The 576,716-nt window shown below is 40.8% G+C and overlaps 1 protein-coding gene and 1 long non-coding RNA gene across 4 annotated transcripts; one reads left to right on the forward strand and one right to left on the reverse strand.

The window, feature by feature from the left end:
• Window positions 1-138,747: 138,747 nt before the first annotated feature.
• LOC125458112 (complexin-2) lies at window positions 138,748-440,545 on the reverse strand. 3 transcript variants are annotated; one of them, XM_048543010.2, is made up of 4 exons: window positions 440,415-440,545; window positions 318,409-318,525; window positions 154,971-155,146; window positions 138,748-142,191 (listed from the first exon to the last, which is right to left on the reverse strand). In XM_048543010.2, the coding sequence occupies exons 2-4, from the start codon at window positions 318,437-318,439 to the stop codon at window positions 141,994-141,996; spliced, it is 405 nt and encodes a 134-aa protein (XP_048398967.1). In that variant the 5' UTR covers window positions 318,440-318,525; window positions 440,415-440,545; the 3' UTR covers window positions 138,748-141,993. The 3 variants fall into 3 exon arrangements, with proteins under 3 accessions (XP_048398967.1, XP_048398969.1, XP_048398968.1); XM_048543012.2 differs by lacking the exon at window positions 440,415-440,545 and adding an exon at window positions 320,413-320,520; XM_048543011.2 differs by lacking the exon at window positions 440,415-440,545 and adding an exon at window positions 318,689-318,799.
• Window positions 328,886-338,035, forward strand: LOC132210455 (uncharacterized). The gene is made up of 4 exons (XR_009446591.1): window positions 328,886-329,353; window positions 331,201-331,408; window positions 334,653-334,846; window positions 337,122-338,035. It is a non-coding gene; the product is annotated as an uncharacterized LOC132210455 (long non-coding RNA).
• Window positions 440,546-576,716: the final 136,171 nt, after the last annotated feature.

A 576,716-nucleotide genomic window follows, 5' to 3' on the forward strand; every position in this document is an offset into this window, starting at 1 on the left:
AAGTTGAATCAACATAGCAGCCTAGGTAAACGCAGTAAACGAGGAAACTGTCTGGCCAAGAAAATAATGTGATTTAATGGGTGGCATAAGTTACTGCGTTTCTCTTCAAGAGCAGGGTATAATTCATTTTATCTGAGGCCCTGCTAAAGGCAAATGAATTAAATCTGCATCCACTGATTCAGTAAAGCCATCCAGCTAGCATCAAATTGCAATTTATTAGCAACTCATCTTTTTTGCAAGAATGCACGTTAAAAGTTATAGCATTAAGCAACCATGACCATTATATAGTTTGCAATAATTGTTTCCTTGTCATGTAAGCAAATCCAGATGGATGTTAATTTGAAAATCTTCCTTGGATGAACCATTTCTGAATCACATGCCATTATTGGCCATTTACTTTCTCATATTGAGGCCAGTCTATGACTTGTGAAACAGAATCACCACACTCCCACAGCTCCCCATCAATTTCTATGCTCTGTTGTCTTGCACATTTATCTTAAATTGCCCCTTTTCACTATTCCCCCATTGATCCAAGTAAAAGAACCTCAATCTCAGGTTTAAGCTTCCCACTTTCGCCAGGAATCTAGGGACTGGCCCCTGGAAATGCCTCCTGACTATTAACATCCAAACACCCAAATGTCTCATGGCCCGATCCCTATGCTGACTGAGGAGACAGCTCTGATGAAAACAAGCAAGCCCCCATGATGATGTCTCCACATCACTCACTGTGGTTCCAATACCCCAAATTCTTGGAGGACTGGATTGGAAGTGGATGAGTCCCAGTGTGATGGCAGTCCCTGACTTAGCATTATTTCTCTTGATACCACTAGGCATTAATCCCCTTTGACATCCAGAAATTGTCATTTATTTAAGGTACTTGCAGTTTGTGTGTTGTATAAATTGCTGACACATGCTGAGGGTGTGATTTTACACAGAATAATACAGTACAGCAACATTTCTAACCCCTTGACTGTTCAGTGCTTCTCATCATGGCTTGTTACCTGCTTCACACTTTCTGCTAACAGTTAGTACTGGCAACCTCTAAGTTATCAGCAAAAAGCCCACACACTAAAAAAGATGCAAGACTTGAGCATTCAAGAAAGCGTAAAGTGAGTCAGCACTATGAAAATATGCCAAAAGCCATAAGGTGTATCCTGTATTTGTGTGCTTGAAGCAAAATTGACCTGGCAGAGGCATGCGAGCCATAAGCATTCCTGACAAGTCCTGAAAGACTGAAGTGATGTGTGAGATAGTCCAAAAGCAACCTGATGATCTGGGGAGGCTGGTATTTTGACAATGCTGACTTGCATAGACAACAGGTGGAACTGTGTCCATGGTGTGTGCTGGGATCTGTGGTGAAGATGAAATTCGCAAAAAACTTGGAAAAACAAACAGTGAGCTGCTAGAGTCAGGTAACCACTCTGACTTCCATGTCAGGAGCTAGTGCCATCTATTTTCTCTGGGAAGGAGAATTGGCAGCTGTACAGAAGTGAGACAAATTTAGTTAATAATCAGATGCAAATGCAGAGATAAGGTACTCACAAGTAAGGTTGTGAACTCACCATTAGAAACTAAAGGGAAAAATTAGAAATCTTTTTCTTGAGGCTGCAAATCCAATTTTTACACTCTCCCAACATTCTTGTTACTGCCGCACAAGGGAGCAGAAAATTATGTCCATACAGTCCACTCAAAAAACAGGTAGAACAACCTCTATGCTCACATGTATGTAGTGAAATGTATGTGCGATGTATGTTGCAGTGCGATTGGTTTTGAATGCTTTAAACAATTCCAGTGCAGCCCCAAATTCCAAGCGTGCAACTTTGTGACTGTTTTGTAATGGCCAACTAGCAAAAAGCAGGCCTAAGTATCACAGTTACCGATTCAGCACTTCTTACAAGCTACAACAATCATTTGTTGCTGATTCCCTTCCCCTTTCTCCATTTGCATAGCAGGTAGGCAGGAAGTAACATGATTCTTATTTCTCTTAAATTCTGCTATTAAATAAACAAGCAGTATTGGAACTCGTGCAGGTTTTGCCTAATTGACAAACCGACACTACTGGATAGAGATAACAAAGTGTGAAGCTGGATGAACACAGCAGGCCAAGCAGCATCTCAGGAGCACAAAAGCTGACATTTCAGGCCTAGACCCTTCATCAGAGAGGGGAATGGGGTGGGGGTTCTGGAATAAATAGGGAGAGAGGGGGAGGCGGACCGAAGATGGTGAGAAAAGAAGATAGGTGGAGAGGAGAGTATAGGTGGGGAAGTAGGGAGGGGATAGGTCAGTCCAGGGAAGACGGACAGGTCAAGGAGGTGGGATGAGGTTTGTAGGTAGGAAATGGAGGTGCGGCTTGGGGTGCGAGGAAGGGATGGGTGAGAGGAAGAATAGGTTAGGGAGGCAGAGACAGGCTGGGCTGGTTTTGGGATGCAGTGGGTGGAGGGGAAGAGCTGGGCTGGTTTTGGCATGTGGTGGGGGAAGGGGAGATAGAGATCATTATACATTAGAAAATTTCCACTGAGAATATGGTCATGTCAGCTCATATTGCAAGTCTTTCTTTTTATTTTTTCTTTAATCAAATTAAGAACTGGAAAAATGGTGATTTCCCTACTGTGATCACTGTACACGTTATTTTGTTTTTCTTGCTCCTGCTGCAATTGCCAGGCTTTCAGTTGTACTTTACACATAGCAGTAGTCTTTCTTGAAAACTTTCACACAGCAGGAATTAGATTGAGATTTGCACTGTTAGAATCCCCATAGAGACTGATAAATTGCTCCGGGGTTGACTTTTTTTAATGTTGTTTACTATTTGCCGATCACCTTCCCACCTGCCATTCTTCTCAGGGGAGCATTTCTTTTTTTTCCACAGAACTGGTGACTTTGGAGAAAACGTAGAGGTCACCCTGGCAGAGTCAGCATAGATGTGCAGGAGAAAGATCAGAAAGAAGGATAGCATACCAGTTGAAATGGAAGGGATGAAGGAAGCTGCTGGGTGAGAGAAATAACACACGCAGTAATATTTGTTTATTTTTGTTTACACCATAATCTGTAGGAAGTCAAATTTGGTTCCCCAATGACTGCAGACGTAAATTTGGCACCTTGTGATCACTTGAATGTTTGACTACCCAACCATGATAATTTGTGATAAAATTATACCGTTTGATGTCCGTCAGAGCTTGCTGCAGTTTTGCGCATTTTAGAACGTGATTAAAGGCTCAATTTTTTCCAAGTAGGGAAGAGAACAGTAAAATCAAAGCAAGAACCCAATATTTGATAATAAGAACAGGAAATACTGGAAATAGTCAGCAAGTCAGCCAGATTTTGTGGAAAGAGAAACCGAGTTAAGGTTTCAAATGAATGGCTTTTGCAGGAATGACTAAGAGAGACTTTGTGCTGAATTGTTGGAGAACTGCATGTAAGCTGAGCAGTGACCTGGTGTACAACATTTGAATAGTTAGTAAGAAATAGTAATGCGACCCATGCCTAAGCCTGGTGACTATAAATATCCTGACCAAGACAGTACAGCCTCTGTCCTTCTGCCTGTTCAAACTTGAGATAATTGGTTCACCAGCACCATAGAATTTAACCCTGGAGGTCTGTGTAATCCAAATGATGACTCGTCCTGGTTTCAAGGGAACATGTTAAAAAAAACTTGTTATATTTCTAAATCTAAAATTTTTTTGGCATGTTTTGCAAATGAAATGGCTGCTGAAGAATATTGAACAAGCCAGGGTACTCTTTTAAGAAAAGGAAATTATGACAATTAGTTTTAAGACACATCTTATAAAATATATTATCTTGAAAATTGTTGTTAATAATGCTCATGTTGTCAATTAATAAACGTCAAATGACTGTCATAAAACGTAAGGCTGTTCCAAGCACAGGTGCCACATAAATTGCTTGCTATGGGTTTAAGGCACATGATTATAAATGCCTAAAGATGGATATGTATTGTTGCAACAGATCTGTGCTCCACTGACAGTTATAGTAGCGTGTGGAACTTCGTAACATAAGATTTCATTGAATTTATATTTGTATTTCCTCTTGTTTTCTCTCAAATTATTTTATAGTTCTCTGTAGCTTTTGCTTCTTTCCAGAACTGGATGGTAATGTAAGTTGTGAGGAGAGTGCAAGGATACTTTAAGAAGACTTGTTCAGGCTAAGTGAATAGGCTAAAACATGGCAGATTGAAAATAACATAATTAAATATGAAGTTATTCACTTTAGTAGAAACCAGCAGAAAGGCTAATCATTTCTTAAATTGTAAGAGGTTGGGAAGTGTAGCTGTCCAAAAAGATTGAGGTATCCTTGTTCATGAAACATTAAAAGCTGGAATACGGTGCAAAAAGCAATTAGAACGACACATAATATGTTGACATTCATTTCAAGGAGATATTACAACAGAATTGAAGACGTTTTGCTGCACTTGTATAGAGCCTTGGAGAAACCCCACTCAAGAATATTCGGTACGGTTTAGCCTTTCTGTCAGAGGAAGGATATACTTGCCATAGAGGGAATACAATGAAGAATCAACAGATTAATCCTTTAGATGGTGGGATTGCTTTATAAGGAGAGATTGAAGACACTGGGTGGCTTGCAAATTCTACAGTACAAAGAAGGAGCGATGAGCTCATCAACACTAACAAAATTCATACAAAGCATGGCAGGATGCTTCTTCTGGCTGGTGATTCTAGAACCACAATAAAGAACAGGCCCAATTAAGGCTGAGATGAGGAGGAATTTATTTACTCAGAGAGTAGTGACACTTTAGAATTGTCTACCTCAAGCACCGTGTAAGATCAATCATTGAGCAAGATCAAGAAATCAACAGGTGTTTTGAGACCATTGACTAAGGGTTATGGAGATAATGTAGGAAAATGTCATTGAGGAGATGATCAGGATGATTTAGAATGTCGTAGTTTTTGTTCCTATCTTTCAGTTACATCACCCATCATTGAAGAAGCCATGATTCAATGTATGCAATACAAATTCATCAGTTTTGAGAAAGAGTCACTCGACCCATAGATGCTACCAAATCTGCTGAGCTGTTCCAGCAATTTCTGTTTTTGTTTCTGAATTACAGCATCCATAGTTCTTTTGTGATTGACCTTTTTAAATCATCTTTTTTGGGCTTATGATAATTTTTATAAAAATGGAAAAGTTTGTGAACTAAGTTTTCTATGTTTAATTAATCAATTTCTGTGAATTTTTTGAAATGTCACTGTATTGAAGGATATGTAATGTAACAAGTATAGTAATTGCTTTAGGGGAGAATAAAGAGGTAAACCAATTGTTGGAAAAGCATTAAAAAAAAACAAGGAATGACTGACAGTGTTGAAGGAGTTGCAGAGAAAATGTGAGAATATAAAAGCATTAGAAACAAGAGTAGGAGTAGACTGTTGGGCCCCTCAGACCAGCTTCACTATTCAACATGATCATGTCTGATCTTATACCTCAACTACACTCACCCACATGTCCCTTGTTGTACCATCATGTCCCTTGATTCTCTGAAAGATCAAAAATCTATTGATGTCAAGGTTGAACATCTACGATTAAATAGACACAAGTTTATGGGATAGAGAGTTCCAAGTGTTCATATGCTTCAACAGAAGATAATTGCCTTAATCTCAGTCCTGAATGATTGGCCTACTTTTTCTGTCAGACTATGTTGTTATCTTCTGGATTTCCCAGCCAGAGGAAGCAACATCTCAGTGTGTACCTTGTCAAGTGACTTCAGAATCTTGTTTGTCTCAATGAGATCTTTTCTCAAGCTTCTAAATCCAGAGACTATACACAAAATTGACTCAAATTTTATCAAGTGGATAGCCCTCACATTCTAGCGACCAGTATAATGAATATTTGTTGTGCTGCTAACCACCACACACAGTACACTCGTTACCATCTGTCTCATCAAAGTTTGCACTGTCGCTTAGTAGGGCCTCGACTTCCTGTCCACAGGGAACAACACCACTTAGCATTCCTGTATTCCCACTAACCCAGAGGAGAACACTGGCCTTTGTCTGACTTGTGAAATTCCACTGGTTAACATTTTCTGCCCTGCTCTGTTGATTGTGAACTACAGGCGAGAGAGATGAGGGCTGTTTGTCTGGCTGATTGATCTGGTCTTGGTGTTGGTCAGAAAGTTTTATTTTCTGAGTTTGGGTGAGATAGACACATTGATGTTATAATAAAACAAAGAACTGAAGATGCTGGAAATCTGATATAAAAACAGAAATTGCTGGAGAAACTCAGCAGGTTTGACAGCATCTGTGGAGAGAAAGCGAGTTAAAGTTTCAAGACCATGGCCCTTCTTCAGAACAATAAAATCAAACTTAACTTTACCACAGGAGCAAATTACTTCAGATGCTGGAATCTGTACTAAAAACAACAAATGCTGGAGATCACACTGGGCCAGACAGCATCCATAGGTAGACAACAAGCCTAGATGACTCATCAGAACTTTATGAAGTTAGAAAAGTAAAATAATTGATATATATGCACACACAACTCATATTCTAATATTCAGTTCATATTTAACTCATATTTATCATCTAAATATGAAACACTCGGCAGATTTGCAGGCTGATGCAGTTAAGAAAGTTCTCCCCCAGATTTAGTGACACTGTGTGTCAGCAAATCTCAGCAAACTCTGATTCCTTTTCAACTGTTCCAATTCTTCACTTTCAAAGATTTTGTCTCAGAACTCTGTCAAGGTCATCTCCGACTCAGACTAACTCAAAGCCTGTTCAGTATAGCCAGTTCTGCTGTAACACGTGTTTCTTAAGCACGATTGAAGAATTTCGATCACTATTTCCTTAGCTGTATTGGTCCGCACGCATACTGGCCCCATTAGTTTAAATGGCATGGCTTTTGCATGATTTTCTCATAACATGAGACTGCGCAAGAATGGAACTATCACATTATAACAGAACAAACTGTGGTTCAATGTCTTAGAACATAGAACATAGAACAGTACAGCACAGAACAGGCCCTTCAGCCCACAATGTTGTGCCGACCATTGATCCTCATGTATGCACCCTCAAATTTCTGTGACCATATACATGTCCAGCAGTCTCTTAAATGACCCCAATGACCTTGCTTCCACAACTGCTGCTGGCAACGCATTCCATGCTCTCACAACTCTCTGCGTAAAGAACCTGCCTCTGACATCCCTTCTATACTTTCCACCAACCAGCTTAAAACTATGACCCCTCGTGCTAGCCATTTCTGCCCTGGGAAATAGTCTCTGGCTATCAACTCTATCTATGCCTCTCATTATCTTGTATACCTCAATTAGGTCCCCTCTCCTCCTCCTTTTCTCCAATGAAAAGAGACCGAGCTCAGTCAACCTCTCTTCATAAGATAAGCCCTCCAGTCCAGGCAGCATCCTGGTAAACCTCCTCTGAACCGTCTCCAAAGCATCCACATCTTTCCTATAATAGGGCGCCTAGAACTGGACGCAGTATTCCAAGTGCGGTCTTCTCCTGAGACCAGTTCCTTAGAACTCCAGAGATTGCTACCAAGTGTGAAGCACCAACACAATTTCAACTTCTATCCGAGAGCTGCTGAATTTCTCTAAGTTCTAACCTTTCTCAGCCACATCAAGTCTTTCTTGACCCCACTCTTAACTGGATTGAACTATTTAAGGCTCCCTAGTCTTTGGCGTGCCATGGAGACAAATCCCTGGGATTTCTCACGAGTCCTAACTGCCTGGAGTCATCTAATACTTGTGCTAACTGGCAACTGATTCTGCTTCAGCACTCTCCTAGCCCTAAATTACAACTTGCTTTTCTTTGCAGCACATGGATAAATTGAAACTAGAGGTACTTCTAAAACTCCACCCACCTCCAAGGCGGAGATCCTTAATCTGAAATTAAGGATTACTGAATGCATTTAAAATAATTTCAGTCTGACACTGCCGATTTGTCAAGACTGCAAGATTTACAGACACCATATCTTCAACTGCATAGCTTACCTCTTATTTTATAGCTCATTGCTTCTACCAGGATTCAATTAAACGAGAGTAAGCAACTTTCTGTACGGCCATCTGCTGTAGTCATTCTGGCAATTGCTAAAGCCCAGTATTTTGACCACCCTTCCTTGTTAACTAGTGACCTGTTAAAGTAAAATTATACCAATCTTTTGAGCGCATTAGCTTTCAAGTGCTTTATTTGCACTTACATAATTTTTATTTGCTAAACTTCAATTGGTAAATATATAAATTGTATGCTAAAACACATTAATGATTCACTAGATATTTGTAAAAGGAAATGATGGCTGTTGGTCTGGGACATCATGGCTATTGGTCTGAGTGATAACAGCCAATAGCCATGGCTGCTGTGGATGAGCGGCATGGTGGCTCAAAGATTAGCCGTGTTGCTTCACAGTGCCAGGGACCCATGTTCAGTTCCAGCCTTGGGTGATTCTCTGTGTGTAGTTTGTACATTCTCCTATGCCTGTGTGGGTTTCCTCTGGGTGCTCTGCTTTCCTCCCAGAGTGCAAAGATGCGCGAGTTAGGTGGAATCGCCATGCTAAATTGTCCATAACATGCAGGCTAGGTGAATTAGCCATGGCAAACGTGGTATTACAGGGATAAGGAAGGGGGCCAGCTCTGGGTGGGATGCACTTTGGAGGGTCATGCTGACTTGATGGGCCAAATGGCCAGTTTGTGCATTGTAGAGATTCTACAACTAGGATTGGTGCATCTATACCTTGCCCAAATACCAACTCCTGAGTTGATTCACTTTCCCCTGCATATCCACCTTGTTAATTTGCCGGGTAAGATCAAATTGTTTCCAAACACAATGCTGTCCATGCCTAGGACAACCGCTTCTGATATTCAAGTTGTGCCCAGAACTTTTACTCGTCAGAGGATTGCTGTAGGTCCCCTCTTTCAGTAATGCTGCATCTTCTTTTTCCCAAGTGCCCTCTTTCATTTTTACCATGCACTGCACTGAAAATATTTTTATATTTTGCAATGTTATCCACTTCTCCTAAATTGGTGTTCCTAAAAATATTATTTAGCATGAAACCCCTTTCATTACAAAATTTTGGATTCATTGATGTTATGATATATCGTATGTCACATGACATTACACTCCTGCCCACCTTTCAATCAACCAAGACGAATGCTATCATACACAAAAATTTAAAACTGAGGATTATTTGTATCTTTGTAAAGTAGCGCTCTTTTCGCAGGAAGAATTTAAATAAGTACATTCTCTAAATGGCAAGAGATTGAAGAACTCTGAGATGCAAAGGGATCTGGGTGTCCTCGTATCTGAATTGCAAAGGTTTAGTATGAAGGCAAACCAAGTAGATTAGAAACCAATAAGATCTTACTTTCATCATGAGGGAAATTAAAGATGTCTGGAGTTCATGCTTCAGTGTTATAGGATACTGGTAAAACCATATCTGAAGATGTAGTTGGAGGCACTTCAGGGAAGGAGTGCTAGGCTAATACAAGGAGCAATAAATTGTCTTATGAAGGAAGGTTGCAGAGGCTAGGCCTTTATCCATTTGCTTAGAAGTGTAAGAGGTGTCTTGATGGAAACATATAAAGCCATGAAGGGTCTTGACAGCGCAGATGTAGAGACAATGCTTCCTCTTATGGGAGAGTGTAGAACTCAGGTTGTTGTATAAAATCAGAGGTCACCCATTTAAAACAGAGATTGTGTTACAACTTGCCAGGGTAATGCACTGGAAATTAAGTCCAGCTATTCTTGGAATCATCACAAATGTTAACAGGTTTCATCAAACCAGTTAAATTCCCAATTCACCTGACCAATAAACTCAGGTTAAAAAAAAACACGTTACCAGGTTTCAGTGCTCAATAAGAACATAATTGTTTATTCTAAATCAGTGACGATTGGGAAATATGAAGTGCTACCTGATGACTCTTCAGTTTAGGCTCCATTCCTTCTTAATCCTTTTCCCTCCCACCATCACAAATAGACAGACAAAGGTATACAAGCAAAAGCTATAACAGTCACACAGAGAAAAGAAAAATAAAAATCACAAATTGATAACAAAAGTCTGAATCACAATGAGTTACTTTCATTTGCTTCCTTATAAATCTTTTTTAGTTCTTTAGTTTTGACACAAGGTTGTTTTCATATCAGTGATCTCTTTCATCCACTGAATGATGTCTTGATTGATTCCTGAACCACAAATGCATCAACGCTGTTACCAATGCAGTTTATGCAGAATCATAACACTTTATCTCTTTTCTCCATGACAATGTCAGTGACACAGCCTGGGCTGTAGTCTTTGTCCACATAGCTGGTTTCCCCCTGGTGCGGTGTACTATAGACTACACGGACAAAATGGTGAGAGTGCCATACCATAATGCAGTGAACTTCATCAATAGAAAAGCATACCATTCCTCAATTTTTTGATTATTTTCAGACCTTTCATTTTATGATAATTGGTACCACATCTGAGAAGTCTGTGTCAGGTACTTTTGGAATTGCAAGATGCCTATGCCCTTGAGAACTTTATATACCCGTGTCGTGTCCAGGGCCAATGCCTTACAAGGATGGTTACTAGGAGACAAGGGCTACCTTCGGCAAATATTGCTGATGACTCTGTTACACAATCCCCCAACTGAAGCCAAGCATACATACAATGAAACCTACTCTTCATTGCGGAGCATACAATGTGGCTGCTAAAGTTGAGGATCTGATATTTAAGACCATAAGATCATAAGACAGAGGAGTGGACGTAAGGCCATTTGGCCCATCAAATCCACTCTACCATTTAAATCATGGTTGATGGGCATTTCAACTCCACTTCCCTGCACTTTCCCTGCAGCCCTTGATTCCTTCTGAGATCAAGAATTTGTCGATCTCTGCCTTGAAGGCATCCAACATCCCGGCCTCCACTGCACTCCGTGGCAATGAATTCCACAAGCCCACCACTCTCTGGCTGAAGAAATGTCGTCTCATTTCCGTTTTAAATTTACCCCCTCTAATTTTAAGGCTATGCCCACGGTTCCTAGTCTCCCTGCCTAACGGAAACAACTCCCTAGCGTCCATCCCTTCTAAGCCATACATTATCTTGTAAGTTTCTATTAGATCTCCCCTCAACCTTCTAACCTCTAATGAGTACAATCCCAGGATCCTTAGCCGTTCATCATACGTTAAACCTACCATTCCAGGGATCATCCATGTGAATCTCTGCTGGACATGCTCCAGGGCTAGTATGTCCTTCCTGAGGTGTGGGGCCAAAAATTGGACACAGTATTCTAAATGGGGCCTAACTAGAGCTTTATAAAGCCTCAGAGGCACATCGCTGCTTTTATATTTCAACCGTCTTGAGATAAACGACAACATTACATTTGCTTTCTTAATTACGGACTCTACCTGCAAGTTAACCTTTAGAGAATCCTGGACCAACACTCCCAGATCCCTTTATACTTCTGCTTTGTGAATTTTCTCACCATTTAGAAAATAGCCCATGCCTGTACTCTTTTTTCCAAAGTGCAAAACCTCACATTTACTCACATTGAATTTCATCAGCCATTTCCTGGACCACTCTCCTAAACTGTCTAAATCTTTCTGTAGCTTCCCGACCTCCTCAGTACTACCTGCCTGCCCACCTATCTTCGTATCATCGGCAAACTTCGCCAGAATGCCCCCGGTCCCTTCATCCAGATCATTAATATACAAGGTGAACAGCTGTGGCCCCAACACTGAACCCTGCAGGACACCACTCATCATCGGTTGCCATTCTGAAAAAGAGCCCTTTATCCCAACTCTCTGCCTTCTGTCAGACAACCAATCCTCAATCCAAGCCAGTAGCCCACCTCGAACACCATGGGCCCTCACTTTGCTCAGCAGCCTCCCGTGAGGCACAGTATCAAAGGCCTTTTGGAAGTCTAGATAGATAACATAAATTTGATAAATAATTGATTGTTTATTTATAATTGATCAAAAAAAATTGATTAAATAACATTTGATCTGGGATTGATCTGGAGGCCTTGAAGAACAGTCCAGATAAAATCTGCTGTATAATTCCAGCAAGCCAGGCCCAGCGCTACTGGATCAGGCAAAGAAGAGTCGTGATAGCTATTCAAGAACTCAGAGAAATACAGCAGTCTTCTGAAGAGGAAGATGAGATCACTCTCAACATGATAGTGCCCGACACCGCACTGCTCTACAATCCAGACAGTTCTTAATTGATCTCCCGGTACCAATGGAAGATGGTTGTGTATGGTAATGATTCATTGACTGTAAATTTGTTGATGGTCAAAATACAAGCAGTCTCCATTTGTTCCCAGAAGGAAAGGCAGCTTCCGTTCGATATTTCATTCTTCACTTTTGACGTAATTGAATAAAAAGTAAACATTTCAAGAAAGCAAATGATTTCCAGTATGTGTTGCTGCCACTTTGAACAATGAGAAGATATTCTATTACCCCAGATCGGGAAAACAGTAGCGCCCCATTAGACAGGATTCCAAGATGGGATAATAGTGTGTAAGCTGTGTAGCTTGGTTCTTATAGTTGCAGTTACAGTGAAGTTGATAGGATAGGTTTTGATGTAAAATAGCAGCAGACTTGCAAATGTGAGTTTATATTTGCAATATTTGCTGTCAGAAGTGATTCTTTTTAGTTTTCCTTCCCATGACAAGCAAAGTGAAGGGGAGCTCCTGGTTGGCAGTACATCCCTGATGCTCAGTTGACCTTTAAAATGTTCCAGCCGTGGCTAGTACATCACTGAGCTCCTGATAACATAAGTGGAGCACCCTTTTATATAAGTAATGAAGTGAGAGATGCCTTCCAAGAAACTCCCTGAAATTGATTCTCAGCTAATTTTTGGTAAAATACAGCCTGATTTTACAAAACACCCAGATCTGTTCATAGGTTTAAGCTTCAGCTACATTCTATAATTGAGCATTCACTGAGTCACCCTACTATGAATAAAGGTGTAATGGTGCTTTTTCTAGACTATGATGGCTGCTGTTTAAATTGGACAGCCTTATCTCAGGGTTATCCATTGAAAACTAATTTAAAGTTTCCAAATGAAAATGCCTGTGGAACTTCACAAGTAGAAAATTCAATTAAAGTCATGACAATTGCCAAGGAAACATTTCAGGAGGAGATATTTATCAGTATTGCTATTTTTTTAAATAAAAGCTGCTTATAACACAAACACTATGGAATTTTCTGTTCTTCCCTGCTGCATGATATGAACATTTTAATATTCTCCTCTTACAAAGACCTCTCCCCATAAACTCTAGATAATAAATCATAACTCATAAATAATGACATCTTTGATCACCAAGTGATGAACTTAATGGATTTTTTTTACTCATTTGTGGGATGTGGGTCTCACTGGCTGGTCAGCATTTATTGTCTGTCTCAAGTTGCCCTTGACAAGTTGCTGGTGAGCTACCTTCTTGAAATGCTGCAGTCCTCCTGATGTGGGTTGACCCACAATGCCATTAGGGGAGGGAATTCCAGGATAAGCATAACATTAAGTTTCATAATATTCAAACAATATCAAATAATGCATAATATCAGATTTTCAGGAGTAAGCATGATATCAGTTAGGAGGAAGAAATATTTTTTTCTTTGTGCTTCAAAATAACATGATTTTAGCATTTGTGTATGTATATCTAATTCTTATGTTCTGCTTTATTTGCAGACCAAATTAATCACATATTTTGGGCAAGAAATCAAACTTGGGGTAAACAATCTTTGACGGTTGTCATGGTGCTGCTAACCTCCTGCTTTGCTTTTTAGTTTTTCTCTTTTACTGATGATGCAATGTATGAGCAAATTGATTTTCTTTAATTGCATATGTTTATCATTTGTACTATTGAGTAAATATAATGGACCAGATTTTGATACGAGATGACACATGCTTGGCCACAAAAATTTCATGTGATTTTGCATGATACATTGTTGACAGCATGCATCCAAATTGTTTTCCCTCAAAGCAACTGGGAAATGAGTGAACCAAGTGAGAAACTGTGTATGTCCTTGGTCAATCAAGAGCCATTAATGGGGAGCACAGAGACTGAACCATGAAAGTTACAGATGAAATAGTTAACTGCATTTGAAATAAATTTTGGAGGGGATAAAGAAGTTCTCAGCACAGCACAGATTCTGTTTATTCATGACACAAAATAGAAATTGCTGGAAAAGCTCAGCAGATCTGGCCGCATCTGTCAAGGAAAGAAATCAGAGTTAACGTTTCGGGTCCAGTGACGCTTCCTTCTGTTTATTCATCTCTATTCACCTTGATCCACAAGAGCTGAAAATCAGTCTGTCGGGAGCATGTCTACTTAAGTTCCATTTTTAAAAATTCATTCCATTTTTCTTCCTAAAATTATAATATTCAGGAATACAGCACTTTTACCACAGAATGAATGGGTGATTAAATGAAATTGTTTTGGTGCTGTAATTAGATTGGCATTCTCTAAATAGGCTGTACGAAATTTTCACCCACTTAAGTGAGCAGATGGTTCCTTGGTCTCACTGTTACATTCAAATTATAATATCTCTGGTATGCAACAATAGCCCTGTTTGTGCTCTTTGAGCTTATCACCATCCAACTCAAAGGCTTCCAACTCAAACTCTCAGCTGGTAAAAACAATTACATTTTTGGCATTACCACCAACACTGAAAGGCAAATCATAAATGATAGCTGTCCAGGTTTAGCTTTTTCTGTGTATTTGTAAGATAATGCGTAAGTCTTATGTTATTGGCGATTCTAATATTTATGTGTGCAAGAGGTTGACTTACTACCTAACTGAACGGCTGGATTTTGTCAAAAAAACAAGTGGCGGCACCTGTGTGACTAAAAACAGGACTCAACAGTGTGCAGGAAGGTAGAGGTTCCCAATACAAGTGTCTGCTCTTGACATTGCAGGAAAAAGAGGAGAATGGAGCATGGCTCCATGCAGAGACGGTCTTAAGGAGAAGATAATTTTTGTTTTTTTTGAGGTGGGGCCACCCAAGGCAATCTTGGGTGATTGGGGTGGTATATTCTCAAGCAACAGCACAGTGGCTACAGGGGTGGCCACTTAGCTGCTGGAGAGATCCCTTCACTCCATGACCAGGGAGTGGTTGAAAGATGGTCTTCCACCTACTACCAACCCCACCCCTACTACTCCTATTATTCCATTGTATCTGCTGGGAGACCTCCAGAGCCTTTTGACAGCCACAGTCTCTTCTATCACCTGTAAAATGTCATTATGGTGGGAAGTAGCTCCATTGTGATGATGGGTAGAAAATGCAGTTTGTCCTCTTGCCTCTAAGCTTATATTCAGAGAGCCAGTAAAATCTAGTCCAATGGCTGTATATGATCATCCAAGAATCTAAATCCCTCTACTCTTGAACTGAAGAGTTGAAAGGTTGGTCAAATTGAATAGTAATACAGCTGATGCATTTGTGATTTAAAAATACATTTGTTAGGGAACTAAAAGATAAAACAAAGCAGTCCTTAGGTATAATTGGCTATGTAGCTATTCAAACTTCGAGCAAATGACATTTTTGTTTTGACAAAGGGATTCTTACTACATATTTAACATTTCAATGTTTAATCCTATACACTTTCTAAGCATTGAAGTTCCCCAGATTTTGGAGATATGTACTCATTTTGTTCCAAAAGTGAAATATAGCAATGACACATGCATTTTTCCAGAAAGTAGAGTTAGTTTTAGTTGAAGCCATTTCATCAAGATTGGTCTTGACTTTTGCAAATCACCATGTTAGGTAACAGGATTTGAACACTTTTGGCCAATACTGGGACATTATATTTAACATGTTCCCAATTCTTTTCTCAGATGGAAATCATTTTTTTTCCTGGATGCGTATCTGGTTATAATCCTCCTTGTTCATTTATCACAATTTTTCTCTCCATGTTGATTTTTGCCAATTCTTTTTTTTTTAGTATTCTTTGATCTTTTGCATATCACTGGGATTATATTTTCCTCTTTTTCGCTATCATATTTGGAGCCTAATCTGTGCCTGAAAAATTAGTAAAATCCTTAATTCAGTTATATATTAATATTGAAAAAAAGAGTCAATTCACACTGATTTAACTACATTTAATTACATTCAATTTGTCTATAATTTTTCAATTTCATAGCAGTTGCCAGTAAAAAAGAAGATTTTCATTAAATATCAGTTAGGTTGGTTTAAATTGTTTTATAAACAGGTTATGGTACCTAATTCTGCTTATGTTTGGAGTAAGAATGAAATATAACAAAAGCGTAATCTATGTATAAATTTCCTGATAATTTGTCACAATATATTACACAAAGTTATTGAATGATGAGAATAATATAGCCTCCTGTGGGTAGAATTTCATCATTCTAAAGATTAAGGCACTGGTCTGTCCTTTGATAGGCATTAGTAATAACACAGACACATGATGAGGAGGCAAATGGATTCTGATGATAAAGTGACCTGTCCTGCTTGCCAGCAAGTAAATCAGAACTTCTTTTATAGTCCAAGAGAAAGAATTGGAATTAGGTGCATTGAATGTCAGCAGAATGTCACACATACATTCTTCCTTCCATTATGCTGATGTAAGCTTGACATGAAATTTAAGTTGTGATTAGTGAAAAATGTTCGTTTTCACAATAAGATGGAATAATTGATTCTGTTAAAATAGATCACTTCTAATAAACTGCTTAAATCTTTTATATTACATGCAGAATTTCAATAAAAGATAGGACTTAAATATTTCTCTAAAACTGTTCCAATCACATACGACGCAGATTATTATCTTCCAGATAGAGACATCCAGCTCTATAGAGCTCCTTACAGTTGCAAATGGGAGTGCCATTTCTGTAGAATTCATACAGGTTTGAATGACATAATACTCAACAGAAACAAAAATCAATGCAATATCTATTTTCAATTAATATTTATTTTACATATGAAGAAAAATCTATTACATATTAAACCCATTAATTGTTGCTATTTTATAATCTGACTAACATACCAAATTTAGTTCTAAATTAACAAGATTTATCAAGCCGAGGTTTATCAGAAGTACTGATTTGAGTTTTCCTTTGGCTAAAATACATACATTTCTTACTAATTCTTTTAGATCTTGTGCTACCATATCTACAAATTACTTCTTATTGTCACAAAATACTTCAAATTAAATGTGATGTTTGAACATAAGTATTGCAGAAAGACCTTTCCACTCAGCTCATAGGTCACTTTTATAAAGAAAGCATTATAATTTCAAATAAAAAGCAAAAACAACCTGTTCACATCAGAGAGCAGTACCAGGAATTGTTTCTGATGTTCTATGAAGCATTTAATGCCTCGATTGTGCTGAAAAAAAATGTTTTAATTATATCACTGTGAGATGAGTATTAATCTTGTTGGAATTTTGCAGTCACTTCAGTATTGAAATTTCTTCAGTATGTTTTGAAGTCATAATTGAAGAGTAAGCTACTATTTGATTATGGACCAGTAGTTTCATATTTCTAGAGGATTGCTGAAATGAAAATTTTGGTGAAAAAATTAAATGAGAAAGTCTTTTTAAAAATACAATTTGTTTGGACACTCGTTACACTAGCAACCTGACCATTTTACTGCAAACTTGTTTGTTAGCTGTTATTCAGATCTTTTATTTAGAATGCAAGTTTTTATGTTGCAGCATATGTTAAGAAGTTGAGAAGGTGAGTCATTGAAATTGAGAGCAGAATTAGGAAATGATTTCTTTTCAAATTAATGATCCATCTTGGGTAATAATTAAGAGGCTTGCAACATATTGTGCAAACACGACCCCTCTTGTTGAAATATTTGCCCATATGAAGGAAAAAATAACCTGTTATAATTTCAACCTAGGTTGTAATTTTTTTCCATTTTCAGATAGATGTTTTGTCAAGTAAGAGCCGTCTGAAATGCCTCACAACCTTCTACTTTTTGCTTAATTAATCATTAGCCTTTTCACCAACTTTTTTTGGCAATTTCATGGCAGGAGTATTCACTACTGCAAGACTTTATAGTGTACATGCCACTGGCTTCATGTCTGAAGCCCTCCTGTGTACCACCTCAGATTCTGCAAGGCAGGAATTGGACCTCACACAATGCTTAAAGTTTATGATTGAGGACATGACCCAAAAAGCAAAGCTCGCTCTCTGCTTTGCATATAGGGAGCTGGAGGGTTGGTGGATCACACAATGGAGAGGAAGGTTGTCCTTTATTCTGCTGATCAACAGGCAGACTATATCACCCATCTACCCAGGCAGGGGCCAGATACTGGCTTAGGTCAGTGCTGTGTCCCAGCTTTATAGAAATAATGGTCTTTTGGGACCTGGAAGGGTAAGCACCCATCATCTTCTCTCTGCTATCACACACTCATACAGGCCCACCATTTACTCTAACTCTATCATCTCAAAAGGGCTTAGCCTTCTAAACTGCTGACCCTTCCTGCTCTTTGTGCTTCCCACTCATTTACTGCAGCACTTCACCATTGTTTCTGTTCCTGTATCACAAATAATTACTTTTCCATCGGCTTCCAGCATACACAACATCTCACCTTATCCAACTGCAGGAAAAAAATGGGCTGAAAAGGCCAAGGCTGGTGGGACCACTGGTGATGAACAATTGATTCTTCACTTAGTCTGAGGAGAATATTCTTGATCTAGGCAGAGGAGAGCATGTCATATGGGGATGGTGAGACCTCAATTAGCAACCCACCAAATGAGCTTCATTGTGATATGCTGTGCAGCTAGTTCGTTCTCAATATGCATAAGGTTCCTCCTTTCCTCACACGTTTTGTTTCTCCCTTCCTTGCACTTCTCCCAAATATGTTTTATTAGCTAGTAATCATGATAGTTTTAAGTTTCTCCCTTTCTTTTGTCCCCTGCTTTTCTATGAATCTTTGGATACTTGTGGTGGTTTTTTTTTTCACCGTGTAAGACAAGTATAGATTATGATCAAATCTCTGCCATTTCTTTGTTTCCTGATATAGCCCCTAATTTCACCCTGTAAGGAACCAACACACAGACTAGTTACTCTCTTCCTTTTTAAATGCTTATATAAACTCACCGTCTGATATTTCTATCATGCTATTTTTCAGCTATGCTGTAATTTTTTCTTATCTGGTACTTCTATCCGGTTTCTTAAATGCTCCCAATATTCTGGCGCAACGTATTCTTTGCAGCATTGGACTTTTTTCATAAATTTGATATCATCCTTAACATCTGTAATTAGTCACATATGACATATCTTTCTCATACAGTCCTTCATTCTCACCAGAAGATACCTTCTTGAGATTTTTGAACTAATGCCCTAAATGTCTGCAAGCACTTTTGTTTCATCTTATCCGTTAACTTCTCTGCTATGTCACTTTAACCATCTTCATCTTCATGTTCTTAAGTGCTTTCTTACAATTTAAGACACTAGTTACAGGCCTACACAAGTCACCCAGAAACTAAATGTGAAATTCTAACATTTTTACCACTCTAAACTAGAGGATACCTTACTGTGAAATCATCAACTAATTCTGTCTCATTACACATTATCAGATCTAAAATAACATTCAACTTGGTTGGTTCCAGAATTTATGTTCTAAGAAACATTCTGGGAATACTTCAAAAATTCATTAATGAGACTACTTTTATTAATTTAATTCAACCATTCATCATATAGATTAAAATATCCCACAATTATTGCATTATATTTGTTAAACTGCCCCATTGTTTCTTGATTTATATTCTTCCTACGGGACCTTTAAACTACTCCTACCAAAACATCTTTCCTTTGCTATTTCTGATATACACACCAACTGATTCTTCATTTTTGATCCTTTGATCCTAATAAGATCACTTCTCCTGACAATACATAGTGGTTCAGCGGTTAGCACTACTGCCTCACAATGTCAGAGACTTGGGTGTGATTCCACCCTTGGGCAACTGTGTGGAGTTTGCACATTTCTCCCCACATCTGTGAGGGTTTCCTCAGGGTGTTCTGGTTTCTTCTTACAATCCAAAGACATGCAGGTTAGTTGGATTGGCCATGCTAAATTGCCGATAATGTCCAGAGATGTGTGGGCTGGGGGATTAGCCTTGGAAAATACATGGTTACAGAAATAGGGTGGGAGGCTCTTTGGAGGGTTGGTGTGGATTCGATGGGCAGAGTGGCCTGCTTCCATATTGTATGGGTTTTAGGATTCTACTGATTTTATGCTTTATTGATAAAGCAACCTATTTTTATTTCTTTCTATCCTTCCAAAATACCTATTAGTATTCGGATTACAGTATTCATCACTTTGCAATTGTAATGGCTAACAGAAAATCCTCATTTATTTCTACAATGCTATCAAATCATCCATTCCGTTATAAATACTGTGTGCACTCAAACAAAGAACCTTTTATTCTGTTTTGTTTTTGTCATTTTCCTTTGATAATGTGTGACAAATTTATGCTTGGTTGGCTTAAATAACACATTTAAAACAGAATAGATTATGACTGTTCTATATTAAAAATGTTTTTAAGAAATGAAAATCAGACTTAGCATATTTATTGTATGTTAATATTGTGTATAATATTTCTTTTGTGCCTTGATAATCCAACCACTCCCTGAGAGACAAACTGTGGGGTTTTGTACAAGGTAATTGCCCTGAAAGAGCTCATATAGATGTTGAATTAGCCCAACCAGTCTGCTAATGTTATATATTCTTTAGATGAAAGCAGTTGAGTCTGACCTGAGTGTTGGAGAGGGCAGATGTATTCCAGACAGCACCTGAGAGTGTTTAGTAACGCCTGACCAGTAATGCTAAGTTGCACTCATTGTTGATATGCAATAAGCTGCATTGTTAACTGAAACAAGTTGCCTCTTTTGTTTAGATTCGCCGGTGGTCTATTTTCCACGATGGATAATCAGACAAGACTTAGACAAAGGAAGACTGGCAGCAGCAAAATACCCAACGCCTTCTACTCAGTATCACATACTGCCAGTTGTGCCAAAGACCACATGGCAGCAATAATGCAGAATTTAGTTCCATGTAGAAGCCACCATCATGAGGAAAAATAATCAAGAAAAAAAAAACAAAGGAAAGATTAAGTGAAAAAAAGTGAACTTACCATTTTATGAGCATCACCATTTTAAGATAGTCAGTCAACAGCTGAAACAAGATTATTGAAAGAGATGCCACAACAGCTATGGAAGCAACAGTAGGGCAACATTAAGAAAATGCCAGAGATATTAGTGAAGGAAATTCTGTAACTTTGAAGAAAGCTTAAAGAATAAAGCTCGATATCCTGAAGGGCAAAGGACACTTTTATATGAACAACACAAAATCCAGAAAAGGAAGGCAAGGAGTGTACGAGGGAGTTATTTTAAAGAAATCATTCACAGAATGGGGGTGCACTGGCTAGGCCAGCACTTATTATCTATCTCTAATTGCCCTGAAGAAGACAGTGGAGAGCTGAGCTCTTGAACTGTTACAGGCTTGGAGCATGGCAATACCCAAAATATTGTTAAGAAGTTTGAGAATTTTGAGCCAATAACAGGAAAGGGACAATGATAGATTTCCAAGTCAGGCTGGTATGTGGCTCAGAGGGCAATTTACTGTTGATGGAGTTCCATTGTATCTCTTGACCTTGACCCTCAAAGTGCTAAAGATTGGAAGTTTGAGAAGTGTTGTTGAAGGAGTCTGGCTGAATGAATGCAGTTCATATTATAGATGGTATTAATTGCTGCCACTGTGCATTGATGGCGAAGATTATGGAGGGGATGCCAAACAAGTCGGCTCTTTGTCCAGGATAGTGTGAAATATCTTATGTGTTAGTGAAGCAGCACTCATCCAGATAAGTAGGGCATACGCTCACCTCTCACAGAAAGCTTCACCTATCATCAAGAATAGGCTTCATGAGATAGAGCTGCAAAGGCCATTGAAAGGGCCAGAGAAGTATGGGGCTGTAGAATTGGGAAGCTCTTCAAATTTATTGAAGGCAGAAAGGACTAAATTTACAGAAATGAAGTGAAAGGCTCTATCAGAAGAGGAAATGTCAGGAGAAATACAAGTTTTTAGAACACCACAACTCAGCAATTACACTGTGGTATCACTCGGAAGACTTATTAGGGCTAAAGATGGAGAACTTTATTGAAACGTTTGTGCAGCAGAGTGCATTGTATTTTGAATCACAAAAGGCAATAAAACATCCATTTTGCATTTGAAGAACTACCAGAATTGCATCTTGGCTGCAGAAAATGGAAAACTAACCTCTTGATAATTTTGAAAAAGAGGAAATCCAGTAAGCATTACAACATCCATTATTTCAAAACAATAGAATTTTGAAATTTCTAAGACAGTAAATCATTACAGTACAGTCAATAATAGAATTCAAAGCTTCACTGCACTATTTAATGCAGGATTTTAACGACACATTGTTGAAAGGATTGGCAAACAAAGATGATACTGTAGAGTTTAGCAAGATTTACAGTAATTGAATTTAAAACAGCAATGTAAATGCAATTTTGAAGAATAGCAAGTAATATGCAGCAGTGAAATGATTGAATTATTGTGGCTTTATAGTTATAAGAATTAGTAAGCCTGTTAAGGGGAAATGGAAAGAAACACAAGACTTCTACAGGGAATCAAGGTCAGAGAAGGACAATACAGAACACAAGGCAAGACATTTTGGAGGAAACCATTCTTAAGATACAGAATTGCATCAAAATCAAACACTTGGTATGGAGGTATTACACAGTAAGAGAGTGACAAAAAGAAAAGAGTTTTTTTTATTTTCTCGAGGAATGTGGGAATCACTGGCTGGCCAACATATACTGCTAACCCTGAGTTGCCCTTGAGAAGGTGGTAGTGAGCTGCCTTCTTTAACTGCTGCAGTCCATCTGCTAAAGGTACACCCACAATAGCATTAAGGAGGGAATTCCAGAATTTTGACCCAGCGACAGTGAAGGAACTTAAAAAGCAAAGTGCCTAGTATGGTTGATGGTCGAGCAATCTTCTTTAGTAAAGTTAGCCAAGACATTCCTCAAACAAAATTATGATCCCAATGATTTGAGGTTCACAGAACATATTTATGCAAATGTACTTCTTCTTAACCTTAACCATGATATAGATGTGAATATCTCTGTCCTCTTAAACAAGAGGAATGCTGAAATGTAGAAGTTAAACCCTACAGAAATGAAAATAAGTGACAAAGATAGAGCAATAGCTAAGAGCCCAAACATGCTGCAAGTTACACTGCAAAACAGGCAATGTTTATGTGGCTTGCCATCAAAACTTCTCAATTTTGAAACAGTCCATATATTTGGGCTTTAATATCCTCAAAAAGGCTGAGGGCATCCCACCAGATCCAAAAGATCAACCCATTTTTGACCAACTGGTTCAGGAACACCCAGTAGGAGAAATCTTTGGACCACGGCAGAACCCAAAAAGCAAGAAAGAAGCAGCTAAAATTGTCGGTTGAAATGTTTCATATGGCCACGAAGAATTTTTGGTCAGCAAGCCAAAAGAAGCTCAACCAAATTCAACAAAAGCAAAAGGCTATGTGACTATTCATGAATATAGTGATGAATGATGGTCAGATCAAATACTCACGTGACTCAGCTTCTGTTTAGCAATATGGACAATGGAGCTTTTTTTAAAATTTAATGAGGGTATCATTGCTAGGCCAGCATTTATTTTCCATCTCTATTTGCCTAGAGGGAAGTTAAGAGCAACCACATTTCTGTGAGTCTGGAGTCACATTGGAGGACAGACCTGGTGAGGATGGCAGATTTTCTTCCCTGTTGGACACTAGTGAGTCAGATGGGTTTTTCCCAAAAATTGAGAATGGCTTCATAGTCATCAGTAGAGTCCAGATTTTGTTTGTAAATTGAATTCAATTTCTTTCATTTGCAATGGTGTGATTTAACGTCAGGTCCCCTGAGCATTAGCAGAATTTCTGGATTAATAGCCACACAACAATACCTCTAGACCATCACCTCCCATGAAACTACCTCAACAACACCTAGCCCAGTACCACATTTTGGCAGTGGTGCCAAATACCAGGGGGAGTTCACAAATAATTGCTAATCTGATAGATCTTAGACAAAGCAAGTCCCCTCAGGAAAAAAACTATGTAGTGTTCTTAGGGGATAATTCAGCCCTATCATTAAACAGTATTACAGTTTCCCAGGCCATTCCAAAGGAGATTAGCTCTTTATTAATCAGAGTAGTTCAATCTCTTGATGCAAAGCATGAAATAGTTTGCACAGCAGCCAAACTTTTTTAATATTTGCCATCGCATGAAAATACTTTGATATCAAATGGGGAATTCCTAGAAAGTGGGAATGTATATAAGTTCTCTGTAACGCCAAGAAGTATAGAATAGAAGTTCCAGGGTAATACTGAACATATCCTGACTTTGCTGATAGAGATGGAGTAACAATACTGCCTTTGTGATCTGATATGACTGGTGTACAGTTGTGGCCCATCCATTTCTGCCAGTTTTCTGATCTGCCTACAATGAAAGCCCTGTCCTTCAATTTATACTTGTAGTAATTCAAAATGACCAATCAAAACATATTCTCAACAGCTCTTTCCAGCAAATGAAGGACTAAAATTTAGGTACCGCAAAGTGAATTTTCCACCTATGCTCCTGGTAAATAGTGAATAGACTCTAAGGAATTGCACAGCTCAGTGAGTAATTTTCTGTCCATTTACATTGTGAAGAGGAATATGATGTGCTGGAAGTTACGCGTTCACCATTTTGCACTTCAGAGCGTGCCAGAAAAAAAACTACCCTCGATCTCCGGTTATCAATTCAAGTTAATGATGTGTGCCAGTTAATTCTCAAAATGAATCTATGAGCAAAAACGTGTGAGAATCTGGGTTTTACAAAGTGAGAAAAAATAATTTGTGTCTTTGAATGGTTAGTTTTGTATTTTAGGAGCTAGAAAAGAATCTGAAAGTACTCTGAAGCTTGGAATTTGTAGTACAGCCTAGGAAAAAGTAACAAATGCAAACAATAACAAATAATTTCTCAACATGAAAGAACCTGGGCAAGATAGAAAGAAACGCTTCAGTGCTACAAAAAAGATTACTTTTAACTATTACGTTTCTTAAAACACAAAGGGTGGAGGTAAATAAAACATTTATTTTAGTCATGAAGCATTTGAGAGAGGGATTGCCAACAGAATAGGTGACTGCCCCACTGAGCCAAGTGTCAGTATGTATTGTGATGCTCTGTATTCATAAACTCTCAGCACTTAATCAGTGACCTCCTGTGGGCAACTTGACAGGATTGACTGACAATACTCCTGTATAATAGCCCCCTGAAATCTGTGTACAGCTAGTTCCAAACATGTTCATGGCTGCAGTGACTTTCACAGCTACAGGTAGAGCAATTGCAATTCTGGGGCGTGATGTAAATTGTGGTCCCATTGATGGCATTGTCAGTGACAGTTTCCTGCTGAATTTATATCAGTACATATAATATTGTTCAAATTAAAATGAAGGTTAGTTTTGTATAGAATATAAAATTCTACCAGCACTTATTTTTTCTTTCTGCTCCTGGAAGGTATCTGCTGCAGATACGAAAGTATTGCAATAACCTTTTAAACAGGGAGGCAACAGTTCTTGTTTTGCTTTCTCAACCTGACGATTATTTACTGCCCTGAGCTAATTGGCCCCTGCAGAAGTAGAGTTCAATATGTGAAAAGTGCCTTGGGTACATGGGCCAAATGGTTGTTATTTATGAGTGATCGTTTGTAGTGAGATTTGACAAGCTATTTTACTTTAAAGAGCTGTGGTTGGTTTGCTCACCGAGCTGGTCCATTAGTTTGCAGGCATTTCATTACCCTGCCTCACAAACCAGGTACTACTGCACAGTGTGCGATACAATCCTCCCAACAATAAACCACAGGCTCATAGGCAGCAGAGCACAATGTCCACAGAATGGTGATGGTAATGATTAACGACTCCCACGACTGACTCCACAACATATATGGCAAGGAAGTTAATTGCCAAAAATCCATCTCCTTAAATGCAACGAACCAGCAGCAGACAACAGACTTAGCACAGCCATTAATATCAGTCAACAAAAAACCAAAGAAAGACAAATCCAATATCAAAACATAGCCAAACTAACCAACCAGAATGACAGCCAAAGACCAGAAACCTGGATAAGAAATCTGTCCGACAGAAAACTAACAGACACAGAGAAAGCTGTACACATACGTGGACTCAATTACAACCACAAAGACACTAGCAGGACAGAATTCCTAGCTACTACCAGAATCCACACGGAAGGCCAATGGCATCAATGTGGAAACACAAGAAGCCATAAGACAGATAGTGGTCCCTACACTGACAAGAAGGAACAAGCTTAGCCCTCTCAACACATCAGAAAGGAAGGCCCTAGAAGGATTGAAATAAAAACAAAAACATCATAATCCTACTAGCAGACAAAGAGAGCATGGCAGTAATTCTTAACAAACGAGACTACCTCACTGAAGCACAGGCGCTACTCATGGATACAAATACATATCGACATGTGGAAACAGACCCGATGCTGCAACTGAGAAACAAAACCGTCTACATGGTAAAGAGATTCAAGCAGACATTCACATCAACAAAACAGACTACCTACAAATGAAACCTGAAGGGAAAAACGCTGCCCGGTTCTACAGCCTCCCAAAGGTACACAAGACCTCAGACCCACAGTCTCTCTCTCTCAGGCATGCCAACACACAGGTGAGTCAACAAGTTACAACAAAGACTAAAGCACCTCATCAACAACACAACCTACTCAATCCACTCAGCCCAGGAATTCCTCAAGGCCCTAAGAATAGACGAGGACGATGCCATGGTGTCCTTTGACATTACTGCTCTCTTCATGTTGATCAGTATACTACCAGCACGAGAAACACTAGCAACACTACTGAAAGAACTGGACCGGAGTAACACCATCTCCACAGACAATATGCTGGAATTACTGGACCTATGCCTCAAGGCCCACTTTACCTTTAATAGCCAGATGTATGAACAATTCAATGGGACATCTATGCGGTCACCCATCTCCGGACTAATAGCAGAAGCAGTGATGCAGAGACTTGAAAGCATGGCCCTTCTGCAGATCCAGCCCAAATTATGGATCCAATATATGGACACCACTTTCATCATCATCATTAAACAGGCTAAACTAGAAGAAACACGCCAACTTATAAACAACACTTTCACCTGCATCAAATTCACCAGTGAAGAAGAACAGAACAAACAGCTCCCATTCCTGGTTGTGATAGTAGGACGTAGGACCAACGGGGAATTTCTGACCAAATATACAGAAAGGCCACGCACATGGATCAAGTCCTAAATTTCACTAGTAATGACCTGAAAACCCACGAACAGAGCTGCATGAAAACACTATTCAAGCGAGCCACAACACCCTGTAGCAACCCAGAACTATGCCAAAATGAAGAAGAGTATCTTCACCAAGTAATTAGAGACAACAGATACCCAAACAGCTGGGTCCGATGATGCCTGTCACACAAACAATAATAGGAAGGTGCAGTATGCCCCAGTACACTTGTCACATTACCATACATCAAGAACATATCTGAACTGACGATAAGACTCCTACAGCCACTGGGCATCAGACTGGCACACAAACCTATATCAACCCTACACCAACTGCTCACAAGAGCCAAAGATTCCTTATCCACTTTGGACAGAACTAATGTAATACACAAGATCCCATGCAAGGACTGTGACAAACATTATATTGGACAGACAGGAAGGAAACTGGCTACAAGAATACATGAACACCAACGAGCAACAAAAAGTCACCGTGACTTTATTTCTTCAATGATTAGTTTCTGCACTGAAACGGTTGCATATTTTGAATAAAATATTGCACATTTTAAATTGTGTTTTTGAATTGGTATCATATAAGTATAAATTATTCAAGGGACCTGTTACCTGATAATCAAATACCAGTTTCAATTTAGATTTTTTAGATTAGATTAGATTAGATTCCCTACAGTGTGGGAACAGGCCATTTGGCCCATCGAGTCCACACTGCCCCTTGGAGCATCCCACTCAGACCCATTCCCCCTATAACCCACACACCCCTGAACACTACGGGCAATTTAGCATGGTCAATCCACCTAGCCTGCACATCTTTGGACTGTGGGAGGTAACCTGAGCACCCAGAGGAAACCCGGTTTAGCCTGTTTAATGATGATGATGAATGCAGACACGGGGAGAATGTGCAAACTCCACACAGGCAGTTGCCCAAGGCTGGAATCGAACCTGGGTCCCTGGTGCTGTGAGGCTGCAGTGCTAATCACTGAGCTACCGTGCTGCCCGATTTAGGAAAAGCTTGTTTGTTTTTTCAAGTATTAAGACACTACCAATTGAAGACCCTTCAAGACACTACCACAAGAGCCTAGATTAATCCCAGAAATAAAGTCAATCGATCAGATCAGATTCACCAGCGCCAATTGATTGGATAATTAAATAATCCATCTGAGTTTTGCATCTCTGAACTATGTAGTCGGCATTATTTACACCCACATACCATCAATGGGGTTAATGTTTTAGGTTGATGATCAATCATCAGCTTGAGATATTAGCTCTATTTCTTTCCACACACATTGCCTGACCTGCTGAGCTTTTCCAGCAGTTTTGTTCTTCGTTCAGATTTGCAGTATCTCTGATAATTCGTTTTATATTGGAGATATGTATCGTGACAATCAACATTCTCACTTTCTTCATTAATCATTGAAGAAATAAAGCCACCGTCTGTGTCAGAGATATTTTTAAATTTTGTCAGCAGCCATCTGCAAGTTCCCAATCTGTCAATTTCTGATTGAGGGCAGCGCAGATCTATCTTTCTTGGTTACTCAGTTTGTGACAGGTCACCTCTAGCCCATTCCCTTTTACCTGTGATATATGCTGTTTTCTTGTGCAGAGTGAAAAATAGACTTGAATGAATAAAGGTCTCACATCTCCTTCATGGATATGATGCCTTTGTTAAGGGACTTTCAGATAGATATATGATGTTTACAAAAACTGGCGTGTGTGCCAGCGACAGATGTATAATTGAAGAGGTGCGTAAATGATTAGAAATTGAAGTGTAAGTGCTGCCGAAACCTAAGTCCTCTCGAGGACTAGTGGAATGGAGTATGCTTGGCAAGACTGAGTGAAGTTGGGGGTGGAGGAAGGGAAGCACAGAATGTAGGTGATTCAGTACTTTTACACTTCTTTGGGCAGGTATGTCCTTAAAACATTTCCTGCACCACATCCACCATCAGGAAGGAGGCCTAGATGCTGCCAGATAGTAATATATTAATTACAGAGATATTGCAAGGTTATTTGCCATGGACAAAGTAACCACATCTATTGAACTTTAATCTATTATGACCATGCCTTAGCTGACCCTGGATGCTAACATCTATGTTGCCATAAATATGACTGCATACTTTATCTGTGGCTTTACAATGAGTCACCAAGCTAGTTTGCAGCCAATTAGCAGGAGTGATGTTATACTGGGTCAAGAGAGGGATACTGGCATAAAGGGAGATGGAAGTGGAAACTTTATTCAGTTAAAAATAACAAAGTGTGGAGCTGGATGAACACAGCAGGACAAGCAGCATCTCAGGAGCACAAAAGCTGATGTTTCAGGCCTAGACCCTTCATCAGAGACCTCTGAAGAAACAAAGACCTCTCTGATGAAGGGTCGAGGCCCAAAACGTCAGCTTTTGTGCTCCTGAGATGCTGCTTGGCCTGCTGTGTTCATCCAGCTCCACACTTTGTTATCTTGGATTCTCCAGCATCTGCAGTTCCCATTATCACTTCATTCAATTAGCCCACTTCAGGCCTATTTCCCAGTTACCCTCTCAGCCAGTATCTGACATACAATATTGACTTTCCTACAAGTACAGCAATCCTTGACATACTCCTCAGAGGACTCAAACCCCGAACGCCTGGAATAATTTCAACAATCGGGATAGAAATATAAGCAGTCTACCTTTATATTTGATGAAATCACATGGAAATCACAGTTAACAAGTTCAAGCAATTGTTATTCGCTAAGGTTTTCAAAAATGTATGCTGTTAATAATCCTTTTTGTAGAATTCTATTTAAAATGCATTGATTAGTGCAGTTTCCAAGTATTAACCATTAGCACCACATGCCAACTTGCACTTTCATTCAATCATGATGAATGTCGATATATAGTAAAACAAATGGACCAGATGTGCCATGAATTTATGTCAATCTGCTTAAGGCATATGGAATGACACTGTTGGGTTTCATTCATTATTCGTTCCAGTGGAATAGCTAGCTGAACACTAACTTTTAAGGACAAACAGCAGTATGAATGACTGGTCTGTAATAGGTTCCCTTGTTTCTTCTTCAACATTTTCCCGAATCATTGGCTCCGATTGTTTCCTTGATTGTCCTCCACCTCTAACTGGCTCTGCTGTGCAATATTAAATGTTAGTATTGTTATGCAAACTGCAGCACACCACTGGAATACTGGATAGCCTTGCTGGCAAACACTGAAACTCAGCTTCATCTTATTTGAGTCACATCTTCAATGTGATAAAGAATCAAGTGACAATGCATTGAGTGATTAATTAGCTTTTAGTGGGAGTACTTCAGTGTCTCATTGTGGACTTCCTCACATGAACCTAATCCATAGTCTCTACTTCTCATCGCCAAGAGACTGCTTTAAATCTGCTTCATGGTTTGAAAACATTAGGAATGACATGCTGACAGTTTTTATGGAATCCTGCATTGCCAAGATACTTTGAGTCTATGCCCTCTGAAATTTCGAGTACTTGAGGTCCCACTAGAAATACTACAGCTAAATCGGTGAATAGGCAAACATAGTCATCAAAGGATGAGGCAGTGTGTTGGGATTAGCTTGAGTGGCAGACCATGATAGTACAACAGGTCAGAAATAGGACCACTTTATGTGAAGTTCTCTCTTCTATACCTGTTCATTTCTCCCCTCGGAAGTATTATCCCTTGTGGTTAACCTTGGGTGCTACGTTGGTCTTCAGATTGCTACATCTACACAGATAGGAAAACAAAGGCAAAGGTCTGCTAATCCAACTTTGTTGCTGCAGTGAAAGTTGACATGTTACCTTGGTAACAAACCCATCATGACATGTCTTCTCCATTTATGGACGGCTGATGCAGAGGCCTTCAAACCTCTCTGGTGATTCATTTGAGGGAGTTTGGTCGAATGGCTACTTGGAAAGCAGTGAGCAATCCTACCAGGATTATATTGGGAGCATCGCTTCTTAAAGAATGCACCTTAGCCACCTGCTATGTCAACCTAAACCAGAAAATTTTTCAAGTTGTTTCTTTTTTGAAACCTTCAAGAATTCCAGACTTCAACATCCTGATTGCTCTAATGTAGTAAAAGGAAGATGAAAAGCAGCAGGTCTCAAAACCTCAAGGGCTGCAATTGGAAGCCTGCAAATGTGACATATATGGAAGATGGCTTGGAGGCATCCATACCCCACCAATACACTTGAATCAGTTAGACTTGTTTTCAAAACTGCAGTGCATCAAGAAACTGTGATTCCTGAGAGATGCTGCTGTGATCTCTGCAGTTTCTTGTACCAGTATGTAGGGCCCGCACTCATAGCTGGTCATGTTTAGTCAAAGTGTCTGAAACCTTAGTCATTTTTGGCCTTGACCTTGTTCTTTTAATCAATTGACAAGATAAAAATTGCAATCAGAGCTGTTTCTGTTCACAAATTCTACATCAGAGGAGGATTATCATTAGTTAATAATTTTAAATAAATACCAGAATTACTTTAAATAAAGTTTTGAGAAACCAATATAAGAATTATTTTGATGTCTTTTGCAAAGGCTCGCAAGTCTTCACAGGATATATATCAAATCCTCAACATATGTTGTTGCACAGATTGTATACTGCAAAACTTTACAAACAACACATGCTGAGGGCTGCGGTTTAAAAACAAAGTAGTTAATTTTCTAAGCTGGGAACAAGATTACATGAGACATAAGAGCTGAATTTGAATTATTTGGAACTTGATTTTATGAGCTTGACATACCCCAAAACAATGTTGAACGTTTGAAATTACATAGCCACAGGTCTGGCTGCAGCAACACGTTTTTTAACTACATGCACTAGTTCTATAAAAACTAAATCTGAAAATGATGACGTTCACAGACCCCAAAGTAATTGATTACTTATTTTAATTTACTGATGAAAAAAGCAATTAGCCATACCTGGATTCCCAATTATGTGCACCTGGCCAATGTGTTATGACAATGTTTCCTGAAGCATTTTGTATCTAAGTAATGGCCTGTACAAAATGCAGCAACTAATTCACGACCACTTAACAACCCCAGTAACATATTGGAGGACAGATTGTTCAATGTAAGACCTTGCAAGCTCCTTTAGAGCACTCATGTTCACAGTCTTGATTGGGAAAAATCTAAGTCTGCATGACGAGCTTAGTTTATATGACTTTTTCTGAGCTTCCACAACAGCACTCAGATATTGGTTTGCATTTGCATGTACAATATTGAAAGTTGAGACTTTGGCCACTAGACACTACATTATGTTTCCGTGTGCAATTGTGATAACATTGTTGACCAACAAACTGATGCTAAAAATGATGAGCTGCAACCTCTATGCAAAGTAACATGCAGGATTGCTGCTGGAAATCTCCATGTTCTTTGACAGTGATAGCTGGCTTTCTGATAAACCTGGCAACGCACAAAACATTTCTGTGCATACATTCAGTCTTCTTTTGCAGGCTGCCCATTGAAGTCTTCATTTGGATCCCTTCAGCAGAATTCATGTTTGACTTTTCGGTCCGATGAGCTGGTACCTGGACTAACCATTCCCCATCACGCCTGGTAAATCATTACATGCCAGTAAGTTATTCTTTAAATCATACACGATAACTGAGCAGCTGGCTGCAAAAGTATCATAGTTTACTCAGTAGTAGTAGTACCTTCTTCATCTTCCAATTTTTAAAGCTGCATAATTGTATGGCTCAATTGGATTTTACAGATACCTGAAATAAGAGAGTTACATGTGTAGGTTTGTGTTGACAGAGGATGTAGAAGTGAAGCAAGAGGTGCATATATCAACCAAAGGCAGTTTGTGAACCAGAAGAGGTGATAGCCAAGTGGTATTATCATAAGACCATAAGACATAGGAGTGGAAGTAAGGCCATTAGGCCCATCAAGTCCACTCTGCCATTATCGCTGGACTGTTAATCCAGAGACCCAGATAACACACTGAAAACCTGGGATCAAATCCTGCTGCAGCAGATGGTGGAATTGGAATTCAATAAATATCTAGAATTAGGAATCTAATGATGATTGTGAATCCATTGTCAGGACAAACCCATTTGGTTCACTAATGTCCTTTAGGGAAGGAAACTACCATCCTTACCTGATCTGGCCTACACATGACTCCAGTGTGGAATGCATATGTGGTTGACTCTTAACTGCCCTCTGGGTAATTAGGGATGGGCAATAAATGCTGCCTGGCCAGTGATGACCTCATTCCATGAATGAACAAAGGGGGAGAAAAAGAAGAGGTGGGGGATTGAACAAAATGGGATGAGTGAAGTGAGAGACAGGATTAGTTATCACTATACTACCTCTTCCTGGACAATAGAGATCGCTGCCCAGTGAGTGCACTGGTTGATAGCTATGAATTGAGTTGGAGTGTGCGCAGCCAGTGATTCAAGTGTAAGGATTGGGGTTTAGAAAATGTGTTCTCAGACATTGACTACTTTTGTGAGGTCATTGAATATTTTGCAGGAAAGCATCCATGTCTTCAGTACTACATGGCTGATATGAGTTTGATATGTGCATCTCTACCCCCATTACCTTTGCAGTGTTTCTCTGGAAAACCTCATACAGTTCTTTCTGGGCAGAAGATTGCTCCCTCTTCCTGGTTATCTCCTTTACCAACATGTCCGGGGGAAATTTGAGCACACACTCTGTCTTGTACCAATTTTCATATTTTCCCTGTTCAAAACTCATCAAAGATGGTGAAATGTAGAACTGGAGGGTTTTTATTGTAATCATTTCTTTACAGAGACATTCATTGTAAAGATGGATCTCCAAAAGCCAACAGGGGACCTCCCACTCACAGCTCCCAACCTCATTGTTCTACAACCCCGCACAGCCCGTTTCTATCTCCTTCCCAAAATCCACAAACCTGCCTTCCCTGGTCGACCCATTGTCTCAGCCTGTCCCTGCCCCACCCAACTCATCTCCACCTATCTGGACTCCATTTTCTCCCCTTTGGTCCAGGAACTCCCTACCTACATCCGTGACACCGCCCACGCCCTGCACCTCCTCCAGGACTTCCAATTCCCTGGCCCCCAACACCTCATTTTCACCATGGACGTCCAGCCCCTATACACCTGTATTCCGCATGCAGATGGCCTCAAGGCCCTCCGCTTCTTCCTGTCCCGCAGGTCCGACCAATCCCCCTCCACCAACACCCTCATCTGCCTAGCCGAACTCGTCCTCACCCTCAACAACTTCTCTTTCGATTCCTCCCACTTCCTACAGAAAAAGGGGGTGGCCATGGGCACCCGTATGGGCCCAAGCTATGCCTGCCTCTTTGTAGGTTACATGGAACAGTCCCTCTTCCGCACCTACACAGGCCCCAAGCCCCACCTCTTTCTCCGTTACATTGATGACTGTATCGGCGCCAACTCTTGCTCCCCAGAGGAGCTCGAACAGTTCATCCACTTCACCAACACCTTCCACCCCAACCTCAAGCTCACCTTGGCCATCTCCAACACATCCCTCACCTTCCTGGACCTCTCAGTCTCCATCTCAGGTAACCAGCTAGAAACTGATGTCCATTTCAAGCCCACTGACTCCCACAGCTACCTGGAATGCACCTCCTCCCACCCACCCTCCTTCAAAAATTCCATCCCCTATTCCCAATTCCTCTGCCTCCGCCGCATCTGCTCCCAGAATGAGGCATTCCACTCCCGCACATCCCAGATGCCCACGTTCTTCAAGGACCGCAACTTCCCCCAGCAGTGGTCGAGAACGCCCTTGACCGCATCTCCCGCATTTCCCACAACACATCCCTCACACCCCGGCCCCTCCACAACCGCCCCCAGAGGATCCCCCTCGTTCTCACATACCACCCCACCAACCTCCGGATACAACACATCATCCTCCGACACTTCCACCATCTACAATCCGACCCCACCACCCAAGCTATTTTTCCATCCCCACCCTTGTCTGCCTTCCGGAGAGACCACTCCCTCCGTGACTCCCTTGTCCACTCCACACTCCCCTCCAACCTCACCACACCCGGCACCTTCCCCTGCAACCGCAGAAAGTGCTATATTTGCCCCCACACATCCTCCCTCACCCCTATCCCAGGCCTCAAGATGACTTTCCATATTAAGCAAATGTTCACCTGCACATCTGCCAATGTGGTATATTGTATCCATTGTACCCATTGTGGCTTCCTCTACATTGGGGAAACCAAGCGGAGGCTTGGAGACCGCTTTGCAGAACACCTCCGCTTGGTTCGCAACAAACAACTGCACCTCCCAGTCGCAAACCATTTCAACTCTCCCCCTCCCATTCCTCAGATGACATGTCCATCATGGGCCTCCTGCAGTGCTACAATGATGCCACCCGAAGGTTGCAGGAACAGCAACTCATATTCCGCTTGGGAACCCTGCAGCCCAATGGTATCAATGTGGACTTCACCAGCTTCAAACACTCCCCTCCCCCCACTGCATCCCAAAACCAGCCCAGTTCTTCCCCTCCCCCCACTGCATCCCAAAACCAGCCCAGCCTATCTCTGCCTCCCTAACCTGTTCTTCCTCTCACCCATCCCTTCCTCCCACCTCAAGCTGAACCTCCCTTTCCTACCTACCACCTCATCCCGCCTCCTTGACCTGTCCGCCTTCCCTGCACTGACCTATCCCCTCCCTACCTCCTCACCTATACTCTCCTTTCTATCTATCTTCTTTTTTCTCCATCTTCAGTCCACCTCCCCCTCTCTCCCAATTTATTCCAGAACCCTCACCCCATCCCCCTCTCTGATGAAGGGTCTGGGCCCGAAACATCAGCTTTTGTGCTCCTGAGATGCTACTTGGCCTGCTGTGTTCATCCAGCTCCACACTTTGTTATCTTGGATTCTCCAACATCTGCAGTTCCCATTATCACTGATACAATGTCATTCTGCTCTGATTTATAAGAGAACAAGTGAATTCCCTGTTAATGACTACGATCTGAATACAATGAAACATCCAGTTAATATACATTTGAGAAATGTTGCTTGCACACACTTCCCCAACCACTTTCAGAGTCTACTTTTCCTTTAAGAGTTGCAGGCTGGCTTTGTGCAGCACATTTATTTACCAATGATATTTACCATGCATGAACTTGGGCAGTTTGCTGAGATATATAGCCATTCAGCAACACATTTAGTATTTGATGGACACTACAATGATGTCATTGAACAGGTGGCATGCAGTTTGCAATGCCATTAATATCAGAAGAAATGTGTAGAGGGAAATTACGCATCTCATTCCTAATGAATTATCATCAGGGATGATGATTGATTACAACTAAGTAAGATTATCTGTATGGTTTCCGGGTTTCAAGCGTTCACAGTTCTTTGTGTTCTTTTGTTAAGGTTAACTATACACTAATTATCAGACTATTCTGAGAACTTTTTACCAGAGCTTGACTGAAAATCTCCATGCCTGTTAAAAGATTCACAAGTACCAGCCTTAATTGTTATTTATTCATTTACTTATGTACTGAGCTTTTATATTTTACATTCAACATTAGAACATACTTTGAATGTTGGTAAAATATACCAGTTTATATTTAAATAAGCATTTGGGAAAAGAGAGGCTCACTGTAAGATGTTAGAACACATAGAATTAAGGAAAAAGAATAAAGGATGAGGATGCAGTTTCCAAACATAAGGAAAAGGGAGAGTTTGATGGAGGGGGTGGTGACAGCTTGAGTTACATGTAAATCTTGAGCGTGAGAGTTTTGAATAAATAAAGTTCTGTCCAGATACTACAATTTCCCAATTTTAAAGATGCAAACAAAAATATCTTTTGCTGTCAGCTATCTGTCGCGATTTCAATTTTTTTTCACCCTTTACCCAAGTCCATTTCAACCATCCTTTGAAGAACAAAAACATATACCTGAAAATAATTTTCTTTTCAAACCTTGCCACAAATAAAGTTCTCAAGTTCATATTCCTACTGATGTGAAAAGAAAATGAAGTTACTGATTATAGTTTGAGAAGGGATGCACTTGGAATGGTCGCCCATTGATACCCATCTTGATGAATGTTTGATCTTTGCAGATTGCTTGCTGCAGCAGTGGTATCTGTGGGATTTCAATCACACCTCAGTGCTCTTCAGCAGAGTTATAGATCCAGGAAAAATATCAACTGCCACCTGTAGCTTATTCACAGAGCTCAAGGCATGAGGGTACTTGAAAATATAAAGGCTTTTGTACAGCTAAGAACAATTGCCTTAATGCAATGTAACCATGGTACAAGTTCTATTTACAAAATTATGAATTTCACTTAAATTCATCGAGCCCCTACAATGTGGAAGCAGGCCATTCAGCCCATATTGATCCTCTGAGAGTATCCCACTCAGATCCTTTCCCTTACCCTATCCCTGTAACCCTACATTTCCCATGGCTAATCCACACAGTCTGCACATCTCTGGACATTATGGGCAATTTAGCATGGCCAATCCAATTAACCTGCACATCTCTGTGGGAGGAAACCAGAACACCCAGAGGAAACTCATGTAGATTCAGGGAGAATGCTCAAACTCCACACTGTCACTGGAGGATAGAGTTGAATCTTGGTCTCTGGCACTGTAAGGCAGCAGAGCTGACCACTGAGCCACCATACCACCCAAAGGAAAACTTTGTGTCATATGGACTTTGGGCCAACTTTTCTGATTTGATTGGTTCAATTTTCAATTTACATGATGTGTTCTCTCAATCAAAAGAAGTCTGACATGCCAGACAAAAAATCTAAAATATGTATTTAAAAAAAGGAATGTCAAAATAAACAATGTATTTTCCTTAATTTATAGTGTGCGGAAGAATTCTTTTAAGACTGAAACGTGGATTGATATGACGGCTGAAGATGTCTGGAAGTATAAATGCTACAATATTATTGGAGGGAGCTATTCTTACTAGAAGTGCACCAAGGCTTTTTTCAAAGACATGTAAAAATGTTAAGGGAGTCACAATTTGCATAAAGTAAACTATCTTCATGCTCTGCTTTCCCTGCTTACAGCATTTAGCACTGTTGATGATATCATTCTCCTGCTGTCCAGCTGAGTGACACTTTTATTTAATTATAACCAGAGTAGCATTTGATGATATAATTCTCCTGCTCCCACATTCTTATCTCTGGTGTCATTCAAGAATCTATTCTCGATCCTCACCTATTTGCATCTACATGCTGCTCAGTAACATCATCGCAGTGTTAGTTTTCTCCATTGGCTGGATGGCCGATTTGCATTACAGAGTGACACAGAGTGTCACAGAGTGGGTTCAATTCCCACATCAGCTGAGTTTACCATAAATGACTCTCCTCCTCAACTTCTTCCCTCACCTGAAGCAAGATGACCCTCAGATTAAACAACTACCAGTCGTCTCTCTCTCTCTCTCTCTCTTTTAATGGCCCAGTGGGGATGTGGAGACTTTACCTTTACCTTTAGTTTTCACACACACACTGAAGGTACCTAGCTCTACTTTAACTCGTTTAACTTCTCTACTGCGTTCTAACACATCAGACTGCTTATCCAGAATTTGCTGAGCAGAAATTTCCTTCAATTAAATGTTAAGAAGACTAAAAACATTAATCAGTTCCTGCTCCAAACAATTTACCAAGCCATCAACTCTATTATTTTCTCTAGATATCAACAGTCTAAATCTAAACTAGATTGTTCACAAACTTACTGCCATGTTAGAACACATTTTTTTTCAAATAAATGTTAGCACTAATATTAAGTTAATCAACTTCCATCTCTGTCAAGTTGCACTACTTCACCCATGCTGTGGCTGATCCACTACTGAAAACTTGATTCACATCTTTGATAGCTCCAGAACATATCAATGTGTTATTCTTTCAAACTATATCCTCTATAACCTGCTTGCATCTTAACTTCCACCCAGTCATTTTCTCCTCTCTTCTTTGTTGTCACCAACCTAAAATGACTATTGGTCAACTGATGTTTTGAATTTTGATTTCTTGTCTCTACTTGCAAATCTTTCTGTGACTTCACATCTCCTAGGGATAAATTATACCAGCCCTGTGAAGATAGAGTGGGTGATGACATAGGTGGTAAAATGGGAGTGCAAGTTGTCAGGAGGGCATCCTGCTCCCACTAACATAGACTGTTAGGAAATACAGACTAGCTTGAAACTAGTTGTTTGACTTACTGGTGTTTTTTTCTAAACAAGCAGCCAGCATCTGATTTTCCACAGAGGCATGGGGAACCATAGGAGCACATAGGGAGACTATGAGCTACATCACAATAGCACCCAGCAACCTCCATGAGGTAGAAAGATATGTTTTCCTTGATAAGGGCTCAGTAACCCATGGCAAGGCCCACTGGAGACAATGGCCAGCCCACCCTGCAGCACCACTGAAGGGTTCATCCATCCAACAGTCAGGCATGCCTACATGATCCCAATGCATTTGCCAGCCCTTCAAAGAAGGCTTCTTTTCCTTGTAGACCTAATAGCAGTGAGCTGTAGCAGTTTTACTGCTGAGGCTATAGAAATGCTAAACCGCAGCCTGGGCTGGGAAATGAGAGAGGCAGGGCATCATCGTGAAATGTAGCTGGCTTATTGGAAAAATGAAGTTATCAGACGCTTGTGGAAATACCCATATGGAATTGATATATATATATATATATATCACAAAACATTTTCATTGTCAATATTTGTTTGAAAACAACTGTATCCATAGAAAATGTAAGATTTGTGTAAATGGGTAAACAAGAATTGAAAAAGTGACATTATTATACAGATTTCTCTTCTTGACAACTTAGAGTATTGGATTTTAAGATATGGACACAAAATGCATCTTTGATTCCTTTGAATTCTTGTCAGGTGTTCTGTTTACATAAAACTTACTCTTGAAGCAAATGCAAGAGGGCTCTTCTGGGGCAGTGGTAGCATCCCTACCTCTGGTCAGGGGTTTTCATCCCACCTGTTCCAAAAAAGTTGTTACAGGAACACTGGACAGATTGATTGCAAATTACAAAAAAAAAATGAAATTATTGCTTTGGAATGTATCATATTCCTTCCTCTATTTCATTACGTGTGAAGGAGAAATACACAATTAGAATATGAATATTATCAGACGAGTGGTGGATGTTTATCTTAGCATGTTGGGCATGGGAGTAGTTGCCCGAAGTTTTTTTTTGTAGGGGCATGCCATAGCATGGGGTTGACCATGAGAACAAGCTTTACAGCTTGCCTTTCCAAAGTTTCCTCTGATAAGCTACAGCTCTTTACAAAGCTAACCATGAAACAACTCCATGATGATTGTAGAGGAGTAGACCATATCTGTCTTCACAGACGGAGGCAGGCAAGGCAACAGGCTTGATTGGGGATTATAAACCAAACCAGCTAGCACCTTTAAAAGGCCCTGGTAAAGAAAAATAGTATGTCTGGGAATGTGATTAGTAGTCGTGCAAGCAGGAACCCCCCAACATTTCTAAGGTGTTTATAACTTATTCTGATTTGGTGGAAATCTGGGCATCACAGTTTAGTAAAGAACTGCCTTCAGAAAGTGAATGTCATGCTTGACCGATGTTAGAGTTCTTTGAAGAGTGAGCAAAGAGTCAACATCTTAGGAGACAATGCAATATATTTGAACCTTAATCTGGGTACAGCAAATAATTAGAATAGCTAATAGAATGTTATCATTCATCACAAGAAGAATTAAGACGAAAATAAAGAGGTTATGCTTCAGTTTTACAGGTCACTGGTGAGACAATATCTGTGGTATTTGTGCACAGTACTGTTCACCTAATCTAAGGAAAGATGTAAATATATTGGAAGCAGTTCAGAAAAGGCTTAACATAGAACATAGAATAGTACAGCACAGTACAGGCCCTTCGGCCCACGACGTTGTGCCAACTTATTACCCTGCTAAGATCAGCTACCTTGCATACCCTACATTTTACTAACCTCCATGTGCCTATCCAAGAGCCGCTTAAAAGGCTCTAAAATATCTGATTCCACTACCACTGCAGGCAGCGCATTCCACATGCCCATGACTAAACTGAACTAAACTTAACAGTGAAATGGACAGGTTGTCTTATGAAGAGAAGTTGGACAAACGAGGTTTGAATCTGCTGGATTGCAGAGGAATAAGAGGCAACTTGATTGAAACATAAAATCCTGAGCAGTCTTGATATGATAGATGCAGAGAGGATGTTTCTTATAATACAAGAAGCTAGAAACATAGATCACTGTGTAAAACTCCAAAGTTGCCTATTTTAGACCGAGATTAGGTGAGTTTTTTTTTCTTTCAGAGGAGCTTGAACCTTTGGAACTGTGTCACTGAAAAGATGGTGGAAGAAGAGCCTTGAATATTTTTAAGGAAGAGGTAGATAGATTTGTGTCAAACAAGGGGTTGAAAGATTGTCAGATTTAGGCAGGGATGTGAATTTGAGGTTACAATCAGATCAGCAATGATTTTATTGAATGGTGGAGCAGGCTTCAGATGCTGAATATCTTATTCCTGAACCGAATTTGAATGTTTGTATGATAACACATTACAGCCGAGATAACAAGCTGTAGAGCTGGATGACCACAGCAGGCCAAGCAGCATCTTAGGAGCAGAAAAGCTGATGTTTCAGGCTTAGGCCTTTCATCAGAAATGGGGGATGGGAAGAGGGTTCTAAAATAAATAGGGAGGGGGGGAGGTGGATTGAAGATGGGTAGAGGAGAAGATAGGTTGAGAGGAGACAGACAGGTTAAAGAGATGGGGAAGAGCTGGGCTGGTTTTGGGATGCAGTAATGGGAGGGGAGATTTTGAAGCTTGTGAAATCCACATTGATACCATTGGGCTGCAGCGTTCTCTAGTGGAATATGAGTTGCTGTTCCTGCAACCTTCGGGTAGCATCATTGTGGCACTGCAGGAGGCCCAGGATGGACGTGTCATCTGAGGAATGGGAGGGGGAGTTGAAATGGTTCGCGATCGGGAGGTGCAGTTGTTTAGTTCAAACCAAGGGTAGGTGTTCTGTTAAGTGGTTCCCAAGCCTCTGCTTGGTTTCCCCGATGTAGAGGAGGCCACACTGGGTTGAGCGGATGTAGTTTACCACATTAGCAGATGTGCAGGTGAACATCTGCTTGATGCGGAAAGTCTTCTCGGGGCCTGTTATGGAGGTGACAGAGGAGGTATAGGGACAGGTGTAGCACTTCCTGCAGTTGCAGTGAAAAGTGCCGTGTGTGGTGGGGCTAGAGGGAAGTGTGGAGCGGACAAGGGAGTCGCAGAGAGAGTGGTCTCTCCTGAAAGCAGACAAGGGTGGGGAGGGAAAAATGTCTTTGGTGGTGGGTCGGATTGCAGATGGCTGAAGTGTCAGAGGATGATGCCTTGGATCTGTAGGTTGTTGGAGTGGTACGTGAGGACAAGGAGAATTCTTTTTTGGTTGTTATTGTGGGGATGGGGTGTGAGGGATTTGGTTGGAGTACATGGAGTTGGGAAACTGGTAGCAGAATTGATAGTAATCTGACTCAAAAACAGGGAGAATGGGTTCGACAGTAACTACTCAGACTGATCAAAGGTATAAAGTGGCTTTTCCCTGAGATTCGGGCTGGGACAACTATTGTTCATTTAGTGTCAGGAATTGGAAGTTCAGTTTCAAATTTATGGATGTCATGACTGAGGTGTCTCATCAATACAACAGAAGAGTGTAACAAAACGCAGGAAGGTATTACAAAGGTTACAGAATGATTGTATATTTAAAAAATGAATTTGAATATAGACAAGACACAAGAGTGAGGTGGTACATTTTAATAGGAAGAATAAGGAAGCCACATTCAGCTGGAATAGTGAGTGGAAAGAAGGTAGATGGACAAGTTAACTATGAGTGGAGATAAACAAATCACTAAAAATAATAATTCATGTTAGTACTAACATTCAAAAAGACATTTATTCCTCAAGGATAGAGTTGCAGATAGTTCTGTTTTGCATAATATGGAAAGGACAGGTGTGTAGTGATTGTAACAATGTCACCAGTTGGATCTCATAAAAAATGAATTCCCTGATTGGAGCTGTTAACCTGATCCAATCAGGGAGCCCTGGCTGACAGATATAAACGGGAGTGCAGAGTTTCTGTTTCATTTTGGAGCTGCTTCTGTGCTAGCTGGGCTAATGTTAAGTATTGTGCATGGGTAAATGAAGGGTAATTTGGTGATGTGTTATTGGTCTTCATGGAGTTATTTCAAGAGGCTTTTAAAGCAGATGCAAAAAAAAAATCCAAGGATGATATTGGGAATGAGGAAAATGAGAAAGACTGATCAAGCTGTGGCCTTTTTTTTTCTCAAAAAAGGAAAATTGAATGATGACCAGATACAGGCTTTTCTGATAATATAAGGACCTGAAAGGTTAAATGTTTATAAAATCTTTCACTTGTGGAAGAATCAAGTTTGAGGTGGCAAATATAAAATAGGCACTAATAAATCCAATAGGGAATTCAGGAAAAATGACTTTACTTGGGCAGTGATTTTGAGTCTATGACTTGGTGCAAAAACAGATATTTGAGGCACCTAGCATAGATGCAGTAAAGGGAATGTTGGTTAATTACAAGAGGGCAAAAGGATAGAATGAGATGAAGTTGATTGCAGAAGGCCTGGATGCTGTATATGCACTGTCATTGACCAGTTGTGCCTGTGTCTATGCTATGCTTTTTGTAAATCTACAAATGTGTATATAAATCAAACAATGTCACATACTCTTTCATGGATGTTTTCATGTTACTTCTGGCTACATATGTGGTCAAAGTTAGGTATGTGGAAATTTGTTGAACAATTGTTTTACAGCTGATTTAGAACAACCATGCAGAGAAAGTGACCAATGTTGCACTGGACCATGTTTGTTCTGAAATTCTTTAGCAATTTCATGTTTTTTTTAAGCATGATTGCTCTACTAGCTCCTCAACAAGTTGGGAGATAGGTATGACATATCAGTCTAACAGGATTATACTTTGTCTTGCTAAGCATTAACTGTAAGTCCACATGGATAAGTAAGCATTAAATATGCATACAGTATTCTAGCATAAAAACCATTGAGGTGTCTCTTACCCAATCTTATTGGGTAATCTTAAACCTATCAAGCCAGGCAGCAGCAAAACTGTATGCCGAACTTTCAAGTCATAATATAACCAATGTGCCAGAGAGCTTTAGCAGGAGTTGAGGTGGACATTGAGCAGCAGGTAAGAATATTTAGGAAGAGAGAGGATTAGTTAAAGAGGATTTTGAAGTCTTTTTAAAGTCACGGGAAGACAATTAGTCCAGGATATTCACACTTTCAACATCCTGTGTTCAGGCATATGATGTTTTCTTTAAGTGTTTATATTCTGATTTATTTCCTGCCGATCAGTGGACAGCAATGTGTAGCAAGCAGTGCCAAATTGTTCTATTGATTGACTTTGAGGCTAAGCAGCCCTTTGTTCGATCTGAAAAGATTCTTTGTTCAGTTGGATATTTTTCCTTTTTAGATCTCAATATATAACAATAAAATAAATTTTGTTAACATTTTTTCTCAATTCGATTAAATTAACTAAGCACCACCATGTGACAAGACTGCATCCAGCTATGAATCTTGTTTCAAAGGTAATAGATATTCAAAACTGAAGACCAAGATTCTAGTTTAAAAGTTTGATTATTTGATATGATGGTAGGAATGAGTTTGCAATGTAATATCTTCTCGACATGTGCACAGGATGTTCAAGGGGAATACAGTGCGTAATAGTAATCATTGGACCTGAAGTTTGAAAAGTACCTGCATTGTTTCAAGATAAACTTCTTGGCATACAAATAAGATGTTAGCCATTTGTGATTGCAATTTCAAGCATGTTTGGCTTTCAAAGCAAACACAGTACCAAATTAGAGTAACTGACTAAATTCAATGACAAAGTGAATATTTTGATCTTTAATCTAATCTGAAGTATAATTTATTTCTAAAACTGAATTGACTAAAGTTCAGAGACAGCAGTATTAAGTTTCCTACTGTCTAATTCCAACAGACAGAAAGCAAAAAAAATCAAAACATCAGAAGCAATTTTGTAGATTCACACAGTAAGGAGAGACGCTTTTGCCCTACCAGCCCATACCGGCCATGTTCCTAAATTAAACTAGGCTCGCCTGCCTGTATTTGGCTCTTATCCCTACAAACCTTTCCTATTCGTACAACATTTAAAAGATATTTTGATAAGTGCAACTGAAGCTGCATCCACCACTTTCTCTGGCAGATCATGCCACGCACTAGCCACACCATGTTTTTAAAAAAAAAAGTTGCCCCTTATGTCCTTTTTAAGTCTCTCCTCTCCTTAAAAATATGTCCTAGTTTTGAAATTTCCACCCTCGGAAAAAGACCCTTGTCGTCTACCTTATCTATGCCCCTCACGATTTTGTAAACCTCCGAAAGGTCACCCCTCAACCCCCTATGCTCCAGGTGAAAAAGGTCTTTCCAGTTTATTTTCATATCTCAAACCTTCCATTTGTAAATCTTTTCTGAACCATCTCCAATTTAATGGTATCATTCTTGCAATAGGGTGATCAGAACTGCACACAGTACTACAAAAAGGGCCTTACCAACATCCTGCACAACGCCAACATGACATCCCAATTCTTATACTCAAAGGTCTGAGCAATGAGGGCAAGTGTGCTAAACACCTTCTTAACCACCCTGCTTACCTGTGCAAATTTCAAAGAATTATGTACCTGAACCCCTAGGCATCTCTTCTATAACACTACCCAGACCCTTACCATTAATTGTATAAGACCTTTCTTTGTTTATATTGCCAAAATGCAACACCTCACATTTATCCAAATTAAACTCTATCTGCCAGTCTTCAGCCCACTGACTCAAATAATCAAGGTGTCTCTGCAATAACCACGTTAATTGCTCAGACAATGAAACATTGCTAAATATATGTAGTGCTTGGTGTTTATTTGCAAGAAAACTAAATGTTTAGTCTTAGTTTGAGAGCTAGTGATTCAAAATAGTTGAATATTTAATCTTTTGAACATCATAATCAATTTACATATTTCAATCTTTCTCCAGAATGTTCCTTTTGTAATGTTTGGCCTGTCCAGTACAGATCAACTCTTAAGGCAGTGTCACGTATCTGTTGTTTGCAAGCATAAATGCACAGTGTGTATGCACTTGTGCTTTTTATTATTTTGCATGAGTAATTAATATACATCTTACACTAAGCTATAGGGGCTGGTGAAGAGGGTGATTTAAAAAGAAACATGCTGGCTTGGCAAATGACAAATCGTAGTAGCATTTCCAAATTAAGCACATATCTCTGAACTACTTGGTTTCTAAACTATTTAGTTTTAAGATTTTTATTTTATTACAGTTTAATTAAACTATTAGACATGAGTATAGAAATATACAGCTGCTAACATGGTCTGCTAGCTCTTGGATTCTGTATTTTTTTCATTTTGCAGGATGAGTGCTAGACAACAATCATCTCTGACAGCAGAGAATCCAATCAACTCCCTTTGAAAGTTAACAGCATTACCATCGCTAAATCTTCTACAATGAACATCCTAGGTATTAGCATTGACCAGAGACTGAGCAAGCCATATCAATACTCTTGAACAAAGTTCATGTAACAATTTGGTGAGCACATCAAAGACATAAAATATGAGGACTGGACGACTATTAGAGGCTAGGAACATGCTGAGCGCAAACTGATAAGTGTCTGGTCATAGTCACATGGACAGGAGAGCATTGGCAGACGCATAGTGCTTTATATGAATGAACAAAGGAAGAATCCTTTCAGGTCATTAAATTTGCTGTTTCTCAGGTGGGCAAATACTTGAATCCCTCCAAGGAGAAGTTGGTAACTGTCCTGGCTCAGCAGAGCTGTCAGTGGCTACCGGATATGTACTTGAATCTGCTTGTTGGTTTTGTTGTGGGTTGCATACGGCGATGGTCAGGCAAGAAGTGTAAAAAGTGCTTTGATGTCCCTCTAAATGCCCCTCCTCTAATGGTTGTCAGGAACGATCGTATTCTGTGACGGGGCTCCTTGTGCTATTCAACATCACCTCTGCCATCTTGTCCCTCATTGCCTCAGCCAACATTAAATTTCACTCAGCACTGTTTGTTTCTTTGAAATCTTTGATACACAAAATACAGTATGATTTTAGTTGGACAAAACTTGTCAGCTTCACAATGGCCACTACTGTGCCTTACAATAGACTTGAAGTTGAAATGTTTGCAGAATCAACTGCCGAATTATTCAGTAGAACTTGAGCAGGCAGCTTCCTTTACTGGCTTAATACATAAATATATTGCTTATATTTTTATTCTATTCAACAGTTCTTTCAATTTCAGTAGGTTAAAAACGCTTCTCTCGCCCTAAGTTTACTCCTCACAGCATTAAACAAATATGACATATACACACTTCAGAATTGTTACCAATCTGGTTATGTTCATCTATTTTTATTTGAAGCCAGCAAGGGACATTGCTAAATTTAGTTGCTGGACTCTGCTCTTGAAGTAACAGGAGGTCAGTCAATTTAATTAAAATTAACATGGGTGTTCTCTTATTTGAAAGCTTTTTCTCCATTGTGGCTCCTTCTGAACTGCTGTTTTCAGGTGCTATCTAAAGTAGGTACTTTTGTTTCTGCTGTAGAAAATCTGTACACCGTTCAATCTTGGGTTTGGGACAGTTTAGGCAAGATAAAAAGTATTTATTCTACATAAATGAAACCATACCAGATCAGGCCACCTAAATTAGAATCCTGGTAGGAATCACACCACCTTGCATTTCTATCATTTCTTTAAAATAGGAATATGTCCCAAGGTGTTTCACAGTAGCAAACAAAAAAATTCAGTAAGCTAAAGAAGAAGGTATAAACCCCTAATCAAACAAATACTCTTTCTAGAAGAGAAAGAGGTGGAGTTGATAGCCAGAGACTATTTCCCAGGGCAGAAATGGCTAGCACGAGGGGTCATAGTTTTAAGCTGGTTGGTGGAAAGTATAGAGGGGATGTCAGAGGCAGGTTCTTTACGCAGAGAGTTGTGAGAGCATGGAATGCGTTGCCAACAGCAGTTGTGGAAGCAAGGTCATTGGGGTCATTTAAGAGACTGCTGGACATGTATATGGTCACAGAAATTTGAGGGTGCTTACATGAGGATCAATGGTCGGCACAACATTGTGGGCTGAAGGGCCTGTTCTGTGCTGTACTGTTCTATGTTCTATGTACATGCCTTAGGTAGGGAATTCCAGAGTTGAGAGCCTAATCATCAAAAGATGCAGCTCTCCACAGTATGCCAAAGAGACTGTAGGATTTCAGACCTGAGATGGGAGAATAGAGTAATTGAAGGGTTGGAGTCCTGGAGAATAATAAGATGGGAAAGGCTGTGAACATTTGAAAACAATGAGATGTTTGAACAAGGAAATGCCACAAGGTAAATTAAATTTCATATATAGCTCATATGATATGCTATAAAATAATAGGACTGAGTGGAAAAGATAAATATTAATATTTTCTTTGAGTTTCAATAAAATTATCTTGTGATCAAGGTGATTTTTTTCCTGCTTTTTGGGTTCTCTTTTTCAGTATGTGTAATCTTTCTCCAGTAGGTGGCTGACATTTCAATGCTTCAAAGAATGTTTTTAACTGGTATTTGAGATGAAATTTGATTGTGCCAGCGTTGGATTTCCTTTGTCTCCTGATGTGACAACAAGTCAGAGTAAAACAATCAGATAAGAGCCTTGTGCTGACCTTCATATAATGTTCAATAGCCCAAAGGATTTTTATTTATTCAGAATAGCCACCAATTGGCATGCTGAAGTCATTGAACTATTTCACTGGTTATATTCATCTATTTTCATTTGAAGTCAGCCATGTAGTTGCTACTCAATTTTTGGAAAAGGCCATCAAACAGATTAAAGCATCTTTTGGAACAATTGCTTAGTTGTCTTAAGCCACCACACTAAAGTAGGTGTTGCAAATGACAGTTTGAAATAAAGCTTTTGAGAAAAATTGAAGCTCGGATGAGGCTTTAGACTTGCTCACTGAGCCAGTGTGTTTGGTTGCAGGTGTTTCATCACCCAGCTAGGTAACATCGTCAATGTGCCTCCAGTGAAGCATTGGTGTTCTGTCCCACTTGTTTGTATGACTAGGTTTGTTGGGGTGGTTGGCATTACTTCTGGTTCTGTATAAATAACAATTGTGACAGAACACCCACACTTCACCGGAGGTGTCCTGACAATGTTATCTAGCAGGGTGATGAAATGTCTGCAACCAAATGCACCTGCTTGGCGAGCAAGTCTATGGCCTTACAGTTTGAAATAGTTTAGAAAATTGAGAAGAATTGATTAACATGTAAAATACTGAGGAGGTTGGGTCAGTAAAGGTAAAAACACATTAAAATTCATCTAATGTCTTAGATCAAACGCATGAGTTAATAATACTTAGAAGAAACTGACAATACCTCATTAGCACCTGAGTAAGGGCACTGGGCCTCCTACTTAAAGATAATAGAAACAAATGACGATCAAACAAAATAAATAAGGTATACAGATTTAGTAATGATTTTTAAAGCATGTATCAAATGTGACTGAAGAAAAAATTAACTAATTCTTCTGTTAGTTACTGATTTAGCACAATATTGAACATTGCTATTAATAGTGTTACTTGTCTACTGCTTGCAACTACAACCATTGCAGCTTAAAATTCAAAAGATTTTTTCGCAATTGTATAACTTTCCTTGATTTGTCTTCTTCCCAGACCACACTTTGTTCAGCATTCTCTATTCTATAACAAAGTGATAAGTCCCATAGTTAGAGTCCAATGGGTTTATTTGAAAACACAAGCATTCAGAGCACAGTCCATTCATTGGGTGCCCATACACAGACAGCTTCAGAGAAGACATCTCCATTTGGGAGATCAAGCCCCAACCAGTGTAAGACTGGCTAATCAATATGCTCGGGCCGCGTTCCTCTTGCTCCCACAACAATCTGAAAAATTTGGGCTCGAGACCTCCATCAATTCATTTATTTCAAACAAAGATGTTGATGCTTTGGCGCTTTTCCACCTGCACCTTCTTTAGCACCTTGTTGTCATATACTTAGTGGATGGTGACATCTTCCACTGCCACTTTACTGTTTTTCCTGAATATGATGTCACGTTTTGAAAGAGAACCATCTGAGGCCCCCAATATCAGCTTGTAATATGATGCCCACCTGACGAAGGGGCTACGTTCTGAAGGCTTATGATTTTAAATAAACTTGGATTATAATCTGGTGTTCTGTGATTCTGACTTTGCCTGTCCAACACCAGCACCTCCACATCATGACTATTACGTGGCAGAAAATGTGTCATTTGATAGTTTTGTTCCAGTTGTGAATGGACATATACCACAAGGTTCATCATCACCTTCTCGGGGCAGTTAGGAATGGGGCAGAAATATTGGTTTTGTCAGTGGCATTGCAATCTCTTGGGAAGAACACAATAAATTTTGTTTTGTCTTCTTGTAGCTTTTATAGTTACGTATGGTAAAACAGCGATGGTAGCAAGATCTTAAGGAAACCTCCTTCCTCCTGTTGTATGTTAACTTGTATAACCAACATAACTCTTTCAGTAGAAAGAATGGGGTTTTTTTGGCATCTTTTGGCATAACCTCAGTGTTTTATTTAAAGCACATGATGACTAAAGAAAGTACTTTTCAAATAGAATAGCTATTAACTATTGCAGCAGGCCGTTAAGAATAACATGTCCCGCATACAGCAATTTTAGAAAAGACCTCACTAATTTATTTATCACATTAATCATAAGAAGAATATTGGACATGTTACATTGTTCACATCCAATTTTCAAACAGTTGTAAGCAACTGAATAAATGTGTATTAAAAGTGCCATTTGAAAGACATTGGAGCCAGACCTTACCATCCACAGTGTGTTCCAGTGTAGAAGCAGGCCATTCAGCCTATATTGACCCTCTGAATAGCATTCCACCCAGAACCAACTCCCTATCCTATCGCCCTGCATATCCTATGACTCATCCACCCATCCTGCATATCCCTGGACTCGAAGGGCAATTTAGCATAGCCAATCCACCCAACCTGCACATCGTTGGACTGTGGGAGGAAACTAGAGCACCCAAATAAAAAACAAGCAGACTCAGAGAGAACGTGCAAACTCCACAAGACAGTCACCTGAGGGGGAAATCCATCCCAGGTCCCTCGTGTTGTAGGGCAGCAGTGCTAACCACCGAGCCACCGAGCCACCACGCCACCCTTAATGGTGAGATAGATAGGAAATAGAGGAAGAATGAAAGTCAGATTCTTGGCTTGAATTTTTTTTCCCAGAATTTCCACTTAAACTTTAAATGGCAATTTCAAAAGGAAGGTTAGCTTATTTCTACATATTTCCATCTCTTAGAGCCCCTACTCACCCTTTTATATGCTACATCCTCTACCTCTGCTCCTCTACTTCAGAACTAGATGGTGAAAATTGCTGACTTATAAACCAGAGTGAGTACCGGGCAGCTACAACTCATCAAATGCTTGTCTAAGCGTTCATGCAGCTGTTTCTTTAGAATTTTGGACAAAATGTTATAAGGGTCCAAGTGTGCCATGGTGAAATGTGTGGCAGAATCTGGCAAGAAGTTTACTTGGGCTTTTCTCAATGTTGAGATCATCTTACTTCATCTTCTACACTTCCGACAAGTGAGATTCTCCCTGGCAGGTGGCACGTTGCCAATTGACAGTGTTTAACGCTTCTTAAGCTCTTTGATGATAGCCAGTTCACCTAATTAATATTCCATTTCTGATCTTACAAATCTCACACAACCAGCTAGCTGTTGAGAAAATCTAGAGATATCAGAGTAACCTTTCAGGTTGAGTGACCCTTCCTCAGAGGGTCATTTGACCCAAAAAGTTAACTCTGATTCCTCCCTACAGATGCTGTCAGACTTGCTGAGCTTTTCCAGCAATTTCTATTTTTGTTTCTGCTTTTCAGCATTCACTGTTCTTTCACTTTTAGGAAGAACCTGTCCAAGTTTTAGGTACTTAGGTTCATCCTCATTTTTGCTAAGGATTGGATTTGATACCTACTAGCAAGTGGCCTCTGTAGGCCTGGATTTACTGCAAAAATATATCCAAACCACTTCAGTTCATGTCCTCCTCCTGCCCCTGCTCTGAAACAAATATAGATACTGCCAAGATAACAAAGTGTGGAGCTGGATGCACACAGCAGGCCAAGCAGCATCTCAGGAGCACAAAAGCTGACGTTTCGGGCCTAGACCCTTCACTGCCAAACTGTTGCAATGCCTTTCCCTCTGGTTCAGATCCTGGCACTGACTTTGGGGTCAGTGGAGGGATTGGTGATTGCTGCTGGAGAGTAGGAGTTCATAAAATGCAAAGTGTTTATAATGTAAACACCTCTCAGGTAGAATGAAAGACCAGGGGGTGGTGTGAGCAGTAGTATAAGGGGTTAGCTGTTATGCTAATCCTTAGAATGCATCATGGTGATATCAGATGATACCAGATCACATTAACTGGAAGGTGAGGGAAAAGATTCTAATGGAGTCCTGCTTAAACACAGCTCTACACATAGTGTAATAATTAATGAATGTTCATTAGGTGTTATCAGCAAAGTTTTTAATACTTATCCATTGAAATTATCTAGTAACTAGTCATGATTTTTACATAATATCCAGGAAAGTATGGGCTTAATTGTCAGGAATGGAATTGAAACTAGTTCTCTTTGCTCTCAGAGAAAAAAAAGATGAGTCAGGCCATTCAAAGAAGTCTTAAAATTATGAAAGGCTTTGATCAAATGGATAATAGAAAAAGTTTCCTCTTGTGGGAAAAATTCATAACAAGAGACCATCGACATAAAATAGCCACCAAGAAATCCAATGGTGCTTTCAGATAAATACTTTGTATCAAAGAGTGAATGCTTGAACTGAATAGTATTGATAGGTTTGAAGTTGACCCTCCATTAACATTTGATGAAGAAGAGAATACATATTGTGATGGTAGATAATAAAACTTGAGGGGAAGCTCAATTTGGGTATAAAAATCATCATGGTTAGGTTGGGCAGAATGGTCTGATTCGGTGATTTAATAGTATATATTGTAGTCTTGTTTTCAGGATCCCTTCCTATGAGATTACTCAATTAATCCCATCTTGTTAATAAAAGTTAGATCTAAAATTACCTGTTCCCTGTTAGGTTTTTTGATATATTGTATTAGAAAGCTCCCTGAAATGCATTCCGTGACCTCATCTTTTACTTTTACAAATTGGTTTTATCCAGTCCAAAGATTTTGAAGCCCCTGTGAATACTGTATATCTTTTGCTGCAGACTCCTTTTGTTTGTTTGACTCATCCTCTGCCCAATGTGATAGCTGCTGTTAAGGGGCCTACAAACTACTACCACCAGTTTTTTGCACCCCTTCTTATTTTGTGTTTTCATCCATAATGATTCCACTTCTCAATCTTACAAACCCTGCTCCTTCCTCACAACTGTCCTTATAACAGCACTTTTTCTTGGGCTACCCCATCACATTTACTAACTCTTACATCTTTTCAAAATGAGAAGCATTTAGAGATATTTAGTTCCCAACACTAGCAAACATGCAAACACAAATCTCTGATAGCTTTAGATGAAGTATATTTGCCCATAATTGTGCAGATAAATCTTACTATGACTGTATTATGCATTAACAGCCTTTGCCTTTTTTCATTTTACCTACTTTTTTTTTCTAATTTGACCTGCTCTACTATTACTTTAAAGTCTTTACTGCTTGCTGTCACTCTTTATCCAAATGTTTTAAGCTGTTCCAAGGCCTTAATACCTGTACATGGCAGGCAACAGAGCTTGCAAAAGTTCCAGCCACCAATATGGAACATATTGTCTATCTCCATAACTAAACTATATAATCTCCAAATACCACTTCAGTGACTCCACACAAATGGTCTTAAACCACCCATGCATCACTCAGCGTCTTTAGTGATGAGATAAGTGGCAGCACTGTCTCAATGCACTGCTGCTGATATCTAATTTCTCTCGAAAGATAGTTGTTTTCATTTGAAGCTATTCACTTGGATCCTTATTTAATAAAGAACCTGAAATACTGTTTCAATATCTACCATGCACAATCTCTTGGCACAATGTTTAATATAATCATCTGTGTCGCAAAGTTATATATTACTGTTTCCTTATAAAATGCAAAATGTCACGTCAGAGCTCGTATGTGAATATGACAAAGCAATGTAATTTATTTTGTCAAGAAATTGAAATTGGATGGGTAGAAATTTGATTCCGAACTGAATGAAGAATTTGGTTAGCATTGATTTAGGTGGCTACATAGAGGATGCATACAAACAACCAAATTAGGAGCAAGGGACTCAGCTACTCAAGCCTGCTCTGCCATTCAATAAGATCATGTCAGATCTGATTATTCCACATTCCCACCTACCCACAATAAGCAAGAGAGTGAAAGGTTGTAAAAAAAAACTATTCCATTCTGCTGTAAAAATATTCAAAGGCTCTGTTTCTGCCATCTTTTGACCAAGAGAATTCCAAAGAATCACAACCTTCAGAGGGGAAATGAAACATTCTCCTTGTCCATAAATGGGTGATTCTTAATTTTTAAACATTGGTTCCTAGTCTTGAATCGTCCATAAAGGGAAGAATCCTTTTCACATACAAGCTGTTGAGGTCTTTTATACTTTGCAATCAAATAAATTTCTAAACTCCAGCAACCCATAGCCCAAGGGCCTGAACATGGAATTCACCAATTTCAAAATCTCCCCACCCACGGCCTCATCCCATGACCAACTGTCCATCTCATCTCGCCTCCTTAACCCAAAGCAACCTATCCATCTTCTCTCCTACCCATCCGCCCCTTCCACCCCACCGACCAATCCCCACCACTGCCTACCTGCACTCACCTATCACCATCGTACCTACTGTCCTTAGCCCCTCTCCTCCTCTCTGTATTTCTGAGCTCCCAACCTCCTCCCCATTGCTGAGGAAGGGTCACAATACAAAACACCAACTTTCCTGCTGCTGCCTGGCCTGCTGTGTTCCTCCAGCCCCACCCTGTATGTCACTGACTCCAACATCTGCAGTTCTTGCTATCTCTGCCATTCTAGGTCATAACAAGGACTGCGGATGCTGGAAGTCAGAGTCAGTAAAATGTGGAGCTGGAAGAGCACAGCAAGCCAGACAGTATCCGAGAAGTAGGGTCCCAATCCAAAACATCAACTTTCCTGCTCTTTGGATGCTGTCTGATCTGCTGTGCTCCTCCAACTCAACATTTTATCAACTCTGCCATTCTAGGTGGTTCATCCAGTAATTTTTGAACTTCTTTCAATACGTTTACATCTTTCATTAAATAAGGAAACAAAAACTATACACAATACTCCAGATATAGTCTTACTATGGCCCTGTATAGCTGAAGCATAACCTTCTTGACTTTGTATTCAATTCCCCTGCAACAGATAATAACATTCTATTTGCTTTCGGAGTTGCTTGTTGTATCTGCATATTAACCTTTTGTGAATCATGCACCAGAACACACAGCTCCTTCTATATCTCAGAGATCTGCATTTCATACCATTAAAATAATATACTTCTTTCTTTTTCTTCCTTTCAAAATGGACATTTTCACTTTCATACATTATGTCCCATTTGCCAGATACTTTCTCACTCACAACATATCATCAATCTTTGTAACCTCCTTATGTTTTCTTCAAAACTTACTTTTCTGCCTATCTCCCTGTCATCAGCACATTTGGCATCCTCACTATATTCCTTTCATTCAAGTACCATATAGAAATTGTAACATTGTAAAAGGCCCCAGCACTGACTTCTCTGGTATACTTCTTGTTAGGTCTTATCTACCACAAAATGCTCACTCTATGTTTCTGGTTATCTAGTCAATCTATGCCAATATCTTCCCATGTACACCATGAGCCCTTATGTCCATTATAACTTTGGATGTGACACCTTATCAAATGCCATCTAGAAATTTAAGCCCAATACATCTAATCCCAGATAATGCTTTATCTGGAGCAAACACTATTTCAACAAAGAATTCCAAAGTTAGTCAAATATGATTTTCCTTTTACTGAACAATGTTGTTTCTGGCTGATTTCCTTGAACTTTTCTAAATACCCTTCTAAAGCATCTTTATTAATTGCTTCTAAAATCCTCTTTATGATAGATGGCCTGTGGTTTTCCATCTTTCTTCCTTTTTGAATTAAGGAGCTGCCTTTGCTACTATCCAATCTAAAGGACCTTCCCTGAATCAAGGGACTCTTGGAAACTTAAAATCAATACATCAAGAATCTCACTGCCCAGTTATTTTGAGACTTCAAGATTAGGTCCAGCAGGATCCTTCGTTCCTTCTTTCCTTCCACTTCCTAATTTGGATCAATTTCTGGAATGTTACTATAACCGCCATTGAAAGATCATTGACAAATATTTGTCAATTTAATCTCCTTATCTTCCATTATTGACTCTCTAGACTCATTTTTTTTCTATTGGACCAATGTTCACATTGTTATATTCCAGTTAGCTTTGTGCCATTTTCCCATCCTTCATCATTCTTTGTTTCTCTTTGTTTTGTTTTCTATTCTATCCAATTTCCACTCAACTTTGAAGTTTTTTTTTAAAGTTTATAACTACATTGTTCAGCCATGTATGGTGGCTCTTCCCCTTGGAATTTTATTTTTCATTGGAATCCATCTATTCTGTTTTTTTTAAACTCCATTGCATCTCTATTGACATATCCCTTCAAATTATTTGCAATTTGGCTAGCTCTGGTTTAGTAGCTTCATAATTGTCTTTATTCAAGTTCAAATCCGCAGCCAAGCAGATGTAAGACTTTAAATAAAACATTGCTGAAATTTCAGAGGCTCCTTTTTAACTTCTGCTGGGAAATATTTAAAAGTACAATTATCAATTCTCTTGAATCGTGGTACAAGGGTATCGATCAGATTTTGAATAATGTTGATGATGTTTCATACTGTTGTGACAGTGTAGCATCTGGCAGTAGTTAAAACACTAACTGTTCTCACACATTTTGCAATACAAGAGTGACTTCAACAATACGTCAGTTTAAGATGTTGTTCTGTGAGGGCAGCAAGATAAATGATTTGCAAGATTGCCATTGATTAGATGAGTAACCGAAAGCAGAGTAATAATTAAAAAGACATGAGTTAAAGTGGATAATTCATGGAAACGGGAATGCATATCATCAAATTTAACCCGTTCCTGTGCACTGTGTTACACAGAACACATTCAGTTGGTACTGTCTGCTCTTTTGAATAATCGCGATGTGCAGATAGTGTTTCTGGCACTGTTCATTGACTGCATTAACAAGGGCCTGATATCCCAAGCAGCTAATGCTTTTTAAAGGCCGCCTATGCCTTTTAAAAGTGAACTGTTTCATGGTTGCAAGAATTGATTGGAGTCATTTTCATGAGTCATTCTGGTTTTTGATATTTTGAGTTATGGATGAAAATGTGAGAGAGAGGTGACGTGGATTATTGTGTGGAGTTCTGGTCTCTTTACCTAGGAAGAAATATACTTGCCAGAGAGTGAGTGCAGCAAAGAATCACCAGAGTGATTTCTGAGATGCCAGACTTGTCTTATGGGAAGAAATTGGTCCAAGTGTTCACTGGAGGTTAGTGGTATGGCAGGGGATTGCATTAAAATGCATATAATTTTGACAGGCTGGATGCAAGGATGATGTTTCTCCTGGTCGCTGGGTCACTGAACAAATCTCAAGGTATGATATAAGCCATTCTAGGCTGTGATGAGGAGAACTTTCTTCATTCAGTGGATGGTAAACCTATGAAATTCTTCACTGTACAGGGTGTTAAGGCCAGGACACTGAATATATTTGCGAAAAAAATAGATGGATTGCTAGAAGTAAAAGGATTTGAGGACCCTGATGTGGAAAGCGGGAATTGAGATGAAGGATCAGCTGTAATCCTGTTGAATGGGTTTTATGGGCTGAATGGTCTGTCTGTCCCTATTCCTATTTTCTATGCTTCTATAGATGGAGTCTGACAGGAGCCTGAATGATGTGGGCTTAGTCAAGAAATGTTGCAGAATCTCACAAGAAGTTTAGTGAGGCCTATTTCAAAGTTTTGGGTGTGAAGACAAGATTCTGGCAAGGCAACAGTGAGTTGCTTATGAAGGATAATTGCTTATTAACAATCTCATTAACTGCAGATCTTGTTTCATTAATATGTAATTTCCTATTGCACCATGTACCTTGAGCAAACTGGATGCCGAAAATTCTCAACATGGAAGTCAAAGGGGGAACCTGGCAACTTCAGTTCACTGCATACTTTAAAGGAAATCCTTGTCAAATACCAAGTACCAACATCTCAGGTCATGTTGTATGGGTACAAGCCTCATGCACCATGCCATGGACACTGGCATCTGACATGAGCCACCCTCTGAGATGTGCCCTTATGGCACATTTCCAATCCACTTGCAGTGCCCTTGAGCACTTCACTGCTGCACCTCAGAGTACAAATGAAATTATCATTGTGAAGCTACCTTAACAACACTTTGCGTTCAGGGACATGCACCCAATTCATGGACTGTACCAGGCAGCAACTCCATCCTGTTTGCTTTCTCTCTTAATGTTTACCCACTTTGAACCCACTGGGTTCCTCCTGGCCATGTCTTGCCTTGCCATTTTGTGCAATGCCCTCAGCCAGGGATACCAGGCTCACAATGCTGTTGTATTGCCATGCTATTTAGGACAGACAGGATGATTGTCAGCAGGGCTCAGTCAAGTCAAGGGAGATAGGCTTTAGTCACAGACTTCTGCCATAGTCAGTCTAGGGCAGCTCCTGATACCAGTCCAGGAGCTTGGGCACAGTCAGCCACTCCACATTATGGGCATAGAGCACAGAACAATACAGCGCAGAACAGGCCCTTTGGCCCTCGATGTTGCGCCGACCTGTGAACTACTCTAAGCCCCTCCCCCTACACTATCCCATCATTATCCATATGCTTATCCATAAGTCTGAATATTGAGCAGTTTAACGTCCCGTCTTAACTCTTTCTGCCTTATGTGGGCTGTTTAGCTCTTTGCGTGAGACAGGTAGGTTAAGGAAGACGGCAGTAGATAACACAGCTGTTATTATTGTTGCAGGTAAGGAGGTGACCTAAGTGATTGATTAGGTAGAGCAGAGGACATGCAGGTTAGTGGTGTCAGCAGTGGAGTGGGTGACTGCAAATAGGAAATCTATTGTAAGCATCAGTGAGAGTGGTAGAGCATAAGCCTTGCTGCTGTTGAGTACAGAAACAGATTCAGAGTATCTGCTCAAAGATGGTGGCATTCAGGATGATGGAGTGGAGAAGGTCATAGCATTCCTTCAGACAACTGAATCTCTAACCCGGGTGACAACTTCAGACTAGGTTGGCATAGTCTGGCAACATGGCCTCCACTGTCAGTTCCAGGGAAAGATATATCCTGCCCCTGCATCACTCCCATCCAGCATGACCTATAGATTCCTGTCAACAATATAGAGTGCCAATGTCTCTCTGTTTGAGATAAGGCCAGGACTGGAATGTGAAGTTCAGATCACAGTACTGACATGTCAAATGTGTTGCATGCCGATTGATATTGTACTCTGCTTGCTATGCATGCCAATAGCAGCTGCTGGGTGCATGGACACAAGCCTCTTTACCAAGGTTACAGCTCGTGCATATTGAATTGGAAATGTATGTAGGCCTCTCAGATCGCCTTCTTTTAGCCTTAAGTCACCCAGTAAGATCCAAGAAAAAAGGCACTACATTGACTAATTTTGCCCCTAATGCAAGACAGTTACTGCATAATAATAGGGGTATTGTCATTGATAGACTTATGTAGTTCAGGGCTGATTTACAAAATGTAGAAATTGACACCATTTGCAACATGAAATGAATATGTGCCTGGTTTTCTGTTCTATTAAACTTTTTAATGTAATCAGCTACATTGCCCGAGTGGCTCTTCACACTATTCTTCTCATCTAGCTTTGTGTGTCAGTAATTTGCCAAAGTAACTCATATGGATTAGAAATAGCTGAGGCTCCACTCAGGATCCTTGCAGTATTCCATTTCCTACAGCCTACCAGTCAATAGCTGAAACTGCAGTAATACTTTGCAGATATTAGTTTGGACTGCACAATGTGAGGAATGTGCAGTGTGTGGTAGAGCACATGGTAGAAAATTGTTTCAAGATTTCAGTTTTGTCAGTTATGTATTCAAGCTACAGGATCCATGGAATGTTAAATGAGAAACTCGCTGAGATCGAAGGCAAAGTTGTCTATGTTCACACATTGTATTTAATGTTTTCTTCAGTGATGTGTTGGCTTACATCCTAAAGGACTGCCTCAGAACATCTGTTTTGGGCATTCTTTGTTCACAAGTGTAAAAAGGGAAATAACTTAGATGGATCTGTTAGTATGCACCCTAGATAGGAGCCAGCCTCATGGAAGGCATTCTTCTTTGTCAAAGCCCTTGACAGAAGGTTTTCTATTAAGCAGTTGGTGATGAATAAATTGATATGTAGTGCTGGGCAAGGATATATAGAACATAATGACATATCTGGAGGCTTTATAAACTGCTTTTTATAGGTCCTTGCACAACACTAAAATTATATGTTAACCATGTAGCCGGTGAGGAAATCCTGAAATGTGGACCAACAGATGTAAGAGCGTCACTGAGGGACCACATAGGACCAGTCAACTTTCTCATATTTCTTAGGTTTGATGTGTTCAACAAATTCGGGTACGAGGAGAGTCTGCGATGTTTTTCTTTTCAACTTTTTTTTCTAATCTATGGTTATACTGTGTATAGCTATAATGTAACATTTTTCCTCCATTTCTTTATTCTGTAACTCAAGATTGTACCTAGGCACTCTGTGCCTAAGATGGCACCATGTGTTGGACCCATAGCTACAATGTAACCAATCTGTAACTGAAGAAGCTGTACCAAGTTACCTCAATACCTTAGATGGGGCTACAAGTTGCAATTTATCAACTTTTCATTGGACTCTTTTGAATACATGTGACAATAAAGCCAAATTCAATTCAATTCAATAAGTGACAAGCAGCTAGCTACTGAAGCTCTTTAATTCCAGATTTTGCAGGCATGACTGGATCAGGTATGATATATTCAGAAGAACACATGTAATGAACTTACACATTTTATGTTAATTTTTTCTGCCCACCATACAGGGAATGAGAGCTCTTGGCATCTGTTGTAATTAGTTACTATCCTCCCTGAGATAGGTGGAAATGGGGGCTTTCTTTGGCATTTACAAGGTTAGAAGCTAAAATACCTACAAAAGAATCCTCAAGCCAAACCACTCGTCTGTGGAAGGCTCACTCATCAACTTAATAATACCAATGCTGGGAGTATTAGAACATAGAACATAGAAAAGTATAGCACAGCACAGGACCTTTGGCCCACGATGTTGTGACGTGGAATAATCCTAATCCAAAAATAAAATAACCTAACCTACATTCCCCTCAATTCACTGCTGTCCATGTGCATGTCCAGCAGTCGCTTAAATGTCACTAATGACTCCGCTTCCACGACTACCACTGGTAAACTATTCCATGCGCTCACAACTCACTGGGTGAAGAACCTCGCTCTGACGTCTCCTCTATACCTTCCTCCTAACACTTTAAAACTATGACCCCTTGTGGCAGTCAATCCTGCCCTGGGGAAAAGTCTCTGGCTATCGACCCTATCCATGCCTCTCATTACCTTGTACACCTCGATCAGGTCACCTCGCTTCCTCCCTCTCTCCAGAGAGTAAAGTCCGAGCTCAGTGAACCTCTCCTCGTAAGACAAGCCCTCCAGTCCAGGCAGCATCCTGGTAAACCTCCTTTGCACCCTCTCCAAAGCCTCCACATCTTTCCTATAATAGGGCGACCAGAACTGGACACAATATTCCAAGTGTAGCCTCATCAGGGTTTTGTAGAGCTGCAGCATGACCTCGCGGCTCTTAAACTCGATCCCCCTGTTAATGAAAGCCAAAACACCATATGCTTTCTTAACAACCTTATCCACCTGGGTGGCAACTTTGAGAGAGCTATGCGCTTGAACACCAAGATCCCGCTGTTCCTCCACACTGCCGAGAATCCTGCCTTTAATCCTATATTTAGCATTTAAGTTCACCTTCCAAAATGCATCACTTCGCATTTATCCAGGTTGAACTCCATCTGCCATTTCTCAGGCCAGCTCTGCATTCTGTCAATGTCTCGCTGAAGCCTGCAATAGCCCTTGATACTATCAACGGCACCTCCAACCTTTGCGTCATCAGCAAACATACTAACCCACCCCTCAACCTCCTCATCCAAGTCATTTATAAAACCTGCAAAGAGCAGAGGCCCAAGAACAGAGCCCTGCGGGACACCATTGAATCTGATCTTTTCTGTCCTTACATGGTTTTTATCATATCCAAAATGCATGATGCTATATTTGAAACACAATCCTATATATATTATAACAACACAAGGACTTCTAAGACAATTTCGAGTTTTAGCATTATAACAACAATTGAAGCCATTTTTGGTGAATACTTCCCAGAATTTCTCGACTACTGTAAACATTTTTTTATTCGGCACCTATGAGACCAGGAGCGTGTTGATTGATCGAATATTCTGGAGAATCAAGAGATCCAGTGTCAAAGGAAGTGCAGCCTAGGTGGATTAGCCATGGAAAATGCAGGGTTATAGGGATAGGGTAGGGCAATGGGTCTGGGTGGGTGCTCCTTGGAGGGTTGGTGTGGATTTGACAAGTCGAATGGCCTGCTTCCACACTTTAGGGATTCTATGATTCTATCATACACATAATCAATGTCAAAACACACACAAAGTAATAGAAACATAATGCAAGGAGTATACACATCACTCTTATATTTTACTTACAGCATAAATCTCTTCAACAATGCAACTTTGACTTAAATAAAACTTACTGGCAGGGAGCCTTCTCCCTCACACCCACAACTGACTATACAAACATTGAGGTAGATACTGTATTTGGGGAGAAATTGATTCAAAATTGAATCAACTGTTGATATTCCATGTGTCATTTGATTGAATAACAGGAAGACTTACATTGAGTTAAATAAATTAAAAACTGTGAATATTGCACTGAACAATACAGTATGCTTTGTGGGTATTTGAAGCATATACTTTTTGCTGGTTTATCAAGACAGCCAGCTCATAATATGCAGGGTTAAAACAAAGTTTGTCATATTTATGTTAAAAACTGCACCTTATTTCATTGTTCAAGTGCCTAGCTTTAATTTTAATATTTACATTCTCCTCGTTGGTCTGTATGCCCACCCCAAGATTATTTACCAGTTTCTTGAATGTGAGAATATAGAAATTAATTGAATGTTACTCTGCAGTCTGAACTTAGTTCCTTGAGAATTGCTGTTATTAGTCTTTGTGACGTCAACCAAAGATTTTTTTTTCTCTATAAATGGCCTCAGACTCATGTATGTGAACAATAAATTAGTACTACAATGTAATGGAGGAATGTTGTAATGGTTAATGTAGTTCAGAAGACAATTGAAAGTCCATATTTTGGTTTTATGTGCATAGTATACATAGATATAATTAAATAGAATGCAAACTAAAAATATTTGCACAGTTGTATTCACTAAGAAAAGGAAATAAAAATACAATTAATCAGGACTGCTGTGTAAGATTTCATTCTGCTGGGTAATTTAAATACAGATTATTAGATTTTTATTGTAGATCACAAAAATGTCAAATTTTAATAATATTTTACCGTAGATTTCATGCTATTATTAAGAGCTGGTAGCAATTTTCTGAATACAACATTAACAACAACAATTGGCATTTTAATTTGCCTTTTAGACAGATGTGAGTTGAAATGAATGTAATTTATTTGTGAAACTGCATATTCCATCATCTGCACATATCATGTCAGAATTCAGAAATCTCAGGAGAAACTTGCAATGAATACTCTTATTAGGAAGGCACAGCACTACATTCTTACTTATTTCTGTAAGCCTTCCTGCAAACTACCACATTAAATCAACAGTCCTTATAGATTAAGATTCAGACTAACAGCTATATTTTTATAAATAAATATGTTCGACAAGATTTCTTGGTGAATTTTTAGCTTTCTTCTTAAACAGATTAAGAATTACTGAAGTTTTTACAGGATTTTGAAATAATGGTGTATCCTGTCAATGCACTTAGACAGCCTCTCCCACACCATCCCAATTGGCTACCCCTCTCACTGCCCCTGGTTGTCCAGTTGGTCCCCTGTGTCTCATTGTTCCCCTTGCAATCCCACTGTCAATCCCCCATTGCTGTTGACCTTGCCTTTCTCTCTCCAACACATCCACGTCCTCCACCATGGGCTGGTGCATGGTGATATTCCCGAGAAAGGTTAACAAATGATTAAAATTGTAGGTCAAGCTGTATCAGATTTCATGCATCAACAGCTTAATCCCCTGGTTACATTATTGCGTTGATGTGCAGGTATGCTAAATATAGTCTGTTAATGAGAAACATTGGTGGACAGTCCGATATATTTTGGATGCTTTTGGGGATTGTGGTTCGTTCATTACATGTCTTCAATGAAACAAAACACCCTATTTATCTGGAAAATGGAACTATCTGGTCATTGGTTTAGGCATGAAAAGCTTAAAGCCAGGTAATTGAAGTAATATATGAATTTTGTACTGGATTGCAATTTTGCTCTACAGGACTCTGTAATCTAGCATTTTCAACTGATTTGGAGATGCTTAGCTGAGGAAGGAAAAGCCTATTATTAATCTTTTCCATATTGTTTTTTAAAAACGTTCTAATCTCAAATTATTTGTTTTGGCAAAGTTCCCTACCTTTCTAATATAAATGTCAGGGCCAGCTTAATTTAACAGCCTGCCCCAGAAACATATAACAGATATCAGAATGTTAACAGGCTTAGAGTAGGACCTCCACCCAGCTGGGCCTGCAGTCAGTCTCACAGGGCAGCAGGCTGCAATGGAGCCTGGAGTAAAAGCTTCAAGGCTCCAACAAGTGAAGTGGAGACCTGGAATGTGCAGGAAAGGTAGAAGGGGAGATATTGTTGTCGGGAACTTTGAATGGAATGAGAAATCCAAAGATATATCACTTGTTCTGTCCCCAGTCAATCCTAGGCAGATTTTAACCTACCAGGCTGGAGTGAAGCCCTATCCCCCTCATCACAGTTAGTACATATGGGCTGAATCTTTCCCTTTTGGCTAAGCGCATTGTGCTGAGTTATTTTGAGGAATTATTGCCGCAAAATCCTGCAAGATTTCTCTCTGAATCTAACCAAACAATCCTAGCATGCCCCAAGGAATCTTTCATGTCCAATCCTATCACCATCTTACCACGTGCCATTCATAAAACAGCGCACTGCTCAGTGAAAATCATCCGAAAGACTGGCATCCTTTGCATCTCTGCCACATTTGACAGTCTCAGACAAGTGTTAGCATTCTGGCATTGTCTGTTACTGACTGCATAATAGCACAGCAAACCACAAAGTCATGCCGCCCATGGCATATATTGGGCAAGGCTGACTCTCTGTCACACATACAATCACATTCTTTTTTCCTGGTTACCCCTTAACCACACATTCAAGCTGCCCATTGCTGCTTTCCACCTGAGAAACCTCTCTCAGTCACTGCTACTGTTTTCCCAATGCCCACTGGAGACCTGCATCTGGTCTTTGTCCAGTGAGGAATTAACACAGACAAGCGGGCGGACAAGTCCAAACATGAGTTTTTATTGACTGCCAGCAAAAGGAAACAAAAAAGACAAAAACAGAAGCTATAATTCACCCCCACAGAGAAAACCAAATGCTGGAATAATGGCTTTGACAGTCCATTCAGATACCTAGCTCGCATCTACTGGAACCATATGTCAATCAGATCCCGTCCGGCTTGTCACACTTGACGAAGCTGAACTTTCTCAACAACAAGCAGAGCTTCTTCTGGTTCAGTGTCCTCATCATTCCCTTTAGACAATTGCTGCCATTCTCTGTCTCCCTGCTTTTCTCTCTCTCTCTCTTTCTGTCCCTCTTTCAGTCTCTGTCTCTCTCATTGAATAAAGGATAACTCATAAAACAAAACTAACTGAAGATACTTTCAGTAAAACTTTTTTTTTCTGGGACTCAGAAGATTCCAGAACCCATTACCTCTGATCTCCTCACAACATCTGAAAGCTGAACTGTTGACTCAATCCAACAACCTCCACCTAACTGACCTTCCACTTCCCTGGAATTGGAAAAACTGTGAGAAGTCAACCCATTTTATTTTCTGCCTTTGACCCTTTCATCTACAGGGGTAATGTTTCTTCTCTATCTGTTTTTCAAACCTTTCGTACTCTACAGAATTCTGTTGTCTTGACCTACCTATGTACGGACGTGTGTGTGTTTCGGATACAAGACGATCAATTTTAATCTTCCACAGTAGCTTAGTTGATAATGGCTTTTGTCACTTACTGTAAGGGTACATTTTCTTTTACTAAATGTGTTACTTTTTAGTTTATCAAAGAAACCTAATGGAAATCCCTTTTGTTCTAAACAGCAATAATGAAGCACAACAAATTGTCCATATTAGTAATTAAATAAGACATTGACACTTTTAGTGGCACATGATTTTTAGCATACTACCCCTCTCCCCATCAAAATCACAACCTCTCTTAAAAACGAGGTGCAGTCTGAGCAGACTGCAGCCTTCCTGGCGGTGCATAGTACATTGAATGCGAACAATTCAGTTTGCAATCTGATGTATGCCAAATCTCTAATGTATAATAATGGAATGAACTTCCACTCCTTCACTGTCTAGCTTGTATGCAACCCATGTACAGTATGCCATGTCAATCATTGCAATGTTCCCTGGCATCAGTCATGATGTTTTTATTCAAGGGCATTGGTACTAATGGGCCATCATGACAAAACTGAGGGTGGCTACTAGGCAACAAAAATATATTCATCGTTAGCATGGATCCTTCACGGAGAGATGGCAGTCTACTGATAATGTCACTGGCTGGTAATCCAGAGTCCCACGCAAATGTTCTGGAATTCATGCTAATCTAATGATGACTACCATAAAATCCCGTCTGGTTTACTGATGCCCCTTACCTGGTTTGGCCTACATGTGACTACAGACCTACAGCAATTTGGCTTGTTTGGACCTGTGCTCTGAAAAGGCCCAGTCCAGTTGTATGATTGTATGACAATTTCCCAATTGTCTTGGGAAATCTCAACATTGACTCTGGGTTCCGTGAGGTCTTATGGCAAAAGATCAAACAGAAATAAGAAAACCATACTTGCATACCAACCAATCGAAGCAGTATGAAGTAAACAAGGCCAAGTTATCCTACAACCAATGGATTAGATATAAGCTCTGCAGTCCTGCAAAATCCAAACACAAAGGGTGATGGACAATTGTGCAACTAATGGGAAGTGGAGGCTCCACAAATATTCCTATCATCAATGATGTTGCAGCCCTCAGTGCATAAGACAAGGTTGTCACATCTGCATCTATCTCTAACCAGAGGGCCAAGTGCTTGATCCATCTCATTCTCCTCCAGATGTCCTCAGCATCTCAAATACCAGCCTTCTACCACTTGATTCACTCCACATGATGTCAAGAACAGTTGAAGGAACTAGATATTATAAAAGCTATGGGCCCTGACAACATATTGGTAATAGAGCTGAAGATGTGCTCTAGAACTAGCCTGACCATATTGTTCCAGTAGAGTTACAATACCAGCATGTCCCCAACAAATGGAAAAATTCCCAAGTGTGCCCTTTCCACAAGTAGGACAAATCTAACCTAGACAGTTACTGCTTGATCTGTCTACCCTTGACCATTGGCAAAATTATTTTTAAAAAGTCATAGACAGTACTATCAAACAGTACTTGCAAATCAATAAACTGCACACTGCTATAACAAGGTGTAGAGCTGGATGAACACAGCAGGCCAAGCAGCATCAGAGGATCAGGAAGGCTGATGTTTCGGGTCTAGACCCTTCTTCAGAATTGCACACTGATGCTCAGTTTGAATTCATCCAGGGCCACTTGTCTCCTGATCTAGATAAAATCTTGACTTGAATTGTGAATAAAAAAGAGCTGAACGCCTGAGGTGAGGTGAGAATGATTGTCAACATTAAATCACCATATGACCAAGTGCAGTGCCAAGGAGCCTGAGGAAAGCTACTTCAGTGGGGCTCAAGGGAAAACTCTCCGCTTGTTGGAGTTTTATGACTATATGAAACAGCAGTAGGATTACACTATTTGGCCCCTCAAGCCTGTTCTGCCATTCAATATGAATATAGCTGATCTATTTAGTTTTGAAATCTACATTTCAATGTACGTTGATTACTAACATGAAAGGAAATGGCTGTGGTTATTGGAGGTGAATACTCTTAGTCCAAGCAGTAGGTCCTCAGGGGAAATATTTTTTAATCAATCTGTTCAGGCACGTTTTGACAGACCTCTGGAACAGACCGGACCCAAACTCAAGCCTTCTGGTCCAGAGGTAGGATAGCTACCACTGTGCCCCATAACAGCGCTTAGGTCATCAGAATATGGTCTAGACCATTATTAACCTACCTTCCATCATAGGGTCAGAAATGGGGATGTTCACTGATATGTTGCACCATTTGCAACTCCTCAGATCTTGAACCAGTCCATATCCAAATGCAGCAAGACCTGTGCAATGTCTGATCTGTGGTACTTGCTCCACACCAGTATCAGACTATAAGCAACACCAAGGAGAGAGAATCTAACCATTTCCTTGGTATTTATAGTTATTGTCACAGAATCCCCCAATATCAGCCTCCTGGGAGTCACCATTGACCAGAAACAGAATTGCAACAAATACAGATTTTGACTATGAAAGTTAGAAATTCTGTAATTTGCCTTCTGTCACCTCAATGCCTGCCCAAAATCTACAAGGCATAAGTCAAGAGTACAATAGAATACCCTCTAATTGTCTGGTTAAGTGAAGATCAATATTTAAGAAACTTGCCACTATCAGGGCAAAGCAACCTGCTTGATTGGCACTCATCAGCAACTTACAACGTGCACTTCCTTCACCACTGATGTATAAAGGCAACAAAATGCACTGCAGTAGCTCATCAACAGTCCTTTAACAGCATCTTACAAATTCAAACATCTAGAAGAACAAGGACAGCAGAGCCAAGGGAACACTACCATCTGCATGCTCCCTCCAAGCAACATAACACTCTGACTCGATACATCAGCATTCCTTCAACTTCCTGGAATCAGTATCTTGGAACTCACAACCAAACAACACTTTGGGGGTACTTAGAGATTGCTGTTAAATACTAGTTTAAGTAGTGATGCCCACACGTCTATGAACAAGTGAAAAAAAATACCCTGAACCACTTTAGTAACCATGACGAATTCAGCAGAACGTTTATCTTTTCCCATATTGATTACCATGCATCGTAATAGACAACACCCTTTTTTTTACCTTGTTTGGCGATGGTCTGAAAATAGGAGGAAAAAAGTAGGAGAAAGGGGAGAAGACAAGAATTTGTTTGGAAGAACAAGCGGAGCTAACTAATACATGCTAAAAGGGACACTGTGCCCAGACAAAGTTTCACCTCTTACGTCTGTTCAGGGCACTATACCCAAAGACCATTTTTTTGATTGGGTTTTCAGTTGGCATCTGATGTTGTGGTTTTTAGCTGAGCCCAGCATAGTTACAATCTTCTAATTGGACCAGCTGCAGTTTAATAGCCTGCGAGGGAATGAAAATTGAAAATGACAGAAGCCCCAGCATGATGCAGTCTCAACACATTCTGCATTTCTCTCTCTCTTATGCACTTTCTCTCTCTCTCTCCCATGTTATCACCGTGTTCCCTTTTTCTGTGAGGTTGTTCTCTTTAACTCACCAGAGGAACAGTGGAAAACCATACTGTGTTTCTGAAAGCAATATTCTAAAACCCAAAGATAAAAGGGGGACCCAAAGTCCAATCAAGGAACTAGTTTCCCAATGACTAATCATCATCATGCAGATATCAGCATGGCATCATCAACAAACAGAAAAGTTTGTGGAACCAGCTCATCTAGTTTTGTGATTTTGGATTGGTAAAACAACACAGTGTTCTTCCGACCATATTTTTCAAGTCCACTCATTAACATTGATGTTTTGCCTGTTTTTCTTTGTGCACCTGTGTGCTGTGTGTAGGAATTTTAAAATGGGCAGGGAGTCAGTTAAATAAATTACAAATTCTGTTATTTTCCATCTTATGAATTTTAAAGTTAAGTGTTACAATTATTGGATTTTTAAAAGTTGTTACTGAAGAATCTTGGTGTGGTTTGCTTTTATTCTGGTTCATAATCAGTCAGAGGCAAATTGGAATTTTTGATAGTTTCATTCAATCTTTACACTTGCCACAACTCCAGCAATAGCGCAGCTTGATTTCCAGCACTCAACCCGAATGAGTCAGGACAATATCACACAACCAAACTATCATGAGCTCATATCCACTGTTCCCATTGTGGCCTCCTCTACATTGGGGAAACAAAATGGAGGCTTGGGAACCGCTCTGTGGAACACCTACGCTCTGTTCGCAACAAGCAACTACACCTCCCAGTCGCAAACCATTTCAATTCTCCACCCCAACACCCCCCTCCCCCCCCGCCGACTCCTCGGACGACATGTCCATCCTGGACCTCCTGCATTGCCACAATGACGCCACCCAAAAGATGCAGGAACAGCATATCATATTTCGCTTGGGAACTCTGCAGCCCAAGGGTATCAATGTGGACTTCACAAGCTTCAAAATCTCCCCTCCCCTGACCACATGCCAATAACCAGTCCAGCTAGTCCCTGCCTCCCTAACTATTCCTCCCACCTCAAAACCCACCCCCATCCCCTACCCACTAACCTCATCCCGCCCCCGGACCTGTCCGTCCCCCTCGGACTGACCTAACCCCTCCAACTCCCCACTTACATTCACCTTCTCTAATCCCGTCTCTTTGACCTGTTTGTCTCCTCTCACCCTATCTTCTCCTTTATCAATCTTCTATCTGCCTGCCCCGTCTCCCTATTTATTTCAGAATCACCTTCCCCTCCCCCATTTCTGACGAAGGGTCCCGACCCGAAACGTCAAGCTTTCTTGCTCCCCTGATGCTTCTTGGCCCAATGTGTTCATCCAGCTTCACACTGTTTTATCTCAGATTCTCCAGCATCAGCAGTTCCTACTACCTCTATCATGAACTCACATTACTTTCCAAAATATAGATGGCAATCAATGGAGGAGGAGGAAAGGAAGAAGTAACTCTATTTCAGCTGGGTTTTCAATGCCCCAATTATCAGAATGATACAAATAAACCCAGCACCAAATCTTCAATAAAAACCAAAATAACTGTGGGTGCTGGAAATATCCACATTTAGCCTTTCCTTTGTTACTAACCATTGTTGTGGCTTTTGTTTATTTACACAAACTTTACTAATCCCATACCAGGACTAGTAAATTGAATTTGTTTCTGTGCATTTAAAGACCTGTTATGGGATTGATCAGGAGGCATATTTGTAAAAGAAGTGCAGTTACATTCCTTCACACTATGTACTACAATCTAGAATGGCTGTGCTACAGGTCATATGTTCTACACCTTGGTAACTTGTTAATTAGCATAATCTCTGTTAAAGTCGTATTACTATCACCATTACTGTTCTCTTGGTCACAGTGTAAATATAAAAGGCAACACAAAACCAAGTTTGCAAATCAAGTTTCACCATATTGCATATAAATACTGATTAACCGTACCTGTTATTCTTTTACTGTCTGTCTTCCATATGCCTCTCCCTATGCCAATGTATCTTACAATGACTGCAGCATGAAAAGGTTACTGACTTTCAGTATGGGAGTCTTTCGATGGTCGTACAGGATGAACTGGAGTAGGCCTGGGCCTGGAAGCTCCTACTCTGAACTGCTCAAAACTCTGCTGCCTGTGTCTTAACTTGCAGTGAGTCCCATTCCCCTATCATCTTTTTGGTCCCTGTCTCCATTGGCACCCAGCCAAGTAATCCCACCATGGTCTTAGCCCTCCCTATCTCTGTCACCTCTTCCAGCTCACAAACCTCTCAGATCTCTGTGCTCCTCTAAACCTGGCTTTTTGTACATTCACAAGCATTATCAGTTCAAGGTTTTTGATCATGTCAGTGCATATGGACAAAGAGGGACACCAATTTGACTGGGACAATGTAGCCATTCTAGTTCAAGCCAACCAAAAAACACGCATGAGAATTCCTGGAGACCTGGCACTCAAACCAGAATTCCATTAACCAAATGTCGAGCTGAACTGCATGTAAGAAACAAATCTGGAAGTGATACCACTCACCCTAGCAAACTGAGACACACAAATAGCAAATGGGACAGAATATCAATGTTTCATTTGAGGCTTACTGATGCTGTTATCTAGCATGGTGATGAAACATCTGCAAACAAACTTACCAGATTGGTGAGCAAGTCAACAACAGCGTTATTAGTATTGCATTGGTAGCCATGCCTAGGTTCAAAACTCTGGAAAAGGCAGAATCTCCCCATTATAATTTTCTGCCTCTTTGCTTGCCTTTCCTCCTTTAAAACCCTCATGATGTACATTTCTGACCATGCTTTCTTAATTAATACCTCCTTATATGGCTTGACATTATATTTTGTTTTATAATCCTCCTGTGGAGGGCCTTGTCATGTTTCACCACATTAAAGACACTATATAATTGTAAGTTTTAGTTGTAGTAACATCTAACACATCTGGCAGCAGTCTGTGTCTCAGCCTGTTCCTGCCCCACCAAACTCATCTCCACCTATCTGGACTCCATTTTCTCCCCTTTGGTCCAGGAACTCCCTACCTACGTCCGTGACACCAAACACACCCTCCACCTCCTCCAGAACTTCCAATTCCCTGGTCCCCAACACCTCATTTTCACCATGGACGTCCAGTCCCTATACACCTGTATTCCGCATGCAGATGGCCTCAAGGCCCTCCGCTTCTTCCTGAACCGCAGGCCCGACCAGTCCCCCTCCACCAACACCTTCATCATTACTTATTTATTTATTCCAAATTCAAATTGACAACAACAACATCAACAGCTTCTTTTTTGTGCAGCCTCAGGAGTGTTGTTGGGCTGATAGCTTTCATTAGTGGTCAATTAATTTCTTCGCAAACATACTTTCCATTTTATTTTCACAAATTAAAATCACCTGACTGTTTCCATTAGCTCTTACTTTAAATTGAAATTAAAATATTTGAATGTATGCTCCCTTTAAATGTCTGTCGAATTTTCCATTGTGTGCTTGAACTAGCAGCTTGTGTCAAGTGCTGTGGTTGGTTCACTCACTGAGCTGGCTGGTTAGTTCACAAACATTTCATTGCCCTGCTGGGTGACATCATCAGTGCAGCGTCCAATAAGGCGCTATATTTTCCCATCTGGCATTTAAATTCTGGGGTCCGTTGGAGTTGATTATCTAACTTCTGGTTTTTCTTCACAGCGGTGTATATATAGAGTCTAATTTTATGTGTTTATTGATGGCCTCCTTGGTGGAAAACCAAGCACAGCATCCACAATCTGAGCTACGGACCTGCTCAAGAATCTTGTGTCAAGTAATTTTATTGATCACAATTTCAGAAACAATTACATCCAGACTTGGTGCTTTAAGTGGTGCCCTTATATTGAAGATGCAAGTAATTGTAGTCAGTTCACGGTTCTCCAGTTTTCAAAGACTTTGTCTTCATAAGAATATCAACACCCTTGAAATCTGTTTAAAAACGAACAAAAATAAAACCCACCATAGCACTATAAGTACCTGTATTTATAGAAATATGTAATTTAGTCCTGTCCAAAATCAAACATCCCATCAGGCAGAAGGTGAGTAAGAAGATTTAAAACTGTCAACAGAAGAATTAACTCTGAAACGGGCACAGCCCAAGTCACCAAGCAGTATCATGTCATACTTTCACATAAGCAGTTCAAAGATTGTCAAAAAGCCTTTTGATAACCTCAAACTGGCATTTCAAATCTCTATTTTCTCAAAAATAAAATTTCTGGGTTTTTTCTTTTAAGACTGTCTTCAAAAAGAAACACTACAAGTATTCAGACAAAATATTTCTCATTTCAAATTCTGAGTTTAAATTGGATGTGTTCCACAAAAGATTTAGCTATGTTTTGAGAACAGGCTAAACCATTTTTTTTCACACCATCTTTTCTATGATAGCTTCATAAAAAACTTTTTTTTAGTCTTCAAGGTGTAACAAGATTTCGAAGTTTTGAACGTGTGACGCTTTAGAAACACTCGATAGCATGGCTCTTCTTTTATGCAACCATTGATGTTTACTTAAAGGGACATCAACATTAGGGCTCCCCAGACATCATGAACCAGGGAGAAAAACAGTCAAATAACATAAGGCAGCATTTTGGTAGCCAACAAATAAGTATACATAATAATCAGATCACAAGGGATTAGTTCAGAGATTGTGGACACTTCATGAATTCATATCCAGGTAGACAAGATTAATTAACTCAATGAAACACAAAAGCTGATGTCTTTCGTTCTCTATCTTTCTCTCTCCCTTACAACTTGTGGACATTTTCTTCCTTTACCCACAGCGAGGGTGAGATGTCTGAATAGTTTCCCAATGATTTACATTCCAGAACCAGCAGACATAGGGCAATGTCATGTAATTACTTTAGCTACCTGCTGGTTGTTTGGTATTAATGTGATTATGTTTTATTTAACTACTCACATTATCTCAGCTTTTTCCAGTGAAGTCCCACCCATGAAAGCTATGTTCAGAGGTCAGTCTTCCAGGACTTGTAGCTGTTGGAATGAGTTAACTTTCAACCGTCCAAAAGATTACTACTATGACTTGTAGCTTCACGCAACTAATTCACTATCTACCATCTTTTGATATAGTATGGACCAGTGGAATGACTAAATAAATTTACTCAACACTCAGAGTCCACTTGTAGTATCAGTGAGTTCATTGTAGATATCCCCCTCTCTCTGTCTCTCTTTGTCAATCAGCTGCAGCCAATAAACAGCATAATTTTAACAGATTCATCTTCCAAATCTCGCCCACTTGTTATACTTGAAGGTGGCCAACTTCATCCATCTCTGCCAGCACAAACTTCTGCTGCAGCCAGTGAAGAAGTTAAAGTACCATTCACCTCCATTGTTTCTCACATCCACCACAGACAACATGAAGAAGTTGGTCATCAGAATCCACCTTTGGAAAACAGCTTTGGTTTGCTTTGAGAAAGCCACTTCCTTCAGGCAGTCCTTGTTTGTATGCAGTTGGCTCTTGGAACTTTGCTCCAAATCCTCCCAAAACTGCAGGGGCTTCAACACAGCCCAACCGGTTCATTAACATACAGAACCCATCATGAAAGGACCATTCTGGGACACACAATGTCCTCCAGCCATAGTATCCTCCTTCTTCTTGGACATTTTGCTCAAACTCTGCTTACAGCACCAAGTGTTGTGTTAGGTTAAAAGTACTTCATGGGTTCTTTAAGGTCTGATCAAAACGTTTACAAGAATATACATATACTTCAATATGTATATAATTCATTGAGTTAAAATACTTAACATGTATATGAATTAATAATTGTCAGTTTCTAATACTGATACAACATATATTATAAAGGCATTTTATTAGGTTAAACGAATGAGATAAACAAGAAATCTAATCTTTCTATCCATTGGGAACTTCGGAAATGTCAGCACCACACAGCTCTATCTTAGATTTTACAGTACCAGTCATGTGAGCCCCAGCCAAGTCGTGAAAGCCCCATGAGTGGAGCAAAGTCCCTGATATTAATATCATTTTGAATACAAAGTTACGCGCTGAAACCCTATTTCAGTACGGTTCCAGCCCTCAAAAATGGGTGGAAAACAAATCCAGCTGGCCCCATGTGAACCACACAAGTTGACGGTTCCCACTGATCCTCAAGGTTAGGCAGTTTCTATCTCTCCCTCCACTTCCCTCCCCACCTACTGTCCCCCACCTTCCACTTCCCCAGGCATTAGACTTGTTTCTCATGCAGCTGTCCACTTCAATTGCACAATTTTATGTCCAATTAATCCTTAACGGTTAACCCTCATTGGTCTAGTGTTAAGATATCAATTTTAAGCCCAACATTATACTTAACATGTGCCAGAATTTTATTCTTTCACTTTTCTTTCTTCAACTCAACAATATACAGGAGGATTTGAATGAAACATGTGGTTCTGAACAATTACAAGATTCTTATCTTCTGAATAAAAATCTTTGAAAATAATATTGTTCTAAATGGATTCTAATGCTTCTAAATCTTGATTCATGTAAAAAGCTGACTTATTCAATTAATGCCTGCCAGCTGTTGCTTCGTGATATCATGAAGAAATGTCTTGAGTTTTTAAAAGTTTTTTTTACCAGTACAACATCCACTGTCAAATGTTCAGTTAATGAGTTCTGAACTGAGGAAGGGTCACCGGACCCAAAATGTTAACTCTGATACTTTTCTTCACAGATGCTGCCAGACCTGCCAAGCTTTTCCAGCAACTCCTGTTTTTGTTCATAATTTAGTTACAATGGCTTGTCTTGAATTAATATTTTAAACAGGATGTCATTTTTGGCATAAATTACTTATTCTCAATTTGAAGCTACTCCCGCACCTAACAGTTTCTGTAATTTTGTTTCTGTATTTCTCAAGAATTTTCTCAAGAACAAAATTTCCATTTACCAAAAATACTATTGTCCTGTGTCCTTGAGTTTCAAGAATCAATTTCTCACTTTTCTCAAGTACTTGGGACAGAACTTCCAGGCATCATGCTACAGCCTGATATTCTTTACATAAAACTTTGTGCATTTGAGTACCTCATTCCTCATGATGATCCCACTAAGGTTTTGATCATTGATCAAATTTGCCCTTTCCTGAGAGTCTGTGAAATGCCTTGAGTATTCTTTTCATTTTGCATGTACTATGTAAATGAATGTTTGGTTAAAATAGTTTCAATGTACAGTTGTCTTCACCGTAAGTCTTCTCTGTTATGTGGGAATCTTCTATCTGCTTTTTAGTTCTCCTAAAACAGCAAGAGAATTCCTTCTGATCTGGTTAATTAAAAAATGAGATTTAGTTGGCTCACCACTGATCTGCATTAGAGGAATGACTACCCTCTCCATAACAAATATGGGGTGTAAGACAATTCAGTCAAGAGAGGCCAGTGGTACATTGATAGAGTTCCCACCTATGCCAGAAGGTCTTGGTTCACCAATCCTGAAGGTGTGCCAAAGTAGGTTGTTTAAAAATAATTTTATACTCATGCTAATTATGCATTGGGCCAATTATTTTGGTATCATTCAGTGACAATTTCTTTAATTACTCTCATGATAATGATTTCTGACAATTATATCTGTCAACAGTTGATTCTGCAGCAAGATTTATTTTTTATCCACTATTCTGATTGTACATTGTGTAAAAGTTGTCCATGCAATTATAATCAATGTTATTCTTTTCAAGGTCTGCAAGGTGTGTTCATTACCATAAATGATAAATTATAATGCCATTGCAAAACAGTTTGTCTCTCTTTATAATGCTGTACCATAAATTAAACTTCTTATAGAACATAGAGCATTACAGCACAGTACAGGCCCTTCTTGTATTTAAATAATTTAAATGATTTATAAAAACCAATGTATTATATTAACAAGATCTTAAACTACTGAGGGCATGAATGTCCTTCACTTGTAGAACAAAAATTTGGTGTGTGCCTACTTGGTAGTATTCAGAAACAAACTACATGGTAATTATTTTATGTTCTTAAACATCAAAATTACCACTGTTCCTTCCCCCTCTGAACTTTGTATTTTATGGCTGAACAAAATGAAGTGTAATAACCTTTGAAATAATGTACTAATAGAACAGAGAGATACATTTAGTCTACCATTCTTGTCTAGCCTTTCTCAAGAGTAGTTTAAACCCTTATTCCATCCCTGAGATTATGCTTCATTCACAAAGCCGTATATTTAAATATATTTAAAATGAATGCTGGTCGAAATCTATCTCTGAGGTACAACATTTTGAACTACTCTGTATTTCAATTTCAATTATTGTTTGTGGTTGGCAGCCAACTTTCCAATCACGCTGCTGCATTTACCTTAGATAACAAGGTATAGAGTTGGACGAACACAGCAGGCCAAGCAGCATCAAAGGAGCGGGAAAGCTGATGTTTCGGATCTGGACCCTTCTTCAGAATTGGGAAAGGGGACGGGGATTTTGAAATAAATAGAGAGAGAGGGACATGCGGATGGAAGATGGATAAAAGGGCAGATAGGTGGAGTCGAGACGGACAGGTCAAGGAGGAGAGGATGGAGACAGCAAAGGTGAGTGTAGGTGGGGAGGTAGGATAGGGGTTGCTTAGTCAAGGGAAGATGGACAAGTCAAGGAGGCAGGGATGAGGCTGGTAGGCAGGAGGTGGGGATGTGGGTTGGTCAGTGAGGTGGGAGATGTGGATAGGTGGGGAAAAAAGACTAGGTGGGAAAAAAAACGTCAAGGAGGCATGGACAAGCTGGGCTTGTTTTGGGATGAGGTCTTGGGATGAGGACTTCACAAGCTTCAAAATCTCCCCACCCCCGACCTCATCCCAAAACCAGCCCAGCTCATTCCCGCCTCCTTGAACTGTCTGTCTTTTCTCCCACCTATCTGCTCCTCCCACCTCACTGACCAACCCCCACCCCCACCTCCCACCTACCAGTCTCACACCCACCACCCTGAACTGTCTTCACTGCCATCTACCTGCCCCTCCCTCCTCATTGACCAACTCCCATCCCAACTCCCTACCAACACACCTTTACCGGCTCTATCCCTGCCTCCTTGGCCTGTCTGTCTTCTCTCCACCTATCTGTTCCTGTTTCCCCCTTCCATCATCTCCTCCCCCTCTCTCTAATTATTTCAGAATCTCCTTCCCCTCCCCCATTTTTGAAGAAGGGGAAACATCAGCTTTCCTGCTCCTCTGATGCTATTTGGCCTGTTGTGTTCATCCAGCTCTACACCTTGTTATCTCAGATTCTCCAGCTTCGGCAGTTCCTGCTATCGCAGCATTTATCTTGACCATTTATGCCAGAGTCTTTTCAATAATTCTGTCGTGTGATGCCTTATCAAATACTGTCTGAAAGTCTGTATTATATTTTAAATATCTAGTCAACCAGTCACATGTTTAAAAACATTTGTAGAAATAACTTAGTTTTAAGAAATGTTGCCACACTGGAAAAAGCTCGTATGGTCTTAACAGCTCAGATCCGATCCAGGCATTTTCAGTTTTTACAGGTTTTTCCATCCAGGATAACATTAGTTAAATTATATTTAATCAATGGTCATGGATGTTATGTTAATTTTCAGAATCAGTGAGTTTCCACAACTGACATTTCAGAAACATTTCTGCAATTAACTAGATAGACTTTTTCTCCTTTCTTGAACAAAGATGTATATCAGCGACCCTCTGGATGTATGCAGATATTTGTATAACTATTGAGCATTGAAATACTGTATTATAGCCTCTGATGACTTGTATCTAACTATTTTAAGAAGTTGAGGACCAGGTCTTGAGGGCTGGGTTCCTTATCTGGTTGAGTGTTCCAAATTTCTTTAAAACCAACTACTTTTCACCTTCTTCTGTCATTTTTTTTCATTTTTAAGATGTACAGAAGACTGACAAACATTATGAGTGGCTTTTAAAAAAAAGTGGTCATAGCTTTTCTATTGGCATGGTTTGTATTGTGAAGGTACCTCTTTCCACTTATTCAGCTACACAAAAACCATCATTCTCTAGCCATGTTATGTTCCAAAGTGTCATATCAGGCTTGAAACATTATTTATGTTTCTCACTCTACAGATGCTGCTAGACCTGCTGAGTTTTTCCAGCACGTTCTGTTTTTATTACTGAAGATTTTTTTCTCCTGATCATTAACATCAGTTTTATTTGATTTCCTTGATACCATGATCACTGCATTGTTATCAAGAACAGAGAATCATAGACATGTACAGAATGAAAACAGATCCTCCTGTCCAACTTGTCCAGGCCTATCAGATATCCTAAATTTATCCAGTCCCATTTTCCAGCACTTAGACCATAACCCTCTCAACCTTCCCTATTTACGCACCCGTCCAGATGCCTTTTAAATGTTGTAATTGTACCATCCTCCAGCATGACCTCTGGCAGCTCATTCCATACATGCACCACCCTCTGTGTGAAAAGAAGTTGCCTTTTTAGATTTAAATTTATTTATTTGTCACATAAGTACAGCAAAAGTGCACAAAGTTGTCATTTACTGATGCCCACTTAGTTACAAAAATCAGAATTTAAAGATTTTAACAGAGCCAAAAGGTAAGCAAGAAAAGAGGAAAAGTCCACATCTCAGATTCCCAAGTCCCATCTCCACAAGGGTGCAGGCATCGCCCTAATCACTAGGACATGGACACTGCCTTCACCACTGTGTGAAAGGCCCACTCTCCCCACCGTCACTGCCTTACCAGCCCCTCTCCCAACCATCACCGCCTTACCGGCCCACTCTCCCCGCTACCACATTCTTACTGGCCCACTCTCTCCACCATCACTGCCTTACTGGCCCGCTCTGCCCACCGTCACCACCTTATCGGTCCTCTCTGCCCACTGTCACCACCTTACTGGTCCTCTCTGCCCACCGTCACAACCTTACCGGTCCTCTCTGCCCACCGTCACTGCCTTACCGGTCCTCTCTGCCCACCGTCACTGCCTTACCGGCCCGATCTGCCCACCGTCACTGCCTTACCAGTACTCTCTGCCCACCGTCACCACCTTAGCGGTCCTCTCTCCCCATTGTCACTGCCTTCCCTGTCCTCTCTGCCCACTGTCACTGCCTTACTGGCCCACTCTGCCCACTGTCACCAACTTACTGGTCCTCTCTGCCCACCATCACCACCTTACTGGTCCTCTCTGCCCATCATCACCACCTTACCGGCCCAGCCTTGCCACCGACTGCTGCTGCCTTTTGAATCTTTCCCTTCCCATCATTATGCATACCCTCTAGTTTTGGGCTCCTCTACATTACGGAAAAGATTTTGACAATTCACCCTATCCATGCCCCCCATGATTTTATAAACTTCTATAATGTCACCCCTCAACCTACAGTGCTCCAGGGAAAATTCAGCTTCCTCCTAGAGCTCAAAACTATGTTTGGATTAAGTTTACCATGAGATTTGGAAAGAAGTGGTCCTGATGAAATATAATCTGAGCATGGATTAGGTTATTGGTGAATGAATGTATTTGATACCACAGTAAAAGACTTTTTCTATTACTTTATGATGCATGGGAGTAGACTGACAGAATGATATTTTGCCAGTTAGGATTTGATATTATCCTCCTCCAGTACACCCACATGCTTATTTTCATTATTATTTTGTGAAAAAGGGATGCAAGTTGGTTATTTAATATTTCTGTCATACATCTTGTCTCCAACAATAGACTAACTTTATAATTGAGCAGGCTTACCCTCTATCTGAATTCATCATTTGTATCAAATATCATTCGTCAGACTTTCTTATATTCTCTCCTTTGTTCAATTCTCTACACTTTTTCAATTCCTCTTGAGTTTCTATGCTATTGATAGCCCTAATTTTAACAAATGCCCACATTTTAAGTAGTTTATTTTTAATCTTTCTAGTGCCTAATTGAACTCCATTATTCAATGTACCCTATTTAACCGCATAACAAGATATTTATTAGGCACTTACCCATCCCATATTTGAATGTTCTCCACTGATGGGAGAATTGCTAATTGCTAATTTGCTGATCTGTTTTCTAACTTTTCTGAATTCTTGCTTAATTTTGCTATTTATGCTGTCCAATGATTTTAACTCAGTTTTCTAACAATAATTTTATTCTTACATTGAACATAACCATAATGTGAGCATCATATCCCAGTTGTTTTTCATTATCAGCTATTTACTTTCTTCCCTAAAGGTGATGCTATTATTGTTATCAAATTACATGTTAGACGTTTGCATGACATTCTGCTGTTATTTTAGAAAAAGTGCTAGTTAGCTTGTCATTTTAAATGGATTTGTTCCATCATTAAAGTAGTAGAAAGTGGGATATCACAGAAACACGTGAACTCCTTTACTACTAATATTATCAGCCACAACTTTAAGAGTTCCATGACTAAACTCCAACATAAGTATGATAATGCACATTACGTCAATGAATTTTTAATTCTTACTGTAATGTCTATTAGGTCGCTTCTGATTAATATTGAGAGTTTAATAATTTCTATTGCATTTATGCACAGCTCATGCTGTTGATTTTGACATATTTGGTGCTGTTTAAAGTGTCTACACTTATTTCATTTAGATTCTGACAGGCAAGAAGATGATCACGCTGGATCCAATCCTGATCAGCGTCATGTTTTTGAAACTTTATAAGAACTAAGGGAATGAATTCAAATCCATTTAAATGGCTAGGACAATTTCTGTAACAATTACACAAACAATTTCAGTCTTTATTTTTCCGTTTGATTTTTTTTGTAAAATAGATGAAAGTGTAGTCTGGAATATTGTTTGGCTTTCTAGAAATGTCACAAAAATATGTCAAGGTGATCATGAATCATTCATGTTCATTTATGAGACATTGTGTTATGTTTTAAGGATGTTCCTGCATCTGGGTTTGAACAATTCCTCGTAATTATAGAACAAATCAGATAATCATTGAGCATTGAATCATTTGATAGAAAAAATATGGCATTCTCTTTTAGTGTAGTCTGATGAAGAGAATATTTAGAGAAGGTGAGAAACAACTGAATGAGTGGCTAACAAAGCTGAGGTAAAAGATTTTGAATGTTATTTTATCAGGTTAATTTCATTTTGTCTCGGCAGCACAGGCTGTTCAGGAATAATTAATTTTAAAACAGGATGCATTCCTTACCATTGGGTTTGGGAATTTAGTTTGTTTGTGTTTCTGATTTATTTACCTAGAGGAAAGGCATAGAGGTTTCATAATAAAGAATATTTCATTGTTCTTGTAATCAGTCAGTTCTTTAGTTTTTACCCCGGATTTTGCAATTGAATTTAAAATGTGTTTGGTATTCATGTAACATGCTCACTGTGGCATTTGTTGTCTATAAGGTGCTCTTCTGTCCCAATTCTATCGTATTCTATCTGTCTCATCTGCTCTTTTTCCATAGTCCTACTTCCAGCTGATGGCTTTAAATTTATCTCAATTTGTTTTTCAAACATGATTTAAATCTCTTGCAAGGTGCCCAGCCTGCTAAAGAGCAAGAATATAAGTCAAAATTTAAGGCACAGAACTTGTTGATGTCTTTCCAGTATTTTATTTGTGAGAATTAATTAGTCCAGTCCATCTGAAGACAGATATCTCAGATATTCAATGAGAGATGTTGTAGCTCACAATAAATCAAATACAACAGTTTTACCTCAAAGCCCAGAATAAACATATTCCTTGCATAGTTCTGACTGAATATGGGCAAAATAATCTTGAAAAAGATGATTGTTGACGTGTGATCCACAGCTATCTTGGACTTATAAAGAGAGAAACAATATTGTCAATGGCGCTCAACATTATTCTAGAGAGAGCATGAATCGGAAAACAATTAATTTATGCAATAGTGTTTGCCTAATAGTTAGAAGTCATATGTATTATTTGTACACTTATTCCATGTTGCAACTGGTTTTAAAAATGAATGGGGGAATGGAGCAATTTTTTGGAAAACTATTTATTCAGCATCTGGTTGCTGCTTCTCAAAGTGATGAAATTAGCAGGCTACAGAGATAGGTTGAAGAGTGAAACTAGTTAGGTAGCACTTTCAGGGCCTGGTACAGACAATGGCGGCTCAAACGGCCTCCTTCGGTACTGTAAAATTCTATTATTCTATAATCCTACATCAATGATCACTGGTGACTCTTTAACATCTCTAGTTCCAAGCATGTTTCTCATACCTACTACTTCTCCAGCTGGTTATGTGTCAGCTTTAGGGATAATGGTCTACCTGAGCTGTCTAAAATTTCTGCTTCTTTGACTAACTATTATTTTAATTGGTCAACGTAAGTGTGGCTAAACAAAAGAAAGAGGGCATTTTCAGGGCTTTATGTTAATTTAAAGCACATATCATCTCATGGGAAAAAAAAATGCCTCGCAAAACTTTGTTTCAGGATAAGAATGAGCTTTTTGCATATATTTAATTATGACTAGATATACAGATGCATAACTACCTGGTCTGAAGTCATGGCCTCTGTTGTTTTAATTGAAGCAACACTAGCGCACACCCTATCAGCTCGGGGAAAGGCCAGACATTCTAGCATTCTGGATGAGAAAAATGATCTCTTTTACTTTTATTCTATGTTTACCATTTTAATTTTGCCATTATTACTTAAGCAATTGACTCCTAATTTTGACCGTAAACGTATTTCCTTTCTTCAATTCGTACACGAAAGACTGCTTCCAAAATCTGAATGTTGTCCTTTCTCAGTATTTAGTTCTCTCTGTATGGGTTTTCAAATTATTGTCTTTTCATTCAACAAGAATAAGAACAGTCAAGTTTACAATCGGCACATTTACACCATAAATTGACATGAAGTTAAATGCATCTGATCATAATCTGCTGACAAGTTAGGACTTGAAAGTCAGGACAGTCAGCTCCCAAACTGGGATGGCACCTTGGGCTTAAGTATATCTGTTTCTTATTGTGCAGTGTTAGAGCTCAGAGCTTTGTTTTCTCAGACAGGTTAAATGACAGCAAGAGAGGCAAGTAAAATTTAAAGATTTAAATTCAGAATTTGAAATCACTTGATAGATTGATTTTGGATATTGTTTTCAATCTACTTTTACTTCTTAACTGTTTGTATCTAATTTGGTTAATTGAATATTGCTGTCTTTAGCTGTTCCCTTTTTAAAAATTTGGTCAGGGATGGTGGGCGCCGCTGGCTCGGCCAGTGTTCCTAATTGCCCAAATAGCAGCTCAGAGTCAACCTTACTGTTATGGAGTTGCATGTAAGCCAGACAAGAATGGCAGATTTCCTTCCCTGAAGGACATTCGTGAACCTGGCAGGTTTTTACAGAAATGAACAGTGGTTACTTTTAGCTGAGCGTTATGCTCCAATTTTTTATTTTAAACTCAAACTTCACTATTTGCCATTTTGGGATTTGAACTTATTGTTTCAAAAACTTAGCCTAGAATTCTGAATTATTAATTTAGTGATATTACCATGACATCACCACCTCCCTGCCTGCCAGGATATCTGCTGTCATGCTATGCCACACTTGTCTGTCTAGCTCCATCCTGACTTGTCCATTGTGGCTCATATGTGAGCACTTGTGAACATCTGTCATCCAAGATTAATCCCTCTTTCTACTGCCCTCCATTTTGCCCTCTATGTTGCTTCTCAACTTTGATAAAATGACCGTAGTATCGACATTTTCTTTTCTGGATATCAATTCTGGAGTTCATTTGCTTTTGCAATTTTATTTTGGCTATGGTCTCAGGAACTTTTAGCAAATATCGTAGCATTTAAAAAGCCTCTTTTCTTTCTTTAGAGCTAAAAGACAGGGATAATTGAAGTATTAGCATGGCACTGGATTAGAAGAAATGCACGCCAGACCAGGCACTTCGAATAGATTGTTCTTCACCCTTGAGTGTTGGGAGTATTGGGAGGGAGGAGTAAGGTATGTATGTGCATCCCCGCACAAAATAGCCTCTGTCTCTGTATGTGTCCAGCTCACTCAGTCTCAGTGATTTCTCTCTCTCTCTCTTATACCTACTCTCTCTGCTGCATATGTACTCACTTATTCTGTCACACACTCACTCACTCTCATGCGTACTACTCACTGTCAAGCACACTCATTCAGTCTCCCACACATTCATTTTTCCACACACTTAATCCCTTTTTCACAGTTTCTCACTCTCATGTACATTCACTCACTCAGACCCATGACTGCGCTCCCTCTCTCTTTCACCCATTGCCCCAATCAATCTCTGCATATTTTGTGAAAAAGCTCAAACTTTCCTAATGTCTCTTCCTAACTCTGCCTCACTGTCCTCCTTTGCACCTTTGTTAACCCACAATGCAATTTTTCTCTTAATTTCATATCCCTTGTAGTTGCGGATTCTCAAAGCCAGACAGTTATCCCAAGTACAGTCTAAATTTGGATTTGTAAAATTCTAATGTTGCCTCCTTTCTTTTGCATTCTGTACTTAGTGGCATAGTGATTCAATGGTTAGCACTGCTGTCTTGTGGCACCAGGGACCTAGGTTCAATTCCACCCTCAGGCGACTGTCCGTTTGGAGTTTGCACATTCACCCTGTGTCTGTGTGGGTTTCCTCTGGGTGTTCCAATTTCCTCCTACAGTCCACAGATGTGCAAGTTAGTTGGAATGGCCATGCTAAATTGCCCATGGTGTTCAAGAATGTGTAGGCTCAGTGATTAGTCATATGTAATGCAAGGTTGCAAGGATAGGGTGGCTCTGGCTGGGATGCTCTTTGGACTATCAGTGTGGACTCAATCGGCTGAATGGCCCAATTCCAACTGTAAGGATTCTGCGAATCTGTACTGTTGGACACAGCAAGGATTTGTTTATTAACATTTATGGCCCAGTTTAATTGTGTGCCATCTTTTTAAGAACCTGTATTTCTGCACAATGATACCTCTGCTCCACGTACTGTTTGTTAGGGTGAGGTCTGTACTTTCTTTTCCAATTCCTATTTCAAACATTCATCACTTTACACTGTGCAAGACTGAACTGCATCTGTCCAATCTCTTCCATTATCTGACTAGCCTATGTCCTCCTAAAATCTTTCACAATTGTTTCTCCCTCACTCAACCCTGGATCGGGGAGATTTTGGAAATTAATATTGCTGAAGAGGAGTTTGTGAAGGTGGAAAAATTGCTTCCTCTCCAACATTTATCTGCCCCACACTTCTCTAATGCTGCAACCACTGCCTGACAACTGGCCTCCCTGCAATCATTTCTGCCATCTGATGTGATGACGACTCCTTAGTCCTTGACTGGTTTGTTGCCAATGTATGAATATGTGGCATTGGCCAAGGATAGACTATAGAGCCAGTATGCTATACTGACTGTCAAAAACAAATGACTGCATATAAAGGGGCTGTCAGTGGAACTTTGACCTGAAGCAAAACACCCATCACACAGCCTGTCACTTGAAAAAGGCAGTATTACCTGAGGTCAAAGCTTCAAAGGCGTGTCTGCATGGTCTGTACTCCAGCTTCTTTTTTAACTCTGACATGAAGCATAGGTAGAATGCAGCGTACCTAGCCTTGGTTCAATAACTCGTCCGTAGCTCTCCCATTGACTTACATTACACTATGTTTGAAATTGTAGTGACTCTACCTGAGCAGTTTTAAACAATATGTCATCCATTCTGTATAAAGTATTTTACTTGTTAAATTTCAAGACGAACAGAGCAATTATTTTACCATAATGCCGAAAACAGTTTGTTTATAGTGTAAGGCAAATGTTAGTATAAACTCGAAATGCGGCCTGTCATACAAAGGGAAAATGATGCTGTTAATTTGATGTTGATTATGTTGACATGATTTGGTTTTGCGCATGGACTGATTGTGACTGCACTTCAAAAGACAGTTATATAAGTGCTGCAAACCTGGAAGGCATTTCTTTAGTGACCAGAGCCCTTTCTCTTCATTTTACATCCTTGCTTATTTTATCCTCTTCAAGGCAAAAGTCAGAGCTTACTTACATCTTAATGTCCATTGCTATTCATTCAATTGTATTCTGCCCAAAGGCAGGTCCTTAGTTCATCAGCTGCTGAAATCTCACTCTGACCTGCTTTTTTATTTAGTATTTACTTGCCTATGCCTTCAACTCTTGGGAGGCAGCAGGCAGCTAGAACAAGAATGAAACTTGTAATGTTAGTATTATTTTGGCAACACTCTAGCTCGCTAACCAAAGAGCTAACTAGCCACCACCCACACTTATACACAGGTGCAATTTAAAACATTCTGGGCTCAGTTCAGATTAATTTGTTTTCTTTTTCTGGCTGACAAATTAGGATGTGATTTCATTTTTGCCCAGTGATGGCTGTTGTTAGGTTAAATTGAGAAAAATAGCAGAATAAAACATGACACATTTACAATGGTTGTAAGCACAGTAAAGTAAATCATCTTACACCCGACCTCAGAACTTGCAAGTGGATTAGCTTTTATTATAATTTTGTGTACTGGAATGAATACAACCAGACCCGAGTAGAGGTTCCTACTTAGTGCATTATAAAATGCTATACACATTAAAACTAGCTTGGTCCGATTGTTAGTTGCCAACTTTCCCTCATTACTGCATGAAGTATGTAGCCCAGAACGGGAAATATTTGTGAAATATTCAAATTTAATATGTGCTGACAAGTAAGGAAAACAAGATACCCATGCTGCAAAATGGTGATTCCTTACCCAGTGCCAATCCTTACTCAGTGCCAAAGAATTTGTTTTAACCTTGTGAGGTTGGAGCCTGTAGTGATTGTAATGAGGTCAGCCAGGTGGACCTCATAGGGTATAAATTCCTGCTTGGAGCTGTTAACCTGGTCCAATCAGGGAGCACTGGCTGACAGATATAAACAGCAAAGGTTCAGTCAAAGGTTCTGCTCACTCTGAGGGCTGGCTCTCAGGAAGCTGGATTAGTGTTAAGTACTACACATGTATATATAAAAGGTAATTTGGTGACGGTATACCAGCCTCTGTGGAGTTATTTCAGACCCTCTAGTCAAAGTTTACCAGGACTGTGTCACTCTACATTTTGGGGTGTTTTGAGGCATTAATCCAAATATCTAGAATCTAAACTCTTAACTTATTACATTGTAGTTCTCAATTGTGCTGACTTAATAAAGTATGGCTAACCAGTATTTATGAATCCAGTAAATTTTAATAGGTAAGTTTTTATGAGTATTTAACAAGAACAGTGAAGGTAGTGAAGAAATTTCTGATTCCTCAAGATCCTAGGATTCCTGGAATGTGCCAGGGTAGTAGCTGTCATTTTCCTTCTTTTCTGTGGTGATATAACATTGAGCGATGTCACAGAAAAACTACACCACACAAGCAGCAATGAAACTTTACCAAAGACAACACCTCTCATTGGCTGAGATGACAAAGTGTGGAGCTGGATGAACACAGCAGGCCAAGCAGCATCTCAGGAGCACAAAAGCTGACATTTCGGGCCGAGACCCTTCATCAGAAAAGCAGGGGCACAAAAGCTGATGCTTCTGGCCTAGACCCTTAATCATTGGCTGTAGGAGAAGTCACTTGATGTCATCCCACCTCTGTAACTAGAATCTAATAACCTGAAGCAACTTTCCATCACCTATTGTATGTAGACCCCAGAGGTTAGATTCCAGAGCAAACAAATACCATATCCTTTTACATACAGAGCAGTTGCATAAACAATGTTGTATTTTATTATTCGATAAAACAAACTATTGAAAACAATTTCACAAGAAACATGTTAACAAATTTTAGCTGTGTTATCCCCTGAAATTTAAGTAATTTGTTCTAGAGATATGGTTCACAAATAAAGGTTGTTAGCATGTTAAAGCCCATTAAAATACATTGTTCTCTTTTAAAGAAACGGCCTCACACAAAGTTCAAGCTGCTGATTTCAAACCTTTTGTTCATTATTTTAAAGCTGACAGAGACTTGAAGTTTCAAAGAGTGTACAGTAATTTAAATAAATTCCTGAGCCAGCCACTTTAAATATGCTTAGTTCACCAAGAAGAGTTCCTTGCAAACTACTGCCTTCCTGTTCTCAGTCTGGTTTAAGGTTAGTTGTTTAACTAGCAGAGATTGAAACTAATAATTTAAAAGGCTAGATCTTAAAATATTATTTCAAACTGACATGGAACCCGAAATGTTAGGTAATATTATCAAAGACTTTTACTCTGAATGTCTGAGATCCCGGGACACGCATGATTTCCATTGGTGCATCTGGGGACATCAAGGGCAGGTTACAGAAGCACCTGCAGCTTTGATGATGGCTTGCACCTTTTGAAGATTTAATTTGCCTTCTTTTTTAACAATCTCATAAAAAGACCCCTCATGGCATTTAATTTACCATGAACTTTGTGGCATTGTTGCAATGGTAGATATTCGAGGTGCACTCCTAGTTATGTATGTAATGTCAGTGGTAAGAAAGTATAGAATTTCTAAATTACAAGAAGTTTGATGAGAGCTTTTGCAGTTGTACAGTGGAGGCACTCTATAGCATTTATGCCTCAAATAATTTCATAGTGAAACCCTAGTGGTTGTCTCCAGCTACTCTTCATTATGAATACTGCACTGGACTGGGGAATATTCCTCTTTCATGGTTAGATAGGTTGGCATTTGTCAAAATGCCATCACTTGGTAATTTGAGTCTGCCTCTCTCTTTGTGGGAAAGGTTAAATATTATGCATTCTGCAGGTAATCTGAATCGCAGCATTCTTCAGTGATGGAATATTTTCATTTGATCTTGTATTTGCATTCTGACTTAAATAATATCCACATCATGAAATCTATTTTATATTGTGCTTATAGCTGACAATGCAGAGGATTAAACTGTTAATTTCTGAATCAGGACATTTTGCAGATACATGTATGATACACCACATTTACACCACAAAACTCTAGAGCAAATTTTGTGCCATCAAGTACATCATTATTTTGCAAATGTAGAGTGCTTTAAATTGGTTTTGATCTTTCTGTGGATTTGAACTTTCGTGTCTATTCAAGACATGTATAAATTGATTTTTGAATTATGAAGTATGAACTAAATGAAAGGTGAATTATGTCAAAGAATCTTTTATGTATTTTCACTCTGATAGTAATGGGAAGTTTGCATAGTTGCCAATCAGAGTGTCAGTTGGACACACAGGAGGCTGGAAGAACACAGTAGGCCAGGCAGCATCTGGAGGAAAGGAGCAGTCAATGTTTCGGGTATAACCCTGAAGAAGGATAATACCTGAAACGTTGACTGCTGCTTTCCTCCAGATGCTGCTTCGATTGTTGTGTTCTTCCAGCCTCCTGTCTGTCAGCATTTGCAAGTCATGAATTGGCAAGTTGTTGACAGAATATAGCCGCATGCATTCACTTCTCTTTTTTTGCCTCTAATCATTTGGACACATTCTGTTGATTTTACACATTTTCTAAATAAGATGTCTTAAAGAGGGGAATGTTCTAGTTTTAGATAATAGCTATTTCCATGTACAGGATCCCCCTGTCATTCAGTGGTATTATTATCAGTAATCCCCACTCTCTCAACATCCTAGGGTTTACCATTAAGGTGAAACTTAACTGGATAATAGAAATGCTGTGGCTCCATGCGTAGGCCAGAGACTGAAAGCTCTGCAGTGAGTGGCTCACCTCCTGAATTCCAAACCAAGCACTATCCAAACAAGACCTCCAGACACAGGCCTGTTCCGAGTCAAGAGAACCAATGACAAGAAGCTCAACAACTGGAGGCACTTTCAAATTTTCTTTTCATCAGTGGTGAGCTGAAGCTGTCCAGATGTCAAAGTAACAAACCCAGCTAGCAGGGAGGTGAAGGCATATGGTGACAATGTGGAGAAAGTCAAGGGTTGGAAGCCTGATTAAAGCTTCTGTGATTAAAACTGCTGCTTTGCTTCTAATAGCGTTTAACCTGTGTTTAATTTGTTAGTGTATTTAGCTACTGTCCTCAGTATAATTGATAATATTAACTTCACTGCGTATTACATTTGCCTTTAAATCTTGTATTATACTTACATTTTGTATTGAATAAACAAGGATTCTTTTAACCTGAAATACATGTCTACTGCTGCCTTCATTTCACATTCCTAAATATGTCCAGTCCTAGAAGCATGGATCTGGGAGTGATTCGAACCACCTATAAATCAACAAATTACTGAACACAAACCAGAGCCCGACAGACACTACTTGTATCTGTCTTACTAATGCACGATGGAAGAACTGGGTCTGCACTCTTGCCTACCAAGCTTCAGAAAGTGGGAGGCATCCTTCTGATGCCTCGTGCAATGAGGTTTGGATCTTCCGCAAATTAATTACTGCATGAGAGAGGGACTTGAGGACACAACAGCCATCCAGAAAGTCAGTCCACTTGCGTGTGGTCCAGACTTCTTAGAGCCCCCTTCCGATGTGGAGGAATGAAAGACAGAGCAGGAGTACACCAAGGAATCCCAGACAGAGTCCCCTTCCATACAAGCGCCCTGCCACCAGAAGAAGGGAACTCGCACAAATGAACCCCAAGCCTGATCTGTGCTATAACTTTGGCCGAACTGGCCAGTTCATTTGGGACTGTCAGCCACCTAAAATTCCTACCTAGCACTAGGACATTTGAAGAAAGGGGATAGCATCCAAAGTACCATTCCAGCAAAAGCTGGAACGAAAACAGGCCATGGCTTAAAAATTGAAGGTGATAGGGATAAGCCCGTAATGGCAATAGATTTAAGGTCCCCAGCCACGAGTACTGAAGCCGCCATTCACATATGGGGTACATTTATTCTATTGTCCTTTCTGTTTCCTTAAAAAAAGGATGTGGAGCCAGGAATAGGTGACAACTGGACAATTTGACAATTTAAAATATGTTACACAGAACATGATGTCAGTTATTAGACAAAGATTTTTACAGAAATTACTCCTCCCTTTTTTTAGAAAGTGCCCGTAAGTAGTTACTCCAAGACAGCAGTGCAGCCTTTACAGAGCATTTATTGTGTATTATGCATTATTATAATGACTGCATTGAAAACTGTGCCACAGGCATGAGGGTAAACAATGTAGCCAGGGTACCTGTGTTATGGCCTGTCAGATGTCACAGTATATACACATGGGGCCCCTTAGCAGTTAACAGATGAAAGATAAAAGAACTCCTAAATAATCTAGCCACAGCATACATGGCATGAGTGTCAACGGTCATTACTCTTGATTTGGCTAATTTGGAAAATAAACTCAGGATCGTGAGCAAACAGTCAATTGAGACCTAGAAGGACTGAATACAGACAACCAACAAGATGCCACAGGAACAGGCCAGCCACCACTTAGTGACTATACGCACTCCAAGATGATTGACCAGATCAACCAAAGCAAACAAGGAATGACAATAAGCTGCAAAACCGCTCCCTGTGCAGCATCTATGGAAATTGAATGATAGAACAACTGAGGGAGGACCTCAGGCAGGCTAGCCAAGGGAAAGATCCATCCTGGCTCAGTGATGCATGCTATACAACTCTATGAACAGCTCAAATATTTGCTCCAGGGCAGAACGTACACCAACATCTCTAGCTGTCAGTTGTGGCAGCTCACCAAGGTGTGATATAATGACAACTGCAAGGACACTCTTGGCGAGGCGCTGGGCTTGGTGCTAGGAATTTTAATTGTCTCTAGAGACAAATTTGGGTTCAAGACCTCTGAAGTCAAAAATATTGGAACTATTTTAAAAAATGGTATTTGCATGGGTTACCATGGCGCAATCGCGTATGCTGTGAAAAGACAGGGGACACTGACAGACCCACTTTAAAGTAAATACAAACAAACAGGGCATGCCATTGTGCGTCTAGCCTGTCATCCAGCTCCTCTCGTAATTAGTTGAGGTCCTAATTGCACTCACTTTAATATATCTCAAGATACTGGTAGTTAATATTGCAGGCTGGGTAAGACAGATATCCCAAGAGATCAGCTGCTCACAGTGAATAGTACTGTACATGCACACAGGGGCTTTAAGGTATATGGACTCCTGTGGTTAGCACGCTTGTCATTTCTAATTGTTCTGATTCTTGAATGTTGTCCATGCGCTACAATCCTGTATGGATTATCATGACAGGAGTTTCCCTTTTATTTGTACATATAATATGCTAACCTTGACCAATGTTCACAGTGGCTACTATATAAACATCTAGACTCACCCGGCAACAAAGATAACCAACTTTTACACTTAGACTTGTACTTCATTTGCATAAGCTTTTGTTTTCTATTCAAAAGTGGGAGATGTAGCAGCTTCCTGGCTGCTAAAACACAGATAGATTGCTAACTTGGCCAAATAGCAAGGGATGCTGGGTACATTGGCCAAGAGAGACATAGTGAAATCACAAAACCCACACACCAGACACAGTGCAAACACAGCAGCCAGGTGCTAATGACATAAGCATAATGTAAAATGCAGCAGTTATTCTGGATGCAAACCACCAACAACTTATCCACTAAACAAAGGAGGGCTTGGACAGGATGGCACGGGTTCCTGCTACACGAAGAAACTAACAGTAGCGTGCCATCCAACTCTGTCTCTTATTTCAAACAATTAAGTGTACCTCCCTGATTGGTCAGAACTATAGAAAGTTCCAGAAAACCATCTGAAATGTAAAGAAAAAGGGTCCACCTACAGAGATAACATAGTGTGGAGCTGGAGGCACACAGCAGGCCAGGCAGCATCAGAGGAGCAGGGAAGTCGATATTTCAGGTCAGGACCCTTCTTCAGAAGCCTATAGAAACCAGCTACGAATCTTGCTCTTGGAATTGCTCTTGGAAGCTGTGGAGTTGTCTGAGGCCTTCCGGGAAGACCAGCATAGCGAGAGGCAGAGAGCAGCTGACCATCCAGAAAGAGAGAGGAAGAAAGCAGCTTTGCAGATACGGAGACAGAGCCCCTCAGATAGAACATTTGCATAAGTTCATAATACAATACAATTCAATATCCTTTGAATGCCAAGTGTACTCCATTGTAAGAGTACAGTGAAAACCTTTCACAATGTCTGCCTTATTATGGTGGCGCCTTAGGTACAAGTACCTAGGTACAGTTCCTGGATACAGCAAAGGAGTAAATGTAGGTGCTTAACTACAGAGTTGAAAATAAGTTAAAAATTGGAAAATATTCAGGGGTTAACATTATAGCCTTTTAAGGTAGGTTCTAAGATAAGAATCGACCTTCACAGCGGTCACCGTCCAGGATTCGTAGCCCACATGCTGCTCCAGGGCTTGTGGTGTTGTGGCGCTCACAGGGCATGCCTGTAGGCCCCTGACCGCAAGGCCACACTGCCTGTGCTCATTCTGCCATGGGACCCAGACCACTTGCTCCTCAACTCCATTCCCCAGGGGTTTTGTTGGGGTGTTGTGGAAGGGAAAACCACAACGACGAGAGAGAAAAAAAGAGGGAACAAAGGTAAAGGGACTGGTGAGCAGTGGAGCTCCGAACAGAGCATCCTATTCTGCCTCATAGACTCGGGAAATATTGTAAACTTAAGGGGCCAAATAGGATTATGAATAGTTTGTTTAATATTGAAGATTATTCTAATTTTGTTCCTAGTAAAGTGGGATTGATTTGCTTTGCTACCGGCTTGTTCTCTAATCGATTTGACCACCAAGGTATTGTGGGACACCTGGGCAAATTCATTCATAACATTCTGTTCACAGTTGTCTGCAACTTATTTAAAGAGGAACCAGACAACAGAGTTATATCAGGAAAAGTGTGTGCCATTTTACACACAATGGACAAAGCCAAAAGGGAACATGCCACCATCAAACAATCTTGAACTGGATGCCGCAAGACTCTTGTGCGCTATTGACTTTATAGATGTATGGTAGGACATTATTGAAAACTATTTCACACTAATAAGTATTCACAGCATGCAAATATGTCACAGGATCTGCCCACTACAAACTGGAGTAATTTTTCCACAAACAATGACTCTGACTTTCACTCTGCATCTAAACCCATGATCTGGGAATCGGAAGTTCACATCCCACTAAATTAAGGCATCCCACACACTTTAGGCCTTAAGACTTTCCTGCTGTTGAGGGTTCCAATTTCCACTCCCGTGAGCTGACTATTAAAATATCACATAATATGAGTTGACATTTCAGCTGAGACTAATTTGATAGGAAAACAGAAATAATGCAGTACTTGCGTGGCTAAATTAAAGGATTACTGATAAATATGGAATTCTGGCTTTTCCAAATGTTGTTGAACATCAACCACCCCTGTCGCCACCCGACAGCTCAATGGATCACAAATTTACAACATAGCCCATTGTTTCTTGGTCTGTCTTTCAATAAATTGTATGAATGTACATTAAATTGTTTGTAAAATATACAGTATCATGTTCAGATCGCAATCTCCAATGTCTATATATCAGAAAATATTAGATAGTATAGGCACACTCTGGAATTTACAGGAATGGGCAACATCATTGTATCCAAGAACAAATCTAAGATACACCTAAAACTTATAGCATTGAATGACATTAGAAAGGAATGTGATGGAAAGGCATAAGATGTGGGAGGGATATTAGCAGTAACGGAGAGACAGAAAGCTACTAACAATATAAATGTAAACAAAAACCGAGAACTTCAGAACTAAAGAGAGCTGGCTTGGGTGGTGGACATTACACACATATTTTATAAAGCTTGACACATGTACTGCAGAGTAAATTCATTTCTGCAGAATCTATTCCATGTAAATTATTAAAGACTAAAATACCTATTCCTTCTAATATTCAGTTGGAAAGACTTACAAGATAATTCCCAGGGCCTTTCCTGAAATAACAGCTTTTTTTTCTGTTACGTTTAATTTGAGTCGAAGAAAATGTCTTTGTTATCAAAGCATTCAAGTGAATCTCATTCAATTTCAGGAACCAGGACACTAATTAATTTATGAACTGCATCCGCATAAACAGTCTAACAAAAGAACTGAAATTGTTGCTTCTTGTGTTCAGAATATCAACGTTTCTTTGCAGAAGATTTAATTTTCAGAATTCTGAAAGGCAATTCTTTCTCCTGTGCTTTTGTTGGGAAGGTGGGTCAGTCTTGCTGGGTTTCTGTGTTCCAACTGTGAAAATGACACAGCCTCTAGGGCTTTGAAACTATCAGGAAAATGTCACTACAATGATCTGTGGTTTCACTGGGTTCTCAAAGGTGACATTTGCAGAACGATAGTCCACAGTGAGCTAGAGATACCTTTTTTTTACAGAATGAATGAGAGGAACAAAGATTGGTCTTTTCATTTTGTGACTGCAGGAAAGGGCTGTATGAACTTGTGTAATGAGCTGGTGTGCTCAAGCTATCCTGTGGCATTTACAAAGAACTAGTATTGTTTACATTGAGCCTTCAGCTATATTCTAACTGAAGGAATGAATGGACAAATAACTTCTGCTCATTTTTGTTTTATTTTTATGTCCCTGAAGATTAAAGCTTTTAAAACATTGTGACCTTCCTAGCAAAATTAAGCACAGAATTTCAACATGATGCAAATTTGAGAGTGTTTACACAAGGAAAATGTGGCAGATTCTGGAAATACTGAGGAACTCTGGCAGAATCTGTGAAGCAAGGTTAATGGGCAAAACATTCCACTCTCTTTTGCAGGAGGACATTTGATTAGGCAGTGTGATAGTATACCTAAACCCCACTGCCATCTTACCTCTGCCAGAATTAATTTACAGCAGGCCTGTGATTGACCCATCTGCCCCTCTGCCATTTGAGATCCTTAAGTGACAAATTAGTTACCATTTAAGGGTCTTATCTTACTGTCACTGGTGTTAACCCAGCTGCAGACAGGTCCGACACCATGTGATGTGGACAATAGCTACAAATGTGTTGTCAGCTTCCAGGAATTGTCTGTTGATTAACGGTACGCAGAACCTGATTGACATCCAGAATAAGGGGCACCCATTGAGAGCTACGACCCCACCATTGCCGGTAAGGCCACAATGTCTCTCTTCTCACAGTCCTCACCTCACAACATGCCTGCTGACATTGCTACCTGTCACCTGGGTCACTATGTTATCCTGACACTTTGGAACTTGTCACTGCTTCCTCAGTGGTCTCTGATTGACCAACAGCTTTCAGTGCATAGGACCTCAGCCCCCAGGGCCCTGCTCCTAGGAGAAACCCTGTCAGTTACCTCACTACTATAATAAAATGTGAGGCTGGATGAACACAGCAGGCCAAGCAGCATCTCAGGAGCACAAAAGCTGACGTTTCGGGCCTAGACCCTTCATCAGAGATGGTGATGGGTCTAGGCCCGAAACGTCAGCTTTTGTGCTCCTGAGATGCTGCTTGGCCTGCTGTGTTCATCCAGCCTCACATTTTATTATCTTGGATTCTCCAGCATCTGCAGTTCCCATTATCACAGTTACCTCACTACTGCCTGATTCACTGCCCAATTCAATGGGCCTTGCAGAAAAGAGACAATGTGGCTCACTGTCCAACTCTCCAGTTGCAGGCAAGAACCCCAATATTTCAACAAGATTTCGCCCCACGTTTTTTTTCTCCAAAAATGTTGCCAGTTTTGCTGTGTAATTCCAACATTTTCTGTACTTTTTGGCAAAACCTTTTGTTTTCAGTTGAGTTAATGGAATAAATTGACATAATTTATAAAGTGGCTTTGGTCAGCATATGTTATCTAGTTGACGCTTTTCAGAGCAAAATTGTGGAGAATCTCCAAATAAACTGTGAATTAAATATTTATTCTTAATTCTTGGTGAGTGACATGTAAGTTTTCCCTGTCTCTGAATTTAGTAATTAACTTCTAAATGTTTCTGTAACCATGGTGATTTCTTTTAAAGCAGTTTGTGAAAGCTACATTGGGAGCACTAATGGTATTTTTGTTTACCCTAGGATGTTTTGTAACTTGGATAAGGTAGACTATTATGGTTTAAAGTGTATAAGACTTTTTTTTTAACTTAGGGCTTTTTAAAACTTAGGTGAAACCCTGACAGCTTAAAGAGAGAGACTTTGTCTATCGGCATTTGCATCCAACATGTTCCAAGCCATCACAAACATCAAGGCACCTTTCCAATACACTTGCAGGTCACTTAGGATGCACAGAGTCACATCGCAGGGCATACCAACTAACTTTAAAAGTCTGCAGCAAGGGCACTGTACACAGGACAGGAACCAAGCTCAAGAATTGAAGCTGGCTGCATCTCAGGGCTGCTCACTTGCCTTTTTACTGCTCTCCCACTTAACACCTATCTGCATGCTTGCGTCATCCTGCTTTGCCAAGTTGTGTCTGTTAGTGCATTGCACTTTAGCCAGAGCCTAAGGCTGTGAGTGATGTTCAATGTTAATTCTGTAGAGCCGGCACAAAAAGGCAGGCGAATCACATGTTGTCTGTCAGGGAGATGCACACGCAGTTGTCTGGGGTCTAGTCAATCATCTGTTGGAGCAGCTTGGTGAAGTCGATAAGAGGTCTAGGCTGAATACAGTCCTGGGGCTATCCATCAATATTTCAGGAGGGCTCAAGATGGACAGAGGCCTGTATGGGCATCAGGAGGATCACTGTCAGAAAGAGTGAGGGAGTCACAGCAGGAGGGTGTGATGCAAAGATATTTGAAGAGATGGGGACAAGAATAATTAAAGGAGGCAAGTTCAAGCTGAGGGGGTGGGAAAGTGCTATCTCGAGCAGCACCAGACAGCACGAAAGACAGTAAGGTGGGAATGGGGTGGAGATGGCGGGGCAGGGTTTGTAGCAGAGGCCACTTCCATGGCCTCCACAGGAGAATCATTGGAGAGAAATGTGGGTAAAGTCAAAGTGTAATGCTGAGTTCAAAGGTTAGGTGGAAAACTGTAGATGAAGTTGACTACAGTGTGTCTCCAAATGGGGGTCTTGGGGTAGTGAGAAGTAAAAGAGGGCATGGAAGCTTTGAGTGGATTCCTGGCAAAACTGCTAGGGCCCTGTGAAGATGGTTTCCATCAGGACCTGTGTTTTCTGCTATCACATGCCATTCTCAAAAACACAACAGTATTGGAGTCAATGCCTAAGGTGGATGGGCTAAGGGCCAGTTTGAAAATCATTTGGAAATGCACAACATGTGACTCTTTCACTGTATGGGTAACAGGAAATCTTCAAACACACATGCAAAAGCACAAGACCCATGCTTGCTGGATACGAGGACATTGTGGCAAAAAAATACATGAAGTAGTCATTTGTAAAGCCCAGCTAACTTACTCCGCAATTGTTTCATCATCTATTTGCTGCACATGCAGAATGAGAACGTTTAGGGGTCAGGTGTAGTTAAAGCAGTTTGTTACATGCAATTGGTGCTTGCAAATTGAACTTCAGCATCTCAACATTGCTGAGCCTACATGTGGATGGTTAGTGATGACATGTTGGTCATTATCAGGGGGCAGCTTGTCTCATTCATTGGTGAAGTGTGCTCAGCCTCAATGCAGAGTAAGCCACCAAGGAGTGTTTGTGAGATCTAAGGAACCCCTTCACTTCTTCGTTACCCATTATAAGTAATTTCCATTGGGAGAGCTAAAGCCAGCCAATGGTGGCATAATTGCCACTGAGGCTGCCTTCCTAAAGTGAACACAGAGGCAGAAGAACCAGGGCTGAGGGGAAGCAGCTGGATCTTGTGGAGAATGAAGAACATACTCCTCAGGGAGAGAGAGCGCTGTTGCAAGGCCCCTCAAGATGCAGGCATGCACAGGAGGTCTGCAGATTCTTGCTGCTGACTCCATTTCCTGGGACCCGTGAGGTGCAGTACTGATGCTGCTTTAGTACTTCCCAGAATACTGTCACGGAACTATGCCAGATGCTGGGCCAGGACCTCATGGTTGCAGGTCTGGGAGAGGTCATCCTCTTCCAGTGACAGGGCAGGCCTTTGCTTCTCCAAGGTTCTATGACATTGGATCCTTTCAGACAATGGACCCATGGTATAAATCCCTCCAATAAACTCGATACAACTCAGACTAACTACAGAGATATAAGATTTAGCCCAATAAGCATAAATCTGCATTGTTGCCTCTGAATAGCATGTGCTGCATTTATATCCTGAACACTACTTATAATCTATATAATGTTCTATAACCTTTAAAGTTAATGAGACACAAATAAATTTTAATCATTAGGTAATCTCTAGCTGTTGTTCTTAAGTTTTTTCAAAGCAGCCTGAATTAGCGGAAGGAACTACAGATGGATTAATTGTCTGACCATGAGGAGAAACTTGCTTTCATGGCTGTAATCGTCTTCATACCAATCGATAGTCAGTTCTGGAAAGCCAATGTATTTGAAGATTTGTAAAATTTGGAAAATGTATTTTCCAGCAACCCCATACAGTGAGAGAGTCATAGGCTGTGCATTTCCAAATGATATTCAATCATAAGTCAGCTTTCAGGTGTACCCTATTGACACATAACAGCACCTCCCTAGTCTTAAAAATCAACTTCAGCCCTGCTATTACCCTCCTAGATTGATTTTGTCAACGCCTACAGGATTCTGTTAGACAGCTCCTTTGTATCTGTTTGAAGGAACGATTTTCTACCCGTCAAGAAATCTTTCTGTAATGTGCATTAATGTTTTCAGGAGACAGGTATTTTATGGTGAGGAGGGGGCGAGGGATGGTTTCAAGGTCTAAAATGTTAGTTCAAGTGTGCAATTGCTTCTGAGTTGTCTAATTTAGTGAAATGAAAGGAGTTACACAAATGTGAAAAAAAAACCATGAATGGAAAATAATTATGTTGTTAATTTAAGGAATGGCTTAGTTGTCCTAATGTACAAGCATTGTTTAATCAGTATGTAAATACTTTTCACAGAATATGGCATTAGGAATTTCAAAAGTTAGGAAGAACGGCAGGACCAGTTACATCCTTTAATTGAAATTACATTTTGCTAACAACCCTCCTTGTTGCATTTTCTCTCCATGCCGCATGTGTTCTTTACTGAGCCAAATTAGTTGTAAGTAGAATTAAAATAATAAAACGCAATGAGGAAGTAAGAGACAAATCCAGGCAACTGACTGCAGCTACAAAAAAAGTTGCCTTCAAAATGTCATTTTGTGATTCTGTCCCTGATGACCTGCTGCCACATTTTACTTCAGCTTCATGCCTTGAAAAGTAATTCTCATCATCATTTGGTCATTGCTGGCAGAGAAATCTTCTTCTTGCAGACTTTGCCATTAAGGCAGCGATTATGGGGACTTGTGTGGTTGATTGTCCTGCAATCAGGTGTTATTTAAGGACATTATTTCATTTCTTCTGCTAAATAATATACTTTCCATATGTGTTTCTACTTTGTAAAGTAAGATGTATGGAGCTAGTGGTTTGTTCTACTGGCAAGTCTTGAATATTAACTGTACCTATCTAAGAAATGTGTTATTCAATCCTTTCTCCTGATGTTTAGTAAGAAAAATCAAATTGTAACTGCAAATGGGAAATATGCAACAAGTAACAGTGAAATCTGCAATCTATTTCATCAATGAGAAAAATCTATTTATCTACGACAAAAGGTTATTATTTGTGCACAATTCAAGAGTGACATGCATGTCACTGCAAATTATAACCTTCTGGTAACCTTCAACCAATCTTGTGATCGTTATTATTCACATCAATTTAAACACACTAATGATAGAATAAAAGATAAAGATGATGTGTGGCACTTCCCCCCACACCCGCCTTCTCCAAATGTAATAGGATTATGTAGAAAAAAAGCAAAGTTAAAGCTAACTTAACTGAATTGAAGCCAAATTGATTTTGTGCTCAACCTAATGATGCTTTCAAGTGCACTATGCACTCAATGACATTTTTCCATAAGAGTGGGAGGCAATCCTGTTGCTGGCAAGCGAAAAAGGAATTTACAACCTCCCCAATTAACACTCAATACTGCATATGTCACAAACAAGTAACAGGCAGGAATGCATTAAAGTCAATAACAGAGTCTTGGAATAATTCTGACATGTTCAAGTATTGTTCTAATAGTTTCAGATATCCTTTATTATGTGCATAACTCTGGTAATCAAACATGTGAAAGTATTTTCAATAAACAGGATGGCTGTAATATGTGTTATTTACATTGCAACTCAGAAACTGTCTTCACCATAACAAGTATTCAGAAAGTAAGCTAGCGTCTTATCCCGTTTCTTGTCAATACATTGTTGCTATGCAAAAGTCTTCTTTCAGGCCTCTGCCCTCCAAGAAAGAAACATGAAAAATGTTCGGACTACTAATTCAATCTTTTGTTCAGACTGTAAATGAATTCAGTCTCAAAATGATGTTATCATTTTCAAAACTCCCAGTTTCCATAGCCAAAATTGAGATTCTGCTTCTTTTTGAGGTGAATGGATGGTTTTCTGCCTCATACTACCTAGTAAACAATGCCAGTCCTTCACAAGGGCTTTCTCAAATAAAGCCTACGCCCTGAAGCCTTTGTAAATTACTCCCACCTCAGCTATAGTTCCATTCTTATCATTGTCTCTATGGTCTTCTTACTATCTTCTCTTAGACTTTGTAAGCTTTGGCTTGTAATTGTTCCTTTGTTGTCTTAACTTTGGCCGGCAACATTAGCAACCTCATTGCTTCTATGACCCTTTATAGCTCTAATAGAGTTCTTTGAAGAAGTAATACACTGTGAATAAAGAGGAACAAGTAGATGTATTGTGCTTAAATTTTCAGACTGCTTTTGAAAAGCTGCCATATCAAAGATTATTGCAGAGTATAAAATCTCATGGTTAAGAGTTAACATATTGGCATAGACAAAAGTTTAACTAACCAACAGGGAAATATAAAATAGGAATAAGTGGTCACTTTCTGGTTGGCAAGATATAATGAATGGCAGAAAGCAATGCTGAAATCTCAATCTTTTACAATTTACAGAACAAATTTGGGCTGAAGGCACAATTTCCAAATTCACTGATGACACAAATATAAGTAGAAATGTAAGTTTTGAACAGGACTTAATCGGGCTACAAAGGGATATTGATAGGTTAATTGTGTGGAAAAAGATTTAACAAATGGAAAATACTGTGGGAAAATTTGAAAATGCCCATTTTGGCAGGAAGTATAAAAAAGGAAGTATTACCTAAATGGTGAGAGATATAAAACTCTGAGATGTAGACGGATCTGGATGTCCAAGTATACGAATCACAAAGGGTCAGCAAACAGGTATGGCAATTTAATAGGCCTGCCAATTATCCTAGAAGTTCTGTACTAAAGGGAATGACAAACATGTAACCTCTGAAGTTTTATTACATGAATATATTCTTTCCATTTTGGTTCTCTCTGTGTCATACTTCATCATAACACCCCTGCTGGTAAAGCATCCAGCATCTGCAGTTTTTGCTCTTTCCATTATGTACGGACTCATGTTTTTCACTGCCACCTTGTCATTCATTACTTTAACAAATGGTTCTGAATTGGATGGTCCTGCCAAGGATGAGAATTGAGGTGGATTAACCCTGAAAGTGCTGCTGCCAGACAGAATACAAGATTTGTGACACTGTTCAACTATTTTTACCAGGGCAGCGCTGAACCGGAATCCTACCTGAGGTTAACTTATCTCCAAGTAAGAATACCTGCAGAGCTTATTAAGTAACTAAATAACAGGAAATAGAAAGTCAGGATAAGTTGGTCATTTTCTGATTGGCAAGATATAATGAATGGCCTGTTGCAGAAATCAATGCTGAAACTTCAACTTTTTACAATTTACAGAACAAATTTGGACTGAAGGCATGGTTTCCAATTTCACCGATGACACAGAGATAAGTAGAAAAGCAAGTTTTAACGAGGACATTTTGAATTTCATGAAGGCACATGGGATCCACGCACTGTCTGGGGGGAAGCAGGTGAGAACAGGTTGAAAGAGCAGATAAGCAGTTATGACTATTCATGGAACAAGAGCCAGAAAAGTTTCAATAGAGCTGCTGGAGATTGAAAGATTGAAGCTGTTATAATGCTGCGCAGGTAGCAGGGCTAAGAGTGTCTTTAAATCATATCCTCCCTCGGAAGACGGACCATTTGAGACAACAGAAACTGGCAGCAGGAGATAGTTTTCATCAGTCTAGACATTGTGGCCAGTTCATTAAAGTTGACCTTGCAGTAATTGTGCCTGGATTCTTGTGGATCTGCCTTCAGGAGGGAAACAGGTTTTTTTGGTTGACTGTCCTTGTACTCATTGTGGAATTGGTCTGGTAATTTTATATCTTGCTGATGCACCGTTCAATTACTTGAACAGTGCAAGAGAACAATGACAACTGCTTCGTAAATTTTGATCGTTGTTGACTTGTGAATTTCTTTCTTGTCAAGTCCTCATCCTGGTGGTTTGTAGGAGGTTGAACAGGCTTGGCTGATCACTTCATCAATGGTGGCCTTCTGAGAGCAGTTGCTGCTGAAAATGAAAAGTGTTCAACTTGTGTAAATAGATCATTCTTATTGCTATTTACATTGATCTTAATTGGCATAGTCAAGCTGGCCCTCAGCTTACATAAAAAACTCTACTGTGTATTCAAAGAACAGAAGATATCCTTTATATCTTAATCAATATTCCTGTTTCAGTCATCACCAAAAACACTTAAATCATCATTCAACTCAAAGCTGTCTGTAAGGTCTTATGCATTTATCTATGTAACTGCAGTTACTCTTCAAAGCCATTTTTTTGTACCTGGAAAGCTTTCGGATGTGACAGAAAGTTATATGAATGCAAGACTTACTTCCTTTCTAGAGATCATGGGAACTGCAGATGCTGGAGAATGCAAGATAAAAAAGCATGAAATTGGATGAACACAGCAGGCCAAGCAACATCTTAGGAGCACAAAAGCTGACGTTTTGGGCCTAGACCCTTCTTCAGAAAGGGGGATGGGGAGAGGGTTCTGAAATAAATAGGGGGAGAGGGGGAGGTGGACTGAAGATGGATAGAGGAGAAGATAGCTGGAGAGGAGAGTATAGGTGGGAAGGTGGGGAGGGGTTATGTCAGTCCAGGGAGGATCGACAGGTCAAGGAGGCGAGACGAGGTTAGTAGGTAGGAGGTGCGGCTTGAGGTGGGAAGAAGGGATAGGTGAGAGGAAGAACAGATTAGGGAGGCAGGGACGTGCTGGGCTGCTTTTGGGATGCAGTGGGGGGAGGGGAGATTTTGAAGCTTGTGAAGTTCACATTGATACCATTGGGCTGCAGGGTTCCCAAGCGGAATATGAGTTGCTGTTACTGCAACCTTCGGGTGGCATCATTATGGCACTGCAGGAGATCCAGGATGGACATGTCGTCTAAGGAGCGGGAGGGGGAGATAGAATGGTTCGCGACTGGGAGGTGCAGTTGTTTGTTGTGAACCGAGTGGAGGTGTTCTGCAAAGCGGTCCCCAAGCCTCCACTTGGTTTCCCCAATGTAGACGAAGCACAACGGGTACAGTGGATGCAGTATACCACATTGGCAGATGTGCAGGTGAACCTCTGCTTAATGTGGAATGTCATCTTGGGGCCTGGGATAGGGGTGAGGGAGGAGGTGTGGGGACAAGTGTAGCATTTCCTGCGGTTGCAGGGGAAGGTGCCGGGTGTGGTGGGGTTGGAGGGCAGTGTGGAGCGAACAAGGGAGTCACGGAGAGAGTGGTCTCTCCGGAAAGCAGACAGGGGTGGGGATGGAAAAATGTCTTGGGTGGTGGGGTCAGATTGTAGATGGCGGAAGTGTTGGAGGATGATGCGTTGTATCCTGAGGTTGGTAGGGTGGTGTGTGAGAACGAGGGGGATCCTCTTTGGGTGGTCATTGCGGGGGCGGGGTGTGAGGGATGTGTTGCGGGAAATGTGGGAGACATGGTCGAGGGCATTCTTGATCACTGCGGGGGGGATGTTGCCGTCCTTGAAGAACGTGGACATCTGGGATGTGCGGGAGTGGAATGCCTCATCCTGGGAATAGATGCGGCGGAGGCAAGGGAATTGGGAATAGGGGATGGAATTTTTGCAGGAGGGTGGGTGGGAGGAGGTGTATTCTAGGTAGCTGTCGGAGTCGGTGGGCTTGAAATGGACACCGGTTTCCGACACTTCTGCCATCTACAATCCGACCCCACCACCCAAGGCATTTTTCCATCCCCACCCTTGCCTGCCTTCTGGAGACACCACTTTCTCCGGGACTCCCTTGTCCACTCCACACTCCCCTCCAACCCCACCATGCTCAGCACCTTCCCCTGCAACTGCAAGAAGTGCTACACTTGCCCCCACACCTCCTCCCTCACCCCCATCCCAGGCCCCAAGATGACTTTCCATATCAAGCAGAAGTTCACCTGCACATCTGCCAATGTGGTATACTGCATCCACTATACCCATTGTGGCTTCCTCTACATTGTGGAAACCAAGTGGAGGCTTGGGGACCGCTTTGCAGAACACCTCCGCTCGGTTCGCAACAAGCAACTGCACCTCCCAGTCGCAAACTATTTTAACTCTCCCTCCCATTCCTTAGACGACATATCCATCTTGGGCCTCCTGCAGTGCCATAATGATGCCACCCGAAGGTTGCAAGAACAGCAACTCATATTCCACTTGGGAACCCTGCAGCCCAATGGTATCAATGTGGACTTCACAAGATTCAAAATCTCCCCTTCCCCCACTGCATCCCAAAACCAGCCCAGCTCGTCGCCTCCCCCCACTGCATCCCAAAATCAGCCCAGCTCATCCACACCTCCCTGACCTGTCCATCTTTTCCCCCACCTATCTGCTCCTCCCACCTCAACCCCCACCTGCACCTCCTACTTACCAGCCTCATCCCCGTCTCCTTGACCTGTCAGTCTTCCCTTGACTGACCAGCCCTCATCCTAATTCCCCACCAACACTCACCTTTACTGACTCCATCCCCGCCTCCTTGACCTGTCCGTCTCCTCTCCACCCATCTGCCTCTTTATCCATCTTCCATCCGCATCTTCCTCTGTCTCTATTTATTTCAGAATCCCCTTCCCCTCTGGCATTTCTGAAAAAGGTTCCAAACCCAAAACATCAGCTTTCCTGCCCCTCTGATGCTGCTTGGCCTGCTGTGTTCATCCAGCTCTACACCTCTCAGATTCTCCAGCTTCAGCAGTTCCTACTATCTCAGATACAGTGAAGTGTATTTTTTGCGTTCTATCCAGGCAAATCGTACTTTAGGTAAGTACATCAACATAATAGGATAGAATGCAGAACATTGTGTTGCAGCTACAGAGAAGGTGCAGAGAGAGAACAACTCTAATAAATGAATTAGTCCTACCACCTTCTTTTCTCACCTTGGCCCTATAATTTTTTTTCCCTTCAAGTATTTGTCCAATTTTCTTTATTGTTGAAACTGCTTCCTCTACCATTTCAAACAATGTATTGAGATTACAATACCCCACTGCATTAAAAAAATTCCTGATGCCAGTTCTAGGTTTTGCCAATCACTTAAATTTGTGCCCTTTAATTAATGACCATTCTGCTACTGGAAATAGCTCCTATTTTTTCACCTTATCAAAACCATTCATGATTTTGAACATTCCTATTGAAACTACTTTTCACCTACTGTCTTCTTTTGAGAACAGCTGAAGAATGACCAAAGTTCCTGATATCATTCTAGTAAATCACTTCTGAATACACTGTGAGGTCTTGACATCTCTCGTAAAGTATGGTGCCAAGAACACTTCATTTGTGATCTAAGCAGTGTTCTATGGAGTACAAATTCCTTGCCTTTATATTCTATTTCTTCCAGTAATAAAGCCAAGGATTTCATGCCTTTATAATAGCATGGTCCACTTGTCCTGCCACATTCAAATGTTTGTGCACGTGCTCTCCCAAATCTCTGTTCCCACAATCCCCTTTTAAGATGGTACATTTAATTAATTCAGTCTCTTCTCAGCCATCCGTAGGATAAAAATAATTTCCACCTCTCTAAGATGTTACAGATTAATAGGTTATAAGAAAGACCAGAACCTGGGAAATGTCTTTGTTATTGTTACTTCTGATACTTAATCAACTCCTGTTCTCCACCAAACTTTACACATCATTCATTTTCTTTCCTTCAACTTTTATAACTTGGATAAACATATGGATGATAAGGAATAGTGTAGTTTAGATGGGCTTCAGATTGGTTTCACAGGTCGGCGCAACATCGAAGGCCAGAGGGACTGTACTGCGCTGTAATGTTCTATGTTCTATCTTTTCTATGTTCAATATGTGATCATTTTCCCACACTTCTCCCTTGCATTTGATGCTTTCAGATTTGACATTGAAGTCAAGCCCCATGCTGCTCCTACACAGGATTCATAACCAGTGTCATCAGTTAATTTGTGGATTACTCCAGTGCTCGACTTTCTTGAGAGAATGATGCTATTGGAAATGTTGTGACCCTACATCACTATAAGCCTACCTTCTGCTTCAGAAATTGTAAAAAAAAACTTTAGCTTCGTAGCCTAGAATCTCTCTGACTGTACTGAAATGTTTGCAAAAGTAATTGAACTCATTCAATTGGCCTGCTGTTCTGCACAAATATTTTTAAAATATTTGTTGAATTAGCTGTTTCTCTTCTCAATCCTTAAAGCCTCACCAGCAACCATGTGGTGAATATAATCTGGATGTGGAACTCTGTTTTCTTTCACAGGACACTTGCAGGGAAAATAAAAGCGTTTGGCCATTGTACATAGTGCTGAAAGAAGAGTGGATACCAAACCCATTGTTGTGATATAAAACAGGAAAAGTGACATCAGGATCATGTGGATGTGTGCTGAGGCAATTGGAATGAGGGAGCATTAACATATTTATACTAAAGATGAAACCTAGTATGTCTGAAAGTACTCAACATGCTGGGCAGAAAGAGCCGTGAAATGAAATGCATTGAAGCAGCCTGATTAAACCAGCAACACAAATGAATAAGGTAGTTAAGAAGGATACAGCATGCTTGTCTTCATCGGCAGGGACATTAAATATAAAAGTTGGCAAGTTATGATACAGTTTATATAAAACTTTAGTTAGACCACATTTAGATTATTGCATGCTGTTCTGGTCACCACACTACCAGAAGGATGTGGATACTTTGGAGAAGATTTGGAGAAGATTTACCAAGATGTTGTCTGGTCAGGAGGGTTTTAGGTATGAGGAAAGGTTAGATAAATTCAAATTGCTTTAACTGGAAAGACAGAGGCTGAGGGATGACCTGATAGAGATTTACAAAATTATATGAGACATAGATAGGGCGGATAATCAGGCTTTTTTTCCAGTGTGGAAAGGTCAACTTCAAAAGGGCAAGGTCTTTTTCATATCACGACAATGGGTTTGGTATCCATTCTTCTTTCAGCAGTTATGTACAATGGGCTAAACACTTTTATTTTGCCTGGACATGTTCTGTGAAGGAAAACAGAGCTCCATGTCCAAAAAGGGAAAGGGAGGACGAAGAAGGGTCCCGACCCAAAACGTCAACTTCCCTGCTCCTTTGATGCTGCCTGGCCAGCTATATTCCTCCAGCTACAGACTATGAGAGGGGGTAAGCTTAGGGAAGTACGGGGAAAACTTTTCACATGGAGGATGGTTGGTGCCTGGAACACTCTGCCAGTGGAGGTGGTGGAAGAAGGCACATTAGCAACATTCAAGGCGTATCTCAATAGAAACATAAATGGACTAGGTGAGGGAAAGAAACCACTTATGAATAATAAGTAGCAGGTCTAAATAAGGATTATGAATTAGCACAGGCTGGGTGGGCCAAAGGGCCTGTTCCTATGCTGTATTGTATTGTTTATTATTTTAGGAACACAAGTGCTCTGAACAAATGATACCACACTATTCAAAAACAGCATTTTTTTCCCATAGCCCTTATCTTATATCAGATCCGGAAGATCTTCCCATCTTATGAAATATGCATACACCTGATTGAACAGAATGAGATTCTAGAGCACTGGAAAACTTATCATCTGCTCCCTAAAACAGAAAACTGCACTTCATAACAAAGAAAAATCAGCCTCATATTGGATGCTATGAAGCTACATGACAGAACAAATTACAGAGCTGCTGGCCACTGCTTTCATGCTCATCATGTTCTTTCAAATCTAGTGGAATCCCACATATAACCGCAGTTGAAACAGCGTACAGTTTTACGGCCAATCAATGTGCCCTGCCTTTGTAATCAGATGCCTCTGAAAAGAATGTGATATTATAGCTAGATTGCTATCAAGGAGCCTTTCTATCCTAGCCATTTTTGTTTTAAAGATATAGGACTGCAACTTGGAAGCACACATAAAATATCCATGAAATAAGTATACATCTGATAGTCAGTTGTAACAGCATCTTTGGGTTTTGACAGCCCATCCTCTATGTAGGAGAAGTTTTTAACATGCTCATCACCTATATAATTGATTAGCTACCCCTATACTTGAAATTGTCTGCATCAAATATCAAGCGTAAGTGGTGTTCTTTCTTTGTGATATTAGGCTTGGGACCTAATATTCTAATCCTGATATTCAGAATGTTTTGTATGATGCAGTTCACATTTCACAAGTAATTGCTCCATCCCAAATTACAGGGAGATTACAATATGCAGGCTGGGAGCAACACACCAGTAAATTCTTCAGTGCCTCCACTCCTCTCAATTCTCAGGCAAATCAAAGCAGTCTGGGTAGTATCTACACAAGTTATGGGTAAAGGGATCTTCTGCTCTAAAAGGTGTCACTTTTGGAATTGATAATCCATTTCTGCTAAACTTTTGGAACATTTTGGCAATCACACAGAGGCTCACAGAGTAGACTTTTCTGTTCCTTGGTGAGGTAGAACCAATAGCAAGAAAGGTGGGAAAATAGGGTTGGAATGAAAACAGAATCAGATTCTCAATTACAATAAAAATGTTCCAAATTTCCCTTCAGGCTTTGAATGACAAATTTAAAATGTTATTATTGAACATCAACTACCATATTCCTTTGCATTTACAACTTATTAAAGAGCTAATTTGCCCTATGTATGCACAACCCACAATTATCATCTCCTCATGAGAAACGAGATGGTGAAATTCCCAATGTGTGAATCAGATTTGAAACCTTGGGACCACAGCTCACTAACTGTTTCTGCTGGCCATCATGCAACTGCTTATTCACAACTATGTCGCTACATACCCTGTGGCTACCAACCTTTTTGACCCTCATCCAAGCAACTCAGCACTGAAAACCATGAGGTTCACTATCTGTGTTGTGTCTTATAACCAGTACACATTGAAGAGACATGTCCATAATATTGTTGCTGTATCATTATATATCACTTGGGGTACAATGGTATACGCCATCTTACTTGGCATTACTTCAAAAATAACATGCTACATGAAACAGGCTGATCTTTATAACTTAGCTTGATGTTAGCCATGATACTGATGTGCCTAAGAATCTAATGTCTATACAGTAGTTAGCACGGATGAATTCGTTAATGGATTCTTCACCATCATCATATCCACATAGAGATTTTTATGTTTCAAGGAATAACATATGCATAACTACATCAAGTAAAATACCCTACTAGAATCTATCATTCACTACATCATCATTCCAGTTCTCAGACCAACTGACATACCATTTCAACTCTTCAACACTCCACTTAGAGCACAGGGACAATTGCATGCTTCTGCCAGATCATTTTGTGTGCAGCAAGAGTCATATGTTTACACAGGATGAATCTACCACTTTTATTTGCTTTCTCAGTGTTTGTTCACTTTAAGGCTGCCAACTTCTATGTACTGCAGATTGCTTTCTTAGCTCACACTCACTGACTTCAGCATTGACCAATGAGCTGACAGCCCCTGCATGGGATGCTTTGCTTTTTAACCGCACAGGTTCTTTAGTACTCATTTACAGGCCGCTGGCTCTGTGACTTGCATTGTTTATTTTTAACACAAAGAGAGAAGCAGGCAGCTTCTGACAGTGCAGAGCACTGAGCAGTCTATCTACCAGTCACATCGAGATGGACATGTTGCTGTGTGTCACCAAGCGATGCTAAAGTGACACCTGTAGCATCTGCGAGGAGAGTACGTGGCAAACACACTGCTTGTGCTTCTAGCAAATAGCCTTGTGTGAAATTCAAAGGGGACAAGTTCTTAGTGGGGTCAAGGGGGACTATAGTGAGTCCGTTAACAGACATGTATTTAAATTGAAAAGGTCAGTGTTAGTCAGTGTCAATGTCATTGCACTCTGTGGATTAGGCCTTGTCAATCCAGCAGATCAAGCACAATCCTGCTAGAGATTACAGTTCAATCAATGTGGGGTATTTTTGAGCTATCAGTTCAGGGGACAGGCCAATGATTCCCGCAAAGACACAAAGGAATTGAGCATGATGGAACTGGATGGCAGAGTAGTTAATGGTGATGCATGAGTAAGAGAGATGATAAAGCATCAACAGTGATTAGGAAACACAGAGGACAAGGATGGCTAGTGGTTTTGGAGGATGAGGTTGGTGACAGCAGTTGAGTAGACAGTGATGCATGCAATACTAAGCATGGTAATCTCTGAGCCTTGGAGAGATGTGCATCCAGAGATAGACTGAGTGGTTGGCCTTGAATACGAGCTAGCAGAAAGAAGATGCTGTTAGTTATCTTTGTGGAGTTCAGGGCATAATTGAACTTCAATGGTATTGCTGGATATCCCTTTCAACATGGGGCACAACATGACCTGGACTGTAATTTGCTGTAATAGAGCCTGACTGGGTCTGGTGGTGCCGCCTCCTGTGGAAGCTGGAAAATCAATTGCCCTCCTCTCCATCACCCCGTGCGTCAACAAGTCCACGACCCTGTCTGTGAAGCAGTAAGTAAGCTTTCTTTTCTTCTGGGCCCTGTCCTAACTTTGGAGGTGTGGCCACCACTGTGAAAGAAGGCACTCCTGACTTGCAGCATCAGAAGTGAGTGAGGTGGATGTGCCCTGCCTGTATTTTGCCAGTAGTCAAACGGCCAGTTAAGAAACTCTTTCAGCAACCAACCAGGACCTGATGGCCATGTCACTAGCTGAGGAGACTGCCCAGTAAAATCTGACTTGGGAAGGGAGCCCCTCCTGATCGGTCACCTTGTGCCCCACAGAATGTACCTCATCGCTAGTGGCAAAAGTCATTGCCACATGTTGGCCTGCCCTCCCCCATCTAGTTCTCCCACTTCTTTGCTGGAGCATCCTGGAATGGCTGCAGTGACCCTAAACTCATTCACCTTTAATACAAGTCTCTATATTGGTAGACTTACCCAATATAAGTCCAGAGCTGGCTGCAGCCTGAGCAGTCGCCATTGTTCCCAGAGCCACAGCACAGAGTAAGGCGTTTCGACCCTGTAATGGTCAGGAATGTTAAATCTTAGCGGTCAAACATCCTTTCGCAAATGAGGAGGAAGCCATGATTGCAGCCAATTAATTGCCTGAGCAACTATAATAACCAGAAGGCATGAAGAGAAATCATTTTTTATGCAAGATTATATTCTCTTCACAATTGTCCTGTTTAAATCACTTTTAAAACAAATGTTCACCACAAGAGGCGTCTAAAGAAGGCTGCTAGAATTGCATGACTGGAATTATTAGCGTCTCAAGCACTTCCTGTTAGTCAATATTAATTAGTCCATTATCACCCCCTGGAGACTTGACCTGCTACATATTGTGACCATAAGCTACCCAGAAACATCCTGATTCCCATGAAGACAAAAGAATAGTAAATTACTATTAACATAAAAACAGAGAGTGCTGAAGAAACGCAGTTGGTCTGGAAGCACCCATAGAGGAGAAACAGGGTTTCCTGTTTTGATTCCAGTGAACCTTTATTCTGATTTTGTTTTGGATTTTCAGTATTGTCCATAATGTTTGTTATTATTAAAATTGTGAGCTTTCATTAATAGAGGGATTGAGTTCAAGAGCCACAAAGTTATGCTCCAGCTATACAAAAGCCTGGTTCGGCCACATCTGGAGTATTGTGTTCAGTTCTGGACACCTCATTACAGAAAAGATGTGGAAGTGTTGGAAAAGGTGCAGAGGATATTTACCAGCATGTTGCCTAGAATGGAGGGAAGGTCTTCTGAGGAAAGGTTGAGAGATCTAGGGCTTTTCTCTTTAAAAGGACGAATGATGAGAGGTGACTTGATACAGGCGTACAGAATGATCAGAGGTATAGATAGACAGCCAGAGACTTTTTCCTAGGGTGGAGGTAGCTTTTACAAGGGGACATAGTTTTAAAGTGAAAGGAGGTAGATATCAGCGAGACGTCAGAGGTAGGTTCTTTACTCAGAGAGTGGTTGGGGCGTGGAATGCATCGCTGGAGAGGGTAGTGGAGTCTGCCTCATTAGGGGCATTTAAGCGGCTATTAGATAGGTAAGTGGATGATAGTATAGGGTAGTGGTGGAGGTTAGATAAACCTTAGGTTTTGGGTAAAAGTTCAGCACAACATGGTGGGCCGAAGGGCATGTCCTGTGCTGTACTGTTCTATGTTCCGTGCTGATTTCACCTTCAGGGTTTTGTTGTTGTTTTGTTTCTAGGGTTGAACCCAAATAAAGGAATGGTATTTGGGGAACACCCTGTGGCCTACTTTAGTAAGGAGCGAGGGTAAACAGTGAAGGGAGTAAAGCAAACATCAGCTGGTTTAAGAGGGGAAAACATCATAACTAAATTTACCACAGAATCAAAAAAGTTCAATCACAGCTTACAGGGCCAGTGGAGACAGACTTGACCTGTTTTCTGAACAGTGGTCTATCACATGTCATCCTGGTTAATGCAGATATCGCATTAGTATTTCCACTCAATTAAGAGCAATTCAAATGGAAAATAAATGTTGACCTTCACAGCAATACCACTTTCCATGATGGATTTCCCTATTGTTTTGATGAATACATGATAAGTTTGCAAATGACACCAAAATTGCTGGTGTAGTGGACAGTGAAGAAGCCTATCTAAAATTACAAGGAGATCTTAATCAAGCGGGCCAATGGGCTGAGGAATGGCAGTTGGCGTTTAATTTGATTAAATGCCAGGTATTGCGTTTTGGTAAAATAAACAGGGGCAGGACTTATACAGTTAAAAGTAGGGTCTTCAGTGTTGTTGTCCTGCAGAACAAACAGACCTCAGGGTTCATGTACATAATTCTTTGAAGTTGCATCAGAGAGTAACAGGGTGGTTAAGAAGGTATTTAGCACACTTACATTAATTGCTCAGACCTTTGAGTATAGGAGTTGAGATGTCATATTGAAATTGATGTTAGTGAGGTCTATTCTGGAGTACTGTATCCAGTTCTGGTTGCTTTGTTACAGGAATGATATTATTAAGCTGGAGAGGGTTCAGAAAAGATTTACCAGATGGTGCTGAGAATGGGGTGTTTGAGTTATAAGAAGATGCTCTTAAGCCTGGGGCTTTTTACACTGGAGCATAGGAATTGAGAGATGGCCTTATAGAGATTTACAAAATCACAATGGGAATAGATAACGTGGATGGCTATGGTGGGGAATTTCAAGACTAGAGATATATTTTTAAGGTGAGAGGAGAATGATTTAAAAAAGACACGAAAGGCAAGTTTTTAAACAAAGGTCCATATGTGGGATGAACGTCCACAGGAAGTGGTGGATGTAGGGAGTTACAATACTTGAAAGGTGCTTGGGTAAATACATGAAATGAAGAAATGTTCAGAGGGATATGGGCCAAGATCAGGCAGGTGGGTCTAGTTTAGTTTGGGATTATGTTTAGCATGGATTGATTGGACTGAAGGGTCTGTTTCCGTGCCATATGACTCTCTGACTCTATCAGCAAGAAGACCAATTATTCAGCGGCTACATTAGCATTGTGTCAGGTATGTTATTAATCCAAATCTTGATTTGCAGATCCACTTGCAAATATTACACATGAAGTCGCTTGGATGGTGTGGGTAAAGGCAATGGCTTTCAGACATATTCACTTGTTCAGGAAAGCATGACGCTGCTCTCTACAAATGCTCAGATTGCTTGATGACAGAGGCTTCACCATTTTAATCTGCCCAGAGTTGTGTTTTCCAATAAAGCAGCATTCAAACTATAGGCTCTAAGACTGGCTTTCAGGACGTCTTTGTCTCTGAATTTGCAACATACTGTGGTCTGGATAAACATGCTCAAATTACTATAGAATACTAATATTGTGAATTTTCCATGCAAAATGCATGACTGACTTAGCAAAGCTGAGCACTGATGAGCATCCTCACAATACAAGGGACACAAAACATTGAAAGCACTTCCTTGTTATGAATTGGAATCCCTGAATAATTTTAAAAAAAAACAAATTTTAATCACTCATAGGATATCTTTCCTTACTTCTGACCAGGTTTTAATCATGATTTTGGACCTATCAATGTATGATATTGACGCTATGAATTGAAGGTCTGAAGTTCAGTTAATATGTGAGATGAATTATAAGTTTCTATTTCACAGCCATGAGATCGTATATCCAGATAATTAATCCTGGCTTTTAGATTAAGGTAGTGCCAGTAAAGTCACCATAGCCCCAAATGACCTGAGCTCTCATTACAGAAAGGCAACCAGAGTTTGTTTAACCTAAAGATAAGGAATCTCAGGCAAGAGACAAGATTGAAAAGGAGAGTCCCTCATGGTAACCTCAGGTACAGGAATGGAACCCATGTTTTTGGGCATCATTTTGCCAGCCATTTAGTTAACTCAGCTAATTGACTGTTCTGGTAACATAACTACAATGTTACTAGTGCCTTTCAAAGGAGTCCCTACCACTGGGAATCCACCTGGTGTTATCCATTTAGCGACTTAGCTTCTATCTGTGACATCTGTGAACCTCTTAATCAACTTTGTTAGTGGAACAAATATCACCTGTCAACCTTCACTTCCTAATCCACCATAGAAACTATTCAATACACGTCTTTCTTAAAATACTGCTGTGTGGTTCCAGTCTGCCATAGCATCAGACAATTTTAATTTAATTTTTATTTAAGTGTTTGAATTTCACAGGGAGATAATTCCATATTGGCTGTTCTGTTTGCAACCGTCTCATGCGCCTGCGATAGAATTAGGGCTAGGGTCAGGGTGAAGGTTGGGGCCGCACCTGTTTCTTAACTGTGTCATAACTGTCTCAGGGTATTGGCCTGGGAGGATCCTAACTGTCTTCAAATTCATCAGTCAGTATTAAGGAAAACCAAAAATCTTTTTAATTGCATGGACCTAGGAGGCCCTTGTGAGGCTTCTTACAGACTCTCTTCTGGAGGAGAATAAAATGGGTATGAAGAAAAGAAGAATAAGACAAGACATCCAGAACACTTGATTATCTCCTACTTCATTATTCTATGTACAGTGAGGCTGTGACCTGAGAGAACTGGTCTCAGGCCAGGCCAGGGCAATAGAGATTCTATCCTTCTGATTTTTTTTTTTCTATTTCCAAACTGCTCATTATTGTACTTTTCCAATATTCCAGTTATGCAAAATCTCTCTCCATAATCTTACTTCACTAAAAGGTACGAGATGTTTGTAAAGATTGCCTATAATGCCGAAAATAGGGGCTTGTCACAGAAAATAAAGCTCTTCATTCACTGCTGTTCAACAAACAGCACAACACCACCTTACTCATCTTCTGAAGATCATGGACTCCAGTAAACCAGCAGCAACTTATCAGTACTATTGTAATAAACTTGTCCAGTGGTGTCTTCCGGACCATAATTGCTGGACTCTTGTATGACAGTATAGAGATGTCAGGGACATGGTTTGGAAATTGACAAACAGCTTCAAGGAGTAAGTCAGATTAAGCAGATATGAATTACTACTATATTAAGTCAATACGGAAAGATACAGATTAAGGTTATGCATCACATCAACTCCTTCCCCCAAATGTACATGGTAGTACATGCTGGTGTTTGTACCTTTACTTCCACAGCAGAAAATTTCAAAATGCCAGCATATAGCTGTTCTTTCCCTTAAAGTTGCAGGGATCTTTCAGGTAAAAGTTTATTTGTTTGACTTTATAAATTAATCTTCCAAAGTCTGCTGACCACTTAAATCTTGATAAATTAGCAATGCAAAGCTTGCAGAAACACTGACTAGGAAGTAAGACATAGCATGAACTATCCAAAGAGGAACAAGTAGAAGAGAAAAAATCATGAGAAGTGACTATTACTGAAGGAGTAAAGAATTAACTGAAAAAAAGGCCAGTAAAGAAGGAATGAGGAAAGATGGAACAAGCAAAGCCATGAAACGAAGAAGGCAGAGCAAGAAAAATCCTTTTGTTGGGAAGTTAGGAAATGAATCAAGATGGAATGGGATATTTGTTATAAGGTTTTGACAACTCTTTATTGCAAAAGAATGCAACAATGCAATACATCCACAAATAAGCAAATAATGTTCACACAGATTTTCCTTGTTAATACTAATAATGGAAGCATGTACAACCTTAGATACTTAAAGAAAACTAAATAAAACATATATAATGTTTATTAAAATGATAGCAATGTACAAAATGGCAAGGTAAAATATATTAACTTTATCTGATTAACAGCTAGTCACAACTTCTACAACTAGCCAGGAAATAGATGTGATGGGATTCATTCCTTAAACCACATACACTGATGAATGATTGAGTAAATGATTAATGTGGAAATTAATAATGTGAGTGCACAAATAACATTGTGGACAAATAAGATCTTAGGACGTAAGAAAAGAATAATATCTCTAAACAATATGTTTATACTGTTTTCAGAATAAAGCTAATTACAAAATATTAAATGTCCTTTTCTGTTGCAACATTTAAGCTGTTAACAAGGTAATATGTAATTACATCAAATTCTCTTGACACACTTTAGCTGCATTTATCTGTTCAACCTCACCATGACAACAATCACTGTAGTTTCAAAATTAGTTAAATGCATGCAGATGAATAACACATGGAATCTGAGAGATGATTTAATTCTACCAGGAGCTATTTAGAAGTTGATTTTTGCGTATTTAAGCAAGAAGGGATCACTTTCAGTGTTTGAGTCTTTGTAGTATTTAAATCAAGCATTGCAAATTTATGAGTTAGTTACCTTTCAGCAGCAGTTAGTATTGAGTGTGCAAATATCTTGTTGTTTGTTTCATAAAGCAGAGCTACAGAAAATCGTAAAAGTTTACTTGTATTTTGGAAACCAAGCAGCTTGTGAAAGACACTACTAGGATATCAGCAGAAATAAGAGGTCTAATTTTAATTCATTCAGACATATAGTTACACAAGCTAAAATCATGGTTGCGTCAGGTCATCACAAACTCTCAGAACCTTTAATTTAGCTTGTAGACTATGGCAATCAATGCAATATTTATAAGGCAAAAGCAATCTGACAGAGTGAAACCAGTAATGGACTTCATTATATTATGTGATTTTGACACCATGTAACCCCGTCTAGCTCTCAAAATTTGGTGAATTAAAGCATTGCTTTTACAAGGGTGATGTGAGTGTCACAAACAGACAGCCTCATAGAATAATGGCAAGATGCTGAGATTAAAGATGTACTGAAGAGTACAGCCCATGGACCTTATGCCACTTGCTGTATGTTACTTATAGTTGGGTGCCTTCCAGCGACTCTGCAAACCTCTCAGGACCGTATTGTGGAGAATTCTACCCAAATGTTATTGTTGCATGAATATTACATATCATGAATGAACCCTGACTGTCTGTATGAAAGTTGTTGAATTATGTCAAAACATTAAAAAATATGTATGACATCTGAAATAATTGATTCAATCACATCTCATTATTTTTGTAGAGGGTCAAAAAATCCCGGGATCAGAACTGCTAATAATGTCCTGTTGTCCAAGTAAAATGATCACTTCTGGCTTTCTTCTTCTGTTATGTTCAGCTTCTGTCAAAACTAATTCCTATGTGTGTGTTTGATATAAAGCACCACTTCTATTTGATTTTGCTGAAATTGGAACTAGTGGGCAATTGCACTGACTTTTTAAGCTTTGTATTATGATTTGACACAGGTAAAATTACCATGTGAGAATAGAACCAAATGGAAAGTTTTGAAATATGCAATCTGTAACTTATGTGCTACAAATTGCTAGATGGGTACAGAGCTGAATACATATGTGATGCAATATCTCTCCACTGCATGTAAAAAAAAGACAAATGTCAGCATATGAGCTGATTCTTACTGAGTGCTTACTGCTGTGAGTGCATACGCAACGTGTAGGTGCTTTCAGGTTTATGTAATCCATGCACTTCTGACAGCCTCATTGGAAAAGTTTGAGATCTTGTCCAGCCTTTTACTTGCATGTGACATCCATGATGCATGAAAAAGTTCTCTCCCAATGTCTCGGCCACTATTTATCCTTCAACTAACATCACCAAAGTGCTAATGTATCTGGTCATTATCACATTGCTTTTGCCCTTGGGTGTAATTTGGATTCTACATTGACTGTACTGCAATAGTGATTGGAAAATGATTTGAAATGTTGGGAATGGCATGATATACATCTAACAGAGGAATGTTCTGCCCTCTGCTGTGGCCTGAGCAATGGTGAGGAAGTTGGGAAAATTTATTGAGCGTGAATAAATCAGAATCTTGATTTTGAGGAAAAGTTTTAAAAGTTTCCCTTAAACTTTAAATGGCAGCTTCAAAACATTGCTAATGAGCAGAAAAATTTCATGAATTTGCATTTCATTAATAGCTCAACTTGCCTTCTTCTAAAAACCAATTCTCCACTGCTTCCCCAAGTAACTAGACAGCACAAATTCCTGATGTGTAGTTTAGAGCCGGTGATGGTTGCAACCTGTCGCTTACTTGTCTTGGCCATTATACCGTTATGGTTTCAATGCATTTTTCCTTTGACATCATCTTTGTTGTTTCTTCATCCACACAACTTTGCTCACAAAATCACTAGCCTAGCCAAATCATCATGCCTGCTGTTGAACCAACTTACATACTATTTCAGGCACTTCGAGATACTTATGACTTACATGCTTTGCCCAGATCCACTTTGCATTCACAGACATACATTCATATTGTGCTCCTACATAGGATGCATGTTATGGATCTGAGCTTGTTCTATTAGTGCTCCCTCACTTTGCACCAGCAGCACAGGATGAGGGACAGTTCCTGGCTTGTATACCGTCTGTTGTAGTGTATTGCTTATCTCCAAATACATCAGAAGGTCCCAGCAGTGAAGGGTATTTCCATTTCTTCAGCCATGGATTCCTCAAGAATGGTGCCAAAAAATCTGATTGCATAATTAATGAAGTGAAGAGCGAATGTTTCATGTGAAAAGTTATCCTGAGCCAAGCTATGGGCTCATTTAACAAAACATTTTAACTGAAAATGTGAAAATTCCACTCCTTGCCTTTCTTTTCTACAAGTAAGGCATTAAATCATATGACCTTAAGGTGTAGGAGCAGAATTATACCATACAGCCCATTGAGTATGCTCCATCATTTAATCATGGCTGATATGTTTCTCAACTCCATTCTTCTACCATCTCTCCATAACCTTTGACCCCCATATGAAACAAAAATCTATCTATTTCTGTTTTGAGTACTCTCAATGACTTTCCTCCACAGCATTCGGTGGCAATGAGCTCCACAGATTCACCAACCTCTGACTGAAGAATTTCCTCACCTCAGTTCTAAAGGCTCATCTTTCATGACAAAGCTGTGCCTTTGATTCATAGTTTCGACTTGTATAAACATCTTCTCTATGTCCACTCTACCAAGGCCTATTGGTATTCTGTAAGTTTCAAGACTCTATCTGCTGTCTAAAAGTTCACACAGATTATTTGAAGGAGATTTGATGGCATCTCTTGCTTATCTGTCCAGCATTTCTTTTTCATTACAGCAGAAATAGCTATTGGAAAGTCTCCTCCATCCAATTTGATTGGGAAGTCTATAGGAGGTACTTTTGTCTGAGAAAAATCACATGCTGCTTGAAATTGGATTCACAACAACTCTGATTAATTTGGTCCGTACTCCTGGTTGCCTGTCAAGGGAAAACTTTTCCTACTGAAATGCAAATGCTAAACCCAACTAGAATACAGAAACACTCTAATTGAAAGAAACTGACAAAGTCACAGGAATAGTTAAACCTTTTTAATAATATAATTCCCACTCTCAAGTGAAGACTGATTGATAGGATTATGATCTAATCATGACAAATCATATTCTACTTGTCAGATTTTGTCATCGACAACAAAAGCAAATATGTGAGGTTCTAGTAAATTCAGGAACTATGCAAAACAAAGCCTGTTTTGTTAAAAAAAATTGATTTACCTATATACAAATTGTCTTTCAAAATTGACTCTTTTTTTCATTTTGTTTTACAAAGAACAGTACAGGACAGGAACAGGCCCTTTGTATTGACACATGATGCCTCTCTAAACTAAATACCTTTTGCCTCTATGTGCTCCATATTCCTCTATTCCCTGTCGATGGATATATCTGTCAAGGTGCACCTTAGACATAGATCAGAGATAGCAAGAACTGTAGATGCTGGAGTCAGAGACAACACAGTGTAGAGCTGGAGGAACACAGCAGGCCAGGCAGCATCAGAGGAGCATCCCATCTTGGGAGCAGACATAGTGGAGGTGGAGGAATTGGGAGTAAGGGATTGCATTGTTAGGAAGGTGGGTGAGAGGAGGTGTAGTTCAGGTAGCTATGGGAGTCAGTGGGCTTGAACTAGATATTAGTTTCAAGGCAATCGCAGAGATGGAGAAAGAAATGTCCAGGCTGGAGACGGAGGTGTTGGAGATCGTCCAGGTGAATTTGAGGTTGGACTGAAAGGTATTAGTAAAGTTGATGAACTGTTGGGGTATTCCATTCCTGCACATCTCAGATGACCTCCTATTTCAAAGACCGTAACATCCCCCCTCTGGTGATCAAAAATGCCCTCATCTGCATCTCTTGTATTTCCCATGCTTCTGTCCTCAAATCCCTCCCCCAAGAAAAATAAAGACAGAATCCCCTTATCCTCACATATCACCCCACCAACCTTCGGATTCAATGCATCAATCTCCGCCACTTCTGCCATCCACAATCTGACCTCACAACCAAAGATATATTTCCTTATCCACCCGTATCTGCCTTTCATAGGGACCATGGTCTCCATGACTCCCTCGTCTGCTCCACACTCCCCACTAGCCCCACCACCCCTGGCACCTTTCCCTGCAACCTCCCCTGTACCTCCCCCACTCACCTCCATTTGAGGCACAAACTAAATCTTTCACATTAGACAGAAGTTCACCTGCACATCCGTCAACTTGGTCTACTCTAAGCGCTGCTCCCGTTGTGCCCTCCTTTACAAGCGGAGGCTCAGAGACCATTTTGTAGAGCATCTGCTCTCTGTGCTCGGCAAATTACAACACCTTCCAGTCACCAACCATTTTAACTCCCCCTCCCACTCCCTGGGGAACATGTCCATCCTGGGCCTCCTCCAGTGCCACAATGACACTACTGGAAAACTGAAGGAGCAACACCTCATATTCTGCCTTGGGACCCTACAGCCCAATGGCCTGAATTTGGAATTCACCAGTTCTAAACCCTGCCCACCCCCCCGGCCAAGTCCAACCCTCCCACTCATCCCCACCTCCTTGACCTGACACAAACTGTCCATCTTCTCTTCGATCTATCCGCTCCTCCCATCCCTCTGACCAATCCCCACCTCTGCCTACCTGTGCTCACCTATCTCCATCTGATCTACCTTCCCCAGCTCCACCCCTCCTTGGTCTGTTTATTTCCCAACTCCCTTTCTCCTCCCCATTTCTGAAGAAGGGTCCCAACCCAAAAAGTCAACTTTCCTGCTCCTCTGATGCTGCCTGGCCTGCTGTGTTCCTCCAGTTTTATCCAGCGTTACCTTAAATGTTGCTATGGTTTTCATCTCCATTACGTCCTCTGGCAGTGCATTCCAGGCACTTACCACCCTTTGTGTATAAAAACTTGCCCAAATTTTCTCCTTTAAGCTTCTCCTTTTTTACCTTAAACCTTTATCCCCTAGTCATTGACATTTCTACCCTGGGAAAAAGACTGACTATCCATTCTGTCCATGCCTCTCATAATTTTGTAAATTTCTCTCAGGTCACTCTCCATCCTTCAACATTCAAGTGAAAATGATCCAGATTTGTCCAAACTCTCCTCAGATTATGTTTTACTTGGCCATGTTTCTGCTCCATACTTTGATTACTGAATGAAACATGTTCTCCCCTTTGACCGTTATGTCATCTTCTTAATAAAATTTGTCAATAACATTCGAGCCAGCTCCAGCTTTTGTGATGGTCAAGCCAATTTCCATCACCACCCCATTTCCATTATTTTCTCAGTTTCTCCTTTAAGCACCTTTTGAATCACAATCATCCTCGTTCTTAGTCATGTACAACAACGTAATTTATACGATACATGCAAACCGTGTCCTAATAAAACTATATTCTCCAATGTAATCTAGTGCAAATTACTCCAGCACAGTTAAGTAAAGATCAATTAGAGTTCTCATTGTAACAATGTCTTCAAGAAGTCTAATTTTATGTTCGAGCCAAGGAATCTCTAAGGATTCACGTCCACAAAGTGTTTCTTCTTTGTCTCCTTGAAAAAGAGAGCACAGACAAGCAATAATGGACTGGAGGTGGTGTCCAGTCAATACCTCATTGATATCTGCTGAAGAGGACCTGCGTGAGATAAACTGTGTCTTACCATAATGGGTCATTGGCAATAGAGGGATGGGAGTCTCTTAGCTCCCTGATGATAAAATTGTATATAACATTGCTGCATGGTTTACAATACTCATTCTTGTTCCATCATTTCAGCACCCATTAGAATGTTATGGTCTGTTCATTGACAAATTATCAATCTCTCACACTCTCAGCACTAATCCATGCCTTTCATTTTCCAGAAACCATACAAGGGTTACTCAGAAACTGGCGCTGGGAGTGTAGGAATCTCAAAAGTGGGTGTGCACTCAGAGAAAGCTCCATCACATGAACTCAATGTCAGCTTTTGCTGGCTTAAATTTACCTGGTGAAGTGTAAGGTACAAGTAAACAGAAGCAGGGTGGTTAACATAGGGGCAGCAATGAAAAGACTCCATCAAAAAGTGTAAGACCCTTAAAGTTCTGCTCAGCTAGACGCAGGTGCTGGACTTCAAGCATATATAAAAAAAACTATCTTTGTTTGAAATAAAAGATATATTGAGTGTTACATTGAACTGTAGTGGGCAGACTTGCAGAGTCAAATGACCTGATCTTCCTCTTATATCTTGCATTTTAGTTTTTGGGAGGTTGATCACTCTTTCCAGGGGTCCTGCTCATGTTTAAAGAGACAATGAGAGAGAGTGAGGATGGAGGATCAGCTACTGGCTGATATGGCCATCGGCAAGTCAGTAGGGAAACTATGGAAAGCTAGAAAGAAAACGAGGTGCTGAACATCAGGAAACAGACTTGGATTCTGTGACCACGTTTGAATGACAAGATGTGAATCTCACTAGTGAGTGGCAAAAGTCTTATTGCATGCTTTTACCTGTCATTAGTACCTATTCCTGACACCAACTGCCAGATAGAAACCAGACAGGAATAGTTCCCCCACATGAAACCTAGTAGCTCCAGCTCACACATGCTCCTCCAGGCCCATCTTGAACAGCAATCTTCAACATTTCATGTTACACTCCCTGGACCCCCTTCATCTTTGAAGGTTGGCATTGGACATGGATTAGCCTCCCCACATCATCATGACCCGGTTAGAATATAATTTTCCACTTCAAATCTGCACTTTGGACTGCACTGATACTTTGCGTTGTAACAAAAGGCAGAAATTGCTGGAGAAACTCAGCAGATCTGGCATCATCTGTGGGAAGAAAACAGTGTCATTGTTGTGAGTCCCATGATTCTTTATCAGAACTGTTAACAGTTGAGAAAAAGTGATATTTATGCTGAAGCTGAAGAATGTGATCCCATTCTCCCAATTCCTCTGCCACATCTTCTCCCAAGACGGGGCGTTCCACTCCCGCACATCCCAGATGCCTTTCTATTTCAAGGACTGTACCTTCCCTCTTCCGGTGATCAAAAACGCCCTCAACCACATCTCTTGCATTTCCCGCACTTCTGCCCTCACATCCCCTCCCCCCAAGCAAAAGCAAAAGTAAAGTCAGAATCACCCTGCTCCTCACATATCACCCCACCAACCTCCACATCAAAACTCCGTCACTTCCGCCACTTACATTCTGACTCCACAACCAAAGAGATATTTCCCTCCCCATGGCTCCCTGCTGTGGAAAAGTGTCCAAAATCATTTAAGACCCATTGCACCTTGAAAATGACCTCTCACAACCTCTTCTGTCAGGCAGAAGATACAGAAGCCTGAACACACACACAAGCAGGTTCGGGAATGGCTCTTTCCAACCATTATCAGACTGTTGAATGGACTCTAGTTTCAAGTAATGCAACCTGCAATGTAACCAGTATGCCTCTAAGTCTTTTTGATCTGTATATCCTTTGCTTGCTGTGATCTGCTTAAACCCCTTGTAAACAAAGCTTTTCACTTTATTTCAGTACTTGTGACAATAAAATCAATCAATCAATGTCTCAAAGTCCAAGGTGAGTAGACCTTAACAAAAATTGAAAGAACTGTGAATGCTGTGAATGAGGAACAAAAACAAAGTTGCTGGAAAAGCTCAGCACACCTGACAACATCTGTGAAGAAAAACAGAGTTAACGTTTTGGGTCCGGTGACCCTTCCTCAGAACTGATGTTGGCTGGGAAAATGTCAGTTTATATGCAGATAAAAGGGAGAAGAAAAGGGGTAAGGAGTAAACAATAGGATAGATCCTTAAGGGAGAGAAGAGCAGTGGATAGGCAAAGAGTTGATAATGATCAGAATGGAATGGTGAATAGTTGTTAATGGGGACTATTAGTGATAAACAACAGGGGGTGTGTAATGGTAGGCTATGTGATGACAAGGCCTAGAGTGCGGGGTAGGGGCTGGGACATGGGAGAGTTTAGGCTCTAAAATGATTGAACTCAATATTGAGAGATAATGGGAAGAATGGACCCTCTCTGATGAAGGGTCTAGGCCCGAAACGTCAGCTTTTGTGCTCCTGAGATGCTGCTTGGCCTGCTGTGTTCATCCAGCCTCACATTTTATTATCTTTGAACTCAATATTGAATCCAGAGGGCAGCAAGAAAATGGAAAATGAGGTGTTGCTCTTCCAGCTTTTGTTGAGGTTCACTGGAACACTGCAGCAAGCCAGAGACAGAGATGAGTAGGCCTTAGTCAAGTTAAGGAGAGGTCTCATCAGTCTTGGGGTTTTGCCGCAATCAATCATGGGCAGTGTCCAATTTCAGTCTAAGGACTTGGGTATAGTCAGTTGGTTGCCTGGGGTGGTCAATAACAGAATCATATCTCTGTATTCCCAGCAGTAGGCCACAGACAGTCCCAAACGCCCAGTGCAACCAATCCAGAGATTTGTGCTAAGTCAGTCATGGAGCTGCACACAGAGCAGTCAGGGGTTTGTTCATCTAACTAGGTCAGGGGACTGGGCTATGGTCATGCTTGAACAGCTGTTCTATAAAAGTCAATGGGGTTTATCAGAGGCCAATCCTGCCATTGGGAAGCCTGGGAAGTCATTTGCGGTAATTTGAGGCAGCATGTTTTGATACCAAGGGGGCAAGGATAGTCAAAAGGGGTACCTCAACATATGAGGATGAGAGACAATAGTGCATTGGAAGACACAGATAGGACACTAGAGGTAATGGGAACTGCAGATGCTGGAGGGTCTCTGATGATGCTCTCTGATGAAGGGTCTAGGCCCGAAAAGTCAGCTTTTGTGCTCCTGAGATGCTGCTTGGCCTGCTGTGTTCATCCAGCTTCACACTTTATTATCTAGGACACTAGAGGGTAGGGTTTGTGAATGGGCACTTCCATTCTGGCTTTGATGGGGCAACAGCGCAACCCGATATTTGGAATGGCTTAGCCATAGGGTTGGTCTTATTTTTAATAGTCCGTACATGAATTCAATGGAGACATGACCAACGGACCCAACCACTGAGGGGTTTTACCATCAATGTGGTCACAGCATGACAAAGTTACAGAGGTGTGGAGGAAAAGATGCACCAGTAAGACGAGGACCAACAGCAAACTTCACCAGCTGCCAAACAGCTTCCACAGGAAATAATTGCAGCTGAAAGCCCTCTTCAAGACATGGAGGAGAGACAGGAGGCCCAGCATCTATTAGTCTTGATGCCTTTGCTTCCAGGTGAGTGAGGCACGTTGCTGCCACAAACTGCAAATGTGTTGACAACCTGTCACAAAACTATGACCACTGCTGGGATGGAACTGCAACATGAAGGACTGGGTAGTTATGCTATCTGAGTGGCCATCAAGGTGATAGCTGTGTCAAATGTTTATGTAACTGCCTGTTTCCAAGGATCCACTGGGGATTTTTGTGGGATCTCACAACCCTTCACTCACAAGTGTATCAAGAATGTTGCTGATGTGATTTGTGTCAAATCACAACACATCATTCTCATTTGCCTGTGGTGAGGTCAATGCTGCAGTTCAGACAGTAGGGTTTGTGAATGTGGCTAGCTCCCCAGTCCCCAACTGCAGGGCATTATAGGCTGTACACACACCATGGTATGAGAGTCCTGGTGAGATAATGTAGCGGTTTTCATCAATAGAAAAGTCTTTCATTCCAGCAATATGCAACTCATCTGTGATTATTGGCACCACATCTTAGAAGTCTGTGAGAGGTAACCTGGAAGCTCCTATGATGCCTCTATTTTTGAGAACTCTCATGTTCTTGCTTTGTTTCTAGGACTGATGCCCAACCAAGATGTTTATTGAGAAATGAGGGTTGTCATCTGGACACTGGCGGATAACTCTGTTATGCAAACGTTCTAAGGTGGAGTATTGATATGATGCAGCCCTTTCATTGTGTTGCAGAGAATAGTCCAACTGAAAATAAAGTTCAATGCTTGGATCAGTTCAGGGGTGCCTTTATAGTAAAGCTCAGACAGAATGGGCTATATAATCCTTGCATGTTGTGCACTGCACAACTGAAAGAGATTGAGTGAGGGTGTGAATGGATGGTGAAGAACAGCAAGAGTGGCAGGAGCTTGCTGAAGCTGAAGATAAGGATGTCGAACGGAAAGAAAATCATCTTCCACTCCTCATCCCTTGCTCCCAAAACTCCATTGGTTTTACATTTTTGACATGGTCTTCATAGTTTCCAAAGCCCCGAGGAACCCAGTCAAGGAATATTTGTGCTGTCATAGGAAAAGAACAAGCAATCAGCCTTGGGCCTCTATTAAATCCATAGGGGCTGCACGATGTTGTAAAGGAGTTTTAGTTGCACAAAGATATAAGTTATTACAGCACAATTTGGCGTTGTATTTTTTGTTTGCTACACATTAACCACTAAAGCTATTTCAAGCTCTATTACCCCACTCTTCTTGTTGCCTACTCCTTCCAAGTGGCTTTTTTGGGTGTGACAAATGTAACGGGAAGAGTATGATTGAACATGAAAAAAAACAAGCAAAGGATATCATGGAGAGTGATATAGACTGTTGTTCATAAGACTCTGGGGACTGGGGAACTCAATTTAGAATTATACGCCAGATGGCTACACTGCTTCAGATTAACTTAAGTGTGCAGAATCATTTTGTCCCAGGTTTCCCTGGCAGCTAAGTGAGCAGCTACAAATACTTTGACCATGTCAGACTTCTCCTCCATTAGGGAAGTAGAATCATCATTGTTTTCACTCTCTAGCTCCGGTCCTCTATGCGGCAGTATGTTTTGCAAGTTAGAAATGCTTTGATACTGAAGGGTGCCCCCAAATCTATCCAAGCATCTCCAATGAGGTTTTCACCGGTGATCACTCATTTGCTTATGTTACTGCTGTTGCCGCTTTCCTGAGCACCAATGGTAGCTCTCAAGATGTTATGTCCCACATGCAATGGGGTGGCACGGTGGCTCTGTGGTTAGCACAGCTGCCTCACAGTGCCAGGGGACTGGGTTCGTTTCCACCCAAGGGCAGCTGTCTGTGTAGAGTTTGTACATTCTCCCCTGAGTTCACCGGTTGACTTCCCACAGTCCAGAGAAGTGCATAATAAGTGGATAGGCATCCTAAATTGCCTATAGTGTGCAGGCTAGGTGATTAGCCAGTGTCAATGTGGGGTTGCGGGGATTGGGTAGAAGCGTGCGATGCTGTTTGGAGGGCTGGTGTAGACTCAAGGGGCTGAATGGCCTGCTTCAACAATATAGGGACTTTATGATTCCCTATCCTTAGAGAGTAGTGGTTATCTGCAAGGATCAATTTTTTAATTCTGTTTGCAGACATAAACATCTGTGGGAGATGTGACTGACACAGGTTGAAGCCATAATGGGAACTTTTTATGTATTTTGCACAGGAATGTGAGGTGATCATTTGATGACTGCATTCTGGCTAAATATTTATTGAGCTGAATCCTTTTGATTGATGAATACTGCTGACTGATTAAAGCATATGTTGCTTGTCAGAAGTGTGCAACATTTGACATCTCATGATGGGTTAAAATTCAGCCAGTGTAGTAAATCTAAAGACTCTGTCCTTCCTGCTGGCCCCATCAGTGGTGAAGTGTGGATAACTGGCTGCTCTAGCAAACATGCCTTCTGTCACTTGAGGCGAGGTGCACTTGCAAGCAACAGATTGTGAGATTCTACAAGCAGCTTCCTGAAAGGAGGTAAAAAGAAAAAAAGTTCACAGGTATATTAACTGTAATGGCTACACACAATGGGAGAAAATGCTGTTTTGAGTTTCGACAGCAGGAAAGTGTAGATCAAAGGTGAGAACTTCTAAGGCAGCAAAATGATCTCCAAAATATCTGTACCCTCAGCTATATCTCCCCCATTTCCAGTCCATCTGCTCTCAAGCCCTTTCTTCTCCCCCAACAAAAATAAGGATAGAGTCCCCTTAGTCCTCACATAAAAGACAACCAATCTCTGAAAGCAACGCATCATCCTCTGATATTTCTACCACCTGCACAGAACCCACCACTAAAAAGATATTTCCCTCCCCACCCCTGTCTGCATTTCCCAGGGACCTTAAAATCCCCAACTCCGTCGTCAGCTCCACACTCCCCATCAACTCCTCCACCGCACCCAGTACCTTTCCCTACAACTAGAGGGGACCGTCTCCCCTCTCACCTCCATCCAAGGCCCCAAACAATCCTTCCAAATCTGACAGATATGCACCTGCACTTCATCTAACCTTATGTACTGTATCTGTTGCTCTCGATATGGTCCCTTCTATATAGGGGAGACCAAATGCAGACTCAGGGATTAGTTTGCACAACATCTGCACTTTGCACTCTCCAGCTAACCCAACCTCCAGTTGCCATCCACTTCAGCTCCCCTTCCAACTCCCCTGGTGACTTGTCCGTCCTTGGCTTCCTCCGTAGTCAGAGGGAGGCCAAATATATACTGGAGGAGCAACACTTCATATTTTGTTGTGGGAGCTTACAGCTCAATGGCCTGAATGTTGACTTCATCAGCTCCAAAATCTCTCCTCCCCATATCTGTCGATCTTCTGGCTCAACTATCCGCTACATTCTTCCCAACCACAATAACCCCCTTACCTGCATCACCAGCTTCAAAATCTCTCCATCCCAAATCTGCCCATCTTACTACTTACCTATTTGCTCAACCCTTTCCAGTGACCAACTACAATAATCCCCATCTGAATCCACCTATCTCCATCTCACCTTCCATCCCCCCCCACCTCCACCCTCCTGCCTTTACTTATTTCTGTGCTCGTCTCCCCCATCCCCAGTTCTGGAAAAGGATTTTGGCCTGAAATGTTGGCTTTTTTGCTCTTCAGATGCTGACCAACCTCCTGTGCTTTTCAAGATCCACATTTATTGACTCCAAAATATTGGAAGTTACCTTAAACCAGTTAAACTATGCTGTCAGAACAAAGCTTAACATTGGGCCTTTCATCAATGAAGAAACCTTCTCATCTGTCTGTTCAGCAGTACTGCCTTTCCCATGTCCTCTCACTTTGCTTTACTTGGTAACTTCTAGAAACACATATGCTGAGAGTTAAAGGCAAATCTCAGGCTGAAACTGTGCTTAACTGCTTCTTAAAATGTTAACATCTCAGGTACTCTATGGTTCACTGTGCGCTAACAAATGCTGTTGTGTTATACGTGGAAGTTGTCAGCTTGCTATCATGCCAGCAGTATCTGCTTCTTTAATCTACCACCTACACTAAAACCCATCCACATTGTTGGGTTAACATTCTGCCCAACATCTTTCCGAAATGGACAAATATGTGGCTCGCTTTAGAGTTTTATAGCTATGTTATGAGGATAAGCATAGATTACCAGAATCAAATCCAAGACAATAATTCCCTCTCAGCCCAGTGTGATGGACTCTTGGCCTGGCATGGTGGTCTTTTGGGGGTATATGGCTGTCTCTTGGCCTGCCATGGCCTAAGCATGTACTTCTGGTCTTGAGATGATTCTTCAACATACAGTACCAACAAGGAAATGCACTTAAAAAAGATGGTAATGTTTGAAATTTCAGATTTATTTCTTTATTTTCTACTTGAAAGTAAGAAGGTATTACTGTACTATAATCACTGCAACGTTTAACTTTTAACTTTGTTCTTTCTTTCTACCCTGTTCTTAAGATTCTGTACCTAGATACTTGTATCTAAGATGATATCTTGTGCAGTGACATGATACACTTTCCACTGTACTCCTGTACTTTTGCACTTGTGATGTGGAGGTGCTGGTGTTGGACTGGGGTGCACATGGTCTGAAATCACAGAACACCAGGTTATAGTCCAACAGGTTTATTTGAAATCACAAGCTTTTGGAGCTTAGCCCTTTCATCAGATGAAGTGAGAAAGAAGCACGCAGAACACAGAATGTATCTGTAAAAGATCAAACGGCCGTACAACTGATGCGACTGTATTAAATAAACCTAAGATGCTGTTAAATCTTTAATCAGTTAGTAGGTTTTAATTGGTTAATATGCAAATGTCAATCCCCAAATTTCTTTCAAGTCTCTGCCCTGAGAGAACTCAAAGTTTTATTAGTGTAAAGAAGAGGTGACATTTTAGGTCAGACAATGCATGTTCGGTGTCAGGCCTTGTTTAGAATCTGTTTATGATTTCGTTTGGAGTCAGGCTGGTTTTGTTCCTAAAGTAGGAATTTATTAAATGCCACATTGACTGACTGTCTAAAAATTGTGTGTTTTTTGAACAAAATAGAATCTTTCTGAAAATACAAGTTCACCCATAGATTTATATGTGTGTGTGTACATGTATGTGAGAGAGAGGGGAAGAGTGAGAGTGTGTGTGTGTGTGTGTGTGTGTGTGTGTGTGTGTGTGTGTGTGGTGAGGGGAAGAGAGTGAATGTATGTGGGGGCGAAAGGGAAAGAGTGTGTGTGTGTAGGTATGCGCATGTATGAGTTTGAGAGCGTTTAGTGTTTATATAAAAATCATTTATAGACTGTCTATAAATTATGCACTTTTTGAACAAAATATTATCTTTCTGCAAGTACAAATTCACCCTATTCATTCACGTGTGCATGTGTGTGTGTGTGTGTGTGCGTGTGTGTGTATGTATATGAGAGAGAGAGAGAGAGGGTGAGTGTGTGTGTATGTGTGTGTGTGTGTGTGTGTGTGTGTGGAAGAGAGAGTGAACGTGTGTGTGAGGGAAGAGAGAGAGTGTGCCTGTGTTTGTATGTGAGTGTGCATGTGTGTGTGGGAGAGACAGAGAGAGAAAGAGTGAGTATGTGTCAGGGAGAGCAAGCAAGTGTGTGTGTGTGTTTGGGGGGAGTAGAGATTGTGTGTGCAGGAGAGAGAGACAGAGAGAAAGACTGTGTGTGTGAGGAAGGGAAAGTATGTGTGTGAGAGAGGCAGTGTGTTTGTGAGGGAGACTCTGTGTGTGTGTGTGTGTGTGTGTGTGTGTGTGTGTGTGTGTGTGTGTGTGTGTGTGTATATACGTTTGATGTCAGTCATGGCAGCCTCTGCAAGCCATGTCAGATCATCAATATGGACATGATGATCACGCGTGGGAACACCACATGGTAGATGCTCGTGTGACTCAGCCAACATTCTCTCTCTCATACGTTGCAGGCAAGGACGCCCCAAGTCATGATATATTGGTGAAACCATGCAGATGCTAAAACAACGAATGAATGTAACAATCGCAATACAGTGAGGTTCACTCCTGGGGTGGGGGACGGGTGGTGGTGGAATCACTTCAGCGGTTTAAGGACACTTGGCCTCAGATCTTTGGGTAAATGTCCATCAAGGCAGACTTCAGGATACACAACAACGCAGTTGCCAAATTTGGTCCCCGTGAGGCTGGCCTCACCTGGGACCATGGGGTCACATCACACTACAGGTGACCCCAACACACTATACGCTCTCAAACTCATACATGCGCATACCTACACGCACACACTCTTTCCCTTTCCCCCTACACACATTTACTCTCTACACACACACACACACACACTCTCACTTATCTCTATCTCCTCTCACACACACACACACACACACACTCTCTCACTTATCTCTACATCCCCTCACCATACACACACACACTCTCACTCTTCCCCTCTCTCTCTCACATACGTGTGCACACGCACATATAAATCAATGGGTGAACTTGTATTTTCAGAAAGATTCTATTTTGTTCAAAAAACACACAATTTGTAGACAGTCAGTCAATGTGGTGTTTTATAAATTGCTAGTTTAGAAACAAAACCAGTCTGACTCCAAATCAAAACACAAACAGATTCTAAACAAGGCCTCACACCGAACATGCATTGTCTGATCTAAAATGTCACCTCTTCTTTACACTAATAAAACCTTGAGTTCTCTCAGGGCAGTGACTTGAAATAAATTTGGGGATTTACGTATATATGTTAACCAATCAAAATATTCTAACTGATTGAAGATTTCACAGCATCTTAGGTTTGTTTAAAACAGCATCATCAGTTGTGTGACCCTTTGATCTTTTATTTATAATTCTGCATTCTGTGTGTTTCTTTCTCACTTCACCTGATGAAAGGGCTACGTTTCGAAAGCTAATGTTTTCAAATACATCTATAACCTGGTGTCATGTGACTGCTGACCTTGTCCATCACAGTCTAACGCCAGCACCTCCACATCATGACTTTTTATAGTAGACTGGGCCTTCAGACGTCTCAATCCTACACTCTTGGCATGCTTCATAAGATAAGCTTCTTACAAAATTTGTGAATCCTTCTTTTAGTCACCACTCCCAACCTATCTACCAAAATTGCTTGGCATTGTGTTCAGTGTTAGAAACCATAAAAGAGCAATCTGTTATTGAAAGAGCAGATTGTATGTGGGCCATGGATAGAATGATTTTGTTAAACTAAATGGCATTTTCTTGTTCCAAGCATTCTCACTTTTATTTTAAACTACTTCATCCTTCTCATTTCTTATTTTACTTGTGGTATTTCTTCCTACATGCTGATTTTGTTTTTTAATGCTGATCTCGTCCTTAAAAGAAAATTAAAATTAATTTAAATGAATTGTTTTAAATAAAGTATCTCATTTCATTTTGCAGAATTCATGGCTTTTATTTAATCCTATGAAATAACTTTTTTAAAGAAAGCTTTCCAGTATATTCTATTTTTATCAAAAACATAAAAACAAATATGAGTAAGATATTTGCAATTTTCCTATTAATCAGACAAATGTTTCCCAATGTTAATTTGAATCATAATTAAAAATTGAGTCATTTCAATTTTTGCAAATATTTTTGTAAAGAAGGTCTTTGTGACATAGTGATTGCATTTCTACCTCTGAATTAGAAACTTTAGGTTTGAGTCATAATCAAGAATTTAATGACCACAGGAAGTGCATTCATATTTTGGTCAAACATGTTGATTATAAAGCAAAACAGAGTAGATGCTGGGAATCTAAAATAAACAGAGAATGCTCCGGAAACTCAGCAGGTCCGGCAGCATCTGCAAAGAGAGAAAGAGTGTGAAGAAGAGTCATACAAACTTAAAATGTTAACTTTGTTTTTATGCCCAGGAATACTGCTAGACCTGCTGAGTTTCTGCAGCCATCTCTAAGGTTGATTATCAATCTGTAAATCCTTCTGAAATGCTGTGGCAGGTTCAAGAATGCTTTTGGCTTCAGGCTTGCAACCCATGAGGATAAAAGAAGCTACAATAACAGAGGTACATATATGGTCTGCCTGACTCATACACCTCTTGCTGTGGGAACAGGATCAAGAAATAACGTTTTTGTAATTAACGCTGTTGCATTGCAAATAACATGTCTAGAGCTATCCGTCAAATTATGTGTACTGTGCGTTTTATTTGCACTGATCTCTTTGTCGCTCTATATATAAAATGAGCAACATTTTCAAATTAATACGGAAGTATACATTTACAACAGTGTTGCAGATGACAGGCTAGAAGAAGTGCAACGGACACATCAACAATGTGGAGTTATCAGTGCGGACAAAGGATGTGCTACTTAATCAGTTAATAAGACAGCAGATCTGTCAGAGCTCACCTATCATGTGCTGGATCAGACATAGAGTCATTGAGTCATGCAGCACGGAAACAGGCCTTTCAGTTCAACTTGTCTGTGTTGACCAGACATCCTTATCTGACCTAGTGCCATTTGCCAACATTTGGCCTGTATCCCTGTAAAACCCTTCCTATGCATACTCATCCAGATGTCTTCCAAATGTTGTAATTGTATCTGCCTCTACCACCTCCTCTGGCAGCTTGTTCCACACTCACAACACACTCTGCGTGAAAAAGTTGCCCCTCAGGTCCTTTTAAAATCTTTCCCCTTTCATCTTAAACCTAAGCCCTCTAATTTTAGACTGCCCTAACTTTGGAAAAAAACCTTGGCTATTTACCTTATCCATGCCGTTCATGATTTTAGGTCACCCTCAGCTTCAGTGCTCCAGGGAAAATAGCCCCAGCTTATTCAGCCTCTTCCTATAGCTCAAACCCTCCAACCTCAACAACACTCTTGTAAATCTTTTCTGTGCCATTTCAAGTTTAATAACATCTTTTCTGTAGGAGGGAGACCAGAATTATATACAGTATTCTAAAAGTGGCCTCACCACTGTCCTCTGTAGCCGCAGCATGATACACCAACTCCAGTGCTCAATGTCCTGACCAGTGGAGGCAAGCATGCCAAATGCCTTCTCTACCACCCTGTCTTAACTGTGGCTTCACTTTTGAGGAACAATGCACCTGCAGCCTTACGTCTCTTTATTCGGCAATGCTCCCCAAGGCCCTGCACAGGTTCTGTACATGCTGACTGTACAAATTCTGCCCTAGTTTGCCTTACCAAAATTAAACTCAACTTCCTGGTCCATTGGCGCATCTGATCAACATCTCATTGTACTCTGAGGCAGTCTTCTTCACTGTCCACTGCACCACCTATTTTTGTGTCATCTGTAAACTTACTGAACATACCTCCTATATTCGCATTCAAGTCTTTTCTATAAAAAACAAAAAGCAGTGGATCCACCAATGATCTGATCAGACGTTGGATTGTTCACTGGCTTTTCATTACTCATTATAATGCTCATTTAAGCATTGTGCAATAGGCCTGAAGTGCTATCATTAACAGAGAGTTGACATCTTTACTGAAGAATAGGACATGGAAAATGTAAGGGCATAAAGTAAAATATGTCAAAATATTTTTAAGATCATCAAATTGAAAGACAAAAATATTCAACTTTATAACTATGTTGCAGTTTGTTTTGTTTGAATTTTAACTTATTTGGAAGGATCTTGGAACAGTTTGTCAATTGTTTAGCTTCTTCTATACCCCATAGTGTTGAAAATATCTGTCTCTTCCACAAATAAAGCAAAATGATTGTTTTTATAAATCATTTTATTTTAAAGAATAATGAGTTCAATTTGTGATAGTACTACAGTGATTTTCACATTTATGACATGCAGTGAAATTACAGTCTTCTATCAGATGGACAAAGTTTACATTCTTATAAATCAGAGCGCAGAATTTTAAGTTTTGCTGGGCTGCAAAGGTTAATTCTTCTAGCTTGCTATGGAAAATAATCATTACTGAACATATTCAACCTTACTATATTCAATTAAATTCCTTGCAAGAAATAAAGTGGCACAACAGAAATGAAACATGAAAAGTTACTTTAAATGTTACAATTTTACATTTCAACATAGATTCTAGAATATAGCAACTACCATAATAAGACTTCTTAACAGTTCCTTATGCAGAACGCTGAAATATGTGTAATGACTTTGTTAAAGCCAATTTTAAATAAATCTTCGAATTCAGCACTTTTAAATTATAATGCTAATGAAGAGGCACACCAGCTGAGAATAAGGTTGAACGCGTTCAGTTTCCATTATCCTTAACCTTGTGGCACCTTTACTTGAAATTCACAATCAGTAAAGATAACACCTTGAAACGTGCATTTCCTCTACAACTTAGTGAATATTAGCTTTAGTGTTACAAACATCTGAAGAACAAGCATGGCTTTCATAAATATTTTTCATAAATACATATACCATGTGTACCATTGTGTTGTACAATGGAAATTCAACATTTAAAAGCAGATCACATTTTCAAATGGTTAAGATGATGTAATTACTATGGAGTATGGCTGATGAGAATGACAGGTGAGCCCAAGCGAATTACCCTGTTACAGAGACTGGTCCAAACCTAGACAGATGTTTTGACAGCATGATTAAGTTCACACATAGACAAACAGACATCACTGTTGCTTTAAGTATAAATTATTCAATACACTCTTCTTATTAGGAAAAGATGTTTCCTTTCAATTTACCTTTAGTATTGCAGTCTAACTGATATGGCTTTAACTATTGAAAACAGTTTAACTGAAGAAGCTTAACAACCCTAAATTAACTTTAAACATTAACTTAGGATTCTCCTGAATGGAGACCTGGTTTTGTTTTAGTAGGACTGCGGTGGGAAACAGCAAGCATAACACAAACACAAGCAACTCTCCTGCATAGTGGTTTGAAATCCAAGAACCAATACCTGAGATTTTTAAACTAATTTTCTCTAAGTTTTAACCTAGTTTTATGCCATGGGAAGCAATTAAATCAGTGATATCCATAGAGAACAACTCTCTTTGGTTTGGTGCAAAATGAAATGCAGGTGAAACACATTTATTAGTGTACTGAAATTCATTAGAGCTGAAACGGTGTTATATGCAAGCAGCAAAGCTTACCATCAAATAAAAATCCACATGTACAGCACGTCAGTCTGCGCTACATCCAAAGACAAATTGCTAATATTTTCACTCTGTGGTAGCATTTAGAAAGAATCAGTCATATATACATGGGCATACATTACTGCTGAATAGTTGTAATGGATTGATATCAAAACACTTCAACTATTCACTTAAGTTGGCCTAAACTACTGAAAATGTCATTGGTATGTGACTAAGGAGAGAAGAATATCTGATGTGATTTCTTTGTTACAAAGAAAGTGACTTAAATAGAAGCATTTATTTTTGAAATTCCCATTTCATTTGACCTGTTTTGATTTATTGTTAAGCATTTTTTAAAAATTAAACAATTTAATGTAGTCTTATCTCATGACAGGTGACAAGGAAAACTAAATGTTAAGCCATATTTTCATTCTCAGAAATTTTAATTCCAATAAGAAAGTTGTCCAGGAATGTTTAGGTTTCAAATTATCAATATTCTGCTAAGTCTGTCATTAAATACTGAGAATGTTTTGTTCCTATGCGTGTTAATTTGCTGAAAACCTGTGCATGACAATTAGTGTCTACAATAGAAAGTCTCTGTTACAAAAAGTAACCAAAGTAATAAGAACTTTCAAAAAGTTACAAATGTATAAAATATTAGGTCAATGGCTACAAAAAGTGAAGCGGTCCAAGAAAAAGTTTCTTTAATATGATGGCAGTTCATTAATCCATACAATCAGTACTTGACTGATTATCTTGCAATGTACCACAAATTGCTAAATTTCTTTATAAACTTTATTCCCCCAAATTCCTGACAGTTGAAGACACAAAAATATTCGCAGTTTGAACTAAAAGTAGTATAACAGTGGAAAGAAATAGTGACAGTTAAAAAGACCCCACACCCGTTACCACTTCTGCAACTTCAAGAAAGGCTTTGGGCACATCAATATTTAGGAATGTTTGAGAAATAATTTATTTCATTATTCATCTTAGCATTGTATAATATAAAGGTGGAGGAGTTGGATTAACATTTTTCTGGGCACTGTGTTCCATGGACTGATGATTTTCAATCATTTTATTTTCAATGCTGAAGATATAGTTGGAGTGAATTTAGTGCATTGGTGGCCTCATCATTTTTAAACAAACATATTTTCTCTGTGATGTACAGAAAATGACACTGCTACCTTAGTACATTAAACCAGAAAGATCCTCATGCCTTCTCCAAAAAGCAATGATGCCAGATACTTTTACAACATAAAGATTATCAACTTATATTGCAAATTGCCATTTTCTAACAAAAGGGCATTTCCATTTATGATATTGTACAGTTTCACCATCTTAGCAAATCATGCAAGATATTTGCTACAAAACAAGTGACTGCATAAAACTTTTAAAAATCTCAGTAGAAATCACTGTGAAAATTGTCAGATCTTACACACGTACAACGCAGGGTGTGTAGCTGCATGCCACCCCAAGTTCTTCTGTAATAACCCACAACCAAGTCACACATCACAGCACATTTAGCAATTTGGCAAATTAAAAAAGCAACTTCAAAAATGTCTGCAATACAGTAGAAAAGCTCAGCGATGAACACAAATTAATACTGCCAGTTGTGAGGTTGAAAATTTCAGTATTACATGAGCATTTCTGGAGTCTACAATAGAGACATTTAGGAGTTTACATGAGGCCTACTGGTCTCCCAGACTCTTCATGCTCATGTTAACCCCCTCACCATGGCTTACATCATAGAGAGGCACAAAAAATCGTTTGTAATTATATTGCAGTAGAAGTATAAGCATTTATTCTAGTCAGAGAAAAGGAAATGTACTTTAATATGTGGTCAAAACATATGTTAATCCTATTAATGTAACTTAAAATAATTTACAATATAAAGTATTCTTAAACTACTTCTTGAACATGTCTTGAAGTGGTCCAGGAAGATATTTAAGGACAGTATCAAGGATGCTTTCTTCTTCCTCTTCCTCGTCATCACCACAACCAGCAGGAATTGCTTTCTTTGGGCGAGTCAAACTCCCTTCTATTGGTGCTTCCATTGCAGCCTTTTCCTCAGCTTCCTTTTCTTCCTTCTTCTTTAGGCCATACTAGTGTTTAAAGAAAGCAGATACCTTTAATATAGTCCCATACAGAACAAACAAAAGCATGATCAGGATGTCAGAATATACATTCCACATTGTTTTCTATCCATGCAAAGTTTATTATTCAAAATTATTTTGTAAGCCCCAATGCAACATTTACATAATAACATTGAGTAAACTATGATTTGATTTTGGGTATTGATTAACATATAACTATATCTAATGCAGACAGACTGCCATCGTTATGAACAGCAGTATGGAATTTCTTTCATGGGAACTTCACAAAAGTTAGGTTCAGAAAATGTGCCTATTCCTATAATGATTACGCAGGTGTCAGGTCATGGTCAAATTCTCTGACAATTTAATTAAAATATACCTCAGCATAAACATTTATACAGATGATGGAAATCAGTGTGGTCAATCAGGGCCAAAGGAAAACATCAAATCCCCAGCATATATTCCTCCTGCACTTCTGAAATTAAAGTTTCATGCATTCAATCATTCATGTATGTCAGGCACATACATTAGAGAACCTACACCAGGAGAACTTGCAATTTCTTTTCATTCACAGGATGTAGAATGGCATTTCTTGTTCATCCCTAATTGTGCTTGCGAAGGTGATAGTGGCCTGCCCTCTTGAACCATTGCAATTCAAGCAGTGCAGTGCTGTCAGAAAAGGAGTTCCAGGATTTTGACTTAGCACAACAAAGGAACGTCAATATATTTCCAAGTCATGGTATTGTGTGGCTTGGGGAGGGGGGTGTTGCGGAAATTCCTGGGGGTAGTGTCCCCCTGTATCCTCTGCCTTTTTCTTTCTTGGTGGTAGAAATTGCAGATTTTGAAGGTGCTGTTAAATCAGTCTTGGTGAGTTGTTGCAGTTCTTCTTGTAAATTGTACACATGATGCCACTACGCGCTGTTGGTGTAGGGAGTTAAAATGAAGAGATGACATTCAACTTGGTGGCTTTGTTCTCCCGGTGTTAAGCTCTTCGAGTATTACCAGACCTGCACCCATCCAGACAGATGGGGAGTATTCCATTACACCCCTAATATGAGTTTGTGCTGATTGTTGCCAAGTACAGAGAAACAGGAAGAAGGTTGCTGAGCACAGATCTGCAGTGTCTCAAGGTTGTTCCAGCCACAGTATTTATAAACCTGATCCACTTCAGTATCAGTTTCTGATCAATGTGTACTTTACTGACTCTATGAAAGTGCACCGAAGAAGGGTAAAATGTGCTTGTCCCAATAAGGATAAATATTAATGTTCAAGTAATTATAATGCAATGCCGAAAAAAAACTGCCTTTTCACCTAAAAATGTGCTTCCGATTTAAAGATAACCTCTCAGCAATCACAATTACAGGATAATTGTATGAGAGTGCCATAGCCTGGAAGGCTGGTCAGTTTTTAAAATGCATTCAGATGAAGGGACCAATAGAAGAAAAGAAAAGTTAGAAGAGTTTCGGGTATGTTGCTGTTACATGCGTAAATCATGTACAATTGGCTTGAACTTAGGCTCTGGGCGAAAACACAAAGGAAACTCAAGGCGTGTGTGTTAAGATGCAACAGACTGGATGACTCACAATCATAATGTGTCACCGCAATTTGCTCATTTGTGAGCTGAAGGGACACTTCTGTCTACCTGCATCAGTTGCCTGGGATTATTCCAAACTAAAATAGGTACAGAAACCATTAAAAGAATCTGTGCTGTGATTAAAAAAACATCAGGGCACACCATCATAATATAACTGCATACAAATTATTCATGGATTGTATTATAAGTATTGTGTCCTGCATGCTGGCTACCTTATCCTACGTTCTACATTTTGCACAGAGCTAAGTGAAACTGCATCCATTTGCTAGAGCAGAAAACTGTAAGTTAATGAGTAAATGACTAATTGAAGGTTAGTCTGGGCAAGTATCATTTATGTTAGAAATAAATTCTTCAGATCATACCGAAAAGGAAAAGAGCTAATCTTAAATCCAGTTGAGTGCTAAAGTGCTAAATGCACCCAATTAGATATGCCTATTTCAATTTTATTCATAGATTTAGGGATACAGTGACATATGTAAGAAGCAAGAGGTGGTCAAGAGTAGAAATATATCAATGTATTTTAAAGGTTTGTGAATAACTCAAAAGAACTGCCACAATGATTGGGAGGAAAGATCTATTCAGAAATCCCTTACATATATTCAAAAGACGTCTGAACACTGACAATCTTTTCCAAGGCTTGAAATGCAAGGGATTAAGAAGTGATGGATAAAACTTACAGTGAAGAAAAACTGAAATACAGTCTTGAAACCACAGTTACTTAGTCACTTGTTGTGCCAGCTCAAATACTAGTTGCATATGCCCATATTACAAAGATTTGTATCTGGTATTGCTATCCCATTCTGGTAACACTGTTCACAGGTAGTACCAGACAAATACATCAATGTTTGCAAAAATGATTGCTCCTTCTTGGTGAATAGAATAAAGTTCGCTGAACTGGTCAATGATTACTCAGACATAATTTCTGTCAGCCAACATGTTATAAAGCTGGCCATTTCACAAATTAATGACTTTAGTGTCATTTTGCTTTCTGTTGGGGGTTCAAGTTCTGCTTGGGCACAGAAGTCTAGGTTGATTCTCCATTGCAGGACTAAGGGAGTTTTGCACTATTAGAGGGCTGGCTTTTAAATGTGATGTTAAATCCTGATTCTTTCTGCTCTTTCAATTGAAAGTAAGAATGTGCAAGCAAGATTTTTGATCCCTTGATCAACATTAATTATTTAACATTAACTGGTCACTGTGAGTGATTGGTAGCTTAGTTGTGTAATGGCCCAAGAATTAGAATTTTTCTGGATAACATTTCCTGGGTAGTTATCCGGCTATGTCAATTGGAACCGTCCAAAGTCTCCAGCAATAACTCAGGATCAAAGACTTTCTGGAAGGTCTTGGGGAGCAGGGGGACTTCCATACAAAAGTTGAAGCTTCCTCAGCAATTCCCATACACATCAACCTATCATGTCCTGGTGTCCAAAAATTTGGAAATCATATAGGCCTAGTCCCAACAATTTGGAGATCACACAATCTGGGTGCTGCTGCGGTGCAAACCAGCAATAGACAAGAAAAATTATTTGTGCAATATTGAGAGAACATTTAAGTCAGTCACATACATCTGTGCACTTCTCTGAATGTATTAAACATATTAGAAAAGTTCTAAAACCTTCAGAATATCTTTCTTTGCCATTCATAGAATCATGGAGTCACACAGCACTGAAACAGATCCTATGGTCCAACTCATCCGTGCTGACCAGACATCCCAACCTGACCTAGTCCCATTTGCCAACATTTAGCCCAGGTCCCTCTAAACCCTTCTTATCCATGTGCCCATCCAGATGCCTTGTAAATACTGTAATTGTACCCAACTCCACCACTTCCTCTGCCAGCTCATTCCATACACGTACCATCTCTGTAGGTTATTGAAGATTTATGATAACACTGACTTAGAATCAAATCCATGGTGACAGAGTTTGATGGGTTTTTTTTTAAAATAAATACCTAGATTATGAAAAGAAATGCATTTATTTTCTTCTTGGAAAGTATTACAGAAAATCAAATAACTATTCCAAATTTTACAAGTTAATCTGATTGGCATTCTTCAATTCTGTTTTGTATTTTCATCCTAGTGTGTGATCCTGTTCTTAAGTGTAGCACTGCATTATCAAACTGATCTATTTTGAAATAAGCCCCAGTCACATGTGCCCTGTCAGGTGCAGAATGAAACTTCTCCCCTTTGACTGATAAAAATGGCACTCAATGAGATGGAGGATGAAAGAATTCTCAGGAGAGAATGTTGGCTGTGTGTCTCAGACCGGCAGGAAATTAGAAGCATGAAGTAAAATTGCAACTTCAGTTTGCATCTGCTGAGTGATCTCAACTATGATTATCCAAAAGCAGCAGGTCAGACTTTACTAAAAATCAACACTCATTGTCCCATGTCAAATCTAATCCAATGTAGAATAAATGCATTAACTATACTATTTCTTGCATTTATTTGTCTCGTTTTAATAAAAGCACTAACCCCAGTATGTTGTTGCCAGGATCTAATGCTTTTAGCTTCTGGAGCAAGCAAATGAGTTACATTATTTACGTATGATCTATACTTCTCAATGATTGTCTTTTTCCTATAGACATATAAAACCTTACTATCCCTAGATGGGGTCTTTTGAAGAAGAGGAATAGACATTATGACCGCTCTGTAGTGAGCTCTTGCATACAAAAAGTGTGCCCTAATTGACTCTTCCTGCCTGGAAGATCAATGAAATGGAGAAAACTCTAAACTTTAACCCTGTTGCTCATCAAATAGATCAGCTTAAAAAGGCTTTATTCCCTTCACTGATTCAAACATTTTCAATGATTTTCTATTTCATATTGTTAATCTGCCTGGTTACATTGTGACTTGAGATCACTTCATGTGATCACACTGCTTTGGCCAATGACAAGACCTGAAATGGCATGTTTCTGGTGATCACTGGGTAAGTGGTTGCAAACAGAATCATGGTCCATCGTTAAGGTCTGTCCCCAGGAGCTAAATTCACAATGGGCCACAGCCTCAGCAATGCCAATGCTATTAGTGTTCGGGCTACAGCTCCAGGACTGCACCAGTGATCAGGTGTCCTTGAAGAAGGGTGAATAGGTCTCTGAGGACAGGCAGCCTCTTTGCAGTTTACGTGGCAATTACTGCTGGGACAGCCTTTCACTTACCAAAGAGTTCACAACCTCATCTCAACACAGGGGTATCACCAGATTTCATTGAACACTCTTTCCAATACGGCACTGGGTTCATCAGCCTCTGGCAAAAATCTTTGCAGAGATGCAACAGCACCATTTTAAAATAAGGGCTCACCCATTTAGGATGGAGATCAAGAGGAGTTTCCTCTTCACAGGATGATTAATATTTATAATCTCGATCCCAGACAGCATTGAGGTCTGTGTGGTTCATTGAATATATTCAGGGTTGAACCAGAAAGAGTTCTGACCTACGCAGGAGTCTAGGCTGTTGAAGGGAGCAGGGGAGGCAAGAAGGTAAATGCAGTTGAGGTGACAATCATATGTGCTTTGAACCTTTTGAATGAAACAACAGGCTCAGGGGGCTGAATGGCCTTCAGCTTCTCCAATTTCTCAGGTTCTTAAAACAAATTGACCAAATCTTCCCATGCCATTTTGCCAGCATTTCTATTTCTAAGGCAATAATCAACAGACTGGTAAAATTCTGGGCCCGATTGTTTGGTAGAATGAACCTTTAGAATTCAAAAAGTGCTTGACGTTTCTGGTACTGCAGTATGTTTACTTTGATTGGGCTTAAAATATATATTCGGTTGCATATAATTAAACACAAGCCAATGGACAAGTAACAAAATGCACTCAGATTGCTTGCTCCTGCCTGAAAATGTCTAAAATCTGTGTAGCTTCAATTCTTATGTTTTGCATGTCACTAATTTTCATTGTCTATTTTTGTCAGTTCTCCCTCGAACTGCTTAGATCCTAAATTCTGAAATTCCCCTCCAAACCGCTCAGTGTTTCTACCTTCCTTTTATTAACTCACTAAAACCTACTTTTTTGACCAAGCTTTTGGACTTCTGTCCAAAGATGGTCTAATGTATATAGATGCAATTTTTTGTCTGATAGCAATCCTGTAAAGCACTTCAGAACGCTTCCATTATATTAAAAATGCTATTTAAATTCAAATTATTGTTGTTGTGGCTAGTTACCATGTGTGGTTGCAACTGCAACAAGAAACAGTGTACAAAATGTTTATCAAATAGTTAAAATCAAGTCACGATTGCTTTATCGATGAAATAAAGTATTTCTGTTTCTAATAGTCTAAAATCCTCCTGTTTTTTCTTTGTGCTACAATGTGACCAACGGACTAGTGCTCTCCAATTGGCAGGAATATGTGTGATGAACTGACCTTATATCAGATCATTTCACGTCAGGGCAATGCATGTCTTTGTGTTCTTAAATCATCCAGATAATCCAGTCCTGCACCTGTCCCATGTCAGTAGTGGACTAACAATTCATTTTTTCCCTCAGGGATGCAAAATCAATGCACCACTTTTTACCACTTCTGTCAGGTTCCTTACACAACAGCATTGCTGATTTTTTTTCTCTCTGCTCTACAGAGACCCAACCGTCTAATTGCATAAAAATGTAGACTTGCAGCTCTTCATGTTCTTCTTCAATTTCCTGTACTTTGGACCAATTTCACTAAAGAGTACAATTGACGAGAGAAAGTCTGCACATTTTGTACGTCTGGTCTCCTGTAATACGGAATCATTTTCCTTTGTTTTCTATGTCAGCCTAAGTGAGTTGTAGAGGTTTTGGATGTACATCTAGCGCCTGTCAGTTACTGTGAGATGCTCCTATATTCTTCAACAGTTTAGAAAATATCCGAAGTTAATTCTATTTTTGCATCGTACAGAGTGACAATTCTCAAGAGTTTAATATTTCTCATCTGCATTGTGCTTAGTGCACCTGTTAGGCAGCTTTAATTTACCAGCTTAGCAAAGGTAAGCCTTCACACAGTGGGAATCTGAACAGTTGTCATAGCAGCCCGAAAATTACGGTGTGTGGAAAACTGATTTCAATCACTTGCCCACCCACTCACTGAAAAGTACAGACTTGTGATAAAACACAGAATAGGGCTACGGATCAATGTATGCCTTTCTACATGGTGTACTGCATAAGATCCTGTGGTGTACTTAAATCATGCTGCTGAGTCCACTTGACAATGTTATTTTCAAAAATATATTCAGGGATATGGAAGTATCCAAAATTTAAATAATGTCAGCACTGTTACAGTTTTATTTTATTCAACTTTACCAGATGTATTACTTGTATCTGAGATCGTGTTACATCAGATTATCCTCAGCCTATTCTTACTGTTTACATTTCATCGCTTTTTTTTCAGATGCCAGTCCCAGGAATCTGATGATCTTCAACATGATCATAATTACTCGAGCTGGAGTTTGGCAGAACTCCCCAGAAAACCCTGCACTCCTGGATTTTCTCTATTTTCAAGATTTCTTGACCAACACTAAGAGGTGGATCTTCCATCCATCCGCCTTTTACAGGGTCTTTGGTACCAAAGAGGTACTTTCATTGGGTGAATTGAAGCGGCCACACTATGCACCACACTGTAGTTTAGAACAGATCTGGTGCCCAACTGGAGGCCAGAACCAATAACACAAGCGACTTGCAGAATGGCATTAAGGACACAGTAACTGCATTGTCACATCTGAGATTGAGGCTGTAGGGGCGGATAGTAGAGAGATGCCTCCTACATGTCACATCTATTGTTAATAACACAAATTGTGGAGGGCTCAGTGCACTGCAGAACCGACAGGCACCATCCTCGTCTGACAGCATGTACTGCAAATTTGCAAGCTCCCATTTTTGTTTATACAAGTTTACTTTCTCGAAATTCACCTGTGAAGCGATGTACTGTGTTTTGTACGGTCTATTTTACCTAAGGTCCCTTCTGAAATAAATTCAATTTGGAGCTAAAGTTCAACGGTTAGTTGAAGTGATAGTGGTGGTGGAGTCAAATAATCAATGCCCTGGCATTCAATGATGAAGCAGCGACACTCAGTTAAGCAGATTTATTGTTTCTCTTGCAAAACAGCATCAGGAGATTTTCAAGGTGACTGACAGGATTGCTGTTTTAATCAGAACAAAAGGATACTGTGGTGTTCAGGTGAATCACTACAGTCTGAATGCAGGAGCTCTGTGGCAGTTCTCAGGTAGTGATCAATTAAGATGATTTATACTATTTTGATATTATTGTGCTTTCTTTGCAAAATGGAAGATTGCATCTGACCAATCCTTGTCAAAGAGCTGAATCTGTAGACATCACTGGGAACTTTACTGAGAAAATACTGGCAAAGATGTTAGTGGGAAATTCTGCAGGTAGTTACTACATTACCAGACATGATACTTAGAGGTTTATCAGTCCTATACGTTCATGGTATTAACAATGTAAGTTTACAACATGTACCAGCAATCTATTGCACGTCTAACAACTTGTAATAACACTGAATAGATGAATTTTTCCATCGTTGTGAATTAATAGGAATGAAGCTATAACTGCTTAGCATCTCCCATAGATCAGTTTGTTCTGTTCTTGAATTATTATTAGCAGTCATGTTTCTTTCATCAAAATTCTTGTCCCTTCCAAGTATAATTCTCAACAGTTCACTTTACAAACACACCTGAGCAGAAGCCACACACAATTTCTGGATCTAGGTGCTTGCTCCCTTGTATCTCAGCTCCTGATAACCTTGTCCAAAAAACTCCAACTCCGACCCCTCTGTTATACAATAACAAAAAGTCCTCATTGTATGAAAGGGAGTAGAAAAATAAGTGTCTCCATGTACACAGAGCTTTTCATGATCACCAATATCTCACACAACTTTACAACCAATGAAGTAATCTTTGAAATGTATTCACTGCTATAATCTCAGAAGCACAGCAGCCAGTTTCTGCTTAGCAAATTCCCGTAGATATCAAACATGATCATAAGCGGAAAACCTTAGTACTGTGATGTTTTAAATAGTATTTGAGGGTGAGGCCATTTTTTTTTAAACTTTAAACCTAGCAGATTGACTCTGACTGGTCAAAGCACTGCCCTGATAAATGAGCTAGAAAATAGCTATTAGGTCCTCCTAACTAAAAGAAAAGAAACCACAGTGAAAACAGGCTGGAATGAATGCAGGTTAAAGGAAGAGAGAACGAAGGGAAGCCTTGCAGGCTGAAAGCACAATTCAAGGTTATCTGTCAACGTGATAATGTGTAAGGAAACCAAGAGCAGAAATGAGCTACCACCCTCACTGTGAATTAAGTTACAGGGTAATTCAGTAGGTGTAGAGACTGTCTTAACATATCCAAGGAGCCTGACCTCTGTTTTAGCTGCCTACCCAGGATGCTTCAAATAAATATGGGTGTCACTGGCGTGACCAGTATTTATAACCCATTCTTAATTGCTCTACAGAAGGTGATGGTCAGCTGGCTTTTTAAGCTGCTCCAGTCTTTAGGAACAAGGATACCCACAGCCCTGTTAAGAAAGGAGTTCCAGAAGTATGATTCAGTAACAGTGAAGGAATGTTGATCTAATTTCAAATTAGGATGTGTGTGACTTGGAGGCAAACTTCCAAGTGGTTTGCACTTGTCTGCTTTCCTTCTCCTTCTGAAGGGGAGAAAAGAAGACACTGTTAAAGACGCTTGGTGTACACTTTGTAGATGCTACACAATGCTGCTGCTCTCTATCAGTGGTGAAGGCAGTGAATGTTGAAAGTGGTAGACGTGGTATCATTAAATGAGTTATGCTGTCCTGGATGGAGTCAAGCTTCTTGAGTGATTTTGCAACTGCACCCATCTAGGCAAGTGAAGCTTATTCCATCACATACCTGAACTGTGCGTTGGAGATGGTAGACAGGCTTTGGAGAATCAGGAGGCGAGTTACTTGCTGCAAAGGTCCTCTGATCAACTCTTGTAGTCATAGTATTTGCATGGCTAGTGCAGCTCAGTTTCCAGATGATGGTAACGCTCATAAAAACATAAGAAGGTAACTCTTCAACCTTGCTGAGAGATTCTGAAAATCTTTGAAGTATGAGATTTGAGTTCTGCCTAATGGAAAAGGGACAGGCTAAGTTGCCTTCCAGAGAGGAATGCAGAGTGCACAGAGAGAAGCTAGCCCACTAGGCTGCTATTTAAAAAACTAGAGAATAGAGCCCCTTAAAGATCAACGAGGCCATCTCTGTGCGGAACCACACAGATATTAAACAATTATTTTGTGTTGGCATTTACTCTGGACAAAGTCAAGGAAACTAGGGAAGTTGGAGAAACAAACAGTGATGTCTTTAAAACATTCCATATGACAGAAGAGGAGGTGCTGAAGGTGTGAAAACACGTAAAACTAGATAAATCCCTAGGATTTGATCAGGTGTACCCCAGGTCATTGTGGGAAGCTATGGAAGAAGTTGTGGTACCACTAGCAGAGATATTTGTATAATCTACAGTCAGGGATGAGGTGCCTGAAGATTGGGAGGTGGCTAATGTTGTGCCTTTGTTTAAGAAAGGCTGCAAAGAAAAGCCTGAGAAATAAAGACCAGTGATGTCAGCAATGGGTAAATTGTTGGGGAGGATTCTGAGAGGCAGGAACTACATGCATTTGGAAAGGCAAGGCATGATTAAGGATAGTCAATACAGATTTGTGCGTGGGAAACCGTGTCTCACAAACTCGATTGAGTTTTTTGAGGACATGACCAAGAAGATAGATAAGGATAGAGTGGTAGACATTTTCCAATTGGACTTTAGCAAGGCCTTTGACTAGGTTTCACACTGTAGACTGATTTTTAAAGTTAAAACACATGGAATCAAGGGAGATCCAGCAAATTTGATACAAATTGGCTTGACGTTAGGATAATTTTTCAGATGCCTGTGACCAATTTGAAATGAATGGGGATATTTGGTGAGAATTTGTCTATAATTAGCTATTTAATTGTCTACTAGGAGTGGTGGATGGAATCAAAAAATTAGATTTGATCTGTTGGTTGTGAGACTGCTTAGTCCTGTCTTTTACAAGCTGCTTATTGTTAAGCAGAGATCTAGCCCTCTGTCACCAGGCTGACAGCTTATTTTTAGTTATGCCCAGTCCTGCTCCTGGCATATTCCCTTGTACTCTTCATTGTAGCAGGATTCATCTCCCAGCTTAATTGTAATGATAACACAAGGGGTATGCCGGGCCGTGAGGTTATAGATTATAGATAAATACAATTCTGCTGTTGCTGATGGCACACAGTACTATACAGATGTCCAGTTTCATTGGCTAAACCTGTTTGAAGTCTGTATACATTGGAATGTTGTTACTCCCACAGATGATTCATCTGTTTGCATGGCAGTCGTTTGGTACTGTGACAGACAGACACATCAGCAACAGGTAGATTGCTGAGGATAAGATCAAGTAGATTTTTTCTGTCATGTAAGTTCCTTCATCATAATCATACATCTCTACAGTAACCCTTCTGAGGTAGGATCACCGGACCCGAAACGTTAACTTTGTTTTCTCCTTCACAGATGCTGCCAAGCCTGCAACTTTGTTTTTGTTCTTGATTTACAGCATCTGCAGTTTTTTTTGGTTTTTATCTCTATGGTAGGTGTGACTTGAACCTGGCTGTCCTGGCTCAGAGGTAGGGACATTCAGTGCATCACAGGAGTCCCATTGTTATTTATAATCAATATTTTCTAATCAACATGTTCTCACATGTCATTAACACTTCTGGTTCAGGTGGAACGTGAACCCAAGCCTTCTGGCTCAGAGGCAGGTACACCCCACCACTGCACTATAAGAACCATTGTCACTTGTAATACTCATCAATGCAAGATGTATTAACTTACCACTCCATTAAGCTATGAGCAAAGCTATTAGTGCACCAATTGTTTCTAATGGAGATGTCTGCTTTATGGAGTTGAGCTCAATAATATTGATTTGAAACTGTCTTCTCTACAACATTTAAAGGGTGTATCTTTTATTGCTTGTTGTTAATATGTAACAGGTCCTTTAACCCAGAAAGTCCAAAAACATTGATAACTTGAAAATTAATCCCTTAAGGCCAATTTTTCAAAAGCATCACCATTCACCAAGCTCACGCAAATACTCAGAAATTTCACAGAAGTGGCATCGGTTAAGCTATCTCTAAAACAAAGTTGAGTGAAATTAATGTTATTTAAATCAGTATTTGTGTTTAATATTAAGTAAGATGAGGAGGAATTTCTTCAGCCAAATGATGGTTAATCTGTGGAACTCATTGCTCAGAGGGCTGTGGAAGCGAAGTCATTGAGCGTATTTAAGACAGAGGAAGATAGGTTCTTGATCAAGGGTTATGGTCAGTGGGATAGGAGGGGTGGATAGATTGGCGAGAAGGTGGACATTTTAACTCCCCCTCCCACTCCCTGGGTGATCTGTCCACCTTGGGCCTCCTCCAGTGTCACAATGACACCACTCGCAAACTGGAGGAGCAACACCTCATATTCCGCCTTGGGAGCCAGCAGCTCGGTGGCCTAAACATGGAATTCAGCAATTTTAAAATCTCCCCATCTCCAGCTTCATCCCATGTCCAACCCTCCCTCTCATCCCACCTCCTTGACCTGACACAACCTGTCCATCTTTTCTCCCACCTATCCACCTTTCCCATCCCACTGACCAATCCCCACCACTCCCTACAGCATCCACCTATCACCATCCCACCTACTTTCCCCAGTTCCACCTCTCCTCTGTCTATTTATTTCAGAGCTCCCTTCTCCTTCTTCCATTTCTGAAGAGGGGTTCCAACCTGAAATGCCAACGTTCCTGCTTCTATGATGCTGCCTGGCCTGCTGTGTTCCTCCAGCTCCATGCTGTTTTCTTTGACTCCAGCATCGGCAGTTCTTGCTATCTCTCAGTACTGATCTTTGTCATGTATTGGCTGTATCCTATCACACAATCAAAACGTAGTTCAAAAACTTTACATGCACCATGTCACTTAGGCACCACATTATACACCAAACTTGGAAACAATGTAATGGTGAGACCAGAACCCATAGGATCACTTTTATTTGAATTTTCACTTGGCAATTATTTTGCTGGAAGTTATGTATTGACTTCCTTTCATTAAGGTCCTTACATGTCATTGACATATTTATTACAACTTTAATTGGTGACTATTTATACATCAACTTTCGCCAAAAAATAACAAACAGTGCTTACCTTATCTCGTATTTGTTGCCGCACTTTTTCTCGTTCAGCTTCCATTCTGATATGTTTCTGTTTTCGTTCTTCTTCCTGCTGACGAAGGGCCTCTTGTCTTTCCTCTTCCTTCTTCTGTGCATCAGGGTCTTTTTCTTCATCACCCCCCAACATCTTCCCCATGTCTTTGGTGGCCCCTGTGTGAAATAATAACATATAGCATAGCCATGAAGATCAAAGGCAATGAGATATCGGTTCTTCATTCGATATTAGTTCCAGTTTGGTAAGACAGACAAAAGTGGATACATGTGGAGGTGGGCTATGGCAGGTTTTGCAATGGGGACTCTTTGGTTGAGTTTGAACAGGTTTGTACTACACACAACACAAAATTGATCCAAACAGCTTGAAGGGCCACATACCTGGCCTAATAGTGTAAAATGCAGGAAGGCCGCAATGCTGATAGATGCGCACTTTGGTGTAATGGAAGCAGCAGTGATATAGTGCAGATCTTTTATACTGACAAGGCAAGCCATAACCCTCACAGTTGTTCAAAAAAGTACAAAATCTGCTGGAAGTCAGGTCACTTTAGATTAAATGCAGCATTCCATACTGCCAGTTACACGAGGTGAGGACATCACTGAAACACTCTTGTTCCTTTCTACCTGGCTGCAATTGAAAAAAATATTCACTGGTATCAGAAGCACAATGAAACAAATCTTCTACTGCACACAATTCTGCTGATGTCCATGAGTCATGTGCAGTGAGTGGAGGGACACAGGTTTTACAAGCTGGTAGATCAAAGGATCATAAAACTGGTTTGAGTGAATGAACAAACCTAAAATGGCTGGCTGACTGCCTCCTGTTGAATCTTTAATCATTCATACATTTCTGCATGCTAGAAACTGCAGAAGCAGGGTGTGAAGAATTCTGTTAAAAAGGTTTTGCTTGTTCTGTATCTGTAAAATTTTCCTTCCTTTCCTGTTTTGAAAGCATCACCTTGATAAACTATTACAATGTCTCTAAATAGTTTGTGGGGTTTTGGATTACCTCTCTCATGGCCGCGCGCGCGCGCGCACACACACACACACACACACACACACACACACACACACACACACACACACACACACACACACACACACGAGGTGAATATTGTAGTTACAGTCAGTGTGGCATTTTACAAATGCCTGCTTTCAGAATAACAGCAGCCTGATTTCTGGGACAGTTTCTGGATGAGGCCTCACACCTACAGTTCAGTGTCTGAGCTGGGATGTCACTTTTTGTATATTCCTATTGGCCTATCTGACTAAAGTTTGGCAAGTTAGGCAGACACTAATGGAACCTTTAATTATCTTGGGGCACTGACTTGTAAAAGATTGTGGAATTTGCATCTTCATCAATCAAAATCTTTTTAACAGAGTTCTCCATACTCTGCCTCTGCAATTTCTAGAACGCAGGAGTGTATGAATGATTAAAGATTCAACAGGAGACAGTCAGTCAATCAGCCATTTTAGGTTTGTTCATTAACTCACACCAGTTGTATGATCCTTTGATTTCTCTGCCCTTCATCTCTCTGTCTATAAACTCTGCATCTGACGAAGGGGCTATGCTCCAAGAGCTTATGATTTCAAATAAACCTGTTGGGCTATAACCTGGTGTTGTGAGAGTTTTGGATTTGTCTATCCCAGTCCAACACCAGCATCTCCACATCACTCCATTAATCATGACAGCTTCTGCATCCACTGTGAAATTTCAAGCAGTGTGTTCAAATACTGACTTTTACCACATGGGTTTTTTGCTTAAGCTTTGGCACATGTTTCTTTTATCACAGAATCTCATAGCACAGAAGCACATGCAAAATGCATGCACTGGCTCTTTGCAAGAACTGTTCTATTCATCCCAACAACCCGTGCTCCTTTCCAACAATCTTGCAGTCCTTTTAATTTTCAGAATATTTCCACAGCCTTTCTCAAGCTTAATGCCGAATTTTGAGAAGTGCAATTCAGTACACAAGAATTACATTCTGATCGCCTTTCTAATGAGTGGAAGCTGCAGCTGAGGGATACAAACAAAACGCTGAAGAAACTATCTTGGAAGGATTTAAGAATAAGTTTTCAAATGGTTGGATTATATTCTGCATTCATCATTATGCTGCAGTAAACTAGGCATTTATTTCTAATAAAATTGCTTAAAACATGGATTCTTCTGCTGAAAACTAACTGAATAATATTATTTTAATGGTTAAATAAAAGTCCATAGTTAAGCTACATAAACAGAACACAGATCCTTGAAAGTGACAGCTGTTAATACTTGTGGGAAGAAAAAAGTCAAAACTACAATGTTTAACTCCTAAATATTTATGTTCTCTTGCATTTCCAACGGTAAGCTCGAACAAAGTGCCAGAATAATTTATTTTACCATGGCTACAGTATTATGCACATTCCCCAAAACAAATAACACATGTAGATATAATCAGGATTAGCTGCCAGTGAAAAGTCTGTTGCAGTTATTGGGTTGGTAAGAGCTTGCACTGAGGCACTGAAGGGATATTTAAACTGTGCCACTTCTCTTGATTCCATTGTATTTGATTCTAGTGGCCTACGGATCTTGGAGCTACAGTTAATGCACCAGTACCTGAAGTTGCTGTATTTTATTGCAGTCCGGTCTTCAGAATGATCTAATTTCATAATTTTCCTGAACTTATGTATAGATTGTGCAACTAACCTTCCTGTAAAGTGGTTCCATTGTGGGTCTCACTATTTTGAATTCTATAGACTGGCTGTAAATGTATGTGTGAATTGCTGTCCTGGAATATTGTCATTCCTAGCCCTAGGGAAGACTGAGACTGATAACAATTGGAAATAGCCAGTCAAAAATAACAGGTCCTCTAGTTGTCGCTCTCAGAGTAAAGTCTAAAATCCTCATTTCCGGCTCCACAGCATGAGCAAAACCAATGCGTTGGTAGCTGGCAGCTCAGAAATGGAAGAAATTTCTGTTTGTGCAGTCTGGTGATCTTCCGTGTATCAGATGAAACCACAGTGCTCAGTGTGCAATGCCCACTTCCCTTGGCTCTGTTCCTAGTCACCAGGATGAATTTGACTTGGGGCCTGAAAAGATTTAATTTTCTGCCCATTCATAATCAATTAGTGGAAAATATAGTCCTCAGAAGCTGCTGGTCATAAAAATAACTGATGCTTATTTGAATTGTGTCCACTTCAGTCGATTAATCTTGGATGGGAGAATTCTGTAATTCTATTTGAAGTTTATGAAAGATTTAGGGATAAAATTGGGTCAAAATACCTTTTTTTGAGGCACAGGGGTCATGATCTATGACCTGCCTGCAGCAGTTCTGCTGAAATGAGCATTAAGCATGAACTCATGTTATGATTCCCCACGGACTTGAGTAAGGAAAAGCATAACATCTCTGGATGTTGAAGGAGACTGGTCTGTCTTCATTGTCTAAGTTACAATGTCTATCATATTGATGTATCTTGTACCAATCATGCAATAAATTACATCTTATTTAACACAACAGCCTGTTCTCATTACATTATTTAGTGGTTTTCATCTCCCATACTAACATAGAAACATGTTAGAAACTTAGAAAATAGGATCAAGAGTACGCCATCTGGCTAATCATCCAAATTGTTGGCTCTCAGAGCTACTTCTAATTCCTTATTGAAAACATTCAGCCACTTTTTGTGGCAGAGAATTCCACTGCCTCATTACTTTCTGGGTGAAGAAATTCCTCTTTATCCCAGTCATAAATACCTTAGCCATATCTTTAGAGTGCGACCCCTGGTTGTAGACTCCCCAGTCATTGGGAATATCCTTCCTGCATTTACCCTCTCTGGGGCTTGTTAGACTTTCATGGGTTTCTGTGAGACAACCCTGCATCCATTCTTATAAAGTCCAATGAATATAGTCCTCACTAATCCAGTCTTCCTTCATACATCAGTCCTGCCATCTCAAGAATCAGACCGGTAAACCTTTGTTGCACTCCCTCCATAGCCACAGCAGTGTTCTTTGGATAAGGAGACCAAAAATACACACGATACTCCAGATGTGGTCTTACCAGGGCCCTGTAAAATTGCAGCAAATCACTGCTGTTCTTATACTCAAATGCTCACACTATGAAGGCCAAGATGCCATTTAATTTACTAGGTAAAGTAGCCCCTGTAATTTAAGTGGAGGATGGTGGCAGAAAGACCACCACATACCAAGACACCAGCCAGTTAACACAACATGTTGGGTAGTGATGTATATTGGAATTTTAATTTAGCTGCAGCACACAGAAGGATGGACAACAAAGTGAATCATACTTCAGTAGAAATCAGGAGGAACTACAGAAAAATCTCTGGAGAACAACAACATTTATCAGAGGAGAGCAACAGAATCCATCCGGTTTGTAAGACACTCTTGAGGAATCAATAAGAGCGTCAACCAGATGGCAGATCCTAAGATCAATGTCAGCTCTGTGGAACTAGGAAACCTCACAGGCACAAGTAGAACACATTTGATTAAATATTTTACTAAAAGGATTGCGATATTGCAAAATTACAGGTAACTTCCAGGAGGATGTGGAAAATGATAGAATCTCTATAGTATGGAAAGAGGTCATTTGGTCCATCAAGCCTGCACCGAGCCTCCAAAGAGCATCCCACCCAAACCTACCACCCACCCCACACGCACCCCTCCCCACATCCCACACTATCCCCATAACTCTGCATTTACCACCGCTAATCCACCTAGCCTGCACATCACTGGACACGACAGCCTGGCCAATCCACCTAACCTGAACATTTGGCCTGTGGGAAGAAATTGAAGCATTCAGGTGAAGCCCATGCACACATGGGCAGAAAGTGCAAACTCTGCATCAACAGTCACCCAAGGACAGAATCGAAGCCAGGCTCCTGGTGCTGTCAGGCAGCAGGTGGTGACCACTGAACTCTTGAAGTGGAACACTGTCACACAGCAGCAATCAGGTCAAGTAGCTACACAGAGAGATGCTGATGAGATAGAACAACAGAAGAGGAACCAAACGTATTCCTAAAGCAGATTGGTGATCCAAGCTAAACCTTTTGGTAAGAAAACAGCTATGTCAATGGGCATCTCATTAATTTTAAGTTTTGATATTGGCTTAAGTGTTACTATGTCAGCAGATCATCCACTATGGGTGAAGAAATAGAGGCTACAGCTTACAAAAGTGTAACTGATGCTTGCTTCAGATTCTGCCAGGGTCACTCAGCTCCAGACCTCATTACAGCCTTAGTTCAAACATTGAGAAAAGATCTGAATTGCAGAGGTGAGATGAGAGTGACTGCATTGGATGTCCATAAAAAAGGAATTTCTGTCTCAAAACATCAGCTGTCTTCCATGAAAGACCTACTTCAGCAGGCAAGAGGTCCTTTGTAAAGGAAATTCGGCAGATTAAAGAGCCTTCCAGCTAACATCATGGACCAATTCGTGCTTCAGAACAAATGACATCCAAAGGCCATCCAAGAAACAAAAGGACTTCCTATTTAACACAGTTAGGGGCCTCGTATGGCTAAGAAAATAATCATGGTCAATAAGCCTCAAAGCAAAGTCTGACCAATTATCCAAACCTGAAGAGAATGCTTTCTGGCAAGATAGTTGAAACATTCAGATTGCCTCAATTTGTGAAGACAGAGGTTGAGGAGCAATGGGGGAGTGGTAAATGTAGTTATACACATGAATGCATCAATGTGAAGAACAGGAAAAATAAACTTGGAGGAAGGTATGTTGTTGATGGTTTTTGGTTATGAGAGCGTTAGCTCTGAAGTTGCATTGCTCTCCATAACAATATCTATTATATCAATGAGGGAGCCAAGATGATGGGTCTACCTTTTTCAAAGTCAGAACTGTTCTCTCTATCCAACTCCTTATGACACCATCAAAATGAGCAGAACAATGCAATAAGTACTTCCAATTTTGATGATATCATAAGGACTTGGGTATAAGGAATAGTTATGGATTCTGAAAAAAGATGGACCCATCATCTCAGTTGATATGATAGATATTGTTATGGAAAATAATGCAGCTTGTTCATCGTTACTGTGATGTAATAAGCTTGTATAAGATAAGAGATTTACCGTCAGACTATCATGATTTTCCTTTCCCATGCTAGAAAAAAACACAGGTCCTGTAAATCCCAATTGTAAAGGAGGATAGGCAGCAAATCTATCTTATGGTGACTAAGGCTTCAACAACACAATACGATGATCAATGGTGAGAATTAATCATACAAAGAGCATTATATTTGATTTTGTTTTACCCAGTGCTCCCTTGCCTGATTTTCTGCCTCCGGCATCCATAATCTATGTCATCCAGAGTACTCAGATCGTACTTGTCTGTAAACCATCACTTCAGGTCATATTAAGCTCCTTTGGTCCCCAGTGTCCCAAAAAATCAGTTTCAATACTCTCATCCTTAACTTTGAATTGTTTCATCATTATCCCACTGCCTGTACTAAGTACTGAGATCTCCTCCCACAATATGTTATAGTTTGCACTGGACAGTCCCACTGCGCTGTACGCTTATTGTAGGGCTAACGATTTTAATTTTGCTTTCCATTTGGAGTTTTGAATTTTGACTTATCAGCTTTTGAGTAAACATTAAGAAAATATGGAAAAGCTATTTTTAAAATGATATTCACTAATAGCCAATTAGTTGTATGTGCATAAAAGTGTCACAATAGGAGATTAATAAAAATACAACCTGTATTGATAATTATGTAGATTTCCATCGGATCTTCTCTTGGCTTAGTTTGTCCTTGGCATGGCTTTAAAGGTAAAATAATCGTGACCTTTCCAGAGAATAGGGCTGCTGTCTGATGAATGACTAGTGGTGGTCTAACCTGAGGGTCATTAAGCCTCAGGTGAGGCGAGGGAGTGAGAAGGAAGGGTCCTTGGTGGTAACTTCAGCCACGGCACCAAAACGTCCATGCTTTTGGTGTCACTCTGCATCTCAAACTCGCTATCCAGCCAACTGAGCTAACCCGCCCCCACTCAGCATGCATTTATACTCTGCTTTTCCCGTGCTGGTGTGGATTGGTCAAACATAACAAAATTTAACTAAGGTCATCCAGGGGTGTTTCTCTGTGGCATTGATAAAGAAGCAGTCTTTAATGATGTCAAAAGCAGCATTTTTTTCTTTCATGGAGAAGCTCAGCATGAATATCAATTAACGGTGGTATTCAAACTGGGTTTCCTAATCGAGTGATATTCTAATATTAAAGAGCTGTAAATCAGTTTAATTTTTCTTGTCCCTCAATACAGAAAGATTTTCATATTTTGCTGCTGACATTGGCAGTTCGTTCACTGCAAATTATGACTTGGTTAACAACTGCTCAAAAACAGCATTCATCAGAACACGATCAAATGAACCAACATATTTGAAAAAAAAATCATAAAATAAAAACATTTCTCAACTTATTCTGAAATCCTCAGCTTAATTATTTTCTCAGGACTGCTCTGCAAATCACCATCATTATATGGTCGCAGTTTTTTTTAATGTCAGTAGCTAAATTCTCTTGTCAATGTCAATTGGTCAATGGTTATATAATGCTGAATGAATAAAGACAGCTAAATGTTATGTTCCTCTGACTCAGTCAGAGTTGTGATGAGAATTTTATAGGGATTTCCACCATGAGGCCAAGTGAGATTTTTTGCAGTCTCTTCCCAAACTTGCTTCATTAGCTGCCTACTGTGTACCTCCATTAGGCGGCACAGTGGCTCAGTGGTTAGCACTGCAGCCTCACAGCACCAGGGACCCAGGTTTGATTCCAGCCTCGGGCAACTGTCTGTGTTGAGTTTGCACATTCTCCCCATGTCTGCGTGGGTTTCCTCCGGGCGCTCCAGTTTCCTCTCACAATCCAAAGATTCGCAGGGTAGGGGGATTGGCCATGCTAAATTGCCCGTAGTGTTCAGGGATGTGTGGGTTATAGGGGCGATGGGTCTGGGTGGAATGCTCCAAGAGGTGGCATGGACCTGTTGGGCCAAAGGGCCTGTTTCTACACTGTAGGGAATCTAATCCTCAGAACAAGCAATGAGCTAAATTCATCAGGTACGTGCTCTGGTTTCCATGTGAAGTTTTCTGACCGTTCAGCTTGTTTAGTAGATTTGGTAAAATAGGAAGTGAAAAATTAATGACAGAATCCCTATAGGGTGGAAACAGGCATTTTGGCCCGACAAGTCCACACCAATACTCAGAGAATCCCACCAGGACCCATCCCCCTAATCTACACATCCCCGAAGACTATGGCCAATCCATCAAACCTGCACATTTGTGGACTATGGGAGGAAACCAGAGAAAACCCAGACAGACACAGGAAGAATGTGCAAACTCCATGCAGGCAGTCACCCGAGGGTGGAATTGACTCTGGGTCCGTTGTGCTGTGAGGTAGCAGTGCTAATTGCGGTGCCATCGTGCCATAATAAGGTGAGTTGATCCATTAAGACTACATTCAACAATAATCCCCCTTAATTGGCAGCTTGCTGTGGCCTAGTGAGAAACTCTTGACATTGAGATGGACTTCACTGGTCTTCTCATCCACAAATCTCACCCGAGCCCACATCAATCAGACACCTATAAGAATCACCCATAGTATCTGCTAGCTTGGAGAGGGTTTTAAGTAAATGGGGAACGTTGATTAACTAAGGGGAAATCATCGGATTAACATTGGGGTTATAATCAGTATGACATTTTCTAAGCACTATAAATAATAAAAGTCTTTTATAAGACCAATGTGTTTTACATATTAGATACAGGATAAGAAATCACATGAAAACAAAACTAGAAACCATCTATATAAGACTACCAAGAAATCAACAAGAGGATTCTTTGCCTAGAGAGTGGAAAGAATGTGAAACATGCTGCAAGAACAATGAGTTGCAATGAATGGTACAGATAAATTTGAGGGAAATCCAGATTAACATGTGAAGAAGGACAGAACTGAACATTAAGTGGGCAGATTTGGATAAGGAATATTGAGATGTGGTTCAAATGGAGCATAAACATTAGCATGAGGTGATACGGTCAAATGATCTGTTTCTGAGCTGTATGTTCAATATAATTCTGAGGTGGTGTGGTATCCTTAATCATATTTTGTTAAGAGAATTAATGTCCAGAGCTACTATATTTTTAATTTGGAACTTGAAATATGTAAACACATTTATTTAAAATTCAGTTACTATGTAACACAAAACTGATAGAGTTACCTTGTATAGTGTCAATTAAGTTATGGCCAATTTTGATGCCCTTTGTCTGTGACAGTGCCTTCATTTCAAACATATTTATTAACATGTACTGACATTATCACCATATGCAGTGTTTCTAAAAACTTAACTGGCTTTCCCCTGTTCCCAGGAGCCGTTAACTGAGCTGTGATGAACTTTGGCTTAATTTTACTTTTCTTAAATTGTAATGTGTGACTTCTGTCATTAATACCGGTGTCAAAGTGTGGCAACTTATGAAACTTTTCACTGTATTTTCAAATATACATGACAATAAATTGCTATTCTATTCCATTTTATTTTATTCTACATATTGTCTTTCTCATGTAATACAGCAATGACCTTCATTATAAATTAGGTTCAGGCACACTACCATATTAGAAAACATTAATTTCCACAAATCAATAATTTTTAAACAACAAATCCTGTTTGACATTCATATGATCTTCAGAATCAGAATTTCAGAAATCTTTCCTTTTGTTATAATCTATGAAAAAAATTATTCTTAACAGCATCAGAGATAATGGGAACTGCAGATGCTGGAGAATCCAAGATGACAAAGTGTGAAGCTGGATGAACACAGCAGGCCAAGCAGTATCTCAGGAGCACAAAGGCTGACGTTTCGGGCCTAGACCCTTCATCTTCATCATCCTCTCTGATGAAGGGTCAAGGCCCGAAACGTCAGCCTTTGTGCTCCTGAGATGCTGCTTGGCCTGCTGTGTTCATCCAGCTTCACACTTTGTATTCTTAACAGGCATTTTGGCACGTTTTAGCACATAGTTTTGGTAAATGAATAGTGATAAATCAATCAGTAATTCATTGAATTAATGCAGAGGAGCAATTTGGGGTTCGGAGCTCATTTGGAGCTCCAGCTATATAATCAAAATGTCAGAAGGAAATTGCAGGTAATATTCACATGCATGATGTGGTTATTGCCACTAAAACAGTTTAAAACCTGAAATGAATATTACATATTTCATGTTTTACTTCATAAATAATAAAAAAGGTACTAAAATCAAAACTCAGTGATAGAAAATTGCCTTCCTGTACTGTGTGACCTTTGTTTGCTCAGCAACAAAATTTGTGGTTTCATTCTAAAAGGGCCAAGTGTATTTCCTCAACAGATTGAAAAGCGGTAATGGGCTCTCGCAGTCTGTTACAAAACTCAGCATGGCCATTGAATCAGAGCCAATTTGCATCTACTTTTCTTGGCAAGAATTAGCAACAGTGCAATGAAAAGCACTTATCGCCCTATTCCTGCCGTCATTTACCTGCGTTGTTTTTGGAACAGGCTGAGAAGCAGGTGTGTATAATACTGGTCCAAAACAGGTGGGGAGATAATTTAGTATGTGTAACTTGAGGACCAATAATATTCAGTGGATTCAGTTGCAATTTTAGACTTCCACTAAGTGTAGAGTATACCTCTGCCCAGTGGAACTGTATGTAGAACGATATAACTATCTGTCCATAGAGAAACGAATGTTCAACCTTGTCATATAAAACAGACCACATACCTTCCATTACTTGTCCCTCTCAAAACAGCCCTCAAAATTTTCCATCAGCACGCTGGTTGGCTAACTCTCCACCTAAACATGAAATTTTCTACAGCTCAGCTACTGAAATAAAATGATGCCCAACTATTTAAAGTGTTTGTGAGTCCTACTGATATGGTCAGATTGATTGTAACAAACTCCTTGTTCACCCAAAAATGCAAATCACATGGTCATTCCAGTTGAGAGTGAGATTATGGATCAAGTTTCAGTCTCATATCATTGATGTTGACTTAACTCCTTGACTTCTTTGCCGTCTTTTATTATGCTTTTAAAAAGTAATTGCACCAATATGTCAATGTGTTGAATTCTAATCTTAATGTTTCTTGGTATACCATTTAAACATGTTTAAATTGCCTACATAGTCACAAAGAGACTGATCAGCATTTTAAAATCCACATTTTGAGGTGGTCAGTAGTGATGAGTAAGATTTCAGGCTTGAGGTCTCAAATCATCCAAACTTGAATGGGGAATGTACAAATGTGTGTGGTGTACAATTTAAACTGTTTTTAGTAGGAAAGTTAGCAATGAGATGAGGGAGGGAATCATAAATGGATTCCAACTAACACTGTTTGACTTGTTTGTGAAGAAGAGGTCACTTTGTTTCCTAGTGCTTAGATCTTCTGCAGAAATTGAACATGTAATAAGCTGCACTACAGCCACACCATAATGCCCCATGATCACGTTCTTATTGATTTAATTTTGTTATCACTTTTAGACTACATGCCACATTGTCATTGCTTATCTATTTGCCTCTACTTGGATATTCATAATCCATCCCAAAATTCACATTGTTGCAATCACTTGAGGAATACTGCTGAATCCACTGTTGACAACTGTATTTTAGATTTTGCTTGTATGATTTTGATGGTTTAGGTGTTTGCCTTTTCATCACATATACATAGATCAATTATTATTCATAAGAAACCTGATTAACCTGAATCAAAGGGGTTTCATGTGTAGGGCTAGGATGTGCTTTAGGATGAATTTATCCAAACTCTAGTAGTTCTTAAATTGGAGAGAGTAACTCATATCTTTCTCCAATGCACTTTTGATTATAGTGAATATTCTGGTTGTGTTTCAGAAAGGAAGAGGAGACATAAAGATAATTGAAGCAATTGAACTGAGTGATTTAATTAACTCTCTCTAGTTTACAACAAAACTGAAGCTTTTAATCATCTCAAACCACCCTTGTTTTCAGTATGAATGGGTATTAGCAGGATGGAAGTCAGAAGGAAACATGATTAACTTTCTACAAAAACAAATTGCTGAAGCAGCTCAGCAGGTCTGGCAGCATTTATGTCAACAATTCAGGTCCAGGGACTCTTCTTGAGAGTGAACCTCCGAAGGTGTTGCAGTTTCAGATTTCCAGGAGTTCTTTGTGAACTAACTCCACGAAGACCAAGATTCTGTCACCAAGTCACCCTTTATTTACACATGCATAGTAGTTGATGCTGTCCAGATAGAATGAAGCCACCTCCTACAGTGGGCAGAACTTCTGACACAGATAATAAAATGTGAGGCTGGATGAACACAACAGGCCAAGCAGCATCTCAGGAGCACAAAAGCTGACGTTTCGGGCCTAGAACCTTCATCAGAGAGGGGGATGGGGTGAAGGTTCTGGAATAAATAGGGATAGAGGGGGAGGCGGACCGAAGATGGAGAGAAAAGAAGATAGGTGGAGAGGAGAGTATAGGTGGGGAGGTAGGGAGGGGATAGGTCAGTCCAGGGAAGACGGACAGGTCAAGGAGATGGGATGAGGTTAGTAGGTCGGAGATGGAGGTGCGGCTTGGGGTGGGAGGAAGGGATGGGTGAGAGGAAGAACAGGTTAGGGAGGCAGAGACTGGTTGGACTGGTTTTGGGATGCAGTGGGTGGAGGGGAAGAGCTGGGCTGGTTGTGTGGTGCAGTGGGGGGAGGGGACGAACTGGGCTGATTTTGGGATGCGGTGGGGGAAGGGGAGATTTTGAAGCTGGTGAAGTCCAGATTGATACCATTGGGCTGCAGGGTTCCCAAGCGGAATATGAGTTGCTGATCCTGCAACCTTCGGGTGGCATCATTGTGGCACTGCAGGAGGCCCATGATGGACATGTCATCTAAAGAATGGGAGGGGGAGTTGAAATGGTTTGCGACTGGGAGGTGCAGTTGTTTACTGCGAACTGAGCAGAGGTGTTCTGCAAAGCGGTCCCCAAGCCTCCGCTTGGTTTCCCCAATGTAGAGGAAGCCACACCGGGTACAGTGGATGCAGTATACACATTGGCAGATGTGCAGGTGAACCTCTGCTTAATGTGGAATGTCATCTTGGGGCCTGGGATAGGGGTGAGGGAGGAGGTGTGGGGCAAGTGTAGCATTTCCTGCGGTTGCAGGGGAAGGTGCCGGGTGTGGTGGGGTTGGAGGGCAGTGTGGAGCGAACAAGGGAGTCACGGAGAGAGTGGTTTCTCCGGAAAGCTGACAGGGGTGGGGATGGGAAAATGTCTTGGGTGGTGGGGTCGGATTGTAAATGGCGGAAGTGTCGGAGGATGATGCGTTGTATCCGGAGGTTGGTGGGGTGGTGTGTGAGAACGAGGGGGATCCTCTTTGGGCGGTTGTGGCAGGGGCGGGGTGTGAGGGATGTGTTGCGGGAAATGCGGGAGACGCGGTCAAGGGCGTTCTCGACCACTGTGGGGGGAAAGTTGCGGTCCTTGAAGAACTTAGACATCTGGGATGTGCGGGAGTGGAATGCCTCATCGTGGAAGCAAATGCGGCGGAGGCGGAGGAATTGGGAATAGGGGATGGAATTTTTGCAGGAGGGTGGGTGGGAGGAGGTGTATTCTAGGTAGCTGTGGGAGTCGGTGGGCTTGAAATGGACATCAGTAATAAGCTGGTTGCCTGAGATGGAGACTGAGAGATCCAGGAAGGTGAGGGATGTGCTGGAGATGGCCAAGGTGAACTGAAGATTGGGGTGGAAGGTGTTGGTGAAGTGAATGAACTGTTCGAGCTCCTCTGGGGAGCACGAGGCGGCGCCAATACAGTCATCAATGTAACGGAGGAAGAGGTGGGGTTTGGGGCCTGTGTAGGTGCGGAAGAGGGACTGTTCCACGTAACCTACAAAGAGGCAGGCATAGCTGGGGCCCATGCGGGTGCCCATGGCCACCCGCTTAGTCTGTAGGAAGTGGGAGGAATCGAAAGAGAAGTTGTTGTGGGTGAGGACGAGTTCGGCTAGGCGGATGAGGGCGTCGGTGGAGGGGGACTGGTCGGGCCTGCGGGACAGGAAGAAGCGGAGGGCCTTGAGGCCATCTGCATGTGGGATGCAGGTGTATAGGGACTGGACGTCCATGGTGATACTGAGATGTTGGGGGCCAGGGAATTGGAAGTCCTGGAGGAGGTGGAGGGCGGACGTAGGGTGTCACGGACGTAGGTGGGGAGTTCCTGGACCAGAGGGGCGAAAATGGAGTCCAGATAGGTGGAGATGAGTTCGGTGGGGCAGGAACAGGCTGAGACGATGGGTCGACCAGGGCAGGCAGGTTTGTGGATTTTGGGAAGGAGATAGAAACGGGCCGTGCGGGGTTGGGGAACAATGAGGTTGGAGGCTGTGGGTGGGAGGTCCCCTGAGGTGATGAGGACACGCCTGTTTATATCTGTCCGCCACGGCTCCCTGATCGGGCTGACTTCAATAATCATGCAATGCTTCGAGAGGCTGGTCACGGCCCACATCAACTCCAGTCTCCCAACCTGCCTCAATCCCCTACAATTTGTCCAACAACATAACAGATCCGTAGAAGATGCCATATCCCTAGCCTGGCACTCATCCCTGGAACATCTGGACAACAAAGACACCTACATCAAACTCCTGGTTGTTGACTTAGGTTGCACCATCAACACCGTTATCTCCTCCAGAGTGATCTCAAAACTCTGTGACCTTGGTCTCGGTCTTGCCCTTTGCAATTGCAGCCTCAGCTTTCTCACCCACAGACTGCAATTAACGAGGAACCTCCTTCACAATAACACTCAACACAGGAGCCCCGCCCAAGGATGTGTCTTTCCCCCCCCAACTGTACTCCCTGTACACCTACAACTGTATTGCCAAATTCCAAACGAATGCCATCTACACGTTCACTGTTGACACCACCATAATGGGACACATATCTAACAACGACAAGTCAAAACACAGAAGGGAGGTACAGAGCTTGGTGATATGGTGCAATGAAAGCAATCTGTCTGTCAATGTCAGCATAGCTAAAGAACTGATCATCAATGTCAGAAAGAAAGTAGGAGATCATGCCCCCCCCCCACCCCACCCCACCACCATCTACATCAACGGAACTGAAGTGGAGAAGTTGAAGAGTGTCAAGTTCCTCGGAGTGACAATTAGCGATGACCTGTCCTGGACTTCACACATAAAAATGACAGTCAAGAAGCACAACAATGTCCTTCTTCCTCAGGCAGCTCAGGAAAATCTGAAATGTCCATAAGGTCCCTCACCAACTTCTACAGATGCACCATCGAAAGCATACTGTTCGGGTATATAATGGCCCGGTATGGCAACTGCTCTGCCCAGGACTGTAAGAAATTGCAGAAGGTGGTGTGTACAGCCCAGACCATCATGGAAGACAACCTTCCAGCCATGGACTTTATTTAAATGGCCTGCTGCTACAGAAAGGGGGAAGATACAAAAGCCTGAAGACACACACACAAGCAGGTTCAGGAACAATTTCCTTCCCACCATTATCAGACAGTGGAATGGACTCTCGCCTCAAATAATGTGACCTGCAACGTAACCTATATGCCTCTAAGTCTTTTTGATCTATATTTCCTTTGCTTGCTGTGATCTGCTTATACCTCTTGGAAACAAAGCTTTTCACTGTATTTTGGTACACATGACAATGAAAATTATCAATCAGGGAACTCATACTCTATGAGGTTTGCCTGGCTGACTATAATCCATTTTGGAGCCATACAAATTTTTGTGCTGCCATTGCTTCTTAAATTCATCCACCAATTATTGTTATTTAGGGCGGAAAATCAGCAGTTACCACGCACACTTATCTGCTGCTCTCTAAGTGGAAGGCGGTAACATAGTTGTAATGTCACTAGATTACTAATTCTGTTTCTCAGGTTCACATTCTGAATCCCACCACCATGTATGGTGAAATTTTAATTCAATGAAAATATGGAAAAAAAAACTAGTCAATAGCGACCATGTAATGATTATTGTAAAAATCCACCTGGTTCACTAATGTGAAGTCATTCCGTTAGGGATGGAAATCTGCTGGGCCTGGCCTATGTGACCCCACACCCAAAGCAATGTGGTTGACTCTTAGTGCAGTGCGCATTTAGGAATGGAAAATAAATACTGGTCCATCCAGTGGCATCCACATCCTGTGAACGTTTTCTTAAAGATTATAAACAGGTAGCAAGCACCTTGCTTAGAATTCACTGTTATAATGGATGCATTTTGCTTTTGTTTCTAGTGTCTAGATTAGCTTAGAGGGATTCACAATGATCAATTCCTTAAATCTTGCTGGCTATTCCATTTAAATCAAAGGAAGTCAGCAGAGAGCCAGGGGCGCAAGGGTCTGAGTTTCAGATCTCAAACAGTGACTAGAGTTACTGTGGCACATTGGCAAAGTTGTGAGTTATATGAAGAGCATGTGCAAAAAGGTGGTCACCATACAGGTCAAGAACATGGACGCGGACAGGCCCCTCAGGTCTTGTTTGCTGAATGGATTTCCACTTTAGACGCAGGTGAAGGCTTTGTGTCCACAGAAGAGTATAGTCAGAACCAAGTTTGTAGCATCTCGGGCAACTCAGTTGTCCTGGATTGGCCGGGGTGGGGGGGGAATGAGGAAAGGAAGTTGTGATACGAGATTCATTAGTTAAGGGAACAGATAGGCATTTTTGTAGCATAGACATGACTCCAGAATGGAATGTTATCTCCTGGTTTCCTTACAGCCAACGACATATTCACCAACTTCAGACCATGAACAGTTCTCTCCGTTTTGATTATCCCTATTCCCCAAGTGTTTTGTTTTCATGGATGTATTCTCAGCAAAGCTGACATATTTTTGACTATTAACACGTGGTCTTCATCCAATTACCTTCTGCATGACCATTAGCATTCCTTTTGAGTTTTTGCTCTGGGGCACTTCTCCTATCTGTTCCAATTGCTCCTCCTCCCCCACTTTGGCTACAGCTTAAAAACTATCACTTTTTCAGCCCCCTTAGTTCTGAAACATAGTCAAATTAGCCTTGAAATATTAACTCTGTTTCTCTCTCCACAGATACTGTCAGATCTACTATGCTTAGCTGGTACATTCTGTTTTTATTTTAGCTCTCTGTAATTCAAAGTACTTTGCATTTATTCCATTGTTTAATGGAAAAAAATTCTGGCAATTAACACCGTCAAACTAAACCAAAGTATACATTGACTTTTTTTTCCAATGTGTGAGGGTTAATTCTATTAGATTGCATAGATCTAGCACAGAGCTTGCGAGCCAAATGAACCTTATCAAATAAACCAGCCAGCCTGTCTCTGCCTCTCTAAACTGTTCTTCCTCTCACCCATCCCTTCCTCCCACCCCAAACCGCACCTCCATTTCCTACCTACTAACCTCATCCCACCTCCTTGACCTGTCCGTCTTCCCTGGACTGACCTATCCCCTCCCTACCTCCCCACCTATACTCTCCTCTCCGCCTATCTTCTTTTCTCTCCATTTTCGGTCCGCCTCCCCCTCTCTCCTTATTTATTCCAGAACCCTCTCCCCATCCCCCTTTCTGATGAAGGGTCTAGGCCTGAAACGTCAGCTTTTATGCTCCTGAGATGCTGCTTGGCCTGCTGTGTTCATCCAGCTCCACACTTTATTATCTTGGATTCTCCAGCATCTGCAGTTCCCATTATCTCTGAACCTTATCACTGCCTAGTTTCTGCAGTACAAGAAACTCAGATAACTTTTTACAGACTGTACTGTGCGTGGAATGAAACAGTTTCCAACCAAAAACCTCTTTATTTGCAGAGTACCGAGGCTGAACATCTTGTGATGGAGCATTGTGATTTCTGCACCGTGGTGGTGCAAGGTGGCTACAACTGCCACTGAGCTGGTTGAATAGCACTTTTTATTGGATGTGAGACCATTAAATGTAATTCCAGAGCGCTTCCTGTTTACAGCAATAGCAGCACAGTGCAAGCAGTTTGAAGCAACATTTTTTAAATCTCCTAAAGTGAGCAAGTGGTCTGCTGGACTAAGTTCAAAGTTATTAATGATAAAACAAGAGCCAATTATAACAGCAGTCTTTATTCTACTGTTACTGGCTTCACTAGGATTTGGAAGCTTGTCTACATGTAGAGTTCATTGTAGATAATCCCTGATTAAAGAATGGCACACATGGAGCGATCTTACTCTGAGACAATCATTCCCAGGACTGACAAAATGGTTCTACTGTGAATAGATGAGCGCAGTTTCACAATATTGATTAGTATGTCGTAGTGCCTCTCAGTTATGGTAGCCTGATATATGTCCTTTCTTTGTTTCTTTAGAGACCTCACCATGTTTATCAACTGAGATTACTGGAAATTCTCAGCTCTTCTAATGGCTTGAGAATATTTCTTTGTTTATACTACGGTCCAGTATATATAATTGAAATGTAGCACAAAGTGCAAAGTATTAAAAATTCTTTCAATGAATGGGAATATTCAGAAAGTCCACTGTAGCAGCCTGGTTTTCCATTTCTCTATTATTATTTTGTTTTATGGTTCCTTTTGTAATAGCTTAAAGCAATATTTATGACCTAAATAACCTCTATAACACAAATTATTTTATGCTGGAGAAAGACATACTGCCTGCAGCCAATTTTTGACAAATTAATAGATCTATTAACATACTGTCACACAAGAAATTAAAGCAGTAATGTGTGTACGTTATGGGAATATGAATGCTAGTACATTCATTCTGCCTAACTCTATTCAAATGTTATGACTGGCATCTTTTGTTATTAAAGACAGATCAGAGCTGTATGCTAGTGAACTTCTGTTCTTTTTATAGATAAACAAAAAATGGCATGTCTATCTTCATAACAGAAAATCATAACCAGCGATTCCTTTAAAATGAATAGTGCGAAACAATTACTGATACCAGTGGGAACCATTTTTTTCACCTTGCTTTGACCCTTTATCTACACCACACACATGTTACATAAAATAAATACAAAATGATATTGTGCAAAAGCTTAGTTTAAATAGCCAAAGATTCTAGGTGCACTGTTGAGCATTATAATAATGGTGAAGTTTTATTTGGAAATACAATGATTCAAATATGTCTCCTTACTGTATATGCTAAGTTATACTTTAAAAGAAATGGAGAAGAAAATGACTTGCCATTATTGAGTATCTTTCATGCTACTGGTAATTTCCAAAGTGCTTTCTAATACTTTAGCAGTGTAGTCACCATTGCAATTTATTTGTCGCACTTTGTATGTGCTAACTCCTCACTTGAACAACAAACTAATTTCATCATCCTGCTTTCTTCTGATAGTCCTGCAACTCCTGCATAAAATATTTACCCATTTTCCACTTACAAGCTATTTTGAACTCTCCGTCTGTCAAAACATTCCTCAACCACTCCATCTATCAAAATATTCCACCAAACTGCCATAATATCTCTTAATTTTCCTATGATGCTGTTCGCTCCTCAACCAAAGGCACTAGTTTTCAACTAACCACTGTGAAGAATCTTCATCATTCTAAAAATCTGTTAGATTTCTTCTGCAAATTCTTTGTTCCAGTGGAATTTGACTGTCATTGTAGTTATAATTTCCTAACGCTAACATTAGCTCAAAGAATCAATGATACATACACACTGCCATTCCAGAACCATAAGATTTCAGATAGAACACTGTGAACATTATCACTATTTAACAAAAATCATTCTAAGTTGCTGCTTCATCCAATGGTTGCCAATCTGCTGCCATTAAGGAACAGCAATACTGCAGATTTAAGTAAAAACATTATTTTTAGCATGATACTTCAAACAAAGCAAAATACTTTGGTGTGCAATGTTTGTAAGGAATCATATATAAATAACGTCTAAAGTTTTAAGAGATGTACTGGTTTTTAGATGTACTGGTACCTTTGTTTCACTGAATGATGTGGTGAATTATGTAGTGCAATATTGAATGTCAAAACAGGTTGATGTAGCCCTTTTGAATTCAGTTGTGTGTTAGGCAAATCCCTAGCAATTAGGTCATTTTGAACAAGCCCATTGCCATTTTGTTTTTGGTATGTGTTAGACCCTCCTACATCGCAGATCTAAACTACTAAAACAAATTATGTTCCTTCAAATCAAAGGCTTCCTTTGGTGGAGTGGTTAAGGTGAAATTTTGTTTGTGTTACATCAACATGTTTTAAAACATGTGTTAGAGCTGATAGGTTTGTATATGTCTTTTGGGGAGGGAAAGACATTATAGAGTAGGGGACTCTATCACTGATTTCTGATGGAAATTGCACACCATAATTTAATCAGTTGTTTGTATGCACAGTTTACTTAATATTGGCGATAATGAGAACTGCAGATGCTGGAGAATCCAAGATAACAAAAAGTGTGAAGCTGGATGAACACAGCAGGCCAAGCACCATCTCAGAAGCACAAAAGCTGACGTTTCGGGTCTAGACCATTCATCAGAGAGGGGGATGGGGTGAGGGTTCTGGAATAAATAGGGAGAGAGGGGGAGGCGGACCGAAGATGGAGAGAAAAGAAGATGGGGGAGAGGAGAGTATAGGTGCCATTCCCTATTCCTAATTCCTCTGCCTCCGCCACATCTGCTCCCACGATGAGGCATTCCACTCCCGCATTTCCGGATGTCCAAGATCTTCAAGGACCGCAACTTTCCCCCCACAGCGGTCAAGAACGCCCTTGACCGTGTCTCCCACATTTCCCGTGACACATCCCTCACACCCCGCCCCCGCCACAACCGCCCAAAGAGGATCCCCCTCGTTCTCACACACCACCCCACCAACCTCCGGATACAACGCATCATCCTCCGACACTTCCGCCATCTACAATCCGCCCCCACCACCCAAGACATTTTTCAATCCCCACCCTTGTCTGCTTTCCGGAGAGACCACTCTCTCCGTGACTCCCTTGTTCACTCCACACTGCCCTCCAACCCCACATCACCCGGCACCTTCCCCTGCAACCGCAGGAAGTGCTACACTTGCCCCCACACCTCCTCCCTCACCCCTATCCCAGGCCCCAAGATGACATTCCATATTAGGCAGAGGTTCACCTGCACATCTACCAATGTGGTATACTGTATCCATTGTACCCGGTGTGGCTTCCTCTACATTGGGGAAACCAAGCGGAGACTTGGGGACCGCTTTGCAGAACACCTCTGCTCAGTTCGCAGTAAACAACTGCACCTCCCAGTCGCAAACCATTTCAACTCCCCCTCCCATTCTTTAGATGACATGTCTATCATGGGCCTCCTGCAGTGCTACAATGATGCCACCCGAAGGTTGCAGGAACAGCAACTCATATTCCGCTTGGGAGCCCTGCAGCCCAATGGTATCAATGTGGACTTCACCAGCTTCAAAATCTCCCCTTCCCCCACCGCATCCCAAAAACAGCCCAGCTCGTCCCCTCCCCCCACTGCATCCCAAAACCAGCCCAGCCTGTCTCTGCCTCCCTAACCTGTTCTTCCTCTCACCCATCCCTTCCTTCCACCCCAAACCGCACCTCCATTTCCTACCTACTAACCTCATCCCACCTCCTTGACCTGTCCGTCTTCCCTGGACTGACCTATCCCCTCCCTACCTCCCCACCTATACTCTCCTCTCTACCTATCTTCTTTTCTCTCCATCTTCAGTCCGCCTCCCCCTCTCTCCCTATTTATTCCAGAACCCTCACCCCATCCCCCTCTCTGATGAAGGGTCTAGGCCCGAAACATCAGCTTTTGTGCTCCTGAGATGCTGCTGGGCCTGCTGTGTTCATCCAGCTTCACACTATTATCTTACTTAATATTGGCAGTTTGAATATGAAATATAAAGTGAACATTCAGTTTCTTTTGCATATGAACTGATGGCCGGGCAATAGATCTATTTATTGGAGTTGAACATTCTAGTGATGTAACAGTAATAATTAACAGAGAAATTAGCTTTTTGTTCCATTTATTATGTGCATGTATTGCTTGATTAAAGGCTGAGTGATATGTTTGGCTTTGCATATCCACGAAACAGGATGAGACATAATCAGATGGAATGGTGAATACTGGAACATTCCTAAAACATGTTGTGCTGTTAATTTGTTTTTTTTTTCCAGTCACATTTTTAACTATTATGATTTTCCTTGAAGAGACCATTAATACTTCTCTGCATTGATCAATTACTTCTAATTACACCTACTATAAAGATTATTGACCAGTTGATTGAAATAACACAAATCAGTTTGAAACTGACAAATTAATTGAGTCGTGAGTAGTCTTTCATTAGTTGTTATTTACATTGTTAAAATGTAGCCCCTAGGTACTGGACATCACAGCAAAATAAACTGTATATTCTCAAACAGCAAAGAAAAATTAAATAAAATTTAGAACAAATGCATACAAGCCACAATAATTATTAAAATATCATAAGCAGGAGAAAATATATATATATACATACACAATCATCCACAGAAAAATGAAGAGTGTGATACTTTGACTATTCCATAATGAAGTTCTGATTATATACAAAAGGTGAAATACAGTGTGAAGCAACAGCTGCACAGAGTTACTCTCTGAATCTGTCCTGTTCTTCTTAGTTATCTATTATGTTGTAATGAATGTGTGTTGGCAAAAGTCAGACAAAATGGAAAATGTCACACTTGATGAATACTGATTATCAGTAGAAGGTGGAATATGCTTAACTGTTACCTGAGATTGACATTAATTTAATGTGCCTCTGCATGTAGGAAGAAAAGACAGATTCTGTTGTGCAATTCCAGGTGAGTTCTCCGCTTAGTCATGCAAATATGAAAATGTGCAGATTTGTTTTCCATTTTCTCCTTTACAAAGACAAATATTTCTTATTTGAAACTTTAAAATTTCACTGGTGAAAGATAAAAGTTACAATTCCCATGTAGAATACTGTCATGGATTGTACTGGTAGACAATCAAATTCTTGAGGCAAGAGGACTCTTTCAGAAAGGTCAGCTCATAAGAATTCTTAAGGTGAACAAAGCTTTATGTTTCTTGTAGTTATTTTGAATTTCAGAGATTATACAGACCAAAAACTGGCCAACTTGTCTCTGTTTGTGTATATGTTCTGCATGACTCTGCCCGAGCTCATCTAATTTTATCAGCTTTAATTTTACATTTTTCTCTCGTGTAGTTACCTACCTTTGCATGCAGATTTTTGCAATTTCCCTCAATAAGCAGCAAATTCCACAATCTATTCACTCTCTGGTAAATTATTCTCTCAATGGTTCCACATTATAATTTAGTGATGAATAAATACAGTTATGACCCATTGCTTTGAACTCACTAACAAGTGTCTTGTCTATTGGCCCAATGGACCAGCTTCAAAATTTTACAGATCTCTATTTTGCCAACTGTGTGAGAAATCACATGGCACCAGGTTATAGTCGAAAATTTTTTCTTGAAATCACAAGCTTCCGGAGTGCTATTCCTTCATTTAACAAAGGAGCAGCATTCTGAAAGCTTGTGATTACAAATAAACTTGTTGGACTATAACCTGGTGTTTTGTGGCTTCTGACTTTGTCCATCCCAATCCAACACCGGCACCTCCACATCATTGCCAACTCTGAACGTACTCTTTCCTAAAGAAAATTATCCCAAAACAGTTCAAACTTTCATGATGGTTATAACTTCTCAGTTTTGTTAGCACAACAAATATGTCCCATACTTCTATATCCTGTTATACTATCAAGAATAGAATTGTGCCTTGCACTCTTAATTACAGTCTTTTAAAGATTCTACACAAGTTCGTTTTGTTTTCTGTTTTTCAATACTATTCCTCTAAAAAGGAACCCATTCCTTTGTTCACATCTTTGATGGTTTTATTCACTCGCATTGCCATTTATAATATTCAAGGCACCCGAATGATATTGAACCAAGAATACAACCTAAATTCCACCTTCATCTGAAGTTTGTCATCAGGCTAGTGAATAAAATATTGGTCTGGCCTCATTTAAGGCACTAGTCTAAAATTAGAGAAATAATTAAACTTCATCTTCCAAGATTTTGATTGCAGGATAGATAAAGATGGGAAGGTTATTTGATCCATCTTAGCTCATCGTCACAAACAGTCCACCCTTGTGCTACTAAAGCACATAAGTATACACTTTCTCCAAAATATAATGTATTTTTTAAATGATTCGCCATTCCATTCTACTGTATTAAGTGAAATTCCAACACACATTGGCCAGTTGTTCTAGTGAGGGGTTTTCATCTTTGCCTGAGATACATCTATGTTAATTTGATCTGTGTTCTCTTGACCTACTGCCATGGTTTAATCTGAAGCAGTAGCACAGATTTACGTTTTCTACATCTTTCAACATCTATTACTCCTTTATATGATTCCCTTGCCCTTCCTGTCAAGGCTGTGAAAGAATTTATTTTTCAGTTTTACACCTCTGTTCTTTGACACAAGTATTAAACCCTATGCTGCTGAGCTGGACTTTACCAGGTTTCCCTTCAAGTTCTCTAGGGGACAAATTAGAAACTCCTTAGTACTATTTTTTTGTCCAGGGTGAAAGAGAAAATAATCAGTCAAAGAAGAAAGTTCAAGAAATTTCTGGAAGAATAGTACGTGGGGCAGATTTATGAAAATAGGTGAATTAATCCAGCATATTAAGGTTGCTTTGGGTCAGACATGTTAGCAGAATAAACAGGTACAGAGGAGAAGATGTTAAAACAAGGGATCATGTTCCAGAGACACAAATGAAACACAGGACAATAAAATAATGACACTCCTGTGTTAATAATCCTATGCCCAGAGCAAATGACTCGTTTCCCATCAGAAGGGTGCCAGATGTGCCACCCTAAGATATAAAGCCATTGTACAGGGCAACACTAGATGAGATGTTCCAGAATTAGCATCCCTTCAAACAGGATTGAAGATGTGCCAGTTAGCCAACTGGTTACTAATGCACCCCTCTTTCCTGTGCATGTGCCCTGGTGCTAATTTATTATTCACATGTGGAATAGAATGGCACGTAATTTAGGTGATTTAGTACACTCAAATGTTGTAATACCCATGCAAAAATAGTATAAACTTAATATTTTATAACAGCTCAGAAAGATCACATTTTTCCATGGGAAGACAATATTTCCCTTGTATATGGTGAAGCTTCCAAATATCTTTGCCAGCTTTAATGGTTGAGATTATTTAAGATAAAACCTCCTCTTTCCTGGTGCAGTTTACAATTATAAAAGTCACGATTTAAGCTATGGTGGAAATTTCTCCCATTGATTGCTGAAGCTGAAAAGCTTGATTATTGTTTCTTATTTGTTTAAGAGAAGTGAACATCATGCAAGGTCAGCATTTGATACCATTGACCATGAAGGCAGTAATGAGCCACCTTCTGGAACCATTGTAGTGCCCATGGTGCAGGTGTACTCTTGGTGCGATTAGGAATTAAGTTACAGGACTGTGACCCAAAGAATTCCATGTTGCTGTGCACCTGCGCCTACAGGGACCTTAGGGTGGATATTTGAACTCTTGCTCAATCTGTATCTCAAACACATTTTTTCAGCCTTGGAGATTCCACATCTTAGCTATTTTTCCATGATTCCCTCCAATTCTGATACTCTGCTTTAACAATTTAGTGGAACCAGCTTTTGTTATTTATTTACCTCATTAGCATTCCCTTCTTTTCACCATCATCCTTTTATTAATTTAGTCATTATAGATCCACAGATCTATCACCTTTTTCTTTCCTTCTCTCACACCACCACTGCCAACAACCTCCTATTTTCTGGTCCCTATTCTTTTGTACAAACTGTTCACATCTTCCAGTACTGATGAATAGTCATCATAAAATTATCATAGAATCATAGAGCTGTACCACACGGAAACAGACCGTTCGGTCCAACTCGTCCATGTCCACCAGGTATCTTAAATTAATCTAGCCCCTTTTGGCAGCTATTGGCATACATCATTTAAATCCTTCCCAATCATGTGCCTATCCAGATGTCTTTTAAACGTTGTAATTATACTAACCTCCAACACCTCCTCTGGCAGCTCATTCAACAAACCATCACCCTTTGTGAAAAAGTTAACCTCAGGTCCCTTTTAAATCTTTCCCCTGTCACCGTAAACCTATGGACTCTAGTTCTGAACACCCCCCATCTGGGAAAAAAGACCAGGAAAAAAATGTTTTCACACTATCCATGCCCGTCATGATTTTATAAATTCTACTGGGTCACTCCTCAGCCTCTGTCGGTTGTATTTCTCTCCAAAGAAGCTGCCTGATATACTCCATATCCGGATTTTATCTCTGTATTGCAGCAACTGATCGATTTTGCATTTTTTTAACTTTTTTTTTCTGGAGTACAGTCTCATCCACTGGAAGTATGTTAGGAAATCCTAGGTGCCATCTTTAGAACAGTTATCAACTGGTGCAGAAAGAACATCAGGCTTCCCAGTATATCCTTCTAATGGACTAGGCGCCACATTTGGAAAAAAAACACCTTTCAAGTGCTAACTATTGCAATGATATGCACATAATTCCTACTAACTATGTTTTTCTGAAAATATTATTTGAGTGAATTTGTGCTGGCATTATGGCATTCAAGTTTATCTTCCCATGAAATTTGTTCCCCATTGTCAGAGCAGTTTATTTTACTAGCAGTTTATTGCTGTTGATGGAATCAATAGAGGGCTAGGCCATGCATCAATGGTGACCCAGTCCATCAAAGTTTCTTTCTGATGAAGGATTTGCCGGGTGGAGGTCATCAGGAGATGATGGTCAGAGATGCTGGAGGCAAGGACTGGCAGTGACATTCAGCAGGCAAACACCTGCCTGTCCATCTGAGTCAGTGATTGCCCCAATATTGGGGCAAATTGATGCTGTGATCCTCCAATCCAGTGGGACAACTTTCTCTTCTTCCAATAACAAGAAAGCAGCCACTATTCCTGACTGCTGGAAAGGCAAGTAATCAGATCCGTGGCAAGTTAAGAGGTCATTAGTGATGACTAAAAGATCTCAATTTGTTGTAGGTCAGGAAAGGTCTTTGCTCCCAGAAATTAAATGTTGGGTGGTGGTTATGGGTTGGTTGTCTCTCCATTGCCAACCCTCCCCATTATATGCCTTTCCTGCCACCTGCTCCTCCAATTATTAGGTGAAAATCCCACCCTTCGATTTTTTAAAGATCCACTTTGTTTCAAAATACCAAGCCATTCTAGGTTTTTTTCAGGGGAAAATGCATATTTCTATGATGTTAAACTTAGTACCTGTCCATGCCCCAGCAGAAGGCATAATCAATCTGTTTCCGCAGTTGGTCAGATTCAGGGATAATATTATGCAGGTGAATTTCTTTTCCCTTTTCATGGTGTTTGAAGAACAGAAGAATATTATTTTAGGCAAGAGATTCAAATAGAAGCAAGATCTGCCATGAAAATCTCCAGAGGTGTCTTTTCGTTTTTGTGGTTTTCTCGTTATTTTCCCATTGGCAGTTTTATTTGCGTATGTTTAGGCTAGGAATGAAGCAGCTGTGGGTATCCTGGAGGTGCACTGAGTGATTCAGCATAAGGCACATTGAGTGCCAGGATTAGACAATAATGAGAATGTTGCTGACGGGGAATCTTCATATGGTTGCTATCCCTTCTTTGCAAATCTAGATTATTTTTAGCCAAGAGATAATTTTTTTAGCTTCATACTTTCTGCTGGGTACCTACTTACAGAAAGCAAACGTCATAAATTTAGACATATGGCATACATGTCTCTCTGACCATTTAAAACAATGGTTAAAAATCACATGTAATATGCCCTTGAAATCTGTTTCATGCTCACAGCGTGCAAACCTTTCATGCCAAATTTCAAAAGTTGGAAGGTTACCCCCGTTGTGCTACCGCTTCATAATGATTGCTCCTTTTTTTCAATCTCACTAAAATCAACGCAAAATCTATTTCACAGTGAGTTAAATCATATATGGAAAACAATTTCAGCCGTTCAGGTGTCAAAGCGTGAGATGCATTTAGAAAACTCCAGGGTCAGTGCAATACATTTGTAAAATGCCAACGTAAAATCCATTAGTCTCATAAGCTGTCGCAAATTTTACTGTTTGGAATGGTGCTATGTCTATGAAAGATGGACAATTAATCTTTCGAATTCAGAAGCACTTCACTACAGTAGCATTTTATACTAAAAGAAATGAAATTGAACCTAGAAAGCCTAAACCAATTTTGCTTAAACTAACTAGAAATTCCTCTGTGCATATGTCCTAAAATTAAAAAAAAACTACGTCAATTTCTGTGCCCAGTCTGCTGACGTTAAGTTGCTTTCAAATTTCTTGTAAATCTCATTTGAATGTGCTGGAATGTAAAATCACCTGGAAATCAATGGATACAGTCAGGTCTGAAACAAACTCGCAAGATATATTCATTTTTTCAAAATTAAAGTTACAACTGCTCAACTATCCTCCATACATATTAAGTATCCTGTTTAAGAATCTGTAATATAAAATAAGGTTTACAATTTTTAATATCATTTACGCTTTAAAAATACATTAGAGGTAAAAAATAAATGTAGTTCCCGGGGAGGATAAAAACAAAATGCTCAGAATACTGTAATAAAATTCCACGAAATGGTTTGGTTTCATAATGTGCCTGAGAAACTGAATGTAAATTAAAGACAGCATCTGAACAAACACAACTGCAGGAAATGGCCTTATAAAGGGTTTGTAACTTTGGACTATTAAACACAAAGATGTAGGTGAATGGAGGGATCAATTGTTGATTATAAAATGTCAAGAAGCTGGTGTGTGGATTTATCAGAATAATACAGGAATATAAACTTTTACATTATGTTATTATGCTTTCTTGTGAGTCCAGAAGGAATTGAGGAATTAGTTAATTAGGGAGTCTACATTTATAAAGGGAATTTCTAAACAAAGTACAGAGAAGCTCTTTACTCTGGCAAAAAGTTCCCAAACAAAAAAAACCTTAAACTTGACACGAGCACATTTAGACATGAAATAAGAAATCACTTTTTAATGCAAAAGGTAACGGGAATCTTGAACCATCGCAAAAAAAATTCTGGATGCTCAGTGGGTGAAAAACTGAAATTAGCAGAAAGATTTTAGTAAGCGGTATGGAGGAACATCTAGCAGAGATAAATGGTTGAGAGTTGTGGTACAAATCACCCAGTTTCTGTTGAATAGTTTGATGGACTGAATATTTCAATCCCAATGTTTGGCCCATTTACAACTGTAATCATTTGGACAATCATAGAGACTTATAACTTACATTAAAAAAAATTAAAATTCCCAGTTACCAAGTTAAAGGATCACAGGACAAAGTTTCAAGTCATATAACATTTGCTGCAACAAACAGCTCAACGAAGCATTGATTAAACACTACTTTTAGGTGATTAATACTTTAAACTCAGAACTGAGCATTCCACGCCACTGAAAATCCCATGTCACAATTTTCCTCTATCCTTACCCTTCAGTAGATAATCATTAATCTATCCAGACCAAAAACATTCTGAACTCCTATCAATTTCCATCCATTCTCATCCCTTCCACTTTATAACTTTTCACAACAGAACTATTTTCCATGGTGAGCGTGTTTTTCAAGAGATTTTCCTGTTTAATTTCAGCTGGACAAATTTTCTAACCTTGTTTTAAACCATCATAAATCTGGCCTGTTCAATCCAACACAAAGTTTCATTCACATTCTTGAACCATTGAGACTTGCTGTCTCGATCTGGTCTCTCTTGGATTCTGGTAGACTGCTTTGCCTGTAAAGTTTAGAAATATCTTTGAGGAAAACCTTATAATCTGATGTTACAATAGGGTCCTTTTCATCCTTCGCTTCTCAGGGCCCTCTTCATGGCAATATGAATCACAGAGGCCTTATATCCAGGTAGAAATGCTGCGAGAGGTCTTGTAACACAGTGGGTAGTGTTCCTTCCTCTGGGCTAGAAGCTTCAGGTTCAAGTCCCATTCTAGGAGTTAATGGCCAAAAGAGATCCATTCATGTTGTGGCCAGACAGGTTGATTAAGGGACCTGCAGATCCTTCTAAGACATCTGTGGCAGGCAGTAAGAGCAATAGAGTCTTTTGATCAACCTGGACCATGTGACAGTTGCAACGCCACAGTTTCGTCACATTGAAAGATTCTATGCACAGGTTGTTGCCATAGGTTATACCCAATAGTAAGCACCTCTTCATTTCAAGGGGCTACTTAAAGAAGACAGGTTGATTTAATAATCGTTTAGATTCCTAACATCACTCTAGCGTATGCTTCAACTGTCTATTTAGTTTTACTTGTTTGCAAAGTTTGACATTCTTAACACTTGAATGGGATATGAAGATAACAGTCTATGCACTGTCAGCACAGACGCTTCTGTTGGCATCAACAAGTATGAATGCCTTGCGCCTGGGTCCCCCTTTAGCCTTTAACAACAAAGCCATCCAGGCTTGCTGTTAGTAGAACCCAGAACACGGCGTATGACCTCCTTTCACCCATTTAACTCTATATTAGAAACAGTCCAAAAATAGAACAATGCCATAAAATAGAGATAATGAGAACTGCAGATGCCATAAAATACTTTACTTGTCACACTGTGGTGAGGTTGGCCTCAGAGGAGCATAATAAATTTGGTATTTACTTTTCAACTATATCCTTTTGAGTATGAAACATCCTTTTCCTTGGACTGAGTATGACATTGATGTGGGAATAGTGAAGAAATCAATATTTGTATCATCAAAAGATTTCACTGAAAATGCATAGGGATACACTATCACAACAGCAGAAATATCTAAAAATTGAGAAGTGCATGACTTTAGGGCAGAAACACATATCTTTATTTTTACATTTTATTTTAGACTGCAGGTTTTTACTACAAACTGAAAGAACTGTGGATGCTGTAAATCAGGAACAAAAACAGAAGTTGTTGGTAAAGCTCAGCAGGACTGGCAGCATCTGTGAAGAAAAATCAGAGTTTACATTTCGGGTCTGATTCTGAGTTTTTCCAGCGACTTCTGTTTTCGTTGTATATTTTTAATATTACCTTTCATTTTCAAATATTTTCTTTCAGATCCCTGCCCTCCTGTTTGTCAGTGCAAATCATGATGGCACAGTTTATCTAGTTTATCTTAAAGACTTGGTGGTTCTCATACCTGAGGGAGTAACAAAGTATTATAGTTGGTCTCAGCAGTTTCAGTTTAAAAGAAGGAAATTGGCCAAGCCTTTGCTGATTTTTATCCATTTTCCATGTTGTCTCATGATATCTGCTGACTTATTAAGGTTAGAAACAGACTAGACTGTGCTGTCCTTGCAACTGAACAGACAATTGCAGCTAACACATGAATAAATGCAGAGATAATGGGAACTGCAGATGCTGGAGATTCCAAGATAATAAAATGTGAGGCTGGATGAACACAGCAGGCCAAGCAGCATCTCAGGAGCACAAAAGCTGACGTTTCGGGCCTAGACCCTTCATCAGAGGGATGAATGCGACATGAATAAATGCGACTTGAGCGAGTGCAAAGCCACTGCAAGGAGTGAATGCCTTGAAGGGAGGAGGCAAGAAAATTGACTTCATTTGTTTATTTTGTTCTCCTTATGAGGAAAATGCTGGTGTTGTGTATTTAATTCATTTCCACATAACCTAATTCAACTGCTGTACTTCAACAACTATAGTTCTGTTTAAAAAAACTTTTATATGAAAGCAAAAAAGGAATAATTTAACAGGAATGCTGATCAACATATATTGAGTGAAAGGCTGGTTGTATGTCTGTGGTTGAACTGGGAAATAATAGCTGTAGGCAAATACTGAGAAGCTATGTAAACCAGACCAGCATGTTTGTACCCATATGTGGACAATGAATACTATGCAACCTTAAAGCTTAAACAAAATAAATAAATGTACAAGGACAGATGTTATATAACAAGGTTCTGCAAAATCATCTCCTCGCATTGATCCCATCTGCTTTGCTATTCTGTTTCATTGTATGCACACCCCATGGAACAATATTCTCTTCCTGCTCAACCAGCTGTCTAAATAGTACCAGTGAATGCGTGCAGTGACTATAGCTTGAACAAGTAGTTGTATTTCACCATTCTATACAGTACACAATACAGAGATTGAAAAAAATTTTCATTACATGTATAAATAATTCTGTTGCTTAAAACAGTGCTGTATTATCATTTTGAAAATTCTGTATTTTCAAAGGCTTAAAATTGCATTTTGAGTCAGAACAAATCAATTAGTAGCGCATACAAATGCTTAAAAAGTAATAGAAAAACAGTTATTGTTGTAGGAACCATGACTGACTTTGAAGAAAGCACAAGGGAAATATTAAAGAATCCCTCTCATTTCAATGTACAAAATAATTTTTTGAGGATGAGATTTGTATGCTCATGAAAGTGGTTCTTAAACGTGCGTGCAATTAAATATATATATTATTTTAAACAAAATATTACACTGGAAGTGAATAGAACGTCTAATGCATTATTTTTAAGGAAACAATAGCTAACTGAAAGTCATAGGATTGATGGTAAACCTACTAATTCATTTCCCAGCTATGTGCATGTTAACCTGCCAGGTTTTCAGCAGACCAAGTACCCAGAAAAGAGTATGTTGATGCCTCACAAATGTGAGGAAATCAGGGTTCTATAATAACAAAAGAACCCCAACACAATTTTAATATAGCCTGAATAAGGAAGCAGCCAGCTCCTGAAACTGCACTTGCTAAGAAACAGAAGAAATGAATCAGTTTATTAGTTACTGATACAACTCTCACATAAAATGGAGAACTATTCTAATGCAAAGGAATTTAGGTGTAACCTTCGCATCGGCCATAATTTGCTCGGTTACTTGACTCTCAAATTATTTCACTGCATGTTTCGTTAATTGTTTTGTAAAATTTTTCTTATGTGTTCTGGGCCAAATAACTCAACAAACTGGCCATGATATCCAAGCAAATATCTGTCTTTATCCTGACTTTGGTGTGCTTAATAAATCATGTTGATAGGAAACAAATGTTTGATATAATGTTAACAAGTATGCTGAGAATGACATTGCCACCTCCACACAGTTGATGGCACAGACATTGAATGGCCAATCACCCTGGACTGTTTCACATTGTTCCAAGGAACTCAATTACTGTAGCTCAGCAGGAAGGGTAATACAATAAGTTACCATTCCATTCGTCACCTTCTTGAAGCATCATTCATAATTAACATGCTCCTGTATGTTCTATTTAACTGCTAACAAAAACAGAAATTGCTTGGAAAGTTCAGCAGGTCTGGCAGCATCTGTGGAGAGAAAGCAGAGTTTGCATTTCAGGCTCAGTGACCCTTCTTCAGCTCTACTTAAGAGCTGCTCTGAAAGAAGATCTTGGACAATGGCTATGCGTTTCCCCTAACAATATATGAATAAGGATTTCAGATTGCACATTAAACTAAATCAGAAATGTGAAAAATGACAGGTGTAAGCTTTTGGAGGGATTGACAATGTTAAAAAGAATAGTTTGCTCACATTTGCTCACTTTGGCTTAATGTTGTTAAAATAAATTATACATTAGAAATCCTTTTTCAAAGTACAGATGTTTCATCAGACTAGGAGGGAACATATGTGAGATATGAACAGAAGTGACAGCTGTAAAATCAAGCAAAATCATTCATCTCTCTTCAGATATTGAAGGCAATGTTCAATTGAAAGAGGATCTGGACAATATTGAGGCTAGTGCTGACATGTGGCAAGTAATATTTGTGCAACACAAATGGCAGGCAATGACAATATCCAATAAGAGACAGTCTGACCACCAGCACCCCTGGCCATTCAATGGTGTTACCGTCACTGAATCCCATTATCAACATCCTATGGGCTTACCACTCAGCAGATAGTCGAATGGATTCATCATATAAACCGTAGTGGCTAAAAGAGCAGGTCACAGACTATGAATACTGTGGTGAATAACCACAATTTGATATCTCAAAGCCTGCCCACCACTTGAAATAACTGTACAGAGGCCAGCATCTCATCATCAAGTTGCCATTAATTTACATATGGAGAGACCTTCACACTGATCCAGCTCCCTCAGAGTCAGCTCTCAGAATGAGCAGAACCTCTGGCTTTCCCATTTATCTCTGTCATCCAAGGTTCCCTGATTGGACCAGGTTACAAAACACCAATCAGGGAACTCATATTCTATGAGATCCACCTGTCTGACCTTGTTACAAACATTACATCCATCTCCCTCTGAGACTGAGGACATGGGCTGATTCATTTTTTTTTAATGTAAGTCCTCCTGGGTGTTTTAGCTCTGGGTCAGGTTCCTCCAAATCTGCCTCCAATATGGACAGCATGTAATGCACAGTAGCTCACTTCTTGCATCCGGAGTGTCTTGGAAGAAATTCATTCTCTATGGGTGGCAAAGGTGCTAACGCAGTGACATCCGCCATGTCCATCTCAGATTCTGAAGTAGCTTTAATGTTTGATGGAGACTGAGGCACCTGAGGTTCTGAAACAATCAGAAAGGCTGATGAGGAGCCAGGCACGTTTTGGAACCACACTGTTTGCAAGTTTGCAGCTTCCATATGGTCCATGCACTTGCTCAGGATGGTTGTGCCTACCTGAACTTTATATGTCATTGGACCTGACTTCACATCAACCAAACCTCTTACCCAACCAGGGCCATTCCTGTGCTTCCTACACTAAACTTCTTCCCTTAAGTAAACTGTCTCTTTTGCTCAGCACAGTCTTGTATCTGGAGTTGGCATTCCCAATATTGTTTCACCCTCACCTCCAGGTCTGGGAAGATTGGATCGAACTTGGTGCAAGAGTCTTCTCCCCATTAGCAGCTCTGTTGGAGCTTTCCCTGTAGTTGCATGACAGATGCTGCTACAATCAATAAGGAACCGGGAAGTTTGCTATCTAGTAAAGCTGGAGGCTGCTTCTTTAAGCCTGACTTCAAGGTTTGGACTGCTCTTTCCACCAGATCATTGGATCATGGATGATAGTGAACTGTCCTACATGTCGAACATGATTTGACTTTAGGAAATACTCAAATTCCTTGCTGGTAAACAATGGCATGTTATCTTTGACCAACATTTCCAGGAGTCCATGTATTGCAAAAAGATGGGTACAGTTTTGCTATTGTCATTCATGTGCTTGAGGAGTGCATGCCCAGCCATTTTGAATGGGCATCCACAATGGTGAAGAACATTGAGCCCATGAAAGGGCCTACATACTCGATGTATAAGTAAGTTCAGGGTTTATCCAGTCATTCCCACCAAAGTCGAGGATCTGCAGGTGATAATTTATGTCCTTGTTGGCACTCCAGGCAGTGCCCCACCAACATGGCTATATCTGCATTGAATCCTGGCCACCAGACATAACTACCCTGGAGAGTTCAGCCAGTATCTTATGGTGACCTTTGTTTGGGGCAATCAGTCTTGTTCCCCATAATAATATGAAATCCTTTACTGTGATCTCCGGGTCCAAAAAAGTTTCAATTCTTTTTGTGATGTCTCTTTAGTTTCCCCCAACACCACCAGTTTGGCCAGGACTGGATCTTTCTATATCCAAAACCTGATATTGTCAGCTGTGACTGGAATTGTATCCAGAAAATTTAAAACCATCAAGGATTCTACCAGTAGCAGTACCGCCCCTGGTATATCTGTAGCAGGAAGCAGCTCAATGCATTGACATTTGCTACTTAAGCTCCTAGACAGTGTTCCAACTTAACATTATAAGCACATAGAATTAAAGCCCAGTCTGAGGCTATGGGTGGCACTGCCTTGTCCTCTTTAAGTAGACTCAGTAGGGATTTGTGGTCTGTTATTATAATAAATTTATGCCTGTAAAGGTATTGGTGGAACATTCCAACTCCAAAGGTGACTACCAAATCTTCTTTCTCTATCTGGGTATATTTATGCTCTGCATTAGCCAATGTCCTGGATGCATTCACTATTGGTATTCCTCTCCATTAGACCACCTATGAGCTAATACTAACTCAATGACGTACAGGAAGGAATTGCATGTCAATACCAGATCATGCTTGGGATTGTAGGGTGCCAGCACCTTAAAGATGTTAGTTGTTTCTTCACTTCTCTGAAAATTTTGGCTTGGCTACGTGACCACTGACAAGGCTGACCCTTTTTTAGGAGTTGATACAAAGGTGCCAGGTTATTTGTGAACTTTCTGTAATAATTCACCAACCCAAGGGAAGGCCTAAGTTCCGGGACAGATGTGGGATTCGGGGCACTTTTGATCGTTCTTACTTTATCTTCCAATGGATGTAACCTGATCTTGTTGACTCTGTAGCCCAAGTAGGTCACTTGGTGTGCTTGAAACACACACTTTTCCCTTCTAAGGCATAGCTCCGCTTGGGAGAAATGACGAAGGACTACATTCAAGTTCTCTTAACTGTTCCTTATTGGTCTTCCCTGTTATTAGAACATCATCGAGATAAATTGCAACCTGGGGTAGACCTGGGGTAAAATACTTTCCATCATTTGCTGAGAAATTACACAAACTAATGATACACCAAATGGCAGTCTCATATCCTTATGGGTATTAATTGTAGTGTACTTCTGAGAATCCTCATCTGACCACAATTGCAAGTACCTCTATGCAAGGGAAAAGGTATTTATCCATCTGCAAAAAGTGATTTACTGCTTGTTTAAAGTCCCTTCAAATCAAACCAGAGGCTTCACAATCAGTACAACTGAAATTGTAAATATCAGGTGTAAATGTAAGGATTGGATTCCAGAGTGAATTTTGTTAAAGATTGGTTCTGTGAATACTGAAGCAGCTGTACCAGTATTGACCTCTATTAGAACTGCGTGACCATTTAACCAGATGTTTATTTTGATTGGTTCCAACTTGGATGTTGCTAAACAATGTGGCTGTTCCAAATCAGATGTAGGTGGATTTTCCAGGGTGTGCACTCTCCTGGATTCCAGTTCTTTTACTCAGTTTAATTATATTACTGTCTCATGATGGTCATGGTTGTTGGCGATCACTCATCTCAGCTCCAGGATATCTCTGCTGGAGTTCCTCAGGATAGCGTCCTTTGTCCAACCATCTTCAGCTGCTTCATCAATGACCTTCTCTCCATCATAAAGTCAGGAGTGGGGATGTTCACTGATAATTGCACAATGTTCAGCATCATTCATGACTCCTCAGATAATGAGACAGTCCATGTTCACATGCACAAAAATCTGGACAATATTCAGGCTTGGGCTGACAAGTGGCAAGTGACATTTGTACCACACAAATGCCAGGCTGTGACTATCACCAATAAGAGACAATCTAACCACCACCTCTTGACATTCAATGGTGTTACCATCACTGAGTCCCTCACTATCAACATCCTGGGGGTTACCATTGACCAGAAACTCAACTGGACTCACCACATTAACAGAGTGGCTCCAAGAGTAGACCAGAAGCCAGGAATACTGCAGCGAGTAACTCACCTCCTGGCTCCTCAAAGCCTGTGTGCTGTCTACAAGGCACATGTCAGGAGTGTGATGTAATACTCCCCCCTTTCCTGGATGAGTGCAGCCCCAACACTCAAGAAGCCTGACACCATCCAGGACAAAGCAGTCCGCATGATTGGCACGACATCTACAAGTATTCACTCCCTCCACCACTGACACTCAGTAGCAGCAGTGTATACTATCTACAAGATGCACTGCAGAAATTCACCAAAGTTCTTCAGACAGCACCTTCCAAACCCACAATCATTTCCATCTAGAAGGACAAGGGCATCAGATATATGGGAACATCACCACCTCCAAGTTCCCCTCCAGATCACTCAACATCCTGACTTGGAAACATATCACCGCTCCTTCAGTGTCGCTGGAAATTCTGGAAAAGCAGGAGAACTTGAGTGGTTTGAGAAGGCAGTTTGCTAGCACCTTCTCAAGGGCAACTAGGGATGGGCAAGAAATGCTGGCTAGCCAGTGACGCCCACATGGCACGAATGAATAGGAAAAAAAAGTCCATATACTGGCAGCAATTACAATGGCTTATCAGCCTAGATCTTGAAGACAATTTCACCACTAGCCCAAGGCTTGGTTTTGTTTTGGGGTTTTGCTGTGGGCTGACCTCGAGTCCTTCTGTTCAGGATATGTCCTGCGTGTGTCTATGCAATTGCCTTCACTCAAGTGGTGTCCCCAAAGCTCAAATGGATTGGCGAGAGTGTCCACTTCCATCAGAATTCCCTGCAAATCATATGTTCCATTTGCCACATTCTTCCAATGATACAGCCAGTTGTATTGCCTGTTTGAAGTCAAGGTGTGCTTTAGCTAGTCAGTGCTTTTACATGGCTACATCATTAATCCTATTCTAATTGACACTGAAATGACTCCACAGAGGACGGTATCCCATCACCTAGTCCCCCTCTATTTACACGTGGAGAGTTCTTGACACTGACCCAGTTTCCTCAGAGCCAGATCTCAGACTGAATAGAATGTCTGAGAGATATCAGGAACTGCAGATGCTGGAGATTCTGAGATAACAAGGTGTAGAGCTGGATGAACACAGCAGGCCAAGTAGCATCAGAGGAGCAGAAGGAGGAGGTGGAGAAGGAGAAGGAGAAGCCTGAGAGCTCCTGTTTCGATATTTCAGCCAGGGCTCCTTGGTTGCACCAGATTGACAGGCCCAGTCAGGAAACTCATATTCCATGAGGTCCACCTGGCTAACCTCATTACACTCACTGCACTATCTACAAGGCCTAAGTCAGGAGTGTGATGGAATACTCTCTTCTTGCCTGGATGGGTGCAGCTTCAACAACATTCAAAAAGCTTGACCGTCCAGTAAAAAGCAACTTGCTTACCACATCCAGAAGCATTCACTCTCACCACCATTGATGCTCAGCAGCAGTGTGTACTATCTACGAGATGCACTACAGAAATTCACTAGCGATTCTTAGATAGCATCTTCTAAACCCACAACCACTTCAATCTTGAAAGGCAGCAGATAAATGTGAACTCCACCACCACAAGTTCCCCTCCAAGACACTCAACACCCTGGCTTGGAAATATATCATTGTTCCTACGCTGTCACTGGATCAAATTTCTGGAATTCTCTCCCCAGGGGCATTGTGGGTCTATCTACAGAACATGAACTGCAGCAGTTCAAGCAATCAGATGACAAACACCTTCTCAAGGACAGGTAATAAATACTGGCCAGCAACACCCATGACTGAATTTTATAAAAAGGGCTAGCTGTAGGGTCATTGGACCCGAAGTATTAACTTTGATCTCTCTTCACAGATGCTGCCAGACCTCCTGAGCTTTTCCAGCAATTTCTGTTCTTAGTTCCATTCGTCAGAGATTCTATTTTTTTCCAGCTGGCACGAGGGTAGTAAGCTGCATAAAGGAATAAGGAATTTACAACTCAATATGAATAGGTAAGTGAATGGGTTAAAATTCAGCAAATTGAGTTTTATGTTGATAATGTGAGGTTATCCATTCTGGTCACAAAAACAGAAAGGCAATTTGTCCAAACGGAGTAAAACGTCAGATTTCTTTGGTGTAGAAGAGTGCTTGTGCATGAATCCCAGTAAACTAGTATGCACGTACAGCAGGTAATAAGGAAGAAAATGGAATTTTGGCATTTATTACTAAAGCATAGAGTATGAAAGTAGGGAAGTGTCGCTGTAACTGTGTAAGGCATTAGTGTGACAGCACCTGGAGTACTGTGCACTGCTTTAGCCCTCATACTTGTGGTGCGATGTAATTGCATTCTTAGGAGGTTCACTAGATTAATTCCCCAGAGATAAGGGATGTGTTTCATGAAGCAAGATTAAGCAATTTAGTTCCATATTCTTTAGAGTTTAGAAGAATGACAGGATATCGAATTGATGTATATAAGATGCTACACAGAACTGGCAAAGTATAGGTAGAGAGAAAGTTTCCCCTTGTGGGGCAACCTAAAATGAGTGGTCATAGGTTTAGAATAAGAGGTACAAGAACTAAAATAGAGATGAGGAGAATTTTTTTCTCTCAAAGAGCCATGAATCTGTGGAATTCAGAACCCCAGAGAGTGTTGGATGCCTGGACATTGAGTAAATTTAAGAAAGAGATAGATTTTTAATTAGTAACATATTGGAGAGTTATGGAGAGTGGGAAGCAAGGTGGAGTTGAGGCTGAAATAAGATCAACCATGATTGTATTGAATGGTGGAGCAAGCTTGAAGGGCTGAATTACCTACTCCTGCAATTAGTTTTTATGTTCTTAACACAAGATCTGTACTTCACTATCATACCATCTAAGTGTGCACACTTAACTAGCCCCAAAAATTCTAACCTTTGATCACTCACCTCAGAAAATTCATTTTTGACATCTATCTTAGACATTCTTCATACAAGATCTAATGCTTAGGCTTTTGACTATCATTCTAGCACTCTGAAATTTATGCTCCAAATTAACCATATTTCTTTCACTTATGAGCTTATATATTTCAACAAAGTATCTTATTTACAAGTTTGTTACAGCTTATAACTCACTCCTTTGATGTTGAGGGTTAGATTAGCTCTGTAATTTTAAATGGAAAAATGGTGACAAGGATAGGCCATTTAGCTCATTACGCCAATTTCACATTCAATATGATCATGGCTGAACTGCATTTAACATAACCTTTGCTTGGGGCTATTGAGGTGAAGTGGTAGTGTCCCTACCTCAAATCCAGAAGACTTGGGTTCAACTGTCAATTGCACCAGAGGTGTGTAAGAACACATCTGAACAGAATAATTGGAACTATCCACCAATCTTTATCTCATATTACTTGGCATCTTTGGTCAATAAATATCTTTACTGACTCAGTTTAAATTTAATGATTGTTCTAACCATTTGATGACATTTACGGAGAAGAGTTGCAAAATATGGCCACACATGAAAAGCATTCCCTAATTTCCCTTTTGAGTTTTCTGGCTCTCGTTTTTGATGAGGCACCGCAGTCCTAGAGTCCTCAACTAGGAGAAATAGTTTGTCTCACCGTATCTGTTCTCCTTAATACCTTGAAGGTTTTCATCAAACCCCACTTAACCTCCACGTATTATAGGTCAACAAACATTATTTAAAGATGTAAGCCTGTGCTTTTAAGGTAATCTGTAAAAGAAAATTACATACTTATTGGCTAATGAGAAGCAAGTTCTCGGTAATTATCAAAAAAATTACACTAGTTGTGCAAGTACGGCTTTTGAAAGAAGTTCACCTGATTGCAGATGTAACCAGAAAATAATTATGACCCCAAGATATCAATACATTGACCACAAGATTGTTTCATATTGGCATTAGAAATCACACAGCAAAATGGCCGTGGGATGTGATTCCAATTCTACGTGCATTATCAACGTTGCTATATCTTCTGTCTGGACTTGCAAGTCTTTACTGTATTTTGAAACCTGTACGACATAACAAAATTTTATTTTTTGTTCATTGTTTCTGTGACCACAATCTTAGTTGTGATTCCTATTGTTCTGGACTCTCCAAAAGGTGGACAGCTAAGGTCCACCCAGATCTGAATCAATTGAAAATCACTAGCTTGATGATAATATTCATACTTCGGCAAGTCATCTTGCTGGAAAAGAACCCTTGATAAATTTACACCTCGCTGAATGAAGTGTGGTCTGTTTTGTAGACATTGAATTTCTCTATTATGATAAGAAATTCCACATATTCTTAAAATTATTTTTCAAATAAAATTGAAATTTGTTAATTAGTTTATTTTTCACCTTAATTCCACATGAACATCCAATTAAAAAAACTTAAAAATAAATGATTTTGGAGTTCTTAATTCCAAATTTCCTGTAAAGGAATGTGAATGACAGTTCATTTTATGTGTTGATAACATAGTGGCTGGATGTCTGGACTCGCCCTTGCATTGATACCAGAAACAAGTTGCTGTTGGAAAAGGCAAGTCTGCTCCATTGGATGACTGGATCTTTATAATTCCTAAATATTAGCAGTGACTGCCTGTTTGCTGTTGACTACGAAACACAGCCAACATGTAAGTTGCCTTCAGAACTAAGATAGATTGCTATGATAAAAATCATTTTCTCCTGTATAGTAGATCAAGATATTCTGATTCTACTTAAATAAAACATGGAATTTTTGCATACATCAAACATCAGAATGGCATCAATTTTTAAATTCAATAAAGTCGCATGTAAAAATTTCTTTCAACACATTATAGTATCATGGTAATGATGTATATTAGTTGGAGTATGAATAGTGATCAATGGTAACAGCCTCTAGCAAAGCAAAAAATAATATTTATTTATTAATGTCGTGACTTGTAATTGTCCTTTGCATCTTAGAATTTAACCATTTATATTAAAATAAAGAATGATAAATAAACATGAGTCTAATATGCCCATCACACCAAACTATAATAATTCACACATTTAAAAGCATTAAAAGGAAATTATTCCCTGCTGGATTTCATTGTCTTCAAATCTGGCTTCTCCTCAATGGTCAAAACAAGGATTTACACGCAGCTAGGAACTTAAGGAAATTTCTCTCAGCAAATAGCATTCAGTAGACCAGAACATGCAGTTTCTTAAAACAATTCCTGAAATTATGCACTGTTGACATCGGCTAGGAAAAGCATTAGTCAGGTCATTTAGCCTGGCCGTTCAACTGTAAATTTTACATTACTATTTAAAGGAATAAAAAAAAACTCCAGCTAGCATTGTACTATATCAGGGGCAGGGCAACTGCCATCCAAAATAAAAATCAATAATGTTATGTGCCACTCCAATCCACAAGCATGTTAAGCTGAAATGTTTTATTTAAAATGTTTGAAGTGTGAATTTAAGTGCACAAATTAGAATCGAATTATAGATAAGGCAAATTAAACAAAGAACTGTGGATGCTGGAGGTCTGAAACAGAAACAGAAAGTGCTGGAGAAACTGAACAGGTTTGGCAGCATCTTAGAGAGAGAAACAGAGTTAATATTTCAAGTCCAGTGACTCCTTCTGAACTGAGGGCAGCATTCAGCATTAGAACAAAGAACAATACAGCACAGAACAGGCCCTTCAGCCCTCGATGTTGCGTCAACCTGTGAACTAATCTAAGCCCATTCTCCTACACTATCCCATCATCATCCATATGCTTATCCAAGGACTGTTTAAATGCCCCTAATGTGGCTGAGTTAGCTACATTGGCATGCAGGGCGTTCCACGCCCTTACCACTCTCTGAGTAAAGAACCTGCCTCTGACATCTGTCTTAAATCTATCACCCCTCAATTTGTGGCTATGCCCCCTTGTACAAGATGACGTCATCATCCTCGGAAAAGGACTCTCACTGTCCACCCTATCTAATCCTCTGATCATCTTGTATGTCTCTATTAAATCCCCTCTTAGCCTTCTTCTCTCCAATGAGAACAGACCAAAGTCCCTCAGCCTTTCCTCATAAGACATTCGCTCCAGACCAGACAACATCCTGCTAAATCTCCTCTGCACCTTTTCCAATGCTTCCACATCTTTCCTGTAATGGGGAGACCAGAACTGCACGTAATATTCCAAGTGAGGCCACAGTAGTGTTTTGTACAGCTGCAGCATGATATCATGGCTCCGGAACTAAATCCCTCTCCCAATAAAACCTAACACACCATATGCCTTCTTAACAGCACAACAAGTGTGATATTATTGTAGTGAAAATTTTGACCAAATTCCAGCCCTATTTTCCCATTAGAAGTAGTTGTTTACAGGCTTTAAACCTACTGATCAGCTTACACTAATCTTAGAAATAAATCTCAGAACTGTACTCCAATACTGACATACTCTCTCGAAACCATACAGTACTCCAGCAGTTACAGCATTAGAGTAGTCGGTACAAAGCAAATTAATACTGCAGTTTTTGAGCCAGTTTCAAATGCAAAGTTTGATACTGTAGGGAGGGACTCAAGTTGGTACAATTATAATTACTGAGATGCCAAATTTTGTAATGCAAACAAGACCTTTATTGGAGCTACTGGGCATGTCAGAAAGTTACCGAGTTGTGTTCTAAAAGTTTTGTTTGAAAATTTTCACTCACATTTTCAAGCATTTAGAATTCATAAACTTTTCCTCCGAGGGTCCAGTTGTAGCCAGACAATATTAGACCACTAACTTATAATCAGTAACATAGTGATTGATCAGGCAAAGCTAACTATAGTATAATTTAAAACAAGTACAGGCCATGGAAGATGTACTTACTATCTTTATTAATTAACGTTAATTCAGATAGTGTTTTCTAACCCATGTCCTGTATAATTCATCAGGCTCCATGTTTATATGTGAATCGATGATTGTGAAAATGTACTCATTTATTTGGTTCTCCTATTGCTCTTAAATATCACATCTGATGATTAATTATTATTACCTAAATAAACTTAATTAAGCAAAATGAACTTGATCAAAATTAGAAGTTAATAAATCTTTGCAGTCGTTATTTTACTGTATTTGCAATATTATTTATGAAAGTACCTTTTCTCTCTAGTTCTTTTCAAATTACTTAATTTGCCATTGTCAGTCATTCTCCTGCCATTCCACAAAAGCTGTGATGTAATATACTACTGTGAGCTAAAAAATGATCAAATTGAAAATGCAGTTTGAGATCTTTTTCTTTCTCCTGGTTGACCAGAAAATAACTAGCCTTTCTTTATCTTCGGGAATACTTAATCCTACTATGGTCGGGCACGATCTGACATTTGGTGCACGGTATAAGCCTAAAAACTATCAAAACTCTGAAGTTTTACCCTATACAAGTCTTTAACAATATGATTGTATGCAATATATTTTAATGAATTACATTAAAAATGTAAAAATTACATTAATTCCAATTTGACTGACATCTTTATCACTACTAATAGTTAACTTCTCTCAAAGGGGACACTTATGACACTTAAATTGTTGGCTTCAGAAATCAAACAAATATCTTAATGCACATCTTGCTTCTTCACACCTACGTTTAAATGCTTTTTATTCTGCTTGACAATTTATTTTAAAAAAATCGAAAATTGTTCGTAATTACTACCTTGTAAAATCAAAGGCATTGATGGCATTTTGAAATGCCAAGATTGGCTAATTGCAGTCTGCATGTAGAGAGCTGGAGAGTATGTATCCTGGTGTGCCTGAGTGCCTGGATGCTCTGCAATCTCCATTATTTAGTCAGCCGCCTCAAGGTCATTCATGAGATAGTGAAGGTGAAATGATAAACAACGCAGCATGCCATCAAGGCTTTAGCATCAGCGGTTAATGTACCTTGCTCCTCACATGTCAGAATATTCCCCATTAATTTAAGCTTGAGTTGAGACTGCACTGGCAAAAATAGCATTGTTTTGGTCTGAGCATCAATCAATTATTTCCCATGCTATTGCAAATGTCTTACAAAATTATAAGAAAAATACCAATGCCATGCAACACAAAGAGTATGTCACATGTAACCGAGGATCTGGACATGTGGCTAAATATAAGAAATTGTTCAGAATAGGTTTACTTCCTATAATGAGGAAAGTATGCAGTACAGTAACTATAATAGGATATAAACCATTTATACCACAAGTGGAGGTGTCTAGACGACTGGGAGCAATTCTGTGTTAGAACTTAAAAATCTCATTCGGGTACCTTATTTAGCTTTGGGGAATGAGACACCCCTATATGTCATTCAGGACTTGCAGTTACTCTGAAAGTAGAAAGTTTTAATAATATATTATGAAATAAATGAATTTGTATCTTAGTGCTTTGTATAAAACAAACCCATAAATATTTAGAAAACACCAGCTGGGGAATTAAACACTTGTTAAAGAGGACCGGTCCCCTATATAGGCCTATATCATAGAGTGCATCGTATTTGCCAATGACAAAATTTCTATCTTTGTAATGCTTAGACCAGGCAATTATAAATTAAAATTATAAATTAGCTCTTTTAGTTACAGAATCTTTAGGAGGCAGCAGTTGTTTGGTGGTAATGTCACGGGATTAACAATCCAGAGACTGTGCTCTTAAAACATGGACTCAGTTCACATCATGACAGCCGGGAGAATTTGAATTTAATTAATACATCTGAAATATTTTGCTAGTCATAGTTTTGGTGCCATGAAACTACCATCGTTTCTCATGAAAAAATATCGGGTTCATCAGTACCTGAGCAAATAAATCTGCTGTCCTTGCTTGGTTTGGTCTACGTATGACTCCAGGTGCACACCAATGCTGTTAGCACTCAACTGCTAACTGAAATGGTCAAGCAGGTCATTCATATTCAATGACATTTTGGAACGAACAACAATGCAGGCCACAAAAGAATAAAGAAAAAAGAGTCCTATATGTATTATGCATTGGTTCAATATCAATTTATTATCTATCGAGGTCAGGTACCATGTTGCATATTATACTGGCTTTGATCGCAGGAAAGAAATGATACTTGTTATGAAATTTATAAGTTAATTCACACCTGTTACTATACAGAGACTTTGGTGATCGATAAACCATGAAAATTGTTTCACTCAGTTACTCTTCAACTGAATATTAATTAATTCTTCATCTATACATACATCTTCATGCACTTCCTGCCTCTACCATTTGCTGTCTTATCAATGTAAAATGGTCTTACTTTGTCTTTCAGCACCCTTGCTACCTGCCATATTTTAGTGTTACTACAAAATTATAACCGTGTTGCAACCTTACCTGCTTTGTAGCTTCCCAAATTTCCATGTGATTTCCTAATTAGTTATTATAGAACTTAAAAAGGCAGGAAAAGGTACAAAGCACACGTCCTCAAACTATAATCTAATTATGGCTCTGTATTCTGATCCAATGCAACAACCACATCTCCACGTACCACAATTCACGTTAGGTCAAGATTGGGTCTGAATCATAAGCCATTGATGGGGGCAGGAATAGAAGCAGCTGGATGGTAAAACTGCACTGGTGACAGATGTATGTATTCACAGACTCCATCTTACACTAAGGCCATTCAGGGCCATCCACTTGCAAGTGCCAGGGAGCTTATTATCCTCATTAAATGACCATAAAAGCTTATTAGCAGCATCCAACTAGACTTTCCAGGCATCCTGCAGATCTGATGAAAAGTGCACGATATAGTTGTCTGGAGGCAGAAGGCTGGGTGTCATGGAGGAGAGATTACTTCAATCTTTCAGTCAGGCTTTGAGGCTCTCCATGCTTTCTTGCATTCAGTTGTATCGTCATTTACCTTGTGAAGGAGATCCCCCTCCAGTACAGCAGTTGCCCCCTGAGGCCACTTGCTCAAAAGAATAATATGAAAGCGTACCTACTGTCCCTATTTAGACAGTATGTGATCCCTCTGATCATTAATTTGGTCAGTGATTGAGCTCTTGATCTCCACTGAACTACGATGAAAGGGGTCAGAAAGTAAAATCCTCACCTCAATCTAAATCTCCCTTGTTCCAATGAAAGAAAATGTGGTCATTTCTAATTCAATGATACAAAGGCTTACTGGGATGAAACCCATTGTTGAATAATGGATATGGAAGAGAATGATTATTTATAATAATCTAACTTTTACGCATCTGCAGAGCATATATTGAACATTTTCTTGCATTAAAGATCATTGTTCAACCCCAGAAACAGATATTATGTCAGCGACAATTAAGAGACATCTCCATTTTTCAATATCTAGTTAATTTATGACAAGATCCAGGGATCCTAACTCGGGATGTATAATGGGTGTTGCTCATGGATTGAGCATGTTTTGGCAAATGCATTCTCTTGTCTTTACAGAACTGCTGCAAAACAAGGGACATCAATAAGGTGAAACAGAATACATGAATGAACAGAATATAGTTTCCTCTCTGGTTTCATACATTACCTACTGCTCCAAAATTCCAAATGCAAATACTTAAGGTAAGTGGTCACCTTCAAAATAATTATTCATAAGCTAACCTTTCCTATATTTTGGTTTGTAAGAAGCTCCCTCAAATTCATTCCATTATTCTGATGTGTCCCTGAAAATCAGTATTCTCTACATTATATCTTATTATTTGATGCGTACTACCTCCTTATTTAATTAATATAAGCTAATATGTCACTAACATTGATGGTCCAAAAGGCTGCTCAATATGTCCATTTTAACTAACTCACTGGGAGTCTTTCTAATGCTTAAAAAGTAACATCAAACATGAGTCCTGCCCATTTCAAGTCTTCTATCAACATGGTGTGTATTGTTAGGAATTGTACTTGTTGAAGATTCACTTAATTACAGACTAAATTAGATTAATAAGTGGTCTTATCTCACTTTGTATGTTTCATTTTGAGCAGTAAACTAATTTTTTATATCATTCTACGTGTGTGTTTGCACCGAATGTTACGTCAAAAATGTGGAGTTATTTAATCAATAAAAAAATTACAAGCTAACAACATGCTGTACACTCCTCACGAAGCTCAAATGGTATTATAAAACACACGAGGAAGGCTTTTAAAGGTGTTTCTTGGGCTGAAATTAATGTCCATGGCAAATCAGAACATGCCATAATTCAAATCAGAATGTTTTAATATCTGGTAGATACAGCTGCTGTTTTAGCTTGGTCATTGCTAGCTTGTATTCCTCAGGGCACAGAGGATATATCATATCATATTTTATGCAAAAGGTCAATTCAAAGCATTATTTCTTTGCACATATTGAGGCAAAGTAAGTAGAAGCCACTTATCAGAGATTGTCAGCCGCATCCTTTTCTCTCAAATTAAGAAACAATACTTGTTATCATGCAAATGAATGGCAGGTAACTTGTATCGGAAATAATCCCTGGAAATCTACAAGTTAATAAACTTATGTTTGCACTACAGATGCTGTCTATTATTTTCCTACATGGCCAGCTTTTAAAAAAAATATGATAGACTGAGACATTTCTCTGCGGTGTATCAGTGTGTTCTGTGAAAGAAAATGTTTTGTTTTGAAATAATATGCTGCCAAAATGTGTGTAAAGATATGAAGCCCAATTTGTTCATAGCCCAGCCTGGTCACAGCACCAACACCTTGACTTTAACAGAAAGTGACTGACGAACAGGGAGCTGAGTGATTCCCTGTAAGAGATCCAAGTACATAGGAACCGTCAGTTGCCAAATCAGTTGTACTTCTGGCAGGAATGTTCTTGTCACAGCCCTGAAGGAAGCTTTCATTTTCCGATAGAGTCATAGAATCATTCAGCATGGAAACAGGCCCTTTGGTTCAATTTGTCCATGCCATCCAGATATCCTATATTAATCTAGTCCCATTTGTCGGCATTTGGCCCATATTCGTAAAAGCCCTTCCTATTCATATAATCATCCAGATGTTTTTTAAATGTTGTAATCATACCTGCCTCCACCACCTCCTCCAGCATCTCATTCCACACACGTGCCACTGTCTGCATTAAAAAGTTGCCCGTTGGGTCCCCTTTAAATCTTTGCGCTCTCATTTTAGACCTATGCTCTTTTGTTTCTGACTTCCCCACCCTGGGGAAAAGACCTTGTCTATTCACCCCATCCAAGCCCCATGTGATTTTATAAACTTCTATAAGGTCACCCCTCAGCCTCTCATGCTCCAGGGAAAATAGCGCCAGTCTATTCAGCCTCTCCATATAGCTCAAACCTGCCAACGCTGGCAACATTCTTGTAAATCTTTTCTGAACCCTTTCAAGTTTCACAATATCCTTCCTATGGCAAGGAGACCAGAATTGCAGGCAGTATTCCAAAAATGGCCTCACTAATGTCCTGCTGCAACATGACCTCTCAACTCCTATATACAACACACTGTCCAATAAAGGCAAGCATACCCAATGCCTTCTTCATTATCTTTAGCCTCAAACTCTAGCCTCCCATGTTTCAGCCTCCCTGTCTGTTCCATTGTCCAGCCTTCTTTCCAATCCCTAACCTCCACCCTCCTAATCCCAAATCCAATCTCCAGCCTCCCTTCTCTAACCCCAATTTCCAATCTTTCTCGCTGAGCCCCAATCTTCTGCTACAGTCCTCTAGACCTGATCTTGAATCTCTCACAGTGTCCCAACCTTCAACCCCTTTTCCTATCCACCTAAAAACTGTTCCCATACACAATCAACCACCAGCCTTTGCCCAGCGTTTCTGATCTTGGAACTCCACAATCAATGATGAGTGTACTCATCATGAGAGACAGCTAGCAATGATGCTATGTACTGATGGTGTCACAGTAACATTTATGTGGATTTTGGAACAGTAACCTACTTGCTCAACCATAGTATGAACAGCATAGTTGGTGCGTTGATTAATCAGGAGACAAGTTTGCAGTTTTCAATCAAAATGTAAAAACTATAGATGCTGGAAAATCTCAGCAGGTCTGGCAACATTTGTGGAGACAATCAGAATTAATATTTCTGGTCCAGTGACCTTTTTCCAGAACATTAACTCTGATATCTCTCCACAGATGCTGCCAAACCTGCTGAGGATTTTCCAGCAATTTCTGTTTTTATTTGAAGTTTTAAATGTGACTTAAAGGGACCACCAATAAAATGAGCAAGATACAAACAGCACTGAGAGATTATATCTTGTTTTCAGTGTGATAGTGATGCAGCATGAGCTCAGAACAGAGATCTTAGAGATGAAGTATGTGAATGAAAAGGTCAAAATAGAGCAAGAAAGTAATCTAGAAGTGACAATGAGTAAAAATGTTGAAATTTCTTAAATGTCCTTGGTCCAAAGAATAAAAGAAAAATAAATCAATTAGTTTCATTAGCAGGGAGATGACACACAAGTTGATAATGGTGACAATAATATTGTGTAAAGAAAGCTTCGCAGAGCTGATAATTGTCACCAAACAATAAATTGAAAAGCCTGGGTCAAGTAGGTGGCGACCACGGTCTGTGAAATAGGTGAAGAGTAACAAGAGTAACTGGAAGAGTAACAAATGAGTAATCATGTTTTTTGGGCTTCCACTTCCTTTCCTACTTCAAAATGATTGTTCTTTTGCTGTCTGAACAGTCAATTTAACTTCATTTGTGATCCTTCTGTGTACTTGTCTGTTTTGTTTGTCTTTCATTCACGTTTTTCAACTCTTTTTACCAGTTCTCCGATCTGCTGCCCCATTTGTCCATTTGGTTAGTTGCCAGGCCAGACACAATCCTATGAGAAGCCAATAAATTTCTGATAATTACGCTGGATAGGTCTTTCCTATCCTCAGCTTTCCCTTGGTCCTTGTGATTTTGGCCTTGTCCACAAAGTTATTGTCCCCTGCTAAATAAAGGGACTACTTATTTGTGGGATGTGGGTGATACTGACAGATTATATTTGTAGCTTATACCATATAAATTGATAGTTCCCGCTTCCATCTTTTGGGCATAACAGCTCTTTTATTTTTAAAGAAAAATGCTGGGTAGCCAACTTGGAATGGACTTGACTGTGTGCAATATTGTACAAAAGAAGCCAGACAGGCATTCTTAATGTTAAACAAGTAAGGAGTCAGTTTTATTGCTAAAACCAACTCAGGTAAACCAATAATATAAACAAAATAAAATAAAGTCAATAAAATATGCCCTGGTTATTTCCAGATGTTTGGTTCCCAGCTGGAGAAATTGTTTTTCAATTGTGGCTGGTAGATCCCATTCTCCTGGGATCATCATTGCTGGACTGAAGACTTCCATTAAAATTCTCTGCTGCGACATTAAGTTTTTCTGACTGATTTTCATGCCTCAAAATGCAACCTTTGAGAGCAGTTTTGCAGACTGAGTAAGAGAGAAAGTGTTGCTAAATCCAGCAGTCACATACATAAAGGTGGGCAGAACAGCAGCTCACAGTGCCAGGGATCTGGGTTTATTTCTGCCCTCGGGCAACTGTCTGTGTGGAGTTTTCATGTTCCTTCCATGTGTGTGTGGGTTTACTCTGGGTACTCTGGTTTCCTCCCACAGTCCAAAGATATGCAAGTAGATGGATTGGCCATGCTAAATTGCCTGTGGTGTGTTCAGGGATTTGTAGATTAGGTGGGCTATAGGGTGATAGGTCTGGGTGGGATGTTCTGAACGTCAGTGTGGATTGGTTGGGCCAATGAACCTGTTTGCACACTGTAGGGATTCTATATAAATAACATCTCCCTAAACTAGCTGTATATTTGTAAAGGAAGTCAATCAGTTTCTTTTAGACAGTGTGATAGCTAAGGTAGGTAATTTCAATGTTCCAACCATTACCTCATTGCATGATCCATTCTCCATTTTGATCAGCTAGGAAGAAATCAGTTCACGCTTCTGGGAGATCATTATTTCTGAAAAGCTTTCTGTCTCCATCCCGCCGAGATGTCATGTGGCTACACAGTGGTGCAAATTAGTTTTGGCTCTTAGGTTTCAGTCAATGTTCTTTGTTCCGGTTAAAAGCTGCCTTTTTGAGAAATCTAACATAGGAAGACTTTTCACATTCTATATAAGAATCTTCCTAACATATATGATTAGTTGCCTTGAGATTGCAGTAATTGGTCTCCTTCCTGAACCAGTCCTTGTGATGACAATGCTCTGACATTCATGTTATATAGCAAATTCCACAATATTGACCCAGGTAGCAGCAAAGGTTAGAATGGCTTTTTAATTTGGAGAGGAAATTAAAGATAGTAGTGTGCTACAACAGTGCCGTGCCTGCCCTTTTGGAAGGGGTGCAGTGGAGTGAAGTGCTGTGTGGTACACTTTGCTGATTTCACGGTTTCACATACATTACACATATTGTGGCCTTGTAGATTTTGAATACAGTGACAAGTTATTCACTAAAGAAGGAACAGTGTTCAATATTTTGGTAAAACTTCCTGATCCTATCTGAAACAGGTGATAGGAATTATAAACATTCACATCATCAAGCCGATTGAGGGTTAGTTTAATGTCTCATCTGAAGATTAAATCTCCAATGGTGCAGTACTAATATTGCTGTTGAATGTCAGATTAAATTATTAGCTGTTGTGAGTCAAGCTGACAATGAATCACTTCAAAGAATAAAGCCTTAAAAGTAAATGATGTTACTACCATTGATATGCATCCATTACTACTGAAAGTGAGCTACAAATTATGCTGCTATTTTTGCTTCAGGCTCTGTTCTAGGTCCTGTTGCTGCTTATCAAATACTCTTAATACCTGTTACACAACTAATAGGTGAAATAAGATGATCTACAGAGTTTTATCTAAACACTTGCTTCTACTAAAGATTCTATACTATGACAGTACAGGCACTTTGAAGGGGAAATTTGCCTGTTGAGTTCCTAATTTGACCTAATAGAGACTTACAAGACGATCAGAGAATTAGATAGGGTGGACAGTGAGAACCTTTTCCCTCAGATGGTGATGGCTAGCACAAGGGGACATAGGTTTAAATTGAGGGGTGATAGATATAGTACAGAAGTCAGAGGTAAGTTCTTTACTCAGAGAGTAGTAAGGGTGAGGAACACCCTACCTGCAACATTAGTAGACTCACCACGTTTAAGGGCATTTAAATGGTCATTGGATAAACATATGGATAATAATGGAATAGTGTAGGTTAGATGGGCTTCAGTTTGGTTTCACAGGTCAGCGCAACATCAAGGATCGAAGGGTCTGTACTGCGTTGTAGTGTTCTATGTTCTATAGGTAATTGGACATTTGCTGCTTCCTTGCAATAGCCAGATATTTTCAATTCAACCTGTTCAGAGATGTTGTAACACACCTCTAGAGCAGGTGGGCCTTGAACCCAGGCCTGTTGGTTCAGCAACAGGGATATTACTATTATGCCACAATATTTAACTTGCAGATAACTATTGCTGTTGCAAAACTATTGTGTGGCTGATCAAAAGCCAGTCAATCAAATTTTCTTCGTCATCACTCAAGCCGCCCCTCTCCCACTCCCCCACTTTCGCACTTCTAATCATGTCTCTGAAAGCTTGGAAAATTTAGTTCAATGTCTTTGAAACTATCTGACAGAGTAGTTCAATGACTACAGGGAATTGTTATGCTCATCTCTTCTTGTTTCAGCAAAGCTAGAACATGATCTGACCCATTAGCTTGTTCAGCCATTTGCTCCTTTGGTACTTCCACTTGTTCCCATTCTCACTGTCACTGATTTATCCTACGTACCAATCTCAAAATCACTGTTTGGTGGCAACCGAGTATGGAGATGTAATTTAGCTTGACAAGTGAGTAATGCTGCATTATTACTATCATGTGTTCATGAAGTAGAATGTGGCTTGTCCTCTGATTTTAATAGAACTCCTTGAATAATGGCTGCATGCATTGACTGCGTCCTGGCAGGGGACACATGGCTATGACAAGCCAGGAAACGTGAGTTATAATTTCCATCCAAATGTCTACCTGTTACTGCAAATAAACACATTTGTATGCGTTACTATTTATACCCGTGAGCTGCTCATTATGCAAACAACTGTTCTCATACATTAGCGAAACTGTTTGTCATGCTAATTAGTCTCTCTTTTGTCAGTCTCTTTACATACATGGCACGCATGCAAGTTGTCATCTTTTCTTCCAGTGTCTACCGGTTGGAATGATGTGCTCTCTGCTTCTGTGTCAAAACCTTCTCTGTTTGCTGTTGTCAGTCAGTGTAGCCTGTGAAACATTGAAAATTTCTTTTGGCACATTTCAGGTTACTAGTCAAATTTCTCCAGCTGAGATGACTGTCTTTAGCTTTCTATCTAATGACGGGAGTTTCCCAATGTTCATTCTTGCCATAGCATTGAGTTCTCTGGTTAATTTGTCTTCTTGTGGTAAACATAACTCTGTTAGAGGCTGGAAAGACCCTGGGTGAGGGAATCCTGGGGAGTGTAAGACTTTTGAGGTGAGGGCCCCTTGTTGGGACCAGGGGTCATTAAACAAATAGACTGATTCAAAATATGATCATTAACAATATATAATTAATTATCTAACCAAGATTAATCTATATATCATTAATAAATCAACTTGTTGTTTTGTTAATACTCATAAAATATTAAAAAGTCTATATATTAATAAAATTGCAAATAGGATAGCTGCTGGGAACTGCAAAAGATTAAACAATTTAGGTGAGTTCTCAGAGCAGAAGATTGAGAAGCAGTATTTACTAACCCACTTTCACTTCAACATCTAGTGACATCTGTCAGCCTATCAATTATGTGACTATTGTCATGTGATCTTTCTGTTCCATGCTACACCATCTAATACACCAATAGATGGCAATGCTTTACCACACAGTTTTGTAGCTAGAATACAGATGGCATTTCAACTGTAATGTGGATGACATCTTAGACAACTCTGCATGATTATAAATACTCCTTCCAAGAAAATTGCAAACTGACCCAGACATGCTGCCTCCAAAGTCAGCGATTTGCTCAAATTATGTTGCTTAAATTCTCTTAAACTTAACATTACAGTTCTGCTCGCTTAGCATTGACAGACAAACTTGTAATAACATAATCAAAAACATATGCAGCCTGTATCATGTAGAATAAATTAATCATACACAAAAATGTGAATATCAACTGGGGTACTATTTAAGCTTCCTTTTCATATCTCTCATTGGACAATGCTAACTTTTCAAGTGAATAATATTTAATTCACATTTGTAATTTCTACATTTGCTCATTTACTTTAGTCCTCAGCACAATCAACACGTCCATCACCTATGCCAAGCTGTTAGTTCATTTTATTGTATCATATTTGAAAGAGACACCCACAAATTCCATTGGGTGACCACTCCTTCTACCCTGCCCACTGATTTTACATTGATAGAACAGGAACATCTCAAAAAGACTTCTTCCAGTTTCTGAAGCAACCAAATAACTGATTTTTTTTCTGCCAATATTTTGCTAAATTCCCCTGCATAACAGTTGCATTGTGATTTCTTCCTCATCTAATATTTTTGAGAAATTGAATGAAGGGTTACACTGTTATTTTTCCAAGTTCTGTGAATTCTTCTAAACTGTTATATTGTTCTTTCTATTGTTTGTCTGCTACTTTTAATTAAGTTTCTCTGGAGTTTAGAGCTCAAGTCACAGTTAACTGGAAATGTGTATTCTACCACATTTGGCCACAGGTAATGCTAACCAATAAGCAATTACAGGAACAAAGGCTTCAATTTAAGCCCTAGGATATATTATGCCTGTTATGTTTGTTGGGAATTACATGGGAACAGTTGAATCAGAGTAAGAATGGGCCATTCAGCCCCTTCATCCTGCTCCACCATTCAATATGATCGTGGCTGATCTAACCTCAAAACCCTCGCACTCCTCCTTACACCCCCTTTACTTAATAAGAATCTATAGATCTCTGCCTTAAAAGCACTCACACTCTGCTTCCATCAACTTCTCAGGGAAAGACTTCAAAGTTCAAAGCTTGACTATCCTCTGAGACATTGCACCCTAATTTCTGTGTTAAATGGTCAGCCCCCCATTTTAAATGGTGACTCCTCATTCAAAATTTTCCTAGAAGAAGAAACATCATCTCCACGCCAACCCTTTCGAGATAATACAGAATTTTATATGTTTCAATCAAGTTGCCGCTTGCTCTCCTGGTCGCCAGTGGTAACAAGCCTATCCAGTTCAGCCTTTCCTCGTAACACAAGCTGCTCATTCCAAGTAGTACATATTCCAGGAAATATATTGTCCTTTCCTCACTGCTGCTGGGTCAAAAAACCTGTAACTCCCTCCTCAATGACACTGTGGATCCAACTAAATCAAATGGATGGCAGCAGTTCAAGAAGGCAGCTCAGCACCATCTTCTCAAGGCATCAAGGATGGGCAATGAATACTAGCCCAGCCAGTAACATTCATATCCCACAATGCATGAAAGAAAGGAGTCCAGTATACTGTCTATTAATTACTGCCAATGCATTTACATTGTCCTTAAATAAGGTGCTCAATATTGGGCACACTACTCCAGATGTCATCTCTTCAATGCTATGTATAATTGAAGAATTATTTCCCCAACACTTGTATTCAATTTTCCTTGTGATAAGCGATAACATGTTATTAACTTTCCTTGTTATTTGTTGCACCTATATACTAACCTTTTGTGATTCATGGATGAGACCATCCAGATCCTTCTGCCTCAGCGAACCTTGTAATCTTTCACCATTTAGATAATTTACCCATTTTACACTATATTTGACACAACTTTCCCCACTCAGAAAACTACATATATCTTCGTGTAACTTCCTTGCATCCTCTTCACAACTCATTTTCTCCCTGTTTTTATGTCATCAGCCAAATAATTGACCATATCTTTGAATCATTCATCTATGTCACTTATGTACATTATAAATAGTTGAGGTCCCAGCACTAATCCCTATAGCATATCACTTACATCTTGTCACCTGAAAAAGATTGAATTACACCTCCTCTCTGCTTCCAGTCAGCCAACCAATCTTGTATCTATGCTACTCCCTACACCATAAGTTTTCTTGTATTTTGCACAATAATCTTTGTTGTGTTGACCTGGCTAATGTCTTCAGGAAATACAAGTACAGTACCTCCACTGGTTCCCCTTTACCAATTTCAAGTGTTACCTCCTCAATTACTCCAATAGATTGGTCAAAAATGATTTGCCTTTTGCAAAATTATGTTCGCTATGCTTGATTACCTGGAGAGCCCATTTATAACTTATTTAATAACAGCTTCTAACAATTTCTTAAGGACAAATATTAAACTAATTGGGTTACAGTTTCCTGCATTCTCTCTCACTTCTTTTTCAAATAAAAGTGTAAATTTTCTACCTTCCAATCAAATGGAACCATCCCCGAAATAAGGGAACTTTGGAAATTTGAAATCAATGCATCAACTATATCCTCAGCTACTTCATTGAAGACCCTAGGATGAAGTCCATCAGGATCAGGGTTCTGTCAGCATGAAGCTTGAACAATCATTTCAGTTCTACTTCTTTGGTGATTATGATTTTCCAGAGTTCCTCCCTCCCTCACATTTCCTGATTTATCACTGCTTATGGGATGCTACTTGTATGCTTTTTAATGAAGACAAATCCAGAATATTGGCCCAATTGATTTGCCATTACATTATTTTCCATTATTAATTCTCCAGTCTCACAGTTTAGAGGGCCAATGCTCAATTTGTTAACTCTTTATTTCTTTAAATATTTATAGAAATCCTTACTATCTATATTTATATTTCTGGAAAGCTTTCTCTCACACAGTAACTGAATTAGACAAGGACTTTCAAAAAGTGACTGGGGGAGGCTATTAATAGGTAAAGAAATGGTTCTGAAGTGGGAGGCCTTCAAAAATGAAATTACGGGAGTTGAGAGACAAAATATTCCTGTTAGCATGAAGGCAAGGCTGGCAGTTGGAGGGAATGTTGGATGACTACAGAATTTCAGGCTCTGATCAAAGAAAAGGAGGCATATGTCAGTTATGGACTGCTGGGATCAAGTGAATCCCTAGAGGAGTATAAAGGTAGCAGGTGCAAACCTAGGAGGAAAATTAGAAGGACAAAAAGGGGGTAAGAGATAGCTTTGGAAAATAGAGTTAGGGAGAATCCAAAGCAATTCCATGAGTACGTTAAGGACAAAATAGTAACTAGCATGAGAATAGGGCCCCTTAAAGATCAACACGGTTGTCTATATGTGGAACTGCATGAGATGGGTGAAATACTAAACAAATATTTTGCCTCAGTATTTACTGTGGTGAAGGACATTGAAGCTAGGAAACTTGGGGAAATAATCAGTGATATCTTGAACTGAGTTCTCATTATAGAAGGCGTTGGGGGTCTTAGAATGTATGAAGGTAATTAAATCCTCTGGGCCTGATAAGGTATTTCCCAGATCTTTGTAGGTAGCTAGGGAAGAGATTGCTGAGCCACTTGCTGAAATATTTGTATCACCATTGCCATTGGTGAGGTCCCAAAAGACTGGTGCAATGTGGTGCCATTATTGAAGAAAGGCTATAAGGAAAAACCATGAAACCATGGTTCAGTGAGCCTTATGTCAGTGGTGGGTAAGTTGTTGGAGAGGATTCTGAGGTACAGGATTTACATACACTTGGAAAGGCAAGGACTGATTCGGGATAGTTAACATTGCTTTCTGTGTGGAAAATCGTGTCTCATTAACTTGATTGAGTTTTTTGAAAAAGTGACAAAGAAGACAGATGAAGGCAGAGCAGTAGATATTGCCTACATGGACTTCAGCAAAGCATTCAACAAGATTCCTCATGTACACATGGGATCCAACAGGAGCTAGTCAATTGGGTACAAAGTTGGCTTGTCAGTAGCAGGCAGATGATGGTGGTACAGCGTTGCTTTTCGGACTGGAGGCCTTTGACAAACAGTGTGCCACAAGGATTTGTGCTGGGTCCTCTGTTTTTCATCATTTATGTAAATGATTTGGATGTTAATATAGGAGGCATGGTTAGTAAGTTTGCAGATGACACCAAAATAGGTGGTGTAGTGGACAGTGAAGAAGATTATCTCAGAGTACAATGTGACCTTGATCAGATGGGTCAAAGAGCTGAGAAGTGACAGCTGGAGTTTAATTTAGATGAATGTGAGGTGTTGCATTTTGGTAAGGCAAACTACGGCAGGCCTTATACAGTTAATGCTAGGGCCCAGGGGAGTGTGGCCGAACAAAAAGACCTAGGGGTGTTGATGCATAGTTCCTTGAAAGTGGAGTTGGAGGTAGATAGGTGATGAAGAAGGCATTTGGCACACTTGCCTTTATTGGTCAGAACACTGAGTGTAGGAGTTGGGATGCCAGGTTACAGCTGTACAGGGCATTGGTGAGGCCACTTTTAGAATACTGAGTAATTCTGGTCTCCTGTCTACAGGAAGGATGTTGTTAAAATTGAGAGGATGCAGAAAAGATTTACAAAGATGTTGAGGGGACTGGAGGGTTTGAGTTATGAGGAGAGGGTGAACAGGCTGGGGCTTTCTTTGCTGGATCATCGGAGGCTGAGGGATGACCTTGTAGAGACTTAACAAATCATAAAATCACAGATATGGCGATTAGTTAAGGTCTTTTTCCTAGGGTGGGGGGAGTCCAAAGCTAGATACCATAGGTTTAAGGTGATGAGGGAAATATCTAAAAAGGACTTGAGGGATAATTTTTTCTCTTAAAAGGTGCAGTGTGTATGGAACAAACTGCTTAAGGGTTGGAGCAGGTACAATTACAAATTTAAAAGGTATCTGGATGGGTATATGAATAGGAACGGTTTACAAGGATATGGGCCAAATACTGGCCTATGGATCTAGGTCAGATTGGGATGTCTGGTCAGTGCAGCTGAGTTGGACCAAAGGGTCTGTTTTGTGCTGTATGACTCTCTAATTTTTCACTCTTTGTTTTTTTTTTGATCATTCTTCACTTATCTCATATTCTGTCCAATTTTCTAACCTGGCACCTGCCTTTGCAATATTAAGTACTTTACCTATAACGGATCCAGTCCCTACTTACAGGAATGTATATATTCTGTGTATTTTGAAATACCCCCTTAAATGTCTGCCACTGCATCTCTATTGACAGATCTTTTAATTTGCCAATCCATTTTAGCCAGGTCTGCTTTTATGCCCTCATTACTGCCTTTGTTTAAATTTTAAAAATTAGTCTTGGTCAGAATCCTGTTTCCCTCATACTGAATGTAAAATTCAATCATAGCGAGTTTTGAGAAGATTTGTAGCTCAGGTTGAGTTTCTGGATGTGAGTTTGCTTGCTGAGCTGGAAGGTTCGTTTTCAGACGTTTCGTCACCATACTAGGTAACATCATCAGTGAACCTCCGACAAAGTGCTGGTGTTATGTCCCGCTTTTTAGTTATCTAGTTAGGTTTCCTTGGGTTGGTGATGTCATTTCCTGTATTGGTGATGTCATTTCCTTTTTTCAGGGGATGGTAGATTGGCTCCAAAGCAATGTGTTTGTTGATGGAGTTCCAGTTGGAATGCCATGCTTCTAGGAATTCTCGTGCGTGTCTCTGTTTCGCTTGTCCTGGGATGGATGTGTTGTCCCAATCAAAGTGGTGTCCTTCCTCATCTGTATGTAAGGATACGAGTGATAGTGGGTCATGTTGTTTTGTGGCTAGTGACGAAACGTCTGAAAAACGACCCTTCCAGCTCAGCGAGCAAACTCACATCCAGAAAATTCAATCATATTGTGGTTGATGCTGCTAGGGGTACCTTCACTAGGCTGTCATTAATTAATCCTAACTCATTACAAAACTGCTCTCTACTGACTCTAGAACGTGCTGCAGACATTTTATGAAATCGTCATTTCGGTTATCTATGCCCATCTGTCTTTTCCAGTTGATATTTACATTAAAATATCCCATGATTATTATCATGTCTTTCTGACAAACTCCCATTGGTTCTTCCTTTACTCCCCATCCTACCATGTGGTTACTGTTCGGGGGGCTGCACACCAGTCTCACAAGTGACTTCTTCCCTGTATCATTTCTTATTTTTATTGCCGACTTGTTTAAATTCTTGACATTGAAACTGAGAAAAATATCTGAATGAACTTCAAGTCTATAACCACACCTGCAAGTCCGACCTCTATGTTGAGTCTTTTTGATTGTTTAAACCTAAAATTAACTTTGAAGCTGGTGTGTAGCTTTTCTGCAAAGAGCATTTGACTGTGACATACTGTAGAGGAGTGATGAGGCTGCTGATTGTGGCAACTGTAGTTTGATTACAAAAAGTCGAAGCTCATATATGTCGCTGAATCATTCATGTATTTTTCAATACAGTTCAAGATCTCCCAAATCTATCAATTCTTTTAACTGTGGGTTGATTTTGGTATACTTTTATGAAGTTCCATAAAATGTGTTCCTTTTTTTGATTCCAGAGGAAAATTACAAAATATCTTTAAGTGACACTGTGTGCTTCCAAGGTGCATTAATCACATACCCTGTTGAAATACATTCCACCCTGTTCCACTATTTAATAAGATCATTGTTGATCTGGCTGTGGTGTCAACTCCACCTTCAGTTGTTCACTTGCAGTGCTCATTTCTTATTGAAGAAGAGTTTCTAGATTACGACAAAATTGTGAATAAACCTGTGAGAATTTTCCTCAGTATTACAGCAGTGTCATTATATTAGTGATTCTTAAATGCTTTATTTGGAATTTTAACAATTCGTGGGTCACAGAAAGAGAATTCTATATCCAAAAACTGAGAAAGAAACCTGCAACAAATTAATTAGCATTACTTTTCAAGAATAATCACGAAGAATAAGGGTATCATTTAAAAGGGTTTGATATTGAAATAAAATGCAAAAGAAAACTTGGAATAAAAATGAAGTTTTGAGATATTCAACGTTGTTTTGTGCTCATTGAATAATCATAACATCTGAATGTGGTCAGTTTTTTAATGAGTATTTTGAATTGGTTGGTATCTTTTTGAAATACATATCTGACACTTGCTTTTAAGGTGTCCCCTAATAGTAATTGCATTGAACATTTTATCTCATTTTGGGAGCTATCTCACATTTCAATGCTGTTTGATTTAACATTATAGCTGCTTGGTGACACTGCTTTAGACCTTATTTATAATGAGTATCTGTGCTTTAGCAATCCCTTTAAAAGGGTGCACTGATCTTGGACATGCTTCCAGACCACATTAAACTGCAGGCCATTTTAAACCTTGTTCCATTTGCAACAACATCATTAACTGGTTAAATGATAAACCATTGTTCCACCTTCTCCATGGAACTACTAACAAAAAGAACATGCATTTCATGAAATCTTGCAGTGAAATGACCATTCAAGTGAAACATCCTTGGGGTAGCACCATTTACCTATATAACTTCATAAGGATAATTCGAGAAATTATTTCTGTGTTTTAGGCTTCACAAAGGACTAAATATACAAACTTACCCTTTTAAGGGCAGTTCCCCTTTCTTTCCTCTCAGTGAAAAGTAGTTTTGGCAATGACAGGTTCAATTGCAAATTTAGAAGGAGACATTTGAACCTTCAGGTACTGATAAAGTATCTCCTCATTAGTTTAGCATTTGAAGCAGCTAAAGGTACAAAAGCTTCATTTTCTTGAGTGCTACAGTGAAGTAACACTCTTTGATTTGATGTATGATTTTGACAGACATAAATGAACAAAACGGAGGGGCCAAAAGTTCCTGGACATTGTATAATAAACAATTTGAAAATGTTAAATATTGTACCATGTTATACTGCACTTAATATCATGGTGGGTGATGACCATCCTCAAGCCCAACATGATAATTGTATACTTTCGATGTTTTTGAACTAGAAACTAGTTCTGATGAAGCATCATCATTGATATGAAATGTTAATGCTGTTTCATCTCCAAAGATTGTGTCTGACCTGCTGAGTATTTCAAGCATTTGCTGTTTTTGTTTCAGATTTAAAGCGTCTGGAGTATTTTGCTTTTATATGAGAAGCCGAGCTTAATTTCTAGAGAAATAGAATAAAGTGCAAGGATCTCAAACCATTATAAAACACTGGTCGGTCTGAGCTAGAGTAATGTGTTCAGTTCTGGGTACCACAGTTTGGATAGTATGTACATCTGTCAGGGACAGTGCAAAAGATACTTCCTAGAATGTTACCTGGGATGATGGACTTCAGCTAAGTGGAAGTGCTTGAAAATCTAGCATTTTCCCTGCAGAATACAGAAACGTAAGAGAGGTGGTAAAAATCCTGAATGTTTGATGGATAAATGGAAACTGCTTCCAATGCATCCTCTCTGACTTATCTGTAATTGCTAGACAGTTACATTTGACTTGCAGAACTGACCATGGCTGGGACTGCATTTGGATAGGTACATGAATAGAAAAGGTTTGGAGGGATATAAGCCAGGAGCAGGCAGGTGGGACTAGTTTGGTTTGGGATTATGTTCGGCGTGGATTTGTTGGACTAAAGGGACTGACTAATTGCAGTCAACCTGTAGACTGGGATCGGATGTTCCCCTCAACTGATTACGGCAGTAGCCTTGACTGACCGTAGTCCATGCTGATCCCACTGAGGCCTCCTCTTTCAGTTTCTGACACAGTCATTTGGTTGAAGTTCATACAATGTATGTGCAGTATTAGCCAATGGTACACTTTGTAGGCATGATGTTGTCTTAGCTCAGTGCAGAAAAACATATGTTCATCTCTTTGACTGATCAGTACTCCTCACTGTAACACAGTGCCTGCCTCTCCCTCTATGCTAAAAATACAAGCTGCTGGGGTAGGTAGGCTTCAAGTAAGTGCAACGTGGCATCCTCCAAAGATGCATGAGATGCATATGTGTCTGTGTGCAAAGTCACTTTGCACAAACATACAAGTTGTCGGTGTCCCTGAGCTCCAGCATGAAGTCCTGAACAACTGCAGTGGAGTGTCATTTGGCCTGGGAGCAGGGAAGATGATGTTAAGAGGTGAATGGTTTGCTGTTACGAGCTGATTGGAGGTGGATGGTGTTCATGAAGTATTCAGGGATGTTGCAATGAAGGCAGAGTTATCCGAGGGCCCAGAGAAGCCAGCAGGAAGCGTCTATCATCAGGTAACTGCTCTGTCAGGAACTGGCACTGTCTCATTCTGTGAGATAGGAGAAGCTGCATAAACACGAGATGAGTTAGGCTATAAGTGAAAGGAACGGAACAAAGGTAGTCACCAGAAGGAAAAAAAATGGAATTTATTTTCTTGACGTTGAGATTCTGATTTATTTTATTTTCGCTGTATTCCCAGATGTGGCACCATTGCCCACATCACCCCAGGGAGTTGGAAAGTCCACCTTATGATTCTAATACAGTACAGTACTGAGATATTTTGATGATGACTGAATTCCACACATAAATGCAAATATTTAATATAATCAATACTGAGATGTAAAAATGAAGATAATATCCACAACATCTACCATAGATATGTCAATAGATATTAGCAGGGATGAAGAATTGCAATTATAAATTAATAGAGTATTATAGAACTTTAGAAGTTTAAATCATGAGGACTAGTTGCATATATTGGTTTTGTATCACCTTTTTCAGTTCAGTGCCAGTCTTGTTTAATACTCTTGCAAAACTCTTGTGATATTTCATTACTTTAAAGGTGCTATACCAAGCAAGTGGTTGTTGTATTTGATGGATTGTGGGGTGATCTGTTCAAACATATTTAAAGAATCCCTCGGGAGGACATTCAGAAATACTTACTTTGGTGTGATTGCAATGAGCTGTGGGGGAGGCAATGTTTTCAATTTCTTTTGGATGTCTGTGCAATCTCTATTTGGCTTCAGAAAGCTTTAAAAAAAGATTATTAGTTCTTGCAAATGCAATCAGAAAAAACAAACAGACATGTTATGTTACACCTCCATACAGTTTGTACTAGGCAATGGATTCTCTGGCCCACAGGTAGACACACTACAACAATGTCACAAGAGATCTCAAGTAAGAATGTGATAGTTGCGTTAAAAACTAGAATATTAAATGATGTTAGAAATGGGAAGGAGAATTAAATTAGACATCACCAATGTATTGAAACACTGGCACAATCTATGTGTTTAGTGATATTTTTTAATGCTGTGACATTTTATGGTTCAATGAATGTAAATGTGCTCAATACTTTGCTAAATTAAACTAAACAATTGAAAGTATTTATTTTACAGATAAATTAAGTATTATGACTCTCCCATTAATACACAAAATAATGAAGTGATGCAAATTCAAATTCTAATTAAACTAGTTTAATGAAATCCTGCATTCAAAAAGTCAATCTTTAACTTTTCATGCATATGAGAGTGAGAAACACAAGAGGTGGAGCATTTTAAATATGCAATCGTTATATCCTTTTCTATGTCATAGTTCATGATTCTAAGCCAATTTCTGGATTTCAAAAATGGCCTTATACTGAAACAATGGTGTACGATGGAATGAGTATTTCCACTGAATCACAACCAGGTATCATCAGGGATAGTTCAAGAAAGCCAGATCACTTTTATTTGAGTTTAGAATTTTCACTCAAATTTGTTGTAAAAAGTGGTACGCTCAGTAATCTTACATAACAGTAAGGTTTCCAAAAGACGTGGAAAAATAAAAACATCGTCGACTTCCATTATTTCCAGGGGATTCTTTGCCAGGTCTTCCTGATATAACTCAGTCGTGATGCCAATCACAAATGCTCACATTAATTATCAGTTTGTGAATTGATTTGGGCTGATCACCTCATAATAAAACCATTCCTCTAAAAAATAAGAGATTTCACATCAGGTGTAGAGGTGGATGAACACAGCTGGCTAAGCAATGTCAGAGGAGCAGGAAGGCTGGCGTATTGGGCCTAGACCCTTCTTCAGAAATGGGGGAGGGGAAGGAGATTCTGAAATAGATAGGGAGAGAGGGGGAGGCAGATCGAAGATGGACAGAGGAGAAAATAGGTGGAGAGGAGACAGACAGGTCAAAGAGGTGGGGATGGAGCCTGTAGAGGTGAGTGTAGGTGGGGAGGTAGGGAGGAGATAGGTCAGTCCAGGGAGGACGGACAGGTCAAGGGGACGAGATGAGGTTAGTAGGTAGGAGATGGTGGTGGGGCCTGAGGTGGGAGGAGGGGAGAGGTGGGAGGGAGGACAGGTTAGGGAGGCAGGGACGAGCTGGGCTGGTTTTGGGACGCAGTAGGGGGAGGGGGGATTTTGAAGCTTGTGAAGTCCACATTGATATCACTGGGCTGCAGGGTTCCCAAGCGGAATATGAGTTGCTGTTCCTGCAACCTTCGGGTGGCATCGTTGTGGCAATGCAGGAGGCCCAGGATGGACATGTCGTCTGATGAATGGGAGGGGGAGTTGAAATGGATCGTGACTGGGAGGTGCAGTTGTTTAGTGCGAACCAAGTGTAGGTGTTCTGCAAAGCAGTCCCCAAGCCTCTGCTTTCTTTCCTCAATGTAGAGGAGGCCACAACGGGAACAGCGGATGCAGTATAGCACATTAGCAGATGTGCAGGCGAATGTGTGTTTGATGTGGAAAGTCTTCTTGCTGCCGGTGCTGGTGGTGAGGGGTGAGATGTAGGGGCAGGTGTAGCACTTCCTGTGGTTGCAGGGGAATCTGCCAAGTGTGGTGGGGCTGGAGGAGAGTGTGGAGCGGACAAGGGAGTCATGGAGAGAGTGGTCCGTCCGGAAAGCAGATAAGTTTGGGGAGGGAAAAATAACTTTGGTGGTGAGGTCGGATTGCAGATGGCGGAAGTGTCGGAGGATGATGTGTTGGATCCAGAGATTGGTGGAGTGGTAAGTGAGGAGGGGGGGATTCTCTTTCGGTTGTTATTGCGGGGAGGAGGTGTGAGGGATGAGTTGCGGGAAATGTGGGAAACACAGTCAAGGGTGTTCTCAACCATTGAGGGGGAGAAGTTGCGGTCCTCGAAAAATGAGGACATCTGAGATGTAGTGGAGTGAAATGCCTCATCCTGGAAGCAGATGTGGCAGAGACGAAGAAATTAGGAATAGGCGATGGCATTTTTGCAGGAAGGTGGGTGGGAGGAGGTGTATTCTAGGTAACTGTGGTAACAAGCCGTTGGCTTTGAAACGGATATCGGTTTCTAGGTGGTTGCCAGAGATGGAGACAGAGAGGTCCAGGAAGGAGAGAGAGGTATTAGAGATGGTCCAGGTGAACTTAAGGTTGGAGTGGAAGGTGTTGGTGAAGTGGATGAACTGTTTGAGCTCGTCGTGGGAGCATGAGGCGGTGATGATACAGTCATCAATGTAACGGAGGACAAGGTGGAGTTTAGGGCCAGTGTAGCTATGGAAGAGGGATTGTTTCACATAATGTACAAGATTCAAAATCTCCCCGCCTCAACCGCATCCCAAAACCAGCCCAGTTCGTCCCCACCTCCCCAACCTGTCCTCCCTCCCACCTATCCCTTCCTCCAACCTCAAGCCCCACCCCTACCTCCTACCTACTAACCTCATCCCGCCTCCTTGACCTGTCCATCCTCCCTGGACTGACCTATCTCCTCCCTAACTCCCCACCTACACTCACCCTTACTGGCTCCATCCCCGCTTCTTTGACCTGTCTGTCTCATGTCCACCTATCTTCTCCACTGTCCATCTTCTATCCGCCTTCCTCTCTCTCCCTATTTATTTCAGAACCCCCTTCCCCTCCCCCATTTCTGAAGAATGGTCGAGGCCCAAAACGTCAGTCTTCCTTCTGCTCTGACACTGCTTGGCCTGCTGTGTTCATCCAGCTCTACACCTTGTTATCTTAGATTCTTCAGCATCTGCAGTTCCTACTACCTCTAAGAAATAAGTTGGTTAAATGTGAAAAACATCGATGGTCAATCTGACTTTCACAGATCATAGAATCCCTACAGTGTGGAAACAGGCCAATCAGTCCAACAAGTCCACGCCAACACTTGCAGCATCCCACCCAGGCCCATATCCCTGTAACCGACCTAATCTACAGATCGCTGAATACTACAGGCAATTTAGCATGGCCAATTCACCTCGCCTGCATACCTTTGGACGTTGGGGGGAAACTAGACTGACACAGACACGGGGAGAACGTGCAAACTCTACACAGTTGCCCAAGGGTGGAATCAAACCCAGGTCCCTGGTGCTGTAAGGCAGCAGTGCTAATCACTGTGCCACCATGCCACCCTTTCATCCTCAGTTTTTTTGTCTTTACAGTTTTCTGTACAGATTCATTCTACCATGGGCACATTTTCATTTCTCTGGCCTGTGCAGACAAATTACAGTGCTCCACTGACACTGTGAAAGGGCATCAGCAACTGTAATCACATCCTTTAAAAATGTCCAGCTCTTAAAATAGCAAGATTATTGGACAACTTTTCCCAGTTGAAAGCTAGCAATGGTTAACATGATCACATTGAACAGATTTAGATGAAATAACTTTATTTGAGTGTATATTTATTTGACAATAATATTCACAGATCAGATATGTATTAATTCAAATAATCTCAATTGTGTTGTGCATAATCAAGAAAGCTAATTACAATGGGTGAGATTGTTTTTGGGTCTTTTAAAAGCCTGAGTATCCCAAGGTGAAATAAGAAGGGCCATATGATGACTGTATATTCCCTGGAGTGAAAAATATGCTGCAAAACAGAGACTGGCACTCTTTCAGATAGCATACAAGCTGTCAAGGTGACCCACCTACTGCCTTCATCCAGTTCTTCACTCATATAACAATTTAAGTCTAGATGTTATTGAACATTTAGCTTCTAGTTGGATATACATTGAGATGCTTTGCCTGTTCTTTCTAGTACCAATTGATCCAAGCAAAAACAGAAACATTTAGTACCTGAATGAATCTTCTGTTCTTTTACAAATATTGTACATCAGTTAATGTGCCTTTTGATACTGCAAAAGGTCTTGATCTACAAACAAAAATCAAAACATGTATCCTATTAAATCAAGTATTATAAAAGATTTGCATTTCTGCTTAGGAAAATAGTGAAGTCACAAATAGATTGAAAATACCAAATTGCATTTCAGCCTAATACACTACTGTTGATAGTCTGTTATTGTTTAAATATAAGCATGCTGCTGCTGTACAAACTAGCACTGTCAACATTCGCAGTATTAATAATGAGTCATTCTGCAGTATTACAAAATGGGTTCAGCTAACTCACTTTTAAAAATCTATCACATCCAGCCAAATGTTTAATCACCTGTTCTCATATTACCTCCTGTGGCTCGGTCTCAAATTTTGTTTCATGATATGTTCCTTTGAAGTGCTTTGGGACGCTTTTATGACATTAGGAGCGCCTCGTGGATATAAATTGGTTGTTGTACGAGTGTAATCTACTTCAGTAATTGAAATCCTAGCTAAGCCTGCTAGTTCAGAGTTGAATGTTCAGACTTTAAAGATTGAAATGGTTCCAATATGATTTTATTAAGTATAAAAACCTTGATATAAAATATTCCAGATGACTTAGGAGAATGGCCTTTTAATTCTGAGTGTTGTGTGACCTTGACAGACTTTAATACAGCAGAATGTTAAACCACATCCTCACTACCCGCTCTGATCAACAATACACAGCCCATCAGACTCCTTTCAGGCACAATGAAAAAAAATTTCGATATAATATTTTCTTCAACTACCAGACACAGCTTTCCAAAGACTAAATACATATGATTTCTGCAACTTAATTTGGCTACCTTCTCTTAGATGCCTAATAACTAGAGAAACCTCTTAATTGTTAGGTATAAGGAGTCATACTTTACACTGTAGGGAGCAAAGTAAACCAGAGTTCAGTTATATGCCAAATGCTGAGGGAGGTATTGTTCATAAGTTATTCTGACATAGCATGAAAAATAGATGAGGGTTTATTAAATATAGGTCTTGCTTTCTTTATTTTCCAAAGGCTTCAAAATATTTACAGAATGAAATCATTGTTTAATTGGATTAAAACATGGTGTACGCTCATCAAGCATTTGGGGTTCAAACAGCTGTAATAAATTAGATTTAAATAATAGTACACAGTAGGAGCTGAGACACTCAAATTAATTAATAATGCTCATCAGTGTCACAGATACTTCTTTCTTATCTGGTTGATTTTTGATAGAAAAGGCTGTGACTGTGGATAACAAGGTCTTTTTATTAGCAGGTCAGGAAGAGGTAATTTAGTTTTGAATGCACTTTTCAGATTCTTAAGTTGTCATATTCATGATAAAATGCCTTTCGGAGTGTAAGGAAGTGAAAGGCCTTGGGAGTTTGCAAGATTGGTCACAGAAAGATGGATCCATTTCCTCCAAATTACTGTTAAAAGGATAATATATCTTTGAGAAGTTCAAATCTCCGAAGTGATTTTTAAAATTTGTTTCTTTCATTCTTTCTATATCTTGAGTTCTCCCTCACCTTGATATTACATTAATTAAGTGAACGCTGAGAATGACAAACTGAACAGCAAAATCTATGGGCTCAATAGGTGCTCAAATTTGTAGCTTCTTTCATTTCTCTCTGTTTATTCTGTCCATGTTTAAGAACAAATAGTTTCCATGATTTATCGTTGGCTGAAGAGCACTTGCCAGTGCCACTGGCAGATGTTGGTAGACAGAATGGTGCTGCACATCTCTGTCCAGGGAAAGTTAAATTACTGCACGATGCCTGACAAATGTGCAGGAGAGACATAACAAACTCTTTCTCAGGATGGAGGCCAGATGAAGCTGCGGAACAGATAGTGATTTGAATTGCTTTGGTGGGTTGGCATTCCTTTTTCTGTGTATCAATGTGAATTACCTTTGCTGCATACTGAATAGATAATATAGCCATATTTTCTATTGATTTTCCCACTTTGTGCTATGTTATCCTTCTACTCAGTACACTTGAGTATCACCTTTTGCAAGCCTATTCCAATCTGTGCTCAGTGACACACTGGCTGCACTCTTTCAGTTTTAATCCCTGCTCTTGGGAAATGTCCCACTGGGAGGCCCAGTCAGAAGCCGACAAAACACATTAGAAGTGTAAAAACTGAAGCTGTGACTGTGGGAGTGTGAAACAACTGTCTCAACCTTGAGGAAGCAATCAGTTTGTTTTCCCTTTATTATTTAAGGGATATGTATTATCATTAGTCTCCTTATCAAACATGTGATAAAAACTTATCAGTCAATTATAAATCTACAATGACTTTTACAACTCATGTTTGTCAAGAGACTCTATATACAGGTCATACTATTTGGCCATGTCATAAGTAGGAGCATCATAATGTACTGAGCAGTGTTATGATCTCAGCTGACTGTAATACTGGGCAAGTCAGAATCCACACTAATACCTGGGCTTGATAGACAACAGGTTTACTTTTGAAATTTGGTTACCATGGTAGCCTGTCACTAAACATATTCAATGTACTTTTAACAAACAAACATACATTAACCACTCAAAAGAAACAATTTTACATATTAATGAGATAATTTTAAGAGATCTTATCTTAGAAACTTTCAACTCTTTTTTCCCAGTTATATCCTTTACAGACACTCAATCTCAGTGAGGTGTCACTGCTAAAATTTACTCACTTTAAAATTCCTTGTTCAACTAATGTGATTGCAAGAATTTTCCGTTTGTGACTTTCTCACATTTACAGGATGTCAGTCTCTCCGGCGCTCCTGAGACACAGAAACATACCAGCTCACTAGCTTGTTTCTCACTTTGACTACCTTGTTAAAACAGCTTCAGACTTCTTTCTAGCTCTTAAGGCCTGGAGGCTGCCGATAACCAAATTTCCTTTTTGCTGGCATGGATCATTTCTTCTGTGGCCCCTGGATATTTGTCTTTTCTATGGATCATAAAAACTCAAGTCAACAATAAGCGGCAATTATCTCACCAGGCAGCTCATTGAGTCATTTCTTTGACTCACTATCTTTAGCTCATTGTTCCAGATAATTTTCTGTTTTTTTTCGTTAAAACAAATCGATCAGATCTTCACAGCATTGAAAATCAAAATCCCATGATCTTCTCCTTTCTAAACCAAGTTCCCAAAATGATAATAATATTTGATAAACTTTCATCACACTTGCAACTTGTGCTTTTAATTGCCTCAAATGATGACGCTCCTTTTCCTTCTAGCTCCTTCCTTTTCAAAATAACTCTGGGAATTAGTGAAGCGGATGGGAAAATCAAATTCTTTAACACCCACACTGCCACAGGATTGGGCAGGAGTACCATGTTCATAATATAAACTGTCTTTCCAGGTTTAGAAGCACTGGTACTTCTAATCTAAGCACAGGCGTGCCCTGGCAGGGCACACTGGGTGCTGAAAAAGGGAACAAATGAGAATTCTGCTGCAAGGGCCAGCCTGCTCTGAGACAGGATGGACAGCAACAAGTATATTTTACAAGGCTGGATTCCCATCAATTGTGTCCTTCCATTTACATAAGATGATAAAAGAAGCAGGAGATCCATTGGGGATTAAGAGACCAATCAATGAAAGGCATGATCCACGACAAATACTCCATTTGAGCTTATAATCAGCTATCACTCCTTGTTTTACAAATTGTGGTTATTGTTTTCGGAGTTGGCCCTGTTTGTCAAGCCACTGTAAACCACCGATTTTGTGGTGGCCAATAATACACTCCTACAAGAAAAAGAATTCTCAACGTGGAGGTCAGAAGCAGGACCTGGTGACTTTAGTTCTCTGCTGGTTGTGAAGAACTTCCATGTGGTTCACAATGCAATGGCATCACACAGCATGACCTGTGGGCACCAGCCACATGCACCCCCTGCAGCGGCATTGACATCCAATGTTTACAAACCCCTCAAGATCGTTGTGACACTTCTCTGCTCCGTTTTCATGATGCTTAGGAAGCGCCGACTTGCATTATAGAGTGCATCGGCAACTAGCTTAGAAAGGCTGCAGCAAGGACACTTTGTGTGCAGAGTCAGGAAACTAACTCACAGACTGGACCAGACTGCATCTCAGGACTGCTTGCTTGCTCTTTGCTCATTTTCAGCCTACATGGGCAGCAAGGGGGCTCAGTGATTAGCACTGCTGCCTCACGGCACCACTGACCTCGGTTTGAGTCTTCAGGCAACTGTCTGTGTGAAGTTTAGACATTGTCGCTATGTCTGCCTAGGTTTCCTGCCGGCGCTTCAGTTTCCTCCCACAGTCCAAAGATGGGCTGATTAGGTGGATTGGCCATGGAAAATTGCCCATAGTGTTGAGAGATGTGCAGGCTATGTGGATTGGCCATAGGAAATGCAGGGTTACAGGGATAAAGTAAGGATGGGGGTCCGGGAGGATGTTCTTCAGAAGGGTGGTACGACTCAATGGTCCTAACAGCCTGCTTTGATACTGTAGGGATTCTGTAATTCTATGATGATTCTTCCTTGCCTTGCCCAGTCATGACAATGAGCACGGTCACACAACCACCAGGCAGCTTGCCATCCTGGTCAGCAATCCTCAGGCAAGTGGGCATACAAATTGTTGTACAGCAATGTGCTTACATCAATCTCACACCCAGACCACGTGCCAGCAACTTACAAAGCAAACACACTGCATGTACAGCAAGCAGACAGCCATGTGTTTAAGTCTTAGGGAAGTAGTCCTTACCAATGTCCTTGGAAGCGCCCATCGGTTAAGGGGTACTAGCACGGTAAGTCAAGATCAATCTCCGACACCAGTCCAGGGACACCACAGAGTGTCCTGTAGGTAGTCTTGTTAATGCTTTTTCTGAAGCCTTAGAACTCTTTTCTTTAGGGCTTAAGGACATGCTTGGAGGTGGAGCAAGCCAGGGCCATCCTGCTGGTAGCTGTAGGGCACAAGGGAGAGAACGTGTCCCAGCAAATGGTTAGAGGTGGTACGCAATGAATGACCCTGGCCTGGTTGGCAGGGCACGGATGACTTGGCATCTTCACAGGAGTAGACCTAGTCTTATCCTGTGAGGGACAGGATTCTCTCCTCACACTGAGTGAGGAATTGAGAACCATGAGTACAGTGTTTTCTCCTGGAATGAAGAAAGGGAGGCATTGATTGAGAAAAAAGTGGATGGCAATTGCTGTTTGTGCTGCTGGTGCAGGTGGTTGAAAGATGGTGCCATGTTTCCAGTGAGGAAGTTGGCAGGGCAGGGGTCATGCAAAATTCATGGTCTGCATTTGAGGAAAATGTTGGGGAGTGAGGAAAGATGCTATAGGCAACAGTGAGAGTAACAGAACATGAGGTTTTCGTGGAAGGTGAGCAGAGATAGTGTGAGTTTGAAGTAGCAGAGAGAAGAATGTTGCCCTTACCCTGGAAGATTGGAGAGGGTCATTAACCTGGCATTGCTGGCTATCCCTCCAGACTATGGAGACTGCACTGACCGAGCTGGTGATCTCAGACCATGCTACAAGATTCTAGTGGCATAGCTTCCTGTGCAAATCCTGATGAAGAGAATGACCCTTTTCTGTACCACCCTGTCCACAAGGATCTTCAAATACCTATTGGGGATCATGGTACTACTTTCCCCTTCTCTGTTATCAACAGAATGGATGTCTGTCACCAAGTAGAGCAACTTCAGAATGTTAGTGTTCGTCTGGGGTGCACAGCAGCTTTTTAAAATAGCATAGATGGTGCTGGTCAGTTAGTGGATATCCAATGAATGCAATTCATCCAGTAATATTAAATAGTAAATGAGGCTAGAATTGGTTGAGAGGATGCCATAGCGGTGGGGTAGGTGAGAATCTCACAAGCCGCATGGTAACAAATCTTCTACAAAAATGGAGGCAACTTACACTGAGCCAAAAAAGGTTAAGATCCAATGTCAGAAACGAAGGCAACACCCCTAACATCAAGGACACTTTGGTCCCACAATATGACAAAGTTTATTACACCTATGGATTTTTTTTAATCAGTCAAGGGATGTGGGCATTGCTGGCTGGGCCAGCATTTATCACTCATCCCTAGCTGCCCTTGAGAAGTTGGTGGTAAGCTGCCTTCTTGTACCACTGCAATTCATGTTCATAATGCCTTTAGGGAGGAATTCCAAGATTTTAACCCAAAGACAGTGAAGGAATAGTGATATATTTCCAAGTCAGGATGGTGAGTGGCTTGAGGGGAATGTACAGGAGGTGACATTTCCATGTGTCTGCTGCCCTTGTTTTCTAGATGGAAGTACTGTCTAAGGATCTAGGTGAATTTCTGCAGTGCATCTTGTAAATACTACATATTATTGCTACTGAGCATCAGTGGTGGAGAGAGTGGATGCTTGTGGATGTGGTGCCAATCCAGTGAGCTGCTTTGTTCTGATGGTGTCAAGCTTCTTCAGTGTTGTTCGAGCTGCACCGATCTTGGTAAGTGGCGAGTATTCTATTACTCTACTGAATTGTGCCCTGCAGATGGTGGACAGACTGTGGGGAGTCTGTAGGTCAGCTACTTGTTCCCAACCTTTGACCTGTTCTTGTAAGCACTATATTTATGTAGCAAGTTTAGCTGAATTTCTGGTCAATGGCAAATCCAAGGAAGTTGATAGTGGGGGAATTCAGTGACAGTAACACCACTGAATCTCAAAGGGCAGTGGTTAGATTGTTACCTGTTGAAAATGGTCATTGCTTGGTATTTGTGTGGCATGAATGTTACTTGCCACTTGTTAGCCTAAGCTTGGATATTGTTCAGATCTCAGCATTCAGGTGTGAACTGCTTCAGTATCTGAGGAGGCGCAAATGGTAGTGAAATTTGTTCAATCATCCGCGAGCATCCCTACTTTTGACCGTACAATGCAGGGAAAGTCACTGATGAAGTAGCTGAAGATGGATGGGCCTAGGACACTACTCTGCAGAACTCCTGAACAGATGACTTAGAGCTGAGATGATTGACCTCCAACAGCCACAGCCATCTTCCTACGTACCAGGCATGTCTTCAAACAGCAGAGAGTTTGCCTCTGTATCTATTGATTCCAGGGCTCTTTGATGCCACACTTGGTCAAACGCAGCCTTGATGTTAAGGGCTGTCACTCTCACCTCTGCTCTGGGATTCAGCTCTTTTGTCCATGTTTGAACCAAGGCTGTAATGAGGTCCGGAGCTGAGTGGCCCTGGCAGAACCCAAACTGGGCATCACTGAGCAGGTTATTGCTGAGCAGATGCTGCTTGACAGCACTGTTGATGACACCTTCCATCACTATGGTAGATAGATGTAATATTTAACAATGGATTCTTTAAAAATACTTCTGCAGTTGACATGTTTGTTATTTTAAAGCTCTTTATAGCATAAAATGGTTGCATATAACTACGCTGGTGATCAACAGTTTCTCAAAAGATAAAGAACTGAAAAAAGTTTGTTTGCAACTGGGCTACTAGTATTGTCATTTTTTTTAAAAGTTGTCAATGATAATCAAAGTTCTGAAGAAGTCATATCAGGCTTGAAATATTCATTCGGTTTCTTTCTTCACAGATGTTGCTAAATCTGCTTAGTTTCTCCAGCATTTTCATATTTGTTTCAGTTTTCCAGCATCTACAGTATTTTGATACATTTGAGCACAAAAGACAAGATCTGATTCTTTCTCCCAAGAAATCTAATCAAGAAATCTAGAAATTAACTTGTAATTTCATTGCACATGTGTGATTTTTATCAATAGATGTGCAATATGTTAATTAATAGTTTGGGAATTACTTTTAAAATAACATTACCTGAACATGGTGCTGTGAAATTAAAGCACTGAGTCATTTAGAATGGGCCTGAGCATGTCACCAATACAAAAAGTAACTGGACACAATTTTGACATACCTATTGTCTTAAACAGTTGGAATTATACAATAACAATAACATAAGTCAAGACCGTTATTGACAACAAATCATGTATTCATATTTGCACGTATGTCTCATTTTGGTTGTATTAGTCAATTCTTCCACTTTAAGCCACACTACATCATATCTATATACATGAAAAGAAATATACATCATTCAGAAACAGCCATCAGACAGCCGACAGTGACAGGTGCCATGCTAACTTTTGGCAATGCATGCCCAACTGCTTCACTGCTCAGTCCCAAGCAACAGCAGATGTTAGCAGTGAGCTGCCATGGAAGCCTAGAACTCCTACAGCACTGATACTGGGACATAATGAGAGCTGATCCTGCTTTATGGAAGGAGAGGCAGTCGGTCTGATTGCTGGTGGTACTCCTGCTGAAGCAGTTGGTGTGGTGTGGCCTTTGTTGCAATATGTCAAGATGCTCAAAGTATCCCATACCCATGAAGGTTGGCAGCAAGGTAGTTAAAGTTCAGGTGAAGTGAATACCAAGTGGTTCACAATCATCTGTCAAGCAGGGAAGGCATTCTCTAAAGAAACAGCAATCTCTCACCTAGCCAAAGCTGGAACCCATTCTGTAACTAATCAAAGTCATGCCAGTTTGTTCATTTCACTGAAGAACCATTTCCTACTATGAACTCAAGTATATGACTCTCGCAAATTACTACCGATTCAGCAAATATGTTCCACGGCTGAGGAATTCAGAATTCAATGTAAAAACAATAAATAATTTGCCTCTCAACAAAACCACTTTATTTTAATTACCAAACCAACTTGATTCAAAGGGGTCAGAGATAATGGGAACTGCAGATGCTGCAGAATCCGAGGTAACAAAGTGTGCAGCTGGATGAACACAGCAGGCCAAGCAGCATCTTAGAAGCACAAAAGCTGACATTTCGGGCCTAGAGCCTTCATCAGAAAAGGGGGATGGGGACAGGATTCTGAAATAAATAGGGAGAGAGGAGGAGGTGGACCGAAGCTGGATACAGGAGAAGATAGGTGGAGAGGGGAGTATAGGTGGGGAGGTAGGGAGGAGGGGTAGGTCAAGAGGGCGGAATGAGGTTAGTAGGTAGGAAATGGAGGTGCGGCTTGAGGTGGGAGGAGGGGTAGGTCAGAGGAAGAACAGGTTAGGGAGGTGGGGAAGAGCTGGGCTGGTTTTGGGATGCACTGCGGGGGAAGGGAGATTTTGAAGCTTGTGAAATCCACATTGATACCATTGGGCTGCAGGGTTCCCAAGCGGAATATGAGTTGCTGTTCCTGCAACCTTCGGGTGGCATCATTATGGCACTGCAGGAGGCCCAGGATGGACATGTTGTCTGAGGAATGGGAGGGGGAGTTAAAATGGTTTGAGACTGGGAGGTGCAACTCCTCTCCACCTATCTTCTCCTCTATCTATCTTTGGTCCGCCTCCCCCTCTCTCCCTATTTATTGCAGAACCCTCTCCCCATCCCCCTTTTCTGATGAAGGGTCTAGGACCGAAACATAAGCTTTTGTGCTCCTATGATGCTGCTCGGCCTGCTGCGTTCATCCAGCTCCAAACTTCGTTATCTCTTGATTCAAAGTGGTTCTCCTTCAATCACACCCCAGGGAATTCTGTCAGATTGAGGAACCCTGCAACATGTCTGAGACATTCCCAGTTCCAACATTTCTCCAACAGCCTGTGAATATTCCCTCCAAATATCTAACCCTGCGGTGCTATGTAGTATTGCCAGAGTCCTTTGGAGCACTCCTACTTCCTTTCTGACTTCCACTGACAGTTTTGAATGATAGCTTTTCTGAAGCAAGGAGAAAGGTTATACATGATGTAAACACTAAAGCATAATGTTCATGTGTATAATGGGCAAATCATAGGAATTATACTGTATTGCTTGCTTGGATAACTTTAGAAAATATTAAAAACAAGTATTTCTGCAATTGTTTGCCATAAGTGATTTTCAAATAATTAATTGCTAATGTATGTGAAATTCCATTGTTACTAAAATTAAATTCTTAACTTAGTTTGTTATAAATGCAAGTTGTAACTCGTATTAACACACTATTATTTTTAACCCGATCAGAATGCTGCACCATTTGAATTATGGGATTGTTCTCAGTTATTAAATATTTAACTAAATTATCTATAATGTCCAGTCAGACAAGCAACTAATAAACCTAAAATGTAACTTGATATTTCAACAATATAAAGACGCTTGTTGTTGGAGATGACATTTACATTTATCATTATACTGAACAATTTCTTAAAATGAATTTGTATCAAATAAAAGCCATTTTAAACTGAATGTGATTAAAATAAGTATGGTCCAAATTTTGATTTGATGAAGTTAAAAAGTAAATAATTATTTTAAGAATGAAAACATGAAACTGCTTACTTGGAGACAAGATTATCTCCAAACTGTGAGTGAAATACAAGATTTTTGCAAATGTCACCTGAATCTAAGGAATAAATTGTTTCTCAAAACTACCCCCTGATATTTATATATTGGTACAAAATGCTCAATCTTCCTAACATGTAAAAGTATCTACAGGATTTTGCTAGACTTTCTGAACAGTCACTGCAGCATTTCAAACGTTTCTTGTGCCATGCACATTTTATCTTTCACAAATTTCCTGGAATACGAACCAAATTGCATCATTCCTTTCAGAGGACATTCACACATTGCACATACTAACTTGAATGAAACAACACTCTGCATGAATTTCGACAATCATTTACGCCATTTCTTAATTGCCTCCCACCTGGGTTGTGAACAAAGTTCGTGTTCCATCCAATGGAAAAGACCAGAGAATAGATATTTCTACATTTATGCCTGAAAGTTTTGTGTTGCAGCAGTAAAGGAGTTGAGTCATGAAGTTGAAAGCATATTGGTGAGGTCTCTTCTGGAGTACTGAGTTGAGTTCTGGTTTCCTTGTTGTAGGAAGGATATTATTAAGCTGGAGAGGGTTCACAACAGACTTACCAGGATGGTGCTGGGACTAGATGGTTTGAGTTATAAGGAGTGGCAGGACAAGTGGGACTTTTTTTTTACGAGAGCGTAGGAGGTTAAGGGATTACTTTATAGAGGTTTATAAAATGATGAGGGGTATAGATAAGGTGAAAGGCAGGTGCCTTTTCCTTAACGTGGGGGATTTCAAGACTAGGGAGCATTTTTTAAGGTGTGAGGGGCAAGAGTTAAAAAGACACGAGGTGCAAATTTTTTTACACAGTGATTCGTGTGTGGAATGAACTTCTAGAGGAAGTGATGGATGCGGATACGGTTACAACATTTAAAAGACATTTAGCTAAGAACATGAATAAGAAATGTTTGGAGTAATATGGGCTAAATGTGGGCAGGTGGGGCTAGTTTAGTTTGGGATTATGGTTGACGTGAACTGGTTGGGCTGAAGAGTACATTTCTGTGCTGTATGACTCTAGAACTTAAAGGCAATATTCTTGTATCTTCTAGCAATTTGCTTTTAAGTTTTCACTGTGTTTACTATATATATTTTTCTGTGAAAAATAAATCTGTTATTAAAATTAACAAGGTCAGGTTTCTGTAGACAATTTGCTTAATATGCATAAATAATGGTTTGATGGATTAAAACTTCATTTCTTTTCCCACATGTATGATAAAGAAAGACTGAAAGAAGATCAGTGGTATATTTTAACTGCTGCCCTTGAATCCTATTCATTCATTTTAATTTCTACTTGTTTATGAAGGCTTTTGTATTCAATCAGTTGTTAATAACATCTCCAAAGAATCTCGGCAGAAGTTGTACCAGCAAGATTGCCCTAGAAATTGGTTTGAATATTGCCTCAAAGTCGCCATAAATTGCACGGAATATTTCAGTTTATGTTGCTTGCTAAATTATTATGCTGCGGAGGATAGCCTTTCGACACTTCAGTGAAAGGTAACATCTTCAGAATTTACCTGTTTTCTTAGTTGTATATAATCACAAATAATTTTGTAATTGTTACATACCAATACATTCCAATTAGAACAAGAACATGTGTAGAAATAACAAAAGATACATTTTGAGGGAAGTATATGGAGTTGATATAAGGCTAGATACATAGCAGAATTATTCTGTTCTTAAAAACATTATGACCAAAAGGAAAAGGAGCAGAAACAAACCACTTAATTCATTAAACCTAGTCCATTACTGACTCATTTTATGGCTGATAATCTACCTCATCTCCATCCCCTTGAAGTAGCTCCAAACTATGGATTGCATGAATATCCAAAAAAGCTATCAATTTCTATCTCATATATACATACATGCCTGTGAGAAATCCACATTTACTTTTATCAATAATTTTTTTCCAAACATATGGAAAGTTTAGCAATATACTATTTATGTTCATTTCTACATTAGTCTTGTATTCAGTTTTCATATTCATCATCAATGTCTTGGTCATCCTTTACTGAATGTTAAAATCCTTCAGTCTCAGGCTTACTACTCTTTCTGGCCACAATATAAGCCTCTTCCATCTCTCTAATTCTACCATTGCTTTCAATTATTAGCAATGGTTGAACGACATTACATAATGTGCATTCTATTCATTAAGAGAATGTATAGTCATATGAACAAATGTTTCAAATGTTTAACATTATGTACCTCAGAATACAACGGGGCCTTTATCAGATGGGCCTTAGGCTGAGGAGTGGCAGATGAAATTTAATTTATAACGTGAGGTGCTGCATTTTGGAAAGGCAAATCAGGGCATGACTTATACACTTAATGGTAAGGTGTCTGGGGCGTGCTGCTGAACAAAAGACCTTGGTGTGTAAGTTCATAGTTCCTTTAATGTGGGGTCACAGGTAGATAGGATAGTGAAGAAGACGTTTGGTATGCTTTATTTTATTGGTCAGTGCATGGATTATATGAGTTGGGAGGTCATGATACGGCTGAGCATGACATTTGTTTGGAGTACTGTGTGCAATTCTGTACTTCCCGCTATAGCAAGGATATTGTAAAACTTGAAAGGGTTTTGGAAAAGATTTACAAGGATGTTGCCAGAGTTGGAGGGTTTGAGCTTTATGGAAAGGCTGATTAGGCTACAACTATTTCTGCTGGAGCATCGGAGACTGAGGGGAGACCTTACACAGGTTTATAATATCATGACGGGCATGGGTGGGGTAAATAAACAAGGTTTTTTTTACCCAGGGTGGGGGAGTCCAAAATTGAAAGACATCGGTTTAAGGTGAGAGTGGAAAGATTTAAAAGGCACCCAAGGGGTAACTTTTTCATGAAGAGGCTGGTGTGTGTATGGAATGAGCTACCAGAGGAAGTGGTGTAGGCTGGTACAATTACAACATTTAAAAGGCATCTGGATGGGTATATGAATAGGAAGGGTTTAGAGGGATATGGGTTAAATGTCGTCAAATGGGATTAGATTAATTTAGAACATCTGGTCAGCAAGGATGAGTTGGACCGAAGTGTCTGTTTCTGTTCTGTGTACACCTCTATGACTCTATGAGCGGGATTCACTGTCAAGATAATAACTCTTGCTGTGGTAAGGGTCCTGAACTAATAATTGGTGGGGGAGAGCTTGGGATAAGGGATACATAGCTGATAGAGACAAAGGATGTGATAGTACTGTGTGGCAGCTATTTTGCTAATGATATCCCATGTGGTACAGATGTAGAAACATAAACAAAACAATCAAAAGGGTGAACGGCGGAAAATAACAAAAATGCAAAATTAATGGCTCTTTTCTTAAATCCACATTGCATTCAGAACAAAATATATCAATTGACAGCTTAAACAGAAGTAAATAGGCATGATATAGCAATTACAGCAATGTGGTTACAAGAAGGTCAAAGATGGGAATGAAATACTAAATATTCAGAGGAATGCGACTTTTCAAAAGGACAGACTGGAAGGAAAGAATGGTGGGGTAGTGTTGTTTGTACAGGATGGAGATTACCTTGGATAAAATGATGTAGGCCCTTTATGGGTGAAAGGAAGAACTAACAAGGGAGAAGATACTGGTGGGAGAAATCTGTTGTACCATTAATGATTGCTGTTCTGTGGCACAGAAAATAATACAGAAAAAAAAAGGATGTAGAAAGGCAGTATGTTTGAGAGGCTGGTCATGGCCCACATCAACTCCAGTCTCCCAACCTGCCTCGATCCCCTACAGTTTGCTTACTGACATAACAGGTCCACAGAGGATGCCACATCCCTAGCCCTGCACTCATCCCTGGAACATGTGAACAACAAGGATACCTACATCAAATTCTTTCTCATTGCCTACTGCTCGACCTTCAACACCATTATACCTTCCTGGCTGATCTCAAAACTGCATGACCCTGGTCTCAGCTCCACCCTCTGCAACTGGAACCTCAGCTTTCTGACTCACAAACCGCAATCAGTGAGGATAGATAACTGCACCTCCCCCACAATAACACTCAACACTGGAGCCTTCCACGAATGCATCCTCAGCGCCCCCACTGTACTTCCTGTACACCTACGACTGTGTTGCCAAATTCTGAATGAACGCCATCTATAAGTTGACTGATGACACCACTTTAATAGGTTGGGTATCTAACAATGACAAGTCAAAACACAGAAGGGAGATAAAGGGTTTGGTGATGCAGTGCAATGAGAACAAATTCTCTCTCAATGTTGACAAAACTGAAGAGCTGATCATTGACTTTGGAAAGAAAAGAGGAGAACATGCCCCTATCTGCATCAACAGAACTGAGGTTGAGACAATGGAAAGTGTCAGGTTCTTTGGAGTGATGATAACAAAAAACCTGTTCTGGACTTCCCATGTAGATGCAATAGTCGAGAAAGCACAACAATGCCTCTTCTTCCTCAGGTGGCTCAGGAAATTTGTCATGTCCATTATGTCCCTTATCAAATTCTACAGATGCAGCGATGAAAGTCTATTGTCTGGGTGCATAATCGCCTGGTATGGCAGCTGCTCTGTCCACGGCCATAAGAAACTACAGAAGGTGGTGGGCACAGCCGAGGCCATCACATGGGCTTGATGTACATAGCTTGTTGCCACAGAAAGCGTGCAAATATCATCAAACACCTATCACTCCCCAGTAATGCTCTCCTACACCTCTTCTCTCAGGTAGATGATACAGAAGCCTGAACGCATGCACAAGCAGGTTCAGGAACAGCGATAATAGAAACTGCCGATGTTGGAGATTCTGAGATAAAATGGTGTGAAGCTGGATGAACATAGCAGGCTAGGCAGCATCAGAGAAGCAGGAAAGCTGACATTTTGGGTCCAGTCCTGCTCCTCTGATGCTGCTTGGCCTGCTGTATTCATCCAGGTTCAGGAATAGCTTCTTCCCAGCCGTTATCAGACCACTGAATGGACTCTAGCCTCAAGTAATGTGACCTGCAATGTAACTTATGTGCCTCTAAGTCTTTTTGATCTGTACATCCATTGCTTGCTGTGATCTGTTTATATCTCTTGTAAACAAAGCTTTTCACTGTATTTTGGTACACGTGGTAATAAAATCAATCGAACAGGGCACTCATACTCTATGAGATTTGCCTGGTTGGCCTCAGGAACAGTTTCTTCCCGGCCATTATTAGACTGAAGAATGGACTCTCTAGCCGCAAATAATACTGAACTTGCTGACATTGATCTTACCTAGTGCATGCCTTGTGCAAATGTAACCTGTATGCCTCTGTCTAAGTCTTTCAACAACTTCTGATCCTTTGCTTGCTATGATTTCCCTGTGCTGCTCGTAAACAAAGCTTTTCACAGTACTTCAGTATTTATGACAATCAATCAATCATTAATCATATACGGCTTTAGTCTTCACAAAGATTGGGAAAATCAAATTGGCAGAGTAGTCACATGGAAGAATTAACAAGGGTATACTTAGAATGGTTTCCAAGAACAATATGTTGTAGATCCTAGCAGAGATTATTTGGTGTCCGGGAGAGTGTAATAAGGCAGATGTAATAAATAATCCCAGGTTTTAAGATGCCTAGGAAACAGTAACCAGAAGATGCTAGAATTTAGTACATGCATCTCCATAATACCTGTTAGACCAAACTCATTTATTTCTATGTTAATTCTGATTTGTTTGAATGTGTCATGCACTTTAATAGAATACATTCAGCGGTGGGTATTTTTGTATATCTTTGATGTCTTTACAGTCCCTAAAGTCTATTACTTTCGTTAAACTTTCTTTCCCTTTGTTCCTATGACTTTTACTTTGACCCAATTATCTACTACATTCCGCAACTTTGAATTTTGCTTAGTGCTTCTGTACTTACACGTTCTTCGAACTTCTGGGGCTCCATCCCATTTACCAACTTAGTCATTCACTAGGTGGGGAGGAAGGTGGACAGGTTGTGTCCAGTCAAGGAGGCAGGGATAAGAGGGAGAGTTGGACATGGGATGAGGCAGGGGTGGGGAGATTTTAAAACTGGTGAATTCCATGTTAAGACCATTGGGCTGTAGGATCCCGAGGAGGTATATGAGGTGCTGCTCCTCCAGTTTGCAGGTGGCATCATTGTGACACTGCAGGATGCCCAGGATGGACATGCCATCAAGACAGTGGGGAGATAAAATGATTAGCAACCAGAAGGTGTTGTTGATTAAAGTGTACAGAGCGCAGATGCTCCACAAATCGGTCCCCGAGTCTACGCTTGGTCTCCCTGATGTAGAAGAGGCCACATTGGGTGCAATGGATACAGTAGACCAGGTTAGAGGATGTACAGGTGAATCCCTGTCTGATATGGAAAGTCTGTTTGGGTCTTGGATCGAGGTGAGGCGGGGAGATGTAGGAGCAGCTGTAGCATTTCCTGCGGTTACAGGGAAAGATGCCGGGGGTTGTGGGGTTAGTGGGGACTATGGAGCGAATGAGGGAGTCTTGGAGTTAGTGGTCCCTATGAAAGGCAGATAGGGATGGGGAGGGAAATATAACTTTGGTTGTGGGGTTGGATTGTAGGTGGCGGAAGTGGAGGAGAATGATATGCTGGATGCGGAGGGTGGTTGGGTAGTATGTGAGGACCAGGGGGAGTCTGTCTTTATTTTTGTCAGAGGGAGGGGATTTGAGAGCAGAGTTGGCGAGAAATGCAAGAGATGCAGTTGAGGACATTTTTGATCACCGAAGGGGGAAGCTGCGGTCCTTGAAATAGGAGGACATCCAGGATGTTCATGAGTGGAATGCTTCACCTTGGCAGCAGATGCTGTGGAAGCAGAGGAATTGGGAGTAAGGGATCGCATTTTTACAGGAAGGTGAGTGAGAAGAGATGTAATCCAGGTAGCTGTGGGAATTGGTGGATTTGAAATAGAGGGTGTCGGTGCTGAGACAGTTCCCAGAGTTGGAGATGAAGGGGTTTAGGAAGGGGAGGGAGGTATTGGAGAAGGTCTAAGTGCATTTGAGGTTGGGGTGAAAGGTGTTGGTAAAGTTGATGAACGGTTCAAGCACCTCATGGGAGTACGAGGCAGTGCTGATACAGTTAGCAATTTAGCTGAGGAAGAGATGAGAGATGGTGCTGGTGTAACAGTGGAAAAGGGACTGTTCCATGAATCCTACGAAGTGGCAGGCATAGCTTGGATACATATGGGTGCACATAGCCACCCCTTAGTTTGTAGGAAGTGGGAAGAGTTAAAGGAAAAGTTGTTAAGAGTAAGGGCAAGTTCCATTAGGCAGATGAGGGTGCTGGTGGAGGGGGTCTGTTTGGGCCTATAGAAAAAGTGGAGGACTTTTAGGCCATCTGCGGTGGGGAATAGAAGTATACAAGGATTAGATGTATACCTGCATCCACCTATCGCCATTCCACTTCCCCTCTCCCAGCTCTACCACTCCTCCCTCTTGCGTCCTTGACCTGACACAACCTGTCCATCTTCTTTCCCATCAATCTGCTCCATCATTCCCACTGACCAAGCCACACCACTCCCTACCTGCATCTGTCTATCACCAGCCCACCTACCTTGCCCCCAACTCCACCCTCTATTTATTTCCCAGCTCCAGGCTGCCTCCCTAGTTCTGATGAAGGGTCCCGAACCAAAACATCTATTTTCCTGCTCCTCTGATGCTGCCTGATCTGCTGTGTTCCTCCAGCTCCACACCGTGTGTACTCTGTAGCCACTCTTTTAGAATGTTTTAAATTTCCAAACTGTTTAACCCTGTGCAAATTCGCACTTGGTTCAAGTAACAATTTGGAAATTATCACCTGAGAAGTTCTGGATTTTAATTTCAACTGCTACTCCGAAAACCCCTCTCCTACTTTAAACCTATCTGACTTGATTCTGTATGGGCTTGAATGACTCCCACTACCAGTTCTTCCCTAAGCATGAGAACATGTCCAAAACATTCACATCAGATAGGCAGTGTAACATTTATCTAAACAGACATTTCATTATATCAAGTTAAAACACATTTATGTCTAATTTGGGCCTTGTGCACCACTAAGAACAGGCTGTTCAGCTCAAAGACTTCAATTCAATTTCAGTCAAAACGATGGCTGACTGCCTCTTTGCTTCACCAGCCTTGTGTGAAATGAACTTGGCTTGTTTCAACCCAATTACAAATGAACACAAATTTACAGTGTTAAATTGCCTGTTATTTTGCACTAACTGAAATTAAACTGACTATTACTCAGTGGCAGTAAGGATAAATCGCATCGGCTCTGTCTAGTGCAGATTGTTGGAGTAGAGTAGAGGGTTTGGTACTCTACAACTAGCCCGTGCATGCATGCTCAAGTTGTTGGGCCTTAATGTTATACTGAATGCAATGAGTGAAAGACATCCATTTGCCTCAAAATAAATCTTTATTTCGATAACCTCACAAAAGTCAGACTTAAAATTAAAATAGATCAAGAATTAAGCTGACTGAAAATAAACTCAGAATTGAACAGTCTTTGTCAGAAAGTGATATAACAGAAATACAAACAAAAACAAAATAGAATTAATACAGACTAGTTACTCTGAATGTTACCTATTTTCTTTAACATCAATAACTTTCATTGGTTGATTGGCTTACTGTAAGCACAGACCTCTCTACTAAAGGATAATACTGAATGTTTCATTGCGCTTTGTTTTAACATTCTTGTGCACTACATTTGCAAGACTTTCAAATATTAATTTAATACTATTGTACTTACTTGGGAAATCTGGACTGGATGCTGTGTCAAATGAGTTACAGAACGTGCATACTGCAATAAATGCGGTCTCATTCTGTGTGCATTGTTCATTGTTGCTCGAATATGATGTGCGATGATAGATAGGTGTGACAAAAAGATTTCTTTTCAAACAGAATAGACATGTTCTTCAGAAATTTAATTTGGCAAATTATGTTTCATTTGCTAATCATGTGGAAATATCATCATTTCTTCATGTGATCATTGTGGCTTATGTTTTTTTCTTGTTCTACTTTCCCAAATGAGAAAGGACCCGCTAAATGTCTTTCCAAATAATACTCCTTTGTCAAATTGTTACAGATATTAAATATTGAATTAGAAATTTGTTCCATTTGGTTTCAGCAATTAAATAAACCATATATACACAATGAAGCAAAATATCGGGGTACCATAGATTATGGTAAATAAATTGACATTTGAAACCTTCAAATGCGTTCCAAAATGAGGGTCAACATATATATGAAGCACAAAGGGTGATGTGATTTTCAAATATAACACATCAGTAATTCATGTTAAATTAATAAGGCACAGTGCTGAATTAATTAATTAATTATACAGCATGTTCCAAACATGTGACCTCTACCTCCTAGAAGGACAAGGGTAACAGCTGCTTTGGAAGACCACCATTTGCAAGTCCCCTTCCAAGCCACACCATCCTTGTCCTGGAACAATATCACTGTTAGTTCATAATTAGTGGATCAAAATCCTGGAACTCCCTCACTAACAGCATGGTGAGTGTACCAGCACAACACAGACAGCAGGCACTCCAGACAGCAGCTTACCACCACCTCTCCCAGGAAATCAGGAATGACCAATGAATGACTGGCTGACTCAATGACACCCACATCCCACGATCAGTTTTAAAATGAAACCTTTCACCACAATTCAAATAAAACCCCAGAACTGCAGATGCTGGAAATCAGAAACTGAAAATGAAATTGCTGGAAAAACTCATCTGTGGAGAGAAAGCAGAGTGAACAACTCGGGTCCAGGGACCATTATTCAGACTCGCTGTCAAAGGGCCTGAAACCTTAACTCTAATTTCTCTCTACATAAACAGCCAGACCTGCTGAGTTTTTCCAGCAAGTTTTGATTTTTTTATTTCTTTAGCCACAACTGATTTATTTCAAAATCATCAAATTCATTGACTTTCCTATCTCAAACAAAGATTTCATCTAATTTTTTTTAAATCAGTTTGGCTATGGCATTATGATAAATCTACCCTGGATCAGTTTTGATACCTTCACTTTCAGAATCACGTATTCACATCAAATCATTTTCCTCCCATTGACTGAATTAGATACAGGTATTTCACATTGCTTGGTATAAAGTAATGACATTACATTATGCATCTGTATTAGTTCAGTTCAGATGGTATGACATTTGGTAGCATCTGAACAGTTATTTGTTAAATAAATTATGTTATTCCTTTTTCATAGTTGGATTCTGCAGATATTGTCACCTTGTTTTGAAGGTACGAGGCAATTACATTGCTCAGTCTAAAACTAGTAAAGATCTGTGCAAATATTGGAATAAGTATGACTCATGGCAATGTATTTGATTTAGTATGATGTTTTAATGCATTTCATATTAAATTACAGAGACTGAAAAAAACCTATTTGTATTCAGTACTGCAGAGTATTCAAGGTATTTGCATTTTATGCTACATGCCAGTCAAAGATAGCAGCATTCAAAGTCAATGTTCATTGCTATTTATCGGAGAGGACACATTTCACAAATGTGTAATGAATAAGATGGATTGTAGACAGGTCTAGTACTAGCAGGTAAACAAATTATTAGACTATAAATAAGTGATTGAGTTTATAACTTCAGCATGTTCCCAGGCACCAATTATATGATAATATATTCATAGAATACTAATTTAAAATTACACACTGCAAAGTCATTATCAATTTTTAATAAGGGGAAATCACAAAGTTAAAATGCACATTTTCCAGGTTTGTAGATGGAACATCCAAAACAATAGTTGGCTAAGGTAATTTAAACTGTGCAAGTGGTTCTGACTTGCACCCACATATTCATAATCTAATTTTAACAAAGGATAGTCCTTACGTCCATAGCTCATTCTCTGCCAGTCTGTTATTTTGTGTGGTGGCCAAATAGGCGAGTTGGCATGAATATTTAGGTCACAAATAAAAACAAACAGTACTGCAGAGTCTTTTGAGAAAAAAACAGAGTTAACTTTTTGAGTTCAGTGAGACTTTGTTAGAACTGGTGAGTTTCTCCAGCACTTCCTATTTTTGTTTTAGATTTCCAGCATTCGGAGCTGTTTGTTTTGTTTTTATGTGAATATTTGGGTTTTGGCTATAGCTCACGAAGTTCTCTTCAATATAGAATGCAATTCTTGCGATCATAAATGTGACAGAGGTAAAACAATTATTTCCCATGGGTCACCATGTATAAGAGATCCAATGTACCCTGAGATTGATCAATGTACACCTACTACCCTACTGCATAGCCATCTGCTGATTGTCAAGAATCTGGCAGATCAAACTAATTTTCCCTTCGAATTACCACCTATCTTGAAGTGAGATGGAGCTGTTGAATAAATTTCATTCTTAAAGTCAAATGCCTCAAAGGCATTGCTAAATCAATGCATCATCATCACCATCTTCCCACCTAACCGAGCATTCCTTGACTCCATTCTGTCCCCCTTGATCCTGGCACACCGCACCAACATCCAGGACATAAACCATGCCCTCTACCTTTTTGGTAACTTCAAACTGTCTGGCCTCTAGCGCCCTCAGATTGTTCCTCTGCAACAGACCCATCCAGTACCCACCAACCAATACCCTCCTCTGCCTCACCAAACTAGGCTACACCCTCAATAACTTCTCCTTCAATTCTTCTCAGTTTCGCCAAATCCAGGGGGTTGCCATGGGCACTCACATGGCCCCAGCTATACCTACCTGTTTGGTGGTTATGTCAAACAGTCCCTCTTCAGTACATAAACCGGTACTGTTCCCCAACACTTCCATCCTTACATCGATGACTGAATTGGTGCTGCATCCTGCACCAGGCTGAACTGGAAAAGTTCATCAACTTCGCTAACAATTTCCATCCTGCCCTCAAATTCACTTGGTCTATCTCAGGTACCTCTCTCCCCTTTCTTGACCTCTCTTTTTCCATTTCTGATGACAGTTCAAGAGCCAACATTTACTATAAGCCCACAGCTACCTAGGCCACACCTACTCCCACCCTGTATCCTGCAAAAACTCCATCCCGTTTTCCAAATTCCTCCATTTCGGCCACATCTGCTCAGGCGAGGAGACATTCCACTCCCAATCATCCTGATGTCTGCCTTTTTCAAACAATGCTCTTCCCCACTCTGTCATCCTTACAGCTCTCCACCTTGCCTCCTCCATTCCCACTCCACAGCTCTTAACCACCCTCTCCTCCAAACATAATAAAGATAGGGTCCCCTTTGTCCTCACGTTCCACCCCATCAGCTTCTACATCCAACATATCATCTTCAAACACTTCCACCAACTCCAAGTAGACCCCACCACCCAGAACATCTTCCACTCCCCACCCTTCTCTGCCTTCCACAAGGACCGCTCCCATCACCACGCCTTAGTTGACGCCACACTCCCCACCAACCACTTGAACCTGCCTGGTACCTTTCCCTGTAACCATAAAATGTGCAACACCTGCCCACACACCATCTTCCTCACCTCCATGCAAGGCCCTAAACAGTCCTTCCAAGTGCGATAGAGCTTCAACTGCATCTCATCCAGCCTAGTCTATTGTGTCCGGTGTTCCCAATGTGGTTTTCTCTATATTGGTGAGACCAAACATAGACTAGGTGACCATTTCGCTAAGCATCTTTGCCTGGTCTGTAACGGCCAGCCTAATCTCCTGATCAACGCCTATTTCAACTCCCCATCCTACTCCCCCTCTAAAATGTCTGTCCTCAGCCTCCTGCAGTATCACTGCGACTTGTAATGCGAATTTGAGGACAACACCTTATCTTCCACCTGGGCACCCTAAAGCCCAGAGGGCTCAACACTGTGTTCTCCGATTTCAAATAACCTTGCCACCCATCCCCTGCCTCCCCTTCTAGCAGTATCTCCTCCCTTCCATTCCACCTTCTGACCCTCCCGTTCCAGCTGCCAACTGAATTCATCCCTCCCATCAACTAATCAGGTCGTACCTGCTTCCAGTGTCCATCCATCACCACCGTTCCGCCTCCCCCCATTCCCTCTCTTTATCTGCAGCTGCCCCTACCCCATGTCCAATCCTGAAGAAGGGTAATACCCGAAACATTGACTGCTCCTTTCGTCCAGACGCTGCCTGGCCTGCTGTGTTCTTCCAGCCTCCTGTTTGTCTACCTTTAATGGTATGTTGAGCTTCTGCTGTATGAAAATGGAGACGAGAAGAAATGATTTGTTGCCCCCACCTCAAAATGATCATGTTATCTCCAACATTTAATACATGGCAGAAGAAACTGAAGTAAGGTTGGCTGATTTTGACACCAATTTGTGAAGGCCACCTTCTATCAAGGTAAATTACTTTAGCTGGTTATTGATTTGTTAATGTTCTGCAGATCAATTCTTTTTTTCTACCAGTTCTGCTCAAATATTGTTTTTCATTATGGAGATGGATTTCTTCACAGGCAAGAATCAGATATCAGAGTTGGTCGATGAGGACTGAATGTGGCTGATGACCATGGATTATGCCATGAGATGTTGTTTGCTGCTGATCAACATGGAGGTTCCTCAAAGCGAGCAACAATCTGAAGGTACGGTGTCTGGCATCATGTTGAGAATTCTTGACGTCTAGATTGTTTGATATGTTTGGCAAGAAAGGAAGCTGAAAATTAATGAGGCAAGATGGGCCATTAACAAGGTATTTAACATGCAATAATTTTCTCCTTAATTGACAACCAGCCACTGCCTAACGGGCAGAAAAGCAGAGAAGATGGATTGAAATGCTCCCAATGTCGAAATCGGTCTCTCAGGAATTTTCTTCCAATTCTGCCACAAAATTTTCCGTAGACTGCACTGCTCACAACACTGTAAGATAGCCCCCAAAGATAATGAATATTAGGTTGGGAGTGAACTATAAATGACTGGCATTGCTCATAATAAGTTTGTAGATGCACTATCTTATAACAAGGAATACTACGCCATTATTACTTCTCTGTATTTTTGACTAGTTAAAACAGAAGAGTTCTGTCTTTGAAACAAAGCCATGTTCAGACTTTTCATGATTAATTTCCACAAGTACAACATATGCTTTCTTTGATAGAGATAAAACAATGGAGTTGTTCAAAGTGGCACATAGAGTGTCATACAGCATGGAAACAGGCTATTCGGTCCAACTCATCCATGCTGACTAGATTTCCTGAACTGAACTAGTCCCTTCCAAAGAACAAAGTCCTAGCCTCTCCAGTATCTTGTTATTACTCAAATCCTGCAATCCTTGTAAACTTTTTTGATAACCTTTCTAGTTTAACAACATCCTTCCTATGGCAGGGTGACCGGAATTTTATGCAGTATTCTAAAAGTGGTCTCACCAATGTCCTGAGCTAAATGTGAAGTGATATACTTTTGTATGAAAAACAGCCAAAACATTTAAATAGTGTGATTTTGGGAACTCTCCATAAAAATAGTGACTAAGCTACCTATAGTGCTCTCCATGTGTGGAAGATAAAATTCCTCCTGAAAATTTACAGTATAAGTTAAGATGGTTTACTTTTCACATGGTATGACAAGGCTAGGTTGAACTAACCATTTTGCCAATTCTGGGAGAAGATTAGATAAATAATGTACTTAGCCCACTAATCAGAACAGTATACATCATTACTTTTCATTCCAAGGAGTGCTGCACAATAATTTGAAATTCATCATGATTATTATTCTGTTCACGTAAACATGTGTAATAAACTGGTGCACATGGGGTGGAAGTCGTGTGTTTGTGTGTCTGACTAACATGGCACCTCCATCACTGACAGACTCATTCAAATGTCCGTGAATCTACCCATTAAGGATTGCATGAGTTTCAACACAATCACAAGTTTTGCCGCTGGCAGCCCCGGCCAATCTGTGGCTGTAAGCTTTTGAGTCCTAAAGGCCATTTCAGGAAATCTAGTGGTGAGAATTTAAGTCAATGTTTTTATCTTCTTATCAAGTGGTAGGAATCTTGGGACATAGAGGGAATTAGCAGGCATGAAGCTGAGGGCATTAGCGGGCTGTCAGAGACCATCCACTTGTCTGTCACCTGTGCTTCTGATTGCTCCCAGACTGGGTCAGTTGGAGGCTTTCACCAATCCAGGACCGACCTGGCAGGCAGCTGATCAGGGAGATGGCATTTTGCAGCCTTTAAGGACCATGAAGGTCTCTTAAAGACCGCAAATGGTTGCTCTTGGACCTTATCACCTAGAAAACAATTAGTAAGGTGGCAAAAGAAGACAAGTTTCTATCCAGGACCTATGCACCCAATTATTCCTTCTTCCTGCCACCATTCTCACTTCCTCCAGAGGAGATTTGTAATTTTTTCTCACGACAGTGATGCTCAGACCCTCCTTTCTGCACAGGGAAGAAATTTATCATGGAGACACATGGACAATTCTAATATCAAGTTTACGTAAGAACATGGTTTTCTTGATACAATCTTTAAATTTTAACAGCTACATTACGAGTTGCTAGGCTGTAAAAGTTTAGAATCCCTTTAGCAGAGAGATTATTGATGTTAATGATGAGCCAAAATTCAGAATTATAATTTGTCAATATATCAATTAATGGTCCAAGATAGGTCCTTATTGCACCTTTCTATACCCCAAAGACACCTGAAATACTTGTAAGATTTATGTTGACAATGAACATTATTCAGGTGTCCCAGGTGATTGCCTGAAAAGGAATATGAATCATTTACATAATGCCAAGTTGTACACAGCAAGGTCCAAAAGACAGAAATATGATAATGATAAATAAATTACATTGTACTGATGCTGATAAAGGGATAAATATTGACCAGAACATGAGAGTTAAGTCCTAATTCTTCTTCAAAGTAATATCAAAGGAACATACACGTCTACCTGCGAGAGAAGGGTGGACGTTGGTCCAATAGTTTACCCGAAAGATGTCTTCTCTGATATTCCAGAATTCCGTCAGTACTAATTATCAGTCTCAACTTTTATGTTAAAGTCACTGATGTGGAATTTGAACCAACAATCTTTTGATTTCGAGGTGAATTAACTGAGCCAATTGTAACTCTGTCATCAGGTTCTAACGTGAGCCGAAATGATTCAACATCTCCAAGCAAAAATAATCAACACACAGAACAGGAATCTTTAGGATAACCTATTCAGGTATCGATGGGATTATTGTGGCATACAGATGGCTTAATAGTACAAAATATTTCTTCTTCAATTGTCTTCCTGTGCAAATGTGAGGAACCTGAAAGCCACAATTGGATCCTGACTGTTCCACCCCTCCCATTCTTTTACCTCACAGGCCATATCTTTGAATTGCTGTAAATAAGACAACCATCTTAAATTGTAAAGGGACACAGGCATAAACAACGTTTTGCATGATATAACCTGCTGCCGCACCAATTTTAAAAGAAGACCAAAGACTCAATTTCAGACTAACCTTCATCTGTGTGGTTCATGCATCTCCTTGACTATTATGAGCCCATGATGAGTCCATGACAAATTTTTGACTTCAGAGCATTATCAGCCAAATTCACAATTGTTTGTTTTCCTGTAATACGTATAAAGTTATGCCCAGGTTACTTTTATACTTATAAGTAATCTCAACTTTACTCTTACGCTTTCTTTTAGATTTTTTTGATCAAAGCTCTGACCGCAAAGCAAACAGTACAAAAGTGCTTAGAGGTCACAGGAAAATATTGCATGAAACACAGTGTTGAGGAAAAGGGGATCACGAAAATCATGAAGAAATTGAATTGTGATGAAAACACATTGGAGATAAAGTACACTTATTATAGCAGGTTGATATAGATTGCAAATATCTTTGCCCCATCACTAAGTCAAGGACATGACACCTAATTGTACTAACCGTCCTACGTTTACTATTTAATTTATATTCAATTTATTACCCTCTCCTATGACATTTCAGTTTTTCATGCAACACTTTCTGAAGTTGTTTTTCTGAAATCCAAGATACATTAGCCTTGCCAAGAAGAACAATAGAAGAACTACATTATAGGCACAACAGCATGTAATCTGACTTCAGATGTGTAAATTGCACTAAGACAATCACCTCTTTCTGATATAAGACTTCAAAATCTACAGTGATACCACATAATACTCAGATAATCAGAAGAATAAATTGCCTTCTATAAAGTATTTTTTTTGTTCCTCGTGTTGCTTTGTTTATGACTCATGATTTCTGAGGTGTAGCTTATACTCATGTGGATTTATTTTTTCTGGGCTTTCACTGCATTATTTTCTGGTCCCTTAAGTAAAACTCTCAAGTTTGAATCTTAAGTAGCTAGGAAAGAACACATCCACTTTTTTCGCACCCTCCTAGACAGCTTTGAATTCAACAGATTTACATTATCTTAGATTGGCACTCTTCATGTCTGCACAAAGGATTCATGCAGTGGCAGCTTGTTGTTGCTAGCTGGATAACTCAATGCCTGAAGGTGGTCAACCAATGATCATGACAATGCAACATATAAAGAATACCAGATCACTTATTAGACAGTATACCACAATACAATGGAACACAGATTTGAACTAATGCTTTGTTGCATTTAAATATCCTGGCTCACATTAGACTCACATTTTACAGATTCCCTATATTGTAAACCCTTGCTTAATGTGTTACTTACATTCTTGGAATTTGCAACTTTGATTCACTTTGCATTTAATGCAAAATCTTACTTTTGTTTGTAAATATGAGTTGCATTGAATTTTTTGAAGGGATTTCCACTGTAAGGCCGACCGACCACATCTAAAGCACCTCACATTTTAAATTACCTGCGCTGTCACTATGGCATTGCTTGAGTCTGAGTCTGGCCCCATCTTGCCACATCAACTCACCACTGAGCAGCTGTCTCAGAATTCACCAGCATTCCTTGTGACCGTGCCACCTTTAAAAGTCCGTTGTCTCAAACACTATGGGTCTGATGCTGCCCCGCACGGCTCCTGGTATTTTCCCTGGATGTTGCGGACAGGGGGATATCAGTGCCCTGTTCTATGGGTGGGGACCTGAAGGACCTGCTAGATGGGGTGATACTGATGTGGGACTTTGTCTTCCCCAATGACCAGCAGAGGTGGCCGTGACAACAGAGAATGCCGGCCTGCTCTGAGGTCGTCACCCAGGGTTAAACCAGAAAATCGGGTTAAAGCTGTCTCAGCCATCTGGAGGAATGGACAAAACTGTAGGAAGAAGGTCAATGATTTGCTCCACTCTGCCAGTGTAAGTGCCACAGGGTGCTCTCGTATACATCATACTCACCATCTCTACCACCTCCCTCCAAGGCTCATGTTCTACCATTCTCATTATTGCATGCAACTTCTTGCCCACTCACAGTCACTATCCAACCTCCAACAGTACTAAACCTGCATGCCCTCTCTGCTGCCTACTCGTTCAGTCTCTACCTGCACCATAAGTAAAAATACTGCCATCCACTTTCATCTCCCATAAATTCTGCCTCTCTCTCATTGCAGGAGGTAAACAGCTCACCATAGGGCAAAAAGATACAAGATGATGGGTGGAAGGCCCAACATGCAGTTCCTCACCCTTTAGGTGGAAAGCATCCTGAAGTGGACTGTTCTGAGCTGATGACTGACAATTTCCAGGTTCTCAGACTGGTATTGAAGATTGCTAACTTACTAGGCCAGATCCCTGAGTGAAGACTATCTCGCTTAGCTTCACCTAGGCCTGCTGACAAACATGACAGACTTCCTGGCTTTGTGTACCAACTAAGCTGAAAGGCAAGGCAAGTTAGAATTAATGTGAGATTAGTATCTCTAGCTGAGGGGGCAAAGTGCGAAAGGCAAGGCCAGGTATGACAGATATGCTGTGAGTATCTGGGTTGGCTTAGAGGGAATGCACACTATGAAGGCGAGCAGAGAGCCTGGAAATTCAGCTCAGTGTAGTCCATCAGTTGGGTGCTTGTCCTTGAGTGCACAGCATCTTTTCTGTAACCCTTCAATGATAGTCAAGTTGAGGTGCAGCACTGAAGTGCAGAAGAGACCTGCAAGTGGATTGACGATGTAGCAATAGGATTCTTGGAATCTAGGACATGCAGGATGTCGATGTCCATTGACATTGGGTGCATATGGCTGGGTCCTATGGAGCATACCCGAGCATTTGGTTGCTGATGTCCAACATGGAGGATGCTTCAGGAACGGAGGGAGCTGAATCGGCCAGGTTCCTGATCTGACCTCGACATTTAGCTTATCTAGCAAATTTTGTACAATTGAAAAGCTGAAAATTAATGAGATGAGTTGGGCCATGAACAAGACATTTAACAAGCCATAATCTCCCTCACTTGACAATTGGCCACTGCCTCGCAAAAAATCTGAGGAGAGGGGCTATCTGCAAAATGAATTTATATATATATAGATAATACACACACACACACACACACACACACACACACACACACACACACACACAAACACACACACGTGTATATAAATACGGCACATATATTTTAGGAACAGAAACAAAGCTGCTGGAAAAGCTCAGCAGGTCCAGTAGCATCTGAGAAGGAGAAAAGAGAGTTAACATTTCAGGTCTGGTGTTTCTCAGTAGAGGTCAGTGGACCCGAAACATTAACTCTTTTTTTTCCCTTCACTGATGCTGCCAGACCTTTTCCAGCAACTTTGTTTCTGTTCCTGATTCACAGCATTCACAGTTCTTTTGGTTTTTATCACATATATTTTAGATTGCTTTCTGAAGTTAAACTTGTCCAGCTGATGTCAATAATCATTATGTAATATGACCACCTATTAAGTTATTCTTCCTTTCATATCACATTGTCTTAAACAGCCATTCATTTAAAATTATATAACTTTGATCAAATAAATTAAGCATTCAGTTTTTAGCTGATATCAACGTTAACATGAATGCCTATCAGCAATAAAATCTGTGCTCTTACTAAAATCATCAATCTGACAGCAAGTGACAGCACCTTAATCACAGCAAATACTACATATTGACTAAATTAAGTCAATTTATAGTCAAGAATGCAGAGGAAATAGTTATAATCTTATCTTTAAATCAGATTGAAATATTTAGTAACTACACAAGTCAATGTATCATTGGTGGGAGAAACAACAGAGGCTTTCAGTAATATGAAAGACAAAATAATTCATAGAAATGGAATCAGGCACTATGTTCGGAAATTCAACTATGCCTTCACAGTGATCACATTCGATTAATACTGACCGAAATTACTTCCGTCGTTCAATACCGGATCAGAAAGATAAGAACTCAACTAATTTAGATTGGAAAGGATAAGGAAACCAAAATTCTTTCTCAGTCACGTGCATTCAGATTGATATAGGAAGATGTTGTTCTGTTGGTTAGACATGAAGGAGATCGAAACATTTATATCAAACAGTAATGTTTAAAGAAAATGAATTTTATTGGCCACAAAACATGATGCCACTGATCCTGTGATGTAAAGTGATTACAATTTTGAGAAGTTCTAACAGTCGTTGGACAGAGCTTAGATACTATCTTTCTAGAAACTCACATTTTTCATTGTGCGGACACTGTAGGCATCATACACAAAAGGTATGTCTCTACAATGGGGTTTGTTCCTGTCTGTGTGTAAGTGTGTGTGTGGGTGAGAGAGAGAGAGAGGATAAAAGGAGTCCCGTCTGTCTTTCTTATCTGTCTCTAACAATGTACTTTGAGCACTGTTTTACAACTTTGCAATTTTTCTTGGTGTTCCACAGTACTCAAGTCCAGCAATATTTTTCCAAAAATGGCATAATTATATATAAGCCTAAATTTTAAGTATTGATTAACATAGCTTAACTCTTTTACACTCAGAACCAAAATACTATTACATTTTCACAAAGAATATTTCATACAGCCATATCTATCTTTTCTATCTGCAGCTCCAGTGTGCGTGGGCTGCACTGAGGAGTTATAAGCCATGCTTTCAGTGGAAAACCGTTGTCACTTAGCAGATCTCTGTATCATCATGGTGCTTCAAATACAAATGGCACAGAAGACTACCATAAAATGAAAGCATTAAGTCTGCTGCCAGGATGTGAAGCATTGAGTTGCTTAATACGCTGTGCATGGTTGTACACCAGGAGGAAGTTGAGGGAGTGAAATATCTTTAGATTACATTACATTGCAGAGTTAATTTGTGGCACTCACAAAGCAGCAGCTCACTACGGCATGGGAAAGCCTACAGTGTCCATGAAGCCATGTATCCTGTCCTTCTGTTTCTTTCCAGCATTTACAGAATGAAATGTATTCAGTGTTCATGGAACACCGAGCCTCAGTATCTTCTCGTATGAAAACTGAGAGATTTTGCAAATGTCTAATGCAAAAACCTGGAAGGAGCTAATTACATAAGAGTACATATTCACAGTAATTATTACCACAAATAGCAATGCTTTCCTCCCCTTGGTGCAATGCTGTAGCTTTGACTGATTTGTAGCTGTTTTCAATGATAATGTCCTTGGCTAAATGAGACAGCTAACAAAATGGCCCAAATATTCCAATCAGGGTCAGAATTTGATCATGATCCATGGATACCTTCTGCACTAAATAGGGGACTTCAGTCAGTATCCTGTCTAGGAATCCACAAATCCAATGGAAACTGTTCAGTGTGCCATGTTCTGTGCTTTCAATATCCAGCAACACAGCCAGGCAACTGCTATGCAAGGGTATGTATGGACTTCGGGTGGCAGATGGTTGAGGGTTAGGGTGCCAGATGGCTGAGGTGTAGCAGTTTACCAAATGGCTGAGATGGACATTGTACCAGGTAGGTGATGTGAGTAAGGTGCTAAGTGAATGGTGTACAGGTGGGTGAGGTTGTACAGTATCATTTGGGTCAGACACTAGGATGTGGGGTAAATGAATGAATACAGGGTAAATTAGGTGGATTTTGGGTCTATCAACGGGGAGAAATGTCATTTCAAACTAATAGGAGGTAGGTGTCAGGTGCAGAAAATGTTAAGACAGGCTGCATTCAAGCTGATGGGTGTCAGGGCCGACAGTTTCTGGGGAGGTAAGGGTTAGGTTGGCAGGGGATGTTGTTGGGAAGCAGGGACTAACAGTGTTCTGACTTGGGTTATGGTGGCAGTTGAGATCAATCCCAGATCAGCCATGATTCTTAATAATGGCAGCATGCTTGAAGAGCTGAATGGCCTATTCCAATGCTGAATCCTATGTTTTCACAACACAGAGCACTGAGTTATCAGAAAATCATTCTCCATACTATTGTTGCTGTTGCAGGTGCAACTAACATTTGTAGTTTAATAAATTTAAAATGAGAAGCTATTACAAAGACAACTACTGATTTAAGGACAAGGATATAATGAGCTCATTGATTCATTTCAAACATTTACTACTTTTAGAACTTGGTTTTACCTTGTGTCAAAATAAGCAGGTACATGTTACTTTTCATCTATTCTGATTTATGTGCACATTTTGCTAAATATTCATCATGACCATAGTCTTCCACTGATTATTTGTATCTTATATATGACAAAAATTGCTTTTACATGTCTAATCATGTCAGATGTATAAATAGTTTTGTAGGTAAGCCCTATAATTTGGAAATGAACATGTGCCAGGTTACTTTGTCAGGCCACAATCCAAGAACAGACTTAGTCTGTGTAGAGATTCAAATTAAGGATGCACTGTGAATGAATTCAAATTCAATTCTACAGGGAGAAAGATTTGCCTCCACAGGGTTAACTCAACTAATGATTTGACTCACATTCAAATTATATTTGTATGATATTATGTGCAAAATAAGTTGTAATGCAATGCTAATTAGGGCACCCTGCTGGGTTGTATTCAGCACAAATAAATCAACTGATTGTTTTCTAGACAGGTTATAGTTTGCAATACTGTATCTTTTGTATTCATTTGGCTGATGCTATGTTAACCAATAGAAATATAATCAGCAGTTAATTAAACTATACTTGTTCAGTTATCTATAACATCAACTCATGCTGTTTCTGTCAGTCTTATGGAACATTCTGATATGTTGCCAAAAGTAAGGTATTTACAGAAATTTGTCAAAACCTGAGGTGAATTTCTACCTTAACATGCCCCCATACTGTTTTGTACACACAGACATTGAGGTACTAATCAAACTAGCAAAGACTGTGGAACAATCAGTTTATACCCTTATGGGTTTAATGTTTGAATGCGCTTCTGGCCTAATGCTGAGCTAAAGCTTGAGCACTTCTCTATATATTTCTGCTGTTTAAAACTGTTTCAGCTCTGTAATCTCCAGCTAACAATCCTCTGGGAAACCAGAATTTATCTAAATCTCCTCTCTTGAGCATCCTTGATTTTAATTGCTCCACCATTGTTGGCTTCTTTTTAGGTGTTAAGCTCTAAAATTCCCTCCTTAAATCACATTATCTTTCCACTCTTCCTTAACACATTCCATAAAACTCACCTCTGATCAAGCAATTTTTTTTCAATTGGCATAATGCTGTTTCATGTGGACTGGCATCAAATTTTGCTCATAAACTTGGGACTATTTACTATGTTAACAGTACCATAAACATGCAAGTTGCTACAACCTGCACACAAAACCTTACCTTTTAGAGTAAGTCTTAAAATCTTATTTTCCTTTGTGTCACATTTTATCTGATAACGTACCTACAAAGCACATCTGGGACATTTCAATAGATTAAAGGTGGTAAATAAATGCAAAATGCTGTTTTTAAAACATACAAAGCAGATCAAATTCTGTTTGAATTTCTGTTCAGTGTCAAGTTATCTAAATACAGGAGCAACAGCTCAAGTCCAATAATCAGCCAGCAGCCCTCTTGTTGACTAGCAATTATTAACAGGAAGTGGTCACTTAAATTTTCCAACTTAACGTCATGTCTTTTTAAAGTGGTTTTATGTTTTCGGGCACATACACTCAAACTACATTGACATTTCTGATTTAATGTCATTGCCTCCCCCAGCCATCCCTATTTATGGCCTTGTCTACAGGGTTATCACCAGCTTCCACTTCCTCCTATCCACTGATTTTGTTTCCCTCTGGCATTGCAGGTTACTGGATCAAGGAGTTCGACAATAGAGGAAAGAGGCTTTTAACAGGCGAATATTTCTCAATGTTGGGAACTATCATTCAAGCACTGAGTGTCAAACAGATGTAGCCCACAACTAAACATGTCAAGGTGAGCCTCCTGTCTTCCTCTAGTTTAATACTGTTGCGGTAAGTGATTGATAATTTCCTACCTAAGAACATCCATTTGCTGTGAACTTTGAAGGCTATCGATGGGATTTTCTTCCCTGGACTTAGTTAAGAAGGAAATGGAAGTGTGGTAGGGTCCCCAACAGTTTCCCTCTGTCCTTATACTAAATTAAATGCCGTCCTGTTATCAAACATGCTGTGAGGGAGGGCACAAGATTCCAATCATAGACTGCAGATGCAAACTATCAAAGAGACACTTAACTATGAACCAGAAAGTTCCCAATAACTTAGGAAGCTTACTCAACATGAGCTGATGTCTTTGAGTTAGGAAAACAGAAAATTGCAAGACAGAAAACATGAGATGTTTCATTTCAGCTTTACTTTCTAAAATGAGCTCTGGATGATTCTCAAGGAAAGGTTTAATCTATTATTGTCAGTAGCATGTTTTAAGATTGTAGTGAAAACAGTAAACTTAAAATTCAGTAGTCAAAGTATTAAACATCTTTGTAAGATAATCAAGCACTTGATTTTGCAATGACATTCTGTTTCTATAGATACAGAACGTATTCTAAGTTATGACCTAGAATATAAATGTAAATTATCATGCAAATCCTTGCAGTGCTAAGTAACCTTTCAAAAGCATTTTGCACTATAAATCCATTTGATTTGTTTGGTGAAAATTGCAGGATATTAATATCAGACATTAATTCATTGTCACTTCATTCTTGTGCAGGTCTTCTCCAAGATTCCTTCTCCAGGGGCATTTGCTAAATATGGCCTTGATGGATTTTTCATAAAATTTTGACATTTGAAATCACTTTTTGTTTAAGACAACTCAAGAGACCATTTGATTTGCTAATAGAATGGTTTTCAACAACATCTGAAGTCATGACTTTAACATCAGGTTCAAATACTACAGTCTTGCAATATATTTGGAAAGCACAATTTGTTTCCCACATGATTGAAACTACACAGGGTTTGCCACATCTACTATAGTTTGGCAGAATTGCAGTAATAAATCAAGCATGAAACGAGCAAAACTTCAGAATGCATTTTGAGAATACCATTTGATGACTTGGTATGACTATGATCTATTACTGTAAAAGCTCCTGAAATGACCCAGGATATATTATAATGCCTAAAGACAGAGAGCACTAATGTACAATTAGATGACTGCTACAGCACAAAATTTAGTATTTACCTGTTAACTAGAAAACTCTAGGCAATGCTTGTTCAAATTGAGCTCTTAATTCACTTATTTTCATTTGGGACAAGAGAAGATTATTAAATTGTCTTTAAATATTTTATCCTTGCCTGACATTTCGATCTTCAGATGTAGTCAGCTTCAACTTGAGGAAGCCCAAACAAGTTCACCTTACAGTATTGAAACGTCAAAAAACACATGCTTGACATTATACAATTGCTAGTTCCTGACTGATGTCACTCCTCCACAGGGTGCAATGTTGAAAACGTGCAGACAAAAATCAATTAGAATCCACTAAATTGATGTGAAATTTCATTATTTATGCTATTACTCTCACTGGAAAAAGAAGCCTTGAAAATGTTGTACCATGTTCTGTTAAACATAACTTCGTTTTAACAGGACACTAAATCATAATCACTACTGAACAATCTCACTGGCTTGAAAAAATAATTTTACACTCGTGGAATGTCAAATTTCTCCCATTGAACAAATTCAACAGATTTTAAAAATAGTTCAGACCATTTTTTTATTTTTTTAAAAAACGTATTGATGGTTTCCTCCCACAGTCCAAAGATGTGCAGGCTAGGTGGATTGGCCATGCTAAATTGCCCGTAGGGAGGTGTAGATTAGGTGGGTTATAGGGGGATGGGTCTAGGTGGCATGCTCTGAGGTTCAGTGTGGACTTATTGGGCTGAAGGGCCTGTTTCCACACTGCAGGGATTCTATATCTATATCCATACTTCAGTTACTACCCTAACTTCATCTGTATGTTCCAATTTTTATTTGTGTAAAATTATTAAAAAGTAGATGTTAAACCTTGTTTGCTGTCTGAAATTCTTCAAGATGATTGGCTGCTTAGCCTACTGATGGTAACATTGTTGCAGGACAACTGAGATCCCTCAAAGCTGCAGATAAATTGAAATTCACAGGACAGAGCTCACTCAATCCTTTTCAGTAACTTCATTTCAAGTCAGCAGTGAGTGTGATCCCTACAACTCTGACTGTAAAATCAAGGCCGTGCATTTCAAAAACCTGGTATGACATATTGGTGATCTACTTTCTTTGCAAGATAATTCATCATTAAAGCAAGTACGCTATGTCAGTCTTCTGAAAGTCCATGGTTTGACTGTTAGAACAAAAAGTCATAGTTTTAGGATAAGGGCAGCAATTTAAGACCCAGACAAAGAGGAATTACTTCTTCTAAAGATTCCTGAATCTGTGGAATTCATTATCCCACAGTGTGAAGGATGTTGGTATACTGAGTAAGCATATGCAGGAGATAGACAAGTATTTAAAGGGTAATGAATTGAAGGATCAGGAAGAGTAAGCAGGAAAGTGGAGTTGAGGCCAAGAAAAAAATCAACCATTGTATTAGATGGTGTAGTCAGCTTGAGACGCTGAATTGCATTCTCTTGTTCCTAGTTATTATATTCTTCTGACCTTAGTTGGAATATTTCATCTAGTTTTAGCCTCCTCACTTTATGAAGGATAATTGAGATTTGGAAAGAGAGCAGAGGAGGGCCATAACATAATTTCCTGGCCCAAACATTTTGGTTGCGTAATTAACTGAGGAAACTGTGTCTCCATGCTTTAGAAAAACTAGGACTAGAAGATAGTATGAACATGGTCCTTTTTATTTATTTAGTCAAGTGTGTTTCATCAAATCAGCCAGAATTTAATATCCACCCTTAATTGGTCTTAAGAACATGAACTGCTATTGTCCTTGGGGTACTGGGTACTGTGAGTGTTAGGAAGAGAATGCCAGGATTTTGATCCAGCAACAGCAGAGGAATGGTCATATTTTTCCAAATCATAATGGGATGTAGCTTAGAGCGAAACTTGTAGGTAATATTTTTCCATGCAACTGCCACCTTTGTCTTTTGAGGAGACAGAGCTCACAGAGTTAGAAGATGATGCCTGAGGAACCTTGGAAAATTGCTACAGTACATGCTGCTGCCACTGAGTGGCAGCGGTGAATGGAGCGGATTGGATCCCAATAAGCAGGCTGTGTTTTCCTGGATGGTGTCAAGTTTCCTGTGTGTTGTTGGACTTGCAACATTCAGACAAGTGGAGACTATTCCATGACACTCTGACTTGCATCTTATAGATGGTGGACGCATACTCCGGAGACAGGAGATGCAGTACTTGGCACAGAATTCCTAGCCTCTGACCTATATTTGTAGCCAAAACATGTATATGGCTTGTCTGGTTCAGTTTCTAGTCAATGATAACCCACGGGGTGTTACATAAAAATACAGAAGATAGGAGGAGGATGAGGCCATTTAGCCCTTCGAGCCTGCTCCATGCACCTGCTCATGGTTGATCGCCCAACTCATTAGCCTCATCCTACTTTCTCCCCATAACCATATATACTATACACAGGCATACAGCACAGAAAAAGACCCTTTGGTCTAACCAGTCCATGCCAAACATAATCCAAAATTAAACTAATCCCACTTGCCTGCCCCAGCCCATATCCCTCCAAACATTTCCCATTCATCTATTGAAATGTCTTTTAAATGTTGCACCCACATCCACCACTTCGTCCTCAGTTCATTTCACGTGCAAACCATCCTCAGTGTACAAACTTTGCCCCTCATGTATTTTTTAAAAGCTCTCTCTGCTCAGCTTCAAAATATACCTGAGTCTTGAAATCCCCTATCCTAGGGGTGAGGCAACTACGATTATAAAATATGAGGGATAGATTCAATTATCTATATCAGGTCGCCACTCAACCTATGCTCCAGTGAAAAATGTTTCAGCCTATCCTGCCTTTTGTAACTCATATTGCTAGTTATTTGTTTTCATTTATTGAAGTCAGATGGCATGAATGTATCTGGGCAGAGACTGTATTTCTTTTGAACATATCAGCTCTCTCCTGAAAGTGAACAAGTTAGAGGGGTTGGAGAATGGAAGTAGTTACCTCCTTAAGCTACACCCAGTATTGAGGCTTGCTGCAGGGAGTTTCTACACTGTCCAGATAGCTCTTTGGTAGATTACGAATTCCCAATTCCAGCTGAAGATCCCATTCGCCCCAAGAGCTATATCTAGTCACCTCTTGAATATATTCAGTATTTTGGCATCAGCAACTTCCTGTGGTAGTGAATTCCACAGACTCACCATTCTTTGGGTGAAGAAATATCTCCTCATCTCCGTCCTAAATCGTCTACCCTGAATCCTCAGACTGTGACCCCTGGTTCTGGTCACACCCACCATTGGGAACATCCTCCCTGCATCTACCCTGTCCAGTCCTGTAGAATTTTATAAGTCTCTATGAGATGCCCCCTGATTCATTTGAACTCCAGGAAAAACAATCACACCTAGACAATCTATCCTCATACGTCAGACCCACCATCCCTGGAATCAGACTGGTAAACTTTCGCTGTACTCCCTTGAAACCAAGGGCATCCTTCCTCAGAAAAGGAGACCAAAACTGCACACAATATTCCAGGCGTGGTCTCACCAAGGCCCGTATAACTGTTGACAGTTGGGGGTTCAACAGTGGTAACGACATTTTTTTGCCAAGAAGCAAAACTAGAATATCCATTGTTTGACATGGTTATTACCTGGAACACGTGTGGCATCAATGTTACTTCCCACATATCAAGTTATATATTGCCAGGAACCAAAACAGAAGTTGCTGGAAAAGCTCAGCAGGTCTGGCAGCATCTGTGAAGAAAATACCAGAGTTAACGTTTCGGGTCTGGTGACCCTTCTTCAGAACTGATGGTAGCTAGCAAAGCATTAGTTTATATGCAGAAAGTAGGGAGGGTAATGGGATAGGGAGTAAATGATAGCATTGAGCCTAAAGAGAGACAAGAGCAGTTGGATAGACAAAGGAGTTGATAATGATCTGGCCAGGAGGGTGAATAGCTGTTAATGGGAACTGTTGGCAACGAACAATAGGTAGGGTGTAATGGTAGGCTATGTAATAAAATGGCCCGGTGTGTGGAGTAGCGGACTAGGACATGGGAGGGTTTAGGTCCTAAAATTATTGAAAGCAATACTGAGTCTGGAGGGCTGTACGATCCTCAAATGGAAAATGATGTGTTGTTCTTGCACCTTGTGCTGAGCTTCACTGGAACACTGCAGCAAGCCAGAGACAGAGATGCTGGCCAGGAAACAGGGTGGTGTGTTAAAGTGGCAGGCAACAGGTAGCTCAGGGTCTTTTTTTGTGAGTAGAACATAGATATTCTGCACAGCGGTCACCCAGTCTATGCTTTGTTTCCCCAGTATAAAGGAAACCACATTGTGAGCAGCGAATGCAATAGTCTAGATTGTTGGAAGTGCAGGTGAAGTGTTTTGCTTCACCTGGAAGGTATGTTTGGGCCCTTGGATAGTGGGGAGGGAGGAGGTAAATAGGCAGGTGTTATACCTTTGCCAGTTACCTGGGAAGGTGCTGAAAGGCTGTGGGGCTGTATTGGAAGTGAAGGATGAGTGGACGAGGGTGCCCCGGAGGGGACGGTCCCTGCAGAAGGTGGACAAGGGAAGGGAGGGGATTTTGTGTCTGATGGTGGCATCTTGCTGGAAGTGGCGGAAACAGCATCTGATGATCTTTCCGATTTGGATACTGGAGGGATGATAGGTAAGGACAAGGGGAACCTATCATTATGGCAGAAGGGAAGAGAAGGGGTGAAGGCAGAAGTGCAGGAGATGTGTCAGACATGGTTCAGGGTCCTGTCAACGATGGTGCTGGAGATTCCTCAGTTGAAGAAGAAGGTGGACATTTTAGAGGGTCCCTTGTCGAGGTTCTGAACGTATGCAACGGAGTCACAGGAACTGAGATAATGAGATGGAGTCCTTAGAGGAGGCAAGGTGTGAGGATGTAGAGTCTAGATAGCTGTGGGAGCCAGTGGGTTTATAATGGATATGAGTGGCCAGTCTATCCCCGGAAATGGAAACAGAGATATCAAGGGAAGGAAGGGAAGAGTCAGAGATAAACCAGGTGAAAGTGAGGGCAGGGTGGAAATTGGAAGCGAAATCAATGAACTTTTCCAATTCAGACAACAGAGGGAAGCAGCACCAATGATATCATCGATGTATTGGAGAAAGTGTTGTGGGTGGGGGCCGGAACAGGACTGGAACAAGGAATGTTCCACGTACCCCCCAAAAAGACAGGCATAACTGGGGCTCATTAGGGTACCATGGCCACCCTCTGATCTGAAGATAATGAAAGGAGTTAAAAAACTCCATCCCATTCTCTCACCTCCTCCGTCTCCATCGCATATGTTCTGATAAGGCCAATTTTGACAATGAAGCCTCCAAAATAGCCACCTTCTTCCTCAAGGGAGGATTCTCCAGCACCATTGTCAAAAGGGCTCTCAGCCTGGTCCAACTCATCTCCTGTACTTCGGCCCTTATCCCTTCTCATCCCTCCCACAACAGCGATAAGATTCCCCTTGTCCTTACCTACCATCCCACCCGGATCCACATCCAAAAGATCATCAGGTGCCATTTCCACCAGCTTCAGCAAGATGTCACCAACAGACACATATTCCCCTCCCCTCCCTTGTCAGTAGTACAGATGAGTTGGACCAGGCTGAGGACCCTGTTGACAATGGTGCTGGAGAATCCTCCCTTGAGGAAGAAGGTGGCTATTTTGGAGGCTTCCTTGTCAAAATTGGCCTTATCAGAACATATGCGATGGAGATGGAGGAAGTGAGAGAATGGAATGGAGTTTTTTAACTCCTTTCATTATCTTCAGATCAGAGGGTGGCCATGGGTACCCAAATGAGCCCCAGTTATGCCTGTCTTTTTGGGGGGTACGTGGAACATTCCTTGTTCCAGTCCTGTTCCGGCCCCCACCCACAACACTTTCTCCAATACATCGATGATACCATTGGTGCTGCTTCTCTCTGTTGTCTGAATTGGAAAAGTTCATTGATTTCGCTTCCAATTTCCACCCTGCCCTCACTTTCACCTGGTTTATCTCTGACTCTTCCCTTCCTTCCCTTGACATCTCTGTTTCCATTTCCGGGGATAGACTGGCCACTCATATCCATTATAAACCCAATGGCTCCCACAGCTATCTGGACTCTATATCCTCACACCTTGCTTCCTCTAAGGACTCCATCTCATTATCTCAGTTCCTGTGACTCCGTTGCATATGTTCAGATGAAGCAAACCTCGACAAGGGACCCTTCCGCAGGGACTATTCCCTCCGGGACACCCTGGTCCAATTCTCCTCCACTCCCAACACAGTCCCACAGCACCTTACCATGCTACTGGTGAAGGTGCAGCATCTGCCCATTTACCTCCTCCCTCCCTACTATCCAAGGACCCAAATATACCTTCCAGGTGAAGCCACACTTCACCTACACTTCCCAGCATCTTGTCTACTGCATTTGCTGCTCACAATGCCGTCTCCTCTACATTGGAGAAACAATGTGTAGTCTGGATGACCACTTTGCAGAACAGCTACGTTCTGCTCGCAAAAAAGACCCTGAGCTACCTGTTGCCTGCCACTTCATTGCATCACCCTGCTCCCTGGCCAAAATCTCTGTCTCTGATTTGCTACAGTGTTCTAGCGAAACTCAGTACAAGCTGAAAAAACAACTCATTTTCCATCTTGGGAACCTGCAGCCCTCCAGATTCAGTATTTAGTTCAATAATATCAGAGCCTAAACTCTCCCATGTCCTAGTCGCCACCCCACAAGCCTGGCCTTGTTATCGCATAGCCTGCCTTTACACCCTACCTATTGTTAGTCACTAACAGTCCCCTTTAACTGCTATTTCTCCTCCTAGCCAGGTTGTTATCAACTCCTTTGCCAATCCAACTGCTCTTCTCTCTCTTTCGGCTCTATCTTATCGTTTACTCCTTATCCCATTCCCTTCCCTATGTTCTACTATCAGTACTGAAGAAGGGTCACCAGGTCCGAAACGTTAACTCCGGTATTTTCTTCACAGATGCTGCCAGACCAGCTGAGCTTTTGCAGCTACTTTTGCTTTTGTTCCTGATTTACAGCATCTGCAGTTCTTTTGGTGTTTACTTGGATATTGCCAGGTCTTTCTGTGTATGGACATGGGCTCCCTCAGTACCTGACGCACTGTGAATGGTGCTGAGCATTATGCTACTGTCATTGGACATCCCCATTTCTGATGGAAAGGAGATCATTACTCAAGCAGCTAAAGATGATTGTGCCTGAGTCCCTACCTTGAGGAATTCCTGTTGTGACGTCCTGGGGCTGAGATAATTGGCTTCCAAATATGAACATGATCTACATTCATGCTAGGTTTCACTTGTACCAGCAGAATGCTCTCCCTTGATTTTCATTATCAACAGTTTTGCTAAGTCTCCTTTAAGCTATACTTGGCTGAAACCTGACATGATGTCAAGGGCAGTCACTCTCACCTCACATCTGGAGTTCAGCTCTTTTGTCCAAATTTGGAGCAAGGCTATGATGAGTTCAGCTGTCATGTGGCCTTGGCAGAACTTAAACTGAGTATCACTGAGCAGTTTATTCCAGAGCAAGTGCACCTGACAGCACTGTCAATGACACTGTTAATAGTGAAAATTTGCAGCTGCAAGCAAAACAAGGTGTCGGGCTGGCGTTATTCAACATCAGACCCTATCTTCATTATAGGTTGGGGTGCATTATTGAGACAGAGAACGTAAAAATAAAATGAACTTCTCTAGTACCACAGCACCCATTCTAGGAAAAGGGCCAAATGCTATTTAAAAGTCAAAAGAAAAGAACTGAGGTTGCTGAAAATCAGGTACATTCACAGAAATTGCTGGAAAAACTCAGCAGGTCTGGCAGGATCTGTGGAAAGAGATTAGAGTTAATGCTTCAGGTCTGGTGACCTTTCTTCGGAACTGACTGTAACTTCTTGAAAAGACTATTTCTGGAAGAATGATTGGCTTCACAATATTCATCAGAATTTCAAGATTAAAACTGAAATGTATTTTTCTTTTACTGAAGAACTTTAAATTTCTTCCAATTCCACCTCTGTTCACCATACAACCTTTTCTGTTTGCCTGTATGCAAATATGTATTTTGTAGAATTTGTGATGGGTTTAGCCTTCTGGATGTGAGTTTGCTCGCTGAGCTGGAAGGTTAGTTTTCAGACGTTTTGTCACCATTCTAGGTAACATCTAGGGTTTAGCCTTTTTAATAATGTTCACACTTTTTACTGAGTGAGTGTCAAGTTTTGATTAACTCAAGAAATCTGGATTGTATCTTCATAGCTTTACAGATGGTTAAGTATAATGAATTGGAAAACGCACACATTTTATAAATATGACATTCTGTTTCCCAACGAAAGACAGAAATTTTTCAACTCTCTTAAATACAAATATATTTAAAAACATTAATGCAAGATTGTGTAAGGAAGCATATAAATTATGTAGTGAAATGGATTGTTTTGTGAGAATTTGCATCCAGTATGTGGTGAAACTACAAATGGATTATTTATTAGTTATCTTGTTATGCTACTATTTGGAAGAAGGAAGTACATTTATTACATTTGACTTATTTATGCATTCTGAAATCAAGCTGGAATTTAGTAACCCAAACTAAAATTACATTAAATTTAAAGCAGATAACACTAATGATTTCAACATGAAATAAAGATTCTATAATCTTGAAGATGCCTCAAGAAATGTAGAATTCTTCGTGTGGTCTTGGACAATGGGAGTTGACTTAACCTGACAGGGTGAGTGGGTGTCTGTGTGGGTGGCAGGTTAAAGAATCAGAAAGTACTACATGGAAGGAAACTCACAGGAACTCATCTACCTCAATACTTAACTTGGCTGCATTCATTAGCATGTAGTACACGACCGTGAGATAGCAGTGCTTGAGATCTAAATATGTTAAGTGGCAATTAGCTGCAAGTTAAAAGCGAGATTCCCTCTGAAACTCTGAAAGCACATGCTTTCCAGTCTTTCTAAAACCCATCAGCAAGCTATGCACTATCAGAAAGAAGGGGTCACATCCGAAGTGAGACATAACCCGAGTGAGTATACAGTTTGGGCAATTTGGAGTCAATGTATGAATTCGGTGCATAGCAAAAGAGAAGCTTTTTACTTGTTTATTTATCTCATTGTTTCAAAGCTTCTTTTTGAAAATCAGGATAAAAAGAAGCCCAAGATTGGGGCCCAGCACAAAAGAAACAGTGACATCACAGGAAAATTGCAAATTTATTGGCTGGTAAGAACAACTAATTTGACTATCTATTGAAGGTCATTTTCGGATTGAAGGCAAGTAGGGGAAATATTTATAGGTTACAAGCTAAAAGACCAATAGGAATTTTTTAAAATTCAAATTAAGAACTGAGTATAAAAAATAGAGATACTGGGCTAGGTGAATGCTATATATATATGATGTGGGAACTGGTGGACCCCATTGTGGTTCACAGACACCATGTCAGGAGCAAATTTTAAGTGCTTAAGGAACTTCTGTTTCGAGTTGATGCAGTAGGGTATGATCACTCTCTGAGGTCTTCCTGCTGAAGTTAATTGGGATCTGTTCAATTACCAGACCCTCCTCATGTCTCAGTGCATGTAAATATAGTCTTGTGTGAGCAAGAGGTGTCTTTGGGTTTTTGGGATGGAGTTAAACTCAAATGTTTGTTTGTTAATTTGATATGCTACTGCACAGAATCAAACTGCTTTTGTGCCATTGTATACATACAAAGGTTTTTTTCTATGAATAAAGTATATTTTTGAAGTAAAAATTAGATGAGCTGGAGTCTGAGCTTCAGACACCGCAACATATCAGGGAGTGAAAGAGTCACCTAGATGCTGTGTTTCAGAAGGCAGTCATACCCTTGGATTATTTATTAGTTATCTTGTCTTCAACTACATTGAATTTGGTCAGTGGTTAGGGACAGGAGGGTGTGAATTTGAGTGAGGCAGGTAGAGGGATCCAGGAGGCATTGCTGAAGGCAACTTAGCCTTTGAGCTTATCAAACACGTTTGGGATTCTTGCTCCCTGTGTGGATGAGAACAGGGGCTACAGAGAAGATGAACAAACTGACCACAGCACTGTAGTACAGAGCCATTCAAAAGGGTGAGGAAACAATGAAGTAGTTGGGGACACTATAGTCAGAGGAATAGACCCTGTTCTCCCTCACCAGGATTGAGAGTCCCAAAAGCAGTGTTGCCTATCTAATCAGAGATTATAGGAACTGCAGATGCTGGAGAATCTGAGATAACAAGGTGTAGAGCTGGATGACCACAGCAGGCCAAGCAGCATCACGGGAGCAGGAAAGCTGACATTCCGGGCATAGACCCTTCCTGCTCCTATGATGCTGCTTGGCCTGCTATGTTCATCCAGCTCTACACCTTGCCTATCTAATGCCTGGGTTCAGGATATCTCATCTGGGCTGCAAAGGAACTTGGAGTGGGAGGGAAAAGAACCAGTTGTCGTAGTTAATGTATGTACCAATGATACAGGTAGAATGATTAAAGAGATTCTGCTGAATGAATTTGAGCAGCTAGGGTCTGAATTAAGAAGCAGAACCAAAGAAGTAATAATCTCTGGATTACTACCTTAGCCATGAGCAATTTGGCTCAGGTTCAACAAGATTAAAGTGGTAAGTGCTCAAAAATCTGTGTGGGAGAAATGGATTTGAATTCAGGGGACATTAGCATCTGTGCTGGGGAAGGAGGGAGCTGTTCCGATGGGATGGGTTCCACAAATCGTGCTGGGCCCAGAGTCCTGGTGAATTGCATAACTCGGATTGTGGACAGGGCTTTAAAATAATGAGCGATGGAGTGGGTTCAGTTGCATGGAAAATTATAGAAAATTTTAAAGGTGAGAGGTCTCAGCAGAGGCTATCAGGTTTCCAAAGCAAATAACAGGACAGAGAGTATGGAATGGGTCAGGAATCTAACTTCAGGCAGAGGGATGGGGTTAGGCCATCTGGCCCTTCGACTCCACTCTGCCATTCAATACGATCATGGCTTATCTTTTTGTTGCCTCAGCTCCACTTACCCAACCTATCACCATAACCCTTCATTCCTTTACTGTTCAATAAAGTATCTATCTTAGCTTTAAAAACATTCAATGAGGAAATCTCGACTACTTCACTGGGCAGGGATTTCCACAGATTCACAATCCTTTCGGTGAAGAAGTTCCTCCTCAATTCAGTCTCAAATCTGTTCCCCCTAATTTTGAGGCTATGCCCTCTTGTTCTAGTTTCATTCGCCAATGGAAACATCTTCCCTGCCTCTATCGTTTCTATATCCTTCATAATTTTATATGTTTTTGTAAGATCTTCTTCATCCTTCTAAATTCTAAAGAATATAATCCCAATCTACTCAGTCTCTCCTCATAAGCCAACCCTGTCAACTCTAGAATCAACCTAATGAATTTCCTCCGCATCCCCTCCAGCGCCAGTACATCCTTTCTCAAGTAAGAAGACCAAAACTGCACGCAGTACTCCAGATGTGGCCTCACCAGCACCCTATACAGCTGCAACATAACCTTCCTGGCTTTTAAACTTCCTCTAGCAATGAAGGACAAAACTCCATTTCCCTTTTTAATTACCTGTTGCACCTGCAAACCAGCCTTCTGTGATTCGTGGGCAAGGTCACCCAGGTCCCTCTGCATAGCAGCCTGCTGCAATTTTTTACTTTTCTAACAATCATCCCTTTCACTGCTATTCCTACCAAAATGAATGACTTCACATTTATCAGCGTTGTACTCCATCTGTCAGACCTTTGCCCACTCACTTAAACTATTGATGTTCCTCTGCAAACTTTTAGAATCTTCTGCACACTTTGCTCTACCACTCATCTTTGTGCTATCCGCAAACTTTGACACATTATATGTGGTCCCCAACTCCAAGCCATCTATGTAAATTGTAAACAATCGCAGTCCTAACACTGGTCTCGGAGGCACACCTGTAGTCACTGATCGCCAAACAAAAATAAAGCACTTATTTATCCCCATCTTTGCCTCCTGTTAGTTAACCAATCCTCTGTCCATGCTAATACATTGCCCGTAATGCCATGCATCTTTATTTTATGCAACAGCCTCTTGTGCAACACCTTGTCAAATGCCTTTTGGATATTGAGATACACCACATCTACTGGGTCCCTGTGGTCCACCACATTCATAATGTCTTCATAGAATTCCAGCAAATTAGTCAAGTATAACCTGACCTTCATGAAGCTATGCTGTGTCTGCCCAATGGGACAATTTCTATCTCGATGTCTTACTATTTCTTCCTTGATGATACATTCAAGCATTTTCCCCACTACAGAAGTTAAGATAACCCGCCCATAATTCCCCATCTTTTGTCTACCACCTTTTAACAGAGGTGTCACATTTGCTGTTTTTGAATTGACTGGAACTGTCCCAGAGCCCAATGAATTTTGGGAACAACTATGAAAAGGAGAACAGTCCAAAAAGGATTGAGGATGTAATTAAAAGCATTTAGTATATAAAACAAGGTAAGCAAGCTAGTAATTTCCAACAGTTTTTTTTAGAGAAATAAAAGCTAAGAGAATGGCAACATTGACCATTGGACTGTTGGAAAAATGAGGCTGGACCAACTAGTGAAGGGGAAAGAAATGTGGAGGAATTGAATAGGTACTTTATATGAGTCTTCAAGATGGAAAATCCCAGCAGCACACTCGTAGAGGTGAGTGTAGTGGCCATTATTAAGGAAAAGTTGCTGGGGAAGCTAAAAATTCTGAAACTGCCCTGACTACATGGACTATATTCCAGAGTTCTGAAAGAGATAGCTGAGGAGATTGTAGAGGTATTGGTGGTGATCCATCAGGAATAATTGGCATCAGTGAAGATCCAAGAGGACTGGAAAATAGCTGATGCGACATATCTATTTCAGAAGTGGGAGAGGCAGAAGACAGGAAACTATAGGCTGGTTAACCTGACCTTGGTTGTTGGTAAGATTTCAGAGTCCATTACTAAGAATGAGATCACAGAGTACATGGAAGCACATGGTAAAACAGAGCTGAGTCAGCGAGGCGTGTCCAGGGAGGTCATGCTTCACAAATCTGTTAGAATTCTTTGAGGGAGGTTACAAACAAGTTAGACAGAGAAGAGCTAGCAGATGCGATCTATTTAGATTTCCAGAAGCCACTGACAAGATGTCACACAGGAGGCTGCTAAATAAGAGTCCCAGGTGATGGGGCAGATACTGGGATGAATAGAAGATTGGCTGACTGGCAGAAGGTGGACAGTGGGGTTCAAGGGATTTTTGTTCAGCATCACAGTCTGTGATCCTTTATGGATTTTTGCAGGGGTCCCTGTTAGAGCCACAACTATTCACATTATACATTAACATTCTGGACGAAAGAATCAGAGCATTGTTGCTAAGTTTGTAGATGACACAAAGGTCGGTACAGGGACAGATAGTGCTGGTGTGGTAAGGGGACTAAAGAAGGACTTGGCCAGAATACTCGAGTGGGCAAAGGAGAGGCAGATGGAATACAATGTATGTATGAGGTTATGCATTTTGCTAGAAAGAACAGAAGCATAGACTATTTGCTAAATGGGCAAATGGTTCAGAAATCTGAAGCAGGAAGGGAAAAGGGAGTTTTACTTCAGGATTCTCTTAATGTTAACAACCAGGCTCAGTTGGCTGTTAGGAAGAAAAATGCAATGTTAGCATTCATTTCAAGAAAGATAGAACTCAACAGCAGAGATGTACTGCTGAGGCTATATAAAGCTTTGGTCAAACTGCATTTGGAATATTGTGAGTAATTGTTTTGCCTTGTATAGAAGGAAGGATGTGCTAGTGTTGGAGGGGGTCCAGCAGACGTTGACAAAAATAATTCCAGGATGAAGGGTTTGTCATCTAAGAAGCAGTTGAGGACTCTGGGTCTGTACTCAATGGAGAAAGAGTTTCGAAGCATCATGAAGTATCTGATTGAACTTTTCAGAACAATGTGGGGCTTGGATAAATTGCATATAGAAATGTTTCCATTAGTAGGAGAGCCTAGGACTTCAGGGCACAGGCACAGTGTGAAGGGATGACACTTTCGAGCTCAGATGAGGAGGAATTTCTTCAGCCGGGGATGGCGTAGTGATTCTAACAATGCCAGTCACATGGATCTCAAAGAACATGAGGTCCCTGATCTGGGCTGTTAATCTGGTCCAGTTGGGCAGCCCTGGCTACAAATATAATCAGGACTGTCAGAGGTTCTGTTCACTCAGGTTCGAAGGAAGCTAGATCAGTGTCAAGGACACTACGTACGTAATTAAAGGTTGACTTTGTGATGGGATACTGGCTTCCGGTCTAAGATGTAAATCTGTGGAACTCGTTTCTGCAGAAGTACGTGGAAGTCAAATCATTGAGTGTATTTAAGACGGAGATAGACAGGTTCTTGATAGAGGTATGGGGATCAAAGATTAGAGGGGCAAGGCAGGAGAATAAGGTTGTGAAACATATCAGCCATATTTGGAAGGCAGAGCAAACTTGAAGGGGCAAATGGTCTTATTCTGCTCCTATATCTTATGAGTTAGTGGTCTATCTTAAATAAAGCAAAGCAAGATAATGTGAGTTGATGGGGCTGGCCAACTGTCAGTGAGAAATCCTTAACTTAAAGAGCTGTACACGTTCCCTTTCTCACAAGATTTACTCTGAGAGTATGCTTTGACAAACTTAAAAACTTTGGCGGTCATTTCTTTGATCATGAAACATTCATACTTTTGATCTGCACTTGTCAGCTATCAGTATACACTAACATGAGAGCCATTTAAGCAGCTTATACAGCTGTACATTGAAGTTCAGATAAACAGGAAGTGTAACAGCTCAGCAGCAGGAGGAGAGACTGCTTTCTCCTCAATCATCTGTTACTGCACAGGTTAGAGGAACTGGACATCGAACTCCAACTTGTTGGGAGAAATGCCCATCATAGAGTAAACAGGCAGAGCATTACCCTTCTGCACGCGAATGAACAGCAAAGCCTCTGGCAGCTTACAGACATTCTGCTGTGACTTCCAAACACCTGCAAGAGAAATTTCCACCAAGTCAGCAGTTTGGAGCATACTGACAGTGGCTATCAGTGATACCACGACTCTTAAATTCTTCACATTTTCATTTTTTCCACGGATCTGATGCTGATATTTGTCACAATTTCACAATGTAATGTGCACAGGTGCATCTGAAAAATGGGGGATGCCATATGTGTCAAGGCTGACATTTACATCTGCTTCCTTTGTGATGAGGCCATTCAGAATGAGAGGATCATGAGATATCCTGCTCTGGCTGGATTTAGGGAGTCATAGGCGATTAAAATGTGGCAATTAAAGATCATTCAGCAGTGTCCATAACTTGAAAAAGATTCCACTAATTTAATATTCAGTTTAGTGTTCAATCAGCGAAAGATCATCATGCACGCCTGCACAAGATGCCCAGAGAGCTGCCAAGGTGTCTATCCTGAGCCAGTTGAGGGCATGCAGAAATGAATCCCTCAGTCAGTGGATGGCTCCTTTGAGAAATGGCCAAAGTTTACCAAGATACTTGACGATATCTCTGACAAGCCTTACCAACTGACTTCCAGGAAAGGTTCAACCAAAAAGTGTCAGGAGTATTGGAATGGGCACTGAGTAAGTCAACAGAGGTGCAGAAGATGTGATTCAAATGTTTAGACAGATCCTGCAGTACCTTTCAGCTTACACAAGCACAAGTGTTTAGACTGATGATGGTGTGCTGCATAACATAGCAAAGCAGGAAGGACAGGAGCGGCACAACAGCAAAGTAATGAGCTGTATGAATTTTCTGAGAAGGAGGCTGATCTGGTGAGGACGCAGAGAGCTGAACAAATAGCTGCAAGAAATGCCCAGGATGGGTCATTTGGCCCATTAATTCTGAACTCAGCCCAGTCAGCAATCTTTCCCTCTAACTGACACTCATTCCTTATCTTTCTTTAACGGTCTAAACACCACTAGACAGAAGTTCACTTGGTAAGTGGTAAGCGGTAAGCAACAATGAGAGGGTCAGTACTATGGAGCTTTAAACTAAAGATTATAGCTAAAAACTTTAAATACTAATGTGATAATGCAACACAATGTTAAAAATTCACTTGCTCACCAACAGTATGAGCAGTGAAACACTTGCAAAGGATATTTTGTGGAGGAAGACCATGAGGTGATATTCCCATTGGATGAAGGTGAGTGTCAGTAGTGGCTGTTCAAATGACAATAAACAGAGATGCCTGTGAGAGGAAGGGAGAAGTGGGAGGTAGAATAAACCTGGGAAGGCAAAGGTAGGACTTGAATGAACCTTGGAACACACCTTTCCCCTCCTCATCAGTTAACCTCACACAAACTGCAGGAGGAAAGCACCTCTGAATTGTTTTTCATCTCTTTATCCTCTTCCAGTCATGCCTACTTATTCATTTACTGAGTTTCTTCAATCCAGCTACAGGAAATTTAATCTTCCTCTCCAGTGCTGCATCCGTAAATCATGGTGCTATCCTCTCATGTTGGCATTCTACTTTTCCAATTGCTAACTCTGTTATGAAATCCTGACAATTTTCAGCCAGTTTGCCACCCTATACATGGTGAATCATAATATCATAGAGTCGTTGCAGCACAAAAGGACTGTGTTCATCCCAATTCCTTGCAAAATAAACTCAATCCCATTCACCGATTCCCCCCCCCCCGCCCCACCTCCCCAATTCCTGAGCATCCTGCCATGTTTTTCCTCATCGGGAATAATTCAAATTCCTTTGAAAGCCATGACAGAATCTATCTCCACATCACTGAAAGGTAATGTCATCCACTCAGTTAGTGATAAAGGTTTCCCTTCATCACTATTGGTACTTTTTGCTATTCAACCCTTGTGTTCTCAACTCTTATGTTCTCAACCCTTGCGTTCTCAACACTTTCACCAATGACTATTTAATCTGTCAAGCCCCGAATAATTTTGAACATGTCTAATAAATTTCCTCTCAACATTCATTTTTCTAAGGAAAATAGCACCATTTTTTCCAATCTATGCATATAACATAAACTTCTTTTCCCAGAAATCATTCTTGTCAACCCTTTTCGCACTCTTTCCATAGCCTTGATATTGTTCCTAAATTGGATATATCTTTTAGTTTTTCTGAACTTGTGTTTTACAAAGGTCAATGAGAACTTTCTTGTTTCTTCTAATGCCTCGCTTTTAAAATAAACACAGGAACTCATATTCCTTTTTAAATGCTTTTCAATCCATTATGCGACATTCAATAATTTATCTCCAAGTCTCTCACTTCTTCCATCCACTTTAGAATTGCATTATTTTGTAATCCTTCTTTTTGCTCTTCCCATCTAAATGTATCACTTTACACACTACTGCATTCAATTTTAAGTGACCTGTGCCCATCCATTCTACATGTTATTACCTTTCTCACAGTTCAGAATATTTCCAAGTATGATTTCATCTGCAAATTTTGGGATTGTAGCCTGCACAGCCAAGCTTAGATCATTAATATCCAACAGGAAAAGCAGTATTACCCTTGGGAGTCCCTTATCCATACTGAGAAAATAACCATTTACTATTACTATTCCTGTTACTTGGTCAACTTCCGAACTATGTTACCCTAGTTCTTTTATTCCATGAGGTTTAGGTTTGTTGCCAAGCTGATTGTGCAGCACTTTCTGAAATGCCTTTTCCATCTCCATGTACAACAAATCAACTATGTTACTCTCATCAACTCTCTCTACTATTTCATTACAGAACTCAATCAAGTTAAGTTGAAACAGACTAATGCAAGTTGTCATCATGTATACTCTCTCTTGGAATTCAGATAAAAATATTGGGATGGTGTTAAAGAGTCACTAACAAATGCAGTTTTGTCTTCCTGACAGACTGTTGGCCTTAACTGCTGTGAGCAGGATGGACAGTTAAAATTCATTATGAGTAACTGCAACATCTTTCAGAGAGCAGTTTTTAGGGCAAGATTAAATCTACATTAATATTTACAGACATATATGATGAGAAATGAACTGCTAAATGGAAAAGAAACAAAATTTCAATAAAATAATTCAGCTTTAAAAATCAATTGCACATGGCAATATACATTTGACAATGTCAATATATTTTGTGTCCTTTTTAATAAAATAATGCGCATGAAATAGTGTGATGTAAGGTGTGTGATTTTTCATTATATCTATGTCACTTATTTAGAGTTTGGATTTGATTTGGTTGCATGTGGATTTAGGCCTATATGTCTGAAGGGGTTCAATGATTAACTTGTAAATATTTCTGTAGCCTGATGATTTCTTTAGAAAGAAGAAGCAAGTTTAGAGAGAAAGATTTTCGAGGTTAATGGGAATTGTTGATATTGGGAGAGTTTTTTATGTGTGAACAAAGTAAACACTTATGAATAAGGCTTTTAGTTTAGAAGTTCAGAAATGGTGTTTTTCTTTGATAGGGTAAATATCATCAAATAAATTTGAAAAATAAGTTTTCAAGTTTCAGTTTGTGCTGTTTCGCAGAAATCGTGGTAGAAGTAGGATATATGAAACAAAATTAGAAATTGCTGGAGAAACTCAGTAGGTCTGGCAGCATCTGTGGAAGGAAAGTAGAGTTCGTGTTTCAAGTCTAGTGACCTTCATTGTGTAAAAGTTGCTCCTAATGAAAGGGATTATTCATGACCATTATGAAACAGGTTATGACAGTATGAGCAGATCAGTTTGAAAGTTCCAGACCAGAAGAACCTGATAATAGCCCTGAAGGAATTATTTGAATCTGAAAAAGTACAAGCTCATTTGGAAGAAAACTTCAGAACTAGGCCAATGGATTCTCATAATGGGGAACTGTGTTAAATTAGGCCCTGTAGATGTAATAGAGAAGGAAATTCTCTCTGGTGTGGGTACTGTAGAGGAGGCTTTTGAGATTGTTTGAATTGTATTTTGCTGAATGTTACAAAAGAACAAACAAAAAAAAACAAAGGAGAAGTACAGCACAGGAACAGGCCCTTCAGCCCTCCAAGCCTGTGCTGAACATCATACCCTGGCTAAACTGAAAAAAAAAACAAACCTTCCGCACTTATTTGGTCCATATCCCTCTAATCCCTGCCTGTTCATGTAACCATCCAGATTCCTCTTAAATGTCGTCAATATGCATGCTTCCACCACCTCCTCTGACAGTGCATTCAGGCTCCTACCACTCTGCATGAAAAACTTTCCTCACACATCTCCCTTAAACTTTTGCCCTCTCATCTTGGACCTGTGTCCCCTTGTAATGGAAACTTCAATCCTGGGAAAAAGCCTCTAAATATCTACCCCATCAATGCTGCTCATAATTTTATAGACCTTTGTCAGGGCTCTTCTCAGCTGCTGTCTTTCCAGTGAAAGCAATCCTGGTCTTTCTAACCTTTCCTCATAGCCAATGCCCTTGAGACTAGGCAACATCTTAGTGAACTTCTGGTAGCATGGCAATGCTCCAAATGTGGCCTAACAAGGATTTTATACAGCTGCAACTCTTGTACTCCATGCCCCAGCCAATGAAGGCAAGCATGCTGTACCATATACCTTCTTAATCAATTTGGCCACCTTTGTTGCCACCTTTAGGGGGCTGTGGGCCTGCACTGCCAGGTCTGTCTGCATGTTAGTGTCCCTGAGGCTTCTGCTATTAACAGTATAATTCATGGCTAAAGTTGATCCTCCAAAATGCAGCACAATGCATTTGTCTGGATTAAACTTCATCTGCCATTTCAGTGCCCAAGTTGCTAATTTATCTATATCCTGTTGTGTCCTTTCACGATCATTGGCACTCCCAGCAATTCCATCAATCTTCTTGTCATCTGCAAACTTACTAATTAGACCACCCACACTGTCTTCCAGTTCATTTTTATATACTACAAACAACAGAGGACCTAAGACTGATCCCTCTGGAACACGACTAATTACTGGTCTCCATTCTGAAAAAAAGATTCTTCCACCACTACCCTCTGCGATCTGTGAACAAGCCAGTTTGTATCCATCTAGCCAGCCTGCTCTGAATCCCATGTGGATTGAGTTTTTGTACCAATATCTAAGCAAATGTCTCACTAATGTCCATATAAGCTATATCCATTGCTATTCTCTCATCAATTATCTTTGTCACTTCTTCAAAAAATTCAATCAGGTAAGGCATTTCCTGTACTAAACCATGCTGCCTATCACTAACTCATCCATTTTCTTCCAAATGTGTATATATCCTGACCCTCAGTAACCTCTCCAAGAGCTTCCCCACCACAAATATCAGATTCACTGGCCTATAATTTCCTGGCATATCCCTGCTTCCTTTCTTAAACAAGGGAACAACATTGGTTAATCTCCAGTTCTCCGGAACCTTTTGTTTATTCATTCATGGGATGAGGGCAATGCTGTCAAGGCAGTACTTATTGGTCATCCCTATTTGCCCAGAAGACAGTTAAGAATCAACCACAATGCTGTGGTCTGGAATCACATGTAGGCCAAACCAGGTAAGGATGGTAGTTTCCTTCCCTAAAGGACATTAGTGAACCAGACGAGTTTTCCCCTCAACAACTGGCAATGGATTCACGGTCATCATAAGATTATTAATTTCAAATATTTATTGAATTCAAATTCCACCATCTGCTATGGTGGGATTTGAACCTGGGTCCCAGGAACATTATCTGGGTCTCTGAATTAACAATCCAGCCATAATACCACTCAGCCATTGCCTCCTCTATGGACTTCACCTGTGGTCAAGGAGGATGTGAAGATATCTGGTAATGCCCTAGCTATTTCTTCCCTTGCCTGTTGCAGGAACCTGGGATAGATCCCATCTGTCCCTGGGGACTTGTCTACCTGGATGCAATTTAGGATACCCAAAACTTTCGCTTTCACTGTATTCACATTCTCTCGAGTATCTACACACTCATCCTTGATCTCAACTTAGGTCATATCCTTCTCCTCAGTGAATACCAATACACAGTACTCATTAGGAATCTCTCCATTTTCCCATGGCTCCACATGTAACTGCCTTCCTTTGTCTTTGAGGGGGCCTACTTCGGACATATGCATAAAAAGCCTTGGGATTCTCCTTGACCCTGTTTGCTAAAGTTGTTTCATGGCCCCTTTTAGCCTCCCTAAAACTATGTTTAAGTTCATTCCTAATTTATCTATACTTCTCAAGGGCTTTGTCAGTTTGTAGCTGTTTGTAGCTAGACTTATCATTTGCTTCCTTTTTCCTTTTGACTAAGTTTCCAATTTCCCTTGTCATCCATAATTCCTGAATCCTACCATTCCAATCAGTCAGTTTTGCAGGGACATGCATGTTCTGTACTTTAAGTAACTGGTCTTTAAAAGCATCCCACATGCCAGATGTGGATTTGCCCTCAACTAACTGCTCCCAAACCACATTTCCCAGTTCCTGTCTAATTTGGATATAATTGGCTCACGCCCAATTGAGCATCCTCACACGAGGACCACTCTTGTCTTTGTCTATGCCTACTCAAAATCTTACGGAGTTATGGTCACTGTGCCTAAAATGCTCTCCTACTGAAACATCGATCATCTGTTCTGGCCCATTTCCTATTACCAAGTCTAGTATGGCCGTCACTCTGGTGTTGGATTGTCAACATACTGTCTCAAATAACCCTCCTGGATGCATTTAACAAACTACTCATTATCTCAGCCCTTGGCTCTAAGGTAGTCCGAGTCAATAAGAGGGAAGTTGAAGTCACCTACCACAACTACCCTGCATTTTTCACACCTTTCCAGCATCTGACTACATATCTGTTCCTCTGACTCCCATGGGCTGTTGGGAAGTGTATAGAAAGCTCCCAATGTTGAGATGTCATCCTTCCCAGTCCTGATCTCCACCATAATGCCTCACTGCAAGATCCTTCCGATGTGTCCTTCCTCAACAGAGCTGTGATGTGATCCCTAATCAGCGATGCAACTCCCCCAACCCTTTTGTTTTCCTGTCTGTCTCATCTAAAACAGCGATATCCTAGAATGTTAAGCTACCTGCATGTCCCTCCTTTAATCATGTCTCTATAATGCCAATAACATCATAATTCCATGCATTAATCCACATTCTTTGTTCATCTGCCATAGCTGTTATACTTCTTACATTGAAATAAATGCACACTAGACCTCTAGTCCCTCTGAGCCCTGCAACCTCCATCTGCCTGCTCTTACGCCATGTTAGGCATATCTCAGTCTCTCCTCTGTCCCGAATCCCTGCACTTACTGCCCTCTCGTTTTGGTTCCCACCCCCCGCCACACTAGTTTAAACCCTCCGAAGAGCTCTAGTAAACCTCCCGCCCAAGATATTGATCCCCTTCCAGTTTAGGTGCAACCTGACTTTCTTGTACAGGTCCCATCTGCACCAGAAGACATCCCAATGATCCATATATCTAAAGCCCTCTCTCCTACACCAGCTCTGCAGCCATGTGTTCAACTGTACTCTCTCTCTGTTCCTCACCTCACTAGCTCATGGCACAGGAAATAATCTGACGATGTCAATAAATGAAGGTACAATGTAAATATTTTGGTCTATTCCATTGTATTTTCATTTTATTTGCATTATGAGCTTCTGTTTTACTGTGTGCTTGTGTTTCAATGAAAGACTACCTCACTAAAACCAAAAAATAAATCCATCAAGCCAGATTTCACTCTGGGCAGTGACTTGTGCCGTTATAACATCACCTGGGAATGCAACAATAGCCAAGCGTTAACCTGGGTATGAGTATATATTGAGATAATAAAATGTGAGGCTGGATGAACACAGCAGGCCAAGCAGCATCTCAGGAGCACAAAAGCTGACGTTTCGGGCCGAGACCCTTCATCAGAGAGCTATATGAGTATATGAGTATATATTTCTGCCTTTTGAAACAGGAGCCTTGCCAGTGACACTGATATCCATGCAATTTTTTTTTAAAGTTGCAAGATTTTTCTGTGAACCAGAGTAATAATGTTGCATTTTTGTTTTTTAATTCAATGAATAATATGTCATCACAGTTCTCAGTAAATTGCTTTATTGTTTCACATATCTGTGTGCCTTTTGAAAAGTAAAATACTGTGAATTCATTGTTTTAGGTTTATCTAATATACGGAGAAAAATAACAACTTTAATTCAAGTTATGACAGAAGTTTATATATTTTTTTTTAAAAAGGGTTAACTACCGGACGTCGAACAATTTATAACTTAACATTTACAGACATTTAAGATGCTAATTGGGAAAGCAATGGGGAGTCATCAAATGTATCCCGTAGCAGTTCACACTATGGTGCCAGAATGATTTTCATTCATTGTGCTCAGCAGGGAACATAACTGAATAGACTTTCAAGTGTTGCCAGCTTCCATATCAAGTAACCTTCATTGAAGGTGGTTTATTCAGTTCCAATGAAGAGTCAGCTAAACTCGAAATGTTAGTTTGCTCTCTCTCCATGGATGCTGCCTGACCCACTGTGCTCTCAAGCATTTGTTGTTTTCAGTACAGATGCCAGCATCCACAGCAATTTGCTCCTACATTGTGGTATCTTTGATTGGTAGCTCAGTGGAATTATTTTATCAATGCCTAAGTTGACAATTAGGGCACAGGACAGTATTTTTACCTTCCTCTGAAGAAGAAGCAGTATCAGGGAAAGAAAACATGGTCTTTTGTAACTAGATAATAAATATGAGACACAGAAAATCCTGACAATGCTAAATTGAATCCTTATTGTTTGTAACTTGAAGTAAAACCATGAAAGCGAAGAATAGCTGTTTTTGAAATAATTCTATCAAAATAGTGTGAACACTGCATATTTTCAAGCATTGATAAGGAATCATCACATCAAAACTGCAGGGATAGGTTACGGACCAGTCACAATCTCATTGAATGGCAGAGCACATATGAGAGGCTGAAAGGCACATAAAGTATATAATGCAGTTCCATGAAATTTGAAATCTGACCTAGCAACATTCATCATCCCATAAATGTCCATTTTGTATCTGAAATAACTCCATGGAGGCTCACATCCTGTCACCAAGTCATCCTTTATTGACACATTGGAAGTCATTAACACGGATCCATCTTCCTCAGAGCCAGAGTGAACAGAACCTATTACACTCCTGTTTATCTCTGTAAGCCAGGGCTCCCTGATTGGAGCTGTTAATTTGGTCCAATCAGGATACTCATATTCTATGAGGTCCACCTGGCTGACCTTGTTACAATCACTACAGCGCTCTCCCTCTGAGTCTAAGGACATTGGCCAGTTATTTTTCTTTTGCAGCTCCCCCTGGGACAGGTTCCTCCAATTCTACCTCTGGTATGGACAGCGTGTAACACACAGTAGCTTGCCTCTTGCACCTGGAGCACCTAGGAAGAAATTCATTTTCCTCTTCAGGCAGCAAAGGCATTGAGGTGGTGACATCTCTCAGTCCATCTCAGATTTAAAGGTATCTTCAAGCTATCTTGGTGGTGAGGGAGAACTCACAGGTTCCAGAACAATCAAGCGGGCAGTTGAGGAGCCGGGCATATTTTGCTGCGGCATCGTTTGCCAAACAGGGTTCACATGGCTATTTAGGGTTGTTTCACATACCCAAACTTTTTACATCACTGGACTTGAAATTGAGAAAGCTGCAAGTCCACAAGCCGTCAGGAGAATCATTTGTTGCTTTACCTCTGCCCCAATGTCATTTGCCCAGAAAAAAAATTCTTTCCACATACTGGCCCAGTCTTCCACAGAGGATTGAATGAGTCAAGTTTCCAAAGTAATGGCAAGATGTCAGAAATGCTTACCCTAACACAATAATGACTGTTGCAAGAGAATTTCTTCAGCAGCCTGCTTTTCTTTCACCACCACTGAAACAGCTGCTATCCCAACACAAAATCACTGTTTATTTACATGTGGGAAGTCCTTGACATCAATCCAGCTTCCTCAGAGCCAGCTGTCAGAGTGAACAGTATCTCTGACAGTCCTGTTTATCTCTGTCAGCCAAAGCTCCCTGATTGAATCCATAGTTCATTTTGAATGGATCTATGGTTCAATCTATTACCATATGCTCTTTTCCTTCATATTTTTTGCACTTGATGACTTCATCATCTCACATGATGTCAGATTTCACATTTATACTGATGGTAATCTACATTACTATTTCTTTATATTTCTCAGATCTAAGGGTTGAACTCTTGCTACCAAAGGAGGCAGTATGAATCAGAAGAATTCCCAGTCTGGCAGTCCAATTTACTTTAACAGAAACTCCTGCCTGGCATATTATCATTCCAGACAGCTCAGGGTAATGGAATTGGGCCTACCACCACAGGAGATAGTGTGATGGCAGCTATGGGCGTAGATGAATTAACTGTAAAAATAGAAGCAGATGATCTTACTATGAATGTTTGGCTGAGTTCTAAGATTTATGAATGGATTAGTTTCACAGAAGCTTGTTTCCACAAGTGATCTTGGAGTGTTTGCTTTGATTCACGTCTCTATGAGTTTATACTAACTCATTCTTCTTTTGAATGTTTTATCTGCTTATATGTTTACTTGGGCAGGATTAAATGGAATGAGGTAAGATAAAGCATTCGTTAATAATGTTATCGTGGTTTTGTCTTACTGACATTCCATAGGGTTGCAAAAGGAACTTTGTTTTTCGAAACAGATTTCTGAATGGAATTTTCAGTGAATTGCAAAGCTTTCCAATGTTTTTAGGTGAATCATTGGTTTTATGGTCCTTATTGGAGGAGCAGGGCATGAAGAATGCAGAGGCGTCATGGAAGAAGCCAGGAGGGGCCATGAAGAATGTGGAAGGAACTAGAGGGGAGGGACTTTGGAGATTAGATGACAAAGGTAAGAGTGGTTGAAGATAACTTCTAAAATGTTCCTTTAAGTTTCCTTGAGAAGTTAGCACAACTTAGTGAAAACTTCACCAGAGAAGTATATGAATCTATAAGGTGTCTGTTTCCCAATGTAGACTCACAGACTACAAGTGCAAGTTATAGGCTTGCTTCCTGCGCCATTATCCTCTTCCAGCTAAATCTGCTGCCACTGGGAATAAGGACAGGAATCCTAGAATCAGGTCCTATTTTCGAAGGGAGTCAGCTAAAATCTTCAAAAATCTACCACAGAGCTGCCTTTGCGCGTCACAATGTCAGGCCAAGATCAAGTCATTGAACCATACCTTTTAGTAATTAAGATAATAAAATGTGAGGCTGGATGAACACATCAGGCCAAGCAGCATCTCAGGAGCACAAAAGCTGACGTTTCTGGCCTAGACCCTTCATCAGAGAGGGGGATGGGGTGAGGGTTCTGGAATAAATAGGGAGAGAGGGGGAGGCGGGCCGAAGATGGAGAGAAAAGAAGATAGGTGGAGAGAGTATAGGTGGGGAGGTAGGGAGGGGATAGGTCAGTCCAGGGAAGACGGACAGGTCAAGGAGGTGGGGTGAGGTTAGTAGGTAGGAGACGGGGGTGCGGCTTGGGGTGGGAGGAAGGGATGGGTGGGAGGAAGAGCAGGTTAGGGAGGCAGAGACAGGTTGGACTGGTTTTGGGATGCAGTGGGTGAAGGGGAAGAGCTGGGCTGGTTGTGTGGTGCAGTGGGGGGAGGGGGCGAACTGGGCTGGTTTAGGGATGCGGTGGGGGAAGGGGAGATTTTGAAGCTCGAGAAGTCCACATTGATACCATTAGGCTGCAGGGTTCCCAAGCGGAATATGAGTTGCTGTTCCTGCAACCTTCGGGTGGCATCATTGTGGCACTGCAGGAGGCCCATGATGGACATGTCATCTAAAGAATGGGAGGGGGAGTGGAAATGGTTTGCGACTGGGAGGCGCAGTTATTTGTTGCGAACCGAGCGGAGGTGTTCTGCAAAGCGGTCCCCAAGCCTCCGCTTGGTTTCGCCAATGTAGATGAAGCCACACCGGGTACAGTGGATGCAGTATACCACATTGGCAGATGTGCAGGTGAACCTCTGCTTAATGTGGAATGTCATCTTGGGGCCTGGGATAGGGGTGAGGGAGGAGGTGTGGGGGCAGGTGTAGCATTTCCTGCGGTTGCAGGGGAAGGTGCCGGGTGTGATGGGATTGGAGGGCAGTGTGGAGCGAACAAGGGAGTCATGGAGAGAGTGGTCTCTCCGGAAAGCAGACAGGGGTGGAGATGGAAAAATGTCTTGGGTGGTGGGTTCGGATTGTAGATGGCGGAAGTGTCGGAGGATGATGCGTTGTATCCAGAGGTTGGTGGAGTGGTGTGTGAGAACGAGGGGGATCCTCTTGGGGCGGTTGTAGCAGGGGCGGGGTGTGGGGGATGTGTTGCGGGAAATGCGGGAGACGCGGTCAAGGGCATTCTTGATCACTGTGGGGGGAAAGTTGCGGTCCTCGAAGAACTTGGACATCTGGGATGTGCGGGAGTAGAATGTCTTATCGTGGGAGCAGATGCGGTGGAGGCGGAGGAATTGGGAATAGGGGATGGAATTTTTGCAGGAGGGTGGGTGGGAGGAGGTGTATTCCAGGTAGCTGTGGAAGTCAGTGGACTTGAAATGGTCATCAGTTTCTAGCTGGTTACCTGAGATGGAGACTGAGAGATCCAGGAAGGTGAGGGATGTGCTGGAGATGGCCCAGGTGAACTGAAGGTTGGGGTGGAAGGTGTTGGTGAAGTGGATGAACTGTTTGAGCTCCGCTGGGGAGCAAGAGGCGGTGCCGATATAGTCATCAATGTAACCCAGGAAGAGGTGGGGTTTGGGGCCTGTGTACGTGCGGAAGAGGGACTGTTCCACGTAACCTACAAAGAGGCAGGCATAGCTGGGGCCCATGAGGGTGCCCATGGCCACCCCCTTAGTCTGTAGGAAGTGGGAGGAGTCGAAAGAGAAGTTGTTGAGGGTGAGGGTGAGGACGAGTTCGGCTAGGCGGATGAGGGTGTCGGTGGAGGGGGACTGGTCGAGCCTGCGGGACAGGAAGAAGCGGAGGGCCTTGAGGCCATCTGCATGTGGAATGCAGGTGTATAGGGACTGGACGTCCATGGTGAAAATAAGGTGTTGGGGGCCAGGGAATTGGAAGTCCTGGAGGAGGTGGAGGGCGTGGGTGGTGTCACGGACATAGATAGGGAGTTCCTGGACCAAAGGGGAGAAAATGTAGTCCAGATAGGTGGAGATGAGTTCGGTGGGGCAGGAGCAGGCTGAGACGATGGGTCGACCAGGGCAGGCAGGTTTGTGGATTTTGGGAAGGAGATAGAAACGGGCCGTGCGGGGTTGGGGAACAATGAGGTTGGAGGCTGTGGGTGGGAGGTCCCCTGAGGTGATGAGGTCATGAATGGCACCTTTTAGTAATTACATCACTTTCAGATTTAATCATAATTTTTTTAATGCTCTTTTTTCAATAATTACCATCCGCTTGCTCAGACTGAATGAACCACAGAAAACATGAGGGTCCTGTGACATCCTAAACTGGGATTTAAGCCATAAGTAGTGAGAATGTCATTTTCCACCCACACAACACCGCTGACTCCATTCATTCGCAACCTTTTGCCAATGAAATCTTATCTATATTTTGGTTACACTGGGCTACATTATACAAACAATTTCCTCCTTGACTGCCATACTCTTTCCTCCATAAACACCTACACACATCAAAAATAGTTAATGATTCCTGTTGCCTAACTAAATTCTTTTTGCCTAGATGTGCCGATCTACCCTTCCATACTCTCCTCAAATTTATTATAGTTGCACTCTTAATTTTTATCTTCAACTTGTTTCACTATCTCTGTACCCCTCTCTAACCTAATACCAAAGTTCAGGCCTCTAAGAAGCTTATAATAATCTACTCTAGCTGTCTGGTCCACAAACTGTCAGGAACATATTTTCTGAATGACTATAGCCTTTCTCCTTCTCCACCCTAATTTAAAAGCTTTTGCCAATTTCATTATTTTCAGTGAGGCTTCCAGATACCCCCTCCCAATCAGCCTCCCTATCTGTAAGCTGAGGTGCATTATGCATTTATAATAATTATAACGATTTACTGAAATGTCCAACCTGTTGAGATTTTGGATCTCCAATGAGAGGTTTTGAGATATACAGTCAAATGGCCATTTGAATTTTCAAACGTTTATGTCTTTGTAAAATGTCCCTGAGCGCAATGTTACTCAGTAAATTAAGTAGTGGTTAATGCAATGTTATATATTGCAGAAATGTCTGAGATTATTGATGTACTCAGTATTTAGCCTCCAACAACCTTCTCCCACCAAAAGCAATAGCGAATACTTGAACAACAACTTTTATTTGGATAGGGTCTTAAGCATTATAAAACTTTACAAGATGCTAAACAGGAGCATATTAGAACAAAATTAGACATTGAATTGCACAGCATAATATTACGCCAATGGCTAAAAGCTTGGCAAACAGGTTGTTTTAAGGAGCATCTTCAAGGAAGCAAGAAGTACAGAATTAGAGAAATTTAGTTCCAGAGGTTAGTGTCCTGGCGTTTGAAAGTATAGTCTCTAACAGTGAAACAATTAAAAACATTGTTTATGAAATCAGAATTAGATGAACACATATTTGAGAGGGTTGCGAGGCTGAAGGAGATAAAGAATTTTGAATGAACTCATGGAGTGTACAATATGGATAGCTAATCTCCATATAACAACTGCAGAACATTAGCAGATGAACTCCTTTCCCCATTGTATTTTAAGTTCCTTCAATGGAAATGAACTTCTAGTGAAAGTTAGAACAGTTTACTGAAGGCTTAAGCAGCTCAAAATGGACAACAGATAACTTAGTTTGAAAGTTCTTTTTTAAAAAATCTCATTCTCCACTGCTTTTTCTGTTGATTAGGAAATGAGCAGCAGTGCCAAAATAGGGGAAAATGGCGGTTTACATTTAACTACTGTAGCAGCACAATGGTTCAGTGATTAAGAGCAGCCAAGTGGCTAGCCCCGCTGCATCATAGCACCAGGGACCTGCATTCAATTCCAACCTTGGGTGAATGCCTGTATGGAATTTGCACATTCTCCCAGAGTCTGCTTGGGTTTCCACTGGCTGCTCTGGTTTCCTCCTACAGTCCAAAGGTGTGCAGGTTAGGTGGATTGGCCACGACAAATTGCCAATGGTGTGCAAGGATGTATGGATTAGCCACAGCCAATGTGGGTTTATGGGGATAGGGTAGGGGGGCTGAGTCTGGGTGGGATATTCTTTGGAGGGTTGGTGTGGGCTCAATGAGCTGCATGGCCCTCTTCTATTCTGTAGGGATTCCATTTCTAATTTTGATTCTCATATTTGCTGCAGTAGTTTTTAATGACCCACGCAATTAATGAGATTTTAAAGAAAAAGATTTTTCACAGATAACAAGTATATATTTTTATTTGTCTATACCTCCCTTTGTAATTAATTTTCATTGATTGAGATGAGTAGGGAGATCCTTTTAGCAATCTCCTGAGCACACAAATTTTCTTATTCTTAGTCATGTCACTTCAAAGAAAAATCACAGCAGCTAGTGCATGTGAAAGCTCACTGAATTATTCAAGCATATGCTCATGATATGATTTATGCTCTTAATTGGCACTGTCAGCATGATGTACATGTATTAGTTAGCATGTCATCTTTATGCCATTTCTCATCAGCATATTAACAAATGCCTTTTTAAAATTCTAAATCAACATTATAATGAATAATAACTAGTGCATAATCATTAAAAGATATGTTTATTTGAAACTATTATCCACTCTTGCAGATAACTTGGACCATAAAACCATATGACATTGGAGCAAAATTCAGCCAGTTGGTCCACTGAGTCTCTTTTACCATTTCTTTGTCCTATTTTGTTACCTTCTCCCCATAAGCCTTGATTTCCTTATCCTGAACAAGAACCTATCTATTTCTGTCTAAAATGCACTCAATGACTTGATCTCCACAGCTTTCTGTGGCAATGAGATCCACAGGTTAATCATCCATGAAGAAATTTCTCCTCGCCTCAGTTAAAAATGGTCATTCCTTCACTCTGAGGCTGTGTCCTCAAGTCCTACTCTCTCCTACTTGTGGAAACATCTTCTCTCATGTCCACTCTATCTAGGCCTCCCAGTGTTCCATAAATTTCAATCAGACCCCTCCCTCATCCTCCATTAATTACAGACCCACAGTCCTCAAACGCTCATCATATAGCAAGCCATTCATCCCTGAGATCATTCTTGTAAAAACCTTTTCTGGATCCCTTCCAAAGCCAACACATCTTTCTATTGATACAAGGCTCAAAAGTACTCATAACATTCCAGATGCAGTCTGACAACAGCCTTGCACAGCCATAGCTGTACATTTCTACTCTTGTATTCTAGCCCTCTTGAAGTGAATGTTAACATTGTATTTGCCTTCCTGACTGCCAAATGAACCTGTGTTAACCATAAGATAAATCTGAATTAGGACTTCCATGTCCCGTTCTGCTTCAGATTTCTGAAGCCTTTCCCCATTCAGAAAGCAGTATACACCTGCATTCCTCCTAGCAAAATGCATAATCTCACATTTTCCCACATTGCATTCCATCTGCCACTTTCTTGCACACTCTCCTAGCTTGTCTACATTCTTCTGCAGTATCCCACTTCCTCAATACTACCTGTCCTTTCACCTAACTTTAAGTCATCTGCGATGTTAGCAATGTTGCCCTCAGTTCCTTTGTCCATGTTGTTTTGCAGTTTTCAGGGACCCTCCCTGGCTCCAGTAATTCCTGAAAAATCACCACCAATACCTCTACAATCTCCTCAGCTATCTCCTTCAGAACTCTGAGGTGTAATCTATCCACTCTGGGTGATTTATCCACATTCACACTTTTCATCTTCCCCAGCAATTTCTCCTTAGTGATGGCCACTACACTCAGCTCTGTCCCCTGACTCTCTGAAAGCTCGAGTATGCTGCTGGTGTCTTCCACTGTCAACCCCTGTCTGATTGTCCAACCTTCAAATTATTAATCACATTAACCTATTTTTTTTTCAGTGGATTTGTTTCATTATTGGTACATATGATCCTTTGTGACAAAGCTGCCCATTGAAGTTTGTATTGCTCATCAGTATTCTTGCTGAGGGAAGGAAACCAGACCATTTACTCAGCAGTTGGGCACATTTTCACAGCAGCCCCTTTGAGTTTTTTTGTCATAGCGACTGAAAAAGTATAATCGCATGGTTTCATGATTGAAAAGTCTCTAGACTTGCATTGTATAAGAAAAAACTAAACAACTGCAGTAACTGCTTGATGATTTCAAAGCCTCAGTGACTGTAAAGGTCGGACAAAAGCTGAGCGCTCCTAGCATACCACAGACCAAACAACTCGGAGCCTGCTGATCAACTGCTCATGCTGTGCTTTTGATAAGAAGAGCCTTGTTTAGTGGATGTTGCAGGATTATTATCCCTAAACGCGAAATCTGCATGGTGCTTTATAATGTGCTTTACAATTCTCAATTGTTTATTGAAATTGCAGATTTGCACAAAAGCTCTTTTCACTTGTGCATATAAATAGACGGAGTTAACTTTCCTGCTGATCTCATACTCACAAAACATACAAACATTTGGACATCTTGCAACCATATCTGGTATATGATACAGATCTTTAGCCCATTGCATTGTTCACCATATGCTGGATGCATAAGCAATTATTCAACATTTATGTAAAGTAACACTTAACCTGATTACTCTCTTAAAGTAAGTGCAGAGACGTACACACAAAAGCTAGTCTAATTAACAGGGACTTAAGACTGAAAAAAATGACTTCTCAAATTGATGTTGAAAGCATTTTTGATAAATAATTTCAAGAATAGAGATCACAGATGGAAGAAGAAAATGTAACCTTCAGATTCCCTAATGGCTTGGTGAGTTTATTTACTGGGTAGTGATCCTTACAGACAAAGCAGAAAATCATTCCTCTTCATCAACATACAGTTTCACATGCTCACAGGAAAACATTCCAGGGTGTACGTGCACATTTCCACAGCCATGATCCTTATTCTGAGATTTTCACACCTGTTACAACTTTGCCAGCCCATCTATTTGCCATGCCCTTCACTGAAGTGAAGCTGCAAGTTGTTAAGGTGGCGCCTGGTGGACAGCTGGTGTCCATTTAAGAAGTGCTACTCAATCACAGTGACTTGTGGATAAGGTCACTCACTGAGCAGGATACTGACCTATTGAAGATGCTGTTCAGATACCCTGACCATTCAGGAAGGTTACTTCAGTGCATACTGATCTGTAGCTGTGTCAAAGATTTGCTGAATGCTATAATATGACTCAGCAGAGGGGGCCTTCACATTGCAGGGCCTGAGTCTGACAACACAGCTACATCTTCAAAAGTGAAGAAGGATAAGGGGAACCTTGTCAATTCCAATGGAGATACCAGCAAGAAAGATGACAACAATGTGAGGTAGGCTATGAGCCGATGGCCGAATCCACGTAGCATAGTATTGCCTCTGGTAACTTCTCAGAACAGAGGCAATTCACTTCAGAAGCTTTTTGGATTTCATTTAAAATCTATCAGCAAGTTCTTGGTGAGCCTTTGTCACGTAAATACCCTTCCAGGGGGATGCCCATCCACAACAGGAGAGAAGGCCAACAGCAACTCTTGACATTCAATGTCATCGCCACTACTATAGTTACCCATCTGATTAACATTGTCTAAGGTCTGTCCTTGGGGGCTTCCTTTTACAGCCAGGCTTACAATTTTACATTAGAAAAGAAATGGCAGGAACTTCATTTTGCAACCAGCCAAACATTTTGAACCACGTCAAGAATACATTTAAATAGTACAAATTGAAAGTGAAGCCTGCAGATGTGACTTCATAGGCCAACAAAAATGCAATGATTTAAAACTGTGCAGCAAATAGCCACGCATGTCTTGCTAACCTGTCCAGCTCCTCTAGTCACCACCCTCCAGCAGCACACAATATCATTAGTATGTGGCATCTACAACATACAGTTCTCTATTACTCCGAGGCTCTTCATCAATCCAAAACCTCCACTACCTCTATTGTATAATCAGAGACCAGCATCACATCCACTGCAAAAAGTAGACAGTGTTTTCAACATGAATGAGAATCCAAAATGTCACTTCCTTGGTGCCTTGGGAGATGTGGACACAGGCCAGGAACATTTTTAGCTGTACAGCATTGAGGATCTTGTCATATAAGGATTTGTTGAGGATTTAAGACTTCAGACTCTGTATTTCTGCAGGGCCACACACTGTCACTGACACACAAGATGGCTCTCACATTGGGATGGAACAGACAGTGGAAGATGACGATGCTGAGAATCTTTCTCCTTATCACCAATGTCAGTACTCTGGTATTGACATTTAGGCAGGCAATATAGGCTGTCACTTCTAGCCAATGTTATGCCACCAATATGCACACATCTGTATGTGTACGCACCTCCTTGCATTCTCCATGGGGATCAGTGATCAAACTCTGAATGGCCTGCTTCAGGCCTCTTCGTGAGCATTAAACACTTTGGTACTCTGTTCTGGCTTGTAGTCTATGTGATGAATTTCTCCAGAGCATGCCATTTTCTTATGGTTGGATCTCAAGCATTAGAGCACCAGTACAGTAGGTCATTAAACTATCTGCAGCACTGGATCCATGAATGATGGTATTCTTTTGCTATGCTTACAATGGGTGTAATCTCCTGCTCAGCTTCTTGAGCTTGTCGCCTTCCCCCTTCCCTAAGAGTAGAGGACATCTTTCTGTGTTGCATATCTCAGACAAAGATTTCAAGATCCTGATCTCAGAACCAATTCACAAATTCTTTTGAACCTGCAATCCTTTACGATATGCTGACATGACACAGAGGAAAGCATATGAGTGAGTAAGGATTCTGCCTTTGTTCAGTGTAAGGCATAACATGTGTCCATTTACATACAGGAACCTGATCACCTAGTTATGCACAGACTGAAGGAGGTGTTTGTGGGTGGATAGTAGGAGCAGCACGAGTTGTGGCTCATTTTCTGCTCTCTCTCTGATGAAGGGTCTAGGCCCGAAACGTCAGCTTTTGCGCTCCTAAGATGCTGCTTGGCCTGCTGTGTTCATCCAGCTTCACACTTTGTTATCTCGAATAGTCCAGCATTTGCAGTTCCCATTATCACTCATTTTCTAACATTTGTTCTTGCCATGCCAACATGACATTTTGTGTTCCCAAGTGCATGTGCCCCTGAAGGCCTGGTCCCTCTGGGACACATTCATCTGCAATGACAGTCTGTCCTTATGAGGGAAATAGACAAGGCACTTTGGGGTGCCCAACTCTGATAGATGGTCAGTGAAAGGGTAGGTGGAAAGATAAAGATCTGCTAAATATCAGCCCTGAGGCAACAGATCTGCAAAGGGACCCCTGCTATGGCAATGAGACCTGCTGAAACTGCCAAGATGTAGACATCCCAGGTTGGGTCTTGTGTAACACTGACAGCTTTAAATGACTGTTGGGTAGTCCTTTATTAGACACGGTCAACAGACAGCAGTAAACTCCATAGTGTCCTATGGAAGGCATAATGGATGAACTCTTCCAGCATAATGATTAAGTTGCCCAACAATGACAGTTCTTACTCAGCTGTTGGCTGAAAGATACTTATTTCACACAAACCAGCATCAACACACAGTTTCCTCCTTGGAGATGAGAACCATGTGCAAAGGAGCCCTTTACATTGTGCCTGGCATGATTCAGCTTCCTTGTCATCAGGAACTTGCCTCCACCTCTGATCTACTTCTGGGGTAAATGGGGCCACCCCATCTCTGCCATTCCCAACCCCTCCACCCACACAATGCCAGAGCAAAATTCACATGTTTCAAGGTATACTTTTGCTCAGGTGTATACAGCAAATCCGGAAACTCCTAATTCAGCCAACTACCTTACTGAAAAAGTTTGAACCCAAGGAAGCTATTACAGTAAACTGGAGAACTGTGGGAAGAAAGTGATTAGAACAGTGATGAGGTACTAAGAGAAAACAGACAATGAGAAAAATGTGTGATCTTTCTGTACATGTATATTAAGCTTATGCATTTTTGAATATGGATTTTAAAATTTCTACTGGCGTACCAGTTTCCTATGTATCTGAAGGGGTTTAATCATTAATTTGTAGCCATGGTGATTTCTTTTAAAACACTGTGACTTCCTTCAGAGTTATGGATTTTTGTTTACGTTAGCAAACTTTTAGGGGCAAACAAGAGCATTAGGCTCCAGTTTGGAAAGTCTGGAATTTTTCTTTTCAGGGGAATTGCCCATAGCTCAGACAAATTTTTTGTTCAGTTTTAGTTTGAACAGTTCTGCAGATTTCTTAGCTGTAAATAAATGCTTGAAGCAGTTGATCCTGAGAAAAGAGAAAATAATTTAGAATTTTTAACATAAATTATCTCAGTGTAAAGAGCTTAGTGAAAGTCCAAGTCAGAAGTGTTTGCCTAAAACCCTGGAGCCGTTATATGAAGATGAAATAGTTATGCGACAAATGAAAGACAAACTTCTAAGATCCTCACCATCAAGAATTTAAGTCACATCAAAGTCATATGCCATGAGAGATTGAGAAAGTGATTCTCTCTGGATGTTCAAGTACTGTAACTGGGTTCTGTCAGACTTATTCTGGATTGTATTTTTCCACGTGGCTTGAAATATTTAAATGTGGGTGATTTGTAAAAAGCTTGTTTTAGTCCATTTTACTTTCATTTCTTTTGCATAAAGGACTTGTTTTATTGTTAAAAGAAAATCTGAAACATTGTGTCTTTTGTTTCAGTGAGAGACCACTTCATTAAAATCAGAGAAAAAAAATCCATCCATATTACAGTCTAGGAATCTGCCCTGTTCAATATTAATTATCACCTGGGATCATAACAAGACAAAGACGAAAAGTGGAACAGAGAATTTGTTTGAAACGGTCAATTTTCTGTTTGGCTATAACAAAAAATTTAACTGCAGAAGCAGTCAAAGAAGCAATAAGATAACAAGTGAAAAGAGACTGAAATACTAGTTAGGCAAACAAGTGACTGAAATTGGGGCTGTGCAGGCAGAGTGGACTATCCAGTAAACCTATAAGTCAGACTCTGTCACAGTTGTCCTGTGTGCTATATTTTTGCCCGTACTGACCATGATTTTTCACACAATTTTCCTTGATTTATATTGTGTCTGATTAATCGCAAAGGTACAAAAAGTGAATCTTGTCAGTAATTCCTTCATTGGGTACTGTTTGGAAAATCTGGTTACTTTTGGTTTACGCTTTCTCCATGGAAAATAAACTCCACACAGAGTTGTAAAATAGTAAACGAGTAGGAGAATATGCATTAAGAACATTCTTTCAAGCTGAACTGTGGAGGCAGGATTACCTGGCACAGAGACAAATGTATAAATGGTCAGACTAATCTCAAGATGTTCATCTTCAGACAAAAAGTAATGAACACTTGCGATGGGTTTCTGGGTAAATTTATTTCAGTTCAACTGTGGGACATAAGTTCATTGGCAGGCCGTATTTTTTTGCTGATCCTGATAAAATAATAAAGACTAAAGGCCTAAGAACACTTACGGCAAGCTGGACTGGAAACCACAAGTTTGTTTTAGATTGATGAATTAAGATCAACTTTCCTCATCTGCATCAGGTGCTCAGCTCACTGTTATGTATAATAAGCAACATTTGGGCAAAAAATCATTCAGTAATGTAACAAAATAAAACAAGAACTTTCAAGTACTGAGGAAGATTAAAACAGTTCTGGTCTCAAACACTTTGTACATTTTTTTGTGACATTTACATTGCCACCAGAACTGTTTGGATTATTTCTAATAGAAATGCTTTTTTGGCATCATGCCCAGCATCACAAGTCAATCATCTATGAATGTACATAATGAGATATTGTCAAGATCAATGTTATTAGACCTTGTTTTCACTGCCAATTCAAACTGAGATGTGAGACCACTTTCAAATCTAAATCCATCTAAAACTAATCTTGCTGGAAAAATTGCATATTGTACGAATTTGTCAACTTTGGGTCACTTGGATTTTGGACACTTTCTGGAAGGGAGACGCAGGGTAGACTTGCGTACAGTTAGACTTTGGATTACACCATTGAAGGCACTGTGACACATCTGGAGACATAAAACTGAAGCCAGGGTTGCTTGATGCATTCAAACTTACACTGTATTTAGTTATTTGCAAGCGTGTAAAACATTAAATAGGTGACAGTGCTAGTCTCAAGGAGCAGGTTATTCGAAATAGATGAAATAGGGTTTTATTATTTGTACTGGATACAAGTCCTGATGTTTATCTATATTTTACTGATAAACTCTTACTTCAAGCAGAAGTTTATGGTATTTAGAATATATATCAATATTATTTTAGAGAGTGGTTTTCCAACCAGTGCTCTCTAAATAAAATGTTGAAGTTCATTAAACATATCATGCTAGCACCCCATTACTATGGGTTAAATCGCTGTGTTTTCATGTGTGTCTATACCTTTACATACCTTGGCTAATTTGATGTTATGGGGAAGATGTGGCTGAGGCAACAATTTTAAAGCAGACTTTTTAAAGACGACAGTGCCCTCTAGCAATCATGATCGAAAACAGGTCTGAAAGCAGTATCTGCTCTAAATGTCTTGTGAGATCCATTTTCTTAACAGTTCCTAAATATCTGATAAGCATGTTACCTTTTGAGGTCCGAACCTTCTGAATATCTTCACCAAATTCCTTTGCATCTCATCTCATTTACTTCTCTGAGGTCCTCCTCAAAACCCACCTCTTTAACCAAGCATTCGTTATCCCTCTTTTAGTCAAAGTGATTTATTTGCCTCAGCTGCATTTTTGTCAGATCATATTCCTGTGAAGAACTTTGTGACATATTCCTACGTTAACAGTGAGATAAAATGTAGGCTCCAATTGCTGTCATTCCAACGAAAATAAACTTCAGACCAATACTTCAATCTAAATGCTCTGTTGGTGCTTCTAAAAATCTTAAATTGTAGCTTTATTCTTCTGTACTTCTTTGAAAATATTTTACTCTATTCATCAAATAGAGAATTTACTGCTAAGTAGCTTTTGCATTAGACCAGCACAAGAAACACAAGACAACTGGTTCTCCAGCCTAAAGATGACTCAAATTTTCCACTGCAACTGTAAAACCAACTGAACTCAGTACGCTTACAAAATCTCAACACTATACAGATTGATGGATGATATTGAAACTTCTAATTTGCAGAACTGTTTAGAGATCACTTTTCAATGACAGGAAATAGTTGAGACATCAGTGAACTCTTTCTTATGTATAACAGGTTGATGCAGATTGGCCATCAGAGTGCTACCTTTCTATACAATAAAAGTTGTGACTCAGCACACCATTTTTATTTTACCATTATAAATTCTTATATCCTACATTTTCTTTCTGAAAACTACCTATAAATTGGCCATGCTATTAGAAATTAGAATATGGTCAGAACAATCTTATCATTTTCCTGGAAACTGCTTAAGGTTTCATTTACATACTTTAACATAGGATATATGGCATTGAAACAGGCCTTACAGCCTCCACTTGAGCCTAGTCCCATGTTCTTTCATCTGAATCTATCATCATAATCATCTATTCATTCTTCCCTAATCCGCTTGTCTAGTTTCTCCGTAAATTCTATTCACTTTGTCCACTAACTGTGGTACAGAGTTCCACATTCGTTTTGCTGTTAGGTGAAGACATTTCTCCTGAATTGCCTGATGGATTTCTTGTGTAATTATCCTATATTACTGCTCCCTCGTAATGAACATTTCTCCATGTATCCACTGTAAAAAAAGACTTGCATCGTTTTAAAGATTCTATTCAGTTATCCCTTAAGCTTCTTTTCTCAAGACAGAAATGAACTGCTGTAGATCCTCTCATAGGAGCAAATTACTTAGATTTCAGAATCTGTACAGAAGTTCTGATGAGAAGTTATCTAGACTCAAAAGTTTAGCTTGCTCTCCCTCCATGGATGCTGCCTGTTTCACTGTGATTTCCAGCATTTTTTGTTTTCAGTGCTGATCCTCTCTTGATATGTATGCCTAAAATTTTCTAGTATCATCCTTATAACCCTCTCTACAACTTCTCCAATGCCTCCTTTTTGTTTTTGTAATATGGTATTCAGAACTGCATGCCATCGTCTAAATGTGGTCTCTACAAGATTCAACACTGGTTTGGAGTAGCTTCCCGACTTTTCAATTGAATCCCTGTGAAAAACATTGCTTTTTTTAATGGTCTTGTGCTGATGTATTTATATTCTGGATCCCTTTATTCCTTACCCTGCTTAGGCTTGCACCTTTCAAGTAATAACTGACGTCCCTCTTCTTGCTACCAAAAGAGTCTACCTTGAATATTGTGTGTTGAACTTTACTTGCCAATTATATGCCCATTCTGCAAGTTAATAAGAGCATAAGAACAAAGGAATCAGGAGCAGGAGTGGGCAATTCAGCCCCCCAAGCCTGGTCTACCATTTAATAGAATTGTGGCTGATCTCATCTTAGCCTCAACTGCATTTCCTGTCTGTTTTCCATAACATTTCAACAATTTCCTAATTAAAAAATGACAATCAACTCATTAAATTGATGTAATGTCCTGGCACCCACCCTAAACAGGATATTGAATTCCACAGATTCACAACCGTTTGAGAGAAGAGTAATTTTTCCTCATTTCTGTTTTAAATCTGCTATCTATTATCCTAAAACTATGATGTTTCATTCTATATTGTCCCACAAGAGGAAACATCCTCTCTACATCTACTTTGGAAATCCCCTTTAGCATCTTGTATACCTTAATTAGGTCTCCTCTCATGCTTTTAACTCTAGGGTTAAGGTTAGGGTTAGGGTTATTATGCCCTGCAATTGTTGAAGTCATCCTCAGTATTAGCTCAGCCCTATTTGGTGTTATCTGTGCATTTTGAAATCATATGTTTGATTGCAAAGTCAAAATCATTAATCTAAATTGGGAACAGTAGAGCTCCCACCACTAACCTTTTCATCAATCTAAAAGAATTACTCTTCGTTCCTACTCTGTTTCCTGCCTTGAATCCAGCAAGCAATCTATCCTACTACATTACGCAGTGTGAAGCTGGATGAACACAGCAGGCCAGGCAGCATCAGAGGAACAGGAAAGCTGACGTTTCGGGTTGGGACTCTTCCTCCGGAGATTTCAGAAGATTCAGATTTCTGAAAAAGGGTCCCGACCCGAAAGGTTAGCTTTCCTGTTTCTCTGATGTTGCCTGCCCTTCTGTGTTCCTCCAGCTCCATGTTTTGTTATCTCTGACTCCAGCATCTGCAGTTCTTGCTACCTCTCCATTCTACTATATCCCCAGATTCAACAATATCTGATCTTATTCATGAGTTTATTATGAGGCATGGAATCAAAGGTCTTTTGAAAACACACATAAATTGCATCTACTGGATTACCATTGTCGACTATTTTTGTTACCTCAAGAAAAAAATCAATAAGGTTGATCAAGCAAGATTTAATCTTTTGAAATCCATGCTGACTATTTGTTGTACTATTTCCTAAATCTAGGTCATTTTATATTCCCATCCTTGTTAAGTTTTCCATTGAGTGAAAACTTCCCAACACTGAACAACTTGATCATCTTCACGTCAGTTGGAACAAATGGCGAGATCGATGCTAATGAGTTTCTCAATGTCAAAAGAAAAAGTCAGATTCCGCATGATGAAGGGTCTAGGCCCGAAACGTCAGCTTTTGTGCTCCTGAGATGCTGCTTGGCCTGCTGTGTTCATCCAGCCTCACATTTTATTATGTCAGATTCTGCAGCCAGGTTTTGAACAGCGAGATGAGAATGTTGCTAGAGAGCAGCGAGAGGCCTGTTTGCAAGCATTTGTTTGTCATTAGTACCTGTTTTCACTTCATTGATTTGCATTTCCCTACTCTCCCAGATACTGGATAGAAATTAAACAGAGACAATTCTTGGGTTCGACAAGGATGCATCTCAGGGTTCCTCAAGCACTCTCCTAGTGCTCACTTATTTTGTGCCTACTTACAGAATTCCTCTCCTGATGTGCCTTTCTGTTACATATTCCCTCAGCCAGAACTTAAAGGTTCACAATATTTCTGCTGTGCCTTCTGTCTAGTGAAAACACAAAGCTAACAGCTTGCTGTGATGCACTGTGCTACATCAATGGGTCACCATGGACCAGCAGAATACATGGCAAACACAGTGCATGTGTTTCAGCCAAATCAGCATGTGTCAAACTCCAATGGTACTAATCCTCAGTCAGGTTAAAGGAGACAGCCTTCAGTCAAGGGTCCTTGCTCAGCTATTCAAGGCCATTGTCCACTATCAGTCCAAAGCTTAAATACAGTCAGTTGGCCACTTGGGGTGCCCAGAGTCAGGGGACCCAAATCACTGCAGTCAGGGAATGGGGCACAATCAGTCTTTCAGGCCCAGTGCAACTAACCATAATGGATCAGTCAGGAAATGCACAGAGATCAGTCAAGTGGCTATTCATTCATCAGTCATGGCTGTTTGAATCAGTCGATTGGAGTGGGCCACAGTCAGTCATGAGGTCAGCTCAATGAAAGTCAAGAGGGACTGGAGGTAGCATGGTGGGATACAGAGGGCACAATAACTTGTGAAGGGAGGAATTTAACATTTAAGCAGGGTACATGTTAGTGTATTTGAGGACATGGATTACTGCAGGATTGGAGACAGACTATCAACAGCTAGAGCTACCTTGATCTCAATGAGGGGACAGTTCAGCATGATGTTGGCATCATGATAAGGCCATAAGATACAGGATTATAATTAGGCTACTCGGCCCATCAAATTGACTCTACATTTAATCATTCCTGTTACGTTTCTCAATCGCGTTCTCCTGCCTTCTCCCCGTAGCCTTTGTTCTCCTTACTAATCGAGAATCTATCTATGCCTTAAAAATTCTCAATAACTTGACCTCCACAGCTTTCTGTGGCAATGAGTTCCACTGATTAACTATCCTCTGGCCTTCCTCCTCATCTCAGTTCAAAACAGTTATCCATTCACTCTGAGGTTGTGCCCTTAGGTCCTAGTTTCTCTGAGTAACGGAAACATCTTCTCCACGTCCACTTTATACAGGCCTCTCAGTATTCTGTAAGTTTCCAATAGATCTCCCTTATCTGTCTAAACCCCTTCAAGTACAGACCCAGAGTCCTCACTTGCTCTTCGAATGACAAGCCATTCATTTCTGTACACTTCCTCTGGGCCCATCCAATGCTAGCACATCCTTCTTTAGATTCAGAGCACAAAACTGCTAACAATATTCTAAATGTTGTCTGATCAGAGCCAAATAAATGCTAACTTTGCATTTGCCTTTCTAGCTGCCAACTAAACCTGCATTGAACCTTAAGAGAATTCTGAATTAGGACTCCTGAATAACCCCCAGAAACTCCCGCCATTGCTGCTCCATCATCTTCCTGCAGGGTTCCCCTTCCAATCAACTCTGGTAGATCCTCCCTCATGTCTTTGTTGTTACTTTTAGTCAACGTAAATCCATTACATCCAACATCAGCTTCTTCCTCTCAAACTGCAGGATGAATTCTATCATTTTACGGTCACTGTCCCGTAGGGTTTCCTCAATCTTAAGCTCCGTTATCAAGTGTGTCCCATTACACATCACCAAATCTGAAACTGCCTCTTCCCTAGTGGAGTCTAGCATAAACTGCTCCAAAAATACATCTTGTAGGCTTTCAATAAATTCCTTTCCTTGGGATCAGCTGCCAGCCTCATTTTCCCAGACATATTGCAGTCCCATTAATTACTGCAATTGTCCCTTTCTTGCCTGCCTTTTCTATCTATTTATTTTCTTCACCAAATCCTAACTACTGCTAGGAGGCCTGTACATAACTCCCATGAGAGATTTTTTTTCCTTTGTAGATCCTCAACTCTACTCATACAGATTCTATGCCTTCTGACCCTTTATTGCTTTTTGCTTTTGATCTAATTTCATTTCTTACTAACATGGCAACGGTGCCCACACTACCCCATCTGCCTGTTGTTTCGGTAGGATATGAATCCCTGGAAATCTAGTTCCCAGCCCTGATCGTCTTACAGTCATGTCTCTGCGATGCCTCCAGCATCATACCCCACAGTTTCAATTATGATATAAGCTCTTTAACTTGTTTTGTATACTGCCTGTATTTAAGTATAACACTCTCAGCCTTGCACTAACTGCCCTTTCTCATAGTTATCCTTTATCTGCTGTGCCTGAAGTTATATTCCTGACCCTTACCGTACTTTCTGTTCAATTACTTGGTCTGGAAACTTTTAACAACCTTTCCTGAATCCTTGCCTCCTTTAACCAATTTAAAATCCTTAGGAACTCAATTTACCTGGATTTGCAGCATCAGTTCATCTACCTTATTTTGAAAAGTTTATGCATTAAGATACAAAGCCTTTCACCTTGTTCCATTGTTGAATTTCCTTACACTTTAATGGTTGCTTGGTACAATATGATATTAGATCCCTTTCATTTTTGGGTAACAATCAACCCCACCACTGACCAGCAATCCCATTTTCTCCCGTACCTTTGATTTTATAATCTTCCATGCAACTGAACTCACCGACCCTGTACAATTTTGTTTAAAACCCTATCTACAACCTTACTTAGCCCTACCAAGCTATAGGACTGGGCTCAGAGAGGTGGCGAGATGAAGTTTTGATTCAGAAGTGCATGGGAATGTGTGGAAGCTCAGTTCTGATGAGCTTGACAGGGAGTGGCGGGAAGAAAGGAACATGGAAGTTTGAGGGGCCCTTGACAACCAGATTGAGCCTGTGACTCACTGTTTTTTTTTAATTCATTCACAGGTGGTATGTAGAATTCGCTGGCTGGCCAGCATTTATTGCCTGTCCCTAGCTGCCCCTAACAAGGTGGTGGTGAGCTGCCTTCTTGAACCGCTGCAGACCACATGCAATAGGTTGACCCATAATGCCCTTAGCAGAATTTGACACAGCAACAGTAAAGAAATGGGGATATATTTCCAAGAGAGGATGGTGAGTGGCGTGGTGGGCAACTTGCAGGTGTTGGTGTTCCCATATATCTGCTGCCCTTGTCCTTCTAGATGGAAGTGGTCTGGGGTTTGGAAGGAGCTGTCCAAGAAGCTTTGGTGAATTTCTGCAGTGCATCTTGTAGATAGTACATACTTGGTGCTTCTGAGAGTCGATGGAGGAGGGAAGTGGATGCTTGTGGATCTGGTGCCAATCTAGTGAGCTGTTTTGTCCTCAATACTGTCAAACTTCTTTAGTGTTGCTGGAGTAGCAGAAATCCAGGCAGGTGGGGAGTATTCCATCACACTCCTGACTGTGAGAGATAATGGTAACTGCAGATGCTGGAGATTCCAAGATAGTAAAGTGTGAAGCTGGATGAACACAGCAGGCCAAGCTTCATCTCAGGAGCACAAAAGCTGACGTTTCAGGCCTAGACCCTTCATCAGAGAGGGGGATGGGGAGAGGGACCTGGAATAAATAGGGAGAGAGGGGGAGGCGGACCCAAGATGGAGAGAAAAGAAGATAGGTGGAGAGGAGAGTATAGGTGGGGAGGTAGGGAGGGGATAGGTCAGTCCAGGGGAGACGGACAGGTCAAGGAGGTGGGATGAGGTTAGTAGGTAGGAAATGGAGGTGCGGCTTGGGGTGGGAGGAAGGGATGGGTGAGAGGAAGAACAGGTTAGGGAGGCGGAGGCAGGCTGGGCTGGTTTTGGGATGCAGTGGGGGAAGGGGAGATTCCCCATCCCAAAACTAGCCCGGTTCGTCCCCTCCCCCCACTGCATCACACAACCAGCCCAGCCTGTCTCTGCTTCCCTAACCTGTTCTTCCTCTCACCCATCCAGCTTCACACTTTATTATATTTGACACTCCTGACTGTGCCTTGCAGATGATGGACAGGCGGTGGGGAGTCAGGAGGTGTGTTACTTGCCGCAGTATTCATAGCCTTTGACCTGCTCTTGAAGCCACTGTGTGTATGTGCTACGTTCAAACAAATTGCTGGTCAACTGTAGCCCCCAGAATATTCATACTGGGAGATTCAATGATGATAACATAACTGAACATCAAGAGTCAGTGCTTCGATTACCTCTTATTGGCCATGGTCATTGCCTAGCATTTGTGTCATAGAGACTTAGAGTCCTACAACACAGAGACAGGCCCTGAGGCCCAAACTGGTCCATGACGACCAAAATGTCCATCTACACTAACCCAATTTCCTTGCACTTGGCCCATATCTTTCTAAACTTTTCCTTTCCATGCATTTGTCCAAAGGCCTTTTAAATATGTTAATGTACCTGCCTCAACCACTTCTGCCGGCAGCTCATTCCATATGCCTGCTACCCTCTGTGTAAAAAAGTTGCCCCTCAGGTTTCCATTTATTCTTTCCCATTTGACCTTAAACTGATGCCCTCTAGTCCTCGATTCCCAACCCTAGGAAAAAGACTGAGTGCATTCACCCTGTCTGTGCCACTCATGTTCTTATACTCTTCTGTACAATTCCCCCTCAGTCACCTATGCTCTAAAGAAAAACTGTCCTAGCTTGTCCAACTTCTCCCTGTAACTCAGTCCCTTGAGTCCTGGCAACATCCTTGTAAATTTCTTCTGCATTCTTACCAGTTTAATAATGTCCTTTCTATAGCAAAGTGCCAAAAACTGAACACGATACTCCAAGTGCAGCCTCATCAATGTCTTGTACAACTGCAACGTAACTTGCTAACTTGTATACTCAATGCCCTGACTGATGAAGGCAAGTGTGCCAAAAACCTTCTTCATTGCCCTGTCCACCAGTGACTCTACTTCCAGAGAACCGTGCATCTAAAGGTCCCTCTGTTCCACTACACTCCTTAAGACCCTCCTATTCATCATGAAACTCTTGCCTTGATTTGACTTTCCAAAATGCAACATCTCACGCTTATCTATATTAAACTCCATTTGCCATTTCTCAGCCCAATTCCTCAACTGATCAAGATCCTGCTGCAATTTCTGATAACCTTCCTTACTGTCTATGGTACTTCCTATTTTAGCGTCATCTGCAAACTTTTTAATCATGCTTTGTATATCCTCATGCAAATCATTGATATAGATAACAAACAGCATTGACCGCTGAGGTACATTGCTAGTCATAGGCTTCCAATCCAACAAGCATGCTTCCACTTTTACCCTCTGCTTCCTACCATCACGCCAATTATGGATCCAGTTTGCCAGCTCTCCCTGGATGCCATGTGATCTAACCTTCCAAAGCAGGCTGCCATGTGGAACCTTATCAAAGGCTTTATTGAAATCCATACAGACTACGTATACTGCTCTGCCCTCATAAACCTTCCTGGTCACTTCAACGAAGAACGCTAAAAAATTTGTGAGGCATGATCCCCCATGCACGAAGCCATGTTGACTATTCCTAATCAAACCCTATCTTTCCCAAATGCATGCATATCTTATCCCTGCAAATCTCCGCAAGTAACTTACCTACCACAGATGTTAGGCTTACTGGTCTATAGTTCCCAGGTTTTTCTTTGCAGTATTTCTTGAATAAGGACACAACATTCACTACCCTCCAGAGATAATAGGAACGGCAGATGCTGGAGTATCTGAGATAACAAGGTGTAGACCTGGATGAACACAACAGGCCAAATTACATCAGAGGGGCGGGAAGGCTGACGTTTTGGGCCTAGGCCCTTCTTCAGAAGTGATTCACTACCCTCCAGTCTTTTGAGACTTCATCCGAGTGGCAAAAATGTTACTTACCACTAGTTAGCCCAATCCTGAATACTGTCCAGACCTGGTTGCATTTGAACATGTACTGCTTTAGTATCTGAGGAGTCACAAATGGTGCTGAATATTGAGCAATTACCAGCGAACATCCCCACTTATGTTAGGATGGGGGTGGGGGTCATGAATGAATGCATAAAGATGGTAGGGACTAGATCACTACCCGGGGGAAGACCTACAGAGATGTCTTGGAGCCAAGGTGACTTACCTCCAATAACTACAATCATCTTCCTATGTGCCAGACCAGACTCCAACCAGGGGAGAGTTTGCACCACCTATTGATGGTGGTGACTTGGGGTTGGGATACCTACTGATTCCAATTTTGCTAAGGCTCCTTGATGCCACACTTGGTTGCATGTAGCCTTGATGTCAAGATCTGTCACTCTCGCCTCACCTCTGAACTTCAAATGCAACCTGTGTTGCCTTCTAAAACTTTGCAAATCATCAATGTGCAATGGAAATGGAAGATGGCTGAGATCCTATCCAGATTTTCATTACTCATCACATTATTTAATATATGTCTGCCTGTCCTGTTTCCCTGATAAATACAAAACCAAATAATTACTTTATGTTTCTGCCATCTCTCTAGGGAGAGAGGGGCAGGTAGGTGGGAGGGAAGATGGACAGGTCAACGAGGTGGGTATGAGGCTAGTAAGTAGGAAGTCGGGGTGGGGTTTGGTCAGTGTGGTGGGGGGTGTGGATAGGTGGGAGAAAAGACAGACAGGTCAAGGAGGCGGGGACAAGATGGGCTGGTATTGGAATGGGGTCGGGGGTCTGCAGATTTTCTTTTTAGAAATCTACTCTTAATTACAGGCATTTGAATGGTCATTGGACAAACATGTGGTTAATAATGGAATACTGTAGGTTAGATGGGCTTCAGTTTGATTCCACAGGTTGGCGCAACATCGAGGACCGAAGGGCCTGTACTGCGCTGTAGTGTTCTATGTTCTATAACCATTGGTATTTTCCCCTTAATGGTCCTATTCCCATTGCAGCCTTTGTTTTTTCTTTATTTGTACCTGTAAAATATTTTACAATTTTGATTAATGCCCCTTGATAATTTAATTTCATCTTTGTCTCCCTCGTGATTGTTTCTATTTCTCTCTTAATCTCTTCATATTCTCTAGAAAGAAACCAATGGGTAAAAACACTGGGTAATGACAAGGCCTCTGAAGTAATGGAAGAGTACATATAAAATACATAAAAGAAGCAGACATGCTAGAATGCTGTTTTAGACTTTACATTTAAAATTGCCTTATAAAGACGCTTGGTGAAATACATGCATTTAGTGAGTGGAGCTAAAACTGAAATTATATGAGCAAACAACACCTTGGTTGAACACTTTGATGAGCCAGTCGCTTGGTGGTCTGGAACTTGAGTAGAGCTGAAAGAAAGAGAGGTATGCTATCAAATCCTTTCTCTTGAACTCATCAGGGTGGACATTTTAAGGAAATAACAGTCTCTACTGAATGATAAACAGATTGCCATTTGGTTGGGACGTGGATCTCAATTGTTTAAAATAATATCCTGGAGAATACACCAGAGAACAATTATTCATTTAGCTTTTGTTTGATTGAAAAAGAGACAATACTTCAAAAAAGATTTTGAGAAGATTAGTATTATTACACATCTGCCAACAAGGAGACCACAGCATCATTTTAAGCAGCAGGATATCATTACAATGTCAAAAGTTTACACTGCCAGTATCCATCACAAATGTTGACGTTGAAATTTAAAATGGTATTATGAAAGGTAAGGCAGAGTATATGATTTATAAATGCAATTGATTACATATCTGCATCCTGATCTAAATATGTTGATACATCTTAATTCAATTACTGTTTGCCCTGCTTCAGATGATAACTGCATTGCTACAGGTGATTGACTTGTATCTTAAAATCTGCCTTACCTGTTTGGAAAGTGCTGTGACTATGCTCTGTCTATTTGTCTTACACAACAAATATATGGACATCAAACAATTACATACAGTGCAACAACACTTAGGTAACTGCAACAAGCATATTGTACCTTGTTTCAGACTTTCAAACAATACATTGCAGCAAGGTTCAATTCAGGAAGATGCATACAAATTCAAAACCAACACATATTTCTACTAAGTGGAATAGCATTTTCTCCTCAACATCCTCCACTGTTGTATAAATAAATTATAAGAAAATACTTGGGAAAACAATGCACACAATGTTGAGCTGTATTCAAAGGGACTTAGGTTAGAAATAGAGCTACAGCAGTGAATATATATTTAAAATTCATTGCTAACAATAGTAATTTATTATTGTATCAAATCAAAGTTAGAAGTATTACTTGAAAAATGCGATTAGCTGCATATTTTCCAATATTTGAATGCATATTAATGATATTGGAAAAAAGTACTTAATTTTAACATCTACCCAATTCAAAGAATAAAGTTACAGATATTGAAAGTTTGTTTGTCACTGAAATGCAGCAGAAACTAAACACAAGGTTAGATTTTGCAACCTGTGGCAAATGATACTAACTGTTCACTACACTTACCTTTGACAAAGACTTTTACAGATCTTTGAACTACAACTTGTGATTATTAGATGCGGAAAATTCTGCAGCACCAACAAAAAGTGATGTAAGAGCTGTGTGAATGGGTGAAGCAATGTTGTGTTTTTAACCAATTACTTTGAAATCTTCCTGACAATGCAAGGTCTAAACCAGGAACTTAAGCAAAAATCGTTAATTCAAAACCAAGACACGTATGGAACGCAAAATAAAGAGAGGCAGAAAATGTGATGGAGAAATAACAAACAGGAAGAAAAATTCTGAAATGTCTTTGTTTGCAAAATACAAATAATAATAAAATCTGTACAGATGTTTTGTGAAAGTTGACTTTTGGTGCTAGTAATGTTCGTCATCCTGACTTCTTATTCACCACACAGCAGCTGATATAATTCCACAGGGGCCAGTATACCATCACCAAGGAAGACTTTATTTACAAATAGACTCTGACCAGTTAGCTCAAAGCCAGTCCCTAGAGTGAGGGGAATCCCTGAGACTCCTCTTTGTATCTGTCAGCCGGGGCTCCCTGATTGGCCCAGGTGAACAGCCCCAAACAGGCAACTCAAAATCAGTGACATCGACCTGGCCAACCTTATTCCAATCACTAAAGCATCTAAATGGTACGCTTTCTTAATAAGTTAAGACAAGAAGGCAGGCCACAAATGGAACCGGGATCAAGCTCCATGCTACTAGTAACACTCTAACCCACACACTAGCCATCTAGCCAACATCACCCCATGGCCTTGGCTTATTTGTCAAGTACTTTATTGAAACATATTCATCAGCTACACACTGGTTCGAATAGGGAATCAGAATTATATAGTAATTTAATTCAAATATGTTTTTTTTGTTTACTTTGTAATCTATAGATGATTTTGGCAAGATTATTACAGAGCTAAAATATGTGCTAAAACAGTTTTCATCTTCTACTGCAAACGGCTCCCTCTAGACTGTAGCTCCTCATCTTTGCTACTAATAACTAGCACCTCAGCTACCCACAGCAACACAGGGGGCTGCTGCTCTTCCAAAAAGGTCATCCCAGGCCCTGGGGTATTTGCCGCCACTTCACCTATGTAGGGATACTTATACAAAGTTTAAGAAATTACTCTAGATGCACTTGCACTGCATTTGCTTTTAAAAGTAATGATTTTCTGCCACTTTGAGAGCCATTAGAATGGGATGCTCACCAATGCAATGCAGTTCACCTCTTCTGCCATTGCAATGCACAGATCAGTCATGACGTCTTGGGGCAGGTGTAATCTTCAGTGATTTACATAATTCAACATCTACAGGTAGCTTATCTGTTGTTTGCCAACCACTGTTACTGGGCAACCTTGTCTGTGTGTCAGTATCTGTGCCTGGTCCTCTCTGTCATTTCACCCCTTCTTCTCCCCCACAATCCACCTCCCCTCCCCCTACCTCCCAACCATGTCACACTACCATGCTGCCCAAATGCTGCGAGCAAATCACTGTCAATGATTTCAGTTGGCTTCTGATTTCAAATTGCTTGCTTAGAGATTGCAAAAGGAGTTTCCAATGAATCACCATTGGCTCCTGGTGAAATCATAGAATTGAATCCCTGCAGTGTGGGAACAGGCCATTCGGCCCAACAAGTCCACACCATCCCTGTGCAGAGCATCTCACCCAGGCCCATTCCCCTGCCCTGCATTTCCCATGTCTACCCACCTAACCTAAGCATCCCTGGACATTGTGGGTAATGTAGAATGGCCAATCCACCTACCCTGCATATCTCTGGGCTATGGGAGGAAACCAGGGCACCCGCAAGAAACTGGAGCCCCTGGAGGAAATCCATGCAGACACGTGGAGAATGTGCAAACTCCACACAGGCAGTTGCCCTAGGCTGGAATCGAATCTGGCTTTTTGGCACTGTGAGGCAGGAATGCAAACCACTGTGCCACTGTGCTGCCCAAAAATATGTATTCAGCATTATGACATCAGGGGCCTAATCCAATATCAAGTTTGGTGATTTTACCAGGCCACACCACCAGATCAACTGTATCACTGACTCTTATTCTTTATCATCATCCAATGTGCAAAGGTAAAATTCTAGCCAAAGTGTCTAGAATTATTCAAATCATTCAGAGTCATTCAGTAGTTGCATTAGTGCATAACTGTCAGTATCTCAGTAAGTTAAATAGAAAACAGCTTTTGGTGCCTCGCACTCAACGAAAAGCTTACTTTAAGCACTTCCTCCAAGTCCCCAGTGGTGACCATTCAATCTGGGAGCATGGCCACTTCTGTGAGCAGGGGTCAATTCCCAGTACAACACTTTTAAATTACTGCAAGTTGCGCTGAAGGTGTTTTTGTTAAAATTCAACACGTTTCTACACTTACTTGGTTGATTTTGAGTGAATTTCACCAAAAAGTCAATCTTGTGGAAAACCCTTCCCTAAATCCAGAATACTGTTTTCCTTTATATGTTACTTCCAACAAGCACAGCTTTGAAAGATCACAGAACTGACCAAGGATTATTAGAACAACAATTTTCATAAGAAGGATTAAGTATTCATATTGCAGCAATTTCATATATCTGCAAATTGCACTAGAGTGACAGTTTGTGCTACTTTGGGGAAGTGAGTCTATTTAACAGAATCACGTATCCTGAAAAGGTTCAAGTCTGTAAAATACACCATGCTTCTAAAACCTTCAACCCACAACCTTACAACTCATTCACTCTCCTGCAAATATACACTGAAACTGGGCACTCACTCAGGTTGCAACTTCCAGTAGAAAATATTTCCACACTCACATCTTGCAAGTGATTCACACATTAAGCCAAGGAATGTAATCATCAGGTTTCTGCTTGTGAACGTTGCCCTAGCTGATATTACTGTGAAAACAAGGAACAGGGTGAAGGTTATCAGCTGGGGCAGTTTTGACCTTGGCAGCCATGGCTACGGTGTCTCTGCATTGTAATGTGCTGCAGGTGGTGAAGCTCCACCGCTAGCTCCCTGCTGACATTTGAAAAGCTGCGGCAATTACCCTTAGTAATTGGCATGTAGATGTGTCAAGATGTGCAAAAATGGTTCAGTGCTTGATGTCACTGATATGCCTCCTTTGACTCTGTACCAAACTAACCATTTGAGGCTGCTTAAAAACCGTAACTAAAGAAAGTGAAAGTATCGCACCTTCTTTTTCTTCAAAATTGGAAAAATCTTTTAAAATTCCACCATTAATCAACCAAAAATTAGGCAAAGTCTATCCCCTTAAGAACTCCCTATCATAAGAAGTTTGCTTCCATACCAATGGTAGTGAAAGAGAAAAAAAGCAGAACAAGAGTATGTCTTATAGATGCAACATCTAAATGTTTAATGAAACCAATGTATAAACTGAACATTATCTTAGCTGACAGATGGCAAATAATAAAGGCACTACAGAATTACTACATAATGACTATCACCAATCAGAGATAGTATAACCACTTCACCTTGAAATTTGATGATATTATGCGGGTTACATGCTCCTAAAATCAACAGTCTGGGGACACTGAATTGGTCTGAAATTCACCACGGCCATCCACATAAATTATACAATTAGAAGAACAGGTTAAGGGCTGTGTATTCAGCAGTGACTGACTCAACTGCCAACTTCACAAAACCTTCCTACCATCTCTCTTGGAATGTGATTGAACAGTATCATCTGGCTGAATTCAAATCCAAAAGCTTTTAAGAAGTTGAACCACATCAAAGGCAAAGCAACCCTTACTTAATCAGAGCGCCATTCACAACTTTAAACAATAACTGTAATACCAGCGTACAGCAGTGGCAGCAGTGTATACCATTAATAAGATGTAGTAAAGCAAATTGCCAGTGGTCCTTCAACAGCGCCTTCCAAATCAGTGACTTCTAATATGTCAAAGGCAGCAAGCAGATTAGAAAACCAGCATTGGCAGGCTTCCTCCAAACTGCAGACCATTTTGATTTGAAACTGCATTGCCATTTCTCCATCATTGTTGAGCGAAGGTCCTCCAACTCCCTTCTACAACAGCATTGAGAAAGTACCATCACCACACTTCAGTGATTCAGTGATTACCACCACCTCCTCAAGTGCAATGAGTGATCAGCAACTTAATTCTGGCTTTGTCAGAAGCATCCACGCTCATAAATTTAAACATGTACAATGAATTGTTAAGACAGGTTCTGTCTGTATTCCTCTGTTAGTTGTATTTTTGGTTTGTACTGCTTTATCGGGGGAAATGCTGAGCGGACGACACATACTTTCCCAGGGGGTCAGAATGGAAAATCAATGTGGGAACAACCTACTTATTGTGAAGTACATAATGCAAGAGAAGGTAACAATTAAATGTAGTGAGACACAGAGAGGCAAATGGAAATTATATCTATTGATTAAATGTGACAAACAATTTTAAAAATCCTGGAGAAGAGATAGCAATAGTATATCAATGTGCCAGAGGAGAATGGTCTACAATTTGCTCTACGTTTTCAGATTGGGAACTTGCTACAGGAAGAAAGTACATGGGTATTGTTTTTGTTCAGCAAGGAAAGACATTTAACAATGTATCACTAAAAAGACTCTCTTGCTTCCTGAATGAAACACATCAAGAGGTTAGTTCTGAAATACCATGATAGATTCAGTTCAACCAGCGATTCAACATTTTGTATATTTCACAAAGGTGCCTACCAAAAACATTTCTCAGCCACTCCTTATTAAATATAAAAACAAGTCACAGTGAGGTCTAAAAGAGTTGTTAAAGAAGGGAACAGAATTATGTTTTATTTCTAGAGGAATAGATTTTGAGGTGAAAAGCAGAAACATTGGCCTACACTTGGAGTACTATGAATTATTCATGCATTCGTATTATAAAAATGATACAGAGGCACTGGTGAAGTTGCCAAAATTATTTACAAAGATGGTAACAATACTAAGGAGCGATGCCTATCAGAAAGACTAGACAGGCTGGATAAGTTTTATTGCAAAAACCCAAGACTAAGGATTGGGACCTTGAAAAACAGAAATTATAGGGCAAAGACATGATGTCTGCACTTTAAACAAAAACCAGAACCAATGTTCATAAATATAAAACAGCTACTAACAAATATGATAAAGAATTCAAGAGAATATTCTTCATGAAGCTGTGTAAAACTGTGTACCATGCTATAATAGGAGTAGTTGCTATCTGACAGCTCACATACATTTTAAGGAAAGTTAGATTTGGAGATGAGGTACAAAGGAATAAAAGCATGTTGATGGGATTCAACAAAGAAGTGTAAGCAATGGGCCATCTGAAACACAAACTCTACCATAGATCTACTGGGTGTGAATGATCTATTTCTGTGTTTGAAATATTACATAATACATTTAAACTTGATCATTATGAACTCGGGAATTACCTTCTCTGTTGAGGTGGACAGCTCATTTCTGAACTAAACTGTATCATAGAAATTAATGGAGATGTAATTGCTAAGTTTGTAAAATCTATTAGTTGTTAATGTTGGTGTAATGCATAAAAGTGGGCATGTGCACACTTTGGTAGGAAGAACAGAAAAGCAGCTTACTAATTAAATGGAGTAAGATTGCAAAATTGGGTGGTACAGGTGGATCCAGGTGTCCAGATACATGAATCACAAAATATCAAGATGAAGGTACAGCAAGTGATTAAGAAGGCAATAGAAATGTTTAGATTTATGGCAAAGGAATGGAATATAAGTTAGTGAATATCTACAACCGTGATAAAATGCATGGTGAGACCACACCTGGAATATTATCTATACTTTTGATCTTCTTGTTTGAAAAACAAAAATGCACCAGAAGCACTTCAGATAAAAATTACTCATCTTATTTCTGCAACGAAAAGCTTATCTTATGAAGAACATGTGACCAGGTTAGACATGGGCCTGTTGAGATTTAGAGAAATGAGAAGGAATCTTAATGAAACAAAAAGGATCCTGAGTGGTTTGGATATGGTGGACCCTGGGAGGATGTTTCCTTTTGTGATAGAGATTAGAACTTGGGACACAGTTTAGGACTGAGATGAAGGTTTTTTTTTCTCTTTCTGAAGCCCTTTAATATGTACAATTGTTTTCACAGAGAGTAGTGGAGGCTGGATTAGTTAATATATTCAAGGCAGTGTTTGATAGATTTTTGACTGATCAGAGAATCAAAGGTGATAGAGGTCAGACATGGTGGAGTTGCGCTCATCATCAGATCATCCACAATCCTGTCAAATGGCACAGCACAGTGGAGGGGCCAATTGGTTTACTGCTGCTCCTGCTTATGTTCCTGTGTTCATGCTCTATTAATTCCACCTCTCACCATAACAACTTGATAGTGTCCAGAGCTATCACAGCAGCTATTTTCTCCTGTGACTTATTGTGAAGTTAACACTTATCAAAAAAAATTTCTTTTCCAAATCTGGAAGACGTGATGGATTATGTTTTAACTAGCTGGCAGTTTAGATATCTATACAGCCATATGAAACATCCAGGTATGACAGAGCGAAAGCCCTTGTGGTGGAGGGCTTTGGGTTCGTACCTTCTAAGTCTGCTATGCTCACCGTGTCATAATTTGTCAGTTTGAACAAATTAATATGAACTGATTCCACCACCAGCCCAGGGAGTTTTTTTTCCCCATAAACTCACCACTCTCACTGAAATATCACTTTCAGCAGATTCACTTGAAACTTTCTGTCCTTGAAGTGCGGCCAATGTTCTATACTTTTGTGGTTCTGGACAAGTTGAAATATTATCTACTTTCACATCCTAAAAATAACAATCCCATCACTCTTTAGTTTAATGCAATGGTACATGGTCATACTCTCTTTTACGATTTTTTGGTTTGGTCTTACGTGCGATCTTGTATCATGTAATTTTCTGTGACATCAGTTGAACAATCAGAAGTAATTGGAAGCTGAAGACAAATTTAACTTCCGGTATAAATCCTACACGTTCAGCCTACAATCACTTTACCTTATTTCCAAGCTGACCTTTGCAACATTTCTGGAGATGTGCGTAGATTATAGAACCGATATTCAATGAAACCTCTACAAACACATGATTTAAAAATTCTTTTTATAGTATCAGTGTCGTGGGGTCTGAGGAGTCGGTTGATAGCAGGTCAAAATGCGTGAGCAGAACATTGTCAGAAAGTGGCAAACCTCAAGATGCTACTCCGTATAAGATAATTAGTTCCGATGTGTGCTGTTTACCTTAGATGTCAATGCAAAGGTAAATAGTGAATCCAGTAACAAACGGGAACTTCAAAATATTCCTTTGTAAAGGGCTAATACATTGGTAGAGCGTTTGAAAAACAATGTACCCTCACTTTCAAATTTAAAAACAGTATTTACGATAATGATCCCTACTCCTTGACTTTGCTTTCCGAGGATACACGTTTGTTCACGCTACATGTAATTGGCCACGCTTAACGCAAGGCTTCAATCCGTGGTGGATGAAACCACAGACTGACAAAACGCCAAAACACCTGTTTGTAAACACAGTTTTATTTGTTTCTCGAGTGGAAAATCAAACAAAAAAAACATGAAATAGATATGTTGTAAGTGAAGCTGAGAGGAATTAATAACATTCAAAGCGATTAGAACCAGCCCAACATATACATGCATATACAGTGCCGGACAGCCTGTGAGATTTCTCGCGCAACAACACTGAACTTTGCGGTCCCTAGGATCCCAGCAGAAAGCTGTAGCCGCGCAGCTGTCTGATGGAAGTCTTTTTGAATCTTTAATCCGCACCCAAAAAGCCATCAGCGACAAAACATCGCCAACGCCCCAGACCTCTTCCCCACCCCACCCACCCGGCTATTGATTGAACATATTGTTCTGTATGTTCTGTACCCAACATATGCTTCCTCAAAAATAAAAAAAAGACGTGTCTTGATCAGTGTCTAATTCTCGAGGAAGTGTCTACTACTGAATCCGGTAAAATGCACCACATTCTGTAAAATAAAACAGGCATTTAAAAAAATAGGCCTGTTCTTGGTGATCAGGAAGCAGAGTTTCTTTCACACCCTGTACCATAACAGATGCTTTATGCAACAAATTCTCAAGCCGTTCCCCCGGATCCACAAGCGAGTATTTTGTTTTGGCAGACAAGAAGTCAGCTGCAGTAAACAAAAAAAAATCACCTTCTGCTTAGCTTTGTTTGGATGGGTTTGCAACTATTTGCGAGGCGATTTTTAAACTTCAGGCACACTTCGGCAAAGACTCAGTTGCAGGAGCCCTCTACTCCTTCAGCCCTCACCTCCAACCCCCCCAAAAAATGGCCACAGATAAACTATATTGTTCCTTGTGAAGCGTGTGCTTGGTTTGTGAACATCATTATTTATACGCCAGTCACACAGCCTCTCAGGGACACAGGTTTATTACCGACACTAATCCCTCAGCGCTCCAGCTGCTCGATCTTCCAGCATCATTTAACCTTTTCACCGATTTTCAGCGTACCGTGTGACCTTGAGCAAACAGCACATCTTTCAAACAGCCTCAGTCCCAGACGTGCCCTGTCTGTTTATTTTTCAACAGAATTGTAAGTTACGTTAAGAATGAAGTCGGAGCGAGCAGCAGCGACAGCGAAAACTGGCAGCAAAGACGGTCCGTGTAAAATCAGAACAGACCTTTCTCTAAAACGTTCGCTTGGTTAGCAACATACACTTGTCTCAACAGTCATGACTGGCTCTACTCACCACCCAGCGCTTGCTTCATAACGAAATCCATGGTGCTGAACTAATTGACTTCACGAGAGATTTAAGGAAATTTCATTCAGCTCTCCTGTTGAACTGCTCAAAAAAGCGTCGTCAGACCTGCAAACAAGATACAAGCAAAATAGATAAATGTGCTGGGAATTGGTCCAGTTCTCTCACTCGCGCTTTTGTCAGAAGTAAGTTCAACACATTGCCTGGTGCATTTATATTGCTGAGTATAGGCTCATGCTCATTAAACCCAAATATTACGGGACGTGTGTACCGTTGCCTTGGTCTCTGTGAAATGGGATCTGCGGCGGCGACTCCTTTTTTCACTTTTTTTTGGATTGTACAATAACTAAAGGCGTGTCTGTAAGTTCCGGACGCGAAAGGCACCGACCTTCCAGGGGAAACATGCCTCCCTCTACTGGTGGAGGCGCATTATGCAGTTGTCGCCCCTCAATGTTTCAATTATAGGGTGGCTTGTCACTTTGGAAGCCGCAGTTATGTATACACAAGATCTATGTTTGCTTCACAGTGCCTTCCAAAATACTGCAGTCCATCGGTGATCTCCCGTAATGTCATTTACTTCCAAAACAAAAGCAAGATGCTGCGCATGCTGGAACCCTGGAATTAAAACAGCAAAATGTTGCAAATACCCCGGAGGTATTCGGCATCGAGTTCCGCGCAGTGACTCCGCTTTCCTGTACATGGGCACTGCCTGACCTGTCTAGCACAGTCGGTTTTAATGTCAGTTACTTGTTGACAGCGACTTTATTCTTCACGAAATTGAGCAGTTCTTAACAGGAGTGTGGCTGGACTGTTGTCCCTTTTGTAAACAATGTAGAAGTTATTGCAAAGTATGAAGCAGCATTAGACAAAAAATTAAATGAACGGGTAATTATTTCATACGGTTTGACTTAAAGCCTTACACAGTTTCCAGTTGAGGTTATGTTGGTACGACAGTATTTTACCAGTAAAGGGTTTTTTTTTGTTCTGAAGGTGGATCCGACCAGTCCCTGCATTAATAGAATTATGGGCAGTGCAGTTCACAAATGTAGTTCCCGTTATGTTCTCGTCAAGGTATCGCACTGTCCTTCCTCACTGAAATTCAGTGTGAATGCAAATAAGTAAACTTTTTAAAATATGAAACCCAACAATTGGACCAGGCTGATTAAACACAGCGCCGGTTACAAGTGATCGAAAAGCATAAAGATTCGCCTTGTCATTTCGAGTGTTACAATTTGCAAAGCTGCGCCTGTCAACTTTCTAACTCCGTCAGAGTACATTGGGAAGTTACATTACACAACACTGGAACAGGGGCAAGAGGTTCGGCCTATTTATTGGAAACTTGCACGCGTGAGACGATTCTTTCCTTCTTGCGAGGTTAAAACGTTTGTTCGTAGCAACAGTAAAGTGCAGAGATGATGCACTTGCCCCTTTTAAGCTTTACAGATGTTTGTTTTTGGAAAGCCTCCCCCAAGCTCGGTGGGCCTTGGACATGTTTTTGCCAGCGGTCTGGAGCCCAGGGGTCTGACAGGACTGTATGTGCTGTGCGAAGGCATCAGGCAGGGCTGTTACTATTGGGTTTGGAGAGGTTTCGCATGATTATACGCCAAAGGGCGTGGTACTGTTAGTAAACAAACATCGAGACATTCTGTTTGACTTAATGCTTTAACTGGAAATAAACAACAATAACATAATTCTTGCAGTATTCAGCTGGTGTCCCTACTACCTAACTGAAAAAAGTAATTTATTTTCCGCACAGCATGGTAATGAATAGCTTGAGCAGGAAGCTGATCTGATGCATGCACAAGAATGTTAAAACCTGAATCACACATCAGCCGACCCTAAAACGCTTGCTGCCTACGACCCTTTTGAACATACAGTTCGTGTTTACAACTCGAACGGAGTAAGTGGTGCAGCTGTATTTGACAGCGCATTTCCCACTTTATATGAAGCGGGAGCGCTGGCTTTTCGAAAATGAAAGATACCAGATAATCTCACCACGTAGCAATCGCACTCATCAGACTGGACCAACCGTTATTGGGGCGTGTGTGCCAGGAGCTCTTCAACAGAGTAATGAAACATACACACACGCACAGAGAGAGGGAGAGAGAGAGACTGTGCTTGTGAACACTTTCGCGCTAACCTGAGTGGTGACGAAAATCTCACTGGTCCAGCCCTGACTGTCTATCAATGAGAAATTCCAAGCAAATCTGACTCGCGGATTGATCGATGTGCAAAATGCTTCGGTCCCCAATCGCAGAGACTAATGAAGCGGGCAGCCATGAATAACTGAATCCTGATCCCCTTAAGCTTATGGATCCGGACGCTTTCTGAACACCGCGGGGAATATCGGCCAAAGCAGGTTTTCCTGCACTGCTAACATTTACTCCCCCTCATCAGTAACCACAGGATGGGCCACCCACCAGCCTGACCTTGCTCATACATTGACACAAGTCGCCTCATTAGTAAAGGTTCGCCCGGCCATTCAGTTCATATTCATTTTAGGTTTTCAAAACCCACGTTTTCATTAGCAGAGGAAAGTGTGTCGAACCGAGTCAAGTGTTTAATAACAATGATGAGATTGCTCTTCTATATATTACACAACGCCACTATAGAAACAGGATAGTACATTAGTTAGAAGGGATCGGTGGCTTTCACAGTCTGCACGTGATCACTATTACTATCGACATTTTCTCAATAAGGCTTGGATTAGAGTTACGAGAAATGGCCGATGTGAGACCTTCTGCCGTACTGTGTCGGTGACACACACTGCCGGAAGTCTCTCGTTAGTATCTGAACCGTTTCTCTTCTGTTCCTGGATGTTGCGTCCAGTGTCTGCTGGCCAACAATCTCTAAGCCAAACTCTCACATTTAGGTTTAGAACCTGTAGTTGCAGTCGGCCGTGATGCCTGTGTGTGTTTCCGGGCAGTAACTATTTGTTTGCCTGTTGCAAATAGTCAGTTCGCAATCGGCTCGGTTCATCGCCCATCCAACGTGAAGGTCATTATCCACAAGGCATCTGGTTTATTGGAATCGGCGTCAGTTTGAGAGGTGTTCGCTCTTATCATTCTCTCTCACCGTTGAAGCCGTTCCCATTCTCTGCCTCAGGCAGATAAACGCCTTTTATTTTACTGATTGTCATCTCTTCTATTCCCTGTGTCTATTTGACCATCTCATTTTGTCTACCTGAACACTTCGCATTCATTACCTTCTATAGTGAGTGTGGGGGCCGTCCCTTCCCTCCCATCTGTTTCTTTTACATGCTGATCGCCTTCAGTAGCCCGGTGTTAGCAGTGATTCGCCCGGGATATCGGAAATCTCCGTTTATGATCTCCGATACTATCTAACCCGAGGCATTTCAATCCTTTCGCTTTCTGCTTCAGATTTCTAGCATTTTCACTACCTTCCAATTTAAAGATAATTGCTGCCTTCTTCGTAGATTCAAAGTTATTAGCAAGGAACACGATTGCGATCTTTCATTTCAAACACTACCGTGGACAATTTAACGCTATGAGGATTGGCCGATTTTGAAGATTACTGTTGAGGGCTGATGAGTTAACCTTTCTATTCCAATAGCTAGATTAGGTTTAGTGCTGCTTGTCTTTGCAATAAATGAACAAGTCACATTTCGAAGAAGGAGTTTATTTATTTGTTCATGAAGCCACTACTGAATTTTAACTCGGGTCCAGGAAACTTTTTTTAAAAACATCAAATGAGAACAAATGGCACAGCTCGGCACAAACCCAGCCGTAGAGCATTCAGAATATTAAGCACAGCTCAGTCTGGTATACATGTCCGAAGAACATAGTGAAATCGCGCACATGAACATCACCCCCGTTCAAACGCTTGCCCATTTCTCAAGCTCTCCAAGGTTTTGCCACATTGAAAGGGATTTTAAACCAATTTTGAAAGTGGAACGCAGGCAGCTCATCGCCTCAAGTCTTCTGCTGGCTCAGTAAGGAAGAACTGTCTGATACTGAAACTAGAAACCCGACTGAATCGGCAAGAAAACATCACGCACAGTGTTTTCCTCTGCCATTTTCCCAACGGGGGATGTGGCAATGTATCCATTACTATAATCAGTCACTTATTATTTGCTGGGAGCTATTGTTCTGATTATTATAACCATCTTTAATTTTCAATGATCTGATTTAGCATCAATCCAAGGAAATGTATGGGATATGTATATGAATATACACAACCAATACGTTACAGGTGCAAGCTGCCAAAAATTAAGTGACTTAAAAGATTGCTCGAATTCTAAAAAAAAACTTATCCCAACATCCTGTCTTTTAATTTGGTCAAAAGCAGAAACCAAATACAGATCATGTATTTAACTCTCACACAAATACCATGGAATGACCATGTGCTGCCTTGGCAACAGCTAATTTTATACTGTCACACAGCTCTGGGGCAGATGGGACTGGAACCCAGGCTGTCTATCATTGTGCCAAAAGAACCCCCTGCTTTGGCATTCCCCCCCCCCACTCCTCCCCCCACTTTATTCATTGACAGGATGAGCACATTGCTGGCTTGGCAGCATTTACTGTCCATCCAAAATTTCCAGAGAACAGTTATGAGTCAACCACATTGCTTTGGGTGTGGAGTCACTTGTAGGCCAGACCAGGTGAAGATGGCAGTTCCTTCCATTAGTGAACCAGTTATGTTTTTCCCCAACAATCAACAAGTGATTTACAGTCATCATTAGACTCTAAATTCCAAACATTTACTGAAATCAAATTCCACCATCTGTGGTATCAGGATTCAAACCCAGGTCTCTGGAACATTATCTGGGTCTCTGGATTAACAGTCCAGTGATAATACCACTAGGCTATCACCTCCCTGGTTCATTTACTTAAAACTCAATGTGAACCATTGGTTGATCTGACTGATAATCTATGAGGGTTAGTCCAATGTGATATATCCAATTGCAGGCTGGCATAATACCTGTGAAATTACAGCAACTGATTTTGGAAGTTTTTTTAAAAAGATTTGTGATATACAGTGGGAATTAGAATGAATTATTGGTGAAAGCCTGTGGATGCAATGGCATTAATGGTATCAACACCTATTGAACAGCAACCCTCTCCAGTGTATGGAACTGGTGGTGAAATGTCTCAGTCTTAGATACTGAACTCTACCTTATCCATGAAAACTAAAAATGCCATTGTCGGTGATGCCATTCATAAGAAACTCAAGTTATGACAACTTTGCTTCAGCTATAGCCCATCCACAGAGTGACTGTAGGAAACAAGCTGGGCAACAGTGAGAAGCAGGAAAGATATCTTGTCAGACACAGTTCCTGGTCCTTTTCCTTACACAGCAAGTCTGTATTAACCTGTTTCAAAATCTTGCCCTCAGTCCTGCAGATTTATCTGTTTTCATGTAATCAGTATATCCATGTACTAACCATGTATCCTCGTGGAATCTCCAACAGTTATGCCTGACTTCCACTCACTCTTCGCATGAACTCTCTAAATTTGGTTCTCAGTGCGATACATTCAAAGCAATAGGCACCTCTTCAAATGACACTGACATCACCAAATAAACAGGATGAGTTTTAAACTAGGAGTTTGATCATTTACTCTGCAGCTTCCCCAAGTCAGTTTCTCTGTGCAAAACACATAACCCTGAAGCAGGAGTAGACGACTGGGCTCTTCAAGCTTGCAGCATTATTTCACAAGCTCATGTGATCTGATTATTTTACAGTCCTATAATCTTTTGTCCCTTGCTAATCAAGAATTTATTACCTCTGCCTTAAAAAATTCAAGGACTCTAACTTCACCACTATCTCAGAAGCGGGTCCAAAGATTCATCAGCTTAAATGGGTAAAGCTCTTCATTTTTTTGAAGAGTAATCTACAGTTCTCTATGCTCCCAGAAGTGGAAACATCCTTTCTACATTTACCATGTGAAGACCCTTCAGGATTTTATATGTTTCAATCAAGTCACCTCTTACTCTCCCAATGTCTAGTGGGTACAAGCCTAGCCTGTCCAAATTTTCCTTATAAAACAACCCAATCTTTCTATATGTCATGACCATGGCTAAGAACGCCAAAGTATTGTGAGCAGTTTTAACTTGTAATCACAAAACATATATTCTTTTGTAAGTGGGCTGATCCACCCAAAGTATGATTGCAGTGTAACTTCAGTGCTTGGAGAGAAAGAGAGAGAAATCAATGGATTGTAATACCTAGAGTCAAAGTAACTTCAAACAAACTAGGCTGTGATCTCTTCAGACTACAAAGATAATAAGGAGCTGATGACCTATAGCCCAACAGCAAGCATCCCTCCAGATTATGACCCAAGTCACATGCCCATTTTGTGTTTCTCTCTTTGAAGACTACACAGGGACAGAGGTTAAAAAACCAGTTTCAACTCCACTGGAATGTATTAGTGGGACTGACTGTTCTCTTGTGTACCAATCTTGGTTCAAGTGTTAGCATGATGTGATCATCACAGCCAAAGAACAATTGCACTGTTACTCCTGTATGGCAGGTAAAGACAAGTACTTACTCTGAGTGCTGTAAGTGGGTTAAAAGGAAACTAGACAGCAAAAGGACACTCTCTCACCTTGAAAGCTATAATTCCATCACAGTCAAAAGGAATCTGTACTATGGAATCTCAACCAAACTTAGAATTGTGAAACTAACTGTTCAACTGTCAATGTCAACGCTATCTCCACCATTCTAACTGCAACATTCAACCATCTGCTTTTCACAAATACTGATCTATATAAACTTTTGTTTTGCTTTCATCTTTTTGGACTTGCCTCCCATTCTCTGTGTATGTAAGTTGCATCAGTATTTCTTAAGCACAGTAATTAACAAACTCACTTTCTTGATAATTTAAGAAAGCCCGGTTAAATTGGCTGCTTTTAAAATTGAAGTTGATTCAGCTCTAGGAGAAAGGCATCCAGTAGGGAAGGAATTATTTTAAAATGAACCTTCTTACAACCAACTGAAGGAACCACGGTAAGTGACAGAAACGGAGTCAGTCCATCCTTTCTCATGGGAGCTTAACAGTTTGGGTTATCCTGTCTGCACCTGTAATGATTTGGGGAACATTTTTTGGGGTTTGGTCATAGCAAGTATTAGTCTCATAAATGCTTTCTGAAATGATTCCAATGTATTCACATTTTTCTTCTGAAACAACAAACCAGTACCGTACACAACACCCCAGATGTAGTCTCATCAGTGCCCTGTATGGCCGAAACATTACCTCCCCATTTTGTATTCAGCTCCTCACGTAAATAAGCAACAACATTCTATCCGCTACTCTTATTATATTCTAAACTTTTGCCATTCATGCACTACTTTACCCAGATTTCTCTGCATCTCAGAGCTCTTCAATCTCTCACCATTAACATTTTTTTTATTCTAATTGCCAAAATGGACAATTTCACATTTTCCCACATCATACTCCACTCACTAAATGTTTCTTTACTCAATTAACCTGCGTAAATTCTGTTTTAGCCTCTTTGTGTCATCATCATATTTACTTTGCTACCTACCTTTCTGTCATCAGTAAATGTGGCTGAGGAAGGGTCACTTGACACGAAACGCTAATTGTGATTTCTCTCCACAGATGCTGCTGGACATGCTGGTCTCTTCTAGCAATGTCTTTTTTTTTGTTTTTGATCCAGTGATATTGTAATTCCATTCTTTCCTGACTTCACATTGTGTATGATCTGCTGCCCTCCAACTGAACATTTGCAATACTTTTGATACTTAATTTGAATGTAAAGCAGTCCAACTATGACAGGCTATGAAATCTCTTAGCTAAGTGGTAGCGAACTATTTGTGCTACTGTTTTTGGAAATGGAAAGAGTAGAACGTGTGATAGTTATTTGAAGTAGGAGGAGGGGATGTATGGACCATTAGTGAGTCAGCTTAGCATACAGCCTCCTTTATCACCACATACTGTGATTGCTAAAATCATCTGGAACGACAATAGCAGCCATTTAGAGATGGTACTGTTGAAATACTTGAAATAGTCCCTTTGTAACTGCAGTTTTCTCATGTTGTGCCCTACAGAGCTGATACAATTACCCTGACAAATCGTGGAGGGTTAAACATAGCATGCAGTTTATAATAACACTGACTTTTATTCCAGTTGTATAAAGTTGACTTTTAAAATGGAATAACATCTATATGATGTATTTGTTCACATTTTGAAGTAACATTTAACTGCAAATTCCCTAATGTCCCAGTTGTATATGAATCAAATGTCAAACATTCTCAGGGTATGGGAGAGAAAAGGTCATAAAAATGGAGTAAAAGTTATTATTGGTATAGGACTCTTTCTGATGAATCCCTCTATCATCTGAAACACTCTCATTATTCTGCCTTTTATGTGTGTCAGAACTGCTGTTCTGAAAACACACCTGAAGCACAACCTTGTTAAACGTAATAGGCTGAATTTTGCTTTGAGCACTGGACTGTTACACTTGCACTTGCCTCTAAACTTTAACATAAAAGGCTGTTCTTTTCCTTCCCCAGCAGGTTGCTGTCATCCAAACAGAGCAGTTAAAGGACATCTGGAACTTGTTTCAGCACAGCACTTATCTGTGCACTACTGTAACCAATCAAAAGGAAGGATTGTTAATATGTCTGCAGTCTGAGCATGTAATGTGAGTCAGTGTCATGACATGTCAAATTAGGTAAAAAAAGCAAAATAAAAGAAGATAGTTCAGTTAATACAAAAATGATTAAAAGATAGTAAGAATTCTTTCTGTAAATTCCCAATGATAATTCAAATTTGAAAGAACAAAATCAGAAAAGTTCATTTTTTATGCTATTGATATTCAATGCTAACAATTTTTTTGTATTGTTAAGAGGATAAATACGCAGGAAAGCACAAGACAAAGCTTTCGTGCCAAGTCTAGTCTTTATCCTCAATGTCAATATGGGAATTTTCAACCATTCAATACAGAGAATCCTTACAGCATGGAAGCAGGCCATTAGGGCCATCAAATCCACATTGACCTTCCAAAGAGGATCCCACCCAGAACCACCCCTCCTTATCCTTTCACTGCATTTTGCACTCGATCCACAATGGGCAATTTAGCATGGCCAATTCACCTCACCTGCACATCTTTGGACTATGGGAGAAAACGGGAGCACCCAGAGGAAACCCACACAGCATAGGAAGAAATAAACCTGGGTCTCTGGCACTGTGAGGCAACAGTACTAAATACTAAGCCATCTTGCTGCCCCAAGAGTGGAGGGTAAAGAGTGTTAGATGGCAAGATATCATTTTGTGCAACATTTGGAGGTTCAACAAATCTCAAGCAGGAACTTTATGATTTATGCACTTGGAAATTGGTGTCCGATTAGGGAAAAAAACTATGGAAGGCTGCTAACCTTACTGTATTTTTCCAATAAAATCTGGCTGAGTCTTACATACACTGAATCCAATAAGTCTTTAGGTCATGATATTTTAACTTGTGTTTAGTTTCTTTTACAGGTAGTCAAAACGGGTCTGATGCCAATGTGTATTAATCGAACTGCTTTTTGCCTGATTTAAAGTTGGGCCGATATGACACAGACACTTTCAGTGTATACCAGTCTTCCTAAGGTGCAACAGCAAATGTCTTATTAAGATATTGTACATAAAGGTAAGCAAATGCACCCAGTGCAAAGAATGTCAGAGATTAGATAAACACATCTCTGGGTATGTCTATAAACAGACAATGCCCAGAGGATTAAATAGAGCGACAATTTCTGAATGCTGCTCAAAAATGAATAACATTGCCCCATCTATCAACTCTCAATAATCAGTAAAGCGTGTGAAGGTGTTTACAAAAGTGCTATCAAGTAGCACTTGTATAGCAATAACCTGCTCACTGATGTTCAGTTCTGCCAGCGCACTGAACCCCTGACCTTATTCTAGTTTTGGATCAAGCATGGACAAAAAAGCTGAATTCCAAAAGTAAGATCAGAGTGACATTCCTTGACATGATGATGTATTTGATCAAGGAGCTGTAGCAAAAATAGAGTCAACAGGAATTGGAGGCAGGGTGATACTCCCTGCTGGTTGATGTCAAACTTGACACAAAAGGCAAATAGTCGTGGTTGTTGGAGGTCTCTCATCTCAGCCCCAGGACATCTCGGCAGGAGTTCCTCAGGGTCGTATACAACCATCATCAGCTGCTTCTTCAAAGATTTGCCCTCCATCATAACGTCAGAAGTAGGGATATGTCCTGATGTCTGTATCATATTCAGCACCATTTGTGATTCCTCAGACAATGAAGCAGTCCATGTCCAAATGCAGCAAGATCTGGACAATATCTCGGCTTGGGCAAGTAACATTTGTGCCACATAAATGCCAGGCAACGACCCTCTCCAGTAAGGGAGAATTTAACCATCACCCATGGACACTCAATGGCATTACCATCACTGGATACCCCACAATTAACATTCTGGGGGTTACCATTGACCAGAAACGGAACTATACAAGCCATAGTAGTATTGTGGCTACAGAAGCAGGTCAGAGGCTAGGAGTCCTGTAGTAAGTAATTCACATCCTAATTGTCCAAACTTTGTCCACCATCTATAAAGCACAAGTTATGAGTCTGTTACAATGCTCCCCACTTTCCTGGATCACTGCAGCTTCAATAAATCTCAAGAAGCATGATACAATCCAGGTGAAAGTAGCCCCCTTGATTGGTACAACATCCAAAAACAGGCTGCACCACACTCTAGCAGGAGAGAGTACTATCTATAAAATGCACTGTAGAAATTCACTTCAGCTCCTTAGAAAACACCTTTCAAACCCATGACCAACCTCTCACCTCTACCCTTGAATTTTAAAGATGTTATCAACACCAAATCTCCTACTATCAACATGCTGGAAGTTGCCATTAACCAGAATCTCAACTGGACTCGCCATATAAATACGGTGGCTACAAGAGCAGTTCAGAGGCTAGGAATACTGAGGTGAGTAGCTCAGCTCCGGACTCCCTAAAGCATGTCCATCATATGTAAGGTACAGGGTGGAATATTTTCCACTTGCCTGGATGGGTGCAGCTCCAACAACACTCAAGAAGCTTGATACCATCCAGGACAAAGCACCCCACATGATTCGCAACATATCCACAAACATCCACTCCCGCCGCTACCAAAGCTCAGAAGCAGCAATGTGTATTATCTACAAAATGCACTGTGACAATTCAACAAATGTTCTTAGACACCACTTCCATCTAGAAGGACAAGGGCATCAGATATATGGGAACACCATCACTTGTAACTCCTCTCCAAACCACTCACCATTCTGGCTTGGAAATACCCTGCCATTTGTTTACTGTTGCTGGGTCAAAATGCTGGAATTCCCTCCCTAACAACATTTTGGGTCTACCTACATTGCACGGACTGCAGCAGTTAAAGAAGGCAGTTCACTATCAGTGAGCCAGTGATGCTCACATCCCACAAGTGATTAAAACAAAAATTGCAACTCAATATGCCATGAAGGTAATGCACAATAGATTTCTAGTCAATTGTGGAAATAATGGGAATTGTTTTCAGTGAATTTTTAAGGATCCTATTGGGCTATTAAATGATGTGCATGGAAAGGTTATGAAGGAATCACCGATATGGTCAAAATAGTGAACAAGCACTTTGCATCAATCCCTACACTGTGGAAACTGGCTTTTCGGTCCAACAAATCCACACTGCCCCGCAAAGAGTATACCACCCAGACCTATTCCCCTACCACTGCATTTCCAATGTCTAACCCAAACATCCCTGGACATTATGGGCAATTTAGCATAGCCAATCCACCTAACCTTCACATCTTTGGTCTGGGGGAGGAAACTCATGCAGATGTGGGAGAACATGCGAACTCCTCACAGGCAGTCACTCAAGGGTGGAATCAAACCCAGGTCCCTGGCACTGTGATGCAGCAATGTTAACCACTGAGCCACCATGCTGCTGATGCTCAATTGTCAGATTTGGAGAATGATGTTACTGAAGGAAGTAATACATTAATGAAGACAATCATGCTGGTTTTGATAGAATTAGGAACCAGGAATTAGTCAGAGCAGCTGGGCCAAATGATACCATCTTGAGGATCTTCATGCGTGTGTATGTATTGTCTGATCCCTTGTCAAATCTTGAATAACACACTGCATTGCTTTTGTGGCATGAGGTCCTCATCTTTCAAAGAGGTGACAAGGCAGACCTGGGTAACTTAGACCCAAAAGTTGACATCAGAAATAGGAAAGATACTTAAAACACTCATTAAGAATGCAGTTCTATATATGAGCACCTGAATAGACGGGGAAAAAATTAGGAACACGAGATAGCTTGATGACTTAATATGACTTCATATGTTAGGAAATCATGTTTTACAAATTTTTATATATATTTTGAAGAATCCACCAAGATAGTGGATGAAGGAAGCCCAATAGACATTATCCAATAAAATTTCTGAAAAGCTTTTGGTAAGCTTCTGCATGAGAGATTTAATTCTACCTGATTTCAGCCATGGTCTTCTTGGTGAAATGTGGACTGGGATTGAGATTACCTTAAACATTAATAGGCAGGAAGAAGTTATAGATTAATATTATTCATGACCTTACTCCCTATGCAAAGGGAATCCTGGCCGTCTCCGGATAAAATCAGGAATGCTCCTGTCAGGAAGCCATGACATACATATACCCCCCACATGAGGGTGTGTTGTCCTGCATGCCACGGCAACTCTCCCATTAACCCCATTATCACTCTCAATCATGCAGCAACACTTCTAACATCTGGCTGCAATACCTTCCCTCTGTTTTGTCTTGCAGAACCATCTGGGAAGAAATAGCATGCCACAGAAGAACCATGCACCTGGACTTCTGAGGCCAACAATACTAAGGGCACAGAGGAAGTATCAGCAAAGTTGCCTCCTGAATTGAATTGAATTGGCTTTATTGTCACATGTACTCAAACAAGTACAGTGAAAAATTTACAAGTCACCACCTTACGGCACCATCTTAGGTGCAAAGGTGCCAGGTAAAGATTCTGAAGAACAATTTTTTTCGGAAAAATGTTCAGTAAAATAAAGAAATAAAAACTCCAGCATTACAGATCATAGGAATAAATTAGAAAATAAAGCAATAAGAAGTTCAGAATGACTGTCTTTCCAACCCACTCCACACTAGCACATAGCCTCCAGTAACTGGAAGAGAGACCTCTGCCGTAGACTAGGCTGCCTGCATGCCTGTGTGCACCCTTCAGAAGCCTATGTTGTTGCCCTTTAAAACCTCATGAATGGTGTGCAGTACAGTCCCTTCCCTCTCAGGGAGAGTCACTTATCCCACCCACCTCAATTGCTTCCACAGCCATTTTCTTCCAATTGTGTACTTTTAATTTCCAACATGATGGAAGGTGAACATGAGCATTCCCCCAGCAGCAGTTCCCATCCTCAGCCTGAATGTATCAGTGAGCCCTCAAATATCCCCTTCTTAAGACCATGCCATCAACCTCTTAGGCCTTAAAATTCCATACATCCTTTTCACATTAAAGTGAGTCCAGTCTACATTCACCAACACCGGCCTGGCCTTTCCACCCAGACCCTGGCATATGAGGCAACCATGCCTCATGTAGTTTGCCACTGCCTCCTCCATGCACCTAAGCAGTGGTTCGGTCACAGGCAACATGGTGATGGTTTGGAGCAAGTGGCTAGCTCAATCCATCTGGTATACAAGATAATAAAATGTGAGGCTGGTTGAACACAGCAGGCCGAGCAGCATCTCAGGAGCACAAAAGCTGACGTTTCGGGCCTAGACCCTTCATCAGATGAAGGGTCTAGGCCCGAAACGTCAGCTTTTGTGCTCCTGAGATGCTGCTCGGTCTGCTGTGTTCATCCAGCCTCACATTTTATTATCTTGGATTCTCCAGCATCTGCAGTTCCCATTATCTCTGATACCATCTGGTATACACTCGGGTTTTCCCAACATTGAGCTTGTTTGGCAAGTTTAGTAAGAGATTGGAGACTGAATATTCATGAAGCAAGTTGGACTGTTAACAAGACATTTAACAAGCACGCAACCTTGTCAACTGGCATCTCACTGCTGCTTAACATGAATCCTGCCCAGTCACTTATTAAAAGAATAAAAGATTGAGGTGAACTCAACATCGAGATGAGCCTTGCTGAACTCGTCATCTGATTCTGCCACACATCTCAGCTTAATGCATGTCGCTCTGTCTTCTATAAGATTCTACCCATAGTGTTTCTTCCGATGTAACTAGAACTAATTTAAATCTTCTCTGAAAAGTGAGTATAGAAAGACATTTTAATATCTATTTTGCACAATAAAATGAGCACACGTTTCTCTGTTGCATGATTTTGGCTTGTTAGTCTTGCACAGAGAAATGAGTGATTTGAAAACAAATGTAAAATGTTTCTTGTTGATATAGTAGTTGCATAAAATAATCTGACCAAGTCAGTGTCTTAGGGTCTATTTTAATCCTGTCCATTCAACTCTGAATGCATATAGCACCTTCAATTTAGTAAAAGATTTGAAAATACTTTGCAGGAGGAATATTATACAAAATTGGACAGTGAGTCACATTAACTGATTTAGTAACAGTTAGAAGTACATTTTAAAGCAGGTAGAGAGGTAGAGAGCTTTGGCAATCTGATGGCATATGCAGCTGAAAGGTGAGGTAATGTAATATAGATTTACTAGAGGGCAGAGTGGGAGGGAAATAGCAATCTCTGAGGGTTCAGGGATGGGGGGAGGGGAGGTTGAGCTCATGGAGAAATTTGAACACGAGTTCGAAAATGTCATTTTTGAAGCATTGCCAGACTCAAAGCTAATAAATGTTAGGAAGTACACAAAAAAAGTGCTGGATGGGGGAGGGGCTTTTGACTGATGTTAAAATTAACTCCATGATGTATTGAAATCAGTGAGTTACGCTGAATCAACTTATGATTTAAAATAATGGCTTATATTTTTTTCTAATATTTTAACATATTCGGATGCAAATTTGGGCTTCTCTGTATTTAACTTTGACTCATAAAATCCTAAAATTTGTGCTGTCTCACTGAAAAATTTCATTTTGCGATTTGATCTACAATACACTTCAAGCTATGTGATAAAATGAATTCATTTCCTTCGGTACTGCTGAAAATTTGTATAGAAACTGCCAGGAATGTGAGCTCAGCATCACCATCTCGAGTTGACAATGAAGACATCCCCATCCTACAATAAGAATTGTTGGTTACAAGAAAGTAAACCTTAAAAAAAAGACATCTATTTATTACTGTAGTTGATTGCCATTTATTTCAATATCAATCAGTTTGATGAGAAAATTGTTTTCCTAAAAATAGCAGCGGTGTGTTATAGATCAGTCAGGTAGTCCGAGTTGCTGCGGCAACCTCCACTTTTACATGCGTGTTGCATTCTGGAGCTTGGATAGTGATGGTAGAAACTTCAACTTGCTTTCTATCATATAGCTGACAAGGATTGTCATTCAGTCTCATAGCATGACAGTCTTGCAGATATGGGAAGCTCCTGCCCCTATTCTTTGCAGATGGAAAGAACACATCTATGCACTGTTCCTATTTCACCAAAACAGACAATAGACCCTGAGATAACATGGTGTGAAGCTGGATGAACACAGCAGGCCAAGCAGCATTAGAGAAGCAGGACAACTTGATGTTTCTCATACTCTCTAATCCAGATAGCATCCTGGTAAGCCTCTTCTGCACCTTCTTCAGAAACTCTGACAATAGACACTTGCCGGTACACATAGTAGGGAAATGACATGACCAATTACAGTCAACTTGCCTGGCTTGAAATCTAAGCAAGGACTGGTAGGTAAATGTCAATCATCATTAACTGCTGCCTTTTACATGGACCAGGCCTGTACTAATGAGATAATAAAATGTGAGGCTGGATGAACACAGCAGGCCAAGCAGCATCTCAGGAGCACAAAAGCTGACGTTTCGGGCCTAGACCCTTCATCAGAGAGCTCTCTGATGAAGGGTCTAGGCCCGAAACGTCAGCTTTTGTGCTCCTGAGATGCTGCTTGGCCTGCTGTGTTCATCCAGCCTCACATTTTATTATCTTGGATTCTCCAGCATCTGCAGTTCCCATTATCACTGTACTAATGAGAGTTCACTTATAACCAATGAGCACTCTCTTCTCAAACAGTATAACATTTGCTTTTCACATTTATTTGAATTCTTGTGAATTGCCTTGATGCATGCAAGACAAGAAGTTTTGACAAAATGTGTATTGTCTTTCAGCAATACTCAAGTGCTGTACTATCAATCTACAAATTGATTTAATTAACACTCTTAGAGAGAAGAAAGGATGAACACGTTTATGGATAGATTTGAAGATTATAATGATAAACATACATAGAATACTGATTTCAGGCCTTTCGGGACCGTGAAAGTAGCCTCTACGCAATGCATCAAATCAACACTGAAAAACATAGGTTGGTATTTTCATTTGTCATGTTGATGTTTCTCTTAATTATCGTTGCAGTTCAGGGAGAAGATTCACAGACTTTAATCCTCTTGGAAGTTTTTCTTACACTTATTAATCTCCTTTAGGCATTTAAATCAGTGGTAGATGGTCTTTGGCAAGCTTCGTCTGATTAGGTTGAAAGACCATTAGAAAATTAATTTATGGTGTTCCCATGCTTATTGAGAGACAGTGAAAAGTTCAGGCAAGTTCCTACAGATATGTTGACCAGTGCTTTGGAGTTTTTGGAACATAGAACAAAGAACTGTACAGCTCAGGAACTTACCCTTTGTCCTACAGTGTTCTACTGAACACAACACCAAATTAAACTAATCCCTTCTGTCTGACCTTGGTCCATATCCTTCCATTCCTTGCATATTCATGTGCTTACTAAAAGTCCCTTGAACGCCTCCACCACTACGCCTGGCAGCATGTTCCAGACTCCTACCACTCTTTGTATGAAACATTTGCCTCTCTCATCTCCTTTGAATTTTTCCTATCTCACCTTAAATGCATGCCCCCTAGCTTTTAGACATTTCAACTCTAGGAAGAAGATTCCAGCCATCAGCCCTATCTATGCATCTCATAACTTCAGAGATTTCTATCAAGTTTCCCATCAGCCTCTGCCACTCCAGAGAAAACAACCCGAGTTTGTCTAGCCTCTCCTTATTGCTTATATCCTCTAATCCAGGCAGTATCCTGGTAAACCTTTCTGCGCCCTCTGCAAAGCCTTCACATCCTTCCTGTAATATGGCAACAGAACTGAAGTGTGACCTAACCAAAGTTTTATAAAGCTACAATATGACATGCTAACTCTTGTAATCAATTCCCTGACCAATAAAAGCAAGCATGCCACGTGCCTTCGTTACCACTCTATCTACTTATGTGAGCACTTTCAGGGAGCTGTGGACTTGAATCCCAAGATTTCTCTGTATATGAATGCTGTTCAGGGTCCTGCTATTAACTGTAAACTTTTCTTTAAAGTTTGATCTTTCAAAGTGCAGCACTTCACACTTAGCTGGATTAAATTCCATCTGCCATTTCTCTGCCTACATCTGCAACTGATCTATATCCCAATGTATCCTGTGACAGCCTTCTACACTATCCACAATTCCACCAATCTTTGTATCGTCTGCAAATTAACTAACCCACCCATCTACATTTTCATCCATGTCATTTACATATATCATAAACAGCAGGGGTCCCTGTGGAACATCATTAGTCACGGACCACCAGCCTGAAAAACATCCTTCCACCATTCTCCTCTGCCTTCTACGGGCAAGCCAATTCTGAATCCAAATAGCCAAGTCACCGCGGATCCCATACATCTTAATCTTCTGGATGAGCCTACTATGAGGGACCTTATCGAAAGCCTTACTAGAATCCATGTCGACAATATTCACTGCTCTACCCCCACCAATGAACTCTCCTGAAAAAATTCAATCAAATCAGTAAGACATGATATGCCCCTTCCAAAGCCATGCTGACTGTTCCAAATTAGGTCATGTTTTTCCAGATGCACATAAATCCTATCTCTAAGAGTTCTCTCCAACATGTTCCCATTCACTGACGAGAGACTCACCAGCATATAATTTCCTGGATTATCCCTATTTCCCTTCTTGAAGAGAAGAACAATATTAGCTACTCACCAGTCCTCTGGGACCTCTCCAGTGATGAGCAAGGATATAAAGATCTTGGTCAAGGCCCCAGCAATCTCTTCTCTTGCCTCTCTCAATAACCTAGGATAGATATCATCAGGCCCTGGGGACTTATCTACCTTAATGCTCTTCATTAACCCAACACCACTTCTTTCTTGATTTCAAATTGCCCTGGTATATTAGTATGCTCCACACTAATCTCACGATCCTCCATATCCTTCTCCTAGGTGAATACTGACACAAAGTACTCATTTAGGACCTCGCCCACATCCTCTGCCTTCAAGCGCAAGTTCCCTCCTTTAACTTTGAATGGTCCTACCTTCTCCCTAGTTATCCTCTTGTTTTTAATGCATATATGGAATGTCTCGGGAATGATGTGAATCAAATCCACTAAAAGACAAATGAAAATTGTTTGTCTTCCTCAGCACATTCTAAGAGTTTCTTGAAGTTAAACATTTTTGGAATAAATTGTTCATGAACGGGTCTCCTTAAGACGGCAGCAGATTAGGATGGTTCAGCCAGAACTCGTCCATTCTGTTCATTTTTTCCTTCCCTTTCTCTCTTTGTGTTTCTTCTGTCCTCTTCCAGCCTCAGCGCAGACACAGCGAGGTGTTCTCTAGGTCCAGTGTGGGAGCTTTTTCGCAGCCTGTGGTAGTCTTCCGCACCAGAGAGGGAGTTTATCGGCCACCTATGACCGTGGTTCAGTGGCCTGGAGTGGTTTCTCAGCCAGCGTCTGAGGCGGCTGACAGTAAGAGTAGGGCCCAGTACATTCCCGGTGATCACAGACTTACAAGCGGGTGCTGCCTGGGATGTTCCAGAGGTAACAGGAGGAGATCGCGGAGGTGACAACTTCAGTGTCAGCAGCAGTGGCAATGGCATCATGTCCCGATGCAGGAAGAGTAAGCAGTATCTGCAGCAGCGGAGAGAACAGGCAGCTGGTGTCTCACGGAGACAGAGCTAAGCGAAAGAGATTGGGGCCCCAGCAAGCACTCATCAAAGACTCTTGAACTTTTGACTGTCTTCCTTTATTTTTCTGGATTATATTAAGAAGGACTTTAACGTTAACTATTTCCTTATTTCTTTATTTTTCCACTTATTCTATGAAAGCCTGTAATGCTTAACTTTTTATCTTTGCTTGTTTTACTACCTTGTACCTGAGCTTTTGTATCTAGGTACCTTTGTACCTAAGATAGCAGTGTCTGTGGCGACATTAGACACTTATCACTGTACTCCCCTGCACTTCTGTACTTGAGTACACGTAACAGTAAAATCTAAATCTAAATCTTAAATGCATTATTTCAAGAAGACCCTGTCATCTCATGCCGAAGGGTGCAAATATCACCATACTTAAACACAAATAGTATCAATTTAGTTTGAAATCAGTATCAAGTTAACACTATTGAGATGGTTACAAAACTGTAAGAAGTATATTTTACAGCTTATGTACGTGTCACAGAGATTTGCATATCACAACTGCAGATCAGGAATCTCGTTTGCATAAGGTAACAGCCTACTTTTATGTAGAACTTGTAATTTAGCAAAATACTTACAAGTAATAAAAAATTGCTTTGCGATCCACCGACCTCTAGAGTTGAATTCTTTTTACTTATTTCTGGCATGTGATGCCCTGTAGCAAAAACTCTCAGTTTGTAGAAAACCAATCTCATGTTTCATAATATTAACTGCAGTTTCTTGTAGATGCTGCTAAACTGGTAATTGGAGGTAATGTTGTAAATTTTAAGGAAGTATTAGGTAGAAATTCATGTGAAACTTTATAGAAAACTCATAGCAAATCGGCTGGACCAAAAACTGGCTTCATAATTTGAAGTAATACTCAAAATGTATTTATTCTGTGTGCATTATTCAGGAATTCAAAGAACTCTATTTTAAATTCTATACGTTATTAATCTGGTTTTATAATTTGCCATCCTCCACAAAACATCATTGGAAGTTTTGCAACGTCCCAACATTCCTGCAACGTCTTGTTTCATAAATGTAACATCAATAATATTGCATAAAAGGTGATTTTTACCTTTAAAACAGAATTATGAAAAGTTTTGTCAGTTCATATAATTTATTTTCTTGTTCCTTTCCCTTCTGGCCTTAAAAGATTTTTCCACAGTAAAGTCATGAGGAAATTTCCTTAACAACTATGAAGCAGACTACAGCTACTTTATTGCTGCAGAAAAGTGGTGAAAATGACAACTTGAAACTTTTAAAGACTAAATTTAGCAGCAATATTTTTAAGTATTCTTTTGTTCTTTTACTCCTCTTAGCCTTAGTGACGTCCTTCATTACTGATTCTAGACCATCATCTCGGTTGTCAATGATAAGGGGTAGCACAGTGGCTATGTGGTTAGCACTGTTGTTTCACAGTGCCAGTGCCCCAGGTTTAATTCCAGCCTTGGACAACTGTCTGAGTGGAGTTTGCACATTCTCCCCATGTCTGCATGGGTTTCTTCCCGCTGGTCTAGTTTTTTCCTACCATCCAAACATGCACAGTTTAGGTGGCTTGCATGCTAAACTGCACATAGTACCAGGGATGTGTAGATTAGGTGGATTGGCCAGGCTAAATTGCCCATAGTATCCGTGCATGTGCAGGCTAAGTGGATTAGCCATGGGAAAAAGCAAGGCTGCAGGGACAGGGTAGCGGGGGTGGGTCTGTGTGGGATGCTCTTTAGAGGGTTTACATGGACCTGGTGGGCAGAATGGCCTACTTTCACATTTTAGGGATTCTATAATTCAGTGAAAAGCATCTTATCATTTATTTGGGGCAAACAAAAGTGGAAGCTACCCTGAGTTGTTTGCATAATACAGTGTGGAGCTAGAGAAACACAGCAGGCCAGGCAGCATTAGAGAAGCAAGGAAGTTGACATGTCAGGTTGGGACCTTTCTTCAGAAATGGGGGAGGGGGAAGGGAGCTGGGAAATAAATAGAGAAGACGGACAGGACTGGGGAGGGTAAATGGAATGGTGATAGGTGAATGCAGGTAGGGAGTGGTGGGGATTGATCAGTGGGATGGGAGGAGCAAATAGGTGATAGAAAGATGGGCAGGTTGTGTCAGGTCAAGGAGGCGGGGATGAGACACAAGATTTTGATTGTATGTCATTAAACATCAATTCACAAAGAGATTAAGTTAGAAGCCACATCTTTGACATACATTTCACAGTTTCCTGTTAAGTGATTTGTTCTTTAAGGAATTTGACTCCAAAATTTACTCTGATCAGTTCCAAGCATTAATGTTGTATTTTCAGATGACTTTTTTTATTTGAAGGCATAGAAAACAATGTAAGTTTGCAACATACATAAAATATGCAATTAGAATTGTAATTGCTAGCTTAATCATGGATGATATGTTGTGTTTCATGTAATGGTCAGTACAACAGTCAGTTCATTTTGAAATACAAGGTGAATTTTTAAAAATCCTCTTTTCTGCCAAACAAAGTTTTTAAGCTGATAATCATTCTCAACATATCCCTGTTTAAAAAAAAATCTGTCATGGAATGTGAGTGCTGGTGGCAAGGCCAGCATTTATTGACCATTTTTAACTGCCCTGAGAAGATTCAGATGAGCTACCCTCTTGAATCGGGTGTTCAAATATTTTGACTCAGTTATAATGAAGGACTGATGATTTAGTTCCAAGTCAGGCTTGAGCTTGAACTTGAAAGGGAAAGTATGGCTGGTGAAGTTAGCATGTGTCTGCTGTCCTTGTTGACGTAAGTGCTCGAAGCCTTTGGCTTGGAAGGTACTGATGAAGGAGACTTTGCCAATTACCGAAGTTACTGTGGATGAGTCAAGGAGTATTTTTAACCAATCATTACTCTGTATGTTTCTGAATTCACTACAGTATCTACAGTCATATGTAGGTTTCCTTATTTAAAATGACATCTTGAGGAATGGTTATTATGACATAAGTAAAACACTCCTTCATCCATTTCTGCAATTATAACCAGCTGTTCCCTTGAGTTTGGTGTTCTGATGACAGATTCAAACATTGACCTTTAGGTGGGCACCATTTTGGCCCCTCCATCCTGTCTGACATTGTGGAAACTTTTAGGGTGGACAAAATTTACACTCACGAAGGCTCCGAGTCAAAATAGCTGTAGGTATATGATTTTGGCCAAAGTCCTAGCATTCACTGGTCTTGTCAAAAATCTCACCTTTACTGAATCTCTTGAAGTTCAGCTACCTCACTGGAGATGGATTGCAGCCAACAAAGTTCAGTTTCAATAGTTAGGCAAATGGTTTTGTATTTCAATAGAAACCTGCAACTAATCATCCAAAAGTTCTTATTTGATGCATATTCGGTAAGCCATGATTGTTACATTTATTAATTATGCAAAAAAACTCATGAATAAATAAGTACATTAAAAATATTACATTAATATATAGGTTCCAATGTAACAATTACAGGTCAGGGAAGTAGCCCATTATTTTTGCTTAGTATGTCATTTTATTCAGGGCACATTAAGCATGCTAAATGAGGGATAGTTATATAACAAATTCTGATGACTTGTATTAAATATTCAAATCTAGTATGCATTTGGGCTTCCCAGAAACAGTACTTGTCTTCTGGTTTATTTTCATGGCACAGAATTTATAACACCAATAATGGCAGGGGTGTCAACACTTTTATTCACTGAAACTGGTAGTAATGACTTGTGTCAAAAGCACAGTTAAATGAGGAAATATGAGAGTTTCTGTCTGAGATATCTGGTATAGTAAATGTTGTGCTGTCTCCTCTATAGAAAGAAAACAGAATTATTGATGTGGTACGAACTTAAACAAATTACCTATTGTTCAAGCTGTAAAGATCAATTCAAATGTGCTCTTTATTCAGTGCAGAGTAACAGAAATTTTAACAGTGTCTCTTTAAACTACGCCTTGCTAACTGCTAAAACAAAAATTCTTCAAAGATGGTGACTAATTTTCTCAGAAAACAAAAGCAGGTGAGAACTTCAAGAGAATCAGATAGCAAAGATGAGTGCAGAGGCCATCATTGATAAGAAAGTGATAGGGAACCTAATAAGTCTGAATAGATAAACCACCTGGTGGTTGGACTAGTCGGATTAGACCCCAAGATTCTGAAGGAGATGGTTGAGTAGATCATGGAGGCATTGGCGGTGATCTTTCAGGAATCACTGGAGCCAGGGAAGGTCCCAGAAGACAGGAAAATGGCAAATGTATCACCCCTGTTTAAGTAGGGAGAGAGCGAGGCAGAATTCAGGAAACTACAGGTCATTTAACCTGGACTCGGTCATTGGTGAGATGTTAGAGTCCATTATTAAGGCTGGGACTGAGGTGTACTTAGAAATGCACAGTAGAATAGGTTTAAGTCAGCTTGGCTTCATCAAGGGGAGGTCATGGCTAACAAAACCTGTTATTCTCTGAGAAGATAACCAGCAAATGAGGCAAACAAGAGCCAATGAATGTGATCTGTTTGGATTTCCAGAAGGCCATTGACCTGGAGCTGCATATAAGGCTACTAAGTAAGAGCCCACAGGGGCAAGGTACTGGCATGGATAGAGGATTGGCTCCCGGGCAGAAGGAAGCGAATGAGGATAAAATGGCCTTTTCCAGGATGGACAATCAACAGTGGAATTGTAGTCATGATTAAATTCTTAATTCTAGATTTTTTACTTAGTTCAATTTGCACAATCTGTCATGGAGGGGCTGAATGTGGGTTCCCAGAATATTATTTGGGTCTCTGAATTAGCATTCCAATGATAATACCACCTTGCCATTGCCTCCCCCTTGAGTGGACATGAAGAAGATGTTTCTACTAGTAACAGAGACTAGGATTCAAGGGTACAACCTCAGTGTGAAGGGATGACGCTTTGGAACTGAGGTGAGGAGGAATTTCTTCAGCCAGAGAGTAGCAGATCTGTGAAACTCATTGCCGCAGAGAAGGCTGCAGGGGCCAATCACTAGTGTATTTGAGGCAGACAATGGATAGGCTCTTGATTAATAAGGAGATCAAAGGTTACAGGGAGAAGGAAGAGAATGGTGTTCAGAAACATATCAGCCATGATCAAATGATGAAGCAGACTCGATAGGCCAAATGGTCTAATTCTATATCTAATGGTCTTATGGTTGCAGATTTTTGAAAAGGATGCAATTTTCAATTTTATGATTTATTTATTAAGTCTTTTTTTTGACATTGTGTGCTTCAATGATTTAACTGCATTTCTGTTTTGTGATTTTTACTTCTGGCTTTGCAAGACTGTGAGAAGTCTTCAGGCTACTTATTGATCAGGTTCCCTCTAGCATGCCATGTGAATAGTTTTACCAGATCCCCTACATAAAGTGCTAAGTTCAAACTAATGTACGGAAAGAGGACATCTGTTCTCCACTGACCACAATAAGAAGTCACTACATACAATTCCACCATAAGCCTTATGTACAGTATGAGAGAATACAGTAAGCTGAATTGTTAAATTGTTCTGTATATTTGTTGGATGATCAAAGAACAATACTGAACAGGCCCTTCAGCCCCACAAGCCTGCACCTTCTTATTTTGCCCATCTATACTAAAACTGTCTTCACTTACAGGATCCGTATCCCTCTATTCCTTTCCTATTCATGTATTCATCCAGATGCTTCTTGAATGCTGCAATCGTGTTTACTTCCACCACCTTCTCTGGCAGCGCCTTCCAGGCACTCACAACCCTTTTTGTGAAAAACTTGTATTGCACATCTCTTTTAAACTTCCCCCCTTGCATCTTGAACCTGTGTCCCGTAGTAATTGACCCCTCCATCCTGTGAAAATGCCTCATTTTTTTCCACTCTATCCATTGCCATTCACAATCTTATAAACTGCTATCAGGTTCGCTCCTCCAACTCCTGCATTCCAGTGAAAACAAAGCCAATCTAGTTGACCTGTCTTCATAGCTAAAAGCCCCCATTTCAGGCAACATCCTGGTAAACCTTTTCTGTACCCTCTCCAAAGCATCCGCTCTTTCTGGTAGTGTGGTCCAAAATTGTACAAAATTGGCCTATAAAGCTGCAGCATAACTTGTGTATCCTTATATTCAATGACCCTTCCAATGAAGGCAAGCATAATACACGCCTTTGTTACTACCGTATCTACCTGTGCCACCACCTTCTGTATCTGTGGACCTGCACACCCAGATCCCTCTGCATATCAATATTCCTAAGGGTTGTGCCATTCACTGTATAACTTCCGCCTGTACTCGACCTCCCAAAATGCATCACCTCACATTCGTCCGGAATTCTCTGAATGATCTTGAATTTTCCAAATTATGGTACTAGAGCTTGATTTTTTTTTGTGTGTGAATGGAAGCTAACAGGAATAAAATAAAAGCACCAGCTGTGGAAAAATATCTTGAATACATCAAAGTGTGGACCATGATGATCACTCTTCTTTTCTTTCTTTCTCTTTTTCTACGGCATCATACTGAACCATACAGATAATGAAAGGGCCAGATTCTACCTCCAAGTTTGCTGATGAGTCAGACAGAAAAATAGCAGAATCTGTGAGAACTCATTTCTCATTGCTCTCAAGGCATCTCTATTGAAAAATGTGTAAATGCAAACATGGTGCTTGGAAAAGGGTCAGGCTTGGCTTTGGTGGCGATTTGCTATAAAGGAATCGACTGAGTGTCATTATTTATACTGACACCTGAAGAGATGGGTCACCTAAGGAAAGTGTCAGGTAAAGGGTCAGATGCAATGGATACTCCAGAGCAATATTCCAATTCAGTCTCATTCTTCAGAAGACAGTCCATCAGCACAAATTGAATGTAAGCCAATGTATATGTTACAAATGCCACTAACTAACGTTCTGTGGAAAAATATTGCGTACAATGTAAAGGATTAGGTTATGAGGCAGGAGTGAATACTTCTAAGATCCAACTGAATGCGTATAGTCTTTGCTGAATTATAGATTGATATTGCGCAGAAGGAAACCGTTTGGCTCAGTAAGTTTATGCCAGCTCTTTAATAAAGTAATCAAATGACAGTCAGTATGCTGCTCTCATCCCAGACCCCTGCATTTCTTTATTCATTTCAAATAGTTAACCATCTTCCATGTGAAAGTTCCACTTCTACCACTCATTCAGCTGTGCATTCCAGATCTTAACAACTTGCTGATTTTCCTGTCGTCAAATTACCCTTTTGTTTCTGTTACTCCCACTAATTTGGAGCCCTCAGATAAATGGCATTGAAAACAGTTATTCTATGAAACCCTTTAATGGCGGTGACCACAGAAATTAAAACTTTCCCCAACTTCCTCTATTCTAAAAAGAAAGGCCTCAGTTTCTGCCCTCTCTCCACATAACTGGAGTATTTGGCTCCCTGGTAGATTTCAACAAGTCTTCTCTGCACCCTAACTAAGGATTTCACATCCTTGCTACGTAGGATTTACAACACAATAAACAGGCTATTGAGCTCAACCACTCTACTTTGGAATTTATGCTTTCCTTGAGCCTTCTCAGATCTTTTCACATCCAACTATCATTGTAACCTTCTACTCCATTCTCTCTCATATGCTTGTATATCGCCCCTGTGGTATTACAATATTTGCTTCAACTAGTGTCAGTGGTTGGAAGCTCCCCATTCTCATCATTCTTTTTTGAAAATGCAGTTCTTCTGAATTTCCTTTTCAATTTCTCGGTGTTACCTTACATGATAGTCTCTTCCACAAAAGAGAAAATATTCTCTCCATCCACTCTATCAAAACCTTACATTGTGCTTCCCAGAATTGGCCACAATACTCAATTTAGCATGTAAGCAGTGTTTTATGAAGGTACTTTGTATCACATTCTAGGATATACTTCTTAAACTGAGTGTCAAATTTGCCTTTTTAATAATTGTGCCAATTTGGTAAAGGTCCACATATTTATATGGACTTGTACGATATGGTCAATGGAACTCATTCAGCCCACATCGTCTCTACTGACCTTTACTTTCTAAATGAGCCCTCTTCCAGTCTACTTTGTCCAATGCTATTATACATCCTTGGATATCTTTTTTCCCCCACGTGCATATCGAGCTTCACTTTAAATGCACCTCTGCTCTTTACTGCAACCACTCCTCATGGTACCAGATTTCACAATCTTGCCATTCTTCACGTAAAATAGTTACTCTTGAATTCCCAATGGGGTTTGTCAAACTATTATTTTAAGTCTACCTTGGTGTTGGACTTCTACACATCTACATCATCAAATCCTATTACTATCTGAAAAATCTTTGTCAGTTCATTCCTGATCAGTTGCTTTTCACAAGGAATGTTTTGCTGGCTGTTCAGCTTGTCTGACAAAGTAAATCCTTTCAGTCTTGGTATTATTTCTTTGAATTTTTTTTTAAACTTTTGCAAGTGCTGACTGAAGAAAAAGGAGGGAAAATCCACTGGACTCCTCCACACCAACCTACCTCTTGCACCTGGACGTGACAGAATTGGAAGTTACCATCACAAAATGCTTATGGAACCGAAGTTTCGCATTAACATTGAGGATGACACGTGGTGCCACCACAGTGCTAAATGGGATAGACTTTGATAGATCTAACAAATCAAAACTCAGCATCCATCAGATGCTATGGTCATCAGAGCCTGCAGAATTGTAGTCAATCATACCCTATAACCTCATGGCCTAGCATAACTCCCATAGCTCCTCATTACCATCATGCCAGAGGATCAACCCTAGTTTAATAAAGACAACAGGTGGGTATGACAGGAGCAGCACAGGGGATGCCTAGAAATAAGATGTCATCCTGGTGATGCTATGACACAGAACTACTGCAAAATAAACGGTGTAGCCAGCATGCAGTACAGCTAAACGTTCCTACAAACAACATATCAGGTCAAAGTTCTGCAGTCCTGCCATATCCAATCAGGAATTCTAGTGAACCATTAAAGGACAAATTAGAAAATGAGGCTCCATTAACTTCCCACCTTCAATGATGGGTGAGGCCACTACCATCAATGTAAAATGATAAAGCTAAGGTATCTGCAATCATCTTCAAACCGAAGTTCTGAGAGAATGATGTATATCAACTCCTGCCGAGGTCCGTTGCATCACAGTTACCAGTCTTCACACAATTTAGTTCACTCCTTGAGAATTGAGAAATCAAGAAATAGGTGAAAGCATTGGATATTGCAAAGGCCATGGTCAATCACTTGGATAAAAATGCTTTTTGGAATTACGACTCAAACAATGGAACAGGCTTGTGGTTGGTAGAGATCAATCACTTCAATCCTAGGACTTTGCAATGGGAATTCCACAAAGTAGTGTTCTATGCCCAAGCATCTACAATGAACTTTCCAATACCATCATGTCAGAAGTGGGGATGTTCAAAGATCTTTGCGCAATGTTCAGCATCATTGATGACTCAGATATTGAAGCAATCAGTCAGTATCCACTGTTTTCATCACAGCTGGTGTTACAACTCAACAAGTCAATTTGGCTTGATAAATCTTTTTTTGAGTGTTTCTGTTTTTCATTGAAGCATAGGCAAACAATATTACAAAATTTACTTTAATATTCAAACAGAAGTATTACAATAAATATAAAATGGAAAAAGTCAAGCTTGTTATACGTAACACATTTTAAAAGTTTTGAAAGCACATAGCAGAACAAAAGTTCATCTATCCCAACCTGCTCACTTCACAATATTCAAAGGGTGGGTTCCCTCCTCTACCATTTTTATAGATTTTACTTAACTACAGCTTTCAATTTCCCAGTCTTGGGAGCTTGATAGCCTCTTGCTTCGTTGTTGACACAAGTGACTTTAAACTTCTGAGGAAACTTCAGTTCTGAGGAAGGGTCACCGCACCCCTGAATCGTTAATTCTGTTTATTCCTTCACAGATGCTGCCAGATCTGCTGAGCTTCTCCAGCAACCTTGTTTTTGTTCCTGATTTACAGTATCTGCAGTTCTTTCGGGTTACATTTGACTTTAAACTTTCTTACCTTCAAATAACCTCTTCACAGTTGTAACCAAATGATCTGGTCTAGAATTTTCAAACTAAAACCCTGCACTGGGATAACATATTTCGTAGAGATAATGGGAACTGCAGATGCTGGAGAATCCTAGACAACAAAATATGAGGCTGGATGAACACAGCAGGCCAAGCAGCATCTCAGGAGCACAAAAGCTGACGTTTCGGGCCTAGACCCTTCATCACAGAGGGGGATGGGGTGAGGGTTCTGGAATAAATAGGGAGAGAGGGGGAGGCGGACCGAAGATGGGGAGAAAAGAAGATAGGTGGAGAGGAGAGTATAGGTGGGGAGGTAGGGAGGGGATAGGTCAGTCCACGGAAGACGGACAGGTCAAGGAGGTGGGATGAGGTTAGCAGGTAGATGGGGGTGCGGCTTGGGGTGGGAGAAAGGGATGGGTGAGAGGAAGAACAGGTTAGGGAGGCGGAGACAGGTTGGACTGGTTTTGGGATGCAGTGGGTGGAGGGGAAGAGCTGGGCTGGTTGTGTGGTGCAGTGGGGGGAGGGGACGAACTGGGCTGGTTTAGGGATGCAGTTGGGGAAGGGGAGATTTTGAAACTGGTGATGACCACTCTCTCCGTGACTCCCTTGTTCGCTCCACGCTGCCCTCCAACCCCACCACACCCGGCACCTTCCCCTGCAACCGCAGGAAATGCTACAACTGCCCCCACACCTCCTCCCTCACCCCTATCCCAGGCCCCAAGATGACATTCCACGTTAAGCAGAGGTTCACCTGCACATCTGCCAATGTGGTATACTGCATCCACTGTACCCGGTGTGGCTTCCTCTACATTGGGGAAACCAAGCGGAGGCTTGGAAACCGCTTTGCAGAACACCTCCGCTCAGTTCGCAACAGACTACTGCACCTCCCAGTCGCAAACCATTTCCACTCCCCCTCCCATTCTTTAGATGACATGTCCATCATGGGCCTCCTGCAGTGCCACAATGATGCCACCCGAAGGTTGCAGGAACAGCAACTCATATTCCGCCTGGGAACCCTGCAGCCTAATGGTATCAATGTGGACTTCACCAGTTTCAAAATCACCCCTTCCCCAACTGCATCCCTAAACCAGCCCAGTTCGTCCCCTCCCCTCACTGCACCACACAACCAGCCCAGCTCTTCCCCTCCACCCACTGCATCCCAAAACCAGTCCAACCTGTCTCCGCCTCCCTAACCTGTTCTTCCTCTCACCCATCCCTTCCTCCCACCCCAAGCCGCACCCCCATCTACCTACTAACCTCATCCCACCTCCTTGACCTGTCCGTCTTCCCTGGACTGACCTATCCCCTCCCTACCTCCCCACCTATACTCTCCTCTCCACCTATCTTCTTTTCTCCCCATCTTCGGGCCGCTTCCCCCTCTCTCCCTATTTATTCCAGAACCCTCACCCCATCCCCCTCTCTGATGAAGGGTCTAGGCCCGAAACGTCAGCTTTTGTGCTCCTGAGATGCTGCTTGGCCTGCTGTGTTCATCCAGCCTCACATTTTGTTGTCTCAACATATTTCCTAATTGTTCAGAACTAATTCCTTTCCACAGAAGAAAAATGTTCTCACATCTAACCTCAGTCAGAGTTGAGTGAACTGAGTTCAAAGGTTTCCAATCTAGGGTTTCCTGAACAAAAATTACTCTTCAATTCTACTCAACCAAAAGCAAGCTAATACTTTTCAATATTTGCTGTCTGCAAACATAAAGCTCTCACAATACAAATAATTTGATGTTATCATTCCAGGATTACCCAGTCATTTGTGCTCTGACACATAGTAGTTTAAAATCATGGTTCTGGAAATAGTGACTATTATTAACATATACATAGACCAAAAGTCACATGTCATAAGTTCATAATCCAAAATTTTAAAATAAATTGCATGAATATATAAATCACAGCTTATATCACCTGTCTCAAAGAAATGAAAATGTATCTTTAAGAGGCATTTTTGTTACCCATCAAAAATTACCTTAACACTATATCAATGTCACATTAACAGCTATAAAATCCTAACATCAAACATATAATGAATTACAAAGCAACAACATTTTACATAGGTTCACGGATATCACAGCACTTGGTTTCTTTCATATGTCCCTTTGATAAAGAGATTGCTATAACTTTTTCTTTGCCAGGCACATGAACGATTTTCAAATTATATGGTTACAGAATTTCACTCCACTGAAACAGCTCTAAGTTGTTGGTCCAAAATGGTTTTTTTCCAGAAAATTGTGGTCAAAATAAATAAAAGTATCTTCCAATTTGTTAAAAACTGAAAGAACTGTGGATGCTGTGAATCAGGAACTAAAACAAAGTTGCTGGAAAAGCTCAGCACATCTGGCAGCATCTGTGAAGGAAAAAACAGATTTAATGTTTCATGTCTGGTGAGCGCTCCTCATAACAGAACAGGAGCAACAGATCTGAGGAAGGGTCACCGGACCCAAAATATTAGCTTTGTTTTTTTCCTTCACAGATGCTGCCAGACCTGCAGAGCTTTTCCAGCAAATTGCAGATTAGAATCCCTACAGTGCAGAAACAAGCCTTTCAGCCCAACAAGTCCACACCATCCCTTGGAGGATCCCACACAGACCCATCCCCCTATAACCCTGAACACTATGGGCAATTTCACTCCACTGAATCAGCTGTAAGTTGTCGGTCCAAATGGTCTTTTTCCAGAAAATGGTGGTCAAAATAAATAAATGTATCTCCCAATTTGTTAAAAACTGAAAGAACTGTGGATGCTGTGAATCAGGAACTAAAACAAAGCCAATCCACCTAGCCTGCACATCTTTGGACTGTGGGAGGAAACCAGAGAACCTGGAGGAAACCCACACAGACACAGGGAGAATGTGCAAATGCTGCACAGACAGTTGCCCGAGGCTGGAATTGAACCTGGGTCGCTGGTGCTGTTAGGCTGCAGTGCTAACCACTGAGCCACCGTGCTGTCCTAAACTGTGCTGAATATTTTTGTTGTTGTTGTTGACATGGGTCAGTTAATTTGAAAAATAAATGAAAGTTCACTCAATACAACAAAGTGTGGAGCTGGATGAACTCAGCAGGCCAAGCAGCATCTCAGGAGCACAAAAGCTAACGTTTTGGGCCTAGACGCTTCATCAAAGTTCACGCAATCCCTATCCTGTCATTGTGTGGAAAAACAGTCTATATGCCAATGTTGCACACATCAACCACCAGTTTTACGGGCTTCTAATAATTCAGCACAGCGAAACCCAGATTATTTGTCAGCACAGCTTTCAAGTTGTAAAAGGCACTCTGTTGTCCTTGGGTCCATTCATATTTTCTGCCTGTCTTCAACTAATTAATTGAAGGTACCAAGTACAGTGCTGGATTCCAGAACAAATTTCCAATAAAGTTACAGTTTTATTTTGTCCTAGGCATGGGAAAATCGAAAAGAAGCATTGTTTTCACTTCTCCAGGTTCTACTTAGCCTTGTCTCACAGTGTGGTTATTATTGCTTTGACAGCTACACTCTTTGCCAAATTTATATCAAAATTGACTTGTCTGATCAAAACATTCAGTCTAGTGGTCTAAATATTATTCCCAGATTTGATTAAAAAATGACTAAATTATCGATGTAATCTATACAATTACAAAGTCCTTCAACGATTTTATTGGTTAATTGTTCAGCATTGCTGGTGAATCTTTCATTTCAAAAAGCATGGCTTTGCATTGATAAACTCCATCTGATGTCATAAAAGCTGATGTTTCTTTGACTCTATCAGTTCATGGAACTTGCCAGTGTCCTTTTAATAAGTTGAGTTTTGTAACAAACCATGCATGTCCAATTCATCAATGCATTTCTTCAATCTCAGAATCAAATACGAGCCAACTTTTTCACTACACTGACTTGGTGATAAAACAGAATCTTTGTGCCATTTTAATATCATGAACAGCCAAAAATATTTTTCCTGGTCTATTCACATTTACATTTTTGATTTTGGAAGAGCCTTTACAAGTCACTTTGATAGTTTCCGGAAGTTATTATATAATGCTTTCAAACTTGTAAGCACTTTCATAATATCCAAACTGATTGCTGGAGAGTCTCCTTTCGACTTTTCAAAGTCTGATTCATTCTACAATCGTTCTGATATTTTTATTTCACTCTGCACTTCTTTCAATACCATAAATGTAATTTTTCCCTATTGTCACTGTCATATCTCCTTCACAAGTTAATATGACTCTTTCTTTCTTCTGTCTGGAGCACTGAGTAGAAAACTTACATAATTGAGTTTCTTTTTGATTTGATATGGTTGATTAAACTTTGCTTTTAATGGTTCCCCTAAGACAGGTATCAACACTAACATCCTGTCTCCTATAACAAAGTTTCAAACTTACATCATTTTATTTGCTGTAGTCTCATAGCTTGTTGAATATCCTTCAAATGTTTTTTGACCAACAGACATATTTTTGTTACTTCTCCCTAAATTTCACAACATTGGCTGAAAGTGTAATTTTTGAGATTTGTTTTATCAATTTTAATGGTTCCCTCACCTCATAGCCATATATTAGTTAAAAAAAAAGGTCCTGTGGACTCAGAGGGAGTGGCCCTAATGGCAAACAGTAACAGATGAATTCGGTTGTCACAATCGTAAAGAAATTCTTGATACTAAATTTTATTCATTGTCTTCAAAGTCTGACACCATCTTGCAATGCACTTTGAGACTGTGCATGACAATCAGAAAAGTTACATTGCTTTATTCTCAAACAAAATACCATTTCTTGAATATGTGCAACATAAACATTGGGCCTTGATCTGATTTTTATCTCTCTGGGGATTTGTATTTCTCCATATCTTGTCAAATAAAAGGAATTAATTTTTTCGCCAGCATTTTTGCAATGATTTTACCAGAGGCATTAAATCTTGCTGAAACATCCATAATCATTAAAAGATACAGCTTCAAATGGCTAGTATTGGCTACAGGTTCTACAAATTGATTAAGACTCTGCTGAACTGTTCTTCAGAAGTTGGTGTCAGAATTAAAGGCTGAGGTTTAGTTGATGGTTGGGGTTTTTCCACTATCTGACATCTGTAATATGTGTGGAAAAACATGATGAGATTGTCATGTAATTATGGCGAATGAAAGTACGTAAAGGTTTAGACTGTATTTGTCTATTACCCAATCTTATTATCTTGAATTTTGTCAGCCACTCAGATTTCACTACAATGCCCAGGTGGCACTACCACTCGATGGACCAATGCCCATTGCCCTCAGTTGCTCTTTGAGCTGATCTCCATTTCCACATTAATGCTTTGTCTTTCAAGCAATAACCCTCAGGTACTGTATCTGATCCACCATTTGAGTAGGCTGTTTAGTATAACTCAATTCAAAATCCATTTGTATTTGTATTGAAGAAGATGGGCTATACATATGACATGAATATCCAGTGTTGGATAAAATTTTCAAAAGAATAAACAAAAAAGGATAAAGTTAAAAAGAATGAGTAAAAATAGGAGCTTCAAATCTCTGGTGTTTGAGCACTGTAAAGGGATGTTTTTGCAATAGTTGGAATGTTGTATCTTTATCTTTCAAGATCTTTCAAATTGTATTAAATGCAAGTAGATTATTTCATTCTATTTTATCTTCTCTACGTTTGCATTATAAGCTTCTGTTTCATTGTTAAAATCAGATCTGCAACATTGAGTGTTTGTGTTTCAGTGAAAGGTCACCTCATTAAACAAAAAAAAACGGAATGATCCATCAAAACAGATTTTAGTCTGGGATCTGTCTTCCCTGGTAATGTCATCAGCTAGGAATACTTTCAAAATGTGCCACCTATTTTGCTACTCTGCTCATGCTGCCTAAGGTCTTTTAAAATCATCCTCATTATTTACATTTCTGATTTTTATGTCATCACAAACATTGAAATGATGCCCTTGTTTCCCAAAGCCCAGATCATTGATTTATATCAAAAAGTGCAAGGCTCTTGCTCAATCCATGTGGAACATCATTGCACATTTCTCTCCAATTATTAAAACAATTTTCTTCTTTCCTGCTTGCTTTCTGTCATTTAGCCATTTTTACATCCACACAGCTGCCGCTCCTTAAACAATTCTTTTACTTTATAATATTCTGGATTCAATATTGAGTTCAACAATTTCAGACCTTAATTTTTGCCTAATTTAATTTTCTCTTTTTTTCTTTTGTCACTTTTTTCTTGCTGCTGCTTTCAAATAGCAAATGTTCACCAGTCCTTCGTTTACACCTTGTGAGGCACACCTTTTCTCCTTTACATATTCTATTACAACTCTTTTAATCTTACATTATCAATTATCATTTCACCTCTCCTCTCTTCCACCTTATCTCTGACCTTCGCTTTTGATCTTTTTCATTCCCCTCTCTTAAGATCTGTGGTTGGTTCGCTCGCCGATCTGGTTCATTAGTTTGCAGACGTTTCATTACCCTGCTGGGTAACATCATCAGTACAGCCTCCGATGAAGCGCTGTTGTGCTTTCCCACCTGGTATTTAAACTCTGGGGTCTGTTGTAATTGGTGACCTCATTTCTGGTTTTTCTTCGCAGTGGTGTATATATAGGGTTTAATTCATCGTGTTTATTGATGGTCTTCTTGGTGGAGAACGAAGCCTCTAGTAATTCCCGTGCCTATCTCTGTTTGGCCTGTCCTGGGATCCTGATGTCCCAATCGAAGTGGTGGTCCCTCTTATCTGTGAGAATGGAAGTGAGTGAGTGCCAGGACTGGTACTGGTACTCACTCTTTTTCCTGTAACCCTGCCTGATCTGTTGAGTATTCTCAGAATTTTCTATTTTTACTTTCTAATACATGCACTTTCTGCACTGTCTACATCACAACACAATCCTCGATAACACTTCACTGTTGTGGATGGCAAAGTGTTAAATATGGGGACACTGCAGATCCACTACCAGCTGTATTTAGGCATCTGCATGGCCTTGTCCTCAGCAGAAACTGTAACTCTAGCCAAGTCCCCAATCTGCCCACCAATGCCCACTAAAATATATCAATTAGCTGCCAACTATTGTTGAGGAAGTAGCTGATGCCATTGATGATTTTCTTCCAGTAAGATCACCAGCAGGCAGAATTGAATGGACTGCTGTTCCAAAACCTTCATTTGAAAATTTCCTCCTACCTTGTTTACAATCCTGCCACTGTGGGATGGGAAGATATCGCCTACTGGTTGGAGTCTGAGCAATGTAGCCTATGGCAAGAAATGTGGCAGAATTGGGCAATAAGTGCAATGAGGCTCCATCTTTTATGCTTTTCATAAGCAGTATGGTGAGATTGTCACTGGGCAAAGCCAAGATGCCAATTGCTGCTCATTATTGACTATCAAATGTCTTGTTAATGCCAATCCACCACTATTATTCAGAGATCTACATTACCAACATTTGTAAACAAGCTAGATGTTGGGAAAATTTGACAAGGAAACCTAAGTATGTACCTGACTAATTCAACTCACTGCTTGCTCTAAATGGACTCCATGTTGGAAACCATTTAGAAAGTAGGAGAGATGAGAGTGTTTATAATATATAAAATTCGCACTGACTTCTTAGATATAGAATCAAAATTCAAAAGTTGAAGAATTTTAGTGAACTAATCTATTTATGCAATTGAAACATTTCAAATGCTTTACATTCAAGAGACAAATTTGCTTTGAAATCACGTGCATACTACAATTGTTAGAATAAACTATTCTCTGACTTCACATAAACCCAAAGGCTCATGAAGAAAAAGGGATATAGTAGTTGCAGTGTGCAGTATCAATAACATGCTCTGCAGAAATTTGCCAAATATCCTGAGACAGGACATTATAAATCCACAAACACTTCCATCAAGAAGGACAACGGCAGCAGATACATGGAAACACCACCATCTACAAGTTCTCCTCCAAGCCATTACTAACCTGACTTGGAAATAGATAGCTATTCCCTCACCGTCGCTGGGTCAAAATCCTGGAATTCCCTCCGTAAGGACATTGTGGGTCAGCCGACAGCAAGTGGACTACAGCAGTTCAAGGATGCAATTCAGCATCACCTTCTCAAGGGCAACCAGGGTCAAGGCAATAAATGCTGGGCACCCAGTGACATCCACATCCTGTAACAGAATTTTTAAAAATCTAGCTAGACATGTTAACTCAAGAATTAAACCAATGAAGACCTGAAGTAAATAAGTCCATGGCAGTTGGAGAACTTTAACCAGTTGAAAATATATCTGCTGTGAATACAATCTGAACATCTGATTGGTGCATGGTTGATGCTGCAGATTTCAGTCAAGGATTATTCTTGAGAAGCTATCAATAACTTCACTAGCTAGCAGTGACAAAAACTGAAAGTTCTATCTCTGATCTGGAACAGAATACAAAAGCATTTCTCTAAATCCAGTCTGATTCCCTAGTCAGCAGCGAATAATGAGCATGTGGAGTCATGGGCAAATGGGTTCAAATTACAGTGATGCATGAAAAACTCACTTTCAGATTAGTGAAAGGAGAAACTAACTGAACACTCAATCACAATGACAATCAGCATTTGGTGAATTGTTGCACATTAGTTTCTTTGGTGCAGGATTTTCTGATATACTATTAAGGATCTTAATGTTTTTCCCTTTTATGGATTTTTATCTCAACTGATGCATGAGATTTACAGCGATAGTGGGAATGGCCGATGCTGGAGAATCTGAAATAACAAGGTGTAGAGCTGGATGAACACAGCAGACCTAGCTTTCCTGCTCCTCTGATGCTGTTTGGCCTGCTGTGTCATTCCAGCTCTACATCTTGTTATCTCATGAGATTTACAGTCCATCTTTACAGTTTTACTTGGTGTAATGGTGAGCAGAAGGTTATAACTGGAAAAAGCAAGCTTTATTTTCAGTTCGCAAATAAAATATTGAATTAGTTGATGGCAAACAGAAATGTCAGCATTTCTCTTTTCGAATTTATATTAAAAGACCATTGGAAATCAGGTGTACATCCAAAATAATTATAGAAGGAATTACTGCATGAAGAACAGATGATATTGGAAGTACTTCTATTGGCAGCAACTGTGCAGACAGAAAAAGAGTTAAAAACTTTTCAGGTTTGCAACTGGCTCATGGATTTGAAACACTGGATGGAATCTCACTTCTTTTTGAGACTGTGTCGGGGTGGGCCAAGAAGCATGAGGCACTTCTGCTCAGCAGTAGATCAAATTTCCTAACATTCTTTTAGGTTCATAAAAGGCAAATGTTATAAGCAGGAAGGTATGACAACGAGGGACAGGCAATAAATGCTGGCCAGCCAGTGACGCCCATGGCCGAGTGAATAAATTAAAAGCAACTGTTACACTGTGCCTGCAGCAAGTGGTGAAGCAACCAACAGGAGGGGAAAAAGACATTATCCTCAACAACCTACCTGCTGCTGATATGTCTGTCCATGAAAGTAACAGTAGGCGTGACCATTGCACTCACCACTGGGGAGCCAATGTGCCATCTGAGGAAATCCTCCATTGTGATGTGTGGCAATGGCCACTGTGCTAAATGGGACAAATTTCAATAGGTCTGGCAACTCAAAACTGGGCATCCACGAGGTGTTCTGAGTCACCAACAGCAGAACTGTACTCAAATGTGATCTGCAAACTCATGGTCTGATATAGACCAACTCCACAATTGCCACCAAGCTAAGGAATCTGTTCTGTTTTAATGAAATGTGTAGAGGGCCATGCCAGGAGCAGCAACAGGCATACCTAAGAATGTGGTATCAAACTAATGAAGCTTCAATACAGATCTATTTGCATGGTAAACAATGGAAGCACATGAAATAGCCAGGAATGAGCAATCCCACAACCAAATGATCAGATCTAAGCTCTTGCAGCTCTGCTACTTCCAGTCATGAACGGTGGACAAAAAGACAAACAAATGGAGGTGGAGGCTCCATGAATATCCTTGTCTGCAAAGACAGGGGGGCCAAGACTGAAGTATTTGCATTCATTTAAAGCAAGTCACAAGTAGGTGTCATGAAGTCTCAATTGTCAGACTTCAACCAATTTGGTTCGCTCCACATGGAATCAGGAAATGATTGCTGGTTATGGAACCTGGCAATATTACAGCAATAGTGCTGAAAACTTTTTCTCCACAACTCGCCATACCACTAGACATACTGTTCCAATACAACCACAACACTAGCAATGAGGAAAATTGCCCGGGCCTCTTCTATGTACAAAACGTCAGTAAAATCCAAATCACCAATTGCACACTATCAGTCTACTTTCAATCATCAGGAAAATGATGGGAGAGATTATTGACAGTGCTATCAAAGAGAACTTGCAAAGGAACAATATGCTCACTGATACTCAGATTTGGTTCCACAATGATCATTTGGTTTCTGACCTTATTATTGTAGCCCACTACAAATTTGGGAAACTCTGCTGGTTGGAGTCATACCTAGCACAAAAGAAGATAAGTGTGGTTGTTGGAATTCAATAATTTCAGCTCAGAACATCGCAGAAGAAGTTACTCAGAATATTGTCCCAGGTTCTCACATCTTCATTGCTTCAATGACCTTCCCTTCATCATGAGATCAGAAGCTGGGATGTTTGCCGATAATTATGCAACATTCGGCACCATTCACAGGGCCTCAGATACCGAACAGGCCAGAGCCAGATGCAGCAAGACCCAGACAATATTCAAGTTTGAACTGATAATGGCAAGGGGGTTGAGGGTGGCACAGTGGTAATGTCACTACATTAACAATCCACTAACATAAACAAAAAAAGTGTGAGAGAAACTGAGCAGGACTGGCAGTTCGTCCAGTTCTGAGGTGGGGTCGCTGGACTGGAAATGCCAACTCTGTGTTTCTCTCTATAGATGTCACCAGAAGTTTGTCGAGCATGTTCTGCTTTTGTTTCAAATCTCTAGCATCTGATGTCCTTTGAATGGCATTAACAATCCAGAAACCCACCTAAAATTCTGGAGACACGGGTTCAAATCGCACCAGGGAAGATAGTGGCATTTGAATTCCAAAATAGCTAGTCTTCTAGTGCCCATGAACATGCTGTCAATTGTCATAAAAATACACACACACTAATGTCCTTTAGAGAAAGAAATCTGCTGTTACTACCAGGTCTGGCCTATGCGTGATTTCAGACCCACAGCAACCTAGCTGATTCTTAATTGTCCTTTAATTAGTGACAGGGAATAAATGTTGGCTTTGTCAGTGATGGTCACACTGCATCAAGGAACTCTCAACAACAGAATCTGGGAACCAAGACTTTGAAATGTCTTTCCAGTCGTTCCCCTCTGTCCATACCTATTTACCCTGTCTGCTCATCTGTCTCAGTACGTATAAGGGAGACTTTATAAAGGAATTTGTGTTTTAATTCATAGCATTTTTACACCAACAGTTTATAACTGTTTGACTATAGACAGAATCTAGTAATTTGTAATAAATAGTGATTCTTGCTTAGCACACAAACTTGACCTATTTTTGCTTTCCATCTTGGGTTTAAAGTCAGATAACTTGGGAGACTATGTTTGCTTTATAAAATCTTTAATGTTTGTGATGAATCCAGGAATATCATAGCTTGATTATCCGAGAGAGTGGTAACACATACTGTTACATCTTTCTTACTAGAAACTCATGCAAAATCACAAGTCTAGAAACTGACTTCTCTATTATTAAGTCTGTACCTATTAACACTGGCAAAGTGCTCATATGCCTGTGCTGATGCTTCTTAATGTTTCCTCTTTCCACAGAAGAAGGACATCCACAATAAGCATGAATATGCCCAAGCAGGTGCTGGTTATTGACATAAGGTTCCTGGTGCCTTTAAAGGAGTAGCTACCTAGTTGGCCGGAGGGTGAGGGGAACATGTCTCACTGAATGGGGGATTAGATATCTACAGGAATCTAATGATATAGATTCCAACTTGTAATCCATGGCTGCACCTGAAACATCAGTCTCCTAATAAAAGATCACAAAGTGTGAAGCTGGATGAACACAGCAGGCCAAGCAGCATCTCAGGAGCACAAAAGCTGACATTTCGGGCCTAGACCCTTCATCAGAGAGTGGGTCTAGGCCCAAAACGTCAGCTTTTGTGCTCCTGAGATGCTGCTTGGCCTGCTGTGTTCATCCAGCTTCACACTTTGTTATCTTGGATTCTCCAGCATCTGCGGTTCCCATTATCACAGTCTCCTAATAAAACCTGAGATGACAGTGTTGGCTTATGACACAAACAAATCTTTCATATTTGTCTATGCAATTCACACTCTGAGGCCGAAACCAGAAGGAGAATTACCCAGCCCTAAGATCTTGGAGTCATAAGTTGGACGAGAAACATTTGGGATCTTCAGAAAATGTACCAGCAAGGCCTTCCTCTCCACCCTTCCCCAGCACACAGCAATTCACTGCAGCCACTAAGGCATTTGCAGTGGATTTGAAGTCACATTTTGGTAAGCACAACACTGATGCAGGTTTGCAGCAAGAGGAGGAAGAAATGGACATGGTTTCTGACATCCTGAAGACCTCTAGAGCAGAATCCCCATTGAACTCAGCACAGAAGATGAGCATCTAGACTGGCAAATCAAGAAACATCTGGCAAAGATGCCAGAGCTGATGTGCAGAATAGGGGGAAGAGCAAAGGAATGTGCCTGGTGTTGTTGCTCTGGTCTGTGAGCACATGTCTGCCTCAAATAAAAAAATGGCTGCTGCCATGGAAAGTCAGGTCTAGACAAACAATCAGTTTCTGCTGGACATATACAAGAACTTGCAGTGGTTTGGTCTAATCATGGATGTTTTCGTGCATGGGTTCAGTGAGATACAAGTAGAGGGATTTTTGCTTCCCTTCAGTTGTTCCATCCTCTCAAGGGAGGAGGGAGGTTCCACTGTACACTGACAGGGGAGGAGTGACAAAAAGGCAGCCAGGGACTGTCATCAAAGGACACCCCATGGCTCCCCTCCCTGGCATCAATGGCTTAGTGGTATTAATGTTGGACTGTTAATCCAGAGACTCACGTAATGTTCTGGGAAAAACAAATAAAGCCGGAAATTATTGCTGGTCATGCAGCATCAATGGAGAGAGAAAAAACTAATGTGTTGAGTCTAGATAACTCTTCAGTACAGATTTGTAATTTGCTCTGACATAATTTTTGGGGGATCTGGATTCAGATCCCGCAGATGGCGGAATTTGAGTCCAATAGAACAAAAATCTGGAACTAAGAGTCCAATGATGACCATGAATCCATTGCTGACGGTCAGAAAAACCCATCTGGTTGCCTCATGTACTTTAGGGAAGGAAACTGCCATCCTCACCTGGCCCTCTGGGCAGCTAGGAATGGGTAATTAATGCTGGACTAGGCAGTGATGCCCTCGTCCTGTAAATGAATAAAACAAAACCATCACCTCCCTCCACACCCTCAGGGGTACAAACACCTGCAGTTGAACTCTAGAATACACAGCACAAGAGGACACCTGGTACATTTATCTGAGGTACATGTTCAAAACATCAACAGACTTCCTCAAAATGACAACTGGACAGCAAACAGGAAAGTCAAGATTCAAGCAACACTGAAGTCATTTTAGTTGCATGGGTGTCAACCTAATGGAGAATCTGACACTGCATAAATATAACATTTTGCAGGACAGACCGTTAAAGTTTGTTTGTTTGTCTTTTCCTTGTCAACTTATGTGCATCATGTAGAGCACAACACAGGACACTGATGCTGAGATTCTTTGCCGCTTTCAGGAGGAACATAGTCCCTGGAAAACAGGACCTTAACTTAGATGTTCGAGCTTTGGAAGCCACTCAGCACTGTTTATCCACTCTAGATCACTGTCACACTTGAATGAGTCATGTAAGCACAGCTCGAATGTCCGCCTGCATAGCTTCATACTGATGCCAGGAAACTGAACAGAAGGCTATTATTGAGAGATAATGGGAACTGCAGATGCTGGAGAATCCAAGATAATAAAGTGTGAAGCTGGATGAACACAGCAGGCCAAGCAGCATCTCAGGAGCACAAAAGCTGATGTTTCAGGCCTAGACCCTGGGGAATAAGGTAACTTACAGTTAATGGCCAACAAAGTAGCTTAACACTTTAAAGTTAGAAAGTAAGCATTCCTTTGAGGGCAGAAATACCAATGCACCATAATTGGCTAATGGTGCTGATTAGCCACATGCAGTAATGCCCAGTCATTACCCTTAAATCTAACCACTATCAAAAACTCTCCAGTCTGCCTGTCTTCACAGGATGACCCTGTCTTCTTCAGCATCCCCATCCTCAATGATGGCTCTCCCACCATCTATCAGACTCCCCTTCTTCCTCATCTGCCCTTTGTCTAGTTCTCACCAAGTCACTGTGTTCAATTGTGCAGGCACAGCAAACAATTCCTAATCTGGAGGCACTGCCTGATGCATCTACAACATTTTGTTTTTGAATTTGTTCCTGATATTTATAGTTTTGCAAGTACAAAAAAAAAACAAAAACTTTTGCATCAAAACGGTGTCAATTTGCCTGGTCAGAACATTAAGTAAATTTCTGTCAAATGAAATGCCTACATTTTGGTCTTAAAAGTACACACTGTTTTTATATATGGAAGATGGAATGCGATGTGGGAAAGTGTGAGGTCATGCACTTTTGTGGGAAGAACAGAGGCACGGACTGTTTCTAAATGGGGAGAGAATTCAGAAATCTGAAGTGCAAAGGAACTTGGAAGACCTAATCCAGGATTCTCTTAAGGTCAGCTTGCCGGCTGAGTTGATAAATAGGAAGGCAAATGAAATGGGAGCACTTATTTCAAGATGACTAGAATATAGAAGCAAGGATGTACTTCTGAGGCTTTATAAGGCTCTGGTCAAACCACATTTAGAATATTGTGAACAATTCTGGACCCCATATCTTGGGAAGGATGAACTGGCTGTCGAGTCATTCCAAAGGAGGTTCCTGAGAATGATACCAGAAATGAAAGCCTTAACAATATGAGGAACATTTGAGGACTCTGGCTCTATACTTGATAGAGTTTAGATGGATGAGAGGGTATCTAATTGAAACTTACAGAGTACTGAAGGGCCTAGATAGAGTGGACCTTGGGAAAATTTTTCCATAAGCAGAAGAGACTAAGACCCGAGGGCACAGCCTTAGAGTAAAGGGGAGACCCTTAAGAACAGAGAAGAGGAGAAAATTCTTCAGCCACAGTGTGACAAATATCTGGAATTTATTGCAGATATCCACAGGAGACTGTGGAGGCCAGGTCATTGAGTACATTTAGGGCAAAAATAGATACGTTCTTGATTGCTAAGGGGATCAAAGGTTACGGGAAGAAGGCAGGAGAATGAAGTTGAGAAACCTATCAGCCATGATTGAATGGCATAGCAGGTTCGATGGGCCGAATGGCCTAATTTCTGCTCCTGAGCCTTATGGTCTTATGATTTACTTCTCTTTTTAATATCATAATCAAGTAGTGTTACAGCACAAAACAGGCAATTTATGCATGCTTTAGCTCTTTCAAAGAACCCAGTGTCATTTCACTGTTCTCCCTCATATATTTAATAGTCCTAAGTTATACACTTTTTTTCAAGTTGTGGAAGTAGCATTCCCCTCATGCTTCATTGAACTTTTGGCAACTATAACTGTCTCTATCAGCTCTTGGCTGAAAATAACACCAGTTTTTCTGGTTTCTTTGCACAATAAAAACCACACAGCCTTTGTGCCTTCTAAGTATATCTATTCTACACATTCTAAGTTAGGTTCTTCAAAGCCAAGCCATATTCGTTTTATTTCTTATTCATTGACATGATGTGGGTATCACTGGCTAGGCCAGCACTTATTGTCCATCTTTAGTTGCTCAGAGGGCAGTTGAGAATTAACCACATTGCTGTGGGTCTGGAGTCACATGCAATTTTCTTTTCTAAAGGGCATCTGTGAACCACTTGGGACGTTATGGCAATCAACAGTGCTAACATGGTCACCACTAAGCTAGCTTTTTATTCCAGGTTTTTTTATTGAACTCAAATTTAAACATCTGCCTTGTGAGATTTGGGCCCATGTCTCCAGAATATTAACCTGGCACGCTCGATTACTAGTCCAATTCATTACACAAAACTACTGTCTCCATAAGTAAAGTGCAACCTAACTGAATATAGATTTATCATTACTGTATAATCATGGCATTCTGTATCCCTATTTATAAAAACTAACACCTATCTAGTTTTTAAACAGATAATCCATAATGCAACAAGCAATGGCTTCAGTTGTTTATGTCACTATTTAAGGAAGATCAGAAAATTACAGATTGGTGAGCCTGACATCGGTGGCAGTCAAGTTATTGGAAGGAATCCTGAGAAACAGGATTTACACATATTTGGAAAGGCAAGGACTGATTAGGGCGAGTCAACATGGCATTATGCATGGGAAGTCGTGTCTTATGAACTTGATAGAGTTTTTTGAAGAAGTAACGAAGAGGATTGATGAGAGCACAGTGATGGGGCATGATCCATATGGACTTCAGTAAGGCATTCAACAAGGTTCCTCACAGTAGACTGGTTAGTAAGATTCACGTAGAATACAGGGAGAACTAACTATTTGGATATAGAAGTGGCTCTGAAGGTAGAAGACAGAGGGAGGTGGTGGAGGGATGTTTTCCAGACTGAAGACCTGTGAGCAGCTGTGTGCCACAAGGATTAGTGCTGGGTTCATTGCTTTTCATCATTTATGTAAATCATTTGCACATGAACACAAGAGGTACGTTTAGTAAGTTTGCAGATGACACCAAAATTGGAGGTGTAGTAAACAGCGAAGAAGGTTACCTCAGAGTGAAACTGGATCTTGATCAAATGGGCCAATGGGCCGAGGAGTGGCAGATGGACTTTAATTTGGATAAACGTGAGGTGCTGCATTTTGGAAAGGCAAATCAGGGCACAACTTATACACTTAATGGTAAGGTCCTGGGGAGTGTTGCTGAGCAAAGAGCCCTTGGAGTACAGGTTCACAGTTCCTTGAAAGTGGAGTCGCAGGTACATATGGGAGGTCATGTTGCGGCTGAACAGGACATTGGTTAGACCAGTTTTGGAATACTGCATTCAATTCTGGTCTCCCTGCTATAGGGAGGATGTCATGAAACTTGAAATGGTTCAGAAAAGATTTACAAGGACGTTGCCAGGGTTGGAGGGTTTGAGCTTTAGGGAAAGGCTGAAACGATGCAGGTCCGCCCACCGCCGAAGACACAACTTCGACCACTGGCAACAATGCAACTCTGCCCACCACTGCAACTCCACCCACAGCCTCCATCGCCAGCAGCTCCAGAGGAGACAGCAGCACCCAGCCCTGCCGTGTATTCACCATCTCCCCAGACCTCCCCCTTACTGACAACGAACGGTCAGTCCTCAGTGAAGGGCTCACCTTTGTTCCCGTCCACCCACACATCAACGAATACCACTCATGCTTCAATGTTGAGCAGTTTTTCCACCGCTTCCGCCTTCGTGCCTATTTCTTTAACCGTGAGCCTAGACCTCACTCTACTGATCCCTTCTTCCACCTCCAATGCATCCCCTCCTCCTGGACATCACCCCAAGGCCTCCTACCCTCCCTCGACCTCATCTCTAACTGTCATCGAGACATCAATCGCCTCAACCTCTTCACCCCTCTCACCCACTCCAACCTCTCCCCCGCAGAATGTGCAGCCCTCCGCTCCCTCTGCTCCAATCTCAACCTCACCACAAAACCCGCTGACAAGGAAGGCGCAGTAGTAGTATGGCACACTGACCTCTACATCACCGAGGCCAGACACCAGCTCTCTGACACCTCCTCCTACCACCCCCGAACACCAAACCATCATCTCCCAAACCGTGCACAACCTCATCACTTCAGGTGACCTCCCACCCACAGCCTCCAACCTCATCGTTCCCCAACCCCACACCGCCCACTTCTATCTCCTTCCCAAAATCCACAAACCTGACTGCCCTAGTGGACTCATTGTTTCCGCCTGCTCCTGCCCTACCAAACTTATCTCCACCTATCTGGGCTCCATTTTCTCCCTCTTAGTCTAGGAATTCCCTACTTACATCCATGACATCACCGACACCCTCCAACTCTTCCAGAACTTCCAATTCCCCAGTGCCCAACACCTCATCTTTACCAATGGACATCCAGTCCCTATACACCTGCATTCCCCATACAGAGGGCCTAAAGGCCCTCCGCTTCTTCTTGTCCTGCAGGATTGACCAGTCCACCTCCATCGAAACCCTCATCTGCTTATCTGAACTCATCCTTACCCTCAACAAATTCTCTTTCAATTCCTCCCATTTCCTACAGTCAAAAGGGGTGGCCATGAGTACCCACATGGGTCCAAGCTATGTCTGCCTCTTTGTAGGTTATGTGGAACAATCTCTCTTCCGTACCTACACTGGCCCTAAGCCCCACCTCTTTCTCTGTCACATTGATGATTGCATTGGCGCCGCCTCATGCTCCCACGAGGAGCTTGAATAGTTCATCCACTTTACCAATACCTTCCACTCCAACCTTACGTTCACCTGGACCATCTCTAATACCTCTCTCACCTTCCTGGACCTCTCTGACTCCATCTCCAACAATCACCTAGAAACCGATATCCATTTCAAGCCCACCGACTCCCACAAGCTACCTAGAATATTCCTCTCCCCACCCAACTTCCTGCAAAAATGCCATCCTTCATTTCCCAATTCCTTCACCTCCACCACATCTGCTCCCAGGATGAGGCATTCCACTCCAGTACATCTCAGATGTCCTCGTTTTTCATGGACTGCAACTTCCCCACTCAGTAGTCGAGAATGCCGTCGACTGTGTATCCCACATTTCCCACTACACTTGCCCCAACACACCCCCCTCACCCCCATCCCAGGCCCCAAGAAGACTTTCCACATCAAGCAGATGTTCACCTGCACATCTGCTAATGTGGTATACTGTATCTGCTGTACCCATTGTGGACTCCTCTACCTCAGGGAAACCTAGCGGAAGCTCAGGGACCGCTTTGCAGAACACCCATGTTCAGTTTGCAATAAACAACTGCACCTCCCAGTCACAAACCATTTCAACTCCCCCTCCCATTCCGTAGACGACATGTCCATCCTGGGCCTCCTGCAATGCCACAACAATGCTACCTGAAGGTTGCAGGAACAGCAACTCATATTCTGCTTGGGAACCCTGCGGCTTAATGGCATCAATGTGGATTTCACAAACTTCAAAATCTCCCCTCCCCCTCCCGCATCCCAAAACCAGCCCAGCTCGTCCCTACCTCCCTAACCTGTCTTCCCTCCCACCTATCACCTCCTCCCACCTCATGTCCCACCCCCATCTCCTACCTCCCAACCTCATCCCGCTCCTCCCCCTTGACCTATCTGTCCTTCCTGGACTGACCTATCTCCTCCCTGCCTTCCCACCTACACTCACCTTTACTGGCTCCATCCCCGCCTCTTTGACCGGTCTGTCTCCTCTCCACCTATCATCTCCTCTATCTATTTTCTATCCGCATCCCTCTCTCTCCCTATTTATTTTAGAACCTCCTCCTTATCCCCCATTTCTGAAGAAGGGTCTAGACCCAAATCGTCAGCTTTCCTGCTCCTCAGATGCTGCTTGGCCTGCTGTGTTCATCCAGCTCCACACAGTGTTATCTCTGAACAGGCTGGGGCTACTTTCCCTGGAGAATCAGAGGCTGAGGGGTGACTTTGTAGAGGTTTGTAAAATCATGACGGGCACAGATAGGGTGAATAGCCAAGGTCTTTTCCCGGGATTGGGAGGGGGGAGCCCAAAACTAGAAGGCAGAGGTTTAAGGTGAGAGAAAAAAGATTTAAAAAGGACTTAAGGGGCATCCTTTTTCACGCAGAGGGTAGTGCATGTCTGGAACAAGCTGCCAGGCAAAAAGCTGGAGGCTGGTACAATAACAACATTGAAAAGGCGTCTGGATGGGTATATGAATAAGAAGGGCTTAGAAGGAAATGGGTCAAATGCTGGTAAATGGGACTAGATTAATTTTGCATATCTGGTCATATGGACAAGTTGGACTGAGGGAGTACTGTTTTCATGCTGTATAACTCTGTGACTCTATGTCACTCCTATCTGGAAATAAAACTGCAATGATTCATGATCTTTTGTGTTATCCTTTAGATTACTTCTTAATTGCATTCACTTTAATACTGTACATGTCAATTTTATCAATAATGTTTGTTCACAGCATCTTATCAAATGTCATGTGCTTCAAAGTTCATGTCATCCATTTTCTTTATCAATGTACTTTATTTGTTCAAGATTTCTATTATATTTGACGGACACAACATGTTTTTCACAAACCATGTCTTTCTAAGTAAGAATGCCATTCCACATTATGTCCCCTAAAATATTAATTACTAGTTGCCCATTTATCTCTTTCTCCTTACTAACAAAAATTGATGCAGTTTTTGGGCATTCTAATCTTGTAATTGATTCTTTGATTGATATCACTGTCCCCTTCCCTTTCTGGTCAAGTTAGGTTATTTATCAAAAACAGAAATAGCTGAAGAAACTCAGCGGCAGAACAGCATTGTGAAGAAGGGTCACTGGATCTGAAACTTTAACTCAGTTTTCCCTCCACAGATCCTGCCAGACCTGCTGAGTTTCTCCACCTATTTGTTTTCGATTCAGATTTGCAGCATCCACAGTTATTTTTTGTGCAAGCTTATTTAGCAGTTCTGCCCTACCTCAAGCCACATCACCATTAATATTGTTCTAGTACTCATTTACAGCAATTTATTACACTGACTTGTCAATTTCGTTAAAATATATTGTGTGTTTACAACTCAATCTGCTTTGGATTACTTAGAAATATTATGTTTTAAATCTAATTTCCTTCTTTCTTATTATGGTCTTGCTTCTCTATTTCACCTTTTCTATAATCCTTACTCCCTTTTCCTTCACCATTGTTATATTTGTTACAAAAATGTTACAAAACCGATCATAGGACGTATCCGCTCCTGTCACCTCAGTGACCAATTCCCACCACTGCCTACCTGTGCTCACCATTGCCATCCCACCTGCCTTCCTCAGCCCCTCTCATCCCTGCTTCCTTGACCTGTCCATCTTCTCTCCCACCTATCTGCTCCTCCCACCTCACTGACCAATCCCCATTGCCTACCTGCACTCACCTATCACCATTCCACCTATCTTCCCCAGCCTCATCCCTCCTCTCTCTATTCATTTCAGAGCCCCCTTTCCCCCTCCCCCATTTCAGAAGAAGGCTCCCGACCCGAAGTCAGCTTTTCTGCTGCTCTGATGCTGCCTGGCCTGCCATGTTTCTCCAGTTCCACACTATGTTATCTCTGATTCCAGCATTGGCAGCTCTTACTATCCCTGACTATAGGACTATGTACTCTTCTATCAATTACATTAGGTCCAGCTCAGTTCAAATGACTACAGTCTGTCCTGTGTAGATACTCCAAACATTGGGGCCTAGGCAACTGAAGGCACAATCACCAATTGCACAGAAATTAGTGATGGGATTATGCAAGAAAATGGAATTGGTGGAGTGCCGATATCACAGGGGATAACAGAACTTGGAAAGATTACAGACGTAAGGAGGGGTGACAACAAGAACTGATGTGAAAACAAGGATTATCATTTTAATTCTATTGAATTAAACAGGACTCTAGGTATCAGCAGGCACAGAAGGGATAGGGGACAGGACTTGCTGTGAATTAAGACATGGGCAGCAATGTTTTCAATGACTTCAAGTTTATGAAGGGAGGCTTTTTTGGAATGCACTGGAAAAGTTGAACTTTGAGATCAAGACTGATGGTTTTAGCTGCAGATTAACTCGAATAGGGGCGAAGTGGAGAGATATTTAGCATTGGAAATGGGTGTTGTTAGTTGTCATGAGGATAACAAACACCAAGTATGCTGGAAAACTCAGTAGGTCCGGCAGTACCTATGGAGAGAGAAACAGATGCAATGCTTTGAGTCCAGTGACCCTTCTTCAGAACTTCAGCATTCTCAGTGTTATTTTCAGATTTCCAGCATCTGCAGTATTTTGCCTTTGTATGTGTGTAACAGATGTATTTACTTCACATACCTTAACATTCTTATAATGCCCTGTGTTTGGAATGGAAATAATCTTCATATTCCGGTTTCAGATTTTAGTCTATCTCTAAAGTTTACACATTCTCAGTTTAAATTCTCTTGTTTTTGAATTCAACATGAACCAGGACAACTGGCTATCCTCCTTTCATTTTCCAAATAATCTGTGCACTCTACTTTCCTTAACTGGCTGTTTGGGATATAGCATGTCATTTCAGAATTTTTTCTGTTTTCACAAATTTATTCATAAATTCCCTTGACTGTGCAATTCTCAATTTTGACTGCACTTCAATTTAACCTTCCTCTTTAGCAATCGCATGGCTCATCTTTTCCATTATCTGGGTTATTGCCATTGTCATAGCATGCAATGCTGAATACTGATTTGTCAATTAAAATTCCTTAAGGAACACCTGAATTCTCTCCTCTAAACTCTTTCTCACTGATTTGAATAATTGCCCACTCTTTTTTCCTACACCAGCTTTGCCTGTGTGGTGACCCCCTCCTGCAGTGCATCCTTCAGGAAACCCCTGGTCTCCTACGCTTTTAAAATTTTATGCTTTCATGTGATGTGAGTGTCGCTGCTCTGAGATCATTTTTTTGCCCATCATTACTAGCCTTTGAGAAAGTGATGATGAGCCACCTTCTTGAGCTGCTGTAGTCCATGGACTGTGACGTGAGGGAGTGAGTTCCAGGATTTTGACCTAATAATAGTGTAGGAATGCTAACATAATCCCAAGTTAGGATAGCGTGCAGCTTGGAAGGGAACTTGCAGGTAGTCGTATTCCTATGCATCTGTTGCCCTTTGTTGTCTAGGTGGTAGACAATGCAGTTTGGAAAGGACTGCCAAAAGAACGTTGGTGAGTTGCTGCAGTGCTTCTTGTAGATGGTAAACAATGCTGTCACTGTGCATCAGTAGTGGAGAAATTGAATGTTTAAAGTTATATCTAATCGGCCAATTTGTCTCAAATGATTGATTTCCATCAAGAAAATAACAACTTTCTTTGTGCTAGGTAAGACTCTGACCAGCAAGGAGTTTTCCCCTGATTCTCAGTGAGTCCAGTTTTGCTCAGGCTTCTTAAAACTACATTTGATCAAATGCTGCCTTGATGTCAAAGGCAGCCACTCTACCTTCCCTTTTGGGATCAGCTTTTTAATATATATTTGCAGCAAGTTTATAATAAGGCCAGCATGTAACGTGGCGTCCTCAGTTCTCCTTGTAACTCAGTAAACTTGAAATGTTTGAAATGAAGCAGTTGGAGACATTTCTCCAATGTGTTGTCATTGCACATGTGAGACATTAGCATCCAAAATCTCTGACATTGCACAATATAAATATCAACTATTATACTGCACTAAATTCAAAAGAATTTTCTTCATATTTTAATAAAACGTAACACAGGCTGGAATGTTAGAGGGATTGGAGCAGTGTAGGCTATGACTAACTTTGTGGCAAAATCAAACACGAAATCCAGCGAGGTCTTTCTTGATGTTGGGAGCATCTTACTCCATCATTTATGCTTTTGACAAGTCGTTTGACGTATTTCTCACTGGCTGGTAGCAAGTTGCCAATTAAAGGGACTATCGCTTGTTAAATATCTTGCTAACGTCCCACCTCACTTCATTAATACTCAGTTTCCAATCTTACCAAGTGTACCAAATAAGTCAGACAGTGAGAAATCAGAGCAGAAACCTGGCGATTTTATGTCTTAACTTGCTCCAAACAACCTCCATGCTGGACACTGAGCACCAACATCTGTGGACTTCCTCCGTGAGCACCAGACACATGCAACTCACATCCCACAGACATTAGCACTGGATATTGTGAGGGTCCAACAACCTTCATGGCACATCTCTGATCCACTTACAGGATGCTTTTGCACATCACTGATACAGCTCAGGCTACAGGTAACAGTAGCAGAGATAGAGCGAGTGTGAGGTATCACAGAGAATGGTGGCACTTACACTGTTGGAGTGGAGAAGGCCATTGGCATACTTTCCACAATGTTGTACATTCTTCCAGACAGCTGAGGCTGCTGTAACACAGGTAGGAAGCTTGGCACCATCTGGCATATTCTGGTGTTGTAGCCTCCACTACTGGTCCTGCCTCTGTACTACGCTATCCAGCAGGACATCTAAGTCCCTATCCGCAAAGTGTGACACTGATTTCCCCTGTCTGTCAAGTCTGGGGCATATGTTAGTAACCGTGCAGGGCAGTACTGGGCTGACAGTGCTTGCCCAAGTGTACAATGGGCCTTTAAAGATTGTGCAGGTGCAAAGGGATGCCTGTGAATTCTGGATTATCTCAGGAGTGCTAAGTTATTTCACAAATGGCATGTGGTAACCTCGGGCTGGAATTGGTTGTGAGGGTGCCATGAGGTGAGGTAGAAAATTAATAAAGCAAGTTTGATAAGATACGGTGAGAAAACCTGTTGTGCTTCATACAAAGAAGCCATCCATTAAACTTAAAACAACTTATACTTATCCAAAGAAAAAAAAGCATGATTCAGTTCACTCTTGAATATAAGCTCACGCCAAATGTACTTTGAGATCCTAAATCACAGAGCATGCTTTGCATACAGTTTTGTTTTCTCACTGATTCTTGTTGCTTTCAGCATCAGGTCGACTTCTTTAAGCCATTGCTGTTGGGTCCCACTTTTAGAAAGGCTGAAATTGACATACTCAGGCAAAGTTTTCTCCCAGGTTTGACTCCAAATTTGTTCTTAGCAACAGAAGGCTTTTATTCCTATAGCTATATTGATTTATATCCTGAAACAACATGCAAGTCTGCCTACCCCAACTGAAGGACAACCATTAAAATGTTGTCTATTAACTGGAGTGATTCTTGTAAACACTGCGCTCCATATTAGTGTCATAAATGTATCAGTGCTGGAGAAGGAAGGGCAACATAACTCAGGCTCAAAGTCCACCTACTGTTTAGCTCCTGTAGCTTCCAAAAAAATCTGAAAAGCAAATTATTTCACACTTTTAGCAAATTGAAATAGTGGAACAATAGTAAACATAAGTAAATAAATGTCAATTATAAAGTATTTGGAGAGTTAGGCTGGCTGGATAACCTCAATGTAGTTTTCATGAAGGGTGATCTGAACTTTCTTAATGAAGTCCAGTCAAAAAATGTGAGGTTAGGTTTGCAAATGATCTCACATTTCTCTGGTACTACAAGTCATGGCTGTGAGATTTTACAAACTGAATATAGATATAGATTTCCTCTTTTTTGCTCTGTGCATCATCATCATCATCATCATAAACATATTTATAAAGAACACAGTTACAGATTTACTCAATAATAAGGTATGAAGTCCATTCAAAACTATGATTCTTGGCAGAGATAATGGGAACTGCAGATGCTGGAGAATTCCAAGATAATAAAATGAGGCTGGATGAACACAGCAGGCCAAGCAGCATCTCAGGAGCACAAAAGCTGACGTTTCGGGCCTAAACCCTTCATCAGAGAGCCTGAAGGGTCTAGGCCCGAAACGTCAGCTTTTGTGCTCCTGAGATGCTGCTTGGCCTGCTGTGTTCATCCAGCCTCACATTTTATTATCTTATGATTCTTGGCAATTTGGTTTCTCAAAAAGTAATTACATTTTAATTTTGGCTGCTCATTACAATGCTGCGCAGCTGCAAAATGGCATTTCTGGTTTCAAAGATCTTGGAAAGTTCAAAGGAAATTAAAATGGTGGGCAAAAAGATTGTTTCCAGAAGCCATTATGAGTAGTTTATGACCATTATAATGCCCTGATAAGTGAACCGATAGATTTAACAGATAGTAAAAACGGGAGGTGATCAATGTTACTTTCTGTTTGCTCACTTAGAATGCCATGCGAGTTTCCAGTTATACGTGTGGAAATGACAGATGCACCCACATGAAAAAAAAACCAAGAAACAAGAAGCTGGAACAAGCAAAAGTGGCTACTAAGTTGTTGGATTGTCATATAAAGACAGGTCTGAAGTAAACCCGAAATTTTTAACAAGTCTGAGCTACATATAATTTAGCCTATATTCAATTTTTAACTTTCCTCTTAAGTGGTCCAGTGAGTCAAATCTTCAACACTCCACCAAGCAGAATTTTAAGGGCAAGTGCAGAAACTTAACAGGAAGCAAAATTTCAGTTTCCTGGTAGTGGGTTAAAGTCTTGGTTTCAAATGATCAAACCTTTCTGATGGGTTGGTTTTCACAATCTTCATGGATGGGAATCTGTTTTGCATTTATATGCATGAATACCCCAGCCTGCTGGAATTACATTTATGAACACAATCTTGCCTGGCAAGAATGGGTTATGCATTCACAATATGTATGAGGTATGTATCTGATGAGGTAGACCTCTTCCTCCAAGGTTTGTTGAGTAACAATTCTGCAGTAACTTTTTTCTTCATAACCAAGCTGTTTCTTTGTATAAATGTTGACACGGTGAAGGTTTAAACCAGGACAAGTGGTTCATCAGAATTTTTTGTCATGCATGGTCTTGCCTGTTGTTAAATGCTCACAGTGTGATGGATCAGACTGCTCAAGAGAGGCAGCCACACTTGCTGATGCCTGAAAACCTGACCAAGGCAGGAAACGTCGTTTCAACTAAAAAGCATCTCCACCCAAAAGATGGTGCCCAACTGAAAAAACACATATCAAGGTAGGCGGGGCAAAAATTAATGGTTGGAAATGGCACTTAAAGGGTGTCATTGTTAGGGACACCACAAAGATCAATGGGTGTTGTTTAATAGCATTGATTCAAACCACAGAGGTCTGTACCTTTAAGGCAATTTATGACTTCATACCATGTTCCATTTGGTTATAAAGATGTTCATCTCACTTAGACAACATTACATGTTGAATGCGAGTATATCAGTTGTGTAAGCAATGTGCTGTAATATCAGTAAACACAGGGCCCAGAATATGCGTGCCATGTAAATATTCATTGCTCAAAAAAAACCTTAAGATATCCAACTCAAAAAGAATTATATCTTCATGGTATATGCTAGACAATTAACATATAGAAAACCACAAAACACAACTCCGGGCAATGGAAGGAAGAACCTGAGATTCCAAGGACAGAATGACAGATTAGAAGGAAACCAAAGGTTGTGAGTTCTAGATATTTTCTAATAATCTTGTTCAGCAATGTTATTACACATCCTTGGAGCAGGTGGGACTTAAACTCAGGCTTCCCAGTACAGAAGAAGGGACACTACCACTGCACCACAAGGACCTTCAGGATGGCTTCCACATATTTAGTGTGGGAAAAGCAATAAGATAATTGGATACAGGCAAACTGAATAGAGGGAAATGTAAGGCTAAGACTGAGACTGGGGATCAGGATGTCAGTGGGATCAGGGTGAAGAGCAGGAATATCAAGAGAGATTGTGAGAAGGCTAATAGATATCTTGAAAAGGACAGACAGGATACTAGAGGAAAGAAGGCCATACACAATGATGGACTGAAAAGTGTTGTGCGCAAGGGAGGGCGGAGGATGACAAATCATATGAAAAATTAACAGCCACTATTTTTCTCCTAATCCAGTTTGCGAAAGAATGTCCTGTGTACCTGGGGGGGCTGTGAGATCTGTTTGCACATGTTCCTGGACAATGCAAACATACCTAGCTGGAGGAAATGAAATAGAAACTAAAAAATACCATTGTGTGAGCCTTGAGTAAAGACAGTAGCACTGAAGGCAAATGTTTACTGCAAAGTAAAGGTTGTCAGCTCCAAACTGTAACAACCCAACCATAATTCACAATTTATTTAACCCCAAGAAGGACACCAATGACTCACAAACAATGGAGTTAGGATGGAATTGCAGGGATTGGTTGGTTATTCCATGTGCAGCTATTCAGGAGCATTCATAGGATTGTCTATCTGTAAGGAAAAGGACATAGGGATGATATGCTGTACAGGCTGTAGAATGCCAAGACTATCGGGCTATATTGCAGAGGATAATGAAGGCCATCAAGAATCAGGTTGAGTTGAATCCACATGTGTGGAAAGCAACATGAAGACAAAGGCTACGAAGATTGTGCGCATGACAAACTGTGGAAGAGGAGTCATTCACAGAGGATGAGGTGACAAAGGAACCAAAGTCATGCTAACGATTATCACACTTATTGTATTACAAATTTGGTGAAATAATGCATCACAAGGATGTAATCTTCCCTGTGCACTGTGAATAAGTCTATTATCAGATGTATGCAAGCAGCAAATAGAATAATGTCTCAAAGCTGGGACTCCATTTGCTACTGGCTTTGATAGGTCTGATGCCTCATATTTATTCACCAAGACAGTAAAAATTGGGATTAAATCATAACTGGTGCAAAGACTAATTTGCTACCTTCTTGTATCCATGTGTCTAGAGTGTAATATGGACGTGATACTTGCTGTATTCAGCCTTTTTTGTTCTTGAAAATGACTTGTTATGATGAGTCAAGTTAATTTCTGAATGACCAAAAGGAATAAATCTTTTCAGTTATTACTTTAATACTATCAATCCATTCCTATATAGTGATATTTTGCATCTCTTCTTGTTGCTCATCTTCAACAGTTACTGATTACAACTGTTCACACTGACTCTAGCCAAAGTGGACCAGATCAACCTTGAAAACATTTTCAATTTCAACTAACTTGATTGTGTCATACGTGGTCCATTCTGCCACAGTGGGTCAGGATTGAATCTCATGAATTGTGAGAACACTGAGATCTGTGCATACTGGCAGTCCTGCCACTGCTTGACTATTGATATCTACCAGGTAGAAGACTGGGGGGAAGCTAAATTGAGCTTGTAAACTGGCACAGCAGCATGATTCTGCCTGGAACTGATCATCATTATACACAGTGAGATAGTCTCTTGTACCTCAGCACATGACACTACACATCTTTTATGTTGCTTTGTAGTAATATATTGACACCAGCTCCTGCATCAATTTTCACCTTTAATGTTTGTGGATCTCCCTTTTAATATCTTATGACATTAATGGTTGTAAAAGCTGCTGTTTACCTTATTACATTGACATGGTATGTGAGACTGACCAAACAGAAAGTTTTGGTCATTTTCTGAACTTTGCCTTTCATTTGGTTGATTCTGAATCTCATTGATGTGTTTGCATTGGCATATTTTAGCATTTTCTTCACTGCTAATGTTGTGGGTTGCACCAACGTGTTAATCACATGAGTTTTGTTCTTGGGTCCAATGACCTTTGGAACCAGATTTCCTACATATGTGTGTTCAATGTCCCTAAGAAAAGCTGGAAGGCATCTGCGTAGGTGGAGAAAACTGGATATGTTAACAATTTTGTTGGTTTGATCCTTTTTGTTGTTTATAGCAATAGTACACCTAAGCATGTAATTGTTGTTGGCCTGTCACAAATGCTTCATATTTGTCTCCATCCTCAAATACTGCATCAAGGATATGGCCGTTTCCGAAACACTTTAATTGTTGCAGAGACAATGACCAATTTGATTATCCGGTCTGACAGTTCTTCTTTGGCAAAGGTATACAATGCCGGTTGTGGCAGCATCTTCTGACAAACTGATCAGAAGACTGTCTGTGTTATACGAGGGGGTCTCTTAATCCTGAAGTTATTTCTTTCCTAAATCTGCCCTGCGAGAACATTCCAAATCTTTTCTGGATCTTTCTGATCATCCAACGCAGGATCCAATGTGTTAATTTTGTGAGCTTCCTCCTTGCCAATGGCTCTCTTCTTAGGATCACCTTTCAATCTTCAAAGTAAATTGCATACATTGTTTGAAATACTGTAATCCATTAAAGGTACCACTGGATGCCAAGTTCATAAATAAATGTTTGGTTTCCAATTCCGTTTTTGAAGCAGAGCACAGTGCAGTAGTTGATGATTTCTTTTGCTGATTCTACTTCTTTGCTTTTACATCTCCCTTTCTTGCATCTGCTTCTCTTTTCCTTTTAAGTATTCCTTTGCCGGTCTTGTGGCCTTTGAAATGCAGGCTCAAGAATTACAGGTGTGTAGTATGAATACTGCAACTTGCAGTTGCTGGTGTTAACTTTAAAGTGAAGTTTGCATCAACTATGGTGTGATGACATCACTCTGGCTTTCTTTTTCCATTTTAACACTGATTTACAAAAGGTAAATGAAGGAACCAGCTGAGGTCCTAACTAATCTTAGTGTAGTAAACAGCATGTTTTAATGTTCTACAAGCTATATTCCACTTAAGAGCATTTTTAGAAGAAAATCAGAATAGCAAGCTGTTGAATTTTTGAAAAGAGAGAAAGAGAACTATTTAAGCCAAGCACTGTTTACGGTGGAATTCCTTCTAACTTAAAATAACTTAATTTTTTATCTGCATGTAATGAGCTATGCCTTTAGGCTGTTCAATGCCCTATACGCACATTTGTGCAGCTGCTTGCACTGACAGTCGCTGGTGCTGCAAAATGTCGAGATTCATGTCCTTGATTGTTGTTTAAGTTGTTTTTAAGTAGTTTTCTAAATATCTACCATCTCAATCTTGGAGCCTATTCTTTATAAACAGCTACCACTGCTAATCATGACATACGTTTTGCCTCCAGCTGGATATTTTACCTGATGTCACAGTGTTTATCTTATCCCTCATGAGAAGTTAGCTTTTGGATAACGTGATATTGAAGAACCTAACAGACAACTGCAACATTCATAGGCACAAAGGTATCTGGGTTGGTGTTTTTTCTGAAGCAGGATCTAGACCTGAAATGTCAGCTCTCTTGCTCCTCTGATGCTGCCTGGCCTGCTATGTTCATCCAGCTCCACACCTTGCTATGTCTGGGCTAGTATTAAGCTATTTGTTATAACATGCTTTCAGTAGCCTATCATATTTCAAGTGGCCTGGGTTTGGACGGTATCTGAAACCTTTACATCATCAAGTCACATTCTACGGTGCAGTGATAATATCATAGCAGACATATCATTCACATAGCAGACTCTTAGACATAACACAGCACATGTCTGTGATTAGTTCATACAATCCACATACTTCAAACATAAGAATATAGAAAATAGGAGAAGGAGTAGACCCTCAGCCTTTCTATCCTGACCCACCATTCATTGTGATCATGGCTGATCATCCAACTTAAAAGGCCCATTCCTGCTTTTCCCCATATCCTTGAAATCATACAATGTTTTGGTCTTGACTGCTTTCTGTGATGGTGAATTCCACAGATTCACCAATCTCGGGGTAAAATAAATTTCTCCTCACTTCAGTCCTACATGGATATCCTTGGGTTGTAATCCTTGGTTCTGAACTCACCTGCCATTGTGAACATCCTTCCTGCATCTACCCTATTTAGTCCTGTTAGAATTTTATAGGTTTCTACAAGATCCCCCTTCATTATTCTGAACTCCAGCAAATATGATCCTAAGCAATTAAACTTCCCCATATACATCAGTCCTGTCATCCCAGAAATCAGTCTGCTAAACCTTGGCTGCACTGCCTTAATAGCACACATATCCTTTCTCAGGTAAGCAGACCAAAACTGCACACATTAGTCCAGGTGTCTTCTCAGTAAGGCCCTGCAAAATTGTAGCAACACATCCCTGCTCCTGTATTCAAATCCTCTCACTAAGAAGGCCAACATACCATATGCCTTCTTTACTGCCTGCTGCACCTGCGTACTTGTCTTCAGTGACTGGTATTTGAGGACGTCCAGGCCTCATTGACAATTCACCACTTTCAATTTATACCCATTCAGATGATAATCTGCCTTTTGTTTTTGCTACCAAAGTGGATAACATTTATCTACAATATACTCTGTGTCCCATTTCTTTACCCGCTCACAGCTTGTGTAAATCACACTGAAGCATTGATGTCTAATGCACAGAAGTCTTATGTTAAGAATGTGTAATATTCTTGTAATGCAACAATGTGATTTAATTTAAAAAAAATGTTTGTTTCCTTGCACTACAGTTACTTTTCTGCAATGTTACCTTCATCTGGAAAACATAAAAACAAGATGCAGCATTGTTGCCCCAGAGTTAGAAAGTGACATCAAACCTCACTCTAGGGGCTTGGGCCCAGAATCTAGGTCAACAGTTCAGCACAGTACTGACGGAGAATGCAGCATTAGGCACAACCTTTCACCTGAGACATTAAACTGAGGCTTTGTAATCTCTTTCAAGTTGGTTGGTGGGAGTGCAGAGGGGGTGATGTGTATGTGTGTAAAAGATTCCATGGTAACATTTTAAAAAGACCCAAGGAGTTATCATTCCCACTCCTCAGTTATAGTTCTTTATCATTATGGAAATCCAGCATTTCAGACTCATACTCTCTCTGCTGGAGTCTCCCTAACCTCCACACCTTCCAGCAGATGGTCATGCACTTTCTAAACCTCACCTCACGATTCCTTTATGATCTCTAAAAGCTTGTACTCCCTTTTGTTCATTAATGTCTTCAACACTTCTGAAGCTGAATAATTTGGTTTGAACAGGTCTACCCAGAGCCATTTCTAGCATTTTTCTGGTCATTTGGAGTTTCCAGAAACTCTCACATTCTGCCAGATCTGTACAAGGAGAGTCTCCACTTCCTTATCTCAATTCTTGCTCTCCACAAATTCTTTAACTGAAAAGCAGAAATTAGTTCAAAGTCAACTATGCATCAGTTCCAAATTGAATTCCAAGTCAAATAGTCACAATTCACACAGTTGTTTCCTCAGTCTATTGGTTTAAACAACTCATTTGGCACTTGCTTGAAAATCAAGCACCTTATAGATCATAGAATTATAGAATCCCTTCAGTGTGGAAAAGGCCATTTGGCCTGGAAAGCCCACATCACCTCTCTGAAGAGCACCACCCCAGAACTATTTCCCCTCCCCCTGATATCCCAACGTATAACCCACCTAACCTAAACACCCCTTTCGCTATGGGCAATTTAGCATGGCCAATCCACCAAACCTGCACATCTTTGGACCATGGGAGGAAACTGGAGCATCTGGAGGAAACCCACACAGACATGGGGAGAATGCGCAAACTCCCCACAGACAGTCGCCTGAGGCTGGATGCAAACCTGGGTCCCTGGCACTGTAAGGCATCAGTGCTAACCAATGAGCCACCATGCCACCCCTACTTACTTACTGTAAGTAGGAAAACCAGGCTTATGTTGATTATTTATTGTGCTCTTATGGTACAGTGGTAATGTCCCTGCCTGTGGGTCAGAATGACCAGGTTCAAGGCCCACCTACTCTAATGGTGCGCCATAACATTTGGAACACGTTGATTTAAAAATATCCACACAACAGACTTGCCTTGCAGTTGAGAGCTCATTTTGTCTCAGTGGCAAAATTCTTCTCAATATTTGAAATAGAATTTCCTAAGGATATTGTGTCATATTTCTGGCTGCATGTTAATGAAACACTTTAAATGTTTGTTGAAAATAATTAATCATCATTCATTGTACTGATGGTTTTGTGCACTATTGTGAATTACTTTTATGCAAACTACAACTTTTTAAGAAATTATATTCTCAATTATCAAATTAGTTTTAAATTGAAATGACCAGTTAATCCAAATTGTTGAATAAATGTTCTCATTATGTGTAAAAAAAATTGTGTTAATCTCTGACCTTTAAAACTGCCTAGCATCTATCTCATCCATAACTTTTTAGCTACTTCCTTTTTTCCAGAAACAGACACCAATCAACTTCTTCAATTATAAAAATGTTGTAGTAATCAGGACCAGTTCATTAGATTACAGTTGTAAAAGCAGGCCAGTATCAATCATGATTTTCTTATTTCTTTGCAGCTAAGTATGTTATATGGAATGGAATTCTCTGGGTTGTTGGATGGCAGGCCTGGAGACAGAAAAGGTCCTTAATTGGGTGGGATGGTGGCAGACCCACTTTTGCCAAAATAAGATCTCGGTATGAAGATCCCACTTTCCATTTCATTGTCAGTCGAGTCTTTAACTAATTAATTAATGAGAACCTCGTTGTGCCTGGGGTGCAATAATTTCAGCTGCAGGCAAGATGGGAAAGATACACAGGTTAACCAGTGCAGCTGGCTGTCATTTGATATGTGTTAATCTGTGCACAGAGTAGGGAAGGGAGATAAGACACTGTGGCAGTAGGGTGTGCACTGAGAAACACTGGAATTTTGGAACATAATAACCAAGCCTGAAACTCCAGTACGACATGGATGGAGTGCTGCACTGTCTGAGGTGTCAACCACCCACTGGATCAGACAATAATCGGAGGTACCATTTGTTAGCTAGGGTGGGACCATTGCTATCTTTGCACTAGATACTCTTCTGATTCCAGCTTCTTGAAGAAATCTTATTATAATTGCTCTGTCCTTCGAGGTCAGATATTAATTTACCCAGGCCCTAAGGTCTGAATTTCATTCCATATATCTCTTTGCCTCTGTCCCTTTCTTTTCTACTTTAATAGATAAAAGTTATCTCTTTGATCAAGTTTATGATCACCTGTCCCGATACCTCCTTACATAATTCACTGCATATTTTGTTTTATAACTTCTCTGCACAGTAAAATGAAATATTTTATGACATTAAAAGCGTCATATAAATTTAAGTACTTATTAAATAGTTTTGCATGTGGTTATCCCATGGCTGGTTTTGGAAAATTGAAAATATCAATCTCATCCACAAGTATATTCTAATGCAACTGAAGCCCTTTTCATTTTTGGCCAGACAGTGGGTTTCTTTCATGCCTGTAACTTTTATTAAGAAACACTAAACTGGTCAGCATTAGATAGGTTTTGGAATATTTGGCCTAGTTTTCAGAATTGTTAGCTATTCGTGTTCGATTTTCAATAGAAAGACTCTCGGGGATTTATCCAGCAGCATGTAACTCTGCAGGTATAATGAACATTCTTGGATATTTTCACTGATTATTGCAGAGAATCAGTTAATTTTTGATTCAGATGTTACTTTCATCACTGTGATTTTCTGTACAGATAAGCATTTAATGTAAATTTAAATTTCAACTAATGTACTCCTGACATGAAAAGACTTTTAGTCTTTATATAAACACTGGACTTGAATCATCAGCATTCATTAAAGCAGAAGGATCTTCTGCATTAAGTGATATTTTGCAAGTGATATTCATGTGTAAGTCCTGATAAGGGGAATGATTGAAGTTCCAATCCATATGTGTGTGTGCAATAGCAATAATAGCCTTTAATGATTGAAGGTCAATCTGTCAAAACAGAAAATGTTGAAAAGTTTTATGTTCTATAATAGGATAGATAGATTTGATCAAATTAGGACGGATTTCGCCTCTGTTTTAGTTATAAATATAACTGTAACCCAGCTTTTCCTGTGGGCTAAACAAAGAAGAAACAGATCAGCAGCTTTGATCACTGGACAGAAAACCTATTGCAACTGAATAATTTAGAAAATAGAATTATGTATTTGGAATTTAGAAATTTGGAAACTATGTCATTGGATGCTATTGTTAAATAGCTGTAGAAATTATGTTGTATGAATTCTAATCTGTAAAGCAAAGTCAAGCATCTGCAACAGCACCACTGATATGATTTTTTAAAAAAAGAATTTTCATATTCAACTCAAAACAAAGGAATCAATTCAGTGGCTGTCTATCACTGCAGCAAGGTTTCTATACAACAGATAATTTAACTGTGATGCTGCTGCATGCAATGGATAAAGCAATCAATAAACATATAATCTCCAAACTGTACTGCCTTATCAACATTGAGTTCAGCAAAAAGGTTGTTATGTCGCAGGATCAATATGTTGGTAAACATTTAAGAGGCATGCTCATAATTTCATTACTGTGTCACAGCATGTGACCTGAGGTTAAAAAAGTATTAATCACCAGTTACTGGGGATAACCTGAAGCATGACATATAAATAGAAGCATACTGCTCTTTGTAACTGTGGAGCCGATTGTGATCCCAGATACTGATGTGCCTTGAGCTGTAATAAATACCTATGGTATTCTGGAATACCATGTTATCAGTGCCTAGTTTTTAAGTTACAAGGCATGACACAAGCATTTTTGCATCAGGTAAAGATACACCGGTGAAGGAAAAACCAAAATCATGGTTAGCAGGTCTGATCATCATGCAGAAACAACTCCAAGATCTCTGCAACAGATATTCGTAAGAATCATTGAAGACCAGTGGACATCACCACTGTAGATCATAAGCAAAGGTTAATACAAGATTTTGTGCCAAATTGGTGTCATTATACAAGTAAGTATCCACAATATAACTATGAGCGATTGTCTCACAGGGTATACGTTCATCAGTTCCATATATTGGCACAATTACACTGCAGTGTCAATACCCAAGCTCATTTTGCCTTCCCGAAATCTTCCACCTGGTAGATGGCAATGGTCCAACAGTGGCAAGACTGTCAGTAAGGACAGATCTCAACATAGTCACAATTCAAGAGACTCAAACTGTGATGGAACAGACCTGATACAATTTAATCAATCAGTTATCTCAAATGCCAGCACACAGACCACATTGGAGCGACTGTCAATTTTAATAGTAATGCTTAATTGCATCTCAAGGATGATGCTATCCCATTTATTAGAGTCATAGAGTCATAGAGTTGTACAGCACAGGATCAGAGCCATCAGTCCAACTCATCCATGCCATCCAGATATTCTACATTAATCTAGTCCCATTTGCTATCATTTGACCTATATCTCTGTAAACTCTTCCTGTTCATATATCAATCCAGATGCCTTTTAAATGTCATTAATATACCAGCCTCCATAACCTCCTCTGGCTGCCCATTCAATACATACACTACTCTCTGAATGAAAAAGTTGCCCCTGAGGTTTCTTTTAAATCTTTCCCTTCTCACCTTAAACTTACGCCCTCTAGTTTTGGACTCCCCTACCCTGGAGAAAAGACCTTGATTATTCACACTATCCATGCCCCTCAGGATTTGATAAACTTCTATAAGATTGCCCCTCATCTTCCGATGCTCTAGGGAAAATAGTCCCACTATTCAGCCTCTCCCTATAGCTCAAAACCTCCAACCGAGGCAACATCCTTGTAAATCTTTTCTGAACCCTTCCAAGTTTCACAATACTTTTCCCATCACAGGTACACCAGAATTGCATACAGTATTCCAACATGGCCTAGCTAGTGTCTAGTACAGCAGCAACATGACCTCCCAACTCCTATACTCAATGTAGTGACCAATAAAGGCAAGCATACCAAATGCCTTCTTCACTATCTTGTCTACCTGTGACTCCACTTTGAAGAATGTATGAACCTGCACTCCAAGGTCTTTTTGTTCAGAAACACTCCCCAGGACGTAACTGTTAAGAGTATAAGTCTGTCCTGATTTACCTTTCCAAGGTGTAACACCTTACATTTATTTAAATTAAACACCATTTGCCACACCTGGAAAGCGGAGCGTGCATATAAAAGAGAGGTACTAGGTGTGAACAGGTGCCAGAAAGTCTACAGGGAAAATATTACTCATGAGCGAACTCCACCACAGGAGAATCAGTTGAGGACTTTGACAGGATGGCATGTAGGAAAACACAGGGAAATGTATAATGAGCTGCTGGATGCACTAGTCTCCCTGACAGACAGCTAACTGTCACGACCTAGCAGCATGGAGGAGTCTAGCTCCAACTTGACAAGACAGCATTCTGTCTAGCTTGACCTCTCTGCAGTAGCTTCATCATCTTCCTGTTGTGTTGACCTTTAACTAATGCTAATGGTGTCAACCTCTTGCAGGCTTATGAATGTTCTTAGGTGAGTAAAAGTGAAAACATTGAATAGACCTAAAAGATACAAGACTTTAAGATCGATTGGTTTGACATTACAATGCTTAAGTTAGGAAAGTTCTAGCCCACATGCAGTCTCCCTTCAAATGCACCTTTCCCAAAGTCAGTCACCATGTATTTCACACTGAGGCAGTGTGTCATTCAGAGTGTAATAAACAGACAAATACAAATGATTATATGCAGTTGATGATGTTACTCTGATGCCAGCACAATATAATGAAACAGAAGCAAGTAGCACTCAGAAAAGGAGTTAGAGGCACCACTCCTGTCTCAGTAACCTGCAGGCAATCAATGTTACAACACATAAAAGGGTGACAGTCTTACTTCGGGTTATGATGACCTAGGGACGCTAAACAGAGTGGTAAATAGAAAAAGGGAGCAGTCTCTACGCGAGAATGTACAGGCACCCACAACACAGAGATATCCAGAAGTAAAAGCTAAGAATGCTAGCAGCGGTGTGTGCATAAAGCATTGCAGAAAGCATTGCATAAAGCTGAGAAAGCCTCCAGTTTCAATAGTATCAAATTCAGTGATACCTCTGACCTGAATGTTGCCTGTCCACTATGGTAAAAACCAACTTTAACTAATATTGCATGTACTTTTGTTGCTTTCATAGATCATAGGTTACACACACGTATTCTTGTAGACAAGAGGTGGTGGCAGCATTAATGAACGGATAAAGCAAGTCAGGAGTGATAGTGAACAATTATTTAGGAGAAAGTAGGGAGGTACATATGTGGGCAGGATTCTCAACAGATTGGGATATAAACTGCTTTAGTTGATAAATATAAATGGCATGGACTTGCGTTTACAGTGCATACTATCAAAGATTGCATATCATAGAAAACTCAGAAATGTCACAAATGATAGAAATAGGATATATGGATTGATTAAATTGGCAGAGACATAGCACATGAAATTAAACAGAGAGTAAAGCAAATATGTTTTGGAAGGAAGAATAAAGAGAGGCAATACTTACCAAGTGCTCCAATTTTAAAGCAGATGCAGGAATTGAGTGTTCTAGGGTGTATGTACACAAATCTTTGAAACTGACAGGGCAAGTTGAGAACTCTATTAAAAATGGATGAGATCCTTGCTTTTGGGAAAAGGAACAAGAACAAGAGGACATAGATTTAAAGTCATGCGTAAATGAAGCAAAGCTGAATGAGAAAAAAATAAAATCACTCTGTAAATAGCTATGGTATGGGATGCACTGCCTGGAAAATGTGGTGGAAGCACAGAAGAGGGCATTGGACAATTATTTGGATAAAATAGTGTGCTAGAATATGGGGACAAAGCAGAAGATTGGCGGAAGATTATGATTCTCATTTGAAGAGCTGGGTATAGGCATAATGGGCCAAATGGCCTCCTCTACACCTTAATGATTCTGGTATTCTAGTCATGGAAAATTATAAATTCAAGAATGTTATGCTAAACTTTCATAAAAAACTCATTATACCACGGCTGGTATGCTGTGTTAAATTTTGAACATTTTAAGAGCTAGTAGAGAGTGTAACAGAGATTTACTAGCAGGATACCAGGGCTGAGGAATTTCAGTTACATGGAAAGTCTGGGGAAGCTGGCCTTGTACTCTTTACAGCAGGAATGACTATGAAGAAATTTAATAAACTTGTTCAAAATCATGAATGCTTCTGATGGGCTGCATAAAGAGAGGCTGTTTCCAGTGGCAGAATGATTGGTAACTGGACCGTACACATTTAAGATGAATGATTAAAGAAAAGAGGCAACATGAGGAAGCTTTTTGAAAGCATAGCAAGTTGTTGCAAACAGGAATTCACTACTCAAATGGGTACTGGAAGTGGGTTAAATGGTAAGATTCAAAGATAAATACTTTAAAGAAAAATAAAATGAAGTTATGGGGAAGACAAGGATATGGGGGTGGATTGAGTAACTCCACCAAAAGAACTTACGTGAGCATGATCTGCTGCCATTTGTTGCCATATCATTCTGTAATCCTGTATAAAGTTTCCGTAGTCCCTGAGAACCATAAGACTGCTTTCTCATCGGAGAGTGATGACTGGTGGTGAGTTTAACCTGAGCAGCACCATGCCTCAGGCAAGGGGCAAGGTTGAGAAAATGCGACCTTTAATGGTAACCTCTGCCAGTGTGGGAATTGAACCTGTGCAGTTGGCATCACTCTGCTTGCACACCAGCCATCCAAGCTAACCAACTCCGACATAATTTTATAAAAGGAGAGTACTAATATATCTCACTATTACTTCTGTGTTAGAACTTGTTCATTAAGCAAATATTTATAGCTTAAAGTTTTTCTAAAAGGTAAATGTATTCTCTGAATGAGAATACTTAGTAGTTTTCAAATAAGCATATAAATGTATTATTTTGTTGAATAAGCAATAATGAATAATGTAAATAGAGTACATCAACTAACTCTGCTGGAAACAAATATAACAAGAAATTCTATCAGCATAATAATTATTTTGCCCTTCTTGAGTATAAGCCAACACACTCATCAAGTCCAGTAAGCTGCACAAACTCTGCAGTTTATCAGAGGCTGACTAAAATTATTGATAGCACAGCCTAGCTACTCAATTAGCCTCACAGCTAGTTCAGCCTTATTGTCAGATCAGCACAGTGAAGGAATTAGTCTTGAACTTGTTACATCTTATGACTAAAACATGCAAATTCTAGCCATATCCAATTCCACTGACCACCTGCATCTGGAAAGAAGCTATCAAGGCTACATCTAGGCAAAGATTTGTAATCCTGATTGCAAAGCTTCTAAAACATGATGGTTGAACAGTTAAAAGCTGCAGCAAAATGGGACAGTGAACTGGTTGCAAAAAAACATTCAAGTGGTAAGAATTGGGACAACACAATCGCTGAGCGGTTAGTTTTGCTGCCCCACAGCACCAGGGACCCGGGTTCAATTCCACCCTCAGACAACTGTCTGTGTGCAGTTTGCACATTCTCCCCATGTCTATATGGGTTTCCTCCAGGTGCTCCCATTTCCTCCCACAGTCCACAGATTAGGTGGATTGGCCATGCTAAATTATCCAATGTCTGAGTGTGTACTGACTAAATGGGTTAGCCATGGGAAATAAGGGTTACAAGGAAAGGGTAGGGAAAGGCCTGGGTGGATGCTCTTCAGAAGGTCAGGGTGGACTTGGTAGGCTGAATCGCCTGCTTCCACATAGTAGGTATCCTCTGATTCTCTAAATTAACCGATTCTTAAGTGATTGATCGCTAATCTGATCCAAATTGCCAGTAAAATATGACGAGATAGTGTCCTGCTGTGTTGAAAATATGAATATTTACTCTAAACAGTTTAAAATGTTGGAGATTAATAGGGACACATAACACAATGCATGGTGCCAGCAATGCTAAAATGGAATGATCTGTGTGAGGACTGTATGGCAAGCAGTCCTATCACTGCTGGCATGGATGAATGCATTCTGCTGGGTACATTGGTGAGGAGGGCATCAAGCAGATTTCTCCACACCATCTTGATGATCTCAATATTTGCCACAAGCTCAGTCCGGCAGTTACATCGTTCAGGGTTCAGTCAATGATAGTATTATTGACCTCTCTTGGAGACAGTCACTGAAATTCCTCAACTAGAGTACAATGCATGCATCTGTTACCCACAATGAGTCCTCCACATATTGTTCAACATTGAGGAATACAGATTTTTTTTTTCATCTCAGGACGAATGATAGGTGATACGAAGTAAGTGATTTCCTTGCTCATTTCCAACCTAAATCCATGGGCTGAATCTTGTGTTTTAAGTTGTGTTGGATTTTTTGGATGGCTTGTTGCTGTGAAGCCAAGTTCTCTCACTCTATCAATTCCAACCCCCTCATACCCCCATTAACTAGCTGTTGTCCCATGGCATCATTCACATCAGATTTCTGGCCATATTTTGCCATGATCCGTGCCCTGAAGAACTTGCTATCTGCCGATATGTCAGAATGCACTGGCATCTCTTGCACCCATGCCATCTTTAAAGCCCACGTGAACCCAGAGAACCACTGTGCAACCTTACATGGTTCCTGACATTTGCCCAGACTTGGCAGATGGGAGGAAAACCTGTGCCCCACTTTGTGGACAGGAACCTGCAGGTCATGCTAGGCAGAGCTGTGCCACTTCTATCTCCCCCAGGACCAACAGTCGAGGCCATGACACCAGACCATCCCAGTCTGGTCTGAGGTTACCACCAGGGTTAATTGATCTTCAGGATTCTGGAGGAATGCCCGGCATTGTAGCCCGAAGTTCAATGTCCTTCTCCACTTCACAGCATAAGTGACACCATCTTTTCTCCAATAACTCATACTCACTCTATCTCTGCTACTGCACTCACTGTGCAGCAACACTCCCTACCACTTCTCCCTATTGCCTGTAACACCTTCACCACTCACTGTCGCTCCACAGACCGGACGAACCTAATATGTCCTGTGTGCTGCCTCCTCACTTACTCAGAAATTTCCCCACTGCATTCAACAGTAACAGCTGTGCCGCCCAGTTCAATTTCCTGTAATACCTGCCTTTTATTCATTTCAGGAGAAGACAGGTCTCAATCGGGTATAAAGTGTCAAAACCAGTGGTGAACTGCCAAATAATCTCCTCACCCCTTATGAGGGCAGAAACCTGACTCTGACCATCCCAAGTTGCTGAATGTTTGTATCCAAGACCCTGGACTAGAATCAGAGGCTGCCTTTGACTTATTGTACCAGATTCTCTGAGCAAAGACCATTCCCCTCGATGTGACAGAGACGTGCTGACAAGCTTTCTCGTTCTTTTGGCTCTGCTATCGGCATGACAAGACAAAAGTAATATGACCTTGCATCAATGACTGAGGAGGCAAAGCACACAAAGGCTAGGCAATGCAAAGCAGGATGCTATGAGCATTCAGGTGACCACAAATAGTGCATTATGACAACAAGAAAAAGCCTCAAAGATGCTGTTTGTTCCAGTATTTAAGCTTGCTGCATGTGCTTGCAGCAAAACTACTAAGATAATAAGCAACACAGCCCAAGATGCAGCATTAAAGTACAGAAGCAATCTACAAGTGAAGATGTGCCATAAAGATTCTTAGATTCTGATGCACGTTCGATACTAATGTTTGTGGACATGGGATGTGTGTTGTCAGTGCTCAAGAAGCTTGCTCCAAAATATCAGCATACCTAGCTTCCACTGTAGATCATAAATGGAGGACAGGGCTCTGATTAAAATATTTATTTTCCATGACAGCAAAATAAAATATAATCAAGGAATGTTCTATAAGGCAGAACCCCATTTTGAAGAAACTTACATTTTATAACACGACTGAATGATGCTAGTTTAAAATGATTTCATGTTTGATGAAATGGAAATATATTTGAGCAGAAGCTTTCAGTTCTGAAGAGCATTTTTTCCTGAAATGAAATTAGAGCTTTCTCATGATCTATTGATTTATTTCTTGTGAGTGTATTGAATTCAGTTATAGGCATGACTGCTTACTTATTCTTTTAAAAAATAATCATAGAAATAGCTTGGGTTGGTCTGAAGTTCCAAGGGACTCTATTCCTCCTTATTATTCTATTGGAAGGAAACCACATTGCACTCTTGTAGAGATTAATCATGGGTTATACTGTCAAATGGGCTGCTCATATAGTATTAGCCAAGATCAATTTTCACCTTTCAGTCTAACTTATTTCCCTCCTGCGGTGTACCATCTTACCTTTCTCAGATTATTTTCCTCCTGCTGCAATGTACATGCTTTTAATCCCACCTTCTTGGTTTCTCTTTTGTCTCTCCAATCCTTAACAGCCCTGATCCTGTTATTCTTGATCTGTCACCTAACTTTCTCAATTAATTATCTGTGCTGACATAGTAAGTTGGTCTTAGCAATTTTTTGATGTTGTGAAATATTTGACACACAGAGCACTCTCTCCAACATTTAGTTGCTTATAGTTATTCATGCTCTTGCATTTCATTTGCTTAGTCGCACAAGATTCAAAGCAGATATGTTCCATTTACCAAAATCAGTGATTAACTACTTAGGAGAGTTCATTAGCAAGCTTTTGCTACCAAATGATGACGTTGATCAATACACCGGAAACTACATGCCAGTAAAAGAAGTTTTGAGTCAAGATCGTATTTCAAATAGTATTTCCTAATAAATGAAGAGATTTTGGGGATCAATGCATGATCTGCCTGGAATCACAACAAGGAAATTATCCCAGTACCTAGTAACACTGAGTGTGTACCATTTAAAAATAAATCATCATTCTTGGGAAAATATAAAAATGCTCTCATACTTTATTTGTCAAGTATGGCAGATAGGCTCATTATCATGTGAACTGTTACTCATTTAGGGTGTAATATGTACGACCTCAAAATCACCCCTCAATTTTCTTGCCAAATATAAAAGGCAGTTTTGATTCAGGACCATTTGGAGCCCAAAATATCATGTGTAAGTTAGTAAAAACAGCAAAATAATATGCAGTGCTATTTAAGTGGCTGTAAGAGTATTTTTAAAACGTCTGAGTACACATTGAGTTGCTGTTTAGATTCCCTACAGTGTGGAAACAGGCCCTTTGGCCCAACAAGTCCATACTGCTCCTTGGAGCATCCCACCCAGACCCATCCCTGCATAACCCACACACCCCTGAACACTATGGGCAATTTAGCATGGCCGATTCACCCTAGCCTGCACATCTTTGGACTGTGGGAGGAAATCGGAACACCTGGAGGAAACCCACGCAGACACTGGGAGAATCTGCAAACTCCGCACAGACAGTTACCTGAGGCTGGAATCGAACCTGGGTTCCTGGTGCTGTGAGGCTGCAGTGCTAACCAGTGAGCCACCGTGCCACACTGTTCTTGAGGTTCACACTACCTTGCCAGTATGTCAAAGGCTGTAGGTCCCATCAGGTGATAGTAAGATGATTTGGACGGGAGCTATGGATTTCCTAAAACTAATCACTCAATTCTTCTGCTAAGCAGTGCAAGAGAGACAAGTTGAAGAAGCTAGGTTGCAGACTTTTACAGCAAAGCATCAGAAAAGGTATCACCTCTCCATATGCATAGGTGCGATCACCAGTCTCTCCAGGCCACATACCTTCTTAAAACCTCTCTGATAATTCATGCCAAAATCTCATCATCAATGCCAAAGCTTTGCTGTCCTCTTTAACTTTCCCCACCCCATTCACCAATGAGTAGTGAGCTATGGAAGGCTAGCAGCCCACTTTTACTAAGAGGTCTACAGTTAGAGTCGTCAATGTCTTGAGATATTTTGGAATTGGTCCATCCAGGCCCTTTCAAATCATCTTTGCCTCAGGCAGCTGATCACTTATATATCAGGGGCATCACTGATCCTCTTTTGCAATGGTTGACCCCATTCAACCAAATCACACAAAACAGAGAGAAAGATACTTCATTTTAAAGATGAAGAAATTTTCTGAAGAAAATGTGTCTGGCATCAAAGTTCCAAACAGCAGCCTCTGCCTTTTTACAACCAAATAAAACATTCATTCTATCAATGTACAACTTGTATGAAATGTCAAACAACTTGTCCTGCAATTCAGTGCCATGATGCCTTGATTGTGTGACAATCCACAAAGCCAGCCCTCTTGACTTGCAGCCATCCATCAAGATGGCCGATTCATGAACAGGGCTATCCCTGGCAGCCATGACTGATAACTCAGTACGACTTCAACAGATGAGGGAAGGTTATTAATGAAGCTGCTGATGTACTCTGAAGAACTCCTGTAGAGATGGCCTGAGCTGAGATGACTGATCTCCAACAACCACAACCATCTTCCTCTGTACTAAGTATGAACTTATCCAATGGATAGGTTTTCCTCTGATTTCCATGCCTCTAACTTTACTAATGCTCCATCAAATCAGCCTAAATATCTAGGGAAGTGACTCTTGCCACCTGTCTGACTTCAACTCTTTTATCTATGCTAGGTTCACAGCTAGAATGAAGTCAAAAGTCAAGTAGCCCTGGTGGAACCCAAACTGAGTGTCATTCAGCAGGTTATTGATAAGCAAACTCTTCTTGATGGTCCTGTTGACACTTTCTTACAAAGTTTTGCTAATGATTGAGAGTAGGATAATGAGTAGGATTAGATTTGCCCCATTTTTTAGTGACAGAATATCTGACTGATTATCCGTATTGTCAGTGATGTCAGTATAGTCGTGGCTAGGGGCATTTTATTTTCTGGAACATAAATCTCCAGCAGCGTTGCAGAAATTTTGTCAGTACCCAAAGCCTTTGCAGTATTCAGTGTTTTCATGAATCTATTGAAATCACATGAGTGAATTGAATTGCCTGCTGAATGGTCTTAATGATGCTCAGGACCTGTCAAGGAGGCTGAAATGGATCTTTCACTCGATACTTCTGGCTGAAGACGATTTCAAATGCTTCATCATATCTTCTTTACTGATGTGCTGGGCTCCCCTATCCTTGAGGATGAGGATGTTTGTGGAGCCTTCTCCAATATTCAATTGTCTGCCACCATTCCCAACCAGATGTTACAGGACTGCAGAACTTAGATCAGATCCATTTCATGTGAAATTGCTTAGCTCAGTCTATCACATCAGCTTATGCTGTTAGTATGCAAGTAGTTCAATTTTAAAATATCACCATGCTAGTATCCCATTTTTAATTACATCTGATGCTGCTCCTGGCATGCCCTCCTGCACGCTGCACTACATCACAGCTGATCTATTGACTTGATAATAATGGCAGAGTGGAATTTATGCAGGGCCATGTGGTTGAAGATTGTGTTTGAGAACAATTCTGCTGCTAGTACCCCACAACATATAATGGATACCCAGGCTTGAGTTGCTAGTCCTGTTTAAAATTTATTTGATTTGGAGTGGGTATAGAAACACACATTAGAGAACTCAGAGAAATAAACAATGGAGGTTGAAAACAGTTCATTCTACAGAAAAGGAAGTGCTTAGAAAAAATAAAAAGACAGATAGATCTCCAGGGCCTGATCTAGTATATCCCAAGACCTCATGGGGAGTCAGAGAGGAATCTGTGGGGCCCCTTGCAAAAATATTTGTATAATCTACAATTACGAGGGAGGTGTTGAATGACTGGAAAGTGGCTAATGTAGTGCCTCGATTACAAACGGATGTAAGGAGAAGCCAGAGAACAATAGACTTGCGAATCTGATCTCGGTGGTGGGTAAATTGTTGGAAATGACTCTGAAAGATAGGATTTATATGCATTTGGAGTGGCAAGGAATGATTAGGGATAGTCAGCATGACTTGGTGCGAGGGAAATTGTGTCTCACAAGCATGATTGAGTTTTTTTTTGAGTAAGTAACCAAGAAGATTGACAAGGGCAGGGAAGCAAACATTGCTTACTCGGACTTTAGTAAAGCCTTTGATGAGGTTCTACATAGTAGACTAATTAGTAGTGTTAGATCTCATGGGATTCAGGGTGAACTTGCCAGTTCGATACAAAATTGGCTAAATGACAGGAGACAGAGAGTGACGGTGGAGGATTGTTTTTTGAACTGGAAGCTTGTACCAGCAGTTTTTCACAGGGATCAATGCTGGGTCTACTTTTTACAATTTATAAAAATGATTTAGACGAGAACATAAAAAATCTGGGTGTCATCCAGAAACTGACAAACAAGTTTTTGATGGTGCAGTGGACAGTGAAGAAGGTTATTTAAGATTAAAAAGTGACATTGATCAATGGGCTGAAGAATGGCAAATAGAGTTTAATTTGGATAAATGAGAAGTATTGCATGTTGATAAAACAAACAAGGACAAGATTATACAATTAAAAGTAGGGGCTTGGGCAGTAAAATAGAGACTTAGGTCTTCAGGTACATAACTCTTTGAAGTTTGCATTACATATAGATAGAGTAGTTAAGAAGGCATTTAGCATGCTCGCCTTCATTGCTCAGATCTTTTAAGTATACAAGTTGGGACATTATGTTGAGGTTGTATAGGACTTTGGTGATGCCTCTTCTGGAATACTGTGTCCAGTTCTGGTCTCCCTGCCATAGGAAAGACATTATTAACCTGAAGAGGGTGAAGAAGAGATTTACCAGGATGTTGCTGGGAATGAAGGGCTTGAGTTAGGTTGGCACTTTGTTCACTGGAGCATAGCAGGTTGAGAGGTGACATTATAGAGGTTTATAAAATAGTGAAGGGTATAGATAAGATGAATGACAGGTGTTTTTCCCCCTAGATTAGGGGATTTCAAGACTAGGGGGCATATTTTTAAGTTGAGGGGAGAAAGATTTTAAAAAGACATGAGGGGCAATTTTGTTTTTACACAAAGTATGGTTCGTGTGGAAGATGAACTGCCAGAGGAAGTGGTGAATGCAGGTACAGTTAGAAAAAGAAAACCTGGCATTTAAATAGCACCTTTCATAGCCAATAAATTGCTTTTGAACTGGTGCAGCTGTCGTAATTCATCAAAGATGGTGGCCAAGTTGTACATAGTAAGCTCGCATAATTGGTCAATTTGGTTTTACAGGAAACTGTTCCTTCTGGGTTTATAATTCATAAATTTGTATTATTGCTCATATGTTTATATTGTGAGCATCTACTGCACTGAAGTGTACACTTTTGTACTCATGTCTCTAGGATGGATTCTAAAGAAAGATCAATTACCTTAAGCATTAGTCAGACCATAAAACCATATGAAACGCAAACAGGAGGAAGCTATCTGGCCCCTTGACCTTGCTTCACTATTCAATAGTACCCTAGCTAATACCTCAGGTCCACTTTCCTGCCTTTTCTTCATAACCCTTGATTCCCCAAGTGATCAAGGCTCTATCTATCTCAGAGATAATGGGAACTGCAGATGCTGGAGAATCCAAGACAACAAAGTGTGGAGCTGGATGAACACAGCAGGCCAAGCAGCATCTCAGGAGTACAAAAGCTGATGTTTCGGGCCTAGACCCTTCATCAGATGAAGGGTCTAGGCCCGAAACATCAGCTTTTGTACTCCTGAGATGCTGCTTGGCCTGCTGTGTTCATTGAGCTCCACACTTTGTTGTCTATCTATCTCAGTCTCAAATATACACAAGGACTCTGTCCCAACAGTGTTCTATGGCAAGGAGTTCCAAAAAGAAACACTCAATGCTCTGAAAGAGTTCTGTTTTTTTTCACAGATGTATCTAGAAGTGCTGAACATTTGCAGCATTTTTGTTTTTTTTTAAGTACAAATGAATAATGGAACATATTATGTAAGAACAGCTATCCTTGTGAAATAGTTGAACTTGTTCGAGCACAATGTGGCAATTCTTAGACTATTGCAGGTGGTATTTATTGTCCCTGACAACTCTATTCAGGCAGCTTATTTCAATGGTCCTCCTAATTGGGTCTCCAATGGTCTACATCCTCTGGCCCTCATTGCATCAGGGTGCTTTTGGATGTCCTTTCAGTTCTTAATATACCAAGGCAGTTACACTTTCAAATATCTGGCCAACACTGACGATAACCACCAATGCCAATTTAAATAACTGCAGTGGATTTTTTTTTTTGAGGAGCAGTCAGTCAGAGACCTTTCTCTACAGAGCAATACAAAACATTTGTATTTTCATTATTTTTACTTCTCATTTTACTTATATTGTTGAACTAGCATGAAAAAGAGATATATGAGCTTCCAAACTGCATATTAAAGGACATTCTGGGACTTCATAATCTTTCTGTAAGACTTTTGTCATGCTTTGCACAATAAAAACTGTATAGTGCAAAGCAGTGAATATTATTCTAATAACCATTTGACAGAGCTTTCAGCATTTCAGTGCCATTGTTTGTAACAATCACTTCCATTGTTAAGATTTTGGAATGGATCCAATTATCTAACAAGGATTGTAGAAAATATAGGATATTGACAGCTGTGCATTCACCTTGTAACCAGGCAACATTCATCAGTGCCAATCCTTGATAACAATCACGAGACTGCTTATTATAGTGGAGCTGGAAAGTGACTCAGCTCTGCAGCAAGGAACCAATGAACTTGTCTGTTTCATCTATAAAGTGGATACTCTTAGCCTCACACTCCTACATTTCATTTTTTACGGCGAATATATTTTCTCCAGCCAAGTACAGGCTGAAATATGCCCATGTGCAAACTGAAAAATACAGCGTGTTTATAGTGTAAGAAATTCACCTCTGCATCCTAAATGCCGCAGCTGATCATAGGTGCACATCAAAAGCTAACTCCCCCAAATTAATGCATGATTTTGACTGAAAATGGGGTTTTGATAATTATTCATCTTTGTATTTCAGGTTCAGCTGATGTACTTCTGAGTCTAGGGATGCATTAGTTCCAATGTGTTGGTGTGAACTGCCTGCAGGGATTGGTGCCTACATTTCCACCTCAACAGGAGCCTTGGGGCTCACTGGTGAAGGGACTTGAAATTCTGCGGCATTGCATCACCAGCAGCCACTGTGGTGAATGTTTAAAAGGAAAGGGGTTTGATAGATTGTGGGAAAACCACAATAGATTGGAAATAAAGGCATTCAAGACAGGTAAAAACATGGGCTGGCAAACACTCCTGCACATCTCCATTCTGTGGTTCACTCATCACCCATGGAGAGAAAGCAAGCTCATGTTTCGACTCGAGTCTGAACTGGAAAAGTTAGCTTGCTCTCTCTCCATGGATGCTGTCGGACCCGCTGTGATCTCCAGCATTTGCTAGCATCTGCAGTAATTTGCTCCGTGCTATTCTGTATTGCATATTTTTAAAACACGCAATTTTTTGATGGTGAATAGCAATGTTTTCTTTCAGAACTGACATGTGTCGATCTGGTATTTCCAAAGGGAGTTAGCTCAATGCTGATTGCTGTCAAGGAAGCCCAATTTTCATAAAGACGGAGAGAATTTCCAGCTTAGCCAAATAGTGCCAGATATTTATGAGACCATAGATGCATGGGCAGCAATAGGGTATTCAACACCACTGGACCTACTGTGCCATTCATTAAGGTCATGGCTGATCTGATAATCGGCAATCCACTTTACTTTCTTTTCCCCATAACCCTCGATTTCCTTCCTGAATAAAAATCTATCTCAGCGTTGATAGACCTAATGATCCACCCTCTACCGCTCACTATGGTAATGAATTCCACAAATACACTACCTTCAGAGAGGAAATTCCTCCTCAGCTCTTCCTTACTGGAGAAGCCACCTACTCAAAGGTAATGGCCCCCGGCCGTAGGCCCTCCCACAACCTTGGGTATACAACTTTTCTGTATCTAACTTGTCAAGTCCCCAAAGAATCTTGGATGCTTCAATAAGGTTGCCTCTCATTCTTCAAAATTCGAATGACTACAGTCCCAAACTATTCAAGCTCTCCTTATAAGATAATCCCTCCATACCCAGGAACTGCTTACAGTACATTATCTGAACCACCTCCAATGCCAGCATATATTTCCTTACATAAGGAGCCCAATACATTTCACAATGTTCTAGCTGCGGTCTGACCAGTGCCTTGCATGGTTTTAGCAAAACCTCCCTACTTTTATACTCCATTCCCTTTGAAATAAAGGCCAACATTCCATTTGTCTTCCCTATTACCAGCTGAACTTCATAGAGTCAAAGAACCCAACAATGCAGAAGCAGGCCTTTTGGCCCATTGAGTCCACACCGACTCTCCAAAGAGCATCCCACCCAGACCCACTCAACTCCTTAGCCTTATATTTCCCACAGCTCACCAACTGAGCCTGCACATCCCTGGACATTATGGATAATTTAGCATGGCCGATCAATCTAACCTGCACACCTTTGGACTGTGGGAGGAAACCAGAGCACCTGGAGGATGTACAGGCAGACACTAGGAGAATGTGCAAACTCCACACAGACAGTCACCCAAGGGGGGGATCAAACCAGGGTCCCTGGTACTATGTGACAGCAGTGCTAACTGCTGCATTGCATGCCATCCTTTTGAGATTTATGTGCGATGACTCCCAAATCCCTCTGTACTGGAGTCTCCTGCAATGTTTCTCCATTTAAATGATATTCGGCTTGTTTATTCTTTGGCAGAAAGTGAGTAACTTCACACTTCCTCACATTATATTCCATATGCCAAGCTTTTGTCTACTGTCCGTATCTCTCTGCTGATTCTATGTCATCCTCGTCACTTGCCTTTCAACCTGTTTTGTGTCATCCACAAACTTGGCTATAATACATTCACTTTCCTAATTCAAGTCATTAATATATACAGCAAATAATTGTGGCCCTAGCATTGATCCCTGTGGCACTCACTAGTTACAGATTTCCATTGTGAAAATACTACCTCCCTTATCTAGACTCTTTGTCTCCTATCAGTTAGCCAATCCTCTATCCATACTAATATCTCCAACAACATGGGCGCATATTATCATTAAGTAGCAGAATTTCTGATACCTCATCAAATGCCTTCTCAATATCCAATGCATACTCCTTTATCTAGCCTACTTACTACATCCTCAACGGATTCAAATAAATTCGCTAAGTCTGCATTCCCCTTTGTCAAGTCATGCTGACTCTGCCTCATCATGTTACCTATTTGTAAAGGGTCTGAGTTTGTATCCTTTATAATAGACATTAACATTTTCCCAATAATAGATGCCAAGTTAACTGGCCTATGGATAACTGTTTTTGACCCCTTGTCTTCTTAAATAAAGGTGTTATATTGGTGGTTTTCCTATTGTGGTTGTGATCATGTGCCCAGAATTGGACATTCTAAATTGACCCACAGCCGGAGAAATCATACTTTACTGAAAATTGACTAAACTAAATTAAATAGCAGCCAGCACCTATCAGCTCTGGAGAATAGTAGAAACCAGGATCAAAAAGATCACAAAGGATCAGAGAAACCAGTTACAACCAGTTGAAGGTTTTGTATTAGAGAAATATTGATCAGCTGTTCTGGCACCTTAACTACCTGTATATGAGCACTTTACATCTACCCAGCATAGCAACAGTGAAGAGTGTTGGTGCGATGCCATTGGATGATTTGAACTCAGCCCCTTCAAGGGCTTCTTCCGGGTTCTCTGTTTTCCCCTCACAGTCTAATGATGTGCAAGTTAGGTGGAATGGCAATGCTAAATTGGCCACCATGTCCAGGGAGGTGCAGGCTAGGTGAGTTAGCCATGGAAAATGTAGGATAGGGTAGGGAGTAAGTCTGGGTAGGATGCTCTTTGGAGGGTTCATATAGACTCAAAGGGCTGAATGGCCCTGCTTCGACCAATTAGGGATTCTATGAAGACCTGTGGCAGAAGGCCATGCAACAACACAAGCAGATGCAGGAGAAGATCTACCCTGACCTCCTGAAATACCTCACCTCCACAGAGGCTGGTATTCTGTTATCTGATCACTCTTTAATTACACAAAAAAGTACTTGATACTGGTCCAGCTTCCTCAGAGCCAGGTCACAGAATGAGGAGAACCTCTGACACTCCTGCTTGTATCTGTCAGCCAGGGCTCCCTGATTGAACCAAGTTAACAGCTCCATGATATCTCAGATGTCCACCTGGCTGACCTTGTTACAATCACTATACATCTGAGACCCAATTTTGTGGGAGAGAGCCAGATCTATGTTGAAGAGAAAGGAGATATTAACAACCCTGCCCAAACACATGGATCATTGTCAGTAATATTAAAGGTAATGCAGGTAATGTTAAAGCTGGATAGAGTTTTGTGGGAAATTCGGAAATGCTTGTACGGTGTTTTATTTAGGAATACTTTGTTTAAAAAAAATGAGTTTAACAGCAAACCGAGTTCTGTATCCCTTTGTCCACCTCATCGACAACACTTCGGTGAAATGTTTTCAATCCATTAACCGGTTGAAGAATCCAAACCACAGATAACACAATCCTCTGGGATATTTCTAGAATTGAAAGATTCTTGTTGGATTGCTATCACTGGAGCTATTATCTCTGTTGCTACTTCTTTTACTATACTAGGATGCATCTCATTTTCTCTAGACATTTTGTGATAGTTATTCAAGTATTTCCTCTTCTCTTGACCCTTGATTATTAAGTAATATTGGAATGTTATCTATGTTTTCTACTGTGAAGACAGATGCAAATTATTTATTCAAATTCTCTGCTATTCTCTGGTTCCCCATTATTATTTCCCCAGACTCATTCTCCAAGGGGCTTGTATTAACTTTGGTACCTTTCTTCCTTTTAGTGTATTTAAAGAAGTTCTTCATTTCCATCTTGATATTACTTGAAAGTTGTCCTCAAATCTTATCTTCTCCCTCTTTCTTTTATGGTTGTCTTTTCTTGGCTTTTAAATCTTACCCAGTCCTCTGGCTTACCACCAATCATTGCCATATTGTATGCATTTTTTCTTTTAATTTGATGCTATCCCTCACTTTTCTAGTTAATCACGGTTAGTTTATTCCCTTCCTAGAATCCTTCTTTCTCACTGGGACACATCTTTGCTGGGAGCCGTGAACTATTTTCTTAAAGTCTGCCATTGATCCTCAACCACTGTGCTGCTAAATTACTTTCCCAGTCCATCCCAGCCAGCTCTGCCCTCATTCCTTTGCAATTATACTTACTTTTGCCTATTACAGTTGTTTCCAACCCAAGTTCTTCCCTTACCAACTAAATACTAAATTATAATGTATTAAGGTGTGCAGTTTTGGGCCCCATATCTCAGGGAGGATGTGCTGTCCCTGGGGTGGGTTCAGAGGAAGTTCACGAGAATAGTCCCAGGAATGGAAAGCTTAATATGTGAGGAATGTTTGAGGATTCTGGGACTAAACTCATTGGAGTTTAGAAGGACAAACGGGGATCTAATTGAAACTTTCAGAATACTGAATGGCCTGGACAGAATGGATGTAGGGAAGATGCTTCCATTGGTAGGACCCGAGGACACAGCCTTAGAGTAAAGGGAAGATCTTTTAGAATGGAGATAAGGAGAAGCTCCCTCAGCCAGAGAGTGGTGAATCTATGGAATTCACTGCCACAGAAGGCTGTGGAGGCCAGGTCATTGAGTACAATTAAGACTGAGGTGGATAGGTTCTTGATTATCAAGGGGATCAAGGATTATGGGGAGAAAGCAGGAGAATGGGGTTGAGGAACTTATCAGCCATAATTGAATGGTAGAGCAGACTCAATGGGCCGAATAGCCTAATTTCTGCTCCGATGTCTTATGGTCACTGTTTCCTAGGGAATCTTTTAATCTAACATCTTGTTAAACTTGCTCCATTACGTATCACCAGATCTAAAATAGCTTGGTCACTGGCTGGACCCATAATGTATTGTTCTAGTGAAGTGTTTCAACACACTCTATAAATTCTTCTTCATGGCCTCTTCTGTCAATCAGCCAAAAATTTTCGTGTTTCTATTCACCTGAGATTTTGCGTCATGGTTCTGTCGTGTGTTAAATTTTAGACCCATGTCACTATTGCAACAGTTCTGCTCTTAAAGGTCTCTGTTTCTTTCACACAAGTCCTGCCAGGACTATCTTAGTCAACAACTTGGAAGTTCAGATTCAGGTCTTCTATTGGAATCACCTACACAATACTGCTGACAAAACAGCAAAGCGTGTCAGAAAACCTCTGTACAATTGTAATTTTTAGTTTAGCCTTCTCACAACTTCTGGTTATCTGTAACCCTGATTTATCCACGGCATAATACATTTCATACTCGATATATACATTCTTTCTGTTGGTATAACATCAACCAGATGATTTGAAAATAATAGAATGCCAAAGCTCATATACTTGTGACACCTTAATGCAGCATCAATGGAAATGGGCATAGCAACAGCAAATCCAATATAATTGCTGTACAATATTTGAAATTACTAAAATTCTAGGATGTGCGAAGGACAACTTTTAAGACAAACATTACAAACTATTTGATTGCAGGTTTAATCCACAACCTGTGTTGCCATAGGTGATCTTGGGCTGGTGCTAAAATTAGCCTCAATACCCCTGAGGTAGAGAGGGGAATTTAGGCAGAGATTCCTTTCCAATTTATTATTCCGTCTCCAGTGATGAAAAGTATGCATGAATTCCATTTGTAACACAACATTAATTTATGTAATGTATCTAATATGGAAAATGTCCCCAAGGCACTGTGCATAGAAAAGGATTAATACATTTTTTTAAAAAAGGTGTAAAGTTAGAGGTGGAGGTGAAGGATGTTTGAGTTAATGGAGTGGTCTGAAAATTTTACCTAAAAATGGGTTTTGGAGGTTGCTTATAAATAAAATGTGAAGAGAAAGGGAGATGTGGATGGGTTGGGTGACAGAATTCAGGGCATGGGGCCAAGTCAAGTGAGACATCAGAAGAACAGATGAAGCAAAAGCTCAGAATTAGGCAGCATGGAGAGCAGAGGAAAAGTTGGAAAGCCAGATTTCAGAGGTACAGTGAGACAAAGCATGAGAGGAATTTATTGATGAGGACGAGGATCGTAAATTGAATCCAAGAGAGCATTGATCTGGTATAGATTAGCAGGATGTAGAACGATGAGACAGCAGAATCTAGACAGGACCAGACAGTGCCGTTTGAGTCTTGAGCAAGTGAGAATTGATAGGGTTGGGGTTAGGGTTAGGGTAAGAAAATATTCTGCCGAACCACCCAGCTATGAGTGCCTCAAGTATGTTTTGCAGGTTGTTCTCAGTTAAAGTGGATTCCAGGAATCATTGAAAAGACCTTACGTGAAACTTGAACTAGATCCTGGATCTAGTAGATCCTTTGCAGATAATAAATAAGATTATGCTTGTACTTTCCCAGCTGAAATACATTATGGCTTGTCTCATAAATATATAGATTCGTGCATTGGTAAAATAAAATAAGTAACTGTTTAAAAAATGAAAATTGTAATACTCTACCTGTGCTACTTTCTGTAGGTGAACCTTTCAAGAATGAATCCAGGTTGCCATTGTGTCTGTGCTGTGGACAGGCCTTTACTTACTGGGCTACAGGCCACGAGCTGAGGGTCTAATTTGGTTCTGGCTGCTGGTATGTTTTGGGGGGTCCTCAGCGTCCCTTCTTGCTGGCTCTAGGGCATGCTGGAACCACTGCCTGATGGAGCTGTGCTTCTTGGCTGGCAGCAGGCCCTTGGCCTACCTCCTCCGCCGACTGGTGGGGTGTGAGGGCTCACAGCTGGCGCAGAAGCGTAGGGAGCTGCTGGGTTTTGTCAGGGCTAGGAAGGTCAATGGTCCAGGTGGAGTTTGACTATTCTGCCTGGTTCCCCCAAGGGCCACAGTCAGTTACCATGATCCTGCTGCTCTGAGCACCATCTCAGAACTGGGAGGGGTTGGGAATGCCAATCTTTCAAGTTACCAGTGCCCTGGGGGAGGGGATACTGCTGACTGTGGCCGTGGCTAGAGCCCCTTGGATTGGGGGCACTGCAGGGAATGGATATGACACAGATACATAATTTCTAGGCAAGTCCTAGGGGAGACAATGGCCTATAAGGTCTCTTGCTGGAAGAATAATCAAGATGATGCTGTGGCTAGAGATAGCTCCAATGGGCAATCTTGGTGAATGGCGGCTTCCTGAAGACTTTGGGCAGGGGTATGGCACAAGGAGAGATCACAAGTCTCAGAGAGGGAAAGCACACCCCAAAACCAATGTAACTAGGGTCAGATAAGGTACCTCTGTAAACAATCTGAAAATGAATCTCACAACGCTCAACAAGATTTCCATTCTGAAATGCTTAGGTAAAGCAAAATGGCATGAATAGGACAACATTAAATTTGGACTCCATGTATTAAGACACTCATACTATATTTTATATGTGATTATCGTCCTTTTGTTTTGTTTGTTAATATATCATTTATATTTTACAGGTAAGTCTTGTTTACCAGCACGTAACCAAGTGATGATTCTCACAAATTACTTTTTTAAACTTCAAAAATAATAAAAGTGAGAAAAACATAGGAGTGGTATGAGAAAACTAACTTCCATGCTGATATAAATGGTGAGCGGGTATAACAATGATGAGCTGACATTAGCCCTGCTCTATCCAAAACCAATGATGCTTGAAAAGTCACTGAGCTAAGACGAGACAGCAAATTTCAACTGCCCAGTGTTTCACAGTACTAGGGATGAATCAACCTAAATTTCATGCAAATTTCAGATAGATGTTTTATATTTTCCACTACTGACCATTATTGTATCATATTTCTTATGGTGTTTTCAAAAACGAGGACAGTTAACGAATTGAATGGACAGCTGTTTCTATGATAATTGCTTCGGTAAGATTGTTGTCTGTAGAAAGTAATGTTAAGTAAATATTCTAAAGTTTGCTCACTATTTTGAGTAGAGAAAGACAAGCACTTTAAGTTTTCCTCAGTAAACTAACTGTGTCGGACTGGGTCTGAGATGGATATATTTCCAAAACAAGTGGAGGTTTTTTTTAGCTACCAGGAAGAAGGTGAAGGGATATACTAACTGCCCACCTTCAAACTGCAGGGGGAATCCTGGTCCATTTTAAAGCTCAGTATGACGTTAAATTGCATCTTGGTCCTATTTTGGCATTACAGTAAAGAACAAAATAAAACAAAAGAGAAGTACAGCACAGGAACAGGCCCTTCAACCCTCCAGATCTGTGTTGATCATCGTGCCCTGACGAAACAAAATAAAAAAACAAGCCTTCTGCTCTTATTCAGTCTGTATCCCTCTATTCCCTCCTCATTCATGTAACCATCAGATCCCTCTTAAATGTCACCAATGTGCTGGCTTCCACCACCTCCTCTGGCAGTGCATTCCAGGCCCTTACCACTCTCTGCATGAAAAACTTTCCTTGCATATCTCCCTTAAATTTTTACTCTCTCCCCTTGAACTTTTGCCCGCTTATAATTGAAAGTTCAACTCTGGGGAAAAGCTTCTGACAATCCACACTATCTATGTCTCTGTTAACTTTGTAGACTTCTTTCAGGTCTCCTCTTGGTCGCCATCTTTCCAGCGAAAATAATCCTAATCTTTTTAACCTTTCCTCATAGCTAATGCCCTCAACACTGGGCAACATCTTGGTGAACCTTCTTTGCATTCTCTCCAAAGCTTCCACGTACTTCTGATAATGTGGTGCCCAAAATTGCACACAATACTCCAAATGCGGTCTAACAAGGGCTTTATATAGCTACAAAATGGTTTGCCAGCTCTTGCACTCCATGCCCCGGCCATATGCCTTCTTAATCACTTTGGCCACGTGTGTTACCACTTTCAGGGAACTGTGTACCTGCACATCCAGATCTGTCTGTATGCTAATATTCCTAAGGCTTCTGCCATTAATAGTATAATTCACACCTAAATTTGATCCTCCAAAATGCATAACCTTGCATTTGTCTGGGCTAAACTCCATCTGCCATTTCTGTGCCTGAGTTGCTAATCTATCTATATCCTGTTGTATCTTTTCACAATCATTGGCACTATCAGCATCTCCACCAATCTTCTTGTCATCTGCAGATTTACTAATCAGACCACCCACATTTTCTTCCAGTTCATTTATATATACTACAAACAACAGAGGCCTCAAGACTGATCCCTGTGAAACACTACTAGTTACCGGTCTCCATTCTGAAAAACACTCTTCCACTGCTACCCTCTATGATCTACGACCAAGTCAGTTTTGTATCCATCCAGCCAGCCCACGCGAATCCCATGTGATTTTAGTTTTTGTACCAACCTATCATGTGGGGCTTTATCAAAGGCCTTACTAAAGTCCATATAAATTGAATCCATAGCTCTTCCTTCATCAATTATCTTTGTCACTTCTTCAAACAATTCAATCAGGTTGGTGAGACATGACCTTCCCTGTAAATAACCATGCCGCTTGTCGCTAACTAGTCCATTTTCTTCCAAATGTGCATATATCCTGTCCCTCAATATCTTCGCCAAGAGCTTCCCCATCACAGATGGCAGACTCACCAGCCTATAATTTCCTGGATTATCCCTACTTCCTTCCTTAAACAAGAGAACAACGTTGGCTAATCTCCAGTCCTCTGGAGCCTTGCCTGTGGTCAAGGAGGATGTGAAGATATCTGCTAATGCCCAGCAATTTCTTCCCTTGCCTCGCACATTAACCTGGGATATTTGTGCACTTCTTGAGTCAGTCACCAAAGAAAACTCTGCTGCTAAATTTGCTGTAATGGAAATGAATGATAAGTGTACCACTTGGATTTAATACAAAATGCAATCATTTTTGTCAAACAATTGAAATTACAATTTCTCCTTTGGTTCATATTTGCACTTTAGTTTTAACAGTTTAATTGTGTATCTGAATAGGTATTACCTTGTAACCCTGCCTTCATTGACATGGAAATGCCTATCTGCAATAAACTGACTCTAGCATCAGAACTCAGTCCAAGTTTTTTTTTGCCAACGCATGTAGAATGGTTGACTATGGAAATAAAGAACATAAAGTTCAATAAAAGACACAAATATTGCTGTCTGTAAAATGGTATTTCCAAATTTATGAAAACAAAATTTAGAGGGGTCGAAGTGATGTACAATATGGTGAGATTTGTGCAAGAATCCTCGGAGAAACCCCACCTCGATGTTTGGAGCATCTTGCTGTATCCTTTGTGCCACTGCCAAGCAATGAGGCTTGTTTCTCACTAGGCACTGGCAAGTTGCCATATAAAGGGGATCATTGCTTGTTAACTGTCTTGTTAATGCTCCCATTTTCTTCATTAAAATTCCGTTTCCTGTCTTACCAAACAGACTGAACAAATTATATAACATCGAGTAATGTCAACGGAAATGAAAAGGGTTAACTGGTGATTTTTGCGCTCCAATTGCTTGGAAGAAACTTGCTGCAAAAGACTAAACAGTAGTTCAGGATACAGTCCACAAGCACCTGGCACGCACCTCTCCAAAACAGCAACTAACATTGAAAGGCTGTAGCAGAACAAGCTTGTACACAGGGACAGGCACCCAGCTTCTGGATTGGACCAGGCTGCATCTTAGGGCTGCTCACTTGCTGTCATTCCACTCACTCACTCAGCACGTACCTATATGTTTGCAACGTCCCTGCCTTGCCATGCCAACTAGTGCAGTCACACAACCAGGCAGCTTTCCTTCCTGGTCAGCAGTCCTCAGTAAAGTGCACTACATCTCACACCTACACCATGTGCCAGCAGATTGCACAGCAAACAGACTGAAGCAAGTAGGGGTTAGACCTCTCTTAAATCCATGGAGGCACCCATCAGAGAGGGAGTCTCTGCCCAGAAAGTCAAGATCATCCTCTCCCATCCAGGAAATTACTCACAGTCAGTGTTCTTGTGTAGGGGTTCCATGTCTCTGCAATATAGGAAGGGGTCATTGTTAGTCCTATGTCTCCACAGTGGCTAGTGCCAGGGCTAGGGCTAACACTATCGGGAGATGTACAAGCATCAATTAGGAATTTGGATGTTTCGTGGGTAGGGCAATTAGGTAGCTCAAGGGGTGGGAGATAATTGTTCAATCAGATCCATTCTCAGAAACTAAGGGGAAAAGGGCCACTGCTGTGGGAAGGGGAATACAGCAATTGTAAGTTGAGGCAACAGTATCTACCCTATAATAGGCTTCTTCTTCAATATAGACTCCTAACCACCCTCCAGGGAACCTTTCTCCCGGCTCCAACCTTCCTCCTCCTCTTGGACACTGCATGCTAGCCTCTTACCCTCCCTAATCTCTTCATTGTCATGTTGGCATTTTGTGTCAACCACCTTGATTTCTCCACCCCCTCACCCACTCCAACCTCTCCCCTCTGAACATACAGCGCTCCAGTCTCTCCCTATCCTCATTTCACGATCAAACCCGCTGACAAACATGGGGCAGTAGTAGTCTGGAGGACAGACCTCCAGATCACAGAGGCTGAACGCCAACTCTCTGACACCACATGCTACCTCCTCCTTGACCATGACTCCATCAATGTCCATCAAGCTACCATCTCCCACACTGTCCATGATCTCATTGCTTCTGGTGACCTCCCCTCCACCGCCTCCAGCCTTTTGGTAACTCAGCCCTACACTGCCCAGTTCTACCTGCTCCCCAAGATCCACAAGTCTAACCACCCCGGCTGACCCATAGTCTCTGGATGCTCCCACCGAACTCATCTCTTCATAACTTGACTCCATTCTCTCCATCTTGGTCCAAGCACTTCCCATGTACATCCAGGACACAAACCACACCCTCCACCTCTTCAGTAACTACCAGGTTCTTTGTCTCCAGTGCTTTGTCTTTATTATGGACGTTCAATCCCTTTAGACATCCATACCCGACAAGGACGGCCTACAGGCCCTCAGCTTTTACCTCTCCAACAGACCCATCCGGTACCCACCAACCAAAACCCTCCTCCGCCTCACCAAACTAGTCCATATCCTCAACTTTTCATTCAATTCTTCCCCCTTCTCCAAATCCAGGGGGTTGCCATGGGCACTCGCATGAACCCCAGCTATGCCTGCCTGTTTGTCAGTTATGTCAAATAGTCCCTCTTCAGCACATACACAGGTACTGTTCCCCAAACCTTCAACCGTTCCATCAATGACTGAATTGGTGCTGCATCCTGCACCCAGGCTGAACTTCCACCCTGCCCTCAAATTCACTTGGCCATTCTCAGACACCTCTCTCCCTTTTCTTGACTTCTCCATTCCCATTTCTGGCAACAGTTTATTGGCTGACATTTACTACAAACCTACAGACTCCCACAGCTACCTAGACTACACCTCCTCTCACCCAGTATCCTGCAAAACCTCCCACCCATTTTCCCAAATCCTCCATCCCCATTGTATCTGCTCAGACGAGGAATGTTCCATTCCCAAGCATCCCGGATGTCCTCTTTTTCAAACAATGCTCTTCTCCACCCTCTGTCATCTCCCTTGTCCTCACTTTCCACCTCCGCATCCAACGTATCATCCTCAAACACACCACCAACTCCAATTAGACCCCAGCACCTGGAAAATCTTCCACTCCCCAGCCCTCTCTGCCTTCTGCAAGGGCTATTTCCTTCACTACTCCTTAGTTCGCACCACACTCACCAGCAACCACTCCAATCCACTCGGTACCTTTCCTGGTAACCGGAAAAGATGCAAAACCTGCCCACACACTTCCTCCCTCAGCTCCACTGAAGGCCCTAAACAGCCCTTCTAAGTGGGACAGAGCTTCACCTATGTATCCTCCAACCTAGTCTATTGCATCCGGTGATCCTGATGTGATTTTCTCTATATCAGTGAGACCAAACATAGACTAGGTGGCTGTTTCGCTAAGCATCTTTGCCTGGCCTGTAATGGCCAATCCAACCTCCTGGTCACCGCTCATTTCAACTCCCTGCCCCACTCCCCCTCCGACACGTCTGTCCTTGGCCTCCTCCAGTATTGCAGCAACTTTTAACGCAAATTTGAAGAATAACACCTGATCTGCTGTTTGGGCACCCTTCAGCCCGGAGGACTCAACGTTGAGTTTTCCAATTTCAAATAATCTTCCCATCCCCCACTTCCCCTTCCAGCCCCACCTCCCCTCCATTCCACATTCTGACCCTCCCTTCCAGCCACCAAATGGATTCATCCCACCGAACAATCAACTAGGTAGTACCTACCACTAGTGTCCACCCCTCACCACCATTCCACCTCCACGCCTTCCCTCCCCCTTTACCTGCAGCTCCCCCTACTCCCATGTCCAATCCTGAAGAAGGGTAATACTCAAAACATTGACTGCTCCTTTCCTCCAGATGCTGCCTGGCCTGCTGTGTTCTTCCAGCTTCCTGTTTGTCTACCTGGGATTCCAGCATCTGCAGTTTTCTTTTGTCGCTAACCAAGTATGTATCCCATGTTGGGAATGTGGGCAGGGCACACAATAAGGTATGAAGGGGAAGGGAGTCAGGCAGAAGATAGTTTCATCCACATTCACGAGCACTCTGGTTTCAAGTGAGGGCATAGTACCCTGGCATGATCACCTCGGCTTCAGGAGCTGTCAGGAGAAAGTGGGTAGTAGCAGGCTCATGTCGATAGTTCAGACGGGGCCTATGGGGATTAGCAGAAGGCCTACCAGAAAGAGCATTTGGATGTTTGGTGGATCACCCAAGATTGAGCAGAGGCAGGAAGCCACTGGCCAAAAACACACGTCACCTTCTATCGTGCTGGAAATTGAAAATGTGAAATAGGAAAGAAATTATGTGTGGCCATGGCCAGGGTGGGTAGGGTAAGTGACAATGTGAGGGAAGGGGCTGCAAGATCCACTGAGGTGAGGGCCTTTAAAAGGGAAACAACGTTACACACAGACTCATGCACTGTACACAACACAAACCTGCAGTGTCCTCAATCCGAGGCATTCACAATGTATTGGTCTATGTTTGCTGTGCAACTCCATGCCACCCCCAGCATCAATAATCACTTCATTCACAAAAACATTTTTGAAGAAAAAGGCCAAGAACAGAATAGGGCTGTTAAAGGATGAGTGCTAACGGTGTCAGCAAGACCTGCTGTACCACATACTGCTTGTTCCCCTTGCTTCCACATGCTGAAGCAGGCTCTCAACATCGATCCATGGTACCTCCTGTATAGACATGAAGTAAGCCATGATGCTGGCACAATTTCATCTGGGGCTACATTGTGTGACAAGCAACCAGATGCAAGGTCAAAACAGTGCAATTTACAGAAATGCACCAATTAACATGTAATACATTGTCAACCGTACCATAGACGCATCCCTCAATAAGTTTTCTTCTCCATCTCTCTCTCACTGTTTCTTATTGGGCTTCCTGGTTCCAGAGCTGAGGTGGAGGGAGCCCTCTTGGCAGAGGAACCTGAAGGTTTGGACAAGCAAACCCAGGGTACGCTTCTGTCTGGATAGGCCAGACTTGACGAGGAATTATTCTGGTTCTTTCTACTTTGTTGTGGGATGTTTTCTCCTGTAAGGAAAGAAAGGAAGGGACTGAGTAAGGTGAAACCAGCTGACACAGCTATTAGTGCTGGTGTGGATGGGCAAAATATGGTGAGATGGTCTGAGGGAGGGGAGGGGAGCAAGTGAGGCAAGATGTTGCAGACAATAGTGAGAGTGGCAGATAGCAAGCCTTGATAAGAGGTGGGTGCATTAGCAGAGATAGAGTGAGTGAGAGGTAGCAGACAGAAAAGTGTGTCACGCTGTCAGAACTGAGAAAGTCATTGACTTTCCTAGGGCCCTACTGGCTGTTTCTCTGGACCAGCGCAGTGGCACTGACCAGGCTACCGAATAGATTAAATTAAACTAAATTAACACTTATCCAAAAGAAATTGAAAATTAAGCCTGTTGTCTTTTTAAAGGCATTAAGACTCATGGTTTAAATTTAAAGATGTATTACTGCCTGCACTCAAAGACTTGTCTTGACCAATGACTGTTTCCCAAATGAGTTTAACAGATTGGAGGATCAGTGTTGCTGGCCCAAGTATTTCTTTTTATAATCCAAAACAACAAAAAATAACTTGACTGGAATAATATGCCTACTGTGTAACTTGCCCTATAATTCAGCTTGGATTTAGAAGTATTGTGGTTCATTTTATAGTCAAGTGGATGAATTTTGAAATTATTGAAAGCAAATAGCTGGTAAATATAAATGACTATGCTAGAATACATTGTTGCGATCTTAAGAGTGAACTGACATAACATCAGGAAATGAAGGTATTCTCCGGCATTTTGTTACTCAGATGTCCTTCAATTATTAATGCTTTGCATAAACAAGTAGTAACCTCAGACAGCAGCATAATTGCTTCAATAATTCAACAGGAAAACCATCATCACAAAAAGAATTCCCATAAGCACTAGCTGATGTCATTCTTTCCTATTGAAAGGTCAACTTGGAGATGAAAAACATGTAAAGAGTGAAGACCGCTTTGCGTGAGGACTCATATCTTTTAGAACTACATTCACAAAAGGGTATACTTAAGCTACAGTGATGAATTTGAGATGAGAAGGTTCCTTACTGGCTAGAATTTGGCAGAATCTTGTTTATTGTGCCCTTCTCCAAATGACATTTTCCCAGTCAGGACAGAGCTGTAAGCTTTTGGACTGATGGTCTCTCCCCACTTAGTGATTAAAACTTAACAGCTCAACTTGCCACATGATTGTGCTGGTCTCTAACTGCTTCCTAGTGTGCAATGTGAATGTCCATTTTTCCTTATTTTCCAATGGTTCTATGGAATGCTTGTTGAAATTGAAATAGAAGTTTGGATCAAGATCCATGGAAATTAAGAATTGCTCAGCAAGTTGAATCCAGAAGATTCATATCTTCACACTTATAGTGATGAAGAGCAAAAGGTATCAGTGAGAACTCTTCAAATGAGGACTGAAATGGACTCTGGATTCTGCTCTGTAAAGCGAGCCTGAATTTTCCCGAGAGTCAGATCAGATGGACTAACATTAATGTCACATAAGTAACTATAAGTCCAAAAGATATAGGAGCAGAATTAGACTATTCAGCCTGATTGGGTTTGCTCAGCCATTCGATCATGGCTGTTATGTTTCTCAACCCCCTTCTCCGCATAACCCTTGATCCGCTTACAAATCAAGAACCTATTTATCTCTGTCATAAATAGATTCAATGACTTGGCTGCCACAGCTTTTTGTGGCAATCAGTTCCACAGAGTCACAACCGTCTGGCTGAAGAAATTCCTCTTCATCTCGGTTCTAAGGTGTCGTTCCTTCACCCTGAGGCTATGCCTCCAAGTCCACTCTATCCAGGATTCTTAGTATGCTATAAGTTTCAATCAGATTCTCCCCTCATTCTTCTAAACTGGAGTACAGACATAGAATGCTCAACTATTCCTCATGTGATAAACCCTTCATTCCGTGGATCATTCTTGTTCACCTCCTCTAATGCCAGCACGTCCTACCTTAGATATGGGGCCCAAAGCTTCTCACAATGTTTCAGTCTGACCAGAGCCTTAACAGCTTCAGCAGTATCTCTGCTCGTGTTTTCTAGCCCTGTTGAAATGAATACCACACTGCATTTGCCCTCTTAAGTGCCAATTGGAACTGCATGTTAACTTTTAAGAGAATCCTGAACTAGGACTCCCGAGTCCCTTGTCTTTCAGATTTCCAAAACCTTTCCCATTTTGAAAATTGCCTATGCCACTATTCATCCTACAAAATGTATTATCTCACACTTTGCCATATAGTATTCCATCTGCCACTTCTTTACCCACAGCCCTAGCATGTCCAAGTCCTTGAATAACATTACCTGCCCCTCCATCTACCTTTGTGTCATCTAAAATTTAGCAACAATGCCCTCGTTTCCTTCATCCAGGTTGTTAATTTATAGTGTGAATAGCCGTGTTCCCAACATCTGACACAAACATCAAAAAGAATGAAACTAACCAACTTTCCTTGATGTTCAATGGCTTTACCATCACCAAATTTCCTAATGTCAATGCTTTGAGAATTTCCATTGGCCAGAACTTAACTGGCCAACTAAATAGGTAGTGTAGTTAAAAAAGCAGGTCAGAGGCTAGGAATTCTGCAGCAAGTAGCTCAACTCCTGATATTCCAAAGCTGTCAACAGTCAACAAAACGTATCAGGGGTTCGATGGAATCCCTTTGCCTGAATAATTACAGCTCTGTAAAACTCCCAAGATATTTGACAGAAGGACAAAGCAGATCATTGATCAACATCCCATCAACACCCTTAACATTTGCTTCCTCAATTACTGGTACAACATTAGAGGAGGTTATACAATCTAAAGATGCACAGATTCAACTTGCCAAACCTCCTTCAAATGCATCATGTAAACTCATGGCCTCTCCCAAAAAGAAGGGTAGAAGATGCACGAGAACATCATGACTTGCAAGTTCTCCTCAAAGCCGCATGGCATCCTTTATCACCAGTCCTTCACCATCGCTGGGTCAGAATTCAGAATTTCTGATCCAGTCAGCATTGTGCCTTCAGCATGAACTGCAACAGTTCAAGAAGGCAGCTCAATACCACCTTCTCAAGGGTATTAGGGATTGGCAATGAACGTTAACCAAAAGATCAGTATCAAACTTATCTAATCGTGTTGTGTATATACCTTAACAAAGAAGATGAATTTAGGACCAGTGGAACCAAAAATACTAGAAAGACTCAAAATGCTCAAGTACTGTCAGTTCCATAATGAGCTCTATTTTGTAACTCTATTGATGGTAATCTATTGCTATCCTTTTCTCTTGGATAATCTCTGTTCACTAATGAAGAACTTTACACATCTGCTCAGCTCTCAATTTTCATCAGTCAGTCTTCCATGGTCCACTCACTGACACTCTGCTCTTGGATTAATTTGCATTTCACAACTGTCTCCAAATCCGGGCACTGATTTGCAGACAGGAGAGTAAAATGGGAGCATTGTTAAAAAAATGCTTTTAGGCCTCTAATAATATGGTCTTCTTTTAATTTCTTCTTTGAATTACTTACTCACAGCCAAAAGACATATCTATCCAAATGTGAGCCATGCCTACGTAACTTGAATTTCCCCGGATTACTCACAAATGCATTTGGCCACTATTCAAAACCTCAGCTTATTACTTACATCCCATTTCTTCCTCTTCTCTTTGTTGACTCCTCTTGAGTCATTCTCTCTTGTCTATTTTTCTTGCCTTCCAACCACAATGCTGAGCTTTCACTATGCCCCTACTTTACTATTTTGTTGCCTTTAATGTTCCACTTCCTTCACAATCTCCTATTGTTCCTGCCTTTAATTCACTGAGGATTAGATAGTGTGATCTTCCGTAAAACTGGTCACGAGGGAGATGCTGGCATGATAGTACTCTAAAGTCCCAAGCCAAGGCTCTGAGTGTACATGGTCAAATGTCATAATTCAAGTGAAAGGAAAATGCTGGAAATCTGAAATAAAAATGTAAGTGCTGGAGAAACTCAGCAGACCTAGCAGCATTTGTGGAGACGGAAAAACAAACTTATTATTGAGTCCAATATGACTCTTCTTCAAAATTATAAGGGGTTGGAAAATAGATGTTTTTATTCTGTTGACAAAGGTGGAGACAGTACAAGTGGAACAGATTGTGAGTCTACCCAGAGCAAAAGACAAGGGGCTGCAAATAGTTGTGTGAGAGAGAATGTAAAATACGTTAAATGAAGCTGTGGAAGGGTACAAATGGATCAGCTCTGCTGAGAGTTTTATCTCTATTTCTCTCTCCACAGATGCTGCTAGACCTGCTGGGTTTCTCCGGCATTCAGTTTTTATTTCAAATCCTGTTACGACAGCTGACGGAATTTAAATTCAATTAATTAATTTAAATTCAATTTGTGATAGTTATCATGATCACAATCTTATATAGTTCATTAATGCCCTTCAGAGTGAGAAATTTGCCATCTGATCTGACATTCATGGGGGTCGGTGAACTCAGTTAACTAGGTGGACAGTTTGTGACGCAAAGTGATGCCAACAGCACAGATTCATTTCCTGCATTGACTGAGGTTACCCGTGAAGTACTCTCCTTCTGAAACTCTCCCCTGGCCTGAGGCTCAGTGACTCTCTCAGGTTAAACCTCTCTCTAATGAGGCAGCGGCTTTATGGGCTGGTAAGAATGTGGCAACTTCACCTTTACAGGTGACACCAGATCCACACTAATTTTGTTGATCCTTAACAGCCTTGTGAAATATCCTAGCAGGCCACTCAGTTCAAGGGCATTTTCAAATGGGTGAAAAATGCTGACTTTGCCAGCAATGTCATTTCACGAAAGAATAAACAAAATCACATACAATTGCCCTGGTTCAGGAAAGCCTTCAAATTGTGTTCCAGTTTGACAAGTACATAGGGACTAGTCGGTGCTTTTTAACAAAATTATTTTTATGAAGAAACTGCCCAATGTATACCAATGAAACTATTAGCTTGTGCAGTATAATTTTCTTCAAGTCTTTTTTCAGTGGCTTTAAATCAGATTACTTACAAATTACAAGGATGTGAACTCTGCCTAGAATGCTTGCTTTTACTGAGAAATTCCTATTTTCAGCAGTGTTCATAAAACTGCACCAGGCACCATTTCCAAATACATCAAGGCATAGATTTTAATGATAAAGGGAAAATAAACAAACAATTGCATTCGATCATATTGCCTGATTGCGTCATTACTCATGATCAACCAGGATATATATATTTTGAGCAGTAAACTGAACTGTAAATTAATTAGAGATAGTAAGAACTGCAGATGCTGGAAAAGCTGAGATACCAAGGTGTAGAGCTTTCAGAAAATACTCTTTCTGAAGCAAGTTCTAGGCCCGAAACGTCAGCCTTCCTCCTCCTCTGACGCTGCTTGGCCTGCTCTACATCCAGGCCTGTTCATCCAGCTCTACACCGTGGTATCTGCAAATTAATTAGCTCACTTTCCATTTTGGGTATAATCTTTTCAATGTAGTAAAAGGAGAAAGTTTACACCATGGTCGTGTGATCAATGTCTTAAAGTTTTCTAATCAGCTTGTTGCCTGAGTTTCCAACATTTGAATGCAGTGAACAATTACAAGACTAATTGCTGGAGGATTTTAGTATAGTCTGAAAGTATGTTTTAAGCTCCTGCTGCAAAATCCCACAGAATTCAGCAGATTATAGTCTCAAAAAGTACTCAAGAAAATATACAATCTCATTTTAAAGAATTATTGACGAAATTGTATTGTACAAATCATTTGAAGATGGAAGAGAAGAAAGGTAGTCATTACATACAGGCAATGTCAGATTTTTATGCACCCCAAGGGAGTATATAAAATTAGACACAATGCCACTGGCACCTTTCCAGAACTGATCTGCATTCCACCACTCTGGTATGTATAACAGGAATGACGTGGAGCCCACCTGACCTTGAGAGGATTGAGTTCTTTCACTCGGTGATCAATGACCACTGAATGGCTTCTTTCCATCGTTACCTTTTGTCAAATGATAGGAAGCGTCATGAGCCAGTTTGGAGTCCACCAGGTCCTTATCCTGGAAGAACACAGCAGGCCAAGCAGCAGGGCTCAACAGAGACACCCTCCTCCAATGTGTGTTATCCAGTGGACACTCCTAACTCTCCACACACACTAGCTTCCCCTCAGTCTCAGCCTAAGCACTAGGACTGCCATGTCCGGCAGCTCATTTGCCTAAGTCTCCTCTCCTGGCCATACTGAAACCTCCCCACTATCACTCACATTAGAAACAAGCACTAAAGATGAAACTACTTGAACTAATAAATGATAAGGAATGCGTGTATGGAGAAGATCAGGAAATATCTGTTTGTCTCTCATTTTGGTTAAATGTCCCAAATGCCAATCTGAGAAACTGTTCTACTGGCTAAAACCAGCTTTAACATAGCATGACAATCACATAGCTGAGTTCAACATGACTGGGTCAATACAACAACAAACATAGTAAACCATGTTTGTCTGGAAACTATTCCTATTACCTGAACTTGCTGTTAATATAGGTCTCTAACAGGACAGAAAGTAGCAAAGGCAAAAAAGAATTGCTTCCCAAGATTTCTGCACATACTAATGTTTATTTTCTGGCTTGCCATCCATGGTCTTTCACATCTGATAGTTTATGATCAACTTCTATTCCGTCTACTTCCTACTTCCAGCAAGTTCAACAGATGGCTATTATAGCATTGATAAAGCTCTTGAATGTGGATAAGTATGTGCCTGAAATGAAGATTCCCATAATGATCCTTTTTCACAATGATTAGCTGTAAGAATGTTTTGCATTTTTGTGATATCTAATATATCTAAGCAGCCTTTTCTTTGTAAATTATTCATCTTAGATCAATATTATTTTGAAAGACTCTAGTACGAGATTCCTGAAAACCTGCCTCAGTGTTGGAGCAGATGACATTTTATTATATAGTCTTGAATGGAAGAGTTCACTCTTTATGTTGGGCCTAAAAATGTACTTACACTTGAAGAAAAGATGTGCAGCGATGGGGTGGAGAAGGAATGAATGAATACATTGCATGTCATTGGTGACTCATAGTGTATAAGTTGCAAAGGAATATCAGTAATAATATTTTAATGGATTGGTTGTTACACAAAAGGCTCCTATCACCTATTCCTAAGGATCTATCACCACTGAGCTGGTGGACAGTGAACTTTTTGGCTGAAAATGAACATATACATCTTGACAGTCACCTTATAAGCACATATAGAAGAACATTTAGTGCCAGAACACAAAATAAATTTTGAGGTCTATGTGCAAAGTGGAAATATCTTTCAATTTCATAAAAATGTGCCTCACTTTCAAAAATCGAAAATATGCAATTTTTTGTCCTAGAAAATAAGTCCTCCCACAGTTGTCCTTCTATAATACATCAGTGTTGTGACAATTACTCTACAAAAGCAATTATTATTCAAGTGCCTAGTATTTTTGATGGGATAACTACATGAACCATTATTTCCAGGAATTGCAATTCTTCTTATGGGAGCATGCCAAATATAGAAAGCACTCTTTTGAGACTCACTTAGGTGGAACTTATGATATCACACTATCTGCACTTGTCATAAACCTTGCTGCTCATCCCACAGTACCGAGATGCAATAGCTGCTGTGATTGTTTAGGCAGGAATTTAATGTAAAATGTCATTATGGTGTCGCTGGTCATCCTTCACTTCAAATGTAAAATGTTAGACCTTTGCAGCTTGAAAACTTTCAACAATGAGAACATTTTTGACAAGTCAGGTTTGCTGAATTTTGATGTTGGTTTAAGTTAATATCACATTGGTTGCATTGAGATTTACATCAAATAAAACTGAAACAGTTGACAGAATCTTATAGTGGTGTGAACAACATGGGCTTTGGTGAGACTTGTGGCAGAATCAGGGTAGTCTCGTAAGGTTTGGGAACTTTTTGTTTTCAAATGGTGTGGTGAGCTTCTTGCTATGTCCTCATGAGTTGTCAGTTAGAGGAATTATTCTTGTGGAATTCCTTGTCGACAATCCAGTTTCTTCATTAACATCTTCCTTCCTATCTTACAAAACGTGCCAAACTAGATGTTATAAAAAGCGAACATCAAAAACAAGCAAGTACCTGGCAAGTCCACTTGCCGTTTGCTCAAGAAGACCTCTGCATTCAATATCTGACACCAACATTTTTTCGGGTGGATTTAAACTAGCTCATCAGGGGGATGGGAAACTGAGGTGTAGTTCCAGTACACAGGAGGAAGAGAGTAGGGAGGACATGGACAGAATCTCACTGTCACAGAAGTGTGCTGGCAGACAGCAAGCTGGTTTGAAGTGTGTCTACTTAATGCCAGGAGTATCCAGAAAAAGGTAGGTGAGCTTGCAGCATGGATAGGTACCTGGGACTTCGAATGTTGTGGCCATTTCGGAGACATGGATACAGCAGGGTCAGGAATGGATATTGCAGGTTCCAGGGTTTAGATCTTTTATTAAGATCAGGGAAGGTGGTAAAAGAGAGGGAAGTGTGGCTTTGTTAGTCAAGGACAGTGTAATGGTGGCTGAAAGAACCTCTGATGAGGACTCGTCTACTGAGGTGGTGTGGGCTGAGGTCAGAAACAGGAGTGGAGAGGTCACACTGCTGGGAGTGTTTTTATAGGCCTCCGCAAAGTTCCAGGGATGTGGAGGAGAGGATTGGCAAAATGATTCTGGGCAGCAGTGAAAGGAACAGGGTGGTCATTATGGGAGACTTTAACTTCTCTAACATTGACTGGAAATGCTATAACTCTAGTACGTCGGATGGATCAGTTTTGTCCAATGTGTGCGGGAGGGTTTCCTGACACAGTATGTCGAAGGGCTGACAAGAGGGGGGGCCACACTGGATCTGGTACTTGGTAATGAACCAGGACAGGTGTTTGATTTAGTGGTAGGTGAGCACTTTGGAGAGAGTGACCATAATTTGGTTATGCTTAGTTTAGCGATGGAAAAGGATAGGAACCCAGAGGGCAAGAGATATAAATGGGGGAAGGACAATTATAATGCGATTAGGCAAGACTTAGGAGGCATAGAATGGGGTAGCAAAATGCAGGGGACGGGGACAATCGAAATGTGGAGCTGGCTTAAGGAACAGATAATGCGTGTCCTTGATAGGTATGTCCCTGTCAGGCAGGGAATATGTGATAAGGTAAGGGAACCGTGGTTTGCTAAAGAAATTGTATCTCTTGTTAGGCGGAAGAGGGAGGCCTATGTGACGGTGAGCCGAGATAGTTCAGATGAGGCAATGGAGAGCTACAGATTAGCTCGGAAGGACTTAAAGAGAGAGTTAAGAAGAGCAAGGAGGGGACATGAGCAAACATTAGCAGGTAGAATAAAGGAGAACCCTAAAGCTTTCTACGGGTATGTGAGGAATAAAACGATGACTAGGGCAGGAATAGGGCCAGCCAAACACAGAAATGGGAAGTTGTGTGTGGACCCTGTGGAGATCGCCGAGGTCCTAAACAAATATTTCTCATCTGTTTTCACTCAGGAAAAGGAGAATATTGTAGAGGAGAAGACTGAGTTACAGGCTTCTAGAATTGAAAGGATTGAGGTTAGTAAGGAGGAGGTGTTCTCAATTCCAGAAGGTGTGAAGGTAGATAAATCCCCTGGGCCAGATGGGATTTTTCTGAGGTTTCTCTGGGAAGCTAGGGAGGAGGTGGCGGAGCCTTTGGCCTTGATCTTTGAGTCCTCATTGTCTACAAGATTAGTACCAGAGGATTGGAGGATTGCAAATGTTGGGATGACCCAGGTAATTACAGACCAGTGAGCCTTACATGTGTTGTAGGAAAAGTTTTGGAAAGGATTATAAGAGATAGGATTTATAATCATCTAGCAAACAACAATTTGATTGGAGATGGTCAACATGGATTCATCAAGGGCAGGTTGTGTCTCACAAACCTCACTGAGTTTTTTGACAAGGTGACCAAGCATGTGGATGAGGGTAGGACAGTTGACATGGTGTACATGGACTTCAGTAAAGCCTTTGATAAGGTTCCACATGGTAGGTTATTGGAGAAAATACAGAGGCACGGGATTGAGGGAGATTTAACAGTTTAGATTAGAAGCTGGATTTCTGTAAGAAGGCAATGAGTGGTGGCTGATGGAAAATATTCAGCCTGGAGTCTGGTTACTAGTGGTGTGCCTCAAGGATCTGTTTTGGGACCACTGCTGTTTGTCATTTTTATAAATGACTTGGACGCAGGCATAGGTGGATGGGTTAGTAAGTTTGCAAATGACACAAAAGTCGGTGGAGTGGTGGACAGTGTGGAAGAATGTTGCAGGTTGCAGGAAGAGTGAGAGAGAATGTTGCAGGCAATAGTGAGAGTGGTAGGGCATATGCCTTGGTGGGAGGTGGGTGCAGTAGCAGAGATACAGAAAATGTGTGGTATTAGAGAGACGATGATGACACCGACAATAAAAGAGTGGAGTAGATCATTGATGTTCTTCCAATAGTGCTGTCCAGACAAGTGAGACCACTTTAACCTGGGTCACAACATCTGCCTAGGCTGGCATGGTCTAGTGTAGTGGCCTCCAGTGCTGGTCTTGGGAGAGGAGGAAGTCCCACATCTGTACCACGCTGTCCAGCAGGGCCTCCAGTCCCGGCCCACACTGGGGGCTAGGTCCCATTCTCCCTGTCTGCCATGTCAGCAACAAATGTCAGGAATCATGCTCCAGCGTGGTGCAGGTGTTTGTCCAGGTATACAACAGGCTTTAAAGAACATATGAAATAGGAGCAGAATTAGGCCATCTGGCCCATTGAGCCTGCTCCACTATTCAGGAAGATCATACCTGATCTTTTCAAGGTTTCAACTTCATTTAACCATCCATTCACCATACCCCTTAATTCCTTTACTGTTCAAAAATCTATCTTTGCCTTAAAAACATTCAATGAGGAAGCCTCAACTGTTTCACTGAGCAAGGAACTCCCCAGATTTACAACCCTTTGAGTGAAGAAATTCTTCCTCAACTCAGTGTTAAATCTGCTCCTCCTTATTTTGAAGCTGCGTCCCCTAGTTCTAGTTTCACCCATCAGTAGAAACAATCTCCCTGTTTTTATTTTATATATTCCCTTCACAATATTATATGTTTCTATAAGATATCCTCCCTTCACTTCTCTAAATTTGAAGATGGTGAGGGTGAAAGCGATGCTGGGGAATTCTGGGATATCCACTCTGGGAATGGCACATGGTAGGATGGACCCAAAAATCGGATGCAAGGGCATCATGGGTAGGGAATTTCGTTAATAATTTGGTAAAACATAGCAAGAAATCACACAAGGCCAAAGGGTAGAAATCCCTCCAAACAACTCCATGAAACTCAGACACTGCCAAAATAAATGTAATTTCAGCCCAATATGTTTTAAATAGGTCATGTAGCATGCAAAGAACTATCTTACCTATGGTGATATACTACCCACTTTGCTATGTTTTTTGGAGCTCAGCCAACATTATTTCAAGGATGTATAACCTCACACAAAAACAGGCATTAGATTGCAGAAAAATAAACACAACACACCTGGTGCCAAATCCAAGGCAATAATCCTGCAATTTGTTTTCCTTATGTACATGTACTTTAGGTGAACGATAAAATTGCACTGTCAATGCAAACTCAAAGTTTAGAATGAAAGTGGATTTTACATTGTTGAAAGCGATTACTGCAAATTTTCATGAGGACTGTGTATTTTAGGGTGGCACGGTGGCTCAGTGGTTAGCACTGCACGTTACAGCACTAGGGACCCAGGTTCAATTCCAGCCCCAGGCAACTGTCTGTGTGGAGTTTGCACATTCTCCCTGTGTCTGCATGGGTTTCCTCCGGGTGCTCCAGTTTCCTCGCACAGTCCAAAAATATGCAGGATAGGTGGATTGGCCATGCTAAATTGTCCATAGTATTCAGAAGTGTGTGGGTTATAGGGGGATGGGTCTGGGTGGGATATATCAAGAGGTGGTGTGGACTTGTTGGGCCAAAGGGCTTGTTTCCACACTGCAGGGAATCTAATCTATTTTGCATTTCTCCCCACTTGTTCTCTATTACAAAAGTGACTACAATTTAAAAAAAAATACATACAAATCAAACAAAGAGCAGTGGATGCTGGAAATCTGAAACAAACATAAACAGAAAGTGCTGGAGAAACCCAACAGGTCTGGCAGTATTTCTTCAGAACCCTTCTGAAGCTGGATTACTGGACTTGAAACATTAACTCTGTTAGCTTCACTGCCGAGTTCCTCCAACAATTTTGTTTCTGTTTGTTAAAATTTACACAGTTGGCAACAAAGCACTTTGGGACATCTTGAGGTTTTGAAAAGGTGCTAGCCAAATGAATATCTTTATTTTTATTTCAAATTAAATAAATACGGCTGGACATCTTGCTATATCTACCAATAGCAAACTGTCCACAAACTCCTCTCTAATTCCAGTGTAATTATCACATAGCTAATTCAACAGGAGGCCAGGTTATGAAAAGAAAATCCGAGTGCATCAGACAATGCAATAATTTTCCTTGAAGATATAAGGCTAGCAGATCTGAAAATCTGCATTTTGGCATTTTGACTTATCACCTTGAATGGTCATAAGTCCTTGAAGGAAGCCTTGCAACTTGTTCACCAGAATCCTACTTAACATACTATGTAATATCTTTCTCAAGCATTCAATTAAGTCTAGCACTTGATATTTACACCCTAAGCCATTTCAGCATATCTAGAAGTAACATTTGAATCTTCACAGTAATCATTTCAGTTACTGCGCATTATTCAGTTCATTCTATTTTAATCTACATAATGTGACACAGTTCTGAGTATTGCCTGTCACATTTCAGTGCAATAGTTGCAAGTAGGTGTACTGACAATCTGCTTTGTGTTCAACTAGATTTAATGTACCGTCATGTTCGTGAAATACAAATGAGGTGATTTATAAGTCTATTCAACAGGGCCAATGATTTACCTGATACATTTAAAACTATAAAAAAAACACTGAATTGTTTTAACAAAATATTGAGCAGAATTTAATGCAAGAATTTAATTATCATCCACGATGTAGGCAAGGAGGGGGGTGGGAAATCCTAGGGGTGGGAGGGCAACCATATAATCCTGTGGGAAGGTGCAGAAATGGTTTATAGATATGCCTCTTTCTTAATCTCCTGCTAATATCAGTTTGATCCTTATAAGGTCAAGCTATGCATTTTTCAGATTTTGTTGCCAATGTGTACTTTTGCTTAAAATATTTATTGTGCATTCATGTTCTTATACTCTAGTGTGATAACCAGGTGTTGATCTACCTCACTGTATCAAACAATTCTTTTTATACTGAGAAATTGAGGTGTAGAAATGTGTTACCAAGGCAACTGCTCATTACCACAGCAACAAAATCAAAGGCTGCAAAAATCGACAAGTATACTTATTTTGCTCTAGTGATCAGTGGACTGTTATTTATTATTTTTAACTATGGAATTAGTATTAAATACTTCTCAGGTATAGTTTTTTTAAAAAATCTTAAATGCGCGTTAATATGAAATCTTACAATGGTTCAAATCAGGAGGCTACAAATTCCTTAGTTTCACTATTCATAATTATTGTTTCTTTCCTAGCACATTTCGTCCTGAATTTTCAAGTCCTGTAATAGTTGTCATTATTGAAATCGATGTGACCATTGTAACAAGTTTTGGTTCAAGCTGAGTATTTTACACACAGATTCTGCTCTGTTTTAGGAGATAGGTTATAGTGTAACAACTATATAGATGAGGTTTTGTTTGGCATTAAGAAGTATGATACGAGTTGACCAACACAGCACTTTTTTCTGTAACCTGAAAATACTTTCCATTCTTTAAATAACAGACAACATCAAACAAAGTATTGTAAAGGATTACAACATGAAAACACTGCAAACAGTAAAGCATAATTCCAAGAATATTCAGAATAAATCTAAAGGGGAAATATGCCCAAACTTAAGTAAATAATAAATTCACTAAATTTTAGAATTCCTGAGGATTAGAAAATGACAAACATAACTAGATTTTATTTAAATGGTGCATACCAAAACATTATAGTTCAATGACAGCATATTTCAAATGCACTACCTCTAACACTTTCAGAACAAGGGCAGTAGACACATGGGAAGATCATCACCTGTAAGTTTTCGTAAATGATTAATAACAGCCTGAATTGGGACCAAGACCCTAGGACAGGGGTTTAAATCACAGCCAGATAAGACAATAAGGTATGGCAGAATCAGGTCATTTGGCTCACTGAGTCTGCTCCACCATTCAACCATGGCCGATATGTTTCTCAACCCCATTCTCTTGCCTTCTTCCCGTAGCCCTTCATCTCCTGGTCAATCAAGAATTAGCTATCTCTATCGTAAATACACTCAATGACATGGACTCAACAGCCCATTGCAGCAAAGAGTTCTACCAATGAACTATCCTCTGGCTGAAGAAATTCCTCTTCATCTTAATTCTAAAGGGTTGACCCTTCACTCTAATGCTGCGTCAGTCGGATCCATCTCTTCTATTAGTGGAAACCTCTTCTCTACATCCACTCTATCCAGGTCTTTCAGTATTTTGTATGTTTCAAACAAATTCCCTTCATCCTATTAAACTCCATCGTGTACAGATCCACAGTCCTCAACTACATCCTATATGACAAGCCCTTCAGCACTGGGATCATTCTTGTAAACCTCGTCGAGATCCTCTCCAATGCCAGTTTCTTTAGATACAGGGCCCAAAACTATTCACAATATTCCAAATGTGGTCTGACCAGAGCCTTATACAGCCTCAGCAGTACATCTCTGCTCTTGTATCCCAGCCGTCTTGAAATGAATGCTAACTTTGCATTCTGGTTGATCTCTAACTCCTCCCTAACTTTCCTCGACATTTCTGCTTCTATTTCTGGGGATATACTGGTCACTAATATCCACTATAAGCCCACTGACTCCCACAGCTACCTGGACTAAACATCCTTGCACCCTGCTTCCTGTAAAGATTCCATCCCATTCTCTCAGTTCCTCCATCTCTGTCGTATAGTGGCACTTGCCTTCCTAACTGCCAGCTGAACCTCCATGTTAATCTTAAGAGAATCCAGAATTAGGCCTCGTAAGGCCCCTTTTCTTCCGATTTCCAAAGCATTTCACATTTAGAAAATTGTCTATACCATTTTCCCCCAAGCAAAGTGCAAATCCTCACACCTTCCAACATTGTATTCTATCTACCACTTCTTTTACCGCTCTCCTGGCCTGTCAAGTCCTTCTACAGCCTCACTGCCCTCTCAACATTGCCTGTGCCTCCACCTACCTGTATGTCATTTGTAAAGTTAGCAGCAATGCCCTCAGTACCTTCATCAAGATTATTAGTATATAACATGAACAGTTGTGATTCCAACACTGACCCCTGTGGTTCTCCACTAGTCACCAGCTGCCATCTTGAAAAAAACCATTTTATTCCTACTCTCTGTCTTCTGCCAGTCAGCCAATCATGTAACCATGCCAGTACCCAAGCTCCTAATATCAAGGGCTGTTAGCTTATTTAGTAGCCTTCTATGTGGCACCATGTCAAAGGCCTTCTGGAAATTCATATATGTCATGTCCACAAACTCTACTTTGTCTAAATTGTTCATTACGTTTTCAAAGAATTCTAACAGATTTGTCAGGTGTAATCACCTGTTGGCACGGCTGTGCTGACTGAGCTCTATTTTAACATGCTTAAGTCAGGCCACGTACAGCACTAGGGCCCACAATTTCTCCTTGGCCCACTCAGAATTATAGCACCATTCTTCATTGTCTCCGAGCCAACCACCTGGAATTCCTTCCTGAGCAGTACTGTTGGTAAACCTACACCAAACGGACTTTAGTGGATCAAGGAGGTTTTCTACCACCAACCTCGAGGGAAATTAGTAATCAGCCTGGTCAGTGAAACTCATTCCATTGACAAATAAAAACTTTGTAATGTCTGTTCTAGGCAAATAATTGAAAATATCTTCAATGTTCTGGAGGATAGGCCATTCAAAAGAATATAAAGAAAACATAACCAACCTGTTTTCTTTAAAAGATAGATATTTGAGGGAAGTGACATTTTATAATTAAAGGAATATTATAGGCCTAGAGAGATGGTTCTTCTGATTTGAGCAAGTTTGATTGAGATCCTTAAAATAATTTGGGTATTGGGCAAACCATGTTAATGGACGATTTAAATGAGATTGTTCAGAACTAGGAGACTTGTATAAACAACATGAGAGTAGGATAAATTTTGATGTCAGTAATAAAACATGTCAGACACGAGAAATCTGAAATATGAACCGAAAATGGTGGTGGTGAAGCTGAAAGGTCAACATGAAACACTGCTTCTGTTTCTCTGCACAGATGCTGCCTGGCCAGCTGAGTATTTCCAATATGTTGATTTTGTTCTAGATAACAGTACATTCTCTTTTTCTGGAGGTTATTTGATTTGTGAAACAGGTTTCTGGCTGATTCAGTGAATTCAGCTTCACTCTACGTGTTCAAATGAGGATTGATCATTTTCCCACTGTGGCTGAATTCAGTACTGAAACAGTGGGATTTTGCGTGACACATGTCAGGATCAGCAGGATTTTTGGAGATTAAACTTGATTGCCCTTGAAGGTCAGGGAGAAAATTCTCCAACATTTCCCCTTGAATTGGCCCAGGGTATTTTGCTTTGCTTTGCTTATTTCAGTTGGTCTTATGTCTGGTGGTTGATACTGGAGTATTATGTTCAATTGCACGTGGATAGCATGGGATAGCTCTGGTGAACTGCCTGGAATTTTCATGCCCAATGTTATTGCATGTTCATAGCTAGCTCGTGATGAGTGTGATTGTAATGAGTCAGCACATATTCAATAATTAAAAGTGTTGCAATATTATAGGAGGGAGATCTAGAGTTATGGGAACAGAAAAAGGGCAGGATGCTGTAGTCCCTTTAGAGCGTTCTGCATGCAATGACACTCGATCTAACCTGTGACCTAACCCCACATAATCCACCTTTACCCTACACCCCTCAATAACCTTGATTATCAAAAATCTATCAATCTCAGATATCAAATTAAGAATGAATACCGCACCAAATACCATTTGCAAATGACAATGAAAAACTTAAACCACAAATAATACATAGAACTATATTTTAATTTCATTCCTGCAAGGGCCATTTTTTAAAATTTATAAACTATGTCTTCTATCTTATTTTGTCTGTTCATTTTAATACTTTACAGACTTAGATCAAGTGACCACAACACCTTCTAAATTCTAGGAAATGGCACCCTAATTTCAACAATCTCCCCTTGCAATTTAATCCATGGAGTCTATTTTGGTAAATCTACAATGCATGAACAAATCCATGTTACTGCCAGCAAGTCTTTTAAGAGAATTTAAAGGCAAATGCAGTAAGGAATTACATTGAGAGGTGGAGGAAAATTATACAACTTTATATGTTTTTATGTTATAAGTCAAGCTGGCCAGTATATGTTTATTGTGTAATAATAGCTACTTGAGAAGATAGCATTACTTCCACAACTTTCCATGTACGAAAACATTTTGCATCAAGAAGAAACAGTCAATACAAATGTACCCAAAGTCTACCCTGTTCTACTATACGCTGTAGAAATTGTAACAAGGTCAGTCAGGTGGGCCTCATAGAATACAAGTTCCCTAATTGGAGTTGTTAATCTGATCCAATCAGGGAGCTCTGGCTGACAGGCATGAACAGGAATGTCAGGCATCCTGTTCACTCAGAGCTGCATTAGTGTCAAGGACTTAACATGTGTAAATAAAGGGTGACTTGGGAATGGGAGACCAGTCTCTGTGGAGTTATTTCAGTGGTGGCGAAAGCAAAGCATGCTCCTAAAGAAATTTGCTCACAACAGTCACCTTTGAGTTGGCGCACATGAAAAGCAATGAGCAATTCTCCTTGTCAGCTTGTGGATCCACTTGTGGACTCAGGACATATCCTGATACTATAGATCAGCCCACAGGTCAGGCCCCAAAACAAAGCCAAGCCTCAACTAATGGTTAAAATTTTCTTCAGGGTCTGGGCCGGCAAGCCATTGTAGTTTCTTTAGGCATGCGGACTTAAGACAGCAAAAGACTTCTGCTTACATAGGGTAAGAGAACTCATGGGCTAGTAACCAGGAGAGTGCACACCTTGTCAAGTCCATCCATCCAAATCTGGTTTGGAACAGTTAAATTTCTTAGCAACATCCAAATCATCACCAATCAAAATTAGCATCTGGTTGAATAGTCACCTGGCTCTAAAGAAGGTCAAAATCACACAATCATTTCAGTACTGGCAAAATCAGACTTTCACAAAATTCACTCTAGATTCCAACCCTTAAGTTTGTGCCAGATCTCGGCTTGACCAAGAACATATACCAAGAAACCTTGATTAAGTCTAGGTTACCTACAGTGTGAAATCAGGCCCTTCAGCCCACCAAATCCACACCACCCCTTGAAGCATCCCACCCAGACACATCCCCCTATAACTGACACACCCCTGAACACTACAGGCAATTTAGCATGGCCAATCCACCTCGCCTACACATCTTTGGACTGTGGGAGGAAACCGAAGCACCCAGAGGAAACTCACGCAGACATGGGGAGAATGTGCAAACTCCACACGGATAGTCGCCCGAGGCTGGAATCGAACTCGAATCCCTGGCGCTGTGAGGCTGCAGTGCTAACCACTGACCCACCGTGCTGCCCACAACTTTGGGTACAACTTTAGACCCAGTCTCTTATGAGAAGCAGTGGGTTGAGTTACCACTGATTGTTGTAAAAGGTTTAGGCCCAAGCTTGATCGGGTGAAATTGGTTGAGAACAAATTCACCTGGAATGGCTCAACATTTTTTGATTAGAAAATGGCTGCCTGAGTGAAGTCCTAATTAAATACCCGGATGTTTTCATGAAGGTCTCGGGACAATCAAAGGAGCCAAGGCCACCTTGATGTTGATCAGGAAGCAATTCCACGACTCTGTAAGGCCCATCCAGTGCCATTTGCCTTGTGGGCAAAAGTAGCGCCAGAAATGAGAAGGTTGAAAAGTGAAGGAATCATCTAACCAGTCCAGTTTGCTGAATGGGCAGCACCGGTTGTATCGATTGTGAAGCCCAACACGTCAGTTCATTTTTGTGGGGATTTTAAACAAACAGTAGACCACTTTTGCAGTTAGATAAATAGCCAATCCCTCACACACAGGACTCATACGCAAAACTGCCAGAGGTCTGTCCTTCACAAAGCTGGACATGAGCCATGCAAACCTGCAAATGCAATTAGATGATACCCAGAAGTATGCTACAATTAATACCCAAAAGGATTGTACCAATATATGTGACTGCCATTTTTGGGTATTGTCAGTTTGTGCAGGTTTTCATTGGATGATGCAGAATATTTTGCAAAGTCTATTCAGGGTTGCAATTTATCTAGATGGTGTGCTAATAACAGGGAAGACCAATAATGAGCATTTAGAACTTGGACAGAGTCCTTAGATGTTTCTTCCAGACAGGCATATATCATGGCAGGGGAAAAAATGTCTGTTCCAGGCAACCCATGTCATTAACCTGGGCTACAGAGTCAACAACACTGAGTTACACCTGGATGTGAGTTTGCTCGCTGAGCTGGAAGGTTAGTTTTCAGACGTTTCATCACCATTCTAGGTAACATCATCAGTGAGCCTCCGACGAAGCGCTGGTGTTATGTCCCGCTTTCTATTTATCTGGTTAGGTTTCCTTGGGTCGGTGATGTCATTTCCTGCATTGGTGATGTCATTTCCGGTTCTTTTTCTCAGGAGATTGTAGATTGGCTCCAGATCAATGTGTTTGTTGATGGAGTTCCGGTTGGAATGCCATGCTTCTAGGAATTCTCATGCGTGTCTCTGTTTGGCTTGTCCTAGGATGGATGTGTTGTCCCAGTCAAAGTGGTGTCCTTCCTCATCTGTATGTAAGGATACGAGTGATAGTGGATCATGTCTTTTTGTGGCTAGTTGATGTTCATGTATCCTGGTGGCTAGCTTTCTGCCTGTTTGTCCAATGTAGTGTTTGTCACAGTTCTTGCAAGGTATTTTGTAGATGACGTTCGTTTTGCTTGTTGTCTGTATAGGGTCTTTTAAGTTCATTAGCTGCTGTTTTAGTGTGTTGGTGGGTTTGTGGGCTACCCTGTTGCCAAGGGGTCCGAGTAGTCTGGCAGTCATTTCGGAAATGTCTTTGATGTAGGGGAGAGTGGTTATGGTTTCTGAGCCCGTTTTGTCTGTTTGTTTGGGTTTATTGCTGAGGAATCGGCGGACTGTGTTCATAGGGTATCCATTCTTTTTGAATACGCTGTATACTAGATTTTCTTCTGCTCTGCGTAGTTCCTCTGTGCTGCAGTGTGTGGTGGCTCATTGGAATAATGTTCTAATGCAGCTTCATTTGTGGGTGTTGGGATGGTTGCTGCTGCAGTTGAGTATTTGGTCCGTATGTGTTGTTTTCCTGTAGACGCTGGTTTTGAGTTCTCCATTGGCTGTTCACTCTACTGTGACATCTAGGAATGGCAGTTTGTTGTTGTTTTCCTCCTCTTTTGTGAATGTTATGCCAGTAAGGGCATTATTGATGGTCTTGAAGGTTTCCTCTAATTTGTTACACCCATTGGAAGATAAAGTGAGGGTGATCAAAGGAGATATTGGGCTGTTTTTTTGATGATCCAAGGTTGGTTTACTTCTGAACTGAAGCACTTTTGAACTTCTTTCACCAAGGACATTGTCCCAAATAAACCAGGCACCTTTTACTTTGCAGCATCACAAAACCTTAAATATTGCATATCTCTCCTTCGTGCTGTCTTCCATTTGGTTAAGCAACACATCTTCAGTTTGTAGGACGATTTATTTTACTTTCAATCCACCTGCAGATCTGTGCTGAAGTAAGTCAACATTTTACTTCAACTTGTTGATGAGTTTCAGCTTTCTCAAGGAGAGAAACATAATGTTTGGTTGTCGTCTCTTTGCTTGTATTTCTTCCTGGTGTCTGTTGGCACTTGGAAACTGAACTCTCATTGTTGCAAAAATGCAACAGAAAGCATCTTTGCCAAACCAGCACAATCACAGCTCTCAATCTCTTTGATAATATGAAACAAATTTCTTATTCTCAAGAAATTAATCTCAGGAAAATCTGCTTTTGTGTTTTTTTCAACCAAGGCTGATTACCTGATGATATTACAACAGTTATTCCTGTACCTAATTTGAAACTGGTGAGGTGCCCATTGATATAAATGTTAGCTTGTGAAATTCCTTAGTTTGGTTGACCGCTTTCCCCCGGGTAAACTTGGTTTTCTACTGGAAACTGTGTTACCTCATTTACCTCTGTGCAGACAGTTCTTCAATCATTTGCTTTCTTAAGGTTGTATTTGTTTCAGTAAATTTTCTGAAAATGACCTGTAATTTTAAAATTTGGAGCAAACATCCATAATTCCAAAATAACCACAGCACATGGACGGACATAGCCCTCAAAATCACTTGACTGCAAATATCTGCAAGAAGCATCTCCAGGCATGGGACTGGCGTCATCAGTCTGCAAATGAGAGGGGAGTACAGATGGATGCTGCGATTGATGAAGTGCAGTTTCCCCTCCATAGCAGTGTTCACAAATTGTATTCATTCTGAGATTCAAGTAATTGTCAAAAACATCAGTACCTCTATGAATATTGCTTCTTTTAGCCTTTGACAAGCAATGACATCATCTGCATTCTTCCAATTGTACACAAGTGCATTTACTTGTTCGGTTTCTGACTGAATATCCACTTTAGAAGCTATTCTATACCTGAAGAATCATTTTCACTGAGGCATCAAATTTTGATTTTGAGTTGGTTCATCTCGAAAAATTAAATATGCCTGGCTGGATTATTTATGATACCATGCGATTCACTTCTTAATGTGGTCATTTTATCTTTGTTAAAGACGGTTCATTGTGCAGTAGCCACAGTTGTCACATGTTTTGCTGATGTTCTAGATGGGTTTTCTGCTCTTTGCAGCTTTAGTGGAGCATTTCCCAGCTTTCACAGTTGTACTGGTAATTTCCCACCGTTTGCATCTGTGATGGAGTCGATCAAAAAAAAATTATTTGTCCAGATTTGCTCACTTTTTAAAATTGATCAAAGCTTGTTTGTTTTAAATGACTAGGATTGCTCTCTGTTTCTGGATTATGCAAATTTCTCCACTGGCCCCATCATTTCCATTTTGTTCTAACCATGCCTCATGGTACCCATGTACCACTGTGGAAAGGTGTGTTTTTTTTTTATTCTTACTCTTTTAGCCTGAATCACTGCACCATTTAACATTTCCCCACTGGCCCAGGGATTTTTACTTTCAATTCAAGTAATTTGCAATGTCTATTTATTCATGTGCTAAACTCCATCTTGGGACTGCTCCTAAACACCACTGCCTCACAATGCAGCTTTTACCTCTGCCCTGGTGCTGCAGAATTTTGCTGTTCATTTGTGTCTCTTATCAGATCTGAAATGCTTTCATCATCTTTTGAAATATTCTTCAATGTTGAGCACCGCAATGAGGTATTCTGAGGTTGACTGCCCTCAGCAAGCAGCTCTATCAACTCAATTTGCCTTGGAGTTTTCTAGTTATCAGCATTGTATCTCTTGAGGACTGGTGTTGTTGAACTAAATCTTCAGGCCCTACACTGATCACCATGTTGTGTGTGCTGTCAATAAAAGTCTCTGTAACACTTTTAAAACTATCAAGAGGACCCAGTCTTAGTTCTATCCTTCATAATATCTTATTTTTCTAAACAAAGTCCTCATGGCATCATCACATTGGGTGGTACTTATTTCTCCATTATTATGCCATTCAGATCAAGATATAAAATGGCCTCAACTCAGCAAAAGATGGAAGACCATTGATCACAGTTATGGGTCATTCAGGCTTTTAGATATGTCTCCAACTGCTGGCAGTATGGCCTTCTGTCTGTTGTTGGAGTGTCGCTGAGTTCAAAGGCTATGGGCAATGATAATTGAGTTACATGAAAGAACCAATCAAATTATCGTGAGGCTGAGGTTGGGATCCTCAAAAGACCTCCCATTGTAGTGGTCTTGGTAGTTGCTCAAATACCTCTTGAGGGACGGGATCTACATGTATTTGGAAAGGCAAGGACTAACATACTCATGGCTTTCTATATGGGAAATTGTGTCTCACTAACTTGATTGAGTGAAGAAGTGACAAAGAGGGTTGAAGAAGGCAGAGTGTTGGACACTGTCTATATGGATTTCCGCAAGACATTCCACAAGGTGCCGCTTGATAGACTGGTTGGCAAGATTAGATCACATGGAAATCAGGGACAGCTAGCCATTTGGAAGCAAAATTGGCTTGAAAGTAGGAGACAGAGAATGGTGGTAGAGGCTTGCTTTTTGGACTAGAGTCCTGTGGTCAGTGGTGTGCTACAAGGATTGGTGCTGGGTCCACTGTTTTTTGTCATTTATGTAAATAATTTGGATATGAATATAGGAGGAATGGTTAGTACATTTGCAGATGATTCCAAAATTGGTGTAATGGACAATGAAGAAATGGAATAGGACCTTGATCAGATGGGTCAATGGGCCGAGGAGTGGCAGATGGACTTTAACTTAAATAAATGTGAGATGTTGCATTTGGTAAGGCAAATCAGAGCAGGGCTTCTACACTTAATGGTAGGGTCGTAGGGAGTGGTGCCGAACAAAGAAATTTTGGGGTGCATGTTCATAGTTCCTTGAAGGTGAAGTCACAATTAGACAGGACAGTGAAGAAGGCATTTGGTATGTTTGCCTTTATTGGTCAGGACACTGGTTAGGCTACTTATGAAATACTGTGTTCAACTCTGGTCTCCCTGCTATGCGAAAGATGCTGTTAAACTTGAAAGGATACAGAAAAGATTTACAAGGGTGTGGTCAAGGTTGGAGGGTCTGAGCTATAGGGAGGGGCTGGATAGGCTGGGACTATTTTCCCTGGAGCATTGGAGGCTGAGGGGTGACCTTATTGAGTTTATCAAATCATTAGGGGCAAGGATAGAGTGAATAGCTAAGGTCTGTTTCCCAGGTTTAGGGGAGTCCAAAGTTAGAGGTCATGGGTTTAAGGTGAGAGGAGAAGGATATAAAAGGGACATAAGGGGCATCTTTTTCATGCAGAGGGTAGAATGTATATGGCCTGAGCTTCCAGAGGAAGCAGTGGAGATGGATACAACTAGAACATTTAAAAGGGATGTGGATGGGTACATGAGGTTTTCAGAGTGATATGGACCAAATGCTAACAAGGAGTTTAATTTGCATAAGTGTGAGGTGCTGCTTTTTGGAAAGGAAAATCAGGGTAGGATTTTATCACTTATTGGTAAGGTCCTGGAAAGTGCTGCTGAATAAAGAGAACTTGGAATGCAGGTTCATAGTTTCTTAAAAGTGGAGTCGCAGGTAAATAGGATAGTGAAGAAAGCGAATCCCATTCCACTGACCAATCCCCACCATTCCCTACCTGCACTCACCTATTACCATCCCATCTATCTTGCCAAGGCCCAAACCTCCTCTCTCCACTTATTTCTGAGCTCCCTTCCTCCTCCCCATTTCTGAAGAAGGACACCTACCCGAAACATCAACTTTCGTGCTATTCTGATGTTCCTCCTGGCCTGCTATGTTCTTCCAGCACCATTCTGTTTTATCTCTAACTCCAGCATTTGCAGTTCTTTCTATCTCTGTTTGGTATGCTTGCCTTTACTGGGTCAATGCATTAAGTATAGTAGTTAGGTGGTCATGTGTGGCTGTACAGGGCATTGGTTAGACCACTATTGGAGTACTACATGCAGTTCTGGTCTCCCTCCAATAGGAAGGATGTTGTGAAACTAGAAGTGGTTCAGGAAACATTTACGAGGATGCTGCCACGGCTAGAGGGTTTGAGCTCAACGGGGAAGCTGTATAGGCTAGGGTTATTTCCTCTGGAGCATCTGAAGCTGTGGGATGACCTTACAGAGATCTATAAAATCATGATAGTCAAACAGTCAAATAGTCAAGGTCATTTCCCCATGGTGGGTGAGTCCAAAACTAGATGGCATAGAGTTAAGGTGAGAACAGAAAGATATCAAAAGGGACCTAGGTGGAAACTTTTCCATGCAGAGACTGGTGCGTACAGGGAATAAGCTGCCAGAGGAAGTGGTGGACGCTGGTACAATTACAACATTTAAAAGGGATTTGAATAGGTACATGACTAGGAAGAGTTTGGACGGATATGGGCCAAATGCTGGCAAATGGGGCCTGATTTATATAGGATATCTGGTTGGCATGGACGAGTTGGACCAAAGGATCTGTTCCCAAACTTTACAACTCAATGACTCTATGACTATATCTATTTCATTTGAAAGCAAATAGAAACAATATTAAGCATACCATCCATCAAGACTGTTGTCAATTCTATCTTCCCACCATTATCCATTTCATTGATTCCAATAGAATCCACATATCTCTCTCCATCTCTCTCTCTCTCTATCTCTCTCCCCCTCTCTCTCTGTCTTGCCTGTATTTAATGGCTACCAATCCACAGCCCTCTGGGGTAGAAAATCCAAAAATGATGAAATACCTCCTCCTCACTTTTTCCGAAATGATGAAACTTTATCCTGAGATTAGGCCCTCTAGTTTTGACTCAACCAAAGAAACAAAACACTTTACAGCATCAACTCAAGAATTTGATGTTTCAATGAAATCATCTCTCACTCTTCTAAGTTCCAGGCCATGTGCCCAAAACACTCAACTCAGGATTCCTCTGTTCACTCCCCCAAAGGTCAACAAGAAAGGAATTAAGGCAGTCAGCCCCTGCTGCCTATTTTAATAGGCAAGCACTTAGTGCAATTCTACTTCTCATTTGGAACTCCCACAGATCAACAAGCCATATAAAAGAGATGGATACCTGCCAAAATGGGCGATAAGAGACAACATGGTGTAGAGCTGGATGAACACAGCAGACCAAGCAGCAACGTCAGAACAGAAAAGCTTACATTTCGGGCCTAGACCCTTCTTCAGAAATGGGGGAGGGGAAAGGGGTTCTGAAATAAATAGGGAGAGAGGGGTAGGCAGATAGAAGATGGATAGGGGAGAAGACAGGTGGAGAGGAGACAGACCAGTCAAGGATGCAGGGATGCAGCCAGTAAAGGTGAGTGTAGTTGGGGACGTAGGGAGGGGATAGGTCAGTCCAGGGAGGATAGACAGGCCAAGGGGGTGAGATGAGGTTGCTAAGTAGGAGATGGGGTTGGGGCTTGTGATGGGAGGAGGGGATAGGTGGGAGGGAGGACTGCTGTGTTCATCCACCTCTTCACCTTGATATCTCGGATTCTCCACGTCTACAGTTCCCACTACCTCTGAAACAAAATGGACTATAAACTGTGTTTTGCATTGGCAAAAGAAGGCTTTCTAGGGACGAAGGCCAGGAAAATTTATTTTTTAAGATTCAATTGATTGCATCAATAATATTGAAGTATCAAGGTGTTTGGTACTAATTATTGTAATATGACAATGTTTGTGGTGTGCTATATATGAAAGGTGAAAAACCTTTGGTGAGTGTTTTATATCAGATTATAAATAAAAGTACAGAAATTATGTTCACATTATTCATAACAGTCATCTTATTTCTAGGTTTAACAAGAAAATAAGGAATTCTGAAATAAAAGGTATATTAAAAATTACATTCCATCATGCTTTGCATTATATATAAACATAAATTGCAGGAACATGATATCGTTAATAATGTAACTTTATGTAGATATATTCAATGCATTCCTGACCAGTGTGAAAATGTTCAGTACATCATAACACGCTAAATGAAAAACAAGGCGATTAAGAATGACTCTGGTTTTTGATAAAAGACAAAATTAATTACTGCGATGTCAGCATCTGCCCGCAATCTGCATTTAGGAAAATAATATAAACAAAAATCTCGCTTATCCTTTGCGTTAAACCATCCAAACCATCTAAACAACTAATATCGCATTTAATACGATTGAGATAAGCCTTTTTAACTCAATAATGAAACTATGCTATAAGGCACTGAGCACGCAGAACAGGCAATATTCAGAGATCGGGATGCGTTTATTTTTGTTCAAGTACAACTGCAGTTTACAGAAAGATAAATGCCAAAGGTAATGCCTGAACTCTTCATTGGGTTTGGAGGTGTGCAGTTCAATGCTTAGTTAATTGTTTGGTCGACTATGTCAACCCACTTTCACAGGCTAATGTCGAAAGGTCAAGTGGGCGATCAGCAGACAACCCGTCCTACTGCATTTATCTGTCCAAACCTATTAACACAGTAATTGGAGCTAAATTAATAACCCGCAGGCGTGTCTTGGAGCGTACATTGATCTTTAGTGTTGAAGTAATGCAATCGTCAACTATTTTAATACAAAGAATTTCCAAGTCACTGGTTAGTATTTGCAACTCTTGTTCTCCACTGTCAGCATTCTTTTCCCTGTTTGGAAAATTGTAGGCAATATTCTAACAGAAACGAGTGTAGTGTCTGCAAGATGTGAATCATTTATAACTGCTCGAGCGACTGTATTTAGAGTGCCGTTAACCTTTTCCGTTGGACCTGATTTATCAGGATTGCTAACTGTTAATGTATTTACAAAGCAACCGTGAACACCGATTGGCCATTCTGTACAGCTGCATAAACACCAACAATATTACAATTATAAATCCCGACGAGCACAATAAGTCCTGCTGCTTCGCATCAGGTAAGAAAACGGTACGCTACGTTCTAATGTTAACCTTTGTTTGAATGTGAGTGACTGTACGATCACGCGTCATGTTACAGCTACAAGCGATTACAGGGAGCGGTTGGGGAGAAGCAAAACCACCTTCGCTGTTAGTGGAAGCTGTGATGCGAGTCAGTGTTGATGTTCTGTGATGTTGAATATTGTGTTGGATGTGGTAAGCGTTATTCGAAGATTTGGGTGTGTGGGGGTGCGGGCGGAAGAAACGGTCTCTCCTGCCAGTTGTGTTTACTCAGGCTTCAATTGCTGTAGCCTGCATTCAAGTTTCTGCTTGATGTGTGCATGTCCCGGATTATTTACACCCAGTGCGTTGCAAACGTAATGGGCACAATGGCATGGCAATGCCTTGTTCGCGCACACGAGTGTGTCTCTTCGAGATTCCAAATAAACACAGCGGGCTTGGGCATTATCAACCTCCAAAATCATGGAGTAGGCGGAATGCTATAAAGCCCTTTCAAAACGTGAAATTATTATTAGCGCTCGTAGTGCCATGCGTGCCTGGAATTCCTCGCTCTGCAACAGGGTTGGTTGGGCCCTATTGAGAACATAGAACTGATGTGCCCCCCCCTCCCAACCCGAATATCACAAATAGGCTGTTGCTCGAAACAGAAAGCTTGGAGACAAAAATATGCAAACCTTGTTAACTTGCTGAGGACCTTAGTTCTGGGGGGGAAAAAAGAGCCAGCTCCTTCCGCCTCTTCTGTCCCTGAGAAGAACAGTCCGCTCCGTTCCTTCTCTGTCCCACTTCAGCTGCCGGAATAAAGACACTGCTAAAAATAGCTCGCTATGCCATCTGCCTTTGATAAACTGACAGATCTGTGCATTTATCGGATGTATACTCACCTCCCTCCCTCTCCGCGATTGTTCACTTGAAGCGAAATCGTAGAGTCATCAAATGTGTGTGTTTTTTTTTATATTCGCAGGTGACCCGCCCGTCACGTACAAAGCAAAAGTGTTTAAAAGATAGGGGAAATGTACTCACCCATTTAACTGCAAACTGTGTGCTTTCGGAATAATAAACACAAGTGAGACATAAAAGAGAGACCTAGTGGGGATATTTAATTCCTGAGTGATATATGTCCTTCGTTATCTGAAGTTTAAAGAAAGTAACCACAAGGGTGACCATAAAAGTCGTTGCATGCAGCAATGGTTCTGCGATCAAAGCTATATTTCATGAAGTTTACATTGTTAAAGAATACTGTACCCCCAGACGCTAAGCACATCTCCAATAATTCTGAAATACAAATAAATGTACTTCATATTTGACAAATTCAGGATGCCTCAATCATTCGCCATTAAGACATTATTAAAAGCTGTAAGTGGCGACACAACCCCGAAGGGCAGAGAACATGAAGAAAATATTTTATCTACCTACTTGTCTCTTTTACTAGTTATTTAATCAAGTATTTACACGCTTCTCAGAAATGCAAATTGCGAGTTTGACAGATCAACATTGTATCAGAGTTCCAAGAATTAAATTAAGCTTTGTTAATTGTATTTCAATAGAATATATTTGTTAAATGATTTCCTTGTACGGAGTTAAACATCTGTTTTAATACGCAAATATGTTGAAATGCAAGCAAACAGCATAGTGAATCATTTTAATGCATAAACTGCTAACTTTATTTCCAATACCAAACTGAATTAAACAAAATAACATGTTCTAGACAATTTTACATTAAGACTGATTAATATCTCGCCCTTTTAAAATAGAAAATCACAGCCACAGCTGGTAATGCTCCTTAAAGCAGAAAGTTACAAACATAAAAGTAATATATACATAGTATCACTGCCCAAATATAAACCACATTGAAATTTAGTACAATTGCAAAACAACAAAAAAAAGCTGAGACTAGGATGAAGTACCAAATACTGACTGTAACAATCAAACTTCGTTATTAATTTAGATCCAATGTTATTCTTTACACACTATGTTATAAAACAAGAGGTGGTCATGTAGAAGTTATAAATCTTGTTACTGGTTTTGCTGACTTGTTAAATCAAATTTATCACTGAGCACACATAATTTCATTTGTTCCTTGGTTTTGGTTTGATGATTCACATTTCTCCATTGTATAATGTGACCTGCTGATCTGGTCTATTTCATAGAATTGTAAAATGGTTACTGCACAGAAGGAGACTATTCAGCCTGTAATGTTTGTACTGACAAATACAGTTCAACTATTACCCTGTCTTTTCTCCCTAGCCAATGATCCAGTTCTCTTTTTGAAATCCCTCGACATTGAATTTACCTCCACCAAACTGAGACATTGCATTGTGGATGCTACTTGCTGTGTGTGAAGATTTTCACCGTTCCTTCTGTTGTCAGTCACTTTACATCAGTCTCTCTTGGTTTAAGGGCTTTCCACCAATCAGAACAATTTCTACCTAGTATAAACCTCTTGTGATCCCAAATATTTTAACTTAACTGCCTTTCAACCTTCTCCGATCCATTGATAGCATCCCTAAACCTTCCAGCCTATTTAGGTAATGGATGTTCTTCATCTCTGGAACTGTTTTGCACCCTTAAATACTTTCCATTCTTCTCAAAGTCTGGTTTTGGCATTTATACTTGCTGTTGCAGCCTGCTGTATCACAAAAAATGATTCATGCACTTTGTGCCCTTCTGCTCCTTCACCCATTTAGAATAATACCCTTTATTTCAAGTTGCCTCTTTCCATTCTTCCTACCAAAATGAATCAATTCACAGTTCTCTACAGTAAATGTTCCTCTGTCATTTGTCCACCCATTCCTGCAAACTGTCTATTCCCTATTAGAGTATAACACTATCCATTTCACAGTTATAGGATTACATTTTTAGCAATTCGTTGTACTTATGTGTAATAATCAATTAATATTTTAGTATTATATTCCATTGAATTGTGCTCCATGTAAGACACTATAGTCTCACCATGTGAGTGGGTGTCCATTGTATTTCTGCTATCAAGTGGTATTTGCCATGTCACCTCCAGTCATTGGTTTATAGTTGGAGAAATTGTGGAGACGACTCAGGGTTATATTTTGTGTCTTTATAAGAGAAAAAATGTGAGGCCATTTTGTAGTTTCATTGTCAAAACAATACGATGAAAATAAGTATTGCTTAACAGGTTTAATGCCCTTCAAGAGCCTAATGTGTGCTGTGAAACAGCTTTGAGTCAAGGCACAGCTCGATGTTTTAAACTGACTTAGCCTTTTAACTTAAAATGCATTAAGGAGAAACAATCATTTTCTTTTTAAAATATATAACATGCCTACATATTTAAAGTTGGAGTTTATAATTAACTTTATCTGTAGTTCTTGTAATTTACATTTCATAAATGTATCTTTCTTGTCTTCTAAAGATACTGTTTTCTTAGAAGTCAATCTAGGCTGTACAAATTCCCCGCAGTTGGAAGGCTTAATTCCAGGTAATCATGCGTTGCGGTCTCACTTATAAAGCATATGACCACTATCTCTCTATAGAACAATGAAAGGCCCCTGTAAAATGTAGTACTGCCTTTCGAAATGACTGACATTTTAAGGAATCAGTCAGAAAATATGAGAAAGTGATAATCAGTAAGATGACCATCTCCTGGAGGAAACTAATCAGTGATTGATCATGATCTTGGCCAGCCAAGACTGTTCATGTAAAAACCAAAAGAACTGTGGATGCTGTAAATCTGAAACAAAAACAGAAGTTGCTGGTAAAGCTCAGCAGTTCTGGCAACATCTGTGAAGAGAAATCAGAGTTAATGTTTCAGTTCCAGTGACCCTTCCTCAGAACCTCAGGGGTATCACTGACCATACAAGAGGTCATAGCTACCAAGAGTTAATAAGCAGCTAAACTGCTCAACGAGAAACTAAGTTTTCAGTTAGCAGAACACTGTGTAAGACACAAGTATCCAGTAAACCAAGAGTCACATGCTGGTTTTCAACTGTGGACTGGACTGACTGATTTTACTACTTCCAGTATATTTTGCTCTTTTGTACTTAGTATGACTCAATAAATTATGCAAAACTTGTGGAAATACATACTGAGTCAGAGCTGAAAGGTCCTTTTAGATTAGCTCTGTCATCCCAGTCTATAATTCTAGTTGACTTCAGCCTCAGTGTCAAGGTTAAATTAAACATTCCACATCTTTTGCAATTCACAATACTTCCATGTTTCATGCCATCTGCAAATATTGATATCATATTCTGTACATTAAAGTCTAGGTGTAACATTTGCTGTTCTCCAGTATCTTGACATGATCCTTGAATTTAAGAAGCTTGGAAAATAAAGGTAAATGCTTCTAAAATTTTTGCCCTTACTTCTATCAGTATCCTTGGTTGTGGACTCATCTGGCCCTGAAATGTTATCAACTTTTAAATATAGTAAATTTATTTAATTGCCCCTTCTCCTCAATGTTAAATTTTCATGAGTTTCAACTATCTTCACCTGTCATCATGTGTCAGCCCCCTTTTAAATCCAAAATCTTCCCCACTCTCATCATTTCTATCACAATTTCATATTTAGCCTTTATTGCTAATTTTATTTTCCAGTTAATACCTGTCATTAGCACACTGTTTTTTGATCTTCTCCATTACTTTACAGTCCATCTCATTATTCAGGAGTCCTGGTTTTATTGTCTCGACCTGTCTCCTTCCTTCTTATCAACACCCCATCTCAACAAACTGTGAATTTATGTCTGTCCCCAAATCCAACCCATTTCCTCTGTAAAGGTAGTCCATTGTTCAGTTAAGTTTAGTTTGCCAATATTTATTACAATTCAACATGGTCAGATCTGTTTTTATGCCATTGAAGTCCTTACCCCCATTAATTAGTTTTACGTAGGATGTCTTTTTGTTTCCATAGCCAATCTTGATTTTATAAAACGATGATTACTGTTTCCACAATGATCTGTTTTCACTTAATCCACTCAGTCCATTTCATTCCCAAGAATCAGGTTTGGCAACATGTCCTTTCTCTCTGGACTGGAAATATACTGTGGTCAGATGACCCCATGACCTACAGGATTGTTATAGAAATATCAACATTTTTCACAAGCATCAATTTTAAAAAGTCGACATGTGGAAGGCCTGTTTAAACTGCAGAGCTGGACAAGCAGTATTCATGCAGCCAGGCCTTGGACAATCAACTTCATGTTGAAATCAGACAAGCCTGGACATGCCAGGTCAGATGCAAATAGCCACATTGTTTCAGAACAAACCACTGTTTACACCCCCAGGGATCTGCTTTCGTTAGAAAAATGCTACACAGACTTGGTGATATCCAGCTCAGTAGAAAGCCTGTGACATAGCTTGACAAGGACAGCACTTGACAGTTGAAAGTTCAAAACTATATTCTGTGGCCTTCAAATATGGAAAATCGTCACCTTATTGGATCTTCCTGTGCTTGCCTGATTCTGGACACAGGCACAGAATCTTTGAGAAAGCCACAAAGATGGAGCTAAAAGGGGCAACCTGGAGCCCCAGCTTGCCTTACCCCTTGTACCTTCTTCAATGGTGTCTCCTTTGACTACCAGCTGAGCTGTATAGTATCTTTGGTGAGATAACCTGAAGATCTAAACTAGCCTTAGACAGGATACCTAAATTGATGACTATGGAACCAGAAACATCAGCCAGCCCTCAAAGACTAAGGAAGAGCCTGTTCCAGCCTTACTGAGCAGGTATTAGTAGTCCTTTCAGACATACAGTTCATATACAGTGGTAGGGACCTTTGGTGTAGCAAATGCTTGGAAGTGTTCATAAGAAGTAGATCGCTAGACTTGAGATTTCTTACTTACAAGATTTAAGACTGGTTGCCTGAAAAGGTCCTGTGAAGAGATTGATAGAGATTAATTAAAGTATAATAATAGCCTGAAGTATTGTTTTTCCTTGATCAAACTGTTCAATAAAGTTGTGTTGGACCTTCCCCTATATCTTGTCCCCTTTGTTTATCCCACTGTGTAATGTGCCTAACCTGAACAGGGTTACTAGGTACTGGTCAAGTTTAGTCAGGGTACATTTACCCACACTTTCACTTGACGATAGTACTGATGCAAAACATTTTCCTGAACAGTTCAAACTCTTTCCACTCTATGCCATTTGAACTATTACTATCCCAGCGTGTGTTGGGATAAATAAAGTTCCTAATTTAAACCTACTCATTCTTCGCATCCTGTGTAGTTTCCTTAGAAATTGCTGGCCTGAAGGTGAGGTCGGAACTACGTGATTTCAAGAGTCGCCTCCGCCCCCAGCATTCTCCTGGCAAATGTCCAAAATGCCAAAAACAGAATAGATGAACTCAGATCTAGACTTAACTGTCATAGGGACTAAGAGGCTGTTGTGTGCTCTTCTTCACAGAGACTTGGCTCACCCCTGCCATTCCCACTGTGCCCTACAAGCTGACAGCCTCTCCATACACCGCATTGAACACATGGTGTTCTCAAGCAAGGAGAAAGGTGGTGTGGTATGCTTCCATGATTAACACTTCCTGGTGATCGGATATTGTGACTCTGGAAAGCCATTGCTCCCAGACCTAGAATACTGTACAGCAAAATGCCATCCCTACTATCTACCACAAGAGTTTACCTCCGCCATCCTGACAACAGTCTACATACCATCCCATGTGGATGTGAAGAATGCCCTATATGAGATTTTCACCACCACAAACACTCTAGTGACAAAATTCCCTGAGGCCCTATTCATTGTGGCCAGCAACTTCACCCAAGCCAACCTCAAACAGATGATGCCAACATACTGCTGACACACCTCCTGCCCCACCAGAGGACCAAACACATTCTGGACCACTGTTACACAGCCATCAAAGATGCTCAATTCTCCACCTACACTTCGGAAAATCTGATCACAGCACCGTGTTCCCCCTTCCAGCTTACAAGCAGAAGCTGGAACAGGAGAATCCTTCATGAAAAGAAATACAGAGCTCGTCTGAGTCAGCGGAAGACGATCTCTGGGACTGCTTGGACTCGGTGAACTGGGCCGTGTTCAGCGGAAAACCTAGACAACTGGCCACCACCTTCATGGGCTTCATTAGGTAATGCATGGAGGACTGTGTACCAAAGAAGTCAATCAGAGTGCTCCCCAACTGTAAGCCTTGGATGAACCAGGAAATACCCTTCCTACTGAAGACCAGATGTGTAGCATTCAAGTCGGGTGACCCAGGCCAACACAGGAAATCCAGATATGACTTCCGCAAAGCCATCAAGGAGGCCACGAGGCAGTACCAGACCAAGTTAGAGGCTCAGAACTGCCAAACAGACTCCTGCTGTTTATAGCAAGGTCTAAACAACATTACAGGATACAAAATGAATAGTGTAAGATAGCAGACAATGACACATCCCTCCCTGACATGCTCAATGCTTTCTCTGCTCGGTTTGAGCAGATTATCACCAGTGTGGCGACACCTGCCCTGACAGCCCTGATACACCTTTTCTCTCTGTCACCGCTTCAGAAGTCAGATTGATCTTCCTCGGAGTCAACCCAAGGAAAGAGATGGGCCCAGACAGAGTCCCCAGCCGAGCACTCAGATCCTGTGTGGACCAACTGGTGGAGGTATTCCCCGACATCTTCAACCTATCCCTCCTACAACCCAAAATCCCCACCTGCTTCAAGAAGGCCACCATCATCCTAGTACCAAAGAAAACACATGCAGTGTGCCTTAATGACTACCACCTAATAGCTCTGACTTAAATAATCACGAAGTGCTTCAAGAGGGTGGTCATGGCCCACATCAACTCCAGTTTTCTAACCTGTCTCGATCCCCTACAATTTGTCGACCAACATAACATCCTCAAAGGATGCCTTATCCCTATGCATTCATCCCTGGAACATCTGGACAACAAAGACACCTATGTCAGACTCTTGTTTGTTGACAACAGCTTTGCCTTCAACACTATTGTCCCCTCTCGATTGATCCTAAAAATGAATGACCTTGGGCTTAGGTCCACCCTGCAACTGAATCCTCAGCTTTCTGACCCACAGGCCACAATCAGTGAGGATAGGTAACTGCACCTCCACATCAACAACATTCAACACTGAAGCCCTCTAAGGATGTGTCCTCATCCCCCTGCTGTACTCACTGTGCACCTACGACTGTGTAGCCAAATTCTGAACAAACACCATCTACAAGCTTGCTGATGACACCACCATAGTGCAACAGATATCTAACAACGACGAGTCAAATGACGGAAAGGCTTGGTGACGTGGTGCATTGAAAACAATCTGTCTCTCAACATCAACAAAACCAAAGAATTGATCACCAACTTCGGAAAGAAAGGAGGAGAACACGCCCCCATCTACATCAATGGAACTGAGGTTCAGAGAGTGAAGAATTTCATGTTTCTCAGAGTGACAATAACTGGGCTTCCCTCATAAATACGATAGTCAAGAAGGCACAATAATGCCGCCTCTTCCACAGGCAGCTCAGGAAATTTGGCAGGTCCGCAAGGTCCCTCACAAACTCCTACAGACGCACCATTGAAAGCATACTGATTGGGTGTCTAATAGCCTGGTATGGCAAGTGCTGTGCCCAGGACTGTAAGAAATTGCAGAAGGTGGTGTGCACAGTCCAGATCATCACAGAAGCCAACCTTCCACCATGGACTTTATTTACAATGTTTGCTGCTGTGGAAAGGCGGCCAACAGCATCAAAGACCCATCGCATCCTGGTAATGATTTCCTTTAACCTCTCCCGTAAGGCAGAAGATACGGAAGCCTGAACACACGCACAAGCAGGTTCAGAAACAACTTATTTCTGGCTGTTATCAGACTGTTGAGTGAACTGTAGCCTCAAATAATGTAACCTGCAATGTAACCTGTATGCCTCTAAGTCTTTTTGATCTGTACATCCTTTGCTTGCTGTGATCTGCCTGTACTGCTTGTAAATAAAGCTTTTCACTGTATTTCCGTACACATGACAATAAAATCAATCACTTCTCAACATCTTTCCCACAAGTTGGTGGTCTACAGAAGGAATTGCAATATAATCATATTGTTACAAAAATGTGTTTTATGAAATATTCCCTTCTGAACTTACTGACTTGAAACCATTAATTGGATTTTGAAAAGGGCTAAAGCCATGTTCCATTAACTTGAATTGCAAGAAAGCTGAACACGTGTATTAAAGTCATTGGGTCTGCAAAATCTCATTGGGAAACTTACCTTGAAGGAGTATGATTGGGGATCATCTCTTCACCTAATGGAAAGAAACATCCAGACAATCACCAGGCTATTGGACAGGATTGGAACAAGACATTCGTCACTTTGCCAATAAGACACTGTGTGAAAAGAGTTTTTCTATCCATCCTCTATTCACATAAGCGTTGTGCCCTGCTGTATCACATTTATGTCTCCAGTAACTGTGCATTGCCTAAAGACACAGGCTGTTTAGGACCGAAGTAAGGAAAAATATCTTCACCCAAAGTGGTGAGCCTTTGGAATTCCCTACCATAGAGCATGATTAATGCCAAAACAGTGAAAGTTTTCAAGAAGTCAGATATAGTTCTTTGGACTAAAGGGATCAAGCGTGTGGAAAGAAAGCAGGAATGGGCTGCTCAATAGACAGTTAGCCATGAATGCCAGAAAGGGCTCACTGCACTGAATGGTCTGCTTCTGCTCCTATTTTCTGCGGTTCTGTGGCAGTCTGACAGAGAAAGCCATGGGATAAAAGAAGTCTTTTAAGAAACTATTTTCTGTTAGGAAAAAAAACACAGGTCAAAGTTCAATTTATCGCTCATATAATAAAAGGGACAGTAGCAACATAAATACAAAATTAGTTGCATGATAGGAAAACAAAAGTAGTAATTATTGGATAAATTTACACGAGAGAAAGGATTTTTAATGGAGAATGGGCAGGTTGGTAGAAATGAAGTTCAATGTGGAAAATGTGATTCAGTTAGGTAGGAAACACATTGAGAGACAATATAAGACAAATGGCAGAATTCTTAAGAGTGTGGAGGATTTGAGGCATGTGTGTGCATGTGAATAAGTTATTGAAAGATGGAAGGACAGTTTGAAAAAGTGATTTATGCATCATATACCACCTTAAATAAAAACAGAAAATGCAAGAGAAGCTGGTAGGTCTGACAGCATCTGTAGAGAGAAAAGTGGGGTAATGTTTGGAGTCCAATATGACTTCTTCAGAACTGAAAGGGGCTGGAAAATAATGGTTTTTACACAGTTGTCAAGAGTGGTGGGAAAAATTGAGTGGAACAGTTGCTGAGGTGCCCAGAGCAAAAGATGAATAGTCCTAATGGTGGTAAAGAACAAGTGGACATGTGAAATAGGTGTACATAATGTGTGAAAAGGAGAAAATGGATCTGCTGTACTCAGAGCAAAGCTGTGCCTCCAGTTTGCATTAAGCTTTGTTGGAACATTGCAGCAGGCCAAGGACAGAGATATTAATGTGGAAACAAGAAGGTTAATTGTAATGACCAGGAACTAAAAGGTCAGGGCAGTCTTATGGACAGAGTGGAGGTGTTTTGCAATACTGTCACCCAGTCTTAATGTGGCCTTATTAATGTAAAGGAGATCACATCCTAAGCAGTGACTACAGTGGATTAGATTTGAGTAAATACAAGTAAAATACTGTGAGCTAGGTTTCGGACCTTGAACAAGGAACAGATGAAAGGCCAAGCTTTACAAGAACTGCAATTGCATGAGAAGGTGCCATTGAGATGGGTGGGCTGAGGACATATTAACTGTAGTGCAGGAGTTGCCCAGGGTGTCTGAGGGAAGAGTACCTGCGAAATGTTGACAGTGGAGGTGAGAGAAAGACGTGTTTGGTGGCAGTATTCTGTTGGAGATGGTAAAAAATGAGGAAAATAAGCCTTTGAATCAGGGACTGGTAGTATAGAAAGTGAGGATAAGGGGAACAGTATTGTTATTCAGGGAGGGGAAAGCGTGGTAGCATAAATGAGAGATATTGGTCAGACAAAGCCTTGTCAACCACTGTGGGATGACCCTCGGTGTGGAATAAAATGTTGAATGCACCCTGGTGGAGATGGCACCTGATGAATATTCTCCCAGTTTCCCTATCCCCATCGCACATGTTCCCATAATGCCTTGGAGAGGACCGCGACCGTAATAAACTGGTTGCTCTGAAGCTATTTGATGCTGGAAGTAGTGTTCATTTCCTAGGGTTGAGGTATCTGCCCTCATCTTGGAAAGAAGTTGCACCTTAGAGAGCTGTCAGCCAATATCATTGGTTGGAGGGTCTGCATTGTTTGAAGCAACCAGTTTGAGCATTGACCACTGCTGGGAGTTCATATAGACCCAAAAGAAGGGGAGGCTTTAGAACTTGGCTTCAAAGTAAATCTGGGTATTGTACAGTCTAGCTGTCCAATCCCAGCAAGGGAATTGAGCTGAGTGGGGCGCCAAAGTGCCCCCAAAGAGCTCTACATCCCTGATACCTGACATAAGTCCATGCATTAAAAGCTGCTGGACCAGACATGGCATGGGCCTCCCCATGACGTGTGTTTAGAAATAATTTGGTGGAGGCAGTAAGAGGTACTTAAATGCTTTTTAATTCACCTGACGGCCTTAAAAGGCTGATGAGTGGGCAGAGTGCTTGCTGCCTCCCTTGCTCATTTGTAAATTTGAAGGCGGTTTGGTGCTGGATGAGGAGATATTGGGAAAGTTAGACATTACATGTTATGAAGTAAACATGAAGGTGCAGGGACTGTAATATTCTACCCAATTTTTTGTTACTATGAGCAAATTTCCAAAGACTTATCTTGTGGTAACTTAAAGGATGTTCAGTCATTAATTGGATGTCAATGTCACTAGCAGGCATTTATTGTCCATCCCAAGCTACATTTGAGAAGATTACACTGAGTCATCTTCTTGAACTCCTGGAGTCTGTGTAATGAGGTACTTCCACAGATTAACAATATAGGAATGACAATCTGTTTCCAAGACAGGGTACTGTGCAATTTAGAGGCGAACTCGAAGGTGGTGGTACGCCCATGGGCCTCCTGTTTTTTGTCCTTCTATGTGGCAGATGATATGACTTTGGGAACTAGCCTCAAAGAATCCTTAGTGAAATGCTGTATCTTGTAGAAGTGGCATTCACAGGAGCCACATGCACTGATGGAGGCAGTGAAAGTTTAAGATGGTGGATGGAATGCAAATCAAGATAGCTGATTTTCTTTGGATGGAGTCAAGCTTCGGACTATGCTCATCTAGGAAAACTGAGATTACTCCTGACTTGTTTTACAATGCAGAGGAGAGGAAGTGAGTCAAGCACTACAGCGTATAGCCTCTGATCTGTTCTTGTAGCATAATTGTTAGATGGATGGTCCAATTATGCTTCTGGTCAAGGTGGTTCCTCAGGGCATTACTGGAATGGAATTGAATTCAATAATGTCATCGAAAGCTAAGAGAGGTGCTTATACTTGTGTTGGTAATTATAAAATCAGAAGCATTAAACAATATGCAAAAAACTGTATATTTATTATTCTGCGCCTGTATGATCATTATACCTAAATGTTGTGCATTCTTTAGATCAGCCAGGGAATATTTGCCCACAGATTGAGATCAGGTGGAATTAATGTCTGGTTGACAATGCTGTCACTTCATGAGGTTGTTTTTTCCTATTTCTTTTTTTGAAGTGAGGTTGTAAGGCAGACATGCCCAGCTGGCCAGTTTATACCATTTGTGTAAACAACTTGGGTGGCCTTGGGATTTTTTTTAATAGCCTGAATGGCCAGCTCTCTCAGAAACTATTGAGGTCTCAAAAGAGTTAGAAGCTTCAGCAAATTTCTTTTGTCTGCTACTCTCTCTGAATTTTGTCTTGATGTTTTGTTCCTCCTGGATTAGAGAACTGCATGTGTGAATCTATGATAATGGGAACTGCAGATGCTGGAGATTCCAAGGGTCTAGGCCCGAAACGTCAGCTTTTGTGCTCCTGAGATGCTGCTTGGCCTGCTGTGTTCATCCAGCCTCACATTTTATTATTATGTGTGAATCTATGTCTGATTTTCCTTTTTGCCAAGAAGAATGTTTATGGAATGTTACTACATTGAGACAGTTAATTATTCTATCTATTATTCTGTTAAGTTTTCCAATAGTTAGATTATTCTAAATTCTTCATTCTTTCTTTGCAGTTTAACTACACTGTTTAAATAAATTGTATTTTGCTCAATGTCGAGTAGTTTGACCAGTCACATTGCATCAGGAACAGAAACTTTACATTTGCCTTTAAAGTAAGAAAATGGTAGGGTCTAGGCTACCTTCTTAAAATATTTTGAGGGGTTTGGTCTAGTCTGGTCCATAACATTGGCTTAGTTCTTTTAAAATGAAAGCAAACACGCAATCTTTTTTTTCTAAGTGTGATAGGCATGAAGGTTATGGGAGGGATATTTGCCACAAGACTCATATTTCTTACCATAATCTTGCCAAACATACCTAATTAGTTTCCTGCTCCACGTCAATGGCATCACTTGCATCTAATTCTATCCCCATTTAACAGTTCACTGTTCTCTGAACAACTCACCACTCACCAGATATCAATGGAAAGACTGGCATCCCTTGTGCCTGGAGCAACTTTGAAAGCTGCTATGCAGCTGGAAATACATTGGCAAACTAGCTTTGGCCCTAACTAGCAGCGTAATGGCATAGCAACCAAAAAGCTATTCCGACCATGACACATAGCCAACACTCCTTCGCACATACATCTTAAGTAATTCATCCTAGTTGCTGTTTAACAACCGTGCCACATACTTTACCTGTCCTTGACTACATCCTGTCTAAGCACCCTCTGTATTAACACTACACTGTTGCCTGTGCTCACTGTCCTACTGGATGCAGATATACAATCTCCCATACAGACCAGCATTCATACAAGTTCAAACATGGGCTTCTATTTAAAGTCAGCAAAAGAGTACACATAGAAAATGGATATAGGCCACAGTTCATATTCACAATGTAAACCAAATACTGGTATTTTATTCTTGACTGTCAAACAATGATCTTTTGCACCCAACTAACATTTGCTGGAACTGGATGTCAATCAGGTCCTGATTGCCTTGCAACAATCAGTGCTGAGTCTTGTCATTCACAAGGAGAGGATCTGGAAATGGGAAAGCCATTTTTGGTCTCAGGTCATCTTTAATTTTTTTCTAAAGTCTGTTTTAAGATAAGCTCAATTCAGTTTCCAGTGGTGGAGTTAAAACACATCTTCATGGCAACAAACAGAAAAGGATATAAATTGTTTGACTCATTTGCAATTCTATAAAGGAATGTCAATTCCACAAAAAATGGCTTCCGGTTTTCAAAATCACTAGTTTTAGATTTAGAATGTAGGTGGTGACGAATTAATAACAAAAGTTTCAGAGTTTAATGCAAACACACAATGCTGGCAGCATTGAGAGATCTGAAATTAAGGAACAGAAAATACTGCAAGAACTCAGCATTGAGTTAAATGTTCTGGGTTAATAGCAGTACAGGGAAAGGTTAGGGATGTTACAGATTTTTAGCAAATACAGAACAGCAAAAAGAGTGGGAGGGTAAGTGTTTCAATTGTATACTCTGTTTCTAAAGTTAAGATGGGTGTAATAGCTTTCCTGATTACATCCATTAGTACAATTATGAGAGTGAATGCATCAGAAGACATACAGCACTGCTAAAAGCCACAATCATAGCTTTTCTAGCTACATTAAACTAATTAATGATGATTCTTCTCCATGATGTCAAGTCTTTCTTCCAAATATCTTAGATAACTGGTACATCTTAGATTGACAGTATCCTATTTGCTATTTACGCCAATGTACTTCATAACTGTGCAGTTTTGAAGGCATCACGAGTACCATACCACTCTATAATATGGAAGCAATTTCCAATGTAAGAACACTTTGTTTTCAGGTTGTATGTTCAAAGACGAGGCAGCAGCTGAATAATGGTATTGAAGATCACAGGGTGGACCTGAAGCGGAAGTAGACCGAGTGATCACAAAAGCACAGCACAGCCATTTGATATCAAACATGCAGTAACCAGCTTTGGTGCAGAGTAACTTTAGTACATAAACGAGCGGCGGAATCTGCAAATAAAGTCATAGAGCTCATGGAAACAGACCCTTCAGACCAACTCTTCCATGCGGACCAGATATCCGAAATTAATCTAGTCCCATTTGCCAGCATTCGGCCCCTATCCCTCCAAACCCTTCCTATTCATCTGCCCTCCCAAATGCCTTTAAAATGTTGTATTTGTACCAGCCTCCATCATTTTCTGTGGCTGCGCATTCCATACATGCACTACCCCCTGCGTGAAAATGTTCCCTCTTAGGTCCCTTTTAAATCTTTCCCTTTTCACCTTAAACCTATGCCCTTTAGTTTTGGATTCTGCTACACTAGGGACAAGATCCTGGCAATTCACCTTATCCACACCCCTCATGATTTAGTAAATTTCTAGAAGGTCACCCCTCAACCACCAAAGCTCCAGGAAAAATAGCCTCAGCCTATTCGGGCTCTCCCTATAGCTCAAACCCTCAAACTCCAGCAACATCCTTATAAATCTTTTCTGAATCCTTTCAAGTTTCACAACATCTTTCCTAAATTAGACATGAATGCCACCAAGGCAGGGGCGAAAGATAACACAGGTGCTGGTATAGCAGAGGGCAAGGTCACACATGGGCCCCACTGCAGATGAACACGGCCTCACAAATGAACAGTTCAATTATGGATCCCACAGAAACATGCTAATGGTCATGCACAATGAACGCTTGTGCATTAGATAAGTTCCAGAAAACTTGTTTTCCATGTTAAGGAACATAGGTGAAGCTCAGTACCAACATGGCAAAGGACCTTGCAAAGCCGTTGAGGCTCAAATTGTCCATTGGCAGAAATGGCCAATTTCATGAGTACCTAGCCATGTACACTGTCTGGTTGTAACTTTAATTGTAGCGTGAACAGCAGCTCCCTGAAGTCAGAGTGCTGCAGCAGAAGCTCAGAAGGATATGATGCAGGATCAGATTGTTGCTTTCATGCTTGTGGATTCAATTTTTTTTACTGATCTTACAGGGTGTCACATCAGTTTTCTATTCTGTCTTTCAATAGGTTACCAGATTGATGTGCCACAGAATGGTGATAGTTCCATGGGTCGTATGCACTGACATACTGCCAAGGCCATTGATCTTGCCTGTCAATCCAATCGACCTAGATTGTTGTTGCCAATGCATAGATAATCATTCTAAAGGGCTGGACTAGTTCAAAGGGGAATGAGAAGACCATCTTCACTCTCCCTCAGTGAAGGTCCCCTCTGCAGCCTCCACCTATGTTAAAATCTTTATTTTAATCCATTCAAAGGAAATGGACATGACTTTTTTGTCTAATTCACTTGTAGAACATGGGTGTCGCTGGCTGGCCAAGGTGGTGTTGAACTGCCTTCTTGAACTATTGCAATCCATGTGCCGTAGGTGAATCCACAATGCCATTTACGAGGGACTTCTAGGATTTTGACCCAGTGACAGTGAAGAAACAGTGATCTATTTCTAAGCCAGGATGATGAGAAGTTTGGAGGGGAACTTGCAGGTATTGGTGTTCCCATGTATTTGCTGCTTGTGTGCTTTTAGATGGATTTGGAAGGTGCTGTCAGTGGATTTTTGGTGAACTTCTGCTGTGTATCTTGTGGATAGTACACACTGCTACTACTGAGCATTGGTGGCGGGGTGACTGAATGCATGTAGATGTGGTGCCAATCAAGCGGGCTGCTTTGTTCTGGATAATGTCAAGCTTCTTGAGTGTTGTTAGAAGTGCATTCATTCAGACAAATGGGGTATTTTTCATGATAACTCTGAATGTGCTTTGCAGATGATGGCCAGGCTATGGGGAATCAGGAGCTCAGTTACTTGCTCCAGGATGTTGATAATAGGGGATTCACTGATGATAATATCATTGAATGTCAAGGGATGGTGGTTAGACTGTCTCTTATTGGAGCAAGTCATTGTCTGGCATTAATATGGGACAAATGTTACTTACCACTTGTCAGCTCAAGCCTGGATGTTGTGCACATGTTGTTACATTTGAACATGGACTGCTTCAGTACCTGAGGAGTCATGAATGGTGCTGAACATTATGGAATAATCAGTGATCATCCCCACTTCTGACCTTATGATGGAGGGAAGGTCATTGAGGAAGCAGCTGAAGATTATTGGGATAGTATCCTCGGCCCAAAGAACTCCTGCTGAGATGTTCTAAAGTGGAGATGATTGACCTCCCACAACCACAGCTACCTTCCTGTCTGCCAAGAATGACTACCCAGCATAGCATTTGTCCCTGATATCCATTGATCCCAGTTTTGCTCGGGGTCTTTGATGCCACACTTGGTTAAGTACAGCCTCGATATCAAGGGCTGTCACTCTCACCTCACCTCTGGAATTTAGTTTTTTTGTCCATGTTTAAACCAAGGCTTTAATGAGGTCAGGAGCTGAGTGGCCCTGGCAAAATCCAAACTGAGTGTCACTGAGCAGTTTATTTCAGAGCATGTGCTGCTTGATAGCACTGTTGAAGACACCTTCCATCACTTTACTGATGATCAACAGTATACTGAGGGGCAGTAAATCATGGGATGGATTTCTGCTGCTTTTTATGTACAGGACATACCTGGGCAATTTTCCACATTGTCAGGTAGATGCCATTGTTGTAACTGTACTGGAACAGCTTGGCTAGTTGAGTGGCAATTTCTGGATCACAAGTCTTCAGTACTATTGCTGGAATATTGCCAGAGCCTATAGACGTTGTTGTATCCAGCACCTCCAACTGTTTCTTGATAACACATGAAGTGAATCGAATCGGCTGAAGACTTGGGTCAGTAGTGCTGAGAACCACTGGGCAAAGCCGAGATGGATCATCCACTCAGCATTTTTGGCTGAAGACTACTATGAATGCTTCAACCTTGTCTTTTACACTGATGTGCTGGGCTCTTCCATCATTGAGAATGGAGATATTTATGGAGCTTCGTCCTCCAGTGAGTTGTTTAATTGTCCACCACCATTCATGACTGGAAGTGGCAGGAATACAGATCTTGGATTTGATTCATTCGTGATATGTTCACTTTGATTTGTCCATCACTTGCTACTCTGCTATTTGCCACACAAGTATTCTTGTTCGGTAGCTTCACCGGCTTGACAACTCATTTTTAGGCATGCCTGGTGCTGCTCCTGGCATGCCCTCCTGGATTCTCCATTGAACTGGGGTTGATCCCCTGGCTTGATGATAATGGGTTGAATTGGGGGATATGCCATTCCAATTGTGTAGAGTACAATTTTGCTGCATTGATAGGCCACAGCATCTCATGGATACCCAGTCTTGAGTTGCTAGATGTGTTTGAGGTCTGTGTCATCTAACACGATGATAGTGCCACACAACACAATGGAGGGTATTCTCAATGTGAAGGCAGGGCTTCATCTCCACAAGGACTGCGTGATGGTAATTTTCACCAATAATGTCACAGACCGATGCATCTGCAGCTGGCATGTTGGTAAGGGTGCAGTCAGTTATGTTTTTCCCTCTTGTTGGTTCTTTTCTCACCACCCACAGACTTAAAACTTGGCCAGTTTATCAGTAGTGCTGCTGCTAAGCCACTCTTGGTGATAGACATTTCACCTTTGCCAGGGGAGCCAATGGCCTAGTGATATTATCACTGGACTGTTAATCCAGAGACCCAGATAATGTTCTGGGGACCCGAGTTTGAATCCCACCATGGCAGATGGTAGAATTTGAATTAAATAAATATCTGGAATTAAGAATCTAGTGATGGCCATGAATCCATGGAAGAACCTATCTGGTTCACTAATGTCCGTTGTGGAAAGAAACTGCCATCCTCACCTGGTCTGGCCTACCTGTGACTCCGGACCCGCAGTCATGTGGTTGACTCTGCACTGTCCTGTGGGATGGACAATAAGTGCTGGCCTGGCCAACTATAGCCTCATCATGTGAACAAGTAAAGTAAAAACAACCCTCCTTCTGTGTTAACAAGGTGGAGAGCTGGATGAACACAGCAGGCCAAGCAGCATCAGAGGAGCAAGAAAGCTGATGTTTCGGGCCTAGACCCTGTTCTCTCAGTTACGTGTATGTAACATACAGTAACATCAGTAAGCACAGAACTCAGATAATGTGAAAGCCTGTGATATTGTAACAATGAAAATAGTTAGTGTCTTTAACAAACTTCAAGACATCTGTCTCAGTAAGAACCGAATCTTTGTGGTACATGAGCTAACAAAGCGACAGCATCCAAACACCCAAGAAACTAGGTCAGCTGGGTAAAAACCTGAAAAAGGAGTTGACTAGATTGCCTCCTTCCTCCCACTCATGCTTCTTCTCCTTAGCTGCTTGCCATAGAATTGGATGCAAGAATATTGTTAGAACAGCTGCCATGATGATGGTATAATTGTGCAGCACATAATATACCTCCTGGATCCTTAACACAATCTCTGTCATGTAGTGCAGGGCTCCTCCAGAGTCATTTATGCAGCAGAAAATTTAGGGTAAAATTTGCAGCTTGGTTGGGCTGGCAGCTCTTGGGAGAGACCTGAAATCCTAAACTGCTCATTACAGTATGCCAGCCCAACCAGGCAGCAAATTTTACCCTAATATTGGGCTGGCATTCTGTGACAAGCAGTTAAGGATTTCAGATCTCTCCCAAGAGCTGCCATCCCAATCATGGGATGATATCAGCAACACCACCTATAATGATAGAGGTGGAAATTGCTGTGGCTGCAATATCAGGGAGACAGCACTTCAAAGTAGGACACTTCTGATGGCATCCCATGTAGGTTAAGAGAAGGAGGGATCTGAAGTAGCTGTTAATTAGAAGCCTAAGGGCAGTCGACCCATCAAATTTCCCATACTGGCTGTACAGTATGGTGGCTAGAAGACATTTCTTGATGTCTTGTTGATAGATTGTAAGTAAAAATCAGTACATCCCTGATCTGTTCTAAAACCCCATCTCATTGTTTGGCAGCACGACTTCTTTTGTATGTACTCTGTACAGGCATGTGTGGGGTGCCAGCTGGAGTCGTGGGCCACATGTTCAGTGGATAGCCTTTGTTACCCAGTGTCCATCATTTTATACCATGACCCTTCGAATGTACCTAGTTCTGTGGGCTGCTACAGCATAAAGACACTCCATGACTTCTGCCAGGATACCTGATAGATCTACCTGATTCACTGACTACAATCATACTCCAGCTAGACATTGAGGGAATGGAATCTCTTTTGGTTGCAGTTCTCCTCAAAGTTGCCAGGCATGCCTGAAACGTGATTGCATGCATAACCGCTTGCCCCCTGCACCATGAGAACGTCAGTAACATTAACCAAACTGTGATCTTTCTGCACCTGCATGTCTCCATAAGTCAGAATGAAATGGCAACAGTTGTCTTTAAATAGAGACCCTCAGAGTCTTTCCATTCCCAGTGGTTTTCAGTAAGCTTCCAAATATTGAATAAATCTCCACTTCCAACTTGGAAGAAACCAGGCACAAAACCTTAATCAACACAATCATCTTCACAACCATTATCAGTCTGGTCTATGCCCTGTCAAAGTTACTCTTGTGGATACAATCAAGGATAATTTCAATGAGGATGTTCATAGTGAAATACTAATGTCTCGCCTTTTTGTTCCTTGCTGAGTTTTAGGCAGAAGAACTATTCTCTGAGCACATCTTGGCTAAGGGTCCTATTCCTGCACTCTTTCTCTATTGTCTAAAAACCTGATATGTTCTGTGTGTGATGATAAAATGTGAGGCTGGATGAACACAACAGGCCAAGCAGCATCTCAGGAGCACAAAAGCTGACGTTTCGGGCCTAGACCCTTCATCTGCTCCTGAGATGCTGTTTGGCCTGCTGTGTTCATCCAGCCTCACATTTTATCATCTTGGAATTCTCCAGCATCTGCAGTTCCCATTATCTCTGATGTTCTGTGTGTTTCTGCTTTTCTCCCAATCATACTGTATTCCAAGAGAAATGTCAGCTGGAATACTCAAATCTGAGAAGAGCTGTTTTAACAGGAAAACTCCTTCACTTGCCACACCATTCCAAGTAGATTTTGGTACTCATAAGGACAATATAAAAATAATTCTAAAGTTGCCTGAGATTGATAGATGTTCCTAATATTGGATCCCTTTCCTGCTGCTTTATGTGCTCAGCTGTGCAAAATTCAGAGAGGGCATCGACTAGAATTGAGCTCCAAATTGGCATCACTGGCATCAAATCAGTATTACACGCAAATTGTTATTGTAATCAGCTTATTCTACGTACTTACAACAGATGATAACCGTGCTTGTGCAAACACTTCACCAAAATAGTGTCCAGCATTCATGAAAGAAACGTTTGTATCAAATGCTGCTTTTGTTCCTCGGACAGTAGTTTTAGCACCTAAACAACAAGCGCTACTGAGTAAAATTTTGCACATATATCTCTATAAGTTAACACTTGGTGCTTTAACTTTAGAGCTCGGTCCATTTTCATTATCTGCTTCTACATGTTTCTTCGTAAGAGGAAGGTCTGCAAAACCTCTACTGGTTCTACCAAGCTCACATTTTTAAAATAGAAAATTAACATGAATATTCAGAATATTGGCACTGGGTATGGAATTTGTAATGAGGGCTCCAAGATCAATCTCTGTTCTGTGCTGATTCTCCATTTCTTTATCCAGGGACATCGAAGCTAATTGTCACACTTCTACGACTGCCCTGATTAAGATTATCCCACTTAGCTGCAGGAATCACCCTGGGATTTAATGTTTTGTCATGTACAAACCTGGATAGCTATCAGAGAACAAAGAGATTCATGATTATTAATGTTTTACCAATACAATTATTTCACTGGCAATTGCTGCTGCCTGTAACTCTACATAAAATTGTTCATTTAAATTTTGCTTCATGTTTTTAACATTTAGAAATGACTGAGAGGCACCAGAATGAATACCTGAAATAATTGATCAGTAAATTTGGTTGGTTGAGAATGCAGTACTTTAATTACTCATGTTTCAGCAAATTTAACAAACTTGTGGCTAGTTAGTTATGCAGGCTATTAATTAGACAGAATAAAGGCCCAAATATTAATTTCTGCCTGCCTCCTTGCAACACCCCCTCCAAGTTTCATATTATGGGAGTAATTTTACAAAATCATACTTGAAGTGCGAAGCTTTTTAACTGGATTTTGATCTGATCTTTTTTATTTGGTTTATTATCATCACATGTACCAAGGTGAAAAATGTTATTTTGCCAGCAAAATACAGACAGATCATACCACACAAAATGTATCAAGGTAATAGAACAGAGTGCCGAACACACTGTTACAGCTGCAGAGAAGGTGCAGAGAGAGAGATCAACATTTACATTTTGCTTTCTGGGGTAAAAAGAATACATCCAGCAGTCCATTAGCTTTAATGGATGGAAATTCATGAGAAGCACACACTGGAAATTCTAATTTGCACTGTGAGCAGATGAAGATGAGCGCTTTATCCCTGTTCACTACTTTAGAGCCATTTTTTAATCCAGTTCCATATTTTTATATCCAGTAGTGTATGATATCTACATAAATTTTAGGTTTTCCTATGAAAAAAAATTGCCATTGCTTTTAAAAGGTCAAAATGTACCTGTTTCTTATCAAGTTATTATTGTTGAAAATAGCCCTGTAGCCTAAGCTATGGAACAACTCTCATGATTTTACCTTCCTCAGTCTCTATCTGTTCCAATCAAGTTCAACACACAAGTTGTAGGAAAAGTACTACCCATTGCCATTTGACATGTTACAACTTTCCATCCTCAATATTGAGCTTAACAATTACATACTACTCCCATTTTTCAGACAAGAAATGCTATTACCATTTACTGGTCCTCTGTATGGGTCTTATTCTGTTCTTTATTTGCCCTGTTATCACTTCTATTTATCTTGCAACATTATCCCTTTTGTGGTTTAAATATAATGGTAGCCATGATGTGGAGGTGCCAGTTTCGGATGGACAAAGTCAGAAGTCATAGGCCACCAGGTTATGGTCCAACAGATTTATTTGAAATCACAACTTTTTGGCGCACTGCTCCTTTGTCAATTGAAGTCAAGTGAAGAAGGAGCAGAGCTTCCAAAGCTCGTGATTTTAAATAAGCCTGTTGGACTGCAATCTGGTGTTTTGTGATTGACTTCTGTCTTCATTAAAAACACCTAACTTTCACCAATCTCAGATCTTCCCTTTGTTCTCTACTTTTGCCCTTCTCTATTTGCTTAAAATGTGTTTAACCTCAATTTTGATGTAAGGCCATTGGCTTGAAATGGTAGTTTCTTGCCTCATAGATGTTCCCTGATCAGCTGAACGCTTCCAGCATCGTCTGTATTTATTTCAGGTTTTTAGAGCTTACAATACATTTGCTTTTATGATTGATAAGGAACTGATTGAATGCAATGACAAAATAAAAACCAAAAGAACTGCACATGCTGGAAATCAGAAACAGAATTAGTGTTCTGAGGGAGGGTCACTGGACCTGAAACGTTAACTCTGATTTCTTTCCACAGATGTTGCAAGATTTGCTGAGCTTTTCCAGCAATTTCTGGTTTTGTTTGTGAATGCAATGTCAAGTTTGTCTCAACTTGTTCTGATTAAACTTCAGCAGTCTTTGAACATCATTCTGTAGGATGTGGCAATGTTTAGAAAGATGAAGGTTGTACTGATTTGGTCGTGCTACCTACTTCCACACTGCCTGAATAATTTATTAAGCTTGCCTGCTCTTTATAACCAGGAATCTGCTCTTCCTGGCCCTAGCTTAAACCAGGAGCAAGACAAATATGTGTAACATCTTCTCATTCATGCAAAAGTTTTTGTTCCTGCTCACCAAAACCAACACTATCGTAACCCTCTAATTCTCATACCACATTCCCCACACCCAAAATCAGTTTGCTGCTCTAATGGGTGAAATGTCCGAGGTTTTTTTTTACGCAAGATGTAGCACAATCCATTTATTCATATTGAATTACATTTCCTTGATCACATAATTACCTATCATTTTGCAATTGTTTCATCAAGTTTCCCCCCTCTCCAGAAATACGAGAAGTGACCTGGGTTCAATTCCACCTCAGGTGACTGTCTGTGTGGAGTTTGCACATTCTCCCTGTGTCTGCGTGGGTTTTCTCCATGTGCTGTGGTTTCTTCCCACAGTCCAAAGATGTGCAGGCTAGGTAGATTGATCATGCTGAATTGCCCATAGTGTCCTGGAATGCACAGGCTAGGCAGATTAGCCTTAGGAAATGCAGAATTACAGGGATAGAGTAGGGGAGTGGGTCTGGGTGCAATGCTCTTTGGAGGTGTCTGCACCATTGGGATTCAATAATTCTAGGTTGGTAAGATTTAGAAACAGTAAAGACAGCAACATTGAGCCATTTAATAAGTTTCATGACATGAGATCGCTCCTCCTGTTTCCTTTTATCCAATTTTCAGATGCTGTGTGAAATTATCATGAAAACCAGATAAATACATTGTAGATCGAATCATGTAGTGCCAGGGTATCATTCAAAGAATGTGAAAGAATGTTCTACTAGTATCTTCTATTTATTATCGCTTAAATAAATCATTTAAAACTCCATGGTTTTTTTAGAAACTTACTCACTGGTGCATGAGAGATATGGCTGTGCACAAATGTCTGCCATGTTTTCCTTCATCTCCAGTGACTGCAGTTTGGTAAATCATTAAAATTAATAAGAAAAGGACTTGAGAGCTTTTTTTTAAACACAGTGAGTGGTTGTGGGGTCAGGAATTCACTTACTATGGAGACAGATTGATTATAGCTCTCAAAAAGAAGTTTGATAAGAACCTAAGAGAAAACATTTTGAGTGCGGAAGAGAAAGGGCAGCAGATTGGGATTAGCAGAGATTATTTTGTAGAGAGATTAAAAATGTAGAAATAATTCTGTGATCTATGCAATTGCTTGGACCTACTTCAAGGTAATCTTAAAAATTTCCATTTTCATATAATCGTGGAGATTCTCAAGATGAACCTAGATAAAAAAGCCACTGCAATTCCCTCCAGACCTACCTTGGTCAGGCACATTCAACAAGGAGATGGGCAACACAGTCCCTTCCCTCCACACCATTCCTGACTGCAACAAAAGATCTGACAGGAAGGGAATTTCTCATTGCCAGGCAAGCACTATTTTGCTGCTTGTTAGTATATTCTGGCAATGAAGCATTCCAATATATGAGTTTGTAAAGACAAGGAACACACGAAAGCAAACCCAAAGCTGACAGGAGAAGACAACCCACTTAAAATGTTATTTTCTAAACACCATTGAAGACCAAATGAGCATTAACAGCTTTTCTACACTTAGCTCACAAATCAATTCCATAAATTTGCAATTGACTGTAAATTAAGACACTCAATCAGTAGCTAGTTGCCATTATTCAAATGTTCCACTTTAATAAATCTATTTGCATATTATTAAGCCTACTAATTAATGTTAGTTGATGTAAATGATGGTGATATTATGCAGTATTCATAATCAAGGTGCAAGATGAAGTCCAGTAAAATGTGTAGAATTGCTATAGCTGTTGTCACACTGTAGTACAACCCATTGGCCATTGTATAGCGGTCCGATATAAGTTTGTAAGCTTCATATGGTCAAGAAGGAGAGATCCCATCTAGAATGAGACACAGCTCAAGTGAGTAAATAGTTTGGAGAATTTAGAGGCAGCGTGAGAATACAGCTGGTAGATATTTCTTTTCTGTCTCCATTTTAAAAGTTTAAAATTCAGTAGTCCAGTGAACAGGTTGATATGGTAGCTCATTCACTGACTGAGGGGCAGTTATCAGTAAGTCACCTCAAGACTGAATAGGGTCTCAATAGATGTTGATTACTGTTGAAGCTTGTGAGTCACCTCAACTCACGCCTGAGATAATAAGAACTGCAGATGCTGGAGAATCCGAGATAACAAGGTGTAGAGTTGGATGAACACAGCAGGCCAAGCAGCATCAGAGGAGCAGGAAAGCTAATATTTCGGGTCGGCTCCTAAGATGCTGTTAGCCTGTTGTGTTCGTCCAGCTCTACACCTTGTTATCTCAACTCACGCCAGCTCTATTTAAGAGAGGGCCTATTGAAAGCATGTCATCAATACCTTTCATATGATCAGGAAGGAGTGTGGGGAATTTGGAGGCAGTGTGGGAAGATGGTGTAGAGGGGAAGAAGTACTTTTTACTTGTCTTTTTTTGGCTCATGGTTTGTGATGTGTTTTAAATGGGATCAATTGAAGCAAAGGATCAGGGGCCCAGCACAAAACAGTGACAGCATAAGTAAATACTGAATTTATTGTTTGGTGCTAGCTATTTTAGATTACTTTCAGTTTGAAGGTAAATAGGGGAAATTTTTACAGACTACAAACTAAAAGTCCAATATAAACTTTTTAAAAAATTATATTAAGAGCAAAGCAATTAAAGTAGAGACGTTGGGCCAGGCAATTTGTTGTACATGTGGGAGCTGGTGGACCTCATTGTGGTTCATAGTGACCACATCTAGAGCAAATGTTGGTTGCTTGGGGAACACCGGTTCAGTATAGTTGAGCTGGAGTCTGAGGTTCGAACACTGCGCCATATCAGGGAAGGGGACATTTACTTGGACAGTGTGTTTCAGGATGCAGTCACACTCCTTAGATTAACTACTTTGGGTTTGGTCAGGGACAGTAGGGTGTGACTACAAGGGAGGCATTGCAGAGGGATCCAGGAGAAAGTGCTGAAGGAGTCTCAGCTCTTGACCTTGTCTAACGGGCCTGAGATTCTTGCTGCATGTAATGGATGAGAGTGGGGACTGCAGGGAGGATGAACAAACTAATGATGCAATGGCCAGTTTGCTCGTTCTTCCTGCAATCTTAATTCAGCATTCTCTTAAGGATCACATGCAGGTTCAAATGACTGTTGGAAAGGCAGAGCTAATGTTAGCATTCACTTTGAAAGGTCTAGAATGCAAGAGCTGAGCTGTACTTTTGAGGCTGTATAAGGCTCTGCTTAGACAATATTTGGAACATTGTGAGCAGTTAAGGGCCCCGCATCTATCAGAAAGATGTGCTGGCATTGAAGGGGTTCTAGAGGAGGTTTACAAGATTGATCCCTGGGATGAACAGTTCCTCATATGAAGAGCACTTGAGGACTCTGAGTCTATACTGGATAGAGTTTAGAAGGATGATGGGGGATCTGATTGAAACTTATAGAATACTGAGAGATGTTCCCACTGATAAGAGAGACTAGGACCAGAAGGCACAGTCACAGAGTGAAGGCACAGCCCTTCAGAACTGAGATGAGGAGGGAATTACTTCAGCCAGACGGTGGTTTATCTGTGGAACTCATTGACACAAAGAGCTATGGAGACCAAGTCACTAAGCATATTTAAGATGAGGTAGATAAGTTCTTGATTGGTAAGGTGATCAATCATTATGAGGAAAGGGCAGGGTTTGAGAATCGTATCAGCCACAACGAAATGGCTGAAAAGACTCAATGGGCTGAATGGCCTGATTCTGCTTCTATTTCTCATAGTCTTGTGAAACTTTGGGCAGAACAGGTTTCGATAATCTGGTTCAATGTGCCTGAATTAGAGAGCTGCTTGTATTTCTGCATGATCCTATTTCTAATGTAATACATGAATATAATATTCTAGGCCTGTTAGTTTTTGTTAGTTAGCGAGTTTTGAGAAGATTTGTAGCTCAGGTTGAGGTTCTGGATGTAAGTTTGCTTGCTGAGCTGGAAGGTTCGTTTTCAGACGTTTCATCACCTTTTTCTAATTTGAAAAAATATACTTTATTCATAAGATGTAAAAAAAAAATATTTATACACCTACCCAGTCATGCAAGCCACTCTGGGTTACCCAGGGGGTACGTACACCAACTAAAGGAAAAAAAACAGAGAAGAAAAAAAGAAAGCAAAGAAAATACCCTGGCAGTCGTCACCACGCACAGTCCCCGTTGGCCCCCTGTCCAGTTGGGGAAGGCGCCAGCTGGGCCCAGTTACCAGATAGGGCCCTTTTTTCTATTCTGGACAAGGGGTTTCATACCGTGGTCTTTCCCCGCCGCGCCTTGGCGGCGGCTGCCCCAAGCTTTAGCGCATCCCTCAGCACGTAGTCCTGGACCTTGGAGTGCGCCAGTCTGCAACATTCGGTCGGGGTCAGTTCTTTCAGCTGGCAAACCAGCAAGTTGCGGGCAGACCAAAGAGAGTCTTTCACCGCATTGATGGTCCTCCATTCACAGTTGATGTTGGTCTCGGTGTGCCTCCCTGGAAACAGCCCGTAGAGCACGGAGTTCCGCGTCATGGAGCTGCTCGGGACGAACCTCGACAAATACCACTGCATCCCCCTCCAGACTTCCTGCGCATAGGCACACTCCAGAAGGAGGTGATCGACAGTCTCGTCCCCCCTGCAGCCGCCTCGAGGGCAGCGTGCGGTGGCGCAGAGATTCCGGGCATGCATAAAGGATCTCACTGGCAGAACCCCTCTCACCGCCAGCCAAGCAATGTCCTTGTGCTTGTTTGAAAGTTCTGGCGATGAGGCATTCTGCCAAACGACTTTGGCAGTCTGCGTGGGGAACCACACGACGGGATCCACCCTCTCCTTTTCCCGAAGGATCTCGAGGATACTACGTGCTGACCACTGCCTGACGGCCTTGTGGTCAAAGGTGTTTCCCTTCAAAAATTTCTCCACGAAGGACAGGTGGTACGGAACGGTCCAACTACTCAGAGCGTTCCGCGGCAATGAGGCCAGGCCCATCCTTCGTAACACCGGGGACAGGTAGAACCTCAGTAAGTAGTGACACTTGGTGTTTGCGTACTGAGGATCTACGCACAGCTTGATGCAGCCGCACACAAAGGCAGCCGTCAGGGCGAGGGTGGCGTTCGGTACGCCCTTTCCCCCATTTTCCAGGTCTTTGTACATGGTGTCCCTGCAGACCCAGTCCATCCTCGACCCCCAAATGAAGTGGAAGATGGCCCGGGTGACCGCAGCGGCGCAGGTCCAGGGAATAGGCCAGGCCTGCGCCACATACAACAGTACCGAAAACCCCTCGCACCTGACAACCAGGTTCTTACCCACGATGGAGAGGGACCGGAGTGTCCACCTGGCCAGCTTCTGCTTCAGTTTGGTGATACGCTCCTCCCAAGTCTTAGTACACACCCCAGCTCCACCGAACCAAACACCCAGCACCTTCAGGTAGTCTGTCCTGACGGTGAAGGGGATGAAGGAGCGGTCATCCCAGTTCCCGAAGAACATGACCTCGCTCTTACCCCTATTGACTTTGGCACCCGAGGCCAGTTCAAACTGGCCACAGATGTCCAACAGCCTACTCACCGACCAACGATCGGTGCAGAAGACGGTGACGTCGTCCATGTACAGGGAGGTCTTGACCCGAAGGCCTCCGCTGCCTGGGATAGTCACGCCCTTCAGGCTCACGTCCTTCCTGATGGATGTGGCGAAGGGCTCCACACAGCACACGAACAAGGCAGGAGAGCGCGGGCAGCCCTGCCTGACTCCAGATCTGACGTGAAAACTGTCCGATTCCCACCCGTTGATCGAGACTGCGTGAACTGTTTTGCTTGTTGTCATTTACAAAATACCTTGCAAGAACTGTGACAAACACTACCTTGGACAAACAGGCAGAAAGCTAGCCACCAGTATACATGAACATCAACTAGCCACAAAAAGACATGACCCACTATCACTAGTATCCTTACATACAGATAAGGAAGGACACCACTTTGATTGGGCCAACACATCCATCCTAGGACAAGCCAAACAGAGACACGCACGAGAATTCCTAGAAGCATGGCATTCCAACCGGAACTCCATCAACTAACACATTGATTTGGAGCCAATCTACTAACCTCTGAGAAAAAGAACAGGAAATGACATCACCAACCCAAGGAAACCTAAACAGATAAATAGAAAGCGGGACATAACACCAGCGCTTCACCGGAGGCTCACTGTTAATGTTACCTAGAATGGTGATGAAACGTCTGGGAACAAACCTTCCAGCTCAGTGAACCAGCTTACATCCAGAACAAAATAAAGACCCACTCTTTTGTGGACCGAGAGGAGGAGAGCGCTGTGTTGGAGGTGGAAGGAAGACGTCGGGTTGTCTGTGCACCCTTGCAACTGGTGGATCTTAATGCTGGCTTCGGCCTAACGCTGGTTCAGGGGAGCAGCCAACCTGCAACGATGGCTGCGGCAAGTGCTCATGCCCCAGTCAGGGGGTCCGGAACGCCATCCGTGTTTCTGTAAAGAAGGTGGATGAAGGTGCACCTGTGGACCGCACCTTCTTCGTGAAGAGGGTCCTGTTAGACTGTTGTGGGTTTGCTGCTGCAGACATTTACTGCCTGCAGGATTTCCCTGGAGGAGGATTTTACAATGTAACCTTCAGGAGTGCCAAGCTTTGCGAACGCTTCCTGGAGGTTTTCAAGGAGAAAGGAGGTGAGGGCCCCCTCTCTGTAATGACCGCTGTCCCGCTGTTCGTGATGCCAGCGCAGAGGAGCCGTATGGTGACTGTACATATGTACAACACGCGTGTGCCAGCAGTTGATGTCCTGACCTTCCTTGGAAGGTAATTGAAGGTAGAAAGGGACCTAACCATCATCATGGACCTCTTTGGCATCTGGACCAGTAAGAGGCAGGTCAAGGTGACACTGAGGATGGGCGCGGACGGAAACATTGTACACCCACCGTCCAGCTTCGCGATCGGCGGGAGCAAGGGCTACCTGACCTACGCAGGGCAACCTAAAGTCTGCCATGCCTGTGGTAGGTCGGGTCACGTGGCGGCCGACTGCAAAGCCACCATCTGCAGGAACTGCAGGGAGGAGGGACACCTTGCAAAGGATTGCCCAAAAGAAAAAAGCTGCAACCTTTGCGGGGAAGCGGGCCACCTCGATAGGGCATGCCCGCAGCGGGGGACCACCTATGCCCAGGTCGCTGGCAGGGGCAATGCGGGGCCGGCCCCCCTGGAGGAGAGGAAGGCATCAGGGCCCAGCAAGGACCCCACTAATGTGCAGGAGGGCCAGGTCGTGCAGGAGGGCCCAGCCCCGCAGGAAGGGTCCGAGGCCAGCAAAGTGCCCCTGCAGGCTCCGCTCCCCACTGACAACCCGGAGTCGATGGAGGCGACGATAGGCGACCCAGGGGAGTGGATGACGTTCCGGAAAGCGAGGAGGAAGGTGCGTCAGCAGGCCTGGGAACCGCAACCATCAGGTGGGAAGAGGCAGCTACATGGGGGCTATAAGATCTCCTCTGACGAGGGGGATTCGGAGAGGGCCCGCCTGAAGCAGAAGTTAAAGATCTCAAGGGAGAAGGAGAGCAGCACCACGCTTTCAGGTGACAGGAGGCATCCTGAGGCTCCCTCCGACACCCAGTCACATGCCACTGGGGCACTGGAGGGCCTCCCGGAACTTCCAGGTGAGAAGGAGGAAACAGCGCGTCCCCAGCCTGACCCAGAGCCGGAATCTCCTGCCTCCATACCCCCGACGGGGGATGCCACCCGGAAGGCAGCATGGACGGTTTCCTCAGCCCAGAGAGCGTCCAGCAGTTAGCCCGGGCAATGGGCATGAAGGGACAGATGGAGGGGCTGGACCTTGGACTTGGGGAGGGTACTGCGGTCACTGCTCACAATGGGGGTACGAGTTGTGAGCATTAATGTGCGCAGCGTCAAGTCCACCGCAAGATGTGTATCCATGTTGGCCTACCTGACCACCATCAAGGCGGACCTCCTGTTTCTGCAGGAGTGCAGGATACTGCACCTCGGCAGGTACGGGAAATGGTCCGGCGCCTGGACCTGTGGGCCTTCGATCTGGTCGGGGGGGTCGCGACTGTTGCTCCTCGGGCCTGACTATTCTGCTGCGGGGGCGCGACTTCACCATCTGTCAAGTTCAGGAGGTGGTGGGGGGGGGGCGCCTCCTAGTGGCTGACGTCACCTACAGGAACGCTCCCCTGAGGCTAATCAACGTGTACGCCCCAATGGTACGGAGTGAGCGGTTGGCCGTCCTGCAGCGACTTCCACCCCTGCTATTGTCGATGCAGATGGAAGATCCGGCGTGGGGACAGCGGGTGGGGGGAGTCAACTGGACGTCACGTCCAGATTCCTGATGGGCACAGTGAAGGACGCCAAGCTGCTCGATGTCTTCAGCACCCCTGCAGACAGAGCGCAGCGGAGGTACACCTGGTCGCGGCCAGACGGGTCTATTCGCTCAAGGATAGACTTCCTGTTTGTGTCACAGGCGTTCTTGGTCAGGTCCACCGGCATCGAGCCGGTGTTCTTCTCTGACCACTGCCTCCTGCTGGCCGACTGTCACTTACAGGACAACCAACCGGCCGGCAAGGGGACGTGGAAGCTCAACACGACTCTGTTGACCCCAGAGAACGTCGAGGAGCTTAAGAGGGAGTACGCCGGTTGGAGAACCGTGAAACCCCTCTTTGAGTCTCCGGGCGACTGGTGGGAGACGGTGAAGGAGAACATCAAGAGGTTCTTTGTCCTCAAGGGTGTTTGGAAGGCGAGAGAGAGGCGGGGAAAGCTGTCGCGACTCCAGAAAAGGGTGCAGAACCTGCTTCTTCTGCAGTTGATGGGGGTCGATGTCACGGAGGACCTCCGCGAGGTGAGGTGCCAGCAAGCCTCACTCTTCACTGCGGAGGCTTCCAGGATAATCTTCCAGTCCAGGGTCCGCTCTGTAGAGCAGGACGAGACATACTCACGTTTCTTCTTTCAGAATGTGCACAAAGAGAGCTCTGTGCTTAGCCGGCTGAAGGAGGACGACGGCTTGGTGATGTCATCTGGGCCCGACATTTTGAGGATCAGCAGATCCTCCTATGCCGGACTGTACGACATGAAGCCCACGGACAGCATGGCCTCCGAGTCGTTCCTGTCGTCTATCACGGAGGTCTTAGACGACGGCATGAGGGAGTGGCTGGACCGGCCGATATCCCTGGACAAGCTGACCAGAGCCCTCAAGTCCTTGGAGAGGAATAAGACTCCCGGGAGCGACGGCTTACCGGTCGAGCTGTATTCCGCTCTGTGGGGCCTGGTCGGCCAGGACCTGCTGGAGGTGTACGATAGTGCGCTTCGGGCAGGGGAAATGTGCAAGTCCATGAGGAAGGGCATCATCACCCTTATTTACAAGAGGAAGGGGGAGAGGGAAGAAATTAAGGATTGGCGTCCCATTTCACTATTGAACGTGGACTACAAAATCCTGGCCAAGGTCACAGCCAACCGGGTCAGGTCTGTCCTGGAGTCAGTGATTCACCCTGACCAAACCTGTGCTATGCCGGGCAGGAAGATCGCTGAGAGCCTCGCGCTTATCAGGGATACGATCGCCTACGTACAGGACAGGCGGGTGGACACCTGCCTCGTCAGACTGGACCAGGAGAAGGCCTTCGACAGGGTCTCTCATGCTTGCATGAGGGACGTCCTCTCCAAATTGGGGTTCAGGGAGGGCATCCGCAATTGTATCCGGCTGCTCTACACCAACATCGTTAGCACAGTCTCGATCAACGGGTGGGAATCAGACAGTTTTCACGTCAGATCTGGAGTCAGGCAGGGCTGCCCGCTCTCTCCTGCCTTGTTCGTGTGCTGTGTGGAGCCCTTCGCCGCCTCCATCAGGAAGGACGTGAGCCTGAAGGACGTGACTATCCCAGGCAGCAGAGGCCTTCAGGTCAAGACCTCCCTGTACATGGACGACATCACCGTCTTCTGCACCGATCGTCGGTCGGTGAGTAGGCTGTTGGACATCTGCGGCCAGTTTGAACTGGCCTCGGGTGCCAGAGTCAATAGGGGTAAGAGCGAGGTCATGTTCTTCGGGAACTGGGATGACCGCTCCTTCATCCCCTTCGCCGTCAGGACAGACTATCTGAAAGTGCTGGGTGTTTGGTTAGGTGGAGCTGGGGCGTGCACTAAGACTTGGGAGGAGCGTATCACCAAACTGAAGCAGAAGCTGACCAGGTGGACACTCCGGTCCCTCTCCATCGTGGGTAAGAGCCTGGTTGTCAGGTGCGAGGGGCTTTCGGTACTGTTGTATGTGGCGCAGGCCTGGCCTATTCCCTGGACCTGCGCCGCTGCGGTCACCCGGGCCATCTTCCACTTCATTTGGGGGTCGAGGATGGACCGGGTCCGCAGGGACACCATGTACAAAGACCTGGGAAATGGGGGAAAGGGCGTACCGAACGCCACCCTCGCCCTGACGGCTGCCTTTGTGTGCGGCTGCATCAAGCTGTGCGTAGATCCTCAGTATGCAAACACCAAGTGTCACTACTTACTGAGGTTCTACCTGTCCCCGGTGTTGCGAAGGATGGGCCTGGCCTCGTTGCCGCAGAACGCTCTGAGTAGTTGGACCGTCCCGTACCACCTGTCCTTCGTGGAGAAATTTTTGAAAGGAAACACCTTTGACCACAAGACCGTCAGGCAGTGGTCAGCACGTAGTATCCTCGAGACCCTTCGGGAAAAGGAGAGGGTGGATCCCGTCGTGTGGTTCCCCACGCGGACTGCCAAAGTCGTTTGGCAGAATGCCTCATCGCCAGAACTTTCAAACAAGCACAAGGACATTGCTTGGCTGGCGGTGAGAGGGGCTCTGCCAGTGAGATCCTTTATGCATGCCCAGAATCTCTGCGCCACCGCACGCTGCCCTCAAGGCGTCTGCAGGGGGGATGTGACTGTTGATCACCTCCTTCTGGAGTGTGCCTATGCGCAGGAAGTCTGGAGGGGGATGCAGTGGTATTTGTCGAGGTTCGTCCCGAGCAGCTCCGTGACGCGGAACTCCGTGCTCTACGGGCTGTTTCCAGGGATGCACACCGAGACCAACATCAACTGTGCCTGGAGGACCATCAATGCGGTGAAAGACGCTCTTTGGTCTGCCCGCAACTTGCTGGTCTGCCAGCTGAAAGAACTGACCCCGACCGAATGTTGCAGACTGGCGCACTCCAAGGTCCAGGACTACGTGCTGAGGGACGAGCTAAAGCTTGGGGCAGCCGCTGCCAAGGCGCGTTGGGGAAAGACCACCATATGAAACCCCTCGTCCAGAATAGAAAAAAGGGCCCTATCTGGTAACTGGGCCCAGCTGGCGCCTTCCCCAACTGGTCAGGGGGCCAACGGGGACTGTGCGGGGTGACGACTGCCGGGGTATTTTCTTTGCTTTGTTTTTTTTTCTTATCTGTTTGTTTTATTCCTTTAGTTGGTGTACGTACCCCCTGGGTAACCCAGAGCGGCTTGCATGACTGGGTAGGTGTATAAATGTTTTATTTTTTGTACATCTTATGAATAAAGTATATTTTTTCAAATAAAAAAAGTGACGAAACGTCTGAAAATGAACCTGCCAGCTCAGCGAGCAAACTTACATCCAGTTTTTGTTAATATTAAAAATATAATTGTTGTCTTAATGCCTTCACATTGGTACTTACAACATGTGTAGAAGTATTGGCCTCTGTTTCTCATAAATGTCACAATCCAAAAATAACTGTTCAATTTATAAAATCAAAATACTGCGGACCTTGGAAAGCCAACTGAAAAATAGAAAATGCAGAGAAACATGAACAATTTGTGCAGCATCTGTGGACAGAAGTGAAGATGTTGGGCTGAATTTTAACTCCCTTATCCATTCACAGTAGGGGGGCCTGCTTATGCACCAGAACCAAGAACTTCTAGTACCTATTATTGTCGGTGGCTTTACAATGCAACAATTACATTTTCAGCTGACTCCCAGGTCTCCTGAACAATAGAACTGAGTGGGTGTGAAAGCAATTAGCAGCACCTTATTTCAGATCAACTATTTGTGGGGCCATGCAAGGTTCAGAGTAAAAACACAGTACAGGTCTTCAGACAGGGCCAGATGCAGCAAAAGCTGAGGCAACATAACAAAACTGTACCACATTTCTCGGACACGACTCTGGACATAATGCTGTGAATTGTAAGTAGCCCAAAGAGATCCTCTCCTTGTAGACAGGAAGGGGCCTGCTTCTAAAAATAAGCAGCTATTGAAAAGGATATGTGGGAAAATGTTTGCCATTCTTTTGTATGATTAATAAGGCATTTAAGAAATCACTTAAAAACAAAATTGCAGACACTGCAGCTTGTACATACTTCTACTTAATTCCTCACTGTAGTGATTGGAACCAGGTTGACCCTGTTGACTATAAGGTTGTTGAATGGGATTATTAACCTAGGTCAGTCAGGAAAGCCGTGGCTAGTTAATATAACCAGGAGAATCTCCTCAGTTCTCATAGTTGACTACGAGCTGACTGGCCACAGCCAGTGCACTGTGCTCAAGTAAATAAAGGGCGATGGGATACCAGCCTCTGTGCAGTTATTTCAGTTGAAAAGAGAGAAAACAGAATGCGCCTAACATTTGCTTGCAACAGTCATCTTGAAGTTGTGGTCAGCATTTCTGACAGGATACCTTTATTTGGGAAGCTTGACTTATGATCCTGCTGTTAAAGACGAGGCCCAATATGCAGAAAGAGTACAATATTTTTTCTGGGGAAATGACATTGAAGCAAATGTAAAGCAACAAGTAATATTTCTGACTGCTTGCTGATCTGCAGTATTCTCGGTTATAAGGGGCTTAACTTTCCCAAAGGCACAAGGCACTAAAACCTTCCAAGACAAAGATGCTGGCAAGAAGCCATGTTTGGTGGCCAGGGTTGGATGCTGACATGGATGCTGATGTCCATTTCAAGCCCACCGACTCCCACAGCTACCTAGAATACACCTCCTCCCACCCACCCTCCTGCAAAAATTCCATCCCCTATTCCCAATTCCATCGCCTCCGCCGCATCTGCTCCCAGGATGAGGCATTCCACTCCAGCACATCCCAGATGTCTGCATTCTTCAAGGACCGCAACATCGCTCCGCAGTGGTCGAGAACACCCTCAATCCTGTCTCCTGCATTTCCCGCAACACATCCCTCACACCCCGCCCCCGCAATAACCGCCCAAAGAGAATCCCCCTAGTCCTCACATACCACCCCACCAACCTCCGGGCACAACGCATCACCGTCCGACACTTCTGTCATCTACAATCCAATCCCACCAACCAAAACATTTTTCCATCACCACCCTCGTCTGCCTTCCGGAGAGACCACTCTCTCCGTGACTCGCTTGTTCGCTCCACATTGCTCTCCAACCCCACCACACCCGGCACCTTCCACTGCAACCGCAGGAAGGGCTATACTTGCCCCCACGCCTCCTCCCTCACCCGCAACCCAGGCCCCAAGATGACTTTCCATAACAAGCAGATGCTCACCTGCACATCTGCCAATGTAATATACTGCATCCACTATACCCGTTGTGGCTTCCTCTACATTGGGGAAACCAAGCGGAGGCTTGTTGACTGCTTTGCAGAACACCTCCGCTCGGTTCGCAATAAACCACTGCACCTCCCAGTCTCAAACCATTTCAACTCCCCCTCCCATTCCTTAGATGACATGTCAATCCTGGGCCTCCTGCAGTGCCACAATGATGCCACCTGAAGGTTGCAAGAACAGCAACTCATATTCCGCTTGGGAACCCTGCAGCCCAATGGTATCAATGTGAACTTCACCAGTTTCAAAATCACCCCTCCCCCCACTGCATCCCAAAACCAGCCCAACTTGTCCCCACTTCCCTAACCTGTTCTTCCTCTCACCTATCCCCTCATTCCACCTCAAGCCGCACCTCCATTTCCTACCTACTAACCTCATCCCGCCCCCTTGACCCTTCCGTCCTCCCTGGACTGACCTATCCCCTCCCTACCTGCCCACCTATACTCTCCTCTCCACCTATCCTCTCTTCTATCCATCTTCGGTCAGCCTCCCACTCTCTCCCTATTTATTTCAGAACCCTCTCCCCATCCCCCTTTCTGATGAAGGGTCTAGGCCCAAAACGTCAGCCTTTGTGCTCCTAAGATGCTGCTTGGCCTGCTGTGTTCATCCAGCTTCACACTTTGTTATCTTTGATGCTGACATAGCTGTGTTGGTGGGACAGTGCTCAGACTGTCAACAAGGACAAAAATTGCCCACAACAGTGCCCTGACATTCATGGGAATGGCTGCGAAAAACCTGGACTCGGTTGCATGTCAACTCTGTCAGTCCTTTCATGGGCTCAGTGTTCTGGTCATTTTGGATGCCTATTCTAAGCGGTTGGATGTGCATAAAGTGCATTCAGCAAACTCAGGGATGACAATTAAGAAGCTGCCAGCACCATTTACAATGCATGGACTCCCAGAAGTATTGGTCACAGACAATGGGATATCATTCACAGGCAGGGAATTTGAATATTTTCTAATGTCCATTGGCATTTGACACTCAAGGACAGGTCCATACCATCTATTGTCCAATGATCTAGCAGAAAGAGTGGCCCAAATGTTGAAGGCAGGCTTAAAGAAGCAGCCTGCAGCATCAATTGATACATAACTGTCCCGGTTCCTGTTCGTTTATAGTACTACGCCACATACAACAAAAGGGATAGCCTCAGCAGAGTTGCTGACAGGGAGAGGACTCCACATCAGGCTAAACCTGATATTTCCAGACTTGGGGGGAGGGTGAAACAGCAGCAGGAATGCCAATGCTGGCCACAGGCTGCCCCTAAGTGAGAGAGGCAATTTAATTTGGGGGATGAAGTTTGGTGCCGGAACCGTGGGAATGACCCTGCATGGATACGAGGCGACGTTAATGCAAAGTCAGGTCCCATCTCTTACAAGGTTCAGCTGGGTGATGCAGTCCTGAACAAACATGTAGATCACATGAAAGCTGTTAGCTCGCAAATGGGGCAGGAGGAAAACGTACCTGGCCCATCAGAACAACCAGAAGGCCTGTCAGAAACCGTAGGTTCTCCCCCTCCATTTCGGGTCTAGCAAACCTCAGAGTACAAGAGAGATACCATTACCACTGGAAGAGGAGGAGGAAAGTCTCCCAAGATGCTCTAAACACAAGAGGTGGGCTATGGTCCAGTACACGCCACCTGTGTCAGAGTCTGAATCAAAGGAAACACACTTGGGGCAAAAACGTTGCAGGCAAAGCTACAAGCCAAAGGCCAGGCCTACATCCTGGGACTTGGTGGGGGCGCTGGGTGAAGATGGAGACATGTAGTATTTGGAACCACGTTGACCTCCTTGATTGAGGTGGGCTAAGCGTAAAAACCCTTGCTGACCAATCTAATCAGGAGGTTAGATCTCCTCAGTTCAGGCAACTGACTCCGAGCTGGCTATGCACTATTAAATAAAGGGTGACTTGGTGACAGGATTCTGGCCTCTGTGCAGTTATTTCACTCACCTAGTGTGATAAAATACTCAAAGTGAGAACGAGAGAAGGTGGTTATCCCAGACAATAGGAATTAGCGCACAATGCAGTCTTGTCTGAAATGCTATGTAGCTGCTGATAAAACAATATCAGAAGTTTTGAGAATCCATAACTCTCTACTATGATCGGGAAGCAGAGAGTGAGCTGAATCAGTCTGCAATAATCTACGATTTAATAACTGAACTCAGTTTTTCTTGCAAAAACACTTCAGAATCAATAGTGCCTTCAAGAAGTCAAAAATATTGGCACAGATTCAAAAATCAAGTGTTTGTGCTCTCAACCTGTTAATACATTAAATAATATAGAGACAGTCGTGCTAGCAGCCCATTAATGTAGTTAAGCATTTCCATTTAGTAAGTTTACCTTTCTAAATTTAGTTGTTACATTCACTAAAATGTGTATTTGCATCAATTCCCAGCAATCATTAAAATTATTCCTTAGACTTACAATTCTGAATGTAATTTATAAAAGGTCTGTAGATATATTTCATGAACCACTTTATCAGGAAAGTAGGAAAAATGAGTGAAAAAGAAGTAAAGGAAACCCTTTCTAACCACCACAGAAAATACTACAAATGTGAAAAGTTACAAATCTGCAAATTATAATAATTGGAAACAGCACCTTTGTGGGATCATATATAACAGGAACATTTCCAGAGTACACTGAATGAAAGTATTGATAGAATATTTAATTATGCAGAAAAACCAGTCTAAATACCTCAATAAGAAAGCCCCACAGGATGATGTATCCAGCGACTCTAAACCATAAACTGTTCCTTCTTCCCTCAATGAGTCAATCAAAGACTCTTTAAGTAACTAGAGTCACACAGAGTCATAGTCATAGAGATGTACAGCACAGAAACAGACCCTTCAGCCCAACTCACCCATGCCGACCAGATAGCTCATATAAATCAAGCTCCCTTTGCCAGCATTTGGCCCATGTTCCTCTCAACCCTTCCTACTCATATACCCATCCAGATGCCTTTTAAATATTGTAATTGTACCAGCCTCTGGCAGGTCATTCCACACACTCACCATCGTCTGTATGAAAAAGCTACTCCTTAGGTCCTTTTTAAATCTTTCCACTCTTACCCTCAACATATGCCCTCTAGTTTAGGACTCCCCCACCCTGGGAGAAAAGACCTTACCTTTTTACCCTTTCCATGCCCCTCATAATTCTATAAACTGCTTTTTGGTCACTCCTCAGCCTCCGATTCTTCAGGAAAAATAACCCAGCCTATTCAACCTCTCCCTATAGCTTAATTCTTCTAACTGTGGTGACATTCTTGTAAATCTTTTCCAAACCCTTTCAAGTTTCACAACATCCTTCCTATAGAAGGGAGACCAGAATTGCATGCAGTATTCCAATAGTGGTCTAACCAATATCCTGTGCAGCCACACCATGATCTCTCAACTCCTATACTCAATGCACTGACCAATAAAAACAGGCATACCAAACACCTTCTTCACTATCCTATCTACCTGCGACTCCACTTTCAAGGACCTAAGAACCTGAACTCCAAGGTCTCTTTGTTCAGCAACACTCCCCAGGACCTTACTGTTAAATGTGTAAGTCTTGCCCTGATTTGTTTTACCAAATGCAACATCTCATCTTTAATTAAATTAAACTCCATCTGCTACTTCTCAGCCCATTGACCCATCTGATCAAGTCCTATTCTATTTCATCACTGTCCACTACACCACCAGCCTTGGAGTCATCTGCAAACGTACTAACCATTCCTCCTATATTCACATCTAAATCATTGATACAAATGACAAAAAGCAGTGGACTCAGCACCAATCCTTGCAGCACACTGCTGATCGCAGGCTTCTAGTCCAAAAAGCAAGCCTCCACCACCACCCTGTCTCCTATCTTCGAGACAATTTTGTTTCTAAACGGCTAGCTGTCCCTGATTTCCATGTGATCTAATCTTGCTAACTAGTCTACCATGCAGAACCTTGTGGAATGTCTTGCTGAAATCCATGTAGACAATTGCCTTTCCAAAATGCATCACCTCACATTTATCTGAATTAAACACCATTGCCACTCCTTGGCCCGTCTGATCCAGATAGCGTTGCACCCTTCACTGCCCACGACACCTCCAAATTTGGTGTCATCTGCAAACTTACTGACCATACGTCCTGAAGCTCTCATCCAAATCATAAAACATCAAATATGTTCCTCCTGGATTTAAATCAGTTTTTATCCAAGATATAAATACTAATGACTGTGTATCTCTCGTCAGTTCTCAGAAAATTCCGACATGAATTCTGCTTTTCTCTCTCGTGATCCTGCCAGACCTGTTATGATTTTTCAGCTCTCGATTTCATATCTTCATCATCTGCAGCATGTTGATTTTCGGATGAGAATTACATACAAATATAGAAGGTAGTAGCAGACATAGGCTATTCAACCTGTCAAGTCTGTTTGCCCCTATACAATACACCATGGCTGATCAGTTCATGTAATACCCTAATCCTGCCCTTCCTACATGCCTCTTGATTCCTTTAATCAAAAGAGATAAATGTACCTTCTTCATGAAAACAACTGTTTTCTGTGGTAGTGAATTCCACAGGCTGTCACTCTCTGGGTGAAAAAATTTCTCCTCATTTGAGTCCTAAAAAGTTTATCCCTTTTCCTTAAACTGTGATTGCCTCATGCTGGACACCACCACCATTGAGAATATCCTTCCTGCATCTGACATGTCTAGTCCTGTTAGAATTATATAGGTTTCTATGGGATCCTTACCTGCTCACTCTTCTAACCGACACTGATTAGAATCTAAACCCACTGAATCTCTCCTCCTCTGCCAGTCCTATCAGCCCAGGTGAACGTTTGCTACACTCCCTCCACAGCAAGAACATCCTTCCTCAGATAAGGAGACCAAAGCTACACACAGTACACCAGATGTAGTCTTACCAATGCCCTGAATAATTGCAACAAGCCATCCTTCTTCCTGTACTTGAACCCTCTGGCCAACATACATTTTGTTTTTGTTATCGCCTACTGCACTTGTACGCTTACTTTCATCAGCTGGTACAGAAAGACATCCAGGATTTGTTGAACATTCCCCGCTCTGAATTTACAGCCATTCAAATAATAATCAGCCTTCCTATCTTTGTTACCAAAGTGGATAACCTCATATTTATCCACATTATACCACAGCTACCACGCATTTTGCTACTCGCTTAGCCTATTCAAATCAAACTATGATATCGCTGTATCCTCCTCACTGGTCACCCTTCCTCCCAGCTTTGCGTCAACTGTAAATTTTGAGCTATTACATTTAGTTCCTTCATATAAATCTTAACATATATTGTAAATAATATCAATTCCTGTGCTATCCCACCAGTCAATGTCTGCCATCTAGAACAAGACCCATTTATTCCTTCTGTTTCCTGTCTGTTTACCAGATTTTTAAAACTCTGTCAATACACAACATCTAATTCCATGTGCTTTAATTTTACACTTCAGTATTTTATGTGGGACTTTCGCCAAAGCATTCTGAAAGTAAGAATTGAAAGCATGCTGTAAGAGGAATAAAAGTAAGGATCAATAACATGAATGACAAGATGTTGAGAGATCCCACCTTTCCTCTCCCTTCCAATTATTACTCCCTGACAAAGAGTTGTGCAGAATTACAAGGAGCAGTGTTGCTGAGACAGGACCTTCATGGTAACCTCAGCCAGTGCAAGAATCAAATGATGTAGTTGGCATCAGTCTGCATCACAAATCAGCAGTCCAACCAACTGAGCTAACCAATTCATTTTTCTGCTGAACAGTAGCCTGTATTCTGCAATTTGCTACAATTGCAAATTAGGCAAAGATATTACTCCTCCGCAACTTTATTATCAATGTAAGTGGAAACTCCTTAACATATTTACAGGCTTGTCGAGTGATCCGTCTCATTAAGATCCTGATATTGGTAATACATGCAAATTGTTGGATGCCATTCCTCTGAAATCTGAGGCAGTCAAGAATCTTCCCATTTAGTGGATGAGTATGTTTCTGTATGGAAGGCAACTTTTGCTTTACAAATCCCAGATTTTAATTTGCAAGAGTGCAAAGGGCAGACCACAGTGAGCAAACATTGTTTTAATCGTGTGACTCTGTCGCAGATTGCAGCAATCAAAAGTGATCAGAGTAATACTTGGATAAGGTTGGATAAGGAGTCATGATGTGTGATTGACAGGTACAGTTGATATTCTTTGCACTGCCTGTTAATTTAAATGAATGTACAGTGCAACCAGGGCTAATTGTGCTGTGGTGTCGCTGCAAACACCAGCTAAAGGATACCTGCAAAGCCAGTCTACGCATTCTAAAAGTTTCCCGGTTGCAATTCTCAATGGAACCTTCAAGGAAGAGTGTTCTGTGAGCTTCAGTACAGATTTGGAGGCTGCATGCAAATGGTAGACAGGACCAGGGAGATTCTCTATGCACCAATTTACAGCAGGGCTTCAAGATAAACTTTGTGTGGACAGTGGGAGCAGATAACCACCATTGTGAATGATGACAGCAGTGTAGTTGTCAGGACTCGGAAACAATGCGACAAGAAGTGTAACAATCTGATACCTATAGCTCAGAACATTAAAGCCATATCCTTCAAATTATTAGCATCACAGACTACTCCATTCGTCAATGTGACTTTACTCATGTACTAATATTGGCCTGAGTCTTCCTTTCTCAGGATTGTATAGAAACTCGACATACAATTGAAGGTGTGTGTCATGTCCCTTCAAAAATCCTGACATGCAGAATCATGTGGAAGGAAGGTTGAATTGAGACCACATTAAAATCAGCAACTGACTTGAAAATTATTCATTATATCGTTATATAATTTTGGTGGGACGTGGTGTGAGGGGTCCTTTCAGACACTGATTTCACACACAGCTCTATAAGATACAACAATGTATTATGAGTTCCAAAAGGGCACTGCCACTTTCAAATCAGTATCACCCACCAAGTGATGTCATGATCTGACTTCTGTATAATTGTACCACTCACTACCTGGAATTGCATTAATGCCATTGCCAAAATGATATCCAGTGTTTTCTTCAACAGAATTACTAAAGAAGCTGATCAGGACCCTTCGCACAAAAAAAAGTGCTATGCATCTAAACATTGAAGCTTTGTTTTAGAATATCATAACACCCTGTTGGATGCAATTGCAGTGTGATTACCCAGATTAATGCCTCTGGAATTTTGGGATTCTGAACTTTTAGAAACAGGAAAAAGACTATGGGGCTCAATATATCTGTTCCTAATAACCTTGTTTCTCCTCTTTTCTGAATTGCTCTTTACTCCAAATGTATACCTCTTGTAAGTAATTACACTGCTTTAAGATAACAAGGTGTAGAGCTGGATGAACACTGCAGGCCAAGCAGCATCATTGGAGCAGGAAAACTTACACTGCTTTGACAGGCTTGTTCAAGAATTTATTCTAAAACAGTATTGACCTTTGTGTTAAAATTAAATTTGCAACTAATATCAGGCTTTGCTCCTAGTATCTTGATTGCCAAGGTTAAGTTCATGTTTTTTCATGCTGGTTGGATGAATGGAGTGATGACCCATTTGGCTTTCCAGTTTACTCTTTTCTGAAAAAAAATCTTGTGGAATTTCCTCAGGGATTTTTAACTGCCTTGAGGTTTCCTCAGTTTCTCATTAATTTTCAATAAAACCTGGCAGGTTTAAATTGCCACTTGGGAGTTTTCCCTGTGTGTCAGCATTCCTGAATGACAAGATGGGCACCAACAGTCCAAAGGTACACACACTCTGATTTCTTTACCTTTTCTGCGGACAGTTATTGGACCTCTGCACAGTAGCTGACTCTGACAGCCCAGCTGGAGCATTAGTTCATCAGAGGCACATCTCCTCTTTGAGTGACAAAATGCTTCAGGATACAGACTATTTCTGCATTCAGATTTATATTGTCAGGAGGCATTTAATTCAATCAGAGTTTAAAGCGTAATTGAATGATATAGCAAGGTATTTAAAAGGCTGATCTCTAAAGGCAAGAGATCTTGTTGAAGAAGATCCTAATTATCATCTGCTATTATAAGCAGTTATATAATCATGAGGTACAAATTGGGTTAATACAGCACAGTCTTCTTTTTATTGTTATCCTGAATTTGAAAACCAGAAAAATAGAAAGAAATATGAACTAATGATAACAAGCTACCAGTTCAACATAACAATGCAATTCTTCAGAAACACAAAAGAAAAGAACAAAAGCTATTTAGAACATTTCACTCATAACCCAATTCCATCCATTCCTGTTGTTTTTAGTGATAGAGAGTTAGGAGAAATAAGAATAGAATGCTCAAAATGTACATTAAAGAACATACAATGGATCACCTAATTGCTATCCCCTTGGTTATTGCTCTCCTCCCAGTTGTGCTACAGCACTTTACTGTTTTATTATACAGCACAAACTAATATTCTCAGAAGATATTGAACTCGAAATTTTCTTATGAGACAGAGCTCCAGTTCCACTTTCATGCTTTGACTACCAATCACTTCATAAGGGTAGCCAGCAAAGTGTTTCAGGGCTTGTGCTGGAGATAGGTCCTTGGCAGGGAGTGCAGGTTTCTTTTATGTTAGTCAGGAAGTTGCATGGGCATTTACTTCATGAGAGGTAATGTGCTATTTTTATAGCTTTCAAGAATTAATAAGGTTATTAAAAAGAGATTTCTTAGAAGTTCAAATAAGGATATTAGGATAGAATTTAATCCAGGTTGTGGAGGTCTCACCTGCAGATTGGAGAGAGGAGAAACAGCCCACGTTACCTCCTTTGGGGAAAGCTCGCTGCTTTAAATGCCAATTAGGCACTTAAGTGGCCAGAGGTGCCTACCCTTCATGGGTAAGGGAACTAGGTCACAGGTGAGTAAGAGTGAGATGTGGTTGACTGCTGGGACCAGGGGTTTGGTCACAGTGAAAAATCATTTAGCGAGGGGGATGGAGAGGGTGTGTTGGTTGGAAGAAAGGGAGGGGGTAGCTGACAGTAACATTTCCCAGAGATAGTAGGAACTGCAGATGCTGGAGAATCTGAGATAACAAAGTGTAGAAGTGGGAACTGCTGATGCTGGAGAAGGGTCTAGGCCCGAAATGTCAGCTTTCCTGCACCTCAGATGCTGCTTGGCCTGCTGTGTTCATCCAGCTCTATACCTTGTTATCTCAGTAACATTTCCCCACCTGTTTTCCACAGTCAGGTAAGTTAGTCATGCACTGCAGAAGCAACTGACAATGAGGAACCCTTCTGGGATCCTGCAAGCAAACGCAACAAAAGTTTATTTTTAAGGTTGCCCAGGTGCTTATATTACCAACCATTCTAGTTGGGTACCAGGTCATTTCAATAGCCACTTAAGTGACTCAGTTGGCATTGGCCAGAAATAGGAAACTGGCAAGGACCCCATCCTGTACCCTCTTGACCACCTAAATGCCCTTCCTACCTCAGAACCCACCACCAGGTGGGCATTAAAATTTTGCTCTAAGTTTGGGTTGCCCACTGTGAGAAAATATGGACTATCAATTTTCAACCTGCTTACTTGGATCTGAAGAAATTTGAAGGCATGGCAAAAATGAGAGAGGCAGGAAGAAAAAGAGAAAGTAAGTTCCAATTGAGATATCTCAAACTGAGATAGGAGAATTCCATTGAAGGCATTCTGATGAATGAACCACACCTAATTCAAATGACATTCAAATTCAGCAAATTAATCCCCAACTTTGATGAGGGTGAGGTGTGTGAATTATTCACATCTTTCAAGCAACGAGCACAATGGTTAAAATGGCCAGTTCAACAATGGATACTGCTGCTAACAGGGAAAACTCGCAAGCTTTACTCCTCTTTAACTCAGGAAAGTGCTACTGACTATGAGGCAGCAAAGCTGTGTACCAGTTAGTGCCAGGAGTGTATTGGCAAAAAGTTCCATTCCTCCAGAAACGCCTGAGCAGTCAGACCTGGAAATTTGAATCTTCAACCCTTGCTTAATGCCTCTTCAGGAACACACTGAAGAATTGGTTTAAGCTTCAATCACAAGAAGACTTAAGCCCTTAACCAACCCAGCACAGAGCAAGTTTTGATTTATCCCACCAATAAGATCAATGGAGAAATCCTGCCAAATGTGAAATATATTCTCTACTTGGCGGGGGGGCATCTCTCATCTGAAGCTACTATCAGTGCAAAGTTTGAACATCATGTCCAATCCATAAGTGCTGTCCAGGGATGAGAGTCTTTGATGATTGCGACATCCGGACCGATACCAAGATTTTTAGGTATAAGGCAGCCATCCTTCTGAATCATCTGTGCAGCACTGAAACTCAGACTTCTTCAACATGCCATCTCAAGGCCCTGGTGAAGTACCATCAGTGCTGTTTGAGATGGACTCTCGACATCAGCTGGGAAGACAGGCAACTAACATCAGTGCCCCTGAAGGATCCAACAGCACTAGCATCGAGGCCATGATCATCCGGAACCAACTCTGCTGGGGCAGCCACGTGCCTAGGCCACAAGAGTTCCAAAGCAAACCTTTTTCGCTCTGTTGAAGGAAGGCTTTCTCTCAGATCCTCCAGCATCTACGGTTCCTACTATCCCTGTACTACCTGTTGCTTACCACTTCAATGCACCACCCTGCTTCCTGACCAACATCTTTGTCTCTGGCTTGCTGCAGTGTTCCAGTGAAGCCTATCACAAACTGGAGGAACAACACCTCATTTTCCTCTTGGGGACCCCACAGCCCTCCGGAATCAATACTGAGTTCAATAATTTTAAGGCCTAAAATCCCCCATGTCCCAGCCCCTTACCCTACACACCAGGCCTTGTTACCGCATAGCATGCCACTGCACACCCCCCATTGTTAGCCACTAACAGTCCCCTTTAACAACTACTCACCCTCCCAGCCTGATTGTTAGCAACTCCTTTGTCTGTCCAACTGTCTTTCTCTCTCTTTGGGCTCTATCCTATCGTTTACTCCCTTCCCTACCCACTTCCCTGTTTTCTGCATTTAAACCGCTGTTTACCCAGCCACCATCAGTTCGGGGGAAGGGTCACTGTACCGGAATCGTTAACTCTGTCTTTTCCTTCACAGATGCTGCCAGACTTGCTGGGACTCACAAAACATATGACCGGGCACACTGAATTTCCCAGACCGATTATCATAATAATAAAGGACTGATTGCCGATGGCCATACTGACACAAATGAAAGGCAACCCCTGACACATTGTATAAGTGACCGTTTACATATGCATGACCTTCAAGCAAAAGCAACAGACCGTTTTGCTAACCAGGTGGGTGTCAATGTGCTGAAAAGAGGGACATTATTAATAAAGTTGTTTCAGAGATAGTAGGAACTGCAGATGCTGGAGAACCTGAGATAACAAGGAGTAGAGCTGGATGATCACAGCAGGCCAAGCAGCATCAGAGGAGCAAGAAGGCTGACATTTCAGGTCTACACCTTTCTGAAGAAGGGTCTAGGCCGGAAATGTCAGCCTTCCTGCTCCTCTGATGCTGCTTGGCCTGCTGTGCCCATCCAGCTCTACACCTTGTTATTTCATATTATTCATAAGATCTGTGCTCTTCACACTTGATTTCCACAGATGCATACTTTCTGTGGGAACCATCAGGAGTGAGAACCTGGGCAGATTTTTAAAAGTTTTTGTGCTCTAATCCCAAACTTATCTAGCAGTCAAACAATGGAAGAGCACTTCTCTATAATAGAACAAATTAGCATTTTTTATATGCACAGTCCCATCCTTTACTCTAATGTTACAAATGATACATGGTAATGTTATTATATCACTTTTACGTATGGATTGGCAAGGTTATAATGAGGATTTTTATTTTGATGCATCATTATGCATTCTCAGAAAACTAACCTTTTGTGAAGGCTTGATGAATTTTGAGTACTCCAAGTTATTATAGGAAGGATGTGACACATTGGAGAAGGTTTACAGAAATGCAGTTTGACTTCTTACATATACACAACTTGTATGTATGACAGAAATGGGCAGAATTGAATTTGCTTCCATTGGAGAACTGATACAAAAAGGAAATGATCCTTGGCTTTCAAATGCCTGGAAATGTGAACAACAAGATTATTTCAATTGCAATAGCAGAATGAGCAAACACAGTTACAAATTTCACAAACTGCAAATGTGAATTCTGACTTGGTACTTCCAGTGAGAATGGCATCTGTAGGGTGGAAACATTTTGATTGAAATAATTTCCCAAAAATGTGTGACAGGTATTAGGTTAGAAATAGAGTTTACATGTACGAAATAGATATTATAATCTATGGACAGAGTTTTTGCTCTGCTACTTGAAATATATTTATTGAAGATATATCTGGTTGCAGTTGAATAAGTCAGGTAATAATGTAGGATTGATGTTTTGAGTTTTGTCAGATACCTTAAAAGGAGAAGTTTTTACTTGGATGCTAAAAAACATGGTCGTCCAATGCCCATCAGGTAATTTAACATCATTCAGCAGATTCCATTATACAACACATTGTACACATTGTGCAGACGGAATGGGACCTTGATGAATAGATAGCTTTATTTAATTCCTATTATTATACATTTTTGAAATGAAGCTCAGGGAATTTAAATTACCAAACATTTCCTTTGATTATCTTTTACAGATAACTTACACATGCTGCTTCCTCCCTGGTGATTTCTTCTGCACGTCTGGGGTGGGAAGACAGATATTATGGTACCTTATTGGATTTCCAAGACACACCAATTCATTGTCAGTTACTTGGCTAGCCAGTCTCCAGATGCTGAAGAAATGTTTGTGTGACAAAATGAGAATTCCTTCTAGATTTATTACATCAGCAGTAATCCAGAAAGTCAACATTATGTCACTGATTTGGAGGAAAGGAAGTTCTTTGGAGCTCTGAAACACAGCATCATTTGTTTCTGACCCCAAATTCTGTTCTGCCATTTAAAAAAAAATGTTATGGAATGTGAGCATTGTTCTTTTAAGCCAAAAATTATTGTCTATCCCTAATTGGGTCTTTAGGAACTGCAGCAGCCTGTGTGACACTGGTGTGACCACAGTGCTCTTCAGAAGGGAGCCCAGGATTTTGACCCTGTTACAATGAAAGAGCAAAAACAGAAGGTGCTGGAAAAGCTCAGCAGTTCTGGCAGCATCTGTGATGGAAAAACACAATTAACGTTTCGGGCCCAGTGATCCTTCAATTCTGAGGAAGAGTCACCGGACCCAAAACATTAACTCTGTTTTTTCCTTCACAGATACTGCCAGACCTGTTGAGCTTTTCCATCAACTTTGTTTTTTTTCCTGATTTACAGCATCCGCAGTTCTTTTGGTTTTATTTTGTAATAAAAAATGCAGTTTATTGCACAACTGCAATCAGGTACAAGCTGCATTGTTGAGATAAACATTGTTACTAAGACTGAGAGGAGATTTAGGATGTAGGTCTTTGCTCTGTGAGATTCTATGTCATTCTGCCATATATCCACACAAGCCAGAATGAAATCATCTGACTGATTACAGCTTAATGCAGTCTCCAACATTAACCCGTTCAGAACCATTACCTTATGCAACATCTCTCTGTTCAATGTTTTTTCCCATAATTAATATCTATGTATGTGTATAAATACATTTACCACTACTTCAACACTACCTTTAGCCAAGTAATGACTTCGCTATTTCAGATGGTCTGAAGATTTCATGATTTTTTTTCCAGAGTACACTCCCTTTGGCCTTTGAAGATTGGTAGGCCTTTGGCTTGAGGACTATTGACCTGGCTTCTGTTCTTGGCCCTGCATGTTCTTTCAGGTTTCTCTATACTGTAGGGCCATTTAGCTCTTGGATATTCTTTGTGAGGGTATTGTTCCTATTAAACCAAGTCCATTATCTAATATAGAAGATATTGAAATATCCTTTATAATATCTAAATATCTCTACTTCCTGTTGAGTCTGGAGGCCTTTTAATTCACTAAATTCCCTTCATGTAAGGTGGCTGCACTGTTGAAACATTTTTTCGTTCAAAAATAGCATCCTGGGTTTTTAAGCCAAGAAATTTCTTATTGATAGTGTCCAGAAACTCTGCATCAGGTAGTTTACTTTTAACTGGATCTTGAATCTGTGAATGTTGGGCATCCCACCTCAGTTTTGGTGCATATGGAGTTGCATACAGCCCGTCTTCAATGTGTGTATAAATCTTTATTTTTAATCCGTGAATGCATCTGAGTTGAAGTAAACTTTGAGTTCAACTTACAGATCAGTTTAAAATTTTAAATCATCCTCTTTGGTTGTGTTAGTCATGAAATCAACATGTCCAGTTCCACAATTATTCAACTTGAGAATTTCTGCTGACTTAACTCTGTCATTGGTGTTGATAATCTTCCCTTAGAAGGCGAAGAATGGAACAATCTCTCTTAAATCTGTATTCCTTCATGACCTGACATCAAGTTCAAATTTGCTAATACATCACACTAGGCTGTGTTATTGCCAATATAATTTCAGTTAAAGAATGCCCAATCAGTTCATTTGGGTTGCACTGCTCATTACGTTTCTCCATGTTTTCATCTTCTTACAAATATTGCTGGTTTCTGACATTTGAATTGAATTGATATTAGTGATGATTTTCCACCCCTGGCATTTCTGTGTAATTGTGGATTAAATAGTGGGTTATGAGAAGTTCAGTTGCTTGAGACTTTTGTCTACTATGCTGCGAACCAAGTCCTGTCTGTACACTGAATATATCCTTTCCAGGAAAGAAAAGGAAGCTGGACTAACCAGGTTTTTGTCATGTGCCAGCAAGTTAACAATGGTTTTGAATTATGTCAGTGCTCCGAATACGTGCTCTTGGCCAACTGACTACATTAGTCTGCCTAACCCTCAGCACTATAACCAGCAAACTGTAAGTCCATATCCTGTTTTGGTTGACTTGGAGACAGGACTGCAGATGCTGGTCAATAGATGTGAAGCTGGAAAGGCACAGCAGGTCCGACAGCATCCAAGGAGCAGGAAAGTTAACTTTTCGGGTTGAAACTCTTTGTCAGGACTGGGGAGGGGGAAAGGAGCCCAGACCTAAATAGTGGGAGGGGGTGGGGCTGGGGGAAGTGTAGGTGGGATAGTTATAGTTGGATGCAGTTAAGAGGTTATTGTGATTGGTCAGAGGGAAGGGTGGAACAGACAGATGAGTAAGAAGATGGACGGCCTAGTTCAGTTCAATGAGGCAAGGAGGAGGAGGAAGGGTTGGACGTGGGATAAGGCTGGGGTTGGAGGGAATTTGAAGCTGGTGAAGTATGTAGTAACAGGATTGTGGTTGAAGAGCTTCAGAGCTGTGGAGACAACTTTGGAGAGTAGGGGGGAGGGGATTGTAGGTGTGTGTTGCAGGGTAAGTAAGACTCACTGAGCTCTCTTAAGAGGAAGGAGGAAAACTTCTTCAAGGTGGGCATCCTTAGAAGAGACTTTGCCGTGTTGGTTTTCAGTGACTTGAAGACAGTCAGGCAGATGCTGGATGCCAGCTTCTTCCTCTCCCATAGGCCCAGCCAGCCCCCCTCCGCTAATACTCTCATTTGCTTGGCAGAATTGAACCTCACCCTCAACAAACTTTCCTTTGATTGCTCCCACTTCATACAAACCAAAAGGGTGGCCATGAGCACCCACGTGGGCCCAAGCTATGCTTGCCTCTTTGTAGGATTCGTGAAGCGCCCTTCACCCACAACTACAGCACCATCCATCACCTCTTTCTCTGCTACATTGATAACCGTATTGGTGCTGCCTTGTGCTCCTGCAAAGAGCTCAAGCAGTTCATCAGCTTCACCAGCACCTTCCACCTCATCCGCAAATTTACCTGGACCATTTCTGATGCCTCCCTCCCCTTCCTGGACCTCTCTGTCTCCATCTCTAAAAACTGACTCACCACTTTCAAACCCACTGACTCCCATGGCTACGTCAACCACATCTCCTCTCATCCACCCTCCTGCAAAAATTCCCTCCTCCCAATTCTTCCGCCTCCATTGCATCTGCTCCCAGGATGAGGTGTTATACTCCAGGACATCTGAGATATTCAACTATTTTGGGAACTGTGGTTTCCCCTCCTCTCTAATTAAGGATGCCCTCAACTACATATTCTCTATTTCCTGCACGTCTGCCCTCAAACCCCATCCCCGCCCCAAGAGCAATAAGAAAAGAGTCTCCTTACTCCTCATGCATCACCCCACCAACCTCCGAATTGAACGCATCAACATCATCCAACATTCCTACCACCTACAATCAGACCCCACCATCAAAAAGATATTCTGACTGGACTGTCTTTGGACAGACTAAGTCCCCTTTTGTTTATTGACCATTGTAACTAGTCGAACTCCTTTTACTTCTTTCAAACTGCTTCTAGGCAAGCATTTATTTTTCATCCCTAATTGTGCGATGACACTATGATTTAAGAGGTGTATTTTGTGCTGTGATTTTTTTTATGAAGAGAGGTCAAGGCAGAGGTAAAGACCAGTCTTTCCAAGCCAATAAACCAAATAGTTTGTGAGGCTTTGGTATTTTTTTTAAGTAGAAGCAATAGAAAAAACATGAATGGGTGAAGTCAGGCTCCTACAGAACCCGGGTTTTCATTTAGCTTTCAGCAGTTGTTGGGATTTTGAAGCTGCCACACAGCTGCCCCATCCACAGCAAAATGCTTGAGTTCTCTCTCTCTGCCAGTATTTTCTATTGATGTTCTTTCCCCTGGACTGGAGAAATATTGCATAAGAAACAGAGGCAATCTATTTTACTGAATTTGCCTTTGCCAAGAATGTGCTTATAGGAGTATTATATTGGAACAGTTGCTGTTTAGTCATTAAATAATTTATTATGCTGCTAAGTTTTCAAATAGAGTTAAAGTTAGACCAGTTCTTCTTTGTGTCTGTATTTTAACTGCGGGTTAAGAATAAAATGTGTTTTGCTTCAGAGTTGAATAGTGTAACCAATCAAACATTACACTTGCCTTTAATTAAGAAAATGTTAGGATCTGGGCTATCTCCATTATATATTTGAAGGGGGTTTCATCTTATCCATAACCATTGTCCTTTCAGAATGTGGTGATGAGCCTCCATTTTGAATTACAACAACCCTCTGGTGGAGTGTACACAATGCTTTCATGGTGGAAGTTCCAGGGCTGTCACAGTTCCAGTGACACTGATAGAACAGTGATGTAGTTCCATGTCTGGATGATAAATGGTTTGTAGGGAAACTTGGAGGTGATGGTGTTCTCATGTACCACCATCCATATCTTTCTAGATGGTAAGAGTTTTCAGATTTCGATGTTGCAGTCTGAGGAGCCTTGGTGATCTTTTACAGTGTATTTAGTAGATGATACACCACCACTACTGAACGTCAGTCATGGAGACAGTAAATTTTGAAGATTTTAAATGGCTAGCAATTGAGCAGATTCCTTTCTCCTGGATGGTGACAAGCTTTGAGAGTGCTGTGGAGCTGCATTACCCCACTTAAGTAGAGGATATTTCAACACACTCTTGAACTGTGCCTAGTAGCTGATGGATACACTTTGAAGACAGAATGTGAGTTACTCACAGCAGTGTTCCCAGCTTCTGAGCTGGTGTTGAACGGACATTTAAATCACTGGTCTATTCAAGTTTCTGGCTAATGATAATTCTAGGATGTTGACAGTGGGGAATTCAGTGATAGTAATGCCATTAAAATGTCCAAGGGTAATGGTTGAATTCTCTTTTGTTGGAAATGGATATTAACTAGCACAAAAGGTACTTACCAGAGACCAACCCAAGCCTGAATTCTGACCAGGTCTTGCTACATTTGGAAGTGGACTGTTTTTATCCTCCAGGATAGCACCAGAATAGAACACAGTGATCAGGGTTCTTCGGAGCCTGTTCACTCCAGTCTGGAGGCATCATTTTCTCTATGTACTTTTTCTTTTCTCATCTTCATCTTTGAAGCTGGAGCCGTGTCAGTGGGATGGTGGCTGCAGCATTGGCAATGCCTGGAGCCTGGGCTCTCAGCCATAGTGGTGCCTGGACCCTAGATTCTTGGTAGTGGCAGCAGAGCTGGTATCTCCTGGGGCACTGGTATTGTCACTGCTGCTCCTGGAGCAGGGCTCCTTGAAGTCCTTGAGGTGCAACGTGACCAGATGTATAGATAGAGTGGACAGACAGAGTCTTTTTCCTAGGGTGGAGGGAGCTATTATGAAGAGGCACACTTTTAAAGTGAGTGGAGGTAGATATAGGGGAAACGTCAGAGATAAGTTCTTTACTCAGAGAGTGGTCAGGCCGTGGAATGCATTGCCAGAGAGTGTAGTGGAGTTGGCCTCTTTAGGGGCATTTAAGTGTCTATTACATAGGCATATGGATGATAGTATAAAATGGGGGTGGAGGTTCGGATTAACCAAACCTTAGGATTAGGGCAAAAGTTTGGCACAACACTGTGGGCCAAAGGGCCTGTGCTGTGTTGTACCGTTCTATATTCTATGTTCTAAGTCCATTTTGCAGAAGCCCTGCATGACACCCTAATTTGAACAGAAAATGAACTTTTATTTCTTTTTATCCTTACTATAACTGATAATGCTGCTGGATTATGGCAACAAAACACATTCCACTGTATCTTCAAGATATGTGACAATAAATAAATCACTCCTATCTGATGAGTTGCAACTGGGCTGAATATCATTCAATCATTAACAAATATCCGCACATCTCACTTCTGATGGAGACAAAGATGCCACACCCATCCCACTCTTATTTTGAAGTCAAAGGCAGTCATCGTTATTTCTTCTCTTTTAGCTCTTTTGTGCACACTTGGACCAAGGCAGTAACAAGATCAGGAGCTGAGTGGCCCCAGCAGACCCTGAGCTGAATGTCAGTGAGACCAGGCTATTGATGGAGTTTATTTTAATTCATTTCACAGGATGAGGGCATCACTGGCTAGACAGCATTTATTGCCCATCCCTAATTGCTCACAGGGTAGTTCAGAGTTAACCCATTTGCTGTGGGTCTGGAGTCACATATAGGCCAGACCAGGTAAGGATAGTAGTTTCCTTCCCTAAAGGACATTAGTGAACCAGATGGTTTTTTTCCTGACAATCAGCAATGGGTTCATTCTCATCATTAATTCCAGGTATTTTATGGAATTCAAATTCCACCATCTGCCATGGCAGGATTCGAACCCGGGTGTCTGGAACATTATCAAAGTCTCTGGCTTAACCGTCCAGCAATAATACCACTAGGCCATTGCCTCCCTATTAGTAGTGCCACTTGACAGCACAGTTAATGATACCTTGCTGATGATGGAGAATAGACTGATGGCACAGTTATTTTATTTTATTTCCCTGGTGTAGCAGTGCCTTGTGGTATCTGCTGGCTTTGACAGCTAAACACTGCTATACTATTCCTTTCTAAAACTTATAGCCTGTCAGCCTACTCTGACATATTATTTCAAAGCTTTTTCCTTGACCAATATGGATTTTTTTTTGGTTTATTCATAGAGCTCAAATGCCTGTTCAGTTCCTAGCCGAACCTCAAATTGGGACGGCTCCGACAGGTCCCCACTTCCTGATGGAATCTGTAACTGTTCAATGTGACTAACTTCCGGCTCACACTCACTCCTGTGCTTCTTACTCTGCCTGAACTAAAACCCTTTCACACGGTTTTCCTTGGCTGACCTTTCCACATTGTCTGTGCAGTCTGCTCATTATTCAGCCACTGCAGTTGCTATCTGAATGTGTGAATAGCTCTTAAAGTCATAAGTCTTTAACACTGTATACATCCTGTAGGGCCAGCCAGCATTGACACCATCAACCAGGTAACAATAAAGCTAAATTAAAATTCAAGTCTCGCCACTGATCACCATTTTTAAAAATTCATTCAGTGGCTAAGGGCATCACTGAGTACAACTGCATTTATTGCCTGGAGGTTTTTCCCCTGACAATGGTCTCATGGTTATCAGTAGATTCTGAATTCCAGATTTTTAAAAAATTGAATTCAAATTCTACTGTATGCTGTGGCAGGGTTTGACCCTGTGCCCCTGGAACATTAGCTGAATTTCCCTGATTAATAGTCCAGTGATCATGCCAGTAGACCATCACCTTCCGTTGTAGGATCTGAAGTCCACTAGACTCCAGAATAACTCCTGGAGATATTCTTGGGAAGAGGGTCTCTGGAATGTCCTATCTAATTCAGGTTATGGAGTTGTATAACTCAAGTTGTACTTGTTTTGAGAGTATCAACCATAACCAGCCACTGCCTGTTGGGTGGTGCTGCTGCATACTGAATAGTTACCTGTGTGCCTGACTTTCGGGCCTCATAGGTGGTATCTGGTCCTGGTACCCTTTCCAGAGGAAGGCCTGCTGCTGCCCTGTTAGGTGTCTGAGAAGTTCAAGATGGAGCAGACCTGACTTAAAATATAGGTGCACAAAGATTGTACTGGAACTGCAGTCATTAACCATGATTCTGCTGTGTCCAGAATATTCCATCTCTAGCTTCTACAACCCATTAAACAAAATGATAATGGTAGTTTCATTGTTTAGTTTTATGTGCAGACATACAGTAAAAAGGCAATTCCATTTTGGTTTGTCACTTAAGGCACAAAATTGTCAAAAATAAATTGCTGAAAATGTACAGAGCAATGCAACCGCATGCTGCTTGTTTTGTTGATGATGGAGATGGTAACAAACATAATTCCTGGCCTGTTCTGATATATATATGTGATGTATGTGATTTGGTTTCAGTGGGATATAATGACTGTCAATCCTTGACTCTCTACTGCCTTGTCAATTATAATACAGCAATATAAAATAGTTTTTAAAGGAAGTAAAACAGTTGAATCTCTCACTTTTGCTAATCACTACATACTTTGTTTTGTATAATGCTACTGGAAATCATTACAGTTAAAAGAAGACATGTCTGCTGACGAGAATTAATTTGAAATCTAATTAATTATTCACAATACACCTCAAGGTAGTTTAAATGAATTTGGACTTTTAAAATGCTGAGCTTATTTCCAGGTTTGTTCTGAAGCAAAATGTCTTTTACTAATTGTATTTCTCACAGTAATTTAAGATGAACTTTTCAGTGACCAGAGCAGTTTTAATGAAACAAAAGATAAACCCGACTTGAATAATCACTAACTGCATTGCAGTTTAAGTGTCCTGCAAACAGACTATATTTTTCTTTGCATGTTGTTATTTTAATGTTACAGCTCAAGATCCCTTTCTAATTTTACACAGAATTCTATAAAAAGGGCATAATTTACGGAATACATGAATTTTAATGCTTAAAAAACACTTAGATGAAAGAAATTTCCAGCAAATCAGCCAACATTGTAAAGGCAGTAAACAACAGCACTATGGCAAATATTAAAATCATGCCTTACTCAGTTCATTTATGTAATAATAGTCATTAATTTAGCTGGTGTGATTGTGAATTTCACAGTGTTACTGTGAAATCTGACTATCTCAAGAGAACCAATGTATATTTCAGCAGTGCGACTGTTTATGATATAGTTATGATAATTAATTCAACATTTGGTTCTAATGAAAAGCTATTTTTTTCTATTTACAGGCACATGGACATGCGGTGGTGTTGCTCATTATAAACTGAGTGGTACAACTTCTCCTTTATCTGCCTCTGTTGATTTTATGTTGATGCCTATATTGTATTGCCTGTGTTGTCTCCTGATTCTTCTTCTTTTTCATTTTACTTTCAGGAGTGATAGAATGAAAGTTTCCAAAGGGCAGAGATTTTTGGTCGTACTGAAAAGCAGCATGATAAGAGTCAGACGGTAAGCACTGGCCTTATATCTACCTTTTTATTGTCACATATTCTGGTGCAATCAATGCTCCTATTATGTTGCATATCTTCCTTGTCAATCACACTTTTGCTAACTTTGTTTCACATTGTTGCCCTGACATTTTCCTTTCCTTTCATTACACTTTACTTGAAATCTTAATTCCACATTTCCCTTATTGTTAATATTTGTTTATTTTTTGTTGATTATCCCTTGGATTTAAATTTCAGCTTCAGATAGTCAACATCACACCATATCCTCAAAGCATTCCTCTATCCTAATATTCATTCTGATTAGACTTTTTGTCCTCTTTAACACTTCTTTCCTCTTCTATTCTGAATATTCATTTGTTCCCTAATCTGTGACATATTAGACTTAAACAATTGTTTTTATTAGCTGTCCTCAATTACTTCTTCTAGCTAGTGATCAAATTATAATTTGATCAGTGAAATAGCAGGGATACCTTGGGCTGAACGTCTGTTGCTGGAATGCATCACATGCTGCTTGTGAAAACTCATCTCTCTGATAAATAGCCTGAATTAGTACTAAAGTAGAGCACAGTTTCATTCCATCATCTGGTTCATTTTGCACAATTATTTTACACATAAAATGTACAGACAGTTTTGTTTTACTGTGAGAATAATATCACAAAATGCTTATTTTAAAAAATGGCTTTAATCCACTGCATGGAAGTAGAAACTAAACTTTATAGAAACAGACTGATAGTTATTTGGTAGCATGGAACTTGATCATTGCTGGAAAAAAAACATACTTGAAGCTTTGTCCTTCACTCATCAGGACAACTCTCAAGAATCAGTTTAACAGGAAAACCAAAACACAGTGTGTGAGTGGCGAGTACTGATTGGTAGGCAAATGGATTCTGATTGCTAGAGGTGTTGCTGTGGAGAATGCATCTTTAATGATGACAGTTCAGTTTTTACAACCCGCAAAGTGAGGGAGTTGCCATGGAAACCCCGCTAGGCTCAGTACTCACAAACATCTTAATTGGATTTCACGAGAAATGTGCCTTTGATGGAATTCTACTATATTTCTTATCACTTGCACATTTCTGACATCTATGTACTATTTAAATCCGCACCAGCATATACTTCCTTAATGATCCCTGCCATTCACTAAAATTCACCTTTGAAATGGAAGAGTGAAATGAGCTCCCTGTTCTTGATATCCCAGTTAAGAAATTGGCCAGGGAATTCTTTACTACATTCACCTTAACCTACATTCATTGGTCAGCACATGCCGAGATTCCTAGTGTTCCATGCACTATGGGATTGGCTCTATTGGCAAACATCTAAACAGGGTCCGAGTCGCTTGTTCACTGTGCAAACTTGATAAACAAATAGACAAACATCAAAGCCATTCTGTACAGCAATCACATTATTTCTCGATGTATATTGCACAGACTCATGAAAGCCCCCAGGCAGGCAATCTTAGTCCTGAAAGAGTGCAGTCTGCCTTTGATTATCTTGAAAGGATAAGTATCTCAAATGGTTTGAGCAACAGCTGAAACTGTTTGACGCTGCCACTGCGCAGTTGCAACATGAGTGGTGTTCACTTCTAATAGGATAATGCCTTCTTGCCAAAAAGGTACTCTGCCAATTACTCAACTACCACTTTGTATGTATTTCAGTGCCAATGTGATGGTTTGCGTGCCGTACAATGTAGGATGCATGATTCACAGTTTGAGATATATGGAACAGTATACCCCTTTAGCTGTTCACAACAAGCAAGTAACTGGCAATACCCAACTAATGCACACTTGTAAAACTCAAGCGTTCAACATGAGATGTGATTCTACAACTGGACATCATTTTCTGGATAATATTGAGTGTGAAAAAAATAACACTTCAGGATTGTCGATCAAGTTTGCAGTGAGACAAAGTTGTCAACCAGAAGCCACATATATTACTGCAAAGAACAGAACTGTGAAGACAAAAATAACATGTTATGTGCACTACCAGTTTTGACTCAACAAAATTGATGACACCCATTCACTGTTTCATGTCTCAGGACAGTGCTTTGACCAGAGGCAATTTGTTTGGTTTAAAGTCTGAAAATCTGCCAGTCAACATTAACTAGTGCATTCTCCATGGAAAAGCCACCAACTAATCAACCCTCCCCTATCGACAGAGCTGGACTGCAAAATCCACCCAGATATTGAACCTCTGAGGGAGAGGCAAGAGCCTATGTCTCTTCATATATTAACATGGCATCTGCAGCTATCACTGGAGATATTTTATAGTTGGAGATGGATCATTAAAGAATAGTTACTTAGACAATGGGACCTTAATTTAAGATAATAGTCCAGTTATGTGCTAACCAAGGTACATTTGCAATATATAATCATGGTTGAATTACTGACAGTTGGAGAAAATTTACACCCTCCAAGCCAAATCTTTATGTATTTTACACACACACACACACACACACACACACACACACACACACACACACACACACACACACACACACACACACACACACACACAATTTATTAAAAGCAAAAGCAGCTAAGAAGGTAGAGAGAAATCCTTCCCACTGTCTCTCTTTCTGCCCAATTTGTAGGCTTAGGTGCTGTCTGCAGTTGCTGGACATTTTCTTCATGTGCAGAAATTTTAAAGAAAGGACTCAACTCCATAACGGAGTCTCCAAATAGAAAAGAAAGATCATCAATCTACAACTTTAAATCACTATATACTGAATGTAAAAGACACCAAGTGAAAGCAGCCTGAAATCAATCCAGGTCGCCGGACTATAGATTGTGAATTCCTTTTCATTTTTATGGACTCGAAATGGATTAATTTACCTTCCTTAATGCTATAGTCAGGTGTGTATGTACATATGTGAACGTTAGTGTTTGCATTTAAACTGTTCTAAGTAAAATACAATAAAATAAAACTTCTTTGTTTAACCCAAGAAAACCTGTCAGATTTGTTCTTCTAAGATCATTGTATAAACAGTTAAAAAAGATAGTTACTGAATTGGCAAATATATCTTTTCAATCAACAAAACTTGTTGCAGTCAAAATGAGGAGAGGTCAAAGAGTGGATTCATTTTGCTCCTTCTCACATAGTTGTAATAATAAATTGTTTTCTTTGTTTCCTTATTGTGCAAGAAAGAAAGACTGCTAAAATTCTAAACATGGGCTCTCCTTTGAAGGTTAAAATGGTTTCTAATTTTCAAACAGAGGTTGATTTCTTGTGTTTTACAAAAGTACAGCTTATATCAAGTCTGCCCTTAATTCAATGTAATGAATATTTGATCCATTGAGCTGTCAATCTTGGTTACTGCCCAGAGATGAAAACTTACTCTTGTGATGTGTGAGTAACAGATTCCCTGGTATGGGAATAACTAAGCCTGCATCCAATTTTCAAATGTGATCAAACTACACATGGATCCTCATAGTTGCAATGACATTTCTCTCAAAGTATGTATCATAATCCTTCCTTGAATAACTCATTAATATTGCAAGTTACCACATTAACAACAGAATGAGACTTTGTCTCTATGGCAGTATTCCCACTTCTAGATCAGTGCAGAGCGCAAATTGGGAATTGGACAATCTGAGAGATTGAAGATCAGAGTTCAGACTGTCAACTCAGAGTTGACATTCAAAATCTTATTTTTGTATCTTGTGATGAATGAAGCTAGAAGTCCACAATTTGTTGGTTGGGGAGGGAGGTGTGGTAATGGGGGCCCATAATTAATCGTGCTGCTTAGGTCAAAGGATGTATGGCTCGTAATATAAGATGGTCACAATACAACAACGTTAATGTGGAAATGGTAAACAGCAACACCAACGGAGCAGCAAGCCATATTGTGACGATACTGCTCACAAGCTGGCTGCTACACTTGATTATATAACAGTGATTGTCCTTATGAAAAGGAATTCATCTGATTGGTTCAGGATTCTATCATTTACTCCTAGATAGAACAAAAAAGCCGGCAATCCAAATAATTCTGTATTCATTGTGCAAATAAAGCAACTCTTGATTGTAACATCATGCAGCATCGAAACAAATGTTTGTCAACATTCCTCATTGAGGGATCAGCATTATTTACACTGCCGAGCATAGGTAGGTGAATCTTAGGGGTTATGGTGCATGTGGTCATATCCCTACCTTTGAGTCAGGAAGCCTGGGTTCAAGTCCCATCTATTATAGTGATGTGTAGTAACATCTCTGAAAACAGATTTTAAGAAGTTATTTAAGTAGACAAATCTTTAAAGAAATGCGCTAAAGCCAGTGAGCCATGATGTCCCACAGATTTTTTAGTTAACTTTAAATTAAATGCCAATTTACAAATCAGTAACTAATAACCCGATGAGTTTTGACTTGTTCACTTGGGCAGTAAACTGGTGAAGCAAATTAAGCACCAATTATTTACTTGACTGACAAATTATTTCTATAGTAAATGAAGGAATTCTCGCTGAATACTACTCAAATAAAGGTGAAAATATTCATTCTCTCCCATCAATTTTTGATCCAACTTGTCCATGCCAACCAGAAATCCTAAAGCTGATGTAGTCCCATTTGCCAGCATTTGGTCCATAACCCTCTAAACATTTCCTATTCATATACCCATCCAGATACCTTTTGAATGTTCTAATTGTACCAGCCTCCACCACTTCCAAACTTGTTCCAGACACCCACCATCCTCTGCATGAAAAAGCTGCCCTCAGGTCCCTTCTAAATCTTTCCCCTCTCACATTAAACCTGTGTCGTCTAGTTTTGGACTCCCCTAGGCTGGGAAGAAAACCTAGTTTACTTGCCTTATCCAAGACCCTCATAATTTTATAAACCTCTGTATGGTCATCACTCAGCCTCTGACATTCCAGGGAAAACAGCCCCAGCCTATTCAGCCTCTCCCTATAGCTCAAACCCTCCAATCCCAGCAACATTCTTAAAAATCTTTTCTGAACCCTTTAAAGTTTAACAATCTTTCTTACAGAAGGCCAACCAGAATTGAATTCAGTATTCTAAAGGTGGCCTTACCAATGTCCTGTACAACTACAACATGATGTCCCAACACTAACACTCAATGCACTTACCAATGAAGGCAATTGTGCCAAATGCCTTCTTTATCACCCTGTCTACTTACAACTCCACTTTCAAGGAATTATGTACCTGCACCCCTAGGTCTGCTTGTTCAGCCACACTGTCCTGGGCCCTACCATTGACAATATAAGTCTGGCCCTGGTTTTCCTTATTAAAATGTAATACCTCACATTTATTTAAATTAAACTCCATCTGCCACAGCTCAGCCCAGTGGCCTATCCAATCAAGGTCCTGATGTAGAGATAATGGGAACTGCAGATGCTGGAGATTCCAAGATAATAAAATGCGAGGCTGGATGAACACAGCAGGCCGAGCAGCATCTCAGGAGCACAAAAGCTGACGTTTCGGGCCTAGACCCTCTCTGATGAAGGGTCTAGGCCCGAAACGTCAGCTTTTGTGCTCCTGAGATGCTGCTCGGCCTGCTGTGTTCATCCAGCCTCGCATTTTATTATCAAGGTCCTGATGTAGTCTGACATAATCTTCACTGCCCACGACACCATCTATTTTGGTGTCTTCTGCAAACTTACCAACAATGCCTCCAATATTCACATGCAAATCATTTACATTAATGATAAAAGCAGTGGACCCAGCACTGATTCTTGTGCCACAGTGTTGATTACAGGCCTCCAGCTGGAAAAACAACCCTCTGCCACAACCCTCTGTCTCCTACCTTCCAGCCTATTTTGAATCTAATTGGCTAGATCCCTTTGGATTCCATGTAATCTAACCTTGTTTACCACTCTGTTTTCAATCTTCTTTAATTTAATCGTTGACTGTGAAATAATTACTAATCTGTAGAACTTCAGCATTTGGCATTTATTTATGTATTGGGATCAGTGTGCCTCAGCAGTCTAACAGTGCCAAAGTAGGTGCTAGGTGGGTGTGGCAAAAAGTGTCAGTGAGGCCTAAATATTCCATGTCGGGTTCAGAGGAGCATGTCCACAAAATAAAAGTAAATACCTTGCCATGGATTGATCTTCTCTGCTTCCAAAATTCTTCTCACAATGGCTTATATAAAGGAAGAAACGAAGTTTATTCTCTGACTGGGGTGAAGCTAATGTGATAGAGGTTCAGTGATTTTGGAGACCAAATCAGCATTACCTATATAAAAAAAGGGTCACAACATCATAGAATAGTTGCAGCACAAAAGGAAGCCGTTATCTCTTTGCTGGACCTATTCAACTCGTTCCACACCTCTAGCCTGATTCTGTAACTCGTTTTTTTTGAAATAATTATTCGGTTCCCTTTTGAACATTGACATTGAATCTGACTTCACCATGCTCGGAGGCATCATATCACAAATGCTAACCAGCTGTGTAAACAAAAAAGGTTTTTCTTCTTATTGGCTTTGGTTCTTTTATTATTAATAATCCCAGTTTCTGAAATCTACTTTGATTTTGAACGTCTCTGCCAAATGTCTTCAACCTTCCAAGGAAAACATTCTCAGATTTTCCAATCTACTGTTACTGAAGTTCCTCATTCCTACAGCAATGCTCAATTTTTTTCTGCACCCTCTCCAATGTTTCCACTCCTTTATAAAAGATGATGTCCAGAAATGGAAACAATGCCCTAGATCAGGCTGAAGCAGTGTTCTACAGAGGTTCACCATAATTTCTTGTCTTTGTATTCTGTGTCTCTATTTATGAAGCTCAGGATTCCATATACTTTATTAATCACTTTCTCAACCTGTCCTCCCACCTTTGGATTTATGTGCGTATACCCTAGGTCCCCTACTTCTGCATCCTCTTTGGAATGGAATTCAAGATTCTTTACTCACTCTCCTTATTCTTCCAATCAAATGCATATCTTCACAATTCGCTGTACTAAATTTCTTCTGCCATGTATGTGTCTACTTCAGTAGTCTGTTGAATCCAGCGCTATCCTCCTCAGTTCACAATACTTCTAAGTTCTACTTACTCTGCCTCTTCAGAAGAACAGATTAAAATTGAACGTAACAGGATCCATTATACTTAAGTCAGTTGGGCAATTTAACTGCTCAGCCTTCCAGTTTGAGAAAGCTGGAGAGGGTTAAAAAATAACATTTCCCACACTTATAACTGTTATTCTCAGTCTGTCACATCAACTAACAATGGAACAAAATGTTTCAAATTACTGCAAAGTTCTCCATTTCTTGTGAGTACAGCATTGTAGTTCCGTTGAGTACTAATTTCCTGCCAACATTTTCATCCTTTCATTTCTGAGTTTACACCCCACAATGGGATTACATGCCTATTTCTTTTATGAATTATCTTAATTGGAGTGTTACAGTGTGTTCCACTTAGAGTCATAGAGATGTACAGCGTGAAAACAGATTCTTCAGCCCAATGTGTCCATACTGACCAGATATCTTAAATTAATCTAAGGCCAATTGCCAGCATTTAGCCCATATCTCTGTAAACCCTTCCTATTCATATACTCATCCAGATGCCTTTTAAATATTGCAATTGTACCAGCCTCCATCACTTCCTCTGGCAGCACATTCCATACACGTACCACCCTCTGCGAGATAAAGTTGCCTTCAGATCCCTTTAAATCTTACCCCCTCTCATCTTAAATCTATGCCCTGTGGTTTGGATTCTACTACCTGAGGGAAAAGACCTTGGCTATTCACTGAATCCATGCCCCTCATAATTTTATAAACCTGTCTCAGGTGACCCCTCAAGGCTCTGATGCTCCGGCGGAAATAGCCCCAGCCTATTCAGCCTTTCCCTATAGCTCAAAACCTCCCCAATCCTGGCAGCATCCTTGTTAAGTTTTCTGAACCCTGTAAGGTTCTTATTGTCCAGTTGTTATTTGCTGAAGATATATCAATCTGATACACACAATGAGTTATTGTTAAAAATATGCTCCAAGCAGTTGGATGTTGTTGGGAATTAGGCTTGAGGCTTTATCTGGCATTTGGCAATAGGTATTATTTAAAACTGTGACAGTGGTATAGGAGGAAACTGTTATCTTTCATTTCAAGCTGAGGTATCTTCTGGGGAAGAGAACAGATGGGACATAATCAGACTGGCCGGGTAACCCATGACCTCCAGAAATGTTATAGAAATGTAGATATCTTTTTGTGAACATGGATAAAGACCTCAGTGTGGAAGCCAAATTTAAACCTGGTCCAATTCTGCAATTTCCAAACTGCAGAGCTGGAACAGACTGCATTCGTGTAGCCCAGCTTCGGACAATCAACTTCCTGGATCAGCCTGGAACTGCCTGGCCAAGTGCTAACAGCTACACTCTTTCATACAGACTTGATGGCATCCAGCTCAGTAGGATGCCAGAAGCACAAGGACAGCACTTGACAGTTGAGGGTTCACAACCATATTCTGTGGCCACCAAATGTGGAAAATACTCCCGCCCTCACTAAATGCTAGAATTGGGCACAGGCCTCAAAATCTTCAAGAAGGGCAGGAAGAGAAGATAAAAGGGATAACGAAGAGCCCCAGCTCTCTCTGCTCCTTGCACCTTCTTCAACAACATCTCCAGATCCTTGTACATTGTGGAGAACATTAGACTGAGCAGACCCATACAGACCACCTTAGTGAGACAATCTGAAAACCAGAATCAGCCCTGGATGAGAGGGAAGTCCAAATCGATGGCTGCAGATCATGAAAAATCAACCAACCCTCAAAGGCTGAGGAACAGACTGCCCCAGCCTTGAATGGGTATCCCCAGTCCATTCAAACAAGCAGTTCAAGTACAAGTGCTAGAGTCCTGTGAACAGAGTTTGGCAAATCCTCAGAAGCACCTGTCAGAACTTGATAGCCAGTGTAGATTAAAGACTGTTTAGAGATTTAAGGCTGCTTACTGAAGAGTCAAGCAACAAGGTTAATAGAGTTTAATTAAAATACAATGAAACACAGTCATATTAATGTTATTTTTCCTTTAAAAATTGTTCAATAAAGTTTTGTTGGATCTTCCCCTGACTTTGTATGCGTTATCTATCTCAAGCCATAACACAGTTGAGATTTAAAGAGACTTACTACAAACTGGTCAAGATTGTTCTTAATACATTTACCCACCTTTCACTTTACAACAAGACAAAACTTCACATTGAACCTGTTTAGTCTTTTTTTGATTTGGTGGAGCTGGACTGTGACTGAAATGCGAGGAATACCCTTTCAATAATCCTCCTCGTTCTGAAGAACACAGACTACTTTCAAGAATGTATTGTCCTTTCACATTGGTCACTGTTTATAATGTGCTAAATGAAAGAGTTCATGCCTTTTGGCATGTACACAAATTACCCAAGAGCTACTAAACTCTTAAAGTGTTGACTTGTGACTGATCTTTACCACTCTGGCTGACCCTCTAACTAACCACCTCTCCCTCTCATCTGAAAAGGATATGTTTGTCATTGACACATGTCTCTATGGCTCTTAAATTTTTAGAAAGCCGGGCTGAGAGATAACTTAAGACAAAAGATAACTTGATACAAACAATAAACAGGTTTACTTTTAAATTTTACTTGACTGAATGCCATTGAACTTTCCTCCAGTATTCATAACCATTAGTGTCAGTAAATCTCTTGTTATATTAACTGCCCCTTTCTTTGCATCTTTACAATCTCCCTTTGTTCATTCCCAAAACAGATGGTGCTGCAGACAACCTTAGATGAGTGCTGAACAACTCAAAACAAGGGTAGTTCAGCCTAGGGTAACATTATAAAACAGATGATAATGAGTTACCGCCCATTATAATTATACCTCATGTTCAAAGTTTATCTCCATTAAGTCAATACGATGGAAAATTTGATGGCTGATTTGATACTCATTTTACATTCTGTCCAACTGGTATCAATTATCAACAAGCTAACAAATTGCATATAATTGGGTAAACATGCATTTCGACAATAGTCTTTATAATCTTGATAAATTTATGATCTTAATGCGCTTTGAATAGTGTACACATATAATAATCCCGATCTTCGGGTCCCCAGACAGAATTTGGATGTATTCTGGCAAAATGCTCATTGGGATGAAGTGGAAGTGCTAGCATATCAAACAATGTGGGAAATACTCGAGAAATTGATACTTCTGACGGGCAATTAGCTGATGTGTGGAATCCTGTGAAAATGGCCACAGTACGGTTGGAAATTTTGGAGGGTTTCAGGTTTACTTTGCCCAAAAAGTGTTGGAAGAATTAAACCTGCTATAACTCCTGGCCTACTACAATACTGGTCAAATCACTTTTACTTTACCCAAAAAGTGTTGGAAGAATTAAACCTGCTGTAACTCCTGGCCTACCACAATACTGGTCAAATCACTTGCACTGACACCTCCCCTTATCTATCCCCACAGCACAGATGCGAAAAGGCCTGAACCCCAATCAAAACCCAATTGCCTCCAGATCTGACTCCCAACCTGTTGCCAGGCCCAGACCTACCCCGGCATTTCTCCCCACTCCAGTTCCAACTTGACTCTCACTTTCCACTTCTTTAAACCTGAGATATAACTGATCTGATTGTCCAACCACCATAGGTCCTGACCAGGACTTGACTCCATGATCATGGACTCACCAACCATCCCCGCCTCACCTCACCAAACCAAACCGTTCAACCCATGGCATGCCCCCCCCCCCCCCCCCCCACTCTATGACTGCATTCAGCAGCCAATACCCTGATGCTCTCTCCCAAATGCATTTTGCAGTAAAAATAATGTAATAATTAGCACTCACTATTATTTATGCACAAGATAGGCAGAAACTTCTAGGGTGTGCTTTGTTAAATGCAGAAAAGTGAAGGTTGCTGCTGAGATGCCCTGCTTCTCCAAGTCTGAAAAGATCCCATTCCCCGACTCTCACTTCAAATACGTTGAATGCTGCAAACTTGCACACAGACACAAGTGCATCAGAAAAAGTTGCATGTCTGTTACAATGCAAACAACCTTTTAGCAAAGTATTAAGTCCTGGTAAGGGCCAGGCACCCATACTGATACTGAAAAAGAATCTTATAGGTATTGAATCATATTCCTTCATCTTTAAATTCCTGTTGGAGATTCAAAAGAAAACTAAAGAATTTGCTCTTAGTTCTGCTACAGCTGCATCTCGAGTATGGGCAGTGCCTGGAACCTTACACTGGTGTGAGATCCTCTACAGATACACACAGTTTGATAGTTAAATCAGGTCCAGCAGGTGGTTCGTGTTTTACAGTTGTTCTGCATGTCTAGCACATTGTCAAAGAGCTGTGTCACTGCTCTCAATCAGCACTGGACAGAAGGTCTGACCTTAACTTGTGCGTTAGTGAATCGTCATATCAAGTTAATGTAAATTGAAAATTAAGAGATATTCCACGACCCCCATCCCTATGCTCACGATGTGCCTTTAATGTTTCAAATTAACTTAAGCAATCCTTTTGCAGATTGTTTTTATTGACTCCTTTATGGTTCTGTATTCTTTTGAATATTGATTGCCTTTAAAAATTATTCATTTTCCTCAATTATTAACAAGCCTGTGAGACTCTTCGTTGTGGTTCAAAGTAATCAAATGTTTCTTTTTAGAAAGGATGTGTCCTTCAAAATTTAGTGCCTGTTTTATTTTCTGCTCTTCAATTTACTTAGAAAACCATAAAGGTGAATGCAGTAAATTTGAATGTGAGCGTGTGAAAGGAAAGCTGGACACTCTATTGGTTGGAATTGACATTTATTGTTACAGGAGAAGCTTGCTGTTTGGTAAGTATCTGGTAATTGGTTACAACTCATTCTATTCCTTAGTTTAAAATCGTACAGGCGGTGGGGTTACTAAAATATGACAGAAAGCAAAGCAAAGAATTGTATAAATTGTTAAAGTACTTAATTTAAAGAAAACACATTAAGCATGGGACGAATATGAGTCACAGCTGCAGTATTTGAGAGATCCTGGATTATAGCATGTGCCAGGGAAAACAAATCTGCAATAAGTGTTTACAGCCTGAGTATTCAAGACTCCAAATTTGAGCTGGAGAACAAACTATACACACGAAGACACATCAGCGAGCAGGAAACATACCTGCAGATTTTGTAATAGGAAGCAGTCACACTGCTCAGGATGGATCTTCTGATTTGGTCAGGAAAGGAAGATGTGTGATTGCCACGAGGCAGACAAGGGCAAAAATATAGGAGCCTGGACCTTTGGAATTGTCCAACACATTTGAAATTATTCCTGCTGGTTTGAATGAACCAGTTGACCCTGTCACCCTGGTACAGAAAGCCGTTCAAGTCGAGGGGAATGGAACAGAATACTTTGGCAGTGGGAATGGAGAGACAAGATAGACACTGTTCTGTGCAGCTAAAAACAAGGTACAGGGCTTGGGATAGGTACCCAGGGCTGAACAGAAACTTGGCGTGGGAATAGGAGAATCCATGTCCATGTCCCTGTTAAAAAAACGTAGAGAGGTCAAGGAATGATGCTCAGTTCAGAAAGTATATGGAACAAGGCACATAATGTAGAGATTACAACTTCCAGGGTAATAATGTTTGGATTGTTATATTAAACTCATCGCAGTTGGCAGAAAGCACGTAAGATTAGTCAAATGAATATAGATTCAAAGACTGGTGAGAGAGAAGTAGGTTCCAGTTTGTCAGGCACTGGCATTAGTACCAGGGAGAGTAGGGTCTCTTTGGTCAGGATGGTCTGTATCTGAAGTGTGCTGAGACCATCACTAAGACATAGCTAAGACTAACTAGCCGCTAATGACTAACTAGTCATTAGCGCCTATAGCTAAAATACAATAAGTTACAGCATGTTAAGACAGTGCCTCTTCTTGTCAAGTTTCACTAACTAGTCATCATCTTCCTACTGTTAACCAATTGGGCCTTAGATCCAGTACAGAGACGAAGCTCGGTAGTGCGCTCCTAAACATTATCTTGTAGGTTCAGCAGCACATATAACATAATGGAGTTGAACAGAAAACCCAAATGCCACAGAGGATCACTGACACTATTGATCAGGTGTGGTGCATTGAACAGCGAGAATTGTATGGATTAATAAGTATGAAATGTCAGGTGATTATGCACATGCAGACAATGACCTTGACTAGGAGATTTTTGAACTTCTTGTACCATTGTCCTCAAGGGCATGCTCCAGGCAATGTCTTTCCTTGGCAGCTATTAACACTGCCTTCACCACTGCCTGCTAGTCCCTTCACCCTAACCCTGTGGAAGCATGGGGTTGAATTCCTTACCTTAGTATTTTCCCCCAGTTGTCAGGGTCACTTTCAGGTCATGAACCAATTGGCCTCCCATCCATTCCTTCCAAGACGAGGACCAAACCACCTCCTTGCTCCCTAAACAATTGGGGGCATGGGCAGGACAACACTGCCATTTTGTCAGAGGAATTATTCCTAATTAAAGGAATCTCAGCATGTTTACGAGCAGCTCATCAGAATGTAGTTTTTTTAAGGCTGATATAGCCACAGGAATTGACAAGGTCAGGGATAACCTCCTCCTAGGTTTCTCATCCAGTTAAGGGGCTCCAAGGAGATAATCTCTCCTAAGGGACCTAGGAGAACAGTTTCTGTAAACTCAGCAGGCATGGTTAGAAAAATGGCTAAGGAAGTAAGCAGCATCATCATAATGTCTCTATAAATCTAGAGATCATGGGCCAGGGCTATCATCAGAGGATGGAAGGGCAAATGGCATTACACTGCCAGGAGATCATTTCCAGAGCTAATGATACACTCTAGCCTCTGTGGTACCTGGTCATGGAAGAACTCAAACATATTCGCAGTTACAGAGTGTATTTCATCTCCAAGGATATGGAGTGAAACAGTCCAGTCGAATACCTCCCTCCACAACCTGGAGGTATTAGTGACTACCTGAGGCAGTATCAAAACTTTTTATTCACAAGCAAGTGCTGGTACTCGTTACACTGCTTTAATGAACCAAGTCAGTCATGTTCAGTGAATTAAGAAGTGTTTTGTATCATCTTTTAAATGGGGACCAATTATGGCTTAAATTTTCAAGAAAACCTAAACATTTTAAGCTGCATTAATCACCAAATAACACCACTAGATGGCACAGAGATTGCTCATGCACAGAGTCACAGATTTACTGTTAGAATTTCGTGCTTTGGCTCTCTGAAAAAAGATCGACAGACATTAGCATATGGCAGAATTGGCTTGTTAGTGCGTAGTTTTGTTAAAACTTACAATAATGTTATCACAGCTCAGTTTTTACAGTTCACTTTGGTGGTGCACTTGAAATCCCGCTATTCTTACTGTCACAAAAGTTGAAGATTTTAAGAAGTTCTTCAGTTTACCTGACTTTCAGGCCCAGGGTAATAGAAAGCTAAGACCAGGGTTTAATAGTGAAGAAGAATCATTGTTTATGACAAGTAATTAGAATCTGGCTACAGGCAAGCGGTTATAACCTGTTGGCACACAACACAATCAATTAAAACTCTATTCCTGTAATCAACTCCCCCTTAGACAAACAGATAGGGTTTTTTATGGTCGAAGGGGGTCAAAGGATTGGAAAGGCAGTTCAGTAGACTTTGTAACCCGGTTTTGTTTTTAAGATGATCCTTATGACTCTTCTACTGGTAATGCAATGCTTCAGTTGTTGTTATCTTGCTGCTCCCATTGGTTGGAATGAGACATAGGCGGCTGTACACTTAAAGCACGTTGATCAGTTAATAGTTGCACCATATAACCTCTTTTGCAGAAAAGATAAATTGTTTTTTGTTCATGTTTACAATGCGTTTTGATCGCAAAGAACAAAGACTGCTGTTGAGCTGGGGAAGAATAGAACTCTCTCTCCCTGTAACTTGTTCCCAACTTTAAGATGTTCAGTTACCTGAGAACCAATCACTGTTGATTGCAAGCAAAAATAGTCAGTCATTGATAGCCAGTCATAAGTCCATGGATGAACTTCTGCTTGCCAGCATGTGCTGTATCTGTAGACCTCCACAGTTCTGAATCATCTACTCGTTCAACTATTTGTTTATATGATGCTTAGCATGAGTGTTAGGCTACTTGCTTTTCAAAATGTGCAGCCACTTTCAAGCACTGGTTTATAATACAGTTGTGTCTCATTTCAGTCCCCAGTTTTTAAAGATGCAATAAAAGGATAATCTTACACAATGTTGATAAAACATCCATGCAGGGACTCCTAAAATAAATTAGCAAACCATTAACCTAGAGGCGCATTCAAAGAGCCTTTGGTATGTTACCCACTGCCCCATCCATTACCTCCCCAAGAAAGATGGCAAGTCATGCAGCAAGTTTTGGAAGGGGTGGGGTGGATTGGGGAATGGATGGTATGGGGGAGTGATTAGGGACAGCAGCAAACACCAATGGACAGGTAGAGTAGTGGCCAACAGCAAGAAAGTGGATGAAGGAGGGGTAGAAATAAGGGAGGGGCTTTTGTAGAAGGCAACAAGTAGAAGAGGGGGCAGGGGAGCTGGGAGAAGAGAAGTTTTGCAGGAAGACAAGTGAAAGGATATTGTTGGTGCCATGCACCTACCTGCAGTCATCTTTGGCAGTTATCCTGTCATTACTCCAAGAACACTGGAACCAGAATGTCATTTTGGGAATTAACACACTCTACTCAGAGCCCTTGATTCTTAAGAAACCTGATGTACACTACACACTTCTGCTCCACAGCTACCCAGGTACAAATCTAACCAGCGTTACCCTTGTTCCAACAAGGACAAGTGATTTGTCCCAAGCTCCTGTTGCTTGAATATGTTAATAGCCAACGTGGCTACATCTCGGGGTTGACTCAGAGGACTTCTGGCCTGGCCACCCTCATCTGCACCAAGCAGCTAACAATCAGGAGCACAAAGTTGAAGTTTGAGAAATAGTCGTTTTAAATATTGAAACAAGTGCTGCACCCTCAAATACCTTCAGAACATATTAAATACTGAGTCCTCAAGGCCACAAAATTTACAAGTAGACTGGGAACCTATGAACCATTTTAATCTACAGACACACAGAACTACTACATATAACACCCTCCAATCCAAATCTGGAATGATCTGACTCTCTTTAAACTCTTTTGAAACAAATTCATCCAAATTAAACTAAAATGAACAAGTGACAACTCCTTAAATGGGCACGTAAATCAAATCGTCAAAAAGAAAACTTATTAACAGTAAAATCTTAATTCCAAGCCTGTTTGCATGTGAGTATAAATTGAATTAAACAATATCACAATGAAAGTCAGAAAAGAGAAGCAAATTCATACCAAGTTGGCTTTCTGGCTGAAAATGCCTCACATCTAAGCATTATGATCATGTACTGATTTAAAAGAGAATCTTGGGCTTTGAACCATGAGCGTGATGTAAAGTGTCCTACCAGCTGGCCTGAAGGGATCCAGCTGTTATTCAAAATAGTTTATGCAACACCCAGCATCTGGTCACAATGTGGTGTGCAACTGTAATGGATTGTGGTCTGTTTGAGCCGGATATGGCAATATACATTACATTTACCAAAATAACATTTCCTGTGATTCCTACAAACAAGATTCATCCTGGGGGAGTGGCACCAGCTGGATTTCATGGAATGGTTTAATGAGCCAGACATACATGAAATGGGCTGAATCTGGAGTACATACTGTGCAACAGAAATTCTAGGACTTTATGAAGATGAAGAAATCCATCGAAGACTTTTTTGTCTTAACTGAGAGTAACAAAGGTTATGGAGAAATACTCAACTAATTTAGGAAATAACTGTGTGTGTGAAGGAGATGTGATTGGCAAAACAAGTTACTGGCAGTAAACCAAGGTATCATATGCTGAGCCAAGAACATAGCATAGCAGTTGTTCTCAAACCCGCCAAGAGGAAGAGAACACATGTTCATACACTTCACAAATATTGAATGCACCATATATTTATTTAGCAGACGTGTACAAATAACTGATCATAAATCTTATGTTCGTAACAGGACAAGATCAGAAACCACATGACACTGGGTTGATGTCATGTGATTTCTGACCTTGCCCACCACAATCCAACACTGGTGCCTGTATACCATGGCTACCATGTAACAGGACGGAAAACTATTGCTTAATTTAATGAAATTTGTAGAGAGCTATTGAGTATGGACTTAGCTGCATCAATCTAAATGACCCATTTGTGGCCTTACCTCTGGACCTGGGATCAAGTCCCACCTGGTCCAGACGTGTGTCATAACACAGCTGAACAAGCTGATTAAAAATGTCTCTAAAAGATTTTAGGGAAGATTGTTGGTATACATCTCAGAGAAATGTTAATCAGAGAAATGTTACAATCATTTTCAGCTCTGACATTGTAGAATACTACCTGCATGTACAGCATTAAGAAAGTCAGAAGTTGCTGGAAATGCTCAGCAGGTCTGGCAGCATCTGTGTTGAAAAAGAATCAGAGTTAACGTTTCGGGTCCAGTGACCCTTCCACAAAACTGTTTGAGTTCTGAAGAAGGGTCACCAGACCCGAGACGGTAACTCTGAATGTTTTTTTTTCTTCACAGATGCTGCCAGACCTGCTGAGCTTTTCTAGCAACTTCTATTTTCGCTCCTGATTTACATCTGCAGTTCTTGCAGTTTTTATTAAGAAAGTCAGATCTGTATAACTAATTGAAGAACTTTTTTAGCTTAGTGGAAAATGAATGCTTTTCCAGCCATTTATCTGAAGGGGAAGGGTTGTGAATTTAATAATAAGGTGAATGTAAGACTGTTCAATCTTCTCGAAACAAGAAAACTTGTTTCTTTCAGAGATAATGGGAACTGCAGATGCTGGAGAATCCAAGATAACAAAGTGCAAAACTGGATGAACGCAGCAGGCCAAGCAGCATCTCAGGAGCACAAAAGCTGACGTTTTGGGCCTAGACCCTTCATCACACTTTGTTAACTTGTTTCTTTCAGCTGGCTCTACCATTCAATATGATCATGGTTGATCATCTGATTCAGTATCCTGTTCCCATTTACTCCCCATACCCTTTGATCCTTTTAGCCCTAGGAATGACACTTCTTGTTGAAAATAATCAACATTTTGGCTCGGAGATAGTAGGAACTGCAGATGCTGGAGAATCTGAGATGACAAGGTGTAGAGTTGGTTGAACACAGCAGGCCAAGCAGCATCAGAGGTTTCTGAAGAAGGGTCTAAGCCTGAAACATTAGCCTTCCTGCTCCTCTGACACTGCTTGGCCAGCTCTGTTCATCCAGCTCGATACCTTGTTATCTAACATTTTGGCTTGAACAGTTTCTGTGGCAGAGAGTTCCACCACTCTATGGGTGAAGTAATTTTCCTCACCTCAGTCCAAAACAGCCTATCCTTTGACTGTGTCTCCTGGTTCTGAACTCCCCAGTTATCGGGAACATTCTTTCTGTGTTCACCCTGTTGAGTCTTGTTACAGTTTAGTAGGTTTCTATATAATCTCCCTCATTCTTCTGAGCAACAGTGAATATAATCCTAACCAATTCAGCCTGTCTTCATATATCAGTCCGTCCATCCCAGAAATCAATCTGGTAAACCCTTGTTGTGCTCTTACCACTGGCAAAACATCCATCCACAGATGAGGAGATCAAAACTACACATAATACTCCAAGAGTGTTCTTACCAAGACCCTAGACAATTGTAGCAAGGCAGAGCGGTGGTTAAGACTGCTACCTCAAGTGCCAAGGGCCCGGGTTTGATTCCACCCTCAAATGAATGTTGGAGCTTGCACATTTTCTCTGTGTCTGTGTGAGTTTCATCTGGGTGCTCTGTTTTCCTCCTGCAGTCCAAAGATGTGCAGGTTATGTGGGTTGGCCATTGAAAATGCAGGGTTACAGGGATTAGGTAGGGGAGTTGGGTCTGGGTGGGCTGGTCTTCAGAGTGTTAGTGTGGATTTAATGGGCCGAATGGCCTTCTTCCACACTGATAATTATATGGTTCTGACTCCCGATACCCAAATTCTATCATAATAAAGGCCATTTACTGTCATTATTGCCTGCTGTACCTGCATGCTTATTTTCATTGACTGGTGCACAAGGATAGCCAGGTCTCACTCCTCCTCCACCTCCCCCTTTCCCAATATTTCACCAGGCAGCTAATATTCTGCTTTCCTGTTCTTGCTACAAAAAACGATAACCTCATACTTATCCACATTAAACTTCACTTTTTGTACATTTGCCCACTCACTCAACCTATCCAAATCACACTGAAACATCTCTGCAGCCTCCTCACTGTTTACAGTCCCAGCCATCTTTGTGTCATCTGCAAACTTGAAAATATTACTTTTAGGTCCCTCATCGAAATCATCAATATGTGTGGCATCTAGCTGTCACTGGAAGGTCAGTATCACTGGGCAGTTGGTTGTTGAATTAGTACATGTGGGTTTTGGGACTGAGCTTTGCTCATGCCAGCTGGGTGCCAGGTTGAGCTTAATATAGTTAAACCACTTGTTAAAACCAACTGATCAACATATAGGTCATTTCAATACAACACTGTGGTTTGTGCAGGAGGCCTGGCAGTGTGTTATTTGCAGAAACAATAGTTTTAGGTCAGATAATTCCAGCTTTGCCAGTGGTACAACATCTAGCTTCACCATGACAACTAATCAGCAGGATTGCAGTTTAATTGCCCTGACCTGATCATAATTTAACCAAGATACCCAGAACATCAATTTTACAGCCTACCTGAAGGAAATCAGGTAATGGGCTCCCCAGCAAGCTCCAGTAAATACTTTTGATGGCTTCCTTCCCTTTGACTTACAGGTTAGGTGAATTGGCCATGCTAAATTGATTGTAGTATCTATAGATGCGCAGGTTGGGTGATTAGCCATGGTGAATGTGGGCTTACAGGGATAGGGTTGAGGGCTGGGACTGGGTGGGATGCTGTTCAGAAGGTCACTGCAGACTCAATAGACTGAATAGCATCTATCCTCACTGTAAGGATTCTATGATTTTTCCTTTTGAATCACGTTTAGGAACTAATATATATCGTCAGAGGAATCCTGGGCTTAAATTCTTCTGTCAGTATTTGCATGACCCGTCACTTCCATTAACTTCCATTCATTTTCCAAAATCCATTTATTTCCTTCACATCATTTTGTTTTTATTGTTGCAGCTGCTGTGTTAAGTAGCCACAGGTTTTTAAAATGAAATATATGCAATTGCTGTCTGATGAAGGGTCTAGGCCTGAAACGTCAGAATTTGTGCTCCTGAGATGCTGCTTGGCCTGCTGTGTTCATCCAGCTTCACACTTTATTATCTTACATGCAATTGCAGATCACGGGCAGCCGTGGTATGCCCTCCTTTCAGCAAATCCCTCCACGTAGCTATCCAAATTCCATACATACATTGGCCATTGTCTTCATCACTTTAACTTTTCTTCTATTAGTAACAAGCATTGGATTTCCACTTTGCAATCACTGCTCTCAGCATGCGAATCACATTCTCATTGATCGAGGTGACCAATCTCACCCAGTCCTTTAGTGCATTAGTTTCAGCATAGCTGCCAGTGCTGGGTTCCTGCCTGAATTTAAACTGATTCAATTTCTAGGCCACAGTTTCTGAGAGTTAGCAGTGAATAACAATCAGGAATAGAAACCTCAGCTCATCTTCTTACACTTTTCCAACCCCAACAGAGTGACACCAATTGTAATGCTCCTGTTCTTGTGCTGGCTGAGATCAGTTAATTCAGTACAACTCAGAAATGGAATTTAGGACTAACTCTGTCTCACTTGTTAAGTGTTTCATTTATTCACCATGTTTCAGGGGAGCCTCAATATGCAAGAGGAAAAATTAAACTATTCGTTTGAATGCATCTTTAGTGAAGAAAAGACAATGTGATTCAAGCTTCTTCCTTAGATGGCATCATTAGAATGAGTCATGATTGTAACATCCTGAAAATTGAATAATTAGAAACAGTGACAACAAAGTCGCCAGGATTGCAGTTATATACTCAATGATTTAAATCTCTCATAATTCCAAATATTTTGGAAGAAAATGGAACAAAAGTTCAATAGATAGGTTTCCAGTAATCATCAATATTCTTAGAATGCCTCAGTTTGACCCACTTTTGTAGGGATCAATTTGCTTGGCAAGTTGATAATTAGAGATTTGATTGCTGCACACTCAGTTCACTGACAGATGGTCTAAATAACAAGCTGGCATCATCACTATTGTACTAACAAACAACTGAAGTTTCTTTGAAATTCCAGTTTCACTTCCAAATTGTTTCATCAAGTCAGACAGCCAATTTGAATGATGAGGTGGGTATTTAAGCAGGTTTTCAGATCTGCATGGGATTGACTGCTATTTTCAATGACTGTAAAATGGAGATAAAGGAATGGGAGGTTTGTGTGCAGGGATAGATTTTGACTGTTCAGTAGTGAATAATGGGTGATAACAGTTTGGGAGCTTGTTTTGCATCTTGCCTAATTTGTACTTCCATGGAAATAAATAGAAAATCAACAGACAACTGAAACAGGCTATCAGTTGGCTATCTCTTCCTCCATCCATTCAACTTCTCTGTATGCGAGATTTTAACTTTGAACAATTGCTGAAATATAGAAAAAAAACATGTTCAGGAGAGAATAAGGCAGAGGGGAGAGTGGATGATGAACCCAGCATAGTTAAGAGTGTGGAGGCCTTCCCAAATGAAATAGATTTCTGCTGAGGCCTGCTCAGCACCCAGTCGGTTTGGTTATCCAGTGATGCCACAGGTCTGGATTCATTCAAATCCCCCTTGGCCATCAGGCTGTAGGTGTGATCTTGCGTAGTCACCAGCCAGTGAAAGGTGAGAGAAGTCTATGGTGGGGATTAGAATGGAGATGTATGAAGGCTCAAGACAAGATCAAGGATTTGGGAAGGATCTGGTAAAAATATGGAGGCGGGTAGTTCAACATTAGAGGTCAAAGGCTTCCTCAAAAAGCTTGGAGATGTACATCTGCCTCTCCTGCACTATTATGTATATCTAAATTAATTTGTTTCAACTACACTGTCAGCCAACTCTGGCCGAAAGTCCTGTATCTAATGAGTTTGTTTGATGCTAGAATCAAGACTGTTTGCTCAGGCCTTAAACAAAGAAATCATCAGACTCAATCTGCCTATTTAAATTAGGAACATGTACTCTTCCTATCATAACTTCCTCATCTGTTCAAACAAGTGGGTTAACATTGGGAAAATATAAGGCAGAGGCATCTGAAGAGGCAAATGGTCTGTTTGAGTATAACAGCAACCCCACTGTTACCTGGTTTCCACCAAGCAGAAAAAGTTACCATCAAGCTTAAAAGATGCAACCTGCCATAAATATTCAGAAAATATAATAATCATTGAGGAAATCATAATTTCAAACTAAATACAGATAAAATTATAGCTTGACAATGTGTCTGTGCTTTTATCATACCTATACACAATGTCAAAACTATGAATGCGCAATGACTGGCCTTAGTGAATCACACAGTTGTATCACGAAGGGGAACTCAACCATGAGGCAAGAGGCAAAACTAATACAAAGAACTCAATGAGTTTGGAAGTTGACCTGAAAAGTCATGAATTCAAAAAAATTCAGTCCTTTACTAGGAAAGGGAAATGAATATGTTCATAAAAATTATACATCTACCAATGGCACTCTGTTGCAATAGGTAGTAAAGCTGGCTGGATCTTAGCGAGAGGAATACAATACTATTCCAGGAAGTAATGAGTCTGAAACTATATCTGAACTACTCTAGACAATCTAGAAACCATACAATTGTAAAGTTAGGATTGCTGTCCCACAGACAATTCAAGCAACAACATAATATAGTCTTAATCTCAGAAGCTTAACCTATAGTCTATGTCCCAGGCACTTCCATCAATATACTGGGCATGCCCTGATCTCAAACCAGCAGATGGCACAGTGGTTTGCGATCAAAAAAAATTTACCCTAGGACTCCTCAAGATTGAGTCTGAATCTCATGAAATCTTGCAGCATCAAGTCAAATATGGGCATGGAAAACTCTTACTGCTCCCACACTCAGCTGATGACTCAATTATCCTTAATGTTGTATACCATGGACAGTAAACACTGAAGCTGGGAAAAGCAAAGAATTTATCCTGGGTGGGTGGTTTCCATGCCCACTACAATGAATGGCTCAGTAGCACAGCTACTGACTGACTTGGCAGAGTCCCAAAGAACTTCAGCTTAGGCCATCAGCAGATAATGAGGGAATCAACAAGAGGAAAAGCTACCTGGCCTTACAAATCTACCCATCATAGAGATAACAAGGTGTGGAGCTGGAGGAACACAGCAGGCCAGGCATCATTAGAGGAGCAGGAAAGCTGACAGTTTCAGGTTGGGACCCTTTTTCAGAAATGGGGGAGGGTGAGGGGGCCCTGAAATAAATAGAGAAAGGGGCGCGGTGATAGAAGGCGGGTAGTGGAGCGGATTGGTGGGAGAGAAGATGGAAAGGTCAAGGAGGTGGGAATAAAGCTAGTAAAGGTGAGTGTAGGTCGGAAGTGTGGGTTGGGGTTGGTCTGTGGGGAGGGACGGGATGTTAGGTCAGAGAGAAGACAGGCAGGTCAGGAGGCGGGGATGAGAGGGGTGCCAGGTCTTGAGATGAGTCAAGGGTGAGGAGATTTTGAAGCTAGTAAAGTTCACATTGAGGCCATTGCGAATACCCATCATGAATGCTTCCTACCCTTGCCAATATTGGTTGAAGTGACCACCGCTGCCCTTGTGAAGGTGAAGTCCAGTATTCACACTGCATATACCTTTGATCATGTTGTGTGGCTCTAAAAGTGACAACTGGAATAGACTCAGAAAAGTTGTGACAAGAAGCTTTAACAGTGGTACTGTATTCAACTACAACATGTAATCTCATGGCCCACCATATACGTCAACATTTACTATCACCATCAAGCCAATAGATCAGCCTTTGCTCCATGAGGACTGTAGCAGGGGGTGCCAGGAGAAGCACCAGGCATACTTAAAAACAAAGCTTTAACTGGTGAAGCCAAAATAAAGTAGAACTTGCATGTCAAATACTGGAAGCACTATCCAGTAGACATATATAAGAGATTCCACAGTTAAAGGATCAGATTTAATCTCTGCAATCCTGCCACATCCAGGCTTAATTGATGGTGGAAAATTAAACAAATGTTAACGAGGAGGAGACTTCACAAATAGAGATATCCTCAAAGCTGGGGTCAAAGTCAGTGCAAAGGACAAGTACTGAATTGGAAGTGTTGAGTGAATGAACCATCATAGCCTCATCTGGAGGCTCCCAGCATCACAGACACCATTTTCAAGCAATTTCATTCATTCCATTTAAAGGCAGCAGGTACTTCAAAGACTTTGAATCATGGAAGCAACATATACTTGAAACTGTGCTGAGTAATGTGATCCTTGTTCCTGGACACAGAATACATGTTGGAATCAGGTTCACTGCCTCCAGAAATAGCACAAAAGTAATGACATGGCTGCTGACAGCCAAGGTTGACTGGATAAAAGTCCCACGTTGGAACTCTGCGACTTTGAACAAATTGTGTGGTTAAATATTAAACCCTTTAGTTTTCATGTATCATTCCCCCGTGTCCTTCTACCCACTTGTGATGTTTTATCCATGCTAATTCACGCTAGTCAATGCACCTATCCAAACACATTGGCCTGTTATATACCAATGCCTCTCTACCCCACCGTCCATGGCACATTATTTCTTCCATGTAAACCTATGCTCCTTATCTATGCTTGTATTCTCCTATACATTCTTGGCAAACCCATTACCAACTCATATCGATAGATGACCTGCTATTCATCCTCAATGGCGCTTCATATCTTTGATGTAGACCTATCCTCTAAGCACAGCCCCATGGCCACTCATATCCTCCACGCCAACTTAGGCTGTCATTCCCATGGCCCTCAATAATCCCCATGCTAACTCAATGCTAATTCATGCCAACTAATCCCCCACACCCCCACCAACCACTACTCCATTTGATCATACCCTCAGTGCCAAATCATGTAGTACTTAACATGGGCAGCCTGAAGAACCATGCTGAAATAAAAGGAAGTTCGAAACTTTTCTTTAAATTTCACTACAAATAGATAAAATCTCTAATTGTTAGAATTCCATTCAATGCATCTCATTCCCTTAACTGCTTAAGCCCATATAAAAACAACTATTTGCATTTAGAGTTCATTCAAAGACCTCAATAACCTCTTGGAGCCGTCAATTAAACTGTGAAGTCAGAGCTTGTACCCAATCATGATAACAATGGGTTATGGAAAGTGTTAATTAGTAAAAATTCGATAAAGATGACGCTTCGATTTATTCAATAAATTGCCTTTGAAATCAGATGCATTTTTTTCAACTCAGTCACAGCAAGATGTTTTTTATTTCCAAATTTAAACTGAAAAGGATTTGAATAATTTAACAACTTGACAGTTTAAGAAGCTTTATTCTCCTTTCCACAAGCATTCATCTCTACTCTTAATCATGAGTCAACGTTGCATCAGTGAAAATGGGGTCTGCTTGAACTTAGTACTGAGTTAAAGAGCCGCTCTAGATTTCAGAAATGGGGTGAAAATTCTGGATCTGAGAACCCAATTCTACTTTGCATAATGCACAGGGTCTCATGACTTGGCAAAATCCAGCCATTGTGGGAAATCTATCAGTCAGTTTGCCGCTTACAATAATCTCTTACAATTATCAATGTGATATTATCAGGAAATCTGTTTGGTTTAAACTGTGATGGTTAAACTGTGATGTTTACACTGCTGCCTCACAGTGTCAGGCACCTGGGTTCGCTTCCAGCCTCAAACAACTGTCTGCATGGAGTTTGCAAATTCTCTGTGTGTCTGTCTGGTTTTCGTCTGGCTGCTCTGGTCTCCTCCCGCAGTCCAAAGATGTGCAGGTTAGGTGGATTGGTCGTGTTAAATTGCCCATAGTGTCCAGGCATGCGTAGGTTGGGTGGATTAGCCATAAGAAATGCAGGGATAGAATGGGTCTGGGTGGGATGCTATTCACCTGGTCAGTGTGGATTCCATGGGCTGAATGGCCTGCTTCCACACTGTAGAGATTCTATAACTGAATGATAAATATTAGCTGAGTTACTGGGTCTTACTCTCCTATTCTTCTTCAAAATGGAGGTAACAGGATCCTTTCATCCATCTGAGAGAGAAAACTGAGCCTCAAGCATTAAAATGTCAACCAAAACCTGACACCTTTGCACTGGTAAGGCAGCATTCCCTCCATGTTGCATTGGAGTGCCATCTTCGACTTTTACACTCAATGTTTTTTGGTTAGAACTGGATCCAAAACTTTTTGACTCAGAAGTAAGACTAAAACATCAAATGAATCATGGTGAACATTTAGCTCTCTAAGACACGGTTACATACAGCCATAATGAAACAATAGACAATAGTTGCAGGAGTAGTCCATTCGGCCCTTCGAGCCAGCACCACCATTCATTATGATCATGGCTGATCATCCACAATCAGTATCCTGTTCCTGCCTTATCCCCATAACCCTTGATTCCAATATCTTTAAGAGCTCTATCCATCTCTTTCTTGAAAGTATCCAGAGAGATGGCCTCCACTGCCTTCTGGGGCAGAGCATTTCATATATTTACCACTCTCTGGGTGAAGAAGTTTTTCCACAACTCTGTTCTAAATGGCTTACCCCTTATTTTTAAACTGCATGATTTCATAGATGTTGACTGTTCTATACTAATACACAACAGCAAATATCTTGGGAAGGTCTCCCTCTGTTGTAAATTACATGGAGTGGTAAGAGTTTATTTCATTCAACAGTGTGCAAGAAATTGAATATATTGCCTCTGTTACATTTTTGGCACACAGAACCTCCAGCAAATAAAAGACCATTGGTATTTGAAAACAGCCATTTAGATTAGTTGAAGGTTTTGATAATGGATAATCTTTATCTAATATGGTTCATTATGAAACCAGATACATTTCCCTCCATTAGGTGGAAAACCACTTAACTGCAGTGCCCATATGGAAACAACACATTAAATTTTCTTCCCATTAAAAAAGAAAAGAAAACATAAAACTTTCTGCCTACTATTTTTCACCTTTACAAAACTTGCAAATATTTTTCACCCTTTTTGTGAGCAATTTGCAGGTCCTTCAATGGAGAAGAAATCTTTCCAGTAGCCCCAAATACAGATAATCATCTGTCATAATTCACAAAGAATAGTTATTTTTCCTGTGCTACTAATTCATCTTTGGTGAATTTCTGCAGTGCATCTTGAAGATGGCATGCGCTGCTGCAAATGAGCATTGGTGGTGGATGGAGTGGATGCTTGTGGATGTAATGTCAATCACGTGGCTGCTTTGTCCTGGATGGTGTCAAGCTTCTTGTGTCTTGTTAGAGCTGCCAGGCTCCAACTATTCATCCAGGCAAGAATTGTTCCAACTCAAGTTTTGTGTTCTGAGGAAGGGTCACTGGACCCGAAATGTTAATTCTATTTTCTCCTTCACAGATGCTGCCAGACCTGCTGAGATTTTCCAGCAACTTTGTTTTTGTTCCTGATTTACAGCATCCGCAGTTCATTTGGTTTTTATTAAGAATTGTTCCAATACCTTTTGATAAAAAATGATAGTTTCAGTGTCAGCAGGTTTTTTTCCCCGCATGGAACTCATGAAATGTGCCTCAATCTGTAGCCAAGTGAACACTGCAAATGTACTGGATCTATATTTCTTCTTTTTTAAATACCATTTGAGTCCATGAACATTTTCAGGGCATAACAATTAGATGATGGAAATTAAAATTTAATAGTCCATATTTGTTACTAGCCTAACAAATGGCTTGAAGACTTTTTTAAATTAAAAGGCATAAGCCTGCTTTCTTAAACTCAATCAACAATGTCTTAGTAAAATAATAATTGACTCATTCTTGAAGTGGCCATGGTATCAAAGCTGGTAGGAGCTTACAGTATCTAACATCTGATGTTTTGATGTTTACCAAAATGTCAGCGCAGATTTTCTTTTAAAAGTCTGGAATGGGAATTGGAAGGGAATGCAATGATCTTAAAAAAGTTCTGAAGTTTAAAATAACCTTTAAAATAATCTAAGATGTTCATAAATGCCTACTTATGTTGGTCAAAGAAGATTTTTTTCTTAAGAAAAGAAATGTGTAGATAAAGTCCAGAGAGCTTATCAACTTTTTTTACAATGGTTAGACCATCATGAGGAGAAAACCTTTCCCACCAATCCCATCATCAGCAATAGCAGTTGTATTACTTCCTAGGGAGATCAATGCTGTGTTATTTTGCAACAAAAAAGAACTCTGAAAATAATGAGGACTGTGTTTTAACTGCAATGCCATTGTCTTCTTTATTATACAATTTCTGCCCGTTGTTAAGGACTGGTGCAGTTTACTTCTGAAGGCCGAGACAAATCAGTGCACACCCCATCAGCTGCGAAAGTATTCCAATGCTTATTACTCTCTGGGAAAAGAATGATTGACTAAACTCCTGTCTATTCTATGTTGTGTAAACTCATATACTGGATGGCTTTATACATGCATTCTAATACCCTATTAGCTTCAACTATGTTATTTTGAATTGATCCTGAATCTCTAGTGCTATCAAAATAATAAAATTTGGATCCATTATTCCTTTAAATCTCTTTCAGTAGTGTTTCCTGCAAATAATCTGTGTTTTGTGTTTTGATCTTCATTTATATATAAAGCTTACAAAGTTTTACTATTAGAATAGTGATTAAATAGATGTTTAAAGTTGCTTTCAATACCAAGCAACAGGCTACATGAATCATAAAATCCAGAAAAATTAAATATGTTATTGCCTGTTTCACAGACACCCAGTTCAACAATGTAATAAATGAAGAACGAACATCATGGCAGGTCAGGTTACCTGAGTATTTAACGTATTGAGAATTCTTCACATTCACATTTCTGTCCATTGTATTGAGAATATCTCCTGTGTAAGACTGGCAAACTGCTCCACATTTAAATGAAAAATTGCAGCACTACAGGACAAAATGTAGGAGAGTGAAGCCAATTGGATAGCACTTCCAAAGATCTGACACAGGCACAAGTGGTCAGATGGTCTCCTGCTGTTTTTCAAGATCCTATGATTCTCCATCACAACATAGCTATAATAATCCTTCACATATAATTTCCATGGGAAAACTTTGTGTCATGGCATTTGTTATTGAAGTTCATCATGTCTAATTTACTGCTTTAACATTGACTGTGTGCCAAAACAACAGAAATAATTGCACAAAACTATTTTCATTTAAAAATGAGAAGCAGTGTAATTTTTAGCTGAATGACACACTACTCTTGGCGTAAATGTGACCATTCATGAAGGACATTACAGATTTCCTAAAATATGGATTGTCTGACTTTTGATGTTGCTAACGATCCACAAAGCAGTGATAAGCATAATTTATAATAACCAATAGTAAGACTGCTCAACAATAGATTTCCTCATTACTTGTAACTAGATTCCCTTATGTAGCTAGATTTGGAAATGAAAACAACAATACAACCTTAGTAGACTCATAAAATAGCAGAGAGTCAATCAGTCAATCACGTTAATAGAGAAATTAAATGTCTATATGTTGGAACTTTAAATTCAGACAGAGGTGAAAGAGAACTTTCACAAAAAGCACAGGAATCATTTTGTGCCTTTTTTCAGAAAAAGAAAAGATGTTGAGAAGGTAAATATCAAGTAGAATGTTCAGAATATCATTTAATTTATCATGAATGATGTTCACAATAATAAGCTAAGATTACCTTGAATGCTGAAAGTTATGTTTACGTTGATATTGCTCAGCAGATGGGTGAATAACCTTTGAGATTTCAATGATGGAAGTAACAAGTTCCAAATGAGTAAATTGAACTAACTGTTTGTGGTGAGATGCCAACTATTACCAGCTTGTGATTGGGGTAGCTTGTTGCTACGAAGAGATTCTTAATTAGAAGAACCTCTTGCCTTGAGCAAGACATTGTTCATTTCACAACATCAATCAGATACAAATAATTTGAACTGTTTATTTGTTGTAACTAGTTGAGTCCATCTACCATATCAGGCATATTGAAATCATGGTCTGTGTGCATGCTCAAAAATGAGGTTTCCTTATTAAGAATTATTTATACATTCTCTACTGTCTTGCAACCTTTGAGTTGAAGCATACCTCTGAGCTTGAGAGCTATTTCACCTAGGCCTTGTGGTTTACCTTTATAAGCTACCATTTTTTGTTTCTTCACTTGCGGTAAACTATCTGGAAACAGTGACACTTTCTGCTGCGTCAAGCTTGATATTAATGAGACATCCATTGATACTATCGATGGTTTATCATTGACTTAATCCAGTCTCACGTGAGTCGGTGGGGTAGTTAATTTCCATTAGGAATGAATTAGGTATCTTTTCTAATGCCATTGCCTCCACCACATCAAAACCCTTATGCAAGTAGCTATATGATGTTTTGCTACTTTGTAACTGTCTCCTTTATCTACATAACTTCTGGAAGTGACCTACAGCTTTACCAACAAAGTATTATGCTTTAATAGCTGGGCATAGCTTGAACCTGCTAAAGCTCCACATTAACCTTTCGAATCTGCTACCCAGCCTATTGTTTGTACTGACTTGTCACAGATGTCTTTAGGGCTTTTAAACCATATAAACTGAATAGATTCTGTTGTCCTCCTATGATCAGATTGTCTTGCTCCAATCAGCATTTTGTTGGAATTCTTTCTGATTTCTTCTTCCAGCACAACATAAAATCATTGTATCCAGAGTCAAATTTTCTATGAATTGTTATAAATCTGGCAAAAGCTACATGTTGATGCCACAATTAAGAAAGCACACCAATGCCTCTACTTCCGCAGAAGCAAAGGAAATTCAGCATGTCCATAATGACTCTTACCAATTTTTATAGATGCATCATAGAAAATTTCCTGTCCGGATGCATCACAGCTTAGTATGGCAATGACTCTGCCCAAAATTTCAAGAAATTACAGAGAGTTGTGAAATCAGCCCAGTCCATCATGCAAACCAGCCTTCCTTCCATTGACTCAGCCTATACCTCCCACTGCCTTGGACAAGCAGCTAACATAATCATACATCCTCCCACCCCTGTTATATACTCTTTTACTCATCTGGCAGAAGATACAAAAGTTCAAAAGGAGAACAGATTCACGAACAGCTTTTTCCCTGCTGTTATCAGACTTTTGACTGGGCCCCTCATATATTAAAGCTGATTTTTCTCTGCTCCTTCATTGTAGCCATCACACTATTACCCTTATGTATGGTATGATTTGCCTGGATAGCTTGCAAAATAATACTTTTTACCGTATCTCTGTGCTTGTGACAATAATCAAATCAAATCAAATCAAAGACTCATCCACAGTGCAAAAATTCTATCTCTTAGGAATTCTGATTTCAAAGCTCCATATCCAGTTTTCCACTAATCCGCAGAGATCATTAATGGAACTATCCATGGATTCCCCTGGATGACAACCTCTTCTTTAAATCTTGCTCTTTCAAGCAATTTAATTTTTCTCAGATTAAAGTAATTGTCAAAAGCTTGTAGAACATCATCAAAATTATTTATCAGAGATAATGGGAACTGCAGATGCTGGAGATTCCAAGATAATAAAATGTGAGGCTGGATGAACACAGCAGGCCAAGCAGCATCTCAGGAGCACAAAAGCTGACGTTTCGGGCCTAGACCCTTCATCAGAGAGGGGGATGGGGGGAGGGAACTGGAATAAATAGGGAGAGAGGGGGAGGCGGACCGAAGATGGAGAGTAAAGAAGATAGGTGGAGAGAGTGTAGGTGGGGAGGTAGGGAGGGGATAGGTCAGTCCAGGGAAGATGGACAGGTCAAGGAGGTGGGATGAGGTTAGTAGGTAGCTGGGGGTGCGGCTTGGGGTGGGAAGAAGGGGTGGGTGAGAGGAAGAACCGGTTAGGGAGGCAGAGACAGGTTGGACTGGTTTTGGGATGCAGTGGGTGGGGGGGAAGAGCTGGGCTGGTTGTGTGGTGCAGTGGGGGGAGGGGATGAACTGGGCTGGTTTAGGGATGCAGTAGGGGAAGGGGAGATTTTGAAACTGGTGAAGTCCACATTGATACCATATGGCTGCAGGGTTCCCAGGCGGAATATGAGTTGCTGTTCCTGCAACCTTCAGGTGGCATCATTGTGGCAGTGCAGGAGGCCCATGATGGACATGTCATCAAGAGAATGGGAGGGGGAGTGGAAATGGTTTGCGACTGGGAGGTGCAGTTGTTTGTTGCGAACTGAGCGGAGGTGTTCTGCAAAGCGGTCCCCAAGCCTCCGCTTGGTTTCCCCAATGTAGAGGAAGCCGCACCGGGTACAGTGGATGCAGTATACCACATTGGCAGATGTGCAGGTGAACCTCTGCTTAATGTGGAATGTCATCTTGGGGCCTGGGATGGGGGTGAGGGAGGAGGTGTGGGGACAAGTGTAGCATTTCCTGCGGTTGCAGGGGAAGGTGCCGGGTGTGGTGGGGTTGGAGGGCAGTGTGGAGCGAACAAGGGAGTCACGGAGAGAGTGGTCTCTCCGGAAAGCAGACAGGGGAGGGGATGGAAAAATGTCTTGGGTGGTGGGGTCGGATAGTAAATGGCGGAAGTGTCGGAGGATAATGCGTTGTCTCCGGAGGTTGGTAGGGTGGTGTGTGAGAACGAGGGGGATCCTCTTGGGGCGGTTGTGGCGGGGGCGGGGTGTGAGGGATGTGTCGCGGGAAATGCGGGAGACGCGGTCAAGGGCGTTCTCGATCACCGTGGGGGGAAAGTTGCGGTCCTTAAAGAACTTGGACATCTGGGATGTGCGGGAATGGAATGTCTTATCGTGGGAGCAGATGCGGCGGAGGCGGAGGAATTGGGAATAGGGGATGGAATTTTTGCAGGAGGGTGGGTGGGAGGAGGTGTGTTCCTGTGTTCATCCAGCCTCACATTTTATTATCAAAATTATTTATGCCTGCTTTCATATTTTGACAAGCTGTAATATCATCAGCTATAGGTATTATTGAATACAATAATGTGTTTACCTCTTCAGCATGTGATCTAATGTGTAACTTGAAAGCAATTCTGCAGCTTCAAGACCTTTTTTCTGCTATGTCCAACTCTTTAAAAAAAATCAAAAGCAATTTCTCTGCACAGATATTGCCAGACCTGCTGACCTTTTCCAGCAATTTCTATTTTTGTTTGTTCCAGATCTCTAACATTCACAGTTCTTTGTTTTATTTTGTGTCCAACTCTTTGCTCTGGCCCATCTCCGAAATATTCTTTCTCTGCTATTTCGTCCTATTGTGATTATTTATTTTTTCTCCATTAAATTTTTCTAATTCTTAAATTTTTCAAAACTGACTTTTTTTTTCCAAGAGGATTGCTAGTTCATTTCAGGAGGGCTCTTTTATTTTTTGTTGTCTGAAAGAATTTTAAAATATGTATTATAATAATGCTGTATCCCTCTTTTGCTAATGGGAACTTTGCCTATCTTTGCAGTTAAAATGGAAGTTTTTTGCTTTCTCTGCGAGGGAAAAAGCTCTCCACCAGCTGACAAAATGCAGGGTTTCCTTTTTGCTACAGACATAAAGGACAATTTCTCGTCTCTTATAGTTAATAAACATGTCCATATTTTTACATAACTTTCCCAAAATAGTTTGGTGCTTGTGCCTTAAACACATTATTTTGCTTGAACCATTTTTAAAAGTATGGATTTCCCACTCTTCATGCTATCTTCTTATCAAGTCATAGGGTCATGCAACAAGGAAACAGACACTTCAGTCCAACCAGTCCAAGATGAACATAAACTAGTCCTATCGGCTTAGTCCTCGCCTATATCCCTCCAAACTTTCCTGTTTATATACTTATTTAAATGTCTTTAAAACATTGTAATTGAACCCACATCACCACTTTCTCAAGAAGCTCATTCCACACATAAACCACCCGTTGTGTCAAAAAATTTGCCCTCGTTCTTTTTTAAATCTCTCCCCTGTCAACTTAAAATTGTGGGCCCTTATCTTGAAATTGCCTATCCTGCAGAAAAGACAACCAGCATTAATACTATCTAAATCCCTCATTATTTTATAAACTTCAATAAGCTTGTCTCTCAATCTCCTACTCTCCATTTAAGAACACCTCAGCCTACCCACGATGTGGAGGTGCTGGTGTTGGACTGGGGTGGACAAGATCAAAATTCAGAAGACACCATGTTATAGTCCAACAGGTTTATTTGAGATCACAAACTTTCAGAATGTTGCCCCTTCATCAGGTGAAGTGAGTGAGCAGCACACAGGCACAGAATGTATAGGCAGAGAGATCAATGGGCAGAGAAATCAAAATATTATACAAAGTGGAGCGCTAACTGACCAAATAATAGGTCTCTACAGGTGATCAAGAGCATTAGACAGTGTGAATGAAGTGTCAATGGCTCAATAACAAGCAAAGGGCTTACCTGTAATCTGATTAAATGAGGCAGAGAGATAATTACAAACAACTAAAAATAAAGTGGTGCTGGAGCCAAACTAAATGACTGGAATAACATGACAAGTATAAGAGTTGCATACCGAGGGTCTAACCAGATTGATAAGTAATCCAAAATTGTACAAATTAATTGAGGTGAAGAGATTGTAAGAATTTATCAAAGTGATGGTATCAAAACAGGATAGTTAGGAAGATTTTACAGATACAGGACAGTATGGTGGGATCACACAAAGCATGACATGAACCCAAGGTCACAGTTGGGGCCGTATTCATGGATATGGAACTTGGCTATCAGTTTCTGCTCAGTGATTCTGTGTTGTTGTGTATCTCAAAGGCTGCCTTGGAGGACACTTACCCGAAGATCAGAGGCTGAATGCCCTTGACCGCTGAAGTATTCCCCGACTAGGAGGGACCATTCTTGTCTGACAATTATTGCACAGTGTCCATTTATCCGTTGTTGTAGCGTCTGCATTGTCACACCAATGTACCGCGCCTTGGGTATCCTTGCCTGCACTGAGAATTGGCCATGTCACTTGAGTATCTGCCGTGTGTGTGGTGGGTGGTGTTCCCACGTTTGATGGTAGTGTCCATGTCAATGATCTGACAGGTCTTGCAGAGGTTGCTGTGGCAGGGTTGTGTGGTGTTGCGGTCAATGTGTTGTCCTGAATGTTGGGCAGTTTACTATGATAGATGGTTTACTTAAGGTTTGGCTGTTGTTTGAAAGTGAGAAGCATCGGGATGATCTTGGCAAGATGCTCGTCATCATCAAAGACATGTTGAAGGCTGCAAAGAGCATGGTGTGGTTTCTCCGCTCCAGGGAATTAGGATGATGAGGGGTTCTCTATCGGTCATATCCTATTAGAAACCAACAAAGCAAATGTTTAAGAAAAGCATGTTCAACTTCCCAGTTCAGTATTATTAACATTCAATTGCAGATATAGAATCATAGACTTGCATTTTAATGACTGCAAAGATCTAAGATAATAATCTTTGACTTTAAAAATAGATGCTTCATGCAAATGGCCCAGTGTTCAATTTGATTCAGATAACGAGGAGATATTTTTGTATTTCAACACTGTAAGCTGGTAGTTTTTCTTCATGTTTAACATCTTATTTTACCAAAGTAGGTGCACAGCAATACTTAGTGCATAGCAATTTCCATTAAGTGCTCTTTTCAATTTCTGTAATAGCCATGGTTTGTGTAAAAAGAACAGCCCTTGGAGGTTAACTTATGCACAATCAATTTGGGAAATACAGTCAGAGAACTTGATGTGTCCAGAGTCTGCATAGGTAATGGAACAAACTTCAATTAATTAGATCAGGGGCAGCAAAACATTTTAAAGGTGAAAAGCAAGAAAAAGAAACTGCATGCCTACACATATTTCAGAGACTCATATTTCAAATATAATAACTTGATATTCTTATTTAATCGCAAGCATAATGAACAATACATTTTACATACCAAATCATCAATGTGATTTTTGATGTTTTCTTTCCAGTTATTTACTTGAACTCTGGAATTAAGATTTTTCTTCCTCAAGCAATTCCTTCACTTTCTTGCTCATTGTTTCTACCACATTCCTCTTCTTTTAATTCTTCTTTACCCATTTTCTCTATTCACTTCTTTTTTTCATTCCTTTGCCTTAGCCTTTGTGTCTTATTACCCAAACCATTTTCTTCGTTCCTCTTTCTTCACTTCTGCCACTATAACTACCCACAACAAGATTAGGAACATTTTTAAAGAACATTCTAATGCCTCGTAAATTAAATGAAAAAAACTTTGTAAAGAATCAACTGATGAGTTAATTTTTCAAAATGTTTAACTTAACCCTATGAAAAATTAGTGGAGCCTTGCTAGAATAGATAGCCAACCATATTTTAAAACAGAAGCTGCATTCTAATTAACAAAGTGGTTGCAAACTCAAATTAAGAGAAAAATAATGGCAAATGTCAGTGCTATTGCCAATATTATCTGATGAAATAATGGTGAATAATACCACTGTCTGCAGGAACTTTAGTCTGAACCCACTGTGAAGATCTGGAAAGGATTATTATGCTATTTCTACCTCCTTAGGCTGCCACAACCCAACACATTGCAATCAATGCTATTGAGAAAAACTATTTCAGAAAGGTTTTGGAGAGTCACTCTCATTTAAATATATGAAGTAGGAGTAGGAGCAAGCCATTTGGCCATTTTGTTGCTCTGCCGTTCAATAATGCTGTGGTTGCTCTGATCTGTGACATTAACTCCACTTTCCTGATTGTCCTTGACAACCCTCTGGTCAATAATCTAACTACGTCCACAGCAAAAATAATCAATTGCCAAGGTGCACCACTGTCTGGAGAAGCAAGTTTCAAAAACTCAATAGCCTCTCAGAGAAAAAACAGTTCTTCCTCATCTCTGTCCTAAATGAAAGGCCTCTTAGTTTTAAATAGTATTCCTTTGTTGTTTGATTAATTTGGTATTCTTGAGGCATTTAAGAGATAGACACCCAATAAAGCCTAATGCAGAACATGAAATGGTATCTCAGCAACCCGTTACAATTCTTTCACTAATAATATAGCACATGCCCAAAATTGTATTCTGGTAAGAGAAATGATAAATAATTCAGTTCAGATGACGGCCAATGAAGCCTTTGCAAGCAATGGTCTATTGCAATATTCAGTTTTTGAACTTATCACTTGGATTATGATGAATCAAGAATTGAAAGGCACAGGTTAATTATAATCATGTTTATAATTGAGCTGTGGTCAGTGAGTGAATTACAAGCAACATTCTGACAATAAAAGGTACTTTTGTAGAGTAATTAAAACAGTTTGACGTGTTAATTTCAAAAGTCTGCCGTGTTCTGTTTTATAAGTAGCAGTCCAGTCTCCACTGGGTCCAAATGAAACTGAGCAATATGTCATTTAAAAGCTCTTAAATCACCTGTATCATTGCTATAATATATCCAAATGAGTTTTCCAACTGATTTGGCTTTGGATCGGGCTTAGAGAATTTGGACATACATTTGTTTTAATTCTGGGAATTTTCACCAATAAAGTAATTGCTGCAAATTTCTTTTATTAAATTGATTTTTTTAAGGACTTCTCAATCCAAAACTATCAGTCAACGTGTGTGTGTGTCTGTGTGTGTTTGTGTGTGTGTGTCTGAGCACAGAGACGACCAGACAGCCCAGGAGGACCAGGCAGGTAGTGCTTTCTAATAAGTATTGAGTTCGAAATATGAATGAGAGTTAAGGTTTCTCTGAAAGTGCAACCAAAACTACATTGAAGTGCAATGTATAAGTCAGATAAGCACCAGAGGTGGAGGCTGATTAGTAAAGCAAAAGTGATGGGGGATTATATAATTGGGGAGCAGGCGGATCTTCGGCTGCAGATATGTTAAGGAGATTGCATGTATCCTTCCTGGCATCAGGGTTCAGGATGTCACTGAGTGACTATAGAACATTTGAGGGAATAAAGTGAATACACAGATGACATTGTCCATATTGGTACCAATAACATAAGTAGAAAGAGGAATGATGTTCTGCCGGCAGAGTTAAGTGAGATGGGAAAGTGATTAATAAGTAGTACCTAGATTATTCTACATGGTGGTGATATTAAAAATAGAGTGATGTAGAAAGTGAATCCATGAGAAATGTCATAGAATAAAAGGCTTTAGATTCCTTTGAGTTGGGATTCATTCAGGGAGGGGAAATCTATGCAGGCTAGATAGATTGTTGCTTAAAATAATCATGACCAATGTTCTGGGATGGTTTGTAATGCTTTGGGGAAGATTTTAAACTAATTTGGCAGGAAGAAGAAAATCAGGATATATAATTAGAAATAAGAAACAAGTTCCATGCAAAACTCAGGGTGATAGGTAGCACTGGAGTACAATAGAATAATACTACCTAGGTCAGACCAGTAGGAGGTAGGATAAGATCTAATTCAGGTTCAACGTGTATAAGACTTTGTATAAGACTTTGGTTCGGCCATATTTAGAGTACCGCGTACAGTTCTGGTCACCACATTACGCAAAGGATGTGGATGTTTGGAGAGGGTGCAGAGGAGGTTCAACAGGATGTTGCCTGGTATGGAGGAAGCTAGCTATGAAGAAAGGTTGAGGAGATTAGGATTATTTTCATTAGAAAGACGGAAATTGAGGGGGTACCTGATTGAGGTCTACAAAGTCATGAGGGGTATAGATAAGGTGGATAGCAAGAAGCTTTTTTCCCAGAGTGGGGGACTCAATTACTAGGGGTCATGAGTTCAAAGTGCGAGGAGGAAAGTATATGGGAGATAAGCGTGGAAAGTTCTTTACGCAGAGGTTGGTGGGTGCCTGGAATGCGTTGTCAGCGGAGCTGGTAGACACTGAAACGATAATGTCTTTTAAGGTGTATCTGGACAGGTACATGGATGGGCAGGGAGCAAAGAGATACAGACCCTTAGAAAATAGATGAAAGATTTTTACAGTGGATTTCTGTACAGGCTTGGAGGGCCAAAGGGCCTGTTTGTGTGCTATAATTTTCTTTGTTCTTTGTTCTTTCTTCTTTGTGTATGAATGTAAGCACGCAAAATATGATAAATAAATTGGTGAGCTACAGATGTAGAAAGCCACAGGAAATATGATGTAACCATAATAGAGACTGGTTCAACAAAAAAACAAAATGTAGTAGCAAATATCTGCAAACCAGGTGCCAGGCAAGAGAAGGAAGGGAAGTAAAGGAAATGGGGTGGGAACATTTATTAAGAACAATGTTGGAGAGAATGAATAACCAAGAAGGATCAAGGACAGCATTGATTAGGTTCAAGTTAAGAAAAAATGAAAATGCCATTACACGACTGAGTGTATCATACAGATGCCATTTAAAGGAAAGGTATAGAAGAGCTCATTTATAGGAAAAGTACAGAGTGGAACAACAGCAATGAGAGAGTGAAAATGAGAAGTGGAAAGTTTCAGCAATGTAACTGGTTTTATGGGTGGTATCGTCTCTCCGTGGTTATTACTGCTGCCTCACTATGCCAGGGAACCTAGGTTCAATTACAGCCTTGGGTGACTGTGTGGTATTTGCACATTCTCCCCGTGTCTGCATGAGTTTCCTCCTACAGTCCAAAGATGTCCAAATTTGATTTGTTATTGTCACATGTACTGAGGTACAGTGAAAACTTTTATTTTGCATGCAGCATAGGCAGAGCATACCACACAAAGTACATAAAGGTAATGGTACAGAGAGAGGAATACAAGTTTCAGCTGCAGCGAAGGTTCACAAAAAATGAGCTCAACATTAAATTTGAAATTTGAGAGGTCCATTCAGAAGTCTAATAACAGTGGGCAAGAAGCTGTTCTTGAATCTGTTGGTACCCATGTTTAAACTTTTATAACTTCTGCCCAATGGAAGACATTTGATAAGATTATAACTGGGGTGAGAGGGGTCTTTGACAATGCTAGCTGCCTTTCCAAGGCAGTGAGAAGTATATATGGAGTCAATGATTGGAAGGTTGGCTTGCATGATGTACTGGGCTGTGTTTACAACTTTCTGTAGTTTGTTACGGACCTGCGCAGAGCAGTTGCCATACTACGCCATGATGCATCAGGATAGAATGCTTTTTATGGCAAATCCATCAAAAATTAGTCAGTGTTTTTACTGGCATGCCAAGTTTCCTCAGCCTCCTGAGGAAGTATAGAGATTGTTGTGCTTTCTTGATGGTGGATTGACCTTGCTAAATTATCCATAGTGCCCAGGGGGTTGATTACCCATGGTAAATGTGGGGATACAGGCACAGGGAGTGGAGCTAGAGCTGGGTGGGATGCTCTTCGGACAGTCAGTTGGGGCTTGATCAGCTGAAATGCCTCTTTGAATAATGTCGAGATTCGACAATTTTAAGAAGCTTATGAGGCAAGGTTGCTGAAGGAAGTAGAAAAGAAGAAGAGGCAAGCTTTATGCTAGGGGCAGTGGGACAGATTAAGCAACAAAAAGGACCTTGGACATGATATGGTACTAGATGAGACACTAAATTTATGTCATAATCTGGCTGCGGGGAGGAGTAAATGTTTTTGTTCAAAGTAGACATATTTTCAAATCCTGGGTTCTTACTAAGAGAATGAGACAAAGAATTCCATAGTCTTGAACAAAGTAAACTCTGTGATGTTGAATTATAAAAGTAAAACAATGTAATATATGACCTTACTCTGAATTACCGTGAGGTAAATATGGATGAGCAGAGAAACTGGTTGAGCACCTCACGTATCCAACAGACGACCTGTTTCAAATAGGATCTCCACTCAAAAGGCACACTGTCCCAGTTCTCTGTTAGATCGACTCCCATACTTAGCTTTCTTGGTCCTCTTTTCCAGCTGAACTGATCTATTTCTGATACTGTATCCTGCTGTTTACACCTGGCTATACTCCAGCATCTAAGCTGAGGCACAGCCTCTCTGCTGCTCACCTCCCAGCTAACAGCATGTAACTGAAATAGTGATGTGAATATACTGTTTAGTTGAGCTTGATGTCTCACAAGAGGCAATCATGGATCTTAGATGTAATGTTTCCAGCTATACAGTAATAGATAATAAACTTTTATTTTTTGATCAAGATCTCATGTGACCATTGTTTCCCACATCGTATCAATAGCAAGGCTGCAATGCAGTGTCTAATTATTGGCCCAAATTCAGCTGTCTAGCTGTATTGAGTAGAATTCTAGTGCCCACATACCAACCTTTCCACAGCCACATAGAGCCAGCTAGCAGTAGCATTGCAGCAAGATGGAGTCAACCTCTTTGGTTTTCTATTACTGACAAAGTGACTGAATTAGAGATAATGCGTACTGCAGATGCTGGAGAGTCTGAGGTAACAAAGTGTGAAGCTGGATGAACACAGCAGGCCAAGCAGCATCTTAGGAGCACAAAAGCTGACATTTCGGGCCTAGACCCTTCATCAGAGACATTAACTTCTCTGATGCAGGGTCTAGGCCTGAAACATCAGTTTTTCTGTTCCTAAGATGCATTCATCTAGCTTCACACTTTGTTATCAAGGTGAGTGGAGACAGGGCACTGTGGAGAAATGGTTATGGCCACTCTAAGGATTTACCTTGAATGCACAAAAAGATGAATGGCACAGAGGGCTCTGGCCTATAAACAGTCAGGTGTGTTTGCTGCAATACAGCTGGCAAGGAGGGTTGACAGCAAGCAATTAGACATTGCTGGATGTCATCATCCTCCTGGAATTCCATGGACCGAAGAGTAGATGGCGAGGCTGTTAAAGGCAATTAGCAGCCTCCTGACTACAAGGCAAATGTTCAGACCTTTAGCTTTGTTGGGACATTGTGCAAAAATAAATCGCCTTTGATATCAAACTCTGGAGTATCAATTTTCAAATGGCATCCAAAATAATGGGTCATAATAGCTACCTTGGGGAGTTATAATTTGGCTTGCATATGAATTGGCTCACCTCTGTTTCATCCACATCATGTTCATTGGCTACCAACCCTGTCTCAACATCACAAAATTGACACTTCTGTGAACTCCAGGGTTTACTTCAGTTTTCATTGGGAATGCATATGATCCGAGATAAAATCCTGACTTCTTATTGCTGCCGTGCAGAAAGAAATCCAGGTCAATGGTTGTATCAGGGCTGCTCAGGAAACATGCCTTACTTAATGCTATTTACCCTTGATGTATTGGAGTATAAAGTTCTCTCTGCAATGCCTGAATAAACTATTCAAGTGCAAAATCAACTGCCTGCGGCAACAAGTGACAGGTTTTATGTCAAGTCTTGCCAGCAGATACCACCTTCTGAGCAGAGGAAATTTTTAAATATATTGCATGTATTTTGATGTGAAAATCTGAACACTGACAGAGAAAGTGTAAAGCATTGCCTAATGGAGGTAATCTAGCCCATATAACAACAATGTGTTTTGGGGGCAGACGAAAGGATTTTTTTTAGCAGGATTGTTTTTGAGGGCAACTTCAAAAATACATTGAAATTTCCACAATGAAGAGAATAAGTGAAAAAATAAAGCAAAACTAAGTCTATGAATACGAATAATTTGGTTTAAAAACTGTGAAACAATTGGTCATATTAATTATATGTCTTGTTAGAAATATTGAGCATCAGAAATTGAGGCTGTGTTTTTTTCCTTGTCCTCCACTCTCCTGAATTCAATTCCCTGCTATTTTGAAAATGCTTCATTTCTGCATGAAATTCAACTCATTTTAGCAATGACTCATTAGCTGTTTTTTTTCAGCTTTTTGATTTGACTGATGCATTGAACTATTAAATGCATAACCTCTTTAAAGAGACAACCCTATACTAACTAAGCCATACCATAGTTTCAAGCGTCTATTTTATTCTTTAATCTCCAGCTTTGGAAAGGTTCGAAATTGTGTAGTTGTTTTGAATTGTGAGGTTAAAAAAATGTCTAACTCCACAACTAAAAGTTCAATCAAGTTATAATTAGAACTAAGATAACACCATGAAGTTAACACAATCCTTTGTGCAAGAGGAAATTTTCAAGATGTCAGTGACTCATTCCAAGGAGAGGCAGCTTACATTATTTAATGGATAATACTGAATCATACTGCTTATAACAGCCCGCATTAAAATGAATTAAAATTCAAATGAATTAAATCATAATTAAAAATGAATAATTGAAGTATGAAATAATGATTGAATAATGAACATTTACTGTGTAATATGATGTAGCTATAACTCAATCAGGGAATAATTAGCCATGGTATATTTCAAAAATTAATATTAAACACAGTACATTATGTTCAGAACATAGAAATAAGTCAAGTATTTTAAGAGGGGCTCACTGATTGCTGAATATTTTACAATTCTTGACAATTCTTGCACCTGGTTACATGGTTACCATAAGTTGACCGCCCACTTCCAATGACATATGTTTCACATTGAAGTCACCTCACAGGTTAAAATTCCAATTCATTTAAAGCTTCATCATATTAGTTGACCTTCAGTTGAACCCACTTGGAAATAATAATAAACATGGTTAGTAACCAAGTAATTATTTGCAGATGTTATTCTGGAGGTGTGACATCCACGCTGTGAAGTGAACAAGATAACAAATTAACTCTGCATATTCAATATTATAGTAAAGTTTCTTTTAACTAGAGTCTTTGATTCAAGATAATTGTTATTTGGTGATATGAAAGGATGACATTCTAATTACCAATCTTTTCTTCTAGCCTTCCTTTTGTCTGTATTTAAGTCCCTTATTTTTAGATCTTTTCATTAGGTCTATTCATGGGCATTCCACAGACTAGCAACAATATAAGGTGACATAATGAGGTAAATATATAAAGGAAACATTCATTTCTAATTGTTTTTTGGTAGAGAGTTGACAGAAAAAAAAAGTGATAAGGAAATTAGAAAGAAAGCATAGGAGGGAATCCATTCTGCTGCCACTTTTCCCAACTTCACATTTGGCCAAGAACTAAATGACAAATGCACAGCCTGCCACAGGACAACCAGGCAGGCTTGTCTGAGGTACTCAGGCTTCGAGGAGTCCAACAATGTCACCTATAATTTGACCGTTTCTCTGCAAGTTGTTGATCATCTTGGAGACGAGGTCCAATACATTCAGCATCTGCCAAATATATGCTCAGACTTGCATGTCATCATTGTAGCCATTGGAATTCAGCACCAATGGTAAGACAATAGAACAGATGAGAGTCCTTGACTTCACACCAAATGTCCCTTCCTACAAGAAGAAATTGAGCCAGTAGACATCCATCCAGAGGACAAACACACGCAGGCTTCTGGAAGTCTCCTCTCAGAACAGTCAAAAGCCTTGGTCACTCCATCACTATCCTGCCACATTCCAAACCTGTGGGAGTTCAGGGCTGAGGAGAGTGATCCAGCATCTGGGTGGGGCATTCTCAAGATGGCTGGACCCTCTAACCACAAAGAAAGGCAGAAAAATTCTTCAGATAGTTTCATTGCCGTTTTATTCAGTTGCCAAATAACAGTTCTATTTGTCAACTTAGCTAAATCTATGTTACTTTGGGGTCATACTCCCCACTCCCAAAGCTCCTTGGCGAAAGCTTCATAGTAGTGCAGGCACACTCCACCCCAGCTGCAGACCCCTGCACTATACCTTGATGTAGTGGGAGTGAAAAGGAAAAGAAAACATTATGGATGTGCATAGGTGGCATAATTGCAACATCATTATAACTTCATTATCACATTGTAAAAATATGTACACTTTGTATCATCAGATTTGTGAGTGACTGTTATTTTAGCTGTAGTTACAGCAACTACAGAGAGGATAACCATGTTAACACCAGACAGCTTTCTAAGTCTGCCTGAATGATAGCTGTTCTTTCCAGAGTGCCCAAACTACCATGAAACAATTTCTTGACTGAGGGAGGGAAGCTTCTATCAATTTGAATCCTTGGCATTTATTGACCAACAGGAAAAGCAAATAAAAAGCAAACTGGTAAACTGCATTTGCAATTGGGCTTAAACAGTACAGCTTTGATCAGAGCTTATGAAAAATGACTTCACACAACTCAGTTCTGTTGAACAGTTGACAAAGATTGCCCTGCCTTGGTTGCTTTGGGCGATGATTTTTACAAGATGTTAAAGGTCCTGTTCATTCTGGTGAACATCCTCAGTTTTCTACTTGGTGCAATGCTGTAGCCTCATGGATCCTCTTTGTCCATCACATGCACTTGTTGCATTATCCAGTTGTCAAGAACAAAGCACCCAAGGATTATGATGTGTTTTCTCTCCATACAGTACAGCAATCACATCCCAGAGATGAGCAGATTGAAGAAGCATTTTATAGCCCTTGTTGGTTCCAGTGGAAAAAGTTGTTGCTTGCATGTATGCTGGGCCTCAGAAAATAGCATTTTGACTGCTGCTGCTGTACTGAATACAGCACCAATCCCTCTCTCTTTCTCTCCCCCTCATCTGTACAGCATTCCATGGAAGACTAGTGTCTTTTCTGTCCAATATGAATCTTCTTTTGAACTATATTTTGAACTCTGAGCTCTATTTCTCTCTCTGCTCTTGCTGCCAGACATGTTGCAATATCCAGAACTTCCTATTTTTATTTCAAATTCTCCAACACTTTGCATTTATTATTATGCAGTTATTAGATTTGGAGATAGTGAAAATGCATGTCTGGGTCTTGGCAGCAGATTGATTTTGCAAATGAAGAGATAGGTGAAATTGTTGAGGTGGAAAAGACAATCTGCATGATGGAGAGAATATAGGGCTGGACACTCAGCTTCAGGTTGCTTAGAATACCTGGGTCATGAACAGTCTGGTTCAGCCTGAGATAAGGCTCAGGGAAAGTGCATAGTGAATGTTACAAAAAAACAGGAACAAAAACGTCGAGAACAAAACTGAACACTCTTTGCTCTAATACATTGAGTGATCTTGTGTAAGTAAAATACTACACAGCTACAATGCTATGTGTGTTTAAGGTAGAGATTGATAGATCTCTGATTACCAGTGATGTACAAGGTTATGGGGATGGGTGAGTTAAGGGTATTGAAGTGATCTGCCATGATCATATTGAATGGTGAGTCAGGCCTGATGGGCTGTTTGGCCTATACCCATTCTTATGTTCCCTACAATTAATACAATTTGCATATCCATTAATATGTATGTACTGATGAGAAAGATTGTTTCTCTTTCTAAAAAGATTTTTGAAAATAAATCTCAAAAGCCATAATCTTTATTGGTCTTTAAACAATTCAATGTATTCTTTTCACTGACAATATTTTTGTTGAAGGACAATGAGGCCTAAAGAAGCTAACTTTATACTCATCCAGGACTAAGTCCTGCACTTTTTCCCATTAAGCCTGCTCCCAAAGCACCATACATTTAGCTACTTTGACAAACAAAGTTGTTTGCTAGGGACTGAATAAAATGGTAACTAAAACCCCTGAAGAATTCTTCTGTCTTACTTTGTAACAGCAAGACTAGCATCAGCAGTGGGAATTTTTATTTAGATTTATGTAAATTGTTCAAGGATCAAAGAAAATATGCAAATGAAAGATTGCAAAATAACTGAAAACTTGTACAGAATTAGGTTATGCAAATGAGGGACATGTGGTTAATCATGGTGTTGAGCGTAAGCTGATACGGAAAATTAATTGGTCCAAATGGATAATGTAAAAAAAGTATATTAATATTGTGTCAAGGTAGTACAACATACAGTATATAGCCAAAATTGCCAATTACCAAACAAGTGACCAGAAAATATCAACTTTCAATTGCTCTCTATAGTCCAACATTATATAATAATCAGTAAATCTTTGTTTGCAATAACCTTTAAAAACAAAATTTGAGTCTGCATTGCATGGCAATGAGGGATCACAATTGTGGCTTCTTTGTGGAGCTACGACTGGAGACCAACAAACTATGGACAATACAAAATGCTCTTAATACTGTGGAAAGAAATTACATAATTCTGGGAAAACAGCTAAGAAAGCAGATAAATAAATATATTTATAATATGTACAGTAGATGTTATGTGAAAAATAATATTCCACAATTCGATAAATTTTCACTAATTTCTGCAGTGTTCGGATGCAACATAGACTTCATAATAGAGAAATAGCTCATTCAGTCCACTGTGTCCATTTACCCTTTTCAAGCTCTACACAAGCTTCTTACCACCCAATCTCCATAATCCTCTATTCTACAAACCAAATATAAATTCTCTGTCACCTCAGTTAGTCCATGTGGTAGTATGTTCTACATTGTAAAAAGCTCTTCAGTAAAACAGTTATCATGAATCCCAAATTGGATTGACTTGTGTCTATCTAACCATTCATGTCCCTAGGCTTTTATGCTTCCACCAGCTTCAATATTTTCTCTTTGATGGGTGGAGAAAGAAGTTAGAAATATTTCCAAGACATAATCCCATGCCCAAAGGGTGAAACAGTCACTAATTGGGATTTTTAGGGAGGCATTCCTTTAATTGGCATGGAGATAGGTTCCTGTCCAATGCAGAGCAGCAAGCCAGTTCTTGCTTGGAGGCCAACTCAGAGTGTATCAATCTTGAAAGAAGCAGCTGGATTGTGGGTGCTAGAAAGTAGCAGAAAGGGAGGTTCAAGGTCCTTCCCACCAACTTCTTTCAAACTTAAAGTGTAAAAAGGAGCTTGTGAGTAGGACACTACCATGGAGAGTGTAGCCCTTCTGCAAGCCGCGTGACTGCACCTACACCTACCCACCCAGACAGACAGATAGCGAAGGCCGATTGCCAGGTATCCACTTTTAAGCATATAAACTGATCCCCACTAGTGCAGAAGGCTAGTGCAGGACGTGACTTCAAAATCCCAGATGACCTACTGTAACAAGGCTTTGAATGAGTGCCCAGCACTGCTGGCACTGAAACTGCTTTGCTAAAATGACTGACATCGGAATAGGGGTGTGAAAGTGGCATGACAACAACATTGATATTTTTGAGCTCTGTTAGCTTCCATTTCTGCCTCTGGCAAGACCTAAATATTTCACCCATGTTCCCTACTTTCATCATTTTAAATCTTTTCATGGTCTTAAAAGTGTCTGACATATCAGCTTCCAGCATTTTTTTCAGAGCAAAAAGTATCAACTTCAGTCTTTCCTGCAAGCAATATACTTTTAGCACTAGTAAATCATTTCTATACTTGATCACTCATAAACACATTTTGAAGCCGTGAAATTAGTGGACAAGGCAAAAGAGGGTCATTTTCTTTTTTGTGTTGTAGATTTCTTAAAATATCCCTGAACCTCCCAACCTGGTCAGTGTGCAAGAATCTGAGAAAACAGGAGGCAGCAAAGAGGTAGATGCTACAAGCCTTCCAAATGAAGCACAGAAAATGCTCTCTTTTATTATTCACTATGCAAGTGGGTTAGAGCTCATGCCCAAATCATAGAGACCAAGTTTAAAAGGATTTTAATCTGGTTAAATGATTCACTTCACTTTTGCTATGGAAGGAATTTCCAGGATCATCCTCCCCAAGAAAGTTGGTGCAGGCATTCAAGCTTACTTAATCAGAAAAGAGAAAAGGAAGCAAGTCATCTAGAACTGAAAATGGCAGATGATATCAGGTAACCACAACCAGACCCTCAAAGGTTTGAGAGAGGACATTGAAAGGATACCTATCCTGCCATTGAATTTGCAAGGTTTTCAAAAGCAGCACTGGTGATATTTCTCCAAGAATTTAAGATCTCTGCTGTCTCCATGTGCAACAAAGAATTAGGAAAGCAATGGTACATTGGTCTTCATTCCAAAAGAATTCAGAAATAAGGGCATCTTACAGCAATTATACAGGGCCTTGGTGAGAGCACACCTGCAGGTTTTGGTCTCCTTACTGAAAAAAAAATACACTTGACATATGGGAATGCAGCAGAGGTTCATGAGACTGATATTGAACATAGAAGGAGAGATAAGGGGAGATGGGTAACTGAACCTGTATTCATTACAGCTCAGAAGGATGGAAGTCATGAGGAGTATGGTTAGAGTTACTGGTAGGTGTCTTTTCCCTAGAATGGGGGATTTCAAAACTAGGGGTGCACATTTTTAGTGTGAGAGCGGAGAGATTTAAAAACAACATGAAAGGTAATTTTTTTTATACAGAGGGTGGTTCATGAGTGAAATGAACTTTCTGACGAAGTGATGGGTGTGGGCACAGTTACAATGTTTAAAAGACACTGAGTAAGTACCTGAAAGGAGAGGTTCAGAGGCATATGGGCCAGGAGCAGGCAGGTGGGACTAGCTTAGTTTGGGATTATGTTCGACATTGACTGGTTACACCAAACTGTCTGTTTCCATGCTGTATAGCCTATGAGAAGGATCTGATCAAAAGATATAAAATTCAAACAGGATTGGATAGACTAGATGCCCAGAACATGTCATCCCTAGTTGGGAAATCTAGAACCAAGGGCCACAATCTCAGAACATGGGTTAAGCCATTTATGATTGAGATAAAGAAAGGTTTCTTCACCTGTGGGAATTCTCTACCACTGAAGACGATGGAAGCCAAGTCACTGAATATGCTTAAGAAAGAGAAAGATACGTTTTTAGATTTTTAAAGACAATAGGGGGTATGGGGAGAAAGTGTGAATATGGCACTGAGATAGAGGATCAACCATGATCATCATCAAAGGTGGTGCAGGTTCTTAGGGTCAATGGTCTACTCCTACTCCCAGTTTCTATTTTTCTATATTTGCCATGTGTGAAGATCCATAATACTGTCACCAGGAGGCTGGCTCCATAATGGTGCCACCCTCCTAACTCTATGGGGTGGGGTGGGCTGGGGAAATCCAGTACCAAGGAAATCCAGAGTTATCCTCAGTCTGCCCTCGTTTGAGCCCTTGATCCAGCTCATTGGCTACCGACACTGCTGGACAGCAAACAATTTTACTGTAACCCTTCCCAGACAAAATTGTTCATGATCAGAGGCAAATCTTTGATGGGTGTGCCACTTTGAAACTTTCCTCAACGTAATATTCTCTGGGCTCACTTCTGTAGCACCAGAAAATTCATTATAGTGGACAGGATCTCATTAATGTCTGACAATGTGTTTTTGAAAGACTTGTGACATAATCCAACAAGAAATTGAACAAGGCCAATCCTGACACTTGGAGTATTTTGCTCCATCCTTTATTCTTTTCACAAGCAATGTGGCGAGTTTCATGCCATCAACAAAGGGAAAATTATTGCTTGTTAAACACCTTTCTGATGACCAAACTCACCTCATTAACATTCAGCTTTCTCTCTTACCAACTCATGAGAACCTCAACAGGAAATCTGAGCAGATACCTGGCACATTCTATATGATAGTGGCCTGAATTGAGCCTTCCATCTGTCACCCACTGATAAAACACACCAAATGTCACTTTCCAAATACGAGGTAGAAAGTACTAATTCAAAAATCCAGTGTCTCTACCCTGTTTCACACCAAGTGCCCTTCCTCTGTATGTCCATTCTCACTGATCTACATTGACTCACAATCTAGCAGTGCATCAGTTTTAAAGCTTCCATCCTTGTTTTCAAACCCCTCCACTGTCTCATCTCTTCCCATTTCCATAACATCCTCCAACTTGATAAACCTCTGAGATCTCTGCAATCCTTAAATTGTCACCTCTTGTACATTCTTGTGCTAATCACACTATCACTGAAGACCCACACATGAACACATTGTTGGGCCAAAGGGCCTGTTTCCACATTGTGGGGATTCTATGAAGTCAAATTTTATTTTAGAACAATTCTGTAGGGTACCTTGGACTACTTTTTCATACATGTAAATACAAATTGTTTTTGGAACATGTCACGAGTAAGAATTGACATCTGCAATAACTTTCATGTTGTAAAATAACATCCACCAGTTAATTGAAGCAGGACTTCGTTTTGCCTTCAATTTATGGCAAAACTTATACACAAAACTTTAAATTTCAAAGGGTCTTTCATCCAAGTAGAGACCTCACATGAAGTGTTTGTTTCAGTATTTTAACTTTCCAGATTATGTTACAGTAGTGGGCAAGTTAAAATCACTCATGAAAATATAAAAGCAGATGTCCTTAAAACACTGGAAAGCTGCTTTCAATGCCTCAATGTAGAGTATATTATTTCAACAAAATTGCCCTTTATTAATTTTTTAATCTGAGTAGTGTGAGATCAGTTCTGCAGTGACAGCAGGATTCTGCTTTGAGCTCATGATTAGCCACAAGTCTTCCCACTAATGATAGCTTTAGGTAAGACTCCGAACATAAATGTAAGCACATGCCTAGCTAAGGTAGTCAAATTCTGGCAGAGGCTTCAGCACGTACGGCACAATTTTCTTCCAGTTATCCTTTTATTTCAGGGATTGATGTTGAGTTGTAATTATTCTCTGTGAAAGTCAATCAATTGAAAGGAAGAATCAAATTTTCTCAGATCTCAAAAGTGACCTTTAAGTTATCAAATACACTGTTTCTTCTTTGACAACTTTAATCCATCAGAAGCAATGAAATGCCTTAGTTATTAAGAACTGTTTTAATCACTCCTTTTATTTCATAGAATCAAAGAGCAGTTATAACATAAAGGAGGCCATTAGGTCCTGTCATGCATGCTGGCTCTCTGCAAGAGCAATGCACCTCATCCTACTTTCTCACCTCTTCCCATACCCATATAATTTTATTCTCCCAGATAATTTTCCGATTTTTTGAAAGCTTTGATATAAATCAGTTGCTTCACCACATCATCATGATATATCAATTCTCCACTTCAATACTGCACTTTGCAAATAACCAGCACCTTACATTGTTCACAGCAATAGGCACCCACCTCAGGCAACACAGCAAAGTGCTTGTCAGGGTTTATAGCTTGCTTTCTTAATTCCCATTAACTTGGTACTTACTTCGATGCTTACAGCATCTCTGCTTTCCCTTGCCTTTTAGTACATTTCTGGCTCATTTGGAACATGTGGGCTCACAGTTGCTTTGTCTTGCCTTGCTTTTCAGCAGAGACAGAAAGCTGGGCTGCTTGTCATGATTGTCAGCACTGGTCACTCAAGGCAGCAGACATGTTTCTGTATGGCATCGCAATACATTAAAATCACACCTAAAACACATGTCATCAGCTGACATGGCAAACACACTGCATGCCCTTCAGCCAAATAGGCATTTGAGAGTCAAAGAGGAATAATTTTTAATCCAGTCATGGGATCTATTGTCAGTTAGGGTACACTTCCATAGACCCTTAAGGCCTTTGTCTGATTTCAGTCAAGCGGTTGGCCATAGTCGGTTGAATGCTCGCTGAGATCAGGGCACCAGGATTCATGTCCTCACAGTCTGGGATTGGGCCATGGTCAGTTCTGCAGATCACACTCAATCAGACCAAGGATTACTGACAAGACAATTTGGGAACTGCACAGAAGTGAACGAGGGGGATAGCTGGCTTCCCAAATCAGACTGACGGGTGGGCTATACTTAGTTTTGGAGGTTTTGAGCAGTAAATGTCAGTGAAGGTTGTTATCAGGATGTAGAGCTATATTGGGAAACTGGGGAAGGCAAGTGTGGGGATTAGATCTAGCTTACTGAGATGCAGACAGGATAATCACTGCAAAGTAGTCAAATCTAAATATAAGAGTGGGAGCTAATATATCATGGGATGACATGGGGTACTGTGGGAAAGGGATCTTCAACAACCAACTCCTACCTGCTCGTGATGAGGGAGCAGTGGATCATGAAATTCAGCATGGCTAAATGGTAGGCCTGGGCTCTGGCAAAATTTGGGAGATGAATATTTAAATAGAAAGTTTGACCGTGATCATGGGAAGGCTTACAATCATGGCCTGCAATGTGAAATGCACCATAATGATTAGGGTGCCATTGAGAATAACAGTCAGAGCCTGCTACTGTCTCAGGAGTGCAATCTGGAAAACCTCCAGCTTCAGCTTAATCTCAACTGCAAAATAAAGATGAGAAGTGCAGCCAGCCCATGAAGTGGGTGGAATAAACTTATTTTGTGCAGTCTGTGAGAACAGGGTCCATTTGAAGGTGATATGAAGCCTTTCAAAGGATAATTCTATTAGTCACTCTAGGGATCCGAGAATCAAAAGCTGGTCTTAAGGAGGTCTATTGACTACATGACTCTGGTGGAACAATAGGCTGCATTGTATCAATGATAAGCCTCCATCAGAGTTTTGTGTAAGAGATCATCATCATGCTGTAGAGTGTGTCCCTTATCTTTCACCAACCATACTTGAAAAGTACATGGCCCTTGGAATGAAACCTGAGAGCTCCCAATGATATGGGCATAATAGCAACTTCCAAGATATCTGGCACTGGCTTTGATGTGGTCGCGATGATTTCAGATGACTAGGACAATGATGAATGGAACCTTTCCTACGAATGAGGTCAGTAGCATTACCTTATTGAATAATAGATTCAAGATTAATGACATTTGCAATCACAAAATTCTGCATGTGCAGCTCATGAATTGATTAACAATGAAAATTAGAGATCCAGGTTACCAGCAATCCTGGCAATTAAATCTCAATCATTAATCAGTAATCCTAGTAATCAGCAAAATTTCAGTCATTCTATTGCGCTTATAATCTCCTATGGAGATTGTGTGACAGGGCTCGTACTATATACAGCCGAACATGGTCTAATATGTCAGAGGCAAAAACAAACTTTGCTGGAAAAGCTCGACAGGTCTGGCAGCATCTGTGGAGAGAAAGCAGAACTAATGTTTCAGGTTCAGTGACCCTTCTTCAGTGATCCTTCAGAATACCAATCTGATCTGCAGATGCTGCTAGAACTGAAAAGTTGAGTTCAGGTTTGACAGAAGGTAAAATTGAATGTTAGGTGCTGGTGCAGTGGTAATGCCACTGGCATTTGTAATCCAGGGACAGGCTAAAGACCTGCAGATTTGGGTTTGAATCCCACTATGGCAGATGGTGGGATTCCAATTAGAACTGAGTAAAAGTTGCAATTAAAAGCTGGACTAATGATGACCATGTAGCATTTGTCACTTTTCAGAAAAAAAAACCTGGATTACAAATGGGGGTAAAAGGAATTGTCCATACTTGGTATGGGCAACTTGTGACTCGAGAGCCACAGCAATTTGCTGTGTTCTCAATTACCCTCTGAAATAACCATGCAAGCATGCTCTCCAAGGATGATTAGGGATGGGCAATAAATACTACTCTGGCCAGTGAATCCCATGAATGAAGAGGAACTACAACTCAGCTTTGTAGTGCCCGCTCCAACTAAGGCACATTTGGTTTTGTATATTCACTGGAGATGAAATAATCATTAGCACAGGCAAAGTGGCAATCCACAAAGTATATAACATTGTGAGTGCATGCTAATGAGGCGCCTTTTGAAATTAATTTAGTTTCTCTTCATATGTAACACCTCTAGCACAGGCTTCCTGGGCCTTGGGAAACTTGCCATTGGAAAAAAAGTTGAGTTTCAGATGCTGTTTATGGGGGTGTCTTTAATCACAGATGTTCTGCTCTCAGTAGAGGCTCAGTGCTCATAACTGCTTTGTAAGGTCCCTCTGGCAAATGATTACCAAAAATTCCTTTTCAAAGTTTCCGCTGAAGTTTTGTGTTAATAAAACAGAGGTAAGCAGGTTGAGAGGCACTATAGATTATTTTCATGCTTCATCACTATCCATTATAGTAAAAATGTGCCGCTGCGTGGGAGCAGTGGGGGCTACTTGTAGTGTAAGGCATAGCGTAGCAGAAAAGCTACAAACAGAGGACCTAAGGTCACAGGGCAGTATTCCCATGACAGAAAGAAAAGATCGAGGCTCATCTTGCTCAATGTGTAAGTAGAGCTGTATATCAACTGGCTAAAATCGCAATGGTTATTGATACTTGTAGATTTCAATAAGACCTGTTATCTGCTGCTGAGGTGTAAGTGTAAGTAAAAATTGATTACACTTGGCAAGGCAGACTGAAAGCAGGCTCACGGTTTACACCACAGGATGTAAGTGGTTTATCAAATGTGCTAATTTTTTTCCTCACAGAATCATAGAAACCCTACAGTGTGGAAACAGGTCATTTGGCCCAACAAGTCCACACCAACTCTCTAAACAGCATCCCACCCAGACTCACTGCTACCTACCCTATAACCTTACATTTCCCATGGTTAATCCACCCAAACCACACATTTCTTGACAGTAAGGGGCAATTTAGGAACGGCCAACCTACACATCTTTGGACTGTGGGAGGGACCCCACACAGACACGGAGAGAATGTCAGTCACTCAGGTGGAATTGAACCTGGGTCCCTGGCACCATGAGCCAACAGTGCTAACCAGTGAGCCACCGTGCCTGTTCTTTTTTTCCTTAACTGGTTACATTCTTGATGTTTCCTGCACCATATCCAAGACTGAGACATAGTTCTACCATGGTTTACACCCCATACCACTCCATTGAAGACTTTCACCATCTGTTATAGTAGGATTTGAATGTCTTTATACAAATGTAAGTTGCTGTTGCAAAAAATATTTCACTACTTTAATTTGAAGTAAAGGCTGCCTTTACAGAGTGTGAATTTGTACATGGATATGGATGTTGGAATTCATGCTAGCTATCACATCTAGTAAGAATTGCTTTATCTCAGCAGGAGGCTGAGGGTTGTTTAACTAACATTCTGCAAGTCTTGAGTAGACATTCAAAGAGGATACCATTTCCCTGTGCAACTGTACATTAAGTCAAAAACTTTAGTTTGATTTAGCTCTTTTAACAATGTTATCTGTTTACCACAGAGAAACAGACACACACTTTGTAACTGTTGGTTCATCAGGAAATGTTCTACATCGAGTATCTGGCAGAGGCCATGTATATGTATTTATATATCTAAATAAATATTCATTGTAGTGCATTGGTAACTATTCAAAATATCTTAAATGTTTAGGCTCAGAGGATAGCACTTGCTACGTTATATCTTTCAGTGTTTCAGTACTCTTTAAGAGAGATGCTCACGATTTCATCATTGTTTCGCAGCACGTGACCTGAGGAAACTAACATCTCAGACTCTATCTTAATTTGAATCATTTGAAGCATGACACACTATTGAAAGCAAGATAACAAAGTGTGGGGCTGGATGAACACAGCAGGCCAAGCAGCATCTTAGGAGCACAAAAGCTGACGTTTCGGGCCTAGACCCTTCATCAGAAAAGGGGGATGGGGAGAGGATTCTGAAATAAATAGGGAGAGAGGGGGAGGCGGACTGAAGATGGATAGAGGAGAAGATAGGTGGAGAGGAGAGTATGGCTGGGGAGGTAGGGAGGGGATGGGTCAGTCCGGGGAGGGCAGACAGGTCAAGGGGGCGGGTTGAGGTTAGTAGGTAGGAAATGGAGGTGTGGCTTGAGGTGGGAGGAGGGGATAGGTGAGAGGTAGAAAAGGTTAGGCAGGCTGGGACGAGCTGGGCTGATTTTGGGATGCAGTGGGGAAAGGGGAGATTTTGAAGCTGGTGAAATCTACATTGATACCATTGGGCTGCAGGGTTCCCAAGTGGATTATGAGTTGCTGTTTCTGCAACCTTCGGGTGGCATCATTATGCCACTGCAGGAGGCCCAGGATGGATATATCGTCTGAGGAATGGGAGGGGGCGTTGAAATGGTTCACGACTGGGAGGTGCAGTTGTTTACTGTGAACTGAACATAGGTGCTCTGCAAAGCAGTCCCCAAGCCTCTGCTTGGTTTCCCCAATGTAGAGGAAGCCACACTGAGTACAGTGGATGCAGTATACCACATTGGCGGATGTGCAGGTAAACATCTGCTTGATGTGGAAAGTCATCTTGGGGCCTGGGATGGGGGTGAGGGAGGAGGTGTAGAGGCAGGTGTAGTATTTCCTGCGGTTTCAGGGGAAGATGCCAGGTGTGGTGGGGTTGGAGGGGAGTGTGGAGTGGACAAGGAAGTCATGGAGACAGTGGTGTCTCCAGAAGGCAGACAAGGGTGGGGTGCGAAAAAAGTCAATCCTCTCCCCATCCCCCTTTTTTGATGAAGGGTCTAGGCCCGAAACGTCAGTTTTGGTGCTCCACACTTTGTTATCTTGGATTCTCCAGCATCAGCAGTTCCCATTATCTCCGAACACTATTGAAAGCAAACTGCTTTTTAGGCTTTAGAGCTTAAGGGCCCAGACATTGAAGAGCCTGTGCATGTAACATTTGTGCATATATTACTGAGGTGTATGAATATTTGTTGGATTATTCAATACCATGTTACCAATGTTTACTTCTTTATCCTGCAAGGGTAACATTCCTGAAGAAGGTTCTAGGCTCAAAACTTCAACCTTCCTGCTCCTCTGATGCTGCTTGGCCTGCTGTGTTCATCCAGCTCTACACATTGTTATCTGAGGGTAACATTTAACATTGCTGCACCCTGATAGAAGGGAAAACCACAAAAATGTAAAGTAATGGTAATTAAATACATAATACATTTCCACATGCGGTTTAAGTTATGATTCCCAATGCTTTTCTGACTTCTTGCAAGAAGTTTGTAAACAAACAAATTAAAGTTTACACATTAAATATGGGCAATAATCGAAACTATCATACTTCCAAGAATGACCACCTATCGTATTCACATGTTCACATTAATCCCTAACATTACAACAGGGAGCTCAGAGGTGATATTTGCATAAACAGAACTGAAATTCATCTGAGAATTGTGGTCCAAAGGGGGAAGACGTAATAGGTGGCACAGAACACAAGCAACTAGTATTAATAGTTGGGATTCTAGCCTCCAAATTTTATGACCATGTTGGGCTCACAGAGGTGGGTGAGCAAGTGCCTTTGGAGCAGGGAGGGAAGTGCCCTTTGAAATTGTAAACAGCAGAGAACAGTGTGCCTAAAAGTTGTATGAATCCTTTTGGAATTGTAAACCTGTCAAATAGCAGTAAGTGTTGAGGACACTGCTGGTTGCCAAAGTGAGTATGCCCGGAATCCTATTTCATCACTTTAGCATTAACTGAAGTAAAGATATCCAAAGGCCTTCAGCCTTCATCCCTCATAACCCCCACACAATCCTCATTTCCCACCCATGCCAACCTGTGTCACCTAATGCTCTCCACCCACATCCACTGCTCCTCTATCCACATATATGGCCCATCAAATTCCATATATGTTAATTTAGTGCTTGCTTCCACATACCATCCTTTCCCTCTTCATCTGCCATTCCAATTCACCTATTATCTATAAATAGCCATGCACAACGCAAAAATAATAAAGTCAAAGTTCTATATTGCAGACTACACTCCTTTGAATTAAAGTGTTTCCATTCATAAAAACATCTAGGGAGCAAGATGGCAGAGACAGCAGGTTAGGTAGTATTTGGGCTCCTAGCCTGTCTACTCCCTTTCGGATAACTGACAACATCCTTTTTTAAAAATCATTTCTTCTTATTATTTCATAGTATCACCTTTTTACATCAAATTCATCTTCTTTCTGCAGCTGAGGTACAGCTCTTTCAGTTGGATGACACCCTGGTCATTAATGGTTTTGATGAGTCCTCAGTCATAGGCTATTTATGATGGGCTCCCAATACTAGGCAGTTTCAACAGGTCCCCAGTCTTTGGAAGTTGGTCAGAGCCCACTCCTTGAAAGTTGGAGAAGATCTCAATCCTCAGCAGTTGTGGCAGTTCCCCCGTCCTCGGCAGCTGGGCAGACCCTGGTCTTCAGCAGTGGCAGGTTCATGAAGGCAAGAGGCCGCAAAACAAATAAAATATGATATTTGTCTTAACTTTGTCACCTTTTTAATATAAATCATGTAATTAAATGGTGCTGCTGTTGCGGAGACTTATACACATTTTAATCTATTTTCACAAGTACAAGTAACAATAAAGTTCTATCTGTCTATTTCTACCTATCAAGTTTTGAAAGCTCTTGACAAGCGTGACACATCTTGACAGTTCCTGACAAGTTTGACACTTTACAGTTCCAAGGGAACTTTTAGTCACTATCTTCTCGCATGTTACTAATCCCAAAGGATAACTGACTCCTCTTCCCAAGGTTATCTGAACTCCACACAGGTAACTGACTCTCCACTTGTGTCCCAAGATCCTAGACATGGTGGGGAGGGGGTGGGTGGTGGAATCTTAACTCTTCAATGTATACCTTGGCTATCAAGATAATCCAGATTTCAGCATAAATTTGTTCTTACAGATCTATTGTGCGCACTATAGGTTCCATGCTGTAGGGATGCCAACAACTGACTTCAGTTAAAATGGATGGTGATTTTAAATTGTCAGGTCCCTCCATGAAACATACATGTTTAAAAACAAAAATCTGAGTCATGAGATAACTTGCTGAGTATAAGACATTAACCAAAATGTACTAATCAACCTGTAGACTCCTGATCAGAGAAACAAATAATGATTTTTTTTGAGGTAAGTAGAGAAAAATCAGCGAAGTTAAGACTGGAATAGTCTGATGGGTGACAGCAAATCGATTTATGTGGATATAAAGACACATGAAACACAGAACTGTGGATACTGGAGAACAAACGAAAACAAATTTCAATGAAAAACAAAATAGTTCTCAACTCTGTTGACCTGCCTCCTCTCTCTAACCCTTAAGCTCTTCACCGCACTCTGGTTGAAGAAATTTCTCCTTATCTGCATTCTAAGGGGCCGTCCCTTCTCTCTAAAGCTGTGGCCTCAGGTCCCAGCCTCACCTACTCGATGAAATTTCTCCACATCCACTCCATTTGGCCCTCTCAGTGCTCTATAAATTGCATTGAGACCCTTCCTGATTCTTCTAAAGTCTTTTGAATACAGGCCCAGAGTCCTCACTGCTCCTCATGTGACAAGCCCAGGATTATTCTCATGAACCTCCTCTGGACCCTTTCCAGACCCTTCATCAGAACAGAAAATGGGGACGAAAGGAAGGTGTTTATGGTGATGAATTGAGTGGGTGAGGGAAGATAGATCAATGCTAAATGAGTAGAAAAGGGAAGTGTGAACTGTTGAAAATAGGTTGGCTGTGTTGGGAACAACCTATAGAGAAAATGAACTGTGAATTTGGGGTGTAATGGTTGATAATGAACATGAAGGCATGTGTTCATGTTTTGAATTTGTTAAACTTAATGGTGAGTCCTGAAGGCTGCAAGATAACTAACCTAGATGAGGTATTATTCCTTAAGCTTATGTTGAACCTCACTGGAGCACTGTAGGAGGACTGAGACAGAAATATTGGCATGGGAACATGGGGGTGTACTAAGGTAGCAAGCAATTGGAAACCTGGGTCATTTTTACAGGAGGCAAGGGTTGAGGCCAGAAGTGCAAGAAATGGGTTAGACATAGCTGAGGGTCCTGACAGCGGTAGTAGTAAGGAATCCTCTGTTGAGGAAAAAGGTAGACATGTCTAAGGGGCCACTGTGGAAGGTGACATCATCAGATCAGATGAGATGGAGAAGCCAGGAGAATGGAATGGAGCCCATACAGAAGACAGGTTATTCAAAACAATTGAATTACCAGGTTTTGAATTTAAGTAAATTTTGAATGATGGTGCACCATCAGGCGCAGACTGAGTTTACCTCTAATACTTACTTTAAGTTCTTTTTCAAAAAAAAATTAGAATCTGAATGATGTGATGATTGTGTCAGTGATGATGGGAACTGCAGATGCTGGAGAATCCAAGATAATTGTCACTCTTTGGGGTTCTGTAACAGTAGACAACATTCTAAACTGGAAATGTCACAAGCAGTTTCTCTCATCATTCCTTTAGTTGCTAGCAGAATCCTGGTGTCAGCTGGAGCAAAGATAATCTGGCAGTGCTCACAATGAGTGGATTTGTACATGTACCAACTGATAGCAGTGTTGATGAATTTTGCTCTAACTAATAGAAGAGGTCAGTTTCCAGCTTTTCAGTTTTCTGAGAAGCCTGGGGATAGAGGACGAAATGAAAAGCTGAGCAAGGAGTTATGTACATATGCTGTAATGAAGATGAAGGTGACGAATTTTGTGTTAGTGACAATGGGCTAGGTTTTAACTTGCAAATGTGCCAGGAGTGTGAGGATCTGATAGCAGCTAGGAAACCTGCAAGTACATACGGTGCATCTAACTCAGCCAGAGCATTCACATATTGGCCTGGAAATATGGATGCAATGAGATTGAGTGGCCTAATGTATTCATGGGTTTCAAGTTTGGTATTTAAAGTGACATTGCGTGCATTGAATTTGTTACTTGTTGTTTTCTTGCTGCACTGGGTTATAATAAAGGAAGAATCCGGACTATTTTTTCTTTGGCAGGGGTCCAATATGATGGCCTTTATCTGCTACCAGTTAAACTGGATGAAGTTACTCCTTTCAGAGACAGTAGGAACTGCAGATGCTGGAGAATCTGAGATAACAAGTTGTAGAGCTGGATGAACACAGCAGGCCAAGCAGATTCAGGGGAGCAGGAAGGCTGACATTTCGGGCCTAGACCCTTCTTCAGAAACAAGATGCCATCATCACTGTCAGCAATCACTCATGAATGAGCACATTTATACAGATAAGAAATTCCAAGTCATTTTCTGAAGAAGGGTCTAGGCCCGAAATGTCAGCCATCCTGCTCCTCTGATGCTGCTTGACCTGCTGTGTTCATCCAGTTCCACACCTTGATATCTCTGAAGTTATTCCTTATTGTACTTGGAAGTCAGACAAGAGGCTTGATAACATGGGTTCAGAAGGAGATGAACCAGGTTGTGGAAAGGTGTTATCAACTCAACCCCAAATATTCAGATGATATTGGCAAGAGACAGCCTCAGGATCAGGAGCAGGAGGGTACAAAGATAAAGAGCGAATGATGCAGGACTGGAAAGCAAAACAATTGCAAGGTGGAGGGTCTGGAAATGATTTTGCATGTAGGAATAGAACTAAGTAATAGTACTTGAAAAGATGTGGATAATGAAGGAAAGGCTTTTGTGTATGACTGTCACTGGTTGGAGAGAGGTTAAAAAGATTAATGTATGACGGTTATAGAGAAGACCATTTGTAAACATGATTCAAGATAACAAAGTGTGGAGCTGGAAGAACACAGCAGGCCAAGCAGCATCTCAGGAGCACAAAAGCCGACGCTTCGGGCCTAGGCCCTTCATCAGAGAGCCCCTCTGGGGGTCTAGGCCCGAAACGTCGGCTTTTGTGCTCCTGAGATGCTGTTTGGCCTGCTGTGTTCTTCCAGCTTCACACTTTGTTATCTTGGATTCTCCAGCATCTGCAGCTCCCATTATCACTGTAAACATGATTCAGACTGTTTTAGGTGCCATCATGGAACACCAATCTTATTAAAGAGATGGAGTTGTGATGAAGATGTGCACAGATTTTTGAAGTGATAGTATGATCAGTATTTTGAAGAAGAAATAAAGACGCAAGACAGTATGTAGATTGGCAATCCAGTTGGTTTTAAGGCAGACTTTTGTAAGTGCTCAATTATGACAATGATCTTTGCAGAGGAAAGGGATAGTACCTGAGGAAGGGGTACCAATTTTAATCATGGACCAACATTATGACCTAGCAGGGAATCTGGAAGTCAGGCATTTGTTAGCAATGGGATCAAGGGAAGAAGGTGGGTACTTTTGTGGTCAACGAGAGCTCCGAAAGGACATGATTGGAGGGAAGACAAAAAGGAAAAAAGTGTGGTATCAGGGATAGGGAAGAGAGAATCTCAGAATATGGTCATGAAGTTGGGAAGAAATACAACAGCTGAATGGGCCATCTCAATCTGTGACAAAGATATTAGTGACTTCCTTGTACTGGTTGGAAAATATTTTCAAATTATCCTCATTCACCAATTGATCCTCTTTCTAAAGCCAGCCCTGTGTTTTCTTCCACCGAGACAGGCCTCAGAAACTGGTAGCATCCATCACCATCGCCCTTCTGAATTTGGGTACAACTTCAGTATTTAGCACCTTCAGTAGTTAGCACCACATCATTAGCATTTCGTCTGGATTAGCCTGAAAATCCCCTCCCACAGAAACCCTGGCCAGTGACAGGGAATTTAGCTGGATAAACATGCTTATTCATGAGTGATTGTTGACAGTGGTGATAGCATCTTGTTTTTGAATGTCGAGCTAACTTTCAGCAGTTTATTGTTTGGATTTGTCTGTTTTCAGTGTTATAATCACTGTAAAACCAATCACTTTTTCCAATGATCTATGTAAAGAATTGCATGAGATAACTGCATATTTTAAGACTTCAACTTTTAACAAAAATAGGTAAGCTCAATAACTATGCATGACCTTGTAGACAAATAAACTTCAGAAATGTGTTTCCTCTCAACTCCTTAATACAACCAAAAATCTTCTGCCATGTCTGTATTTTACGTAACTCTCTTAGCAAAAATGTGCAGCAGGATCCAGTAAAACTCCCAGGAGCAAGAAACAAGGCGAATGTCAACAGCAAACAAGAAAGATGATTCTTCAAATTCAAAGTTGACTGAATAAAGTGGCAGCAGAGAAGCCAAATGAATTTGGATTGGGGAGAACTTGCTTTTATGGCATTAGCTTTAGCTTTATTATCACACATACTCACATGAGTACAGTGGAAAGTTTACAAGTCGCCAATTAAGTTGCCATCTTAGGTGCTAAGGTACCTAGGTACAGATTCTTAAGTACAAATTCTTAGTGAAAAAAATTAGAAAATAAAAGAATTAAAAGTTCAGCAATAAATCAGAAAATTAGAGAACTAAGAGTTCAGAGTAACAGATAAAAACCGGAAGAACTGCAGATGCTGTAAATCAGGAACGAAAACAGAAATTGCTGGAAAAGCTCAGCAGGCCTGGCAGCATCTGTGAAGAAAAAAAATTAAAGTTAATGTCTTGGGTCCAGTGACCCTTCCTCAGAACGGGTCACCGGACCTGAAACATTATCTCTGATTTTTTCTTCACAGATGCTGCCAGACCTACTGAGCTTTTCCAGCAAGTTCTGTTTTCGTTCAGAATAACAATCCTTCCAAACCAGACCCTGCTGGGTTTCATCTTGAGACCATGAGTCCAAGTCCACGCTGAAGCCGGGAATCTGCTCGAGCTTTCGCCCCAGGCATCGCCAATGCTGCCCGAGAATGGGAGGTAAAAAGATAAAGAAAAACAAACTGCAATAAGAGAGAGAAAAAATGGAACTGAAATGGATGGAGCAGATGAGGTCTAGCTCAGGAGTCCTGCTTCATTGCCACCTTAGAATAGATATGTATAGGAACTTTGTTTCTCCCAGAGAGAGGATGCTGCCCAGTTGCATTGACCTCAGGTTGTAGCAGCTCAGAGAACATTAGGCAATGGCTGTCCTTGGTTAGTGGTTGAGAACTGGACCTAAACTCCTGGAAATATGTCAGGACATGAAGGACCTGGACAACATAGAAAGTCAATCTCTACCGAACACAGCTGAAACATGAGAGAGCCAGATTAAGGTTGATTTGGTTATAATTCAATAGAGAGAGTGGAAGAGATAAGATATTCAACGTCAAACAAGTGTGACTGAGGGAGGATCAAAGATGATACTTGGCACTTCAATGGTAATGAGGTGATAACTCTGGGCTAACAGTGGATCAAGGGTGGTAGTATGCAGCTTGAGGGTTAAAAATGGATAAGGTGATGAAGGGAGGATCGAAGTTGGCTGAGGGAGGTACTTGAAGTTCCAGTGTCAGAGAGGTAATATCCAGGGACATAGTTGAGACAACTGGGGAGTTTAAGGAGAGAGTTAACCACTATGGAGTGGTAAAGACTACACAGTGGTCCATGCAAAACAGTGTAATGCCTGTAGGTCCACAATTCTCAACTCAGGAAAGAAGGTGAAATAGTGTGCTGGCTTCACGAAAGAAATAGAAACAAAGTGCTGGAAAAAGTCTCAGAAAGTCTGTCAGCATCTCTTGACAGAGAAATAGTTAATGTTTTGAGCCCAATATTACTCTTCTTCAGATGTAAAGGTTCCTCTTGGGTAGTGCTCTGCAATAGGTGGTAGAGGCCCTCCAACATCATTGTTGTCTTACACCAGAAAGTGCAGAGGAGTTGCAAGGCAGTGAAGTTTAGACTAAGATGCCCCTCATTGCATTCCATTCTCAGCCACCATCCAGCTCTTTCGAGATTCACTGATTTTCACTCAAAAACATGTCACCAGAAGTGTCACTACATCTGATAGACATTCTCCAGTTCAGCCTAGCAACTTTTATATGTAAAAATAAAGTTAAAAATATAATATATGCCCTTAGCATGAGCAGTCCCCCATGCACAGTCCCAGGCTATCAAAGAATTTCACGCTTCTGACTTGAAAGAAGATTGCGCATGTTTCATTCACACATGTTTCATTCACACATGCTGAAATCCTGTCATTTCCTGACTAAGAACTCTACAGTCACCTACGAGTTAGGGATTGTCTCAGCTGCAACTGCTGCTAAAACAATCTCCTCTGAGGGCAATAAGGGGCTGATCAGCATATGTTGTCTTGTCAACATGATTCTACTCCTCTGACCTAAAAGATTCACAAATATAGAAACCACCATATGGTCAAGGAGCTGAGATTAGCCATTTCCTCCAAGGCTTAACAATAACTAGTGTTTCCATGACTCTAACATCAGTCATCATTGATTTTCAATGAAGCACCAAGCCCTTAAAATCCCATGGTTGATTGCAAAATTCCCAACATGATCATTCAACACATATGAATAAAGTTCTCAAAAACTACATATTTACACAGACTTTGCAAGATAGAAACAACTAATTAGAAACACATATACATAATTCAAAATAGTAAGGGAAATAACATACCTTATATTAACAGATAAGTTAAATCAAGTTGTCCAAATGATGCAATAGTTTCGATGCTCCTCAGATCATGGAAAACTGATCACTTTGGTTGTCTGAGCACTTAGACGTTCGAGTTTTGATCATTTGTCTTTTGGTCTTAAGGGAAAATCTCAACTTTATATCTGAATCCTAATCTAGTAGCCAAGACTTCATAATACAAACAAATTATATACTTTTGAGATTTCCATTAACTTTAGTTAACTTCCCATAACTGATGTCACAATGCCCCATTATTTCATATGAGAGTGTTAATGTCTACTCTATTTAGGCTGAAAAAAGCAAAAGATGTGTACACTATAATTTGCAGATTATATCTATGGGTGATCCAATTTCATCTGTGCTTGCACTAACATTTCATATATAATATTTAAAGTGCTGAGGTATTTTTAATGGTGTGCATTTTAATTTTTGTTGGCTGTTCATCAGCTCATTCAGCCTTTTTATTTCTTCTCTAGTTCCAGGGAATATTGTTGTTTCCATTAACACCCTGCAAGTAAAAGTAACTTGTTATCCCTGTTGCATGAAAATTGTTTCAAGTCCTATCTGACAGGCATTGCACTTTGTCATTGCAATACCTCAGCATAGCTAGTGTCTTCACTAGTTGCTTGATTCAAGTGAAAACTGCTTCTTGTCCTTGTGCTTGCTGCTGGTAGGCTCACAGGGAAAAATTCAAAGTCACATTGACTCATCCAGAAGTGTGAAGTTACAGGCTGTAGTCCTAATTATTCCCTGCTGTTTCTGACAGCTCTCTAAGTTCACACAATTTCAGCTGCACACTTCTGACACTGTGCTCCATGGCTTCTCTCTAAACTCAAAGCTCATATAACTATGGCAAGTCCAAAAGTAGACAAATGTGTTTTTGCAAACACACACTTTCACTCACATTACTGGAGTATTAGATGCTTCCATTCATTGACTTTGAGTGATAGAGTGAATATTCTCACATAACTGACGCTAATTGATACGTGATTTTTATTAAAGGATACATGTTTTAACCCACCTGTTAATTCATTTTAGTAATGTAATGGTTAACACACTCACTTTGCCCGCGGAAGGGTCCTGTTTCAGATCCAGGTAGAAAATATTGAATCAACCTGTTCGGACTCGTGTAGTGGAGTGGCAGTGTCCCTATGTCTGGAGCAAGTGGGCCTCATTCAAGTTCCACCTGTTTCTGTGGTGTCTGATAAAACGTCTGAATGGTTTGGTTAGAAACTATCTTTAATCAATCTGGTCAGACATGTCATTATCCACATCTGGAACAAGTGAGACTTGAATTCATATTTCTGGCTCAGAGACAGGGACACTATCCTTGTGCCACAAGGACCATCATCCACTGATATACAGAGAGGAAGACAAGGCTTTTGTTCATTGACACTGAATAATGTACAGAAGCTTCACATTTGTTCACACCAAGTGCTGTTTTTAACATTCCTGTTCACTAATGCTGAGCAACATTTTGGATATTTTATTATAGTAAAGATATTAAAGCCATTGAGAAAGGTGCTAATTATTTACATCTGGATTGAACTAAAAATAACAAATGAAAAATTACTGTCATGAAAGGAGACATGAGAATTGTACCCACTTTCAAGTGAGTTGAGAAGTTCAAAGCGCCACTTGACAGAAAATTTAAAATTATGGAAGGTTCCAAGGTAAGTAATGAGACTTGAACTACTGGTACCGTTGTTACTGAAGGTACAAAGTCAAATAATGTCAGCCAGACCATTTCCAAAAAAATTTTTAGTGCAGCCTGCATGTTATGTGCTGATTGACAGGGTACTGATGCAGGAGATGTTGAAACTAATGTTGAAACCTCAAGAAGTAAAATCATGATACTATATCCCTTAAAACCTGAGTTGACACAAGAGCTGCCATTTTGCACTATATGGTTCAGATAACATTCTCTTCCAGCTGAAATACATTCCGGCATGCAACTGAATGAGGCCAGTTTGCGTTGTCAAAGAATCAGTTATCCAGCTTTGACTGGTGCTAAGTGAGTAAGTCTGTTGTGCTCATTTCTATTCGGGGAGTTTTGTAAACCTTCTGGCTCTTGTGGTGCAGGATTTTAACAATGCAGATTTGGAGGAGTTGTGTGATCTATCAGGAGAAAATCTGCTTCAGTAATGGGATTATAATTGTTTCTGTTGGGCTGCTGCAATATTTGGAAATTACACACAGACAGCAGAGAGGGGAAATCTGTGCCCAGAGAGAAGAGAAGGATAAGTAAGCATGGGGAGGGGGAGGAAGAGCCCAGTACTCCTTTGCTTGATGAACTGACATGGAGCAACCTACATCAACTTTAGATTTCTGTAAGATTTCAACTCAATGTCCTTGGTACTCTACAATTTTCAAGCTTTTAATCCAACTTAATTATAAGGTCCTGGTAAGTGTTGCAGAACAAAGAGGCCTTGATGTGCAGGTTTATAATTCCTTGAAGGTGGAGTCCCAGTAAATAGGATGGTGAAGAAGAAATTTGGTACACTTGCCTTTATTTGTCAGTGCATTGAGTACAGGAGTTCGGCAGTCATGTTGCAGCTGTACAGGACATTTTTGAGGCCACTTTTGGAGAATTGAGTTCAATTCTGGTCTCCCTGTGTTTGGAAATATGTTGTTAAACTTGAAAAGGTTCCAAAAAGATGTTACCAAGGTTGGAGGCTTTCAGCTATAGGAGGAGGTTGAATAGTGGGGCTATTTTCACTGGAGCATTAGAGGCTGAGGGCTGACCTTATAGACATTTATAAAATCATGAGGGGCATGAAAGGGATGAATAATCAGATCTTTTCCCCACAGTTGGGGAATTCAAAACTAGAGGGCATAGGTTTAAGGTGAGATGGGAAAGATCTAAAAGGGACTTAAGAAGCAATATTTTCAGGCAAAAGGCAGAGCATGTATGGAATAACCTAGCAGAGGAAGTGGTGGAGGCTGGTACAATTACAACATTTAAAAGGCATCTGAATGGGTATATGAATAGGAAGGGTTTAGAGGGATATGGAACAAATGCTAGCAGATGGGACTTGATTAACGTGGGATATCTGGTTGAAAGGCCTATTTCTGTGCTATATATCTCTCTGACTCTATGGTTTAATCTGTTGTGCATCAATGCAATGTCTCCTTGACCCAAATGCTGAAATGAAAGCCAGCAGCAAAATGCATTTAGTAACTCTTTCATCCAGCAACATTTCTAACAATATGAAATAATATGAAATTGATCATTCTTCTGGAATCCCTTACTGCCTATCCTGTAGATATTCTTAATTGAGCCAGAACTCCTGTAGCTGCTATAACATGGTTGTTAGAAGACAACTAAATTTCACCGGGAGAGACCATGACCTTGCACAATGAGTTCCAACATCTTTGGGCCCTTAAAGCTCAATCCTGGACTGCACCATGACAACACAGCAGTGACACTCTGGGCTGGCTGGCTGAGAGGCATTGTAAAGGGATGGACAGAGTAGTCAATTTGGGGACATAAAATAAAGTGCTGTTACTCACAGTGAGGATGCCGCAAAAACAATGCTATTCCTTTGGAATCAGGCCTCAGCAATTATAAAAATGGTTTAAAATGTTATTATATTGCTATATCCAAACATCTAAATATATGTGAACTGAAGGGGAGAAATTATTTACATCTCATTGAGGGATGTTGTTTTGCGGCATCCTCACTGGGAGTGACAGCACTTTATTTTATGTCCCCAAATTGACTACTCTGCCCGTCCCTCTGCTTCTCATCTAAAGGCATTTAGCATGCAGCTGAACATGAGCCACACTGCTGACTGAATAGCAATCCTATTAATTTTTCGAGGATCTGCGAAAGCCAGCAAGTCCTTTTGAGCATGGAGATCTGCAGCCACGTTGGCAGCAGTCGCATGGAAGCAATTAAGGATTTGATGACTCCAATCTGAGTTTTCACTTAAACAGTGTAATATTTGCTGGCTTCCACCAGCATTGTATTGGAAGCTGCAACATTGGCTATCAGTTGCTCATCATGGTCGGGTCCACAAATGCTGACAGAGTTGGTCACCCCCTCCATATTAGGAAGATTGAATTCCAAATAGCACTCAACGCCCTATGCCAAACTGGAGTTGAAATCTTCCATGCATCTCGACAGTACCAATAGCTTGTATTGCAGTTCTGCCAATGCACCAAGCAACTTTGTAGCATGACAATTCACTTTCAGCTATATGCCATGCTATTGCCGTTTTCAACTAACAATGTTAATGGGTGGAGGATGGGTGTATTGTGCATTAAGCAGCATGTCAGATTAGTGATGCAGTGGGTAGGAAGGGGCACACGAAGATGATTTCAGTGACCTTGACCACTGTGTGAGATCACTCCTATGGTCTCCTTCTGGCTCATGGGGACCAGAGGGGTTAGGATTTGAACTCACTGGTCATTGTTCTTATTTTCTTTTCAGGTTTTGTTTAAGGCCCTCCTTGTAATGTCTGAAAACATTGCATCTGTTGTCCTTTCCAGGAATCAGGGATCTTTCTTTTCTCTTACCTTCTGCTTTTGCTTTTTTTCCAAATTTTCTACAGTTTGCAGTAACATCTGTTCAATGAATGAAGCTCCCTTTAAAATGGTCCGTCTTACTTTAATATGAGTAGGCTTAGGAGAAATACTTTCAAGACACATTCACAGTTGTCAGCTTTTCAGGCATGCATTCTGTCAGCAGTGTGGTTCAAGTTCAGCTGAATGCTTTAGATGAGGAAGCAATGTGAACTGTATCCATCAACATGATGTGAATGAATAATTTCCATTCAGCCCATTTTTGTGTTTAGATATTTGAATGTGACAATACAATAACATTTTACAAACTGGTAATATCACTTTGGAAAGTGCAGAAATTAATTGTTAGTGTTCATTCAAAATAGACACTCTAAGCATATTTGACTATTAATTGCTGAGATGCCGAGCTAACGTAATTCATTCTCTTTTACTGGAGACCGCTATTTTATGAAATCTCTTTAAGATTTGGGAAGTAAACTCTATCCTTTTTACATGTTTACATTTTATTCATTATCAGAATTTAATTTGTTTTCTTCGTCTTTCAGTGGTGAGTGGGGTTCCACAGGGCTCTGTCCTTGGGCCTCTACTGTTTGTAATTTTTATTAATGACTTGGACGAGGGAATTGAAGGATGGGTCAGCAAGTTTGCAGACGACACAAAGGTCGGAGGTGTCGTTGACAGTGTAGAGGGCTGTTGTAGGCTGCAGCGGGACATTGACAGGATGCAGAGATGGGCTGAGAGGTGGCAGATGGAGTTCAACCTGGATAAATGCGAGGTGATGCATTTTGGAAGGTCGAATTTGAAAGCTGAGTACAGGATTAAGGATAGGATTCTTGGCAGCGTGGAGGAACAGAGGGATCTTGGTGTGCAGATACATAGATCCCTTAAAATGGCCACCCAAGTGGACAGGGTTGTTAAGAAAGCATATGGTGTTTTGGCTTTCATTAACAGGGGGATTGAGTTTAAGAGTCGTGAGATCTTGTTGCAGCTCTATAAAACTTTGGTTAGACCGCACTTGGAATACTGCGTCCAGTTCTGGGCGCCCTATTATAGGAAAGATGTGGATGCTTTGGAGAGGGTTCAGAGGAGGTTTACCAGGATGCTGCCTGGACTGGAGGGCTTATCTTATGAAGAGAGGTTGACTGAGCTCGGTCTCTTTTCATTGGAGAAAAGGAGGAGGAGAGGGGACCTAATTGAGGTATACAAGATAATGAGAGGCATAGATAGAGTCGATAGCCAGAGACTATTTCCCAGGGCAGAAATGGCTAGCACGAGGGGTCATAGTTTTAAGCTGGTTGGTGGAAAGTATAGAGGGGATGTCAGAGGCAGGTTCTTTACGCAGAGAGTTGTGAGAGCATGGAATGCGTTGCCAGCAGCAGTTGTGGAAGCAAGGTCATTGGGGTCATTTAAGAGACTGCTGGACATGCATATGGTCACAGAAATTTGAGGGTGCATCCATGAGGATCAATGGTCGGCACAACATTGTGGGCTGAAGGGCCTGTTCTGTGCTGTACTGTTCTATGTTCTATGTTCTAATTCATTCGATATTCTTTAAAATCATTTGCAATGAATCCAATTGATATTGAGTTTTTGCAATGTGAACAAACAATTACGCAAATATTTGAAAAACTAAATGTTTCAGCAACAGCTCACGATTTCTTTAATTTTAAAATCACTCCCGAAATTACCTACTTACACCTAAGCTTCTATAATTCCACCATTATTAATTAATGCTGTTCTTCTTTTAGCCTTTGAAAGTCTTCCTATTCTTGGTAAGTTGATCTCTCTTGCTGAGCTGACAAGACCAAGTACATCTGCAATTATTTCTTTTGTACCTGACAGTAAGAAGCGATATTCAGAATCTCAAAGTGATTAAAATGCCAGTAAACATTTACACTTTTTAACTAATGTCCACTTATTGTTAAATATTCAGGAGGGTGTTCTACAACCATCTAAAGAATTGCAACAGCTTGCACACATTAGTTAATATCTTATTCAGTAATAATCTCTCCTAGCTCAGATATTTAGAATTTGTCCCTGCTCACCATCTAAGTCTTTGGAATTTTCTGAAACTGTTTCTCACCCATAGACGCTGCCAAACCTACTGAATATTTGTAGAATTTTCTGATTGTTTCTCAGATTTTTATCCTCTGGAGTTTTTTGCATTTGTAATTTTTAATGTTGGCGTGAGTTTATTTTATCTGAAGCTGTTTTTTTTCCAAAATAAATTTACATATGGCATACACTAGATACTGAACAAAGGGATACAACATCAAAGTAGTTTAAATATCTGAGTTTTTTTATTGGGCTGTGGGCATTGCTAATCTCTTTCAGAGGGCAATTAAGAATCAACCATATTGTCATGGTCTGGAACCATATGTAGGCCAAAGCAGGTAATGATGGCAGAGTGGAGATAGTAAGAAATGCAGATGTTGGAGTCGGAATCAATACAGTGTGTAGCTAGGGGGATACAGCAGGTCAGGCAGCATCAAAGGAGTAGGAAAGTCGACATTTTGGGTCGGGACCCTCCTTCAGAACTGTGGAGGGGGAAGGGAACTGGGAAATAAATAGCGGGAAAAGGGGTGGGGCTGGAGAAGGTAGGTGGGATGGTGATAGGTAGATGCAAGTAAGGAGTGGTGGGGATTTGTCAGTGGGAAGGGTGGGGTGAATAGTTGGGGGACAAGATTGACAAGCTGTGTCAGGTCAAGGAGGTGGGGATGAGAGGGAGGTTTGGACATGGAATGAGGCCAGGGATGGGGAGATTTTAAAACTAGTGAATTCCGTGTTTAGGCCAGCAGACTTTAGGCTCCCAAGGCAAAATATGAGGTGCTACTCCTCCAGTTTGCATGTGGCCTCATTGTGGCACTGGAGGAGGCCCATGATGTCAGCAAGGGAGTGGGAGGAGGTGGTAAAATAGTTAGCGACTGGAAGCTGTTGTCATTTATCATGTACAGAGTGCAGATGCTCTACAAAATGGTCCCCAAGTCTGAGCTTGGTCTCACTGATTTAGAGGTGGCCACATTGGGAGCAATGGATACAGCAGACCAAGTTGGAGGATATGGAAAATTTGTTTTGGGCCTTGGATGGGGGTGAGAGGGGAAGTGTGGGGGAAGGTGTAGAACTTCCCGTAGTTGCAGGATGGGTTAGTGAGGAGTGTAGAGCGAACAAGGGCAGAGTTCCTTTCATAATCTAGTGATCCAAATGGGTTTTCACACTGATGCTAAATGTGTTGGCCTTAATTACTGACACTAGTTTTATGTTCCAGATTTATTAATTGGAATTAAATTCCACTACACTGTGTGCCCAGGGGATCAGTCCTGGTAGTTATTTGACTATTTGCAATGTCACTGGGCTAACATCTCCTCAAAGTAATATTGAGTTCACAAATCTCACTGGAGACAAATCCTACTTCCAGCGCCATTCACAAAACATTGAGGCAGGCACCTAAGATTCAACTGTTGGAAATAGGTCATTAAAGATATAAAACACAATGATTAAAGATAAATTGAAGATCTGAGCTAACCTGAAAATTCCAGCAAAATAGAGAATAATTATGAGGTACACCTGGCTGTCCGGATGCTGAATTTGGGATTTGTTAGATATATGGCAGAGGGAGCAGCTGTTCCCTGTTCCTTTCTCAAATCCGAACTATGAAACCTCATTGCTGAGTTTTGAGCTGACTCTATATTTCTACAAGAAAACAGCATATTTCTACCAGAAGTCTACAATTTCTACAGTGGTGTCCAGAAGTAAAAGGACATATCAGTCACAACTTTAACAAAACTATCTTAGCTGAGAACCAAGTCTCCAATATCCATTGTTTTTAACTTGGCCAACAGTTAACTACCTTTATTGTGAAACTTGTATTTCTTTACATGCTTGTTTAATGTGCATGTTAACTCAGCAGCACCACTGGGAGGTGAAGGGCGATCAGAGTAGTAGGATCATGGAGTGATCCATGCTGTGGGAGGTGGAAAATTTGTGGGAGTGTTAATGGGGAGAGGTATATGAGGATGTGGAAGTTTGTTGTCATAGAGGACAATGGAGTATCTCGCAGTGAGCTCCCTTTTCTAATGTCCAGTTCCTGAGGAGCTAATTGCCTTTGGTTGAGAAACCCCCTGCCAAACCAATGTTCCTTACTTAGAGGCGGAAAGCTGGCCATATAAATTTAGCTGCTGTCGGTTCCACATGGTGGCAATAGACCAGGATAGGTTTGCAACACTGGCATTTATCCAAAGAATTGGAAATTTGGCCAGGCATATCCCAGCCACAAAAATAAACAAATCCAATTTGGCCAAGTATTGTCCAATCAAAATCATCAAAAAGCTAGTGTGAGGTGCTACAGACAATGCTAGAAATTTTTTTTAGAAAATTCTTAGTAATATCTTGCATGTCAATGCTGAGTTTAGAAACTGCAGAGCCACGTACCTCTGGTCCTCACTCTAGCCTTTGTGAAAACGTGCATATAGAATTGTGTACAGAAGTGAAATGAATGTGACTCCTTTTGACAAGAGTACAGCATCAAGGAGACTTAGCATGTTGGGAATCAGGGAAACTTTCCACTGAAGAAGAGTCTCGACCCAAAAGGTCAAACTTTCCTGCTCCTCTGATGATACTTGGCCTGCTGCGTTCATCCAGCTTCACACCATGTTATCTCAAACATTCCACAGTTTGGATTCAACACAAAACAAGTTGGTTCTGGTTGTTGGAGATCAATCAGATCAGCTCCAACACATTGCTGATGTAATCCTTAGGGTAGTTTCCCATATCCAACTATTTTCAGCACTTCATCAGTGACCTTACCTCATTCAAAACATTGGAATGGGATACTCATTAATGACTGTACGTTATTTAGTAACATATGTGCCTTCTCAGATCTGAAGAACACTAGTCCTGTACGTAGCATGGCCCTGCTAACATTCAGGCATGAGCTGATAAGTGGGCTGTAAAATTAGTGCCACACAAGTGATAAGGCGCCAACAAAGGAGAATCTAACTATCTGACATTACCATTCAACTCCCCCATTAACAAGATAATAGAGGATTACTATTGACCAGAAACTTAACTTGACCAGCCATAGAAATAATATGGCTACAAAAACAAATCACAGATGGTGAATTCTGCAGCATGTAGCTCACTACCTGATTTCCCCAATACAAATTCAGCATCTACAACATATGAATATACAAATGAGGGATAAAGGTAAGCCAATTGTCTCTTTTGTGCCTGCTCTGCCATTCAATAAGCTCATGGCTGATCCAATTTTAACCTCAACTCTGAAATATCCTCAATAATTATTTATCCCCTCGGTATTTAACAATTTTGCATCCTTTGCCATTTGAGGAGAGAATTGCAAAGACTCTCAGCCCTTAGGGAAAAGAATGATTCCAGATCTCTATCTTTAATTGGAAGCTCCTTATTTTTAAGCAAGGACAGGGGATTAGAAGGGCTAAAAAGGGATGCAAAATGACGGAGCAAACAGGATTATGGAAAATCCCAAGTTTTTTTGTACATATCCAAGAAGTTAGAGTGCAGCTATGAAAAAGGTAGGGCTACTCAAGGGTGAAGGAGGAAATTTATGATGGAGTTTGAGGATAAGGATAATGGTCCTTAACCAATATTTTGCATCAATATTCACAGAGGAGAAGGACATGGTTGGTGAGTATAGAGAGGGGCGAATTGATAGTCTCGAGCATGTTGAAAAGCATTAAGATAGACAAATCCCTAGGACCTATTGGGATCTGTCCCAGAGTACAGAGGGAGGTGAGGGAGGAAATTGTTGGGGCCATGTATGAAATTTTTGTATCCTCTTTCATCACAGGCAAGGTCTTAGAGGACTGGAGAATAGCCAATGTTGTTCCTTTGTCTAAGGAGAGCAAAAGGGATGATCTGGGAAATTACAAGCCAGCGAATCTTACGTCAGTGGTAGGGAAATTGTTGGAGAAGATTCTTAGGGAGAGGATTTATTCACATTTGGGAAAGTAGAGACTTATTAGTGGCAGACAGTATGGCTTTGTGGGGGCAGGTTGTATTTCTCAAACACGATTGAATTGTTGAGGAAGTGATAAAGTCATTTGAGGGATAAGTAATGGATGTTGTCTGCATAGACTTTAGCAAGGCCTTTGAAAAGAGGCCTTGTGGCTGGCTGATAAAGAAGATGAAGTCACATGAAATCCACGATGAGCTGGCAAGATAAAGAAAGCTTGGTTATAGAAGACAGAGTAATGGTGGAAGGATGATCTTCTGTCTGGAGATGAGTGACCACTAGTGTTCCAAAGTGATCATTGCAGGGACCCTTGCTGTTTGTAATACATATAAATGATTTTGAGGAGAATATATATCGTCTTTGTAGATGACATAAATGTTGGGGGAGCTGGGGATAGTGAGGAGGATTGCCAGAGAATACAGCAGGATGTAGATAAGCTGAAGTGAAAAATAGCAGCTACATAGAAATTTAGTTAGCTCACAACTGGAATAATGCATACAGTTCAGTTTCCCACTCTACAGGGAGGATAGAACACAGAACATAGAAAAGTACAGCACAGTAAAGGCCCTTTGGCCCACGATGTTGTGCCGTGGAATAATCCTAATCCAAAATTAAAATAGCCTAACCTACATTCCCCTCAATTCACTGCTGTCCATGTGCATGTCCAGCAGTCGCTTAAATATCACTAATGACTCTGCTTCCGCGACTACCACTGGCAAAGTATTCCATGTGCTCACAACTGTCTGGGTGAAGAACCTCCCTCTGACGTCTCCTCTATACCTTCTTCCTAACACCTTTTAACTATGACCCCTCGTGGCAGTCAATCCTGCCCTGGGGAAAAGTCTCTGGCTATCGACTCTATCCATGCCTCTCATTACCTTGTACACCTCGATTAGGTCACCTCTCTTCCTCCTTCTCTCCAGAGAGAAACGTCCGAGCTCAGTCAACCTCTCCTCGTAAGACAAGCCCTCCAGTCCAGGCAGCATCCTGGTAAACCTCCTTTGCACCCTCTCCAAAGCCTCCACATCTTTCCTATAATAGGGCGACCAGAACTGGACATAATAATCCAAGTGTGGTCTCACTAGGGTTTTGTAGAGCTGCAGCAAAACCTCGTGGCTCTTAAACTCGAACCCCATTAATGAATGCCAAAACACCATGTGCTTTCTTAACAACCTTATCCACTTGGGTGGCAACTTTGAGGGAGCTATGCACTTGAACACCAAGATCCCACTGTTCCTCCACACTGCCGAGAATCCTGCCTTTAATCCTATATTCAGCATTTAAGTTCGACCTTCCAAAATGCATCACTTCACATTTACCCAGGTTGAACTCCATCTGACATTTCTCAGCCCAGCTCTGCATACTGTCAACGTGTCACAGAAGCCTGTAATAGACCTCGATACTATCAACGGCACCTCCAACCTTTGTGTCATTAGCAAACATACTAACCCACCCCTCAACCTCCTCATCCAAGTCATTTATAAAAATTACAAAGAGCAGAGGCCCAAGAACAGAGCCCTGCGGGACACCACTCAGCACTGACCTCCAGGCAGAATACTTACCATCTACAACTACTATCTGCCTCCTGTCAGCCAACCAATTCTGAATCCAGACAGCCAAATCATCCTGTATCCCTTACCTCCTGACTTTATGAATGAGCCTGCCATGGGGAACCTTATCAAATGCCTTGCTGAAGTCCATGTACACCACATCCACTGCTCGACCCTCATCAACCTGTCTCGTGACCTCCTGAAAGAACTGAATAAGATTTGTAAGGCATGACCTGCCCCTCACAAAGCCATGCTGACT

Source organism: Stegostoma tigrinum, chromosome 13, assembly GCF_030684315.1.
Source record: "Stegostoma tigrinum isolate sSteTig4 chromosome 13, sSteTig4.hap1, whole genome shotgun sequence".
Lineage (NCBI taxonomy): Eukaryota > Metazoa > Chordata > Chondrichthyes > Orectolobiformes > Stegostomatidae > Stegostoma > Stegostoma tigrinum.

Coding starts and splice junctions, on each gene's coding strand:
- LOC125458112 (XM_048543010.2), bottom strand. CDS start 318,439: ATGGATTTCGTTATGAAGCAAGCGCTGGGTG. Junction 155,147..318,408: donor TATGAAGCAAGCGCTGGGTG/GTGAGTAGAGCC, acceptor TATTTCACACAG/GGGCCACCAAAGACATGGGG. Junction 142,192..154,970: donor GGCAACAAATACGAGATAAG/GTAAGCACTGTT, acceptor TTTAAACACTAG/TATGGCCTAAAGAAGAAGGA.